This window comes from Cynocephalus volans, chromosome X (assembly GCF_027409185.1).
Source record: "Cynocephalus volans isolate mCynVol1 chromosome X, mCynVol1.pri, whole genome shotgun sequence".
NCBI lineage: Eukaryota > Metazoa > Chordata > Mammalia > Dermoptera > Cynocephalidae > Cynocephalus > Cynocephalus volans.
The window spans coordinates 57,110,807-57,687,522 of NC_084478.1; the positions used below are offsets into that span (position 1 = coordinate 57,110,807).

The 576,716-nt window shown below is 37.9% G+C and overlaps 4 protein-coding genes, 1 long non-coding RNA gene and 1 other non-coding gene across 6 annotated transcripts; 3 read left to right on the forward strand and 3 right to left on the reverse strand.

Annotated features, from left to right (window-relative positions):
- Positions 1 to 316: 316 nt before the first annotated feature.
- On the forward strand, positions 317 to 24,499 carry NYX (nyctalopin). The gene is made up of 4 exons (XM_063084627.1): positions 317 to 426; positions 4,624 to 4,899; positions 5,059 to 5,189; positions 23,091 to 24,499. The coding sequence occupies exons 1-4, from the start codon at positions 317 to 319 to the stop codon at positions 24,497 to 24,499; spliced, it is 1,926 nt and encodes a 641-aa protein (XP_062940697.1).
- Positions 24,500 to 26,833: 2,334 nt separating this feature from the next.
- LOC134366555 (uncharacterized) lies at positions 26,834 to 34,019 on the reverse strand. The gene is made up of 4 exons (XR_010022347.1): positions 33,935 to 34,019; positions 27,993 to 28,141; positions 27,617 to 27,760; positions 26,834 to 27,135 (listed from the first exon to the last, which is right to left on the reverse strand). It is a non-coding gene; the product is annotated as an uncharacterized LOC134366555 (long non-coding RNA).
- A 13,893-nt stretch (positions 34,020 to 47,912) lies between these two features.
- CASK (calcium/calmodulin dependent serine protein kinase) lies at positions 47,913 to 426,326 on the reverse strand. The gene is made up of 25 exons (XM_063083161.1): positions 426,048 to 426,326; positions 361,967 to 362,079; positions 263,739 to 263,844; positions 224,632 to 224,709; positions 218,415 to 218,487; positions 172,322 to 172,424; positions 166,032 to 166,207; positions 161,257 to 161,379; positions 154,342 to 154,425; positions 143,461 to 143,560; positions 131,882 to 132,003; positions 104,954 to 105,031; positions 103,523 to 103,603; positions 96,937 to 97,125; positions 92,710 to 92,788; positions 83,385 to 83,470; positions 82,245 to 82,313; positions 78,062 to 78,097; positions 76,098 to 76,294; positions 69,142 to 69,257; positions 62,160 to 62,240; positions 61,974 to 62,054; positions 58,858 to 59,060; positions 52,125 to 52,208; positions 47,913 to 48,497 (listed from the first exon to the last, which is right to left on the reverse strand). The coding sequence occupies exons 1-25, from the start codon at positions 426,104 to 426,106 to the stop codon at positions 48,321 to 48,323; spliced, it is 2,694 nt and encodes an 897-aa protein (XP_062939231.1). The 5' UTR covers positions 426,107 to 426,326; the 3' UTR covers positions 47,913 to 48,320.
- On the reverse strand, positions 93,511 to 93,617 carry LOC134368794 (U6 spliceosomal RNA). The gene has a single exon (XR_010022499.1). It is a non-coding gene; the product is annotated as a U6 spliceosomal RNA (small nuclear RNA).
- On the forward strand, positions 182,135 to 183,277 carry GPR34 (G protein-coupled receptor 34). Its single transcript, XM_063085113.1, has one exon. The coding sequence runs from the start codon at positions 182,135 to 182,137 to the stop codon at positions 183,275 to 183,277; it is 1,143 nt and encodes a 380-aa protein (XP_062941183.1).
- GPR82 (G protein-coupled receptor 82) lies at positions 204,355 to 209,227 on the forward strand. Its single transcript, XM_063084295.1, has 4 exons — positions 204,355 to 204,407; positions 205,343 to 205,475; positions 207,609 to 207,679; positions 207,814 to 209,227. Exon 4 carries the CDS (start codon positions 207,848 to 207,850, stop codon positions 208,856 to 208,858), a length of 1,011 nt encoding a protein of 336 aa, XP_062940365.1. The 5' UTR covers positions 204,355 to 204,407; positions 205,343 to 205,475; positions 207,609 to 207,679; positions 207,814 to 207,847; the 3' UTR covers positions 208,859 to 209,227.
- Positions 426,327 to 576,716: the final 150,390 nt, after the last annotated feature.

The window sequence follows — 576,716 nt, forward strand, 5'->3', positions numbered from 1 at the left end:
CCTTCATTCTGGCAGAACAGTGCTTGGGACTAAAGAGAGATGGAGTACACAGCGTACCCTCTCGATATGACCCTAAAAGAAGAAGAAAAAGGAGAGATTCAGAGCTGGGAACTGGAAGACGGTTGGCAGATATGCAGAAGGTAGGAACCTGCTCCGAGGGTGGATGGGTACCAGCTCTGTTTGATGAGGTGGCCTATATTTTCCCCATGAGGAGTGGACAGTCTTGACTGAGCAACAAAAGGCCTTTTACCAGGAAGTCATGAGGATGAATTATAAAACTGTCCTGTCCCTGGAATTCCCATTCCCTAAGCCAGACATGATCACTCGGTTGGAAGGGGAGGAGTCGTCCTGGAATTCTGACGAGTGGCAGCTCCCAGGAGGAACCTTTGAAGAACACGAAGAATCTGACGTGAAGCCTCCAGATTGGTCAGGACCGATGAGTACCACCCCCCGGTCTCCTCAGCTTAGCACCCCGACAGCTTTCGCCTCCATCTGCCCCGCGGCATCACGGAGCTGCCCGACTGGAGCAAGGGGTGCCCCTTCTACATGGCCATGGACTTCCCAGGCTGTGACCTCTTGCCTATGACATAGCCTAGATGTTTCCGTTCAGTTAGGATGCAGGGTTCAAGTTTACGGTGGTGGAATATGACAAGAGTGCCAACAACTGCCAGGCCACCAAGCAGTTTGGAGCGTTGGACAAAAATGTTGGAGACTAGTTAGGGGCTGGCCCGTGGCTCACTTGGGAGAGTGTGGTGCTGATAACACCAAGGCCACGGGTTGGGATCCCTATATAGGGATGGCCGGTTAGCTCATTGGGAGAACGTGGTGCTGACAACACCAAGCCAAGGGTTAAGATCCCCTTACCGGTCATCTTAAAAAAAAAAAAAAAATGTTGGAGACTAGCACAAAGTGAAGCAGCTGCTCCAGAACGCCCATGCCACGTGGCGGGCATTCAGAGGCCCCAAGAATGGGAGGTTTGCTCTGGTGGACCAGTGTGTGGCCGTGTATGTCAGATACATGCAGGCCAAAGGGGACTCCACCACCAGAGAGGTGATGCAGCTGAGCTAAGCAGCCAGCCTGAAACTGGGTAATGTATAAAGAAATGAAACTTATTTCTCAACACTTTTGGAGACTGAAGCCCAAGATCCAGGGGTGCATCTGGTGAGGGCCTTCTTCTTGGTGGGGAGTCCCTGCAGAGTCCCTTGGTGACAAAGGTATAACATGGCAAGGATGGCAAAAGAGAGTTCTTTGATGTGCTCAGTTGCTCTCCTTATAAAGCCACCAGTCTACTCCCTGATAACTCATTGCTCCATGAATGGATCGATCCACTCACAAGGGTACAGTCCTCACAATCCAATCTCCTTTCAAAGGCCCTGCCTTTCAAGTACCATAATCGGATTTCCTACCCTCTTAACACTGTTACAATGGGGGTCAACTTTCCAACACATGAACTTTTGGGGGACACATTCAACCCATAGCACTTGGTGAGTCGTGTTTTGGGGAAATCAAGAAAAGGGAGATTTATTTTATTTTATTTTATTATTTTTAAAATTTTTTGTTTATTTTTTAAGGGAGCTTTATTACATGTTAGGGTTGACACGGACTGGAGAGAAAACAAGCTGTGTGGGTGACAGAATTCTAAACAAGCTGGAAATGAGAACTGGAAGTCACTGGGTAAATGTAAGATTCTCCTGCCCCATCCTATTATCCCTGGTGAATCCCTGTAGATTCTAGAAAAGGAAACAGCGTTTCCCACCACGAGGGGATTTTGAGTCCATTGTATTCGTTTTTGTTTTTGTTTTTATTTTTGAGACCAGAAGGCATTAAAAAAATTTTTTTTTCTAGCCTTTTGTATTCAAATTTTAAAGAGCTGCATTACTGTAGCCGAGGTCTGGACTGCAATGCACACCGCTCAGCTTTTTCCCAGAGGGCTTGGCACTTAATGGCTGGAAAGTTGCTCGTCCAGGTGCCAGGAGACAGGAATATTGCAGCTCCTCACCTCCTGGTGAGGACTTAAAAGGCAGGTACAGGTCTCTGGGAGTCTTTTTGGAGGTAGTCAAGTTGATTTTCCAAATACGCAATCTCAGCATTTTATTTTATTACTGCTGCCCTCTGGGTTTTTGGCAGGCTTACCTAAAGGATGGCCACTTTTAATGTTCATTTATTGTGTTTACAAAGAAAAAAATGTTCTCTTTCCGGCATGGTTTTCTCTCACATATGGGGAATTTGTACTTATTTATTATGGTTTAAAAGTCTAACCAGGAGTTAGGAAGTATTTGGAAACTTTACAGCTTTCAGGATGAAAGTGGAGCTCTGTGGTATGACATCATTGCTGTTAATTACCCCTTTGCAAAAATCTGCCTGAATGGAGAAGAGGTGGGTGTGTCTATGTGGGTATTTAACATGATGATTAAAATATATTAATGATAGTTTTCACTTCTCTAGCATCGTACATCTAAGATCTTCTTTAAAAGTGCTTCCACAGGCTTTAATTAGGAAGAAATAAAACAGCTCCATTTTACAAAAGAGGAAAATGAAACGCTACGAGAAGGATCCTGTTGGGGGGAAGGATTTTGGAGGAATAAAGCTGCCTTCCCACAGCCCAGCAATGAGCTAAACCTTGCTCCTTCCCTTCAGCCAAGAATTGACATCGGTAGGCTGTAAATGAAGAACATACATTTGTTCACATCTTCACGCTGTAGACATCTGAGCCCCAAATAGCACATTTAGGGGTCCATAAGAAATTATTGCTTATTATAAGCCAACTCCTAAGGTTATCTAAACAAACAAAAAAGCAAACAAGAAAAGCAAAACAATAAACCCTCAAGAATGGAATGGGCCACAAAACTCATAAGTTCTGGTTCTCAGTTTCCTCTTTAATTTAACCATTTTGAGTTCTGGGTTATGTATGGAACCGTTCCAGACTGAAGGTAGAAGGGACAATTGCTAATTATTCCCCCTTTTATAGGTCATTTTCACTTTCAGGAAGGAAATATAGGAAAGTTAATAGGAATGCATGGAAGGAAATGCAGAGAAAAACAGAAAATTCACTTTGTACCAAATATGTGAGGGGTCTTCAAAAACTTCATGGAAAGATTTTAATTATCTTTTAATTCCATTTTTCCACAGACTTTCTGAAGATACCCTCGTATTTAGCTGTATATTTGAGAGGGGCCAAATGAGGGACGTACTCTTTAGAAGATGCTATGGAAATTTCAAGCATACACAGAAGTAGAGAGACCCCATGTATTCATCGCCCAGTTTCCAGTTAACAGCTTTCTGCTATTCTTGTTTCAATTCTCCCTTGCCACTTGTATTGTTGGAGGATTTTAAAGGAAATCCCATAAATATTCCTGTTTTGTTCCTAATGGATAAGAACTTTAAAAACAGAATCATAATACCATTATCACACCCAACAGAAACCCAATTGTTTAATGTTATCTAACAATCAGTCTGTATTTTGTTTCTAGTGATTGTTTCAAAATTTTTTCAAAATTGTCCAAAAATTGCATGATTGATGTCTCTTAAGTCTCTTTTACTTAGGTCTCTTTTCCTCTCTTCTCCCCCATTCCATTAATTTGTTGGAAAAACTGGATCATTTGCCCTGTAGAACTTTCCAGTCTATATTTAGCTGATTGTATTTTTGTCTGGTGTCTTTGAACATGCTTCTCCATTCCTCATATTTCTTTAAATGGTAGTTCGATCTGGAGGTTTGATTAGCTTCGGGGTTTTTTTGTTTTGTTTTGTTTTCGGCAGGCATACTTCACTGGTGGTGCTGTGTACTTTCTATCGAGTCATATGACACCAGGAGGCACATAATGTCTCCTTGTGCCATTCTGGGGAAATGTTAAGGTGGATCGGCAGGATCCATGATGTCATTGCAACATTTTCTCACTCAATTACTTCTGCACTTATTAGCTGTGATTCTTTTATTAAAACAAACAAACAAACAAAAAAAACTTTCCTCATCAACTCCTGTATTTGGTTACCCTGAAATACATAATGGAAAGGCAAGATAAATGCAGGATTCTTTTGTTAATTAGCTTTTCAGAATAATGCCCTTAGTAACCTTCTTCTAAGTATCATCATAAACTCAGGAGTTTCAAAAATATAGTTATTTTACTTGATGCGTTTCAATTCATTACAGGCACTATTATCTGCCGGCGGAACCATTCAACTTTCCACCCACTTAAATATCTTTGATGGCTTGTTTTCTGAGATAATATGTTCCAGGATCGCGTTGTGTTTTGCCTGCCCCTGACCTGGAAGCACCCTTTTCTTCAAGGAGCTCTGATTCCTTTTACTGGGAAATAAAGAGAAACCGACATTGGATGCAATGAAAAGAGCGATGATTTCAGAAGAGGCTCCATGGAGGTGTATTTTTGGGCAGCGGGCAGCGTTTGTTGAATAGGATGGCAGGAAGGAACCCTGAGCCAACCCTTCATTTACAGGTGACAATCAGGGTATCCCCCACCATCAGAGCTACACGATCAGGTCAGGAGTACAGGGCACTGGGAGACACTCCCCAGGGTGTGACCTTTGGCAAGTCAGGCCCCTGCCCTGGCATCCTTTCCAGCCGGACATTCTGTGGGTCCAGGTGAGTGACTAACGTTTCCCGCACAGGAGCACCCTGGGACTTTCCCTGCCCCCGCCCCCGCCGAGCTGGTGCAGGTGGCGCGGCAGGGGCGGAGCAGGCGGGGGCCGGGGCCGCTCCACCCGCGCCCACCCGGTTCCGGAGCCCGAGCGCCGGCTGGCGGCCACGCCGGGCGGAGCTTTCCGGGGGCGGGGCTTTCCGGGGGCGGGGCTTTCCGGGGCGGGGCTCGGCGGCCGGCTGCCCCGCCTCTTCGGCCCCGCGGGGGTGCTGGGGCGGCGGTTACCGGAAGAGGCTGCAGAGTTTTCGCAAGGCCGTGACCTTAAGAGGAGAAAACCTACTGTGTCACGCGGGGTCGCCGACCAGGGTTAACCAGCTGAACTAGTCCTCGAAGCGTGGGGAGGGAGGGAGAGGCCGGGGCCGAAACGTCCGGACCAGTGACTGGCTGCCTACCGCCCCTCCATTAGGCGGCGGCGTGAGTCCGCACCCCGACCGCGTCCGGGCCAGCAGTTGGGGCGATGTCACTCCACCGGCAGTCAGCGGAACGAGGGCGCTGTCTCCTCCCCCTCTCCCCTCTCCAGTTCCACAAACCAGGCCCGTGAGCCCAAGCTGATCTAACCACCCCTACGGAGCTGGGCTTTCCATAGGAAGGTTGGAACGACTGGGAAGCGGGATGGTTTGCGAATACAGAACAGTAGAGTTGGGCGCTTTAGCCACGGAATGGGTTCAGCCAAGGTAGTCTAGGGGTGCCTGGCAAGAAGTGAAGTGGCTACCCCCCGCCACACCCCCCGCCCCGTTCTCCTCATGCAGGCAGCGGGGGTGGCCACAGGAGCGGTGTGTGTCCCTTTCTTACTAGGGTCGCAGAAAAAAGCGGGGAGTGGGAGGCGGGAGAAATGGGTCGTAGCTCCACCTTCACCAAACTGCCACTCTGGGGTCAATTTCTTCACTTGAAGAATGAGGCGTCTGGACTAGATTATGGAATATGTTTCAAGTACTATATAAGGCACAGGAACTGAGGGTGCCTGTCCTGAGACCATCCAGTAAGTCAGAGGAAAAGGCAGGGCCAGGAGCCAAAGCTGTCACCCATCCCTGTTCTTTCTATAGATCCCTCACAAATTCTCACGTGGGCAGTTCCCATCAGCAAACGTTTGTGCACCTCTGCCTGTGTGCCAAACACGGGCTCACCCCCGAACGTTTGTGGGACCTGGGGCAAGAGTACACACAGAGGGCCACAGACCATATGTCTAAATATTTAAAAATTATAAATGAAGGTAACAAACCGTTCAATAAAATATGTTCTATCCTTCCATCTTGACAGATACCGCCCTGTAACAATCTGGAAGACCACGTTCAAGTTTGGAATTCTTGTACTCAGCATTCTGGGCTGGAAAGTGGTGGCACAGAGAGTGGCCCCAGCTCAAAGCCATGGTGTGGCTTCCCTCTCTTCCCAGACCGGATCTATCCCACACCATGAGTGCCCCTTTCTCACCCAAGTCCTCAATTCCAAGCTGTGCCTACATCTCTGCAAACCACTGCCCCTTAAGGGTGCACATTGGTGACACAGTCTACCTTCAGGAGATTGGACCAAGAGAAGTGGGTTCAGAACCCGTTGGGCAGGGAATTCTGAGGTCCCAGGTAATCAGAACATGCTTCTGAGTGGGCACAGGTACTCAGAACATGCTTCTGAGTTGGCATGTCCCTTGGCCCCATGACTGCTTGCCCCACATCTCCCTGCCTCTTGCCCAGTCTGAGGGCAGGACAGCCAGGCTTGGGGGAGTGCAGACTTGGATCAAGAACCGCCCCTTCAAGGAGGCCCGCCATCCGAACACCACCGAACTGAGAGGCCGATGCCTGTGGACGAGGAGGGAGGGCTCTGGGAAGGGACTCATTTCTTAGAGGTGGTAGCACTTGTGCTAAGCCTGGCAGGAAGGTTGAGATTTCAGCAGGTGGAGAATTGGGGAAAGAAAGGAGCAAAGGCCCAGGGACAGCCATCCAGGGTTGGGGTGTCTGTGAATTGTGACTACAGTGCAGAAAGACTGGAGGGCAAATCTGTGTCCTCCAGCTAGCAGGCAGAGCCTCCAGTAGTCGCCAGCTGTGGGGCCCCTGAGGGCCAGCCTCACCTATCAGGGCTGGATGAGACTCTGCAGCCCATCCCACAGCAGCTCTGCACTGGACAGAAGTCCTGACACCCCTCCCTGCACCATGTCACCTTGGTGATTAACATTTCTTCACCAATTCCAAGGTGGGGAAGTTTAGCTACTCACAGCTTTCATAAGGAATTCTGCCCTCCTGGTTAGCTATAAGAGATGACCCTGCACAAAAACTTTCTTTAGGAATCACTGCATCTGCATCACTTTGCCTGGTGGCCGGAGACTGCTGGAGAGTGAGTAGCCCTCCCCCGACGATGGGAATTGGTGGATAAATGCCCCAGCTCCCTGCCCCGCGGTTGAGATAACTCACATGTATGTTCTCCAGTTGCCCGCAGTGGTAACTTGCTTGACAGTACCTTTTATAGGGGTACTTCAAAAAGTTCATGGAAAATAGAATTGAAAGATAATACGAATCTTTCCATAAACTTTTGGAAGTACCCTCGCATTTCTACCTTCTCCGCCCCCCTGCTGGTTCTTCCCTCAGTCACTCCCAAATAAAATACATCTATGTCCTTGTCTCGGGATCTGCTTCTGGGGGACCCAAACTAAGGCTAAGCACATTGCATGCTGCCATCTCTGGGCCTGGGCTTCCTTGTCTGTAAATAAAGGCATGGAGCAAGGTGATTGCTGACTTCCTTCCTGGTCTCTGTGGGGAGTTTGCCTGTCTGCCTCTCACTGAATGAAACAGGGCACCTTGCTTTGTTTCATTTGTTGTCAGGCTAAACACGCCCATGGCCCCTGCCCCTGCAGAACAGTCTTGCCTCCACAGCGTGTGTATGCGTGTGAGGCAGGGGTCTGTGTAAAGAAACGATCTGGCTTAATATCCAAGCTCCCTCTGAGCGCCCACAGGAGGCCGCTGAACATCTGCACCCATGAACCCAAAGGAAGATTGTGTCTTTTCCTTTAAAGGCCCCTGCTGGCTGCCCCCAAACCAAGGTAGCAGAACTTACCAAGAAACACGAAGGCTTTTTCCTCCTCTGCTGATGAAATTTTTCCAGAAGGTGACCTGCAAAACCAAAGTGGTGTGTCCTGGGCCACCTCTGTTTCACATGCTCATTCAGCATACCCCTTCTATGGTATGCTCCTTCTATGGGCTGCCAACTGCATCAGGACCCAGGGCCAGCGTGGGTGCAAAACTGCCCTGCAGCCCCGGAGTGGCCAGAGCCAGCCTTTTTCCTACCTCGATCTTTGGTTACCAGGGTTCTGTCTGAAGTTTCTCCTTGGGGATGTGTCAGTCAATTGCACTTCCTATAACAATCCCGCACCCCCTTGCTTTTCTTCCTGGATTAAGGTTTTGATTACGAGGACTGTTTGTCCCCCCAGTTGGAGTCAGTGGATGGCCCAGTGATGGGCTCCTTCCTTTCTCCCCTGGGAGTCTCTGATTACTCCTTCCTTCCCACTTGGGAGAAATGTTTGTTTTCACAGATAGAGAAGGTCTTCCTCAGTGAGACCCTTTTGCCAGAGCACCAGGCCTGGGTTGAAGGCCAGGCTGACCCGGGTTGTAGGCGCAGGCGGGCTGCTCTTCCAGCCACGGTTCAGCCTCTGTCCTGCTGCTGGGGGAGTGGAGGCTACAGTGGGCTAAGAGGGAAAGGTATAAGGATGCCTCCAACACTGGTAGTCACAAAGAGAATGCTGCCCACCGCTCCCATCTAAGCAGAGCAAGCCCACCCCTGGGGACAGGGACTCCATCTGGGGGGCTTCTTCCACCCACATACCTACCCCATTCCTAATATCATTTCCTTCCCAGCAGAGGTTAGACAAGTTCAGCCACATTTTGGCTTTCAAGGACCAAATGGAAGAAAACAAAATTCCCTAGGATGCAGTAGCCTCAGATGCCTAGACCCACACCCAGAGCCCTTGCTGTGGGAAGGGAACTGTAGGCTTCCTCCCATCCGTGCTGGCACACCAAGCCTAGTGCAGCCAGAACTTGGCAGAACTGGATACTTGGGAGTGCTGTCCCAGGGGAGAGCAGAGGGCCTGACCCTACACCCAGGCCTGGGAGATATGCTGGGGCCAGGAGAATGTGGGGGCACATGAGCTGCTGGCCAGAAGGGCCAGATAAATGGGTCCCCCTGACGCTCCCACCTTGATCAGACCCCCCCACTACCTCTCCCCTAAAGCAGGACTTTCCAAACTTTAAGGGGCATGGAAATCTGCCTTGATCCCCCATGTTGTTACAATGCAGATGTCGATTCAAGAGGTCTGGGTGGGGTGTGGGTGCTGAGATTCTGCATTCTTAACCAGCTCCCAGGGGCTGCTGCTGTGGCAGCTGTTGGTCCATGGGCCACATTCTGAATAGCAAGGGCCTAAACTGAGTCCTGGTGGGTTTGGGAAACCTCAGCCTGATTCTGGAAACGGCCCCGAGACTGCCGCCTTAGGTCTTGGCTGTGAGCCCAACCCCAAAGCCAGGCATGTAGCCTGACTGCAGTGGAAAGGCCCCCTCCTCAGTCTGTTTTTGGATCATCCCCCATCAACCATTCCAATGAAAGGAAATCAGCAGCCGGCATTTCGGGAAAACATTATTTTAAACTGTCCTGTCTCTTCTCCAGCTCTCCAAGTTACATAACGTGTCCTTGTTGAAAATGCTGATAATGCTATTTGGGTGGCAGGAAGCCAATTTCAGGCTGCATAGTGCTTGGGGCTGGGGCTGGGGACAGGGCAGGGGGCAGGGTCTGGGGAGGGTTTAAGGAGAGAGGCAGGCCAGGCAGATGGAGAGGGCAGGAGGGCCAGGGTGGCCAAGGCCTGGGGATAAAGCCGATTGGTATGTCAGCAAAATCTGTCACTGGCTTTAGTGATTCGAAAGGCAGACACATTCTCTCATCTCTGTTAATCCTCATCTGATACAGAGGATTTTCCTGCTATTAAATCTGGAGAAAGAAAACTAAGCCCTCAAACCTACAAAGCAACTACTCCTCTTCACCCCCTGCTCCTCCTGCCCCACCTTTACTTCTCTGTTGGACCTTTTTTAATATTTGTGGGTGCCTAACTTGGGGGATGGATGGGCTGGGGGAGCCAAGGGCCGCTTTGGAAGAGTGGGACCAGGCAGCCCCCCAGGACGGTAAGCAAGATTTGGGGACTGTTCACTAACGCATCTCTCCAGAGGTTTCCTCTCTGTCTATTTTCTTGCTGCGTTGTCAGTGATGCCATCTGAGCTGGTGTCGGGGTTTTAGCCTGATGAAACATTTCCACATCGATCCAAGCTGTCAATTTGGGGGGAGCTTCTGATTGGCTGTTGTTACTGGATTCTCTTAACCTAACACCAGGGACATTGGGGAGAAATGAATGTAAAGAAGGAGGGAACAAAGACAGGGCATTCAGGAGGAAGTGTGGAGGTGCAGGAGGGTTTTCAAGGGACCCTGCTGGGCATCCGGTGACCTGCACTTTCTCCCCTCAGGTAGGGATCCCACAGCTGGTTCTAAGCCAACAGGTGCGTGACAGGCCGAGGGATGCTGGTCCTCCTTCTTCATGGTGAGTTCTGCTGCCAGTGGGTGAAGGGGCTGGGAACATGCGTGGAAGCCACAAGGCTTCTCCCCAAAGAGTGCGGTCTTCAAGTGGCTTCAGTGACAGCTGTATGGGGACACTCCCGGTTAGGTTTCACAAAACCTGAACCCATGATTTTGAGAAGGGCATGGAGAATGAGAGAAAACAGCAGGGGGTGGTGGTTCTTTTGTTTATTTGTTTAAAAACAAAACTCCTGAGCCAAATACATGAAATAGACTTCTTGGGGATTTTCTTATTCTGATTTCAGACATGAATTCATTGGTGTAATAACCAAAAACTACGGTGGTTTTTTAATCACATTATTTTAAGGTCATTTAGTTAAAAACAAAAATCCCTTAAAGAAACTACCTTCCTAAAGGAAAAAGAAAAATATGGTGGAATTGTGGGATTATGGAGATTTAAATTTTTTTCAAAGTTTTTTTGTCCTGTTATATGCATTTTAATATACCAAGAAGACTCATCACAAAATATTTTCCCCAGCTTCAGCTGCTCAAATCTAACTCAGACAGCCCAAGGAAAATCCCTTAAGTTCTTCAGTAAATGATTCTACACAAAGAATCTGTTTTTCTGACCCTTGGGTGAATTTAATTATTTGAGGTTATGATGATCTACGTAATAGACCTCTGTATGCAGTGCTTGTAGGGAAAAAATTCTCAGATCATTCTAAAATGGTAGTAATAGAATTTTCTTACTCTTTATTCCACCTTTCCAAAAAGTAGAACTTGCTCTATTCAATCAATCCATGGGTATACACTGTGTACCTTCAATATGCTCCAGGGATATTAAGAAGGATAGAGCTGCGTGGCCTTTGTCCCTGAGAAACTTACATTATTTTATGGGAGATCCAATAAATAAATGAGAAAAAAAAATTGGAACAAGTTATAGGGAACACAGTGATAAATAGGACATGACTTCCCACCTTGAGGACCTTCCAAAGGACAGAGGTTGACATTTATTTAATTACCAACACCCAGCTTCTTGCCATTTCTCCTACCTAGAAAGGATATGAAGCTTGATTGACTCATTGGGACAGAATGTTTACTTCCAAGAGCCAGTATTATTTTAACCGTGCACCCAAAGTTCCACTGTTCCTCACAGGATGCGGACAGTAGTCATAGCCTGCATACTGCAAAACAGGAACTGTCCCTGCTACAGAAACCCCAAATACATCCAGACTTCTTGTGACAAGTTGGAGAGCTCAGCAGTGACATCACTTACTAACAATAGATGCACTTTAAATTAATGACCATCTCCACATCCCCTGGTGCTTTAATTTAAAACACACTCTAGCAGCACAGAGAATATTTCTCTGACTACAAGTCACAAGCAGTACGGACAGCATGTTCCCGAGAAGCAGGCAGGGATAGTGCTCTAACCTCCTTGGCTAGAAAAAAGTGACTAAATGAGCCTCACAAAACAAGACCGCGGGGGACTCAGAAGTGGCTCATAGCAGAGGAAATTGGGGTCAAGACAGAAACAGAAATTCTCCTCCTCGGGGACATGCAGGTCTCCTGGATGGACAGGTGCAAATAACCCCCCCCCCCCGCACATTAAGGGTCTTCCTACTGTTCACGGCACAACTTTCCAGGGCCCTTTGCATCTGGCTTGCTCTACACTGGGAGTCATTAGAGGGTCAGGGTTTGTGTTTTATTTGTCTGTCTTAGAGTCTAAAGCATAGTTGCTGCCTAATATGGGTTTGTTTGTTGAATGGGTGAAGCCACCCAGATGTCACTCTGTCTGATACACTCATTCACACCAAGTATTAGGTCTCCTTCTAAGAGGGTAAGATTAGCATTTTAAAAGTTGTGGACAGGAAAGTCGAATCCACTCACATGCCCACTAGAATGGCTAAAATTAAAAGACTGACAAACATTAGGTGTTGGTAAGGATGTAGAGCAACTGGAACTCTCAGACGCTGCTGGTGGGAATGGAAAATGGCTCAGCCACTCTGGAGAACGGTTTGGCAATTTCTTAGAAAGTTGAACATACACTTAGCATATGACCCATCAATCCCATTCCTAGATAAGTGAGAAACGAAAACGCATGTCCATAGAAAGACTTGCAGGCAATAAAAAGGAACAATCAACTAAAATTTGCAGCAACATGGATGAATCTCACAAACGTAATGTTGAGTGAAAGATCCATTTGATTCCATTTTTATGAAGTTCTAGAACAGGCAAAACGAATCTGTAGTTCAGAAAGCAGATCCATGGTTGCCTGGAGCTGGGGGCAGGGAGAGTGCTGATGTCAAAGGGGCCAGAGGAAATGTTCTGGGTGGTAGAAATGTTCTAAATCCTGACTGGGGGGTTGGTTATGTGGGCGTATACATTTGTTCCACTTACTGAACTGTACACTTAAAGTGGGTACATTTTATTCTAAGTAAATTTGACCTCTATTAACTTGATTTAAAAGAAAGGAAGGCCGTAGGGAGAGAGCAGCCATACCCCAAGCAGACCAACTCCCTCACTGTCAGCAGGAGGTATGTGAGATTGACTGATGTCATCACATGGGGCACAATGGTTCCTTCCTTTTGGTTACCAAGTAGTATTCCTTTGTACAGATGTACTGTTTTGTTTATCCATTCCCTTATTGTTGGGCACTTAAGTTGTTTCCAGTTTGGGGCAATTATCAATATTTAGGCCCGGAGGCCTCTCTGGGTCCTTGTGTCCTCAGATGGGAGAGATCTCCACCCTCGAGTTCCAGAAGGCCTTTGAGGCCATCAGCAGACCACCCCTCCAGAGCCACATTGATTTCTCCTTCTCCCATGACTTTAGCCAGAAAGCTGCAGTTTGAATCCATGATCCTTTCTTTCTTGTCACAAAAGGTACCTGCGTGGCGTGAGAAGCAAGTTCTGGGGTCACTTAAGGCCAAAGGCCATGGCATGGCCTCCCTCTCTGCAGTTTCTGTTTCTGCAGTCAGTTTTGTTTTGAAAATCCAGCATTGGGTCTTGGCCCGAGGAGCAACTGGGGTAGCATTTGCCAAGAGTGAGAGAGGAATAATTTCTAGAGCCAGAGCGGCTGAATAGATTTTGCTGAAACCAGAAAATTGACCACATTTTCCCCTGCTATTTTGGTTTCATGAAGCAAAAGTTCTTTTAAAACAATGAGAATAAAGAAACATTCCAAACTCAGTCTGCGGTTGGAAACTCTATGAGTAAATGTTCTAGCAAACCTCAAGAGGGAAAAACACACATTTGAAAAGCTGAGCGCCTGTGAAAGAGAAACTCCTCAGCTGGTCTGCATTAAGGCACCATCATACATGGGGTCTGAGCCTGGCCGCGGCTGCCTTCCTGCAGCTCAGGGGCTGGCCAGTACAGCCCACCAGGACATAAAACAGGGACCCATGTCTGGTATTTGCTCAGACTTGGGGACATTTTGTAACATTTTTTTCAAAAATCGAGGTAAGGGCTGGCCCGTGGCTCACTTGGGAGAGTGTGGTGCTGATAACACCAAGGCCAAGGGTTCGGAACCCTATATAAGGATGGCCGGTTAGCTCACTTGGGAGAGCGTGGTGCTGACAACACCAAGTCAAGGGTTAAGATCCCCTTACCGGTCATCTTTAAAAAAAAAAAAAATTGAGGTAAAAGTCACATAAGATAAAATTATTAACCATTTTAAGGTGTACAATTCAGTGGCATTTAGTAACTCATGGTGTTGGGCAACCACCACCTCTATCTAGTTCCAGGACATTTTCATCTCTCCAAAAGGAAACTCCCCAGCCATTTGCAGTCCCCTTCTCCCCTCTCCTCAGCCCCTGGCAACCACGAATCTACTTTTTGTCTCTATGGATTTGCCTGTTCTGGACATTGCCTGTAAGTGGAATCATACAATATGTGGTCTGGTGTGACTTTAACTCAGCATAATATTTTTGAGGCACATCCATGTTGTATCATGTGTCAGTCCTTTGTTCCTTTTGAAGGCTGGATTATGTCCCACTGTATGGATATACCACATTTGTTTATCCACTCACTGGATGACGGACATTTGTCATTTCCACCTTTCAGCTACCGTAAACAGCGCTGCTATGAATGTTCAGGTACGAGTGTTTGTTACAACACCCGCTTTCAGTTCCTTTGGGTATATACCTAGGTGTGGAATTGCTCGGTCATATGGAAAGTCTTTTACACCTTGTAACAGTTTATACCACACAGATGAATGCCATTTTTATAAAGTTGGTCCACCTAGACCCTTGGGTTTTGGACTTTGGCTACATATTGGAATCACCTATGGAGCTTTAAGAACTACCAATGCCTGGTTCCACCCCAAAGATTCTGATGTAATTGGTCTGGTATATGTATGGCCTGGGCACTGTGAGTTTTAAAAGCTTCCCAGGTGACTGTACTGTAGCCCTGGTAACTAACCATCCTAGACTCTTCTCTGCAGCCTACCTGCTGTAATAACGTCAATATTTGACACCTGGCATCTCACTTTCCACATTGTCTGTAAGATTTGGACATTGCCTATAAATAAGATTTGGACACTGTGGGGTCCTTGAGGAGGCTTAATCCTCATGCAATACACTATTAGCTCGGTCCAGTGTGTTCACAGCAGTCTCAAGCATTACGAACGCCTCCATTCTTCATACCTGTCCACGTTACAGATCAGGAAACAGAGGCAGAGGTTGCCTGAGGTTTAAAAAACAAAAAAAAAAAAACAAAAAAAAAGCAGTGTGACAGAGCAGTGCTGAGGGTTAATATTCTCAGAGTTTATGAGAGAACTGGGTGGAGCAAGAGGCTGAGCCCTCAGGGTGAGTGTTTCAAGACCGAAAGTTCTGGAAAGCCCTGCATGTGAATCCTGGAGCTATGACAGAGGCCATCCTGCAGCATTTCTAGTTTTCCCCTCCCTACTTCAGCTACGGAATAAAAGCACTGAAGCCTTTTCTGATTTCCAGATGGATCTTTCTCAAAAATACTGGTTGGAGAAGAGAAATTGCTAAGCAACTGCCAAATGAGTTTGACCTTCTCTTCTCACACACTGTCATCTTTATTCTAATTTGGTAAATGTTTTTCTGGCCAAAGTATTCCCATGAAACTCAGCTCTGGACGGCAAAGGAGATTAAGGAAATCTGTCTCATTCAGGACATTGCTCAGCAATATTGTTGCAAGGCATGAACCCATTCTAGGTCGTCGAGGCTGAGAAGGAGTTTATTTAGGAACATTAGGTGTTCTCAGGCTTCCTGATTGCAGGCCGTGCCGCCTGGAGCAATGCCTAACAAAAGCAGCTCTAGCAAAAACCCCGTGGCCACTGGTGGGCACACCTGGCAGCTTACAGGAGTCATGTTGAGTGCCAGAAATAACACCATGCAAGCCTGAAAGCCGGATGCCTCTGCCACCATTCTAGCCAGAAAATGGTTTCTGTTTGGTGCCTACTTCTGAATCCAAGTCTTGCTGCGTGTCTGATTGACAAAGCTAGGTCGCAAGATTGGGCCTCACCTGAAAGGGAACAGGGGAAGTAGGGAAAGAGAGTTTCTGGCTTCTATCTTGAAGAGGCAGGACTTATAAAGAAGGAAATTCTCTAAATGCAGAAAGAGTGCTTAAAAAATGCTGGGTAGCCAGAAAAGATGTCAAATGTCTACTGTAAAGACATGGTTTGGTTGCAAGGAACAGAAATCCATTCTCCACGCAGATGGTTTGAGTGGATTTTTGAAATGGAAACAGAAATGTCAAAGGAACAGCTCTAGAGGGGCCTCATGAGAACTAGAGATGGGGCCAGCAGCTTCCTGTTCTCCCCGGGCTTCAAGGGCTCCATCTCTGGGATTCTCACACCAAATCAATTCCTCTCTCTGCACCTGCTATGAACTAAATGTCTGTGTCTCCTCCTCCCCCATTCGTATGTTGAAACCAAATTCCCAAGGTGATGGTATTAGAAAGTGAGGCCTTTGGGAGGTGATTAGGTAATGTGGGTCGTGATTGTGATTAGTGCCCTTATAAAAGGGACCCCAGAGAGACCCCTTGCCCTTCCACCATGTGAGGACACAGTGAGAAGGTGTCATCTATGAACTAGGAAGTAGGCCCTCACAAGACACCGAATCCACTGGTGCCTTGATCTTGAACTTCCCAGCCTTCAGAATTATGAGCAATACATTTCTGGTGTTTATAAGCCATGCAGTCAATGGTAGTTTGTCAACGGACTAAGAGCACACCAGCTTCCTCACCTTGCCCTTGGCTCCTGCTGCTCCATAATTTTGACCTGCATGTAGCTTGGTAAACACCCCAACCCCAATGGTAGACAGGTTGGTGGTCACATGATCTCATGACCAGTTGCTCAGCGCCTATTCCATTCTCATGGAGGGCTGGCCGGTTAGCTCAGTTAGTTAGAGCACAGCCTTGTAACACCAAAGTAGTGGGTTCGGATCTGTGTACCAGCCAACTGCCAAAAAAAAAAAAAAAAAAAAAAGAGAGAGAGAGAGAGAGAGAAAGAGAATTCCATTTTCATGGAGAAGGAATGAATCTGATTAGCTCTGTTTGGGTCAAAGTGTTCACCTGTGGCTGTGAGGAGGTGGCAGAGATGCATGGGGCTCTGAGTTGGGTATTTCTTCTTAGAGGCAGTGGTTGGCAACAGCTGCTGTTGAATCATGGAAAATGAGAGCCAGAAGGGCACTTAAAGATCAAAAAGTGCAGTTTCTTCAGTTCACAATTACAGAAACAGAAAGGCTAGAGGTGTGGGGTGGCGGATAGTACAGTACAGTGGAAAGACAAACAAGGTTGGCATCATTTAACCACCCTGAACCTGTTTCCTCCTGTGTGAGAAGAGGAAAATAATACTTCCCTTGCAGGGCTGTCATAGTCAACGAAATAATGTACGTAGTAAGCTTAGCCCTGAGCAACCACTTATTAAAAGTTGGTTGTTATAAGAGCAAAAGAAACCCATAAAAATTTAATTGATTTGAGTAGCATCATACAAGCTCACATCCCCCAGATAACATGTTACCACAGTTCCTAAGTCATGTCCTGCAGATGTTTGCCGTCATTTGGGATTGAGTCCATTGTGTCTGGTGTGAAGTATGAGTTGAGATTCTTTTTATTTTCTGGGGATTACAATATACATCTTTAATTTGTCATGGTCTACCTTGAATTAATCTTACACTGCTTCATGTATAACGTAAGATCCTTACAAGAATACTCTTCAGTTTACCTCCCTTCTCATCCTTTATCCCACTGTTATCATATTTTTTATTAACATAAGTTGTAGACTCCACAATACATTGTTATGTTTGCTATAAACAGTCACTTGTCTATTAAGCAGTAAGGTGAGAAAAGACTAGTCTTTTATATTTAATGACATAGTTGCCACTTCTATTGCTTTTCATTCCTTCCTGTACACCTGATTTTCATCCAGTGTCATTTTCCTTCATGCCAAAGAATGTCTCCATTTCTTGTTGTGCAGAAGATCTGCTGGAGATAAACTCTTTCATATTTTGTTTACCTGAAAGCATATTTATTTTCCTTCACATCTGAAGATATTTTCATGGGATACAGAATTCTAGGTTGCCAGATTTTGCTTTTCTTTCAGCACTTGAAGATATCGTTCTATTGTCTTATAGCCTCCGTTGTTTCTGATCAGTCAGTCATTGTTCAGGCTGCTATGATAAAATTACCATGAACTGGGTGGCTTATAAACAACAAACATTTATTTCTCACAGTTCTAGAGGCTGGGAAGTCCCAGATCAAGGCACTGGCCGATTTGGTGTCTGGTGAGGGCCCATTCCTAATAGATGGCGACTTCTCTGTGTGTCCTCACATGGTGGAAGGGGCAAGGGGTCTCTCTGGGGCCTCTTTTATAACAGCACTAATCCTGCCCCACCTCCCACTACCATCACCTTGGGTTTAGGAGTTCAAGATATGAATTTTGGAGAGGACACAAACATTCAGACCATAGCAATGACTTTTTTTTGGTGGCTGGTCAGTATGGGGATCTGAACCCTTGACCTTGGTGTTATCAGCACCATGCTCTAATCAAGTGAGGTGACCGACCAGCCCAGCAGTGATTATTTTTTATTGTTGTTCATTCTATGTAATGTGTCTTTTTTTCTTTTGGTGCTTTTAAGAATATCCTCTGTATCTCGTTTTCAGCATTTTGACTATGATATGCCTAGGGGTGAATGTGTGTGGGAGGGGAGTGTGTGTGTTTTATGTTACTTGGGGCTTGCTGAGATTCTTGTTTTTAATCAAATTTTGAAAATTGTCTTCTGTTATTTTTCTGCCATATTCTCTCTCTTTTCTCCCTTGTGACCCCAAATACATGCATGTTAATGTAACTGCTTGATATTGTCCCACAGGTCATTGAGGCTCTGATGATTTTTTTCCACCACTTTTTTTTTTCCTCTGTGCTTCATTTTGGGTAATTTCTATTGACCTCTCTTCAAGTTCATGAATCTTTTCTTCTGCACTGTCTAATCTGCTATTTATCTTATTCAATGATTTTTAAAATGTCAGATATTGCATTATTTCGGTGCTAAGATTTCCATTGAGTTCATTTTTAGAGTTTCCATACCTCTTCTAAAATTCAGATTCCCCATATCTTTACCCATTATACCCATCTTTCCCTGTGAATTCATTAACATATTGATAACAAATCCTTATTTGGTAATTCCAACATGTGGGCTCTCTGTGGGTTTGCTTCTGTTAACTGTTTTCTTCTTGATAAGTGTCATGTTTTGCTGCTTCTTCACAAGTCTAATATTATTTGATTGTATACTGGATAGTGTGGGTGGTAGTTGTACAAACCCTGGATTCTCTTGTCTTCCTTTGAAGAATGTGGAATCTTGTTCTGGCATCCAGTTCCCACTGACGCTTGAAAGGCTTGGTTTTAGGCTTTGTTAGGGTAGGCCTATTTCAGTTTTGCCCTTAGTCCTGGGGAATGGTCTTCACTCCTATGGTGTGGACCTTTGGGGTTTCAATGAAAAGCTCCTCTAAGTTGGTGGACCTTGAACTCTTTTTTTTTTTTTTTTTTGTGGCTGGCTGGTCCCGGGATCTGAACCCTTGACCTTGGTGTTGTCAGCACCATGCTCTACCAACTGAGCTAACCAGTCAGCCCCTGGACCTTGAACTCTTAATCTGTCTCTCAACACTGGCTGTGTTAGTCTGTTCTCTGTTGCTTATAGTACCTGAAACTGGGTAATATATAAAGAAACAAAATTTATTTCTTACAGTTTTAGAGGCTGGGAAGTCCAAGGTTCAGGGGGCACATCTGGTAAGGGCCTTCTTCTTGGTGGGAACTCTACACTGTCCTGTGGCAACCAGGGTATCACATGTTATGTGCTCACTTGCTTTCCTTATAAAGCCACCAGTCACCTCCCTGATAACCCATTAAACCATTAACCCATAAATGGATTAATCCATTCACAAGGACATAGTCCTCACTGTCCAATTTACTTCTTAAAGGCTTCACCTTTCAAATACCACATTGGGGATTAAGTTCCAACATGAGCTTGGGAGGACATCCAGACCACAGCATGGGCAACTGCTGAAATCTCTGCTTAGGTCTTTTGACCTTCAGTTCTTGCTTTCCCCTTGGGCTCCTTGGAGTCACCCTGCACATATGCACTTCAGGACTCAACCAAGGATTTAAGGAGTCCGTGTGATAATTTTGCAGCTCCCTCTTTTCCATGTTTTCCCTCCTTGATTTCCAGCCCCTGCGGCAGCTACAAATGCGACCTCTAAGTTGTTAGCTTGCATTCTGCTTGAGCTCTGTTCCCTATATGAAGCATGAACTTGAAAATGCCCTGAGAGGAAAAGTCAGTTAAATGTGGATCTCACCTAGTTTCCTTCTTTTAAGGGTTGCATCCAATCTGGTTGTCTGTTCTGGTTGTTCTCCAGTGCTTTTAAACAATTAAAAAAATATTTTGTCTAGAGTGTACAGCAGCTATCAGCAGGAATGTTAGTCTGATATAAGCTACTCTGCCATTATTGCAAGCAGAACTTACCCCAGTATGTTATCATTCCAAAAAACAGTTTTTTGGTGCCCTGCTTTTGGCTCACTAAACATATATTTAGTTTTCATACTGGGTAAACCAATACTGGAGTTTTGCTGTCTGTTCTGAGAATTTACTTGACTTAATTTAAATTTCACTAAATAATTCAGTAAATTAGTTATTGTTCCTCATGGCTATCAAAGTTTCAGAGGCTGAAAATAGGTCTCTAAAAGTGACAACGTCTCAAGTGTTTAATTAAAGTTTAAATAAACCTTAATCTATTTTCTGAAATAGATAACACCTTCACATTGGTCAAAATTTAAAAGGTAAAAAGGATATACAATGAAAAGCTTCACTTTTGCCCCTTTTTCTATTTTTATTTTTTATTTTAACTTATTTTATTTTATTTTAATACATCGTAGTTGATTTTTGTGACCCTTTACCCATTCCTCTTCCCGCCTCTCTCTTCCCCCCATCATTGTATCTGTTCACTTGTCTTAACAAGTTCAAGGAATTGTTGTGCTTGCTGTGTCTTCTCCCCCCACATTGCTGTGTGTTTATTTATTTTTAGCTTTTACAAATAAGTGAGAACATGTGGTCTCCCTCCACTCTTGCCCCTCTTTCATGTGCTTTTTAAACACTGGCAGCTACTTGTTTGATCTCTTGCATTATACAAATTGGTTGTATCCTGCCTGTTAGAATCCCATGAGTTCCTTGACAAAGAGTTTTTAAAATAAATGCCTTCCTCCAGCAGGAATCCTCACAGAGGAAGGCATCCATTCCATTTAATTCTGCAAACCTGTATTGAGCCATACAGTGTGCCTGGAACAATGTTAGCCACCGTGGGGTATAAACATGAGTCATATGATCGAGAGTGTACTTTTCTTCATTAGAAAGGAGAAGAGAGTAGAACGAAGGACTGTAAGAAATCTGATGCCTTTTACTTGACCCAGTTGGAAGAGCTGACAGAACAAGTTTCCGCCTCTCTGTCCAGCTGAGGCCTGGAGTTAAGGTTATATTCTTGGACTTGTCTCCCTAACAGTGTGTCTTCCCAGCCCAGCAGCGGCCCCGTTCACAGCCAAGCTCAGCACAGGGTCCAAGAACCTTGCTGGAAGCTTGGTGTCTATCTCAGAGTTTTTAGGGAGAGGGAAAAGCCAAGTCAAGCTCCTCAACACCAGAATGTTGAAGTCGCAACAGTTTACAACTGAAGGGTCGCGCAGAGGTCTGAGTGTGCTCCAGCCAAGATGGAAAGGGCCGAAGCTCCCTCAGCAGCTGAGAAAACACAGAGTGCCCACAACATATGGACTGAAAAGACACTGGAAGCTCAGCAAACATGCAGAGGTGGCAGCAAGTGGATCCTACACACCCCTTGTGTGGCCATAGCTTCAGGTTCCCGCAGGGGCTTGGGCAGGCAAGGCAGGGTAATGTGTACATGGCGGAGTGGGAGGGACTGAATGGTAGGCCGGGGCTGTTTGCTAGGAATTGGAGAGTTCTGATGAGCAGGGGTAGAAATTATGAATCAGTGGGCATGTTGACCTCGGTGTACCCTTTGTTCCTCTGCAGGAATTTCTGGTTGAGTTGCTCCTGGCCAGAAAATAAAAACTGTTTATCTACCACGCTGCCTTTTCCACTGGCCCTCAAGACTGGGCTTGGAACCTCTGGCTTCCGCAGGGCAGCAGGCCATGCCATTCTCCTTTGTTGGGAGTGGCAAGCCTACTGAGGCTTTTGAAGTCTTTATCTCATTCTGCACTCAAATGCTCAGAACAAAATTAATTTAAAAGCACCTTTCTTTTCGGGGATCATGTAACAAAGTTTCTATAGAGCAAGAGCTGGTGAATGGAACTTCACTACACAGTATCCATAATTAATTCTTTTGAGATGTGCAAGAAGGTCACTGGTAGTTTATCTAGTATGCTGTCCTCATGGCTTAATTCTAGTGACTGTTAAAGAAAAAAAAAGAAGGTCGATAGGCTTTCATTTCATTCCCAAGTCCCTGCTCCCTAATGCTCTCTTCCCCATGAGGCTTAATGTACTCAATGGGGGTTTTCAGGAATTAAATTCTAACGGTGAGAAAGACTATAAGCAGCACCAACAGAAATATAACACAAGCCACATGTTTAAATTTTCTAAGTAGCCTTATTAAAAAAGGTAAAAAGGGGCCGGCCCGTGGCTCACTCGGGAGAGTGCAGTGCTGATAACACCAAGGCCCCGGGTTCGGATCCCATATAGGGATGGCCGGTTCGCTCACTGGCTGAGCGTGGTGCTGACAACACCAAGTCAAGGGTTAAGATCCCCTTACCGGTCATCTTTAAAAAAAAAAAAAAAAAAAGGTAAAAAGAAACAGTTGCCATTAGATATTTTATTTAACCCAATACATATCTAAAATATCATTTCAACATGTAATCAATAAAAAAATCATTGATATGATATTTTATTTATTTTATTTTTTTTGCACTAAGTCTTTGAGACCTGGTGTGTCTCCCATACTTATAGCACATCTCAATTTGGGCTGGCCACATTTCAAATGCTCAATAGCTCACGTGGCTACTGCACTGAGCGGCGCAGGCCTAGAGTGTACGTGGGCCACAGTGCCGCCCTGGGTGATCCCCCTAGGCATGCAGTCAACAAACCCTCTAGGCCGCATTCTAGTAGCGCACAAGCGATGATACAGGCAGGAGGGAGTAGATTGGGGTCAGAAGCAGGGATTACAGCTGGGTTTCGCTTATAAAGGTAAATGGAAAAGCAAAGGGGAGGATGTCGTGGGTGGAGAAACCTGTGTAGCCCGGGCGGTGGGAAGAGGCCATTCGCAGGATGCAGGAGAACCCGCAGGGGACCTGCATCCTGCTACCTGGGCAGGCAGGATTTTACCTGGGCCGACGACGTTTGGCTGACCGTTGCTCCTTTTTTGTCTTTTCTCCTCTGTGCTGCCTCCTCAGCGGTGGTCCTTGGCCTGCCCAGCGCTCGGGCCGCGGGGGCCTGCGTGCGCGCCTGCCCGGCTGCCTGCGCCTGCAGCAGCGTGGAGCGCAGCTGCTCGGTGCGCTGCGACCGCGCGGGCCTCCTGCGTGTGCCGGACGAGTTCCCATGCGAGGCAGCCTCCATCGACCTGGACCGGAACGGCCTGCGCTTCCTGGGCGAGCGGGCCTTCGGCACGCTGCCGTCGCTGCGCCGCCTGTCGCTGCGCCACAACAATCTGTCCTTCATCACGCCTGGCGCCTTCAAGGGCCTGCCGCGCCTGGCCGAGCTGCGCCTGGCGCACAACGGCGACCTGCGCTACCTGCACGCGCGCACCTTCGCCGCGCTCAGCCGCCTGCGCCGCCTCGACCTGGCTGCCTGCCGCCTTTTCAGCGTGCCCGAGCGCCTGCTGGCCGAGCTGCCGGCCCTGCGCGAGCTCGCCGCCTTCGACAACCTGTTCCGCCGCGTGCCGGGCGCGCTGCGCGGCCTGGCCAACCTGACGCATGCGCACCTCGAGCGCGGCCGCATCGAGGCTGTGGCCTCCAGCTCACTGCAGGGCCTGCGGCGCCTGCGCTCGCTCAGCCTGCAGGCCAACCGCGTCCGCGCCGTGCACGCCGGCGCCTTCAGCGACTGCAGCGTCCTGGAGCACCTGCTGCTCAACGACAACCTGCTGGCCGAGCTGCCGGCCGACGCCTTCCGTGGCCTGCGCCACCTGCACACGCTCAACCTGGGAGGCAATGCGCTGGGCCGCGTGGCGCGCGCCTGGTTCGCCGACCTGGCTGAGCTTGAGCTGCTCTACCTGGACCGCAACAGCATCGCCTTCGTGGAGGAGGGCGCCTTCCAGAACCTCTCGGGCCTCCTTGCCCTGCACCTCAATGGCAACCGCCTCACCGTGCTCGCCTGGGCCGCCTTCCAGCCCGGCTTCTTCCTAGGCCGCCTCTTCCTCTTCCGCAACCCGTGGCGCTGCGACTGCCACCTGGAGTGGCTGCGGGACTGGATGGTGGGCCCTGGGCGCGTCACTGACGTGCCGTGCGCCTCCCCAGGCTCCGTGGCCGGCCTGGATCTCAGCCAGGTGGCCTTCGGGCGCTCCTCCGATGGCCTCTGTGTGGCCCCTGAGGAGCTGAACCTCACTGCATCCAGTCCAGGCCCCTCCCCAGAGCCTGTGGCCACCACTGTGAGCAGATTCAGCAGCCTCCTCTCCAAGCTGCTGGCCCCGAGGGCCCCAGTGGAGGAGGTGGCCAACAGCACTGGGGGGCTGGCCAACGCCTCGCTCTCTGACAGCCTTCCGGCCCACGGAGTGGGAGACTCGGGCCGCAAGACCACCTTTCTCCTCGCCTCTTGTCTCTTGCTCAGTGTGGCCTGGCACGTGGTGGTTGGCATGCAGATGGGCTGACCTTGCCACTCGGGGGTGGTTCAAACTGCCTTGGCCAGAGGAGGGAAGTTTGGTTAACTGGGCTTGGGGGTGTTTGTGGTGAGGGGAGAGAGGACAGGATGGGGGCTGGTGGTGAAAATGCTAGTGGAGGGTGGAAGGAACAGTTTGCCTCCAGAGATGACCCTAGGCAGAGGGGGGAACCCTGGGAAATGGCCTGGGGGGTGGGTGGGAAGTTATGGATTTCTGCTCTTGTCACATGGGCATTCGTTGGAAAAGAGAAGCAAGACTGAACGTGGGCCCTCGGGTGGGAAGGCTGGGAATCTGAAGCTCCTAGGGCTCCCCTTATCCCTTTCCCCATCTTCCAGGCAAAGTGCCTGCAATGCTTGAATCAGAGAGTCAACTCATTGGCCAGGTACTCAGAGCTGTGCCAGTCCTCCTGGCAGGGTAACCCATTCGACCCAGTCCCTTTGTTTTCTATCACAATCCTTGTCCAGGGGCCTGGGTACATTAGGGTTTAGGAAGGTGGACAGGGCATAAAAGAAGAGAGATGGGAGAGAGATTTAGACTCGAGGGCGTGACGGTCATTCCTGGGATCTGAGATGTGTTAAGAGGCATTTAAAACAAAGATCCAATTTATTTACTCCACAATTACTCCAGGGTGGCCTTACCCACAAAAGAACTTTAGGGCAAGGTAAGGGACAAAAGGGGCAGCGGGGTATGTTTGTGGTCAAATAAATTTGTAAAATCCTAAAATTAAGGAAAAAAAAGGTTAAACCAGTTTCTTTACTGCCAGACTTTTCAGTCTTTCATACGCTAACATGTATTGTGAATCTCCGAGGAGACTACAAAATCCTCTTTTCTTAGCGTTTTGTGGGAAGTGTCCCGAAGATATAGTCTCTATGTTAGCAGGGCATAGGTGTGGAAATTATTATGGGCTGCACACTTTGAGGCTGATTAATGGCCAAGAGGGAAGGAGGCAGCCAGTAGCTGGGAAGGGGGATTTAGAGATTTCTCAAGGTGGGAGTTGGCCAACTGTATGCACCCAGGCCTGAATGCCAGAGCAAAGGCCATCCAGCACCTACAGCGAGCGTGCATGACCTCCTGTGTCTGAGGGCAGGGCTGCCACATCACACCCAGAAGCCCTGACCAACCAGCTTTGCTCAGCATTGCAGTGGAAATGAGCAGAGATTGACTGTTCTGTTGGCCTCAGGATCAGCAGCTCTTTTGGCCCTGGCCGAAAGGGTAGGCTATGCAGGCTGTGTCCCAAATGCTGGCTCTGCCATCCAACCATGCCCATCTCTATAGTTGGCAGCGGAGCCATCCTGAGCTGGTCACACCGAGCACGAATTCCTGATGGACCGTGAGGTGGTCAAGTCAACAAAAGTGCCATGTGTCTCACTCAAGCTGTTCTCTACACCGTGTGCAGTGATGACTGCATTTGTCAACATTCTGGAAATCCGTAATCTTCTCAATGTTCTGAGTTCCTCTCTGTATTTGAAAAGGTGGTTTTCAAAACCCACACAGATTCAGGGTGCACCAAGATGTCAATTCTTTACAGCAATGGTACTTCTTCTGTGTCTCTACATAATACTAAGTATTAGAAATGTTGCAGAAAGTACCACCGAGTGCAAGAGTGTTCAAATGGTTTTGACAACTAGTGGTCATCGACTCAATTTAATGGGTAATGACCAGCATTTAAAACAACAACAACAACAAAGAAACCCAAACCATGATAGGTGTGGTGCTGATAGCACTAAGGGCAAGGGTTTGGAAGGTCTTATCGGCCAACTGCCAAAAAAACCCCACAAATAAAACAATGTGATTAGAAAAGTCGCAGAGCATCACATGTAATGTAAGAGTAAGTATTGTCTTGTGAAACTTTTTATTTAATTTGTATACATTTGTTCAAATTACATATGTATGTATGTGTGTGTCCTGGGTTGCTGTGTATAATTTTTTTGTGGGTTATGGTTAAAAACTTTTGAAAGCCACTGATCTGAAGCATGTGGGATTTTTTTCAAAAAGACTTTTTATTTTGAAAAATTTCAAACCTACAGAAAAGTTGCAAGCATAGTAGAATGAACACTGGCCATCCGCCTAGGTTTCCCAGTTGTTAATATTTTACCATATTGGCTTTCTCTCTCTCTCTCTCTCCATATTATTATTATTTCCTACTAACTGTTTGAGTTAGTTGCAAACATCATGACGCTTTACCCCTAAATACCTCAGTGTGATTTCTTCAGAACAAGGAGATTCTCTTACAATACCATTATCAAAATCAGGAATTTTATTATTGATAGAATACTATGAGATTACTTAAAATGTACTCTCTATAGAAATTTCAACAGTTGTCAAATGATTTTTCAAACAGTCATTCTTTTTCCTATGGGAGGAAAATGAGGTTCCTGCATTGTGGCTTATTTTGCTTGGTCACGACACTCTAAACGTGTTAATTGATTTTAATGTTTCCAAGTGAATTGGTTCTCGAAATGCCTTACTTTCCAAATGCGCAAGCAGTAGATGAGATCAGAAATGCTGTTTGCACAAACCGTGTGTTGTAGCCATGGTAACCGAGGGAGGCTCATGAGGATCCAGGAGACCAGACCTCTAAGTTCGGGTAACCATGGAAGTGCACAGCAGACGTGCAGCCTGGGTTCCTGAGGAACAAGACGCCACCTTGAGAGGAATGTCCTTCTTTCCATTTGCAGCAGGTTCATGAGTCAGCCTCAAAGTGCTGCTCCAGTTCTGCCTGGGTGGCAGGATGGCCAGCTTTTTGCTTGGCTGAATGTTTTTGAACAAGTATCAACACTGAAATAGCCTCCAGGGAGACAAATTTTTATAGAGCTACCCAGCCTAGTAGAATTCTGGGAACGTGGGAGGCCCTTACTGCCAAACAGATCCAGCGTTGCCTGGAATGAGTTCGCAGTGAATTTGTGGCCATTATGCGGTCTCATGAAAGAACGGGGAGGGAAGAGTTCCCATTTTGAGCTCATTAAGTCTCTCACCCCACCACTGGCTAGTTAGCACCTTGGGAAACGTTAGGTGCCGTAGCTTCTGCTAAGCAAAATGATGTGTACTAGTCAGGATGGGCCAAATTATGCTGTGGTAACAAACAACCCGCAAACTTCAGTGACTTACTGAGATTTATTTCTTGCTCATTCTGCACGTCCAGTGTAGGTTCATTAGAAAGGCTCTGCTCCTTGTAGCCACTCAGGGACTCAGGCTGACAAAGGATCCACCATTTTAGGATATTGTTATTCAAACCTGAGGCTCCAGGGGTTGCTGCAACACAGAAGGAGAGCTTGGCAGGATCACGCGTAATTCTTAAATACTTCCACCCAGATGTGACACATGTTGCTGCTAACCCTTCAGTGGCCACAAAAGTCACATGGCCACACTTCATGGAGACAGGGAGGTGTGGTCCCCAGTGTGCCCAGAAGGAGAGGAGAACTGGGAAAATTGGGGAATGCTAGGAATGCACCAAAGTACTAGTGGCTCCAAAGTAGTGACTCACCTGGTAGGATCAAATCTGCACGTCTCAGGCTGTCAGAAGAAACAGACTTGAGGGGGAATGTGGTGAGTGACCCGCTGGCCTCCAGCCAGGCTTCTCCACCCAGTGTTTGCTCTGGCCGGCAGGGATGCTATGGCCTCCTCGTATTGGTTCTTTCAAGAAAGGAGACAAAATATAGACAAAAGATTCATGCTTCTCCTTCAAGCACGTTTTCCACACCAGGACTTATATTCACCTCCCCGGAAGCTTGATCTCTGGAACATGTTCCTTCTCTGGCTGTTTCTGAGAGGCTCCCCCGTGGGGTTTCACAGGATGATCTGTGGTCCTCACGCCCACCCACCTCTTGTCAGGCCACCACAATGCTGCCTTCTAAGAGGGCACTGTTGGCTGGGTACAGCTGTCCTTGACTGTTGGTCCCCTCTGTCATCCTCACCCCGAACTCAAGGGAGGGGACCTTACTCTCCTCTTTGATCTTCGGGCCCAAAGATGGTTTAAGTCCCCCACCTTAATCCCTCCCGGCCCAGATGAGAACGCCAGGCTGGGCAGTGAGTGAGACTTTCCTGAAGGTTACAATGGAAGAGAAGTACGTAGGCCACTGACTACTGCTAGACGTGGCCGTGGGCAGATCTCCCAGGCCCCAGGCCCTAGGGGGCCCCTGCTGCTGGGCTGCCTGAACTTCCTTCCCCACCCACAGGCACTAGGAAAGCCAGGGCCTCGCTGTGTTTCTGAGACCAAACTCCCGGGGAGGACTTTTTTCTTGTCCTCCAGTCTAAGGCCCATCTCCCCAGCCCCGCTTGGGAAACTCCACTCTCCTGACCGGCCTTGCTCTCTGCAGAGCTCTCCATGAAATGTCATACCGTGTGGGTCTTTGGAGCTAAAGGGGCCAGTCAAGTTCCAGGTCCTCAGTTTACCTGCCTGCCTTCCAGTCCTTTCTTTACCCCAGCTCTGTGTTGCCTAAAAACTGCTGCTCAGGGCTGGCTGGTTAGCTCAGTTAGAGCGTGGTGTTGTGACACCAAAGTCAAGGGTTTGGATCCCCTTACCAGCCGCTGCCAAAAACAAACAGCACACAAAAAACTGCTGCTCAGAACTCAAAAGAATAAACAACAATTCTGGGGACACCAGTTAGCCTGAAGTTACAGAGTAAAGTAGCATTTCTCTCCTAAAAGCCCTGACATCTGGGAGACAGGGAGACGCCACTCTGATGACAGATACAGCAAGCCCCTTCTTTTTTCACGTATTGCATGTATGACCACGTGTTCATCTTGAAAGGTACCTCCTTTTTCTATGATCATGCACAGAAACAGTGTGTGCGATCACACTTTGTTTTCACTTCCCTCTCTGAGACTGTGTTCAGGTTTCCCCCAAGAGTGATGGGTGAGCCCTGCCTTTCTACCTGCATATGGGCCCGATGGCTTCACAGAGCAAGGGACAGTCTTTCCTGGAGTCCCACCCAAGTCTCCACCCCAGGGGGGAGAAACTTCTTGTGACATTCATTTTTTATTTTATTTATTTATTTATTTTCTTTGTATTTTTTTGCTTGTGACATTCAATGAGTTTTCCAGGTCCCAGAAGTCTGAGTGCTCCATCTTTGCCCCATTCACCCTGTAGCCCAGAGAGTGTCCCTATGTCTAGTGGCTCTTGTGGGTTTTGGGTGTGGTGCTGGCACAGCTTGCACTTAGCATTGTCAGGAAAGGATGAGGGGGACAGGAGTCACACCAGGGGAGGTGGTATTCCTGTGCTTTAAGGAGCAGTAACAACTGAATCACGATTCCCTGCCTGCTACACACAGACACAGACACACACACTCACTCGCAGGGGCTGGGCTCGCTCAAGAAGGAATGTTCCATCTCCAGTCCCCGGCATGCGGGCAGCGCCTGGTCTCAAAGAGCACTTCGGCGCCTGCCTCCTTGTGGCCTGGAAAGGCTGGAGTGAAGCGTGGCCAGTCCCGGCCAACTTCAGTTCCTGAATGAATGTTCCTTCTATTCCTTCTATTTGTGTTCCAGGCAGAGGAAGTTTAGAAGAACTTACACAAACATTTGCAATTTTCAAGGGAGTTCCCTTAAAATTTTGCTCACTTTTTCAACTGTGATGCTGAGGGGAGAAAAAGGATTTTTGTTCACAGCCAGACTGACTGACACACCAACTTGCAGGGAGGCTTTTGGAGGTGTTTCTTTGTGGTTCCCAGCAGCCCAGCAGAGTTCCCTATGGGTCTACATTACCTCATGGCCAAGGCCTGCTGCTTGTGACTCTTTTTTTTTTTTTTTTGGCAGCTGGACGGTAGGGGGATCCGAACCCTTGACACTGGTGTTTGCAGCACCACACTCTCTGAAGCAAGCTGAGCGACCAGCCCTTGTGGCTCATGCTTGATCCATTAGTGGGTCGTGGCATTGGTAGTTGCAATCAACAATAAAAAATAATAGTAACAAAGTAGACGAGGACTTTTCAGCACGCATCACAGGTAGTAAGAAAAGTATCATTTCATTAAACTTTTGCTTCAGTCGTGTGTGTGTGTGTGTGTGTGTGTGTGTGTAACGGATCACAATACAGAAATCTATCTTTCACTGTGAGTCACAACTGTGAGCATTTCAAAGCCAATGTCATAGATTAATTTGATTCCTTTTTTGTTTTCAAAGAGCATGGAGTTGAAAGTAGAGTGCGAGATTCCATTTCATTTGTTGCTTATTCTCCCAGCCAATTTGTTTTCCTGTACCACCACCAAAAAGTGGACTTGCCTTATTTGTACCCTGTTTAAAGACATAGTTAGATCTGAAGAAGTAAGGCTGGGAGTTTTGAAGACCACCTGCGCAATTAGAAGTTATAATTGTGGTGCTCTGTGGCCTGAAAAGGCAGGGTGAAGTGACATGTGCAGACCAGGTCGCTAATGAGATCTGGGCTCCCGCAGTGAGATTCTGTTTCATTTAATGAGTTAATAACTATTAATGAGAATGTCTTTGAATGACCCTCTTGGTGTCTTGCAGTGCTACCTATTATTGAAGCACTCAATAACATGAAAAGAAAATCACCGAACAACCCAAGGTTGTCATCATTTAGGATAAACCCCAATATGTCATCTCTGTGCCCTGTTCTTAATATTATATTTAACTTCCTTTCCAAAATTTTTCTAATTCCACTCCAAAATGCTTGTTGCTCTGAAAATCAAATAGTTGCCATTATTGACTGCTTATTATGTGCTACCTAGGTAATCAACGCCTAATCATCCAATTCTCTCATTTAGTTCTTATAACAATTTTGTGACATAGGCATTGTTTCCCCCTTTTACAGATTTGGAAACTGAGGTTTAGAGAATTAAGTGACTTGCCAAAGGTCCAGAGCTAGTAAGTGGCAAAACTAGAATATAAATCCATATATCTAATCTCTAGACCCTGAGTAAACTTCCCTGCCTCTAGATAATAAGATGACATTTCTCTTCTGGAGCTGATACTTGAGGTTCAGAAGAAATGACTTTAAAAAGATTCCAAAGGGCTAGCCAGTCAGCTTACTTAGGAGAGCATGGTGCTGACGATACCAAGGTCAGGGGTTCAGATCCCCATACTGGCCAGCTGCCAAAAAAAAAAAAAAAAAAAAAAAGGTTCCAAAAGAATTATACACCATGACCAAGTGGAATTTATTCCAGGTATGCAAGGGTGGTTCAACATTTGAAAATCAATGTAATCTACCATGTCAACAAGCTAATGAAGAAAAATTATATGATTGCACAAACTGGTGCAGAAAAAACATTTGACAGAATCCAATACCCATTCATGATAAAAATTCTCAACAAGTTGGAAATAGAGGGGAGTGATCTCAAATTGATAAAGAGCGTTTTTTTTTTTTTTTTTTTTTTTTTTTTTTTTTTTTCCGTGACCGGCGCTCAGCCAGGGAGTGCACCGGTCATTCTTATATAGGATCCGAACCCGCGGCGGGAGCGTCGCCGCGCTGCTAGTGCAGCACGCTACCGAGTGCGCCACGGGCTCAGCCCGATAAAGAGCGTTTATAAGAAATCTACAGCTAGTATCATACTTGTGAAAGACTGAATGCTTTCTTCCTAAGATTGGGAACGAGGCAAAGAGTTCACTCTTACCACTTTTATTCAACATAGTACTGGAATTCTAGCCAGAGCAATAAGGCAAGAAAAAGAAATAGAAGACATACAGATTTGAAAGGAAGAAATAAAACTGTTCATATTTGCAAATGACACAATTTTCTATGTAGGAAATTTTAATTAATCTACCAAAAAATTTCTGGAATGAATAAGAGTGTTCAGCAAGGTCCCAGGATGCAAGATCAATACACAGAAATCAATCACATTTCTAAATACTAGCAATGAACACCTGGAAACCAAAATGAAAAACATAATACCGTTTACAATCACTCCAAGGAAAATGAAATACTTAGGTATACACTTAACAAAATGTGTACAAGATCTGTACAAAATGCTGTTGAAAGAAATAAAAGGAGACCTAAATAAATGGAGACATACTATGTTCATGGATTGGAAGACTCAACATAGTAAAGATGTCAGTTCTCCCCAAATTGTTCTAGAGGAGTAATGCAATTCTTATCCCAATCTCAACAAGGTTATTTATAGACATAGATAAGCTTATTCTAAAATTTATGTGGAAAGGCACAGTCCCTAGAATAGTTAAAACAATCTTGACAAGAAAGAATAAAGTGGGAAGAATCACTCTATGTGATACTAAGGCTTACTGTATAGTTATAGTAGTCAGGACAGTGTGGTATGGTCAGAGGGATAAGAAATGGAAACGTATCAATGAACAGAAAGAGAACCCGGAAATAGACCAATGCAGATATGCTCGGCCAATTTTTGACAACAGTGCAAAAGGAATTCAATGGAGAAAGGACAGCCTTTTCCACAAATGCTGCTATAGCAGTTGGACATCCATATGCAAAAAAATGAACCTTGACCTGAACCTCATACCTTATACAAAAATGAACTCAAAATGAATAATGGAATTATAAATGTAAAATATAAAACTATAAAACTTTTAGAAGAAAAGGGGGCTCTAGGGCTAGGCAGAGTTCTTAGACTTGCCACTGAAAGGACAATCCATAAAATAAAAAATTGACAAATTCTATATCATCAAAATAAAAAAAAATTTTTTTCTGGGGACCTGGCCAGTACAGGGATTGAACCGTGGACCTTGGTATTATCAACACCACACTCTAACCAACTGAGCTAACTGGCCAGCCTGAAATTAAAACAGTTTTGTTTTGCAAAAGTCCATGTGAATAGGATGAAAAGATAAGCTATAGCTGGGGAGAAAATATTTACAAACCACATATCCCACGAAGGAATTTCAAAACTCAACAGTAAAAAAGCCAACAATGCATTTAGAAAAATGGGCAAAAGGCATGAACGGACATTTCACCGAAGAGAATCTACAGATGGTAAATAAGCATGTGAAAAGATGTTCATCATCAGCCAGAGAAATACAAATTTAAACCACAATGAGATAACACCACACACCTATCAGAACAGCAAAAATAAGAAAAGTGACAACTCCAAATGCTGACAAGGATGGGGAGAAACTGAATCACTCACAGATGGCTGTCGGGGAGGTACAAGAGTATGGCCATTCTGGAAAATGTTTGGCGATTTCTTACAAAATTAAACACGCAACTACCATATGATCTAGCAATTGCCTCCTGGCCACTCAAACAGAGAAATGAAAACTTATGTTCACACAAACTCTGGTCTTATTTTTTGGCTTTTCCCTGCTCCCCAGTAGTAATTTTCATTGCTGCAAGTATTTTGCTTTCTCTAGTTTTTTTTTAATAGCTTTTTCACAGTTTTTTTCTTTTTAACATTTTTTCCCCTAGATTTTTTGCTTTCTCTAGTTTTAAAATACATTCATCAGCAAAACAGAGCACTGGCTACTATGAATAGCATCGTCCACAGTTCCTCCTGGGAATTTGAAACTTACCTCTCTCATGCTGAGAGGTGGCCTTGTGTATTTCCCTGGCATGTCTTTTGATCTTGTAAAATAGCATGCTCTGGTTAAGAGCTGGTCTCCAGATGAGCAAAACCACCACAGCACTTCAGTAATTTCAGGTTATGGCCAACTCGGAACGGCTTGTGCTTTCTGCTTTCCCTGGCACACGGCTGACATTACAGGGCTTACTCGTGATTAACACAGCAGCTGCAGAACAGCCTTGTGGAAACACAAAACCAGCATCGTTTGTCTCACCTCACCACGGAGTGCTGAAGCTTCCATTTCCTCATTAGGAAAATTCCTTTTACCTCAAAGAGCTATTGTGAGGAATGAGGGGTAGAAATAGCTGCGAAGCACTTTGTGAGAGCCAAGGAAATGTGAGTCACCACTTGAATCTCAAGTAGGATTCGGCTCAGTTGCGAGTAACATAAACCCCCAAATACCAGTGGCTTAAACAAGGCAGAAGTTTATTTCTCTTATAATAAAGTCCGGGGGTGCGACAACATGGATAAAACTGGAAGACATTATGTTAAGTGGAGCACGCCAGAAACAGAAAGACAAATACCGCATGATCTCATTCATATGTGGAATCTAAAAGAGATGCACTCATAGAAGCATAAAGTACGGGCAGGAAGGTTTGGGGAGATGTTGGTCAAAGGATACAAAATTTCAGTTAGAAAGAATAAGTTCAGGAGCTCTATTGTTCAACACGGTGACCACAGTTAATAACAATGTATTGTATACTTGAAAATTGCTAAGAGAATTGATTTTTAAATGTCCTCACCAGAAAACCATAAGTATGTGAGGTAATGTGTATGTTCCTTGGCTTGATTTAGCCATTCTACAATGTATACACATATCAAAACATCATGTTGTACACCGTAAATATATACAATTTTTATTTGTCAATTAAAAATAAATAAGTAAAGTCAGGAAGAGGAAGTCTGGAGTGTGTTTGCTCCACACAGCTCTTAAGGACCCAGATTCCTCATATGTTATTCCTCCATTGTGTCTGGTTTCTATTCCCCCAGTCACCTCATGATCCAAGAGGGCTGCCAGAGTACCAGCCAACACATCCACATTCTATCCAAAAGGAGGGAGGAAGGGTTCAAAGAGGAACATGCCTTTTTCTATCAAGAACACTCTCTATAAGGTGCACACTCTCCTGTGCTCATACCCCATTGGCCAAACCCAAGTCATGCAACCAAACCAAAATGCAGGGAAAGCTGGGAAGTGTAATTTTTATCCCATTTGGTCATGCACCTAGATAAAAAAAAGGGGGGGGTGGTTCTATTACTATAGAAAAAGAGAAATTAGCAGACAAAGGGAGACTACCACAACTTGGTTGGCACTCTAGGCAAGCAGAGGCTCATTCTGTAACTTCCACCAGTAACCTATGGAAAGATTGTACCATTTGCCAACAGACTTTGATCAAGGCAGCACAAATATTCATAAGTGTGCTTTCCCATCAAGCCAGCCTTCTCAAGGGTCACATATGGACTGAAAGTCGGACCCCACTCCCTGGTTCCCCTTGGGAGAACTCACCCTTAGCAAACTCTCGCTGGGCTCTGGGCTGTGCTGATTGAGTTCAGCCATGGCCCAGGCCCTAGGGAGACTTGCCCAGATTTGGCGTGAATGTGGGCAAAGGCAAGGGGCTCATGCCTACCCATCCTTGGGGCTCCGTGCTCCCTGCTCCGAAGTGGCTACTCCTACTTGCCCAGCACTGCCTGCCTGCTTTCAGCTGGCCCCTGCTGCAGCAGCTCCCCCTGAGCTCTCCCAGGGCCCAGCAGGGAAGGACTGCTGTCATGGCCACTACTTCCCTCTTCCTAAGGCTCCCTCCAGTTCCATATGGGGGTCACCAAGTGGTTTCTGAAAACACACAGGGGATGGGAGTTGGGCTTTCTTCTTGTTAGAACTGGGGGTCCAATATCTATATCAAGCATCTACATATGAGAATAAAACTACTTGACCTCTTCAGGCCTCAGTTTTGGCATCTGTAAAGTGGGCATAGTGGTACCTCCCACCAGAGTTGTTTTGAGGACTAAAGGACGTAACTATGCCTGGCACATAGCTAAGTAGGTGCTGCTTAACACATGTGGGTTTCCCTCCTCCCTGCTCCTATAACGTCCTGCCCATGGCACAAAGGCTGGATACATTTTCTCAAGGCAGACCTGGAAAATTCCTATCACGACAGGGGGCCTTTTCCATGGGCTCACTGGGTCATAGCTGATTCTCCTTCTGCCCAAAGTGAGAAAGGCCCAATAAGCTTGATTCTTAATAAAGTCATTTGTGAAGGGCAGTGAGTGGCTGAGGGACTATCCCGGATTGAAGAGGCATGACAGCTAAGTGCAGTGCATGCCTCGGGGTTGGAGGAAGCCTTGCTATAAAGGACAGTCTTGGGGCAGTTGGCCAAATTTGCAAATAAACTCTGGATTGGATAAGAGCATTGTGTTGAAATTGAAGTTTTGGAATTTGATCATCGTATTGTGGCTATGTCAGAGAATGTCCTTGAGAAGTATTCAGGAGTGAAGTGTCACAATGTGGGCAACTTACTGTCGACTGGTTCAGCAAAAATGAATCTGAATGAGAAGAGCAAGGCATATGCTATATATACGTACATACAGAGAGAAACTATGCAAACTGCTCATAAGAAGTGAATCTAGAAGGTTTCATATAGGGCTCATTGTAATAGTCTCACAACTTTTCTGTGGGTTTAAAACTTTTTTCAAAATAAGTTTAACAAAAGGTAAAAAAAAGTAAATAAACTAAAAAAAAATTTTTTTTAAAGGCCTGACATCTCCCGGGGTTGTTCACACCTGTGTGAGCACTTTCTGGTAGGGGTTTGTAATGTTCCAGCATTTCAGGCCAGTGCAAGACACCAGCTTATGTCCACACGACTGTCACCTTTGGAAGCATGGGGCTGGGAGGGGGGCCGATCAGGCCCAGTGTCTCCCAAGGAAGGCAGGGAGAGCCTGGAGCTGGGGCCAGAGGGGAGGATCAGTGTCAGGTACCTTTGCTTATTCTTCACCCAATAAACGTTTATGAAGAGCTTACTCTGTGCTGGGCACTGAGCTGGGTTCTAATTTTCCTGACTATTTCTGAATTTTGAGGAAGGCCATTCAGATTTGATCTGTGAACTGGCTGTTTATACCTTTGTTCGTTTTTCCTTTTAAAAGTGATTTTTAGAAATTCTTTATAAATTCTGGGTCTTTGTCAATTACACGTGCTGCTAGCATCAGCTCCAGGTGTGTGTCTTGTCTTTTCAATTTGTTTATGAGGACTTTTGTAAACAGAACTTTTTAGTTTTTAATTTAAATAAATTCAACTTTATCAATCCTTTTCTTTCATGGTTTATACATTTTGGGTTTTATTTAAGAAATCCTTACTTACCCTGCAGTCATGAAAAACATTTTATAATATATTTTATAATATATATCACATGTATAGCCCAATATTTGTGTGTGCATAGGTACAATTGTCCCTTGGTATCCCTGGGGGGTTGTTTCCAGGATCCCCGTGGATATTACAATCCGCGGATGCTCAAGTCTGTGATATAAAATGGTGTAGTATTTGCACATAACGTATGCACATCCACCTGTATACTTCAAATCATTTCTAGATTACTTATAATACCTTATGTAATGTAAGTACTACGTAAATTGTTATACTATTGTTATATTATTCATTTCTTTCTTTCTTTATTTATCTTTTGGTGTCTGGCCTGTAGAACAGGGCTCTAAACCCTTGACCTTGGTGTCATATGGATGGATGTATTTTATGTATTTATTATGGTGGCTGGCTGGTATGGGTAGTATTGTTATTTTTTATTGATTTTTCTTTTTGAATATTTTCAATCGGAACCCATGGATAGGGAGGGCTGACTGTGTGTGTGTGTGTGTTTGTGTGCGTGTAATATTTTAGGCTTTAAAGATTTGCTTTTCACAGGTAGGTCTTTTAGTTATCTCAAATTTTATTTTTTATGTATGGTGAGGTAGGGGTCTAATTTTAATTTTCTCCATGTGGATACTTGAATAGTGCGTGATTTCAACACTGCACCGAAGTCCCATGTTGTCCTATTCTGTTTTTCATAGACTTGCGCACCTGTTTCCTCAGATCTATTTGTCTGTCCCTGCACACCGTCTTTCTTACTTCACTCAAGCTCTCTAGTACCTTCTCTAATACCTTCCGGTTGGGCAACTCTCTCCTTCAGATGTTTATTCTTTTCAACCTGGTACAACTCTGCCACTGTAGTTTGTTGAGAAGAACGACCTGGGTAGCTCAGTTAGCTGAAGTCGACAGCTTCGTTCTTGGGCAGAAATTCAAAACGCTTTTAGGGTGAATAAATTATTCTGACTGAATTTCGTGGTATGCTATGAGGTGTCCTTTGACTTTGTCCTGCCTCCTTTTCCCTCTTTGCCACTATGTGACCCCCCCCCCCCCACATCTGGCTGGCTGGAGAAGGGTGTCCTCGCAGGAAATCGGAATGCTCTCAGGCTCTAGAGGAATCAGGGTCAGGCCAAGCAAGTGACACGGTGAAAGCAGACCCGGAGGGTGGCTGGTGACGGACTGCAGCGTTTCTCAGCCTTCAGCCATGCCCATGGCACACCCTCTGCTACAGCCCCAGCAGACAGCCATCGATGAAATGCTCAGGTTTTGCTCAGGTTGATTCACTTAAAAACTGTGAATAGAGTCCGTCTATCTTCGCTTCACTTGAGCAAGGATAGCTGTAAAATCACCATTTCATGTAGATATCAATTTAAGCTGTTATAATGGCAAAACCGACATTTGTGTTCCACTAGAGCAGCCTAGCACCACCAGGGGTATGTGACCTAGGCATATACATGGGGAGGTAAAGGAAAAGGAATTAAGAGGGATTTCAGGGAGGAGGAAGGGACCAAGCACATCCCCAGCAGTTGTATATTCGCCTCTCCCAGTGCTTACAACCAGCCTAGCGGATGGATGCGCTTCTCTGTGTTTTATCCAGGACAAAACAGAGCTTTGGAGGTTGATCAAGTTGCCCAAGACACTCAGGTATAAGAGGCGGCACTAGGGGTATGCATGGCCTGGGCCGTCTCTGCTCCTGCCCCGCGCCACCCAGCTATGTGGGCAGGAACGTCATGGACAGACGTGTGGTGTGGAGACTGAGCCACAGAATCGTCCCTGCAGTGTTTCCCCAACAGTCACCTGAACTAAGGGAGCAAGGGAATGTGTTTGAAAGGCATTAAAAATGCATATTTAAAATATTACAAGTAAAACTGTAAAATAAAGTTAAAGTGATTATTCTAACTGTTATAATATCACCGGTTTGTATTTTGGGATATTTATTTGTGGTTAAGAGCTCTCTGGTCAGATGACTGAGGACAGAGGTACCCTAAAGTGCGCAAAGCACTTGGGGCCTGGAACATCATAGCAACTGCTCAGTCAGTGGTACTGATTGCCTTCGTTATTTTTAGACTCTCTTAAAATTGGTTCAGAGATATAAAATTATTGTATTTAAAATGTGAACCCTTATTTTTACGGTTCTTGGTAGATGTCACCATATTACTTTCAGTACGGTGAGCAATGTTAGAAAATACCAGTTTCCTTAATGCTCACACACTAGCTCTGGGTACTGTATTTTTAAAATCTGCTAATTAATAGAGCGATATAATACCTCAAAGTTTTAAAAAAATTCAACTTATATTTTCTTGATCATTGAGATACTTTTCAATATGTTTGATCTTTAATAGTAGCTCTATTCATAATCTGTTAAATATTCATGTCCTGTCTTCATATATTGGGATGTTAGCAGGTTTAACCAGTTTATATAAGTTCATTATGTAATAAACATATTAACTCTGCATATCATACAAAATGCTACAAAATGCTTTTCTTCCTTTCCCACTTTGTGGTCTACAACTTTTTCATATAAAAGTTGTATGGTTTTTGGGATCAAATCTTTCAATTATTTTGTGACTTCTATCTCCTGAATATGCTTAAAGTTACTCTCTTCCAGAGTTTTACTGACCACTTAATCCTACATTCTTCTCATTTTCTATCATTTAATTTTTATATTAAACTCTTTAATTTGGCTGAAACTAATTTTGGTGCATGATGTTTTAATTGTTTTAGCTTCAGAGTAGATTAACATCTGGCAGGGCTACGCACCCTCATTTACTCTTTTTTCCTCTAGAATTTCCTTTAATTTTCTCACTATTTATTCTAGATGAACAGTTTGTAAAGGTCCAAAAAAAAATCATTGTTTGGATTTTGATTTGGTATTGTACTAAATCTACACATGAATTTGGAAAAAACTGATGCCATTAAAATATTTAGTTCTTCCCTCCAAGAACATTTCTCTCTGTTTATTCAAGTCTTTAATATTCTCAGTGCAGCTTTGTCTTTTTTTCACATAGATCCCTTGGATTTTGTTAGTTTTTAAAAAACTTGTTGCAGTTGAGAATGGCATCCTTTTACCATTAAATTTTCTAACTTTATTACTAATATATAAAATACTATTGGTTTCCCTGTGTTTTCACACCTGCTCGTTATTAACTCGAATGGCTGTCCAGTTGTCCTCCTTGGCATTTCAAAGTTTACAACATCACTAGCAAATATGGACAATTGGGTCTCATCCTTTCCAATGCTTAGATGTCTTTGTTCTATTACTGGGCAATGCTTTAAAAGCAATAGTAAATAACCACGGGGGAGGAGGAGATGTTAAGTAATAGAACAGTGTGTTTAGTATGACGGGGGAGGAGGAGATGTTAAGTAATAGAACAGTGTGTTTAGTATGACCCTCTGGCTGCATTAAAAATATATATATTTGTCTCCAAGTGGCAGAATTTGGTTGAATTTACCTTTTCTTTTTGTTTACCCACATTTTCTAATAATTCTATGAAGATCATGTGTTATGTAGGTAATTCTTAAAATAATGGCAATTTTCATGCCATTATTGTGTCACTTTTAGGTGGATTATGTTGGTTGTGGATTGAAATAGCTATTCTTTATCTGCTAAGGATATTTCCTATCTTATTCTTAAGAGTTTTTGGTTTTGAATTAGAACTGGGTGTTGAATTTTGTCAAATGATTTCTTTTGGCAGCTGCAAAGATGATCATGGTTTTTCTTTTTTGTAACATAGATATATTTTACATAAAACACACAGACCCTAGGTGTTCATTTTGGTGTGTTTTGGCCATTGTACACACCCATGTAACCACTACCACAAATAAGAAATAGAACATTTCCACCATCCCGGAAAGTTCTAGGGGAAATTCTGTGGTAAGCTGTTGATTTGTCGGGCTGAGCCCGTGGCGCACTCGGGAGAGGGCGGCGCTGGGAGCGCGGTGACGCTCCCGCCGCGGGTTCGGATCCTATATAGGAATGGCCGGTGCACTCACTGGTTGAGTGCCGGTCACGAAAAAGACAAAAAAAAAAAAAAAAAAAAAAAAAAAAAGCTGTTGATTTGTGCGGCTGATCCTCTACCATCTGCCCGTGTACAGTCTCCATTTCCCCGTCTCCAGCTTCAGTTTAACATCTTGCAGGCCTGGAGCCACTTGTGGGGTCCCAGCAGGCTGTCCCCTCTGCCACTTTCCTCAAGTTATTCACCAGGCCACTCAGGTGGCCGAAGGGAGTCAGAGTCTCTGCAGGGCAAGGGGAGGGGGATTATCAAACTGCCTTTTGAGGAGTGAAGTGCGCAACAGCAGTAGCTTGAAGCTTTTAGAGATCTTGCCTAAGAATGTGTTTATGGTGAAAACGTTTCTGGGCCCCACTCCCTGGAAAGTCAATGGGGGAAGACAGTAGAGTAGGCGTGGTGGGTGCGGTATCCCCAACACTGCTGTAACCATGGGATTTAGTCTGCAGGCCCCATGTCTTTTGTGCTCACTCATTGATAAAGTCAGATACCACCTTCTGGAACGCTCTCCTGGTGCGTCCCTTCCCTTTGGCTGAGTTGCTGGCTTGCACTACTACATTATCCTTTCAGGGAGCTTGCTACCCTCAGAGACGTTGAACTCTACTCCCCTGCACCAACCTCGTTCATTCTTTTTGCCGATCACCAGTCTCTGCTGCAGCAGTTCATGGAATGATACCTAGTGTTATTTATTCAGCTTACCATATTATAGTAAACTGGAGGAAAACACAGAATACATGTTTGTACTCATTTCTACCAGCTTAATATTGACATGCTGGATGTGTTTTAAATATCATGAAGTTCAGAAGATAAGCGTAATGGTAGCACTATGCTTTCTGTCCTCTGTACAGTTAGGGTAAGAAGTCTGCAGAAAGACGACGTGGCCAGGGGTTCAATTAGTTGTGTCTGAATGTGTTCTAGACTCTACTATATATTTTTTGTAGTGTGAAGTTTACTTGACTAGAGCAAATCATCACTTGTAGTTTGTTTCCTTAATATCGGTCGTCTTAAAGTGAATCAGGGAGCACACCCAGGCCTGGGATCTTCTGTGTGACACATGAGAGTGTGGGGCTCTGAAGCCACTAGGGTTCTTTGCTTGGGCCAAGTGTAGCGCAAGGGCAGGGAAGGAAGGGAGGGTGTGCAAACCAGGTCACTGAGGCATGCCAGGAGCCACGTCCCAGACTCCAGCCAGAGACCAAATCAAACCACAAAACAGCAAAGGCATCAGGCAGAGCGACAGTTCTGGAGCAGGCTTCCTCCTACGGCTTTCGATACAAACGTCAAACAAGGGCCACGTTTTCCAGGCTGTGCGCCTACGTCGCTGAAATCAATTTAGACTTCTATTTCTGGGAGATGTCACAACTTGGGTTTTTTTCCTTTTTAAAAAAAATCTGAAGCTATTCTAAATCTGCATCCAAATGCAAGCGATTGAGCTTGAAGTGCTCTCAGGATGCAGTCTGTAACAGCCATGGCTGAAGACTGAAACTTCTAGACGGACGCCAGGAGCCTGGGACGTGTTCCTCTGGGAGGGGGCAAGAGCTGGCCCTCTGGGGGAAGGTCTTCGAGGCCTAACCCTGCAAAGAAACTCTGCAGGGGCCTTTAGAAATTAGGTCATCCCTCTTCCTCTAACCCATGTATTGTTCATCCCCAAGCTGTTTGGCCTGCAATCTGAGGAGACAACTGACTTTTCATGTTTTATACATTTTATTCATACATTTCTCCAACTTTGAAATGACAAAAGCCCAATTCTATGGTTTCCCATTACACAGCATCCTACAGGTATGTATATTCTACAAAGAGTACTATGGAGTTCTCTTCTTCCCCTGTCACACGAGATAACTGATTAGGGTTTCATCGACTTGTACTGTGCTGGCTGTGTGCCAGCATTCTGGTTGTTCCCGCGACAGGGCAAAGGGATCAGGATGGGAGGGCGTGTGCTAAGGCATGTAAATAGATACACACAGAGAGAAAGAAAGCAGGACATTTACAAAGAATCCGAACCTTTCCAATCCCTTCAGCTCCTGGGTGTTGAAGGACACCTCCTGCACAAATGCTCTTGCAAGCTAAGGCTTTGCTGTACCCTGCAAATACTTACAATTGGATACGGTGAATATACAACAACCATTAACATCTCTCTCTTTTTATCACTGAGACAATACTTCAAAACCTTTTATAAAAAGGCAATAATACATACAGAAAAAAGAACACGTTGGCAAAACTTTATGCAAAACCACCCCAGAACTGAGTTTGAATGGCGACGCACCTACACTGCAATGGAACACGATGCTCTGGTCTCAGCATGTGAGGGTTGCTGCCTTCGCATCAGTCATGCTGCCTGCTGCACTCGGCAGCTGCCTGCACAGATGACATTTGGGAGACAGCTAAGACTGGAAATCAATCCCTCCAAATCTTGGTCTTTTTCAAATGAAAAAAATTGGTGGGGCCACTCACTGTAAAGGGATGCCTGTTTCTACTCCCAAGCACGACTCCCTCTACAGAGATTGTACTTCCTCTGGGTCCAGAGATGGTCACTCCCAGGCCTCTGTTTCAGTAAGAACACTAGCGTGTTCCCTCAGTCACACCCCAGAGAGAATGGAGCTGACACATAAGTGGTAGAAAAGTCTGAGTTTCTGAGATACATAGAGACAGTTGTGCTTGGGGCCAGAAACGAGGTCTCCTGTGTGGTGACAAACATCTCTTTCCATTTTCTTTTGCTCAGTCCATTTGCACAGGTTCAAAGGAGTTGATGGAGGGTCAGGTGAGAGATGGTGGGAGCTCAGGATTTTCTATCCCCTCAAAGAGCTAAGACTCGGGAAGGCCTGCCCTAGTGGTGAGCTGCCCCCTTCCTTCTGGTTTCTGCCCACCTGCTGCAGCCGCAGAGCGGCAGGAGAAAGAGCGGATGGGGGGATGCTGGTGAACACATGCGTCTTCTCCCTAGTCCCCACTTCCTGGCTTATGCTGACAGCTAAACTTCACTCACTAAGCTGGAAAATCTGAGCCTTCCCTTAGCTCCAAGTTTAAGGCAAACCAATGTGAGTGTGCGGGCAAAGCTAATCAAGCCTTAAGCCTTATGAGAACAGGCCTGGAACTGGAGATGCCAAACAGAGAGGGAAACCTTATTCCTCAAGGGGTAAGAAAAGGAAAACCTCTCCCAGACAAAATGACTCATGATTAAAGCATGTAGCCCTTCTGTAAACTGCAGTTAGAAGCAAAGTATCTTTCTAAGAGAAGAATTAATTAGAGGCGCAGAACAAGAGAAGTGCGCTCAGGGACCTTTCACCTATGCCAGGCCATAATCAGCCTCAGTATTGTAAGCCCTTGTGAAGAGGATGGAATTAGGAGGCTGCATTTGGTTCTGAAAAAGCAGAAAACAAAAGGAAACCCGCACCAGTTTGGTGATAGGAAACAAGCAGGAGGAGGGAAAAGGATGTGAGGGGCTTGTTTTGGAACGCTGATTGCAGGGAGCCTTCTCTTCCCAAGGAGACAGAGTGGGAGGCATTTTTACTAAGAAGGTATTAGTCAAGCAGTTTTCTTGGTAGCCTTAGCAGCATGTTCTCTTTGCCCCAAGTTAAGAAACTGACCTGAAATGAAAAAAAGGACATCACATCAGTGGGAGAGAAAAGAGAGTTTGCTTTGGGCTGCCTCATCCTTAGGGGCAGCTTCCACTCTGGGCCTATCTACTGTCCAGTTTCCTGGAGAGTGGCTTGATTGACTAAACTTTTTCAAGAAATGAACTCGAAGCCTTAATGAAGAGATTTAAGTGATTTAAAAACAAACAAACAAACTCCTCCAAAGCGATGAGATCAAAGGCTTTAAAAAGATAGTAGTGGCAGTGCCTCCAGGCATGCCTGGAGCACAGAGGAAGGCTTGGCCCCGCTGGGCTGAATTGGACAGGGGAAGAGGGGGGACTTTGCACAGCCTTAGATATTTCGCCACCAATAGGATGAGCTGGGATGATGCCTTCTGAATGCAAATAGCAAGAAGTAGGTCAACCATTTCTTTTCCTCTCTGAGCAAATATTTTAAACCATCTCACCTGACAAGAGATAGATACATTTAATTGCATTTTAAAAAGCTGCAATGTTATCTTCACACTGGGAAACTTCCAGATGAATTAAATTGAGTGACGTTTTCCTTTTTAGCGTTAAAATTGAATATGCTGCATGTGCAATGTACTCACTGCCTTATGATTAGAAAATCAGGACATTTCATTTTTTTTAAACAAAGAATTCAACATATAGAAACACTCCCTTTCTTACTGTAGGGAGTGGGGTTGGGGTGGGGGAGAGAACCCTCAGAATATGGCTCTTCAATGCTTCATTTGACCACTGATAAGATTTAGGAATCTAATCATTTGGTTTGGTATTGAAAAGGAAAAAGAATGGTTTTGCTGATGGAATGGAAGCAGTTAAGAAGCTTTTAGCAATTTTCTGTGATTGCTTAGTGGACAAGTGCAATGTAGCAGCAGCAGCAGCAATGTCCTGAAATCACTGTGAATTCAGAAATTTAAGTATTTTTCTGTTAGGTCATAAAGACATTGCTTTAGAGGATGATGATCTCTTTAAGGAGTCAAGGAGTTCTCGGTGTGGGGATGTGGCCATCAGCACAATGGCCAGAATGCTGCCTGCCTGTATGTGGCTCGGAGGATGCACAGGCCTTTAAGCCACATTGCTTTCCTCCTCCTGTGCTCAACCCACCTTTATGAACACGGTGGATGGCTTAAGAAGCACATGTCGGCATCTCTGGAGATTTTGGTCTGAAAGGGCAAGTGGAGGCATGGGGGTTTCTACCAGAGGAAGGGAAGTTTCTGTTTCCCATGTGTCCGTTGTATTCTTCTTTGTGCTTCGTTGGAAAAGAGGTAGAGCAGGCACTCTCACGCTGAGAGGAGCCCGGATTGTTGGTCAGTACCATCACAGGAATGACTGTCTGGCCTTGGCATTGATGAGATTTAAATCAGTCCTAACACAGCTCTAAACAACTCTTTGAAGGTTTCTCTCTCCATCTAGGGCGAGACCACTGTTGAGACTGTCTCTGGTTTGGTTGTTTGGTCACCCCACTTGGGGCCCAAACAGAAGTAGTTCACTTAACACCTTGCTAGTAAGTCGCTGACTCATCTGGTCACTGACAAAGAACAACATCAGGAAAAAAAAAAAATCAGCATCGTTGAATAACAGTAGGTGGGGGTGGGGTGTTGACAAGGTAAAAGGAGTATACAAATGCCTTCTCTGTTTGGTCCTTTAAGAGGAGCTGTTCAGCTCAGAACACACCCTGCACATCCTGCCAAGGCACAAAGTGACTGAGGCCATCTAACTTACAAGAAGCAAAAACGATGGTATGTTTTCAAGGATCACAGGTTTATATAAGCACTTCACACCCTCACAGGCTAATGAAAACATCCTACTGACCTCTGGCAAAGAGTCTGAAAACCCCCAGCCCGAATCTCCTGTATTGGAAGAATGTGACCTCATGGAAGGGTGATGAGATGGTTAATGTCTCTAAAGCAACAAGGACAGATGATTCCCCTGTGCCAAGGGATACAGCAAGAGGAAGGAGAGACCACAGGTGGCCTCCAGTACACCCGCGGCCCTCGGGCCCACTGCTCTCTGCGAGTCACACGTGGTCCGAGCTGTGCTCTGGCAGGCGATTTTGTCACCCTGCCAACCGATACTCATTCCTGGGCCTTCGATGGTTCAATGAGCATCTAACAAATTATAAAATCGAAAAGATTATCAGCTTGGACACCTGCACAAATCTATAATGAAATGAAGGATCCAAAGGCATTTAATTATTGAACACGTAAAAGGAAGTATATTTAAAAAAAAATTGGTCAAACTGTCCTGTTAGTTATCATTTTAAAGGAATTTACAGGGCTGTTATAGATTAGTCTTTTGGAATAATTCAGTTTATAGCAAATGCCTAAACTGGTTTCTTCATTGCACAGTATTTTCTCTTAAAATGGGTGCTTTAAAACAATTACATACAGATTAAAAATCCTCATTTCTTTACTTAAAACGTTAATACTCTTAGACAACACAGATCTGAAATGGTGAAACCAGCAATTCCCCCTCCCACCTTACAACAAATTAAATTGAGACAAAATTACAAACACATTTCACTACATGATTATTATTAATAAAAATCAGTTTCTTTTTTTTTTTTTTTTTATAAAGTTGCCCGAAATGCAAGGGATGTGCATAGGTTTACAACTTAGTCATAATAGCATTTTATTCTTATTCCCCTGGGTGTGCCCCGTGAACGGAATGTACTTTGCTGTAGATTACAGATTGTTTTGTCCAACACAGACACACCGACAGCATAAACGCTCGCGACTGTCCACATGCATTAAGAGTCAAGACCCAACTTCAAATCTCTAAAAGGTTTACAGGGTGCTTCAAAGAGACAGTATCACATTATCTGGATGTTACATAAAGGACTTAAAAAAAATGCTATTCTAAAAAAAAGAAAAGAGAAAAAAAAGGCCTTTAAAAATTTATGACTGTTTTGTAATCACTAGACTAATTATTTCAAATAAATAAAGGAAAGAAAGATATTCCAATCCATAAAATCAGACTCTAAAAAGAATGTAGTGTTCCACCCCCAGTCAAGGTAACAGAATCATTGTTTATTATTATTAAAATAGATTATAGAAAGCAGCATCTATTTTGTGCAGTTTTTAGGGGCCTTGGAAATAAAAAGCTATGATTTCCAAAAATATAACATTCCAAAGGATTGAATAATACATACATTTAAAGATACATTTTATTAAAGTTTAGGAGAACTGATTAAAAAAGATACTGTCTCTTTAAATTAGTGTGTAATTGTTTTTCTCCTCCTATCTATTCGGACATGACAATAATTATAAATGTAGGTCACACTACAACTAGGTAGTCTCTAGGGACCACGACCTGCTGATACAAGGCCGATAACAAAGAGGCTTTTCCACGTATGAGGTGGCTCCCAGTTATGCTCAGATATCTGGGGAGGGGCCTAATAGACCCAGGAGACCGGGACCCACTGCGGGGCTGTGCACACGAGCTCGACGGCTTCCTCCAGATGTCTGATTGTCTCATCAATTTCATTGTTGATAATTGTGAGATCGAAGTAGTGTGCATATGTTCTCTGTAAGATATCAGACTCCTTCTGCAGACGCTGAAGAGATTCATCCTAAATGGTCATGGGATGGAGGCAGGGGTGGGTGTGGGGGAAGGGAAAAGCAAACAGGAGAGAGAAGTCAGTTGGATTCTTTCTCTTTCACATGGCTGTTCGTCCCAGTGTCAGAAACAGTCAAGGCCAGAGCCTGACATGCCACATCTGGTCACGAGGCCACGTCCGCTCTGTGACAGAGGAGACAGGGACTGCTCAACATGCAGCAGGAGGCTCCACGACAAACCAGATGAACCAGAGAAAACAGACACTCTTCAGCAAACATGTCACCCCAACCCAGGCCTAGTTGTTCCTGTCCCCAGAGTCAGTTGGGGTAAGGCCACGTGGATGAGTTACCAGTGGCTACTGTGGCCCAAGCCGTTCTTCTCTTATTCCTCTAACCCAGGCCCGCAGGAAGCCCCGAGCCCTAGGCTTAAGCCTCCCTCCCATCTGGTGGGAGGGTTACAGTGACAGGGCCCCTAGGTCCTCCAATAAGCCCCTGCCTTTGGACAACAAATTAAGTTGTATTTTTTCCTTTTCTACTTAAAGGTCCAGCATATGTTCTAGGAATTCAATTACACATAATGGCCCTCACTCAAAGCAGTGGATGCCAGAGGCAGAAGCTTTTTGGATGTTACGAATAATGGATGGAATAAGGCCATTTCCCAAATACAACAGCAACTGGCATCTGGATGAATCCCTCAAATTGGCCTGCATTGGAAATGGCCAGACAAATGTCACTATTAGTAGGTACTCACATCTCTTATGAAAAAAACTCTGAAAGAAGAGAAGCTACTGAACTTTAGGGAGGTTTGCTGCAGTAAACATGTTCCCTAAACCATAGCTTGCTATGGATTCTGAGAACTCTCCCCGGGGTGAGCCAGCAGTAGGAGGGGATTCAGGGTCCTCAGTTTGTTGCGAGAGTATAGCTTTTGTCACAGGACAGCAGTTCTTTCAAGATAGGGATCTCTTAAGGGCTGCCCAAAAGAAGTCTGCCTCTGTATCTTCAGAAATCAAATTTGTTATGCTGAGCTCCCAAAGGACAAGCTCAAATTTGAAACTAGGGAACTCTGTGAGTCACATTAACCACCTCCTCACCTGCCAAACACTAGGAAGGTGAGCTATTGGGCTGAGTCTTCAACATACATACAATTAAATACCTGTTTATTTGATTAGTATCTCTCCCGCAACTAGGGGGAGAGATACTAATTATGTGCCCTGTAATTGCTATGCCCCAGCACTAGGCATAGTGCCTTGCATACAGTAAGTGCTTAATAAACGCTGCTGAAAGAACAAGCACTTGGCTGGCCGATATTGGTCATTATAGGATTTTATGAGTATTAAATCTATAATCAAGAGACAGCAATTGTATAAGAAAATGGGGGCCTAGGGTGACAGAGACAGATCTCCAGAGAAAATAAAAGATGGGGTGCCTTCAGGGGCCTAGGAGCTGTAGTGCCAGTGCTGGCTTAGGGCCCTTCTCTTCTCTGAGGCCCTTCTGCCATTTGCAAGAGACCCTTCCTGATAAGGCTGCCAAGAGGCCCAGGCAAGCCTTGGCTCTCAGGTGCAGCTTTCTGGAAAGGGGATCTGAAGTGAGACAAGGGAAACTCACTTGATTCAATCCCTTGATTCGATCCCGGCACTGCAGTGGGGATGCGCAGACACCAAGAGCACTCAGGAACTCAATCTTTTCTATCAGGACACTCTGAGACGAGAACGTCCTACCTATTTTATCATCTTCTACAGGAATTTCAAAGCAGGACACAGCATGCTTTGAATGTTAGGGTTAACATATGACAGTGTAGATAAGACCTCAGTTAATCACCTTCTAAGGTCCTAGCAACACATGTTCTGCTTGCACTTAAAAAAGCATAGTATTTTCACTGTGGCTTGGCTTTACAAGAAACACAATGCAAAAGCCCCATTTTAGGAAATGTGCATTCACCTGAAGACAGGAGTGCTTCCTACCACAATGAGAAGGAATGATTCCTATAATGTTACTCTCTGGGCTAAGGGATTCTATTTGAATGTACAGTCCTGGGCTTCAACAACCACTAGCAGAATCTATGATTTGCTCAGAAAGCTGGGCTGATGAAAACATTTAAGAAAATTTATGGCTGAAAGCATCAATTTTTGAATGTAGTTCTCTTTACAGAAAAATAAAGCTCCCTTTTCAGGATCTTTTAAGATGAAGATATATTTGTCAGTTTGTTCCTCCACAACAGCTTGTCTGCATACTTGACTCACATGTGAGCAGGGTTTAACTCAGTGAAAACAAAATGCCTTTATTCTAACAGCAAAAGCAAGGGTTTGTGGGAACAAAACATCTACATTCTAAATCTATTAAAAGAAACAGGGCTGTATTTCATCACCTCCTAGCTGGTACTTACAGGCAATTTTCTGCACCACTTTGGCAGCTACAGAAAATTAGTAAAAGGGCAGGAAAACAGGCAGAACAAAAACAAAAACAAAGCAAAGATGATAATTCAAGAAAAATACATGGCAACCAAAGGATAAAAGCTAACCATAATGTGGAGTTTCAAACATGCTTGTGCATTAAATAAGATGAGAAAGTAGAATTTTACAAAGGAATACACCTTTTGCAAATGAAATGACAAAAAATAATGACTGAAAATATGGCTAACACAGGTAAATTTAAATATTTAATCTTCCTTAAGGGTACACAAGGTGAAAATTTACAAGCCTTGATTTAACTGTATTATAAGCTTGGGTGAGTTTAGGCCAGTGTTTACTGCACAGAGCCAAGAGTCCTCTGATGGTTTCTCAAACATGCAAAAGTAATGGTCTTCAGGATAACTCTGTATAGGAGTCTCCTCTTAAGTAAGGAGCCTGCAGCAGATAGGCACTGCTACACTTACCAGACACATGATAACTACCCTTCTCATCTGCCCAGTAATAGAAAGCCTTCTAAGTTGGCTTGGTAGGAGAAGGCACAGCCAATCTCGCAGGCACTATCTCTGTGGCAGCTGTTGACGAGTTGGCTTCATAGTGGGCAGAGCTCATTTCTAGGTTTGGTAGTCTCTAGGGGCCTGGACAGAAATTCCATATGGGTTCCACTTCAGAGGCTGCCTAGGAGAACCTGGGCAGCCAGGCCAAAGTCATGGATCCCCTTATAGCTTCAGGTAAAGGGGTTCCTTGGCCCAGAGCTGGCTCTGGCGGCTGCTGCTGTCTTAGCACAATCCCTATCGGGAGAGGGAGTAGGCAGGTGTGCAATGCCTGGGAAGCCTCCATCCTGATGGGGTGTAGGGGTTTACCCGTGGACTTTAGAAACAGACTTATTGATAAGGACACAGGCTGTCTCATGGACCATTCTATTCCACATACCGTTTCATCAGAGCAGACTTTTGATGCAAATGTAGACTGATATGCTTTAGACTGTGCTGGGCGTTAAAGCTTGATTTTGTCTAATGATTCTGATCTTAGAAGAATCAAACTGTTTATGTTACTTCATTTCTAATACTCAAAGAGGACCTCAAGCTCTGGAGACCTTACTGCCCAGTGTCATTAACAAAGCGGAGCTTTGTTTAGTTGTCTTAATGAGATGGGGCTTTGGTTTTGAATGCAACAACACATACAGATCCTTACAATGGGGAGAGCTTATTTGGGAAAACACTGATTGATTCTTACCTCATTTAAACCCGGAGTAATAGTTGGTGCGGCAATAAAAACAACAAAGGGGGCAAACTCTGCAGTTCTCAGGACCTTCAGTGCCTGTGTTAAAAAAAAAAAAAAAAAAAATTGAGACTTAAAGAAGAAATAACTAATGCAACTTTCAAATGAGTCCATAAAAAAATTTACAAAGTTGAAAATTTCAAGCCCATAGTTCCAATTTTTAGCAAGGTGTTACTAAATTTACCGACTTTATAAGTGACATATTACTCCTTTTCCTCTAAAAGATGGACAACAGCTATCAGAAAATAAAAGTTGACAAACTGGACATTTTTCTTATGAATTTCTTGAATTAATCTGATTTTTCTCCATTAAAAGCTAACACTGATTATGCCGGTTAATGTTCATTTAAACCTGGTTATTAGTTGTAACCTGAATTTTAATTGATAGGAAATGCATTTTGGGGTAGACTTGGACTGCAGGTGTGCTTCACCACTGAACTGGAGGCCACTTCATCGCATTTAAAATTTTGAATCACTGGCCAAGGATAACAAATCCGGGCCACTGTACCTATAAGGGTTCACCCTTACATAAGGCCTTCTGTTTACCCTGATGAAAGGCCCCCGTGGGACTCATGGGGAAGAGGGACCTTGCTCAGGGCTGGAGTCATGAGCTCCAGGCCTTTTGTCTTAGCCCTGCCACTAAAGACGCTGTGTGGCTGTGGGCAATGTGTAGGCCCACGAGAAAGCACTGCACTCAAGGGAGAAGGATCTCTGGGCCCCTTTCTGTTCCCTTCTGAGGCATGGAAAACCACTAACTGGGCAAGTTACTAGTTTGCATAGATGTACTGCAAAGCTTCAATCAGATGCTATAGGAGTTGATTCTGGTAAGGGATTACTGTTTCAGCTTCTCCACTGGGAGAATAGGATGTTTTTGGAGGTCACAAACTCTCCTCCAAGGAACAAAACCCAACACATACAAGTACGCAATTCACAAGTGACTGACACGTAATTAATTCATATGCACTGGGGGTAAACATCTTACTGTCCTTTATACAAGCATTTAATGTTTCTATTCTGTTAGCTAGATATTTTTCTTTCTTTTTTATTTTTTTACTTATCAATTTTTTTATTTTATGGATCATGCATTTGGTTTTGTATCTGTGAATATTTTTCTAACTCTAGGTCAAAAAGATTTTTTTTTAATGTTTTGTTTTGTTTTTATCGGTTATGAATATTCATGGGGTACAAAGGAAATTGTCACCACTTGTGCCTAAGATGTGATGTCCAGATCCCTTGGCCTCTTTCAGTATACAGGTATGTAAGACACAAATTTGATATTAAAGGCTCTGACTTTTCTAGTGCAAGGCTTGCTGTCACTAGGATTACATTTCTGAATTTTAGTCACACACTATCTTCTTGCAGGTTAAGGGAACCTGGCACATTGTTTAATCTGTCCATCGAAGTTCTTTAATTGTTAAAGTCACAGGCTCAGATTCCCCTTGTAAGAAAGCTCTTCAAAGAGGTAACTGGCAATTTCTTTGCCAATCCTTTTGTGACTGAAGACTTTAGCAAGGAACAAACATCATGAAAAAGTCCATATATAGCTCAATTGAGCTGAACAGGAATCTTCACTTAGAAATGTCCTTTTTGTCAATGTTATCTTGGGCCTTTTTTCCTTCCTTCCTGCTCATAAATCTGATGAATACAGAGTCGGTTGAGACATATGGTTTTCTCATCACCCCCACCCTCTGTCACACATACATACCCACCCACAGCCAGCTTTTGGGCAACTGAGATGGGAAGAAAAATCCTACTTGCTTCTATCCCTGAAGCTACTCCGAGTGCCAGATGGAAATCCTTGCAGCCTGGATGCTGAATGGAACCCACGGATGAAGTAGAGAATGGCACCCGGGAGTGAAATGATTTTTCTCTGCTCAGTGACCTGGCCTGCTAGCTACCTAGACTTTCGAATGTTTCCAGTTCTAGCCTGTTATCATATTACAACACCAGAAAACAAACACCTAGGAAAATTACTCCTGCACATTATCCAGGTCTATACCACATTCACGCCCTTAGTCTATATCCATAAACACATGAGAGTCATTCTGCACTTACTGCATAAAATCATCAATGAAGGCTATGTTCATCACATGGCCAAATGCCTTTTGTGGCTAAGAATCAGGGTGTATTCCTTGATTGCCTTTGTTTGCCTTGGTTGCCAGGAAGTTCAGAGCTAAATTTAATGTTTATTACAGTCACTACAGTAGCCCCTGTGGTTAGCATATTTGCCTCCTCCTCCTTTTCATGGCTTTGACTTTCTAATTGTATCCTATATCAGTGTATTTTCAAAAATTCTAAGATGCCTCAAATCCTGACATATTTTCTTGTCTAGTAGGCCTCCTATCTTTAGCAGAGGCATCACGCATTTCCTCACGTTCTTGGTCTCTGTCCCCATACTCTGCTATACTTATGGGTTTCAAGTGGGTGCCATTTTTGGTACAGTCTTAGCTTGGCTGAGATTCAGAGTCACTTCAGGGACAGGAAATGAAAATGCTCACAAGGACTCCCCTCCCTTAGGCAGTTAATAGGTGACTTAAAGATGAACTCTAAACGCTCTTCCTTTCTGATTCAAGATGAGATGCAAATTTGTTAATATTTACAAGCAAATATCTCTCTCTGAATCCCAGAGAGGTAGAGAGGTAGAGAGAGGTAGGGAGAGAGAGGGAGAGAGGGAGAGGGAGAGGGGGAGAGGGAGAGGGGGAGAGGGAGAGGGAGAGGGAGAGAGGGAGAGGGGGAGAGAGGGAGAGAGGGAGGGGAGAGGGGGAGAGGGAGAGGGGGAGAGGGAGAGGGAGAGGGAGAGAGGGAGAGGGGGAGAGAGGGAGAGAGGGAGGGGAGAGGGGGAGAGGGAGAGAGAGGGAGAGAGGGAGAGGGGGAGAGGGAGAGGGGGAGAGGGAGAGGGAGAGGGAGAGAGGGAGAGGGGGAGAGAGGGAGAGAGGGAGGGGAGAGGGGGAGAGGGAGAGAGGGGGGGAGAGAGAGAGAGAGAGAGAGAGAGAGAGCTCTAGAAAGATCACTGAAAACATGCAGGATTCAAATAGTCAAAGTAACATGAATTTAACATTTAAAGTTAATTATTTTTAGTTCTCTTTTGTGGAGATAAATTTTGCAGTTCTTCTATGGCCAATAATTAATCTCAGGTCACCATCCTCTAGGAATAAAAGCTCATTTGATCCGAGTATCTAACATGTAGATATCTGTAAGACTAATCTAGTTTGCAAACTTAAAAAGTACATTAGGGCAAGCACCTGTGTCATTTTGTACAAAAATTTAAGGGTTTAAGCAAGAGCACAGTGACCCCAGAACCAATCTCAAGAAAGCCAACTGATTTAACAAAACAGCCTCTGGTTCAGAACCTGGCTCTTGTTTTGAGGCGCAAATTCTTAACAAGACTGGAAACTACCTCTTGATGATGACCTTCCCTTCTGTGGGCAAAAGAAAACCCCCAAATATTCTGCTACTGCTAACTTTTTAATGCTGCAAATGGATAAATCAGAATAAAGTTAAAATCTAAAACCATCACATTAAGCTCTGACTACACACTGGAGCTATTACAATTTCAGCTTTAGGGACATAGATTATTTTCTGAGCCATAACTTTATTTCCATGAGAAATAAGTTCTACAGTTTTTTCTCAGGTTTGACTGCCTGATAGATTTTTCTAAATGTTAAAAAAAAATTGGGATTTAAATTGTACTATTTCATACATGGTGGACCATCTTGAGGATCCCTGGAGTTACCTTTTCTAGGATGGTATGGTGAAAGGAGGTTGGGATTTATTGTAAAAATAAACAAAACAATACAGTTCAAGTTCAAGCCTCATTTCAATTGGCTGTAAAACCTTGGTCAAGTCACAGTTACATTAAGTCTTGGTCTCTTCATCTACAAAAGTAAACACTGAACTCTATCTCATAGGGTTACCAGGATTAGGTAAGGAGTGAGAATGCTTGGTAAAATGTAAAGTACTATAAGAATACCCTCCATTATTATTTCGTAGAAGCCAGGTTACTAATTTTTTTCTAGTTTAATGTCTTTACCACAGTTCTCTAGGTTTAAAATTGTACCACAACATCTTATCATACAGTATTATTAGACATTTGCTTCATTTGGCCTTAATTGTCTAAGTTAAGATGGCGCAAAGTATTACACCCACACTAAAGGAGCTGAACACCACTGTCAGGTGGCCTTTCCATGGTCCACATGTAGTGGAAGAGGTATCAGCAGTGGTAGCTGTGAGAGGATTTTAATAAATGCCATAAGGTGCTTCTCCTGTTATGGACAATTTCTGATGTACACTGAGGAAGAAATTTCATCCTCATCAGCTTGTCTTCTTAATGTATTCTTAGCTCCTGGCACAGTGCTCAGTATATAATATGTGCTTAACGCAAGTTTGTTGAATCAAACGTTCTGCGAGATATAGCAGAGGGGTTAATCTAACAAGTTGGGGTGGAAAAGGGGCATGGAGAAAAATGTCCGAAGGAGAAAGCCTCCCTGGGGCAATGAGGCTCTGCTTGAATGCAAGTCATTCATGGCCACAGGCATCCTGAGGCAGGATGAGGGCCTTGCCCAGCCAGGGAGAGAGTAGGTTGAGGGCAGAGAAGCCTAGGGCAAAGCCCAGTTGGTGCAGACTCTGTAGGCATCCACAGCTATACTGTGGAACGTAACAGTCATTGTGTGACCAGGACTGGGCATGAGGCTAGACTGGGCAGGAGAGCCTGGGACCAGAAGGTCAACCAGACCAACAAAAGGAGTGGGCCCTGGCTGATTCCTATTTCCAGAGCCACTGGCCCAAAGAGGCTTGGGTGGAGACCAGGATGCCTACGGCCTGCCCTCGGGTGGGTGGACCTGAGAGATCACAGTCCTGAGAGGCAGGGACATGGGAAGCAGGAGAGAAGAGTGCAGGCGAGCTCATCCAGCAGTCAGGGGAGCGGGGGAAAGTGTGCCCAGGCGGGGCCAGGTGCGATGGGTAAAAGGAACTGCCGTGGATGTCCTGATGAGGCCGAGAGAAGAGTCTCCTGTCCAGCAGTGCAGAGCAATGCATGGCTGTGCAAGGGCAAGGACATGGGGAGAGAGGAACGCTACGGGTGGAGCGGCAGCGGCAGCGGTGGTAGCGGTGGTGGAGGCAGCAGCAGCAGCATGTAAGGCAAAAGCCCTCGAAAGTGGACTTAGGTAATGCAGAGGGAGTCTGAGGAGCCCTGCAGCCAGCATACTGCTAGAGACATTACTACCAGCAGAAAACGACGTTCAGGTGAAGACCAGTGTGGAACCCAAGGAGAGGATGTCGAAGACCAGGACCAGGATTGAGACTTTGCCTCTAGCCACCCCTGGCCAGAAGATTTTTCCAATCCCTAGTAAGGAGGGATTAGTAGTTAAACAAAAATCAATCTGTGTTACACATCACATATTTAGTTCTATATAGGTCCAAGTTAATTGTTAAGTAAACTATGGTGTTCACTCTACTGTTGCTCTCCTCCCTAGCCCCTTAACCAGATCCTGTAGTGGTTTCCAAGTTCTGAGTTCCAGAATCCCATCAGGTGCTGTAAAACAGAAACGGGTGAACCCACTAGGATCTTGGAGGCCAGAAACTGAGCCATCAGGCCCCAGGTCACACAGACCCTATGCAGGTTCTGTCCTCGCTTAGGGGATGGCTAGGGAACCAAGTCTCATATGGTGGCCCTTAAACAGGGACTTGCCCTGCCTGGGATAGACAGGTAAGGCTCCTGATGAAACAGAAACTGCTTCAGGGGAGCTGGCCTACCACTTCAGCAGGAGGTGTACTAATTTTATTTCTAAGTGATAATGGGTTTTTGGTACAGATTAGTCTTAGAAATGGCAGACCTGGGAGTCACAAGGGTACCCACATGCCTCTCCTATAACCTCCCCTGATTTCTACAACTCCCCAATCCTTCCAATCAAGCTTTAAATCTCACTTCTACTTGGTCTGTGCTCAGAGATGAAAAAACAGCTTGTCAGCATTTTTGATGCAGAGCCTTCAGCTTGCTCTTTTCAAGTTTAATAATTCCTATCGCTTTTTGTGTAAGACACATATTCAAACCATTTAATCATCTCTGCATCTGGCTCACCTTTGAGTCCTCTCCAAGGTCTCCTTATCTCTCCTAGTTTTAGCTTAGGGTCAGGCATCAGCCTCAGGTAAGGAGATGGCAGAGGCTGAGAGCCTCCTCGGGTCTCCATCCCTGCTCCCTCTGATATCTGGGCTCGCTCTCGCTTGCTTTCATAAAGGTAGTGCTGTGTTTCAGACCCAGGCCCCAGGATGAGTTTCTCACTGGTGATTAACATGAGAGGCTGGCGGAGGCTCTGAAGGCCCAGCATGAGCTGTACCAAGAGAGAAAAGGTGGCTGTGGTGATAACAATGTGCCAGAGTCTCATCCTGAGGTCAGAAGGCTGTAGGATTTCTGGCAGCCACAGACCCAATCAGGTACTTTATTGAACATCTGAGTATAATAAACCTCTTAAGAGAATAATTTCTGCTTCTTAACTACATGGTGTGTGCACTGAGCTCAATGATGAGTCAGTGCATTCTAGACTGTTAGCCCATGATGCCTTGATTACTGATACTTTCCTGTAGTTATGAAATTATTATGCGACCCGTGACTTTCTGATGGCATTTTGATTTCAGGATCTGAGCTTATCAGCATGCAGGCAGGATGGTGGGGGTTCAGGACAGCCAGGCATTACCTGAGGCTCCACGTCCAGTATTGCAATCAGCCCCTGCTCGTGGATCTTCCGGATGGTCTCCAGCTTTGTCCCGTACATCGCATCCTCGTGGCTGCCATACTCCAAGTACTCATTATTAGAGATGTCTTGCATCATTTGGTCATGAGATACAAAGTAATAATTCTTTCCATTTTCTTCATCTTTCTTTGGAGGTCTGGTTGTATCTGCAAAGTAGCATGTCACCAGAGGTTTAAAAGGCTGAGCTGATGAGCTTACACTCCCAATGGACTTACCCAAACCCAATCTCTTCTTAAAAGCTGTGGATTCTTTAGTGTACACATCCCCTGTTCCCAACCCCATAGTTTTGTAGAACTAAATTCTAGAAACCCTATTTATCTGTGTACATCAGACCACAACAGCCAGTTAGTTGTTTGGTTTGGCAAATCTTTCAGTGGTTAGATGAGATGTATTTCATCCCTTCACAGGCCACCACAGGAGAAAGACAAGAAATGACTCAAGATTAACATAACTCATTGTATGTCCCGATGCAGTTGAGTCTTGGGCAGAAGAAAAAAAGAATAAAATCATGGAAAACCACATATGGTTATTTAAATAAATTAAAATTAAATAAGATTAAAATTTCAGTTCCCCAGTCTCACTAGCCACATTTCAAGGGTTCAATAGCCATATGTGGTTGATGGTTATTGTACTGGACAGTGCAGATATGGGACACTGTCATTATCATAGAAAGTTCTATTGGATAGTGTTGGTCTATAGCATCCTGCAAAAGAAGAATGTTAAAATATAGCAAAAGGCACACTATACTGAAAACACGATGATCTTAGTTAGACATGGCTGTAATTATGGAACACCTAAGCCAGGAAGTGGCAAACTGGCTTGTGGGCCAAATATGGCCTGCTGTCTGTTTTTGTAAATTAAGTTTTATTGGAACACAGGCATGCACATTTGTTTGCATATTGCCTATGGCTGCTTTCATGCTATAATAGCAGAGCTGAGTCGTTGTGACATTCAAAGCCTCAAATGTTTACTGTCTGGTCCTTTACAGAAAAGATTTGCTGAGCCCTGATCTAAGCAAGTGTATACTAAAGAATACAATAGTTCCCCCTTATCTGAGGGGATACGCTGCAAGACCCCCAGTGGGTGCCTAAAACTGAGAATAGTATTGAACCCTATATATACTGTTTTTTCCTTATACATACATACCTATTATAAAGTTTAATTTCTAAGTTAGGCACAGTAAGAGATTAACAACAATAACTAATAAAATAGAATAATTATAACAATATACTGTAATAAAAGTTACACAAATGTGGTCTCTCTCTCTCAAAATACCTGTACTCACCTATTTTCACACTGTGGTTGACTGTGGGTAAATGAAACCATGGAAGGCAAAACTGTGGATAAGGGAGGACTACTGTATGCCAATAAGCCCTAGTTCTGTGGGATACTAAGAGGACCAGTATCCTGCAAAACATACTTTAGGAAATGTTTTTCTAGAAAAGCTACAAACATTGGTTTTAATTTCTTTTTCCTTCTCTCTTTCGTCCCCCTTCCATCCCTCCTTCCTTCCTTTTCTTTTTCTTTTTTCTCTCTCTCTTTTTCTTCCCTTCTTCCTCCTCTCTCTTTCTTTCAATTCACTGCTTTCCTCCTTGCTTCCTTTCTTCCTTGAGCAAGGACAAATTTATTCTACTCTTTTCTGTGTACCTAGGCTCAAACCAATAGGGAATTCCCCCTTTCTTGCTAGATCATTAGAACTGACACGTGCTCATGGACATCAAAATGGGGACAATTTAAAGAGAAATCCTTTCTTCAGACATATCAAAAGCTGAATAAATTTAATAATATATTGATTTTGTACTACCTTCAGTCATCTCAGTAGTCAAACATATGTTATATACACATCTGGGGTCAAATATTTCAGAGAGTAGACATGATTGAGGTCATCAAAGGTAAGCTTTAAAACCAAGCTAATTAACTGGTCATTTAATAACACAGAAGTTCAACCATTAAGTGATCAAGAAGAAACTAACTGTTAGCCAACCTTGCTGTATTCATGATCTACACATAGGAGAATTAAAAGAACATTTCAAAGTGTTTTAGTAGAAAACCCCAGTAGTACCAACTGGAACGATATCTGATAAACTTGTTTTCTTGTGTAAATCAGACAGGGTTCTGGAATGAAGGTAGTCTTATGAAGCCTCACTGCTCTCTGAGGTGTACAGATAACAGGAAGTTGTGTTGACACTTGCTTCAGGAAGGCATCTGAAGGCCCTATAGGATGGAGCTAATCCTCACATTTTCTCCTGCTGCTTTTAAAAATCATTCTCCTTTAATTCTTCCCACCCCGAATAAAGCTCTAACTGCTAGAGAACTTTTGGGATTGAAATTTTAAACTTTAGAATAATGATGGTAATAATAAAATGATAGTGGTGTGATGGCTTCTACTTATCCACCACCTGCTAAGTGCTTCATACACAAGATCTCAAATCCTCTTTACAACCCTGAAATTATTTCATTTTACAGTTGAGGAAATGAAGAGGGCAAGAAGTTAAGAATAAGATACAGAAAATAAGGGGAATTAAAAATCTTACAGATTTGAAATTTTCTTTTATGTATGAGAGTTACTGCTTAATGAAATTCTTTATAGTAAACAACCGATAACACATTGACCGGGTTTTATAAATGATAGGAAGTCAACAAGTTAGATACTGATTAAAGGAAATATTGTCGTATCAGAGAAAACTACACGACTATGAAAACTTATTTTTCTGAAGAATAATTCATCTAGGTAATGTTTATACTGTTGGAGAAATTAGGTTACACACAGAAAGAATGAGCCTAATTTTATTAAAAAGAAAGCAAATAACACACACACACAATGTACGTCTGCACGAAGAGAAGTGTAGAAGGGTATACAACGAAATACAGCACTTATTACTGGGAGAGTGAGGTTGGGACTACTGTTAACTCATTTTCTTCTTTGTTCTCTTTTGGACTTTACAAATTTCCTACAATGAACTTATTACTTACGTAATCAGCAAAAAAAAGTCTGTGAATTACAGTGTTAAAAAAGTGATAGGAAAAATATAATTAAAAGAGATTGAGACTTTGCTTACGTGGAATAGGGTACGCAAACCGGTCCGGGTGCTTTGTGATGAGGGTGTTTTTAATGTGTCTTCTCCCAACACCATGTGCACCTATGTCATTTTTTAAAAAGAATGTTAAAATTGACCACTGTTAATAATGTTCACAAAATGTTTTGAAGGTGAGAATAAGCAAGCCACTTATACAATCAAACTTACCTAATAAGACTAGTGTTTTCCTTTTGAATGCTGGCAGTTTTACTACTTCTTCATATGTGACAAGATCTAATTGATCAAACACTAAAATGCAAAGATTTAGGAGAAAGGTAAATTTACGGAATGAGTATTTCATGTATGTAAATTATAATTTTACTGGCAAAACTAAAGTTATATTAAAACCATGTCTTAAAAAATATGAGTCCAACTTATGATAAATGACTTGCATGTAATTTAAGTCACAGCCTTTAGGGAGAAAATTTCATTTTTAAGCCCATGAAAATGCACTTTAGAACCAGGGGTATCCAAAGATATGTTGAGTACATGCATAAAAGTCCCATTCTAAAAGATACTGCATATCATTTCATGCAGTATCCAACAAATCATATGAAGTCATTTAAAACCACATGCCGTTCATATTTTTACAATTCTAAGAAATCAGTAATACTAAAAAAAAATCTACAGATGGTGACCAACATGAAAATAGCATGAATGCAACCAAAGCTAACTAAGAGAGGGGCCAGCTGGATCATTTCTAGAGCTGCATGAGAAATGCATGGAGAGCTGGTCTCTTACTTCATGGTTCTTTCTCTCAACAGAGCTGATGAAGCTAGCATACTAGATTCTTTTGAAGTCAAGTTCTGGTAACTATTTCACAGGCTTTTTAAAGGAGCATCTCAGAAGTTTTACTGTAACCCAGCTAGCCATCTGGTGGAAAGTCATGGGTCTGTAAGAAGGGACTTCCCTGGGCCTAGAACCTTCTCATCCATTACGTGGGCAGCCCACATGCAGTCAATCAGGATGCACAGAATGAAAGTCTGAACTTGGAAACCTTTGCAAAAAGGGAGTTCTCTAATCATTACAGACTGAGAATACTTAAAACAGTATTTTTCTGAAACCTGCCTCTTAACAACAGTATTACAAAAACAATTTTGAGAAATGTATGAAACTTTCCTGAGTGGACGACCATTCTTGCTGAAGTTCAATGTGGCCCAATTCTCACATACATTTGAAAATTCTCACAGAAGGCTAAAATCATACACCTATGCTTCCTGTAATATTTTTTGTGTGGTCATACCCAAATGCTGTCAGTTACACACTAAAGTTTCTATTGTAAAGACTACTGAATATACCCTGGATTTCAGAGGAGTTGGAATGAATTCAATAAAATTGATTCCATGGGGTAATAAAGGAATCTGGGATGCTTAGGTCAACCATTAAGAGAAGCTTCTATGTTCTGAAACAATATGGCTAAATGACTGTGAATATCAGCTCAGTCCTTTACATTTGTAATCTTCCCAGTAGCAAAGAACTTTAAAATACAAAATAAGATATTCTGGAATGCAATAGATCAGAAACAAACAAACACAAAGCACCATTCTCAAAATATATTAAAAAATAAATACAATATGTTAAAATAAGGGTTAGTGCATATTAATGGGTATTTGTGCATTTGTTTTCTTTTGATAACTCGATTTAATAAAGGTTGACTAAGAGTCTTTAAAGTGTATTCTCTAGCAACAGCTAAAAACCAAGAACTGTTGTTTTCTGTGTTCAGAATGGTAGACTCAAAAAATTAAAATCAGTAGGAGGCTCTCTGTGGTAGAGCTAGCTGGCTGTACTGCAGTGGTAATGCAGTGATGAGAGATGCAAGAAGAAAAGCAGTGCTTATGGCATTGCTTTTCATCCCTTTTGCCCTCTGAGTGATATTTTCATCAAGAAAAGGTATGCTTATGAAAGAGGTGCATCAACAAGCTGATGTTTTAATATATAAAAATAATGAAGCATCTCATGAAAGAGCAAGATGGTGATGCATGCTTTCTGAATGGGACGCTCATCCCTCTCCCTCAACAGAGCCCTAACTCCATCCTACTGAATTAGGACTTGGTTTCTTTTCAACACATGAGAATGAGTTAGATATCAATGACCAACACCACAAACTAACAAACAGATATGTTAAACATCAATATCTTAACCATAAATGATTAGCATGAAGAGGTTACTCTGGTCTAAATGAAATCGCCACATGGTCATAGGGTTGAAAAACAATAAAAAAGGTATTTTAAAATAAGAGATACAAAGAATATTAGGAGAGCACTTAAAGACTGAACTTTAAAGGATTTAAGTTGCTTGCTGATAAAAAAAAAGAACTTAATAAAAGGAAACCATCAAAAACACAGAGGCATAGTCATTCAACAGGTTACTTACATGCACAGAGGCCATTGGGAGTGAGACAGCATGAAAAATGTACAGGGGTCATTGAAATATGGCTTTTCATATATTAGTAAAATAAAAGTATAATATGCACAAAATAAACTTTATCATGCAATATTCTGAACACAAGGCAAATAAATCACATTAAGAAACAAACTTATTTTAATAAAAATTCAACAATATCCTTATATAAAAGCCAGTGGTTTTTATATACTAGCTTATGCATAGAAATTTTATCTGGGAATAGTTACAAGAAAGCCTCTTCTGAGAGTGTAGGTGTGGAAACATTTTGCTTTTCACGTGGTACCTTCCTGTACTGTTTGCATTTCTAATCATGTGTGCCTATTACTTTTATTATTATTTTTTAAAAAAGGCTAACAGGGCAGTGAGGTTATTGGTTACTTTTTGTTGTCTTTAAAGCTCTTCGTACGCAAGGAAAAAAATAGCTTTTTTAAAGTCGGAAGTACTATTTCGTGCTATTAAGCATAATTTAAACACACTCACGAATGGTACTGTAGAAATCCTCTATGTTCATATGTATGTATGTAAATAGGATATTTCAGGGGTCTAACATTAAAAAAAACAAATTAATGAAGACTTCCTAAATTTTTTAAAAGTTTACATTAGTAACTTGATCTAAAAACTAACTTTTGGAAGTCTTGGAGCTGAGTAAACCTAATGCCTCAAGAGTACAGATCTAGCAGCATGACAATGCTTTTAGCACCAAATGTATGTGGCTAAAAATCTTTTACGTGTTGCAGAAAATGTATTTGCTGTAAACACTACACACCATAATCAAATCTGTTCCCAAGGATTCAGAAATACTGCCTGGCAGAGTTTGCTCATATTACCCTGATTTTCTGGTAAGCTACTCAACATTCCAGACACTTCTTTTGGTGGGCATAGGGCCAAGGAGTGTGCACACTTGAATGCCTGCTCTGGCAATGCAGCTAATGTGGTTGAATGAAGTGGGCCAGGTGCAAAAACAGGGAGTGGTGGGGACGGTGGGTGAAGGAGAACGAGTGTCCACCCCAAAGGACACCCAACAGCCCAGACGCTAATAAAGAAAGTGTTCCTGGTGTTGCCGCATTCCCTGTTCTTCCAAGGGAAGTCTGAAGCCCAAATTTTTATGTTAAATAGCCTGACTTTCAAATGTGATAACTTATTGTAAACACAGTGTGTGTGTGTGTGTGAAAAACAAATTTATGGGTCATATTCAGCTAATAGGCTGTCACATTATGATGTGAGACAGGCCACACAGTTTGAACAGAATTCTGCTTTAACTAGATATGTGGAATTTCCTGGTAACAGAAATGGAAATAATTCTAGTATTATCATTCCCATCAGTTCTAGATACTTACAAAGTTCCCATCCTTCATTTTTACCACAAATATAAACAACCTCAGATTTTAATGATAAGGTTTGGATCTTGCCATCAATATATGAAGTTTCAAAGTTTTGAAGCAGGAAACAAAACATATGGTCCTTATTTTAATTTACTGAATACTATGGGAAGAACAAAGAATATACTGTATTTTACAATCAACTTATGAAAAAGCCAGAAAAATCCTTCAGAAATATAGTTTGACCTGGGCCCGTGAGCCCATCTGGCTAGTACTCGGTGTTAAAGACTATGATACTTCCAAGTTCTCAAAGCATCTGCCTTACCTGGAGGTAAGAACAGTATTTGTTGCTCTCTTTTAGAGCAATTCTTTAACGGGCAATTTTATAGCCAAAAACAGAACAGCTGATAAAATATCTGACTTCCTTTCCTGACAATGTGATCTCCAATAATGTAAAGGTAATCACTATGCAAATGGTTTTTCTAGACTTTATAACGAACGAAATGGAAGAGATGGTTGAGGAAGTGGAAGACACCTGAAGAGACAGAATGCTTGGCTTTGTCAGGCAATGTATTTCAGAAAGTTCAGGAAAAAAGTTGGATCTTCTCCTGACCAGAGAAACTTAAAGAAGAGCTCGCAAGGGATTCTCTTGTGGGTGAGAACCCTAACAATGACATTCTGATTAGAGAATCCCACGTAAGCCTAAATACAAAGTTCTACAAAGAAACTTAAGTGGCTCTGCAAGGACCTTCTAAGGAGCTCAGAGGTTCTTTCAGAGGAGGGTCTCATACAGTGACAGATAATGACATGCAGAACAATCTCTCAAGCATGACAAGGAAGATTCTGATGGCCAGAAGACCACTGGTTAGGAAAACACTGATGATAACAAAGAAGTGGTGGCAGTAGCTCCCCCTGCCCCTGCCTTTCATTGTTTTAAGTTTATAAGAATGTAGATAGGTCATTGGTTTGGGATAGAGGGGCAATGTCAAATGATAGAGAAAAAGCAATTCTATTCTACCTCATCAGGATCCTGCCTTCTATATCAAGGGCGATACCTTTAAACCGTGATAGGCAATGATTACCAGAGAGCTAAAGCTGAGATAAGGGACAGTACAAGAGTATTTGGCCTCCTCATTAAATGACACCCATTTGTCAGGCCCAGTGATGAAAGAGCCTTAGATCCACTAAATTTCAGAATTAGAAAAGATCTTGATTGACTAACCTAATTCCCTTGTTTTGAGGCCCACAGGAGTTAAAGCAACTTGCCCAAGTTGTACGGTTACTCAGGTGTGCTAATTCCTGGTCCTATCTCAGGCTGCCTATTAAGCTTAGGACCTCTGTGCACCACCTATTAGGAATCAGAGAATGGGAACAATGAAAGCTCAACGAGGCCCCGGCGGACAAAGATGGAAAAAAGTGATCTGTGAAACACTGGCTGCCAGATTGGATGCTGATTCTCTGGCAAAATTCCTAAATGAATGACTTGACTGATTCTTTGTCAGCATTTAGAGAGTTCTAGTTTTTTAATCAATTCACTTCTTATTTTTCCTCAGAGCTGAATTAAAGAATACTGTCAAATTGAATCCTTATGTCTACATGCCTTCCATTAGTGGAGTATAAAACTAATGGTGAGCTGACAGCCTTAACTAGCCATTTCTTTGCTTTTCTAGGTTTCTGTGCCATCTATATCTACATATCATTTAATACAGTTGTGAAAATTACAAGGTAAGATATATATGTATACATATTTATTTTATATTTATATAATGTCAACAGATCTTGTGAGCTTGTTTGATTGTGTTAGACTGTTAGAAGCTGACAGAAATAAAGGCGAATAAGAAGGCTTGGCAATAACCGCCGACATTTTGTGTTGAATAACATTCTGCTGAAACTGCAGTGCACTTCTTCCAATAGAACTACTTGATCACTTACAATGAATAGTTGCTACATTATGTTTAACTACTCCGCTTTAAATATTTCTTCCCTTTATAAAACAAAAAAAGCCACTATGAGACTAGAGCTCTGTTGTAGCACATAATCAGAAATGATACACTTGATTGGGAATACACTTTATTGGTGCAATGTAACTAATATGAAAGGGAAGACTCCTCATTTAACTAACTCATTTATTTTTTATTTTATTTTATTTTTTTTTATAAAAGATGACCGGTAAGGGGATCTTAACCCTTGATTTGGTGTTGTCAGCACCACGCTCACCCAGTGAGCTAAACCGGCCATTCCTATATGGGATCCGAACCCGGGGCCTTGGTGTTATCAGCACCGCACTCTCCCGAGTGAGCCACGCACCAGCCCTAACTCATTTAAACGTGACTGATGTGGCCACTCACATTCGTTCCACAGTATACAGAATTCCAAAATATTGCTTTTAATCTCTGATTGAGAAATGAACAATTCAGAGTTTCTAAATAATTTTTCCTAGTGAATGCTAACACATGTTATAACATTCTATAGAGAAAAAACCATTTCATATTTGTAAGAAACATTATACTGTCGAATTGGGTATGCATGATTGGATTCACTTGATTTTTTTTGGCCACATGTTTGATTTTTGGAGTTATTTCTGAAACCTTGGGAACTAATCTGATGCCAATGTCAGGGCTTTCAGTTCTTCAGAAAATGTTCCTTATAAAAGGAGTCATATTAGGAAGTCATTGAAGATAAGTAAATCCCACTGTTTATCACCATGCATTAAAAAAAAAATTTAGGTTACATCCTGTGAGTCTTCTGGGAATTCTACTGCAATGACAGATCATGATCTTTTTGGTATTCAGTTTTTAAAAGAATAGGTGAACATTTTGACTTATGTTGAATGCAATCTTCCATACAGACAAACATACTACAAAGGGTAGGCTAAGATAATGTTCCTCGTCTTTCAGGAGCTTGGAAATACCATGAGAGAAGATGACTCAGTCACAGAAACTGACTAAACCAAGTTAGTATCCATGTCATCTGTGTTCTTTCAAACCAATCACTAAACTCTGATAAGAGTGCACCTTTGCCCTTAGATATCTGTCATGGGGCCATGTCCCAGGGCCAGAGTGGAGCCAAGAGGGAGGGCATCTGCTTAAGACCAATCCCAGCCAAGGAGGTAAGAATCCTGGTGACTCAGCAAACTCTGAAGTTCTCATTTCTCCGAGAGGACTTAACATGTTGGGTTCCTTTAGTTATAGAGGATAATGTTTCCAAATCGCATTTTTGTCCTATAAAGTACAGCTCTGTAAAATATCTGGCAAATAACCAACATATTAATTATAGCCAGGGATTTCTTAAAGGTTTTGCAAATTGATAAAGGTCTCATATGATGGAATTGTTTGGATAGAGAACTCTGTGACTGAATTGAAATATTCATCTATTTAGGTCTTGGAGATGTTTAACCCAGCCTCAGCAGCAATTGTGCTTTTCCCTACCTGCATTGTGCTTTGCCAAATATTTATCTTTGTACTGCTTCTTTTTCTTGCCAAACCAAGTACAGCTGGCCTGCTGCTCCTGTTTGGTCTTCTCCATGGCAATGCAAGCTACTCGCCTAGAAGAAAAAGAAAGAAAAAGAAAAAGAGAAGAAAAGAAAGGAAGAAGAAGAAGAGAGAGAGAGAGAGACAGACAGAGAGAGAGAGAGAGAGACAGAGAGAGAGAGAGAGAGAGAGAGAGAATGAAAAAAACCCAAAATTAATGCACAGTTTTGGGCTGAAAAGAGAGAAAAATCACTCATTTGAAGAGTTTACGTGAAATAGCCTGAAGCTACTCATCACAACCTTCCAAATCATTCAGATAAAGGCTGTTCTTTGGTTTTCATGACAATTTCCTAGAAATGTTTAAAAAATATGCCCTTATATTAAAATGATATTGTATTCCTTGAGCATACACTAACTGATAACATGGATTAGAAGCCTAAACATGTGGCTGTGAGATACAGTGGAATGATCATGGGATTTTGAGTTAAGACAGGCCTGGTTTAAATCATGGCTTTGTTACTCATTAGCTGGTACTGAACAGCCAGTGTTAGGCACTTTTCTAGGAACTTTACATGTATTAACTCATTTAATTTTTCTAACAACATAAGGAATTGCATTACCATTTTACAGATCAGGAGATCAAAGGCCTGAGAGGTTAAGCAATTTGCCCCAAATCACGCAGCTAGTAAGTGGGAGGGTGGGAAAGGTCTGAGACCAGAGGCCATGATCTTAGCCAGAACATCCTATCAGCAAGGTCTTTAATCTCTCAGAGACCTTCAGATGGCTGTTGTAAAGGATTAGAACAAAAGATGTAAATAATGTCTCTATCACAGTGCCAGACACACAGTAGATGCTTAATAAATGGTACTACTACTACATGTAGATTCTAGGGTAAGATGGAAAAAGTATACTGTGATTAAATTCAGTTATAATCACAATCAGAAAATTATAATTTTGTTCTACTTGATTATAGTATTCAGCATTGGTAACATAAGGAGAGATGTTGTTAAAAAGTTGCTCTCAGGTTTAGTTTAAGCAAATACTTACCTTTCAGGATATTTCAGGTCTTGCTCATCTAATGATTAACAATTACTAATGAGATGGAGCACCTTCACATATGTTCATTGGCCACAGGATTTCCTTTTTTGTAAAGTGTCTGTTCAAGTCTTTTGATCATTTTCTTATTCAGTTGTCTTTTTTTCCACTGATTTGTAGGAATTCTTTATATCGTCCGGATATTACACCTTTGTTAGTTATATGTGTTGCAGGTATCTTCTACTCTGTGGCTTGCCTTTTTATTCTCTTTATGGTATCTTTTGATGAACTTAGTTTTAATTTAGTCAAATTTATCCATCTTTTCTTTAATGGGAAGTATTTTTGGTATTTTAAAAAATCCTTCCTTGTCTCTGAAGATAGTCTCTAATACTACCTTCTCAAAATTTACAGTTTTGTCTTTCAAATTCTGGTATTTAATGTACTTGAACTGATTTTTGCTTATGGTGTGAAGTAGGAGTCCAATTTCTTTTATCTTTCTTTCCCCCCAATGGATACTCAATTGTCCCAGCACGACACTGAAAATCCTGTCCATTCCTCACTGCTATGCAGTGCTGTTTCTGTCACATATCAAGTGTTCATTTATGTACAAGGGTGTTTTGGGGTTCTCTATTCTCTTCAGTTGGCCTATTTGAGCATCTCTAAACCGATACTTTACTATCTTAATTACCACAGCTTCATAATAAGTCTTGGTATCTGGGGGAGCAAGGCCTCCTTCCTTGTTCTTCAAGAACATTTTGGCTATTTCTGAGCTTGTGCATTTCTATGTAAACTTTAAAATTAGCTTGTCAATTTCAAAACTGTTGGGATTTTGGTTGGAACTGCACTGAATCTATGAAATCAATCTGGGAGGAAGAGACATCTCTACAATATCGAGTCTTCCAATCTGTGGACACAGTATGTCTTCTCCATTTATTTATATCTCCTTTAATGTCCCAATAAATTTTATAATTTATCCTGTAAATGTCTTGAACATCTTTTTTAGATTTGTTCCTAGGTTGTTGATTTTTTAAAAAAAAGGTTTTGTGAATGGTATTTAAAAAACACTTTGTAATAATGAAAATATCAAACATATACAAGAGTATAGTGTAATGAACTTCAGATATCTACAACCCAGTTTTGACAGTTAATATTCATAGTTTATTTTGTTTTATTTATACCCTACCCACTCTAGGTTATTTTGGAACAAATCCAAGAGTGTATAATTCCTCCTTAAATAGTCTTCAATCCCTTTCAAATCTATAGGTCCCATCTCCTTTCCTCTCTTTTTCTTACAATTGATTTGTTGCAGAAACTAGTTGTTTGTCCTGTAGTTTCTGTAGTCGAGATTTTTCTGATTGTGTCCCTGTGGTATCTTTAGTATGTCCCTCTGTCCACTGCATTTCCAGCAAATAGGGAATTAATCTAGAGGCCTAATCAGATTGAGGTTCTATTTTTTTGCAAGAATACTTTATAGTATTATGGTATTGCAGGCAGTGTTACGTATGGTATCTTTAAAAAGTTTTATTTTCTGTTTGTGGCTGGTAAATAGGAATAGAATTGATTGTTGTATATTGATTTTGTATCAGCAACCTTGTTAAGCTCTCATGTTAATCCTAATTGTTTATCTGCAGATTCTTTTGAATTTCTACACACAGAATTATATCGTCTGTAGCATACGGTATATGCATGTATTGAAACAACATACTGTACCCCACAAATATGTACAAGTAAATGTTAAAATTTAAAAAAAAAGAATCATATCATCTGCAAAATCTTTTCCTTTCCAATAATTTAGTTGTAGGTTTACTGTAGATGTCCTTTATTAGGTTAAGAAAGTTCTCTTCAATTCAGTTTGTAAGTGTTTTAATCATAATTGGATGTTGAATTTCATCAAATGCTTTATTGGTATCTATTGATATGACGATATAGATTTTCTTCTTTAGTCTGTTAATGTGACAGATCAAGTTGACTGGTTTTCAAAAGTTGAACCAGCAATGAATTCCCAGTACAAACTATATTGGGTCATGACGTATTGTCCTTTTTATATATTGCTGAATTCAATTTGCTAATACTTTGCTGAGGGGTTTTACATTTATGTTCATGACAAATACTGGTATGTAGTTTTCTTTTCTTGAATCGCCTTTATTTAATTTTGGTATCACGGTAGTGCTGGCATCATAAAATGAGTTGGGAAGTGTTCTTTTCTTTTTTCTTAAAGAGATTATCTTCCATTCTCTTACTCTCTCTTGTTCATCCAAGTTTTTATTTATTTATTTTTGGTTGGGGGGAAAGAGATTTACTGGGAAATACTGTGAACTCTCAGAGATAGCATCAAAATCAATCTCCATATATTACCTACGTGGCATACAGAGGAGGCTGATGAAGGCTTTGCTTTGGGGATTCTTCTGGTACAAGTCAACCTTTGCTGTTAGTCATAACTACAGCTTCTATGAGGCATAGGATCTTTGGAAACATAGTCAAAACAGAGGAATTTTTTGATAGGTTAAAACAGATAAAATCCTGACATTGTGAAACTTAAGTTACAATGTACAGAGTATCTTATAATAAATGTTTTTAAGCTTAAGACATAAAAATAACAAGTTCCCAGTAAAAATTTATGGTGTGATCACATGTGGTGTTATGAAAGAGGAATAAAACTGATTTTTACCAGCCACTCAGGAAACAAACATTATTTATGTTAGCCCAGTAAGTGCACAGAAACCGTGTTAAAGTTAAGGTAAACCTGGAGGAAAATTTCAAGCACATGTTTGATATTTTATTGATGACTTGGATGAGGATCTCATAGGCAAAGGAAGGGATGACAGATTCAGTGACCCAAACATATCAAAGGGCTAGACTGATGTGCTTATAGTAATGCATTTGGGTCCCCCTAAAATTGATTTCTTACCTAGACAATGTGAAAAATGTGACTTGGTAGCAATACATTTGGACAAAGCTTCTGGGTCTGGCTGATAGTCTTGTTTCAAATCTCTCTGATTAGTACTGCATGCCCACTGACATTCTAGAAACCAGTTCAGTTTCCCAACAAAGGGAAACTGCTCTTTCCCCTTAGCCAGGAATAGTTTCTTGTACGCCCAAAGTCCTACTCAGGTCTCAAGGCACATACTGCCCAGTAGGCTTCCTCCTCATCATCCTGGTTAGATCCTTTTCTCCCTACAATTTCATCAGTTTTGACACACATATATATCCCATGAAACAATCACCACAATCAAGAAAAACATTTTCATTACCCTGGAATTTCCTCATGCCCTTCCCTCTGTAATCCCTTCCTCTCTCTGTCCCCTCCCCAGGGAACCACTGTCACTATAGATTAGTTTGCATTTCCCAGAAGTTTATATAAACGGAATCATATAGTATGTCCTCTTTTTTGCCTGGATTCTTTCACTCAGTGTAACGATTTTGAGTTTCATCCACACTGCTGCATACCTCAATACTTTCTTTTTATTGCTCAGTGGCATTTCATCCTATGGATATACCATAACTTGTTTATCCATTCATGTACTGATAAAACATTAAAAAATTTTAGCTTTTCTAATTAAGGTGTGTGGCCACTGAGATTTTAATTTTATTACTGTATTTTTTCTTTCCTGGAAGTTCCTTTGGTATTTTTCAAATTTGCTATGTCCTTTAAAATTTTTTTCTGCTTCTTGAAGACATTTTTCAACCTTATTATCGATTTTTTAAAACCTCGTAAGCCTAGTTTTAAAATCTTTGTCTCCTAATTTCCATATATAAAGTGGGTTTGGGTTTGTTTCTGCTGTCTGTCATTTCTGTTGGGTCTCATTTCTTTCCTTGCATGCATGGTGATTTTGACTTGCTGGTCACTGCCCTGGAAAAAGTTTATATGGGGGATTATGATGAGGTTAGGGGGATTAGTATAAAGGTGTTCTCCTTCAGAGGCTTTCTTTTTGTTTATACTGGTATAAACAAACCTGGAACTATTAGTAAAGAAAGGGGAAACTTCAAATCAAATGCATGGCTTGAGTTTCCCTGGCTGCCCCAGGCTATGTGTATCTGGGTACAAAGCCGGTCAAGGTGGACTGCTGGTCACAATTTTCTCAGGGGAAGTATGTTTCTCTTTTACTCTCATCTTTAGCTTTGCTCAGTAACAAAGCAGCCTTCTCTACAGTCCCCTGGCATGGAAGGGGAGTAAGGGCATGCTTATCTGTTTGCTCTTAGCTTGGGAGTATCGCCTTTTCCATTCTAAACAATGTGGGGAGGGTTTTCTAACAGATTCCCCAAGGTGTACAGGCTTTGGGCCTTAACCTTAGTCCTCTGGCACAGAGTGTTCAGTAATAGCAAATGCCCTCCAGACAAAATGGGCCAGTTTGGTACTCCAATGTTCTGTTTATCACTCTGATTAAAGGCTTTCATATAAAAATTGGTCGCTGAGCTCCCCAATATCTTTTCAGCTATGCTATGCTTTCAAGGTCATTTAAAAAACATATTTTCTGCAGCACTTTTCATTTTTTCCAGCAGGAGGATTGATCCAAATAACCTAGTCCACCATTATGGGAAACAGGAAGCAAATCTGCTTTTCTCCTGCCATTTCTCAGGTTTCCTCCAGAGGACTTAGAGTCCTAGATAACAGTGAAACATGATTTACATACATGATCTGGCTAGGGAGAAGAGGTCTGGAATCTACATAATTATCTTCAGTAAAAGCTTGTAATATACGGCAGCATTTAAGAAGACATATTGTAAAATGTAAATATTAGTAACAGCATCATTATCAAAACAACTTAGAAATTGCTTTATTCCTGCTTATGCTTAAACTTTTTTCTGAAGATCAGACTGAAAGTCAATACCAGAAGGCTGCTGCTTCTCTGTTTGGGCCCATGTTTCCTCGTGTGTAAAATGATGGCATCAGAAGTTGTCGTCAGCTCCAACATTCTAAATTTAAGAATATTTTTAGGAAACACATGATAGCTGAAAGAGGCGATCAAGCAAAAGAGATTAACTGAGAAATCTCTTAATTCGTGAGAAAAGTGGGTGAAAAAGCAGTTAGAAATGTCTATAGACTCAATGTCTTTGGTCTCTTTTAGCTAGGTTTGAGTATTTTGGAAGGGAACTGGCAGAATGCCTAATGATTGTTACTTTTTGTAACAAGAAACAAAACTCAGACATTAAGTACCTCTTTTGCCCTCGATTTCTAGTGTATTGCCCAAGTACCAACAAAGGTAAGATCATCAACATTTTTCAAAAACATAGTTGAGCTAAGGAAATTGTAATAATAGCAGAAATAGATTTTACCAAAATATATAGTGATCTGTGACTCCTCTCAATTAAAAACTGTGTCTAAAAACCTTGTTTGACTTTATCCTTCTTTCACAGCTTAAATTTTCTAACAGAAAGGGCATTTTTAAAGAACTGGCAAGGTAAACTGCGAACCTTCTGACTGCGCCTTTCTCCTATCAGTGAAACACACTTTATCTTCAAATACCCTGAGTGACACTGAATCATGGTATTTGAGTTTTTTGCTAGTGGTGGAGTGGGATGGGTGTAAAAACCCATCCCACCCCAGAGGGTAAGGAGAAGGTAGATTTTTTAAAAATGCCATTCTAAAAGGATTGCAACGGCATATAGGAGAGGAGAGCTCTGCTGCGCAACTACACGTGACCTAAGATTAGTCACTCAACCTCTCTCCAAATCTTCCTTATCTTAGATAAAAAATGAAAACGTGACTCTCTAACTAGGATCTCACTAGATGCCGAGTCTTGAATAACTAATTTGAATTTTCTTTGGCTAATAAAGCAAAGGAATACATCAAATACTCTAAAACAATAATGTAAAGTTGAAAAATGGATGGGCAGGGCTTCATTTTTATTATAAAGCAAAGCAAAACAACAAATACATACCATTCCTGAAGCTCAGGAGAAGGAATGAGACCTGCAGTTCCATTTTTGGAGTTTTCCAGTTTACCCTGCCACCAATTGTGATCATCCTTACTAATAATCTGGATGATGTCACCGACTCTGAAACGAATGCCAGCTTCTTTGCAGGGTATGAGGTCATCCTTGGCTGGATCATATTCAAATTGTGCTCTTACATAGATCTATAAAACAGGATTTTGTAAGAAGGGATGCCACAGTGATATGAAAGAAAACAGTTAGCTCTAATCTAATATCCACACACGAACACTTACAATATAAACAGGACATCAGATGGTGAAAGCAAAAACGATACATGGAAATACAACACAAAAAACTTCTACCACTAGAAACAATGTACTATCTTTGATGTGTACGGTTTCAAAACTTTGCTGCTTTTATTTAGAGGGAATACTTAAAATACTTGTTTAATAAAAATAAAGACAATTTCTGCTTTTACTATAACAGAATAGGCCTATAATTATAGAGAAGTATGCTTACCATTTTTAAAATCTGTATTGGTTATGTTGATGTTATGGATAAGTTGTCATGACCATGTGGCAGCCTTTAAGCCATAAATATTAGCAGTCAGGGTATGCTGAAATCCTAAAGCAGCACATGATATAAAACTAGCAAGAACTCTGGGTTGGTATCTTGCTGTAAAATTCCTACATGACAACTGGCAGTGTGTACATAGCTGATAAATGAAATTCAAACAATTTTTAAAATACTTTTAAAAAATAGTTTAATTTTTTAAAAAAGGATTTAGGCTTCATGTTTGTATTTTACTATTCTGAAAGTATAAAAATGAATTTGAATCCTAGCTTTGCCAGTATAACACTTGAAATCAGCACAGAGCTTCACATAGTTCAAGGCTCTGAGTTTTATGGAATGTGAATTTATTTAGGAAACAGATTAGCATATAAGGGGTTATCATATGGCAGTGTTTTATTAATTACCAGATTTCTAAATGCTTTAAAATAAAGTACTATACATTCAATGCATCAATTATGCAGTCTTTTTTTTTTTTTTGCAGCTGGTTGGTATGGTGTTATAACCACTTGACCTTGGTGTTATAACACTGTGCTCTAACCAACTGAGCTAACTGGACAGCCCCATTATGCATCTTAAGACTAAGCTGTAAGTAAATTCTATCAGGTGCTAATTTATGCAAATCTTAATGCCAAATCTGATTATTTTTTAACAGCACATTTCAAGAAAAAAAAAAAATCCCATAAAAATTCTATCTTGAAATTAAAATTGAATATTAATGTTTAAGTCACTGTAAAACCAACCTGAAGGCTTTGGAACCATTGTGTGATACTTCTGTTTATTTTCAGCAATCCAGCCTATAAAATTAACAAGTCTCTGCATTTGCCCCTAAAATCCATACCTTTAAAGTGCTGGCAATTTGAAGTTATTTGCTAGTTAGGCAGCACTTAACTTTTCATGTTTGAACTAACACGGGCATATCAATATATAAAGCCAGGACTTTATGTTCTTTTTCTTATTTATCATTGTAAATAGCTTTTAGAAATACACATGCAAATACAAATTTAAGAAAAAGCTTTCAACTTCAGAAAATTATTACTTAAAAATATTCATCACTATGTACTTTTTAGTTATTCCTAGAACTCTAAAAATTTTGTAACCTTTAAAATTCTTTCCTCCCCAAGAGGCAGGCCCATAAGATCACTAAAGGCTGAATTCATAACCATCAACACAAAATTATCAGGTTGAAATTACAATAACCATCACAGCTACAAAGATGTGAGGAGAAAATCTTTATAGAGAATTAGTCATGTGTAATGTGTTAAAATGAAATGGTACAAGCTCTTAATGCTCAAATGTTATGGTCCAAAATGCAGACATTATGGGATGGAAAGGGTTAATAAAGGATTGGCTATTAGCAGCTCAGTTTAGAGAAGTTTCTATAGAGGATATCTATTCACCTGTCGTCCTTTTGGTTGGGTAGTTGATGGCAAGTCCTGTAGAATAAAGCCAACCCAGGAGAAAAATTTTCATTTACTTTTCAAGAGTACAAGGTAATTTGTGTGTTCTGTTACAATATGGTTAAAAAAAATGAGCTAGATTTAAATTGTAAAGCGATAATATACATTATTTCATTTTCCAGAAATGTTGAGTTATCAAAAAATCAAACCCAGGCCATTTAGCAGCAAGCTGAAGGAAGCAGGTAAGTTTAAGCAGAGAGAAAATGTGTTCTTAACAACTCAGCATCTTCAACACAAAAGCCACTGCGAGTGAAATAGCCTACTAAAAAGCAAAACAAAACAAAAAAACCCAAAACTAAAAAGAGCTGTTGCCCTTTTCAACTTATTCACTGAAACCATTTAGATTTTGAAAAATTCAATGGCTATATGGATTTTCACCATCTTAGTATTAAATGTTTAACTGTTATAAATTCCTTTTGTAGCCTATTTTAAGGTTGAAAATGAAGTCAAACAATTTTCTTCCATAATTTCACTTACTGATATACTTATCTGAGATGATCTTTAAATTATTTACAATTTTATCTGATAAAAAGTTGATATATTTCTAAAGGGCAAATTAAAAGTCAGGAAAAAAGCAATACTGCTGCATTATTAGAAATCCCAATAACTTCAACTGGGTGATAAACAGCAGTATTAGCTAACTTAGGGAGGATTTGGTTACCCCAAAAAACCTGCACCTATAAGTGCTTCCATTTGTTTAAATAAATAAAAACCAATTCTTTCTATCTTCCAAAATGGATAATTCTGAAAAAATGTAAAATTCCAAGTTCAAGTTAAATTTAAAGTACTTTGTGTTAAAGATGTGATAATAGCGTGGCTTAAGTGCAGTTTGAAGCCAGTTCCTTTTGCTTTTCATATCCAGGCAAGGCTTATAATTCACAAAAATATGTGCACGTACCACAATAACAGAGGGCACACCAATTCGTAAACTTAGATAGCGGAAACTAAAACACGTTACTGATATCACTCAGAATAGAAAACTACAAAGCCCAAGAATACCCAAATACCTGCTCTGCAAACTCCTTATATTTCCTTATCTTTCTCAAATTAAAAAAATGTTTAGGAATTTAAACAAATTTCTGTTTACATCCTTTGCATAGGTTTGAGCAAAGTCATATATTCTAGTGGGGGTGGCATAGAAATATTTTTGTACTATATTTCTTAAAATTTAACTAATAAATGGGATTTCTAATGAGAAGAAAATGTTGAAAAAGATTTTCTAGGAGTAAACTGCGTTGTAGCTGTAGTAGCCTTGTATACTGGCAGAAGACAATATTTCCACTGAACACATGTAACTAGAACACTCATGGCAGGTGAGCACCAACAAAATTGTCACACTTTGCTGTGTGGAGCTAGAGTTCTTACCGAAACAGAATTGTTAGTGCTGCTATGACCATTAGCTGGGGACTGTCTGGAAGTGGAGGGGGAATCTCTCTGAAATAAGACACAAGGTTCATTAACACAGAACACCAGTACAGAAACAGAGATATTTACATCAACAGTTACAACCACAGTCTGACAACCATTTCCTTTGAGGTTTGAGCTGTAAAGGTGTCATACTGGCTTACTTGTGTGATTTCACAGAAGTATGAAAAAAATTTTGCAGTTTGAAGATTCACATATTGTAAGTGATGACCGTGTCATTCATTAATCATTTCTTTCCTCTCTCCAACATTCTAAAAGAAACCTCTGCTTTCTTTTAATGAGACCCAGAAGACTGACTTGATATTAAAACCCTATCAAGTATCATAAGATGACAAATATTACCAGAAAAGCATTGTGCTGAAAGATCCCAACTGCCTAATTTTAATTAAAGATTAGGTTTGAAAAGCGTTTAATAATTTTTAGTTACCTCAGTGTCAAGAATTACAGAATGACTCAATTTGAAGAGAAATAAAACTAAGAAAAAGACTTCATATGTTTTAATCATCTTAGAATCTTTCTAGAATAAATATTACTAATAAGAGTAAAAGAGATATATACCAGAGAAGAACTCTTTTTTCTTTAGATCACTTTAGCAGACTGATTAAAACGATAATCTCGAGCTTATAACAATATTATACATCTGGCAAAGATCCCAGGAGCCACACCACTCTCTCTATATCCACGCTCCTTGATCACACTCTCTCTACTATTCAACACGCCCCAAATCCTTTCCAGCCTCCATTCCCTTGGTGTCCAAATCAACTTTAATGATTAGAACAAGGAGAGGAAGAGAAGAAGTACTTTTTAATTTGGGGTTTAGTAGAGTTCTTTTAAGCTTTCGAAATGTGCCTGTCTGCTCAAAAGACATTTGTTTTTTCTAGAAGACTTAAAGAAATTTTCTGGAACTTGTTAGTCTTAAAGGCAATGGGACCCCTTGGAGGAGAATTCCTCAAATGTTAGTGAGCAGATTGAGCTCTAGGTGCCAACCCTGAGGCTCAAGTCAGTAGGGCCAGGTGAGGAGCAGGAGTCCACTCTTTTACCAAGGGCCTACGGGATAAGATGCAAATGGCCAGAGAGCCTTTCTCTGGAAGTATTGCCCTAGTTGGGAAGAGTCGCACCATAGGCTGGAATTCTGCCAAGGCATGGTAGGCTTGAAAAGGTTGGGGGTGGGGCCAGGAGGGGAGTATCATTATTTTTTCCACTATTCAAAGGTGTAGAAGGTAACAGGGAAGTTCTTCTTCCTCAAGAGCATAGAATTTACATGTATAATGTAAATTGGTCCTACCCCAAAACTAGTTCAACCACTTAAAAAACAAAAGGGAAACTTATGTTATATTAATAACTAACACTACCTTCTGGTTACTCAATTGTATTTACTACATTTCTTTAACAGATGAGAAATGGTATGAGGAACATCTGTGATTTTAGAATATTAAAATTATTTACATATGTGCATGTGACATTCTCTCTTTCCTAGCAAGGTTTGGGCTCTAGGTAACAAATTTCAATACTCTGAATCCTGGTGCAGAAGCAGTTCCGTGTTTTCTTTTGAACTATCCTATTAATTGAAGTTCCATAAGAAGCCACCAAGAGGAGCTCAAGACCTGATATAATGGGCACCCCAACTGTAATGGTTTACTAAAAATACACTTGACAAAAACTATAAATTCTTATACACATCTTCAACAGGTTTAGGAAAAAATACAAAGCCTTTGGTTTTTCTTGTGAAATTTATACCATAACTAGAGACTGGAAGAAGTATTATAATTTCTCCCTCAAATTCTCCTAAGTAAAAATTCAATAAGTTACCAGTCTTAAAAATGAACTTTAGAAAATGTGTACTTCATATTGATGTACACATACTTGGAAGATGCACATGAAAGAACAAGCTTTGGTAAATAATACCCAAGCTGAATGTGCAATGATCAAAGAATGATACCATTTATGCCAGTTCATATTTCCAAATATAAAAAGAATAGATTTTTTTTTCCTACACAGAATCAGGCAGAAGGAATAGATTTTTGAATCTCATTTAATAACCAACATAAAACTGAAAAATACAGGTTGGAAGAACTATGATTTTTATAGGGTAAAACTATTTTAAGAAAGAAACTTTGGGGTTGTATTATTTTAGAAAACTTATTTGTTTATGAATCACATAACATTCCAAATTTAAACAATTTTACGAAAAGTTGCAAAAGCCTATATCCCTCCAGTAAAGTCAGTTATCTATTAATCATGGACTTTACATCCATCTAGAGACCTGTCACAATTATTTGAACTGTCTCAACAGAAATAGATCACTTCTCAGATTCATGGAAAGAAGAACTATGTGATTTCTTGACAAGGGAAGTGAATGTACTTCCTGGAAACATTACTGCAGTTACGATCTTTATTTTTTTTCCTGTGAGACTCCATTTTTTTCCTTATTAAGTCTTATGTCATTACTTGTAGCTTCTCTATATTTTGCTTAGGTTTCAGCCTGCAAAAGTTCAAGTGCTGAGGAGATCCACATGGAAGCAGGGCTGAGTAGGTAGATGGGACCTACTCTGTTCCGTTATCTTTGTTGTAAAATTGGTGTGCAGTGATCTAACAGCACAGGCAGAAACAATTTCCCAGAAAGCAAAAACATTCAGCCATCAGCAGACAGTTAGTTAAGAACTCAGAGGAGATGGGGGTGGTTTGTTAGAGTCATTACCTCACAGGACGAAGACTGAGTGCGGTAACTTGGCACGATCTTGAAGGTAATACTCCCCCGCATTTCCCTCTGAAGATTAAAAAAAGGAAACCTCTCTTACAAACAAATGTTGCACACAAAAACACGTAAGAAACCACTCTAAATGTGGGGGCAATTAGCGCAAGCCATCTGACATCATGTAGTCCTAAAATGAAACCTAGTTATAAAGCAGGGACTGCTCACATTAACAGTAGAAGAAATTTCTGGGAAAAGCCCAGCAAAGTCAAGGCTGATTGCCTTGGTCATATAACAATAGTCTCAGACATCTCTGATGGTTATCTTTTTATAGACATGAATACAAAATACTCTTGAGTAACATGCCTTTCAAAAATGAATATAAATCAAACTAGACAATAGACTGATTACATAAAAATTATATTTAGTCTGCTACATTATGATTGTGTGCTCCATAGAATTTGCTTTTTATTTATTAACTTTGGCTTTATTTTTTACTGTGGTGAGTCTATGGTGCTTATTTCATACTTAATAGGTATTTACAACATGGGAGGCTGCTACTTTGCAGCGGGAATGTTTGGACGAGAGGTCCAAACCATCTCCCTCTGCTCACTATGACGATGAATGTAGGCAAGGGCCTGTCATTCTGCTGTGGTTTTTTAAACCCAGAGCTGATTTTGAACACAGATTTTGGATATGTATGGTCAAAGATGGCCTGGTCTACCGTGACTTTCCTCCCCTCTGTGCTGGAGACAAATCCGCTACAGCTGGCTGTGACTTAGCTAAGCAAGAAAGAGCCTTCTGACACTGCTGATGTAAGAAGAGTTGAGGTCAATGAGAAACTAGTTCACATGTACACACACTGGAAAGGTTTTCTTTAAACCTCTGCTGGGTAAGAAACAGGAGATAAAGGGTGAGAGTGTTAAAGCCCACACTGCTAAAGACAGGCAAAATGTTTCCAAACTCTATTGCATGTATACATTTTCCCAGTTGTCAGGTTTTACGAATATTGTAAGTTCAAGTCCACACAACTGATGGTACCAGAAATACTCTGATTACAAAAGAATACACATTATTTGCATATTAAAAAACAACCTAACACACTTAAAGTCAATCTCAGAAAAATAGCAACTTTCATTTACTTACAAGCATTTTTTGCAGCTGTTCCACTGTTTGGTTAGCCACACTAATGCCATTGATTTCTCGGATTTCATCACCAACATGAAGTGTACCTAAGAAATTACACAAAATTATAAACATGAAATGATATATGCTTTTATAATAATAAAATCAAAAGGCAGCAATGTAATTTTAAAAAATTAAGTTCAGTATTGAAGGCCAATATTTCAGAACAGATACAAGTTTGGCTGCAGCAGAATTATTTAACTCACATGGTAAACTCACCAAAACAGATACATCTACTTGGGGAAGGCACAGTTTTGATGGACAGCTGTGGAAATCTGTCTATTTTTCTGAGAGAGGCGGTTGTATAGTGGTTTAAAAGTATAGCTTCTGGATCCAGACTGTCTGGGTCCGAATCCCAGCTTCCTCATTTACTAGCTTTAAAAGCTTGGATAAGTTACTGAAACTCTCCATGCCTCAGTTTTCACATTTATAAAATGGAGATGAAAATAGTACCCACCCGACAGGACTGTTTTGAGGACTAAATGAATTTATATGTGTAGAGGGCTTAGAACTGTTCTTGACAAATAGTGAGCATCATGTGTTTGCCACTATTATTATCTACTAAATATGATACAAAGGTGGTCGATTTCCCAAGAATTGTGATATAATAATCTCTACGTAACATTAAATGTATATTAAACATAATTTAATCTTTTTATAATACTTTGGTACGCATTTCAGCATCCTGTGATACTTCAACTGGAAAAAGTAACCAAGAAACAATGCTTAAATAGTGTTATTTATAATTTTGCTTCCTTATTTACAAATTGTGCATGTTTACATACTGACCTGGCTTTGTTACAAAGAGCTCACAGTATCTTTTAGAGGTACATACTAAGATGTGTATAAACAAAATGATAAGATGCTTGGGATTTACTTCAAAATAATCTGGAGGGTGGACAGTAGGGAAAATACACACAAAACTAGTGTGGCCATGAGTTAATGACAATTATAGGTGGGTTATGGATAGTGATCACTCCTCTGCTCTCTACTTTTCTCTACTTGAACTCACTGCACTGTTTTTTCTACTTATATTTAAAAATTAACATAATAAAAAATGAAACAAAATTCTGGGGTACTTCTGTCAACACAGCTGATTAGGCAAAGACTTTCTCACAATTCTATTCTGCCTACAGCAACCTTTTCAAGTGTTACTGGTCTCATGAAAGGAGTACAAATCTCTAAGAACACTTCCCACTTTCATCCCCACCTTCTCCTCACACAAAAGAACCCCATGAGCTGGATCAAAGTGGTGGCCCAACTAAGGGTGGAGTGAACTAGTAGGAAGAGTGAATGCCAGAGTAGCCATACCTGCTAGCTGGATTCTGAGCCTAAGGCCAATACCAAGTTAGAGAATCTGAGCCTAGGATTCTGTAGGAAGCCAAGACCTAGGTCAGTGGCATCCCATGGCAACTGGTAGAACAAGGAACAAGCCTTCTTTGGAGGAAAGTGTTCTCAGTTTAGGCCCACATGACTTTCACTGATTAGAACAAGCAAAGAGCTCACAATCAAACATCAGTGAACATACGATAAGGCAAGCTATATGTGAGAGTCATCAAAAACAGCACAGACAGATTTATACCATCAAGGATGATAAATACTGAAATGGTCAGATACAGAATATAAAATAGCTATATGTTATGTAAGAAAACAAAATGACTCAATTGCAAGGATGAACATGCAACAAGAGACTTTCAGATGTGAGCAGACAGATCTGGAAATAAAAACAAATGAGTAAGACTTTTAAAAAAGAAAAATATAACTGGTGAAATAAGCTGGTGAATGAATGAGTTAAACAGGAGTTTAGATATGGCTGGAGAGTTTCAATGAATTGGACGATATAACCAAAAAAGTGATCTAGAATGTAGGTCAGACAGCATCAACCTGATAGCAAAACTAGACAAAGATACAACAACAAAAAAGTACATGCCAATATCTCTGATGAACACAGATGCAAAAATCCTCAACAAAATATTAGCAAATAGAATACAGAAACACATCAACAAAATTATACACCACAATCAGGTGGGATTCATCCCAGGGATGCAAGGATGGCTCAACATATGCAAGTCAATAAATGTGATACACCACATCAACAAAATCAAGGAATAAAACCATATGATTATCTCAACAGATGTAGAAAAAGCATTTGACAAAATTCAACATCCCTTAATGGTACTCTCAGCAAATTAGGTATAGAAGGAAAGTATCTCAACACAATAAGAGCCATATATGACAAACCCACTGCCAATATCATCAGGAACAGGGAAAAGTTGAAAGCTTTTCCCTTAAAAACAAGAACGAGACAAGGATGCCCACTCTCACCACTCCCAGTTACCATAGTATTGGAAGTACTAGCCCGAGCAATCAGGTAAGAGAAAGAAATAAAGGGCATCCAGATTGGAAAACACAAAGTTAAATTGTCCCTGTTTGCAGATGACGGTGATCCTACATATAGAACAGCCTAAAGACTACAAAAAAACTCTTACATAGACAATTTCAATAAAGTTGCAGTATACAAAATCAACATACAAAAATTGGTAGCAGTTTTTTACTCCAACAATGAACTAGCAGAAAAAGAAGAAAGCTAGCCCATTTACAATAGTCACCAAAAAACCAAAATATTTAGGAATCAATCTAACTAAGGAGGTGAAAGATCTCTACAATGAGAACTACAAATCACTGTTGAAAGAAATTAAAGAAGGTACAAAAATATGGAAAGACATTTCATGCTCTTGGATTGGAAGAATTAACATTGTGAAAATGTCCATTTTACCCAAAGCGATCTACAGATTCAATGCAATTCCCTTCAAAATACCAATGACATGCTTCACAGAAATAGAAAAAACAATCCTAACATTCATACAGAACAACAAAAGACCCTGAATAACCAAAGCAATCCTGGGCAAAAAAAAAAAAAAAAAAAAAAAAAAAAAGCCAGAAGCATAACGCTACCTGACTTCAAACTACACTTCAAAGCTATAGGAACAAAAACAGCATGGTACTGGCATAAAAACGGACACTCAGACCAATGGAACAGAATAGAGAACCCAGAAATCAACCCACAAACTTACAGACAATTGATCTTTGACAATGGCACCAAGAACATACATTGGAGAAAAGACGGCCTCTTCAATAAATGGTGCTGGGAAACACAGACATACATATTTAGAAGAATGAAACTAGACCTGTACCTCTCACCATATACCAAAATCAACTCAAAATGGGTCAAAAACTTAAATATAAGACCTGAAACTATAAAACTCCTAAAAGAAAACATAGGGGAAACACTTCAGGAAGTAGGACTGGGCAAAGACTTTATGAATATGACCCCCAAAGCAGAGGCAACAAAAGGAAAAATAAACAAATAGGATTATATCAAACTCAAAGCTTCTACACAGCAAAAGAAACAACAGATTGAAAAGATGACCTACAGAGTGGGAGAAAATATTTGCAAAATATGCCTCTGACAAAGGATTAGTATCCAGAATATACAAGAAACTCAAACAACTTAATAGTAAAAAAAAATAGCCTGATTAAAAAATGGGCAAAAAAAGAGCTAAATAGGCATTTCTCAAAGGAAGATATACGAACGGCCAACAGACATATGAAAAAATGCTCAACATCCCTCAGCATTTGGGAAATGCAAATCAAAACCACACTGAGATACCATCTAACCCCAGTTAGGATGGCTAATATCCAAAAGACTCTGAATGATAAATGCTGGCGAGGTTGCGGAGAAAAAGGAACTCTCATACATTGTTGGTGGGACTGCAAAATGGTGTAGCCTCTATGGAAAATGGTATGGAGGTTCCTCAAACAATTACAGATAGATCTACCATATGACCCAGCTATCCCACTGCTGGGAATATACCTAGAGGAACGGAAATCATAAAGTTGAAGGTATACCTGTTCCCCAGTGTTCACTGCAGCACTCTTTACAATAGCTAAGAGTTGGAACCAGCCCAAATGTCCATCATCAGATGAATGGATACGGAAAATGTGCTATATCTACACAATGGAATACTACTCTGCTATAAAAAAGAATGAAATACTGCCATTTGCAAGGACATGGATGGACCTAGAGAGAATTATATTAAGTGAAACAAGTCAGGCACAGAAAGAGAAATATCACATGTTCTCACTTATTTGTAGGAGCTAAAAATAAATAAATAAATACACAAATAAACCGGGGGGGGGGGGGCGGAAGACATAACAATTACAATTCCTTGAATTTGATATGATAAGCGAACAGATATGAGGTTGTTGGGAGGGAGAGGGGACAGGGAGGAGGGAGGGAGGTTTCGGTAATGGGCCACAATAATCAACCACATTGTATATTGACAAAATAAAATAAAATTTAAAAAAAATTGGTAAAGGAGTTGAATAGGCATTTCTCAAAGGAAGATATACAAATGGCCAAGAAACACATGAAAAATGCCCAACATCACTCAGCATCAGGGAAACGCAAATCAAAAACACTTTGAGATATCATCTCACCCCAGTTAGACTGGCTATTGTCAAAAAGACAAAGAACAATAAATGCTGGTGAGGATGTGGAGAAAGGGGAACCCTCCTGCACTGTTGGTGGGACTGTAAATTGGTGCAGCCATTATGGAAAACGGTATGGAAGTTCCTCAAACAACTTCAGATAGATCTGCCATATGATCCAGCAATTAAACTACTGGGAATATACCCAAAGGAATGGAAATCATCATATTGAAGGGATGCTTGCACTCCCATGTTATTGCAGTTCTATTTACAATCGTCAAGAGTTGGAACCAACCTAAATGTCCATTGATGGATGACTGGATAAGGAAAATGTGGTATATACACAGTGGAATACTACTCTGCCGTAAAAAGAATGAAATTCTGCCATTCATAGCAGCATGGATGAGCTCAGAGAAAATTACGTTAAGTGAAACAAGCCAGGCACAGAAACAGAAATATCACATATCCTCACTCATAAATGGGAGCTAAAAAATAAATATATAAATAAAAGAAAGAAAGTTAAAAAGAAATACAACAATCACAATAATATGTTGAACTTTCAAAAGGAAAACTGAGGGTAGAGAGGTAGGAAAGTGGGGGGGGGGCAAGGGAGGAATTGGTAAAGGGCCATGAAAAACGATGACATTGTATATTGTTGAATATACTAATTATCCTGATTTGAGCATCAAATATTGCACACAAGTATTGATATTCAACTCTGTACCCCCACAGATATGTACAGTCAACTGTTACAATAAAAATAAAAATTTAAAAAATAGAATGTATGCCAGAGAAATAAGGAAATAAAGAAAACAGGAAACAAGAAATAAAGAATACATGAAACAAATATTAAGAGATATGGGAAGAAGGTCTAATGTACATCTAACTGGAGTTCAGATAGAGAGGATAGAGAGAACAGAGAAGAGTCAATGTTTGAAAGAATAATAATTGCAAATTTTCTTGAACTGATGAAAACATGGTTACACCGATCTAGAAAGAATAGTACCCCAAACAGAATAAATAAAAAGAAATCTATGCTGAGAAGTAGTAAGACTGCAGACCATCAAAGACCAAGATTGTAAAACATTCAGAGAGAAAGGACAGATCACCCACAAAGCAAGAACAATTATAGTGACATCAGATTTCTCAATATCAAACAATGCTCTCCCAAGGATTGTCTGAGATGCAAGGAATGGTGGGCAGATAAAATCATAAACATTTTTACAAATCTAAATAAAAATGGCCACACATACACATATATATTTTGGCTGACTGGTACAGGGATTGAACCCCAAACCATATATTTTAATGTTGATTTCGAAGTTGTGAATTTAACATAGGATAGAAATAGAACACTGGCAAGAAGAGTATGCAAGTCAGGAGTATGACCAAATTTAGTGTTCCAATGTCTTTGTATTGTTTGGGGGTGGGATCAAGATACTGGTTAAGTTTAGTGTATGCAAAGTTGAATATGCATGATAAAATTTCAAGGTAACCACTAAAAGAACAGGAATAGGGTGTTGAAATTCTAAACACCAATGGGGGAAAAATCGAACAGAAAAAAAAAGAAAAAGGAAAATCAGTTAAAAATGAAATAAATATAAATAAAAAAGCAATATGATAGAAATCATCCCAATTTGGACTAACATGTTAAAAGACAGAGATCATCAGAGTACATTAAAAAATGAAAAACCCAGCTTTGGAAATGTTTGACAGAGATACCTAAAGCATACAGGCACAGAATGATTGGAAATAAAAGGATGGCAGAAGACATGCTAGCAAATACTAAAATAAAGCTGGAATTATTATATTAATGCTAGATGAAACAGGCTTAAAGTAGAAAGTATTGTTAAGGATAGAAATGGTCACTAGGCACTTGTTTGTACCTAACAAAACAGCTTCAAATAGATAAACCAAAATTGAGAGATCTATAAGTAGAAATTGAAAAACTCTACCATGATAATGGGATTTTTCAACAATTATTGATAGGTCAAACAGACATAAAATCAGTCAAGATGGAGAAGATTTGAACCAAAAATGTAACAATCCCAAGCCAGTAATCATATAGGGAACTCTGCATGCAACGATTAAAGAATAAACATTCTTCATAAATACACAAAGCCCATTTACAAAAATGATAAAAAAAAAAGATTAAAAAAAAGTGCTATGCCATAAAGCAAGTCTCAACAAACTTCAAAGAAATGGTGTCATACAGATCACATTCTCTGACCACAACACAATTAAGTTAGAAGCAAGTTACAAAAAATTATACAGAAAAACCCCTTAAATGTGGAACATAAAAAACACTTAAATAACTGATGGGTTAATGAAAAATACCGTAATAGAAATGAGAAAATACTTAGAACTAAATCACAATAAAAATGCTTGATATAAAAATGGATGGGATAGAGATAAAACAGTATTTAGAGGGAGATTTAGAATTTAGTCTTTTTTTTCCGGGGAGGGTCGGGGGAGGCAGCTAGCTGGTACGGGGAGTCAAACTCTTGACCTCGGTGTTATAACACTGCATTCTAGCCAAGTAAGCTAACCATCCAGCCCAGATATTAGACTTAAATGCATATATTAGAAAAGAAGAAAAACTAGAAATAAATGAACTACATGTCTAATTTAAAAAGTTAGCCCAAACCAACAGAAAGTAGAAGGAAGGAGATGATAAAAATTAGGTGGTAAAGTGGTGATATAGAAAATAAACATACAATGCAGAGGATGAACAAAACCCAAAGTGGGTTTTTGAACAAACTTCCGGCAAGGTTGATCAAGAGGAAAAAAGAGAAGGCACAAATAAACAATATTAGGAATGGAAAGGAGGCATAACTATAGAGATGGCAGAGAATAAAAAGGAAGAGAATACTATGAAGAAGTTTCTGCAATAATATTAAAAAACTTAGATTTTTTAGGGAAATGTAATTTACCAAAACTCACTCAAGAAACAGAAAGCTTGGATGGCCTTACGAACGTTAAAGAAACTGAAGCAGTTGTAAGAAACAAAAATAAAACTTTCCTTAAAAAGCTAGAACCAAACCAAAACACTAGGCCTTGATACTTTCATAGGCAAGTTCTACCAAACGTTCAAGGTACACATCATTCCCATATTATACGAAGTCTTTCAGAGAATGGATGAAGAGGGAATGCTCTTCAAATCATTCTGTGAAGCCAATGTAACCTTGCAACAAAAATCAGACAGAGAAATAGAAGAAAGGAAATTAAGTACAGGCCAATCTCATTCATAAAATACAAATACCAAAATCGTAAACAAAACATTAGCACACAGAATCGAGCTGTACATAAAAAAGATGATACACAATGACTAGACTGGGTTTATCTGAGAAAGGCAAGGGTGGTTTATCATTAGGAAATCTTTAGAAGTCATTCACCACATTAATAGATAAAATGAAAAAAAACCCCAAACAAACAAAAAAACCAACCAACAAATGATCTTTTCTCAGTAGATGCAGAGAAAGCATTTGATAAAATCCAAAACCCAATCATAACTGAAATGCTCAGCAGCTAAGAATATAAGGGAATTTCCTTAGCCCTAATAAAAGGTATGTTGCAAAAATCTACAGTAAATATTATTCTTAATGGAGGAACATTGAAAAGATTCCTTCTAAAAACAAAAATAGGACAAAGATGTCTATCTACTATATCACTTCTATTGAAGACTGCAGGTCCTAGCCAGTGCAGTAATATAACAAAGAGTTTAAAGAAATAACGATGTGACTTTACTGAATATATAGCAAATTATTAAAAATAACAAACAAAAACTACATACTAGAATGTAAAACTGAACCTCATCCTGTGTGAGTGCTGTACACTCTCTATGCCTATAAAGATTCCCCTGAAAGCAGCAGTGATGCCAGCCATCTTGTGTACATAGTGGTTGTCCCTAAAGAGAATCACTACAAATGCGTAGGGTGTCACTTCTTGGTCTCTGGGGTAAGGAAAGAGCCGTTAAGTGCAAAAATAACCCTGTCTCAAAGAAAGGGAGTCTGCCAGGAGAATCATTTTTTGTTTTTTTGGCAGCTAGCTGCTATGGGGATCTGAACCTGTGACCTCGGTATTACCAGATCCACATTCTCCCAAGTGAATATCTTTCGAATACTAGTGCACATAACAATCCTTTCAAAGAGATGTCTAAATTTGCATGTCCAAATCCTGCTCATCCTTGATAGTTAATTGAAGTTCCACTTTATCAAAAATCATTCTTCGTTGACTTCAGTCCTTAGTAAATTCCCTCCTCAGAATGACTGCACTTACTCTAGCAGGTATTAAGAATTTAATCATCAATTTGACATCTCTTATTTTACTATTTAATTTTTGTATTATTATTTATCTAACTCTGTGATGTCCTAAATGAATGAGAGAGCAATTCTTAAACTATTATTGAACTTTATATATGAGTGTACTTCAAAAAATTTGTAGAAAAATGGAATTAAAAGATAATATAAATCTTTCCAGGAACTTTTTAAAGTACCCTCATATATATATTGTATTTTGAGACCCGATGTGATATTTTGCTTTATCTCCCCATGGTCTCTAATAAGTCACTATCTAACAGTGATCCAGAGATGCTCCAGCCAATAGGACTCTAATATATCCTCCCTTCATTATCTACATGCTAGAGCAGGTATAGGTGAATAAGAATGAGTGGAGGCCAACAGTGATTAAAACCATAGATAATGCAAACAGATATTTTATATGGATCATAAAAACTTTCTTCACTAGGTTACAGGAAGAAAAGGAAGGCAAAGAAAGAATTATATATGAAACTTACCTTGCCTGTGAATCATGCCCCCATGCATAATTCTTGCAACAATACAATGATTTAGTTCATTCATTTTTAAAGTGATTCCCTGTTTAAAAAAGAAAAAAGTTCAGTAAAAGTAGAATCACTACGAGAACACTTCTTTTTAAACTTGTGATTTTGCTGTAGATGATTTTAATTACAAAAGTTACATAAAGAAAATAAGGAAAAATCGCTCCATGACAAAAATGCTATTTTTGGTATTTTGATTGCTGTAATAATAGTATGCATACATTTTATACAGTGCTTTTTAATTGTCTAATTATAATGATTTTTTGCATGTTGCTTTATTTTTCATGTTGCCAATTATTTTAAAAAAATTTTTTATTGATGTATAATTGAGACATATTTAAGTGTACAATTTAATAAGTTTGACATATGTATGCACATGTGAAACTATCACCACAATCAGGATAGTGAGTATATCTATCATCCTCCAAAGTTGCTTCATGCCCATTGGTATATCCCCAAGTAATCACTAACATGCTTTGGCTGATGATAAACGAGTTTGCACTGTCTGTAAATGGAATCAGACAGTGTGTACTCTTTTTGTTGCATTTTTTTTCACTCAGCTAATTATCTTGAGATTCCATCATATTGTTGCATTTATCAATAGTTCATGTTTTGTTCTTGCTGAGTAGTATTCAATTGTATGGACATACCAGTTTATTTATCCATTCACCCACTGAATTGTTTCCAGTTTTTGGCTATTATAAGTAAAGCTGTATTCCTGAGTTAATCCCTATTTGGTTATAACATATTGTTTTTTTTTAAGATATGGAACACTTTAGGCATTTGCGCATCATCCTTATACAGAGGCCATAATATTCTTTTCTGTATTGTTTATATTTTAGTATATGTGCTATTGACGTGAGCACATATTAACCTTTCCATATATTGTTGGATCTGTATTTTTTAACAAGCTCTTTTGGTGAAAAGTGGCCTTGAATTTGAGACGGTTAAGGGTAGGGACTCTGTCTTGCCTTCTTCATTGAAGAACAACACACTGTCAGAAAGCTTCATGAAAATATCTGAGACCTCACATTCTAACTTAATTTGCACCATTCCACAAAATATGACTTTGCATGGTTCCTATTTTGTAGTTCCCCGAAGTGGTAGTTGAGCAATGTGAAAAACGGGTTTATCAAAATGTTTCTAGTCCCAACATTCAATTGTAATGTTCAAGTTTCATTTGTAACTTGTACATTCAATCAGCATGTATGGTTACCAAGAGAAGTGTTCCTGGAAAAATGTAAATTAATGTGTAAGTAAAATCTGATTTCATAAGGAAAATGATAGTACAATGGAGGCTCCACCCTTGAAACTAATAGATTTACATATTCATTCAACCAACCTTAATGTAAATCTGCTGAGTCTGGCACTCTGCTGGGCACAGCAGTGAATGGGACAGACAGGGTATCTCATGGCTAGGGGAAGTTCACCTCAAACCAACTGGAGTTACCATTTATTATTCTGTCTGCTCCAAACATTTCTCTGTAGAGAGGAATTGACTCATATACTCTGTTCCCAAGTTCACAAATTTCAGGGAAGGGATTAGTCCAATTTGGGTTAGGTGCTTATTCCTGAACCTAGCAGCTTGACGGGGGCATTGGGGGGTGTGTACTCCTGGCCTTTCTTTGTTTACATAAGTCTTTTCCCCTATTGTGTAAACTAGTTCAAGTTTAGTCTTTGTCACTTGCAACTATGAGCGTCCCAATCAGTAGAGAAATAATTACAAGTACGATGTTACAAACAGGAAAACACAGGGTGTAATGGTAGTGTATCACTCTTGGGGAATGGACACATTGCAGAGGGTCCAAAAAGCAAAAGAGATAATATAGGAGTATTTGCACAGTAATATGATGCTTTGAATAAGATAACTAAACAAGCAAATAAAGTGGTGTTAAATGTAATACAGAATTATACTCTATTATTTAAAAAATTTTATATTTTACATAAAATAATTCCTGTTTTCATGGCAACCAGTCAAAAGGAGAAGAGATATACACCTTTGCTAGGATCACAGGAGATAGAAGAGAGAAGGGATTTAAGGGAGACTTTTAGGGGAGACTCAAGGCTATTTTATGCTGTCTGACAAAGTAACCTGGGGATGTAGTTTTATGCTTTTACTCAGTTTATGCTTCTGTATAGTCAACCTTCATACAAAAGATCAAGTAACCGTCACTGGGCTGCTTTAGAACATGAATATCACAAGACACTTTGGGCCTCCTTCTTGTGGTCCCTTCCATCTTCCTGTCTGCTTTGCTTGGCTGAACATCACCCCTTATTCCTGTCTCTCTGACAAAGTCTTCTCTCCTCTCTAGCTCTGTCATAACCGGGTTTGTGAAACAAACTGTGCTAAGCTGCAAATTTACTTGCTTAATACAGCCAGCCCTGTGGAAAGTGAGCTCCAGGCAGGGGCTGCGTCTTGTCTGCTACTATATCACCGGCATCTAATACACTGATCTACACAGAGTAGGGACTCAACAAACATTTGCTGAATGAGTGAATGAACATATAAAATGAATGGAACATGAGACTTTCAGAGGTAGGTGGGCTCTTGGGGATCATTTAGTCAAGAATGCTTTTAGAGATGAGCAAACTGAGGTCCACTGACATGAAGTGATTTGCTCAAGGCACCCAAAGGCAGCTGCCACTATGCTGTTAAGCCAGAGTTGCCCAGAGAGCATCAGAAAAGGTGAGGTGATCTGCATGCCCCCTGCTGGCTGCAAGATGATATCATATGACTGGCAAAGAACAGCAAATGAGAATTATAACCAGAAATGTCTAGAGGTAAGGGCTCTCTGGAAATCGTGATCACAGAATCACTGCTCTGTAACTCTTTAATCTGGAAGGCAACTGGGCAACTTTCTTAAGTAGGTAATTTGTTTTTCTATATCCTAATATCCCTTTTCTATGCTCTGAGGAAAAGAGTTTGAAGATTTTTTCCACTTAAAGATATGATTCCTCCTCCAAACTTGGAACTTATCCAGTGTTGCCTGTCTCAATGTCCTTGCCTCATTGTCCATTTAGTTGTACAAACCAAAAGCTTAAGGGTCATCCCTGATCCTTGACTCTCAGTCCCCATTGTTAATTCATTATTAAGGCTTACTGATTTTACTTTTTCATTATTTCTCAAATCTGTTCACTTTTTTCCATCTTGACATCCAGTCCCCTAGTTCAGAGTTCCATCATCTCTTCTTTGTACTACTGCAATAACAGCCTCTTAACTGGCCTACCTACATCTACTCTTGTCCTTCTAACACATTCTCCAGAGTGATATTTCTAAAATGATCTTCCTCCTTAGTACAGTGGTGAGAAAAAAAAGGTATAGAAATAAATAAATAAAATGAAAACCTGATCTTATCTCCCTGCTTAAACCCTGTTTTTAAGATAAAGAACAGAATGCTTAACACTTGCATGGGCCTGTTCCAGCCACTCACCTTGCTGTCTGCAGTCCAGCCACGCTGCCTTCTTTCCATTCCGAAACAATGCTGAGAGCCTTTTCACTACCAGGTTTCTGCACAGTGATATTTGGCTTGCCTGAATTGTATTCTCCCCCGCCCCCCAGCTCTGTTCAGTTAACATCAAGGAGCCTTTCCTTGATCTTCTCAATCTACAAGAATTCTATGAGAATGAGGCAGGATTCAGCATTGATTCTATTCCAACTCTATTCCTAAGTAGAAAATTAATTCATATTAAGTAGGTAGATGTAAATAAAAAGAATTTTATTTTAGCAAAGTAACTCAATTCTTTGAATGTCTTTTGAATTAGTCTTCCTCTAATTTTGTTGAAGGCAAAAGATCTGGAAACCACCAAATTTCCAGATCTTTAGACACTCCCTTTCTTAATACCAATACCAATATTTCAAATCATCCCTTTCTTTGCTGCCCCAGAGGTTTTTACACTCTGGAGTAATGAACAAGCATCCTGTTTTTTTTTTTTTTTTTTGTAAAGGTGAAGAGCAATTATGAAAGGAGAGGTGAGAAGGAGAACCGGCATGCCTAAGACATGGTGTCGGGCAGAACAATTCTAGGAAAAAAGGGCAGGGGGAATTGAAGATCTGGAAACCGATTTATTTAAAACTATCCACGTCTTCCTTTTCTCCCCACCTCCTAGTAGTATAGACTGATGTTAGCTGATCTAACTCATGCTGGGATTTCATGAGAGTATAGGAAACTTTCTTTTCCTACTTACCATTGGTTCGTCTGTGTTCTTTTGGAACTGTACCAGACGAACTCTGGTCACATTCTCCATATCCATGTCTCCGTTAGCGCTTTCTGGAGAATCGCCGTTTAAATAGGGGGAGGTGGGAGGTGGTGTAACCCTCAATGCTTCATCACTGTAAACTTCATGTGCCACTACGTCGTGAGTCTGAAGTAAGGCCTAGTAGTTTACAAAAGAAGCAAAATATGAATAACACTACTATTCTAGCAGAAATTTATTATATAGACATATATAGAATTATTCTTTGCTCTCAAAGATATCGCTCATCTAAAGAGAACTCAAAGTGCATTATAATTACATACAATCATAACTTAATTTGTGACAAATAATCATGATAAATTAGTTTTTTAAAAAATGAATGAATGAATGAGTGAATCAATGAATGTTTTTGTTGATTACCTGGGTTAGAGGTGTTATATGATGCTATGAAAACATACTCAACTAACTTCAAACAAAGGCTGACACAGTGCAATTCCAAATAATTTAGCAGAAAGCAAACTTGTGTTGGGGCTTAAAATTGAAACAGATTTAAAAAGAAATAATACAATAATTGGTGTATTGAGAAAATATCTTTCATGGCTAGCATTAAAAATAACATTTTTATATAACCCAAAGGATGAAGATAATTTATAACATATGATTTAGTAAAAGAAATAAAACACACACAAATGTAGCTAAAAAGATGTAATTTTTCAAAATATCACATATAATATAGAACTTGAAATCTAAATCTATTTAATGTTTTTGTTCATTTCTATTTTTTGGAGCACTTGCCTAAATGAAAAATAAATTGACCATTATTAATATGACTTTTTTTTGCAAAGCCCACTAACAAAGAAAAAGTGATTTCTTTGTAGTGATATCTGTATATGTCATCTTGGTCAACTTGGATAATAAATGTCTCTTGTTTTCCTAAAAAAGGATATCCTTCCACTTACTACATTTTTTATGTCATCATAAAAAACACTTTTTAATAAGCATGAATATCTGAACATTTCTATCTCAAAGAGAATTTACAGCTGAGTATCAGTATGTTTGGCATTTCATACAGATTGTATTTTCTTGTGTGATAACTATAAATTTAGTTCTATCTTAATCTGTGATCTGTGTGGTAATGAAATATCTGCAGATAATGAAATGCAATTAAAATTGCTTTAAAAGTATAACCTTTAGTACCTGAAATTGAGTTATTTAATTAAAAGGCTCATCAAAGTTTATCACTTGGCTATTTTAATTTTAAAGGCATGCATATGAGGCAAAAGTAAGGTAACAATGTGGTAAAATCAGAAAGAAGATGGTGCTCATTTGTCATCAGTAGAGAAAATGCCTTGAGCATATATGCATTTGGGTTTCTAATGCAAATGGCAAATATTTTGATGATCTCAGATGGCTTGTATAAAGCGGGGTTTGGGTGAGGGATGCCACAGACACTAAGCAATACAGAGCTTGAAAGTAGGGCTCCATAATGGTCCTGACGACCTTGGCTTCCTCATCAGTGCCCTGACTGTACCCTGTACTCGTGCTCCTGAGCCTAAGTGTGGAGGTTTTGCTATGGGGGTAGATCCCTCTTTTTCTGGTTTAATTGTGGCCACTTAAGAAACTAAGATTTAGGGCAGAAGGCAAAAAACAGTAATAGGCAAACTGGAAACCTTGATATGATGAATGTGATTTTAGCAGATGAAGTTTAGACGTGTCTTCCATAATTTGTACCTTTTAAAAAACACGCTTTGCATGACTGAAAGATGTTTATAGTAGTCAGGTAAGCAGACAGCCAAGCTTTCATCAGGATAATTCCAGTCTTTGAAGTTTACATGGGCTGGAGAAAATGTTTATGCTGCTTTTTTCAAATGATTTCTATTCATCCTTTTAAATTATATAAGCAAACATTTTTATTTAATGTATTATTTGTAAGGAAAGATAAGCCCACAATCATAAAATAATACCCAAATTGAACTTTAAGAGAAAAATCCTCAAATTATATCACCAAATAAGGTCATACTTATTATTAAACACTTATTTGCCACTGTAAAAGATTACCAGAAAATAATACTTAACAACTAAAGCTCTAATTCATATACAAACAGAAAAAGAGGGCCACTTACAGTTTGCTTTCAAAAAAAGCTTAAAAAAGAATATGTAAATAAAAAATAGGGAAATCAAAGTTTGAACATTTTTCTTCAAATATGTTATGACATATAACTGAGCAATGGCTACGAAGCTGAAATAGCTGTTAATTTAACTACGTAAGAAGAATCATGTAATAGGAAAGAAGCACTTTCACTGTTTATACTATATTAAGGATATGTACAAGACAACTAACAACTTCAGACTACAGTGAACAAATATGACTACTTTAAAATGAATAGGAAAAATGTGAATTTTAGGTTTGAAAAGTGGTTCATCTGACTTTTTAATTACAAACCACAAAATTTACCACTTAATAATGAAGCTTTCATGATGACCCAAACTGATTTTAACCATCTTGTTTTTGGAAAAGCAGGATGGAAACTTTGTTTTAAAAATCTTCTGTTCCAGATGCTATTTCTTAAAGAAAAAAGTAAAGCATTATATTTCTATCCTGCTAATACATAAAGAATTTCCTTATCTTTAATGTTTCATTTTTCTTTTTGGTGGCTGTCTGGTTAATGTTTCATATTTTATAACTGCAACTAGCAAAGGAACAGTTCTTTTAAAAAATCAGTCTTTCAAATTCTAGAAAGGAATTAGTAAGATAATATTTTTTATCATGACCTCTAAAGATAGAGCACAGATTTAAAAAATCATTTAAATCTACCCTTATTTAGTATAGTAAATTCCCTTTAATTACTGTAAAAATTTACAAGTATCTGTAAATTTTAAGTGTAATTCAATGTTAAATCCTCATGTTATGATGATCAGAAAGCAAAGAAAAATCCAGATAATTGAGCAAATAAGAGTGACATTATAAATATGCAAAGAATAACTCCCAAACCTTGGTATAATAAAACAATTATAAGCATTAAAATATTTCCCTTTAGCTATTAATATTTCTTTAAAAATACCAAGATTCTGAAGCCATGATTTTTAAAATGCTCATGAGATAGAAAGCTCCAGAATTTAAAATTTAACATACTATATATAGCTCAGAATTATATTTCCCATGTAGGACATTATCCTCACATATGCTTATTTGGGAATAACCAATGACCTCAATTTAAGTTTATAGGAAAACTAATCAGCATGACAAATCAGCCCACTTTTAAGAGCATGGGCTTTGGAGCCAGCAAGATCTGGCTTGGACCTCAGTGAGGCCACTTACTAGATGGGTGACCTTAAGCAAGGTAAAGAGACTTGCAATCTCACAAGCACAGATCAGATAATATTTTCCTGCTTACAATCATTTAGTGTCATCCTAATGCAATCAGAGAAAAATACAGATTCCTTACCATGGCCTACTTGGTCTGGCCTCTGCCAACTTCTCTTAGCTCTTCTTGTACCATTCTCTCCCTCATTTACTATATCCCAGCCACAATATGGCCTTACTTCTGCTCCTTGAACCTACAAAACTCCTTCTTGCCTCTGGGCCTTTGCATTTGCTCTTCCCCATACTTGGAAGTTCAGAAGGCTAGGTCTTTCTTATAACAAGTCTCAGCCCAAGTGTTAACTCCTCAGAGGAGCTTTACCCTGAGTAGCTAAAGTAGCTCCCACTTTACTATCATCTCTGCCCCACTCGCCTTCCTTTTCTTTATAGCTATTATCAGTATATAAAATTATCTTGTTAGTTTACTTGCTCAGTGTCTGTCTCTACCTCACTTACCCATCCCCCCCCCACCAGAACGGAAGTTCCATGAGGGCAGGGAGCTCATTTGTCCTATTCAACACTAGATCCTTAGTGCCTGGTACATAGTACACACTTGATAAGTGAATGAAAATGTCTTTTAAGCAGCTAGCTGGGTATTCAAGAAATTGTAAAAATTATTCATTGTTTCTGAAAATGTTTACTAATTAAACATTGCACAAAACAATGGACATATTAACCTCTCTCTGACTTCAGAAAAGCAAAATAAATCAAGGCTTAGAAGGTAGGTAAGCTGTGAGACATGGGGCTATGTGAGCTTTAATGATTTGGGGGAAAAAAACTAAACCTTAAAAAAAAGCTCTTATTTTGGTATATGTTAATTTCTTTATTTAGATTACTTTGAATCTGAAAGATGTACTGGTCTCAAATGGTCCTATATCATTCTATAAATTGAGCTGAGGTCTGTCCAAAAATGTACACATTTCTGCCTATGGAAAACACACTGCACAGAATAATCAGTTGAGGAGAGGCTAGCCTACCTGCAAATGGGCAAGTTCTGAATTTATTCAATGTTTTACTGAAAACTTACTATGTGCCTTATGTGTGATAGATACTATGAGGTAACTAATAATATTTATCAGCTAACATTTACTGGGCATTAAGCATATGTCAGACACTGTGCTAAACACAGGAGGTATATTATCTACGTAATTCTTATTCCGACTCCATGAGATTGGCTCAGAAGTCACAGTTCACAGAGCTAGGGTGGCAAGGCTGGAGTTCAACCCCAGGTCCATCTGAATTCACAGCATTAACTACTTTTATACTATAGAAGACATGATACCTAAAGGGGAATGAATTATAATCTAGGGAAACATGGCTGGCCCACACATATGAAATAATCAGTGAACACGATAACATTAAGAGTAACTAAGTCCTGATATTTATGATTCCTCAAATTTGAGAATACTAATAAGGCATATAGTTTCCTCATTTTAATAACAATGATTAAATGAGATCATAAGTTTATTTTACTTTATTTTATGTGATAAAATGAAGGAGTCTTTAATTTAAATAAGAGAAAAGAGATCCTTTTCATACTGTCACCTTAATCTTGGGTTGAAGTACATTACATGTACCTATGTGTTTATTTTTTCTTCTTTTCTTTTAACATTTATTTGTACATATTTGTGGGGTACACTGTGTTGTTTCAATCCCTGTATAATGATTCACTTGGGGTAGTCAGCATTGTTTTGTACGTTAGGCCATCACTTCTCCTCCCCACAACTCCTCTCCCCTCCTGTCCTCTGGTAACCATTATTCTACTCTCTACTTCTATGAGAACCACTTTTTTTTTTTTTTTTTTAAAGATTCCACACATGGGTGAGATCATGCAGTATTTGTCTACTAAAAAAACCCTGTGGTATATATATATACAATGGAATACTATTTGCTATAAAAGGAAATGATATCCTATCATTTGCAGAAACATGAATGGAACTGGAAACCATCATGCTAAGTGAAGTAAGTCAGGCACAGAGATCATAAGTTTAATGAGAACAACACAGCTGAGCTGAGATGTGGATGGACACAGAAGAACTGCCCAGGCCCATTCACCAGGAAGGGACCTGATATTGCAGGTAAGCATGGATTTGAATGTTACACAGGTAAATACAAACAAATGGAAAAGAGTTAGAGAAGAGAATGTTCAATGTGGATTTGAGAGGAATTAGGAGAGATTTTAACAGCAGAGTTGCGATTTGAACCAACTTCTGTGTTTACACACCTAAGTTGTAAAAATGTGCTCACCCACAAGCACAGAACCTGTATTCCTAACTAATTCACTGGATAGTGCTGCTATCACATAGAAGAAAGTCAAATATTCTCACGGATTATATTTGAGGTCAGCTTTTAATGCTTGAGTGGGAGAGTAAGGGAGGGTGAATACGGTAATTGCTTCTTTCTAGGTGGTCACTTTGAGAAAAAAAAATTTATTTCAGTGACTGGGATAAAGTTTTGAAAACAATGTATCATAAAACAGAATATATGTCAAAACTCACAGGTAACTGATATAATACACATATTACACCGTGACTATAAGTTTAAAAATGTTACCTGCAATAGTACTAATAAGAACAAGTCTTTTAAGTCAAATTTTCTTTTCCACTCTCTGCATATATTCCACATATACTGATATGGCAAATGTTTTAAAAACGTTATATTCAATATAGATTTCCATCTGTTATTGTGCTTTCAAGTTGCAGTTAGGTAGATAACCATGGACCTTTTTTCTACAGGAAAGTATCTTATCTATTTTGAGTTTTGTTTAACCATTTAGCTTTAAAATAACTGATTAAATACAGGTGCTTTCCCCATTTTCCATACAGTAGAAATGAATGAAGAAAGTGCAAGAATTTTGCTTTGTCTTTACCACCTAAGTTCGGGTAATTCTTTATCAGCAAAAATTGTCTTCAATTTTAGCTCTTTGTGGCTTACGTAACATACATAGTGACTTAACGACTGTCCTGTAAAGAAGCAAATCCCTTATCTGATGACTACACAGTCCCTGTAGGCCACTTCACAAACAGCATCTTTATAGCTGTGACACAAAGTAAAGAAAGGAATCTTCAAGTATTCGCTATTAACTGGTATTGTAATCTTAACAGTCTGATGTTATGTAGATAAAAATGCATTTGATGAAGCTCACTATATTCTATGAGGCTCATTAAGACTTCTTTTGAAAGTGGGATTTTAGTTCTATGGAGGTTTGTTACTTACCATGAAATGAGGTTGTGTTAAAATACGCTTTAGTTCCTTCGCGTCATTATTCTCAGGGTAACATGAAATTTCTTCCAATACCTAAAAAATAAGCAAGATATATAATAGTGCAAACATGATAAGATTTACAAAATATGGAATTCTTTTCAATAAAAAATTATGAGTGGATTTTAAAGGCAGACAAAACAATTATTTTTGAAACATTCTTCATTTTATTCAAAGGGTATTAATTTATAAAAGAATGGTATTGATGGAAATACAAGAGGTAGTACAGAGGTGTGATCTCCTAGGTAGAAACCTTCAGCAGGCTTTCACTGTACAGTTGAGCCAAAGAACTGTCCCCAGAGTGTCTCTGCTTCTAGCTATTTGGGAATTATGAAGAGAGGGTGACTCGTGCCCCCTGTTGGTGACACCTTAATTCCTTTCAGTGAGTGTTTGGTGGGCAATGAATGTTTCTCCAAGCTTGTCCTGACCAAGTGGGCAGGCCTGGAAGTCTCCACGGCATCGGTCTCATTTCTCAGTGAAGAGACAGTATTCTTCCAGTATAGGCCTTGTGTTTAAAATCTGGTAGGGAAGGGATTACTCTTTTGTATTCTTTCATTTAGTAATCTCACTTTTTTTAAAAAAGGGAAATGCTTATTTGCATAAAAACTTTTATAAGATCAAAAAATGAAAAAGACCTAGGTGTGCAACAATGGGGGAATTGCTAATTCATTATAAACAATAGCAAAGAAAAGCTGTGCAGTCATTAGGAGTTATTTTTATGAAGACCAAGCAGAAACATGGAAAAACATTATATAATGCTAGGTTAAAAAAAGATACATTTCAATTGCAACTGTATAAAAATTTATATGTAAATAGATGGTGACTGAAAAAGAATATGCAAAAATGGAAACTACTGTGTTAAAGTGATGGGATTATGAATGAATTTTTATTTTTCAAACTTTCTGCCCTGTCATGTTTCTATAATAAAGAAGTTTGTAATGGATACAGCCATATACATTGACAGTTCATAAAAATGACTTCTTTGAACTCCAATATTTAATTGCTATAGAAATTTAATTAACTTTCAAACATTACCACCTTAAAAAAGCAACTCACATTTTCACAGCATGTCTATTTCCACTAAGTGCAATAAGATAACTTTCTTTTTTAAAAGAGAAAAAAGAAAAAGGGAAGTAAAATCGATATGTTAATATATTCAAATTTGCATAGCAGAACCAGAACTGGAAATCTAGGCAGTACTGCTGCTGAGGTTTTTTTTTCTTTTCTGTATGTATGTTCAGTGATAAACTTAGAAATACTAAATCTGAGTATAATGAGTCAAACTGTGACTCCAAGGAAACTGCCTCTTAATGTGCAGCAGTAATGTCTTCAATAAAGGTAGCAAATATGATGACGCCAAATAGTTTTACAAAACATATCACTTACCTCTTTGGCTCTCTGTACTGCATCACTTGGAGGATTCCTGATTTGTGGTGAAGACTTTGTGTTAATTTTGTCATACAGCTAAAAAGCAAAGAAGAATATCCAATCAACACATAATTCTTTCCTAAAATTCAGAGCTTCATATTTATTATTTCACTAAACAATATTTTCCTCTTAAGGCAGGCTGATGATTTCAGCGGGATCCTCTTGTTAACAATCTCAATTATTCAATGTAACTTGTCAGAATAATAGTCTTACACATATCTTTTTTAAAAAATCATCTTTAAATAGATGAACCAAAATTCTGTCAATGTGGCAATTTCCTTGTCATTTTAAATTTGTCAATATTTCAGCAATTCCAGTGTTTTTCCCTCTGACAGAAGGAACATTCAATAACATGAATGCGGAGTAAAATGAAATAACGCTTTCTGGCCAAGACACGTCTGAAAGAATTTTCACAGAAACCTAAATCTTGGGAAAGGGCAAACCCAACTTCTTCTAGGAAGGAATGTTCTCACAAAAGGTTTATGTTTGTTTTACTAGGGCTGTTCATTAACAGAGTCAGTGCTGGCATTCTTCAGCAGGAAGTCAAGGACATAAACTTTTTTTCCTTTTTACTTTGTAACTTCAAAGAGTGTGAGAAGACACTGAAAAGAAACTAAAGATATTTTTAAAAACCCCACAAACCTAAATGATCGAAAGTTTATCTTTCTGAAGAATATTAATTTAATTCTTTAGAGAAAAATCTCTGTGATTTAGAAATGCAATTAAAATACTCATTTCTACTTCAAATGAAATATCTCATGATCAACAATCTGCTTTGAAAAGTGAAAAGTAAAAAATGACCTCTGCTAGTCTGGTTGTTTCTATTTCCTAATTTCTCTAAAATAGGTGGGGATTTTTTTGTTGTTGTTGCTGTTTTTCCCCTTACCTATTCTGTACACAAGTGCTAGTTGGGAGGTCAAATACGGACTGTAAACATCCTTCAGATTATAGTTAGATTTGTTTATACTGATGTGAGAGAGATAAATCTTTTATGACTGATAAATATTTGGGCCACACCATACATAAGAATGCCTAACAAGAGCAATGTGAAGACAGAGCAGGAACCATTTTAAAAGATGGTATTAAGAAAGCACTACTAAATTAGAGGTTAAAGAAACAGTATAAGTAGACTAGGAAAATGCTGCTCTATTTAAAACATTATGTTAGCATTTTAGGGAACTAGTGATTTGAGGCTGGTTCACAAAATTTTGCCCAAATCCCTATAGAATATATGTGGGCAGTCTCCATCTTCTGAATGGTTCCTATCTCTAACGATAGTCAATTTTGAAATCTGGAACTGGGGATTATATTTTCCCACAGAAAAAATGTTATAAATAGTGATTAGGTTCCCAGACTAGCCTATAGTAATAAAATACTGTACATATGCTATAAAAAGTAGTTAAAAACAAAGGAAACCAAACCAAACCAAAACCAAAAAACTAAGGAACAATTTAAAAAATAAAACAAAAAAGCATTTAAAATACATAATACTTGCAAGATGATTAAATTTTAGAGACATGCTATATACAACAGTGTGCCTATAGTTAACAATACTGTATTGTGTGCTTACTTTGTTAAGAGGGTAGATCTCATGTGAAGTGTTCTTACCCCAATAAAAAAAAAAAAGAAAAGATTTAGGCTAGCCATTTAGCTCAGTTGGTTAGAACAGTCTCATAACACCAAAGTCACGGGTTTGGATCCCCGTACCGGCCAGCCGCCAAAAACAAAACAAAACAAAACAAACAAAATTTATAGCACTAAAAAAAGACATTTAGTTATCACCTCACATGTCACAATAGCAATGATCAGGCAAAGTTTAAAAAACCCAAGTGAGTAATAAAAAGATTTTTAAGAATCTCAAACCTGTTTAAAAAAAAAAAAGCAAATTTAATTCAAGGCTTTACAAGTTGATGGCACTATCACTTTCCAATGTCTAATTCCACCACATACTGTAAGTTTTGCCTTTTTCTTGATCAAGGACTACTTTCAACATTTTCAACTATGATTAGGATTAGTTTCTATTTACACATTTAATAAATGCACACTCACAAATTTTCATTCACAAAGCAACAAAAAATCCCACACCTCCCTACATTGGAGGCTTTTTATTTTTGGCCTGGTCTTAACCATGCCACATATGGTTGCTTAGGTCTTAGGTTAGTGTAGTTTCTTGAGAACTTGTGGCAGGATCAGCTGGGGTGCTTATTAAATATAGATCCTACTACATCAGAATTTAAGAAGGAGGCCCAGAAACCTGTGCTTTAATAAACTACTTAGGTATTTATAGGTCTTATATCCAGTGCTAACTTTTGAGAGTAATAACAGTAGTACTACTAAGAACAGCAATGACAATTGCTACTTTTGGTGAACATTTACTAGATGCTAGTTACTAGACTGAGCTCTTAACACATATTTACCAATTTAATCTCAAACAATCATATGAGGTTGGTGCCCCTATTATTCCTCTTTGCAGATGAGGAAATCGAGGCACAGAATGGTAAAGCGAGAACCACCATTCTAGCCTTATAACATCTTCAAAGGTGGCATGCAAGTGCCTGGAGTCTCAATTTTCAAGGCCCTGTTCCAAGGAAGGTGCTCAGAGCAAATTTTCTTCTGCTCCTTTGGTCTGGCCTGATCCAATTCAAACATGTGTTCACCTAAAGTTCAATGGGATTGGTGGTAGGAAGAAGGGGAGGTAGGATGCTTAATATGAAAGGCAGATGCAGTAGGAAGGAATTAAAAGAAGGGGCCTTCTGTCTTAGGTGGGGGCATTGGGCTCTGCCCCTCCAGTTCCTAGAACAGAAGGACTAGAGCCCTCAAGGCAGGCACTGGACGAAGAAGATGGTGTCCATGTGGCTAACAATACAGCTGCTTGCTCATTAACCAAAAGGGCAAGTAAGAACTTAAGCAGGAGTGGGTGGGGAAGGGCTCACTTTGTCACCATGAGAGGGAAGAAGTGACTGCTTGTTGGATCATCCACATACCCACCTACCCACCCTTCCACCCAATATTTACTGAGGTCCTGCTATGTACTATGCAGTGGGGTTCTATTTACTGAGGATACAGAGATGAAAAAGATGAGAATTCCTGTCCTCAAAGAGCTCATGAATTCCAAAGACATGACAACCAAAGGCCCAAACTTATGCTGGCTTGATCCCTTTGGGGACCTGAGAGTAGCCTGGTCTCCAGCAATATCATCTGGAAATGATCTCAGTGAGCAGCCATAGGTCGGAGACTATCTGGATGCGTGTGCATTACATACCAACCTTCATTTCCCCACTCAATTTCTTTTCTTTTTTTTCCCTTTTCTTTCTTTTTTTTTTGGTGCCCTCCGCACCATGCTCAGCCAGTGAGCGAACTGGCCATCCCCATATAGGATATGAACCCGTGGCCTTGGTGTTATCAGCACCGCACTCTCCCAAGTGAGCCACGGGCCGGCCCTCCCCACTCAATTTCTATGACTGTATTTTCACCTTAAAGACTCAAAATATTTTAGCAATACCCATAACAAATACAAAGCATTTGAGAAATGTGGCAAAGCAGATAAACTAAAAAGTTATCAGTGGAGAAAAGCTCAAATGCAATATAACATTGAAATGTTTGTAACAGTAGTCAGAAACATGGTGCTTTTGGGTCTCTCCTTCACATGGGTCATCTTCATATTGTATGCTGCCTACAAGCTGATGTACAGGACTCCAAGTTCAAACACAGGTAAAGTTTTGCCAAGGTCTGGGACAAGTGAGAGGTGGGTGGGTTTTGAGAACAAAGGAAGGCTGCAGCTTGTCTTTCTTTATTACTCTTTCCCACTTCCCATTCCATCATGTATAAACAATGTATATAATGATGTGACTTGGGACCTTATCTGTTGTCTTGGACTTTCAGCTAAAGCCCAAAGGTAAGGCCAACAGGAAGTAAGTGGCACCAAGTCTGCCAGGAAGCTGCCTCCAAGGCCTTGTTGAAAGGCAGCCAAAATGGTTCTTCCGTATTCACCTAGTTCCCCATTCTGCTTATGGAGGCAGATGCTTGGAATTTGTAGGAGTCACTGGCCTGAGGAGAGTGTTTGATTGTCCCTTCTCCTTCTTGTTGGGGAGAAAAAGAGAAGGAATTGGGCCCTCTCCCATGCAAAGTGAAGGATGGTGGATGCTACAAAAGAACCCATAGAAACCAGGGATGCCAACAAGAAGAGCTCACTATCTCATTCTCTGGAGGGATGCCTGCTGAGTTGCAGCAACTTCTAGACTCACCCTGGTGCACTAGGAAGGAGTGTGAGAGAAAGTCTTTGGGGCAGCCTGACATGTGGTGTTTGGGGTCCTAAGTGAAAAGACACTGGTGCCCGTCTCCTGGCTAGAGGCTGCCTGGGGTGGCCCACACTTGTACTGTATGCTGGGGCAAAAATGTGTGTTTCCCATGAGTCAAGGAGATGTCTCAGAAGGTAACCTGGCTGCAGCCAAGTAAGAATTGGCTGTCTGAGGTACACGCTTATAGAACATGTTGTTTCAGTGCTCCTTTCTCTTTTCTATGGCCAGACTCTTGAGTTCTTTGACATTAGGTAACAGCACCCAGCATGGGGCTGAGTACACCGTAGATATTTAATAAATGTTTCCTCAAAAAATAAATGAGTATTTGAACTAGCACACAGAAATTATAAATAGATATTTAAAAAAATTCAGAATAACATAAAAATAAATATAGTGGGAATACTTATTTTAACTTGTTTCTTTAGGAACCAGATATCATTTCTCTTTGGTTCTGCTTGCATAGTTAAAAAAACTTTCCCTCACAATTAAGAAATATATTTTGACCATATTTATTTTTTTTGTATCTTTCAAGTCTGACTTACTTTATAAAATTTTCAAGGTAGAAGAGACCTTAGGTATCAACATGATTGAACTCCATTTTACAGTTTTTGCAGATTTATTTTTTAATTGACACATAATTGTACATATTTGTGGGGTACAATGTGATATTTTGGTACATACACACAATATATAATGATAAAATCAGGGTAATTAGCATATCCATCATCTCAAACATTTGTCATTTCCTTGTGTTGGGAACAGCCAAAATCCTCTCTTCTAGCTGTTTGGAATTATACAATAAATTCTTGTTAACTGTGGTCACCCGAAAGCGCTATTGAACACTAGAACTTATTCCTCCTAACTAACTGTAACTTTGTATCTTCAACCCCCCATCTTAAAAAGCAGAAAGCTGAGGGCCAGTGAGGTGAAGTGCTGTGCTCAGGGTCATACAGCCAGAGCAGCAGGGACTAGACCTTGACCTGCTGATCCTCGGTCCTTTCTGTCATACCAGATCTCCTTGGTTTGTATCAGAATTCAGTAATATATAGTGCCTCAAGCCAGAGATATACCTTCAGCAAATACTCTGGGGAAAAAACTGCAGAAAATGCTATTTATAGGCTGCAGGAAAAAAATACACTAAATATAATTTGAAGGCTATTAGCAAATCAATTGCAAGCCTTGCCATGTTAAAGAATGTGAGGATCCTAATACTATCCTGGCCAGATAGGAAATACTTTAGGCTCTGTGGGCCATCTATCACAACCACTCAATCCTGTGGTGTAACAATCCAGAAATGAATGGACATGGCTATGTTCTGATAAAACTTTATTTACAAAAACAGGCGGCCAGCTGGATTTGGCCTGGGTGCCATAGTATGCCAACAATTTAAGCTCTAGAAGCTTAAATTCAAGGTGGATTGGAATGAAAATGTATTTCCTTTTGCTATCTGCTTTCCTGAAATTTGAAGGTAATCAAGGATATTTGTATTTCAGTGAACTGAGGTATGGAGGGGGAGGAAGAGGGAGGGAAGAATGTTAATAAATTATCCCCAGAGGGAAAATAAGAATGAATCTATTACTGTTTGCCTTCTTTTACTAATGAAGTTACAGTTACTCAAGTTCAGCACTTTTTATTTAAAAACAAAAAAACAAAACAAAAAAAGTCACACACACAACAACAATGAGGCAAAACAAGGAAATGTGAACAGTTGCATGGGAAACAGACTGTCTCACACTGTCTCACTCACAGACAGGCCTGCTCTCTGCCAGTCTCTGGCACTGGGGCAGATATGACCACACACAGCTCCGTGGACATACTTCTTCTTTTCGTCTTAAGGAGTGTTGGCACAGATCTGTTAGAAGGCCACACTTGAAATGGGTTGTTTCGAACAAAGCAGAATGAAATTGGTGGCAATATTAAATTGAAATCTCCTGAGACTGTACTTTTAAACATAAAGATGATGAAATCAGTGAATATCTTACTTTTTATTTACTTTCAAAGCACTAAATCAAGTTTCCTTTTTTTTATCATTCTCCATTATATCTCACTCTCTTATGATTTCTTAGTCCTCAGAGAGAAGAAGCCCTTGTTCTTCTCATAGTTTATGTGAGGTATTTATCAGGATCAACATTTAAAATGGAACAAATGGCAAGAAGCTATAAAATAACTATCACTGGGTTATGTGTCCCACTAACCCTTTTGCACAGAAAAACCAAATCTAAGGACCAGAATTTATATTGGTCGAGACAAGATTACAACTTTTGCAACTAGACTGAGGGCACAGGCCAAATAATGAATGGGCTTGTAGAGTTGCAGGAACACTGAAGCTCATTAAGCAACCACTATCTTATCACTTACTTTACACACACTGAAGAAGCTTCCTGCTGGAAAAGAATTAGTTTGCAAGTGTCAAATATTTAGCTGCAAAGTATGTAATAAAATGTGTCTGTGATCCGAATAAAACAGATAATAACAGTGTGCACAGGATTACACTACACAACAATAATGAGAATTGAAATGACTTGGTCAGGAAACATAGACTGTCTTATTAAGAACTTTCTTCACAATTTCTGTGATCATTTGTGAAGAAGCTGGGTGAACAGGTCCAAAATTCCAATGTCACATCTTTTCAGTGAACCGAGCGGATCAGTCATCGATATCCAACAGTGTTTTTTTCACATACATTTAAAACCCGGCAAAATGTTAGGGAAAGGTGATTTAATACTAAAATATAGAGAACTGATATTCAACTATTGCACTGAGCATATTTTCTGAAGTTGGAGATAGGAGAAAATTTTTGAGATCTAAAAATTTATTTTTCCTACTTGAGTTTTTATACAAACTTGCTGTCTTCATGTTAAAAATAAGAAAATGCCCTTTCGAAGATCTTTGGACTATGTCATGTTTACTGATGCCAAACTTGGAGAAGGGCAGTATATTTAATAGTGGTCTAAAGATTGTGTGATGGGCAACATAAGTATGAAAGAAACATGCTGCAAAATTTAAAATGACATTTTCAAAAATTTAAGAAGCTACAATTAAACTTTGAGAAGAACTTATCTAATCTGTCCATCTTACAAACCTGAGAATGATTATGCATCATTGGGATATTATGATTTATAAAAAGCAATCAAAATCACCCAGGCCATTTTTCTTTTATGAGGTTAAAAAAAAAAAAAATGCCTATCCTGTCATCACCAAAAATCATTTTTCCTAAAAATTTATATCTTATAAAATTTCTAAAAATCAATTTAATTTTTTTAAACAGGTGAAGAAAGTGCTCAAATATCAGTCATGCAGATGACTCTACCTTTGTATGGAGATTGCATGCTCCATTCATTTGAAGGCTGCACTTTCATTTTTTTTTCTTATATTATCATTACAATTTCTACTATGTGCTAACTTTTCCTCCAAAAGTTCAGAAAACATGGAAATAGCCAAATTTGAAAAATCTTAAACTAAACATGCTTCTCATCTAAAAAAGTGTGTCAAATGCACACATCAAGTGACTGAAATAGAGCAGCAGAAGTCCTACCCTGGAATTTAGATTTTCCCTGAAGTAAGGTTCAGGGCTGCTCCCAATACTATGTTCCAGTTTATACTGGATAACTCCAGTTAAGAATGGACATGTAGTGGACTGTATACTGTATTTAGTGGCCAGTAAGAACACTCCTGGAAGCTCTTGAGCTAGATGTCCCAGGAAAGCTTTAGTCTAATAGCATAGTGGTGAAATGCTAGCTTAAATCAAGTTTTAGTAAAATCATGATGGAGAATATATCCTTACTTGAAGTCATAAGAAGAGGCCCAGCTGGCCTAGTAATATGCTACTCTAAATAAATCCATTATTAAAATTTTTTCTGACAGCAAATAAGGTAATTGAAAAACCAGTACATTTGGGCCAATTAAAGATTTCCTGAAAGAGTTGCAAAATACTTTTTCCTGACAGCAAAAGTACCCCGTAAGGAGGCCCTGGTTTGGTCTAGGTTTTGTCTGTGAACAGGGCTACTTTTGTTTCAATCTTACTAGAACATTGCACTTATAGGGATTTATTTTTAAATCCAAGAATTAAGACTTGCCTGACCTCCTAGTTCAATCTAACGACTGTCCCTTTAGTGGCCTAACAATATCAGCCAGTGTGGTGGACTTCTGGTCACATTGGCTGCTCTTTCTGAGACATTCAAAACTGGCCTGAGATGACCTAACTTGACTGTTCTCTAGGCCTTTTTCAGTTGGCAAATAACTCTAAAATTAAGCCCTGTAAGAAACAAATCATGCTGCCTATTCTTGAGCAAGCAAAAGAAAGCATGAAGAAAAACAACCAGTTAGATGATATGATATAGGTAGATTTTACTTGGTTTTAATACAACCTTCTGAAATAGGGTACCTTCTAATACCAGATACAAGAGTTCATCCAAATGTGAGAAATTTTCACCATGATATGAATTTTCTTTCAAATTGTTTTAAAGTGTTAAAAACTCTTTCCTTAGCTCTGTGCTCTTCTTAAGCATCTATAATTATAGTTAAATGATATTTACACTAAATGGCTATCTCTATTAATTGACTTGCTTTAAAAGACAACATTTATGTTACACTAGGTGTGTCAATAATATTTTATTTAATTGCTTTTGGCTCTTGCTTTTATTTTTATTTTGCATAAGTAAATACCAAACATTTATACAAGTTGCTATAGGAAAAATGAATTTCTGTTGTGGAAACTTAAAAGAGAACAACACAAGGAGTTTGGCAGAAGTGGTTTTATGAGATAATATTTGACGGGCCACAAAGAGAAGAAAGCAGCTGTGTGCTCGGATTGTGAATGCTGCAAGCCACCCCATTTAACATTCTTTAACTGAGCATATCACATTCCTTTCTAGGGGGAAACCCCTCCTTTCCTTGAGAATAGCATAAAGAAGAATCAGTGCTCGTTGAACTTTGAAGGCCTTTTGCAAATTTCTTTGCTTTCTGGTAAAGCTGACTACGGTACCATAGAGAGAGAATGGCACTCAGTGGGTAACACTGGTACTGGGAACAAGCTGATTCCTTATTCTTGGTATTAGAGTAAATTCCAAACCCTGTCTTAAGAAGTAATTCATCTAAACAAATAAGGGAACTGGAGGGACTACTGCAGTCAATAATACTTTCAGTGAAAATCGCACATTACTTTTACAAAGATGTACAACATAGGTCCTAACTGGGACCCAGAAAGAGCAATTGTGTGGAGATGGTGCTAAGGTGGAATTCCCTACTATTGGACAGCCTTATTCTGAGAATTTGGTTTTTCCTATTTATATTTATCTACCATAAAATATATATATATTTTTATTTTTTTATTTTATTTTTTAATTTTATTTTGTTGATATACATTGTGGCTGATTATTGTTCCCCATCACCAAAACCTCCCTCCCTCCCCCCCTCCCCCCCAACAATGTCCTTTCTGTTTGCTTGTCGTATCAACGTCAAGTAACTGTGGTTGTTATATCTTCACCCCCCGCCCCCCGGGTCTTTTTTTTTTGTGTGGGTGTGTGTGTGTGTGAGTTATATATTAATTTTTAGCTCCCACCAATAAGTGAGAACATGTGGTATTTCTCTTTCTGTGCCTGACTTGTTTCACTTAATATAATTCTCTCAAGGTCCATCCATGTTGTTGCAAATGGCAGTATTTCATTCGTTTTTATAGCTGAGTAGTATTCCATTGTGTAGATGTACCACATTTTCCGTATCCACTCATCTGATGATGGACATTTGGGCTGGTTCCAACTCTTGGCTATTGTAAAGAGTGCTGCGATGAACACTGGGGAACAGGTATACCTTCGACTTGATGATTTCCATTCCTCTGGGTATATTCCCAACAGTGGGATAGCTGGGTCATATGGTAGATCTATATGCAGTTGTTTGAGGAACCTCCATACCATTTTCCATAGAGGCTGCACCATTTTGCAGTCCCACCAACAATGTATGAGAGTTCCTTTTTCTCCACAACCTCGCCAGCATTTATCGTTCAGAGTCTTTTGGATTTTAGCCATCCTAACTGGGGTTAGGTGGTATCTCAGTGTGGTTTTGATTTGCATTTCCCGGATGCTGAGTGATGTTGAGCATTTTTTCATATGTCTGTTGGCCATTTGTATATCTTCCTTAGAGAAATGCCTGCTTAGCTCTTTTGCCCATTTTTTAATTGGGTTGCTTGTTTTCTTCTTGTAAAGTTGTTTGAGTTCCTTGTATATTCTGGATATTAATCCTTTGTCAGATGTATATTTTGCAAATATTTTCTCCCACTCTGTTGGTTGTCTTTTAACTCTGTTAATTGTTTCTTTTGCTGTGCAGAAGCTTTTTAGTTTGATATAATCCCATTTGTTTATTTTTCCTTTGGTTGCCCGTGCTTTTGGGGTCGTGTTCATGAAGTCTGTGTCCAGTCCTATTTCCTGAAGTGTTTCTCCTATGTTTTCTTTAAGAAGTTTTATTGTTTCAGGGTGTATATTTAAATCCTTAATCCATTTTGAGTTGATTTTAGTATATGGTGAGAGGTATGGGTCTAGTTTCATTCTCCTGCATATGGATATCCAGTTATCCCAGCACCATTTGCTGAAGAGGCAGTCCCTTCCCCAGTGAATAGGCTTGGTGCCTTTGTCAAAGATCAGATGGAAGTAAGTGTGTGGGTTGATTTCTGGATTCTCTATTCTATTCCATTGGTCAGTGTGTCTGTTTTTATGCCAGTACCATACTGTTTTGGTTATTATAGCTTTGTAGTATAGCTTAAAGTCTGGTAGTGTTATGCCTCCAGCTTTATTTTTTTTGCTCAGCACTGCTTTGGCTATGCGTGGTCTTTTATTGTTCCATATAAGTGACTGGATAGTTTTTTCCATTTCTGAGAAAAATGTCTTTGGAATTTTGATGGGGATTGCATTGAATTTGTATATCACTTTGGGTAGTATGGACATTTTCACTATGTTGATTCTTCCAATCCAAGAGCATGGGATATCTTTCCATCTTCTTGTATCCTCTCTAATTTCTCTCAGCAGTGGTTTGTAGTTCTTATTATAGAGATTTTTCACCTCCTTGGTTAACTCAATTCCTAAGTATTTTATTTTGTTGGTGGCTATTGTAAATGGGCAGGCTTTCTTGATTTCTCGTTCTGCATGTTCACTATTGGAGAAAAGAAATGCTACTGATTTTTGTGTGTTGATTTTGTATCCTGCTACTGTGCTGAAATCATGTATCAATTCTGAGAGTTTTTTTGTAGAGGTTTTAGGCTGTTCGATATATAGGATCATGTCATCTGCAAACAGGGACAGTTTGACTTCATCTTTTCCAATCTGGATGCCCTTTATTTCCTTCTCTTCTCTGATTGCTCTGGCTAGTACTTCCAACACTATGTTGAATAGGAGTGGTGAGAGTGGGCATCCTTGTCTAGTTCCTGTTCTTAAAGGAAAAGCTTTCAGCTTTTCCCCATTCAAGATGATATTGGCAGTGGGTTTGTCATATATGGCTTTAATTATGTTGAGATACTTTCCCTCTAAACCTAACTTATAGAGGGTCTTTGTCATGAATGAGTGCTGAACTTTATCAAATGCTTTTTCGGCATCTATAGAGATGATCATATGGTTCTTGTGTTTGACTTTATTAATATGGTGTATCACATTTATTGATTTGCATATGTTGAACCAACCTTGCATCCCTGGGATGAATCCCACTTGATCGTGGTGAATAATTTTACGTATGTGTTGCTGTATTCTGTTTGCTAGTATTTTAGTGAGGATTTTTGCATCTATATTCATCAAGGATATCGGCCTGTAGTTTTCTTTTTTGGTTATATCTTTACCTGGTTTTGGTATCAGGATGATGTTTGCTTCATAGAATGAGTTTGGGAGATTTGCATCCGTTTCAATCTTTTGGAATAGTTTGTAAAGAATTGGTGTCAATTCCTCTTTGAATGTTTGGTAAAATTCTGCTGTGAATTCATCTGGTCCTGGGCTTTTCTTTGTTGGGAGCCTTCTGATAACAGCTTCCATCTCCTTTATTGTTATTGGTCTGTTCAAATTTTCTACGTCTTCATGGTTCAGTTTTGGGAGCTTGTGTGTGTCCAGAAATTTATCCATTTCCTCCAGATTTTCAAATTTGTTGGCGTATAGTTGTTTATAGTAGTCTCAAATGATTCCTTGTATTTCAGATGAATCAGTTGTAATATCGCCTTTTTCATTTCTAATTTTTGTTATTTGAGTCTTCTCTCTTCTTTTTTTTGTTAGCCATGCTAATGGTTTGTCAATTTTATTTATCTTTTCAAAAAACCAACTTTTTGATTCGTTGATCTTTTGAATTGTTTTTTGGTTTTCAATTTCATTTAGTTCTGCTCTGATCTTAATGATTTCTTTCCGTCTGCTAACTTTAGGTTTGGATTGTTCTTGTTTTTCTAGTTCTTTAAGGTGAAGTGTTAGGTTGTTCACTTGCCATCTTTCCATTCTTCTGAAGTGAGCATTTAATGCAATAAATTTCCCCCTCAATACTGCTTTTGCAGTATCCCACAGGTTTTGGTATGATGTATCATTGTTTTCATTAGTTTCAATAAATTTTTTTGATTTCCTGCTTGATTTCTTCTTGGACCCATATGTCATTGAGTAGAATGCTGTTTAATTTCCATGTGTTTGTATAGTTTCCAGAGTTTCGTTTGTTATTAATTTCTAGTTTTAATCCATTGTGGTCTGAGAAAATACATGGGATAATTCCAATTTTTTTGAATTTATTGAGACTTGATTTGTGACCTAATATGTGATCTATCCTGGAGAATGATCCATGTGCTGATGAGAAGAATGAATATTCTGAGGTTTTTGGGTGGAATGTTCTGTAGATATCTGCCAATTCCAATTGGTCTAGAGTATTGTTTAGATCTTGTGTTTCTCTACTGATTCTTTGCCTAGATGATCTGTCTAATATTGACAGTGGGGTGTTCAGGTCCCCTGCTATTATGGTATTAGTGTCTATTTCCTTCTTTAGGTCTAATAGAGTTTGTTTTATAAATCTGGCTGCTCCAACATTGGGTGCATACATATTTATGATTGTTATGTCTTCTTGATGGATCAGTCCTTTTATCATTAAGTAGTGTCCCTCATTGTCTCTTTTTATGGTTTTTAGTTTGAAGTCTATTTTGTCAGATATAAGAATAGCTACTCCAGCTCGTTTTTCTTTTTTGTTTGCATGGTAAATCTTTTTCCATCCTTTCACTCTTAGTCTGTGTGAATCTTTATGGGTGAGGTGGGTCTCTTGTAGGCAGCATATAGTTGGGTCCTGCTTTTTGATCCAGTCAGCCAGTCTGTGTCTTTTGATTGGGGAATTTAAGCCTTTTACATTAAGAGTTGTTATTGAAAGGTGTTGATTTATTCCTAGCATTTTGTTGGTTGTTTGGTTGTCTTAGGTGTCTTTTGTTCCTTGCTTTCTGATTTACTGTTTGGTTTCTGTGTTTGTTGGTTCCTTAGGTTGTAGATAGCGTTTTTGTTTGCTTGTTTTCTCTTCATGAATGCCATTTTTATTATACCAGTGGGTTTTGATTTTTCTTGGGTTTTTTTAGTGAAGTGGTAGTTATTTTTCAGGTACCAAACCCAGTACTCCCTTGAGGATTTCTTGTAGGGGTGGTCGTGTGGTAGTGAACTCCCGCAGTTTTTGTTTGTCTGAGAAATATACTATTTGCCCTTCATTTCGGAAGGATAGCCTTGCAGGGTAGAGTATTCTAGGCTGGCAATCTTTGTCTTTTAGTATTTTGAATATATCATCCCATTCCTTTCTAGCTTTTAGGGTTTGTGATGAAAAGTCTGATGTTAGCCTGATTGGGGCTCCCTTATAGGTGATTTGACGCTTCTCTCTTGCAGCTTTTAAGATTCTCTCTTTGTCTCTGAGTTTTGCCAATTTGACTATAACATGTCTTGGAGAAGGCCTTTTTGGGTTGAATACGTTTGGAGATCGTTGAGCTTCCTGGATCTGAAGATCTGTGATTTTTCCTATACCTGGGAAGTTTTCTGTCACTATTTTGTTGAATATGTTTTCAATGCAATCTCCTTTTTCCTCCCCTTCTGGAATACCCATGACTCGGATATTTGAGCGCTTAAGGTTGTCTGATATCTCTCTCAGATTTTCTTCAATGCCTTTGATTCTTTTTTCTTTCTTTTTGTCTGCTTGTGTTATTTCAAACAGCCCATCTTCAAGTTCAGAGGTTCTCTCTTCAACTTCGACAAGCCTGCTGGTTAAACTCTCTGTTGTGTTTTTTATTTTGCTGAATAACTTCTTCAGTTCAGCAAGTTCTGCTACATTTTTTTTCAGGACATTGATTTCCTTGTACATTTCCTCTTTCAGGTCCTGTATACTTTTCCTCATTTCATCATGATGTCTAGCTGAGTTTTCTTGTATCTCATTCAGTTTCCTTAGAATTATCACTCGAAATTCCTGGTCAGTCATTTCAAGGGCTTCTTGTTCTATAGGATAGGGCTGTGCCAGGTCGGGCGCTCACTCTCTGCCTCTGGTTTGTCGCCTTCCCTGTTCTCGGTTCCCGCCACCTCGGGCTGCTCGCTTGGTCCCGCGGCGCGGCTCGGGCACTCCCAGGAATCTTCTTTTATGCTGGCCTGAAACCTCGAATCATGAATAGGGCAGCTGGCCGCCTTCAGCGCGGCCCCGGCCTCCGGGATCCTGTCTGCATCCACAGCAGCCCTGGCGCCGTGTTCCCTGTTTAGAGACTCGCTTCTGCAGCTAAGAAACAGTTCTTTTCCTGCTCCATACTTCAAAGCTGTTGCCTGTAAATGAGGCAGCCTCTCCTGCCGAGGGCAAAGTGGCAGTCAGCCCCCATGACCGGCCACCAGCAGCGGTGGCTATCAAACTTTTCTAAATTCCCTCAGAGCTACTGGTTCATTCCTTTTATTCATCTAACACTTGGCATTTAAACTCTAGTACTAGGAATCTTATCACTTTGTGCTGTAATTTCTTGTATACATATCTGTCTTCTCCACAAAAGATACCATGCTCTGAATAACCTTCTAGTTTCTTCAAGGACTTTGGTTCTCATGGTATCATTTTAATCTCTTTTGCAACAATGACTATTCCTTTTAGTTTCAGATATAAACACATTCTGGTCCTCACTCAGTCAAGGCTGGACTTGAGTAGGGGAGCAGGGGTAGGCAATTCCTGAGTCACACAACCAAGTATGTCGTCTTGTACAGATGAACAGAGAATTTTAACACGGGGGTTCGAATTGTCTGCTGACGATATGGGCAGGCAGGGGCCTGGGGCCTAAAGAAAATCCCTCGCACAGAGGACAATTCCCTCAGCCCCTCTGAATTGCCTTCACTCTTCGTTATCATAAAATATTGATAGTGGAGGAAAGGACAAACAAAATGTAGCATACACATACAATGGAATATTATTCAGTCTTAAAAAAGAAGGAAATTTTGACACAGGCTATAACATACGTGACCTTTGAAGACATTATGCTAAGTGAAATAAGCCAAGCACAGTAAGACAAATACTGCATAATTCAACTTATATGAGGTACCCAGAGTAGTCAAATTGATAGAGACAGAAAGTAGAATGGTGGTTGCCAGGGGCTAAGGAGAGGAGGGACTGGGGAGTTAGTATTTAATGGTACAGAGATTCAATTGGGGAAGATGAAAGAGTTCTGGAGATGGGTGGTGGTGATGGTTGCACAACAATGTGAATGTACTTAATGCCACTGAATGGTAAGTTTTTTCAAAGGAAGATATGTGAATGGCCGACACATGAAAAAATGCTCAACATCACTCAGCAGCAGGGAAATGCAAATCAAAACCACACTGAGATAGTATCTCACTACAGTTAGACCGGCTATTATCAAAAAGACAGAGAATAACAAGTGCTGGTGAGGATGCAGTGAAAGAGGAACCCTCCTACACTGTTGGTGGGACTGTAAAATGGTGCAGCCATTATAGAAAATGGTATGGAGGTTCCTCAAACAACTACACATAGAACTGCCATATGACCCAGAGATCCCACTATATACCCAAAGGAATGGAAATCATCATGTCGAAGGGACTCCTGTATTACCATGTTTATTGCAGCTCTATTTATAATAGCCAAGAGTTGGAACCAACCTAAATGCCCATCATTGGATGAATGGAAAAGGAAAACGTGTTATATTTATACAGTGGAATACTATTCTGCCATTAAAAAGAATGAAATTCTGCCATTCACAGCAACATGGATGAACTTAGAGAAAATTATGTTACATGAAATAAGCCAGGCACAGAAAGAGAAATACCATAAGTCCTCACTTATATGTGGGAGCCAATAAAAAAAGATAAACAAATAAATAAAAAAAGGAAAAAAGATACAACAATCATAATATGTTGAACTTTTTAAGAGAACAGAACTGAGGCTGCTGGGCATGGGAAAGGGGGAGGGAGGTAAAGGGAGGTAAAGGGTAATATTACTTCCTCTATTTTTTTTTTTTACTTTTAAAAGCTTCATTGAGGTACTATTTATAAACCAAAAAACATGCCTACTGTAAGTGTACAATTTGATGACTTTTTTGTAAGTTTAGACAGTTGTACAACCACCATCTCAATCCAGTTTTAGAACATTTCTTTAGTTATCAAAAATTCTCTTGTATCATATCTAAGAACTCTTTGCCCAACCCAAGGTAATGAAGATTTACTCCTATATTTTCTTTGAAAAGTTTTAGTTTTAAGCTCTTACAATGAATCTATGATCCATTTTGAGGTAATTTTTGTGTATGGTATCAGACAAGGGTCTAAGTTCATTTCTTTGCATAAAAATATGCCATTTTTCCAGCACCATTTAAAAAAAAAAGACTATCCCTTTCCCATTTAATTGCCTTGGCATCTTTATTGAAAATCAATTGACCATAAATGTGAGGAGTTATTTCTGGACTCTCTTGTATTCCATTCATGTATGTATCTATCCTTATGCCAACACCATACTATTTTGATTACTGTAGCTTTATTTTATTTTATTTTTTGACTTCAGTTGTGTCTTTATTTTTATTTTTTTTATATTTATTACGAAAATTCATGAGACACAAAGCTGATTGTCCCCGCTCCTGCCCATGATGTGGGGCCAGATTCATACTGGGGGCATACCCATTACCAGAAATTACTTTTGTACCCTTTCTCTCCTGCCTTCTTTCTCTCTTAGCTCCCACATATGAGTGAGCACATGTGGTATTTACCCCTCTGTGCTTTGCTTGTTTCACTCAACATAAGTTTCTCCAGGTTCATCCATGTTGTTGCAAATGGGAGTATTTCATTCTTTTTTATGGCAGAGTAGTATTCCATAATGTATATATACCACAGTTTCCTTATCCAATCATCTATTGACAGACATTTAGGTTGGTTCCACATCTTGGCTATTGTAAACAGAGCTGCATTAAACATGGGAGTGAAGGTATCTCTTCGACATGATGATTTCTATTCCTCTGGATATATACCCAGAAGAGGGAATGCTAGATCATATGGAAGATCTATCTATAGTTTGAGAAGTCTCCAAATTGTTTTCCGAAGTGGTAGTACTAATTTACATTCCCACCAACAGTGCAGTAGTGTTCCCTTCTCTCCACACCCATACCAGCATCTGTTATTCACCATCTTTTTGATCATAGCCAGTCTAACTGGAGTGAGGTGGTATCTCAATGTGGTTTTAATTTGGATTTCCCTGATGAGTAGTGATATTGAGCATTTTTTCATGTATCTGTTGGCCATTTGTATGTCTTCCTTTGAAAAATGTCTATCCATCTCCTTTGCCCATTCTTTAATTGGGTCATTTATTTTTTTACTGTATAATTGCTTGAGTTCTATGTATATTCTGGATATTAGTCCCTGGTCAGATGCATAGTTGGCAAAAATTTTCTCCCACTCTGTAGGTTGTCTTTTCACTCTGTTGATTGTTTCTTTTGCTGTGCAGAAACTTTTTAGTTTGATATAGTCCCATTTGTTTATTTTTTCTTTTGCTGCTTGTGCTTTTGGGCTCATGTTCATAAAGCCTGTGCCCTGACCTAACTGCTGAAGTGTTTCACCTATATTTTCCCTTAGTAATTTTACAGTTTTGGGTCTTATACCTAGGTCTTTAACCCATTTTGAGTTGATTTTAGTGTATGGTGAAAGGTGCATATCTAGTTTCATTCTTCTGCATATGGATATCCAGTTTCCCCAGCACCACTTGTTAAAGAGGCAATCTTTTCCCCAATGTAGATTTTTTTGCCTTTGTCTCATATCAGATGGCTATAAGCCTGAGGAGTGATTTCTGGCTTCTCTATTCTACTCCACTGGTCTGAATGTCTATTTTTATACCAGTACCATGCTGTTTTGGTTACAACAGCTTTGTAGTATAATTTGAAGTCAGGCAGAGTTATGCCTCTGGCTTTGTTTTTTTTGCTCAGGATTGCTTTGGCTATTCGGGGTCTTTTGTTTTTCCATATGAAAGGTAAGATTGCCTTTTCCATTTCTGTGAAGAATGTCATTGGTATTTTGATGGGGATTGCACTGAATCTGTAGATCGCTTTGGGTAGTATAGACATTTTCACAAAGTTAATTCTTTCAATCCAAGAGCATGGAATATCTTTGCTTCTTTTTGTGTCTTCTTTAATTTCTTTCAGAAGTGGCTTGTAATTCTCAGGTCTTCCACCTCCTTGGTTAAATTGATCCCTAGGTATCGTATTTTTTTTGGTGGCAATTGTAAATTGGCTTACTTTATTTCTCTTTCTGTTAATTCATTATTTGAGCATATAAATGCTACTGATTTGGGGGCATTTATTTTGTATCCTGCAACATTACTGAAGTTATTAACCAGCTCTAGGAGCTTTTTGATAGAGTCTTTAGGTTTTTCTATATATAGTATTACGTCATCTGCAAATAGGGAAAGTTTGACTTCATCTTTTCCAATGTGGATTCCCTTTATTTCTTTCTCTTGCCTGACTGCTCTAGCTAGTACTTTATAGTAAGTTTTGAAATCAGTCCTCCAACTTTATTCTTCTTTTTCAAAATTGTTTTAGCAATTCTATATAAATTTTAGGATCACTTTGTCAAATTCTACAAAGAAATCCTACTGGGATGTTGATAAGGATTGCATTAAATCTATATATAGATCAATATGGAGAAAATTATCAACTTAACAATATTGAATCTTCCAATCCATCAATATATCTATCTCTCTCCATTTATTTAGATTTTATTTACTTGCAGCAACATTTTGTAGCTTTCAATGTGCAAGTCCTATGCTTCTTTTGTTCAATTTACTCCTAAGTATTTCATTCTTTTTTATGATATTGCGAATATTTAATTTTATTTTCAGATTATTTGTTGCTCATATAGAGAAATACAGATAATTTGTGTATACTGTTCTTGTATCCTGTGACCTTGCTAAACTTGCCTATAATTTCTAGCAGATTTTTTGTAGATTCCTTAGGATTTTCTGCATGCATGATCACATCTCTTGGAGAGGATGATTTTACTTCTTCTTTTCCAATGTTCAAGCCTTGAATTTCTTTTTCTTATGTCACTGCACTGGCCAGAACTTCCAGTACAATGTTGCATAGAAGTGGCAAGAGTGGATAATCCTTGTTTAGTTCTTGGTTGTATTAATTTTCTACTGCTGCTTAACAAATGACCATATGCTTGGTGGCTTTTTTTTTTTTTTTTTTGGCTAAGTTTATTGATATCTACATTAAGAAAGAAAAACTACTTTGAAAATATTAACAACATATACTTTTAGCTCTCAGATATCTTATTTCATGTAGGACTTTTCCCCTGACACTAATACTTCAATACAGTGATGAAAACAGATATGGGAGTTTTTGCCATCCAGTTAGAAACAGTGGAATGAGAGACCCCAAAACACAAAGTGAGCAGTAGTGTACTTCAATCTACAGCCCCAGGAGGCAAGCGGCATGACGATCACCACCACTGGGTAGGGGCTCAATACCCTGCTGGTTTCATATTTGCAGAGACTGATACATAAGACTGGATGGGACCCTGAAAAGTTACCAGTAGCTCATACTCTGAAGATCCTCAGATAGGCCATAATATTACAGAGATTTAAGTGCAAACTGACCAGACTACAAATTGATGGGAAACTGAGCTTTGGCATTTCCTGACTGGCAATCTCTTTAGACATCCAAATTTAATATTGTATTAACTTACTTCTCAGAACAAATTGCTCAAAAACATTACCACAAGATTACTGTAGAAGTTCCATTTGTTTCCCTTTAGGAAACTTCTGAGTTCTAAAAATATGCTCTTCCAAATATGACTACTAATTTAATATCATCTCAAAAAAGCAAAACAGTAAATGAAGAATTGCAGTTTTCCAGTGCTAACTCCAGGCCAGATGGAAAAACTCTAACTTTCCGTAAACAGTTAAAAATTATAATAAAGATGTCAGCCACACAAAATACGGAGGATTCTAAGCACTAATTTATTTCTAATGCAATATTTAAAGATATTACTTAATTTATTTTAAAAGTCTATTTATAAATTGATATCATAAAGACTTCTAAATTTAGTTGCTACTGCAGTTAAACTTTTTTTGTTTTATCAAACTACTGATTATATTTTTAGAAAACATAATTTTAAGACTTCCCACAAAAATAATCTTAATTAGGTGGGGCATCACATTTACTATGGAAACAGCAGTATGTAACAAATGCTAACAGCTGTTCAGAGGTATGACAGATGGTGGGTGAATGTTTAAAACTTAGTTGTCATAGTTTGGCAGAGAGATATAAATACGTCATTTAACAATGTTTTGCAACATTGTTGACTTACAAAGTAAACATTTATTCTGTAATAGGAAAATTTGTACAAGAAATTGAGAAGACTGAGAACTATCACCAAGTAACATTTGCAGAATGCTTTTTATCTGAAAAAACCTCTTGGCTTTTCAGTACATCAAAACTCATCCATCAACTGACCATCCAATGTATTACATACAAGTACAAATTCCAATCCATAACTTATTCAAATATCATTAAAAGACATAAATTACATTTTAACACCGATTCTCAAGAAAGCCTAATTAATGAACGACAGGATAATGTTTCATTATTTTATATGAGATTTTTGTGATTTGTACTCACACTTGAAGAATTAATACAGTGTAAAATCAGTTTTCCATGCTGTACTAAGTTGAATAATGTCCCCCCAAAACTAATGTCTACCCAGAACTTCAGAATGTGACCTTATTTGGAAATAGGGGTCTTTGTAGATGTAATTAATTAAGATGAGGTCATACTGGATAAGGGCAGAACCTAAATCCAATGAATGGTGTCCTTATAAGAAGACTGAGTGAAGACACAGACACACACATGCACACAGGAGAATGACATACGATGATGGAGGCAGAAATTGGAATGATGTGTCTACAAGCCAAGAAATGCCAAGGACTGCAGGCACCATCAGAAGGTGGAAGAGGCAAGGAAAGATTCTTCCCTGGAGCCTGTGTTGGGAGCATGCCCCCGCTGAAACCTTGACTTACGATTTTCTAGCCTCCAGAACTATGTGAGAATAAATTTCTGCCATTTTAAGCCACCCAGTTTGTGACACTTTGTTATGGCAGTGCTAGCAAACTAATACATACGCCAAATTTTATTTTACTAAAACTGATCTATGTATTTCATATGCAATCCATCTTAGCACCAGTGCTTTCAATTTTTAAATGCATACATACTGCAACAAGCTGCACTAAGCAGTTCCTCCTTATGCCTCTCTATTTCTCTCCACAAAATGAGAAGCAGTGTATGTGTGGCCAGGGTGGAAATGGTTGGATAGCAAAATTTAGAGATTTCTGTATCCATTTCTAACTATAGAATAAACAAGATGTGTTTTATTAGATTTCAAATCAGAAAGTGTTCCCTGTTCAGTGAAACCTGAGAATTTCTCCTTTTGTTTTAATGTAAATTCTTTCAACATGGCAGTAGTTTTCTTTCCTCTAAACAAATTCTAATACTGCTCCTTTGAATTTTGAGCTTGTTATTATTTTAAAGGTATGACTAGAAAAAATAAAGTCCTAGATGATCTTTAGTCTCTTAGGAACTTGATCCTGTTTCTTTTTCTCAGCTTTAAAATTATGAGTTCACTCTTATACGTTGTTGGTGGGAATGTAAATTAGTACAGCCACTATGGAGAACAGTATGGAGATTTCTCATACAACTATAGATCTACCATATGACCCAGCAATTTCACTTACTGGGTCTATATCCAAAGGAATGGAAATCAACAAGTTGAAGGGACAACTGCACTCCCATGTTTATTGCAGCTCTATTCACAATAGCCAAAATATGGAACCAACCTAAATGTCCATTGATGGATGACTGGATAAAGAAAATGTGGTATATATACACAATGGAATACTACTCATCCATAAAAAAGTATGAAAGTCTGCCATTTGTGGCAACATGGATGAGCTTGGAAAAAATTATGTTAAGTAAAGTAAGCCAGGCACAGAGAGGGAGATACCACATGTCCTCACTCATATGTGGAAGCTAAAAACTTGATCTCATAGAAGTAGAGAGTAGAATGGTGGTTACCAGGGACTGATGGGGGGAGGGGAAGGGGCTGGAAAGAGGAAGATCAGTGGATACAGAATATTAGAAAGAGAGGAAGAATGGGATTTAGGGTTCTATAGTAATATAGGGAGACTACAGTTAACAACAAAGTTCTGTGTGTCTTTGAATAGCTAGTCGAAATGATGCTGAATATTCCTAACACAAAGAAGTGACAAAAGTTTGAGGTGATGGATTTACTAAGCACCCTGATATGATACTTGTACACAGTATGAATGTACCCAAATATCATATTGTATACCATAAATATATACAATTATAATGGGTCAATTAAGAAAAATAAATTTGAAAGAGAGAAAAATAGAGCATAGAGTAATGGTTACCATAGGCAGGGAAAGGGAGGAGGGAGGGGAGCTGGGGAAAGGTTGGTAGACTGGTGCCAAGTTACAAAGTTACAGTTAGATACAAGAATAATTTCTGGCACTCTGGGGTGACAATAGCTAATAATATTGTATTGTATATTTCAAGACAGTCAGAAAAGAGGATCCTGAATGTTATAACCACACAGAAATGGTAAATGTGTAGGTGACAGATATGCTTACTATTCTGATTAGATCATTATACAATATATGCATGTACTGAAACAACAAACTTTCCCATAAACATGTACAATGAAAAAAATTAAAATTAAAAAAAGTATTGCCTTAAACTTAGCTATTTAGAGTGTTATTGAGCCAACAGGAATAACATAATAAAGATATTTCATAAAATGACTCGGTGGGATTAAGAAACCTTATTTAATCCATGGTCCACAAAACTATGCCACTGGATGTCACTGCTTGGAATCCTTAAAAAGGAATCAATTTTAATTCTGTAAAACATAACAATCCAAAACCAAGCATGAGATAGGAAATATATGAAATAAGAAAAATGAATGGCCAAAGTTTTAAAAGCTTCTTCTCAAGAGTTGGTCCTTTTTTTTCTACATTTCTTTTTTATGCATATCATAAGCAATTTAAGTATTAAAATTTTTATTTAATGGTTAGATTTCTCTATATGGCAGTCACTTGAATACTTCATTGATTATATTATCGAAATATAGCCTGTTAGCTGTGAAACAAGAAATTATTACGGGATATAGTAGATGAGGACATATTCTAATGATGGCTTATGTCATTCATGATTAAGCTTTAAGGATGGCTCAGTTTAGATATTCAGAACCATAAGCATCCAAACATTGCCCAGGGCTCAACCTCATAGTCATTTTAGGAGAGTTCTGGGGTTCATGTATTGTACCTGTCTTCAAAATTCAGAAGACACTGTGTCTTTTTAATGGGCATGGTTCATTTCCAGTCCAACAGCTCCTCTTCAAATTGAGCTGCACTGACAGGGCAGATGCTGATAATGCAGATACTTCTTTAGGTTTATAATGTAAACCAATCTATAGGAAATTTAAGTATGTTTTTCCTCACTAAAGTCTATGAATCTTGGGCTGGCCAGTTAGTTCAGTTGGTTACAGCACGGTGTCATAACACCAAGGTCACGGATTCAGATCCCCACACCAGCCAGCTGCCAAAAAAATTTAAAAAAAAAAAAGAAAAAAAAGAAAAAAAAAGAAATCTATGACTGTCTTCCACAATTGTGACAATTTCTACCAAACAGTGCCACAATTATTCCAAATGAATGTTTCCAGTGAGGTCAGAGAAGGTCAGCACTGGGGAATAAGTGGCAGCCTGGCTCAATTTGAAAGTCCAGTTTATATCTGAATATCTGCTCTTCTGTGCACAAACCAGCTATGTTCTTACATCTCCCCTGCAGTCTCAAGCTTGGTGTGCTCAGATACCTTGTTACATCAGTGAGAAAAATACAACTTTGAAAACCAATTTGGGCTTCTCTGAGCCTTTAAATTACAAAAAGTTCTTGATCTAAAGAAGGTCAGTATATCTGCTTGGCAATGACTTAAACACTGACTACACTGAAATAAATAAAATATCCACACACTGCTGTAGCTTCTTCCAAATACCCACTAACTAGTGAAGAGTACGACTCCTGTGGGAAATTCCCAATTGTGAAAAGTTTTTGTATCACATGAAACAATCATAGTGAACAACAGATATTTAAATAGCCAAAGAATAGAGGTCAGATTCTAATTCAAATAACACATGACAATAATAATAATGACAATGATGAAGAAGAAGAAGATCATGATAATGGAATGCTATGAGCTATCCAAAAAATAGAATGAATTTTGAGGGCTTTTTGTTACCCAAGGTAAGTAACAGTTATTTGAAATAAACGTGATCTGAAATGTCCTCAAATTACGTAAGATAAATTACACTAAAGAGAAGACCCAATTCCTTATCTTCCTGAGCATATTTCTAAACTGTTTCCCAGATCTCTTGCATTTATGTAGGCATATGACTAATATTTGCCAAGAATGTGAGCAAAAGTAACATACTCATTTCCAACTTCGGCCCTGCAAGATTCTCCATGTTTTCTTCTCCCATCTGCTGGCTGGGTGCAACGGATGCAGTGGAAAATTTCAAGACCCTGGCAGATAGCAGAGACACGCAGTGGAAGAGGCCTGGGCCCCTGAATAACTTTGCGGAAGAGACCTCCCTTACCCACCTGCGTTGGTCTATGGGCGAGCAAGAAATAAACTTTTATTTTATTAAGCACTCAAATTTTAGGATTGCATATTATAGCAGTTAGCTCTGATTAATACACGCACTATATAAAACAGTGAAACTAACTATGAAAATATGATAATTATCTTATCTGATCACATTTATGGAAAGAAGCAACTGTTACATACCTTCGACTGCCCTTAGTGTCAAACATAATGCAACATTGTTGGCTTAGCTTTTCCTAAACTGGTCATCATCAAAACGGGGCTCCACAAGATTGTGACTAAAAGCTCTGTGCCCAAATTAGTTTGAGAAATGCTGCTAAACAAAGTTGAACCGGTTTCTTTGCTTTAGGTCATCTCAGAGCTGTCAATATACTAATGTCCATTGTGAATCTACACAAAGGGACTAAAGAATGCAGCATTTCCCAAACTTATTTAGTCAAGAAATAATTTAACCAATAAACTTAAGATCTACTTCCCCTTTTCACCATGGCAACACTCATCACTACCTCCCAGAACAATGTTTTGTGGAACACATTCTGGGAAATTCTGCTTTGGTTTAATTTACACCATATGGTGGATTACCCACACCAAACAGTTCCAGGCATCCCAAAGCAAATATTGTTCTCTTATTAAGGGAAGGTTTTTCTTTTAAAAAGACTAATGTACTAATACCATCAGAACCACCCAAGAAAGTTTTACTGCTAATGTGAACAAAGTTCTCAAAGGTATTTTACTTAAAATGTGTCTGAAATGAAGGCAGATGTGAATGGTTGGTTTCTGTTCTTTCTTTGTATCTCAAAGAAATGGAGCCTGTCATATTTACTGATGGAATATGAAGGTACTTCAAAAAGTTCATGGAAAGGTTCATGTTATCTTTTAAATCCATTTTCCATGAACTTTTTGAAGTACCCTTATATACTCTTATGTTTTTAAGGAGAAGATGCTGAGTCTATGAAACCCAGCAATGTTAAACGTGAAATGTGTGTGTGAATACAGTCCATTGCACAATATCTCATTTGCTTTTTCCTCTCATATTCATGCGTGAGACATAATGTTTTAAAACAATATTTAAAGCAATAAAAAGCAATCGCAACTAAGATCAATAGATTCTTCTAAAAGAAATAAAGATACTTCAGTAATTGGGGTTGTACTCCACTCTTTTAAAAAATCACACACCACTTGCATACATTATTTATATATAATGTATAAATATAAATATATATAAATTCTTTTCCACTGTGGCTTTCTAGGCTATATTGCACTTGTGCAATACACTTTATTTCAATCATGAATCTATTATGGATATTTCCCACATCTCTAATAGACTTAACTCAACTATAAAAGGATGTTATGATGAACAACTGGGAATTCATGTAAAGTAAAATGATATGCTAAATATTCACCAAAAAAGAAGAAGAAGAAGAAGACAGACTTACATCTAGTAGTGTGTGAAGATGCTGATCTTGGAAAACACTGTGGAGAAAATCTAGATCTTTTTCACTGCAGTCTGTAAGTGCGTGAATCTCTTCCAGGCTGTCTAGCACCTGTGAGACTGCTCCTAAAAGGGACAAACAGGAAAAAAAAAAAAAAAAAAAAAAAAAAAAAAAAGTACAGAAAGTCACTGTTAAGCTAACCTTTGTAACCTAAACCTTAAACTTAAGAACAATGAACTAACATCATAACCTCAAAGGCTGGTGTCTTTACTGAAGGATAGACTCGAATGAGTTTTGTATCATCCAAGGACTGAGTATTTTCAGTGAGTTTATGTTCTTAGCAATGTGTTTGTGTGCTCTGAAATGTAAACTGAAGCTTGTCTTATTTGGAATTAAGGACATTCATCAACATAATTGAGCTACTAGAAGATCTGGGTGCAGCAATTTACACATCAGGAAGAGAGTATGGGTTTTATGACTCCAAGATGTTTTGAAATATTATAGAATCAATACAGGTTAGCCTTTTACACAGGTGCATTCCATCAAGAACTGAAGGTAAAGCCAGCTGTAGATCTGGGGCACAAACCTTCAACTGGGAGCTCCTGCTGCTTTATATAGATTTCTGAGGATTTTTAAGGTTCGAATTTTAGTTAACAAATAGCCCAGTCCATTCCTCTTTTTCTTTACATACAAAGTCATTCTCATTCTGTTGGACCCTTCTAATTCAGAAAACAAAGACAGGTAGGTATACTGATTGACCCTTCCAAATATCATATTAAATTTCAAGGCAAAACATTTTTGTAGAGCAAAGCAACTGGAAGTGCCGTCACTTTCTATAAATTTCCTCTTACAACCAGGAACCCAGGCAGATATCAGCAGGGAAAGATACATACCGAGGAGTAACAAAGTCATTTACACAGCCTTAAAGAAACCAGGTAAAGATACATACCGAGGAGTAACAAAGTCATTTACACAGCCTTAAAGAAATGATCAGCTTATTTCACTCTGCAGACAATATACACACTCCATAGAAAAAGAACCCCAAGAGGCTAGGCTTCAGAACATTAATATACACTAGAGACACTCTAAGAATAAGTGCCTGATTGCACAGTTAAGTCTTTGGAACAGAGGTTCTCAACCAGGGGCAATTTTGCTCCCCAGGGGGGACATTTCTTAATGTCTGGAGATATTTTTGGTTGTCACAACTGCAGGGGGAGGGCAGCTATTGGCATCTAGTGGGTAGAGACCAAGGCTGCTGCTAAATATCCTACAATGCCCAGGGCAGCCCCCACAACAAAGAAGTGTCTGGCCCAAAATGTCAGTAGTGCTGAGGTTGAGAAACCCTGTTTTAGATAAAAATCTTTTTGTTCTGAAACTCTATGCTGCTTCTAATTCTTCTTGTCTTAGACCTCATCCACTCTCATGCACTTATTGGTGGAATACAAACCAGTACTACTTCCCCAGAAAGCAATCTGGTAACATATATCGAAGAGCCTTAAAAATGCTCATGCACTTAGACTTAGTAATGCCATTTAGAAAAACGTATCTTAAGGAAAAAATAGGTGAAGATTTGGGAATAAGGATATTTATCATACAAAATGTAAAATAAATCTAATAAGTAGAAGATTACATAAATTATAGTACATCCATATAATGGAATATGTAGCCAAATGAAAATTGTTTTTGGAGAATTTTAAAGACAGGGAAATCCCCATGATATTAAATTCAAAAAAGCAAAATGCAAAACCACATAAACTGTGTATTCTCAATTATGATTGAGAAAACAAACAAAACATATACACAGACTCAGGGAAAAACAGAATCAAAAGGGTAACAGTAGTTATCTTCATTTTCCTATTTATACTTTATTCTGTTCTTGTCCATATGTTCCAAGTTTTCTACAATAGCAAAAACAAACAAAAAACCTTTGCTATATAAGCTACTGATTTTTGCAGCACTGTTTAATTATGTTAAAAATTTGGGGCTTAAGCCACAAACCATGTGGTGATCCATGTGGAAATTATTGTGGCTATTTTCTTAAATTTGGCTTTTTATTTTGAGGTAATTTTTGATTCATACGCAGCTGTAAAAGAACAACAACAACAACAAAAAACCAACGAAAAAATACTCTTTACCTAGTTTCCTCCAATAGTAACATTTTGCTTAAATGTAGTACAGTATCACAGTCAGGATACTGACATTGATACAGTCAAGCTATAGAACATTCTATTACCACAAGGATCCCTCATGTTGCCCTTTTATAGCCACACTCATATACCTCCCACACTACCCTCTCCTAACTCCTGGCAACCATTAATCTATTTTCTATTTCTATAATTTTGTAATTTTAAGGATGCTATGTAAATGAAATCATATAGTACGTAACCTTTTGGAATTTTTTTATTTTTTATTTTTTATCCAGTGTAATTCTCTGGAGATTCATCCCCGTTATTGCATATGTTAATAATTTGTTTCTTTTTACTGCCGGGTAGCATTTCCACCACATGGATGTACTACAGTTTGGTCATTCATGTGTTAAAGGAACTACAGATAATTTTAAATTTTCAATAATTATGCCTGCCAGGCTATTGGTATTTTTTCACTGAAAACATTAAGCGGGATAATAAAGATACAAGGAAGGAATCAGTCCTCATTTCCCTTTGCTATTCCTGAAGAGGTATTAACCTAATTCATTTCCTTCTACCTGCTCTTCTCAGGACTTTCACTTTGTTCAGAGTGGCAAAAAAAAAAAATCTGGAAATTAGTTCAGAGCCAACTCTCTCTTCATCCTTTATTGAAAGCCCTGGAAAGCAAGAGATGATGTGAAGAAATTAGTCCCAAATGTCCCACTCAACCCCTGAGCCCAGCATGTCATCAACAGCTGAATGAAATGATATCAGGTCTGTCAAGTCACTAAAGGCAGTTCTAAGCTTCTGGACTTATAGAAACTGCAATAACAAAAATACTAATGAACTACTGTTTCGTATATTAAAAAAAAGTCAACAAATACCATGGAAACCTAATTATCATTTTCACTCAGTTATCCTAGTGAAAACTTATCTAGTTTTTGTTTCTATCCAGCATTGCCTATGCTGATATATAATCTATGTAGCAGTTTGTTAATAATATAAGATTAAAATAAAACCAACCTTATACCAAGCCAATACTAAGATGGCCAATGTAAGGACTGGGAAGCAATTTTGGCTGTACCAGACCAGGGCTGTATCATTTGATGGTCTGTGGACTCCCCCAGTGCTCCGTGCGATTCCTGTACCACCAGCACACTCCACAGGGTACTTACGTGTGCACTTTACTCTTTTTTTCCCTGAGCTGTAAGGTCCTTAAGGCAGATCTATATTTCATCAATTTTATAACATCCACAAAGTATGTACTGAATTAATTAAGCATGTAGGGAAACATAATATTCACAGCAGCTCTCAATTCTCGAGTGTTTATTATGTGCCAGTCACATCTTCAGGGCAACACAACAAGGCAGATATATTATTCCACCTTTCTACATAGGGAACTGAGGTTCAGAGGGGTCACAGAAGGCACAAGCTAGTAAGTGGTAGAGTCAGGACTCCACCTTACTTGCTTCACTAACTGGTTGTGCTAGGAAACATATGGGGGACCCTTCCAGGAGAAGCTAAGTGTGGTTTATGCATGGATATGGAGGTTGGAAAAGAACCTGAGCAATGCCCTATTGGGTCAGATAATGACCAAAACCTTTACTGAATATTCCTGCTTTCTGCCAGGTATTCGGCAGGGGCTTCAGAGGCAAGAGAGATGTGATCCCTGGCCTCATGAAAGGGGCTCTCAGGCTGCTGTGTGAAGAGGTATGCTATACTCTGAAGAAAATGATCTAGAAGAGGTAAAAACAAAGTGGCACACAAATAGGCTGCCTAGAGAGGAGCTGGTGCAGCTTGAGAGAGGTGATGGATGAGCAGGAACTCACCACCTCCACACAGGGTTGAATCTGCACTGACAGACCCAGTCGCTGTTTTGCTGGGAAGCACAAAGACATCTGTTAGCCTGCTTTTCCAGTAGGCAACACCCACACTCTCAACAGGTCTATGAAACCTCCTTGGATCTGTCGCCTTTTCTGAAATGATTTATACTCTTGTATCCAAACGTGATTGACTTGGTGCGTTCTCAATCACGAAAAGAAGCATTTCCCTAGTTGTACTCAAGTTGCCTATTTCAAGCTCTGAAAAGTGCCCCTAATTTTAAGTTTTTGTAATTTGGTAGGAAAATTATAGTTTTCATTCTACTTCTCCTTCATATTTTCAAACTGAAAAAACATATTTTTGGACTAACCTCAAAATCTTTCTTCACCCTTGATCATTTTAACACCTTTCTTTAACACCTGTTCTAGTTCTGTTATTTCTTTATTTGGGTACAACCCCAGAACCACAGAACACATTCTTGGTCTGATAGATGTGTATAATTGATATCTGTGGTTCAGTACCAAGCCCAACTAAAGTCCCATCATTTTTCAATTCATTAGAAAATATAAATAGATACAAAGACATTTGTGAGGGTTTTTCATTGCTATTTGTTTTAGATTTTAAACAGTGAGGCAGTAGTGATAATACAATACAATACAATACAATACAATATACACACATGTGCTATTAGGCTGTTACAGTATTCATTTGGTAGATTGATACTGTCATATATGGAATAACTATTCAATTTTTTCAAAGACTGGAAAGGATGTTTTTCCTATAAAACCTTTGAATAAACTTGTAACTACCTTGAAAAAAATCAATCAATGAACAGTATGAGTTCACCTCAGAGGGCAGTTTCTTTAATGGCACCCATTCACCTTTGTATTCTGGCCTGCACTTTGCAGAGTGCTTTGTACAAAAAGATACTTCATAAAAAGACACTTGATTCAAATCAATTTTTTCTGAGCAATTTTTTGAAGAATTGAAAATAAAGTATTAGAACAAAAGAGTTAACCACAGAAAACAATTTCTTTTATTTTAATATAGCACTATAAAAGTCATAATGAAAATTATTTTAATACTTATATTTGAAAATTGCATTAAAGAATGTCACTTTGCTTGTTTCACTGAATGTTACCAGCCTATATTGTTAAACTATAACCCCACCTATGTTCTCTTCCTGTAACTTCCTGGTCTGGAGAATAAATGTGGGGCGAGAACCCCAGTTCATGGTTAATTTCCCAAAAGGAAGGAATGCCTCTCTCTTGACGGTTCTGGGAAATTAACCCCTTTGGGGTCTCCCACTGCTTAGAAGAAATGGGCTTTGAGTAATCCTTTTGCGGCTCCATCACCCAGGGGAAGAGAGGTGACAAATCCGTGGGAGGCAAAGCAACAGTGGCCAACATCAGTACACTTCTAAACACTTCAGCATAGATTTCCATACTTCTTTCTCTTTCTCAGGTAAAATTTACAGAGTGAAATACACAAATCTTAGATGTACCATTCAATGAGTCTTGAAACATCCATGATTTCCCTGCAATTATTTCAATAAATATTGTATGTGTATTTCTTAAATTATACATAGAGCTATGAAACCCTGAGCAAATGCAGCATCTGAATCTAGTCTAGCTTCTCCTTAAGAGTAATCAAGAACCTCTCTTTCCTATTATATTAGTGATCCATTAACACAACACTATATCACTACATACACATTCTTATCACACTCTCAATCTAAGCCCCTCCTTGCAAACACAAAAATGTTTTTTAAAAATCTGCTTATTAAGGTATATTTTATTAAGTTAAAATTTGCAAATTTAAGTGCACATTGTCATCATTCCAAAAAAGTTCCCTCTTGTCCCTTTGCAGTCAATCTCTTCCCCCCATCCCTGCCTCCTGGTCAACAGATTTTATCCCCACTGCGCAAGTAAATTCTGGTTATTGATCAAGTCATATGCAATTGCGAATCCAGTAACAGAAATTGCATTTTGGATTTGAGCATCTGTGTTATATCCAATTCAAGTTATGAAAACTTATACATGGTGATAAATGCTTTAGATTTTTTATATATAGATTATGGTACAGGTACCTCCAAATACATTAGTTAAAAGAAGTAAACTCTACACATGTATTCTGTCAGAATACAGATGCTATAATTCTAATGCCATGATGTTTATTAAAATAGTCTATGTTTTCAAATAGCAACATCTTTGAGTACAAATTTTTCAAAGTATTTTAAAAACATCCTGTTGGCTCTTAAGTGCCCATTTGCATAAAAAAAACTAAGCAAAAGCACTATTGATACCTCCAAGATGCCCATTCCCAAATGACATGACAGGTCTGTTGATTAAAATAAATAAATAAATAAGGACAGAGAAAGAGAGGAGTGCTAAATCTAGATGGGAAGAGTCTTACATTTTAATAGTCATTAACTTGTATGTGGTAGGCAGCCTCTAAGATGGCTCCCCAAGATCCCTGCCTCCTTATATTCCCACCATTATGTAATCAATCCCCTCACCTGGAGTGTAGGGTGGACTTATTGACTCACTTCTAATGAACAGAATAGAGAAGTGATAGGATGTCACTTCCAAGATTAGGTTATGAAGACTGTCTTTTGTCTTGGGTGCTGTCTCTCACCTTTGCCCTCTTTTTGATCATTCGTGCTGGGGAAGCAGGCAGTCATGTTGTGAAGAGCCTCTACAGAGAGGCTCACAGTCAGTGAGGGACTAAATCCTGTCAACAACCATGTACTTGAGCTTGGGAGAGGAATCCCTCTGTAGTCATGCCTTAAGGTGAGATGGCACCTCTAGACTGTGATCTCATGAGAGATCTTGAGCTAGAGGCACACAGCTAAGCCACTCCCGGATTCCTTATGCACAGAAACTGTGAAAGGATAAATGCTGTTTTGAGGTAATTCATTACACAGCAATAGAAAATTGGGCTGAGCCCGTGGCGCACTTGGGAGAGTACAGTGCTGGGAGCGCAGCAATGCTCCCACCACGGTTTCGGATCCTATATAGGATTGGCTGGTGCGCTCGCTGGCTGAGTGTCGGTCATGAAAAAGACAAAAAAAAAAAAGAAAACTAATGTACTGTGAGATTTTTTCAGCTGCAATTTAAACTACAAATAACTAATATGAGAAAATGTGACAATGAATTCAGTCATTAGCACCCAGATTTTCTAATTTATCTTTGTCTTATATACTTTCTTCTCAGTAAATACAACTTGGAAGTAAAGTTCTATTTTATTTTTTTATCTAAAATTTTTATTGTACATTCACATGCATTTGTAAGAAATAATACAGAGAGATCCCTTGCATACTTTGCTCAGTTCTCCTAGTGGTAACATTTCACAGAACTATATAGTACAGTATCATAACTAGAATACTGAAATTGATATAACCCACCTATCTTATACAGATAGCCTCAGTTTTACTTATACTTGTGTGTGTGTGTGTGTGTGTGTGTACATTTTTTACAATTTTCTCACATACTCAAATTACATCCCTTTGTAATTAGAATCTAGCCATTATATTATTCCTTATAAATGTTCTGTCTGATAGTAAAAGTTGTTAAGAAACGTGATTTCAGAGTTTATTTCACAGTTCCACATTAATAAACTGAAAATGGACTTAGTAACAGAAATAAAAACCACTCACAGGTTATGTAATTGTCAATGGAAAATTCACTTGCCCGAAAAGTTTTCTTGAAAGCAAACTATAAAATAAAATGTCACCCTTTGCCCAGAATTAATGTATTTGTGTTTGAAATTCAGATGTGAAATAATATTGAATGTGGTTGAAATTTTAACACTGCCTCTTTTTCCTCTTATGAAAGAAGTGAGAAGTTATGATTTGTATAGCAATGCCTCAGAAAATCAATATATCCAAGTTTTTATTTTATGATCAGGCGGTGTTAAAATTCATACTTAAACATCTAAACACAAACAGCCAAGGAAAAAGTCAAGCTGATTATGCATCATGCAAAGCCAAATACTTTTGCATAAAAGAGAAACCTTAGAGGAAAACAAAGGGATACCTACTTTCTGCTGCTAGAAGTCCTAGGAGGAAGGCAGCATATGGACAAACAAACAGTATGATTTTAGAGCAAGCAGGTTATCAAGCCACAGTTGGGCCCACTAGATGAGCCACTAGAAGCATGGTCCCCCAGCTGACCCCAAAGTGAACCCTCCAGTTATATGAGCACACTCACTGGGATTGTTCAAGATTTCAGACATCAATCACTGGGTTCTGATTCTGACTTCTTTGATTTGAAATATGAGAACAGAATATTTCCATTTTTAATTATTAAGTAACAAAGCAACAGTACACTGTTTATCATAAGATTAAACTCAATGAATTCTAGGAAATACATAATGGATGAATTTCAATAATCAAAATAGAAAAATATCTTCTACAGAAAAATTGTTTTACATTGTAAACAACATACCTAAACATGTCTGACTTTTCTTTAGATGACAAATTGGGAAATTGATTAGTTTTAAATTGTGATTTTAAATATTCATATTTTCCTAAATGCATACAGTATTACTCTTTATCATGATAAGACTTGATTTAAGAAAACAATATGCTATATTTTGTGAGCAGGCAGCTTTACCACTCTTCTCAAACTTCGGAGTGTCATATATCAGTAGAATTTCAGGAAACTTTTGAGGACCAAATTAGGATTGACAGTTTTTAATTCTGTCAAGAAAGGTCATTAAAAAGATCTACCTATCATTTATTATCATTCCATAAAAAGAATAGAAAAGGCATTACCTAAAGATGGAAAACAAAGACAATCCATCTCAAGAAAGGGCAGTTGGTGACCTTACACTGTTCATTCAAGCACGCACTCTCTCTCTTTCTAGCCTCTCCATCCCTGTCTCTCCACAACCCCACCCTACAAATACGTGCTCTATGATCGTTTTTCTCTTTTGCCATGGCTTGAACGAATTTTCACGTAACGATGAAAAATGCTTTGTGTTTTGTACTATAAAGCACACCCATGAAAATTTAAACAGAAAGACACTGGAAAGGATAACTTTGGGAACTTAAAATAAATGATGCAGAATTTAACCATTAGTATAAATAGAGAAAAATTCAGGCTTGGAAATTAATGAAAATATTAAAATATAAAAATGAAATATAAAATAATAAAACAAATAGTAAAAAATGAAAATACAGATGTTTTTATTTATGAAAGTGCAGAGCTCTATGTGAGTCCAGATAAAATATACAATTGGCTTTTTGCAATCAACTATACAACTATTACTATTGGTTGCAGAAAAGGACACTTACTGGTAGATAGCTATTTGATAAGTAATGCTGATCATAATAGTAGAATGCCTCCCTTTAAATGGATTAGTATTAAAAATTAATTTTAGGAATGTATGAATAATTCCTGATAGCTATGTGAAATTTGGAAAATATTAGGATTTTCTTCAAAATTTTCCTTTGTTTTTGACTTCTGAACACATAGAAATCTCTTAATTTTCATTTAGGGTAGGTGATTAGTATTAGACATATACACAGCATTTTAATTCTTCCATTTTTTCATTTGTAGCACCCAGACAGTGCCATTCAAAAATACACAGACTGCTGGCAAGATCATTAAGATCCAGGAATTAAAAAAAAGAAAGAAAAGAGTAAAAAAGTAATAAAGAAACAGGGTGTGGCTGCAGGAAAGGGAAGACAAGAAAGAATGCTAAATTGTGAACAACTAATTTAAGGGTTTGTAGGCTATCCACAAAATGGTGTAAGACATTTCTCTTTTGTTTAAAAATCAAGTACTGTAATCAGAAACTATTTCAACCAAATCATTAGAGACTGTACTGAAAAACAAAAAAACTGGGCAATAAAAATGTATTTAATAGAAAATAAGCATATCTATAAATATAGATAATTCCTTTCCCTGAAGGAAAAATCCAACTCTTCCCAGAAAGGAACACTTAAGAGCTCACTGAGTTCTTGCTAGGCAGAGGTAAATATTCAGGGATAACAATGAAATTAGGTCTATGAAGTGACTGGCCAGGACAATACTGCTCTCTGGGTCCAGTTCTAAAGATGAAAACGGTAGCAGAGATCTTGACCTAAAATCTCAAAGAGATTTATCCTAAATATATTCCAAGTAAGTGACTATATCACATTGTCACAGTATGACATAAAAACCGTTACTGGATCCTCTCCGCCTAAGTAGGGTCAACTGTAATCTGAGTGTGAAGAGAGAAGTTCAAGCTAACAAAAAAAGTTACAGGTGAATGGAACAAAATGGACTAAGAGAAAAAAAGATAGACATAAAACGACAGGAAGATTGGGAACCATACTTATAAACACAACTGCATCCTTTTCTTTCATGTGACAAGGACTTTGGATAATCAGAAGAGGAAGCACAAGAGGAAAACAGTCAGCACAAGAGGAAAACAGCAAGGCAGAAATTTCTCCACAAAGAGTCTTTTCTCTAAAATTTCTATTTGTGAATGTTTTTGGAAATCACCTTCATTCAAAAGAGGAAGATTCATATCCCAATTGGTAAAAGTCAAAATAAAGAACTGTATACCTGCTGGAATGGGAAGTTTGATCTTGTCATTTTGCACAAGGTATAAGCATATACTAAATGGTAGGAAATTCTGCGTGTTTCTATGTGCACATACATGCAAACAGAAGAGGGTAGAAGCAGAAATACTGATAGCTGTTCGTGGTCCCAACAGGGAAGAAGCATTAGCACACTTGTTCTTCCTGTATTGCTAACGGTGGAACAAACAACTCATTCTTTAGGAATGGCCCTGGGCCTTGACTCCAATGGCAATACATGAATATTAAAGAAGCCAGTCCAAAAGTACAAAAATCAAATCAGCAGCACAATGTTGACATGACAAATACACAGTGACTCTAATGAAAGAAAGAAGAAAAGCTGAGGCAAGAGAACATATGACTTAGGAGTTAAGTAAATAAAGAAATACATAAATAAAATTAAAAAATTCTAACACACACACACATACACGCATCTACATATACATATAAATGGGTCCTATGAATTTTTAGCAAATGATCCTTGAGAATACCTCACTGGTAAGATGGGTGTACCTATATACATTTCATCAAAATAGATAACTTCATCTATGTTGTTACCTCTTGAACACTTGTATATATGTGTTATAGACTTCATGTACAGAGAAGAACTTGATAATTGTTCCAAGAGATAATTCACAAGACAGCTTTCCACTGAAAGATTCAAATCAAAGCAGTGCTATCCCAAAGTCTGATCTAATATGGTTGACATGGGTAAAATCTTACATCAGAAGTTTTTGTTGAGGGAGAAGGTAATCAGAAAGATCCAAAAACCCTGACTACAATGTTGAATTGGATAAAGTGCAGTGTTGCGTCTGGAAAGGGGAAGTATTACTGTGGTAAAAAGAAAAAAGTGAAATGGATTTGGAGCAGTAGGGGAAAGAAACTTTGGTATTAAAATGAAAAAGAACAAGACACACGTAGATAGGATTTGGTTGCTGATAAACTTCCTTAGAATCCCTTGCAGGATTTGATTAAATTAACAGAAAAAGTTTATTTATAATGAAAGAGAAAGGATGTAGACACCAAATGAGCCACACAGGTGAATGAATGAACTATCCAATTACCTGAGGAGGTAGGGTCTTCGGAGAAATCTGGCAACTCTTCAGGGGGATCCCCGTAGAATGAGTTGAATTTGTGACTTGACACAGCGGCTAGTACTGCACCCTAAAGCAAAGAAATGAAACAAAAATATTATTTAAACAAATAATTATACAAACATAAAAAAGTTAATCAAAGAATGGTTATTTATCTTAAGACTTATTGAGAAAGTCAAATATATAGGAGATGATGGCTGGGAGAGAGGTACATTAAAAATAATTTTGGATTCCTTTAAATAAATTACACATGCATATACTAGAATAACAGTGTTGGGAACTGCAAAAGTATATGAAACACATCTTGAACACAAACATGTACCACACAATGGAATATTCTGTAGTCATTATAAAACGATGCTGCAGAATGATGATTAATGAAAAGGAAAAATGTTTGCGATGAATCAACATGAAAAAGGTTTTAAAACAATGCATGATCTCATTTTTTGGGGAAAAAAAGTTAATATAAATGTAAAAGACTGAACATATACCAGAATGTTAAAAGTATTAATTATCTCTGGGTGATAGGATTATGAGCCACTCTCTTTTTAAAAAAATATTTCCCCCACTTTCTTTTTGTTTTTAACAATGATTGTATTACTTCTGTACAGTAATTCTCAATCAGGCCACACATCAGAATCAACTACCTGCGACTCATTAAGCCACATGCATAGCCTCCCCTGATTCCTAGTTGCCATATTGAGTGTATGACATCTCTTGGGACTGTTGAGTGGAAAAGGGTTGGAATTATTGTTTTAGTAACAGGAAGAATGATAAAACTTCTGGGTGTGTTCCCTAGCTCTACCACTTTCTAGCTACATGACGCTGTTTGAGTAAATCATTTAACCTCTCTAGATTTTCTTATCTGTAAAGAAGGGATATTAAAACCGACATTACTTACCTTACAGGATTGTCAGAAGTCATAATGTATATGAAAGTGCTTTGCAAACTGTAAAGCATTACGTTAAGTGCAAATCATTACTAAGCCTACTAATATAGAGCTAGAACATGAGCACAGTCTTCTGCTGGTCTAAGTAGAATTGCTCATTTAGGTAGTTTAAGTATCAAATCACCTAAGTAATCTAAGTTTTAAGTTGTCTCAGTCTAAATTTTAAATATTAAACTCTTGCATTTTTCTGAAAAGAAAGATGAACCTTTTATGTGTGTAGGCGTCTGTTAATAAGTAGATGCAAACATTAATAGAAATACATGTCCACGAAGTTCACTTTTTTGGGGATCATGTTAGGGTTTCTTTCTATAAATACAAATTGAAAAACACTGTAGAAAGAGAAGATCAAAAAAGGAGAAGTGATCTTGATGCTACCATTCCAGGCAACTTTTTAGATTTCCTAAAGTCCAGGATTAATGCATGAGAGGTTCTTATGCTACCATATTGAAAAAACAGTAGTGAATGCTGAATTCTTCCTTCTACAGAAGAACTTATTTCACTTTACGTATTATACATGTTCCCTAAAATCTGGGCGGGAATGACATTTTCCTATATCAAATCATATTTCCCACACACTGAAACTAGACTTTTAGAGATGCTTTATTTTTACTTCCAAATGAAGTTCAACTCAGTTTCTTAATATGTCAGTTTTATGTTTCAACACCTGTTCTAGCTACTATAGTTAAAAATCTATAAATAAATATTTATACTGCTAGGAAAACACTATTTAAAAGTGCCCTGAGGGGTAAATTCTTTTGAAACAATAGTATCAAGTTCCTAATTTATCTGTCTCAGGGCTAGCAGTTTTATTTAGTTCTCTAAACTCAGTGACTGACTACACATGGTTCAAATATTCAATGCAAAGCTATTATGTAAAACAGCAAAAATAATTCTGAAATAGTTTATAGATTTGCAGAGTTTTATTAGAGTCTGAGAGTCAACGTTGGAGATGATTCATACTAAGAGATTCATTTTGCAGATGAGGCTTAGCAACCTGTTAAGGTCGCTGCTAACTTAAAGACATAATCAAGAATAGACAGAATTGAGGTTCACTGACTACTCTCCCTAGTTGCAGGATTTCTATTGTAAGAGGGGTCAACGATTTTTTTTCTGTAAGGGGACAGACAGTAAATATTTTAGGCTTTGAAGGCCATATGGTCTTATGCAACTACTCAACTCCACCACTGTAGCATGAAATCAGCCATAGACAAGATGTAAATAAACGTATGTTGCTGTATTCCAATAAAACTTTACACACATAAATAGGCAGTAGGCTGGATTTGGTCCCTAGGTCGTAGTTTGCAAAACCCTGTATTACACTATTACTACTAAAGAGCCTGTGGGTACAAGAATATAAAATCAGATCTTATACGAGTAGTTCTCCAAACTTTCTGGTTTATTAAACCCTTGACAAAGAAGTTTTCAATCTGCTTTAATTTAGAAGGTATACTTTCGTATGCTTTAAGAGTGAAACATAATAATTTTGAGTTAAGAAGATTATTCACAATCTGTTATGATAATAATACTAAAGTTGCAATTTTCTATCAAGCAAATTAAACTAGAAAGGAGAAGGCAGATTCTAAATTCAGAGAAAAAGAGAACTATAAATAATTCTTCACTTAATCTTATAGTTTTCTTGAAATGTCAATATGTCAAACATCAAAATGGAATGCTTCTGGCTTGATGATTCTGTCTTGCATTTAAGGAAGTGGAAAACAAGAACATGGTTAGCTCAGACTTCTGCTAAGTTAAACTACTGACTGAATGCACTTAAGGAGGCAACAAAATAAGGAACACAAGAGTTGAACAGAGATGTACTGCTAACTTGAAGACAAAAACAAAAGACCAATACTCCCTTTTTGGTACTTCTTAACCAGGTTCAAAACAAGCACCATGAAGTTTGATAGGCACAAAGGCAGGGAGGTACATTTTAAAAAGTCTGAATACAAAACACAAGTTTGAGATGTAGAATAATTGGCTTTGCACCCAAATGGCAAGGTAACACATAATCATACTGCTATCTGAGGAGGGAAATATACCAAGGAAATATACTGAGAGGGGGAAAGCCCTTGACCGGAACACACCAGTGCAAGTGTGACAAAGGAATTTGAGAGAGAATCATCCTATTAGGATTCAGAACACTGAAATCAAAGCCCTACAAAGGGTGGAGAATTTGGGGAGGTTGAGGTCAAACAGAGATGACCAGAAGGCTAGAAAATCATTTCAAGGTACAAATGTTAAAGGATTTGTGTTGATTACAATTAAGAGTTAGGTCCTAGATGATAACTAGGTGAGACAATTGATTAAATCATAACTTCTGATATCTCTCCATACAAATACAACCAAAGTTACCATTCAGTTTAGTCTGCATAGCCTATACATATATATGATACTCAAACATAATCTAAACACAGCTCTCAAACCTGGAATTTTATAACATTAAGTCAGGACATATGACTAAAGGAGGCTGAAGTAACTTCTCTGAAGAAAATGGAAAATGAGACTTGTAAGTGTACTAGATGTGGCTATATTTAGGAGAAATTGCATGGAATTTTAGAAATTCTTTTGGGCCTGCATGAAAGTATTTTATAAAGATGGTCTTAAATGTACATAATAACTCTCAAAAGCTATATTGCCCAAGAGGAAGCAATAAATTCTACATTTCAGAATCACAAATTAGTAGAATTGCTTTGTAAAATCAATATAGGAAGGTCAAAATCACTTCAATTATTATGTGTGGAACTGTTCATACCAGAAAAACAGTTTTCAGTTTTTGGAATCAAAGGTGTCTTTTACACATTAGATTTAATGCTCTAATTAACTGGAGCTCACAATTGCTGTCCCAACTTACTGCCTTTGTGCAAACCCTCACTACAGGAGAGGACTGTATGTTAATGCTGGGTTTTGTTAAGCACAAAGGTCTGATAAATCCTTGAGTTACCTCTTGTTGAATTAACAGAAAGGGGAAGAATGCCAAAAGCAACTATTATAGCTTCCTGGTTGACCTCTCAAAAGGTGCTGCTTAGGTATAAGTATTAGTCTTGGAGGTGCTAAGACTCCATATAGCAGTATAGTACAATAGAAATTTCTGTGCTGATGGAAATGTTCTATACCTGTACAGTCCAATACAGTAGCCATCAGCCACAGGTACTGTTGGATATTTGAAATGTGGCTAGTGTAATTTAGAAGCTGAATTTTAAATTTTATTTAATATTAATTTATTAAAATTAAAAAAAGTAAGTAGCTACATTAGGCCAGTGGATATTGCGTTGGATAGTGCAGCTCTATAAATTAGTCATGTGCCACATAATGATGTTTTGGTCAATGATCGCATATGTGAGGGTTGTCATAGCAATAGGTTAGGCATGTAGTCAGCTATACCACCTAGGTTTGTGTAAGTACACTATGTTATGTTTGCACAACAATGAAATAGCCTAATGACAGATTCCTCATGTATGTACATAGCCCCATCACTAAGCAACACATGACTGAACTGAAAAACAGCACTCCTAAACAAACTTTACGCAGTTATGCACAATTCAGGAACACAAGAGACCAATTGGTAAGTCAGAGAAGCATGCAGGCTATACTTCTGCAATTTGCAAAACAGGGAATAAATGGGTTTTATACTCTGAATTGAATCACATGGATTCAACTCACCATTTCCTGAACTGATAGCGATAAACTTAACCCAAATACAGAATATTGTTTCTACCTATGTAGAATTTCTTTGACATACTTTAAATAGGGAAATTTGCTTTCTAGGGGTAGAAATAATTCATGAAGCAAAGGGGATGGCTTCCAGAACAGATTCCCTCCTGAGCCTCTTCTCTAGATAGACAAACTCAGATACTCACAGACACCCCTTTGCTCAGTAATTCCTTCAGTAGATGATGCCCGTGGTTAAGAGTACATTTGTGCAGATTTTCCACACAGCCTTAATCACATAGTCTGTCCCATGCATGCTAATATTCAGTTTGAGAAAATATGACCCTCATATCTAGTCCTGTGCTCAGGATTATGTAGTTTATTAAGGGAGTATTGTTTCTAGGGGATTTTTTCCCCCCTGAAAGTATTAAAATTCTAGAGTTTAGTAAGAAGTAAAAGGAGGAAAAAACCAACATATGAAATGTCTAGTAACCAAAATGGGGAAAAGAAATTTTCCATCATTGTCCAAAGAGATAAGGTAAAATAATGAAAGAGGAGAATAAAAAGAAGTATGTGATACAAATTCAAATCACATGCAGAGCTCCATAAACTTTATCTACAGTTTTGATGTTAATGCTTTCTAATTATCCAAATAATTTTCTCATTAGGCATTTGTTGTCTCCTGTAGCCTGCTGAAGAGGTTAAATGCCAAAATGAATATATGAATATGGAAAGGAACAATTCCTGATTGTTGATCAGTGACACCATTATAACCGATAATGAGTAACAGTCTTAAAATTTCAGCAAAGGTGGTTAGGTAAGTAGAATGAGTAATATTTTATATTCTGGCATTAAAAAGTCTCACAAGACTTTCGGAATGAGAAAGAGGTTCAACTGTGCAAATAAACTCACTATCAAAAATACATGCAATATTATTTCTGGCAGTAGAAAATGGGAAGCAATCTCTATGTCTAGCAACTGGTTAATTAAATTATGATTTGTACATATGATGAAATATTATAGAGCCATTATAATTTGCACATTAGAATAACAACTCTCTGGGCCGAGCCCATGGCGCACTCGGGAGAGTGCGGTGCTGGGAGTGCAGCGATGCTCCCGCCGTGGGTTCGGATCCTATATAGGACTGGCTGGTGCACTCACTGGCTGAGTGTCGGTCACGAAAAAGACAAAAAAAAAAAAAGAATAATAACTCTCAATGAAGTGGACTCACTAGAATCGTTCATGGGCCTTTCACAAACTACACGTGTCCCTCCAACCTTACATATACACCTAGGGCTGAGGGAAAGAAGGGTGGTCCCTTGGTTGAGTGGTGTAGTGAGCCATTGTTACTGATGGGAATGTGTCATATTCCTCAAGTGTGCTAAAGTGGAAACTAGTATTTAAGAATATTTTGTCACAAGGTATAACAAAAAATTGGTTATGTAAAATTCCTATGACATAAAAATAACCATTTTTAAAATTAGTTAATGTAATTAAATTTAATTTTTTTGGTAGCTGGCCATCATGGGGATCTGAACCCTTAACCTTGGTGTTATAACACCACACTCTAACCGAGCTAACCAGCCAGCTCAAAACTAACCATTTCAATGTGTATAATTAGACTATATAAAAATGTGTAATTCAATGGTATTTAGTACATTTGCAATGTTGTACAATCGCCACTTCTTCTAGTTCTGAAACATCTTTATCACCCTCCAAAAAACCTGATAACCATAACGTAGACACTCCCCAGCACCTAACAATCACTAATTTGCTTTCTGTATCTATGAATTTAGAGACATAAATAACTATTCCATGTATTTCATATAAATGGAGTCATCCAATGTGTCTTTTTATGTCTCTTTTTGCATGCAGATATCCAACTGTCCCAGCACCATTTGTTGAAAAAAATATTTCTTCTCCATTGAATTGCCTTGGCACATTTGTTGAAAATCAATTGAACATAAACATAAGGGTTTATTCCTGAACTCTCAATTCTATTTGACTGATCTATATATCTAATTCCTATACCTTACTGGCACCACAATGTCCTGATAACTCTTTGTACTAAATGTTGAACTTGGGAAGTATGAATCCTCCAACATTTTTTTGTTTTCTTAAGATTGTTTTAGATATTTTAGGTCTTTGCATTTCCAAAAAAATTTTAGGATTAGGTTGTTGATTTCTGCTAAAACTTTGATAGGGATTGTGTTGAATCTATAGATCAATTTGGGAAGAACTGCCATCTTAACAATTTTCAAATCCATTAATATTAAATATGTCTCCATTTATTTAGATCTTTAATTTCTCTCAGCAATGTTAGTTTACAAATCTTGCACTTCATTTGTCAAATTTATTCTTAAGTATTTCATTCTCTTTGATGCTACTGTGAATGGAATTATTTCTTAATTTCATTTTAAGACTGTTCATTGCTCATATATAGAAATACAATTCAATTTTGTATATCAACTGTAGTGGATTGAATTATGTTCCCCCAAAACTCACTGAAGCTTAATTATGTCCCCCAAGTTTTATGTGTTAGAAACTTAGCCCCCACTGTGACTGTTAAGAGGGTGGGAAATCCTATTATGGTAATTGAAAGGTGGAGCCTTAAATAGGTGATTGGATTGTAGCACCATACCATAGTGAATGGATTAAAAATGGTGATCAAGGGCATGGTTCTGAGGGCTTTAAAAGAAGAGGAGAGTCTGTCTTTCTAGCTCTCTCTGCTTCCATCATCTTGCAATGTGAGACACCTGGGCCACTGTCATCACTACCAGATGGACTTTGGATTTCCCAGCCTCAGAAACTGTAAGCAAAAAATGTTGTTTTTCTTTATAATTACCCAGTTCTGTGTATTTTGTTATAAGCAACACAAAACGGACTAATACACCGACCTTGTATTCTGTGACCTTGATGAACTTGTTTGTTATTTCTAATAGTTTTTTTGCAGATTCTTTACTGTTTTCTACATACAGGATCATGTCATTTGCAAACAAAGATCTATTTTCTTTCCAATCTGAATGCTTTTATTTTGTTTTCTTGCCTGATCATACTAGAGACAGAGATAATTTATATTTATACTAATTTCCCAGGTGATGCTGATGATGCTGGTCCAGGGGCTACACTTGGAGAACCACAGCTCTAAAGAGTGTATATTATATAATGGATATGATACTAGAGGAAAGTAATGGGAAACAAATGAATATTACAATATAAGCTTAAGAGTTTCTCTTTCTAGATACCGTGAGAGAAAATGATGATCAAAATGGTGAGAAAAGTCTAAACATTAATTACTTTGGAAGAAACACATTAATAAAGGTTATCCAGTGAAATTTTTGATTTTCTACACATTTTAAAAAAGTTTTAAAAACCTCAAAAATGTTAATGTCAATGACTGGAAGAAAGCTAAAATGGTATATGGAGTGCCCATTTAGGAATTACAGTTGTTGACAGAGTACCAAATTGAAGGTATTAACATTAAAATCATAACAACACAATAACAACAATAACAAAGTTAATAGGAAATAATATCTAAGGAGCATTAACTATTGCCAGGTACTGTTCTAACTGCTGTAAAATATCAGCTCATTAAATTCTGACAACCCTATGAACTAGTTATTATGATTATCCTCATTTCATAGATAAAGAAATTAAGGTACAGAGAGTTTACATAACTTTTTCAAGGCTATACAGCTAGGAAGTGTCAGAACCAGGATTCACCCAAGGCAATATAGCTTCAGAGCAGAGCCCACTCATAATGCCGTCCTCCTTCTCTTTCTTCTTGCCACCAGTAAAAATTTCCTACTAACTTCTCCTTCCTACTAATTTCTCTGACTAAGTAACAGAAGTAATTTTCTACTGCTTTCTATGAACTTCTCTTTTAATCATTTCCAAGGGAGTCATCAAAATTAGGCTGTCACCCACCATTTGAGGAGCTTAAAAACTGTCTGGGTAGAAAGATTGGCACCTAGCTGTTCATTTGTGAAAATAAGGTATGTGGTGGGCTCTGAAAGCCAGGGAAGTTGCAATCTCTGTTCCAGAAGCTCGCAGAAGAGGCAAAATGAGGAGAATTCGTTCCTTTAGGACGGTAGGTGTAACATGTTTTAAACGGGTGGCTGAACTACTCAAAAGAATGCAGCCTTACCAGAAGCTGAAAAAATTCAATAATGACCCTGCTGGGAGGAGAGAACAGATCTATAATTACTAGAGGTGGGAAAGGGGAAGTGGGGGGGGGGCTTAGGGAGTAATTGGGTAAGGGACACAAAGAATAATTATGATTTATAATGATGAACATGCTAATAATATTGATTTGATCATCACATATTGTGATAGTCAACTCTGTACCCCATATATATGTATAATCAATTATGTTTCAATTCAAAAAAGAAAAAAAAAATGATCCTACTGATGTTCTTAATTCTAGGTTGGTTTGGTGGGTCTTAAAACTTTAAATAGCCTTGCAAAGGGATGTGGTAAATCCTCATGACCCCTCTCTACTGTGACAGCTTGGCTCAGTCCAGATGAATCTTACTCACCACTTTGCTTATTTTAGGGCAAAGTCTAATTCTGTGGCACTGGGAGAAGTACAGCATGTTTCTCGTGATGGGGCAAGCCCAAGCCCTCTGGTGAAATGCCTGTACTCGGTTGAAAGAAAGGTTCAACCTCACATTGTGTAATGTCACATGAAGCCAAAGCAGCATTAGAGTTAAAAAAGACTCAGGGAAGCATTTAGAAATCAGTAATAATTAATAGTTTCTCCGGGGAAAAAACTAACTTCAAAAACAGGCGACCAAATTTCATTTGGAATGATAAGGGTTTTTTCTTTTGTAGGCTACACTGGTTCAGGTGGATATCAAGGCAAGAAAATAAAAGTCTTGGGAAAATTCTTTGGGTGCTATCTCAATAATGCCATATCATTAAAAGTTACTTTTGCCAAGGATTTTTAAAGCAAATAGAGAAGAGGCAGTTTGAATCCCTAGCTGCAAAAACAACTAGGAGAAAGACTAAAATAGGAATAATCAACACCAACAATGACATGTTAAAATTTCCCCTGTTCTATAGTAGTAATGTCCAATAGAACTTTTCGCATTGATGGAAATGTCCTATATCTATGCTGTCCAATATGGTAGCCACAAGCGACATTGACTACTGAATACTTGAACTGTGCTAGTGTGACTGGGAAACTGACCTTTTAATTTTATTTAATTTTAATTAATTTAAATTCAAATGGTTATATGTGGCTAGTAGGTACCATGTTGGACAGTTCAGTTCTATAGGATGATATCGTGATCTAACAGTTTCCTAAAAATTTATATACATGTTCCTATAAATCTAGAGTTGTATACAATCATTTACAAACTTCAGGGGTTAAATAATAAAGTAATGATATTATTGCAATTTATGACATATCTGAAAATACTTAAGGAAAGTTTTATAGTTGGCACGAGTCATGTGACTATGGAGGACTACTATCTAATCAATTTAGAGGACAGACAACATTTTCAGTATCCAAAGTTAAGTCAAACATTTTAAGACCATAGCATAATGCAGCTTCCTCTGTTACCCTGGGTAGGGGGGATGCTTTCATATAGCATTGTCTCCCAGTGCTGGAAAGACTCCACTCAGTCTTTTTCAGAACCTTTTAAAGTCAAATGGGCTTGCCATATGAGGTAATTACCATTTTTGGTTTTCTTTCTTTTTTTTTTTTTTTTGTGAGGTGGAGGATGGGATAGTGATAAGATGGAGAAAGATACCTTGGAAGAATAAAGAAAAGGTGAGAAAAGTGAACTGAAAATATTTTCTAGCAGAATCAAGATAGTGGGGGATTTTATTTACTGCTTTGTGATGGTTGTTCAATCCTACTTCCAATCCTAATTCAACATTATTCCTATTGAACTAAACTCACATTTTCTCTCAAAATATTAAAGTTTGAGAAAATGTGGCCTAGATTCATATTCAGTAATGATAAGTAATAATGTAACTATATCTCTGCTATAAATTTTAAAGACAACTTTAAAAGATAATTAATCTTCCATTTATTATAGTTTATTATTTAGACTCAAATTGAGATATTACACTGAATGATTTAAAAAACCAAAATCTTATTGAAATAGTGGTAATTTTTGGAAATGAGAATTTAGCTTAACAAAAACAATGGCCAACACCAGGATATACTTATGAGCACTAAAACAGAATAAAAACATTATCATCAACTATATCAGTATGGCTTTTTGATGATTTCTTTAATTTACCTTTAGTTTTCTCCTGGCATTGAATTTCCTCAGTTGCTCTACTGTTTCTGGAAGATGAATCTTGTAGGCATAACGATCTCGCTCCTATAAAAGAAGAAAGATAATGAACACATAACTTTAAAAAAGTGAAGAAGCCTTAATATAAAACAAACAATAAAGCCCAAATTCTTAAATATAAAACAAATTGAATTCTAGGAGATTAGAGGTTTTATTCCATAATACTAGGAAACAATCCGAAATGAGGGATTTGAAGATTAAAACTGATAGTAAAATAATATTTGACTTTCAGCAATAATAAAGGGTTGAAATAATAGGCCATGTAACCTTCAGATATATGGCCATATGGCTAAAATAATTAATTATAATTATTATGAAGGTATCAAATTACCTTTGGCATGATCTTGTCAGGTAAAACGAGCATTTGAAAAATTAACTCCACAAGCGATTTAGCATTCAGCATTGTCAGGAATAAGTGAACTACAAACTTCACAGAATTTTTGAACTAGGACAAACTTTTCAAGGCCATCTAATTCAACCATTTCCTCCATGTGAGATCCCCTTCAATCCCTGACGGATGACCATTCTGTTTGACCTTGCTCAATAGGAGATCATTTCTTAAATCAGCCCGTTAGGATTTTAAGGAAGTATAATTTTGGAAATGTTCTTTCTCAGCGTAGGCCTACACCTGGCTTGTTTAGTTTAGCTCTGTGTTCTGGGGTAACACAGAGCAAACATACTACCTTTTCATATAATAACCCTTTGATAATGAAGAAGGGGATCATGCTCCACTAAATCTGTTCTTTGAAATAATGTCTCCAGTTGCTTCAAATATTCTTCATGTATATTTCAAACCTCTTGTTATTCTTCTTATCCCTCTTTTGGTTCTACTCTAATCTGTTAAAGTATCTTGAAGATTTATATGCTATAAGCACTCATTCATTTCATAATTATTTCTTGAGAGCCTACTGTTTACCAGGCATTGTTCTATGCACTTGGGATACACAAGTCAAACCAACAAAGATTGCGGCCCTCGTGTAGCTCGTATTCTAGTGGGAGAAGATGAGAAAATACAAAAAATGCATGTTATAGAGTATGACAAAAGTACTATGGAATAGAGCAAAAAGTAAAGCAGAGTAAGCGGGATTGGGTTCACTGCAACTTAAAATAGGGTGGCCAGAGTAGGCGTAATTGAGAAGGTGACACTCAAAAGAGGTGAGGGAGTGGTCTCAGCAGAGAGAACAACAAATGCAAAGGCTCAAGGGAGGGAGTGTCTGGAATTTTTGAGGAGTAGCAAGGAGACCAATGTGTGTGGAGTGAAGTGAAGGGGGAGGTGTGGGTGGGGTGGGAATAGCGGATCAGATCAGAGCAATAACAAGGCTGGAGTGGGCCATGAAGGGCCTTTATTCTGAGTGGGAGAGGGAGCCACTGGAGGGTCTTCAGCTGGAATGACATGATCTGACTTAACTGTAAAGGAACATGCTAGTGGTTGTATTGAGAATAGACTAGAAGAAGAGAAGTTAAAAAAAAAAACAAAACAACAACAAACAGCTGGGAGGCCAGTTAGGAGGCTACTGCAGTAATCCAGGTGAAAGATGATGGTGGATGAAACCAGATGGAAACAATAAAATGGGTGAAAGGGAGACAACTTTGAATATATTTGTTTTCCCCAAAAAGCTTTACTAAAGTATAATTAGCATATAATAAACTGCACATGTTTAAAATGTACAATTTGAAAAGTTTTAGTATATGTATACAACCATAAAACCATTGTCACATTCGGGATAATGAACATATCCATCATTCTCAAAAGTTTCCTCAAGTCCCTTTGTAATGTCCCTCCCTGTCCCTAGCCAACCACTGATCTATTTTCTGTCACTATAGTTTGCATTTTCTAGAATTTTATATAAATGAAATCATACAATATGTGCTCATTACTGTCCAGCTTCTTTCACTCAGCATAATGATTTTTAATTCATCCATGTTGTTACATGTATCAGCAGTTTATTCCTTTTATTGCTGAGTAGTATTCTATTGTATGGGTATACCATAATTTGTTTATCCTTTCATATGTTGAGGGACCCTGAGTTGTTTCTAATTTTTGGCTATTGTATATATAGCTCCTATGAATATTCATGTACAAGTTTTGTATGAAGGTGTTTCATTTTTCTTAGGTAAATACTAAGGCATAGAATGGCTGGGTCACATGATAGGAGTATGTTTAACTTTTTGAGAAACTGCCAAACTTTTCCAAAGTGGTTGTACCATTTTACATTCCCGCTAGCATTGTATGAGTTCCAGTTGTTCTATATCCTTGCCAACAGTTGGTATGGTCAGTCTTTTTGATTTTATCCACTCTAAAATATGAGTACAGGTATCTCATTGTGGCGTTAATTTGTATTTTCCTAATGAATAATGATGTTGAGCATCTTTGGCTGTGCTTATTTGCTGTCTGTATATCTTCTTTGTTGATGGGTCTGTTTAAATATTTTTCCAGTTTGAATTTGGGTTGTATGTTTTCTTATAATCGGATCTTGAGAATTCTCTACATATTCTGAATATAAGTCCTTTATCAAATATATAATTTGCAAATATTTACTCTCAGTTTATAGTTTGTTTTTTCATTCTCTTAACAGTGTCTTTCAAAGAACAGAAGTTCTTAATTCTGCATATATTTTGAAGGTAGAGAGAATGGGATTTTCTGACAGATTGGATGTGGGGAGTGAGATAAAGAGGAGTCAATGACAACACCAAGGTTTTTGGTGTGGGCAACTAGAAGTCTGACACCAACTGAGATGGGGAAGACGGGGGCAAGCAGCTGGAAAGATGCATGTCATGACTGCATTCTCGAGCAATAATTGGGCAGTGGAACTGATTTTTAAAACATTCCCTATCAACAGAATAAACACTTTTCCCCCAAGTCTACTGTTTGAGTCAGAGTTATTAACAAGGAAATTAATGATTTGAAAGTGAAGTGTTAAAATGACTACCCAGTGACGAGATAGAATAAGCACATTTCACCTTATGCCTCCACTAACTACACTAAAAACTATATATATGATATATAGCGCAACTAAGAGAAGATTCTGAAAGCTGGAGAAAAGAAGGTAGACTGGATAGAGGTCCCAGAACTCAAGGGGTGAGTCTGTGGTGATACTGCTGTTTTTTTTTTTAACCTCCCAACATATCCCAGTCTGGTGCGAGAGCAGCCTGCAACCTTGAAACTCCAAGGACAAGAGGCAGACAAAAGAAGCCCCAAGAAAAGCTCACTCTCTTTAGCCAAAAGACTAAGAAGAGGTTGTCTGTGCAGGACAGAACCCTTTCTGTGTCTGTTATACTAGCATCATTCATTTGAAAATCTATTTCATAGCCCAGCTATGCCTTTTTCTTTCTAACAGAATGGGAAATTTACTGCATATCTGACTATGAACTCTATTTCTCATGAACACCTCTTCTGCTCACCATTCACTAAGGTGAAATGGAGAGAGAGAGAGGGACACAGTCAAAAAGTATGTTTTGTTTTTTATAAAATTAAACTTCGATTATGATTTCTGATATTTTCTAAGCAGACAAAATCACAAGATTTTTTAAAAAAGGCTATTAAAGTATCTCTTATCAGAAAACAAGTAAACAGTAACAAAACCCCAAGGTATTATAAAGAAGACAAAAGAGTAAAAATAATATTTTTTCTAGATTAAATAGTCCCTCTCAACACTAATAATAATGTGATATGAATTCAGAATAATTTCTATAGCAATGTGCCTTTCATTTTAATGAAGTATATGATTCATAGTCCCTTGTGTACACTAGATGCTGAATACACATTTAATTGGTGTATTGATCGATTTGCCTGCTATAACTACCCTTTTCACCTTTTATTACAGTTAATATATATTACAGTCTACATACTAAGGCTACAAAGGGTATGAGGAGAGCTCAACCATTAATGAGGAAAGTACACTCTTAGTTGGCCTACTTTTGTTGGAATAAATACTCCCAGCAAGTATCATTAACTCAGATAGATAAAGGTATAATTTAACAATCATAAGACATTCACATATTACTTGGTCTATTACTCAGATTCTTTTTTGATATGAAATGATTTAATAGGACTTCTTTTTTTTTTTTGGTGGTTTTACCAAAGAAATATAACTTTTTCTTTTCTTTTTTTTTTTTTTGTACACAAAGCAATGGTATTATAACTTTGGGTACTCTTCAACTCTTCATTATACGGATTTTCATCATCTTATTTCTTCACTTTGTAGCTATTCAGGAGTTTTTCATATTTAAACCATAGCTTAAATCTCAGCCATTCTAAATTAACACCACTTATATCCACAGTGCTGATTTACAAATATACATGGACAAGTATTGAAACACAACATAAGCCTGCTCTTACCAGCCAGATAATATTGTTATTGAATTCTTATATCTTCAGATGACACATAAGCAGTGAAGTTAAACTGTAGTTCAAACATGGCACATGACACTGAGCTTAAGCAGCCTTCTGGAACTTTTTCATTTAAGTTACTGACTTTTTTTTGCTTTTTGTCTTCCTGGTGCCAGAAATCTATTATGCATTAAGCTCGGGTTACGTAGAACAAGAACTATAATCACTGGCAGAGACAAGAGTTTCCCAAAATAAATATGTTATTAGCCAAGATAAGCTTTGATAATGAAAGCCATGTATTATGTTTCGTATAATGCTAAAACCTTTTGTAAAGGATTGTAAAAATGATGGAAATGGCTGTCATTTTCATTGCTATTTGGCATTTAAACTAAAGGAGAAACAGAAATCCACCCACCCCCTCCAAATTGTTCATTTTATATCTGGGAGAAAAAAATACTACGGAAGTATCTAAGAACTGTTTACCTACACTTTTCGGGGAGAAATTAAAAATAACTAGTACTGAGTATCAGAGGGTTGAATGCATATTTGAGAAATAATATTCTTAAGGAGAATCAAGATCCACTGGAGTCTCAAAATTGTTCTGTAATATTATTCCATGTCATCGCTACTAAGATACATTATTAACCTTTGTTTTTATATACTTTATTGTTTTGCATGGTATAATATATTGAGCATTCATTCATTAATGTTTATTGAGCACCTACGACATGCCAGACACTTTCTAGGTGCTAGAGAGACGTGAACCAAGAGCCAAAAATTCTTACCCTTATTATAGCTTATATTTTATTTTATGACTAGGCAGACAATAAACGAATAAGTAAAATATCAGTATAACTTATGGTAAGAAATGCTTTAGAGAAAAATAAGGCAGGAAAGGGGGATAGTGAATACTGGTGGCAGGAGGCATTTCTTTCCCTATTTTAAATAGGGTGGTTAAGAAGCTGTTATTTAAGCAAAGACCTGAAGATGGTGAGGGAACATGCCATGAAGATATCTGGGGGAAAGGAAGAGTGTTCCCAGGAAAGGGCACAATTAATACAAAGGTGCCAATGTGGGGATGTGCCTGCGGTCTGAGGAACAGCAAGGAGGCCAATATGATGGGAACAGAGAGAGCAAGAGGGGGTGAAATCAGAGGAATATCAGGGAGCTAAATTGTAGACTGGATTAAGAAAGAATACTTCAGGGCAAGGCCTGGATTCAGGAGTCATTGGTGCACACATAGCATTTAATGCCATTAAAACCACAGATGAGGTCTCCAGGGCCCTGAGTGTAGACAGAGAAAAAGAGAAGAAGCAAAAATGGAGGCCTATGGCACTCCAATATGAAGAGGTGGATGGGGAGAGATGAGGAACAATTACCAAGATCTGAGAAAGAGCAGACAGAGAGGTAGAAGGGAAACCAGGAGAGCAAGTATCCTGGAAGCCACGGGAAGACAGCAGGTCAGGAGGACAAACGTCAAATGTTGCTGATAGGCCAAGAAGGACAAGGCCTGGGATCTGACCACTGGACTTAGCCATATGAAGGTCAGTAGTGACTTGACAAGAGCTGTTAGTAGTGATGGTAGGACTGTAACCCTGACTAGAGTTGGGGGGTGGGGAGCATGGGTCAAGAGAAAAAAGAATAGGAGAAAATGGAGAAAGTGAGTACAGACAACTCTTTCTAGGAGTTTTGCTGTCAAGGGAAGCAGAGAATAGGGGCAGAAGCTGGAGGGCTGGAGGGGGTTGTAGGGTCAAGAGAAGGTATATATGTGTGTTTATATGTACATAATAAAAATAAACTACAGCATGTTAGATCCAACAGAGGTAGAAAACTGATGATGTAGGAAAGGAGAAAGTTGTCGGAGCAATGTCGTGTAGTAAGTGAAAGGGATAGGATCTAATGTAAAAATGAAAGGGTCATAGTAGGCTGTATTAAAATCCTGGTTCCACCACTGACAACTTCTGTGACTTGGGGCAAGATTCTTAACCTCTTTGAGCATTAGTTTTCTTAACTGTGAAGTGTGAATTTCCTGGAATTATTAAACTGAATAATGTCTTAATCAAACAGCACTGTTTCATTGATGTCCCAAATTAAAATATTCCTTAATATTCATTGGCAAGATGGGATATAAAAAGAATTTTAAAAATTCATATCTAGTATCTATTGAAAAATAGTTAATTATGTAAACCACACAGTCACAGTTATTTATTATAACATGGCTATTATTTCAGTCATTCATGTTGCGTATCTTTGGAACAATCTCAGCAGAGAACAAATAGGGCTTCCTCCCTTAAATATTCTGTCTTGATCCATTTTTGTACCCTCTCTTTGATAGCTGAATGACACTCAGATGGTATATCCTCCACTCAGATGTCTACAGATGAAGTGCAGGAACAGCAAACAAGATGAACAAAACTAACAAAAAATGCTCAGAAAAAAGAAAAGGTAAACGGGCCACCTTCTGGAGCAATATATTCCTGTGGCTGGAAGTGTTCAAAGTGTAGATGGTGACTTAAGAGCTCACGTACCTTAAGCCATGGGTGATTCAGTGCTTCATAAACAGTGATCCTTTCAGCAGGATCCAGCATCAGCATGCGACGTACTAGGTCTTTGGCACTTTCAGAGATATGGCTCCACTGCCTTGGATTCATCTGAGGAGGAGGAAGGGAACATTACACAATTATCTTCAGTGAGAAGTTAACATTCACTATTATTTAATATTCCTATACTGCTTCAATGTGAATATAATTCTCAGAGCAAAGAGCAGAAATTTGACTCTAAAGGCTTTCTTTCAACAGAAAAGGACAAATGCAATTCTTTTTGTTGCTGTTCCATACAGATGTTCTTATTGCTATTAAGTTATAATATTTTCAATAATTGAAGAATAAAATGTTCATGATGCCAGTTTCTATCTTTAGCTTCTCAGCTAAACAGACTAGAATACTTTGATACAGAAAGGACTAAAACAAAATGGAAAAATTAAAAATTTTAAAGAAATATTAAAAAATATGTTTTTAAAAACTGGGATCAGCAATAATTGTGAAGCTATGCAGAGTTATTAATAGGATATTTTGGTCACTGTATATCAATTTCAGTATTTAGAAAAAATATGCTATTACTGCAGGCCCTACAAAATAATCAATTCACTTGTATATTGTCCTCAGTGAAGTTTCTCTCGTCTCTCTTTTAGGTATGAGACAATAAAGCCACATGGTAAACTGACTAAAATCAAACAAAAAGAATGAGCTGTTCAAAAGACCCAGGACTTGTGAGAAAGGCTGTGGATTTGGGAGAAAATAGCTGAAAGGCTCCTGGGAAAAGGGATATGTCTGAAACCAGGAATCAGGAAAAAATTCAAAGAGAGTGCTTATGGCTTGGCGTTGGGAAGGCAAGTGGGGACAGGAGCTACGTAGAGATGGAGTAGGGTCCACTCCCATGCAACATCAGAAAGCTGACTGATTGGGTGAGTTTATGTGAGGTGTCTAGTGCCAAGCTTCAAGCAGTGCCATGGCTTTAACAGGCATAAGACCTTTGTCACCTTCTAAGGAAGAAAGATGGAGGATAAACTCCACAACAATTTAAAGCCAAATGAAATTGCAGTATTTGCACCATAGTACAAATGAATCACTACAATTTGGCCAAGGGCTAGCATTAGATACTTAGCTCTGGCTAATGTGAGGCTTTGTACTTGTAGATGGGGAGTGAAGTGTCTCCATGTTAGGGATAGCTCTGAAAACTGGAGGGTGTTCCATTTTCTTTTTCTAACAGCCAGAATTCCAAATAGTAGCCATTTCTGCTTGTCAAATCCCATTAAGATGAATACCATGAGACTGTTTAAATATTGAATCCTATTGAAATTGTGATCAATTGACCAGTGATTAGAAAAGGCTTGAATAGCCTTGTTCCCTCTTCCCCATCTTGGAGCTAATGTTGTTTTTTAAAGTCTGAATGATTTTTCTTTGGCAAAGGGGTTGAGAAATCATCTGAAAGTGGTGGTAAGATTTCTGAAGTAAGTAGAGGTTTAGAAGGATACTCCCCCATCCTTTTTATGAGGGAGTCCCATACAGAGTTTTCTCTTCCTTGTGCTGAGAAATGTAGCTAAATTAATTTGGAAGATTGGGTCTATATGGGGGAACAAAACAGGGTTATAAAACAGTTTCACTTATTTGAATACCAAAGTCATTGCAGTTTAGAATCTTGCTGTGTAGATACCAACTGGCTACCTGTAACAATGATAAAAGATCACATTGCATCTTTAATATATAGTTTAGAAAATATATTTTTGTCCTTTATAAAAAAGTTAATTAAGGTCAAATGTTAGCATACTTTCCAGTTAAATAGTATTGTTTGACATCTACTTAAAAGATCGAGTAAGCTAACAAATGAGAAAAGGTCAAATTCAAACCACTTAGGACCAGTAGTAGTTCATAAACTATGACAATTTAAATGTACTACATTTCTTTTTTTTTTTTTTAATGTACTACATTTAAAAGGTATCATCAAACTTTTACTGGAAATACCCAAACAGATCAAGGATTTTGTTAATAGTTCTTTTGTTAAGAACCACCAGGGTGATGAAATGATTTTTTTGAGATCTGCTTTCAAATAATCTAGTAGTATATGAAATACATATAAAACAAGATTGGCTATATGCTAACTATTGAAGCTGAGGGTTCATTATACTGTGATCTCTACTATTTGTCTGTTTGAAATTTTCCATAATAAAAAATATAAAAATAAATGCTGGCTGGCCGGTTAGCTCACTTAGGAGAGTGTGGTGCGGATAACACCAAGGTCAAGGGTTGAGATCCCCTTAAGAACCAACAGTCAAAAAAAAAAAAAAAAAAATTCCGACAGAGTAACATCACAGTATATTAAAAAAAAAAAAAAAAAAAAGGCCATGAGGTTCATCAGAGAAGATAGAGCTGGATCTATACTTCAAACTATGCTGCTGAAAACCTGAAACTTTGTAAGGAAAGCTATGAAGATAAGCAACAGGTGAGATTAGACAAGTTAAAGAGTAAATACGTTATTAACCTCAAAGCCTCAAATCCCAGGTACAGAAATTATGATATAGCTGCCACCATCCAACTGATTTATTATAATACCAGGAATAGGGAGTTTTAAAATACTTTAATTTTTAGACATGTGCAAACAGTTCAAGTTTCTTATAAGAAACAAAACTAACTATTCAATTTCTAAAAAACAGACAAAATCAAATACCAGAGGCTGATGGAATGAAGCACAATGCCTTGGAAACCAGGAAGTTAGCAATTGAGCAAACACAAAGGAAGAATTCTGTTATTAGCAAATGCTTATAACTCAAAAAGGCAGGTGGAAGATTTTATTATATGGTTCTACGTCATAAGTTGCTGTGCAGAGTAAATGAGTTAATACAAGTAAAGTGCTTAGAACAGTTTCTGGCACATAGTAAGTGCTATGTCTGAGTTAGCTATCATTATTGCTAGTGTTATTATCATGCTGATGCATTACTAATAGTGTTTCTTTTCAGATGTTAATATCCGTGATTTCACTTGGCAAAATTCAACCAGAAAGCCATGGCTGTGCATTCCTTTTTTTAAAAAAATTTTACTTCTCAAAATACATTGTACGTGATTTTCGTGCCCCTTTACATGTCCCCCCCCCCACATCGTATCTGTTCACTTGACTTTAAATAGTTCAAGGAATTTTTGTGGTTATTCTGTCTTCTCCCCCACCCCTTTATTTGTTTGTGTTTATTTATTTATTTATTTTTAGCTCCCACAAATAAGTGAGAACATATGATATTTCTCTCTCTGTGCCTGACTAACTTCACTCAATACAATCTTCTCTAAGTCCATCCATGATAGCCACTCACCATTTCCAGGGACTGGAGGGGGATGACTACTTACAAGAAGTTTCCTGAGACATTTAGTTACCTTGAAAGTACTGATTTTATTCCCCAGTGACCAAGTGACACTAAGAGAAGCAGAAAAACCTATACTTAAAACACCTTTCTCTGTTAACAGAGTTTTGGCATATATCTTAAACCAAATAAAACAAAAGACAAACCTGTATGCATTTATAAGCTGAAGGTCCACAAGGCAAACAAATAAAGCTTCAGTTATGGCTTAAAAGGATATGGCTGCAACTCAAACTACTCTGCCTTTCTTTTTTTTCTTTCTTTCTTTTTTTCAAGTCCCATATAAAATTCTAACATTACTGAGTAATTGAAAAGAAAACTTTAAGGGCCTCACAGTTTTGGAATCTAGTGTTATATAAACCTGTGTTTGGTTTGACGTTGCTGGTCATGGCTGCAAATGAAATAGTGATTTGGCTGAATAGAAAGTGTGAGTTTCATTAGTAATGGGAGGAAAAAGAATTTCCCCAGCATAAACTGCCCTGCCCTGGTCTCCGACACACACACTCTCCCACGCTTCCCATGCTCAGCCTCCTAGGCCCTGTCATCTATATATGGTGGTACAGGGCAAAAAGGTATAAGAAGAGCTGGGGTAGGGAAATCAACCTTAGGCTTATTTATTTCCAAGAAGTCCGTAGGTCTTTTTGATATAGCCATTCACAATGTCAGTAATAACTTTTTAATTTTTCAATAATGATTTACTAATCACAAGTCTGTGATAGTAACATGAGGTTTCCGACATACCGTAGCCAAAGAAGAATATCAATGTTTAAGTCACATCAAAATGCGTCTAAATTACATTATGAAATGCAGTTGTGATACTGGCATTTCAGTTTATCCTGGAATGTAAATAGCAAATTTTTCAGCCATGCTGGCATAAATTTAAAATTAAGATAAAGAATGACTGGGACGAGCCCGTGGCGCACTCGGTAGCGTGGGGCGCTGGGAGCGGGGCGACGCTCCCGCCGCGGGTTCGGATTCCTATATAAATAACCGGTGCACTCACTGGCTGAGTGCCGGTCACGAAAACGACACACACACACACACACACACACACACACAAAAAGAATGACTAAAATTACCTGAATGAAATTTCCATTTTAACTTTACAAATTAAGCAAAAAACTTTAAAAACGAAGCCCCTTTCTCAAATTACACAAAGAAGGTCCACGGAAGTTGTCTTTACCTAGATGATATAGTTCAGCTGATAGGCACTCAAAAATTTACTTGAAGCCCATGCTGCCTTACAAGGCTACTGGACCAGTGAGGTAAGCAAAGACCTCTTCTCTGATTAGGTAACTATGTGGCAGTCAATCAGTGAGCAGAGATAGACAGTAACATCAAAAAACATTTTTCAGGATAATTTAATGTCAATGGAAAAATGAGATGTTCATAATACATTACCTTGTACTTTCCTTTAATAATGCCTTCAAACAATCTTTCCTTGGTTCCATAAAAAGGCAAACAACCACTGAGCAGGATAAAAAGGATCACGCCACACCCCCAGACATCTACAGGCTTTCCATAAGGCTCTCTTTTGACCACTTCTGGGGCCATAAAATGAGGTGTTCCAACGCGTCCTACATTTAAAACAACATTAGGAAAAAATGTTTACATAAATGGGGTTTTCTACTTGAAAACTAAAAATAGAATAATCTGAATGAAAAGTCTACCAATATAAATATTCTCTCAGCTCCTCTGCCCTCCCCATGAAATCAAGTTCACAGAAAGAAAAAAAATATTTATTTAATCACCTCTAGAGTCCAGGACAGGCACTTTGTCTTCTAACACTGGCATTCCCTATGGATTTTGCAGGCTACACAGTAGGTATTTACATATTTCTTGTTTCATGAAGAAGTTAAAATTTTCTAATTTTCACGTTTGAAAGTCACTAAAAATATAGAGTAGAGGCAGATGGAAGAGTCAGCAGACAGAGTCTGTAGCTGCCCAGGAAAGAACTGGGAGGCCTGCCCTGAGCAGAGGCAGAGGCAAGGAGAGAGGGGGCAGGAGTGAGGAAAAAAATATATGGAAAAAAGATCACTTCTGACCACCAAATGGAAATTCTCCAATGAAACCTAATGCTGAGGGGCCGGCCCGTGGCTCACTCGGGAGAGTGCGGTGTTGAGAACACCAAGGCCCCAGGTTCGGATCCCATATAGGGATGGCCGGTTAGCTCGCTGGCTGAGCGTGGTGCTGACAACACCAAGTCAAGGGTTAAAATCCCCTTACCGGTCATCTTTAAAAAAAAAAAAAGGAAACCTAATGCTGAGAACTTTTATTTGGAATAAGAATTTGAATCTCAAATCCTGTTCAGTTGATTTTATGAGGTGATTGTAACCAATTAACAATGGTTAACAATATTTTGTTATAATAGGAAATTTTAGCTTCCTCCTAACATTAACATTTGAAGAGAGTGAGAATGAATATATGACATAAACCAAAGCAAAATCTTGAAGCTCCTTCCATTCAATTCTCTTTGACCTTCATCTTCTTTAAAGAGCTTTCTTCTTCTTCATCTTCTTTTTTTTTTTACTTCTCTATCAAAAACTAGTTTTCCAGAAGGAATCTGATAACAGTTGTTTGCACATTAGTAACCATCTTTAACTCAGTATCCCAAAGGGAGTCTTTTCTTCTATTATGCTATGAAAGGCTTGTACCCTGCAGGGAAATTATTGTGGGGCAGGGCACTGCCCACTAGACTTGGCAGCTCTTCTAGATGTATACAGGCCCAGTTCCCTCTCTTCCTCCCTGTCCCTCTCTCTCTCTTATCATACTGAATTCAAGATCATTTTTACTTTGAAGATTGCACAATACTTTGTCTAGAGTTCAGAACTGTGGTTCAGAGTTTAAAAAGACCTTAGAGATCTTGTGGTCCAGCTAGAGAGAATATATCATCAAGTCCTGTTGGTGATTACCAAACTCAGCTGGGATGGAGAAGGATAAAGCAGCTCTTAGCTTGGATATCGGGGATGTACCCTTGTTGCACATCATTATGGTTTCCCTTCCTCCCCCCATAATAGAAGAGATTAAGTTCAGGGCTCTGATGATGAAAATATTTTCATTTAAAATGTACAATAGAGGGCCGGCCCGAGGCTCACTCGGGAGAGTGTGGTGCTGATAAAATGTACAATAGTTCAGTGAAAACTCTGCACTAGTGGTAAGGACCTGGCTAGAGAAATATTTTTATTTCTTTATTGCCCCATCTTGCTTCTTCAAGTAATATAAAGAAGCTTAAAGCAGTGGCAGCCAAGCCTCCAATTTCATTAACAGCCTGGGCAGGGAGGGGTCACTGGAGAATTAGCCTTGTTCTGGTGGACAGGAGCTGGCAGGAGTAGGGAAAAGCAAGGCAAGAGTGCAGGGTACCATTCAGGGTACTGGTACCAGGGTACCAGGCAGGTACCTGCTGATGGTTCAGATGATGCTCTGAAACTCAACTTGACTCCTACCACTTCCCACACTAGAAAGGGCCAAGCCACTCAACATGGGGGCTTCATTCTGGGAAATATCAGAACCACCAGGGCCAGTCCCAGCCATCCTGAGGCAGTTCCCTCCATTTATCTGAATTGAAGACTACCCATTCTGGAGAATTAGTGTTAGCTCTTGGGGAAGATGCATGTCTTTTTGTTCAAGAATTTGCTCGTAGACGATAGGGGAAAAGATCATGTTGGAAAGAATATACAGGAATGTTCTTTTTATTTCATGTACATCAGTAGAATGTGAAAGGACTAGAATTAACCTTTAATATAGACCGACTTTCCCAAACTCCTTGTTTTTGCTGTTACTACTTTTCCTTCTTTGTGACAACTTGACTTTTATGACTTTGACCATAAAATTCTAAGAACAGGAAACCAATTACCAAATTAAATGTCACTGTTTATGACATACTTCAGATATATACTTAAATATTTAATATTATATTTTGATAATAAAATAAAACCTTCCTACCTAGAACCTCAGGGAGGAAGTTATTCTGAATACTTAAATTTTCAACATTTTAAAATTAGCATCTTTATGCACACAACCTTTTTTACCTTAGTAATTTTGTATGGCTATCTTTCTACAATTTCCTGACTTCTTTTACACAGGATGCTGTACATAATTTAATCTTTTCTTGATGACTCAGAGTTGTCATCATGGATATCAGTTAAAGAAATATGCTATAGAACAGAAAACACCCTCAGGAACTTCAGAGGTATGCAAGAGTTGATTTCTTCAGTATTAAAGGCTGCTATGCTTTCCAAATTTTGCTGTCAATACACTTTTTTCTGTCAGGTTTTCATTTCTTTTCTCTCACTATGCTTATTCCAGCCCTGGTTTCTCCTAATTTGTTGCTTATAATCTACTATTAACTGGAAACTGACCAGCAACCAGATTCTTTCATTTAATAGCAATTTCTTAAGTGCTTGCTAGGTCCTAGACAACATGGTAGGTGTTGTAGACACACACAGGGATAAGCCATGGTCCTCCTTATCCTTACAAATCTCAGTCTTTGATATGATTACAAGTCCCTGCATCAAATGCTACATGACGGTATGTAGCCCAGATAACTATGGAAATACGGAAGAGAAGAAATAGGGTTACCTAACTTGGGATGGTGAAGATCAGCTTGCTTTTAAGAGGAGACGATTGATTGTTAGCTCAGCCTTCAAGAACAGTTGGAGTTAGCCAGATAGATAATATGACAAAAGGCATTCCAACCATAGAGAATAGCAGGTGCAAGGTATGAAGCAACAAGCATCTATACAACTTTATGAAAAATGGGGGCGACCTCAGAGACAGTATCTTTAGAAGCCCAATTAAGAGGACCATGAATAGGTTTTAAGGGTAGGAACAGTTATAATTATTTCCTAGGTTCCTACTTATATTCTAGATAAGTAAGTTTTCCAAATAGCTGAGTTTCAGATGGTGGAAGAATAAATATATTTAAATGGTTTTTACTATATGGAAGATATAGAGGAGAGAATTCCTTTGTATTTGGAGGACTTGGTGATCAAAGATTCCAACTGACAGGAAAATGTTTTTCTTGTTTTTGTTTTTGGCAGCTGGCTAGTATAGGGATCAAACCATGGACCTTGGTGTTAGTGGCACCACACTCCCACATCTAACTAACTGAGCTAACCGGCCAGCCCTGGCATTCTGTTTTAAAGTTGATAAATATTAGCAAAATTTCAAAAGTACCTTCAACAACAGGAAAACTTTTTCTAAGAGAAATCATTTATCTCTTATCTGCTCATATTGTATTTTTAAAAACATTATAATGCTTAAAGTAGTTATTTCAAGAATAGAAGGAAAGGTATGTTAAGAAATGATAATGTTTTGATTTTTGTTTTGTCTTTCTTTTTAAAAAAATTTTATCCTTAAACAATGCAAACATTTTTTTGTGGCCCTTTACCAAGGGAAATGACAATATTTTGACAATCAGAAACTGTTTTAATTCTAGAGGCACAGAGAAAAATAAATTTTAAATAACTGACACACTGAGGGCTCAAAATTAGCTTTAAAAATATACAAGTTAGGGGAAAGGTTCATGGACTTTAGGAAAATAGGAGAAAATGTCCAGATAAATCTAATGAATCTATTTTCCCCTTCAGTCAAGATACAGAATAAAATATGAAGCCCATGACATTCTAAATACTAGGGTGCAGATCTAGAACAACAGAAATAAAGTCACTACATATAGCCAGTATATAAGCATATAAAAGAAATTCATTTCATTTCATCCCATTAGCCTTGGGGATGAAGTATCATCAGAAATTATTTGTTATAATGGTGCAGTCTTAACACAGGAGTGATCTGTACAAATACCGGATTTGAAAAAGTTAGTTGAACAGCAACGCTTGTTTAAAAAAAAAAAAAATTAGGATTTTTAGTTGACTGCAAGACCAATATGAGTCATCAGTGTTATGTGGCTGTCCAAAAAGCTAATGCAATTTGAGGGGCCTGACAGAAATGTAAGACCCAGCGCAAAAAGAAGTGATGGCCCAATGCTACTGTGTGTACGCTGTACCTATAGTTACGGTGTTCAGTTCCAGCCCTGTGCTTTGTGCACAGTCAGGAGATTCTGAGCCAGTTTATATGAGGAATGGCTAAATTAACCTAGGGGAGTTAACTTGGATCTGTAATAATAATATACTTATAATAAATAATATTTAAAAAAAGGATCATCTGCCACAACAACAAAAAAAGACTTGGGACACGTCTTCAAACATTCGAGTGGCTGTTATGTGGAAGGATGAAAACTGTTCAGTGGCTTCAAAAGTCAGAGTTAGGACACTGGGTGGAAGTTACAGAAAGATTTCTATTCACTGCACAGATGAACTTTCAATACTTAAGGAGTTTTCCAAAAATGAAATGAATTGTCCTGGGACATAGTGAATTCTTTGCCATCTGAGGAATTAAACCAGAGCTCAATCTTTTGCTGGGAATACTACGGAAGAATTCAATCATTAGTTACAAGACTGGAAAAGTTAAAGCCCCTTGGAATCCTGAGATTCAATGATTCTGTGATTAGATTATGCTTTATTACCTGACCCTTTGGTCAGTCTGTCAATCACTGACAAGAGAGTTTTGAATTAGGAAAAAAAAAGTCAGCATTCTTTGAAACTATATTCAACTTGCAGTTTCACATATTATTGGAAACGATTAGCTAGAAAAGAGTGCAAAATTAAACATGATTTAATTATAGAGGGCAATGTGGTGAAAAAATGATTTAAAGAATACAACTATGACATAAGGCTCATTTTTAGAAGATGGTCTATGTTATTACTGCTTGATGTTCTAGCTACAATGAATTAAGTTAAATGAAATATCCTGTGTAACAGATGATTACTTTGATATTTATTATTTCTTAGGTATTTAAATTTAACATAAGCATTCTTGAAAGATGATAGGTTTAAAAAGTTTCTGTTGATATTTTTCATATTTTCCCTCTTTGTGAAGGCTGGCAGTACTTGGAGACAGAAAAGAGAAAGCATTGACTAGAAGACTGATAGCTGTAGAATGGAGAACTAAATAATTTGTAAAACTAACATATAGAACGAAAAACAGGGCAACATTCTGAACTGGAGTCTACTGAAAGGAATAAATGAAAAACCAAATACTTGAATTTATAATTAGCATCCACCTTTGAGCACCGGTGAAAAAAGTTTCTATTTTAACTTTTCTTCTTTTTATACTTGCATGGGAATTTTTAAATTATGTTTTGCTTTGGCTAATAATAAAATCAGCCTACATTCACATCTGCTTGTCACACAGACTGATGGCTTGAGCAGGATTCTTTGATAAATGGAAAAAGGAAAACAGTATGAAACTAAAAATTAGCCATAGATATAAACCCAGAAGTAGCTAATCCACACATTTTAGACTTGACTTTGCTTGGCCAGTTCAACTTTAAAAGCCACTATACCCAAAATATCATCTTCGAACAGTGTTTTAAATCTCTTTATGTAGGGTCTCTTCTCTGTTAAGTGCTGGGGAAACAAAGAGAAGAATCTATTCTTAAGGGACTAAAATTACATTTATGACTATAGTTATTAAATTCAAAACTACTTGATGGTGCTTTTTTTGGGGGGGGGGCGTGTAGGGTGGAATATGGTATGAAACACTGAGGTTGGGTTAATATTTAGTTTGAAAGTTTTACAACAGCCCGAGAGTGACCAGATTTTGAAAGGAAAATTTTTAAAAAGTGGTCTTACCTCCAGCTACAAGTCCAGATTCCCCTAATTGAATAGCTACCCCAAAGCCCCCAAGTTTAACAGGTGCTGAATTTTCTTTTGAGGCGAGGAGAACACAGTGGGGCTGAAAGAAAAAAAAAGACAAACAAACAGCAAAACCAAAGATAAGAATTAGTTGAAGATGAACAATTCAATTTACACAAAACTACTTAACATGACAATACGGTAATACATTAAAAACTTCTAAATTACTTTGGATGCTTGGGTTATTTTTCCTATTCTCACTTCTGGCTGATTTCTCCTAAGATTTACCTGTTCCCTCCAATATTTTTCAGGAATTATTTGCTTCCAAGATTAGAGCATGGTGCTAAGAATTATTCAGAAAGCATGGATATTCAAGAAACACAGATATAATTTTTGCCTTTTTATGCAATATTCTCTTCCTTTGAGTGAAAGTCTAGATTTGTTTAAGGAAAAATATATTCACTTCCTGCTAAAACATCTCTTGAAATCTCTCACTTTACCTACAGAGCCACTGTATCTTGGCCCTTAGAGGATACAGATGGCCCTTTCCTTGTCCATTTCCCCTATCCCCTTTTTTGCTTTATTCATTCCACCCCCAAGTAAGAGGAATACTAAATGGATGGATCAGATTTAATGACTTTAATTGAGCCTCATTCCTAGGGAATTCAATGCTCCCCCCGGGCATGTCTTTTCTCTATACCTGCCTTTCCTCTCTGTGGGCGTGGCAGGTGAGAAAGAAGATGGGGGAAGAGAAACCACTTAGCTGGCTTCTGGTCTAGGGCAAAGACATCCTGCTTGACCAGGGCTCCCTACATATTGTATACTTTGTGGTAACAATGAGGGGTTCTTTGTAGGACCTTGTCCTCTCCATTTCTTTCTGGGACCTTGTTCAGGCTGGTGTCAGGAAAAAATTTAATTGTGGGGAACTTTGGTCTCTGCTGAAATATGATGCGCCCCGTATGACTAACACTACATCTGACCCTGTCTCAAAACATGGGCTAGTAGAGAAAGGCAAGCTTCTTTAGGCATGGAAAACAAAGGTATTTTTTATTCTTTTCCATACTTTCCCATTCACAAAATGACACAGTTTTAGCCAACATGATAGTGGGTATGAAAAAAACCTGTGCAATAAAATTGAGATGGTGTCCCCAGAAAGTTGTCTAATGATGATACACAGAAGTGGGAGGGACTTTACTCTGCCCAATGAAAGCACAGAATTCTTCTTAGGAAGTTATCCTTTCTGCCTGAAGAAGTTTAAAAACCTTCACAATAGAGTCTAGCACAAAGAAAGATGAGCCTTCAAATATAAGTGTGCATGAGAGTGTGAGAAAGAGAGGAGAGAGGGAAAACAAGTGTGCAAATGAACAGTGAGCAAACTACAGCATGGCACAGGCAGCAAGAAGTCTACAGGAGAGCAAGCAAAGCTCCTCAGCGACCAACTGACAAAGACTGCTCTCAGTGAGGACTTTCAGTAGGTTCTAGAAAGTAACTGGCCTATATTCTTCAAATGAAGTTCAAGAAGAAAATGACTGAAGGAGACTAAAGAGATACAACTACTAAATGCAACATGTGATCTTGTTTTTATTTTTGCTATAAAGGATATTATTAGGACAATTGATGAGATTGGAACAAGGTCTATAGATTACATAAGAGTATTCATTCAATATAAATTCCCTGATTTTGATAATTGTACTGTAGCTATATAAGAGAATTTCTTATTTTTTGGAAATACAGATACATGAAAAAAGAGATAACAGTGAGAGATTGAGAAGGAAAAAACAAATGAAAAATAAATGTTAACATATGAGAAATCTGAGTGAAAGGTATCCAGAATCTTTGCATTGTTCTTGTAACTTTTCTATAAGTCTAAAATTGTATAAAAAAAGAAAAACCTACACTACTTTAAAGTCATGTAAAATAATTCTCTGTGTGGTTATGCTTTCACTTTGTAACATGGTGAGTTTCAATTGTTTTAATTAGATTTTAACTTAATTTGGCATTTTAATTATATAAAACATGTATATAGTTCCAAAGTCAAAACTGTAAAACAAATACCATTCAGAGAGATATAGCTTTTATCCTCTTCCCCCAACCCCAATCTTTCTCCCCCATTGGTAACTACAGTTGTCCCGCAGCATCTGAGGAGGATTAGTTCCAGGACCTTCCATGGATATGGAAATCCGTGGATGCTCAAGTCCGTGATATACAATGGCATGGTATTTGCATATAACCTACACATATCCTCCCATGTACTCGAAATCATTTCTAGATTATTCATGATATCTAATACAATGTAAATGTTACGTAAATAGTTGTTATGCTATATTATTTAGGGAATAATGACAAGGGAAGAAAAAGTCTGTAAATGTTTGCTACATGAGCAATTTTTTTTTGAATATTTTTGATCCAAAGTTGGTTGAACCCATGGATATAGAACCCATGGATACGGAGGGCTGACTGTATTTTTATTAATTTTTGGTTTATCCTTCCATTTTTTCTAAACAATAAGAAAATACATATAAATATTCAAATTTTTTACATAATAATATGTCCTATAAGATGACTCCATAGCAGTACCTGGGGTTTTTCATGGAGGTTTTTGTTTTCATTTTGCTTTTTAAAGAGGGACATTTGTGTACTGATGGGAATGATTCTGTAGAGAGGGAAACGACTCAAAAAGAGGGGATGGGATGTGTAATACATAAGGAGGGAGGGTTGGCCCTAGAAAGAGCAGAGAAGGCAGGGCACAGGGACACATGCAGATGTGGACGCAGGAAGGTGAGGAAATTCTCTTCTGAGCACTTCTGTTTTCTCAGTGAAATAAAAAGCCATCATTAGGAGGGAGTGGGGAAAGGAGAGGGGGTTGCTGGCTGTCTGAGAAGAGTAAAGGTGGGAAAAAGTATTTTTAAAGAATAGGAGGATGAACTGACTAAGGCCATGGTTCTCAAACATTAGCATCAGAATCACACAGATTGCTGGGCCCCATCTCCAGAATTTCTGGTTCACAAGTCTGGGATTAGGTTAAGAACGTGTATTTCTGACAAGGTTCCGAATGATGTTGATGTTATTGGTCTAGGAGCCATGCTTTGAGAACCAACAGACTAAAGAAATGTACAAGGACTGCTGGCAGCACAGGGACCCACTTGAGGTTTGTGGTCATGAATTTGAAGCGAGACCAATCAGCAGGATTGTGTGTTTGTACCCAGCAGTCCTCATTTTATCAGGCAGGGTTCAGGCCTACAGTAGGTGCTGAGCTGAATTTAACCAGGATTGAGATTTAGATAGAGGATGGTGATATCACTAATAGATGGGACCAAAGAATCACATACATTTATTTCTTCTTTTCTACTTATATCTTCATGTAAATAAAAAGCTTCTGATACCAACAAAAGAGAAAATAAAAGGGTAAGGGGATGAGGATATATAGGAATGAGCTAAGAACACAGAGACAAAGTAGAAAGTTCAGAATGAACAGGAAGAAGGTCATATAAAGAAAGAACTAGAGGATTATACTCAAATCTGGTGGTAGCTTTGCTGACTCATGCTGAGGGAAAATGTGGTCACAATGAGGAAACTGAAGATTAAAACAGAATTAGTATTTTGAAAAGGGATGGCTTATGTATGGGAAAATAGCATAATATAGAAAAAAATATTTATACTAGATTTTATTAAATAGAACACTAATAGGTAAACACCTATTTAGTCATAAAAAAAAAAATCTTGCCAGGATCTTGAAGAGATATTTGCATGCCTATGTTCGTCATAGCATTATTCACAATAGCTAAGAGGTGGAAGCAACCCAAATGTTCATGACAGATGAATGCATACAGAAAATGTGGTACATATACAGGTACTTCAGGGCTGGCTGGCTGGTTGCTCACTTGGTTAGAACATAGTGCTGATAACACCAAGGTCACAGGCCTGTATTGGCCAGCTGCCAAAAATAAAAAAAAAGAAAAAATAAAAAAGGAAAAGAAAAGAAGGATATCCTGTCACTTGCTACCACATAGATGAACCTGGAGGATATTAGCTAAGTGAAATAAGCCTTTCACTAAAGGACAAATCAAATACTGTATGATCCAACTTATATGAAATATCTAAATCCAAAGTAGTCAAAATCATAGAAACAGAAAGTAGAATCATTGCTGCCAAGGTAGGGGGGCAGGATTAGTATTTAGTGGGTATAGAGTTTCAGTTTTGCAAGATGAAAACGTCTTAGAGATCTGTTGCACATAATGTGAATACACTTACCACTCCTGAACTGTATACCTAAAAAGGGTTAAGATTGTAAATTTAATGTTGTGTGTGTGTGTGGTTTTTTTTTTTTTTTTACCACAATAAAAGAAAATCCTGCCAGACCAATACAGTAATCACCTTCCTTTTCAGAGGTACTAAGGGGAAGTAAGACCTACAAAAAATTTTTATTCTAGCAATTTAAAAATATTCTGTCCCATGTATCATACTTATAACAAACTAAAAACTCTGGAGAATATGATGTTCAGAAGAGTGTACCTAGAAATAATTAGAATGTTAGATAAAGCCCAATGAATTAAATATCATTTAGCATAAAGAAAGCTGCAGGATAGTAATTATGGAGGGATAAAAACTAACTTCCTCATTTCAAATGACAGCAAAAAAAAGGAAATGACACTAAACTGCAGGGCCAGCAGTTACACAGATGGATAGATAGTGGTTAAATATTGGACGAAGACCAAAATAAAAACTGCCGAATCCCATCATTATTTTATTTAAAATATAGGAGATGTTTTAATTTACATGGAAGAGTTTATCATAGTGATAAAAATGGGAGAATACCACCACAAGTCTCATCTAGTCCTAAAATTATAATACTGTTTTAGAAAATAAATCCAAGATCTTAAAGGAACACATGAAAATATACTAAAATAGTGCAGATCAAATAACTTAAAAAATTAAAGAGTAAAATAATTCATTACTAATGTTAGTAATAATTCAATACAGAAATGCCATTTTATCTGAGTAACTTAATTTCTAAAACTAATCTAGAAAGAAACAGAAATTCAATGTTTGTGCTTTAAAAGTTCATATAGCATATTAAGCATCATTTCTTGGGAAAAATAGAAAATGCATATTTTTGCTTACAATTTATTAAACTTTTTTATTTGGGGGAGTGAGGGAAACTCCATGATTATCAAGTTGAATGGTATTCATAAAGAAGATATAATTTCCTAAAGTTAATTGTTGATTGAGTTTAAAGTTGTTGCATGGTGGTGAGGCCTTTTAATATTTTCAAAAGGAGTCTGAGGCTTGTCATATTGAAAAAAGAAAGAAAAGAGAGATCCCCCCTCCCCACCACATGTGAATATAAAAAAAGAAAACCCCAACCAACTGCACCACCACCGGACGGAAGAGCCCAGCTGACACAACCAAGAGTCTCATTGTCTAGGGAAGCTTGAGGTTCAGCTGCTTCTACTTCTGGAGTGCCTGAACTGTAAGTATTCCTAGATTTCAACTACATAAATGAGCCTTTATTTCAGCTAAAATTTGATGATCCAAACATTCAAAGTGAAACCAGATTCATGGTGATAAGGCTACTCTAATACCAGCGCTTCTTTGCTTTTAGAACCACTGAGTAAACTGCTTGACTGACACCTCCGCCTTGATTCAAATGAGGCTATGTCTTTTTAGTTACTATAAGTACTTTAGGATGTTCCAGGTATTTAAGATCATTTTGTTAATATAGTCACATTGTTTATATTGCATTTGTATACTGCCATAAAGATTTGCAGATCTACTTGAATTAAAATTTATTACCATAGGCAACAAATATTATTTCTGATGTATTATAAATTATCTATAACTTATTGACTTTATTAAGTGATGCTGTCTATTTTCAATGACAGTATTTTCTTTATCATATTATTGCTATTTTATGTTAATTACCAGACCATATAAATTTAAAATTTTGTGTTTCAGAAGTAAATAAGGTGAATATTAAAGAGCAAAATATACAGTTCAAATAATTAAAATTTAAAAAAATGTTTTTGACATAGTTAAGTTTATAACAAAACCTAATATACTACTAATAGTATTATTTCTAAAATAATATGCTTTCAATTTTTATTCTGTATGCAGCAGTTAATTCAATTTTTGAAGCATGGCCTGAATAGATTCATTCATTATCAAGTCAAGCTAAAAACAGTGAAAGGTTGCTACCCTTACCAAACAGGTATGTATTTCAACTCAGCAATGTGATGTTTTTACAGATATACACAAACTGCATTTAAAAAACTCCTGTTCATTTGGGGCCACAGTGGAATCTGTTGGGTCCTGTTCTCCAAGTACAGAAGCTCCTACGTGAGCCGGTTGAAAAAATCCAGGAGGGTGGTGATGGGGGGAGAGGGGGAACAGTGTACTAACACGGAGTTGCGAACTTGCAAACAGGATTTGCCAAGTGACAACATTTAAAAAACGTAATCAACTATTAGAAAATTATCAAGGGTTGACCGGTTAGCTCAATTGGTTAGAGCGCAGTGTTGTAACACCAAGGTCAAGGGTTTGGATCCCCACACCAGTCAGCTGCTCCCCAAAAGAAAGCAAATTATTGTGACCACTTCAATCTAGCACATGGGTCACAAGTAATATCCACTGGGAAATTAGTCTATGTGGACACAGTGGTTTGTTTCTTGCCTGCACTGGCCGTTCTTAACATATCAAACAGTTTTAAAAATATCCATAAATGGCCTTAGGAATAGTAAGTGACGTTGTAACGTGCCAACTGACTTTAAAGGAGACAAAAATTAGCCATTAAGTTTAAAACAGGCTCTCTTCTCTTAATTTGTTAATAAATAATTGGATGCCAGCCATATAATACATGGTTTTGAATGATGGCTACTATTACTATTTAAACAGAGGCATTGCTTTTGCTTTATTCTCTTTAAACCTGAGACTAAAGCAAAAGCGGAAAGGTTTACTGGAAAACTTGTCCAGGTATTATTCATTCATTTTACTTGCGGATTAGCAGTGAGGCAAATAGTTTCAGGATATGTACTTTGTGTTAACAGCTTTCTAGAAACATATTGATTATGGCTCTGGGCCTAGAAATAAGTTTGAGAAGATACGCTCTGGGGGATGTGCTGAACATTTTAACGAATGATTTGTGATTCTGTAAACTCTGGATTCATTACTTACTACAATGAACATAGCAAATAAAAAGATTAATACCTTTTCCAAAGAAGTAAGGCTAGATGGCATAATCTCTTAAAATTGCTAAGGTGGATAATGTTAAAGGAATCATGTCAAAATACTGCTGGTAGAATTCAATAAAGAAAATGCTGATCATATGTGATAAGAAAGAGTGAGGTTTCATGAAAAGGATCATGGGCTCTAAAAGTCAGATGTATGTCCCAACTTGGGCACTGCCATTTAAGAGCTGTGTGACCATTGGTAGAGATCATAACCTCTTGATCTTTCATTACCTCTTTTGTTATACCTACCTCACACCTTATTGTAGGAATTATGTAAATAAAATAACATAAATGTGCTTAACACAGTGTCTGTTACACAGCATATGTTAAATATATATATTAGTTAATGGTTTGGCTATCTGGCTCAAGGGTTCAATTCTGACTATACATTAGATTCCCCTGAGGATCTTTTAAAGGCATCAGTGCCTGAAGCCCATTCCAGACCAATTAAATCAGAATACCTGGGGAAGAAAAAAAAAAAAAAAAAGAATATTTGGGGAAGGAGCCAGGCATTGGTATCTTTAAAAAGCCCTCAATGGGATTCTAAGATGCAGCCAGGATTGAGAACCACTGAGAATCCCTTCTACAAAGTACCCACTGAAAATTTTGAAAATCTCCAGTGGTAAGACCTTTATTGCCTCCCAAGATAGATCATTTTGTTCTAAAAAAAAGCATTTTCGTAAAAGGAAGCAACATCTGTCTCTGCAATTTCTATCACTGGCCCTTGTTCTGAAGACACATATAACAAGGTGAAACCCCTTTCTCTGTGGCCTTGTAAAGCATTCCCATCTCCAGGATAAGTAAAGTGCCTATTTCCTTCAATTTGCTTCTATGACATAATTTGAGCTACTCTTCTCCCCATATGGTCTGTGGCCTTTTCTAAGTGTGCTGCTGAGGATGAAACACTGCATTCCAGGTGAGACCCTACCAGTTTGAGACAGAACCAGCTTAGTAGTAACAATCTTCATTTTAGACACTACGTATCTAGGAATTTGACCAAAGATGGGGTAGTTTTGTTGGAGCCACATGACACTACTGATACAATTGCAACTGCATTTCTGTTAATGCAGCTAAGGCCCTTCTCATACTTGTATGGATGACTTTAATATCCATATGTAGAATTTTACATATATTTCTAATAAATTCTTTCATTTAAGAATATTTATTGTGCTAAACACTTGGTACACAGAGGCAAACAAAACAGACTTGGTTCTTAGCCCTAATGGGGTTTAAAATCTAGCACAGGAATAGGAAAAAAACCCAAATACCTACTTACAGATGAGTTTTTTCAAGTCATTTCAGGTACCTGAGCTGTCCAAGTCACATCAGTTCTTATGCCTCAATTCCCTTTTACCGGGGGATATGGTACATTGCTACCTGAGCCTCCAAGAGCTCCCTACTAACCATACAACACGGGTCCCTCTACAGAGGCCCTTTTCCTCTTCTTGGTAATGCAAATCAGTTTCATTTCTGGTAGCTTGCCATTCTTTCTTGATTGCCCTTTCCTTTTAGAATCTCAGGTCACAAGAAACGTGCCTTCACACTTCTATAAACTTTGTGAAATCTGTCTTCCTACAGTTGAGACACATGACAAACTAGACTCAGTCCTCCTCCCTCCTTATCTCCCTCTACTATCCTGAACTCTGGAGATAGGCTGTTACCAGGGATTACATAACTTCCTCTTCACCACCCAGTTCCTCTTCCTTGGAATTAACCCCATGCCCCTACCCCCACTTTACACAATTTTAAACCTGAATGTTACCCTTTACCAAAATGGTTTGTTCTTGACTTGGTTCTGTTTGGTTACTTTGTTCCCCTGTGCAGTGTTACAACAGTCTGTGTAACCAGGCAGGTGCTGTGCTCTCTTGGCCTGTTATGTTAACTGCATGCCCCACAGGCAAATGATTTTAATACCCCCACCTTGGTCTTAGGTAGAAAAGGAAGAAATCTAGGACCCTCTCCCCTATTTCCACCATGGAATTAGAGACCATCACAGTTTGTCACACACCATGTGTCAAAATGTGTCAAAATGAATGCCTCACAGGGAAAGTGTTAAGTCAAGAAGCCGTTCTGAAGCTGGGCAAGGCCAGCAATGGGCCCTGTTCACTCATGGCTATAAGTACCTTTAGGAAAGTTGATGGTCATCTTTGAAAAACAGGAGCTGTCATTTCTCTTCAACTCTATCTCTATTCCCATAACAACCTTTCTAAGAAAAGATGATCTTATAGTTCAGTTATTTATTTTAATCTCATAAATGAAACAAACCTTGAATGTATGCCGCTGTCACAGGAAAGGTTAGAGCAGGACACTCCATGAGATCCTACTATATTTGCTGCTTGTTTTGAGATACAATCATGCTACTACACACATGGTGTAGACATCCAAATGGTCCAAAGTAGAATAAAAGTTAAGCTCACAATATCTGAAAGTAAATCGTTTATTATTTACACTTTAAGTTAAAGTAACTGTTATTAAAATAGCCAATGACTCAATGTTTGGAATTCTGTTGTAGGGGAAACCTGAAGAACTACACACAAGAAACATGTCATTTAGCATCTTCACTTTTTGATCCCCACAGAAGGCAATGAGAAGTCACACTATAACAATGACAACGACTTCGCTAAGCAGCTGGTCTTGCTCCTCCCATGCAACACGTTTTATAACTAATCACAGCAACCAATTGCCACAAAACTTCTCAGAAGCATCAAATGTTACCTGTTCCATGGATGAAAAATTACTATCTACTCTGTTAACAACATTCTATTCTGTGATTTTCATCGTGGGACTGGTTGGGAACATAATTGCTCTCTATGTATTTCTGGGTGTCCACCGCAAAAGAAATTCCATTCAAATTTACCTACTTAACGTAGCCATTGCAGACCTCCTACTCATCTTCTGTCTTCCTTTCCGAATAATGTATCATATTAACCAAGACAAGTGGACACTAGGTGTGATTCTGTGCAAGGTTGTGGGAACACTATTTTATATGAACATGTACATTAGCATTATTTTGCTTGGATTCATCAGTTTGGATCGCTACATAAAAATTAATCGGTCTATACAACAACGGAAGGTAATATCAACCAGACAAAGTATTTATGTTTGCTGTACAGTATGGATAGTTGCTCTTGCAGGATTTTTAACTATGATTATTTTAATGCTTAAGAAAGGAGGGCATAATTCCACAATGTGTTTCCACTATAGAGATAAGCATAATGCAAAAGGAGAAGCAATTTTTAACTTTATTCTTGTGGTAATGTTCTGGCTAATTTTCCTACTAATAATCCTTTCATATATTAAGATTGGCAAGAATTTATTGAGGATTTCTAAAAGGAGGTCAAAATTTCCTAATTCTGGTAAATATGCCACTACAGCCCGGAATTCCTTTATTGTACTTATCATTTTTACTATATGTTTTGTTCCTTACCATGCCTTTCGATTCATCTACATTTCTTCACAGCTAAATGTATCACCTTGCTACTGGAAGGAAATTGTTCACAAAACCAATGAGATCATGCTGGTTCTCTCATCTTTAAATAGTTGCTTAGATCCAGTCATGTATTTCTTGATGTCCAGTAACATTCGCAAAATAATGTGCCAACTTCTTTCTAGACGATTTCAAGGCGAAGCAAGCAGGAGTGAAAGCACTTCAGAATTTAAACCAGGATACTCCCTGCATGATATATCTGCAGTAGCTAAAATGCAGTCTAGTTCTAAAAGTACTTGAGGTAAACATACTAAGAAGAATTATACAAGACAGCCTCTTAATTCCTTAAAGAACTAATGAATTATGTAACAAAGCTCTAGCATTGATAAAACTCAAATCTTCTCAAAGCTCTGTTCGTATTTGTGATATTTCATTTGCTTAATTGTAAAATATTTCAAGGCAAAGAAAAGCTTATACTCATCACTAAATTTTAAATCTGTATGTAAAATCTTTTCAAAATACATTTTTAAGCTAACACTCAACATCGATTATAAAGTTAAGTAAAATTCATGATTTAACAACAAAATAATTAAAAGAAGTGCAGAGGTTCTCAAGTCACTAAAGTAGTTATTAAAATCAAGCACTTGATACTAATTTAAGTGTGTTTAAAAGTGAGTTAAATGACTTGGGGACTGACTTAAAATGTCAGAAAATTTATGTTCATTTGTCATTTAAAAAGCATAATTTGCTACTGTATTCATTTATGCCTAAACCTCTATAACAGATAAAATAATTAATAAAATTCTAATAAAAATGAGACCACCCACTCTCTATCACTGCTTAGATAAAAATGGAAAGAATTTAAATACTGTACAGTAAAAATCGAACAACAGATAAGCTAAGAATAAGCCCAGCAACAGGACTTAAAACCACACCTTACTTAAAACAGATTTATAAATGATTCAGTCATCTCAGCCACACTTTGATAGAGTAAAACTGAAGATGTGTATATGCCATAATCCAGCAAGTCTACTACAAGGTATATATACATCTTACAAAATCACTCAAATATGTATACAAGAAAACATACGTAATGATGCTCAGTGAACTACCATTCATAATGCTAAACAACTGGAAACAACTTAGAATTAAGTGTGCAACAGCAAAGGCATGGAGCAGTAAACTGTGGTTTATTCACAAAAAGGAGTACCATACAGCACCTCAATGGAATGAAATATATCCACATGTATCAACATGGGTAAATCTCAAAAATAATGTTGAGTAAAACACACACACACACACACACACACACACACACACATACACAACTGCAAAAGAGTATGTACCACATGAAATCATTAATGTGAAATACAAAAACACATAAAACAATACCATATTTTTATGGATTTATAAAGCATATACAATAAAAATACAAAACATGCATGGTAATATATGCAATATACATACCAACTTAAAGTTAATAGTTACATCTGGAGAGATTTGAAGCAAAAATGGCAAAATGTTAATGTCTATTAAATCTGAGTGACAGGTACGTGGGTGTTTGTTATATTTCATAACAATTTAAAAAAAACTGTAGATTAGAATTAAGAGAAACAAACTCTAAAATTTTCATGTGTGTTCAAAAATAATAGGAAATAAGCTCTAAGAGAAAGGAATCTTTATTTTATTCATCTCCAGCTCCCCGAGGCTTGGTGCTGCTTGGCACATAGAAGATCAATATATATTTGTTGAATAATTGAATGAATGAATGAATGAATAAATGAATGAAAGGATGGATGGATGAATGAAACAGGGAGAAAGGAAAGGAAGAGAATGCTCAAAAGAAAAAATTGGGAGGACAGCTGTTTTTCTAATCAACTTATCTGGATATAAAACATTCATACAGTTGCAATCTGGGGGGTATCATTAAGCAAACATTCTCAAAAGTTTGGCCTGCATTTGTCTACTTTGGTCATACACACAACCAGAATGCTGTTGACTAAAGAGTTAAGTAAAATCCTGTTATGACAAACTCCAAGGATCCATTCATAAGTTTCTATCACAGAGCATGAGAATTTTTTATAGTAAGAATACTTCTTAAAACTTAAGGTAGGCTACTGGTTGGGAAATCATTGTTAAAGAATGTGAAGATTTTTGTTAGAGCTGAATTTATTTTAATGCGATTTGGCTTGTATACAGTGAATGCTTAGTTAATCATATTTTACTAAGTGCACACAATTGGTTGAATACAGAACAGGTAAAAGCAAAAGTATATTTAAAAAACAAATAACATTTGAGGATAAAAATTGAAATTTGTAGAAAAATTAGAGACTTAGAAAAAACTATTAAAATTATATTAATTACTTTGCCCTGACAATGTTAACAAATACCATCCAAATAAAATTTAGCATTTCTGTTTGTATGACTTTAAATTATAAAAACTCTGATTTTCCCTCCTGTCCTCAAAATTAAAAATCTGTTTTATGTTACTGGTTAACATTTTATAACCCTACATGTCTCTATTGCAAATGTACAGTTTGAATGGTTAAATAATATTATCAATTACTATGATTATTAGTTTTAAGGACCATTAAAATATAAATACACTCATAATTCTAGAAGCTGTCTTATTTATATTAAATTAGATGATCCCTGCATAATGGCATTCTTAAAAATATAAAAAAGGTATACTGAATTAATTCCTGCTATAGTATTATTTGCAATAAAATAAATTTTGATAAAAGTTAATCTATCTATAATCCCATAATGAATTGTTTACTGATAAAGTTTCACTGATAATATGCCTTAGAGTAACCTGAATCCTGAGAATGTTTCTAAATTTTTAGAAAAATATGCTATTGACTTACCAAATTTAAGGCTATTTATTAATATAATCTTTTATTTCCTACTGAGCACTAGTATGTGCAAGCAGGAAACACTGTTCCTACCTCCCCCGACCTAAGGTTTAGTTATAGAAGCATATAGAAAAAGGAAATTCTGAAGTATATACGTATGCTCACCTTACAAAAGACCTTCAGAATGAGTTTCTAAATAACATCACCATATGCAAAACCAAACAAGGGCAAAATAATAAGGACCTGGTTGCCAGAGTGAGACCTCAGTGCCGAGTATTGCTCTTAGTTTTAGAAAACTGTGCAGACCCAGGTTTGATGGTGGTTGAATTTCAATGATAAGGTTAGTAGAAAAAGACAATTATCTTCTACTACAGAAGGATTTATTTATTTATTTATCTATTTATCTATTTATTTATTTATTTATGGCAGCTGGCTGGTACAGGGATTGAACCCTGGACCTTGGTGTTATCAGCACCACGTGCTAACCAACTGGCCAATGAGCCAGCCCCCTATAGAAGGTTTAATTTCAACTTTTAAAAATGGATCTGTAGTCCTGCTTATATAAAAGTAGAATATAATTACAACTATGTGAATCAAAGCTTTACTGAAAGTTATCTACAAGAGAAAAACAACATGAAATAGAATAGATCTCTCAACAGGAAACCCAGATGCTGCAGAAACATGTTAATGGGCTAATTATTGTTTAGGCTTTTGAAATATAATGGAAACTTAATTTACCAGATGTTAAAATATATTCTTATCTTTCAATAAGGAAAACATTGTGGAGCAGATACAAAGATAAACTTATCAGTGGAACACAATACACATCCCTAAGCAGACCTTAGATGATATATGAGAAGAGTGTATGACATATTAATGGCTCTCAAAAGAGTGAGGGCAGGAACAAATCAGAGGGAGACCTAAGATTCTGTCAGTCAAGATGTGCTAGAATCTTGCAAAGATGGCATTAAATGTATTACTGAAAAGCTTCCCAGGTGACTTCAATACATTCTTCTCCGTCAGAGAGAATCACTGCAAATAAAGGAAACATCACAAAAAGCATCAGGGAAGGCAGGGATGGATTGATAAATAGTGCTGTGCCTATTTAAAATAAAAAGTCAATTTATAGCCTCAACTTGTATCACACCAAAAAAGTTATAAGTGGATTAAAGAGTTAAATGTAAATAATGAGACCATTAAACGATTAAAAAATCCGTAAGTGACTAACTCATCTGTGGATGGGAAAGAATTTTCTATTAGTAAAACAACAGAAATAATAATTGGGAAAAATTCATAGACTGGATTTAAAAATTTAGATTCTTCTTTGTCAAACACCATAAACAAAAATAAAAGCTAAGTACAAAGCAGGAAAATTTTTCACAACAAATATGATATTTACTGAAGAGCTTTTATGTCAGCCACCAACAAACACCATAGACTTGTAAAGAAGCATGTATTTTGATTGGAAGAAAGCATTTGAAATTCAGAATATAATGTGAATTATGTCAACTCAGAATAGAGAAACTATAGCACACTCTCATGTTGGATGACACAGTGTCTTTTGTCATAGCCACATGGCCCAGTTGAGTGGCTGCCGTAGTGCCTCAATTCAGTCTGGGTTTTCAGATGAAGACTTGGAGAGCTGGTTGGGTGGTGGTCACAATGGGCACAAAACTAGAAAGGAGGTAGCAGGTTTGTCCTAAACTTCTATTTTTGCCTCTTAATCCCCCCTTCAAGTTTACATATAAGAAAACAGGAAGCAAAGTAAACTTTCATTTATCTACGTGCTCTTCACTGTGCTATGCTTCACGTGCATTATCATCATTTACTCTCATTGCACTGTGATGTCAGCAGCAAACATATTTTACATATGAAGACATGCAAGTTGGCAGACTTCCATTCCACAGACATTGTCTCTGCTAACACAATGCTTTTTATTTTCATTTTCATTTCGTTCTGCCCAATCACAATGGTAATCGCTGAGATGTCTTTTGTTTTAAAAACATAAGTTGCCATTAATATGTATTTGGGGCAAAAAGCTCTGCTTATCACTCCTCACAATTGCGTGACCTCAAAGCAACAAAATCCTCAAGACTGGTTTTCTAGCTATCACATTTGTACACTATGAAAGCTCTATTTGAAACATGGACAATAATCCAGAACAAAGTCATACAGGTTGAATAGAAGGAAAAAAATGGAACCATTAGAGTATCTTACCCTTGTTAATTTTGCTCTTGGCCCATAAAATGCATAAAGAACCCTCATAAGATGAGATTTGGAAAATATTCCTAATTATGGTTTGGACACAGGTATCGATGATGCATAGAACCTTTTGCTTTAATAAGCCATGCAAGTTATTTCAGGAGCAACAGTTGACTGTTATAGTTATACTCTGGTTTGGTAATTTCACATATGAATTTTTTTTTTAGTAATAAAACATTCCAAACATACAAAAAAGGAAAAACACAACATAACAGGCAGCTAAGCACCCATCACCCAAATTAAACAGATGTTAACGTTCTGACCTTACTTTAAATTTCTCTTGTACCCATATACATAATCCAAAAAGTCAGATATATTAAAGCTCACCTCACATCCTTCCCCAAGGAAGTCTCTTTCCTTAAGTTAGCATGTACCCTTTTGATGTATATTTTTGTACTTTTACAACATATGTATGCATAATATGCACTACTTTTTGTTTTAAAAATTTATACAAATGGTGTCTATTACATCCTTTTGTAACATTTTTTTCCACTCAAATTATGTTTACCTATGTTGATATAGGTAGGTCTTATCCATTCATTTTCACTGATACAGTGTTTTACTGTATGAATAACAGTTCATTTCTCCATTTCCCCTAACTATGGGCACTTAGGTGGTTTCCAGTTTTTCTGTTAGAAACCATGCTGAAGTGAAGTCTTTTGTATACCCTGTGGTCATGTGTGCAGTTTCTCTGTGGCTGACACCTAGAAGTAGAAATGCTTAGTTGTAAGGGTGTAATCTTCAGCATGTATGGGTCTTAACAAATTGCTTTCCCAAGTGATTTTACCAGTTTATACTCCCATTCCACCACTAGGCAGAAATAAGTTCCTGTTTACCCACATCCTCACCAACACTTGATTTTATCAGATTTACTAATTTTTACCAGCCTGGTGTAAAAAAGTATCTCACTCTGGTTTTAATTTTCACTTCCTTGATTACTAGTGAAATGGAGTATCATCTCATATATTTTTTTGCTCATTCAGGTTTCTTCTTGGGTGAATGGCCTGTTCATATTTACACCTCTCCCTTTTCCTTTTATCCCTAATGAGTTGCTTTTCTTTTCTTTCTCTTTCTTTCTTTTAAAGAAATTGTTAAAGTACTTTTTTATATATCCTGGATACTAATCCATCCTTGTTTATATGGGTTTCAAATAACTTCTACTAGTATGTGCTTTTATTTTTTACTTTGCTTTTGCCAGACATCATAAGCAAGGTAAAAAACATTTTCTAGTTAATAAATCTAGATAAACATTGGCCCTTTGATAGGCATTCCTCAAGGACCATCCTAAAGAATTTGCAGATGAAGTTATCTTGTAATTAGACAGCTTGGCATTTCAGTTATAAATAGAACAGAGGAATCCAAATGAAATGTTCCCTGAGAACATGAAAACAGAAGTGTTTTCTGAGAGTTAAACTACAAAATCCAAACACCTGAGTACACATACATAAAACAATTTTAAAGAGATAGAAAGTCTCTTAGACTGGGACATGAACTGATTAAATGTATTAACATATCTAAAGAAATAATTGGCCATTCACTAGGGGATGAGGGAAATTTAGGGAGAAAAAAAAGTCCTAAGAAAATGTTGGTATTGCCCATACAAACATAGTCCAAGAGATTAGTCTTGGCCAATGAATGTGGAGTATTAAGAACTATGGTGAGGGGCTTCTGTTCAAGATGGCAGAATAGGTAGTCGCCAGTGTCACTCTCTCCCACAAATCAACCAATTTACAACTATTAAAAAGCAACGACAGCCAAGCTGGGGCCACTAGAGCGCAGGAGAAGAGGAGGAGAGACCTAGAGAATGCATGAAGGTGGAGAAGCCACAATGAGACACAGAAAGAACCTCTCTGACTGTTTTGAGCCCTGGCCGCTTCCAGGCTGGAGCTGGTGAGCTCACAGAGCAGGAGCTGGCAAAAGCCACAGCTGTGCTCTTCAGATGAAGTTGCTTGGAGGCTGCAGGGGAGAAGAGGGCTTTGGTGGCCCCCAGGCCAGTAAGACTAGTAATAGGGTTCCCGTGGACCCACACAGGAGCAAGGAGCCACAATAATTGAAAAAAAAGGAGCCACTCAGAGGCTGGTGAGTCATTGCAAGGGACTGGCACATGGCCTACCATACAGGAAGTGTATGGAGTGCAGATTGTGGGGGAGACAGACCCACCGGGAGAACACTGGGGCATAGCAGGGACAGCTGATCTGCCCCCAAATCAGCACAGGACCACTCAGTGAAGACTGGTTAGGAATATAGAACTGCAGGGGGTGCAGTTTGCTGAAAAGACTCAGGCCCAGACCAGAGTTCCCAAACAACCCAGGTGTACTGGCTCTCATGAGAGCCGGAAGTACCTATCAAGTCAACCATTAAAACCTGAGCTGCACAAAAAGCCTTCCCCAGGGAATCAGCAGCAAAGCAGCAATTTAGCTTAACCACAGAACTCAAGTGCTGGGCCCCACAGGAAGTTCTCTCATTTTAGAAGTAAGCAAAGGACAACAAATTAGTTCCAGTGCAGGGTTTAAGTGGTAGGAACAGCAAATAATCCAACACAGAACCGGAAGAAGAAATACTCACAGACCAAAGACAATGTTTGATATTAACTAGTAAAGGTCTCACATCACTAAAGAACACCTATAAAACCTAGAAGGACCAGAATTCCCCTGGGCTACCAAGCCAGGGAGGAGGGAAGACTGGGGGCCTCAACCATGTCCCCCGCAACCAGCCCAGCAACAACCACCAAGCCACCACAGGAAGTGCCCTGGGCTCTCCAGAGCTGGGGCAGTGGGTGGCTGAGGGCCTTGGCCACAACCGCCTGACACCCACAACCAGCCCAGTGACGAACACTGAAATGTGTCAGGAAGCACCCAGGCTCTCCTGATTCGGGGCAGTAGGGGGCTAAGGGCCTCAGCCATGCACCTTGACAGCTGCAACCAGTCCAGTGATGACCACTGAGCTGCTGCAGGAAGAGCCTCAGACTCTCCCGAGCCAGGGTGGTGGGATGCTGAGGGCCCTGGCCATGTCCCCCCAACACCTGCAACCAGCCCAACGACAACCACCGAGCCACTGCAAGAAGCACCCTGGGCTCCAGAGCTGGGGTGGTGGTGGGGGGCAAGGTCCTTAGCCACACCCCCCTGACATCTGCACCCAGCCCAGCAATGACCAAGACACCACTGGAAGCCCCCTGGTCTACCCTGCAGGAATGAGTGGGGTGCCACAGGCCTCAACCCCACCCCTCCTCCTTCTCCCACTCTATTTCCTTCCCCCTTCCATTGGTCCTTGCTCTGCAACAACATCATAGAATGTAAAAAAATAATAAATAAACAAACAAAAAAAAGATTTAGTACTTGAGTGACAGCAGCAAATGCTGAAACCTAATTAAGCAAACAAACAAACAAAAGAATTATCGTGAGGCTGAATCCAAGAGTTTTCTTTTCTTTTCTTTCTTTTTTTGCAGCTGGTCAGTACTGGGATCCGAACCCTTGACCTTGGTATTATAAATCAATAATATGCTCTAACCAACGTGACCTAACTGGCCAGCCCATCCAATATGTCTTCTTAGCCCAATAACATTAAACATTATTAAATTACGAACTGAGAGGCAGCATAACAAATAGGTTCAAAGGCTGGATGATGCAGTCAGACTGGCTGAGTTCAATTTCTGGTTCCACCACTTACTATGCAACGTTGGACAAGCTGGATTCCTCCTACTGAGAAAATGGGAATAATAGTAGTACCTAACTCATAGAGTTATTATGAGGACTAAATGAGTTAATAAATGTGCCTGGCAAGTAGGAAACACTCTATACATGTTATCCAAATACCCAAATTCCAAGGGAAAGGTAGGGGAAGAATATAAAAGGGAATGGCCAGAAGCTGAGGGTAAATATCAGAACTAGGGAGATATACAGTGGAAGCCAATCTGGATCAAATGAGCTGGGGGAAGTAACACAAAAAGGGTAATTTAGCTTTAGCTTTCATTAGTAATAGCAATGTCCTGGACAGGAGAGGTAACAGATCCCATTCTATTTTATGCTAGTCAGAACCATGCTCTGGAACTTGAGCAACTAGAAGAGTGTGAGGGCACCTGGTAGGATGCCAGGAGAAGATATGTTATATTTATCTGTTATATATATCAGATATTTACGTATCTGATCCTTGGCTTTGTCCTGTGTAATCAAGAGTGGCTGAACTGGTCACCACATTGTATTCTGAAATGGGGACAAGACACCTTCACTATAAACTTGGCTCAATAGTATGAACACGGATGGGAATGGTAATCACTCTAATGTGTTATATTTTCAAATTTTGTCCAACAGCCAATTTCTGAACCAAAAGAACTTAATGCCTTCCATGAATACTGCTGGCATAGCTGTTATACAGGGCCCTTTCCAGACAGTTCCTTTCTACATTTCCTGCCTCTTCCTGTGTGCTATTACTTATAGAGATTTTCCAGCACCCCCACCCCCCTTTCTTCCTTTTCTGTACTCAGCAGCACCTCTTTCTCTTCCCCAATTCAGTTTTGTCTCTGTTTTCCTGCTTTCTCTTTTAATTGCCTGTCTTACAGTTTAGTGCCCTCTTCTCGTGTCCCCTGATCTGTCAGAAGCAAAAATACTTCATACCTGTGTGGAATTTCAGTTTGTATTCAAAAGAAAAAAGGCTGTCTCCTCTATATTAAAAACAACTTTCAACTGGCTACAAAGGAAACTGATGAGGTTTGCATGCATGTTCATATTCAGTTCCCCATTGTGGCCAGTGAAACTTGAAAAACACAGGAACACACTGGGTCAGCTTTGTCGAGACCAATTACAGGGACAGGAGGCAGCTTAGTAAGTAAATGCAAGTACCATAGTTTGACATTTAAAATCCTGAAAATAATGAAACCTTCAGTAATGAGTACAACCTAGCATGGTGGGGGAAAAGCTCTCCCACTATACTAGACTAATCATCTTTCTACATTCTTTCAAGCTCTAGTATTGGAGATGTTAATGAATTTATCCAGCTCTCAGGATCAAACAAACTATTGGGAAGTAGCAGAAATAGACCTTTCTTCTAGTTTTACTGAAATGCTAGATTAATATTCTGGAAGGAGAAAAGGAGAGGCTATTTACAGAGGATAAAAAGCACAAAGGAAACACTGTGGATTCACGACACATTTAATATACCTTTTAATACAAGAAATACTAAAAATAACATGACAAATACAAGACCAAAGTGGGATACAGTTGGCATCCCTTCACAAAATAAAATTTCCTTTTCTTTTAGGAATATTACCCAGGAAGCAATGGACTCTGAGATACACATACTATATTAATCCCTGAGGGGAGAGCCAATTCATTGCACTTTGAGGAAAAAATATAAAAGTCTAGTTAGAACATTAAAATTGCAAGCACATTAAAAGAAATGTGGTAGATTAAAAATGGCCCCAAATTCTCTGCCACTCCTCTCATCCAGAGGTAGAGTCTATTTCCCTACCCTTTGAATCTGGGCAGGTATTAAGACTTGCTTTAACCAATAAAATGTGGTGGACATTGTATGACATCTGAGCAAGGCCTTAAGAGACCTTGAAGCTTCCAGTTTTGCCCTCCTGGAACCCTGATACTATCACATTGTAAATAAGCTCAGGATGAAAGATCACATGGAGAGAGATGCCCAGTCTGCCCAACTGTCCCAGGTGACGCTTCAGACATGTGAGTGAGGCCATCTTGGACCACGCAGCCTCAGCTGAGCTGCCAGATGACCAAGCTGCATGCATGACCCCAGGTGAGACTGACAGAGCAACTGCCCAGCTGAGCCCAGAACAAATTAGAATTGAGAGTGAATAAAAATGGTTGTTGTGTTAAGCCACCAAGTCTGGAGGTGGTTTGGTATGCAGTGATAGATAAATAATGTATACAGAATATAAATGAAGAGTATATGTAGTATTAATTTCTAAAAAGGTGAACAACAAATATAGTAATTTAACAAAAAAAGACAATGCCTCAAATTATTTTACTTGAAAGCTGTGTGTGTGTGTGTGTGAGAGAGAGAGAGAGAGAGAGAGATGTATTTTCTAAACCATTGCAAGGTGGGGTGTGGTGTTATTGAAGATTTAGTAACAGACTATGTGTTCCCAGAGATAAAAAACAAGCATATGTTCACCCTGATGGAGCAAGCCGAATAATGAGGCAACCAGTGAAGGTGTCTCTTAAGATAAAGGGATCTGCATAGTTGTTAGGCTGATAGGAGACAGTGACTACAGCCAAGGATAAAGATGATTTCTACTATACTTTCTTCATTAAGTGAAATGTACTTTAAATTACATTTATTAACAGACATAACATGTTGTTTTCATTATAAGCCTTTTAGTATTATTTGACTTTTAAAACTATGCCCATCAATTGCTAAGATTAAAAAAGAGCTGAAGAAAAACTAAAAGATATGGTAATAAAAATTCATTTAAAAAAAAATTTAATTTTTATTGAATCAAAATTGATTATACATATTTTGGGGGTTCAACATTGAGATATGTTGATCAGATCAATATTACTAGCATATATATTGTTACAAATCGTAATTATTCTTTATGTCCCTTGTCCAATCTCTCACCAACCCCTTCCCCCTCCCCCCTCCCCCCTCTAATTACCCTAGATTTCTTCTCTCCTTCTGAAAGAATAACGGTCACTCTGTTGATTTGTTGCCTAGATGATCTGTCCAATGCTGAGAGGTGTGATCAGGTCTCCCAATATTATCAGAGAGCAGACGCTTCTTCTGTCACTCTGAAATGGTCTCTGTGGAGAGAGACGTCCTCTTCTTTTCTTTATCTATGCTGGTTCTCCTTGTGTCAATGTGCTCCAGTGGCTGGTGGACCATCTGTGTGGTGGTTGTGGCATCTAGCCGCTTTTGTGGCAGCTGTGTTTATTGTGGTGGCTGTGGTGGGTCACCTACATGGAGGTGATGTTTTTAGCATGCTCCTTTGTGCTGGTGGTGTGCCTGGTTGTGAGGAGTGTCTGGTCCCCAGATCCATGCTTTGGGCCCCTGGGTGGGCCCCGAGGTGCTGGTGTGGTGTACCTGGTTGTGGGAGGGGGTTCCAGTCCCTGGATCCATACCCCAGGCCCCCAGGTGGGGCCCTGAGGCACTGGCAGTGTGAGTGGTTGTGGGTGGGGGTCTGGTCACTGACTCCCTGCCTAATGTCCCCTGGTGGGCCCCAAGTTGCTAGTGGTGTGCCTGGGCTGGAACTAATTTGTTGTCCTTTGCTTACTTCTAAAATGGGGGAACTGCCTGTGGGAATTAGTACTTGAGCTGTGGTGTTGAGCTAAATTGCTGCTTTGCTGCTGTTTCCTTTGAGAAGGCTTTTTGTGCAGCTCAGGATTTAATGGTTGACCTTATAGGTACTCCCAGCTCTCCAGAGACCTGGTGAACCTGGGTTGTGTAGAATCTCTGATCTGGGCCTGAGGTTTTCATCAAACTGCATCCCATGCAAGTCTGCATTCCTGACCAGTCTCCTCTGAGTGGTTCTGTGCTGACTGGGGGGCAGATCAGCTGTCCTTGCTGTGTCCCAGTGTTCTCCTGGTGGGCCCATCTCCCCCACTGCCCGTGCTCCAAACACTTCCCATGGGACGGGCCCTGTGCCATTCCCTTGTGATGACTCACCAGCCTCTGAATGGCTCCCCTTTTTCAGCTGTTCTGGCTCCTTGCACCTGTGTGGGTCCACGGGAACCCTATTAGTGGTCTTGCTGTCCGCAGGGCCACTAAGGTCCTCTTCTCCCCTGCCGCCACCAAGTAACTCCATCTGAAGGGCACAGCTGCGGCTCCTGCTCCATGCACTCAGCAGGTCAAGCCTTAAAGTAGCCACAGCCCGAAATGCTCAGAGCAGTTTTTTCTTTCTCTCATCATGGTTTCTCCCGCCTTCATGAACTCCATAGGTCTCTCCTCCTCTTCCCCTGAGTTCCAGTGGCTGCAGCTTGGCTGATGTTACATTTTTTATAGTTGTAAATTGGTTGATTTGTGGGAGAGGGTGACGCTGGGGACCGTCTATTCCGCCATCTTGACGGGAACCCATAAAAATTCATATACAGTAAAATGTCAGACTTTCTTTTTATCACCAGGATAATTGTAGTTGTGAATATTTTACAAGGTGACTCTTGTGATAATCACTAGTAAAAAACAAAACAATCCCCAAGGACATATCCTATTAAATGTAGATGAGTAGCACTGGGTTTTCATCTTAAGGACAGAAATCCATTATCTATATAATTACTTTTATTCTATCACGTTTAAAGTGCTTTTCAGCTACTAAAATAAAGAAGTTTATCATTTTATTAGAGCTTAAAAAACCCCCCAAAATGTTCTATTGTTTTAAGTTTCTAGCTGGAATACAGTGCTATGCAGGCAGCTTATGCTTCAGCCTCTAATAGCAAAAGAGGTTTAACTAGGGCTGGTAATATATTGCCCTCTGCTGGCCAAAGCACCACCAAAGAAGTGAGCCTCTTACAGACATTTTGTGTGTTAAAATTTAAGTCAGGTTTCTTCTTTCCAATTTTTTTCTGCCAGATATTTTGGGATATATGTAACTCTATAGAACTTATGTTTCCCAGATTCAATACTTTATTTATAGTTCATTAAAACAATGCATTTTAGGCTGGTTTTTGGTGGAGGAAAGGGAAGAAGAGGCAACAGGAAAATATTAGAAACTATGCACATATAGTGCTATTTGAGAAATATGTAAAACAACAACACCTGTTTAGAGTGATGCCTTGAAATGACTACTTCAGGTCTTATGTATATCTCTCCATCAAAAGATCACCAAGATGCAACCACCAATGAAACAGCTGATTTAGGCAAGAATTATCAATGAATGCTAAAATCCATTGGGTGAAAGGAAAACAGTATATTCACACTCTCAAAATATGACTCTCACATTACTCAACGATTACAAAGGGAAATGGGTACCCTTATGATGGAGAGTTGGCAGGAGTTAATAAATTTCCAAACTGAAAACTGGAAATAGGTACATAAGTGAGATATATTTTTGGTTATTGGGATACTTGGTCACCTTAACTAAAGTAACAAATTAGATTCTGGTGAGTACTAACATATATTATGAGAGTCAGTATCAAGTAGCAGCCAAGAATGTGGGCTTTGAAGTCAGACTACCTGGGTTCAAATCTAGGTCTTACAATATACTAGTTGTATTACTGTAGGTAAGTTATTTATCCTCTGTGTACCTAAATCTATCATCTAGAAAATGATAGTAATAATAGTATTGATCTCAGAGATGTTTCAAAAATTATATGAATTAATATGTATTAAAAAAGTCCAGTGGCTGCCATTTACTATTATTACTATTACCTTTCTAAACGTGGTTCTCAGGAAAACTTGTGACTTCAACACTTGGAGCTCTTAATAAGAGAAAATGAATACAGATTCTAATAGGTACAGAAGAGAAGACCTCAGATACCCAATTCTTCTTTGTCTTTGTGCCCCTCAAAGGTTCATGCACTGGAAAATTAATCTCCATTGTACGAATGTTAAGAGGGTGGGAAATCCTATTATGGTAATTTAAAGATGAGGCCTTTAAGAAGTGATCAGATTGTGAGGACTGTACCCTTGTGAATGGATTAATCCCTTGACAGTTTAATGGATGATAATGGGTGGTGTTCTGATGGCTTTAAAAGGAGAGCACCAGACACCAAAAAAAAAAAAAAAAAAAAAAAAGAGCGAGTGAGCAGGTTAGCTCTCTTACTTAGCCCATTCTTGCCATGTGACACCCTGTATTGCTGTGGAGAGTCATCACCAAAGAAGGTCCTCACCAGATATGCTCCCTGAACTTTGGACTTCCCAGCCTCTGAAACTGTAAGCAATACATTTTGTTTTCTTACAAATCACCCAGTTCCAAGTATTTTGTTATAAGCAACAGAAACAGACTAATACAGAAAATTGGTACCAAGAAGTGGGGTGTTGCTTATAACAAATACTGAAAATGTGGAAGTGGCTTTGGAACTGGGTGATGGGCAGAGGCTGGAGGAATTTGGAGGAGCAGGCTAGAAAAAGCCTAGAGTTTAGAAGACAAGAAGACCAGGGAAAGTTTGGAATGTCTTAGAGACTGGTTAAATGGTGGTGACCAGAATGCTGATAGAAATATGGACAGTAAAGGCCACTCTGAGAAACTGTCAGAAATAAAGAAGAGCTCATTCAAAACTGGATCAAAAGTCACCCTTGTTATAGCGTTGCAAAGAATTTGGCTGCATTCTGTTCATACACCAAAGTTTCATGGAATCTGGAACTTAAAAGTGATGAACCATGGATCCCCTTACCAGCCAGCCACCAAAAAAAAAAAAAAAAAAAAAAAAAAAAGCAATGAACCAGTGTTTGGTGGAAGGAATATCCAAGCAGCAAAGCATTCAGTCAGCTGTGTGGATACTTCTAACAGTCTATGCTGATTTACAATAGCAAAGGCATGACATAAAGGCAGAATTTATAATTAAAAGGTAAGCAGAGGGTAAAAAAATGGAAAACTCTGAGCCTGGCCAATTAAAAAGTAAAAAGGTGTATTTGGGAGAGGAAACCAAGGGTGTACCCCAGAGACCTTTTATTAAGGAGACCAGGACAGAAAAAAGGAATCATCAAGAAAATGGAAGAAAGACCCCAAAGGCATTTCAGAGATCTTGGAGGGTCCTCTTCCATCACAGACCCAGAAACCTAGGGAGGCAGAATGGTTTTGGTGAACAGGCTCGAAACCCTTGGATGCCCTCCACAGGCTTGCTGCCCAAGGCCTCCTTAGGATGCTGCTCCCTACATCCTGGCTGTTCTAGCTCTCTAGCCATGGCTTAATTGGCCCCAGGTGTGGCTGGACTTGCAGCTTTGGAAGATACAAGCTGGAAGTCTTGGTGGCGTCTATGTGGTGTTAAGTCTGCAGGCTTGCAGAATGCCAGAGCTGTGCCAGAGCCTCCACCACGATTTCAAAGGATGAATGGAAAAGCCTGGGGGCCCAGGAAGAGATCTGTCACAGGGGCAGAGTCACAGAAGAGCGCCTTCACTAAAGCAATACCAAGAGGAATTTTGAGTTCAGAGTTGCAGCAGAGAACCCCCACCAGTGCCATGCCTAGTGGAGCCATGGGTGCAGGACTACCATGGAGATCCCAGAACTGTAGAGCTACCAGTGTACAATGCCAGCCTGGGAGAGCTGAAGCATGAGCCCAGGAAAGCCACAGTAGTAGGGCTGCCTGAGGACTTGGAGGTCCAACCCCACACATGCAGAGGACACCAGACATGGAGTCAAGGGAGAATATTCTCCAACTGTAAGATTTAATGCCTGTGCTGCTGGGTTTTGGACTTGTTTGGGACCTGTTACCCCTTTCTTTTAGCTCATTTCTCCATCTTGGGATGAGAATTTCTATCTTATGCCTGTTCTCCCATTGTATCTTTTTTTTTTTTTTTTTTTGGCTGCTGGCTGGTACAGTGATCCAAATTCTTGACCTTGTGTTACAAGGCTGTGCTCTAATCAACTGAGTAACCAGCCAGCCCCCCATTGTATCTTGGCAGTAGATAACTTGTTTGATTTCACAGATGGGACTTTTGAGCAGAAACCAGTTAAGACTTTGAGGATGGAATAAATGTATTTACCTGTGAGAAAGACATGAACTTTCTTTGGGGGGGCAGAATGCTATGGGTCAGATGTTTCCCCCAAAGGTTCATAGGTGGGAAATTCAATCTCCATTGTATGAAGGTTAAGAAGGTGGGAAATCCTATTCTGGTAATTGAAAGGCAGGGTCTTTAGAAGGTGATTAGATTGTGAGGACTGTACCCTCACAAATGGATTAATTCATTGATGGATTAATGGGTGATAATGGGCATGGTTCTGATGGTGTTAAAGGGAGAGCAAATGAGGAGGTTGGCTCTCTCTTGTTCAGCCCATTTCCACGATCTGATACCCTGTGTTGCTGTGGAGAGTCACCACCAAAGAAGGCCCTCATCAGATGTATTCCCTGGACTTTGGACTTCCCAGCCTCCAATACCGTATGAAATAAATTCTATTTCTTTACAAATTGGGTATTCTGTTATAAGCAACAGAAATGGACTAATACAACATCTCTCTTTTTTCCCCTTGAATAAGAACAGGAAGTGACATGGAGAAAGGGACTTAAAACAATTTTATCTAAAAATTCAAAAGAAGTGATTGGTAATAAAATGGCCAAGAAACCTTGGTCCTAGAAAGAAAGAGACAGTGGAATGGTGAGAATTCTGGGAACTGATATATGATACCTTTTTAATTCCTAAATCTCATTGCAATCCAAGTCACTGTTTCCCAGAGTATAGATGTGCATACATGAGGGTCTTCAAAAAGTTCACAGAAGGGTTTGTATTATCTTTTTATTCTATTATTCCATGAACTTTTTGAAGTACCCTTGTGTGCGCATGTGTGTGTTTTGTACCTGTGGCAGTGTAATGATCTAATTATTTTTAGAATTCTACCATCAAATGTTTCATTTTCAGAAATCTTTATCTACTTTTGGCTATTCAAAGAACCCAAAGAAAAGAATGGTTGGTTCTGAAGCATAAGCATATGAACCAAATTTGTCTGATTCAAAGATGCTGAAATTCAAAATTTGCAGCCACACCCCACTGACACCCGCAACCAGCCCAGCAATAACCACTGAGCCACCGCAGGAAGCACCCTGGTCTCTCCCAAGCCAGGGAGGTGGGAAGGCCTCAGGCCTTGGCCATGCTTCTCCAACACCCATAACCAGCCCAGCAACAACCACCGAGCCGCCGCAGGAAGTGCCCTGGGCTCCTGAGCTGGGGTGGCGTGGGTTGGGGGCAGGGGCTTCAGCCACTCCCCTCTGACATCTGTGCCCAACCTAGTAATGACCAAGCCACAGCTGGAAGCCCCTGGTCTCCCATGCAGGAATGAAGGGGGTGCCACAGGCTTCAACCCTGCCCCTCCTCCTTCCTCCTTCTCCCACCGTATTTCCTTCCCCTTTCCCCTCTCTCCCTCCCCACCAACTGCTCTGCAACATCAAAGAATGCAAAAAAAAAATAGTAATATTAATAAATAAACGTAAAAAAAAAAAAAGAAAATTTGACTGTCCTCAAAACTATTTTTGGCTCATCTAATCCAATGCTAAAGTTTCTCCCCTTCCCCAAACCTGCTAATTTTCCATTTACTTTCCAACTGCCACCTCTGAGGTGATTCCAATTCTTACGACTGCCGCTGAGGCTGCTATAGTACTTCTGTGCTGTGCATTCTAAAAGACGATGTCTAGCCAGCACATGCAAGCCTATGTGAAAAGACAAAAGTCAAAGTTGAAGGATAATGAAACTGATTATCAGGTCTATTTATGTGTTCTCATCAGATCTTTCTTACAAGGCTAATAACTTTTCAGTGTTATCATAAATTTCCAAACTTTGGACTATAGTTTCTGTGGTTTTTAACAGTTCTTGAAAGAAATACTCCCACTACTTGCTGAGAAACCAGCTCTTAGGAGAAAGCGGGGGTTCTTCTTCACACTCTGATTAAAGGTGGGACCTCCATGCTTATAGCTGCTTGTAGCAGGCTGTGGGGGCCCGAGAGCGGTGCAACTGGAAACAGGGCTGTGGCCAGACACCACATCCTGAAGAGAGCAGGGGGTTCAGCAAGTCTTGAACAAACCACAGCTTTGAGTAACAGGGTTGTGCTTCACTCCTCCTAGAGGTTTGGGTTTGCATTGAACTGAACAAGGCTTACCACTGCCCCTTTTCGGAGAAATAATTCTCTTGAATGTGATGTTCTAATGTGGACTAAATTAGGTATATATCTTTTCTTCCTGCACACCAGCTTCCCAATTCCCAGAGCTCCTGATTGGTCAGACAGAGTGCTTAAAAGGCCAATTTCAGCCAGTTTAGATATTAGCTTTGCTAGCCGAAAATAACTTTCTAGTTTAAGCACAAAGGTTCAGGTATGACTAAGCTGTCCTGCATCCTGTGAGTTCTGGCTGTAAAGGAAATTGATGAGGGATCCTAATTCTAACCCCAAGAATGCACGTGAGTCATGAAAGCTCTCATGTACCTCTGCTATATATAGCCCCCCATGGACTGTCAAAAGAAATCACTACATACTTGCCCTCTGAACCACTCTCACTGAACCACTCCAGATGAATTCTGGGGAACAGATGAAAAAATACACTTGATACTCACACAAATCTAGCTCAAAAGCAGGAAATTTAGCACAAGAGAGGACTTGAATTGTAAGAAACTTCTCTAACACCTCAAGGAGGTAGTTCACGAGGTCAAAGCACAACACTTAGATCAGTATTTGACAGATGACATAGGAAGTATCTAGAACTATTAGACAAGAGCATTTGAACTTGAAAAACAGAAGCAGAACTTTGGAGAGGAGAAGGATGGGAAAGATGAATGAGAACCAAAGAAAACTACGGGGGATCTGAATGAGAAAAGTCCAAAGGGGCCACTTTTATAGAAAGCTTGCAACATACTTTATTATTTCTCCCTGACAAGTAATAAAATTTTTCTTCTATTTCAATTAGGGAACCAAAATCATTTAAATAGTAAAGAATTTATACTGATATTGCTGGAATGAAAATTAGCTTAATAAAGTCCAGAGTTTTTGGGCCGGCCCCGTGGCTCACTTGGGAGAGTGCGGTGCTGGTAGCGCCGAGGCCGCAGGTTTGGATCCTATATAGGGATGGCCGGTGCGCTCACTGGCTGAGCCTGGTGCAGACCACACCGTGCCAAGGGTTATGATCTCCTTACCGGTCAAAAAAAAAAAAAAGTCCAGAGTTTTCAAAGATAGGGAGAAAAAAAAGGGCCTTGATTTCTTCCATAGTCAGTTTCTGCTATTTCAGAGTCATGAATGGGAAATCCTGTCTGAACAAAGATAAAAGGACACAAACTTGACCCTAGTTTACTTACCATCAGTACCATAAGTTAATCTTATTGATCTACAAGGAAAACCAAATAATTTCTGCTTTCTAATGTAGAGAATGAAATTGTCTTAAAGCTAAAGTACTGGTTGTGTCAATTTAGGCATGCTATTTAACCTCTTTGAGCCTCAATTTCCTCACATGTAAAATGGGGACTCCCAACTGTTTCCTCCCTTTTCTAATTCAGAGAGCATTTGAAGTCTGAACCATACGTCACATATTAATCTGAATTCTTGGTTTGCTTGTGGAATCTCTCTTGAATTTCCAGAGACTCTAAGTTAGCTTGTGGCTAACATACTACTTCTGTGACCTCCACATGCCTCTAGAAACATAGTAGAAACTCCAATAAATATTGCTTGAATGCATTGCACTGCTTAAAAAAAAAATGCAGAGGACTAAAAAACAAAATAGTATAAGAATTGGTAAAATTACACTTATCCAGGCATTCTCGACCAATTAATGGTCAGTGGTCTGACAATGAATTTTAAGCAGTACTTCTGACTCTTTCTTTGCTTCAATGGTTGATTGACATCTCTGGCAGCCAGTTTCCAAGATGGCTCTCAGTGATCACCACCTCCTGATATTTACCCCTCCCACACTGAATCAGGGCTGGCTCTGTGTGACCAACAGAACACTGCAGAAGTGACAGTGTTGACGTCAGAGGCTAGATCCAAAAAAAGGCATTGCAACTATGGACTGGTTCTCTTGAATTACTTACTCTGAGGGTAGCCAATCACCACCATGCTGTGAAGACAGATGGCTGTGTGACCTGGGGCAACTTATGTGACCTTTCTGAGCTTCAGTTTCATCATCTTTAAAATGATGAGATTTACTTCACAGGGTGTTGTAAAGATTAAATAAGACTTGTATGTAAAGCACATAGCAGGATGCCTGGCACACAGTAAGCTCTCATGAAATGTGGCTAATTAATGGTGGTGGTGGTAGTAGGAGCTGCAGTAGCAGCAACTGATTGGATGTGAGATGTGAAAGAAAGAGGAATGAAGGATGATTCCAAGGTTTTTGGCTTGAATAACTGAAGAAGTGATGATATCATTTACTGAGCTTGTGGACAATGAGATGCAAGGGCATTCTCCTTTTAGACCAAAGGTGCTTAAGCCTCAAACAGGTAATATTAAAACTATCTTTCAATCACTTATAAACAGCATTCCATTTCCATTCTTTCTTCTCTAAATTACTTCAAACTATTTTTTGTTCCAAGCAGTTCCTTCCCGGAACATGAGGAACTGTTGAAGTAAAAATGATCGGAATTCTAGAAGCCAAATTACTCTGCAATCATTGGCTACGTAACCCTGGATGAGTCACTGTTCTTAACAAAATCCAGACAGTTCAGGTAGTTCTCACTTTTGTTTTAGAGAGAAAGGTTAGCAAACATCAGAGAGAACTTATGCATCAACATGAAATAAGGTAAGCATTGGGGGTTATGAGAAATGGCACAAAGTACTTCTATGAATTTTAAATGAAGATTTACTGATAACTAAAGTGCTCAGATTTGATGAAATTAGATTTCTGTTCTCTTTTTCAGACTCTCACTGGTTTAACGACCCAAGAAAGGGTAGTAGTTGATGCAAGACTGGCTCCCCAGCTGTACACACTTAGCTTTCATTTAGATGGTAGCTCACAGACTGAGTAAACAATTCTATACATAAAATCGGTTTCACAGTTGTTTATATCATAACTATTCATTTGATCTAAGGCATATTTGGCAGTTCCCTAGATATCCCAAATCCATTATGAAGTGATCCAAACAATGTACAGTGTAGAATCTGAGTGGAGGCGGCACAGGGCAATAAGAAGTATAGTGGGTTGGTTCATTAGTAACCAAACTGGGAACCAAACCCTTGGGTGCAGTCTGTGCTTACAGTGAGCTTCTCTGGGCCTCAGCTTCTTCAACCTTGGAACGAAGGGTCTCAACCCATAGATGATCATGAAGTTCTATTTCAGCTAAATGATATTTTACTCTAGTAAGCTGCTATAAATAGAACTTTGAGTTTTGTTTCCCTCTATTCTTGATAAAGATGGATTGCAAATAAGCCATCCACAAATGATTTTACAGACAAGTTTATATGAATATTTTATTGGGTTACTACAGAGTAGTTCCTTTTATCACTGTGCTGTATAAACTAACTAGCAATGGGGGATTAAACCATTCTAATAAAGCTATTTGAGGTATACTAGTTCATGAAATAATTATAAGGAAGTACAATATGTTTACTGTCCACCAACTTCCTCCCACTAACAGAAATAGAGAATTGAAGGTTATTTTGAGGTGGTAGCTGCTACATTTACCAAAACTACTGAATTTCTTCAATACTGTTTAATTTCTTTTTCCCACACTGTAGTTAGTGTCATGCAAGAATCTATTTACATTGACTAAGGACACTGGAAGAGTGAATATTGGAGAACTTTAAGTCTGAAATTTGGCATCACTATCCTGAACAATATAACCTTAGTTGGCATAAACTACTCCTACAGGTAAGGGTGATTATTTATTCATTTTTAGCTTAAAAGTTGACTATACAAAAATTCTATAAAAACAGGACTAAACTGCTTAAGTTTTGAAAACTGATCATTAAGAAAGGTAGTCGGCATACTAATTATGTAGATAATCATTAGTAACTGACATTAGAGTTGTAGAACTTTTTTCAGTTGTGAAATTAGCAGATGACATAATGTGTGCAAGGGAATCGAGACAGACATTCTGCTGAGGGGAATGTAGACGTGGAGGCATTTTCTGGAAAGTGATTCTGCATCTATAACATGTAATTTTTACTTGATTTCTTAAGTTTAATGATATTTTCCAAATTTTAGAAAATAATTACTAGTAGTTTTATAATCAAAGCTTATTTTTACAAGAGAGGTACATAGTAGATACAAGTTTGGAAAGCTAAAGATGGTGAACTAGTTGTCCTTTCTTCCTACAGAGACTCAACATCATCTGTTTGATAAAGCTAGCCTCTACAAAAGTGTTTTTACCTCCCTTTTGTTTGGAAGCATTTGCTATCAATACATATACAGATGCACCATTACCTTTGCAGTTTTTAGTATATTATGCATTATCTACACAAGTCAGGGGCTAGTACTTTTCATTAACATCATCATAAAAGGAAGCTCCATTCCTTATGTAAAATCAAAATCTACTTTGAGCAGATAAATTTTTCTTAAGAAATAAACTGGCTCATTTCATTCTCTATTTCACTGATTTTTACATCAGTGAAGTTACAGATTAGTTATATTTATAACTGGGTCTACACTAATTTGCAGCCAGATTTCAATTCACCAGGCAGCACTGGATTCAGATACAAACTCACTCTGAAGCATTTTCTAAATAAAAATTGCAAAGAAAAAATAACATGATAAAGACACTGGTAGACATTAATTAAAAGTTTGAACCTACAGATGCTGTGTGTCCTTCAAGTTTCCAAATCTTCGGGTGTGGATTGTTTGGTTTAAAAAATTATTTCAAAATTATTTTGGAAAAAAAAAATCCCTGTTTCTGTAATCTAAGATGCAAAAGATAAAACTGTGACTCTGAAGAGGGATACAGAGTAAAATAGCTCCGATTGTCTGGGGGTATATAAGAACCTCAGAAGTTTGTGTATGCAAAATTTTTTTATGTTTATCAAAAGAGAGAATGTGATTTAGGGAAGAAAAAAAAAATATTGAGTAACCCTGCTCTAGATCATAAAAGAGTAGAGAATGTGGTGCCCAGAGCTATGGTAAAGAACACAGAGAAATGCAGCACATTCTGGATAGAGCTCATGATTCATATTTAATCAGAATCCAGTAACTTTGCTTTGTTATTCTCATAGGAAAGAAATAAGGAAATGAGAAAAATAAGAATGAAAAGGAGTTTGTATGTGATTCTTCAGCACTTCATGTGTACTCTTTGAAGCAAGAAAGATTTTAAAATAAGACATACAAAAGCAAAAGCCACACCTGCATTTATGCTGTGATTAAAAGATCATATCCTCTAATCTAAAAAAACAAATTGAAAAACAGACCTCTGGAAAACCCAGATACAGTACTAAATTATACATGAGGACACATGAGGGCGCTCTAACCAACAAGAATAGCAACTACAGTTTTGACATACTGCTTTTTATTGAAGTATGATAGTTTAGCATTAAATATTTGAAATGAGAAATTACTGATGTCCTTCGGTAGTGACTTTGGGATTTTGGATTCTATCCTTGGTCACTACACTTTCCTTTTATTCAATTCAGGACCTTGTCTAAGTTTTTGTTCATGTAGAATTGAGTTTACTTCTTAAATATGAAGAAACTCCTCTATAATAGCATTAGATTATAGAGAAGTGCTTTAACTCAGCCATGAAAAGACACCATTTTGAAAACGATTTACATACAATTAATGTGCTAATTAAAAATCAGCCTTGTCTCTCTATTGATGTGGCCACAAAACACTTTTGTAACACTTTCCTTTGACCAGTATGTATTTGTATATGCCTTAAATTTTTTTAAATTACATTTCTAGGTAAAATCAATCATCACTAACAGATTGCTTTACAATCTAAGAACTATAAAGTCCTCTAATATAAAATGATAAATCCCAGGCATTTAACTATTTGCATGAAATTTTGTTTTTTAGACAAAGGCATTATCCATCATAATAAGCAACTTCTTGCTTTTATTTCAACTGGACAATCGTGATTAGAAAAGGTGAGAAGCCATCTATACTTTCTCTTTCCATCTAATACATTTTTATTACTATTTTATTTCATCCAATCCTTTTTACTATTCAGCTTAAATGCCATCTATGATTTTAATATTAAGTATCTGCAATTCTGTTCTAGCTCCTGTGACAAAATTCAAGAAAACCTGATCTAAATGAGTAACAACTCAACATGTATTCAACCATCCATGATCTCTTCCATGGCTTTACCAATCACTTACACCCTACTTTGCATAGTTGGTCTCTTCGGAAACTCTCTCTCTCAATGGGTATTTTTAACAAAAATAGGTAAGAAAACATCAACGCACATCTACCTGGCACACCTTGTGACTGCAAACCTACTTGTGTGCAGCGCCATGCCTTTCATGAGTATCTATTTCCTGAAAGGTTTCCAATGGGAATATCAATCAACACAATGCAGAGTGGTCAATTTTCTGGGAACTCTATCCATGCATGTAAGTATGTTTGTCAGCCTCTTAATTTTAAGTTGGATTGCCATAAGCCGCTATGCTACCTTAATGAAAAAGGATTCCATGCAAGAGAACACTTCGTGCTATGAGAAAATATTTTATGGCCGTTTACTGAAAAAATTTCGCCAGCCCAACTTCGCTAGAAAACTGTGTGTTTACATATGGGGAGTTGTACTGGGTATAATTATTCCAGTTATCATATACTACTCAGTTGTTGAGGCTACAGAAGGAGAAGAGAGCCTGTGCTATAATCGGCAGATGGAACTAGGAGCCATGATCTCTCAGATTGCAGGTCTCATTGGAACGACATTTATTGGATTTTCATTTTTAGTAGTACTAACATCATACTACTCTTTTGTGAGCCATCTGAGAAAAATAAGGACCAGTACATCCATTATGGAGAAAGATTTGACTTACAGTTCTGTGAAAAGACATCTTTTGGTCATCCAGATCCTACTAGTAGTTTGCTTCCTTCCATATAGTATTTTTAAACCCGTTTTTTATGTTTTACACCAAAGAGACGACTGTCAGCAATTAAATTATTTAATAGAAATAAAAAACATCCTCACTTGTCTTGCTTCAGCCAGAAGTAGCACAGACCCCATTATATTTCTTTTATTAGACAAAACGTTCAAGAAGACACTATATAATATTTTTACAAAATCTAATTCACCACATATACAACCACATGGTTGACTTCTGAATGGAAAACACAACAAAATAGAAAAGCATTCATATGACTCTATTAAGGACTACATGATTAACATGTCATAGCTTGGTTGACAACAGGCACTGAGAAAACTGCTTTGGTTAAAAAAATATATCTATTATATTCATAAAACTTGATTTACAGTTCTATTTATACTGAAAGTTGAGAGGGCAGAGACTTTTAGAGGCAAAAGTCAAACATATTGAAAGGACACCACTGCATATGAAACTAACAGACCATTTTCTGTTTAAACTAAACCGTGGATGCTTCTGTTCAAAACACAATATTTCACAACTGTAGAATAAACAAACAAAATGGTTTATGACTTGTCTGCTTTCTAGTAGTTAGAATACAAGCGTCCCTCTACGTCTAGTGTTTGTTTTGTTGGTAACTTTAAAAAACTTTCAAAATGAGTAAAAGAAAAAAATAAATTAAGAAATGTCCTCATATACATCCTATCGAAATGCATGAATAATGCAGTGTAAAAAATCCAAGGTTTTATAAACACATTGTTTATTTGGAATTATCTGGCTTATATTACTGGGAGAGGCAATATTCATTTATTCCAATATTTATTAAGCAAATGTTACTTATAAATATGCTTAAATATATGGATTAAGCTTTGTCAAAACAAGAAGCTAATATAATGTCAATATATGCCCATCTTCATCACATTTTGTGTATTTTCCTCTGTATTCAATATAAATAATGCTGTTATCAATGGCAAACAGCACCTGTCATGAAGATATGTTCAATTATTTTTTGTGAAATGAATGAATGATAAGGCAGTAGGACAGTATCATAGTTGAGAGTGGTCTCAAGGCAGTATGATAGTATCATAGTTAAGAGACTGGTCTCTGGAATCGGACTCCCTGGGTTCAATCCTGGCTCCACCTCTTATTTAGCTGGACAATCTTAGATAAATTATTTGCTCTCTTTAAATGTTAATTTCCTCATGTGTAGAATGACAATACTACTTTATTAATAGGTATGACTATTAAATCAGATGATGTTACTATCAACTATAGATTAGTAGCTATCATAAGCACTTGCTATGTGCCAGGCACTCTGCTTATATGCTTTACATATATTATTTTAATCATCACAACCATAAAGTACGCCAATTTACTGATGAAAAAATTGAACTGCATAGTTAAGTTGCCCAAATTTTCTCTAACATCTAAGTAAATATTTAAATAATAAGCATTTCATAGTGGTCATTTCTTTCTTCCATGTAATCTTACCAGTAAGATAAATGATGGTGACTATATTCTGTACTATATGCATTATAATTAAAAAATAAAAATAAAAAAAGTCTTCTATCTTCCCAAAAGATCATAAGCACCTTTGTAGCTATAACTTATTTTCTATTTCTACTCCCATGGTACTTGCATTTTCTTCTCAGATAAGAACCAAGCAAAAAAAACCAGTTGAATAAAATCGACCATTAACTGCAATTTGCCAATTTGGTAGAGACTGCTTAAAGACTTATTTTTTCTCTCCATGGTGATTTCTTCAGTGCTCAAAAGGAAGTTTAAAGTAATTTCACATAGTACTTCCAACCCTTTAATCTCATAATATGTTTTGTTCCTGAATTAGAACTGTAGAAGCAATTCATGGTAAAGATTCCCCAAGAGTCATATGTTCAAAATCACTAGAGGTTATTCCAACACATTTGTGTAATTGTCATTAAAAACAAATAGAAAAAATACCCAGTAATTTTTTTTGGCTTCAAATATTTATAGCATATATCTATTCTTTTATAGTAGCAATAAGATTTCTGGCTCATTAATTTGCAGAGACAAGAGACCTGAGAACTATAGGTGACCTCCCTGACTGCTGGCTGTAAAGAGAGGTGTCCAATCTAGTGACCTCCTAGATATGTGATTCACAGAATAACCCAAAAGTCAGTCCATCAGGAAAGTTTCCAAGATGCCCAGATTTCTCTACAGTTACACCAGTAGTTTTATTCTTATACAAGTTTTAAAACTAAAACTCATCAGACTAAGAGGAACTGAAAAGATGATCAGTAATTTTCATTTAACATAAGCTATACTGTGTTAAATCTCACTATACTTAGGAGTTTTAAAAAATACATATAACTTCTAAAAATCATTATTTAAAAAATAACTTTACAACTCCATCCACTACGTTAAATAAACGACAAAAGATGTTAACAAAGTAGAGTTTCCTACGTTTTAAAAAGGCAGGAAGAGAGGTATGCGATTTCTCTTTAAGTTACTCATTCTGACAGAAAAACTCTCATTTTAATTCCCTGTACTGAACTATATACTAAGCTCATTATCACCAGCTCTATCTTTAAATCTTGTTGAATTTTTTGCATAATTGAAGAACTGGCTCTTTAGTGTCATAGTAAATATTTTATATAAAATATCACTTTCTAAATTTACCCTAATTTTAAAGTTTAGATTCCAGAAATGTGTCTGTGTGTGAGTTATAGTCAAACACAAATTTGGGGTTGCAGAAATCTCAAAGTTTGACTTATAGGCCAACAAGATTTTATCTTACTATAGAAAACAAGCATGACAAATGTTTATGTCCCCTTTTATCCTTTCCGTACACACAGCTCTCATTAAGGTAGCTTCAAACTATAATCAGAAGCACAAACCATGAAGACCAGACAAATAAAATTCAGGATAAACTACTCAAGGTGGAAGTGAGTATCTCTTCCCTAGGTACGAGAGGAAGATGGTCCATCCTGTTCTGATTTGGTGAGGACTCCTGGCCTATCCCTGGCCTTGCAGTCTGCCAGGGTGGGAGTTATTCTGGGCCATTGTGGGAAGACAAACTGAAAGGAAATCTTGCTGGCAAACCATAAAGGGAGCACAGAAGGGATACTGGTAATTTACTAAGCATTTCAGATATGCAGCCTAATGCCGCAGACTTTCCTCTGGCAGGTCCCCAAATTCAAATTGAACTGATATAATTGGGAAGAGTTACTACAGTTAGAAAGTTTTTACAACTGAGAGAAAATCCTCTTCGGCTATATCATACATGCTACCCTCTGGCTCAGAAGGAGAGCAGCAGGGAAAGATTGGCCTCTAATAAGCAAAATAACTTTCTTTTCTTTTTTTTTAATCAAAAAGTTGACTTTTTTTTTTTTTTGGAGGGGTAGGGTGGGAGAAGAGAAGCATAGCAGTTAGAAATGCAAGATAAATTTAAGATGATCTTAAAATTCATGAGATTTTTCTAAATACAATTATTAAAACCCCACATTCAAACTGAATGTGCATGTTATGTTCAACAACCTTATAAAAGTAATGCAGAAGATTAATGAGTATCTCATAATAGAGAATAAAATCAATAAGTTTTAATTTTAATGTGAGAATTTAAACTTTTTTATACAACATGAGGGACTGTTGGGAGTTGTGGTAACAGCTGTAAAAATAACATCAGCAACTGACAGCAATAGAGGAAGGAATACTTTAAGAAATCCAGAATGCCACGGCAACCAGTGTTATGTGATGAATGTGAATTTATAATAAAGTCTGGCTCTAAGCAGGTGAAAGGAGAACTGAGATCAGAAGGGGACCAAAGAGCAGCCAGGCGTGTTCACACAGGTCAGCGAGGCAAACCATTTAAAGGAAGCATGCTCAGAAACACTTGTGGGGAGGCCTCCGGCAGAATGTGTGTGACTGGGGTTTGCACAGTTCTGAGAACTAAAAACTGAGTGCCCAGACCTCCCGGGCATAGGCCTCATTCAAAATAGAAAGTGATTGTGTGTGCAGCGGTCTGCATTCTCCAAGAAGCTGTTTCACTTCAACTTCAGTCATTAAAATTGTACATGAGTAGGTCACTGTGAGAGAAAGATCTAAGGAATGCTGAGTCTCTCCATGTCCAGGTGATGTACTGTGGAGCTGTCTGCAGGAGTTAGGAGAGATGAGAAAATTCCACAAACTCTCAGTGCTTAGCAGAGCCAATGAAGGAAGGCAAGGGGCCAGGAGCTGCATTTACCTTGACACTGTGCTATTTCTTTCTAAAGTACTTTTAATTTAGGGGTGAGAGAAAGCAAAGAGAAAAATCACTGAAACACAATGGAAGTTTTCACACTCTTTCACAAGAAAAAGAATTAAAGGGAAGACGACAGAAAAAAATAGAAGTTTGCATGCATGCCTTAATTAATGTCTGCAGGCAAAGCATGAGAATTATAACATTATGACAGTGGGTTTTAACCAGGGGTAATTTTTGTGCCCTAGGGGACGTTTGGCAATGTCTGGAGACATTTTTGGTTGTCACAACTTGGGGGGAGATGTTATTGGCAAGTAGCGGGTAGGGGCTAGGATGCTGCTCATCCTATAATACCCAGGACAGCCTCCACAACAAAGTATCCGGCCCAAAATGTCACTAGTGTGGCTGTTGGAAGACTGTACTATGATGACAGTCATAATTCCCAAATTTCAAAAGATTCTACAATTATGCAATTTCATGTGAAACTGCTTCTCTAAAGCAAGCAGTTTCCACTACAGGTTATGTGGTAACATATACTTAAGTCTAACCAAACAATCCTTTAAAGATTCAGTTATGATGATTTCAAAAAGAAATTCCTACCAAGTAAAAAAAAAAGTACTACTACTTAATATAATGGTAGGACCTTTGGGAAACCTAATGCTTTTGGATAATATGCCAAGAATTATGAGAGAGAGAATATGAGAATATTCTTGGTTACATGAAATAGATGATTAATATAAATTTTTCTAAGAGAAATGAGATATTGGAATGTTCTTCTATTTTCTTTACTACATATAAGGGAAGAAACTTAGACAAAAACTTTAACTGCAGAAACCAAAAGCTACATACAAATCAAATCTACATACACGCAAGTCACTGAACATATATCTGAATGCAAGGAAAAGCTGATAGGCCACTTTACTGGCAAAAATACTAACAGAACAAACCAAGCAAAATTTTAAATTATCAGCCATCTGAAATGCATTGTTATTGAAGTTTTACAATGACCACTATGTTGAAATACCCCTTTAACAAGGTCCTGAGTAAAACTAAGTTTTACTTAAGTTAACCAAAGTTATATAAGGAAATCCTGTTAACACAACCTTCGAAATATATCTGGAGTCTAACTACTTTTTTTTTTTTTTACCACCTCCATTGCTACCACTCTTGTCTGAGCTAGGCAGGATTAACTTCTATTTCCTATTTACTCTTCCTTTGGTCATTCTGCCTCAAGCACACTGGCCTCCTTGCCACTTGTGTTCCTATCTTAGTGCCTTTGCACTGGCTGTTCCTCTCACCTAGAACACTGTTCCCTCAGATATCAGCTTAGCCCACTCCCTCTCCTCTTTCAAGTCCTTGCTCAGATGTCATCTTCTCAATGTGGCATGCTTTGACCACCTTATTGAAAATTGCAAGTCCTTCTCTAGCACTCCCTAGCCTTCTGACCACTCATTTTTTTTCCTGCAGTTCTTTTCAAACACCTTCTAACCTCCTATACAGTTTCCTTATTTCTGCTTATTGATTACTATCTGTCTCCCTGAACAAGAATGCCACCTCCAGGAAGGCAGTGATATTGTCTATTTAGTTTGTTGATGTAGCTCCAGTTCCTAGGACAGTGCCTGCCACACGGTAGGCACTCAATATCTTTTGGATGAATGTCTTAAGAAAAATACACCAAAATTCAAAATTGCCAATTAACTAAATGTGAGTATTCCATTTATCCACATAAAATATATAGATTTCATGTAGTGATATATTTACATTAACGAGTGCTCTGTGTTCAGTCTGCCTGCCAACTGAACAATGGTGCTTTTTTCTGGTGGTTTCTTATTAATTTGCAGTTTCAGAATTACTTCTCTCTTCCCTTCCTCAGCATGTTTCAGGGTGCCTCCTCAAAATTATTTGCATGTACCTTAGAAATAATAAACTAATCTAATATAACCCAATGCAAAACTACTTTTGGACATTTGCACACATCATTCCTTCTGTGCAAAAATGTCCTCATGTCTCCATGACTCCAGACCAGGCTCCGACGTGACCTCTGTGAAATTCCTCTGACTCCATGTTTTCATGATACTTACCACCCTCTACCTTGTACAATAATTATTTGTTTGCCTATTTATAAAGATAGCCACCAACAAGTTCTTTCATCCTTGTGTACATCTGGTGCTCCTCCAATCAAAAGATGAATCTATTTTTAGGGCCAGCCCGTGGCTCACTTGGGAGAGTGTGGTGCTGATAAAACCAAGGCCACGGGTTCAGATTCCTATACAGGGATGGCTGGTTAGCTCACTTGGGAGAGCGTGGTGCTGACAACACAAAGTCAAGGATTAAGATCCTCTTACTGGTCATCTTTTTTTTTTTTTTTTTTTTTTTTTTAAAGATGAATCTATTTTTCTTTCCCTTGAACCCAGATTAGACCTGTGAACTTTTTTTGACTAATATGACTAATAGAAAGCAGAGGATGTGACACAATGCCAATTCTGGGCCTAGGCTTCAAGAGGCCTGGCAATTTCCATTTTTGCTCTTTTGGAGCCCTGAGACACTCACTGTCCCATTGGGGATGGGGCCATGTAGAGAGAGACAAGCCGTGAATGAGAGACTATGAAGAGCACCCAGCCAACTCCCACTGTTCTAGTCTCCTCAGCTGAGATGCCAGAAAAGTGAGTGAAGTCTTTGCAGAAAATAGCCATCCCGCCTCAGCCAAGAGCGTGGCAAACAGAATGAGCAGTCCCCATCAAGCTCTGCCCAAACTGAAGAATTGTGAGCAAATAAACTGCACTTGTTTGAAGTCACTAAGTTTTGGCATGTGTTGATCTGTAGCAGCAGATAATAGATACACTGCCTTATCTCTCTGCTGAGACCATAATACTTTTAGAGCTCTAAGTATAGTAGTCTGCATGAAGTAGGCACTCAAATATTTGTTGAATAAATAAACCAGAAGGTAAATAAGGTGATGTCAAATATAACTACTTTTGGATTTTATTTGGTTTGGGGTTGTCATTTTATCAAAAGCTCACTGTATTACTGAAAATATTACAGTAGAGTATGTTGTCAATCATTATTTATAATATATTGATACAATTATTACCTTTCAAGAAGAGAATTCATTCAAAATAAAATTGCCTCTTGAGCAAAATAGTTTTTAACATAATGCTATTACATAAACTAATGATCTGTTTTACACATTTTAAGTTTTCAAGTGATCATTTTTTCTTGTATATATTTGATAATGTATACAAGGAGATATATTTTACTCTGTATATATGCATTTTCTTGCATTAATTAAAAGCAAAAGAATCACACAGCACGCTATTACAGTTGACGATTTTTCCCCTTTTACCTTTCCAAATTTGTTATTTTCTTTGGATAACTGAAGAATACTTTTTAATAAAGTGCTAGCACCCACTGGGTTGTTCAGTGTTAAGTTTTGATAGTAACAGTATCATTTTCCTATAACCACATTTAAAAAGAGTAAATAAGATATTTTACAACTAATGTACACTAATGCATATTTTGTACATTTCTCCAATGATTTTCATTTGCTGTTATAACATTCTGCTAAATGGTTTTGAAATTGCTCCTGCTTTCTCTAAGCTTTTAACTAGAATTTCTGTTAAAATTTCCCAAATGTTATAGAAATATTAACTAAACTCTATGTAATTTTCTCAACCATTTAAAATACACTGAAGAAGCCAGGCTCTTAATAATATGTCTTGAAGGAAGGAGCATCATGTCTGTGGATGCTGGGGGTTAGGCAGAGGCCATCTGACAAAAATATCAGAGCATGATAGTCCAGGGCCAGAGAGACCTCAGGGGCTCCCTTTTGATACTAGGCCTTGGAAGGGCGAGGGAGCAGGCAGGAAGCCCACTGGTCTCCTTTCTTGCCTGCCTGTATGTTTGCTTGACGCCGTTAAAGAGCCAGGGACTGAAAGTTCTTATTAATTCCATATAGGGATCCAAAAGGATGAAAGGCTGAATAATGATATTTATATTCTCAGGGTACAAACCATATTACATCAATAATTGTGATTTCAGACCATGTTTAAAAACTATCTGCAAAGAAAATACAATGCCGACTATTCTACACTGCAAGATCATGAAAAAGTATATGATTGTCTTTTACTATATAAACCAATTCTAATCCCCCCACCCAATTAACCACTTAACCCAGCATAGTGCTGACCTAAAAAGAAACTGAGGCCAAATACATATCACAAGGATTTATTAAGCCAATATGATGATTGTAACCTGGGAGACACATAGATTGGAACAGAAATGTGTTCCAAAAAGGGCCAGCAGAGCTCAGCGTTTTATAATCACAAGAAGGGGGAGACATCACAGCGGGAAGGTAGAAGGACAGCCCTCCTAACCTTTAGGGCTTTCTGATGCCATTACGGCTGCTTCTAAGTAAAATGGTCCTATGACAACATTTTTCAGGACAGGTGGATGCTAGCTTATCCCAAATCTCCCAAGGCACTATAATTTAGCTAACCTGGTCAGAGCAGATTTTTTGTTATCAATAGGATATTGTTTAGTTTTTCCTATTTGTTAGATTTTTCATTTTTCTCTCTCTTACACACGCAATGGCAAAAGAGGAATAATAAAATTTCAGATTGCATGTGCACTTAAGTAAAAATAAGGAAATTGATAAAGTGTTCCTATTAAGAATTAGTACAATGACTTACCAAATATAAAGCAGTTAAATACATTTTTATGAATAAATAAAAGTAAGTTTAAGATGCTCTCTATAAAAATTAAAATCAGGGAGGCCTCCTGAAAGTCTCCTACTTTAAGTACATGAACAAAGGGAGAGAAAGGGGCTTTAGCCGAAGTAGGTCTCAGCTAAAGATGGAAGTAAAGAGAAAAATATGCCCATCCAAGGGCAACTGGCTAGGAATTCCAAGAACTTAAGATGTGCTTAATTGTTAAGATAGTAGTAGCTAACTCAGGAGAATGCACATGTAAATACTATGCATTTTAACATTACACATTAACTTATGGTCACAAGATATTTGGTTCTTTGGAAAGAGCTCAAGATAATATCATTGATGCTCAAGATGAGCTTGTTTTGCAGAAACTGATTGTTTTGAAGGAGAGACCCCTGACTGCAAGTCAGCTGCTGAGCACGTAGGTTCCAGACTTGGGGCATCAAGAACAGAGTCATCAAGATAACAGAAATAATTATGCTGATTTCATGCTGAGCCAATCACATCACACCACAATCTGGAGATCCTCAACTCTTGACTTTTACTCTATAAAAAAATCCTTGCTCAGAAGCCACGGGGGAGCTTGGGTTTTGACAGCATGAGCACCCATTCTCCTTGACTGGTACCACTCAATAAAAAGCTTGATTTTTCTACTGTAAATTTCAGGGTCCAGAGTTTAGCTTTAGCTGCATGTCAGGTGAGTGGACTTCTTTAGGTTCAGTAACAGAATATTAAAAAAAATTCTGATTATTATCATTGTCAGTTTCTCTTCACAACATTAAAGTTAGTATTAAAAAAAATTCTGATTATTATCATTGTCAGTTTCTCTTCACAAACATTAAAGTTAGTGATAAAAACGACTTACCTTCACATCCCTGTGAATTATGTTATTATCATGGCAGTAGCGTAGAGCTTCCAGTATCTGTCTCATGTAATGGCTGTAAAAAACAAAAGAAATCTAAAACTGTAAAAAAATGTTTATTTTAAAAACTTAATAGACAGTGTGCTTAGTTTATGACTCCCACCTTCATATTAACTGCCCATGGACACTTTTCATTTGAGCAGACAAGACTGGTGGAAAGTGAGGCTTAATAATGAAAAAGTTGGCAGACTCATAAGTTTATGAGCTTCACTGAACAAACAGTACATTCTGTTAAATAAAAATTACAGGAGGCCATTGTTTTGGACTAAGTTCTGGCCCCAAAAGACCAGACTAAAAATCAAAATGGAGTCATTCCTGCTAAATTCCAGGTCACTGAGGTTGTGGTCTGACCTGAAATCAGGAGAAAGAGATAACAGCCAATTTCAGTTTTTAAATCTTCAAAAGATGTGATAATGAAGTTCCTTCTGCTTTAGTCCTTACAGAAAAGAGATGGCCTGAAGTCACCTGATGTTAACTAGTCAGTTATTTTTCTATTGTTCTGTCTTCCCGACCGGGTCCTCGCCTTACAAGGAAAGTAACTTTGAAATGACCAGTCTCTACACCCTCATTAGCATTTGCTATTCATTGTCTTTTTGATTATAGTCAGTCTAACTGGAGTTAGGTGTTATCTCAATGTGGTTTTAATTTGCATTCCCTGATGACTAGTGATATGCATTTTTTCATGTATCTGATGGTCATTTGTGTCTTCCTTTGAAAAATGTCTATTCAGCTCCTTTGCCCATTTTTTAATTAGGTCGTTTATTTTTTTATTGTATAATTGCTTGAGTTCTATGTATATTCTGGATATTAGTCCCTTGTCTGGTGTGGAGAGAAGGGAAGTTGGGGGATAATTGGGAGGGGACAAAGGGTACAAAAGTAATTTCTGGTAATGGCTATGCCCCTAGTATGAATCTGGCCCTCACATCATGGATAGGAGGGGGGACAATCAGCTTTGTATCTCATGAATATTCATAATGAAAGAAAGAAAGAAAGAGAGAGAGAGAGAGAGATAAAGAAAGAAAGAAAGAACCAATCTGCTTTTTGTTCTTTGTTTCTGCTTTCTTCAGCCTTTTTCTGTCTATAAAATCAACTTCTTTTGCTCAGCCCATTGGAATACATATTCTATTTTATGGAGCAATGTATTGCCCAATTCTAGATTTGCAATAAAGCCAATTGAGATCTTTAAATTTGTCATAATTTTGTTAACAGTTCTGCATTTTCTAAGCTAAGTCAAAAGAATTTCACACAGTTGATAAGTAAAATTGTTCTAATTAGAAATCCAAGTTTAAAACATGAAAAAACCCCAATTTTCCAATACTCAGTTAATTCTATTTAGTAAAACTGGATTGCTATTAAGTTAACAGTACTCAGAGCTCTTTAAGGATTCCGACTAAAAGGGTAGGAACCTTTTTTCTGCCAAATAGTCTGCTGTCTGCGTTATTTCCATTCAGCTCTGAGGACAAACCAGGGAAGAACTTCCTTATACGTACAATTTCTTTTCGTAACATAATCAAGTTTTAGTTGGGACATCCTTGAACAAAGCAGGGTTAGTTCTAGGCTCATATCCTAGGAAATCTGACTCCTCCCGGGGACAGCTGGTGGGGTCTGCTGAGGCTCCTCCAGGGGATAAGGGCGAAGAACAAAGAAGGACTTAGCATTTTATTTATTTATTATTATTATTCTTTTAAAAATTTTTATTGAATCATAATTGATTATACATATTTTGGGGGTTCAACATTGACATATGTTGATCAAATCAATATTACTAGCATATATATTGTTATAAATGGTACTTATTCTTTATGCCTTGTCCAATCTCTCCCCGTCCCCCACCCCCCACTAACGGAGTTAGCATTTTAAAGAACAGTCATTAAAAAGTGATAACAGGGTCCACTAGCAAGGATAAGAATAGGTATTCAGTACTACTTTAGATCCTTCCCCTATTTCTAAAGTTCTTCTGTAATCCCTCTATTTCTCTTTTCCTGAGTGTCTGTTTCATTTTCTCTTCCTCTGCATTTCATTCCCTCCACATCTTTCTCTTCTTTTTCTTATGTCCTTTCCTTTCTCATTTTTCCCTTTTCCTTCCCAACCAGCCAAGACATAGATATGCAATAGACTCAACATTATTTATTGAATAGTATTTATTACATTTTGTTTGTTTCCAGATCTTTATTTCTGGCACTTTAAAATAAAAACTAAATAATTTAATAGTACTTACAAATGACCTTGCACATGTGTTTATGACTCAAGACAAGAAAAAAAAAAATCCTCTGCTCCTGCTTCCCTCTTTGGTATACTACTATCTAACCAAGCTCACATGAATGACCCTCTAATTAGCATATGTATTATTTCATGAATTACAATTGATTAGAAGGCTCCATTTTTAAAATGAAAGGTAGGAAATCATCACATACTATACACAGATACTGATAGTTAACTCTCTACCTCATAAATATGTATAAATAAAAATAATAAAAATATTTTTTAGAAAATGAAAGGTAGAAAAAAACAAACAGACTTTGTTCCCATACTTATCATTGTCTCCTCACAACTAGGCTCTAAGCCAGAGAGCTAGGCTAATGCAGTCATTAGTTCTGATGTTCAATTTCTCTTACTTTGCAAATGCACACATTAGGGGCTGTGATCATATACTCTTTGCCTGGGCCATTGCAACCTGTAATTAAGTTTTGTTTTAATTAGGGGTTCTTAAACTTGGTGTTGTGGCTCATTAGTGGTTCAAATCAGGCTTTGGAGGATATGTGACCCCCTGATATGGCTAAGAGACAACAAACGTGAGAGAGCTTTGTAAACTCTAAAGCACACTACAAAGGTTAGGTCTTTATTATTACGTTATTATTATTATCATTATTGTTAAGCTTAGTTAAAGATTTAGGAATAGCCTATTTTTCCATCTAGATGTCAACATGGAAATAGTGATTAAGTTTAAACTAGGTCAAGTGGACATAGCTTGTACTTACAGAATGGACTGCTTTGGATACAAAGTACTGAGACAGCCACCTATATTATCTTTAGCCTAAAGAAAATTCCTACCTCTAAGCCTTATAAAACAAAACTCAATGAATGAGTATTTTTAATTTGCATATCAGAATACTCAATTATTTGACCCAAATATATGTACACAGCAGAATCTCTGGGGTGTGTGAGGGGAGAGTAGAATTTTTTTTTTCCTCCCCAAATTATAACAGATCTAAACAATCTTTCTCTACCCTCCCAGTAATGATCCTGGGAGGCTGTGCATGCGAATAGTGTGCAAGTAGAATAAAATGAGAACCCAAATCTGCCCACACGTTCTAGAGAGTTGCTGACTAAACTTTTAATCAAAAGGCTTCGTTTCATGAAGCATCACGGCCACTATGCTTTCAGAGAAGCTCAGCAATACATGTGTTTGTCTCCATCTTCCCTAAGGATCACAGAAGGAAAGAGCTGGCCAGCAATTCATTTACTTTCTTTGGAAAGGGGCATTTCAGGGGTAGGGAGTGGTGGACAAAAAGAAGAGAAGTGACTCAGTCACCTCTCCTTGTTAACTCTGGGTAAAAAGACTAACGTTACTTTCTAGGCAGAAGAGACCTTATCTCTGAAATGCCCTTAACAGAATGTTCCTGGCTAAGGAACATTACCTGTTACTTGTGGTAAACAGAACCTAGAATCTTTGAGGTATGCATGGCTTCCTAGAGAACATCATGTAAACTATCTAACTCTCTGGGGTACAAAATGGAGATGTTTTCCTAATTGAAATGCTCCCCTTTGTATGTGGAATCCTACAAACCTCAGGTCGAGACCTCATCTATTCTGGGCCAGAGGTACATTTCTGATGCAGGAAAAAATGATGTGGGGATCTTGCCTGTGATGGCCCAGACCTCTCTCTACTTCAGCTGAGCCTTTTGATTGCCTGTATCTTTGAAATTATTTAGTAAAGCTGGGTACTAGGTGAGAAGATCTCTCCGATTTGTGAGAGCTTGATTTGATCATCTGATCCTGTGTGTTGCTCACTTCACCACTCATAGACCCTGAAAGGACAGGTTGTACTAAGGACTGAACACAGTTTTATTTTAGGCCATGCTTTGCTGCTCCTCTTGAAGCTCAGCCAGTTGGAGAAAAACTACATTAACAATCTGATTGCTTGGTGTCTCAGAGTCTTCTTGCAGTTGGTCTCACTAGAATACTGATACAAGCTTAATTTCCTAACAGTGAATCATAGAATCAGAGAGGAGGAAGGAAGGTTAGAAGTTACCTGGTCAAAATTCATAGCAACAGAAAACAGAATGGTGATTATCAGGGGCTGGGGGGAGGGGAGTTTTTTAATGGGTATAGAGTTTCAGTTTTGCAAAAAGAGAAAGTCTTTAATAAATTGTATCTATTCTTTTTGGGGCAGTTCTGGAAAGTTCCTTTTATGAAAGTCACTATTTTAACAGCAAATATGGGTGGATTTGAAAATCAACAGGCTTTCTGACACCTGTCCAGTGGCAGAGGCAGGCTCAAAGTTAAGGAAAAGTAGTAAGGGTGACTGGGGAACAGAGTAAATATAGTAGTTGTTTAACATCAACTCTGCCAGCATATATGCCAGGTACTCCAGTATTCTTGTGGTTCAAAAAGGAAAAAATAATCTTCCTTCATTGAGTTTCACTACTTTATAAACTCAAAATTCAGAATTTTTAGTTTTCCTTATTTTATGCTGCTCTTGAAAGATAGCAATATGGAAAAGTACAAAAGGCAGGCTCTTCTGAATTCTTTAAGAAATACATATAAATAATTATATGCAAAAGTCAGAGCTTCATTTAGTCAGGTAAAGTGGTTTACAACTATGCCATAAAAAAAAGCAAGATAGCATGAGCTATTTTTGTTATAAAAAATGCTTTAATCTTGAAGCACAAGAAAGAATAAAAATTTAAAATTGTGATAAGAACTCAAAACAATAGAAAAATTGGATTTAAAAAATCTAGAATGTGCCTTAAGACAGCATGGTACATACAAAAAAGGATATCTAGCCTTAATTCCACCATGTATAACATCAGACTCTAAAGAAGTAATTATAGCTAACATACATAAACTTTCATTTGCTTCTTCTCCCTAGCCCGGTAGTACAAAAGAGTGGCTACCAGACATTGAGCATATTCTTTATTTTGTGCTATAGCTACAGTTGTTCCAGCCTTGAGACTGGGTCCCTTGCTTCTCAGCTAGGAGGAGTCAGAACCATGGATTTGAAGACAGTCAAGACATGCTTAGCTCAAAGTTGTATTAAGGTATTCTCTAAGATGTTTCCAGTTATTTCCATCTATAATGCTATAATTATAAAAGAAATAATAGGAGGGAGGAAGTTATTATCATTTAATATAAATGCTTCTCAAATGATAGAAAGTTTTAATAAATCCTAATAATTATGTGGGTTTGAACGCTTCAACATATTATGGTTGGTGACTGAGGAGGGATGTTGTACCTTGTGTATTAAAAAGGCAACCCACTAGAGTGGGTGATTAGTATATGATTGAATGTAATCAAAGCAGAAAGCTGCACTGCTCTAAATACATAAGCAAGTGGCCCAGTGCACACATGGCTCCTGTGATTTTTCCTATTTACTCCTTATGTTAAGTCATCAAGTCTTCACAGTAACTCCTTGCTTAGAAAGACAGCCACCATTTGACTGGGAGATCACACACTGGCCTAAAGCAAATATATTCAGTAGAAAAATGGTGCTTTTATTTCTGTTCTGTTCCTTCTACTGTTCTGTGCTTTTCCTTACATTAACTGGTCACAGAACAATCTGATATCACTAAGATGCAAAATAAAAAGCTAATGAGGCACATCTGCCAAAAAATAAAAATCAAACACAAAACCCAAGTTTAATGCTACATGGTTCCTAAGCTATCAAATCCCTCCTTGTATTAAAGTCATCAAAAATGGGAAAGATAGCAGTACTGATATGAAAATGAAACCAATGTTAGTAAATTCATTGTTCAGTTTTTTGCATTTCCAGTCACAACTGGGTTCCACTAATACATACTAAGACGGATACGCTCCTTGAAGCACACAGCAGCAGCGTGCCCATCATCAGTTCGAAGAGCAGCTATTTCATGCGATTTCTTTGTCATTTCCTTCTTTTACTTCCACCTTTACCTCTGCAGATTAGATTCGGATTACATACCTGGCTACAGCTTCACTGTATACAAAACCAGCGTCAGCTCGCTTTACGATTTCAAAACACAGATCTGCTCCATCCATACTGTAGAGAAATGTGAAAAATAATATAAGAAAAGAGGAAATTCCAGGAGGACAACACTGAAAGCCAATACATTGCAACTAAGTTATTAGTTGACTTATTACTAATGATTGTAAGTTATTTAAATCTCCTTTCTTTCAATGAAAAATAGACATCAATTATAAAGGACATTCTAACCATCTTAACATTGAAAGTCTGCAGGGAAAGAAACAGAGCAAGCAAATAGTATCAAATGACATGAGTTATAGAAAATTGACTATAAATTTTCTTTAGGTTATCACAACAAGGAATCTTGGAAAAGAGCAATGCTGGGGGATGTGGGCATATTTTTGAGTAGAATTCCAAAATTATCTATAAGAGAGAGAAATATGTACATAGACACATCATGCAATATTTTAAGAATACAAAGATTTTAAAACATTTTGTTAAGTTATTACTACTAAATGGAAAATTCAAGCTGTATACTGTGGAAGAAAAAAATAATGAGCCAAACTATTTTTGTTTATACTTCGATTACCACAATTAATTGCTACAAACATACTCTAGCACATTGATGTGCTGGTGACACAGTGTCACTATCTTACCCTAAAGCTTACAATGGTTCTCCATTTCTCACCAGATAGGGAAGACCTGTTGTCTTGGCCACATTTTGACTCTTCTACCTACCCTAATGCTATTTCAAGAAAACCCTGCTCTCTAGGCAGATTGATCTTATTATCACCCCCTGAATATACCGTTTTCTTTTCTTTTTATGGCCACATGCTTCTTCATAAATTGTTTTTTCATATACAAAACCTACCTCCATTCTAATCCTACCTTCCCAGGAAGCCCCCTCAATGATTACCAGTCACATTAATGCCTTTCTTTGCTTTTTTTTTTCTTTTCTCCTTCCTTTGCTTTAATTGTATAACACTCTTATACAGCCCATATCATAACATTTAACACATATATACATACAAACACACACAAGGGCACACACATACATATGTACATATGAAACTTTTGCAATACCATTACATATGTTGATGACATTATTCAAATATTAATAATTAATATTTTTATAATGCTTTAAAGCTTATAAAGTATTTTCAAATCCAGTATATCATTCATTTATCCAGTAGCTCAGTTTCTAATATACCTGCTGCAGGTACTATACTGAGGAAATAGAAATTTCCAGAAGGGAAAGTAAAGGAACTAACTGTTCATCAGACATCATGGGAAGCAGTCCTTGTTATATCTCCCTTCATACTTACAACTACCCCATGAACATTAGCATCATTCTCATTCTCACATAATTTGCCTGAGTGGACTAGTATGTGACAGGGACAGGATTCAAATCCCTGTCTAGCTATGCCCAGTGCTCTTCCCATTAACTACAGCCACACCTACTGCTTGTGCAAGGAACAAATGCACATTTTCAAGTCCTACCAACAGTTCAACAAAAGTGCAAAGCCCTAAAGAACAAGTATAGTTTCTACTTTTAACATACCCCATCCGATACCCAGCATAAGACTGAACACACAGTACATGTTTAATGAACAATTGGTTATATTATTTGGATCTTGGTGTGGTTTTATGTAAATGAAAATACTTTCATATTTATATCAGGCTTTACAAATTTTAACTAGTTTCCATTTCACACCTGATGACCATTTTCCATCGTCAAGTAGGATTCTTCTCCAAAATATAATGTTTATGATGGCCTAGCCTATTCTGAAGTACGGCAGCTCCCACTTCCCACCACTGGAAATAAAGCCTGGATGAATGTGATTGTACCTCTTTGAGAACAACTGATCATCTGCTATGGGAAAATTCCTATAAGCAGAGTTGCTAGGCCAAGGAGGATTTAAAACAACACTTTGGAGACACATACTACTACCAAAATCCTTTTAACATTTACTCTCCTACTACTGAGTGTGAATGTGTCCTTTCCTCTACTTTGCCCCCATTTGGATGACTATTCTTTTTCATCTTTGCCAATCGGATAGGAGGAAAAAAAGTCATTCATGATTGCTTTAATTTGCATTTCCTTGATTACTAGGAGGCTGAATATTTTTCATTTCGTTGTACTGTGGGGAGAAAAAAATTCTATTTAAAAAACTGGCTGTAATCCAGGAAATGCAAATCAAAACCACACTGAGATACCATCTAACCCAAGTTAGGATGGCTAAAATCCAAAAGACTCTGAATGATAAATGCTGGCGAGGTTGCAGAGAAAAAGGAACTCTCATACATTGTTGGTGGGACTGCAAAATGGTGCAGCTTCTATGGAAAATGATATGGATGTTCCTCAAACAATTGCAGATAGATCTACCATACGACCCAGCTATCCCACTGCTGGGAATGTACCCAGAGGAATGGAAATCATCAAGTCGAAGGTATACCTGTTCCCCAATGTTCATTGCAGCACTCTTTACAATAGCCAAGAGTTGGAACCAGCCCAAATGTCCATCATCGGATGAGTGGATACGGAAAATTTGGTACATCTACACAATGGAATACTACTCAGCTATAAAAATGAATGAAATACTGCCATTTGCAACAACATGGATGGACCTTGAGAGAATTATATTAAGTGAAACGAGTCAGGCACAGAAAGAGAAATACCATATGTTCTCACTTATTGGTGGGAGCTAAAAATTAATATATAAATTCACACACACACACACACACACACACAAAACCGGGGGGGGGGAAGATATAACAACTACAATTACTTGAAGTTGATACAACAAGCAAACTGAAAGGACACTGTTGTGGGGGAGGGAGGAGAGGGAGGAGGGAGGGAGGTTTTGGTAAGGGGCAACAATAATCAACCACAATGTATATTGACAAAATAAAAAAGAAAAAATAAATAAAAAATAAAAAACTGGCTGTAGTTTAAGCTCTTTAGTTGATCTATGAGGACTAAAAAAACCCACAGTGAAGAAATTAGTTTTGTTGAGGTATTTTCTTTTTTCCTGTGAAATGTGAGGATAAATACTATTCAACTTAGATGAGAGAGGAGTTAGACAAAGGAGAGAGCTAAATTGATTGCATAATAAAGCAATGAGAATTTGGGAGCTGTCCTGAGAGCTAGATGACTTTTTGGAGGGACCTGGAAAGGAATAGGGAAAAGGGAGCTGGGGGGAGTTGAAGAGAAGGTAGCAGAGTGGTACAAGGCCAAAGCCTAAGGAGGGAACCAATCAGCAAAAAATAATTGGAAATTATTTACCACCTTGTGCTACAATTACCAGCATGAGTCAATCCATTTTGTCTGGACATATCTGAAATACTAGCTCTTAAGATGACAGTCTCCACACATGCGCATACACACACAGGGTACTATTTGGTTTTACTCTCTTCCACTAACCTGTCTAACCTTGCATCTAGTACCATACCATTTTGAATATGGTAGTAGCACACTTTAATATTTGCCAAAATAAGTCTCATCTCATTACTCTTCAACAGTTTCTTATTAATTTTTTCTCCCAGTTGAATTTTAAAATCATTTTGTCAGACTCAAAAATTTCTACATTTTGACTCAGATTATATTTATACGTTAAATTCTAGAAATTAACATTTTTCTAATATTCTCATCCATGAACATGATATGCCTCCCATTTCCTTTCATGTCTCTAAGTTATAGTTTTAAAATTTTCTTTACATTGGTTCCAAATATTATTAGCGTTTTTTTTCCCCCAAGGCATTTTATATTTTAGTTGCTATTATAAATGAACCTTTTGGCCATTGTAAAGTTTTTTAATTCAACGATTCATAAGCAGGGGTACCAAACAAAATGACCTGTGTAACTTTTTAAATATGCTGGCAAATCTTTGAGGGGTTATTTTGAAAGAAAGTCATCACTGTGGAAGTACTTTTCTAACATTAAAGCTATTTGATTAGTTATCTGATTGTTAAAAATATAACATTAATTGATACTAAAGTAAAAGAAGTAACCTGCTAATTTTAAATTTTATGATACAGAAAGAAAAACTAAAAATACTGTTATTTATGCAAGTTTTATTCATCACAGAAATTTAAAATATACATATTCATAATGTACACAATCCCGATATAATAACCTTGAACCTTTGAACACAATTGATGATTCAATTCTTTAATAAACTTTATTTGATACTATAATGATACTAAAATCAACGATAAGGCTTCTTTTATTGCTTTTCTCTTTGCCTTCCCATCTTGGGGTATTTCTGGGGCTGTCAAGAACCTTCAAAAAGCATGTGGGAGCTAAAAATAAATAAATAAATACACAAAAAACTGGGTGGGGGGGGAGGTAAGAAGACATAACAATTACAATCCCTTTAAGTTGATAGGACAAGCAAACAGAAAGGACAGGGAGGGAGGGGGGAGAGGGAGGAGGGAGGGAGGTTTTATTAATTGGCCACAATAATCAACCACATTGTATATTGACAAAATAAAATAAAATTTGGAAGAAAAAAAAAAAGCATGTTCTGAATTTCCCCAGTTGACTCCATTCTGAGGGAGTGAAATGAGAGGGAGAAGAAACCTTTCTCTGGAAGAGTATGGAGAGGGATTCTATACGGTATGCAGACAGAAACTATGGGAAGTTTACTCTGAGTTGTGAAAAGTGTGGGATTATGAATGATCTTAGCTGTCCCTCCTTTCATGTATTGAATTCTAAAAATTTTATAATAAGCATGCATTATTTATATAATTAAAAAATTATCCAAAACCAAACTCATCAACCAAACAAAATAGATCACAGGTCTAGAGGCACAAGGCTGTACACCGAAGTGGATCAGAATATGCCTCCCTAAAATATGCCACTTTGGCATAAGGATTATTTTGAACTGAAGACATGAAATCATGTACTATGATTTCACAGCAATGTCAAATTGCTATGACAGTTTCTAAATGTTTACTCTCAATTTCTGTACCTATCTCATAGCAGATTGGTAACAGATGATAGACTGGCATTCGTCTGCAAACTATTCTTTGAGGAACACTGTTATTAAGAACAGACCAAATCTGGATTTCTCTGAGCAGCATTTTCTTTGAAGATGACAAAAACAACTACAAAAACTATATGAAATTTAAAAACATTTTAAAGCTTCAAAGAATTAACAGTATAGTAAGTAAAAAACTACCTTGTGAGAACAGGGAAAGGATTAGAGCTTTAAGAAGTGAGAGAGAAGTGCTTCTACCCTGGGGGTAGGGAGGGAGCGGGTTATGGAAAGAAGCCAGCTAGGAGGGTGCACTTTTAGGGAACTCTGGAGAGGTGGAAGGGGGCAGTCAGATGGAGACAGACAGGGTCCAGCTGCTTTTGCACCAGAATGATCTAAGAGGAGAGAGCGAGTATTTTTTTGGCAGATCTCTGAAGAGTCCATCAAAGGCTAATGTCCTAATAAAATACCCCTTGCTCAGGCTGGGGTTATAGAGCTGCATTTTGAAAATTGGGGTACAGAATATATTATGGTATATCATGTTGGTAGCATAGAAAATCCTCAATGCTTTACCATGGAGATAAAAGCTGAACCTAAAAACTTCAGCAAAAAACAATCACTCAAGGTATGTTTCCTAATCACAATGTAGTTATGTTAGAAATAAATTAACAAAACAACTAGAAAATCCCCAAATGCTTGGAAACTGAGAAATACATATTAAAAAACCTATTAACCAAAGGAGTGATCATAACGAAAATTAGAAAATATTTCTAACGATGATGAAAAGAGTACTTATCAAAGCTTATACAGGATTGAGGCATTACATTTCAAAATTGGGGTGCTGCCAGTAACAGGCCTATAAATATAGAAATAGCTAAAAGGAGGAATTAGGGCATAGGTCCAATCTTCCTATCTGAGAAGCTAGCAATCTATGTTTTACACACAAACACACACACACACACACACACTCGGCTTTTTCTTGAACTTTTTTTGAATCAGATTTTTATCTGATCAATACAACCTCTCTGATGGGCTATTTTATTTTATTTATTTTTTATTGATTATGAATACTCATGGGGTACAAAGCTGATTGTCACCACTTGTGCCCAAGATGTGATGGCCAGATCCATACTGGCAGCATGCCCATTACCACAAATTGCAATTATACCCCGTGTCCCCCCCCCACCATTATCCCTGACTTCCTTCCCCATCCCCCTTTCTCCCACTCCACTTTGCATCCCTAGGTTTGCTCTCTCCCTCTGCAAGTCCAACACACCACTGTGGTCTTTCTTTCCTTCTGAAGGGCTATTTTAATAGTGATTGATGAAAGCCTTAAAAATGTGCATGTCCTTTGACCTAATAATTTCATTCCAAAGTAAAATAATTAGGGATATTTGTCACGTTTTAATGACAAGGGTTTATCACAGCTATTCATAATAAAGAGAAGTTGGAAACAACCTAAACGACCAACAATAAAAGAAGAGTTAAATAAAAGGTGGTAAATACACAGAATGGACTATTATGCTACCATTAAAATGATGTTATAGAAGCATAGTGACATAGAAAGATGTTCATAATATATTAAAATGCATAAACATACATATGCATATGTGCGTGTATGTAGATGTACTGAGAAGTTTTTGGATATTCAGACAGGGTGTCAAAGAGTGGGTAGGACTGTGGAATGTTTTGTTTTATTCTTTTTACTTTTACTTTTTTTAGACGAATAGGTACCACACTTTTGTCATACTAAATCAGTTCTAAATGTTAAAAAATAAAATGCAATAATATTCCTTTGGAATGCAGGTAAAACAGTACAGTTAGCTCTCCATATCCATGGGTTCTGCATTATGGATTTGAGCAACCACAGATAGAAAATATTAGAAAAATAATTGCGTCTGTACTGAACATGTACAGACTTTTTCTCTTGTCATTATTCCCTAAACAATATAGTATAACAACTATTTATATAACATTTACATTGTATTAGGTATTATAAGTGATCTAGAGATGATTTAAAGTACATGGGAGAATGTGTATAGGTTATATGCAAATACTGCAGCATTTTATATCAGGAACTTGAGCATCTGTGGATTTTGGTATCTAGGAGAGGTCCTGGAACCAATCCTCCACAGATACAGAAGAATGACTATACTTACAAAGCAGTTTGTATCCACAGATTTATGTTTTAAAACTTTAAGCTATTAGAAATTTAATAGAAATATTACAAATACTGACTTAAAATATTAGAAAATATGACAAGCTAAAATTGGTGAAATCCCATCACAAGAAATTTTTTTAAAAACAGCAAATTAAACCTAATGAAAGTAGAAGGAAATAAGAATAAGCAGAAATTAATGAAGGAAAAAACAACAGAGAGCAAGAGCAAAGCAAAATGTAAGTTCTTTGAAAAGATTAATAAAACTAGAAAATCCTCAACATTTGCAAATTGAGCAATATACTTTAATTACATAGATCTCAGAATAAATTATTAGAAAATAAGAAAATATCTTCAACTGAATAACAGCAAAAATAAACAAATCAAAACATGTAAAATGCAGGTAAAGCAATACTTAGAGGAAAATTTACTGCTGTAAATGCACATATTAGAAAAGAAAGGCTGAAAATTTATGAACTAAGCATCCATCTGTATAAGATATATAATGATCATCAAATTAAACTCAAATAAATTAGATAAAAGGATATAAGAGCAGAAATTAGTGAAATAGAAAATAAAAAGATATTAGAGGGATTAACAAAGCTAAAAGTTATTTTCTGAGAAATGATGAATCTCTGGCAAGACTGAGCCAAAAAAAAAAAAAAAAGAGAGAGACAGAAGAAACATATAGCAGCCAATATTAAGAATAAAAAAGGAAATGATATTTCATGTTGCAGACATTAAAAATATAAGATGATATTGAAACTTTATGCCACAAACTTGAAATTTTATATGAAATGAACAAATTTCCCCCAAAATAAAACTTGCCAAAACTAACACAAAAAGAATTAGAAAACCTGAATTATCTTTTACCGATGAAAGAAATTAAATCAATAATTTAAAACCATCAAGCATAGAAAACTATAGGCCTAGATGGCATTTGATGAGTTTTACCAAACATTTTAAGGAGAAATAAAATGAATAAAAAGCAGAAATAGTCTTTTCTATTCATTTTATGAAGCTCTAATTCATTTTATGAAGCTAGCTTAGCCTAGATAGTAAAACCCATTAAGGGCAGTATGAGAAAATTAAAGGACAACCTTATTAACGAACATAAATGCAAATAACCTAAACAAAAGTTTAACAAACCAAATCCAACAATATATACAAATTATATCAGGTCCAAGTTGGGTTTACTAGAGGAATGCAAAACTGTGTAAACATTTATAATCCAGTTAATAGAATTCTACACATTGAAAGATTAAAGAAGAAAGGTTATATGATCATGTCAGTATCACAATGTCAAAAATTATATATTTATTTATGATTTTTTAAAAAACCTTAAGAAACTCTTAGATTGGAAACAAGACAAGAATGTCCACTCTAACAACTTACACTCAACAGTATTGTGGAGGTCCTAGCCAGTGCAGTAAGGAAGGGCAAGACAAAGAAACAAGATGTATGTATAAAAATAGAAAAGGAAAAACAAACTGTCATTATTTACAGATGGTATATATAGAATATCCAAAATAATCTAAGGTAAAATTAGAATTAATCAGGGTTTAGCAAAATCATTATCATAAGCCAAATGAAATTTACACGTTAAAGAGTATTTTTTTTTAAGAATGTAGAAACTAATCGAATAAAAAGATATACAGGACCTTTGTGGAGAAACATTTATTCAGAGAAACTAAACAACTATAATAAATGAAGACAAAATTATCCTATTCACAGATTGAAAGACTCAATATTGTAAAGAGCTAATCTCTCCCAAATTGAAGCATAGATTCAATCTAATTCGGATCAAAATCCCAACAGGTTTTGTGGAACCTGTCAGACAGAATCTAAAATGTATATGGAATTGCAAAAGGCCAAGAAGGCCCAAGATATTTTGGGAGAATAACACCTCTCACCTAAGAAGATTTGCTCTACTCATGTCAACATTTATTATATCAAGCTTAATAATTAAGACTGTATGCAAGTGACACTAGGACAAACAGGACAGTAGAACATAATGGAGAGCCTAAAAACAGATCCATACATATATCAATGCTTGATTTATGACAAAGGTGTTACTCCAGAGTACTGGGCAAACATAGTCTCTTCAAATAAATGTGTGCTCATGTGGACCAGGATATGTGTACCCGAATGTTCATAGCTGCATTGTTCACAATTGCCACAAAGTTGAACTACCTAAATGTCTATGAATAGTAGAATGGATAAAATATAGGTATATTCATACAATAGAAATACTACACAGCAGTGAAAAGAAATTAACTAGAGCTACACTAAGGAAAATGGCTGAATCCTAAAGATAAAGCACTGAGCAAAAAGAAGCGGACATAGTAGAACGCAAACTGCGTGATTTCTTTTACATGACGGCTCTTCAAAAAGCTCATGGAAAGATTAGTATTATCTTTCAATTCTAATTTTCCACAAACTTTTTGAAGTACTCTTGTATATAGCTCAAGGACAAAAATAATCTTATTTTGCTGCAATAAATAATTAAAGCTAGAATTTACTGAGTGCTTACTATGTGACAGGCATTTTCTAAGTGCTTTACATGCATTAATTCATTCAATGGCTACAAGAAGTCTGTGAGGTAAGTATTATGACTACTCCTATTTTACTTATGAGAAAACTGAGAAACAGAAAAGGCTAAGTAACTTGCTCAAGTGATCATACAGCTTGTAAGTAGTAGAACCATGATTCAAATTCAGTCACCCTGACTTTAGAGAATCCTCCCAGAAATGTTCATGTCACAAAGAGTGAAACTTCCTAACTTCTGCTGAAGGCTTTCAGTTACTTAGCAGAAGATAAAAGATTACTACTAAGTAAGTAAAATCATAGTATAAGGGAGGGCTCTGTATAACAAATCCATTTTCATGCCTATTATGGGGGACCCATGCTGCAGAACTACCACCTAGGGGGGTCTTCAAAATGCAGAGGCTCCATCCCCATCCTCCCAGATGATGCGTGTGAATACTGTATTATTATTTATAGTTTAAACAAATTCTCTATATTTTATAAGTTTGTTGATAAATGTTGTAAGCCTTGTATATACAAATCAATCCTATTTATATATTTATTTATTTTTGTGGCTGCCTGAATCTTATTGATTAAAAAAAAAAAAAAACAAAAAAACAGAACTTTAAATCTGTTTTATTTTCTTCTAATTCAAGGCTTTGTTTGTTGTACTGTTTTGATGTCTTCACAAACGTCCCATAACCATCACCTTTCCCCAATACTTTTGCTCTCTTTATGCTCCTGCCTGGGATGTCCTCTCTCCACTTTTCTACCTGTCTGACTCCTACACTGATGTTGATTGATGCCTTTCATCAAATTCCTACAAGCTCCCCTTCCTGTTCCAGCTCCCAATTGTTCCCTGCACTGAACTCATGGGACCCTAAGAATCTCCACCTCTCTATGGCCATTTAGACCTACACTACCAGTTATTATTATTTATTTCATGGGTAGGCACCTGTCTGATCTATACAACTGACTACAGACAACTTGTGAGCATACAGGTCTTCTATCTTCAGTACAATATTCCACACATTGATGAGTATGCACAAATATTTGTTGGTGGTGAATTCATTTCTGAAAAAGAGAGGAGTCATGCACACAGGATTTTTCATCCTTCCCTATCTAAAGTACTCCATACTTGATGGTGGCATTTAGTTTCAGGCAATATACATTTATTGAACATCTACTATGTGTAGAGGATAGAAAGACCAATTACATGAAGATCGCATCTTCTAAGAGCTTCCACTGCAGAAGGGGAGATAAAGAAAAAAGATAAAGAATGTTAATAGATGAAAGGAGCACATATTAGACTTTCGATGGAAGGAAAGGGTATATCTTTGAGGAATTCAGAAAGTCTTCATGGAGTAGGCAGCCTCTGAGATGGGTCCTGCAGAAGAGTAGGCAGAAAGGGAAAAGAGGAGAGAGAGAGAAAGCGAAAGCATGGGGGAGTGGTGGTGACTACATGGCAGGTAAGTGGAGAGCAGGACCTCAAGACATCTCTTTTGACAAACAGTGATAAGGCCTGGAGCACTAGGAAATGAGTCAACGTGGTAGGTGGGTTTGGGATAGACTGTGGAAATGTTTGAGGTGCTATCATTTGAGCTAAGTTTTCCTTTCCCACCTTTACTGTAAACAAGATACAATCATATTCTTTCAGTATGAACCTGGACAGGGACCAGAGAAGGTACCTGCACTTGTTAACTAAGATATGCAAGTAGATAGAAACTTTCTTCTTTTCAATGGAGAATGGGGGTATTCACTGTATCAGGAATTTAATTGCTTAATAAAGGAATTCTAATTCTAATACTGTCAATGACATTAAAATAACTGAGCTTATTCCCAAATGCCTACTTACCAATTGTATCTCTTTTGGTGGGAACTGTCTATTCCTGTCTTTGCCCATTTGTGTATAAAGCTTAATATCTTTCCTTTCACCAGAGTGAACTCTATGTTCAATAGAACATAACCCTTTTATGTCAATATTGAAACAAGCTAATTTTGTTTTTTCAATTTTTGTTAAATCTATTGATTTTTCCTTTGTGAATCCTAGTCCTTTGAAGTTTTAAAAGCTCTACAAAGATCTGTTAAATAATTTTTTTTGCTAGCTTCTCTATGATCTGATTAACTTATATAAATTCTATTCTATCTGTACTTTTCTTGTTTGCATGTGTGTGTGTGGGCGGGGGGGGAGGGATCTAAATTGACCTCTGAATTGCTAACTAGTTATCCCAGCACTATTTAAAAATCCTTCTTCTCCCTATTATATTTACTGAACGTTATTGTATGTTCTGCAAAAGAACTCATAACTAAGAGAAATGCTTGGTGCTGCCTGGCTGGCAAGCTGTGTTTTGCCTGTCTGGTATTCTTGTAAGTGAATCTGATGCCAAGCGTGCCCTATGGTAGTTTTATGGGTGTGAGTGTTTAGTAGTGTGCCTACCCTGCCCCCTCGTGGATGCTGCAGATTAGGTAATGTCTGAAGAGGATTGCTTATAGCTCACTGAGGGGATGCAGGTACCAAGAATGTCTTCAACTGAGGGTGAGTAGACACAAGGAAGCAGAAGGAAGGGAAAGGTCATTGAGAGAGAAGGCAGAGAATGTCAAACAAATTCTACCTCGCAATTTTGCCTGGGACCAGCAGGGTACAGATTCACAGTTGTTTTGGCACATATACCACAGGTGGCTCCCTCAGTTAGGCCCACCACTAATATTTGCTGGCCCTGGGGCAAGTGTATAAATGGAAACTCATGGTGCCATATGTCTAAGTACTTAAAAGTTATATATCAAACTTACAAATTGCTAAATACGTTCTAACCTTCCACCTTAACAAAAAGGTCTTCATAAGGACCTGGAAGGTTAGGTTCTGTTAAGAATTCTTGGGTTCCTTAGAGTTCCTCACCAGAGCATGGCATCTTGGCTACCCAGCCCTTGGCCTGTCTGCCTTTTTTTCCCCATCTCCAGTTCCATCCCTAATCTTAAAGCTTTCTGAGGCCATGACTGTAACCCAAGGTACAAGAGGTACTAATCCAACCACATATTTTACAACCACTTAACAAGGCCACTGTCTCCCCATCTTAGAATGGTATCTTCTGGCATCCCTCCTCTACTCGTTCCTGGTACTTAATTCTGGGTCAGTTAAGGTTCTTAGTTACAAGGAGCAGAAATCAACTCTGGCTGATGTAAGCAGAAAAGGAGTTTATTAATAGGACACTGGATTGCTCGTGGAATGGTAGAAAGGCCTATAAAACCAAGACTGGTGTTATGCAGTCAGAAAGCAAACCCTACCCTGATCTGATGAGGGCACTACTGCTGCTGTCCTTCACAGGTGCTGCAGCTTGTACCATTGTGCCTGCTAATGTTAGACACTGGATGCCACTCCGAATGCTACTACTGCAACTATCCCAGTAATCTTTCTTGCTGCTACCTGAGAATTCCAAATGGTCCTTGATTTTTGTCACTAGCTATAACATCATGGGTAGATGTGTCTGACTCATGAAACCTATGTTACATGCCCATATGCTAACTGCCAATATCTGGGATTTTTAGCTTCTATAGTAGAAGGTGAGCTTAGTCCCCACCAAGATTCTTGAGGGGTTCTCCAAGGGGAAGAGGGTTCAGATGTTGGGACAGCCAAAAACAATGAGAAATGACCTCTATATGAGGGAGTCTTCAAAAAGTTCACAGAAAATGCATTTTTTGAAAAAACTACCTATGAATTTCAAAATTTTTTGCACCACAATAAACTCATACTAACTTGTTAAAACATGTCTGAACAGGGTCTAGTTTGAGGCATTAAGAAGGCTAAGATATCAGTTTGAAAAGAGCCCCTAACAAAGCAACATGAATTCTTCCAAAATTGAAGGAAGAACAAATACCAAATTCATGGTGAAGCTTGGGTGGAAGAATGTTGAAATCACTGATGCTTTTTGAAAAGTTAATGGGGACAATTCCCCAAATAAATCAGCAGTTTACAAACAGATAATTAGTTTTAAGAAGGGATGAGACAATGTTGAAGATGAAGCCCTCAGAGGCAGACTGTCTACATCAATTTGCAAGGAAAAAACTAATCTTGTTCATGCCCTAACTGAAGAGGACTGACAATTTATAGCAGAAACAATAGCCAACACCACAGACATCTCAATCGGTTCAGCTAACATATTCTGACTGAAAAATTACAGTTGAGCAAAATTTCCACTCAATGGATGCCAAACCTGTTGCAATCAGATCAGCTGCAGACAAGAGCAGAGCTTTCAACGGAAATTTTAAACAAGTGGTATCGAGATCCTGAAGCGTTTCTTTGAAGAATTATAACAGGAGACGAAACATGGCTTTACCAGTATGATCCTGAAGACAAAGCAAAATCAAAGCCATGGCTACACCAAGAGGTGGAAGTGGTCCTGTCCAAGCAAAAGTGAACCAGTCAATTTGGATGAATGGACAGGCCAGCCACAAAAAAAAAAAAAAAAAAAAAAGTCAACCCAACAAGAGCAAAGACCATGGCAACAGCTTTTTGGAATGCTCAAGGCATTTTGCTTACCGACTTTCTGTAGGGCAGAAGAACGATAACATCTGCTTATTACGAGAGTGTTGAGAAAGTTAGCCAGAGCTTTAGCAGAAAAATGCCTTGGAAAGTCTCACCAGAGTTTTTCTCCACTAGGACAATGCTCCTGCTCATTCCTCTCATTAAACAAGGGTAATATTGTGAGAGTTTCGATGGGAAATCATTAGGCACCTACCTTACAGTCCTCATTTGGCTCCTTCTAACTTGTTTTTGTTCCCTAATCTTAAAAAATCTTTAAAGGGTACCCATTTTTCTTCAGTTAATAATATAAAAAAGACTACACTGACCTGGTTAAATTCCCAGGATCCTCAGTTCTTTAGGGATGGACTAAATGGCTGGTATCATTGCTTACAAAAGTGTCTTGAACTTGATGGTGCTTATGTTGAGAAATAGTTTATATTTTTTATTTTTATCTTTTAACTCAATTTTTCCATGAATTTTTTGAAGTCCCCTTGTACATTGGTTCTAGATTAAAGTCTGTCTTTAACTGCCTGGCAGACCTTGATCATGACACTTGACCTTTGTGGGTTGACAATGGTTCCTTGATAAAATGATATGATTTGGCTTAGTAATCTCTAAGGTCTCTTTTCATGTCCCACAGAATTCTGTTTCTTTGAAAAAAGTCTGGCTTGAAAGATTTTGCTACTTCTAAAATTGAAATGTAATCTAAAATATTGTTTGACCCCTAATCAATGTTGTTTGACAATGGTGCCTCCTAGTGGAGGAGGAAACTACGGCTATATGGGATAGCAGACAATCCTAAAATAAGAGCAGCACACCTCTGGATTAGTTGTTTATGTTAACATACCTCTCTGTATGGTTTTCTGCAATTCCCAGAAAAAAAAGGCAGACAGATGGGAGCAACAGCCCTGTTCTGTTCTACCATGTGGGAATTTTACTGTTAGCCCTCAGTGTTCTCACTAATCCTCACAGCTAAACATCCACCTCCCCAACCTCCAACACCAAAATGAGGGGGAAGGACCTTCAGATGTAAATTATGATGAGTCACACCACAGAATCTTAGAACTGGGAGTTTACTTAAAAGATTTGCTTTATATTAGTGATTAATTAATGACAGATGGGACTAGAACCTCTCAGTCTCTTGATTCTCAGCCCACTATACAACTCCAAGCTTGCTGCTCGCCTTTTTGAAGGAGGAGGTTGCCCTTGTTCTAATACAGACTTACGAGGTTATTGAGATGATGGTGACATTCTACTTCTTCAAGGGGCTTTTTAAGTTTTATTTTATTTTTTTTTAGTTACTGCAAATCATCACAAGTTCTTTCTCAGCTGACTGGAGACAGGGTTTCATGGTGCTATGTAGGAACTAAGTTACCATTGTTTCTAATACTCAAAATGAGGTCTGTAGAGTTCAACTAAGACATTGGTTACTAAATGGACCCAGTTATGCTTGCACAGGGCAAAGTGTCCAAAAGCCCCAGTCCTTGAACTTCTCTCACTTCTACCCAGCCCTCTCCCCCTAAATCTTTTAACTTCATTAATTCTAAAAAATAATTATTGGGCAAATACCTTACATGCAATTCTTTATCTACTGGATGTATTAGTTCAGCTGGCTTAAACATTTTTTCTTTTTTTTAATTTAAGTTTCTTAGACCTTTGATCTAGTCCACTTACCTTTGCAGGTGGGAGCTGAGATGGAACTTCTGCCATCCAAAACCAAATCAATCATAATCATTGCATTGGTTTGCTTTCTATCCCGCATAAGTTCTTATAACTCTGGCACGGGTGAGTATCTGTGATTTTCCCTAAGTCTCTCTAGCTCTTCTTTCCACTCTTTCTCTGGAAATAAGTTCTCCCTCTTGCTCCTCAAAGCCTCTTGCTGCTTCTTCATTCAGAGGCAGGTTCATCAGTGCAGCCCCTGCCACCACTAACGGTAAAGCTCCTGGCCTCAAGGAGAGGAAGCACCCCTTCAAACAATGTAGATATGTAAACCACAACAGCTTCCTTCTAACCGCTTGTGGAATTCAAGGATTCAGGGTTATTCTTTGACAGTTCTACTTCGTCTTCTGTTTATCTGTCTTACAGAACATCTAAAGAACTGTAAAATAATCATGCCAGCTCCAATATGGCCTTGCATATGAGAAGGTGGGCTAATTTGGAAAATAATCTCATTTTGAACAAACACACCTGAGATTACAAAATAATCATACAGTTAATTATTGGTTTTATGTTTTCATTTTACTGCCATTTGTACTCTGAAATCAAACTAGCTTGTGTAATTCTTACTTCTAGATAAGTTCCTATCTAAACTAAAAATGTTAAATGTTGGTACTAATAAAACTATAGATATGTTCATATAAACAAAAACAGAAGCATACACATAGGTGTCTGTCTAAGACTGAATTATTTTAAGTTAGCAAGAAAAATGGAACCATTACTGTGTCCTCAGGAGAACATCCCTTATGCCTGTGAATTATTTCCAAGTTTCAGACTTTACGAAGAAAAAAATTGGGGTCCTTGAATGTTCAAATAATATCATGGCCAATTTGCAGACAGCAGCAAAACTTTTACGTGTACAAATAAAAGCCAACAGTTAACTAAACTGATCCTTTGAGTATTACAGGAAGACACAGATACCTAAATTTATTATCCTCATGGACTATGATTTCTATATTAGTTACTCCTCTGGGATAAGAGACTGAAGGTTCCTTTTAAATGCAGGTATGTTAATAGCTAATAGTAAAGATTTACTGAGCATTTAACTACATGCCAAGCATCATTTTAAGTGTTTTCTTTATAAGTAATAGCTTATTTAATCCTCATAACAACAGTAGGAGACAGGTACTATTTTACAGATGAAGAAATTGAGGCTTAAGACAAATGTTATATAACTTGTCCAAGGTCACACGGTTACAAAGTAGCAGAGCCTGGATTTGAACCTTTGAACCCAGGCAATCTGGCTGTAGGATCCTGTGTTCTTAACCTCTAATTCTGAGGTTCTACAATAAATAGAATTTATGACAACAAGGAAGATGATGGTAAGACTATTGAGTATTGTGATTATCAGAGGACTTTCACATTTCATTTCATTCTCACAGGTTGGCAGGTAGAAACTGAGGTGCCAAAAGATAAAATGGACCCTATGCTAATGGTAATGACTACTAAACTCTTATTTCTAGCCCAGATTCTTCTCCTGGGGGTCAGACTCATACAGGCAACTTGCATCGGACATCTACAGGTGGGTGTCCTACAATCACCACAAACTCAAATGATCCAAGAATTAATTAGTAATTTTCTTCCTCTATCTGAGGGGATAGTATTTCTTCAATTTTGGAAGGTTTTTGGCTATTATCTCTGAGTAAGGCCTCTCCTTTTCATCATTGCCCCCTGTACTCTACTTCTAGAATTCCTGTTTATAAGTTGGATATTCTCAATCTGGCCTCCATGATTGTCAGCTTCTTTTTCATACTTATTATCTCTATCTAACTGAGCTTTGTTCTATATTAGTTCTTCAATACTGTCTTTCAGCTTGGCCATATTGATTCCAAAGACAGACAGACAGACACATAGGCACATGCACAAGCACATACACACATGCACACACTCTCTTAAGGGGTTTTCAACATTTACAAAATAGAACAGTCTCTTGTTCTATGAATGTTACTCCTTCCCTTCATCTTTTTGAGGACTTTTAAAGTCCCTTTCAGGGCTGGCCAGTTAGCTCAGTTGGTTAGAGAGCAGCCTTATAACACTAAGGTCAAGGGTTTGGATCCCCATACCAGCCAGCCACTTAAAAAAAAAAGACCCTTTCAGATCTTTCTGTTAGTCATGTGCCACATAACAATGTTTCAGTCTACAATGGACTGCATATACAACGGTGGTCCCATGAGATTACAATGGAACTGAAAAATTCCTATCGCCCAGTGACATCATAGCTGTTGTAATTTTATAGAGTGATGCATTACGCATATAGGAACAATAGGCTATATCATATAGCCTAGGTGTGTAGTAGGCTACACCATCTAGGTTTGTCTAAGTACACTCTATGATGTTCGCACAATGACAAAAATGCCTAATGACGCATTTCTCAGAACATATCCCCATCGTTCAGCAATACACGACTGTATTTCCATTTCCTCTATATCAAATTTCCTATGTGTTGAGTTTGTTTCAGAATGCTAGTTTTTCCTTGTGTGCTTTGAAATTTTAATTTGAACACTAATCTTAAGTGGGGATTTTTTTTGTTTGTTTGTTTTTTTCTTCTTCTGTTTCATTGAACTATCCCTTCATACATGATGGGCTTTTCTCAGCGGATCTCTGTCCCATCTCCTGTTTTATGCAGTAAGCCTGATTCGAGTTCCCTTCCCTGTAGGGGCTTTCAGTACCTAATACAATGAAGAAGTTGAACTCCAAACTGTATCTTGCCTGGAATTCTTTTCTGACTTCCGTTTCAACCCCGTACTACTGTTTTTCACACTGAGTCTACGGGTCTCTCTCTAATGCACAAATCTGATTATATTATTGCCTTGGTAAAATTATTTCAGTGTGCTCTACCAGCTATAGAATAAAATGTAAAGTCAGATCAAATGTCACTTCCTGAGAGAAAGGGCTTCTGTGTACATCCTATCTGAAGTAGCATCCTCATCATTCTGTCCCTTAGCTGGTCCTATTCTTCACAGCACCTATTGGTACTTGCTATTACTACTACATATTTGCTAGCTTGTCTCTTCCATGAGAATATGTTTCATGTAGGCATGGACTTTGAGTCATTCACTGTTAAATCCTAAGCACCTAGAACAATGCCTGGCACACTGTAGACATTCAATAAATATTTGTTGAATGGATGGATTAAAAGCCTTAACATGGTATTAAAAGTCTAAGACATATCAGAGCAATTAAGAGTGAGGACACTATAATACGTTGAACTTTCAGAAGGAGAGAACAAACTTAAGGATACTAGAGATGGGGGTGGAGGGAGGGAGAGAGTATGGGGAGTGATAGGGTAAAAGGCATAAAGAAAAATCATGGTTTGTAATAATGAATATGCTAATAACAAATAATAAAAATTTAAAAAAAAGAGTGAGAACACTAGAGTCAAACTGCTCAAGTTAGAATCCTGGCTGCAGCACACCAGCTTTGTGACCTTGAGCAAGTCACAACCTTCTAAGCCTCAGTTTTCTCATCTGCAAAATGGACATAACAATTAACCTCAGTGGGGTTTTGAGAGATGATTAAAAAGGTGTAAAGTGTAGCATGCAGTCACACACACCACCAATGGTTTTATTACTATACACCCAAATTCATCTCCAGCCATCCTCTCATGTTGCACTTTGTTCCAAAGTAACAGCCCACCATTTTAGTAGTGCCTTGACTACACAAGCTGACTCACATTTTCGGCCATTCCACATACTCTTTGCCCTGCCTGGATCACCTATCTCCTTTCCCACTCCTGTAGTCAATTTGCCATCCATATTCTATTAAACTCTTCGACCTAGACCCCCAGCCCAAGGAATGGAAACAGCAGTGGGCTTTTACTTGCCCCTGGATGGACATGGACCAGATCCCTGATTCAAATGAAAGATACAACTTAGGATACTCAGTTCTAGAAAAGGGGGAAACTAAGACAATTCGATAAATTCACTCACTCATTCATTTGTATTTTCTCTCTTTTTGTCTGGATGTGAATTAAGAGAAGCAAAAAGCAATTACCTGGGCTTAAAGGTCATGCAGATTTGGGAAGTGGGGAGGCTGTTTGGGGGCATGCACAAGTCCTTTGAGTAAACAAAGAAAGCTGTTCTTTCCAGAGCAAAGTAGATACAAATCCCTGAGGAATGAAGGTAGTAACAATGGTTCCTGAAGTCTTTCTCCTAGTTCCTATGAGGCCTGGCTTCATTTTGTTTTATTTCCTTAAATTTCATGAGATTTCTATATCTTTATCTCATTACTACTTTTGTCTAATTTCAACCTTGCCATTACCACCTGATGAACTCCTGGTCATCCTTCAAGTCTTAGTATCACCTCCCCTATGAAAGCTCTTTCTCTTCCAGTCTTCCTCACTCTCTCCCTTCCTTCCAGTATAATTGCTTCCATGTAGCCTTCTCTGTCTTGAGCTTCTGGCTATACCTCACAGATAATAGACATTAAGAAATAAAATTATTAAATAGATAAAGGTGGTGACAGAGCTAGGACAACAGTACAGTCCTCTCCATTTGTCCTCTAACGTTCTTTCACTCACTATATGTTCCTTACTAAGGAAAGGAGATATCAGATAGGAATACCACAAGGGAGCAAAGAGATACTAATATGAGGGTCCATGAATTCTTTAAGTACCCTCGTAGATACCAAATAGGAAAACCATTAAAGACATGAGCCAGAACAGTAGCAGTGTATAGCATGAACACTGGACATTGGTTGAGGAATAAAGGAGTTTAGTGAAGGACAGAATTAAGAAGTACCAGAACCTTTCACTTTCCCACAACATTGTTCTTGATAGACGCCCTTTACTTGGCTTCTGTGACTCCTTGCTGTCATGATTTTCCTTTCATCTCTCCAGCTATTCAGACATATGAGCTGTTTTATAATGAAGTAAGGTATATAGTAACTTATATGACTGAGAGATTAGTTCTTTAAATCACAATTTAAAATTAAAGCCTACAACTCTCATACAATGCTGGTGGGAACGCAAAGTGGCACAGCATTTGTGGAAGGAATTTGACACAAGCAAGAGTATCAAATGATGTATGCACAAGAAAATTCATGTAACTGAAGACTGGAAACAATCCAAATGTCCATCAATAGGGGAATAGTTTAATAAACTATTCTATACCATAATGGAGTACTAAGCAGGTATAAACAGGAATGAAGATGTCTACATACCACTATGGAGTGGTCCCCAGTGTTTTCATATTGTTAAATATTTAAAAAAATCAAAGTTTACAAGAGAGTATATGAGAATGTGTAAGAAGGGAGGTGGTACAGAAACATATATATATCTTCTTATATCTTCAAACAGAAATTCTGGAAAAATAAAATAAAACTTAATTTTAAAAATAGTTTCCTGTGGGTCAAGGAAGTAAATGGGGACAGGAATGCAAACCAGACCTTTTTGAATGAACCCTATTCACAGGTTTGACTTTGCAAACATGTAAACATTTTTCATAATCTAAAAACAAAATCAGAGCAAGAGGACAAAAAGGCAGTCCCCCAAATTAAAAACAAACCAATGCAGAGATGCAGGTGTCTGAATAAGATTGGTAGATTGTATCAATGTCAATATCCTGGCTGTGATATTATACTAGTTTTGCAGAATGTTAATGTTGAGAGGAAACTGGGCAAAGTCTACAAGGATTTCTCTACATTATTTCTTATAGCTGCATGTGAATCTACAATTATCTCAATAAAAACTTCAATTAAAAAAAAGACAACGAAAACAAACCTAACTCTATATCAAGCTTGTGGCATAACCAGAAAGAGAAGAGTTATTTAAAGTGACTTTAAAACCCAGCGTTTTGATTGTGCCTCCCTGTGGGATATACCCTAAGGACGAAAGAAGTGCAAAGAAATCCTAAACTGCATTTAATAGTCTTACTTTCATCATATATTTAAACTAGTAGGATGAAGCAAAGAAGTATGTTAATATGGCAAGGAACTCAGATTTTCAGAGATAAGATACACAAATATAAAATTTAAAAAGTTAAGTAAAAACCCTGTAATTTCTCTCTCACTTTAAAAAAAACCCTTTACATTACGGAAAATTTCAAAAGTAGAAAGTACAGCGCCTCATGTACTGATTAACCTGCTCCAACAATTAACAACAACTGGCCAATCTTGTTTTATGTATATTCCAATCCACTACCCACCGCCCACCCTTTGCCTGATTTTGAGGCAAATCCCAGACATCAATAACACGTTATGCATAAATATTTCAGTAATAATCTCCAAAAGGTAAGGATTCTTTTTTGTAAAATAACTGCAATACAAAAACTATATGCTAAAAACGAGCGATTCCTTATTATCTAATAACTGTTTTATTGTCAAGTAAAAATCTGCAATTGTTACTTTAAACTGAAAAAATGGTGTAAGCTCATAGTTCCTTTTTTTGTTTAGTTTTGATTAAAGAAAACTTTTTATTTTAGAATAATTTTAGATGTACATAAAAGTTGCAAAGTATAGAGAGTTCCTGTATACTCCTCAGCCAATTTCCTCTAGTGTTAATCTTAGGTGATATTCTTAATCTTTCCTTGTTTTTCATATCCTTGATGGTTTTAAAGAGTACTAGCCAGGTATTTTGTAGAATGTCCCCCAATTTGGGTTTGTCTGACATTTTCCGCTTGCCTAGGTCTGGTTTATGAGTTCTTTAAAAAGAATATCAGAGGGGAAATGCCCTTGTCATCACATCATGTGAGGGGTACATGATATCCGCATGACTGATCACTGGTGATGTTAAACTCGATCACTTGGTGAAGGTCGTATCTCCAAAAAGTTACTATTTTTCACTTTCCATAGTTTGTTCTTTGAAAGTGAGTCACTAAGGCCAGCCCACACTCAAGGGAATAAAGAGATTATCTATATATAGTACTTGGAATTCCTTTGAAAGGAAGATTTGTTTCTTCTCTATGATTTTATTTATTTGTCTAATTATTTCTTTACATCACTATGGACACATACATATTTATTTTATACTTTGGGTTATAATCCAACCCTATGCTATTTATTTTGTTGCTCAAATTGTTCCAGTTTTGGCCATTGGGAACACTTTCAGGTTGATTCCTGTCTCTCTGACACGCCCCGTATTTTTGAACACTTCCTTACTTTCAGGCACTCTAAGATGCTTCAGGCTTACCTTATACTTTCTCTGTCCCAGCCCCAGAATTAATAATCACTCTTTCAAGAAGCTCTGGCTCCTTCTATTAGAGAAGGGTATCAATAAATGAAGATCTGGGTGTGGGTATGCTCATTACTACTCATTATTACAGCTTATCACTGCTTGAGGCCCACTAAGCAAACAGAGCTAGGAAATATATGTATGTGTACTAATCCATGAATGCACTTGTATCATAATTACTTCTGTGTCTCTGTGTGTATATATATTTTGTATATATGCATGTGTGTGTGTGTGTGTGTGTGTGTACACATAATAAACTAAGAGGTCATACTGCTATCTCCAACTCTAATACAGTACCATAGGGTTCATTCTAGCCTTTCCTCCTGCCTACTTGTAACTTCTCTGATAGAATTTTAACCTTCTTCATATTTAAAAAAATCAATAAACAAAATAATCCAACACTATAAACAAAACTGAACAGGTGAATTTGGGGAAAATATTTGCAAATATATGAAAAAGGTAAATATCTTCAGTAAATAAAGAATTCTTATAAAATGGCTAACAACTAAAGAAAATGAATGAGTGAAAAAGAAATGGGTAAATATACTTTAAAAATATTTGACCACACTAATAACAAAATAAATGCAAATTAAACCAAAATATCATTTTGACCTATCAAAATGTAAACATGGATACTCTCATCTACCATTGGTGTGAATATAAAAATTGGTAAATCTTTATGGAGAGTAATGTGAAACTACATAAAAAGAATGTTAAATATATTGGTTGAGTAGGTGGTGTCTCCTGAAGACAACTAAAAAAGCTGGAAAAAAAACTTCTTGAAAGCATCAAAGTACTAGGAGAAAATGGGAACTCAGAGAGGTAAAGCCAAGAATCACAGTCCTGTTTGTTCTAAGGATATATGCTTTCTTAGAAGACACCTCTAAGAGAAAACAAGTCAGAATTCAGGGAAATCTAATAAACTCTGCTCTCCAACAATGAGCTGAGGCCCTAAAGAGCTAGGGATGAACTTGAAATAATCAGCTTGTTCACAGACTTGCAACCTGGCTTTACATCTAGGTGGTCCTGAAAAATCAAAGCTTTGAACTTTGATTAAGATAGTTTCAAACTGCTAGTGTCTGAAGGGACCTAGTAGAAGCAAATAAAAATCCTCTCTGGAGGAAGAAATCATCATTCTAAGCCAATAATTTTTGACATAATTGTGAGCAAATAGTCAAAATGAATTAGGTACATGAAGGGATCAGAGATCTTGACCAAGAACCAGAAAAAATGACAGACAATAAAAGTTCCCACAGGGACATCATATACTGTGATTACCCAATACAGATTATTAAATAATGAAGATTGCTATGTCCCAGAACCTAAAAGCTGAGCTTAAATTTTTATGTAAGAAAATGAAAATAAAAAGTAATATAGCAGATTTAAAAAAGGAAATAGAAACTATAAAACTGAAAAATATAATAATTGAAATTTCAAATTCAGTGGATTGATTAACAGTAGATTAGACAGTGCTAAAGAAAAAATTAGAGACCTGGAAGAGAGGACAGAAGAAATGAAGAATGAAGCATGAAGAAAAGAAAACCATGTAAAATACAGGAAGAAAGGTGGGAGACATAGAGAATACCACAACATATTCCTCCACCTATATTTAATTGGGTCACAAAAGTGATGGGAAAGAGAAAGGGGTAGAGGTAATATTTGAAGAGATAATGGCTGAGAATTTTCTATAATCACAAATAATATCAATATACTGATTTAAGAAACTTAAAGAACCTAAGGCAAGATTAAAACACACACACACATGCACTCTTAAGACATATCACAGAGAAAACTACAGAAAACAAAAGATAAAAAAAAAATTTTAATAACTTGAGAAATAAAGATTACCCTCAGAGAAGTGACAGACAGCTAGCTGGGTTTTCAACATCAATGGAAGCCAGAAGATAGTGGAATGATACCTAAAGGAAAGAAAATGCCAATCTAGAATTCTCTACCCAATGAATATATTTCAAGACCGAAGGGGCTACAAGGAAATTCTGAAACTAGCAAAAATGGAAAATTTGCACCTAGCAGATGGACACAAGGAAAACAAACCCAGATAAAACCTTAGACATGCTGAAAGAACAAAGAAAGGGTAAGTGTGTGGGTAAATCTAAATGAATAAAAATAATCAAAGACATTGGGGGACTTCTGATCAAGATGGTGGAATAGATGGTAGCCACCATCACCCTCTCCCACAATCAACCAATTTACAACTATTAAAAAGCAACAAATGCCAAGCTGGGGCCACTAGGGCTCAGGGGAAGAGGAAGAAAGAACTATGGAGTTCATGAAGGCAGGAGAAGCCACGATGAGAGAAAGGACTGCTCTGACCATTTCAAGCCCAAATCACTTCAAGGCTGGCCCTTGTGAGCACACGGAACAAGAGCTGGTAAAAACAACTCCTGCATATGAAGTTGCTTGGAGGCTGCAGGGGAGAAGAGGGCCTTGGTGGCCCCCAGGCCATCAAGACCACTAACAGGGGTCCCATGGACCCACATAGGAGGAAGAGGGCACAGACAGCTGAAAAAAGGAGCCACTCAGAGGCTGATGAGTCATCACAAGGGATCAGCACATGGCCTGTCCCATGGGAAGTGCTTGGAGTGCAGGCGGTGGGGGAGATGGGCCCCCAGGGGAATGATGGGGCACAGCATGGACAGATGATCTGCCCTCCAATCAGAACAGGACCACTCAGTGGAGGCTGGTCAGGAATAGAGAACTGCAGAGGGTGCAGTTTGATGAAAAGACTCAGGCCCAGACCAGAGTCTTCACACAACCCAGGCGTATCAGACCTCACAAGACCAGGAAATGCTTACAAGGTCAACAATTAAAACCTGAGCTGCACAAAAAGCCTTCCCCAGGGAATCAGCAGCAGTGAAGCAATTTAGCTTAGCTCAACTACAGGGCTCAGATGCTGGTCCCCACAGGAAGTTCCCCATTTTAAAAGTAAGCAAAGGACAAAAAACTAGTTCCAGTGCAGAGTTTAAGTGGTGAGCGTAGCTAACAATCCAACACAGAACTGAAAGAAAACACATAACACCCACAGATCAGAGACAAAGTTCTGATATTAACCAGTAAAAGTCTTAACACCACCAAAGAACACCTATAAAACCTAGAAGGACTGGAAGACCCAGACGCTCCCAAGCTGGGGTGGGGAAAGGGCCAAAGGCCTCAGCCATGCCTCCCCCCCATCTGTATCCAGCCCAACCACAACCACCAGGCCACCACTGGAAGCACCCCAGGCTTCTAAGCTGGGGGGGGGGGGGTGCCGAGGGCCTTAGCCACACTCCCCCAACATCTGCATCCAGCACAGAGACGACCACCAGGCCACTGGTGGAAGTGCCTCAGGCTTCTGAGCTGGGGTGGTGGGGGCCAAAGGCCTCAGCTACACCTCCCTGATGACCACATCCAGCCCAGCTACGACCACTGAGCTCCTGCCGGAAGCGTCCTGGGCTCCCAAGCTGGGGTGGGGGACCCAAGGGCCTCAGCCATGTCCCCCCGACATCTGTCTAGCCCAGCAGCTACCAACGAGCTACTGCTGGAAGAACCTCAGGCTCCTGAAGCAGCAGCGGGGGGGGGGGGGGGCAGAGGGCCTCAGCCACGCCCCCCTGGCATCTGCATCCAGCCCAGAGACCACCACTGAGCTGCTGCCAGAGCACCATGGGAAGTGCCCCAGGAAGCACCCCAGGCTCCAGAGCCAGGATTGGGGGGGTGCCAGGGGCCTCAGCCACGCTCCCCCAACATCTGCATCCAGCACAGTGATGACCGCCGAGCTGCTGCTGGAAGAGCCCCAGACTCCCAAGCTGTGGCAGTAGGGGACTGAGGGCATCAGCAACACCTCCCCGAAGTCTGCATCCAGCCTAGCCATGACCGAGGCGCCACTGGAAGCCCCCTGGGCTCCCCTGCTGGAATGAGGGGGGTGCCGTGGGTCTTGACCATGTTCCTCCCACCCTATCCCTCTCCCCTTTTCCCTCTCCCCCTCTCCTTCAACTGCTCCACAACATCTTAGAATGTAAAAAAATTAATAACAATAATAAATAAATTTTAAAAAGATATTAGGGGTCACCTAAGTACATGTAACTTAGGCTTTTATACACACAAATATATAATTTAGATACATGAAAACAATAGCCTATAAGTCAAGGGAGGCACTATATAGAATTAATGTGTCCCACAGTACCTGTACTGCTCAGGAGGACAATAATGGTGTCAATATCGGAATTTGATGAGTTAGAAAGCATACTAGAATTTCTGTGATATACACTGAGATAACAAAAAAGAGTGCTTAAATTTTCAAATTCATAGAGGGAAAAAGTAATAATAAAAATATTCATTGATCCAAACAAATCAAGGAAAGAGAGGAAAAGAAACAATAGGTGGTACAAACAGTAAGCACATAAGATGGCCATAGATATAAATCAAAATATACCAAAATATAATTACATGTAAAGGAACTAAATGTGCCAAGTAAAAGGCAAACATTGAGAGGCTGGAATAAAAAACAACCTAACTATATGCCTTTAATAAGAGACTTATCTAAAACCCAAGGATACAAAAAGGTTAAAATGAAAAGGAAAGAAAAAAGCCCCCAGAAAATGAAACCCAAAACAGGAGGACAGAAATAACAAGTAGAAATTACTAAAATAGAAAACAAACACACAATAAAAGGGATTTACAAAGTTACAAGTTCTTGTTGAAAAGACTAATAAAACTGGTAAGTATCTGGAAAGGCTGAGAAAGAAAAAGAAAAGGTATAAGTTGTCAGTATCAAGAATGAAAAAGAAGACTTGACTACAGATCCCTCAGATATATTACAACCAACTTTATGCCAAAACTGTTTAAAATTTAGATAAAATGCATTAATTGCTAACAAAATACAATTTACTAAAAGTGACACAATGAATATTCCTATAAATATTTAAGCAACTGAACCAGAAGTGAAATTTCTTCTCACAAGAAATTTGGGTGGGTTTTGTGGTGAGTTCTGCCAATCATATAGAAAACGAAAAAAAAAAAAAAAAAAAAGAGAGAGAGAGAGAGAGAAAGAAAGGACACTCCTCAATTCCTTTTATGAGGCTAGTGTAATCTTGATATGGACAGTACAAGATAATTATAGTACAATCTTCCCATAAACACAGATGTAAAAAGCCTAAACTAAATCCAGCAATATATAAAAAGGATTATAAAGATTACACATCATCATCATGACCAAGTTTGGTTAACCCAAGAATCAATGCAATTCATTGCATTAGCAGATTAAAGGATAATATCACATGATCACTTCAACATATGCAGAAAAAAATTTGATAAATTCACCATCCATTCATCCTCGACAAACTCTAAGATCAGAAATAAGCAAAGATAACTGTTATCACCATTGTTCTGTATGTTTTATCCATTGCAGTAAAGGCAAAAAAAAGAAATAAAATGTAAAAGAATTAGAAAGGAACAAACCAAACCCTCATAATACACAGATGATATGATCATGTATGCAGAAAATCCAAATGATTCTACAAAATAATTATTAAAATTAATGAAGCCTGATGAATAGAAAGGAATACAAGTTAGTCCAAGGAAGAAGGGAGAGAGAAGAGTGAGAGAGATTGAGCCACACTTAAAAGCAAATACCTAAGAACAAATCTCACAAAACATTTTTTTTTTTTTTTTTCTTTTTTCGTGACCGGCACTCAGCCAGTGAGTGCACCGGCCATTCCTATATAGGATCCGAACCCGCGGCCGCTGGGAGCGTTGCCGCGCTCCCAGCGCAGCACCCTCCCGAGTGCGCCACAGGCTCGGCCCACAAAACATTAATAAGATAGAGGTTGCTGTTATCTAACACAGATGTTAGATCAAAGAATAAACCTAACATAGATGGATACAACCTCTATAAAGAAAAGTATAAAACCTTACTAAAAGAAATCAAAGAGCTAAATAAATGGGAAGACAGACAGCATGTTCATGAATTGGAAAACTCAACACTGTAAACATGTCAATTATTCTCAAATTGCTATAAAGATTTGATATAATAATTCAAGTCAAAATCTCAATAGTTTTTTTGTGGAAATTGACAATCTCATTCTAAAATGTATATGGAAAATATAGAGACAAGTGTATCCCTTAAAACATGCCTGTAAAAAAACAAGGTGGAAGAACCTGCTCTACGAGTTACTAGGACTTATAAAGCTACAGCAAATAAGACAACATATTCTTGGCACAGTGCCAGGCAAATAGGCCTATGCATGAGAATTGAACCAATCACACATATACGAGATTACTTCAAAAAGCCTGTGGAAAAATAATACTGAAAGACAATTTTTAAAATTTTTAAAAATAAAATTAAAATCTAAACTTAAAAGACCACAAATAGCCAAAGCAATCCTGAGGGGGGGAAAAAAAAAAAAAAAAAAAAAGCTGAAGACATAACACTACCTGACTTTAAACTATGCTACAAAGCTATAGTAATGAAAACAGCATGGTACTGTCATAAAAACAGACACACGGACCAATGGAACAGAATAGAGAATCCAGAAATCAACCCAGACACCTACAGTCATCTGATCTTCAACAAAGGCACCAAGTCTACACACTGGGGAAGAGACTGCCTCTTCAGCAAATGGTGCTGAGAAAACTGGATATTCATACATAGGAGAATGAAATTAGACCCGTACCTCTCATCATATACCAAAATCAACTCAAAATGGATTAAAGAATTAAATATATGTCCCGAAACAATAAAACCCCTTAAAGAAAATATAAGGGAAACAATCCAGGAAGTAGGAATGGGTACAGACTTCATGAATACAACCCTGAAAGCACAGGCAACCAAAGGAAAAATAAACAAATGGGATTATATCAAACTAAAAAGCTTCTGCACAGCAAAAGAAACAATTAGCAGAGCGAAAAGACAACCAACAGAGTGGGAGAAAATATTTGCAAAATATACATCTGACAAAGGATTAATATCCAGAATATACAAGGAACTCAAACACCTTTACAGCAAAAAACAAGTAACCCAATTAAAAAATGTGCAAAGGAGCTGAACAGACATTTATCAAAGGAAGATATATGAATGGCCAACAGACACATGAAAATATGCTCAACATCACTTGGCATTTGGGAAATGCAAATCAAAACCACTCTGAGATATCATCTCACTCCAGTTAGGATGGCTAATATCCAAAAGACTGAGAATGGTAAATGCTGGTGAGGATGCAGAGAAAAAGGAACCCTCCTTCACTGTTGGTGGGCCTGCAAAATTGTGCAGCCTTTATGGAAAATGGTATGGAGGTTCCTTAAACAATTACAGATAGATCTACCATATGACCCAGACATTCCACTACTGGGTATCCAGAGGAATGGAAATCATCATGTCATAGGGATATCTGTACTCCTATGTTTACTGCGGCGCTATTTACAATAACCAAGAGTTGGAACCAGCCCAAATGTCCATTGTCGGATGAGTGAAGAAGGAAAATGTGGTTTGTCTACACAATGGAATACTACTCTGCTATAAAAAAGAATGAAATACTACCATTCACAGCAACATGGATGGTCTTAGAGAAAATTATATTAAGTGAAATAAGCCAGGCACAGAGAGAAATACCGCATGTTCTCATTTATTTGTGGAAGCTATAAATAAATAAATATATATATATAAAAACAAATAAATGGGGGGTGGGAAGAAGACACAGCAATCACAATTCCTTGAACTTGTTAAGACAAGTGAATAGATATGATGTTGATGGGATGGGAGGGGGAGTGCAGGGGGGAAAGGAGAAATTGGTGAAGGGACATGAAAATCAACTACACTATATATTGATAAAGTAAAAAAAAAGATAATGTGAATCTTTCCATGAACTTTTTGAAGTATCCTCATATGGATTTATAGTAAAAGTGGTACTGCAGAACAGTCTTTTCAGTAATTGTGCTGGGACTATAGAATATCCATATGGAAAGAAATTAAATTGGACTGTTACCTCTTAGCATTCCCCAAATCAATTCCAGACGGATAATAAAATATAGGAGAATATCTTCATGATCTCAGGATAGGTAAATATTTCTTAAGACACAAAACTCTAACCATAAGAAAAATGATTGATAAATTACACTATATTAAAATTATAAACTTCTTTTTATCAAAAGATACCATTAAAAAGACAGGTAACTAAATGGCAATTAGGGAAGAGTAAACAGGAAAAATCACAATGAGATTCTACTACACAGCAATTGGCAAAAGTTAAAAATTCTGAAATGCTGAGTACTAGTAAGGATGTGCAATACAGGTAGCAATTAATTAAGAGAATAAAAGGAGGACATTGTTAACAAGGACTAACAGTAGGCTTAAACAGAGGCAGTCCCAGGAAAATCAGGACTTAGATGACAGGACTTACAGTCATATACTACTGGTCAGTTTTTACATCCACTTTAGAAAATAGCTTGGTATTCTCTAGGAAAACTGAAGTTGTACATATTCTAATAGCTATCAATTCTGCCCTTAGGTCTTATCTTACGAGAATGTGTACTTAGGTGCACCAGGACATATGTACAAGACTGTTTACAACAGCATTGTTCAAAATAGCCAAGTCTGGAAACCACTCAAATACTCATTAATATTAAAATGAATAAATAGTGAATGTTTGTTCATTGCAACACTACATAGTGATAAAATGAAGGAACAGCTGCACAAAGCAACCTGGATGAATCTCACAGACCAAAACGATATTGTATGATTTCATTTAAATAATGATTTTAAAAAAGACAACACTGAATTATATTATTCGTGAATGCCTATTTGGATGGTATGGATATAAAAGTACAGAAGTAAAGTCCAGATTAAAGTTATTTCTGAGAGAGGAAGGGGGCTGTAATGAAAGGGAAATTCAGGGGCTGCTGAGGTCCTAGAAGCTTTTTTATTTCCTGAGCAGGGTTGTAGTTACATGGTTGTTCACTTTACAATAATTCTTTTAGCTGTATATTTATGTTCATGCATTTTTCCAAATGTGATGCATCCTATCTTAAAAAGGTAAAATCTATCTGTGATGTATATGTTTGTGTGTATCATATACCCTTTTACCCAGTAATTCTACTTCCAGAAACATATTCTGAGCAAAGAAAGTAATCAGGGGATGTAAACAAGTAATTATGTATAAAAATATTAATTGTAACATTATTTCTAATAGGAAAAAAATCCAAAAAACAATGTAAATGTTAAACTATAGGGAAATTATTAAATTTAATATGGAATATGCACACATTTAGACATCTCAATGAAGTCATTAAAATATTATATCCAAAAAATATTTAATAGCAAAATGCTTAAAATTATAAATGAAAAGAATCAGGAAACAGACTTGCATTTATAAAACAATCTCAATTAATGTAATTGTGATAACAAGTACAAATAGATGGAAATGTTCCAAAATGTGACCGATTAACTTTTGCGAATGGGATTATTTTTGCCATTATAGTTTTCCATAACTTCTAAATTTGTACAAGATACCTATAATTTTTATTTTTAAGTAAACAAACTATACTTTGTTTAAATAACAGAAAATTAATTGAATTTTCTTCATATTTTATATGTATATAAATTTATTCAAAATTATTTTAGGGGCTTGAAGATCAGCTTTCATATACAAAAAATTTCTGGAGTGACAACTTCAAATGTATTTCTAAGATAGCAGCATCAGAATACAGTTTATTTTCTAATGCAGCATTCAAAGCTTAAATCTACACTATAACACCTCAACCTAGGATTTGTATTATACAAAAATCTGGCCACCTAAATTTTTTTCAATAGATATCAAAATGATAATATAGTTACAGTTAAAAGTTAAAAAACAGAAACAAAAACCCAAACCCTGTAATTATCTTTATAGTCAATTATATTTTGTTTATAGATCCAGGAGTTTATCAACTCAAAACCCTTCTTCTATTTATCTCTAGATTGTGCAGAAGAGTTAACATAGCAAGCCTAAACTACTATCTTGTGAAAGGCTTGAAAGGCCTACTTCCAAGGTTGGCCCTTGATGGGCATGTGGGAATGTGGATTTCAGGAGGGTTCCTACTTTCCTAACTAAAAAAAATGGCTCCCTGTGTCTAAACTGTTTATGCAAACAACACATGATTTATGCTGACCACCTGCTTTCTTTCTGGGAGTCTGGAAGTTGGTATATGCCAGGCAGAGGGTGCCTATATGACCATCCTTCAATAAAATCCTGGGCACTGAGTCTCTAGTGGGCTTCCCTGGTTGGCAACTTTTCACACGTGTTGTTACAACTCATTGCTGGGAGAGGACCCCTGGATGCTTGTGCCTGGTTTCTCCTGGACATCAACCCATGCACCTTTTTTTTTTTTTTTTTTCTGATTTTGCTTTATATCCTTTAGCTGTAATAAGTCATAGCTGTGAATACAACTGTATGCTGAGTCCTTTGAGTTCTCTTAGTGAATCATCAAACCTGGGGGCGGTCTTGGGGACCCCTGATACACAGTTCTTAAAACTAAAATCAACTAAACATTTTGATACAGTGAGTTTAGAGAAATGTCTAATTTGCTGAATGAATAAATGAATAGCAATTTATATCATCACATATAAAAAGAAGAAATCAAAATAGATCAGGTAAGACTAGTTATAAAAATATATACAGAACTTCAAACAGATTAAAAGGCTACAGTCTAGAATTTTGTTGCTTGACACAAGACAAATACATTTCCCTTAAGTGGCAAGTTTGCTAGTAAGTAGTAATCAGTTTCACCTGATTAGTATAAATGAATTCTACACTCACTCACTTCCCTAAGCATAAATAGCAGACTAAAATAAAAGACCTTTCAGTCTATTATCTCCTGTGAGCTTCAAAAACACAAACAGCTAATATTATCTTAAAACATACAAACTATTGTTTTCATGTCAGATATTTTAAAATCCATATTTAATTACTGTAAAAGTCTCCTGTTGGTATATGTAATCATTCTATAATAAGGCAATTAAAATTCTTGGGATTTAAAGCTTAACTCAAGTACCAGACACTACTAAAGACAAGCCTGAATGTGCTACTTAGAAATAAATATTTAATTTGGGGGGGGGTTTTTAATATATCTCAGCCTTGTCTTCAAAACTGAACCTGTATTTTAAAATACGTTTCAGCAAATTGCTGCAGACAGGTTCAAATTTAACTGCAATCCCAAAACAATGGATGCAGTGCAAGCACATGAAGATGTCTAAGGAACTACTGTGTGTTTGGGAAATGAAAATGTAATCTCTAAGTAGCATTACCCCTACATTAAAGGAAAATAACCTCTTGACCTGCCCCATTAGAACCCACATCTGTTTAAACGATGTCTAGAGGTGGGATCTGTGTACATCCTTGTTTAACAAGCTCTACACAGGATTTTCTAATCTAAATTTTAAAATCTACTGGTCTAATCTTTCCCAGCTTTAAACTCCTGGTTCTGTGAGTTTCTGTATTTAAGTATGCTTTAAACTTATAAGCCATTTGTAATTAGGTGGATATCAACTAGTTCTAAGGATTTTCTAACATGAAAAAGCAACATGATTGGGCCATATAATTTCATGTAGTTTAGAAAGAAAAAGCAGTGTTGGTTATACATAGTCTGTGGCAAAGAGAGATATGTATACCACATTAAGAAACTCCTTGATAATCCAATATGTTGTTTTGTCTAGCCTTTTCTCCACCAAAATGATGAGTTGTTTCAGGCAGCCAACAAACAGAAGTTAAGTGACCTAATTTCATTTGTTTTCCCTTTCCTTGTCTTCTCTGTATTGGAGTTGTGCTAGAAAACTGTGAAAAAGATCTAGATAACCCATAACCTAAGCAACTGAGCCCTTGAATACCGGAGGTAACTATATCTATTGCCAGAAACCTGGAACTAATTCTGGAGTAGCTTAGTCTACACTGCAGCTATAGAAGCAATCTCTCACCTAGCCAGTAGGTGGAGGCACATACAAGTGTATTGTCTTTTCTTTTTGATCCACAGGACCTTAAATCTTACAGCAATCAATGTCTGATTTGTTCATTTGAAACCCAGGAGATCAAAGAGGATGCAAAAAAACTGGGCAAGGACAATTGTTAAGGTGAATTTATAAAACAATGATACAAAAGAATAGTTTTATATTTCTATTTTGTTTCTGGATCTTTTGAAAAATAACTGTGATTTTAACTGTGAATTTATAATCTACTTCCAGATCCGTAGAGCTAATAAAACAATTCTAAATTTAGAAATCTGTCATTTAAAATTCATGTTCAATCAGGGAAAACTGAACATCAACTGGATATGACATGCTATTAAGGAATTATTGTTGATTTTGTTAGGTATAATAATAGCAGTACTGTAGTTTTTTAAAAAGTCCTTATCTGTTAGAAATAAAGACAGGAATATTTATAGGTGAAATGATATTGCTTTAGAAATCTCCAGAAGAAAAAAAAAAAGACAACAGGAAAGGATAGAAAGAACAGGAATGGCAAAATGTTTTGATAACTGTTGAAATTCAGTGAAATACACTGGGGTTCATTATACTATTCTCTCTTTTTGTTTGAAATTTTCCACAATAAAAGGTTAAAAAAAGGAAAATAGAAAGCCATGTCCTAGTGATTTGGGTTAACATTAGGATTAGGTTACTTGTAAATATCCAATTTTCATGAGATCTCATTCCAATATACAGCCATCGATGAATTATTTCAATCACAACTGAATCATACAAAATTATATATAAAATCCCTTATAGACTGCTTCAACACTCAGGAACTAAAACTGACCTGTTAAATCCACTGGAAATCATACCTAATAGTCACAGAGCACTTCAACATTTACAAAGAGAATTTGCATATACTTTCTTATCTAGTTCTCACAGTCTTAAAAAGATTTCCAAAGTAAGAAAACTGAGGCTTATAGAAGTTATAAAACTTGGCCAAAGTTACGTAATTAGTAAAAGTGACAGAGCTGGGATACTAACCCAGGTTTTATAACACCAAAGACCAACTTCTATCTACTATACTGTCACTTACGCCCCTTTGATACAAACAGCAAACATGGTGAAATTTAGGTGAATTTTAAAATTTTGCTTTCTGTGCTCATTATTTTGCAGTATATGATAAAACCTTTTTTTTTTTTTTTTTTTTTTTTAGTTTTCTCAGAGAATAAAAATATGGACAGAAACAGATTTCTTAAAGAATAAAATTAAACCAGAAAAGTGATCCAGAAAAGTGATTTAAAAGAATTATATCATCTTAAAATTAGAAGGGACGTTAGAGGCCTTCTCTAGTCCAAAATTAAAACCTTATTTTTAGCCCCCTTTGATGGATCCAGTTTCAGCTTAAGCATTTCTAGTGAGGAACTACATACTCTGTGAGACAGCCTGCTTCATTTATAGAGTATGTCTAATCATTAAAGGGGCCTTCCTTATTTAGAGGTGAAACCTGCCACTTGTTGATTGTAGTTACAGCCTCCAACACTATACTGAATAAGCATATAATCTTAAGAACTTTCAAATAACCAAAGACACTGATTATGTTCTACCTATGGGCTTCTGCTCTGGGGACTCTTTTAGCAGCAGCAGAAAACCAGTGCATTCGTGGGTAACTAAAGTCTCCCATTCTTTTTAAGAATTCTTGCATGCCAATGCTCTTCCATCTGGGATTTGGGTATCTCTGGAAGTACCCAAAGTCCTTCCAGAGGGTACACAAACTAGGATATTTTTAAGGCAGTTTCCACATCTTCATCTGCAATAATTTGGTCTGTCTGAAAATAAGTTTGTGGCCTGCTGGTTTTCCTTTATATCTCCATGTCTAAAATGACCTATCTCAAAAGACAAACTGCTTCCCCATCCCAAAAAGCCTGACTAGCTTCAAAGAGACAACCCGGGAATGCACAGCTCCTGAGGGAGGGAGAGATCCTTGAGAGCAAAACAAAGAGGGCCTGAGAAAGAAAGGGAGGTGCCACCTTACTTCATCCACGCAATATATTCATGGCAAAGCCTGACCTATTTTAGAATTCAAAATCAATATGAGTGTCATAGGGATGTCTATTAACACTTTAATTTTATTTAAAAAGTGAAGTCAGATTTTTTTCTGACAGAAAGTGAGCCTGATTTGGCTGAGTGACTTGACAATGAGGACTAGCTTTGCTACGTGGGTCACATAGCAGACATTTTCCATAAAGTGAATGAGATAAATGTGCAGCCCCACTGTTGTGAAGAAAATCTATTTAAAAGAATATTCAAGACACTGAAAATTACATTCTTACAATAAAAGCTTTTATATATCAACTTAAAAATGTGAGAAGGGTACATAAGTTTTTCAGAATTCTTTTACCAGCTTTGCCAGCAAAAATTTTGAAAGCTGTGATTCTATGACAAAACTTCCAGGCTCTTTCCCACTCTGGTTATCCCCTTCTGCAAACACTCCAGTGTCCTGCTTACTACGAACACTCCAGGGAGAGTGAGCACTGTGCAATATGTACAGTGGGAGTGTGGCTTTGTTCTGAACATGATATATTTCTAATTAATGTAACCTTCCATTTGGGCCTTTTTAAGCTTCTGCAAACAACTAACTAAAACGCTTACATCTTTTTTACATTAGTCACAACTAAATTCACACTGATCTTGCACTTATATATTTGAATGAAAGAGTTTATATGAACTGGTCTTAAATTTTATTTCAGCTCCTTTGCTACAAAAGTGAAACATTTTTGAATTTCAGTGTAGATAGCCAACATGTTAGCTAGCCCTCAGTGGGAGACAGCTTGTGAAATGCCTCCCAATGATCCCCAACTCCTGGTATTCAGGCCCTGGTATAATCTCCTCCCCTTGGGTGTGGGCTAGATCTAGTGACTTCCTTCTAACTAATGGAATATGGCAAAGCAATGGTGTATAATTTTGCAGATTAGGCTACAAGACTGTGACTTCTGTCTTGTTCACACTCTCTCCTTTGCCCTCTTGCTTGCTTGCTCTGATGAAGCCAGTTGCCATATTGTGAGGTGCTCTGTGGTGAGGCCCACGTGACAAGGAACCAAGGGAGACCTCAGGCCAACAGCTCCTAAGGAATAGAGGCCCTCAGTGCAATAGCCCACGAGGAACTGAAGACTGCCAACAACCACTGAGTGAGCCTGGAAGCAGATTCACCCCCCATGGAACCTTAAAATGACTTCAGCCCTGGCCAACACCTTAATTACCACCTTGTGAGAGCCCCAGAGCCAGAGGACCCAGTTAAGTTGGGCCCACATTCCTGATGCACAGAGGCTGAGATAATAAATTTGTGTGGTTTTAAGCCACTAAGTTTTGGGTAATTTGTTATGAAGCAATAAATAATGAATGTACCCTCCAACCTTCATGTCTTTTGAATATTAGCAAGCATGTCTTCCTTTTTTTTCCTAATCAGTTACTGATTATAATTTTCAACAGAATAGGATTAAAGGCAAAAAACGCTGCAGGATGCTGTCCCATAAAGCTTTATACAATCTCTTTAGACACAATCATCCAACCAGCTATGGACTACCAAGTGGACTACTATCCTTAGCTCACATTTCTCCATCTTACTGACAGAAATTCTGTGAGAAACATGTCAAGTGCCTTACTGAAATCAAGACACACTTTATCTATAGAATTCCCCTCATATGCCAATACTGTGATTATATCAAAAGAGGAAGTTAAGTCTGTTATTACTGGGTTTTGCCAGAGAGGCTTGCTACATGGAGGTTTCCACTCTCATCCCACTCCTCTTCACTAAGACTCTGATTGGTCATAATTTAATATTTTGCGTCCTCCTCTCCCTCTGAACTATCTCCTTTTGGAGCCTCTTCTCTCAAGTGTGCTGAAAGTGTGAGGGTAACTGAATATGCCCAGCTTTTGCTTCCTTTGCCATCGTGAACCTTAATACGAGATCATCCCTTTTTCCTTGTGACTTTAGGTCTTTCTAAACAGACAAGTTCACAACTGTTGTTAAACTTTAAGAAAAAAGAGTTATCATTATCCAAAACTAACATTGCTTAAAACTTTACCCCTTAAGAAATAAAATGCACACTCACAATTCAAAAACCATGTAAAGCATTCCATCTGAGCTATATGTCTCCAATAACTCTACAATGTGTGGATGTTTCAGCATATGACAGATACTGGCTTCCCGCTTTAGATCTGCAAAACAAACATACAATATACTTCATTAGGTAGGAACAAAAGACAATTAGAGTGAATGATGAATGAATGAATGTGATCTATGGTAACATGAAGGCTTCTCTAACTAAAGAGATGAAATCCCCCATTTAAACTAAGCTTAACTTCTTACCCTTTAAAATTTTTGACACTATAATTTTTTATATTTTTTGCCTTCTTTATATATATTATGGAGTCAGCTCTTATAAATATACAAATAAATACACATGTAAATACACAAATAAATACTTTCCCCAAACTCTTATAATCAAGTTTTGGCCTCCAAATTTATAACTCTTCCTTGCGATCAATAAGTAACTCAATTTACTGTTTTGAATTTTACCTCTTTTCCTTAGTTTCCCCTAAATTAGATAAGAATGTGTTATCTCTTCTTTAACCTAAAATCTAGCATTCACAGACATATCAGAGAAGCTACATGGAATAGGCAGCAAACAATAGTATGGCCCGAAATAGAAAAGGCACTGCTTCTAGAGTCAAAGTCAGAAAATTTTTTACATCATCTATAAAATGTGTTAGGTAATTCAAGACTCTATCTCACTGTGTTATTTTGAGGAACAAATTCAGATAACACAGGTGAGAATACTGCGTAAGCTCTATAGCACTATGTGGAAAACAAAATTGTTAATATCATCATTGTCATCACCACCACCACCACACTAAAAGTTTGGGTATGGGCATTACTTGCCATGTCTACATGGAATAAAATAATTAAAGCTTTTCATTGTTAATGGTGCTGGGGCTTTACCTGTTGCTCATGAATAAAACCCAATGTGACATTTTCATATTTGAAAGTAGAAGACAGATAAGGAAGAACCAAGGCTGGGATGTACTGCACAAAGCAAAACAGATAATATTAAGTCCTTTCTAATTTATTAATTCAACTTAGTCTTGTCAACAAGAGCAAAGGCTGCAGATGGAACCTTAGAAGATTACTTACATAAGGGTAGAATGAGGAAAAGAAGTCAATAAATCAGACAAAAAGAAGCCACCAGAAAAGGAAGAATCAATAATACAATATTAAGAAAGTCAAGGGGATAGAGAGAATTAAAGTATAGGTAGTTGGACTTCCGGTCAAGATGGCGGAATAGACGGTCCCTAGTGTCACTCTCTCCCACAAATCAACTGATTTAAACTATAATAACATAACAACAAGTGCATATGGAACAGGGAGATGTCCAGCGGGGGAGGCAGAAGCTCTGCGGAGACCACATGCCCTGCGGGCTGCCGTCACACAATCCGGCAGATAGGCTTCACTGCCGCCACCCGGCTCCATTCCCAGCCCAGCCCCATGCGCACAGAGTGGGGAGACGTCCAGCAAGGGAGGTGGAGGCTGGGCAGAAACCACACACCCTATGAGGCTGCCACTGTGTGATCCAGCAGCCCAGTGCGCACAGAGTGGGGAGACGTCCTGCAAGGGAGGCGGAGGCTCGGCAAGAACCACACACCCTGTGGGGCTGCCACTGCGTAATCCAGCAGGTAGGTTTCACCGCAGGCACCCGGCTCCATTCCCAGCCCCGCCTAGTGCGCTAGGAGAAGGGAGATGTCCAGCAGGGGAGGTGGGAACTCCACGGGGACCACAGTGCTGCCGCAGGATCCAGCAGCCCGGCCCAATGCGTATGGAGCACAGAGACGTCCAGCAAGAGAGATAGAAGCTCCATAGAGTTCACACACCCTGTGGGGGGGCCGCAGCCGCGTGATCCAGCACCAGGTAGGCTTCACTGCCGCCACCCGGCTCCATCCCAAGCCTGGCCTAGTGAGCACAGAGCAGGGAGACATCCTGTAGGGAAGGGGAAGCTCTGCAGAGACCACACGCTCTACGATGCCTTGGTGCATCCCAGCAGCCTGGGCCAGAGCACACGGAACAGGGAGAAGTCCTGCACGGGAGGTGGAAGCTCAGCAGAGACCACACACCCTGCGGTACCACCCCGTGATCCAGCAGCCCGGAAGTGTCCAAGCTGACCAGAGAGGTGGCTCCCCGGAGAGGCCAAGACCCAAGGCAACCACACACACAAGGCACTAGTGGCCAACTGAGTAGTCACAGAGGTAGCCATACCAAACTGGCAACCACAGCAACATCTTAGTTAGTCAATACTATCAAACCTGTGGACTGTGAACCCCCCTGCCACAATGAATAAACATCAAAAAAAAAGATACCAGAAATACAAAAAATCAAGAAAGTACACCACCAAAAGTTAATAAATCAATAGCTCTAGATCCTATAGAAGCCCTTGAAATGACTGACAAGGAATTTCGAGTGATAATTCTAAGGAAACTGAATGAGATACGAGAAAACTCAGCTAGACATCATGATGAAACGAGGAAAAGTATGCAGGTCCTGAAAGAGGAAATGTACAAGGAAATCAATGTCCCGAAAAAAAATGTAGCAGAACTTGCTGAACTGAAGAAGTTATTCAGTGAAATAAAAAACATAATGGAGAGTTTAACCAGCAGGCTTGCAGAAGTTAAAGAGAGAACCTCTGAACTTGAAGATGGGCTGTTTGAAATAACACAAGCAGACAAAAAAAAAAAAAAAAAAAGAAAAAAGAATCAAAGACATTGAAGAAAATCTGAGAGAGATATCAGACAACCTTAAGCGCTCAAATATCTGAATCATGGGTATTCCAGAAGGGGAGGAAAATGGAGATTCCAATGAAAACATATTCAACAAAATAGTGGCAGAAAACTTCCCAGGTATAGGAAAAATCACAGATCTTCAGATCCAGGAAGCTCAACGATCTCCAAATGTATTCAACCCAAAAAGGTCTTCTCCAAGACATATTATAGTCAAATTGGCAAAACTCAGAGACAAAGAGAGAATCTTAAAAGCTGCAAGAGAGAAGCATCAAATCACCTATAAGGGAGCCCCAATCAGGCTAACATCAGACTTTTCATCACAAACCCTAAAGCCAGAAAGGAATAGGATGATATATTCAAAATACTAAAAGACAGAGATTGCGAGCCAAGAATACTCTACCCTGCAAGGCTATCCTTCCGAAATGAAGGGCAAATAATATATTTCTCAGACAAACAAAAACTGCAGGAGTTCACCACCACACGACCACCCTTACAAGAAATTCTCAAGGGAGTACTGGGTTTGGTTCCTGAAAAATAACTACCACTGCCATAAAAACCCAAGAAAAATCTAAACCCACTAGTATAATAAAAATGGCATTCATGAAGAGAAAACAAATAAACAAAAACACTATATCCAACCTAAGGAACCAACAAACACAGAAAATAAACAGTAAATCAGAAAGCAAGGAACAAAAGACACTTAAGACAACCAAACAACCAATAAAATGCTAGGAATAAATCAACACCTTTGAATAACAACTCTTAATGTAAAAGGCTTAAATTCCCCAATCAAAAGACACAGACTGGCTGACTGGATTAAAAAGCAGGACCCAACTATATGCTGCCTACAAGAGACCCACCTCACCCATAAAGACTCACATAGACTAAGAGTGAAAGGATGGAAAAAGATTTACCATGCAAACAGAAAAGAAAAACGAGCATGAGTAGCTATTCTTATATCTGGCCAAATAGACTTCAAACTAAAAACCATAAAAAGACACAATGAGGGACACTACTTAATGATAAAAGGACTGATCCATGAAGAAGACATAACAATCATAAATATGTATGCACCCAATGTTGGAGCAGCCAGATTTATAAAACAAACTCTATTAGACCTAAAGAAGGAAACAGACACTAATACCATAATAGCAGGAGACCTGAACAACCCACTATCAATATTGGACAGATCATCTAGGCAAAGAATCAGTAGAGAAACACAAGATCTAAACAAGACTCTAGACCAATTGGAATTGGCCGATATCTACAGAACATTCCATCCAACAACCTCAGAATATTCACTCTTCTCATCAGAACACAGATCATTCTCCAGGATAGATCACATATTAGGTCACAAATCAAGTCTCAAAAAATTCAAAAAAATTGGAATTATCGAATGTATTTTCGCAGAGCACAATAGATTAAAACTAGAAATCAATAACAAACGAAATTCTGGAAACTATACAAACACATGGAAATTAAACAGCATTCTACTTAATGACATAAGGGTCCAAGAAGAAATCAAACAATAAATCAAAAAATTTATTGAAACTAATGAAATTAATGATACATCATAACAAAACCTGTGGGATACTGCAAAAGCAGTACTAGGGGGGAAATTTATTGCATTAAATGCTCACCTCAGAAGAATGGAAAGATGGCAAGTGAACAACCTAACACTTCACCTTAAAGAACTAGAAAAACAAGAACAATCCAAACTTAAAGTTAGCAGACGGAAAGAAATCATTAAGATCAGAGCAGAACTGAATGAAATTGAAACCCAAAAGACAATACACAAGATCAATGAATCAAAAAGTTGGTTTTTTGAAAAGATAAATAAAATTGACAAACCATTAGCATGGCTAACTAAAAAAAGAAGAGAGAAGACTCAAATAACAAAAATTAGAAATGAAAAAGGCGATATTACAACTGATTCATCTGAAATACAAGGAATCATTCGAGACTATTATAAAGAACTATACACCAACAAATTTGAAAATCTGGAGGAAATGGATAAATTTCTAGACACACACAAGCTCCCCAAACTGAACCATTAAGACACAGAAAATCTGAACAGACCAATAACAATAAAGGAGATTGAAGCTGTTATCAGAAAGCTCCCAACAAAGAGCAGCTCAGGACCAGATGGATTCACAGCAGAATTTTACCAAACATTCAAAGAGGAATTGACACCGATTCTTTACAAATTATTCCAAATAATTGAAACAGGTGCAAATCTCCCAAACTCATTCTATGAAGCAAACATCATCCTGATACCAAAACCAGGTAATGATATAACCAAAAAAGAAAACTACAGGCTGATATCCTTGATGAATATAGATGCAAAAATCCTCACTAAAATACTAGCAAACAGAATACAGCCACACATACATAAAATTATTCACCACGATCAAGTGGGATTCATCCCAGGGATGCAAGGTTGGTTCAACATATGCAAATCAATAAATGTGATACACCATATTAATAAAATCAAAAACAAGGACCATATGATCATCTCTATAGATGCTGAAAAAGCATTTGATAAAATTCAGCACTCATTCATGACAAATACCCTCTGTAAGTTAGGTGTAGATGGAAAGTATCTCAACATAATTAAAGCCATATATGACAAACCCACTGCCAATATCATCCTGAATGGGGAAAAGCTGAAAGCTTTTTCTTTAAGAACAGAACCTAGACAAGGATGCCCACTCTCACCACTCCTATTCAACATAGTGTTGGAAGTACTAGCCAGAGCAATCAGAGAAGAGAAGGAAATAAAGGGCATCCAGATTGGAAAAGATGAAGTCAAACTGTCCCTGTCTGCAGATGATACAATCCTATATATAGAACAGACTAAAGACTCTACCAAAAAACTCTTAGAATTGATAAATGATTTTGGCAAAGCTGCAGGATACAAAATCAACACACAAAAATCAGTAGCATTTCTATTCTCCAATAGTGAACATGCTGAAAGAGAAATCAAGAAAGCTTGCCCATTTACAATAGCCACCAAAAAAATAAAATACTTAGGAATTGAGTTAACCAAGGATGTGAAAAATCTCTATAATGAGAACTACAAACCACTGCTGAGAGAAATTAGAGAGGATACAAGAAGATGGAACGATATCCCATGCTCTTGGATTGGAAGAATCAACATAGTGAAAATGTCCATACTACCCAAAGTGATATACAAATTCAATGCAATCCCCATCAAAATTCCAATGACATTTTTCTCAGAAATGGAAAGAACTATCCAGACATTTATATGGAATAATAAAAGACCACGCATAGCCAAAGCAATGCTGAGCAAATAAAAAAAATAAAGCTGGAGGCATAACACTACCTGACTTTAAACTATACTACAAAGCTATAATAACCAAAACAGTATGGTACTGGCAGAAAAACAGACACACTGATCAATGGAATGGAATAGAGAATCCAGAAATCAACCTACACACTTACTGCCATCTGATCTTTGACAAAGGCACCAAGCCTATACAATGGGGAAGAGACTGCCTCTTCAGCAAATGGTGCTGGGATAACTGGATGTCCATATGCAGGAGAATGAAACTAGACCCATACCTCTCACCATATACTAAAATCAACTGAAAATGGATTAAGGATTTAAATATACACCCTGAAACAATAAAACTTCTTAAAGAAAACATAGGAGAAATACTTCATGAAATTGGACTGGACACAGACTTCATGAATACGACCCCAAAAGCATGGGCAACCAAAGGAAAAATAAACAAATGGGATTATATCAAACTAAAGAGCTTCTGCACAGCAAAAGAAACAATTAACAGAGTTAAAAGAAAACCAACAGAGTGGGAGAAAATATTTGCAAAATATACATCTGACAAAGGATTAATATCCAGAATATACAAGGAACTGAAACAACTTTACAAGAAAAAAACAAGCAACCCAATTAAAAAATGGGCAAAAGAGCTAAGTAAGCATTTCTCTAAGGAAAATATACAAATGGGCAACAGACATGAAAAAATGCTCAACATCACTCAGCATTCAGAAAATGCAAATCAAAACCACACTGAGATACCATCTAACCCCAGTTAGGATGGCTAAAATCTAAAAGACTCTGAACGATAAATGCTGGCGAGGTTGCGGAGAAAAAGGAACTCTCATACATTGTTGGTGGGACTGCAAAATGGTGCAGCCTCTAGGGAAAATGATATGGGGGTTCCTCAAACAATTGCAGATAGATCTACCATATGACCCAGCTATCCCACTGCTGGGAATATACCCAGAGGAATGGAAATCATCACGTCGAAGGTGTACCTGTTCCCCAATGTTCATTGTAGCACTCTGTACAATAGCCAAGAGTTGGAACCAGCTCAAATGTCCATCATCGGATGAGTGGATACGGAAAAAGTGGTACATCTACACAATGGAATACTACTCAGCTATAAAAATGAATGAAATATTGCCATTTGCAACAACATGGATGGACCTTGAGAGAATTATATTAAGTGAAACAAGTCAGGCACAGAAAGAGAAATACCACAGGTTCTCACTTATTGGTGGGAGCTAAAAATAAATAAATAAATTCACACACACACACACAAACCGGGGGGGGGGGGGAAGAAGACATAACAAATACAATTCCTTGAAGTTGATACGACAAGCAAACAGAAAGGACATTGTTGGGGGGGGAGGGACGAGACGGAGGAGGGAGGGAGGTTTTGGTAATAGGCCACGATAATCAACCACATTATATATTGACAAAATAAAATTAAGAAAAAAAATTATAATACTAAACTAACCATTAAAAAAAAAAAAGGAAAAGACAAATAAATTGTGGTATGCTCATAGATGGAATACTATAGAGTAATCCAAATTAATGAATTACTTCTATATTCAACAACATGGATGAATCTTGCAAATACAATCTTGAGTAAAAGACACCAAGTATCAAAGAGTGCATAATATATTATTCCATTCAAATAAAGTACAAAAAAAATTAAAAAATAAAAAATAAAAAATAAAAAATAAAGTATAAGTAGTTGAAGAAGGCTGAAAGCTGAGAAGAGGCCCTAAGATTCAGCAAGAAGCAATCATGAACTTTCCAGATCAAGTTCTCCGGAGAGGTCATGGTTGAAGTCCGTATGCAGGAGACAATTCTGCAATAATAAATTAAAATTCATCATCTTTCTCATTGGGCTATGTACTTAATATAGTTGTTGTCATTTAATGTCCCAACCACCCTATATATTATACACATGTAGAAACTGAGGCTTAGAAATGTGTTCAAGATCACACAGCAATCACAGGGGTAGGTTTTCAGCCCTGGCCTGCCTGACTCCAAAGTCAACAGTCTTTCCACTATGCCATGCTGGGTTTGGACATAATCATATTTGAAGAATCTCGCAGTAGGAAAGGAATAGCAGGGTCAACGAAGGTTTTCCTTTTTCTTTTTGCTGTTGTTTGAAAGGAAGCACTCTAAGTTGTAGTGATGAAAAGCCCAGGATCTGGAGTCAGAAAATTTGGTGCTGGTCTTGCCTTTATCCTTGCCACCTGCTGGCTGACTACTAACTCCTACAAATGGCTTCCTTACAGCCAATGAAATGTGGATGGTGACAGGTGATAAGGTACCTGCAGAGTCTACTAAATTGGCTTCAAAGGGCAGTGGTAAGATTCCAATGAGAAGCCAAATGTGAGAGAACCAAGTGGAGCACAGTACTGTGGGGCTGTGGGATAAGGAAACTCAGTGCTCAGTGCAAAGGAAGAGATCAGAGGCCCAGGAAAGATGCCTCCGTCTCCAAAAGTAGTTGGAAAGGCCCTGCAGGAGAGGAAAGTGTGAAGCAGCTGTGGGGTTTGTGCTGGAAAAGTCATAACTGTGAGGAAGGCTTTTAAGGCTGAGCCAGACAACATCAAACAGATGCCTGCATAGGTTTTTATCTCACTTCAAGAATGTTCTGCCTCCTGATTCTATGAAAAGCTTAAGGTTTTAATACTGATTTTTATGTTTATCTCTAGCTTCTCATTTTATTTGAAATCACCCTTTCATACTTTCTGTTTTTTACCTTAGTTTCTCGTTTTCTATTCCTCTCTATTCTGATCAAATGCCTGATTTTAACTCAATGCTCTGACACTGGAGTCATGAAGAAAACAGATTTAGTTTTTGCCACAATGAAAACTGGCCTTTTTTTCTCTTTTAAGTTTATTTTCTGTATTCCCCTTTCATGTAACTACAGTGTATTTTGTTCCCCACACTCACCATTTGCCATGACACGTTTGTTATACTGAAAGCTTGTAAGTAGAAATGGATTTTCTAAAGACCCTTTTACTCGAGCCATTTCTGCTTGGAAAACAGCTGAGTAAGCTCTTATCACCTACACACCCTCAAAGACTGAATTGCTCGAGGTGCTGTCTTCAAAGACTAAAATAATTTAAATATCACCAGATCTGACATTTCAGGGACTAAAATCAGAACATTGATTAGATAGCACAAAACTAACGTAAAAATATATTTGAAATGATAAGGGCAATGAGGAAAAAGGAGGCTTACATTCCAAAATTCAAGTTATCAGTTAAATAGCCCAAACAGAAAAGCACAATTTAAAAAACACAAATACATTATATATGCATTCTAACTACAGATTCCAAAAATATTAAGCTCAAAATGTTTGCTTCTAAATGTGAATGTGAATTAAAGATTCATGTATTAAATGCTATTAAGTCCATGCTGATACAGCAAACTAAAAATACTATTTGCCTGCAAATTAACTTATGAGGCAGAGTAGGAAGGAATTTGAAAGTAGGTGATAATAATATGATTTAAAGTTAGGATTATCTGACTGCTTACAGATATTAGCACAGAACATACCTTTGACTGATGTGACCCAGAGCTACCATCCCTGTTTTGAAGTGCTGCTTTGTTTACAGAGTAGTCTGGTAGTTCTCTCCATTCTCCCTTGTACTTTCTTATTTTGTAATCCTTCAGGGAAATATTTAAAGATTTTTAAGTCACCTATTTCTGTTTGGTGCCCTTATATTTAACTATATGCCTATAATTAATCAATTTATTTCTCCTTAAAAGGGGGCATGGATAATAGGAAAAATAATATTTAATTTTTTAACTCAAATGAAACACTTAAATCAACATGTTATACACGTTAAAACTACTACTAATTTCCGCAGGAGTTTGGGCCACCCCAAAATAGCAAAGTGAGTATGCCCTCCAGGGTCTGCCTATCAGACTGTCCTTCAAATAAGGGATAGTTAGGGAAGCTGTTTCAGGTAGTCTGTTTTAAAAATAATTTTCCTGTATGGTACAGATATACAATGGAATACTAAAGCAGTACTAAGGGGGAAATTTGTCACATTAAGTGCTTACTTCAGAAGAATGGAAACATGACAAGTAAACAACCTAACACTTCACCTTAAATTAGAAAAACAAGAACAATCCAAACCCAAAGTTAGCAGATGAAAAGAAATAATTAAGATCAGAGTAGAACTAAATGAAACAGAAACCCAAAAAATGATACAAAAGATAATGAAACAAAAAGTTGTTTTGAGAAGACAGATAAAATGGACAAGCCATTAGCTAGGCTAACTAAAAAAAAAGAGAGAGAAGATACAAATAATGAAAACTAGAAACGAGAAAGGTGATATTACTACCAATAACTCAGAAATACAAAGAATCATTAGCAACTACTATAAACAAGCATACACCAACAAATTTGAAAATCTGGAGAAAATGGATAAATTTCTGAACACACACAAACTATCAAGACTGAGCCATGAAGACACAGAAAATCTGAACAGACAAATAACAATAAAAGAGATTGAAGCTGTTATCAGAAGGCTCCCAACAAAGAAAAGCTCAGGAGTGGATGGTTTCACTGCAGAATTCTACCAAACCTTTAAAGAAGAATTGATACCAAGTCTCTACAAACTATTCCAAAAGACTGAAACAGAGGCTATTCTCCCAAACTCATTCTATGAGGCAAACATCACCCTGATACCAAAACCAGACAAAGATACAACAAAAAAAGAAAACTACAGGCCAATATCTTTGATGAATATAGATGCACAAATTCTCAATAAAATACTAGTTAATAGAATACAGCAACATATACATAAAATTATACACCATGATCAAGTGGGATTCATCCAGGGATGCAAGGTTGGTTCAACAGATGCATATCAATAAATATGATACACCACATCAACAAAATCAAAGACAAAAACCATATGATCATCTCTATAGATGCTGAAAAAGCATTTGACAAAATTCAACATTCACTGATGATAAAGACTCTATAAATTGGGTACAGAAGGAAAGTATCACAACACAATTAAAGCCATATATGACAAACCCACTGCCAACATCATCCTGAATGGGGAAAAGTTGAAAGCTTTTCCCTTAAGTACAGGAACTAGACAAGGATGCCCTCTCTCACCACTCCTATTCAACATTGTTGGAAGTACTAGCCAGAGCAATCAGGGAAGAAAAAGAAATAAAGGGCATCCAGATTGGAAAAGATGAAGTCAAGCTGTTCCTGTTTGCAGATGACATGATCTTATATATAGAACAGCCTAAAGACTCTACAAAAAAACTCTTAGAGTTAATAAATGATTTCATCAAAGTTTCAGGATATAAAATCAACACACAAAAATTAGTGGCATTTCTATACTTGAACAATGAACTAGCAGAAAAAGAAATCAAGAAAGCTAGACCATTTACCATAGTCGCCAAAAAACAAAATACCTGTGAAAAAAGTTAACCAAGGACGTGAAAAATCTCCGTGATGAGAATTAAAAGCCATTGTTGAGAGAAATTAAAGAGGGCACAAGAAGATGGGAAGACATCTCATGTGGATTGTTAGAATTAACATTGTGGAAATGTCCATACTACCCAAAGTGATCTACAGATTCAATGCAATCCCCATCAAAATTCCAATGACATTTTTCTCAGAAATGGAAAAACAATCCTAACATTCATATGGAATAAGAAAAGGCCATGAATAGCCAAGCAATCCTGAGCAAAAATAAAATAAAGCTCTAGGCATGAAACTACCTGACTATAAACTATACTACAAAATTATAGTAACCAAAACAGCATGGTACTGTCATATAAACAGACACACAGATAAATGGAATAGAATAGAGAACCCAGAAATCAACCGATACACCCACTGCCATCTGTTCTTTGACAAAGGCACAAGTCTACACAGTGGGGAACAGACTGCCTCTTCAGCAAATGGTGCTGGGAAAAATGGATATTCATATGTAGGAGAATGAAACTAGACCCATACCTCTCACCATATAGCAAAATCAATTTAAAATGGATTAAAAAATTAAATATACATCCTGAAACAATAAATCTCCTTAAAGAAACATAGAGGAAACACTCCAGGAACTAGGAGTGGTTACAGACTTCATGAATTTGACTCCAAAAGCACAGGCAACCAAAGGAAAAATAAACAAATGGGATTATATCAAACTAAAAAGCTTCTGCATAGCAAAAGAAACAATTAGCAGAGCAAAAAGACAACCAACAGAGTGGGAGACAATATTTGCAAAATATACATCTGACAAAGGATTAATATTCAGAATATACAAGGAACTCAAACAACTTAGCAAAAAAACTAATAACCTAATTAAAAAATGGGCAAAGGAACTGAATAGGTATTTCTCAAAGGAAGATATACAAATGGCCAACACAAACATGAAAAAATGCTCAACATCACTCAGCATTTGGGAAATGCAAATAAAAACCACTTTGAGATACTATCTCACTCCAGTTAGGGTGGCTAATATCCAAAAGACTGAGAATGATAAATGCTGGCAAGGGTACAGAGAAAAGGGAACCCTCTAACAATGTTGGTGGGACTGCAAAATGGTGCAGCCTTTATGGAAAATGGTATGGGGGTTCCTCAAACCATTATAGATAGATCTACCATATGATTCTCCTGTTCCACTGCTGGGTATATGCTCAGAGGAATGGAAATCATCATGTTGGAGGGATACCTGTACTCCTCTAGAGGGTTAGAAATCTTGATTCCTATTTGATTATTAGATAGTTTTTAGGTAATGCATGCATGGGACAAATGTACTTGGATAGGAGGCAAGAGCCTACAACTAGGGGGGCAAGAGCCCACCGAATCAATTCTAATCAATGTTTAGGTAAGGGATTGTATACACTGATTGTTAATATAATGGGTTCATTGGAAGATTTTTTGAAAAAGAAACACACAGGTTTAAAGCTTTTGATGTGAACAAGAGAACTGGAACTGAAACTGAACAAGGATTGTTCTGTGGGCAATAATCTTTAATACAACAAAGCTTAAATGTTGGGAAAACATATGAGTTAAGATTTCCTAGGACGTTTTGCTAGATTAGTTAGTACATGGGGGTTCTTCTACATTTTGCTTTAAGCTGTTTTTGTGAGTTTCTCAAGAAGTCAGGCACTTTCATGATTGTCTTATTGTTTCTTCCACATGTTACTTAGCTTAGATTTATGACTCTTGTTGGTATATTGTTTAAACTATTTTGAACCATGCATGCTTAGATAAAGTTTGTTACACAGCCAATTTCCGTATGTTCTTACTATTATTGATTAATGATTTGTTCTTTTCCTGTAATTTCCTTGTCTTCTCAATAAAAATTGAAGCAAAAACCGACTTGGGACAGCTACCCAGTTCCTCCATCTAACAGAGGAGTTGCTGAGGTACAGTCCTTTTGGGCTCTGATTGCATTCATATTGCTTTCAGTAATGTTTTTGCATCTGTTATACAGCCAGAGGTGTAACATAGTCCCTTGTTTATTGCAGAGCTATTTACAATAGCCAAGAGTTGGAACCACCCTAAATGCCCATCATTGAACGAGTACAAACGGAAAATGTGGTTTATCTACACAATGGGACACTGCTCTGCTATTAAAAAAAATGAAATACTGGCATGGAGCAGGGAGACGTCCAGCAGGGGAGGTGGAAGCTCCGCAGAGACCACATGCCCTGTGGTGCTGGTGCATGACCCAGCAGGTAGGTTTCACTGCCACCACCTGGCTCCATCCCTGGCCCGGCCCAGTGCGTATGGAGCAGGGAGATGTCCAGCAGGGGAGGTGGAAGCTCCGCAGAGACCACACGCCCTGTGGTGCCAGTGTGTGACCCAGCAGCCCGGCTGAGTACATGCTGATCAGAGAGGCAGCTCCCCGGAGAGGCTCAAGACCTGAGGCAACCACACACATAAGGCACTAGTGGCCAACTGAGCAGACACTGAGGTAGCCATACCAAATTGGCAACCAAAGCAACACCCTAGCCAGACAATAGTGTGAAACCAGTAGACTGTGAAACCCCTACCACGATGACTAAACATCAAAGGAAAGATACCAGAAATATGAAAAATCAAGAAAGTATACCACCAAAGGGTGATAAATCTCAAGCTCTAGATCCCATAGAACAAGAAGCCTTTGAAATGTCTGACAAGGAATTTCGAGTGATAATTCTAAGGAAACTGAATGAGATACAAAAAAACTCAGCTAGACAACATGATGAAATGAGGAAAAGTATGCAGGACCTGAAAGAGGAAATGTACAAGGAAATCAGTGCCCTGAAAATGAATGTAGCAGAGCTTGCCAAGCTGAAGAATTCATTCAATTAAATAAAAAACGCAACAGAGAGTTTAACCAGCAGGCTTAGAGAAGTAGAAGAGAGAACTTCTGACCTTGAAGATGGGCTGTTTGAAATAACACAGGCAGGCAAAAAAAAAAAGAAAAGAAAAAAAGAAAAAGAAAAAGAAAAAGAAAAAAGAAAGAAAGAAAGAAAAAAGAATTAAAAGCATTGAAGAAAAACTAAGATGTCAGACAACCTTAAGCACTCAAATATCCGAGTCATGGGTATTCCAGTAGGGGAGGAAAAAGAAGATTGCATTGAAAACATATTCAACAAAATAGTAGCAGAAAACTCCCATTACTGGAAAAGACAGATATCTTCAGATTCAGGAAGCTCAAAGATCCCCAAAGGTATTCAACCCAAAAAGGTCTTCTCCAAGACATGTTATACTCAAATTGACAAAACTCAAAGAAAAAAAAGAGAATCTTAAAAGCTGCAAGAGAAAAGCATCAATTCACCTATAAGGGAGCCCCAATCAGACTAACATCAGACTTTTCATTACAAACCCTAAAAGCCAGAAAGGAATCAGATGATATGTTCAAAATACTAAAAGACAGAGATTGCCAGCCAAGAATACTCTATCCTGCAGGGCTATCCTTCTGAAATGAAGGGCAAATAGTATATTTCTCAGACATAAACTGCAGGAGTTCACTACCACACGACCACCCTTCCAAGAAATTCTCAAGGGAGTACTGGGTTTGGTACCTGAAAAACAACTACCACTGCCATAAAAACCCAAGAAAAATAAAAAACCCACTAGTATAATAAAAATGGCATCCATGGAGCCAGCCTGTGGTGGTGATAACACCAAGGCCATGGGTTCAGATACTGGGTGAGCATGGTGCTGACAACACCAAGTCAAGGGTTAAGATCCCTTTACCGGTCATCTTTAAAAAAAAAAAAAAAGGCATCCATGAAGAGAAAACAAACAAACAAAAAGGCTGTCTACAACCCAAGGAACCAACTAATACAGAAAACAAACAGTAAATCAGAAAGAAAGGAACAAAAGACATCTAAGACATCCAAACAAAAATGAATAAAATGCTAGGATTAAATCAATACTTTTCAATAACAACTCTTAACATAAAAGACTTAAATTCCCCAATGAAAAGACACAGACTGGCTGACTGGATTAAAAAGGAGGACCCAACTATATGCTGCCTTCAAGAGACCCACCTCACCCATAAAGACTCACACAGACTAAGAGTGAAAGGATGGAAAAAGACTTACCATGCAAACAGAAATGAAAAACGAGCTGGAGTAGCTATTCTTATATCTGATCAAATAGACTTTAAACTAAAAACCATAAAAAGAGATAATGAGGGCCACTACATAATCATAAAAGGATTGATCCATCAAGAAGACATAACAATCATATATACACACCCAATGTAGGAGCAGCCAGATTTATAAAACAAACAAACAACCAGAATTATAAAACAGTCACTAATACCATAATAGCAGGGGACCTGGACAACCCACTATCAATATTGGACAGATCATCTAGGCAAAGAATCAGCAGAGAAACACAAGATCTAAACAACATACTAGACCAATTGGACTTGGCAGTTATCTACAGAACATTCCATCCAACAACCTCAGAATATTCATTCTTCTCATCAGCACATGGATCATTCTCCAGGATAGATCACGTTAGGTCACAAATCAAATATCAACAAATTCAAAAAAATTGGAATTATCCCATGTATTTTTTCAGACCACAATGGATTAATATTAGAAATCAATAACAAACGAAATTCTGGAAACTATACAAACACGTGGAAATTAAACAGCATTCTACTTAATGACATATGGGTCCAAGAAGAAATCAAGCAGGACATCAAAAAATTTATTGAAACTAATGAAAATATGATACATCATAACAAAACCTGTGGGATACTGCAAAAGCAGTACTAGGGGGGAAATTTATTGCATTAAATGCTTACTTCAGAAGAATGGAAAGATGGCAAGTGAACAACCTAACACTTCACCTTAAAGACCTAGAAAAACAAGAAAAATCCAAACCCAAGTTAGCTGATGGAAAGAAATCATTAAGATCATAGCAGAACTTTATGAAATTGAAACCCAAAAAACAATACAAGAGATCAATGAATAAAAAAGTTGGTTTTATTAAAAGATAAATAAAATTGACAAACTATTAGCATGGCTAACTAAAAAAAGAAGAGAGAAGATTCAAATAACAAAAATTAGAAATGAAAAAGGTGATATTACAACTGATTCATCTGAAATACAAGGAATCATTCAAGACTACTATAAACAACTATATGCCAACAAATTTGAATATCGGGAGGAAATGGATAAATTTCTGGACACACACAGCTTCTAAAACTGAGCCAAGAAGAGGCAGAAAATCTGAACAGACCAATAACAATAAAGGAGATTGAAGCTGTTATCAGAAGGCTCCCAACAAAGAAAAGGCCAGGACCAGATGGATTCACAGCAGAATTTTACCAAACATTCAAAGAGGAATTGACACCGATTCTTTACAAACTATTCCAAAAGATTGAAACGGACGCAAATCTCCCAAATTCATTCTATGAAGCAAACATCATCCTGATACCAAAACCAGGTAATGATATAACCAAAACAGAAAACTACAGGCTGATATCCTTGATGGATATAGATGCAAAAATCCTCAATAAAATACTAGCAAACAGAATACAGCAACACACATGCAAAATTAAATTATACACCATGATGATGTGGGATTCATCCCAGGGATGCAAGGTTGGTTCAACATACACAAATCAATAAATGTGATACACCATATTAATAAAATCAAACACAAGGACCATATGAACATCTCTATAGATGCTGAAAAAGCATTTGATAAAATTCAACATTCATTCATGACAAAGACCCTCTGTAAGTTAGGTGTAGATGGAAAGTATCTCAACATAATTAAAGCCATATATGATAAACCCATTGCCAATATCATCCTGAATGGGGAAAAGCTGAAAGCTTTTCCTTTAAGAACAGGACCTAGACAAGGATGCCCACTCTCACCACTCCTATTCAACATAGTGTTGGTAGTACTAGCCAGAGCAATCAGAGAAGAGAAGGAAATAAAGGGCATCCAGATTGGAAAAGATGAAGTCAAACTGTCCCTGTTTGCAGATGACAAGATCCTATATATTGAACAGCCTAAAGCCTCTCCTAAAAAACTCTTGGAGTTGATAAATAATTTCAGCAAAGTTGCAGGATACAAAATCAACACACGAAAATCAGTAGCATTTCTATTCTCCAATAGTGAACATGCAGAACGAGAAATCAAGAAAGCCTGCGCATTTACAATAGCCACCAAAAAAATAAAATACTTAGGAATTGAGTTAACCAAGGATGTGAAAAATCTCTATAATGAGAACTACAAACCACTGCTGAGAGAAATTAGAGAGGATACAAGAAGATGGAACGATATCCCATGCTCTTGGATTGGAAGAATCAACATAGTGAAAATGTCCATACTACCCAAAGTGATATACAAATTCAATGCAATCCCCATCAAAATTCCAATGACATTTTTCTCAGAAATGGAAAAAATTATCCAGACATTTATATGGAATAACAAAAGCCCACGCATAGCGAAAGCAATGCTGAGCAAAAAAAATAAAGCTGGAGGCATAACATTACCTGACTTTAAACTAAACTACAAAGTGATAATAACCAAAACAGCATGGTATTGGCATCAAAACAGACCCACTGATCAATGGAACAGAATAGAGAATCCAGAAATCCAGCCACACACCTACAGCCATCTGATCGTTGATAAAGGCACCAAGCTTATACGCTGGGGAAGAGACTGCCTCTTCAGCAAATGGTGCTGGGATAACTGGATATCCATATGCAGGAGAATGAAACTAGACCCATACTTCCCACCATATACTAAAATCAACTCAGAATGGATTAAAGAATTACATATACACCCTGAAACAATAAAACTTCTTAGAGAAAACATAGGAGAAACACTTCAGGAAGTAGGACTGGACACCTACTTCATGAAAACAAACTGAAAAGCACGGGCAACCAAAGGAAAAATAAACAAATGGGATTATATCAAACTAAAAAGCTTCTGCACAAAAGAAACAATTAACAGAGTTAAAAGAAAACCAACAGAGTGGGAGAAAATATTTGCAAAATATACATCTGACAAAGGATTAATATCCGTAATATACAAGGAACTGAAACAACTTTACAAGAAAAAAGACAAGCAACCCAATTAAAAAATGGTCAAAATAGCTAAATAGGCATTTTTAAAAGGAAGATATACGAATGGCTAACAGACATATGAAAAAATGCTCAACATCACTCACCATTTGGGAATTGCAAATCAAAACCACACTGAGATACCATCTCACTCCAGTTAGGATGGCTAATATCCAAAAGACTGTGAATGATAAATGCTGGCGAGGTTGCGGAGAAAAAGGAACTCTCATACACTGTTGGTGGGACTGCAAAATGGTGTAGCCTCTATGGAAAATGGTATGGAGGTTCCTCAAACAATTGCAGATAGATCTACCATATGACCCAGCTATCCCACTGCTGGGAATATACCCAGAGGAATGGAAATCATCAAGTCGAAGGTGTACCTGTTCTCCTATGTTCATTGCAGCACTCTTTACAATAGCTAAGAGTTGGAACCAGCCGAAATGTCCATCATCAGATGAGTGGATATGGAAAATGTGGTAAATCTACACAACAGAATACTACTCTGCTATAAAAAAGAATGAAATACTGCCATCTGCAACGACATGGATGGACCTTGAGAGAATTATATTAAGTGAAACGAGTCAGGCACAGAAAGAGAAATATCACATGTTCTCACTTATTTGTGGGGGCTAAAAATAAATAAATAAATACCCAAAAAACTGGGGGGGGGGGTGGAGGGAAGAAGGCATAACAATTACAATTCCTTGAAGTTGATACAACAATCAAAGAGAAAGGACATTGTTGGGAAGGAGTGGGGAGAGGGAGGAGGGAGGGAGGTTTTGATAATGGACCACAGTAATCAACCACATTGTATATTGATAAAATTAAATTAAATTTGGAAGAAAAAAAATCATTAAAAAAAATGAAATACTACCATTTGCAGCAACATGGATAGACTTTGAGAAAATTATATTAAGTGAAAGAAGCCAGGCACAGAAAGAGAAACACTGCAAGTCCTCACTCATAAGTGGAAGCTAAAAAATAAATAAACCAAAAAAGAAAGAAAGAAAAACAAAACAATCCTAACAATTTGTTGAACTTTCAAAGGCAGAGAACAGAACTGAGACCACTAGAGGTGGAAAAGGGGGAAGGGAGAGTTTAGCAAGAAATTGGTAAAGGGCCAGAAAAATTGATTACATTGTATAATGTTATACTAATTATCCTGATTTGAGCATCATATATCACACACAGGTACTGATATTCAACACTCTACACCACAGATATGTACAATCAAGTATGCTTCAATAAAATTGAAATGAAATAAAATTAAACAATTAGAAAATAAAGTTTATTCTAATTTATTTATAAAAAAAATAATTTTCCTGGAAAGTATTTTTATTATCTACGTTATTACTATTTTGTTCTTATTATACAATAATTCTTCATACTATCTTTTAAAAGTTCAATCTTTTTTTCAGAGTGTCATAATTCTACAGCAAGCTAATTTGACCATTGGGTATTTACAAGTATGATTGAAGAAAAGAACACTTTCTGACATTTTTAGCATGAGCGTAGCAGTCTTAACCTCAATATCTGAACTTAAAAGACCTAAATTTAAGAGTTAGTTTGCCCAGAACCATTCAATAAGGATTTAGATCAGCACCATCCAGTAGAAATATAATGTGAGCCAAATGCATAATTTAAAATTTTCCAGTATCCACATTAAAAAAGTAAAAAGAAACAGGTGAAATTTATTTTAATAACATGTTTCATCCAATCCAATATATACAAAGTATTATTATTTCAACATATAATCATCTTAAAGATTAATGAAATAGGTTACTTTTTTTGTACTATGTCTTGAGATCCAGTGTGTGTTTTACACTTACAGCATATCTCAATTCAGTCAAGCCACATTTTAAGTGCTCGATAGCCACACGTATCTAGTGGCCACCTAATTGGAATGACACAGCTCTATATAAATTGATTTGCTTTCATTCTTATCCTCTTCCAATTGTGAGTTCTTCTGCAATTCTTACATAGATATTTGTAAAGCCAGTCATTCAATCAAGAACCTAAATTCAAACAGATGTGTTTTTAAAAAAATACTCCATAGAAGGAAACTCTATGATTTCTTTTAATAACCCAAATACATCATTTAATAACTAATTCTGGAATTTCTTCACTATTGATAATCTAAATCCTTCATTTGTTCTGTAGTTTTTAATTATCTTATCTTGCTTAATTGACCAAACAAGCAAAGAATAATCAACATGCACTGTATAGTGGACCTTTGTATGCTTCAAAATTTATTAAATGACTTTTTAGATTTTAGCACTAGACTATGCAGTGCAATATCTGAGGTTTTAAAGTGCCCCTCTGTAAGTCTTCACTTAATAACTGTAATAATCCTGTGAGATATGTATATATATTAAAATCCCCATTTTACACAGGAAGAAACTGAGTCCCAGGGTTCAGTGATATAAACAGGTCACTGAAAATGACACAACTAGTAAGTACAGGGAGTGGGACTAATAAGCCAAGCCTAGTGATCTTCACATCACACCACAATGGCTCCTTGGCTTATGTATGTTTTTAAATGTCCCTAGATCCAATCACATAACAGTACTAATATGGTAACACTGACTTGGGTGACAAGCTATCAAGACTATTACAGAACCAGCTATTTCAGCTGCACACTCTTACTAGTGATGGTCAGAAACTAGATACAGATCTTCTCCTGAAAATATTTATAAATATTCTCATTCTTTTCCAAACAATTTCCAGGTTGGGTTAGAAACTGAACAGTTAAACAAAATTCACTAAGAGCTGACCCAGGCTACAAATTCAAATTAAGAATATTCTAATCTAGTCATAGAAATGATTAGGACAAGTATTAATGTGTTCATTTGAATAAATATTAATAACAGAATAAGTAAATAAAAATAATTATTGACTCAACTTTTTTTCCTTGGTGTTTTGAAATTAATGACCATATGATATTTTAAGAAAGGGATCCAAGGAAAACCTTGGAAGGATTATAGTAGCAAAGTCAATTTCTGTTGCTGAGTTCCACCTTAATCTAATAACGAATTTGAAGACTAAAGATCCCAGCTGCCTTTGGCAATAATACAGGTCAGGTTGGCTTTAATGAGTCTATCTTCCCATAAATCAGGAAAGTTGACCTTCTCAACTACTGATGACCAGAGGCCCAGATATGCCTACACAAGAATCTGGGTTAACTGCAAACTCATTATTTCTCTGAGCTTTTACACACTTTATTACCACACCTATACATTTTATTATCATTTTTCACACCCAAAGAGAAATCTATGCAGCTTCTAATGTCTTTGCATTCTTGCCCAATTTTTTTTTTTTTTTAATTCCATGGCCTAAAATCTCATCTGTCAGGTGAATAAAAAAAGGAAGCAGCATACCATTAATGGACAATGTTTGACAGATGTAAAATTATTTCTTAAACAGGCAAATGTGTATTAATTAGAAATCAATCTTCATTGTGTTAAGCATTTACAAATTAATGGGGCTTCCCAAAGAGTTTTCAGTTCTGATAAGTGTAATGAATATACTAAAGCAGACTGACCTGTTGAATACCAAATCTGAACTAAATTCAACACTATATGTGTAAACAGCTATCAGCTGTAAAATACAATAAAGTCAATTACTGTGAGAACTACTTGTCTTGCCTCTCACTTTTTATTAGGATGAGGTGGTAAATAATTGCCTAAAGTGCCATTTATTTCCTAGGGATTTACATTTTAAAAAATCTAGGTCATTCCTAATCAATATCAAAGTACTATAAATCATTGAGCTTACTAATTAGATATTAATAAAGATTCCAGGTGACCAATTCATTAATCTTCACTAATATTTATCTTCTGAGGTGGTAAAATGTTCTGAAAGAAAAGCATTTGCTTAAAAAGCCATTTGTGAATAAGCACAACATTAGATGAAAAAGAAACCAAATTATTTGTCTCTTAGAAGATGTAATTCTGAGTCTTCTATTCAAGGAGTTACTCAACCATGAATTTAGTGAAAATCTGTTTTGGACTTACTAATAAAATAGAAAGATATTAATCATATAGGTGAAAGGAAAAGGCAGAGGTGACTGAAATCCAAACCAAAGTTGCAGTTTTAATACTTCCTCAAATATATGAATGACCATTATTAATATCATATTTTGTACATGATAAAAATAGAAATACAATGTTCTGAAGTTCTCTAGAAGGTACAATTACTCTGTTGCTTTTCATTTTGGGAAATGTAAGCCAAAGGTTGGGGAAGGGGAAGATCAGGGCATTTTACTATCAGAAAAACCTGACACCTACTTCGAGATGGTACTCCTTACTTTATAAAAGGAAATTAGAGAAATACCAGGTTAATATTAAATTACTTTTCAATATTAGAGTCTTAAAAAATCATACATGTTAGGAGCATGAGGGAACTTTGTGGGATGACAGAATGAATACATTTGTCAAAATTCATTAAACTGTACCCTCAGATGAGTTCATCTTATTGTGCATAAATTACTCACTAAAGTTTAAAAAGCAAAAAAAAAAAAAAAAAGGTATTGCAATAAAACAGGAACTCAACTGATATGTCAAAGTTGAAAACCCTTTCCTAATTGCGTTATCTCTATTTACTTTCTATTTTGATTATGTTCTGATAGCTGTGGAGCTCAACAAGGACATGTAGTAGGATAGACTTCCTTACTTCCCACTTCTCCTTTCTCCAGGATGGTGCCAGCACAGGAAATACTGCAAGCAGGACCAAATTCACCTCAGTAAGCAATTTGTGGTCTGTTTTAATATATAAATAAATAAATGACTGAGCCAAGATTCTCTATGGCATAATGAAATAATTATCAATTTTTTAAAAATAACATGGGTTTCCCCATCCAGCCTTAGAATATTTTTGTCAACAAAATCTCATAAAAATAGCATAAAATGAATATATAGTTAAAAAAAAAGGTAAGTACCAATGTGTGACACATTTTGAAAAGGACCAATAAAAACAACAAGCTAATTGTTTTGGTTAATAATTTGAAATTAGGGATATGAATAACCCTACAGACTCATGGCCTCAACCACCATATTATTTCTTGATTTTATTTTGTTGGTCTACTGCTAAAATCCAGATTTATATGGAGAGATAGTTGCTAACTAACAGGTGTGCGTAAGCTAAATAGCTTGTCTTAATTTTCGAAAAACTGATAAAAAAGAAGCTTCAAAGAGTAGTAGAAATTTATTGTTCCAAAGTGGAATCAACAACAGTGGTTGAAATGTGGCAGAGAGGATGCATTTTATACACAGTGAAACTCTGGACTAAGGGAAACATAAGGAGTTCTGAAAAGGCCTTATTTCTCCTTGATTCAATAAAATTTTAAGTAAATAATACACTGCCTTTCTCTTGGAATAAACTGATTTCATTTAATCTTTTCCAGAAAACCAGAAAGTACCATACTTAAGTACCTGAAAATGTGGTAGCTATCTAGATCAGCAATTTTTAACTTACTTGGGGTTAGAAACCATTTTAAAAATCTGTTAAAGTAATAGATGCTCTGCCTCAAAAGATTTGGCAGTAAAATTTACAGGAAGCACAAAAGCCAAAGTGACTAATCTAGGTACTGATGCACTAAGATCAGGATCATGACAGACACTCATCCAACCCATCTCCTGGTTGCTACAAGAGCACTGTTTAGACTGAGAAGCCACAGGAGCCAGTGCCTCCCTTCATACCTTAATAATGGGCACAATTTTGAGGATGACCATTATTTAATTTTTAAAAAAGTACATTCCCCCACATAAATTTTAGCCTTTTGCCCCTAAACCCAGCACTTTACTGTATGAAATGCATGAAACTACCATAAAGTGTGCTTTTCTTTTCTTTTTTTTTTTTGAAAAATTACAGGAAGTTATGAAGTTCCCTTGGGGACATTCTATGCGGCCCAATTTCCTGTTTCCCATCTTGATATCAAAATAATATAAATTTTTTACTTATTAGAGTATAATTTTTACACACAAAAAATTAATGTATTTTGGAGTGTCTGGTGAGGGTTTTCCCTATTTGTTGTAGGTTGAATGCCAGAATATGTATTTCCTTACTCTTTAAAAAATGTACCTTTATCATCAACCTACTTTCTTTCTTGACTTTTTTCTAAATGGCTCTTTTGCCATTTCATCAAACTTGAAATGGGTAAAACATGCATTTCCTTAAAAACTGAGTTAGAAGCAGAGGCTTCTGGCATCTGATTGAACACACAGTTGAATGCAACCCCAGCAAGGCAGTATGCTCAGAGCTAGTGAAAACAAGCAGACGGAAGGCAGGCAGGGCCTTAACTCCTCTTTATTTAAGAATCATTTGTCATTTAGTAGTAACAAAAGACCTAACTCATGACACAATATTATGAGAAACAAATACAATCAATACCTTATTTTGGTCATTCTAGATAATGGTTTATTTCATATAAATGACTTTTCCAGACAGGGTATCAACTTGTCCTGGTTTGCCTGGGACTTTCCCAGTGGTAGCATTGAAAGTCATATGTTCTGAGAACTTGCCCTCAGTCCCAGGCAAACTGGGATGACTGGTCACCTTATTTCCATAGATCTGGCACTTATCCTTTCAAGCACTAACACTTTCTGCAGGGAGGTAGTTATGATATAATAGAGCAACAGACTTGTAGTCAAAAGTCCTGTTTTTAAATCCTGTCTCTATCACTTAGTGGCTGTATAGCCTTAGAACGTCAGTTTCCTCATCTGTAAAATGGAAAGAGTACAATAATAGCTCCCATACAGGGTTGCAGTTATGCCTGGACAATTAATAAAATATGTGAATGTGCAAGCCATAGTGTACGACACAGAGCACAATAACTTTTGCTTTCTTTTCCTTTGACTATTTTTGGTGGAAATGATTCTTTTCTACCTTTAACAAATGCCAATCAAATCAAGTTTTATGACAAGAAGGTGGTAATGTGAACAGCCATTATTAAATCACACTGCTATATAGTTCTATGCCCACTTGGACTTTGCAGTTTTTCATCTACAATTTTTTGGGAAATCATATAATATGGCTTTTCATAAAAGTGAAGTTGACCATAGGATAATTTGGGGGAAAAAACAGGTACAAAGTATCTAATCATAAGGACACAGGTCTAAAAAAAAAGTAAAACGGAATCCACACAGGTTTATGTACATGGCTCACTGACTACCAGCATCATTATTCTTCCAGGCACCTTTGGGAGTCATCCTCATATCAACTACTACTTTTCTTCCACTGCCTATTGCAAGCTGCCCAAACCTGTCCACTCTATTTCTGCACACCTGTTAAAACTATCTTCCCCTTACTGCTATTGCCCTGGTTTCAGCCCTCACTGATTCTTGTTTGGATCATAGCAAAGATCTTTTAATGGGTTCTCTGCCTCCAGTTTCTTCTTTTCACTCTACTCATTAAAGTGTCATCATATTTTTATTCTAAAGCAGATATTATCACATTATTCCAAAAAACCTTCATTCTGTACACCAAGATGTTATAATCCCTCAGCAGGGCTTTGAAAGCCTTCCAAAACTGATTTTAAGTCCAACAATTTAACTAGGGTCCACAGACCTATTTTGCAGCATAATTGGAAATAGTACCTAGCTCTCCTGCTTCTTAGTCAAGTAATTCAGGTTTCTTTTTTCTGTATTTTTTTTTTGATGTCACATATATCTACATTAATTTCCAACTGCTGCATCTTTCAGCCTCCTGACCCCCATCCTGAACCATGTGTAGCTTCTGCACTGCCCCCTGCTCTATGTGCTCTGAAAAATGCTGCTCCTTCTGTTTGACACTCCATGTGCTTCTTTCTCTGCCTGATAAACCCCAACTCACTCATCAAAATCCCATTCACACTTTGCCTCAAAGTTCTTAACAATCTCTGCAGCTGAGGTAGGCATACCTGCTGTTATCTAGAAACAGCCCCCATACATGCCTCAGGATCTCAGCGCTTATCAAATTATACCACTGTGGGTGATTTCTGTTCCTGCCAATCCTGCTGGAAGGCAGCACCATGCACACATACCCATTCGACCAATGTCTATTACACGTTTTCTGTCTCACACCAAAGCATATGTATCACTAAATCAGAGAATGTTAGAAATGGGAATGACAGTAAGAAAGCCATCATCACATGTTCTTCTTCATCCTCACATTTTACTCAGAAGGAAAATGAGGCCCTAGGAAAGCAAAAGACATGCTCAAAGTCACACAGCTAGTTCACAGCACAACTGGAAGATGAACCCAGGTCTCTGATTCCCAATCCAGTGATCTTTCTGTTACCCCATAACCTATGTGAAAGAGGACGCTAAAAATGTCCCAAGTTTGAGGCAAGCTACTCTAGGTGGCATATTCACACTGATTAAAGACTTTTCAAAGAATGACCAAGAAATGCCATCTACTTGCAGATAACTGGGTAAAACTGTTATTCTGTAGATTGTATTACCATGACTTAAAATGGAAAACTTCAAGGTCCTACCACTACTGAACGCACTGGCTTTAAACAAAAGTAATATATGCCTAACATTTCTGTGTCACTGTATAGTTTATATATGATTTAATATAAATTACACAGGGCCACCCAAAAGTTTTGTTTTGAAAGAATACTTAAGATTCAGAGTTTCATGTAAATTTTAACAATTTCTTAAATCCATTTATATATGCAGATCTTGCCTTTTGGTAATTATTCAGGAGTAATTTTACTAGGTAAAATGATCACAATTCCAAAAGAAGCAGGTTTATGAAAAGAGCATATCTAATTATTTTCCTCTAGAGGGAACTAAGATCATATTATAGCTAGATAGGCAACTAGAATATCACCAAGATCTCTGGCTATAATAGACAATACTATTATTGGTCTCAATAACACACAGATGCGATGACTGTTTGCCTTTAACACGCCTAACAATAACAATAGCTATTACCTAACACTTACTGAGAGCTCACTATGAGTCAGGCTCTATTTTGTATGTGTTGACCCATTTAAACTTTACAATAATCCTATGAGGCAGATCATACTCACAGTATATACAAAGAAGTTGAAGCAGAGAGTGGTTGACTGACCCCACAGAACTAATAAACTGCAGAAGGCAAGTATTTGAACCATGGCAGTCTGGCTCCAGCACCCAGCTCTTACTTTGCTATACTGCTTTTTAGGTCTACAACTGCTCAATTTCTCTGTATCATTTCTAAAAATTGTCACATAAAGTCTTGATTAAAGTAAAGCTCAATCAGAGCAAATTTTAATAATGAAATCATAATACCTTTCCAAAAAGATCTTAGTTTAGTCTTTTCAATTTAAGTCACCTGATTATATTTTTGAAAAACTAGTTTTCTATTAAGATGCAGAATCATTAAAAACACAATGAGTAGGCAGGGTTCCTGGAATGGCTGTGTGAGGAACTCAGAGAAACTGCTCTTCTGGAGACACATTCATGACTTAGTTGGTCAAAATTGACAAAGACAATTATTCAAAATCTCCAGAGATTGATCAAAGGGCTTAGAACAGTTTGAGAACCAAATATTTATTCAATAAAATCTACAGAAACTTGGTAAGAACAATGGGAGGCTGTGGCATTCAAGAAAGGGACTGTATATAGATTGCACCCATCCCCCTACAACTCTGTCTTGCAGAGAAACTGTTCCAAGGGGCTTAGCAGCTGAGTGGCAGCTCAGCTCCTTGAAGTGGAAGAACTATTCAGGGTGGATATGGCATCTGATGAACACTGGCAGATCCCATTTTCCACAGCTCCATGCTATATAGGGAGGCCTATACTGAGCAGGTGGCAAAAGCTGATGGCAGCACCCATTCCTCCACCCTGTACTCCAGCTAAATACAGACGATTCAGGTGAAGAAGCTGGTAAAGAGTGTACTCCCCATTCCCCACACAGCTCTGTGTTGCAAGAGAGTTACAGAGGTGGAGGTGGCAGGTCCTATCTGCTTCAACTTCCTAGAGTGGAAGAACTATTCTGAGTACATTCGGTGAACACTGGTAGATTTCATGCTCCATGGCTTTGGGCTGTAGAAGATCCATACTGAGTGATAGTAGAGCCAGGAGTGGGCACCAGTTCAAGCTCCCTCTTCCTCCACAACACAAAGCCCCTGCTCCATAGGGAGGATCTGGGTGGAACAGCCAGTGAGGAGTGGATTCCCCATTTCCCCCCATTTCCTGCTCCACAGTGCAGAGATTCTGCTCAAGGGAGGGTACAGCAAGCCTCACAGACTACCAAACCCTGTCCCTGACAAGGGGCCAGACTTTAACTGGATCAGATTATGGAGTAATTTATACCACATGGCATTGTCAAAAACAACGGAGCAATCAGCTAGCAATTAGTACAGTGTAATACCAATAGAGGTAGATCAACATAATTAAGATGGTCAAGGGAAGAGACAAAGAGAGCCCAGCTAAAGCCAGAGCCATCCCTGATGGTCACTAGGTTGTGAACATGCCTGAAGATGTTTTCTCTGAAGAGGCACTGAACTAGTCCAGCAAATCACTAAACAGACAAACAAGAATAACAAGCCCTACCTAGAGTAAAGGAAGGATGTCAGTATCCACAGTTGCTATAACGAAAAGTTAGGAGACATAGAAAAACCAGGAAAGTGTGATTCAAATAGAAATTGCCTTTGAGGGGGCCCAGATGTTGGAATTAACAGAAAAGACTGCAAGGCAGTTATTATAAATATGTTTACAGAAGCAAAGGAATCATGTTTAAAGAATTAAAGGAAGGTGTGATAACAATGTCTCATCAAATAGAAAGCAGAGATTTGAGCTGGCAGAAGAATCAGAAAACTTGAAGATAAATTGGTAGAGATTATGTAATCTGAAGGATACAGAGAAAAAAGAATGAAGAAAAAATGAACAGAGCCTCAGAGAAACATTAACATGCACAATGGGAGTACCAGGAGAAAAAGGAGCTGAAAAATTACACTGATATAAAGATTGAATAAATAAATGAATGGGGGAAAATAGACAAATTTCCCATGTAGAAGTTATTCAGGTACTAACCAGATTATCTGATTCTATTCTCTTAAGACTTCATGAATCTGTTTCTCTCTGTACATCCCAACTGCCACCTGGGAGTTAGCTGAGCACCATTTAGCTTGTCTAGATTATTGCAAAAGTCCTCAAATTTCAAACCCATACTACAGTCAAAGAGTTCCTTCCGAAATGAAAATTCAATCATGTTTGATTACAGTTCCTCCTTATGTATATGCACACCCTATTCCCCTTAGACGTGACTTACTGGTCCATTTGGAGTTTCTCAGAATCACTGCAGTACTTATTTTTCAAAAGAGGTTCCTGGTCCATACCCCATACCTACTAGATTGGACTCAAGAAGGGGCCCAAAAATTGATCAGAACTTTTAATAAGCACTGCCCTCACTGTCCTCCCACCTCATTCTTCTGTACATGAAGAATGGGAATCACAGTGAACTGGCCCCTGCTTATGTCTTTATCCTTAGCTTTTGTTGCTGCCAAATAATTTCAAATGAGGATCACTATGTGACCAGACAGGAGGGAATAACCAGAGAGCCATATAATATAATAAATATATAATGCATATAATGATTTAGGGAATCATAAAAGTCAACTGTATGGGTAAGTGAATCGATACTTCCATTTAAGCACTGTGGTCTAAATGCATGCATTTCTCTGCTATCTCTTGAAGCCTGACTAATCTTTCAGTAAAGGCATTAAAAAGTCGTAGACCTACAAAGATAAAGAGAATGAGAGAGGAGGCAGAAGCATACTAGATAGGTAAACAAAATCTTGGATGGCAGAAAGTAAACAGACAAAGTTAGCAGATCGGAGAAAGCTGAAATCCAAATGCGACATCCATTAAGATGTGTCTCTCAGTCTCTGACTACAGGGAGTGCAAATGATTGACTACACCAGATGCAGCACTATGAATCCATCACTGCATTTCCAGCAACGCCACGCTTCCCACAGGCTACCCCAGCTAGCAAATAAGAGCAGCAGGAATACTAAAGCAGGCTCATTCCTGTGACATATGGAACTATGATGGCTGACTTTGGCTCAAGGACTTCTAATAGGCCTTGCCAAAACTTCCTTGAAACTGCACCTTAGATAAAGAATTTTCCTACCCAACCTTCCTTTCTTTCTTCCTTTTCTTCTCCAAAGGGGTCAGACCTGCATAACCTGTGTCAATCTCATCCAGCTCCCCACCCACTCATTTTCACTCACAGGTAGTTTCCCAATAAATTTCTTGCACGTCTAATCCTTTCCTGACATCTGCTTTTTGTAGAGCCTGAACTAACACACCAGTCTTGCAACAAGGCAAACCAGCAAGAAGCAAGCTGATATGCCCATCAAAATGTTCGCAGGAAAGATTTAGGGATAGGAAGCACCAGGTATATCTGAAGGTAGGGGTGCATGGTGGAGCAGACAACAGAAGGACAAGCAGAAACTTTACAGGAACAGTCTGATCTTAGATATCCTCGACTTAGCAAATTTCCCTCCCCCGCTTTTTGGAGACTTTGGATACCAGACTCATTGTGCTCAGGTCAAAATAAGATGCTGTACTTAAATAGGAAGATTAACTGGAAAGGGCATGTGTTAAATATGTTAAATAAAGATCCTCAGCATCCTTCCTGTAGGTGGTTCCTGGAACCACTGCAATGAGGCTTAGATGCCCCCAGTACACACTCCCCTAGCCCACGGTGGAAGATTGAAAATTCTTCTCTATCAAATTGACCTGCTTAAGAACAAAAGGCTTACAGATAATGAAGGTTCTCAAAAAATGGCCCAGTCCTTGTCTGATTGCCTATAATTAAGTTACCCATATACATAAAGTTTCCAGGCAACAATTTAATGTTTTCCTCTTAAAAATAAAAGAACAGCCAAGTATCATCAGATATTTGAGGAAAGCCTCTAAAAAGAAAGAGCCTAAAACAAACAAATAGAAAAACATTTTTTTCCTAAGGAAACAATTTCCTATATAAGCAAGGCAAAGAAAATTTCAAAAAATATACTATTTTGAGATAGGTAAGAAAGATATGAAATAAGAGTATGAAACTATACAATATTAAAAATTTTAAAGAGAAACATTCAGAAAAAAGAGCCCTTGGAAATTAAAAAATAAAAGCCAAAACAGGAGATTCAAACAGGGGGGTTAGAAGATCAAGTTGAGGAAATATCTCAAAGTAGAACAAAAAGATAAAGATAGAAACAGGAAAGAAAAGGTTAGAGATGAAGACCAATCCTATAAGTCCTAATATTATTTGAATAACAGCAACTCCAAAAAGGAAGAATACAGAAACTGGAGGGAAGGGAGTTACCTAAGAAATACAAAATAATTTATCTGAACTGAAGAACAATGAATTTCTAGATTTAAAGAGATTTCTAAGCACTCAGCATAATAACTTTTAAAAAGGTCCACATTAAAGCACATCATTGTGCAATTTCAGTGTACTGGGGTAAAGAGAATATCATTAAAGCTTTCAGAGAAAGAGGAAAAGGGCCAGGTACTGTTCTAGGTACTTTACATATGTTACTTAATTAAATCCTCTCAATAACTCTAGAGGTAGGCAAGATATTATGTCTGATTTTTGAATGAGGAAACTTAGGTATAGAAAGGTTATGTGACATGCCCATATCACACAGCTGGTAAGTATGATATGAACCAATGTAGAGTGGTTGCACTGTATATAAGCTTTTATCCATACGCTATACTTTTTCAAAATTCTGAGGAAAAGTTATTTCTCACCCAGAATTTTATATGCAGCCAAACTATCAAAGTGTGGGGTAGAATAAAGACATTTTCAGGTATCTCAAAAAAAAAAAAAGCATCTTTTCTCAGGAAGTTACCAGAGGGCCTACTCTACCAAAATGAAGAAGGAAAAAAAATACAGGAAACCTAGGAAACAGTACTCCACCACAAATGAAAAGTAAAAAGAACTCCCATGGTGAGAGCCCAGTAGGCCAAGACAGCAACCAATTTAGAATGAAACAGATGAAAGGCTCACAGAGAGGGATCCCTCTGTTGCCAAGAAAAGCAATCAATGAGATAAATTATCTGATGGGGTTGTACTGAGACAAGTTATACAGTTCAGTGGGATAGACTGGAGATAAATTAACAATAATACATAGAAAACTAAGCAGTCAAAGAAATGAGTCAACTATTTGCTCCTGGTATAACAACAAATTCCACAAGAAATATAATCACATTACAATGACTCAAATATAAATCATATAAACATGGGGGAGAGGAAGTAAGAAGGGACCAGAAAGGAGTGGGGAGAGACAGCAACATAAAAGAGCTTCATCTTTCATCGAGTAAGGCAATAATTGGTGATACCTAAAACTATAGAGACAAGAAATAGTAAAATAAACATATGTTGTTGGTTACAAAAGTAACAACAAAAAATGCTTAAAATGGTTGCCTCAGATAATAGGCTGGTGGGGTTGGAATGAATTAGGACAGAAACTGCTTTTTTGTTGTTGTTAGAAGTAGTATGATTTGACTTTTATCTTTTTCGTGACCAGCACTCAGCCAGTGAGTGCACCGGCCATTCTTATACAAGATCCGAACCCGCGGAGGGAGCATTGCTGCACTCCCAGCGCCGCTCTCTCCCGAGTGCGCCACGGGGTCGGGCCCTTGATTTGACTTTTAAAACCTATGTGCTTATATTACTTAGATAAAAGTAAAACTCAACTATATAAAGAACCAGAACAGAATTTTATATATAGTCCATCAAAAACCATACATCTATGATGAATGAAGAAAGACAATACTTAGTACTCAATTGGCTCATTCTTCCACCAATTCCCTATGACACATTGAGCTCTAAAATTGCTGGGGCTGGGTTCAAACATTTTCTTACACAGGTGCCACCATTTGCTGAATATTTATTTTCATATACATACATGGAGACACAATTAAAATGAAACAAAAACTTAAGGCACAAAAGACAGAAAAGAGAGAGCACAGCTGTGAACTAGCATTCTTAGAAAGTCCATCTTTTTTACTAAAACTACTGAAGTGACAACAGGGATCTCTGATAAGCTTGCTTTATAAGTAGTTTAACTCTGGTCATAGCTCTCCTCTTTTCTGGGAACGGTTATCTTACATACTACAAATTACAAAGCTCCCTGTCAAGGGTAACAAAGCTGATGTAATTTGCCGAGACTGCAAAAGCATATCACCAACAACAAAAGCGAGCAATTTCTAGCTGTTTTAGTTATTGCTTAAACTTCATTTATTGGAAAATTTAGTGTTTGTTCTCCTCTATAATATTTTTTAAAACCTTTTGTTAAAATAACAGATGTTTTAAAAGCATTATCTAAGTGGCGGTAATACTCATTCAGGTCTGGGATACTCTGAAATAAACAAGGCTCTGTACTGCAGACTGATGGCTCTCCTACTTTAATATAAGCACTCATTTTATGATGTCCCAATTCATAAGGAGTTTGATCCACTGTTAATGGAGTCCTAAAAACCACAATTAAAATGGTCTTTTTCCTGTTTTATTTCTTGGTTAATTACAATGTTCAAACAGACCACTGGAAATAACTCCCTTTTAAAATTCTCAGTTCTGCCCATTTTTATTCTCTTTTTAAAAATATGGCATGTGTCTCATTAATGTCATCAGTTGTGATGCATGCTGAGAGATAATGCTGACTGTGAACATGGAATCAATTTTCTGAATTAAAAAAGGTTTTTGTGCAGCTACTTCTTGCATGGTATTTATTTTCTCGGAATCCTTCACTGTAGGAAATGCAGTAGGTGCTAGATTACCAAATCTACACTTATATGATGAAATCATATGAAACTTCTTGAAACCTATTCCTTCACTGCTTTCAGCCATTTAACCTTACTGCAACCTACAACGTATAAGGGAGAATACAAAGACCTTAAGAAGTTTCCTTCTCTAGGAAGACTAGACAGATTATTTCCTAGCTTTATATTTGCAAATTTAGGAACAAAGTTTACTCTTCAGTGAAGCAATATATAGTGAGTGAAAAGAGATTAAGAATCCGAGGGGGAAAGTGGAGAAAGGGGAGGGAATAGAGGAAGAAAGCATCATATACAGAGTTTGACAGCAACTAGACTAACAGGTCCAGGATAGAACAGGGAGGAGTAGCCAAACAATACCATGGATGGGCTTCAGGGCCACTACTGGAGGATAGGCAAGGAAAGGGAAAACCCAGCATGTAATCAAGATTATTTTAAAAAGAGACACCAAATTCAAAGGTACAAAAGTCAGACTCAGGACCCTGAGATGCAGTGAAGACAGTGCCCCCAGGAGCCAACACAGAGATAGGAAAGACACTGCCTAGCACAGATTTACCCACTCCTATAACAAAGTACTATAGGTGGGCTGCTTTCATAAGTCTGGGCTGGTACTCCCATAGGACCACTGCATAAGTCTTTAAGGAAAAGTTCATCACCTTATGAGATGGGGCTGTTAAAGAAATAAGAAATATTGGGAAGAGTGCAGAGAAGTGAGGTGCAGAAAAGAAACCTGATACAAAGAAAATGGTTGGAATAATACAGGGAATAAAGGGGTGCTGAGCTTTTAAAAGGGCAGTATAACTACAGTAATTCAGACTATTTGGTACATTACGACTTTAGAGGGACTAAAATTAATTGAGACTATTTAGAAATAACATACATTCATATGACATACTCCTCTGCCTCACATTTTACTGTCAGATATCTAAATGTTTTAGATGTTGGGACCCATTCACTAGGGTGCTTACAAATACTGCTGAAATGACATTAAATATAGTAGAAACCATAGATGGCAAAAAACTTCCTACTCAGTGTTCTCTAAAAAATTAGAAGAGTAAAATAAGTATTACTGGATCAGCTAGTGTATATCAACTAGAGTGGTATATATTTTAAAAAGTATTTTAAAGTTCCATAAGTTTCTTCAGGGTGAAGACTATTTGTTGTTCATCTGTTTACCCCACAATGTATGTAGTTGATAGATGGCACACACAGTGACAATAAATGTTTACTAAATGAGATTTTGAAGAATGTGAATACAGTGAAATATCCTAGAGCTATATAAGGAAAAAAAGATAACCTAAATATCCTGTTATGGAGTGAACCCCAGAATATCTATCACTTAGTGAAAAAAGAAGATGCAGAATAGTACGTAGAATATACCACCTTTTATCCAAGAAAGATGGAAGTGTGTGTGTAAACACGAACACATACATACATTTATAATTTTAAAGAAAAGACAATGAAAAATAAACGGAAAGCTAATGAAAAAGATTACTTATGGAGGAGGGAGGGAACAGGGATAGACAATACATTTCTTTAAATGTACATTGTTTTACAGTTTGTCTTTGGAACCATGTAAATGTTTTATGCAATTATAAGAAAATTAAATCAAAACAGTAAAATCAATAACCAGAAATGAATATCAAAATGAAAAAAAGTCTACTAATATAGCAAGTTGGTGGCTAAACCACAAAGAGAAAAACTATTTTAAGTAAATTTTTTATTTAAAAAACATTTTATTTTGATATAATTTCAGACTTAGAAAATTACTGAATGTTTTGTTTTTATAAACCCAGCTACAACTTTCCCAGTAATGTAATTCTGTTCCCATGGTACTTTACTATTCTTTAAAAACTGTCTTAATGCAGTCACAATAAAAATGATAGCCAATGATGAGGTTCCAAATCTCCCTTTAGATTTCCAATCATGCGCAGATGAAAGGAAGATGCTATCAGAACCTGCCCATAGTGTTGCTTAAAAGATGCCCAGCTTGACCTTTTGAAGTAAAAAACAGTGGAAAACGTGACCCAGGAAAGACTGTTGTACAAAACCTAGAAATAGGCCCCCAAAGCACTGCGTCCCAGACCCCGAGTTCTGCAGCTGATCCCTTAATTGTCACAGCTTCCCATTTTCTTCAAAGGCAGCCTAGCGCAGTGATGATGAACAAGGCCTTAGAAGTTTGACAAAACTGAGTTTGAATCTGGGCTCTGCCATTTACTTGATTGATATGTAAGCTTGAACAAGTCACTTAACCTCTTTTAAGATTCAGTTCCTTCACCTGTAAAATAGGCATAATATGGTACCTATTTAATATGATTGTAATGAGAACTAATGAGACACCTCTTACGAGGCACCTCACACAATTAGAATGCTAAATAAATGTTAGCTATTGTTGGTGTATTTTTGTATCATTAACTCTCACCACTGTAAAACTCTATCCTTCTACTTCAATCTCATAAACTTCTGTTCTTAACCACACTGGAAATACAGCAATAGTTTTCCAACCAGAACATCAGTGGAAACAAACTAAGCTCTAACATTATATATTACAAAAGTCTATATAGTCTGTCCCTATCTAAAAATGAAATCATTAGAATTAAGATTCTTTAAAATCACATTAAAAATTGAGATAAGGACTTCTACTTCTGACCATGAAAACTTAATTGAAACAGAACTTTTTTTTAACACTAAACTAGAAAACTAAACAAAATGAATGAAACAAATATTTTCAGACATTGAGACACTGGCAGTAAAGGACTCTGATTCTTCTGGGAATAAAAATGAATGGAGTAAGTGCCTAATGATAGTCTGGCTTCTTCCTGGAAGCAACTGCCAGTCTCCAGCACAGGGAGGTGGAACAAGGCAGAGCATGGCAGTGTCACTGAGTTGAGGAGACCAAGATCAAGGTTCAGGGAGGATGAAGGGAGATGAAAATTCAAGAAACAGTACGAGAAAGAAGGAAGCTAGGTATAGAAAATGCTCCAACAATCTGCAAGAAGGACACTATGGATATTTACCTTAATAAGTAATTTCTGCATTCATAGCTTAAAACTCCATGAGGCTGGGCAAAAACAGTAGGGAGAAATTGGAGTTCTAACCAGACACAGTAGAGAGACCTCATTGAATACACAGACAATTCACACCTAAGTACTGGAGCTAAATTAAATGCTAAAAGAAAGGTTACCCTGGGTCTGGACTAACGAAGGAAGCAGCAAATTGTAAAACATAACCAAAAGAAAAATCAATCAATACAAATAGACCTAAAAATGATAACTACACATTCATTATGAGGCAAGAACCTCAAAATAGCTGAGGAATATGCTCAAGGATTTAAAAGAAAGCACAGACATAATGAGGAAAGAAATACAAGAAATAAAAACAAAAAAGGAGCTTCTAGAACTGAAAAAATACATTATCTTAAATGAAAAACTCACTGGATAAACTAAACAGATTAGACAATGCATGAAAAAAATATCAATGAACTTGAAGACATAAGAAAACAAATTTCCCAAATATAAGCACATTTCTCAAGAGAAAAAAGTATGAAATTAAAATACAGATTTCAGTGACATGTGGGACAATACTAAAGGGTCTAACATGCATGTAACTGAAGCCCCCCAAAGGACAGGAGAGATAGGTGAAGACAGAAAAAAGCCTGAAAAAATGTCCAAAATTTTCCCCAAAGTTACATAAACTATAAGGCCACAGATACAAGAAGCTCAAATTATCTCAAGCAGATTAAAATATAAAACAAAAACAAAAGGCACTAAGGCACATTATCAACATAATGCATAAAACTAGTGCTAAAAACAAAATTTTAAAATTAAGACAAAAAAGGTACACTGTATAAAGGAAAAACAAGACAGAAGATCACTTCATGATAATAATATGGTCAACTCATCAAGAAGGCATAACAATCCTAAATGTACATGCACCTAATCATAGAGCTTCAAAATACACAAAAGACAAAAATGACAGAAGTGTATGAATAGATAAATCCAAAACTGTAATTGGTAAAACAACTAGGCAGAAAATAAATGAGAATATAGAAGAGTTGAACAACACTATTAACTAGAGATAATTGATATTTGTAGAATACTACACACAAGAGCAGATCACATGTTCTATTCAACTACACACAGAACATTTAATGATACAGGCCATATTCTGGGCCATTTACAAAAAAGTCTCAGACAGCAGGAGTGCTTAGGGACCTCAGCAACTGCAGGCAGCTCCCGTCCAACAGACAGCAGGGGCACTCAGGGACATCGGTAATGTTGGGCAGCCCCCATTGACAAATGGAAGGAGCATGCAGGACCTCAGGAGCTGAGGGCACCCCCAATGCTGGGCAGATGATCTGCCACAGCCACCACCACAGCCACTGCCACTGCGAGGGTGGCTCACTGCCACAGCAGCCATCACCACAGCTACAGCAGCCACTGCTGCCATACAAGCAGCCCATGGGCTGCTTGACTGCACTGACACAAGGAGAGTCACTAGCAGAGCCCAGATAAAGAGGTGAGTGAGCAGAGACCAGTGACCCAGTGGCCCAACCTGCAGGGAAAACCATGCTGCCACACACAGTAGCACGCCTGGGGATGGGAACTATGTGTGAAACCCACACAACTGCCTTGATCTGGGGAGAGAAACGAGGAACCCCCTGAGAGTGCAGAAACTCACGATACTCAAATAGAGTAAGGAAGAAAATTCCCAACCAACACCAACCCATGTCCAAACTGGGGGAAGCAAGGACCCAAGAGGAACCTCTGTCTGTAGGAAAGAGGAAAGAGAAACTCTACCCAGGGACACCCATTCAAACTGAGGAGCTCCGATATACCCCAGTGCACCCATCAGGATCATGGGACACTAGCCAGGGTGCCAAGCAGCGCTACTAGGGTGACTCACCATGGCCAAAGAGCAACAGGGCACCCAGGCACTTCTCCCAAGAATTCAAGAGCTTGCACACATCCTCAATGACCCATCACAGTGTCAGCAGCCTCAGTAAGGAATCACTAAGTGCCACAGAGCCTAGGCCATGGAGGCACTCACACGCAGCACCAACGCTGAATACAACTGAAGTACCCACATGGAGACTACACTACTGCATCTACACAGAACCAATACGAAAATGCCCTGCTTGATGGTCAATATAAAACACATCTACGGGAAGAAGTCTCTCTCCTCAAAGCCCACTTCAGAGTAATAAAAGAAGCAACTGCTCTACCAGATGACCAGACATCAACATAGAGAACCTAGAAATACGAACAAACAAGAAAATATGACACTAGCAAAGGAATACAATAATTCTCAAGTATTAGACCAAACAGCAGGAAACCCTTGAGATGACTGAAAAGGAATTCTAGGCAACAATCTTAAGGAAACTCAATGAGATACAAGATTCAGTTAGATGACACACGAAATGAGAAAAACTATCCAGGATACAAAAAAGGAAATTTACAAAGAGATTAGTACCTTAAAAAAGAATGCAGAAGAACTCCTGAAGCTGAAGGAATCAGTCAACGAAATAAAAAACACAACTGACAGCATAAGCAGCAGGTTAGAGGAAGCAGAAGAAATAATTTCTGATTTTTAAGATGGTCTTCTTGAAATAATACAGGCAGACAAAAAAAGAAAAAAGAAAAAAGAATTTTAAGAAATGAAGAAAATCTAAGAAAGCTAGCAGACAACCTTAAGCACACAAACATCCAAATCATGGGTGTTCCAGAAGGAGAAGAGAATGGAAAAGGCACTGAAAACCTCTTAAATGAGATAATAGCAGAAAACTTCCCAGGTATAAGGAGAGACATGGACCTTCAGATCCAGGAAGCTTAAAGATCTCCAAACAGATTCAATCCAGAAAGGTCCTCTCCAAAACACATTACAGTCTGAAAAAACTCAAAGACAAAGAGAGAAACTTAAAAACATCAAGAGAAAAGCATCAAGTTGCCTATAAAGGAGTCCTCATCAGACTAACAGAAGACATCTCAACAGAAACTCTACAGGCCAGAAAAGAATGGGATGATATATTCAAAAGGCTAAAAGGAAAAAACTGCCAGCCAAGAATACTATACCAAGCAAGGCTATGCTTCAGAAATGAAGGAGAAATTGTGTATTTCCCAGACAAACAAAAACTGTGGGAGTTCACCAGCACAGAGCCCTGCAAAAAATCCTCAAGTAAGTCCTGCATCTGGAAACCAAAACCCAATAAACACTACCATTAATACACAAGAAAGAACAAAACTTACTGGTAGAACAAAATACAAATGAGAAAAAGAAAGTATATCTTACCACCTCAAAAGACCAACAAACACCAGAAACAAACAATGAAAGGGGAAGAAAGGAACAAGAGATATTTCAAACATACAAATGAAAATTGACAAAAAGGCCAGCAGTAAGATAATAACTTTCAGTAACAATCCTAAAAGTAAATAGATTAAATGCTCCCACTCAAAAGACACAGACTGATGGATTAGATATATGCTGTCTTCAAGAGACTCACCTCACATGTAAAAACACATACAGACTAATAGTGAAGGGATGGAAAAAGACATACCATTGCAAATGGAGACCATAAATGAGCAGGAGTAACTATTCTCATATCAGATAAAATAGACTTTAAACCAAAAGCCATAAAACGAGACAAAGAAGACAATTACACAATGATAAAGGAATCTATCCAGCAAGAAGACTGGCAATCATAAATATATATGCACTCAACAACAGAGCACCCAGATATATAAAGCAAACACTATTAGACCTAAAGAAAGAGATAGACCCCAATATGATAATAGTCAGGGACCTGAACACTCCTCTCTCAGCATTACACAGTTAATCTAGGCAACGAACCAACAGAGAAACACAGGATTTAAACTACACTTTAGAACAATTGGACCTGGCAGATATCTACGGAACATTTCACCCAACAACTGCAGAATATACATTCTTCTCATCAGTACATGGAACATTCCCCAGGATAGACCATAGGTTAGATCATGAATAAAGTCCCAGTAAATTTTTTAAAACTGAAATCATTTCAAGTATCTTTTCAGACCACAACAGAATTAAATCAAGGACAAGGTAAACTCTGGAAACTATACAAACACATGGAAATCAAACAACATGCTCCTGAACAACCTATGAGTTGAAGAAGAAATTAAAAAGGAAATTTAAAAAATTCTCGAAACTAATGAAAATAAAGATACATCACACCAACGCCTGTGGATACTGCAAAGGCAGTACTAAGATGGATATTTATTGTGATAAATGCTTACATCAAAAGAACAGAAATATTTCAAATAAATATCCTAATTCTACACATCAAAGAACTAGAAAACCAAGAACAATCCAATCCCCAAATTAGTAGATAGAAAAGAATAACTAAGATCAAAGCAAAACTAAATGAAATAGAGACCCCAAAATAATACAAAAGATTAAAGAAATAAAAAGTTGGTTTTTTGAAAAGATAAACAAAATAGACAAACCATTAGCTAGGCTAACTAATAAAAGAAGGAAAACACAAATAAAAATCAGAAATGAAAAAGGAGACATTACACAGAATCATTAGAACTATATACCAATAAATTTGAAAACTTGGAGAAAATGGGTAAATTTCTGGACATATACAAACTACCAAGAGTGAACCCCAAGAAGAAATAGAAAACCTGTGCAGACAAATAACAAGAAATGAGATTGAAGCACTAATCAGCAGCCCCCCAACAAAGAAAAGCACAGGACCAGATGGCGTTACTGCTGAATTCTACCAAACCTTTAAAGAGGAATTAATACCAATTCTTTTCAAACTATTCCACAAATTTGAAACAGGGGCCATTCTCCAAAACTCATTCTGTGAGGCCAGCATCACCCTGATATCAAAGCCAGACAATGATAAAAATCCTCAACAAGATGTTAGCAAACAGAATACAGCAGCACATCAAAAATTTAAACACAATGATAAGTGGGATTAATCCAGAGATACGAAGATGGTTCAACACATGCACATCAATAAATGTTATATACCACATCAACAAAATTAAGACAAAAACCATATGATCATCTCCATTTATTCAGAAAAAGCATTTGACAAAATTCAACATCCCTTCTTGATAAAGACTCAGCAAATTAGGTAAAGAAGGAAATTATCTCAACACAGTAAAAGCCATTTATGACAAGCCCACCACCAATATCATCCAGAATGGGATAAAGAACAGGAAAAAGACAAGGATGCTCACTCTCATCATTCTTGTTTAACATAGTATAAGAAGTACTAGCCAGAGCAATCAGGCAAGGAAAAGAAATAAAGGGCATCCAGATTGGCAAAGATGAAGTCAAACTGTCCATCTTTGTAGATGACTTGATCTTATACATAAAAAATCAAGACTCTACCAAAAAACTCTTAGAGATGATAAAGGATTTCAGTAAAGTTGTAGGATACAAAATCAACATCCACAAATCAGTAACACTTTTATATCCCAACAGTGAACTAGCAGAAAAAGAATTCAAGAGAGCAAGCCCATTTACAATAGTAACCATTAAAATAAAATACCTAGGAATCAATTTAACCAAGGAGGAAAAAGCTCTCTACAACAAGAACTACAAATCACTGCTGAAAGAAATTAAAGATGACACAAAGAGGGAAAGACATTCCATGCTCTTGGATTGGAAGACTCAACATTGTGAAAATGTCCATACTACCCAAAGCGATCTACAGATTCAATGCAATCCCCATCAATACTAATGCAATACCAAAGACATTCTCCAAAGAAATAGAAAAAGCAATCCTAACATTCATATGGAATAACAAAAGACCCTGAATAGCCAAAGCAACAACAACAACAACAACAAAAAAAAAAGCCAGAGGCATAACATTACCTGACTTCAAATTATAATACAAAGCTACAGTAACCAAAACAGCATGGTACTGGCATAAAAACAGATACTCAGGCCAATGGAACAGAATAGAGAACCCAGAAATCACCCACAGACTTGATCTTTGACAAAGGCAACAAGAACATACGTTGGGGAAAAGACAGCCTCTTCAATAAACGGTGCTGGGAAAACTGGACATCCATATGTAGAAGAATGAAACTAGACCTGGACCTCTTGCCATATACTAAAATCAACTAAAAATGGATTAATAACTTAAATATAAGACCTGAAACTATAAAACTACTAAAAGAAAACGTAGGAGAAACACTTCAGGGAGCAGGACTGGGCAAAGACTTTATGAATTATACCCCCAAAGTACAAACAACAAAAGAAAAAAAATAAACAAATGGGAGTATATCAAACTAAAACCTTCTGCACAGCAAAAGAAACAATTAACAGAGTCAAAAGACAACATACAGAATGAGAGAAAATATTCATGAACTATGCATCTCACAAGGGATTACCATCCAAAATATAAGGAATTCAAACAACAGTAAAAAAAAAGCAAGTAACCCAATTTAAAAATGTGCAAAGGAGCTGAATAAACATTTCTGAAAGGAAGATATACAAATGGCCAACAGACACATGAAAAAATGCTCAACATCACTCAAAATCAGGGAAATGTAAATCAAAACCACATTAAGATATCATCTCACCCCAGTTAGAGTAGCTATTATTAAAATGACAGAAAATAACAAATGCTGGCAAGGATGCAGAGAAAGGGGTACCCTCCTACACTGTTGGTAGGACTGTAAATTAGTGCAGACATTATGGAAAACAGTATGGAGGATTCTCAAACAACTACAGATAGAACTGCCATATGATCCAGGAATTCCACGGCTTGGTATATACCCAACGTAATTCATGATGTTGAAGGGATACCTGTACCCCCATGTTTATCACAGCTCTATTTACATTAGCCAAGAGTTCAAACCAACCTAAATGTCCATTAATGTATGAATAAGGAAAATGTGGTATATATATGCAAGGAAATACTACTCTGCCATAAGAAAGAATAAAATTCTTCCATTCAAAGCAACATGGGTGAACTTAGAGAAAATTAAGTGAAATAAGCCAGACACAGAAAGTTAAATACCACATATCCTCACTCATAAGTGGGGGAGAAGGGAGGAAGAGAGAAGGGGGAGAAGGAAGGAAGGAGGGAAGGGAGGAAGGAAGGAGAAAGAAAAAAAGAGTGAAAGAAAGAAAGAACCAAAATAATTCATTGAACCTTCAAAAGGAGAGAACAGAACTGAGGACACCAGAGATGCAAAAGAGAGAAGAGGAGGGGGGAGTTGCAAGAAATTGGTAAAGGGCCACAAAATGATTACATTGCATAATGTTGAATAGACTAATTGTCCCGATTTGAGCATCACTTATTGCACACAGGAGTTGATATTCAATGCTGTACCTCACAGACATGTATAATTAATCATGTTTCAATTTTTAAAAAGTCTCAATAAATTTAAAAGGATTCAAGTTATATAACGCATGTTCTCTGATCACAATAAAATTAAATTATAGGTCAATATTTTAGTTTAAATATTTGAAAACTTAAATAGCATACTTCTAGATAACCTATGGTTTAAAGCAGAAATCTAAAGGGAAAAAAGAAAGTATTTGGAACTGAATAAAAATCTGAAATGTCACCAAAGCAGTGTGTGAGGGAAATTTATAGCATTAAACACCTACATTAGAAAAGAAGATCTGAATTTAATGACCTTAGTTTCCAATTAAGAAACTAGAAAAAGATGAGAAAAGTAGACTATAAGTCCATGAAAGAGAGAAATAGAGACAAAAGTAGGAATAAATGAAATAGAAAAAACAGAAAGAAGAAATGAAACAAAAAAACCCATTTCTTAAAATAGATCAATGAAATTGATAACCTCTAGCGAGAGTTATCAGGAAAAAATGAGAAAAGACATGAACTAATAACATTAAGGACAAAGAGAGATGCCATCACTAAAGGTTTTACAGATATAACAAAGATAATAAATGTCATAAACAACTTCATGCCAATGAATTTACCAACTTAGATAAAATGAACAAATTTCATGAAGGACACAAACCAGCAAAACTCACTAAAAGAATAAACTAAGTATGAGGATACTTCAAAAAGTTCATGGAAAGATTCTATTAACTTTTAATTCTATTTTGCCACAAACTTTTTGAAGTATCCTCATAGCTGTATAGTACAAAAATTAAAATTTTTAGTTAAGAACCATGTCTGAAAGAAAACTCCAGACCTAGATGACTTCACTGATAAATTCTACCAAACATATGATATATAAATAATACCAATTCTCCACAGACATTTCCCAAAACACTGAAAAGAAACATTTCCTAACTCTTCTTTGAGGTCAGCATTACCTTGATACCAAAACTAGATAAAGATATTACAAGAAAACTGTAGACCAACATGCAATTTTCAGGAATACAGGTTGGTTTATCACTACAAAATCAATCAGTACAATTCACCATGCTAATAGACTAAAAACAAAAATATACATGATTATCTCAATAAATGCAGAAAAAGCTGGCTGATTAGCTCAGTTGATTAGAGCATGGTGTTGGTAACACCAAGGTCAAGGGTTTAGATCCCTGTACCGGCCAGCTGTCAAAAAACAAGCAAATTAAACGCAGAAAAAAGTGGGCTGATCAGTTAGCTCAGTTGGTTAGAACATGAGGATGATAACACTAAGGACCAGGGTTCAATCTCTGTACTGGCCAGCCATCAAAAAGAAAAGCAGAAAAAACTATTTGACAAAACCCAACGCCCATTCCTGATAAAAACTCTCAGCAAACTAGAAATAGAAAGGAACTTCTTCAACCTGAAAAAGTTCATCCACAAAAAATCTATAGCTAACATCATACTTAACGGTAAAAGATTAAATGTTTTCCCTCTAAAATAAGGAATAAGACAACTTTTGCTCTCATGACTTCTATTGAACATTATACTGGAATAGAATTCTACCCAAGAAAACCAAATGTGGAATCCAGATTGGAAAGGAAGATGTAATGCTGATTGTACTCAAGATGATGTAATTGACACAGAATTGTCTATGGGGAAAATCAGAGGGAATTTACAAAAAAGCTACTAGAACTACTAAGTGAGCTTAGCAAGACTGCAGAATACCAGACTGATATATATAAAAAACAATTGTATTTATTATTCCTAGCAAAAAAAAAAAAAGACATTGAAAATAAAAAGGACATCAAAAATAAAAAAAAATTACAAAAGCACTAAATATATGAGATACAAAAAGGTAAATCTTACAAAAGATGTGAAAACCATTTACACTAAAAACTAAAAGATGCTGCTGAGAGACATTTAAAAAAACACAAATAAAAGATAGCTATTGGTTGGATAGGTTGGAAGACTCAATATCATTAATATGTCAATTTTCCCCAGATTATTCTAAATATAGGCCATAGTTACTTTGCACAGTACTGTTAACTGAAATATGTGCAAATTGTTACAATGCAAGATGAAGCCTTGGTTTCAATGTGCACATGTTTCATTTAACACAGTACCAAGCAAAGGTGAGAACCACCTGTACTTGACAATCCCAATCAAAATCCCAAGAGGTCGTTTTTAGCAGAAATTGACAAATGAATTCTAAAGTCCATATGGAAATGCAAAGGACCTAGAAAAGCATAAACAATTTTGATAAAGTAGAACAAAGTTGGAGCACTGATGCTACCTGGTTTCAAGACTTATTATAAACCAACAGTAACCAAGACAGTGTGTTGATACCCTAAAGAACGATCAATAGTTTACAGAACAGAATAGAGTTTTGAAACATACCCACGCATATATGTACAGCCAACTTTTAACAAAGTTGCAAGGGGAATTCAATGGAGAAAGGATAGTCTTTTTAATAAATTATGCTGGTCCAATTGTATATCTATCTATAAAAAGAAAACAACTTGCATCCATATTTTGTAATATATACAACAATTAGCTTAAAATGAATCATAGACCTAAATGTAAAACATAAAACTATTAAACTTCTAAAAAATACAATAAACAAAAACAAACATAGGAGAAAAACTTTCCAATCTTGAGTCAGGCAAAGATTTCTTAGCATCAAAGGAATGATCCAAAAAAGAACAAATTGACAAATTGGACTTCATCCTAACAGTGATAGCAATGACCCATAAAATAAACAAACATTAAAGTCAACAATACCAAAATTTTGTTCTTTGTAAAGATCAATAAAAATGATAAACCTCTAGCTAAAAAAATGGTAAACTGGAGTTCATCAATATTAAAAGCTTCTGCTCTTTGCAAGATTCCACTGGAAAGATTCCAATGACCAATGAAAAAGAGAGGACACAGATTACCAATATTGGGAATGAAAGGAGACATCACTATAGATATGTCAGAAAGAAGAATTATAAGAAATACAATAAACAAGATACACCAATAAATCCAGCAAATAAAATGAAATCGACAAATTCCTTGAAATAGTCAAGTCACCAAAACTGACACAAGAAGTAATTGAAAATCTGAATAGCCCTATATGTATTATAGAAATTAAATATATAATTTTACATCTCCCCACAAAGAAAATCCCTGGCCCAGATGGCTTCAATGGTGAATTCGACCACAGGTTAAGAAAAAGTGGTTAGCTCAGTTGGTTAGAGTGTGGCCTTGTAACACTGAGGTCAAAGTTTCAGTTCCCCCTGCTGGCCAGCTGCCAAAAAAGCAAAAAACAAAAAACAAAGAAAAAGTAATACCAATTTAACAGAGACATTTTGAGTAAATAGATAAAAGAGCTCATATGAGGCCAGTAAACCTGACTCTACTGATACCAAAGACAGCACAAACTTTAAAAAGAAAACTAGAAAAAATATCCTTCATAACCATTAATGCAAAAAAATCTTCTAACAATATTACTATATTGACTCCATCAGTATATAAAAATGTCTAATACACCATGACCAAGTGAGGTTTATCCTAGAAACACAAGGTTATTTTAACATTTAAAAATCAAATCAATTAATGTAACTAATAAAAAGCCATATAGAAATCTCAATATAGAAAAAAAAGCATTTTAAGAAATTAAACACTTGTCCATTATAAAAATTACAACAAATCAGGAAGAGAAACCAAATTCTTGAACCTAATAAAGCGCATTTATGAAAAACCTACAGCTAATATAATGTTTACTGGCAAGAGACTAAATGCTTTTCCCCTAAGATCATTTAACTAGATATCTTGGCCAGGGCATTAAGGTGAGAAAAAGAAACAAAAGGCATACAGAATAAAAAGAAATAAAAAGTGACTATTTGCAGATGACATGATTGTGCAAATAGAAAATCTTAAGAAATCCTTAAAAAGCTACTAAAAGTAATAAGTGAATTTAACAAGGTTGCCAAATATAAGATCAATATACAGGAATCAATTGCATTTCTAAATACTACCAATAATCATCAAGTAAAAGATTAAGAAAATATTATTTACCATAGTATCAAAAACATGAGGTCCTAAAAATAAATTTAATGAAAGATGCATAAGATCTCTATTCTTAAAACTACAAAAATATTTGCTGAGAGAAAGTAAAGAAGACCTATATATATGGAGAAATATTCATGAATTGGAGGACTCAGTGTGGTTAAGATTTCCATTCTCCCCAAACTAATATAGTAATCCCAATTAAAATCCCATGCTTTTTTTGCAGAAATTGACAAACTTACTCTAAATTTTTTATGAAACTGTAAAGAACCTAGAATAACCTAAACACTTTTGAAAATAATTGTATCACTTAGGCTACTGGATTTTAAAACTTAATGTAATCTAGACAGCACAGGTCTGATATAAGAATAGAAATATAGATCAGAATGGAGAGTGCAGAAATAGACCAACCCATTATTTTTGATAAAGGTGCCAAAATAATTCAATAGGGAAAGGGCAGCTTTTTCAAAAAATAGTGCTGGAACAACTGGCTATCCATGAATCTCAACCCTTACCTCACACCACACACAATTCTTATGCCAAAGTGGATCATAAGCCTAGAGTAACAGCTAAAACTACAATTACAGAAGAAAATATAGAAAATATTTACAATTTCATGTAGGTGAAGTTTTCTTAGGATGCAAAAATCATGAACCATGAAAGAGAAAAAATGGTAAACTGGACTTCATCAAAATTAAAAACATCTGCTCTTCAAAAGATTCCATTAAGCATATATAATAACACACTTTTCTTTTTGTTTGTTTTTGGCAGCTGGCCAGTACAGGGATCTGAACCCATGACCTTGGTGTTGTAAGGCTACACTCGAACCAACTCAGCTAACTGGCCAGCCCCATTAAGCATATATAATGGAAAGTTACAAAACGGCGAAAATATTTGCAATATGTATATTTGACAAAGGAAGTGTATCTAGGCACAAAGAAGAATGAAAATTAGGGATAACCTTGACTTTGTTTTTTTTTTTTTTGTGCCAGAACAGCAACTCTAATGATGTGTCATATCACACCTTCCCATTTCTTAAAATATTATTTATTTCAAATGTTTGTTGAGCATTTACTATATATAAAAATTCAAGCTTGCTCAGAAGTTAAGTAACTTTCACAGGGTCAAAATAAATAAATGGCAGTACCATTATTTGAACCCAAGTCTTCCTGAAATTAATTTCCTTGTTCTTACTCATAACACTATTGCTCCTCTTACAGTGGTGTCACAACAGCTACTGTGACAGGTGACTGACCAACCAGACTATTTTTGCTGCGCCTCTGAAATCTTCCTTCCCCATCTAGCTCCTCGGTCTTTTTTCCTGTTGTTACTTTGATCTCTCTTGATTCCTCTGTCCATCATGTCTATGTAATACTTCCCACTCTGGCACAATCTACACATACAATTTTACTCTCTTAAGTTGTAGGCTAATTAATGCAGCTGAAGGAAATCATATCAGCATGTCGATGAGTGCTGCTACAAACTCCTTGCATCTAGCCTTAGCTAGGCCCTTGAGGTAGCCTAGCAATATCTCCTATCTCCATTCTATTGCTCTAAGGTGCTATTACAAACTCTCTTGTTTCTCTACTCTCTTATCACCACTCCTACTCTCAGCAGGTGGCTCTGCTTCCCACTTTACCAAGAAAATCAGGCTATCAGCTCAGGGACTTGCTCTGGTTCCTCCTCCTGCCTGCAGGCCCAGCTCCATCTGTACCCTGACTTCCCTTTTATCTCAGTAGGAGAGGGCCCCACCCTCCACCTGCTGCCCATCCAAGACCTCACTCCATCAGTTTAGCTTTTTCCTTCCTACTAGCTCTTTCCTCCCAGCAAAAAAAGATGTTGAAATCCCTCCCACCTTAAATTCCACCCCTACTCCACATGCCCCTTCACATGTGACTGTTCCTTTCTCCTCTTTCCAGTCTAGCTAGTCTCTTGCAAATTACCCTATGTATACTTTCCCTACTTCCTCACTCACCATTCCTTCCTCAGCCTACTACGATCTGACTTCTGTCCCCACTGCAACACTGAAATTGCTTTGGCCAAGGTTCCCATTGGTTTCCATATTGCCAAATTTCAGAGACATCACAGTTATTCCTTCATTTGTCCTACTTATAGCATTTGGCACCACAGAAAACCTTTTCTCTCTCAGCTTCTATAACAGCATTCTCTGATAATTCTACTTTTCTCTCCCCGACCTGGTTCCTCTGTCTCTGCCCATCCTTTCTTGAAATGTAGGTGTTCCTCAGGATTCTGACCTTTTTGTCTTCCTTTTCATCATGACCCTTTAATGTCTTTTTAAAAGCAATCATATGTATTTCCAGGGTTTCATCAATTACCCACATGATGGAGATTCTTAAATCTTTTATCTTTTGCTCAGACCTTGGTCCTAAGTTTTAGACTACAATATCTAACTGATCAACATTTATAATTCAAAGGTTCCTCAGATGCAACGTGTTCAATACTCATTTATTCTCCCTGACCCACTTACCCTTTGATAGTGTCTACTTGCATAAAATAAATAGCACCAGTATCCAACTAGTCATATAAACCAAAAATGTGGGCATTTCCTAGAATTTTTTTTTTTAAAGCTCTATACCACCAAGTCCTATTGACTGAATCTCCTTAATATTTCTTCCATTTGGCCCCTCTCCTCCATCCAGGACTACTGCCCAAGCTTTCATTCAGGCACCCATCTCTTGTATGGACCACTGCAACTTGCCAGCTGGTTCTCCCTCCTTATACGGCCTCCTCCACAATACTACCCGATTGGTCTTCCTAAAATATTAACCTGATTGTGTGACTCTCCTGTTTGAAACTTACGAATGCCCCCCCCCCCCCCCCCCCCCCCCCCCCCCCCCCCCCCCCCCCGTGGCTGGAGAATGAAGTTAAACTTAGCATTGCACACAAGGCACTCCTAACCTAACTGGTGCATCTCTGACCCTTCCTACACCTTCAGGTCCAACAAAACCAAAGGACTTGCACTGAACAGACCATGCTAATAATCCACTGCTCCATGACCCTGCACATACTTCTCCCTGACTTTCAATACCCTACCCCCTTCAAATCCATTTGTGAATTCCTCATCTCATCACAACAGAATTTGTCACTTTCCCCTCTGTACTACAGCAGGGAAGGTGTACATTTTTATATTACACTGTGTATTAGTTTCCTATTGCTTCTGTAACAAATTACCTCAAACTTTGAGGCTTAAAACACCACAATGTTATTCTTTTACTGTTTTAGAGGTCAGAAGTCTGCAATGAGTCTTACAGGGCTAAAATCAAGGTGTTGGCAGGGCTGGTTCCTTCTGGAGGCTCTAGGGGAGAATTTGTTCCTTGCCTCTCCCAGTTTCTAGAGGCTGTTGATATTCCTTGGCTCATGGCCGCATCACTCCCCCCTCTGCTTCTTTTGTCACTTTCCTTCTCCTGTAATCATATCTCCCTCGACCTCCCTTTTATAAAGACCCTTGTGAATACATTGAGCCCACCTGAATAATCTCCCCATCTCAAAATCCTTCATCACAACTGCAAAGTCCCCTTTGCCACATAAGGTAACATAGTCATGGGTTCCAGGATTAGGATATGAACATCTTTTGGAGGTGGGGGAGCATTATTCAGCCTTCCACACACTGTAACAACAATCATTTATTTAAATGCATGTCTCCCTGACTGCACTGTGACCTCCTTCAGGGTAGGTTTATTTTTGCCTTCTCAGTATCTGACATGTAGTAAGAAGTTAATAAAAGTGTGTTAAACTTAACAAAGCATTCATGTTGGGAAGGACTGGCCTGGAAATCAGAATTTCAATTCAATCCTAAGGCAATAGGGCAACAAGGAGAACCACTGTCAATTATGTTCCCAAGACTGGGAAAAAATGATGAAAGCAGTAGTTAAGAAACATAAAAAATGGCAGTAGTTAGCAGAAGAAATTAGAGGTGGGGTGGGAGTGGAGAATAGCCAATAAGAATATTCTTGCAGTAGTTCAGTAATAAGATTAGGGCCTGACACTGCTAAGTGGGAATAAAGAGAGAAAGGTACAAGATTCATGTTATTAAAAATGATAAAAAAAAAAAAAATTTTCCAGCTGGCACACTGCTCCTCATAACAGCACTATTAGTGACACTACTCCAAACTGTGTCGGTTAGAATTTCTAAGATGCACTACTGAGGAGATCCATCTGATCACACCTCCTTCTTCACACTGTTCTTTAAACTCATGTTATTTTCAAAGAAACATTCTGGCTTTTACTCTAACGTACATACTAATAGCGTTTTCACCAAAACTCATTTGAGCATTCAATATTATCCTATACAATCTATTTAGGTAACATGAGAAATCCTTACATCACAGGAACAAATATGCAACATGGACTAATCCAACATTCTAAATCAAATCATGGGTCTACTGTATTCATGTGGATGATTTTTCAGATAGAAACTGATTTTAAAAACTTTTGTCAAAGTGATGAAAATCAACACTAAAAATCCTGCTTTGAAATAAGCTATGATACTTAGTTACTAATCACTTAAAGGGAATAAGGAATAGGAGAAAAAGGAAAGCGAAATAAAATGAAAACATTGCCAAGTATTATAGATGGGGTTGCGTGATATAACATGTCATCACAACTATACACAATCTTCCTCCCCTCTCACCATGCCACTTATCAATCTATTGTCTCTCAGCTCCAAATACACCCTTCCATTTCCTGTTCTGCACTACTGGAGCTGGACTCTAAAAATTTTTCCAGCTGGCATAACATTAAGTAGTTAGTAGAGGGCACTGGACGGACACTGGCGGAGAAAGGGTTTTGCTCTCTTGGTTCCAGTGTTTTCCTCATCAGGCTCCTGCAGTATGTGCAATTTATCTGCAATGCCCATTGTCCAGCAGCATGCAGTGCTTTTCCATGGGAAGCTTCTCCTAGAATCCCGTTCAGGTGGCTTTGCGGCAGAGTGCTGCTGGTAGGGCAGTCTCCCCGTGACCGGCTTCCCCCAGGACCCCCTTGGTCAGCTTGCTGCACATTCAGAGGTAAGGCCTGCATCTAAGGATGGCTTCCCCTGGACTCCAGAGGGCAGATTTCTAACAAGTCCCACCAGCACAGTAGTACCTCAGCAACTTCTCTGGATCTAGTGAGCCATGGCCATACTCTTTCCAAGAAGGTTCAAATTTCCGCTCTGACAGGAGTGTCAAACCTCTTCCTTGAATGTTCTATCTCAGCCCTTGCGGTAGTAGCTATTTTTTATGTCTGCCATTCCTGTGTTTTTCAGAGTTCTCTGTTACTAGCCAATTCCCCATTACTTCAACCCCTGGCAATAATTCTTTATATTAAAGTTTGCCTGTTCAAATTAAATTCCTGTTGGATGGTTCTGAATTATAGAAATTAAACTGGTCACATATAAAACAAAGGAAAGAGAAGTATTAGATTTAGAATTTTTCTTTGTTTCAAATCTTTGTAACATTTAAAAATGTATTATAAAACCAACAACAGCAAGTACACTTCATTTCATGATTTTTTCAGTTAATCTGTCCATATCTGCCTATTGTGATGAAATCAAACTAGCTCTGTACTCAGCTCTAAGGATTTCTTTATGTGAGAATTTTATGATGTGTTCCAGGACTCCTGAGCCTTCCAGTGGCTACTTCATCACTGGCTGACAGATGATCAGTCCTTACAGATTGTTTTACAGACCTAAATCTTACTAAAAATGAAAAGCACTTTACAGTTCAAAAGGCAACTACTACCTGTTTCCTTATAATATTATTCTTATGAGAAGAATGCCAAAACCATATTATAAAAGCAGTCTGCAGAAAATAATTTCCCCATCTTTTGATTACAAAAAATACTAAAGTTCAGTTTTAATAAACAGTGTCAGACCGGATTTTAAATAGTCTCTTTCTAATTGTAGAACACAATATGTCCTTATTTTAGTCTCCTACTCACAGTGACAAATTATTCACTGCTGTCATAAGTATCCTGAATTGGTACTTAATGAGGACATTTGATCCTGTGGCAGAATTTTAGTATTGCTTTGGAATGGAGTAGCACCAACTACTACAACCTCACTCAAGCATTAAAGCAACAAAGTTTAAGTTTAAAAATTACTTGGTATGGCAAATTAAAGTGGCCGGAAACTTTTTTGTCATCTCTCCCATCCAGAGGTGGGACCTACATCCCTTCCCCTTCAATCCAGGTGGGCTCTGTGACTTCACTAGCCAATAAAATTTGGTGGAAATGAAACTGTGCTAGTTTTCCTGTTACCTGACAGAGCATTTTCCTTATATTATGCAGGTCCCTGTCACCACACCACTTTAGCTTTAGGTTGTGATTCATTTTAAAATAATGAATTTTATGTATGACTAACGTATTGTCAAATTTTGCTTTACAAGTCTTTACATTATAAGACATAAATATCACTATTGTCATTTTAGTCCTCTCATTAATCTTGGCTTAATTTTAATAATTACTAATTATTTACTAGAACCTCCTGAATAATTCACATCATATTTAATGTGCATTGGTAAAACTGTCATTAATTCCTCTTCACTGGTATGTTAGCAGTATATTGAAGCCAAAAAAAGTGGGATTTTTTGGTGATCTTTTTAAAAGTTTTATTTTACTTTTAATTGACATAATACTTGTACATATTTAGAGGGTACAATGTGATGTTTTGATACATGTATACATTGTGTAATGATCAAATAAGGGTAATTAGCAAATCCATCACCTCAAACATTTATCATTTCCTTGTGGTAAGAATATTCAAAATCCTCTTTTAGCTATTTTGAGATATGCAATACATTATTGTTAACCATAGTCACCCCACTGTGCAATAGAACATCAGAACTTATTTCTCTAATGTGTGGTCATTATATTTTTTACACTTTATTTTATTTGTTTTAAAAAATACTGGGTAATGCATTTACTTTGATTAACTTGAGAAAACTCCAAAAGAAAGTAGTGACCATGTAAAATATAAATTGGAGAAGGAAACTCACTTGATATCTCAGTTAATAATCCTGAGAAAATTCTTAAGAAAAAAATGAACATGAAAATGCTCTCAAACTAAATCTAAGTCATAGAAACATACACTAGAGAAAAGAAGGGTTTAAGTTAGTAAACTAGTTAGATGTCATACATGGTAAGAACACAAAAGGGCCCTGTCTTAGTCTGTTCAGGCTGCTATAACAAAATACATAGACTGGGTGGCTTATAAACAACAGAAATTTATTTCTCACAGTTCTGGAGACTGGAAAGTCCAAGATCAAAGTATCAGCAGATCTGATGTCTGGTGAGGGCTCGCTCTCTGGTTCATAGACGGCATCTTCTCACTGTGTCCTCACAAGGTGGGAAAGGTGAGACAGCTCTCTGGGGCCTCTTTTATAAGGGCACTAATCCCATTCATGAGGACAGAGCCCTCATGATCTAATCACCTCCCAAAGGCCCCACCTCTTAATAACATCACTTTGGTGATTAGGATTCAACATATAAATTTGGGGGGAACACAAACATTCGGACCACAGCAGGCCTTTACTTCCCAAATCAGCAGTCCGCAATAAATATCTCAGACTTATGAGTGGAAAATTTATTTTATCAGCCACTCGGGTGGCAGACAGTTTGAGAAAAACACAGTAAGTTCCAGGAACTTATTTCAAAAAGTTTTAGAAATTTGTATTCTCTAACTGAATTAGAAGAAAAAAAAATCTTGTCAGAGACTAGAAAAACTACTTTCCAATAGCTTTATTTAAAAAAAAAAAAAAAAAAGGATAAGAGGAAGTCAAAATAAATAAATGAATGGAAATTAGAGATGGGATTGAGGTGGGCAAAATGAAGATAATTCCAGAATTAACAGATGATGAGTCACAACAGAGGATAAGGAAATTACTGACTACCCACAATGTGCTAAGCACTAAGCTGAAGTGTTTCACAGATATCACCACCCTTAATCTTTGCACCAACTCTGTGAAGACAGTGTTATTTTTCTCATTTGAGAGCTAGGAAAGTTGAGGTTTATGGAACTTAAGGTCACATCGTGCAGGACAGATTTGGAATGTCTGACACATTCAGTGACTCCAACTCCTCCCGTGCTTTTCCTACTTTGATGGAACTGTAAGAAAAACTGTAAAGCCTTTAACTATAATCCACTTAGGATTTAACAAGGCTTTCTTTTTTTTTTTTTGGCAGCTGGCTGCTATGGGAAATCTGGCTGCTATGGGAAACACTGAGCTCTAACCAACTGTGCTAACGGGCCAGCCCTCTTAGTACTTAACCTCAAAATTTCCTTGGATTTAATAACTCAACATGATAGCATTGTTCTTTACTTAGTCTTGAGCAAGAGACAGATATTTTCAAATGACATAAGGGCAGATGACCATATTAAAAAGATAAATGGTTAGTTTCCAAAGCTCAGGAAAAAAAACCACTGAATTAACAAATAATTAAGGTAAGGATACAGGAGAAACTTAGTAACAGTTTCATTCATATATTAAAAGTGTTAAAAAAAAATGTACACATTATAGAGACAAATTGGTGAAGCTTCTCAGAAAGCCAGCATTGTTTACTGACTTTTCTCTAAAAAATGACTAATTTGGCAATCACTCCTCAAACGGTTGTCTTAAAATTCCCTGACGGTTATTTCTTTAGAGTACTCAAAATAGATAAAATCTACCATATTGATGGGGAGGAAATTTCAGCAAGCCAAGACAAAGGCAAATATCATAGACAATGCAAGACAAACTCTAACAGACAAGCAGAATTCTTACCAAAACATTTCAGAAATGGCATTCCCTATGTCATAATTTTAGATACATTTTGCCTCATTTGGAACCAAATAAATGCCTTTTGTCATTATTTTCTAAGCATCCAATAAAAATAACAAAACAGATTCACCTGTGTCCCGAATCACTTTCCCCCTTTAATATTTACTATTGAGGATGAGGATCTTACGACAGGATTATTAAATATAAAGGTGTCTATGTTTTATTCCTGTTTTTACCCACTCCAGCATTCTGTATAGAATAGCTATCTAAGGAGGCTTTTTGTCCCTAAGACTGAATGACTTTGTGAACTAACAAATCAGACTGCCATGATGCAAAATGTAAATATCTAATTAGTCCAGACATATCTTTACCGCAGACAAGAGCACGTGAGCTAACAAAATGAAATTGCTCCACTCTCTTTCTCTTGGGGCAATGTATAGCCATTCCTTGTATAAAAATTGTAAGTGTACAACTTGATAAATTTTCAGTGAATTCACCCATGTAGCCAACATCCAGATCAAGAAATAAAACATGACCGACATCTCAGTAGGCCTTTTTGTGCTCTCTCCCCAGAGGTAACCACTATTTTGACCTCAAGCATCACAGATTAATTATACTGCTTTTGTATTTGATATAAATGGAATCATAGAGTAGGTAGTCTTTTATGCCTGGCTTCTTTCACTTAGCATTATGCTTGTGAGATTCATCTAGATTTTGTGTGTAACAAAGGTTCACATATTCTTATTGTTGTGTAGTGTTCCATTGTATGAATACACTACAATTTATTTGTCATTCTACTGCTGTTGGACATTTGGGTTGTTTCTAGTTTAGGGCTATTATAAGGAATTCTGCTAAAAGCATTCTTGTATATGTTTTTTGGTGGACATATGTTAAGGCATTTCTGTTGGGTATATACCTAGGGGTAGAAATGCTAGGTCCTAAAGTATGTATATGTCAGCTTTGGTAGATATTCCTAAATAGTTTACCAAAGTGGTTGAACTAATTTACACTTCTATTAGCACTAAGAGTTCTGGTGGCTCTACATCCTCACTAATACTTGGAATTGTCTGTCATTTTCATCTTTTAGCCATTTTGTTAGGTATGCAGTGGTATCACATTGTGGTTTTAATTTGTATTTCTCTGATGATTAATGAAGTTGTACACTGTTTACTGATCATTTGGATTAATTTTTTTCTGAAAAATCTTTCAAGTCTTTTGTCCATTCCTGAGACTTTTTGATATATCTCTGGGATCTCTGCAGAATTTACTTTGAGGATACCTAGACTTGAAGTTCAAGAAGGGTCACCACCCACTACCATAATTAATTATATGACCTCACTATAGCAAGCTGCAGAACAAGCTTGCACAACAAAGAAGTTTAGATAAACTAGAGTGCCAGCCAGGCAAGAAGGGACAGATAAACACAGTATTACAATCATGTTTTCATAGCCCAGCTCTAGAGTCCTGACCATGAAAGCGTAACCAAGCCTATTTACCTTTTACAGATGTAATCTTTGCCAAAAAGCAGAAATCTCCCCTTGTTCATCAACTATCACACTGTTCCTTTATTGCATCATCCCTAGAATCCTCAGTAAATTCACAAAAGTTACATGGCATTCCTTCAATCACTCAATATTTATTGAGTACCTACTTTGTGCCAAGCACAGTTCTAGATGGTCAGAGAAAGCTGTGAAAAACAGAAAAATAAAAATCCCTGCCTTTACACACAAGAACACCACTTTTCTGTTGGGGATATGAAGCACATGAAGTTAAGAGTTGCTGGGCACCAGGATATAAAGGGGGAGGCCTTTATAAACAGCCTGTGATGTGAGGAAAATACGGGTTTTGGAATCAAAAACACAGACCAATTTGGATTCACTTGGCTCTACCACTTTCTGTGTATCAACTGAAAAAACTCTTTAACTTCTCTTATCCTTGGTGTTCTCAATTGCAAATGTAGATAATGTATTTTCTGCAGGGTTTCTCTAGAGATAAAATGAGATAATGTATATAAACAGAACCTAGCAACGTGCCCGGCATTTTAAATAGTGGGTGATCAGTACAGGGCAGGAATTAAAAAGAATATGCTTATTCATTCAGTTAAAGATGCAATCTTTACTACAAACAGAAGCACAAAACTGTTTGTTTATAAATACTGCTCTTTTTGATGTACTATTACTAAAATCTTTTAATTATATAGTCAACTTATTCATGCTACCAGAGAGGTAAACAGTTGAGATATTATAAAGCAACAGTTCTTATGAAAATATCAGTTTTTAAAAAAATACTAAGCTTTAACCCACCTGTAGGCTCATCAACTTCTTATGTAAGGCTTAAACCCTCTAGATTCAATACCATAAATTGGCCATGAAGTAACTGGGGCTGGAAGGAAAGTGAGACAGACAATAGAAAGCTGGTATAATGAACAAAGAAAAGAATCCACTCTAGGAGAATCGTAAATGAACAGCTTTGGACTTGCCTGAATGTGGTGATTTCTTGTAATTGGGCATGTCTCTTCAGGGACCTTTGGAAGCTGTGCCTATGGAGGTGCCACAAAAGATAGTGACTCCTATGCACCATGAACTTCTAAGTCAGGGCGATTCCCACACCTGCCCAACAAGGACCTCATTTCCTGGCACCTGGTAGTATAACACATGGTTCTGCAAAATTTCTATTCCTATTTTCATTTTTATAGATGTAAACACTAAGAAACCTTATTCACAAAAACAAGCAGATGTTACCATATGACCTAGCAATTCTACTCCTAGGTATACAAGAGAACTGAAAACACATGTCCACACAAAACCACATACAGTCGATTTTCCTATCATGGTAGTTATGTTCTATAAAGTCAATGTGAACACTGAATGAGTGACTATTGAATCATTGCTCCTTAGGGGATACACAGGGTTAGGTTCCTATGAATCTCTGACAATGTTTTTGTCAACCGGTCAATACATAACTTTATTCTATGTGTGTTTCTGTTTAAAGACATCTTATTTCATATATATTATTGATTCATTAACTGAATTCCTGGCCAATAGCCCTATAACTCATGCCTGAATGAAGCTTATCTAACGTATGTATTTTCTCTGTAAGGCACATCACAGGCTTCTTGCTCTTAGGAACACCAGATGGCACTTCAGCATTATGCTTGGGTACCATTTTAAGCAAAAAAATCACCAGCAAAAAAGGACGAAAATGTGAAAAATGTGGTATTAAACAGAATTTGAAAAGGGTACTCATTTACACTACTAGAGCCAAAACAAGAAGGCAGAGGGTTGCCTTGTTTGACCTCAGCTGGGAACATGCATGCAGAGTAATTCAAATTTTTTGCCACTTTGCACATGTCTGCAAGTGACCACAAAGTGTCATGAGTATTAGTTTTGAGATTATAAATAAATATTACCAAGTAGGCAAATTTGTAAACACTGAATCCGCAAATAATGAGGATCAATTGTACAAGTACATGAATGTTCATATCAGTGTTATACATAACAGCTAAAAAACTGATACAACCCAAATGTCTATCAACTAATAGATGAATATATAAAATGTGGTATATCCATACAATGCAATATTATTCAGCCATAAAAAGGAATGAAATAATAATACATGCTACAACATGGATGAACCCTGAAAACATGGTTAGTAAAAGAAGCCAGACATAAATGTCACATCTTGTATGATTCCATTTATATGAGATGTCCAAAATAGGCAAATCCATAAAGAAAGTAGATTAGTGGTTGCCAAAGGCTGGGAAGGGGGGTAACAGTGAGTGTCCATGAAAAGGTATAGGATTTCTTTTGGGGGTGATGAATGTTCTGGAAATAGTGGTGAAAGTTGTATAACTCTGAATATACTGGAAACTACTGAATTGTACAATTTAAAGGGGTGAATTTAATGGTCTGTAAATTGTCTCTCAATAAACCTGTTATTTTTTAAAAAACCAAATAGATGGGAATGGATGGGATTTTGTTAAAGCAATCTCTTCTTCACTTTTATGCCATGAACTGCATAATGACAATAAAAAATTACTTTTAATAATCCATCAGGTCTTCTATTGATATTGTTGAAAGCATAGCAAGAATCAATCAGTCTTGAAAAAATATGTGTTACCTGGTCTTGGGAGTCATTCATTTTCTCAGCACTGTGGCCACTTTTCAAATTGTCCCTTTGCTATCCTGAAGGATTTTATACATATTACAAAATATCTTGCAAAATATCACAATAGGATTCTGAGTGGGTGAGAGGAAGGCCATCATAAGGTGAGAGAAGAAAAAATTGTGAAAGGAGAACCTGTATGTCCATTACAGGCATTTTCTTAAGCATATCAACTTAAGAATACATATACAATAGTGCCCCCTTATCCTTAGTTTCAGTTACCCATGATCAACCATGGTCTGAAAGTATTAAATGGAAAATTCCAGAAATAAACAATTCAAAAGTTTTAAATTGCGCACTGTTCTGAATAGCGTGATGAAATCTTGTGCCATCCTGCTCCATCCTCCAAATCATCCCTTTGTCCAGTGTATCCATGCTGTCTATGCTCCCCACCCATTAGTCTTTTAGTAGCTGTCTCAATTATGAGAGAAAACTGTCACAGGATCACAATGCTTGTGTTCAAGTCACCTTTATTTAACTTCATAATGGCTCCAAAGCACAAGAGTTGTGATGCTGGCAACTTGGATATGCCAAAGAGAAGCCATGAAGTTACCTCCTTTAAGTGAAAGGTGAAAGTTCTTGACTTAATAAGGAAAGAAAAAAAATCGTATACTGAGATTACTAAGATCTACAGTAAGAACGCATCCTCTATCCATGAAATTATGAAGGAAAAAGAAATTCAAGGTAGTTTTGTTGTCACACCTCAAATTCCAAGTGTGTGATAACAACAGTACATTGTTACAACTGCTCTATTTTATTATTAGTTATTATTAGTCTCTTACTGTGACTAATTTATAAATTAAACTTCACCACAGGGATGTATTATAAGACAAACAATAGTATATATAGGGTTCAGCACTATCTGTGGTTTCAGGCATCCACTGAGGGTCATGGAATGGATCCCCCACTGTAAACATAAAATTTTGCTGATATTAAAAACTACTTCTTGACAAAGAAAACCAGGCTCAGTAATATTCCTGTGTAAACTAAGAATAAAAGAACTGGATAGTGAATATAAATGACTCTTCGGAGTCTCATATATGGACATTTGTTGAATTTTACCTGAACCCTCCGACCCTGGAAAGCAGTGAAGATTAAGAAATGCCCCCTCCTTTTGTGTTCCAAGAAACTGCTTACTGCCAAGAAGCACCTTCCTCATCTGACTTAGACTCACAGATGACCCCTTGTTTACCTATGACAAGGCCAGACACACACCCTCCAAATGCCCATTCTTCGCCTAACAGATGATTAGCTGAACTGCTTGTCCCCACTGACCGATCAGGACAAAATGCTTGTTACCAAACTTCAGTTAAACTTCTCTCTTTCCTCCAGATCTTCCTACTTCCTCACACCAGGTTCTTCCTAGCCTTGTTTATTCTTCCCATAAAAGAAAAACCTTTTTTGCCTAATCCTTGAGATACTTGTAGACCTTATGGTCAGAGCATTCTCTCTAATAAAATAGACCCTACTACCTACTACAATAGTCCCTTTCTCCCCCTTGCAATAATCCTTTTGAATAAACTCTCCTTACTAAGTTGGAATTTGTTTTTTATTTGACACCTACTGTTTAACTGCATACGTAAATTTCTTGTAGAACAACACCTTAATAACGGAAGGCATTTCTTAGGTTATTTCCAAAGCCTATTCATATAGATGGGATCATGGTAACTCAAACATTCAATACATCCAAGAACTACCCTTCATCTGTAAGTTCTTCAGACTTTAATTAGTAACTATACTCCAAAATTCTTCTTGGACCTAGTGCATATATTGAGTTCTCTATCTACTGTTGCCCATATAAAGGGTTATGCATCCATCAACCTGCCAAAATCTCTGTTATCATCTATTTCCTATTTCTATGGCTTCTTGAAGAATTCTATAAATCACATAATGTAAAAGCTAGCAAAATGCATATTTGAAAGAAAATAGGTAGCTATTTATACCGGAAAAGAAAAACAAAAAATGATAAAAAATGAAACACAAATTTCACATACAGTGGAAGGAGAAAAACAAAACAAAAAGCTGCTTTACTACAAAATAAAAAATGTGCTGAGTCCCTCATCTCACATTTTTTCATAATGTTACATTTTCTGAATGTGACATTAAGATTATATTAAGATGAAATTGAGTATATAAGCCAAAGAGCTTTGAGAGTTCTAATATATAAACACGACAGCCACTTCATCAACATACCTAAGCCATCTGAGATGGAAAATCCAGATTAAGAGACATTAATCAAATGTCGATATTAGGGATTATGGCCAATATATTATATGTACTATTAAGCCATGTTTACACCTAGAATTATATTGAATGAGAATGAGTCATTTTAGTTAACCAATAGCCACATACTTTGAGAAGCAGGTACTCTGCACTAAGTCATCTCTACATTTTTTAAAAGAAAAAAAAAATAAGATGAAAGAAATCGGGATTTTCTTTTCCCACATAGTTGATCTCAGGATTGTCACTACAAATTGCCTCATCTTTAGAGATTCATCAGCAGTTTCTCAAAGAACAGCAGTATTGCAGGATTGGATTAGCAAGACAATTATAAACCTCACATTTGTAAAATCTGTATCTTACTTTAAATATAGTTATTCAGAAATGCTTACCAAAATACAACAAAATTAATAATTAAAAACAGATGTATTCATTTTAAAGTTGACTCTTTAGCCTGAAAAGGTTCAGTACAGTCATAAAAAAAAAAAAAAAAAAATAGTGCTCACAATTTATTGGCTAAGATCAACAGAAATATATGTAATTTCTACACAAAAAATATTTGCTTTAAAAATAAAGAAAAACAAAATACCTAATGGGAAAACCTCCTTTAGGAATCTACTAGCCAGTGAGCTATCCAGTAATTAAATGACTACTATGATCAGGAACTGTAAAAATGAGGTGTTTTGTTGAAAAAGTACTCCACTAGCCGAAAGCTGGTGTCCAGCTGTCTTGCTCAAACTATTCCATGAAATATTAAACCCTTTCTGTTTTCTGCATACAACCACTATTGATGAATGTGATTTTTAAAATACTAGCCAAGTTTAAGGATTTCTTCATCCTTCAGAACAATGATTAACACTAATGCTCAAAAATGATTATCTGGTAACTCAAAAATCAAATGAAATTAATATTTCACATGTATATGGTGTAGAACATAAAGGATAATTCACGAATGTTTGAAATGATGGGTCTTTTCATTTCAAATATTGAGTTTATAAATTATAATTTGATATATTAAATCTGTGATCAAGACTTAAAATGCATGATGAGATTGCTCTGGATTCATATTCTATGGTATTTAATATAACAAAATTAAGCAGAAGTATACGCAATATTATGTTGAAATTTGTTGGATTATTTCTTTTTATTTATTTATTTATTTTTTATTTTACTGATTTATTTATTTATTTATTTTAAATTTTTATTTTGTCGATATACATTGGGGCTGATTATTGCTCCCCATCACCAAAACCTCCCTCCCTTCTCCCTCCCCCCTCCCCCCCGACAATGTCCTTTCTGTTTGCTTGTCGTATCAACTTCAAGTAATTCTGGTTGTTATATCTTCTCCCCCCCCCCAGTTTTGTGTGTGCGTGTGTGTGTGTGTGTGTGTGTGTGTGTGTGTGTGTGAATTTATATATTAATTTTTAGCTCTCACCAATAAGTGAGAACATGTGGTACTTCTCTTTCTGTGCCTGACTTGTTTCACTTAATATAATTCTCTCAAGGTCCATCCATGTTTTTGCAAATGGCAGCATTTCATTCGTTTTTATAGCTGAGTAGTATTCCATTGTGTAGATGTACCAAATTTTCCGTATCCACTCATCTGATGATGGACATTTGGGCTGGTTCCAACTCTTGGCTATTGTAAAGAGTGCTGCGATGAACACTGGGGAACAGGTATACCTTCGACTTGATGATTTCCATTCCTCTGGGTATATTCCCAACAGTGGGATAGCTGGGTCGTACGGTAGATCTATCTGCAATTGTTTGAGGAACCTCCATACCATTTTCCATAGAGGCTGCACCATTTTGCAGTCCCACCAACAATGTATGAGAGTTCCTTTTTCTCCGCAACCTCGCCAGCATTTATCGTTCAGAGTCTTTTGGATTTTAGCCATCCTAACTGGGGTTAGATGGTATCTCAGTGTGGTTTTGATTTGCATTTCCCGCATGCTGAGTGATGTTGAGCATTTTTTCATATGTCTGTTGGCCATTTGTATATCTTCCTTAGAGAAATGCCTACTTAGCTCTTTTGTCCATTTTTTAATTGGGTTGCTTGTTTTCTTCTTGTACAGTTGTTTGAGTTCCTTATATATTCTGGATATTAATCCTTTGTCAGATGTATATTTTGCAAATATTTTCTCCCACTCTGTTGGTTGTCTTTTAACTCTGTTAATTGTTTCTTTTGCTGTGCAGAAGCTTTTTAGTTTGATATAATCCCATTTGTTTATTTTTCCTTTGGTTGCCCGTGCTTTTGGGGTCGTATTCATGAAGTCTGTGTCCAGTCCTATTTCCTGAAGTGTTTCTCCTATGTTTTCTTTAAGAAGTTTTATTGTTTCAGGGTGTATATTTAAATCCTTAATCCATTTTGAGTTGATTTTAGTATACGGTGAGAGGTATGGATCTAGTTTCATTCTCCTGCATATGGATATCCAGTTATCCCAGCACCATTTGCTGAAGAGGCAGTCCCTTCCCCAGTGAATAGGCTTGGTGCCTTTGTCAAAGATCAGATGGAAGTAAGTGTGTGGGCTGATTTCTGGATTCTCTAATCTATTCCATTGGTTGGTGTGTCTGTTTTTATGCCAGTACCATACTGTTTTGGTTATTATAGCTTTGTAGTATAGCTTAAAGTCAGGTAGTGTTATGCCTCCAGCTTTATTTGTTTTGCTCAGCATTGCTTTGGCTATGCGTGGTCTTTTATTGTTCCATATAAATGTCTGGAGAGTTTTTTCCATTTCTGAGAAAAATGTCTTTGGAAATTTGATGGGGATTGCATTGAATTTGTATATCACTTTGGGTAGTATGGACATTTTCACTATGTTGATTCTTCCAATCCAAGAGCATGGGATATCTTTCCATCTTCTTGTATCCTCTCTAATTTCTCTCAGCAGTGGTTTGTAGTTCTCATTATAGAGATTTTTCACCTCCTTGGTTAACTCAATTCCTAAGTATTTTATTTTTTTGGTGGCTATTGTAAATGGGCAGGCTTTCTTGTTTTCTCGTTCTGCATGTTCACTATTGGAGAAAAGAAATGCTACTGATTTTTGTGTGTTGATTTTGTATCCTGCTACTGTGCTGAAATCATTTATCAATTCCAAGAGTTTTTTTGTAGAGGTTTTAGGCTGTTCAATATATAGGATCATGTCATCTGCAAACAGGGACAGTTTGACTTCCTCTTTTCCAATCTGGATGCCCTTTATTTCCTTCTCTTCTCTGATTGCTCTGGCTAGTACTTCCAACACTATGTTGAATAGGAGTGGTGAGAGTGGGCATCCTTGCCTAGGTCCTGTTCTTAAAGGAAAAGCTTTCAGCTTTTCCCCATTCAGGATGATATTGGCAGTGGGTTTGGCATATATGGCTTTAATTATGTTGAGATACTTTCCCTCTATACCTAACTTATAGAGGGTCTTTGTCATGAATGAGTGCTGTACTTTATCAAATGCTTTTTCAGCATCTATAGAGATGATCATATGGTCCTTGTGTTTGAGTTTATTAATATGGGGTATCACATTTATTGATTTGCGTATGTTGAACCAACCTTGCATCCCTGGGATGAATCCCACTTGATCGTGATGAATAATTTTACGTATGTGTTTCTGTATTCTTTTTGCTAGTATTTTAGTGAGGATTTTTGCATCTATATTCATCAAGGATATCGGCCTGTAGTTTTCTTTTTTGGTTGTATCTTTACCTGGTTTTGGTATCAGGATTATGTTTGCTTCATAGAATGAGTTTGGGAGATTTGCGTCCTTTTCAATCTTTTGGAATAGTTTGTAAAGAATCGGTGTCAATTCCTCTCTGAATGTTTGGTAAAATTCTGCTGTGAATTCATCTGGTCCTGGGCTTTTCTTTGTTGGGAGCCTTCTGATAACAGCTTCAATCTCCTTTATTGTTATTGGTCTGTTCAAATTTTCTACATCTTCATGGTTCAGTTTTGGGAGCTTGTGTGTGTCCAGAAATTTATCCATTTCCTCCAGATTTTCAAATTTGTTGGCGTATAGTTGTTTATAGTAGTCTTGAATGATTCCTTGTATTTCAGATGAATCAGTTGTAATATCACCTTTTTCATTTCTAATTTTTGTTATTTGAGTCTTCTCTCTTCTTTTTTTTGTTAGCCATGCTAATGGTTTGTCAATTTTATTTATCTTTTCAAAAAACCAACTTTTTGATTCGTTGATCTTTTGAATTGTTTTTTGGTTTTCAATTTCATTCAGTTCTGCTCTGATCTTAATGATTTCTTTCCGTCTGCTAACTTTAGGTTTGGATTGTTCTTGTTTTTCTAGTTCTTTAAGGTGAAGTGTTAGGTTGTTCACTTGCCATCTTTCCATTCTTCTGAAGTGAGCGTTTAATGCAATAAATTTCCCCCTCAATACTGCTTTTGCAGTATCCCACAGGTTTTGGTATGATGTATCATTGTTTTCATTAGTTTCAATAAATTTTTTGATTTCCTGCTTGATTTCTTCTTGGACCCATATGTCATTAAGTAGAATGCTGTTTAATTTCCATGTGTTTGTATAGTTTCCAGAATTTCGTTTGTTATTAATTTCTAGTTTTAATCCATTGTGGTCTGAGAAGATACATGGGATAATTCCAATTTTTTTGAATTTATTGAGACTTGATTTGTGACCTAATATGTGATCTATCCTGGAGAATGATCCATGTGCTGATGAGAAGAATGAATATTCTTAGGTTGTTGGGTAGAATTTTCTGTAGATATCTGCCAATTCCAATTGGTCTAGAGTCTTGTTTAGATCTTGTGTTTCTCTACTGATTCTTTGCCTAGATGATCTGTCTAATATTGACAGTGGGGTGTTCACGTCCCCTGGTATCATGGTATTAGTGTCTATTTCCTTCTTTAGGTCTAATAGAGTTTGTTTTATAAATCTGGCTGCTCCAACATTGGGTGCGTACATATTTATGATTGTATGTCTTCTTGATGCATCAGTCCTTTTATCATTAAGTAGTGTCCCTCATTGTCTCTTTTTATGGTTTTTAGTTTAAAGTCTATTTTGTCAGATATAAGAATAGCTACTCCAGCTCGTTTTTCTATTCTGTTTGCATGGTAAATCTTTTTCCATCCTTTCACTCTTAGTCTGTGTGACTCTTTATGGGTGAGGTGGGTCTCTTGTAGGCAGCATATAGTTGGGTCCTCCTTTTTGATCCAGTCAGCCAGTCTGTGTCTTTTGATTGGGGAATTTAAGCCTTTTACATTAAGAGTTGTTATTGAAAGGTGTTGATTTATTCCTAGCATTTTATTGGTTGTTTGGTTGTCTTAGGTGTCTTTTGTTCCTTGCTTTCTGATTTACTGTTTGGTTTCTGTGTTTGTTGGTTCCTTAGGTTGTAGATAGCATTTTTGTTTGCTTGTTTTCTCTTCATGAATGCCATTTTTATTATACTAGTGGGTATTGATTTTTCTTGGGTTTTTATGGCGGTGGTAGTTATTTTTCAGGAACCAAACCCAGTACTCCCTTGAGGATTTCTTGTAAGGGTGGTCGTGTGGTAGTGAACTCCCGCAGTTTTTGTTTGTCTGAGAAATATACTATTTGCCCTTCGTTTCGGAAGGATAGCCTTGCAGGGCAGAGTATTCTTGGCTGGCAATCTTTGTCTTTTAGTATTTTGAAAATATCATCCCATTCCTTTCTAGCTTTTAGGGTTTGTGATGAAAAGTCTGATGTTAGCCTGATTGGGGCTTCCTTATAGGTGATTTGACGCTTCTCTCTTGCAGCTTTTAAGATCTCTCTTTGTCTCTGAGTTTTGCCAATTTGACTATGACATGTCTTGGAGAAGGCCTTTTTGGGTTGAATACATTTGGAGATCGTTGAGCTTCCTGGATCTGAAGATCTGTGATTTTTCCTATACCTGGGAATTTTTCTGCCACTATTTTGTTGAATATGTTTTCAATGGAATCTCCATTTTCCTCCCCTTCTGGAATACCCATGACTCGGATATTTGAGCGCTTAAGGTTGTCTGATATCTCTCTCAGATTTTCTTCAATGTCCTTGATTCTTTTTTCTTCCTTTTTGTCTGCTTGTCTTATTTCATAAAGCTCATCTTCAAGTTCAGAGTTTGTCTCTTCAACTTCGACAAGCCTGCTGGTTAAACTCTCCGTTGTGTTTTTTATTTTGTTGAATAACTTCTTCAGTTCAGCAAGTTCTGCTACATTTTTTTTCAGGACTTTGATTTCCTTGTACATTTCCTCTTTCAGATCCTGTATACTTTTCCTCATTTCATCATGATGTCTAGCTGAGTTTTCTTGTATCTCATTCAGTTTCCTTAGAATTATCACTCAAAATTCCTTGTCAGTCATTTCAAGGGCTTCTTGTTCTATAGGATCTAGAGTTTGAGATTTATTAATTTTTGGTGGTGTACTTTCTTGATTTTTTGTATTTCTGGTATCATTTTTTTGGTGTTTATTCATTGTGGCAGGGGGTTTCACAGTCCGCCAGTTTGAGACTAATGACTAACTAGGATGTTGCTGTGGTTGCCAATTTCGTATGGCTCCCTCCGTGACTGCTCAGTTGGCCTCTAGTGCCTTGTGTGTGTGGTTGCCTCGGGTCTTGGGCTTCTCCGCGGAGCCACCTTTCTGGTCAGCTTGTACTCTGCTGGGCTGGTGGATCACATACCACAGGTTGTGTTTTCTCTGTTGAGCTTTCACTTCCTGTGCAGGACTTCTCCCTGTTCCGTGTGCTTTGGCCCAGGCTGTTGGATCGTGCAGTGGCGACCCCACCGGGTGTGTGGTTTCTGTCGAGTCTCCGCCTCCCTGGCCGCACCTGTCCCCACTCTGTGCACACTGTGCTGGGCTGGGGCATGTCTTCTGCAACCCTCGTCTATCAGCTGGGCCTTCAAGATCCTGCTCGGCACCGCCTCGCCCAGGAAGTCTGCCAGGTTTCTGGTAGCACAGATGACCGGTCGCTCTGGGTGCCTTTGTAGAACTGTGTAGATCTTTCTTGGGACTTGTTCACCTTTGTATCCCCCCGGCATAGACCGAATCTAGCGCCCACCTGCAGCCAGCTCTCTGGCAGGTTCAAGCGGACCTGGGAACTCTCCTACCACACTATTCCCAACCAGAAATTCGTTAGGCTTTTTTCCGAACTGGTGGCCGCAGAGATGGTGTCTGCCTCCCAGTAACAGGAAGTTTACTGGGGGCCGGAGTCCAGGGTGTGGTGGAGTGACAGTCGGCCCGCCCGTACTTCCTTGCCCACCTGACACTGGCCGGGGATGCCCCACGCCACCAGCCCCACCAGAGAACCGCGGAGGGAGTGGGAGGGGAGGCCGGCCCTCAGGCTCCGGAAAGCCCCGCGCCAGGCCAAGCAAGTGGGAAGGCTCAGTGACGGCCGAGCTGGGCGGAGCTGCCAGCACCTGGGAAAATGGAGGCAGCCCTGGGGCACTGAGTGAACCGGTGATGCAGGCGGGAGCCGGGTGGGCGTCAGCCCCCCGAACAGAGCTGGGTCAGGGGTCACTCCCAGTGCTGTGCCAGGTCGGGTGCTCACTCTCTGTCTCTGGTTTGTCGCCTTCCCCGTTCTTGGCCGCTGCCGCCTCAGGCTGTTCAGTCGCGGCGCGGCTCGGGCGCTCCCAGGAATCTTCTTTAATGCTGGCCTGAAACCTCGAATCCTGAATAGGGCAGCTGGCCGCCTTCAGCGCGGCCCCGGCCTCCGGGATCCTGGCTGCATCCACAGCAGCCCTGGCGCCGTGTTCCCTGTTTCAAGACTCGCTTTTGCAGCTAAGAAACTGTTCTTTTCCTGCTCCACACTTCAAAGCTGTTGCTTGTAAATGAGGCAGCCTCTCCTGCCGGGGGCAAAGTGGCGGTTAGCCCCCACGACCGGCCAGCAGCTGCGGTCCTCCCTTAAGAGATGGCGAGAGGAAGGTCCACAAGTTTCTCGGCTGCCTGAGGCCCAGTGGCCGCCTTTTCCACCTCACCTACTCTGTGCCAGCCGCTGCAGCCACCGCCATCTTGAAATGCCTCATGAGGAAATGTTTTAAAATTTCTTACTTTCTGAGGCTGGGAAGTCCAAAGTCCCCTGGGTCACTGGTGGCAACAGTGACCGAGGGATCTCACACTGCAAGACGGTGGAAGCAGAGGGAACAGAGAGCTTGTTGGATTATTTCTAACCATGTCAATTACAAGCCCTAGTGGAATAAATGATGGCACTAGGAAAATGCAACTGCAAATAAAGGTTTTGCAAATGCTTTCTGTGCGCCAAAGGAGGAGATATAGATTTACTAGCTAGATCGGTAACTATTCCACAAAACGAATATAAATTCCCTATGCAAACTAACTCTATTAAATATTCATGTTTCCTGAGGAAAACAAGTGACAGTTTTTGATGATGCTATCAGTTATATCAATCAGGGTTAGCCCATACAAGACATTTTGGAAACCAAAACCTTTCATTAAAATGTTTTTACCTATACTCCCAAATATTTGTGTTGTAATTATCCCTTCCACGGACGAGCGTACAGATCATGAAAAAACTTCCAAAAATTTTTTTTTAATTTAAAAATAATTGTACATTAACAGAAAGTTGCAAAAACAGTACAGAGAGGTTTTGTGTACTCTTAGCCCAGTACCCCTGGAACGGTAGCATCTCATACAACTTTAGTACAATTTATCAAAACCAAGATATTGACATTGGTGCAACCAACAGACTATTCCAGTTTCACCAGTATTACATATACTTGTGTGTGTGTGCAGCTATTCAGTTTTATCACCATGTGTAAATTCACAGTCACCAACAAAATAAAGATACAGAACTGTTCCACAAAGAGCCCCACAATGTCTCCATGTGCTACCCCTTTAAAGTCACACCCACCCATCTCACAATCCTCACCCGAACTTTGCAGTTCCCCATAGCTGACAATCACTAATCTCTTTTCCATTTCAATAATTTTACCACTTTGAAACTTATATAAAGGAAATCATACTGTATGTGACATTTACAGATAGGTTTTCTTAATGCAGCATAATTCCTTGGAATCCATTCAAGTAGCTGCATACATCAATAAATTTTTCTTTTTTATTGCTGAGTAGTATTCCATGGCATGAATGTACCACAATTTAACCATTAACCCATTGTAGGATATTTTAGTACTTTCCAATTTTACCTATTATGAATAAAACTGCTATAAAAAATTGATTATAGGTCTTAGTGTGAACATAACTTTTCATTTCTTGGGATGTACATTTCCCTGTAGTACAATGGCTGGGTTGTATGGCAAGTGTATGTTTTGTATTTTAAAGAAACTGCCGAACTATTTTCCAGAGTGACTGTACAATTTTATATTCCCACTAGCAATATATGAAAAACCCAGTTTCTCCACATCCTTGCTAGAATATGGTATTGTCATTATTTTTTATTGTAGCTGTTCTAACAAATGTGTAGTGATATCTCATTGTGGTTTTAATTTGCATTAAGCTAATGGATAATGATGCAGAACATTTTTTATGTGCTTGGCTAGAACTTTTTAAACCCATTTTGGGAAAATGTTCATGCCTTTTACCCACTGCCTAATTGTTTTTTTCTTTCTTTTTTCTTTTTTTTACTGTCAAGGAATTTTTCATCTATGAATTGTGCATTTGGTGTTCTGTCTAAGAATTCTTCATCTAGCTCTAGATTTCAATGGTTTTCTAGTGTATTTTCTTTGAAAAGTCATGTAGTTTTATATTTTACATTTAAATCTATGATCCATTTTGAGTTGGTTTTAATACAGAACGTGAGGCTTAGGTTGAGGTTCATCTTTGGCCTAAGGATATCCAATTGCTCCACCACCCTTTGCTGAAAAAAATTACCCTTTCTTCATTGAATTGGGTTTAAACCTTTGTCAAAAATCAGTTGGCTATACTTGTGTGGGGCTACTTCTAGGTTATTTAACCTATTCCATTGATTTATGTATCTGTCGCTCTGCCAGTACCATAATGTCTTAATTCCCATAGCTACATAAATCTTAAAATGGGGATAGAATAATTCCTCCCACCTTATCATAGTTTTTTCAAAATTGTTTTAGGTATCTTTTTTCTTTCCAGAAATATTTTGGGATAAGCTTTCTATATCCACACAAAAAAAATCTTCCTGAGATTTTGATTGAAATTGGGTCAGAACTAGAGATAAATTTGGAGAGAAATGATATCTCTACAATATTGAGCCTTACAATCCACGAAAAGAGTACGTCCTTCCATTTATTAGATCTTTAATTTCTTTCATCAGAGTTTTGCAGTTTTCACCAGATAGGGTTTGTGCATGTTCTGTGGGATTTATACCTTACCATTTCATTTTGTTTTAGGCAACTGCAAATGGTATTGTGTTTTTAACTATGGTTTTCAGGTGTTCTTTGCTAGTACAGTCATGTGCTGCATAATGACATTTTGTTTATGCAACAGTGGTCCCATAAGATTATAATGGAGTTTGAAAAATTCCTACCATCACCTAGTGATGATGTAACCATTGTATTGTCATAGTGCAATTACTTTATTATAAATTTAGTGTAGCCTACGTGTACAGTGTTTATAAAACCTACAGTAGTGCACAACAATGTCCTAGTCTTTCACATTCACTCACCATTCACTCATGGACTCATCCAGGACAACATCCAGTCCTGCAATCTCCATTCATGCTATGTGCCCTATACAGGTGCACTATTTTTTATCTTTTATACCTTATTTTCTATACCCGTCCTATGCTTAGAAATACAAATACTTAGGCATTGTGTTACAACTGCCTACAGTATTCAGTATGGTAACATGCTGCACAGGTTTGTAGTCTAAGAGCAATAGGCTATCCCATATAGCCTAGGTGTGTAGTAGGCTATTTGTGTAAGTACACTCTATGATGTTTGCACAATGGCAAAATCACCTGACATTTTTCTGAATGTATCCCCATCGTTAAGTGTCACATGACTGTAAATACTATTTATTTTGGTATGTTCATCTCATATCCTTGGTGAACTAACAAATTCTAGAAGTTTTTTGTAGATTCCTTGGGATTTTGTACATAGACCATCATGTCATCTTCAAGAAGGACAGTTTCATTTCTTCCTTTTCAATATACATGCTTTTAATTACTTTTCCCAAATTACTGTGATGGCTTCCAGGAATATGTTGAATAAGAATGATAACAGTGGACAACCTTACCCTATTCCTGTTCTTAGGAAAAAAGCATTACGAGTAAATGTTTCTGAAAGAAGTAAGGTCTATATCTAGATTCATATTTTTTTGTGGATGTCCAATTGTTCTAGCAATCATTTGATGAAAAAACTATCTTTTCTCCATTGGATTCCCTGCCACTTTGCCTAACATGAATTGACTACACTTGTGTGGAACTATTTCTGGGCTCTCTATTCCATTCCATTGACCTATTTATTTTTTCACCAATGCCACAATGTCATGGTAACTATACCTTTTTAAAAAATTGATTATGCATATTCATGGGATACAAAGCTGACCGTCACCATCTGTTTCCAAGATGTGATGATCTGATCAATACTATCAGAATGCCCATTACCACAAATTACATCTATTCCCTGTGTCCCCTACTCAACTTCTCCCTGGCCTCCCTAGGTATGTTCTCTCCCCCTGCAATCCAACACAACACTGTGGTCTTTCTTTCCTTCCTCCTTTCTTAGTTCCCACTTATGGATGAGACATGTAGTATTTTTCCTTCTGTGCCTGGCTTATGTCATTTCACATAATTTTCTCCAAACTCATCCATGTTGCTATGAATGGAAGAATTTCATTCTTTTTTATGGCTGAGTAGGACTCCATAGTGTATATATACCATATTTTCCTTATCCAGTTGTCTGTTGATGGCCATGTAGGTTTGGTTCCATACCTTGGCTATTGTAAATAAAGCTGTGATGAACATGGTAGTGCAGATATCCCTTTGACATGATGATTTCCATTCCTTTGGATATATACGTAGAAGTGGGATTGCTGGATCACATGATAGATCTATCTGTAGTTGTTTGAGAAACCTCCATACTGTTTTCCATACTTGTACTAATTTACAGTCCCACCAACAGTGCAGGAGCATTCCCTTCTTTCCACACTCTTGCCAGCATTTGTTATTCTCATTCTTTTTGATTATAGCCAGTCTAACTGGGGTGAGATGATATCTCAATGTGGTTTTAATTTGCATTTCCCTGATGATTAGTGATGTTGAGCATTTTTTCATGTATCTATTGGCCATTTGTATGTCTTCCTTTGAAAAATGTCTATTCAGTTCCTTTGCCCATTTTTTAATTGGGTTATTTGCTTTTTTACTGTATAATTGCTTGAGTTCCTTGTATATTATGGATATTAATCCCTTGTCAGATGCATAGTTAGCAAAAATTTTCTCCCACTTTGTAGGCTGTCATTTAACTCTTGTTTGTTTCCTTTGTTGTGCAGAAGGTTTTTAGTTTGGTATATTCCCATTTATTTTTTCTTATGTTTGTGCTTTCGGGCTCATGTTCATAAAGTCTGTGCCCAGATCTAGTTTCTGAAGTGTTTCACCTATATTTTCCCTTAGTAATTTTACAGTTTCAGGTCTTATACTTAAGTCTTTAATCCATTTTCAGTTGATTTTAGTACATGGGGAGTGGTACATGTCTAGTTTCAGTCTTCTACATATGGATATCGAGGTTTCCCAGCACCACTTATTGAAGAGGAAGTCTTTTACCCAATGTATGATTTTGTTCCCTTTGTCAAATATCAGATGGCCGTAGAGTTGTTTGACTTCTTTGTATATTCTGGATATTAATCCATTGTCAGATGTATAGTTTGCAAATATTTTCTCTTATTCTATAGGTTGTCTTTTCACTCTGTTGATTGTTTCCTTTGCTGTGCAGCTTTTTAGTTTGATATAAACCCATTTATTTATTTTTCTTTTGTTGCTTGTGTTTTTGGGCTCTTAGTCTTAAAGTCTTTGCCTAGTCCTACTTGCTGAACTGTTTCCCCTATGTTTTCCATTAATAGTTTTATAGTTTCAAGTCTTATACTTAAGTCTTTAATCCATTTTGAGTTGAAGGGGTAAATGGTGAGACGTGCAGGTCTAGATTCATTTTTCTGCATATAGATATCCAATCTTCCCAGCACCATTTATTGAAGAGGCAGTCTTTTCCCCAATGTATGTTCTTCTTGCCTTTGTCAAAGATCAGTTTGCTGTAAGTCTGTGGGTTGATTTCTGGGTTCTCTATCCTGTTCCATTAGTCTGAGTGTCTAATTTTATGCCAGTACCATGCTGTTTTGGTTACTATAAAGCTAATTTGAAGTCAAGTAGTGTTATGCCTCTAGCTTTATTTTTTTTTTGCTCAGGATTGCTTTGGCTACTTGGCATCTTTTGTTGTTCCATATGAGTGTTAGGATTGTTTTTTCTATTTCTGTAAGGATTATTACTGGTATTTTGATGGGGATTGCATTGAATCTGCAGATTGCTTTCAGTAGTATGGACATTTTCACAGTATTAATTCTTCCAATCCAAGGGCATGAAATGTCTTTCCATCTTTTTATGTCTTCTTTAATTACTTTCAATAATGATTTGTAGTTCTCATTGAAGAGATCTTTCACCTCCTAGGTTAAATAGATTCCTAGGCATTTTATTTTTTTTGGAAACTATTGTAATGGGCTTACTTTCTTGATTTCTCTTTCTGTTAGTTTGTTATTGGAAAATATAAATGCAACTGGTTTTTGGGCATTGATTTTATATATTGCAACATCACTGAAATTGTTAATTAGCTCTACAAGTTTCCTGGTAGAGCCTTTAGGTTTTTCTATATATAGGATCATGTTATCTGCAAACAGGGACAGTTTGACTTTGACTTTTCCTATCTGGATGCCCTTTATTTCTTTCTCTTGCCTGATTGCTTTGGCTAGTACTTCCAGTACTATGTTAAATAGGACTGGTGAGAGTGGGCATCCTTGTCTTGTTCCTGTTCTTAAGGGAAAGGCCTTCAGTTTTTCCACATTCAGGATGATATTGACGGTGGGCTTCATGTAAATGAATTTTATTGTGTTGAGATAATTTCCTTGAATACCTAATTTGCTGAGTCTTTATCATGAAGTGATGTTGACTTTTGTCAAATGTCTTTTCTGCATCTATTGAGATAAGCATATGGTTTTTGTCCTTGATTAGGTTAATGTGGTGTATCATATTTACTGACTTGCATACGGTGAACCATCCATGCATCCCTGAGATGAATCCCACTTGACTGTGGTGTATAATTTTTTTTTGTTAACCTACTGGCTTGTCTTTTTTCTTTATCTTTTCCAAAAAACTACTTTTTTTTTTTTCACACTGATCTTTTGTATTGTTTGTGTCCCTATTATTTTTTTCTGCTATGATCTTATTTCTTTCCACCTATTAACTTTGGGATTGGATTGTTCTTGTTTTTCTAGTTATTTGAGGGGTAGTGTTAGGTGTTTACTTGAAATCTACTTTTTTTATGTAAGGATTTACTGCTATAAACTTCTCTATTAGTAATGCTTTTGCAGTATCCCACAGGTTTTGATATAATGTGTCTTTATTTTTGCTGGTTTCTAGAAATTTTTTGATTTCTTGTTTAATTTCTTCTTGGACTGATAGGTCATTCAGGAATCTGTTTAATTTATGTGTATTTGTATAGAGTCCTGAGTTTTGCTTGTTGTTGATTTCTAGTTTTCATCTGTTGGAATCTGAAAAGATATTTGAGATGATTTTGATTTTTTTAAAGTTAGTGAGATTTGATTTCTGATCTAACATGTGGTATATCTTGGAGAATGTTCCATGTGTTGATGAGAAGAATGTATATTCTGTAGTTGTGGGATGAAATGATCTCTAGATATTGGCTAGGTCCAATTGGTCTAAAGTACAGTTTAAATCCTGTGTTTCTCTATTGATTTGTTGCCTGGATGATCTGTTCAATGATGAAAGAAGGATGTTTAGGTCCTTGACTATTATTGTGTTGGGGGTCTATCTGTTTCTTTAGGTCAAATAGTGTTTGCTGTATATATATGAGTGCTCCAGTATTGGTTGGATATGTTTACGATTGTTATGTCTTCTTGATGGATAGATCTCTTTCCTCATTATATAGTGATGTTCTTTGTCTCTTTTTATGGTTTTCAGTTTAAAGTCTATTTTATTTGATATAAGAATAGTATTCCTGCTCATTTTTGGTTTCCATTTGTGTGGTATCTTTTCCATCCCTCCACTATTAGTCTGTGTGCATGTTTACAGGTAGGGTGAGTCTCTTGAAGATGGCATATACTTGGGTCTAGTTTTTTGATAAAATCCACCAGTCTCTATGTTTTGAGTGGGGAGTTTAATCCATTTACATTCAGGGTTGTTATTGAGAAGTATTGTCTTATTACTGGCATTTTTGTTTAGATTTTTAAGTATCTTTTATTCCTTTCTTCCCCTCTTATTATTCGTCTTAATGTTTGGTTTTTTTTGTCCAGGTGGTAAGATTTAGTTTCTTTTTTCTTTCTTATTTTCATTTGTGGTTTACTTGTGGGTTTTGCTCTTTCTTGTGTATCTGTGGTATTGATTATTGTTTTTCAGATTCCAGATGCAGAACTCCCTTGAGAATTTCTCGCAGAGCTGGTTGTGTGGTCATGAACTCCTGTAGCTTTTTTTTGTCTGAAAAATACACTATCTCTCATTTCTGAAGGATAGCCTTGCTGTGTATAGTATTCTTTGCTGGCAGTTTTTTTTTTTTCTTTTAATATTTTAAATACATCATCCCATTTTCTACTTGCTTGTAGAGTTTCAGTTGAGAAGTCTGCTGTTAGTCTGAGGGAGACTCCTTTATGTGCCTTGACATTTTTCTCTTGCTGCTTTTAGGATTCTCTTTTTGAGCTTTGCCAATTTGACTCATATGTGTCTCAGAGATGATCTTTTTCGATTGAATCTGTTTGGGGATCTTTGAGCTTCCTGGATATGAAGGTGTGTGTCTTTCCCTATACCTGGGAAGTTTTCCATTATTATTTCGTTGAACAGATTTTCAATGCCTTTAAACTTCTTCCACCCCTTCTGGAACACCCATGACTTGGATGTTTGTACATTTAAGGTTGTCTACTAGCTCTCTTAGACTTTCATATTTTTAAGTTCTTATTTCATCTTTTTTTCTTGTCTGCCTGAATTATTTCATAAAGACCATCTCTGGGTTCAGAAATTTTTTCTTCTACTTGCTCTAATCTGCTACTTAAGCTCCCTGTTGCGGTTTTTATTTCACTGAATGGGGTTTTCAGTTCCAGGAGTTCTGCTACATTCTTTTTTAAGGTATTAATCTCTGTAAATTTCCTCCTTTATATTCTGGATATTTTTTCTCATTTCATTGTGCTGTTTGAGTCCTCTCTTATATCACTGTTTCCTTAAGATAGTCACTCAGAATTCTTTTTCAGTCATTTCAAGGGTTTCCTGTTCTGTAGGGTCTGGTACTTGAGAGTTACTAAACTCCTTTGACAGTGTCACATCTGTTTTTTTCATATTTCTACTATATCTACATTGATCTCTGGTCATCTGGTAGATCTGCTGCTGCTTCTATTACTCTGGAGTGGATTTTGAGGAGAAAGAGTTCTTCCTCTATTTCCAGACTCAAGTGAGTCTCCTTGTGTCAATGAAGTTGCATATTCTGTGCAGTGGTTGTGGATGCTATTGTGGCATCAAGCCATCCTTGCAGCAGTAGAAGCTGTGGTTGTGGCTGTTGTGGACCACCTCCATGGACACTGAACTGCAGCTTCAAAGTAATCAATGAATTTGAGTAGTGTCAGTCCTCCAACTGTTCTTCTTCAACAATCTGGTGGCTATTCCAGACCTTTTTCCTTTCCATATAAACTTCAGAATGAGTTTGAAAATATCCACAAAGTAACTCACTGGGATTATGATTGTCATTGCAGTGAATCTATAGATCAAGTTGGGAAGAGCTGATTCTTAACACCATTTGAGTCTTCCTAAGATGGCCGTGGATTATCTTTTTATTTATTTAGGTCTTTTTTGATTTCTTTCATCAGAGTTTTCAAGTTTTCTTTGTATAGATTTTTTACATTTTTTGTTAAGGGTATATATAAACATTCATATTTCAAATTTTTGGGTGTCAAATTTTTTTTTCCTTTTTTGCAGCTGGCTGGTATGGCGATGCACACCCTGGACCTTGGTGTTACAACACCACAGTCTAACCATCTGAGCTAATTGGCCAGCCTTGGTGTTGTGTTTTTTATTTCAAATTCCAATTTCTCATTGCTGGTATATAGGAAAGCAATAGATATTTGTATATTAACCTTGTAACCTGAAACCTTGATATAATCACTTATTAGTTCCATGAGTTTTTATTGCTGTGATTAGTTCTTTGGAATTTTCTTTATTGACAATGTCATTTGAGAGCAAAGACAGTTTTATTTCTTTCTTCCCAATCTATATAGTTTTTATTTCCATATGCTGGCTTATTGCATTAGCTAGGACTTCCAGTAGGATGTTGAATAGGAGTGGTAAGCAGGGACATCCTTGCCTTGTTCCCAGTTTTAGGTGGAAAGCACCTAGTTTCTCACCGTTAAGTATCATGTTAGCTGTAGGGTTTTTGTAGATGTTCTTTACTAAGTTAAGGAAGAAACTCTCTGTTCCTAGTTCGCTGAACATTTTTATAATGACTGGGTGTTGAACTTTGTCAAATGCTTTTTCTGCTTCTATTGACATGACCAAGTGATTTTTCTTCTCTAGCCTGTTGATGTGATGGATTACATTAATTGATTTTTGAATTTGAACCAGCCTTGCATACCCTTCATTACTATTAAGGCTGAATAATATTCTACTGTATGTAATATCCCATTTTGTTTATCCATTCATCAGTTGATGGACAGTTGATTTGTTTATACAATTTGGCTATTACAAATAATGCTGCTATAACCATTTCATGTACAAGGGTACTCCAAAAAGTTTGTGGAAAAATAGAATTAAAAGATAATATGAATCATTCCATGAACTTTGTGATATACCCTCACACCAGTTTTTCTGTGAACATATGTTTTCAATACATTTGGATATACACCAAGGAGTAGAATTGCTAGGTCACAGCATTCTCTAAATTCAACTTTTGAGGAACTGGCAAATTTTTCCAGGGCAGCCACACCATTTTACATTCCCAACAGGAATGTATGAGGGTTCCACATTCTCCATATCCTTGCTAATTAAGTGTTATTGTTTGTCTGTCTGATTATAGTCATCCTACTGGGTGTGTAATATCTCATTATGATTTAGATTTCCATTTTCTTAAAGACCAATGATGCAGAGCATCATCTGAAATATTTATTTTCCATATGTAAAACATTCATTGAAGAAATATGTATTCAAATCCATTATCATTTTTAATTGTTTTCTGACTTTTTACGTACTGTTGACTTTTAAGAGTAAGAGTTCCTTGTGTAAAAGGAGTCTTCAAAAAGTTCACAGAAAGATTTGTATTATCTTTTAATTTTATTTTTCCAGAAACTTGTTGAAGTAACCTCATATCTGTGATTCTAGAATCTTATCAGACATATGATTTGCAAATATCTTCCTCAAATCTATTTTTTTTTCTGCTTTTTTGTTTGTTTGGACTGGTGGCCAATACAGGGATCAAACCCTGACCTGGTGTTATCAGCACCATGCTCTAACCAACTGAGCTAACCAGCTAGCCATCTTATCTATTTACTTTCTCTTTTATTAATTTTATTAATTCATTATTCAGGAAATTTCTCTTTTATTAATTTTATTTATTTACTTTTCAGGATAATTAGTATATCCAACATTACACAGTATTATCATTTAATGTGACCCTTTACTAATTTCTTGCTAACCTCCCCTCTAACTCCCCCACCTTTAGCAGCTTCAGTTCTGTTCTAGTGACTCTTAAAGCACAAAAGTTTTTAATTTTGGTGAAGTCCAATTTATCTATTTTTTCTTTGCTGCAAGTGCTTGAGGTTTCATATCTAAGAAACCAATACTTAATACAAGGTCATGAAGATTTACACCTATGTTTTCTTCTAAAAGATCCATAGTTTTAACTCATACATTTGGATCTTTGATTTACTTTAACTTTTGTATATGGTGTGAGGTAGGGGTTCACCTTCATGCTTTTGTATGTCAATATCCTGTTGTCCCAATACCAATGTTTTAAAATTATTCTTTCTCCACTGTATCTTCTTGGTAACACTGCTGAAAATTACTTTTATATATTGTTGTTGTATCCTGCAACCTTTTTAAGATCACTTGTTACACTTAAGAGGGTTTTTTCTTGGTTTTGATTTCTTAGGATTTTCTACACACACAGTAATATCATCTGCAAATAGAGAAAGTTTTATTTTTTACTTTCCAATCTGAATGCTTTTTATTTCCATTTCTTACGTAATTGCTCTGGCAAACTTTCCAGTACAGTGCTGAGAATAGTTACTCCTGATAGGAGGAAAACATTGTCTTACAACATTAAGTATCAAGTTAGCCACTAGTTTTTCTTAGATGCCTATTAAAAAGTTGAAGAACATCCCATTCTCCTCATAGTTTGTTTAGTGTTTTTATCATAAAAGGGTATTGGATTTTGTTAAATGCATTTTCTGTGTCTATTGAGATGATCATGTGTCTGTTGTACATTTCTGTATTAATAAGGTGTATTGCATTGATTGATTTTTAAATGTTTAACCAAGCTTTCATTTCTGGTAAATTCCACTTACTGATGGTATATAATACTTTTCAAACAGTCTTTATTGAGATATAATTAACATACCACACAACTTGCCCATGAAGTATAAATTATACAATTTAGTGGATTTTAGTATATTCGCAGTCATGCAACCATTACCACGTTCAAATTTTGAAAATTTAATTACCTCAAAAAAAATAAATCCCATACCCATTATAAGACACTCCCCATCTAATCTTTCCCCATACCCTGCGAATCACTAATCTACTTTCTTCCATCACTATAGATTTGCCCACTCTGGGCATTTCATATAAATGGAATATATAATATGTGATTTCTTATAACTAGTTTCTTTTGCTAAACATAATGAAAAACACTCCAATGTATGGATATACCACAATTTGTTTAACCATTCATCATTTGACAGACATTTGGGTTCTATCTTTTGACTATTATGAACAATGTTGCTATGAATACAAGGTTTTATGCAGATATATGTTTTATTTCTCTTGGGTATAAGCCTAGGAATGAAATGGCTTGGCCATAAGATAACTACAGATTTAACTTTTTTTTCTTTTGTTATCTTTCTGTCTTCCTTTTACTTATGTTTGTAATTTTAGCTCCCACTTATGTGAACACATGGTATTTCTTTCTGTACCTGACTTATTTTGTTTAATATGACTTTTCCTAAGTTCATCCATGTTGCTGCAAATGGCAATATTTCATTCTTTCTTATAGCTGAGTAATATTCCATTGTGCATATATACCACATTTTCCTATTCCAGGCATCTGATGATGGACATATAGGTTGGTTCCAACATTTGGTTATTGTAAATAGAGCTGTGATAAACATGGGAATGCAGGTACATCTTCACCATGAAGCTTTCCATTCCTTTGGGTATATACCAGAAGTGGAATTGCTGGATCATATGGCAGTTCTATCTGAAGTTGTTTAAGGAATCTGCACCATTTTCCATAATGGCTGCACCAATTCACAGTACAACCAACAGTGTAGGAGGTTTCCCTTTTCTTAACATCCTTGCCAGCATTTGTTATTCTCCATTATTTAGATGACAGCCAGTCTACTGGGGTGAGATGGGATCTTAATGTGGTTTTGATTTGCATTTCCCTGATGTTTAGTGATGTTGAGCATTTTTTCATGTGTCTGCTGGCCATATGCATATCTTCCTTTGAGAAATGCCTATTCAACTCCTTTGCCCATTTTTAATTGGGTTACTTGTTTTTTACTGTTGTTTGAGTTCCTGTTGTTTTTACTGTTGTTTGAGAATATTCTGGATAGTAATCCTTTATCAGATGCATAGTTTGCAAATATTTTTCTCCCATTCTGTGGGTTGTCTCTTGACTCTGTTAATTGTTTCTTTTGCTGTGCAGAAGCTTTGTAGTTTGATATAATCTCATTTGTTTATTTTTCCTTTTGTTGCCTGTGCTTTGGGGGTCATATTCATAAAATCTTTGCCCAGTCTTACATCTTGAAGTTTTCTCCCCGTGTTTTATTTTAGGAGCTTTACAGTTTCCAATCTTATATGTTTTTAATCCATTTTCAGTTGATTTTGGTGCATGGTGAGAGGTACAGGTCTAGTTTCATTCTTCTACATATGGATAACCAGTTTTCCCAGCACCACTTATTGAAGAGGCAGTCTTTCTCCATGTACGTTCCTGTTGCCTTTGTCAAATATCAGCTGACTATAGATTTGTGGGTTGACTTCTGGGTTCTATCCTGTTCCATTGTTCTGAGTGTCTGCCTTTATGTCAGTACCATCCTGTTTTGGTAACTGTAGCTTTGTAATACAGTTTGAAGTCAGGCAGTGTTATGCCTCCAGCTTTATTTATTTATTTATTTATTTTGCTCAAGATTGCCCTTGGCTATATTGTTCCATGTGAATATTAGGATTGTTTTTTCTATTTCTGTGAAGAATGACATTGGTATTTTGATGGAGATTGCACTGAATCTATAGAGCGCTTTAGGAAGTATGGACATTTTCACAATGCTGGTTCTTCCAGTCCATGAGCAAGGAATATCTTTTTGTGTCCTCTTTAATTTCTTTAAACACTGATTTGTAGCTTTCATTGTAGAGATCTTTCACCTCCTTGGTTCAGTTGATTCCTAGGTATTATATTTTTGTGTGTGTGACCATTGTAAATAGGCTTGCTTCCTTGATTTTCTGCTAATTTATTGGAGCTACAGATTTTTGTGTGTTGATTTTGTATCCTGAAACGTTATAAAAGTTGTTTATAAACTCTAAGAATTTTTTTGTAGAGATTTTGGGCTGTTTTACATACAGGTTCATGTCTTCTGCAAACAGGGACCATTTGACATCATCTTTTCCAATCTGAACGATGCCCTTTATTTCTTTCTCTTCCCTGATTGCTCTGGTTAGTACATCCAGTACTATGTTGAATAGGAGTGGTGAGAGTGGGCATCCTTGTCTTGTTCCCCTTCTCAAGGGAAAAGCTGAAAGCTTTTCAGGATGATGTTAGCAGATGGTTTGTCATATGTAGTAGCACTGATTATGTTGAGATACTTCTATACCTAATTTGCTGAGCCTTTAATATGAAGGGATGATGAATTTTGTCAAATGCTTTTTCTGCATCTATTGAGATAATCACATGGTTTTTGTCCTTGATTTTGTTGATGTGATGTATCATATTTATTGATTTATGTATGTTGAACCATTCCTGCATCCCTGGCATGAATCCCACTTTGTCATGGTGTATAATTTTTTTGATGTGTTGCTGTATTCTGACTGTGAAGATTTTGTTGAGGATTTTTGCATCTATGTTCACCAAGGATATTGGCCTGTAGTTTTCTTTTGTTTGAATCTTTGTCTGGCTTTGGTATCAGGGTGACACTGGCCTCATGCAATGAGTTTGGGAGAATGCCTTCTATTTCAGTTTTTTAGAATAGTTTGAAAAGAATTGGTATTAATTCTTCTTTAAGTGTTTGGTAGAATTTGGCAGTAAAGGCATCTGGTCCTGGGCTTTTCTTTGTTGGAAGACTTCTGATTATTGCTTCAATCTCTTTGCTTGTTATCAGTCTGTTCAGGTTTTCTATTTTTCCTGGTTTAGTCTTGGTAGTTTGTACATGTCCGGAAATTTATCCATTTCCTACAGGTTTTCAAATATGTTGGCATGTAGTGGTTTATCATAGTCTCTAATGATTCTTTGTATTTCTGTGTTATTGGCTGTTGTGTTTCCTTTTTCATTTCTAATTTTTGTTATTTGGGTCTTCTCTCTTCTTTTTTTAGTTAGTTCCTAATGGTTTGTGCATTTTATCTTCTTGAAAAACCAACTTTTTGTTTGATTGGTCTTTTGTATTGTTTTTGAGTTTCTATTTCATTTAGTTCTGCTCTGATTTTAATTATTTCTTTCTGCCTACTACATTTGGGATTTGGTTGTTCTTGTTTTTCTGATTCTTTGAGGTGTAGTGTTAGGTTGTTAATTTGAAAACTTTCTGTTCTTTTCATGTAAGCATTTAATGCAATACACTTCCCTCTTAGATTTGCTTTTACGGCATCACGTATGTTTTGGTATCATGTCTCATTATTTTCATTATTTTCTACACATTTTTTGTTTAATTTGTTCTGGGACCCAGATGTTGTTCAAGAGCATGTTGTTTAATTTTCATGTGTTTGTACAGTTTCCAGAGTTTTGCTTGTTATTAATTTCTAGTTTTAATCCATCGTGGTCTGAAAAGAAACTTCAAATGATTTCAACTTTTTAAAAATTGTTGAGGCTTGATTTGTGACCTGGCATGTGATCTATCCTTGAGAATGTTTCATGAACTGGTGATAAGTATGTATATTCTGTAGTTGTTGCATGAAATGTTCTGTAGATATGTGCCAAGTTCAAATGGTCTAATGTGTGGTTAAAATCCTATGTTTCTCTACTGACTTATTTCCTAGATGTTCTGTCCAATTTGAGAGAGGGCTGTTTAGGTCCCCTACTATTATAGTATTGGGGTCTATGTCCTTAAGTCCAATAGTGTTTGCTTTATATATGTGGGTGCTCCAATGTTGGGTGCATATATATTTGACTGTTATATCTTCTTGCTGGATAGATCCCTTTATAATTATACACTGGCCTTCTTTGTCTTTTTTTAAAATAATTTTTGGCTTAAAGTCTATTTTATCTGATATAAGAATAGCTCCTCCTGCTCATTTTTGATCTCCATTTGTGTGGTAAATCTTTTTCCATCCCTTCACTCTTAGTCTGTGTGTGTCTTTAAAGGTAAGTTGTGTCTCCTGTAAACACTAAATATTAGAGTCTTGCTTTTTAATCCGATTAGCCAGTCTGTGTCTTTTGAGTGGGGAATTTAATCCACTTACATTTAGGGTTGCTACTGAAAAGTATTGTGTTGCTTCTGGCATTTTACTGATTTTCATTGGATGTTTTGAATATCTTATGTTTCTTTCTTCTCAATTTATTGTTTTTCTTTGGTGTTTTTGGTTTTTTGAAATGGTAAGATACGTTTTCTGTTTCTCATTTGCATTTTTGTTCTATTTGTGGGTTTTGTTCTTTCTTGTGTATTCATGGAAGTGATTATTGTTTTTTGGATTCCACATGCAGGACTTCCTTGAGCATTTCTTGCAGGGCTGGTCATGTAGTGGTGAACTCTTCCAGTTTTAGTTTGTGTGGGAAATATACTATTTCTCCTTCATTTCTGAATGATAGCTTCATGGGATATAGTATTCTTGGCTGGCAGATTTTTCTTTTAGTATTTTGACTATATCATCCCATTCTCTTCTGGCTCATAGAGTTTCTGTTGAGAAGTCTGCTGTTTTCTGATGGGGACTCCTTTATACATGACTTGACACTTTTCTCTTGCTGTTTTTAGGATTCTCTCCGTGTCTTTGGCTTTGAACAGTCTGACTATAATGTGTCTTGGAGAGGACCTTTTTGGATAGAATCTGTTTGGAGATCTTTGAGCCTCTTGAATCTGAAGGTCCACGTCTGGGAAGTTTTCTTCTATTTCATTGAATATGTTCTCAATGCCTTTTCCTTTCTCCTCCCCTTAAGAAATACCCAGGATTTGGATGTTTGTACACTTGTGGTTATCTGCTCTCTCTCTTATCTTCTTTTAAAAGTAAATTTTTTTTATCTGCCTGAGTTATTTTGAAGAGATAGTCTTCAAGGTCAGAAATTCTTTTTCTGCTTGCTCTATCCTGTTGCTTAAGCTTTCACTTGTGTTTTTTATTTTGCTGAATGGCTCTTTCAGTTCCATAAGTTCTTCTACATTCTTTTCTAAAGTATTAATCCCTTTGTAGATATCTTCCTTCATATCCTGCATAGTTTTGCTCCGTTCATTGTGTTGTCTATCTGCATCTTCTTGCGTCTCATTGAGTTTCCTAAAGATTTTTACAAGGAATTTCTTCTCAGTCATTTCAATTGTTTCCTGTTCTATGGGGTCTGACTCTTTCAGGTCATGATATTCCTTTGGTAGACTCATATTTTCTTGTTTTTTCATATTTTTAGTATCTTTAAGTTGATGTTTAGTCATCTGGAAGAGCTGTTCTTCCTTCTGTTATTCTCTTTTCCTGGACTCTGCTGGTGGACGTCTTTGGGTCAATTCAGATGAGTAGTTGGCTGTCTGCCTGCATAGCTGCAGTGGCTGCTATGGCTTCTGCTGTGGTTGCACGTCACCCTCATGGTGGCAATGGTTGTGGCAGTGGCTTTGTTGGGTTGGCTGTGTGGCAGAAATGGCTCCAGCAGTGGAAGGCTGCTTGCACAATGATGGTGGCCCTGGTGGCTGCAGGGTCAATTTGCTACAGGGGTGGTGCTGGTGGTGGCAGTGACTGAGACAGTGATGGCTGCACTAGCTGCCTGCTTGGCTGTAGTGGCCTCCACAGCTGTCAGTGCAGCTAACGTGACTGTAGCAACAGCTGGGTTAACTCGTGGAGGTGCCAGCTGCACCAGTGGCTATAACTGCTTCCCTTCCCTTGCCTCTACAGTGTCCACAGTGGTAGAGGGGTTACCTTGCGAGGGTGGCAGCTGTATTGGCAGCTGAAGCTGCCTCCCTCGAGTTTGCTGTGTCTGCAGTGACAGCAGGCTTACCTCGTGGGGTTAGCAGTGGTGCCAGAGGCTGCACCTGCCTCCCTCCCACCTGTGATGTCTGCAGTAGAAGTGGGGGAAGTGAGGTTACCTTGTGGGGTGGCAGTGGTACTTTTAGCTGCAACAGCCTCTGATGCCTCTGAGGTGTCTGCAGTAGTAGTGGGGTTACCTCACAGGGGCAGGAGTACTGCCATTGGTTGGAACTGCCTCACTCTTGTCTGTGGTGTCCTTGGTGCTGTCCTAGGTGGCAGCTGAGTTACCTCGTGGTGACAACAGCAGCAGCAATGGCTGCAACTGCCCCACTCTCATCTGCAGTGGCCCTGGTGGCTGCAGGGCCAATTTGCTGCAGGGGAAGCAGTGCTGGGGCCTGTCACTTTTTCACTCACTCCCTTAGTGGTCGTGGCAGCTGCAGGGTTAATTTTCTGCAAAAGCAGTGATTCTGGAGACTGCCACTTCCTTGCTCACTCCCTCAGACCCAGCCAGTCCTGCTGGTGCGATGGCTATGGTGGCAGCAGCTGCACTGCACACAACTACTGCAGGGGACCTGCAAGAGGCTGAGCTGGCTGTTGAGGCTGCTTGGGCAGGGGTCCCGTGCATGGTTGGTCTGGCTGGTACAGGGTTGTAGACAGCCACTAGCAAAGCCTGCTGCACTGCAGGTGGCTGTGGCAGGGGAACCACACATGGCTGGGCTAACTGGTGTAGCAGTGTGGGCAGGGATCCTGTTCACATCTGGCCTGGTCAGAGCTGTGGTACCAATTTGGGTGTTTTCCAGCAACAGCAGCAGCTGGAGCCATGCTGCAGGTAATAGCAGCAGCTGTAGCCGTGTTGCAGGCAACAGCAGCAGCTAGAGCCATGCTGTGGGCAACAGCAGCATGGGATGAGGCCAAACTCACAGTGGGAAGGAGAATGATGGTTTTGGTTCCTGATGATGTCACTGGTGAGTGCAGTGCTGGTAGTGAAGTGCCTGTTCTGGTCTTCTGTTGGAGAAATACATTCTACATTTCTCTATAGTCTTCCGTCTTCCCACAATCCTCCAGATGTAACTTTTTTGGGGAACTATAAAGCATTTTGTAAATTGCTGGATTCAGTTCCCTAGTATTTTCTTGAGGACAGATATGTTTATATTCATAAGGGATATCAACACCTTCTCGTGGTGTCTTTGTCTGGTTTTGGTTTCAAGGTATTGCAGCCTTGCAGCCTCACAGAATAGGTTGGGAAGTGTTCGCTCTTCTATTTTTTAGAAGGAAAATATAAGCAAATGATATTAATTCATAAACATGTAGTAGAATTCACCAATGAAGCTTTCTGAGCCTGGGCTTTTCCATATAGGAAATTTCTAATCACAGAGTCAATCTCTGATATTGTTACAGGGCTATTCAAATCTATTTCTTCTTGAGTCAGTTTTGGCAGTTTGCCTCTTTCTAGGAATTAGTTGATTTCACCTAGGTTATGTAATTTGTTGGCAAACAGTTGTTCTAAGTATTATCTTATAATCCTTTTTAGTTTTCTAATGTCATTAGTAATGTCCCCACTTTCATTCCTGATTTATTAACTTGAGTCATCTCTGTTTTTTCATTGGTCAGTCTAGATAAAGTGTCTTAATTTTTTTTCCAAAAAACCAACTTTTCATTTCAGCGATTTCCTCTATTGTTTTTCTATTCTCTATTTCATTTATTTCTCCTATAATCTTCATTATTTCCTTCTTCCTGCTTTTAGTTTCTCTTCTAGTTTCTTAGAGTGGAAGGTTTAGTTATTGATTTGAGCTTTCTTATTTTTCAACATAGGCATTTATAGTAGTAATTTTCCCTCTAATCACTGCTTTTGCTGCATCTCAGAAATTTTGGTATGTTTTTTGTTTTCATTCATCTAAAAATATTTTCTAATTTTCTTTGCGATTTCTTCTTTGAATGATTGGCTATTTAATAGTGTGTTGCTTAGTTTACACATATTTATGTATTTCCCAAATTTCCTTCATTTATTTATTTCCAATTTCATCCCAGGGAAGATACTTTCATGGTTTCAATCCTTTAAAATTGATTGAGACATATTTATCAGGTTAATACACAATCTATCTGAGATATTCTCTATTCTACGCACACTTGAGAAGAATGTAGTTTTCTGTTGCTGGGTGGAGTATTCTACAAATGTCTGTTAAGTCTTGGTGGTTTTTAATGTTTTTCAGGTCTTTCTTACCTTTCTTTGTTAATCTTCTGTCTAGTTGTTGAATTCATAATTGAAAGACAGGTATTGAAGGTTTCAGCTATTATTGACTAACTATCTCTTTCTCCCTTCAATTCTGCCTGTTTTTGTATCATGTATTTTGGGGCACTGTTGTTAGATGCATACATGTTTATAATGCTATTATCTTCCTGATCTATTGACCCTTTTATTTATAACAAAATGTTCTTTAGCTCTAGTAACAATTTTTGTTTTAAAGGCTATTTTATCTGATTAGTGTAGCCACTTCAGATCTCTTTTGGTTACTGTTTGCATGGATTTCTTTTTCTATCCACTGACTTTCAATTTACATGTGTTTCTGAATCTAAAGTGTGTTTCTCTTAGATAGCATATAGTTGGGTCATGTTTTTCATCCATTCTGCCGATCTCTGCCTTGTAACTGAAATGCTTAATTAATTTATATTTAATATAATTTCTGATAAGTTAGAATTTATGTTTGCAATTTTGTTGTTTATTTCCTATGTTTTTTTGTTCCTATATTCCTGCATTACTGTCCCTCTTTTGTGTTAAAATGGTACACTAGAAAAAAATCTGTTTAAGTCCCTTGTCATTTCTTTTACTGGTTTTTAAAGTTATTTTCTTATTAGCTGATTTGGGAATGACAATTCACATCTTAACTTAAAAAAAGGTGGTTCAGATTAAGAAAAACATAATTCCAATAATATACAAACACTTTGATTCTATATAGCTCCATTCCCTCCTCTGTGCTGTTATTTTCATGCCAATTACATCTTTATACATAGTATGCCCATCAAAACAGATTTACACTTGTTGTTTTGTGCATTTCTGTTTTAAATAAGTTAGGATGAAAAACAGTTACAACCAAAAGCACGTTTATTGTTTTTTTTATATATGTGTAGTTATCTTTACTAGTGCTCTTCATTTCTTCATATAATTTCAAGTTATTATCTAAAAGTCTTTTCTTTTGCACCTAAAGGACTACTTTTGGTATTTCTTGCAGGAAAGGTCTGTCACTACCTAGTGACACATTTTCTCAGTTTTTTATTATCTGGAAATATTTTAATTTATTCTTCATTTTTGACGTATGGTTTTGCTGGATAAAGAATTCTTAGTAGACAATCTGTTTTCTTTTACCACTTTGAATGATATTCTATTGTTTTCTGGTCTCTAAAATCTCTGATGAGAAATCTGCTATAAGTATACTATAAGTCATTTCTCCATTGCTGTTTTCAAGGTACTCTCCTTGTCTGTACATTTTGACAGTTTGATTGTGATGTGTTTGGGGGTTCATCCTACTTGGAGTTTGTTGAATTTCCTGGATGTATAGATTATTGTTTTTCATCAGATTTGAGAAGTTTTATTTCTTCAAATTTTCTTTCTACTCCTTTTTCTCTTCTCCTTCTGGGGTTCCTATTGTGCATATATTGGTATGCTTGATGGCATCCCAGAGGCCTCTGAGGCTCTGTTCTTTTTGCTCATTCTTTTTCCTTTCTGTTCCTGAGTCCAGATAATCTCAATAAACCTGTTTTCAAGTCTCCTGATTTGGATTCTTTCCTCTGCTCACATCTGTTGCTAAGCCCCTTTAGTGAATTTTTCATTTTGGTTATTGTACTTTTCATTTCCAAAATTTCTGTTTGGTTCTCTCTTTTTGTTTGTGTAGTTTCTATCTCACTATTGGTATTTTCTATTTGGTAAGATATTGTTCTCATACTTTAGTTTTTTAGACATGGTTTCCTTTGTTTCTTTGAGCATATTAAAAATAGCTAATTTAAACTACTTTTCTAGTAGGTACAGCTGGGCTTGCTCAGGGACAGTTTCTATTGATTGCTTCCCCCGCTGTGTATTAGCCCTATTTTTCTTTGCATGCCTATAATATTTCATTGAAAACTGGATGTCTTAAATAATATTACGTGTCAACTCTAAAAATCAGAATCTCCCCTCCTCTAGGGTTTGCTGCTGTTGCTGATTACTGTTGTTCTTGCTTAGTGATTTTTTTTTAGAAAGAAATTCTTTAAAGGCTATATTCTTTGTTGTGTGTGGCCACTGAACTCTCTTCCTGGTTAGCTTAGTCTTTGCTCAGGGGCTTTGTGTCTGTGGGGCACACTTTCAACATTCAGTCAGGGAGTTGACATCTCTGCCTTACCATTCAATTCCTGCTTGCACAGCCTGAAAGTCAGAGAGAGGTGAGAGCTTACAGCCTTCCCAGATCTTTCCTGAGTATGTGCACAGCCCTAGATATGTACAAGGCTTTCTTGATTCCCAGGAATATGTTGTAGCTTTTTTAAAGCTTCTATGAAAATCTCATTCCCCAACTTTTCTTTTTAAGCTTTTAGGCTAGCTTTTTGTTTGCCTCAATTGTTATCCACTGCCTCAGGCAACAATGAAGTTACCTCTAAAAGTTTAGCAAACGCCCCTGGAGAAAAGATTATTTTGCATTGGGTGATCTCTGAGTCAGGCCAAACAAAGACAGCATTACAAGTAGAGTCTTCCAGGGAACTACCAGACAAGTCAAAAACTGACAATATGCAGGAAATGAGGTTTTGAAGGAGTTTTATCCCTGTTCTGCATTCTCCGGTAGCTGCCAGGTTGCTGGTTTTCATGATGATTGTAAACTGATTGTTTTTAAAGTTACTGTGAACCTGTAGAGAGGGGATGGAAATTGGGGAAGTTACAGGACTATGAAACTCACTGTTCTTACTAAGAATCAGCCATTTTTCTTGAACAAATTCTTCCTATATAGCTGTAAACGTTTGGTCAATTTCCAGAGCCATGAAAAAAGTTGGTTCTCACATTTGTCACCTTTCCTGTTCTTTTTAATGGAAGTGAGAGTTGTTGAAAGTTCTTATTCTTCCAATTTTGCTGACACCACCCACTATCTGGGACTTCTAGAATGAGATATTCTTGGAGACTAAGCAAACTAGAATGCAATATATACTCTTTCTAGAAGACAACTTATAATACTCCAAAATAAAAACTGCCATTTTTGGATTTTTACAATTAAACCATAAAGAATTGAGTGCTGCCAAGAACTTGAAACTTTGACAATTCAATTCCAATTCTCTACATCTTACCTAATTTCCTTATAATAATTTGCCTGATTTAATTTTCATACCTATTTTGAAAACAAAAAGTTTAATTTAATTAGTGGCTCAGCAGAATTAGAGACAAAAAAGTATATTAATTAAAAGTTCAAGATAATAATCTAGGAATTTCCTTAATAGAACCTGTATATGTAAGTATAAAAATATCACCCAGTCAGAAGTAATAACCTAATATAAATTCACCCAGCTTTCACTTAATAGAAACTTCTTATTCATCTCATGTTCATAAGAATCAATATCACTTTTTCATACGTGTAAAAGAAATTCCAAACCATTTAGGAATAACATACCTTTTTAGGAGTCTAATAAAAGCTGTGGACACTCTTTCTAGTAAAATAAACATAATTCTGCTTACAATTTCATGGAATTATTGGATACCCTGCAACCTGCAAGTTAAGAACCCCTATTAAACAAAAACATTATGATTTTGATGGTAAAAATAGAGAACAGATATACAAGTAATAATAATATATCATCTTCAGTAGAGCTATAAGAATTTAAAATATTAAAACAGATATAGGTTGTCTCCAACTAATAAAAACATTTCATTTGAAAAGTTAATTTATAAGTTATTTACTTAGAATTTATTACATATTTTTCTAATAAAAGTTATGTAATAAACAATGGTTGGGGATTATTAAAATGTATGTCCCTTAAGGGCTGGTGTTCTTTTTATTCGTCTTTGTATTAAAATGATCTAACCAAATAAATAGCATGTGATAGGTTCCCAGGTGACCCTTTATGAAACCTATTTCACTCAATAATATATTTGAATACAAATGCACTAAGAAAACAGGAAAACATATTGAGGTAATGACAAAGATCAAATACACCACAAAGCCAAAAGTAAAATAATAAACTAGAAAAAGAAAATAATAAAGAATAAAATATATTTTAAGTTATCAGTTGCTTGGAAGATAGGTTTAGAATGCAATCTTAAATATAGATATTTCTAGATCTCTTATTTGAACTTATGAATTCCTTTTTATTGTACTAAATTTCATTTCAAAATATGTGTCTTCTTAATACAGCATGTTCTATGCTTAGCCATGAATGAGGTCATTTTGGACCCTAACAATTTGTAAATGAACTGTAAGAGCAGGAGGATAAGATGTTTTGCCTGTAGTGACTGGAAAGGGGTTGAAAGAAGTTGGGTGGGGGGAGGGAGGGTCATTGTTCAGAGAGGTTTTATGTAATAAAATAATTTCCTATTCAGTACATATATGAGTAGTATACATTTTATAATAAAATGTGTCCAAATTAGAATAAAGTAAGCTAGTGTGAACATGAGCAATAGAGAGTATGGGAACCTCACTGCAAAAAAAAAAATGGTGGAGGTAGTGAAGATGGAATTTTGATTCTGTTTCTCAGTTAACTTTATAATGAGTCATTGTGCTAAAGAAAATGAGAAAACTATATCTGGTGCCATAAATATGAAAGGACAGTTGCATATTTTCACATTAAACTCTGACCAAAATCCCGAGTAATATGAAGAATTCAACAAAATGTCATTTAATATCTATAGGCTGCAGTCTTATCATATAGGACAGATATGAAAAGAGTACAGGATGCCATGAAATTCAAAGAGGCTTAAGAGTATGAAGGATCAGTGGAATGGTCTGGCCTTGTGTTCAGAACAGAACTGGAAGACATTTATATAGCCGAAGCAATGAAGGAGTGAGCTACGACTTAAGTGACAAGCTCCTATATATTATATTAAGTAAAAACAGGACTTAAACCCAGGTATATGGACTATAAACCAAGCTCTCCTCCCCTTTTTAAGTTTGGAGTTTGACTCCCTGACTAGGTGACAATAAACAGAAGTTCAGCCTCGTATTCTGGGTCTAAAGCTCCAGACATCTGGCTGAAGAAATCTGTCAATAAACAACCTCAGCCAAACGGGAAGGTAACTAATTGTCGCCCTAAAAAATGTCTTTAGCCTCGAGAGATTTAGAATTTGTATACTGATAAGATAAATCAAACCTCTGTTATTAATAATTTGGGGTTAAGAAATAAGTTATGAATGCTTATTTTAATTATTTGTAACAATGCTTAAGAAAATTTGGCCTATATTACTCCAATTTAATATATGTAATTGAGTAATTGGTTTAGACTTGTGATTTTAAATTGAAATTTTACTAAGTCTATAAACAGTATCAGAATATTTAAGAGAAATAAAGATTCAATACATCTATATGTTTAATGAACTAAATTTATACAAAAAAGTTAAAAGAAACATAACTTAGTTGCAAAGCCTGCTTAAAAGTAAATTTTAAATTTTGCTAAGTGCATCAAATAATTTATATTCAAAAGCAGCAATAGCTAATTCCAGAGTATGAAACCATAAAGTATAAAACATCTAAATCTTACCATAAGATTTTAAAGATTAAAACACTAAAAATAAATCAATTAATGATTCTTCATGAAAAGCAACTTCTAAGAATCTTCCTTAATCATTATATGGATAATAATAATTCAAAAGGTCACAAAAGTATTTAGAAGTAATAATCCTGAAAAAATATCTGCAGGAACAAATTAACTTGGAACTCACAGTATGTGGGCATCTACTTCTCAAAGTAAGATAACTGGATAAAATATAAATAGGCTACTCTGCCTTGATTTTCCAATCTAAACTATCAACTGCATTGCTCTTGGTATTAAAAAGGAAAGGAATAAAGAAGGATCCATCTTTTACTGGACTGTTGAAAAGTCTAAAGTTAAAAGATAGGCTAATTAGAAAAGTTAATGCAATAACTAATTGTGCCATCTGAAATATGAGCATATATGAATCATAGTTATATGAAACCCTGGCTTAAAAAACTAAAAACTAAATAACTTTAAAATACATACTGTTTATAAATATTTATACATATGATTTTCCATATTAATGTCTTGAAACAAAATTTTAAGTCCTGCAAATCCTAACAGCACTGGTCTTTCAAATTTTCAAACATATACCACATATGACTTAAGCAAAATGTGATGTATGAATCTTCTAATTCTACTAGATCATAATCCTAAAGGTAGTAAGTTATGCACTGGGAGGGAATACAGCTTCTTTCCATCTGCAATTATCATTCTTGTCATTATTTACACTCCTCCCCTTCCCATCCCATGTCCCACACCATAGAATCAAAGTTAGATCAAAATATATGTCTAGATTTCAATCCTAGATGACTTTATAACTCTGTAAATTATCCTGTTTTTCAAATACCATGTTCTAGAATTCTGGCAAACTAAAATGGAGTTTAAACTGTCTCCACCCAATTCCCATTGCATCACACCCTCTGCTTCCCCTCCCCCAGATGAAGGTTAAGTTGATAAATGGATTTTGGAGATGGAATAAAGCCAGACATCAAATAACTTACTTGAAATCCATCTCTTACCTTCTGTACTTAACCCTGGACTTGATGTGAACTTGGCTACATCAACGATTTTTACAGCAAACTGTTGCCCAGTTTCTCTGTTGATACATCGTCGTACAACACTGAAGGGACCCCTAAAAAACAAAAAGTTAGTTTTTTAATTCAATGATTTTAAGTTCCTATTCCCCATCAACGTTTTACTATGTTTCATTGTCAGTACTATAGCCATACTACATAACCACCAAGGCACTCTATTTTAGACTCCAGATGGAATATAGTTTTCAAAATAAAATTTAAGTAATATAATTTTGAACATATTTTTCTATAATTCATGTGGTAATTCATAATTTAAAAATGTTATTAAACCAGAAAAACAGAAGACAAATAATTGAAAATCATTTTAAAAAAATTCTAAATAGTATTTTGTTCAAGGCAAATAATCATTGTAATATTCTATACAGATTATCAACATCCTAAACAAAATAAGCAAAGTCCATAGTAGCGGTAGTGTATAGAACTTTATTCTTTTGAACCAGAAACTGAAGTCATTCTTGACACCTCCCTCTCATCTTACCCATCACTTATCTAATCTTCACTAACAAGTCCTACTGAGTTTATTTCAAATACCTCTTGAACCTGTCGACTTCTCTCCATGTCCCACACACTAGTCTAAGCTACTCCCATCTTCTACCAGGACTACTAAAAAACTTGGTTATCCCATTCATTCTTGCAGTGATGTTTGAAAAATGATAATCTGGTATTATATCCCTGGCTTAAAACCCTAGAAGGAGAAAGAAAGTATTTGCAATACACATATCTAGTCAAGAACCAAAATACTTGTATATAAGTAATTCCTAAATAAAAACAAACAAACAATTCCAAAACAAATCTGGCAAAAGACTTGAACAGGCACTTCACAAAGAGAAAGCCCTGTATGATTTGGTCTCCAAGAACCTCTCCAGTCTCACCTGAAATCACAGAGAAATCTTTCATCCTCCTCAAACTTCAAATTAGAATTGTTCTGAATTACCACAGGAAAGGAAGTAATTTCTACCAGCAGAGCCACTGGCCTAGCTATTGACTTACCTAGTCAGTCCTCTCCTTAATCTAAATCAGAGGCTTTCAATACTGGCCACACAGCTGAATCAGCTGAGATGATTTTGAAAATGCCGCTGCCAAGGCCATAAACACACACACACACACACACACACAAACACAGACACACACACACACACAGACACACACACACACACACACACACACACACACACACACACAGTTCTTTGTGACTTATAGTTTTCAAATAAATATCTGAACTCAGGATAATCCAAAGATAGATTTGTGCATCTTCAAATTGACTATTCTGACTATAACACAAAATACAACAGCAATATACTATAGTAGTTTATTTGAAGGCTAGTATGGTTTAAGTCATTAAATACACACACATACGTACATGTATACATGTGTTTATTTTTCCCCACCTGGGGAAAAAACAGGAAAACAAAAAAACACCGTCATTGGCTTTTACAAGCACAAACAGTACACCTGGATGCATGTATTCAATTAGCAGGTAGAGAGAAGTTCTTCATTCATACTAGAACACTTGTGATACTGTTTGCCTTAAAGTAAAATTGTCTTCTTTCAATTAAAGGACAAGCAATTGAATTTAATCTAACTCACACTTAAACATTTCTCCAAGAACACATGAATGCCATCATGAAGATATTAATCATATCACAGCTTTAAATCTAACTCTTCAAGCAACTTAACAAAGCTAACCTGGAAGGAAAAGAAATGGTAATAACATACCTTTCAGAACTCTATAGAAAGAGGACCTTTCAATAACCACTGTTCAAAGATTTTCTTCTGTGAGAAGACACTATAATAAAGTGAGGAAGAACTCCCACAAATGTTCTCATTTTCAACCTGGATGTCTTACCTGTGATTACTTATCCTGACAATAGCAAGCAATATCAGGAAATTCTTACTGTAATTGGTTTTTGTCCACACATAAACCCTTGGGACTCTATTTATATAAACATTTGTGTAGTGTGCTTCAATCTTTTTGGAAACTTTCCAAGATCTCTATGTGGGATTGTTCATGGTCAATCGAGTCAATTCTTTACTTTTTCCTGCTTGAACAAAGGTGAGAAAGAAAGCATAGCTCCTCCTCCCACCCTTTTAGTAACAGTAAAATTAAGAGAGCTTGGGAGGGAGGAGAGAAAAGGGAATAGTGAGACAACAAAATGCAGAAATTTTTAAAAATCTGTGAATAAAAATCACAAACCAAATCCCCAATTTGTTAAGCTAATTTTATAATATGAGGCAAAGAAAATGAGTATACCTATGAACTTCTGAGAACCTGAAGACAAGTCACAAGTAAAGCATTTTAAGGGTCTGTCCATCAATGACATCCAGGGTGAACCAAATTTAATACCCTGAAAAGATATCAAAATATCCTTTGAGAGTTTTTTTTTTTGTGATTTACTCCATCAACTACAAACTCAGTGGAAACTGATAAATATTTAAGATTTGGCTTGATCTCCCATTTTAAAAAGAGAGGGGTGATAAAGTGTGTGTAACATCTACATCAATATACTATTATACTTGGATGACAGTTAGGAATAAGAAACAGCAAAAATCCGGGAGGTCTAGGTTTCAGTATGGCTTGTACCCTTTTTTTGATGCTTGAAATTTCATCCTTAAATTTTTAAATCCATGGTACAGTCATTTTGAGTGTGAGAGGTCTTCAAAAAGTTTGTGGAAAGATTCATATTATCTTTCAATTCCATTTTTCTATTATCCTCATATTTATGTGTGTGGGGGGGGGAATACTGATATAATTGTAAGCCATCATCATAAACTACTATCTTTCTCATATTTCCAGTAATTATGACCAGGATATTAATCAAAATGGAATGATGAGATAATTAGCGGCATTTTAGATTTGATAAAATATGAGTATATATTCTTTATTCATCTCTTCACAAATAATGAATATTGATTGGGATTGTAAAACAAGGTTCTACTTGAGGCAGATGGCTGCTCCCAGAGGTCTGTTTTTAAGTAAAAGGTCAAATAAACTAGAATGTGTTACAAGTGAAAATTGCTCTACTTTTTGGGAGATTCCCTCAACTTTATCTGACAGTCCTTCTATTGAGTTTTAAATTTCTTTGTGCATTTATTTTTCAAGAACTCTTTTTTTTTTCCTAAAAGTTCCGTTTTTGTCTCATAGTTGTAATATCTTTCTGAAGATATTAATGATAATTTGAGGTGGTGTTCTTGTATAGTCTGTTTCCTCTAAGTTGCCCTTTCTGTTTGTTTTGGGCTCTGTCTTCCAAATTAGAGATTCTTCTCCAGATGTCTTAGGTGCCTTGGTTGTCTACTCAAAATTAGGAATAGAGCAGTGTTTCTCAATTGGGGGCAATTTTGCCCCTCAGGGGACATTGGGCAATGTCTGTAGACATTTTTTGTTGTCAGAGCTGGGTGCGGGAATGCTACTTAGCGTCTAGTGAGTAGAGTCTAGGGGTGCTGCTAAGCATTCTACAATACATAAGACATCCCTGCACAACAAAAAATTATCCATCTCAAAATGTTAATAGGGCTGAGGTTGGAAACCTTGCAGAAGGTGGACCGAAAGCTGATTGAGGGAGCTCTGAAGGTGTGGTTGGAACTTATTGACTTTGGGTCTTTGAAGAATGATCTAGTTGAGCAGTTTGGAGAACCTCATGTCATTATCTCTAGGTCTTTCCTTCTGAGCTGGTCAGATATGCAATAGGAAAGTCTTTCATCTCCTGCCTTAAGGGTAAAGGTCTGACTCCCAACATTCCCCCTGTTAGGGGAAAGGGGACTAGACCTGTCTACATTCAGTGCATATGTGGCCACATAATAATCCCTTTGCTTTACGTATTCATGGTAGTTATGTTCTATAAAGTTGCCACGAACACTGAATGAGTGAATACTAAAGCATTACTCATAGGGGAAATACACGGGTTCCTTTGAGCCTCTGGTCACAACATTTTTGTCAGCCAGTCAATACATAACATTGTTTTATGTGTATTTCTATTTAAAGACACCGTATTTAATATATATTGTTGATTTATTAACATTGAACTAATGGCTAATGGCTTTATAACTCTTGCCTAAGTAAAGCTTATCTAACTCACATCGACTGTATGTCAACTGTGTGTGTATTTTGTGTGTGTGTATAAAAATTTGTTCTTGGCCTTCACTTTCCCCACCCTTTTCTAAATTATTTGTTCTTCTTGTTCACAGTTTTCTTACATAGGTTGTGACACATTGGACAACTCATTACAAATGTAATGGTGCTTCCAAGCCTATGATATGGACAGGAAGTTCACCCCATTTATTACAGGTTTCCTGAGACAGGATGTGTTTTTGTTTGTAAACCTCTTGTAGAGTGAGAATTTTCTATTACAGCTGTAACCCCAAAGTTTATATGTAGCAACTTAAAGTATTATTTTAAATTTATTTCAACTAGATATAAAATTACAATTAACAGTTCATATTGACATTACTATGTTTGAGATGCAAATATTGTTTTTTTCTTCATTTATATATATCAAGTCATTTAACATAATTTGTACAGATACTTAAAAAAATTAAGACCTCTTTTGATTAGTAAGATACTATGAATTTCCCTCAGCCATTAAAAACATTTTTTAAAAAAACTGGGAAATATATGTATGGAGGAGTGTGTAAAATCTGTGTGTGTGTGTTAATTTTTTTAAAGAATAATAAAATAAAGACCTTTTAACCCATCTTCCAGGTTACAAAGTAACCCTTATGTGCTCCTTCCCAATCACAATCCCCCTTTCCCTCAAACCATCCTCTTTTCTAGTTCCTGAGTTGTTTAGTGCTACCAGTTCATGAGCTTCTTGAGGACTCTACAGTGTAAATAGGTTTAGTTATTTTTTCTTTGCAAGTCAGCTTTCCCAAGTCTGCTAAGTCAATCCCACTACTCCATCTGCTTTCTTTCATCCCAAATTTGCTTATTACTACAGGTTGAATATCCCTTATCCATACTGCTTGCTACCAGAAATGTTTCAGATTTTAGAATATTTTCAGATTACTGGTTGAGCATCCCTAATCCAAAAATCTCAGATCTGAAGTGCTCCAATGAGCATTTCATTTGAGCATCATGTTGGTGCTCAAAAAGTTTTGGATTTTGGAGCATTTGGGGTTTTCAGATTAAAGATGCTCAACCTGTATTGTTTCCTCTCTTGTTCTCCCAGTCCATTTCTTAAAAAAACCCTTTTGGTATCATTTTAGTGGAGTTTGGAGAGGGAAATAAATTGGATGTACTGTGCTTAATCTATACTATTATCCTGGAAACCAGCATACTATGTTCTAGCATAATTTCATCTAGTTCTAGTCTCTTTTTTTGATATATTTATCTTTGGTATCAGGATTGTTTATTTCCTAGACTTAACCTTTTTTCATATAAATGGAAACTAAAAGATTATTCTGTGTCTGTACAGGGACACATCTGTATTCTTTTTAAAACTTTAGGAGATGTTAATAGCAATTAACTTAAAGGAATAATCCCAGAACTTAAATCATGAGTAAGCCAAATTAAAAAGTACTCAGCAAAATAAATAACCCATGTCCATGCACACACTACTGTAAAATTTAAAATCACTGTGGACAAGGAGAAGATTTTCAAGTTTCCAGAAGTGGGGGTAAGGGTATGTGAGGGGAAGGAAGATACAGTTCACACACAATGGATCAGAAATCATAATGGCTTCAGACCTCTCAATGGCAATACTAGAAGCAAAAATACAATAGAGCAACACCTTCATAATCATGAAGGAAAATGATTTCTAACCTTTAATTCTACATCCAGCCAGAGCATCAATAACAATAGACATTTCAGACATGAAAAAGCTCAATAAATTACTTGACAATTTCTGAGGAAATTATTGTAGGATATGTTTGCCAAAACAAAAGACAGACCAATAAAAAAGATGCCAAGGGACAGCAAATAGGAGATCCAACACAGAAGACAGATGAAGGGAATCCCCAAGAGTGCCAGGAAGGGAAATCTCAGGCTGACAGCTGCACATCAAGCACAAAGGGAAACCAGTCCAGGATGAGAGCCATCAAAGTTTCCCACTGGCACCGATTACCTTTTTCACCTGAAAACAGAATGGCTGGATGAGCTGAATCCAGAATCTTCTGTTTTGCTTTTCCTGGCCATGGGCTGATGAGATTCCTGCCCTTCTCTGCTGCCTGGACCAGCAGAGGACTCTCATTTTACTGTGCAGCAGTGCTGTGTTCTGACTTATTGCTGAGAGCTGGAGGCATGCAACAGTGAGCTGAAGGGCAGGCCTCGCAGAGCAGATGTCCTCATGGGTGGCGGGGGTGGGGATAGGGGGTTGGGGAGCCCTATGTCCTGGGATTTACTCGTGACCTTGCCAACCGACTTCCCAGAATGGGCTCCCAAACACTCTTAAGGCATGTGAAGCCAGACTGTGAACAAGAGATTCTATTCAGCTTCTCCTCCCCTGCAAGTCTTCATACAGTAATGGCAATATTGCCCCTTCCACACACAGCTAAGTATGCACTTGCTACTCAGTTTTTAAAAACTAAACAATATACTGTTTAGGGATACATACACAGAAGGTGAAGCCATAAGGAAAACCAAAAGAAAAGGGAAGAAGCCCAAGTGAACAGAGGTAACTGAAACCACTGCTGCAAATGACAGCACTTAAAGAGTACAGAGGACAGAGGACAGAGCTCCAGAAAACGTGAACATTTCTCCCAACCCTTTCCCCAAGGGACTGCTGGAAACATCCCCACAGAAAGATTACATTCAGAAGCCCAGAAAGAAGAAAGAACAAGTGTGCTATGGGTTGAAGGTGTTCCCCAAAGTTTCATGTATTGGAAACTTAATCCCCACTGTGATAGTGTTAAGAAAAAGAAAAATCGTATTATGGTAACTGAAAGGTGGCACATTGAAGAGGTGATTAGATTGTGAAGTCTGTACCCTGGTGAATGGATTGATGCATTCATGGAATAATGGGTATGGTTCCGATGGCTTTAAAAGGAGAGCAAGTGAGGAGGTTAACTCTCTCTTGCTCAGCCATTTTGCCATGTGATACCCTGTGGCACTGTAGAACCACCACCACCACAATACAGACATGAGGACCAAATGCCAAGCAGGGTCTTCTCTTGATACAACACAGGGTTCTCCCCATTCCTGTCAAAGATGGCATGAGACAAGTGATGGAGTTTGGATGTGTTGTCCCCTCCAAAACTCATGTGAAAATTTGATCTCCAATGTGGCAGTGTTGGAAACTGATTGAGTCATGGGGGTGGATCCCTCATGAATGGATTAATGCTCTCCCTGGGGAAGGGGGGATTAATGAGTGAGTTCTCACTCTATTAGTTCCCGCGAGAGCTTGTTGCTTAAAAAGACCCCGGCACCTCCTCTCTCTCTCTTGCTTCCTCTCGCCATGTGATCTGCTTGTACCTGCCAGCTGTCTGCCACTTTCCGCCATGAGTAGAAGCAGCCTGAGGCCCATGCCAGATGCGGCTGTCCCAGAATCGTAAGCCAAATAAACTTCTTTTCCTTATAAGTTACCCAGTCTCAGGTATTTCTGTTATAGCAACACTAAACGGACTAAAACAACAAGCATCATTTTCATTTTTAAATTAAGAGCTATACATTTACATTTTGTTGTTATTTTCTACATGTGGGCCTTTATATCAAAACTGGCTGAAAGAAAATATTTAGTAGAGAAACAAAGTTTTTGAAACTTGTTCCTGACCTTTTCTCTTCCTTTTCCACTGGTTTCACAAACTTAATTCACAAACTTAATTACTTATAACTAGTACTAACATTATCACAATTGTCAAACTCTGTGTGTAATCCAGTCTTTATAAACTGAAACTAATAATTATGAAAGTCTGAAAATATGAAATTATATTGTAAATTATATTTTTAAAGGGATGAGCTCTGTTAATAGGCCACTAACATAGATTGTTTTCCAAACGCTACATTATCCTATAATAGTGTTATTGCAAGCCATTAATCACAATTCTGCATCTAAGGGGGGGCTTGAGTGATACTTCTGTAGAATACTGTTAATCTCTTCCCATTCAGAACCACGTTTTAAGGATCTCCATAACCAGTTAAACCTACTTCTAAATTAAGTACAATTAAATTAACTAATTTAAATTAAATAAGTTAGTGAAAGAAGTCTCAGAACCAGCAATACTCCTTTCTCTACTATTGATTTCAGTTGCACCAGGGTTATGCAAAATTTATACTGTAACACAGACACAAAAATGTAATTAGCTAACACTCTAACTTAGGGTTTCCCAAATTGGCATCTGCGGAGTCCTTAAAGAAAGTTTCTCTATCAAGTAAGTTTGGAAACACCATATAAAATAACTTTCCCCTGCCACCATGTTCATATTACACGTTAGCAGCGTAGTCCTGTGGGTAAGAAACAAGTGTCTCTCCTCTTCCACACTCCACCCTCATTGACCATGTAGCGTCTATTAATTGTCAGTGATCCCTGAAAAACACTTTGGACATGAGAATCTAAATTCTAATATTTATAATAACAACAATACAAATAAAAATTATGAAGTTGTAATGGCTGAGAACCATTCCAATTTCAAACAACTTTTTTTCTGTAACAAATATTCTCCCACCCAAATATGGCATATAAAATGTCAATTAAATTCCTATGGGGAGGGGTAATCCAATTGTTTGCTTAGTAAAAGATGAAAAAGATTTAACTATGTAATTTAAATGTCTATTCATTAATACTCCCCAAAGTAATTTACTTTTATACAATTGTTAATATAAGCATATTCAGCAGGCAATAATGCAACCTCTGGTCTTTTAACCAAAAAACACTTAACATAAAGGCAAAGCACGCAAAAGAAATAACCATTTACACCCAATTACCCAGCTCAGTGCAGGGCAGCAGAAAATAGGTTTTGAATCATAATTGCAGTAATCAGTTTTCTAGGTCTAAAGAAGTAAAGTAGATGATCTGGAAAATAATCACTTTAGGGAAAAAAATCTGAAGATAAGAGTATAGTGGATGTAACTGTTTGGGCAAGATACTAAAATCAAATATTAAGACACTTGAGAAACTTTTCAAGTTAGGTAAGAAACCAAGTCCCTGCATGTTACAAAGAGTATGCAAAATAGTAATGCTCTCTTCTAACCAGTTTCCCAAGGATGAACCAACCTTTCAGTGCTGGTGTAATGACTTCCTGCTATCAAAAAGGCACACAACAGAGCACCGAGAACAAGAGGAGGGCAATCATATTCTTCAAAATGTCTGAGTGAACTCCTGATCTTTCTCATCTCCCCTCTCCCTATCTCAGTTGAAGGCAACTCTGTATTTCCTTCCAGTAGCTCAGCCCAAAATTATGGTGCCATTTTTGACCCCCTTCTTTCTCTCACATTGATTAAAATTCATTAGGAATTGCTCTTGGCTTTATTTTGCTGAGATCTTCTATCTTTTCATCTGTTTCAAGAAAATTTGCAACTGACTATTGGAGAAATTTTATGATAGCTGAATTAAATCCTCATCAGATAATTCCAATATATGATTCAATTGGGTACTGACATCAGTTGAATACTTTTTCTCACTCAAACTGTAGTTTTCTCACTCAAAATGTAGTGAGTTTTCTCACTCAAATTGTAGCTTGGTATGAAAAGTGGTTTTCAATTGTATCCCGATATTTTGATTATTGACATAAGTCTCATGATCATAGGATCTTCTATTTTAGCAGGCAGTCACCCTGTTTAGGTTTGGTAGGTATGTTCTAAACTACTTTTGTGATCTTTAGTTCCAATGTCAGTTAAGTTATCTGAGCCCTCATAATGCTATTTCGGTCTGCTTCACTCTTCTGGTGCTGTTGGGGCTCCCACTCAATCCCTGATGATGTCATCTGCAGGGACAAAAGGTACTTCTCAGGGAGACCTGCTATCCCTGAGTGACCTTGAGGGAGAAGGGGTCAGAAGCTGCTGGATCTGGGTCTCCTTAAGCCATCAGGTGGAGAGAACTGGCTTTGCTGCTGTCGCTGCTGCTGCCACCACCAACTACTACCTACAGAACAGACTGCCTGCTGGGGCTGGTTGGAAGCAGAGGAGGGCATAGCTTGGGCTGCAGCACAGGGACTGAAATGGCCAGGTCTTTGCTGCAGCTGATAGATCAGACCATCCACCAGGGCCCTGGTTGTGGAGCAGGGGCTGGGAAGACCAGGGGCTTTGCTGCTCCTGCTGCTGCTCTGGGCAGATAAGACTGCCCACCAGGGCCCAGTGTGGAACGGTGGGGATGAGTGCTCCCAACTAGGTCTCTGTTGGGCTTCCCCTTTCCTGGTCCTTTGGCCAGAGAAAGCAGGCTTTTGTTTTTGTTTTCTATGCCCATTGGTGATTCGGGATTGTAGGCCTCTCCGGGACCCAATCCAGGAGTCAGTGGGAGTAAAAAGAAAACCCAGTGAACTTGCCCTCATTGTTGTCATCTCTCAAGGGCTGAGGTTCCTCGTCACCCTTGCCTTCTTCTTTTCAACTTTCAGAATCTTTTTCTTGCTGTCAGTTAAATAATTTCCAGGGCATTTAGTTATATTTATAGGGGAAGGGGCAGGGAAAAGTGAGTCGACGCCATCTTATTCTGGAAACAAAAGTCTGTGCATTTTCAACCTATTTCATTCTGGCTAGCTTTAGGAGTTCATTCTATTCAAAATTAGGGGGCATTCTACAGTTCTTTAATGACCAACATACCCAGTTGAAAACAGTAGCCACTTAACTCATCAGGTCCATAATGTAGTTTTCCATGACTCCTGGGTTAGAATTTCAGGGTCTCAAACAAGTAATTGATGTTTCTTTATCTTTTGAGGTTTGAGAAATACCAAACTAGCTAAAGCAACTAGACTAGGGGTTCTTGTCTGTTGTCGCTACATGCATGTATACACACACGTGCACACACACACATACACTCATTTAATCTCACAGCCTTCCTGAGTAAAAAGGAGATCTAAGATGTCACAGTTTATTTAGCATATTTCAGTCACAGCACACTGCGAAATGGTGTTTTTAGTAACAATCTCATCACTTGGTTTACATATTACACAAACAGTGAGAAAAGTTAGGGGTTACAGTATTCTAACTAAATAAGGTTATGCATAACTGAAGGTCAGCTCTTAATAAAAGACCTAGTGGTTGACTAAATTAGTTTTTTCAGAGCAGAAATTTTCTCTTATTCATCCTATACCTCTAGCATGTAGAACTATGCCTGATACTATGCTAGTGGAGACACAATAAACACTTTTGGATGGACAAATGAACAGATAAGTCCATTTCAGGATGCATAAACATGGATGCTATCTTCAAGACACTTAACATTAGTGTAGTTATATTATATTTCAGTTAATATAAAGTTACAGCTCTTTAATACCTTGGGGGAGATTTTCATTTATCAAATAAATGACAAATGAAAATTTTGTCAATGCCAGTTACTGAAAGGTAAACAAAAGTTGTAAAATCATAGAACATGTTAACTATTTTTTAAATGCTTCTTCAAAAATAATTTTGTTTTACTATAGATGTTGATTGCCAATTCAAAATCCTTCTAGTACTACCATAATTATGACTCAAAAAGCAGACTTTTTTTACTTTTAACATACTAAAATCTGTTGTTAAATACTTTATTTTAATGATTTAAAACAGGCCTTGTAAACTTGAGGCATTTACAAGACAGTATCTTGTAATGGCAGAGAACCAAACATAGCTCCCAAAATTCAGAAAGCTTTTTAACCAAAAATTTTATAAAATCAGCTATGAAAATTATTAGCTCAGAATTAATCCAAGCTTTTTGTTTGTATGTTTCATTAGTTTGCTAAAAAAATTTCAGTTTGTGTGATCTGGAAAGAATAAATATGAGCCTCAATCACTATAAGTTTACCACCAGAAAATACAACTAAATTGGAATAAACTACTTATATTATCCACATGATCACTTTTTGGTGTGAAATTACAGGTAGATAAACTCAATAAAGACTTAGAAGACAAAACTTCATGGTTCCTAATTAATGCTGGACTGATGACTGACAATTTTGAACATAAGCTTAAATCAGTAAATAGAATGAGATCATAAAATTAGAAACATTTTAGACAATGACTATTCATCAATTCATTAAAAATCAATACATGTACAATTACTATGTCCCATCCTTTAACTGAATCCTTTTGTTTTATATCAACCAGTAAGAAAAAAAAAATGACTGAATCATGAAGAATACCTAGAAAGACACAAATAGATGGGTTGAGATCATATAAAGGAACAAGATGTTTTAACACATGAACTTTTAGGCAGCTCCACTGAGTGACCACTGAACTTTTTAAAGGAAAAAAAAAAATACTCTACTAGCCAAGAATCCTTGCACATTAATATTTCACAATAAACTTACAACTTCCTTTTGGCATGCCCAAGCAACCTGGAAGTACAAACACTCCAGCTGTAAACATCCTTTAACTCTGGAAAAGTCCCCTTGACAGAAGGCACTTTAACCCTTGATAGACTTTAACTTTTTCCTCTTTGAATCAAAGCCATCACAGCATAAACAGAGCAAGGGCTTGAGAGTTCAAAAGACCTGGGGCTGAATCCAGGATGTGCGCTTTACTAACTACGATGACATTAGGCCAGTTATTCAATCTCTGTGGGCCCACTTTATTTAAACCATGAAACAGAGATAACAGCTACTTTAGAGGGTTCTGAGGAGTACAGGAGAGAACAGAGGGTATAAAGGGCTGTGCCTGGCACATACACATAAGAGGGGACTTCTTCTGGGGTGATCTGCTACTTGACAAACAGCTCTTCACTACTTCTCCCCTGAAAAAAATCCCCCCTAAAATCCATCTCCCATACTACAAGGGTACCCTTTCACTATCAACACTAAGAATCAAGGAAAAACCAGGAAGAGCTCTGCTTCCAGTAATAGTAAAACCTGGACCAACCTTCCTACTGAAGAACAAAATAAAACCTGTATACACACAATCATACCATCTTTTTGAAAGTATAAAATATCTTATAAGGGACTTAAATTTTTCCAGTTGAAGATTTAGGAGAAAAAGAGAACCCACCATGATTAAGTTCAGCCACACAAACCTACTTTTGCACAAAGGGCAATTCTCCATCCCTGGGTAGCAGCTGCCTCACAGGACTCATAGGGTCTCCTAGGAATGTGTGAGTAAAGAAGAGAACTACAGTCCATCCACCCGATAAACCAATCCCTACTTTGTTCTGGTTTCTTCTAAAAGGCTATGCCTAGGGTGGAGGTAAACCTGAAGCAAGTCTGGCCTTTCATGGACTTGGAGCCAGGCTTTCTCTCATCTGGTGGTCCATGAAATCTCAAATCTTAAAGTCAGATTAGGGCAGTCCTGACCATGAGCTCCCCAAACCCCCAAACCTGACAGGCAAATTCTCTCTTAAGAAAAGATACTGTCAGCCTTCCAGTCAAGATGGAGGAGTAGATGGTTCCTAGTGTCGCTCTCTTCCACAAATCAACCAATTTGCAACTATTAAAAAGCAACAACAGAAGGCCCAAGAGCCACACCAGAACAGGCAGGAGCCATGCACCATGGGACCCCAAACCCAGGCCAGTGCCTGCTGTCCAGAGAGGCCTGAGAGAGAACTGGTGGACCCACATGCCTTGAGTCAGCCACACCAGAATAGGCAGGCGCTGCGAGACCTCCAGCCTAGGTCAGTCCCCGCAGCCTAAAGAGGCCCAAGAGCTGCTGGGCCACATGTCCCGAGCCAGCTGTGCCAGCAGGTGCCACAGGAACCGCAGCCCAGGCCAGTGCCCACCGCCCAGAGAGACCTGAGAGCCACTGGGCCCACATGCCCATAATAATGGGGGACCTGAACACCCCACTCTCAACATTGGACAGATCATCTAGGCAAAAAATCAATAGAGAAACACAAGATCTAAACAATACTATAGACCAACTGGACTTGGCAGATATCTACAGAACATTCCATCCAACAACCTTAGAATATTCATTTTTCTCATCAGCACATGGAACATTCTACAGGATAGACCACATGTTAGGTCACAAAGCAAGTCTCAACAAATTCAAAAAAACTGGAATTATTCCAGGTATTTTTTCAGATCACAATGTATTAAAATTAGAAATCAATAACAAATGAAACTCTGGAAACCATACAAACATATGGATATTAAACAGCATGCTACTTAATGACATATGGGTCCAAGAGAAATTAAACAGGAAATCAAAAAATTTCCTGAAACTAATGAAAATAATGACACATCATACCAAAACATGTGGGATACTGCAAAAACAGTACTAAGGGGGAAATTCATCGCATTAAATGCTTACTTAAGAATGGAAAGATGGCAAATAAACAACCTAACACTTCACCTTAAAGAACTGGAAAAATGAGAACATTCCAAACCCAAAGTTAGTAGACAGAAAGAAAGAATTAAGATCAGAGCAGAACTAAATGAAATAGAAACCTGAAAAATGATACAAAAGATCAATGAAACAAAATGTTGTTTTGAAAAGATAAATAAAATTGACAAACCTTTAGCAAGGCTAACTAAGAAGAGGGAAGACCCAAATAACGAAAATTAGAAATGAAAAAGGTGATATTATAACTGACACCTCAGAAATACAAGGAATCATTAGAGACTACAATAAACAACTATATGCCAACAAATTTGAAAATCTGGAGGAAATGGATAAATTTCTGGACACACACAAACTACCAAAACAGAGCCAAGAAGATATAGAAAATCTGAACAGACCAATAACAATAAAAGAGATTGAAGCTGTTATCAGAAGGTTCCCAGGCTGACCCCGTGGCGCACTCGAGAGAGTGCGGCGCTGGGAGCGCAGCAGTGCTCCTGCCGCGGGTTCGGATCCAATGTAAGGATGGCCGGTGCGCTCAGTGGCTGAGCGCAGTACGGCCAGTCACAAAAAGACAAAAAAAAAAAAAAAAAAAAGAATATCTGGTTTTGGGCTGACCCCGTGGCGCACTCGGGAGGGTGTGGCGCTGAGAGCGCAGCAGTGCTCCCGCCGCGGGTTCGGATCCTATATAAGGATGGCCTGGGCGCTCACTGGCTGAGCGCGGTGCGGCCAGTCACAAAAGGACAAAAAAAAAAAAAAAAAAAAAAAAAGAAAGTTCCCACCAAAGAAAAGCTCAGGACCAGAGAGGTTCACTGCAGAGTTCTACCAAACCTTCAAAGAGGAACTGATACCAATTCTCTGCAAACTATTCCAAAAGATTAAAACAGAGGCCATTCTCCCAAACTCATTCTACGAGGCAAACATCACCATGATACCAAAACCAGACAAAGATACATCAAAAATAGAAAACTACAGGCCAATATCCTTGATGAACATAGATGCAAAAACCCTCAAAAAAATACTAGCTAACAGAATACAGCAAAAGACATGCAATACTATACACCATGATCAAGTGGGATTCATCCCAGGGATGCAAGGTTAGTTCAACATGTGCAAATCAATAAATGTGATACACCACATCAATAAAAGCAAAGACAAAGACCATATGATCATCTCTATAAACTCTGAAAAAGCATGTGACAAAATTCAACATTTGTTCATGATAAAGACTCTCTACAAGTTAGGTACAGATGGAACGTATCTCAACACAATTAAAGCCATATATGATAAGCCCATTGCCAATATCATCCTGAACAGGGAAGAGCTGAAAGCTTTTTCCTTAAGAACAGGAACTAGACAAGGATGACCACTCTCACCACTCCTCTTTATCAAAGTGTTGGAAGTATTAGCCAGAGCAATCAGAGAAGAGAAGGAAATAAAGGTCATCCAAATTGGAAAAGATGAAGTCAAACTGTCCCTGTTTGCGGATGACATGATCCTATATATTGAACAGCCTAAAGACTCTACAAAAAAACTCGTAGAGTTGATAAATGATTTCATCAAAGTTGCAGGATACAAAATCAACACACAAAAATCAGTAGCATTTCTGTACTCCAATGGTGAACATGTAGGAAAAGATATCAAGAAAGCTAGCTCATTTACAAGAGCCACTAAAAAAATAAAATACTTAGGAATAAAGTTAGCCAAGGATGTGAAAAATCTCTACAAAGAGAACTACAAACCATTGTTGAGAGAAATTAAAGAGGACACAAGAAGATGGAAAGAAATCCCATGCTCCTCGATTGGAAGAATTAACATTGTGAAAATGTCCATATTACCCAAAGTGATCTACAGATTCAATGCAAACCCCATCAAAATTCCAATGACATTTTTCTTAGAAATGGAAGTAACTATCCAACAAGACCATGAATAGCCAAAGCAATCCTGAGCAAAAAAAGTAAAGCTGGAGGCATAACACTACCTGACTTTAAACTATACCACAAAGCTATAATAACAAAAACAGCATGGTACTGACATAAAAACAGACACACAGATCAATGGAATAGAACAGTGAACCCAGAAATCAACCCATATACCTACAGCCATGTGATCTTTGACAAAGGCACCAAGTCTACACACTGGGAAAGAGACTGCCTCTTCAGCAAATGGTGCTAGGAAAACTGGATATTCATATGTAGGAGAATGAAACCACACCCGTGCCTCTCACCATATACCAAAATCAACTCAAAATGGATAAATGAATTAAATATACATCCCGAAACAATAAAACTCCTTAAAGAAAACATAGGGGAAACACTCCAGGAAGTAGGAGTGGGTACAGACTTCATGAATATGACCCCCAAAGCACAGGCAACCAAAGGAAAAATAAACAAATGGGATTATATCAAACTAAAAAGCTTCTGAACAGCAAAAGAAGCAATCAACAGAGTGAAAAGACAACCATCAGGGTGGGAGAAAATATTTGCAAAATATACATCTGACAAATGATTAATATCCAGAATATACAAGGAAGTCAAACAACTTAACAGCAAAAAAACAAATAACCCAATTAAAAAATGGGCAAAGGAGCTGAATAGCCATTTCTCAAAGGAAGATATATGAATGGCCAACAGACACACGAAAAAATGCTCAACATCACTCAGCATTCAGGAAATGCAAATCAAAACCACTTTGAGATACCATCTCACTCCAGTTAGGATTGCTAATATCCAAAAGACTGAAAATGATAAATGCTGACGAGGTTACAGAGATAAAGGTACTCTCATATACTGTTGGTGGGACTGTGAAATTGTGCAGTCTTTATGGAAAATGGTATGGAGGCTCCTCAAACAATTACAAATAGATCTACCATATGACCCAGCTATTCCACTGCTGGGAATACACCCAGAGGGATGGAAATCATCATGCCAAAGGGATACCCGCACTCTAATGTTTATTGCAGCACTATTTACAATAGCCAAGAGTTGGAACCAGACCAAGTGTCCAACATCAGATGAATGGATAAGGAAACTGTGGTTTATCTCCACAATGGAATACTACTCTGCTATAAAAAACAATGAAATACTATCATTCACGACAACATAGATGGACTTAGAGAAAATTATATTAAGTGAAACAAGTCAGGCACAGAAAGAGAAATACCACATGTTCTCACTTAGTTGTGGGAGCTAAAAATAAATAAACAAATAAATATACAAACAAATAAAGGGTGGGGGGGAAGAAGACACAACAATCACAACAGTTTCTTGAACAGATATGATGTAGGGGGGGAGGGAAGGGTAAAGGGACATGAAATCAAGTACAATATATATTGAGAAGTTAAATTCAAAAAGAAAAAGAAAAAAAAAGATTCTGTCATCTTAGTATAAGGAAGAATCAGAATCAAGACACAAAAGAAAAAGACCAAAGCATGAGCTATTAAAGCAAAAAAATACAACAGCCAAAATTTAAAATTCAGTGGATGAATTTCAGAGCAACTAAGAGCTGAAGAAAGTATTAATTAAAAGGAATATAGGCTAGAAGAAATTATTCAGAATGAACCATGGAGAAAACGAAAAAATGAAAAATATAGAAGACATGGTAGGAGAATTAGATGAAATAACGTGAAGATTTAATGTACGTTAATTGGGGTCCCAGCAGAAGAGGGGAGAGACAATGAGTTAGAGGCAATATTTGAGGAAATAGCTGAGAGTTTTTCATAGAATATTTTCACAGAGTTTTCACCAGACAAGTCTATCCACAAATTCAAGATTCTGCTGAATCACAGCAGGATAAATAAAAAGAAATCCACACCTAGACACATCATAGAAAAATAAAGAGAAAAATCTCACAATAATCAGAGGTAATAAAAGGACAGAGTATCTTCAAAGAAGTGATAGTTTGACAGTGGGGAATAGAAATCAGAAGACAATGGAATGGATGATGTATTCAATGAGCTGAAATAAAGTGCCATCCAAATAATTCTATGCCCAGAGAAAATAATCTTCAATGATGAAAGCAAGCTCAAGATAAACACGAAAAGAAAGAGTTTGTCATAGGAGGCCTACACTAAACAAATTTCTAAGGATATTTCAGGCAGGAAGAAAATGATCCCACACAGAAAGTCAAAGATGTAGCAGAGAATGAAAAGCAAAATAAGACATAAATATGTGGGTAAGCCTAAATAAACATTGACTATGTAAAACAACAATGTCTTATGGGATTTTCAAATATAGAGAGAATTAAAAGTATGATAAACATTAACATATAAATCAGGAAGGGATAAAGTTAAAATATCCTAAGATCCTTGCATTGGCTCAGATAAGAGTAATGAGACATTGATATTACACTTTGATAAGTGCATAATACATGTTATTTTAACTAAAAGAAATGAAACACAGTGTCTAAGTACCAAACTAACTAGGGGAGGAAATGGAGTGATAAAAACAATCACTCAAGAAAGGAGAGAAAATTAAAAATGAAACAGAGCACACAGGACAAGCAAAGTACAAAATAAGATAGGAGGTTTAAACTCAAATATATTACTACTGTGTGCCAGAAGCATGAATATACAAACATGAACATAATAAATTATAGTTTATTAAAAGAGAATGCCTATAGGAAAAAAGTATAATACAGAGGATCTGGAAATTCTAAAGTGGGTGTGGGACAGACTTTAGTATTAAATAGGATAGTTAGGGGAGGCCTCCTTAAGAAGGTGATGTTTCAGCAGACTTCTTTGCTTTCTATAAGCGACCTGAAGGCACATACCTCCAGCCACAGCTCTTCTACTACCTTTGTGGTAACCATTATTTTCAGCATAGGTAACCATTATTTTCAATGTAGGTAACCATTGTTTTCAATATATTGTTTCCTTCCCACTTCTACCACTCCTCTGTTTCCTTGAGGGCTTCCAAGAGTTCTTTCATCTGCATTTGCCCTGATGATGAAAAGAGCAGCAGTGCTACCATTAATTGGATACCTAATGTTTATCAAGCATTCTACCGTTTGCTTTGGCAAAAGGTCTCATGCAATTTTCTAAACAGCTCCAGAAGACACTATTATTCCTGTTTTACAGACAAGGACATTAAGAGTTCATTAATTTTAAAATCTTACACAGTGTCCCACAGTTGATAAGACTGCACAGCTAGGATTTTGACATGAAATCTGCCTGACTGTAAGGTTTGTAAGCTTTCCTTTATCCATGCTGTATCTTGTGCCAGCCACTATTGCCAAGGATAAGGAAAAGTGAATTTAGAAGGATAAAGATTCTGTAAATACTCAGTAGAGGCTGTTACACACATTAAAGACACTCAACAAGCATTTGGCTGGCTGAGGATTCATAGAGGAGATTTTATGATCAAGGACCAACTACGAAAAATGCACAGAAAATTGGATTTACAGACTAGAGTGGAAAGCCACTGCTTGGTCATTTTCAACAGCTACATCTGTCATCTTTTTGGTCGTCTTCTTCCTTGCTTTGGTTTGTAATCATTCTTTTTTTATTGAATCATCCTAAGCATGTCCAAGAAATCTTTTTTCTTTATTTGTAGACAATGCTGTGTTTTCCTGTCTCATTTCCTTTCTCTAAGCTAAAATGTTCTGATTCTGCATCTTTTACTGTATGCTGGATGATTTTCCCCAAGTGACAAAAATTTTAAGTCTAGGAAACAGGCAAGTTGAACAACCTTGTCCAGGCACAATGGTTTCAAGGAATTCTTTTGAAATACCTTATTCTATCAAGCCAGCCATGCTATACACAGAGGAAAAAGATCTCCCTATCATCCTACCAGGAGTACCCTGAAGACTTATGATTAGACTACTACTGAACCACTTGGTTTTCCCAAAGCTCTTCAGTCTCATTTTGTTGGGGAAGAAGGGCACGGTCCTTAACAGTTTGAAGAGTAATGAGAATGAAGTCTATAGGCTATTAGTTTTTTATTGTTGCACAACAAATTACAAGAAATTTAGCAGCTTAAAACAACACACATTTATTATCTCATAGTTTCTGTAGGTCAGGTGTCCAGGTGGCTCAGCTAGGTTCTCTGCTCAGGGTCCTGCAAGGCTGAAATCAATGTGTCTGTTGGGTTGGACTCTCATCTAGAAGCTCTGGGGAAGAATCCACTTCCAAGCTCATTCAGGTTGTTGGCAACCATAAGACTAAAGGTCCATTTCCTTGCTGGCTATCAGCCAGGGGCTGCTACAGTTCTCAGAGCCCACCTGCAGTCCTTGGCATGCAGCCCCTTCCATCTACAAGGCAGCAGTGGAGAGTTTCTCTCACATCAAATTTCTCTCACAATTCAAATCTTTCTTCAAGAAATCTCCTTAAAGTTGACCATCTTTACTTAAATAAGTTTGTTTTTTAAAAATTATACCATTCCCATTAATGGGAAACAGTATTACTTGCCATAAATAGAAGGTAACCTTAAGAACAGAACAAACTAAAACGATAGCATTATAAAATTCTAGGTAGGTACTGCTATCTTCCAAATGCTGTGAACTTGGGAGCTATCCTTACTTAAAAATAACAACACCACCCCCACCCCCCAGAAAATAGAGGCTATGTTCATTGCTAATGTTATGTTAAAACTAAACAGATTTTTCTCAAAGGTATTAGAGTAATCAAAAAGACTGAAAAAAAGACTATATAGATAATTCTTTCTATTTATTACTGTTTGCTTAATGATTTGTTGGGGTACCACCTAAAAACACAGTCTACCACAATAGCTGTCACATGCTTGAAATATTACTTTAAGCCCTAGTTAGAAATTTGGTCAGAAAGAGAAGAGGTATAGGGTTTCCCTAAAGGATTTTAAATACTGTGTCATAGTAAAATCAGTTAAGAACAAACAAATAAGCAAAAAGACTACAATCAGACCAAAAATGAGTGTGGTTAATGAATTGCCCTGAATTCAGATACAGAGAGCTCAGAGCTTCCAAAGGCACAATGACCATATGTACAAGTAAACCGTGTACATCTATTCTTCCATTGCTGCCTTGGACACAATATTATTCTGCCTTGCTCAGACTGAATTCCTTTATGCGTTCTTATAAGAGATATTATTGTGCACCTAATGGAGCTGGGCGGTATGATCACTGAGATCAGGGGTAAGCAAACTACAGACCACAGGCCACATCCAGACTGCCACCAGTTTCTGTAAATATGGTTTTATTGGCATACAGCCACATTCATTCATTTACATATTGCCTATAACTGCTTTTTCACTACAACAGCAGAGCTGAGTGGTTGTGACAAAAATTGTATGGCCAGCAAAGACTAAAATATTTACTATCCAGTACTTTACACAAATAGGCTGCCCACTCCTCACTTAGATATTCTCAACAAGTGTTGATCTCAACCACATAAAACATTCAGATTAAAGGTTTCAGATTATGCTAAATGACTGTTTCCTATCTCTTCAATTCCGCCTTACGGGTGAACTCAGTGCGTCAATTCTACGTAGAATAAGGAATTGTACTTGTTCAAGAATTGATACTGCACTACCAGGATTATCAGAGTCTAGATCTCACAGCACACCCCTACCTGTGTTCCCCTTGCTCTTCTCACCTCATCATCAAGAGATAATCTAAATACAAACTCGGACCACCTCTTACGATATTGTTCTTTCTTAAAAAACTTTATTTTTCAGAATACTTTTATATTTTCAGAAAAATTACAGATTATACAGAGAATTCCCATATACCATGTACCCAGTTTCCTTATTAGCATCTTCCATTATAATGGTATATTTGTTAAAATTAATGAACGAATATTGATGAATCAGCATTAACTCAAGTCCATTCTTTATTCGGATTTCCTTAGTTTTTACCTAAATATCCTTTCTCTGCTCCAGGATCGAGTCCAGGACATGACATTTAGTTATCATGTCTCCTTGGGCTCCTCTTGGCTGTGACAGTTTCTCAGACTTACCTTATTTTTGATGACCTTGACAGTTCAAATCACCTCGTGAGACTAATCTAGAATAATCCTGTATAAGATGTCTAACACATTAGCTGAGGCCATGGGCTCACTCCTTATTTCTTCCTGCAAATACTGATCAAATACTTCATGGTTGAAGAGTAAAATAAATGAAATGCTTATGGAAAATGCTTTTGTCAGAAGTAATAACAAACAAGAGGACTGAAATGATGCTATTTGAATACTATCTAAAATGCAAATTTCCAGAAGGCCTTCTTACCCAAAATGTTTAGTCATTCTACTACTATATTTTAGCAGAAAGAAATCAGTATTTTTGACCTTGACCCAACTCTGACTCCACTCAAGGAACAAGCTGAGAAGAAAATGCAAAGTTAATGCTGACCTTGCTTTTTTCCTTGGAAAAAAATGAGAATCCAATTATGTCTCCTAGAAAGACACATTTATACTGCTTAGCGTTAAATGATTAAAACAAAAGGCTAATACTGAAGTAAAAGGTGAAAAATGCATGCCAAGAACCAAGACTTTAAAACAGTACATCTGTTGTGAAATTCATTATAGGGCTGTAGGCAATAAAAGTTTCCTCAAATATCTTTAACAGAGTCAGGTATAACAGAGGATTAGAAATGAGTTTCACTGCACAGTCCTGTTTTATTTCGGTGGTAATATTATTAGTATATAATAGTGAAAGCACTAAATAACAAAGAGTCTGTCAGTTGGAAATGAATCACAATTCTTCCTAGGGAACACATCAAAAAAGACATTACCATTCCATTTATGGAAAAATTCTAGTACTTCCACAGTACATGAATGCAAAGTTACTATCCTTAATGAGATGGTAGTTCATTACTTCCATATAACAGACTGGAGTTTTGAGCTTATTTTATACCTCTGATTTCCCACAGATGTTTAGCTAATCTGTAATACAAACAAACCAAAGTACTATACATCTGCTGCCTCCATTTCTTGGACAGATAAAACGGATCTCAATATTAGCTAAGGAAATCACATCATGCTAAAAATCTTATCCACAGGTAAATACACTATTGATCAAGACTAATTCTTTTTGAAAAATCACTCATCTTTAAACCTTAACTCTAGTAGATAAAATGTATTATAGTGGTCATAAAATAAAGATGGTTGTGATAATCAGTCGTATTAGCAAAGGCTACTATTTTAATCACTGTTCAAGATACTCTTAGCCTTGCCATGATGCTGTTTTTCACAGAACAGAGACAAGCATGAATGGTAACAGATGCTTACTGGTTTGGATTAGTACTTGATTCAAGTGTAAAATGCTTAATGTTTCTCAATCTTAATAAAACATTAAATAAACTATCAACCACAGTACAGAATGCTAAAGCCATTAGAGCAAAATTGGATTTTTTTTTTTTTTGGACCGGTAAGGGGATCACAACTGCACCACGCTCAGCCAGTGAGTGCACCGCACTGGTCATCCCTACACAGGATCCGAACCCGTGGCCTCAGTGCTACCAGCCCCGCACTCTCCCGAGTGAGCCACGGTGCCGGCCCAGAGCAAATTTGTTTTTATTGCTTTATCTAAGATCTTGGAAAGATTCCTACCCTAAACCAAGAAGTCATTGCTTAGCAGGAGAATAGTTTCAATAATGTGTTCTTTAAAAAGTGAATATCTGTGTTTATAACGTTGCCTAGAGTAGAAGTGGTCAAAAATAAGAAATTTGAAAGCCACCACACTAATCCCTTTTGGTTCTTTCTGAAGTTCCAGCAAGCCTTCTTCACTGCTTCACTAAATATTGTGGCCTTCCTCTCCGGTGGAAGTTTCTCTTCACAACTCAGTTTCTTTAGAGCATGTGCCAAACCACTTTAGCCTTCTTCCTTTCCCACATTTAACTCCTCATACAGAACATATTGGTTTGCTCCAAGACTCAGCCATGCTACTCTCCTAGTCATCAGAAACGTCACTACAGGGAGACCTCACCCTCACCCCTGAGCCACAATCTACCCCTGCTTATGGTCTCTGACTCTACAGTTATTGAGGTGTTTTGAAGTAAATGATGTTAACAATGATATCAACATAGGGGGAGGTTGGTAGGGAGGACTTAAAGGGAAACAAGAATGCATTTTAAACGAAGCATAATAATCATGAAAGCATAATAATGCTTCCATTTAAGAAAAAGCTATATTGCTTAATATATTAATGTATAATGATGAAAAAAAAATAATGTACTGCAATTCTGGTAGAAAAGAAACTTACAATGGTGGAAGCCATGACTAACAAAATTTGTTATTTTAAAAAGCCTGATTTTAGAATTTAAACGGAAAAAAATTAATCCCAATGTATATTCATTCAGAATCCCAAAGTATAATAATCTTTCAGAAAAATAAATATGAAAATGGAAAAAATTACAAATGGTTTAACTGTGTGGTAAAGAAAATTGATCAAGGAACTATATTGGCTTAGCCCACCTGGGCTAGAAAACACTTTCTCAACAAAAAATTCATTAATATTGTTTTAATTCTGATTAAAATATTTATATTTACATCCCAGTAGTCAGAAACCTCCATAGGTCAAAAGTCCTGCACTTATCAAAGAAGCATAAAAGGATTACCTGTTCACAGGTCACCTTTACCACAGTCTTCCAACAAGAGCAAAAAGAATGATAAAATTATTAGTAACAGGTACTATATTAGTATTAGTAGTACAAATTAGTATATTATTAGAATTGCAGGTATTGAGCACTCACCATGTACCATTCATTTTTCTAACACTTACAGGAATTAACTCATTTAATTCTCATAACAATTGTATAAATTAGGTAATATTATCCTTATGTTCAGGTGAGGGAACTGGGGTACAGAAAAGTTAGATAACTTGGCCGTAGCCTAAGAGCTATTAATGAATAGAGCAATCAGAATTCAAATCCAAAAGACTTCCTTATTCACTAGGCTAGCCCTGTCTCACACCTATATCAAACATATGCCCAAGGTGTCCTGTTGAAGTTATCCAATCTTCATCTCTTCTATTAGAAGCAAAAACTCACCTGTTGTATATATCAGGAAATTTTTACAGATTTCAATTGCTTTATGTGTTCAGTGTGCCTTTGTGTTCTGTAGTACTTTGAGTTTTCTTTTTAATTAGTACATAGTAAGTACTGACTTATATGATAGGAGAAAAATACTATATATGTACTAATATCCATCAAATCAAAATTTGTAGACAGCATCTCTCCTTATATTCAATGTTTACTTTAAAAACAATTTTCATACTTACAAAAATGAAGTTAACACTGCATATTGATTTAGTCTCCTTTCTGCTGAAAGATTACACTATTAACTGGCACTGAAAACATTTTAATTGGCTAGAAGGTGACACAGAACTAGAATATCAAAAATATTTCTTTGGAGTAATTCTACAAGAATGTGGCAGTAAGAATTCTACCAGTATCTTGTAGGCAAATAAACTACTAGAGGCAAGTCCCTTCTACCATGTGAGGACACAGTATTCCTCCCCTCCAGAGGATGCAGCAACAAGGCTCCATCTTGGAAACAGAGATCAGCTCTCACCAGACACCGAACCTGTTGGTACCTTGATCTTGGACTTCCTAGCCTCCAGAACTGTGAGAAAATTAATTTCTGTTCTTTATAAATTACCCAGTCTCAGGCATTTTGTTATAGCAGCACAAAATGGACCTAAGACAATGTCCTAAACTTCTGAGTGCATGATCCTTAAAGAAAATGGAACCAATATTCTCTGAGGCATATTTTGGGAGATGCTATCCTAGAGCCTCATTTGCGATCTAGAATATACACATATCTGTAGAACCAAATTCAGCTCAGAACAGATCAAATAAAATATCAACAAAAAGCACAGCTACCAACTAACAACACATTTGATTGTTAGGGCAGGAAAACATATTACAACATACAAAGATAACAGACCCTACAGAGTAAAAGAGTAAATTCTAACAAATCACTTTTATTCAAAAATCAACAGGGTTTAAAGTCATTAGAATATAAAAAGGAAAACACGGGTTATGATATAGAATGTGTTCATTACGTGGACTCAAAGTATTTTCAAAGAACAAGATTGTGATACATTAGATGTAGGCTAAACACATAATACTCCTACTCCAAAGAACAAGTATTTATAAGATTGACATTCTCCCCATGGTTTTGGGGAACAGTCTTTCTGTTGAAGTGATTATATAGATTTGGTGGCAACATGAAGCGATTATATAGGCTTCCTGCTAACCTGAAGGCAGCAGGGTTGGCTGAGCCTACGCTAAACAATCAGGACAGCATTTTGTTAACTCTTCTACCAAGCACTGAATTGGGGGAATTTGATATTAAATATAATTATATACGACCTATGTGATTTGAAATGTTCCCTCTACTTGTATTAACGAAAATGGCAAGCTATGGGATGTTAGTTATGTTTCTAAACTTTTATCGGCATGCTCTAGATGGCAGGGACAAGTTTTAAAAAGTACACTTTCTATCCTACTGAATAGAATATTTGTCTTAGCAATAAGCCTCTGCTGCCTGAGAAAGACATGTTCTAATGTTGTATGGGAGAGTACTCATTCCATTGAGGAGGGGTTTACCTTTACTCATGGGCCCATGTGACCACCTGGTAACCTTTCCCTTCTGCCTAAACAGCAACAAGAAATTCAAGTACTCGAGAAGAATTAAGATAGACTCTTTTCCTGGATGGGTTTTAATTTAAATGACTGTATATTACATTCATATTTAAGACACCCTCTGTAACAACAAACCTATATTCTACCTTTTTACCAGTGACTAGATTTCTTCTTGCTATGAAAAAAGCACTGCCACTTATACACACCTACCTACACATCTCTCCCAGATCATCTATCAGTGATAACTAAACTTTGCCCAGATAATGTAGAAAATATGCTGACTTCCTGAAGGAACTGACAGTCAGATGACAAATGAGAGATGAGGGAACCTTGCATCTGAAGCATGCCCCGTTGGCAGCATTATCACAGGTGTTTGGTCAAGTCAGCCTTCCTCTACTCTGACACAGGCTGTGGCTAAGACTCAGAACATAGACTGAAGTCGCTGACTATGTGGAGATGATGGGAATAGTACAAATGCCCAAGCATGTCTATGAAAATATTAGTCAAATAATATTTAGTTCTAATTATTCTTCCAGTGACATTTTTAAATTCTATTTTAAAATATGGAAATCCTGTGCAATATCCAAATGCTTATTATAAATATAACTGCTCTATTTGTTTATTCTTTAGAACTGAATTTAGAATTCCCAAGTAAATCACCAAATGATCAAAAGATTTACTAAACTTCTGACCGCAGCAAAGATAATTTTAAATATCAAAGACAAAAATATCCAAATAAAATGACCTTACCTTACAGAAATTAAAAATCATAGCTCATTGTCTTTCATTTACAGGTAAATGTCAGAATAGATCTTAAAGGGATCTAATAAGATGCCTGTAGAGGGAGATGATGGAGAATTGGGAAGCAAACAGGCCCAGTAGAAAAATGTAGAATTATTATCGTGGTGACTAGAGCTAGTGTCATTTGTTAGAAATGTTAAGTATCAATCTGTTATCACACTAAAGAAATTTGAAACTTTTTCCTTTCTACAAAAAGTGCTACAAGAGTTCAGTAACCCCCGCCCCCCAATCTGCAGGGGATACGTTCCAAGACCCCCAGTGGATGCCTGAAACCACAAATAGTACTGAACCCTCTCTCTCTCTCTCTCTCCCTATGTATATGTATACACACACACACACACACACACACACACACACACACACACACACACAATGTTTTTTCCTATATATACATGCCTATAATAAAGTTTAATTTTTAAATTAGGCACAGTAAGAGATTAACGATAATAACTAATAATAAAATAGAACAATTATAACAATATACTGTAATAAAGTTATGTGAATGTGGTCTCTCTCTCTCTCTCAAAATATCTTATTGTATATAATATTTTCAGATGGTGGTTGTCCATAGGTAACTTAAACCACAGAAAGTGAAACTGAGAAAAGGAGGGACTACTGTATGTAATTTCATTTATGATTACTCAGCAAGAAATCAATTTTTCAGCTAATAGTATTAAGAACACGAAGAAGGATTTCCTGTCCTGAAAGCATTCATTAGCATTCAGATTAACATAAGAGACTCAACATCAGACCTCCTGAAACACAAACAGAAATATTTAGTGAATTCAAGACTTGTGGCTATTTTCAATATGAGACTTGCTTCTATTTCAGGGAACTACCATTTCTCAAGTACCCTCAAATAATAAGAATGGTGCCACATCTGTCGAACATGTAAAAATACACAAGTTGCTCTGCTGAATCCCAAGAATGACACCTTGTAGGAACTAACATAAGGCATCACATGTACTATGCTCACACATCTTTATGAGTAGTTTTAGACAACTGTTTTGTCCTTTGCTTTGTGATTTTCAGAGTTACCTCCTCATTCACCCCCAATTTAATAGGTTTGTTAATAATGCCAAAAGTAAGCTCTATGCACTATACAACTCTGGAAACTGGTCCTACTTCCTAGGGTCTAACTTATAATGCTAGAGCCATCTCATTTCATTTGCATAACACTGTCTGAAAGAAATCAAGGCACTTTTCTATTTGTCATTTTTCAGCACTCCTTAAAAAGTGAAGACATTATTATCCCTATTTTAAAGATAAAAAATGGAAGCACAGGAAGCACAAAGAGAGCTTCTAGTAATGTTTCTGGACTTGGGTGCTGGTTAGGAGTGTGTTCAGTTTATAAAAGCTCATCAAGCTACATACACTTATGAGCTGTATATTCTTCTGTATGTCATGTCATGCTTTAACAGAAAGTTCAAAAAAGTAAAAAAAAAAAAAGAGTAGAAATTCTGATTCCAAAACATCCAGTGACTTGCCTAAGGTCAGTGGCCCAGGCCCACCCAGATGCAAGACATGTGACTCCTAAGTATTTTCAGTGGTCTACATCAAACTGCCCATGCTGCTCTCACTGTTAATCATTTCCTCCCACACAATCTCTTATTTATCCTTTCATTATTAAACAAAATATTCTCCCTTATCATCGGAATATGCCTAGAACTTTGTCTTCAGGCTGATTTAGTCTCACATGCAGTAATACATATTCCTACAACACCCAACCTCAGCCTAGCTAGGAGATCAAAATGTATTTCACTAATCAATAGCCTTGCTTTGGTAGTTTGACTGCAACCCTTATAATTACTGTATTGTGTACAATTGTATTTTTAATTATAAGATATCCCATTATTCAAATTGTTTAAGTCAATCCTTATATTTTCTCTTAAAATGCTAATAAAATAGAGGGAGAAAATAACCCCACATCTCTTGAATCAAATTAAATTATGGAGGAAGGTTAATAAAACAATAAAACTGCAGAAATCAGATTTAGTTACATAAATATTTCACATCTTCCACCTACCTTTTCATCCTCATCTCACTACATCCAGCTATACTAATCACAATTATCTTAAAAGATTAGGTTCTCGTCTGCCCCCAATGCCTCTGTGCAAACTTTGTACAAACTATTTCTTCTGCCTAGAAAACCCTTCTTCTTCTCCTATCCCTCTCTACTAATCCTTCAAGACACAGCTCAGGTATCTAAGAATTGTTTTTAATTCCCCCGAGACCAAGTTAAGCTCTCTCTCCCCTTGGTGCTCACAAAGCACAGGAATGCAGTATACTAGTAGAAAGAACAGTGAATCAAGAATCACAAAACTCACTGATAAAGTATTAAAGCATGTGGTGGAGTTTGAAAGATATCTCTACTCAGAAGGTAGCTCATTCCCCCAATTCTCACTCTTGAAGTAGGTATTGTTCCCTTTTTATATTCTCTCATAGCACCCCTATGGCTTTCCTTCACAGCACTCACCACCACTGAATTATAAACAATTGTTTGTAGAATTATTTAACATGTCTCCCTCTCTACATTGCAAGTTCCATGTCAGAAACGGCAGCTTCTATATTATTCACAGCTGTACCACACCAAGGCCCAGAAGAACCTGGAACACAGTAACTGTTTAATTAATTTTGTTGAATGAATGTTTCCAAAAAGCTCCATGCCATTTTTGGTCACTTGATATGCCATTTCGGTTCACAGCCTCAGAAATGATATTCTGACTTAGTATGCCAAAGCTACTTCACATATGCATGCAACTTGTGTTCACAGACATCATGAAATGATCATACCAACTATTGCCAAACTAAGAAAATGAACTACTTCAATTTATTATTTCCATGTTTACTTCCCATATTAAACTGAATTCCCAAATGGCAGAGACCACATACAATAATGGCAAGGTAGCTAAATAGTTCAGACTCTACACAGTCAAACTTCCTTAGACTCCCAACTTTACCACTCAAGATCTTGGTAACCCTGGGCAAGTGGCCTACACTTCTGTAAGTTTCAGTTTACGTATATCCATAAAGTGAAGATAGTACCACCTCCTCTTGGGATTGTGGTTAGGATTAAATGAATGTATGTAAAATATTTACCCTTGTGCCTGGTTTTTAATGAGCACCCAATAAAAAACAACTATTATATACTATTATTAAGCCCTAATGTCTAGTATAATGGCTGACAGTAGGATATGAAAAGTATTTGAAACTTTTTGGAAAATGAGATTCTAACAAAAGCCTGGTACTATTTATTCTCATCTCTGACATGTTAATTTTTTAAAGATTAAACTAAAAAGGAATAGCTTGAAGAAACCTAATCAGGGAAAACTAGCAAGGTAGAGAAATCACAACACTAAAACATCCCAAGTTAAATAGCATAAAAGATTTTCTAGTAGAACCTGACTTTCAAGACTAATTCTTGGTCTAGGACACTGCCAAAAGGTAGAGCTTATGAAGTTTAAGTCTTACTAAAATTGAATGAACATACAAGGGTACTTCGAAAAAGTTTGTGGAAAAACAGAATTAAAAGATAATACAAATCTTTCCATAAACGTTTTGAAGAATCCTCATAAGGTAAGTACTAGAGAAAGCAGACACAAAAGAATTTACTTTACATTTAGAGGAGAAAATGCTCAGACACCATCCAATAGGTCTTAACGTTGAAGAACATATGAACCATACTAATTGTAGGTTCACTTTCTTCTTAACCATGGTTCCTCTCTCTGTGGACAGGAACCAAGACCCTGGGTGTATTAGTCAGGGTTCTCTAGAGAAACAGAATCAATAGGATATGTTATAATTATATGAGAGGGATTTATTAGGAAGATTAGCTCAGGTGACTATGAAGAAAAGTTCCACAATAGGCTGTCTATAAACTGGATGCTGGTAGCATGGCTCAGTCCAAGTCCAAGGCCTCAAAACCAGGGAAGCTGATGGGGCATGTCGAGATATCCCTTCTAAGGCGAAGGATAAATTGTTGCATCTGGCCCCTCCTACAACCAAGAAAGAGGCACAGTGCCTAGTGGGCCTATTTGGATTTTGGAGGCAACACATTTCCTCACCTGGGTGTGTTACTCCAGCCCATCTACCGAGTGACATGAAAGGCTGCTAGTTTTGAGTGGGGCCCAGAGCAGGAGAAGGCTCTGCAACAGGTCCAGGCTGCTGTGCAAGCTGTTCTGCCCCTTGGGCCATATGATCCAGCAGACCCAATGGTCCTTGAAGTGTCAGTGTCTGATGTCCACGGACAGGAGAGAAGAGTGTATCCCAGCTCCAGCAGATTTAGAGAGAGCTTCACCTCTTTCCTCTCTCCAAACCCCCAGCGGATTGGATGGTTCTCACCCACATTGAGGGTGGGTCTTTCTCACCCAATCCAATCAGACTCTCATACTAATCTCTGCTGGAAACATCCTCACGGACATGCCTAAAAAGATTGCCTTACCAGTTTTCTCAGCATTCCTTCATCTAACCAAGTTGACACCTAGAATTAACCTTCACTGGGTACACTGCATGTACCTGATGGCTGAAATAAGAAAATGGGTGGCATAATATCTACTCCACTTTAACAGGATCATGCTGCCCATTTTTTCTTGAGCATTTTATCCACCATTGATTAACTCCCTTCTTTGCAATTATGTCCATATAGTTCTTCACTCATACTTTTTCCTGTCTTTTCCAAATGTTCCTGTCCTTAGAAAATCACTTCCATTAGTCCCAATTTCTTTTTTATGAGTATAAAAAGTGAATGCACCCCAAGCTGCCCATCAGTGCTTGGAATATATCAAGGAAAAGGAAAGACTCTAAGGGAAATTAGTCTTAAAAGCTAATGCCATCAGTCTCTAACCAATTCATAGTGACTCAAAGTTTGCTACTCTTGTTAGGTGGTGGCAAAGCACTTGGTAATACTGTATGCCAGAAGAGGCTATAGTTTATGGAAATATAGGAAATTTCAGGATATGGATGTATGATGGCTTCCCCTTATAGCTTTTGAGTCCAGTCCTATAAGACACTAAATCAGACTAGAAATTCCACGCCTGCAGCCTTCAACCTATATTAACTGAGAGTCACATAATTTAAAACTTTAGAGGGCTGCAAACATCAACAGCCTCTGTACCTTCAAACTTAGGAGATTATAAGCAGTTACTGAGAGAAGTAGCTGTCTTAGCGAGAGATGAAACCACAGCCCCAAGCTGTTTTAAGAGTTCTTTTCAGGACAAGGAAGAAAACCAGACAGCAAAAATCAGATTAAGGGTGTTTGCCTACCTCAACACAGCTGGCTATTAATTTAAAAGCTAAAAGAAAGCACAGAGGTCAGTAAGTTGAATTTTCAGGCTAAGAAACTATGTCTAGATATGGTTTCTCCTCCATGGAGCTAACTAAAAGCAAAAAAAAAAAAAAAAAAACCTAGATGTTTTTGAGGGAACGATATTGTCATAGAAACCCCAAGACTGCCCTGCAGCAGCCAGCAAATATCAAATCTCTAAAATAATTCATGGTCCCAAACCCTCATCTATAGTAATTTAGCTGAGAAAGCTGTGTAGTCCCCAAGGAAAAGTATGCTCCCAAATGAGCACTTCAGATGGAGCTATGGAGAAGGATGGATGATAAAGAAACTCCAGAAAACAATCACAGGCCTGTCCTGGGGCAAAGGAAGTCCCCCTGTATCAGTCAGACCATTCCAATTGCTGCTTTGACTCTGCTGCACATTTTGGTAACCATGCCTCCTACCCTGCCTTTGACACCTCAGAATCCAATTACCCCCACTGTTTCTAGGTTTCCCAATCAGTGGTAGCAGTTCCCACTGTAATTTCTGACTGATTACAGAGCTCTTGTTGTGTCCAGACATAAAAGTGAAATACCACATGATCTTCAAGATCAGCAACATGGAAGAGAAATCAGAAGGTAAATTCTTTATCACAGGTACATCCTAAACCAGGTTCTTATAGGTTTCCCCCTCCCTGGCTTCTGACCAGGAGCCATTTATCTTTCTTCTAGGCTAAGGTCTATATATGAGGGTACTTAAAAAAGTTCACAGAAAGATTCGTATTATCTTTCAATTCCATTTTTCCGTGAACTTTTTGAAGTACATTCCTGTGTGTACACACACACACACACACACACACACACACACACACACACACACACACACACACACACACACACACAGAGCAGGCTCAGCAAATATTGAATTAAAAGCTTAACAAACTCTTTGAGACCTATACAAAGCAGTGATATCTTTCTAATTACTTTAAGCCACATCTCTGAAGTCACCACCAACAAAATCATATCTACTGAAACAATCTATTACAGATGCCACATTTCCTCAGCTAATTCCAGGTGAAGAAATGTGACTCTAAAGAAGAAAAAAACCGAACAAAGCAGTAACATCATCTATAGTCATATTCTTCTATTTAAGAAATGCCAGGACTTCTTGAATTCACAGAAATATCACAACCTTCAATGTCTTCTTTCTCCATTTCATTTTCTCTTCTATTTTTGAATGAAAAAACAAGATAAAAGAAAACCCTGACACAAGGATCCCAATTTAGCCATCGTAATGTCATAAATAGATCATAAAGTCATCTGAAGTTTTAAACTACACAGCAGCAACAGGTAGCTCCAGATGGTCTGGAAAACTTGGGGACACTGGCCATGTGCTCTACCCATGCTTTCTAGCAAGACCTCCAATAACCTAAAACTGAGGGGCGTGGTGGGGAGGCTTGGATTTAGTACTTTCCAGAGCAAGGGAAGAAAACTTTAAGAGAATAAAGCAAAAACAAATCTCCCCCATGTTGGTTGGTTGTTGGTTTTAATGCAACGCTGGTGAGTCACTTTGAAGTGACTCATAATACAAATAAATGCTGTGAAGATTAAATAGAATCTATCAACACCAAATAATAATATTTTGAAAGTAAAATTTACACAGTGGTCATTTAAAGATAAAACATTTTAGAACTTAAATCCAGCGTTACTGTGTAACAGAATTTCCCACCAGTAACATTTGCTTCATAGCAGCCTCTTAATATTAATCTCATATTTTTCATACAATACTTACTTGGAGTCTAATCACAGCCTTAAACAATATTATACCCAATATTTCACTAATTGACCTAACATTGTGACCCAGGAAAAAGCAATAATTGTACTGAGAGAAGTTGATTTATTTCAGAGAAAGGTTTACATGAAAAACATCACAATTCAGAGGACTGAGGAATTACCATAAAGAATTTCCCAGTAGGGGCCGACGCCGTGGCGCACTCGGGAGAGTGCGGCGCTGGGAGCGCAGTAGCTTTCCCGCCGCGGGTTCGGATCCTATATAGGGTTGGCCGGTGCGCTCACTGGCCGAGCGCGGTGCCGGCCGGTCACAAAACAGACAAAAAAAAAAAAAAAAAAAAGAATTTCCCAGTAGAAATTGGTATAATTGATGGGTGGAAATCATGCTTTCAAGTTCGACAGTTCTGTAGAACTCTGCTTAATTACTTCCTTGTTGGCATACCCTTTATTAGTAAACTATTTATTAAATGTTTATGTTTATTAAACTGCTTGATAAACTTTACCTCCCTATTATCCAAATACAGCCCAGCTGCCCCTCCAAATTTTCATTTGGGAAGGACCTGGGTCCTAAAAAGGGTTCTTTGGGAAATACCCACTTCTTACCCAATTTCCCAGTTCTCTTTTCCTTCTTACTGTGTGTGTGTGTGTGTGTGTGTGTGTGTGTGTGTGTGTGTGTGTGTGTGTATAAAATTCCACTCTATACTCTACCTGTTCTGCCCCAACTCCAATGATCATACTTACCTTCCACTTCCAGGACCCAGGCCCATTCAACCCCTATTCTAATTGTTGAGAACCAGAATTGACACTTTGAAGAAAGCACTCGCTATACTGGAAAAAACAAAAACAAAAACTGGCACATTACTTGAGGGTGGAAAATCTATTCAGATCCTTACATCCCTAAATCCATACTGAAAAACAAAATAAATTTCACATGAATCAAACAGTTACATGTAAGAAATCAAAACAAAAAGAGAAAAATGTACGTGAATTTTTACATGACTACCAGGAAGGGAAGGACTTTCTAGGCATCAAAACAATCACAGAAATAACAAAGGAAAAGATTGATAGATTTTGACTATGGCAGAAGCTCTCTTAATCAACCTCCACTTAACAAACCTCACAGACTGATCCATTCTCCAGTCCCTCTGCAGAAATCTGATGAATGCCGACAGCATGCTTATTCTCATTGTTGACAGGCTATTGTGTAGTACACCTGCCCATGAGCCCCACAAACTAAGTTACTTACTAACCAATAGTCATTTATGTTTGTTCCTAAATGTGTTCCTCTTTACACTAGTTGTGTAGGTGTTATTATAATCCTTAATTATATGCTACACATATGTCACATCAATTGAATGGGTGCAAAAAGAGAGGAACTGGCTGCAAAGACCAGATAAAGGTGATGCTAAATTAAAATTAAACGTGGGTGACAAAACTGCAAAAGATGTGGGGGAGAGAGGAGGACCTGTAAAATACCTGAAAGGATTCTGCACTCAGATTATAGCTCATTAAGTTATTACTCCACTTTAACCAAAATTGGAAATCATTAAATGATGTATTTTGGATGAGATGTATAAAAAAATGTAGCAGATTTCTAATCAGTTAGACTTATTCAAAGAAAAGGGTGGCCTAATATCAAAAGATTAGCTATTTAATATATATTTTGAGGCTTTAAGTTAAAATGTTGAAGAGACACATGTAGACATTTTTGAATACCCCCTCCTCCTTAACAGACCAGCTATGAGATCCAATCACATCAAATAAAGAGGCTTCTTTTGTATGATTTTTAGTTTCTATATATCCAAAGTCATCAGAAACAAAATTAAAAAGTAAATTTGAAAAGATATATTAAAGACAATGATAATACACTAGGCAACTAAGAGGAAAATGGGGAAAAAACGAATGGTCAGTTTATAGAAAGAACACAAAAAAATTAAACATGAGGAAAATGAATACTTTTATTAGTTATCAGCAAGACACAAAATAGTTCAATGAGATAGCATTTTTTTTTAACAATTTAAGCAATTAACACATTCAATGTTGCCAAATGCACAATGCAACAGATAGGGATACTGTTTGCTGCTGAAATAAAATATGTTAGTAGAACCTTTCTAGAAACCAATCTAACAACCTGTGCCAAGAAGCTTAGAAATATCTATATCCTTTGACCAAGCAATTCCATTTCTGCAACTCCATCCTTAGAAAATAGTCTGAAATCTGGATAAAGCTTTGGCAGCAAGATACACCTCAAAGTGTTATTTATAACATTTTTAAAATTGGGGGAAAAAACTTTATTTAACAAAAATTATTGTGTCAGGCATTGAGGATGAAGTAGTAAACAAAACAGTTTCAGGTCTCATTGAGTTTAGAGTCTGCTGTCTGAAAGACAGACAAATTATACAACAAAGGGGAAGTCCAACAACAGAGGAATTACCAAATAAATTATGAGACATTCAAATGATGAGATCACACGGCCATCAGAAATTATTTACAATGAATTATCAAAGACATGAGGAAATACTTATCCTACATGAAAAGTTATCAAACTATAAATGGGCTATAAAAATACATCAAAAACCTAAGGGGGAAGCAAGACTTCTGGAATGGCAGAGTGAGGACCTTAGTTAGACAAGACCAAGAAGAGCTATGGCATTTTAACTTGGGGCTGCTTTGATCCCTCTACAATTCTGTGGCCTTGTAGCTTTTGTGGACACTGCCAATGAAGTGAGCTGACCTGATTTGGAGCTCCAAAGGAAAGCCCCAGGGCCAGGGGTATTGTTGAAAAAGAATAGCAATCATCAGCTAACAATCAAACAGCACAGCTATTTAAGCCTACAATACTGGTTGGGGCAAACAAGACACCAGTCAACATGTAAAAGGAAGATCTGAGGAATGGGACAACCATTGGGAGCTTAAAGCTCTGACATATTTGGGGGGTTCTGGAAGGCTGTGCATGCTCAAGAGAGACTGGAAAGGGTCCCAGGTATCTACTGCTCCTGGCTGACCATGAGGCCCTGGACAAGCAGAAAATGAGAGCCAAAGCAGACTTTACAACTGCCTGAACATTAAGTGCACAAGTGTACTTCAAAAAGTTTGTGGAAAATAAAATTAAAAGATAACACGAACCTTTCCATCAACTTTTTGAAGACCCCCACGTATACTCCAACACATACACAGATTCCCCTCAGGAAAAGATGGAAGACTTATGGGCTCAAAGTGTTTAAGAAAAACTTGTGGCCAATCATCTGCTGCCCACTAAGCTATGCTGACCTAGGGGAAACCCCTAGGAAGCCAGGCTGAAAAATAAAAACAAGAATTTTAAAAAACTAAACAAAACAAAAAACCCTAGCAGAGACTTCAGTGCTCACACACTTGCAGGAAAGACAGACTACAGAATTACTCTATGCAGGCCACTAAACAAATAATAGAAAAACAAAAGAAAAAACAACAATAACAACCACCTCTGTCAAATATCAGATAGCTGTTAGCGTGTGGAGTGATTTCTGGGTTTCCTATTCTGCTCCACTGGTCCAAGTGTCTATTTTTATGCCAGTGTCATGTTGTTTCGGTTACTATACCTTTGTAGTATAATCTGAAGTCAGGTAGTGTTATTCCTCCAGCTTTATTTTTTTTTTTTGCTCAGGATTGCTTTGGCTATTTGGCATCTTTTGTTGTTCCATATGGGAATGTTAGGATTGTTTTTTCTATTTCTGTGAAGAATGTCATTGGTATTTTGATGGGGCTTGCACCGAATCAGTAGATCGCTTTGGGTAGTACGGACATTTTCACAATGTTAATTCTTTCAACTCAAGAGCATGGAATGTCTTTCTATCTTTTTGTGTTGTCTTTAATTTCTTTCAGTAGTGGTTTGTAATTCTCATTGTAGAGATCTTTCACCTCCTTGGTTAAATTGATTCCTAGGTATTTCATTTTTTAAGTGACTGTTGTAAATGGGTTTACTTTCTTGATTTCCCTGTGAGCTCATTATTGAAGAATATAAATGCAACTGATTTGGGGGCATTTATTTTGTATCCTGTGTTAATGAAATTATTAACCAGCTCTAAGAGTTTTTTTTGATAGAGTCTAGGATTTTCTATATACAGTATCATGTCATCTGCAAATAGGGACAGTTTGACTTCATCTTTTCCAACCTGGATACCCTTTATTTCTTTCTCTTGCCTGACTGCTCTGGCTAGTACCTCCAGTACTATGTTAAATAGAAGTGGTGAGAGTGGGCATCCTTGTCTTGTTCCTGTTCTTAAAGGGAAAAGCCTTCAGTTTTTTCCCATTCAGAATGATATTTGCAGTGTGCTTGTTGTAGGTGGCTTTTAGTATGTTGAGATATTTTCCTTCTATACCTAATTTGCTGAGTCTTTATCATGAAGGGATGTTGAATTTTTTCAAAAGCTTTTTCTGCATCTAGTGAGATGATCATATGGTTTTTATCCTTGATTTTGTTGATGTGATGTGTCACACATGTTGACTTTTGTATGTTGAACCATCCTTGCAGCCCTGGGATGAATCCCACTTGATCATGGTGTATAATTTTTTTGATGTGTTGCTGTATTCTGACTGCTATTTTGTTGATTTTTGCATTTATATTCATCAAGGATACTGGCCTGTAATTTTCTTTTTTTGTTTTATCATTATCTGGTTTTGATATCAGAGTTATGCTGGCCTCATAGAATGAGTTTGGGAGAATGGCATCTGTTTCAATTTTTTGGAATAGTTTGAGGAGAATTGGTATTAATTCCTCTTTAAAGGTTTGATAGAATTCAGCTGTAAAGCCATCCAGACCTGGGCTTTTCTTGGTTGGAAGACTGCTGATTACTGCTTCAATCTTGTTGCTTGTTATTGGTTGAGATAAAACCTCACCCCAGTTAGACTAGCTATAATCAAAAAGATGAAAAATAACAAATGCTGACGAGGATGTGGAGAGAAGGGAATGCTCCTACACTGTTGGTGGGACTGTAAATTAGTACAACCACTATGGAAAACAGTATGGAGGTTTCTCAAACAATTACAATTAGATCTACCATACATTGCAGCAATCCCACTTCTGGGTATACACCCAAAGGAATGAAAATCATGTCAAAGGGATACCCACACTCCCATGTTCACCACAGCTGTTTACAATAGCCAAGATATAGAATCAACCTAAATGTCCATTGGTAGATGACTGGATAAGGAAAATGTGGTATGTATACACCATGCAATACTACTCTGCCATAAAAAGGAATGAAATTCTGCCATTTGCAACAACATGAATGAGCTTGGAGAAACTTATGTTGAGTGAAATAAGCCAGGCACAGAGGGAAAAATACCATGTCCTCACTCATATGTGGGAGCTAAGAGAGAAAGAAGAAAGGAAAGAAAGACCACAGTGGTGTGTTGGACTTGCATAGGGAGAGAGCATACCTAGGGATACAAAGTGGGATGGAGGAAAGGGGGAGGGGGAGGGAGGTTGGGGATTATTTGGGTGGGGGACATGGGGTAAAATCACAATTTGTGGTGATGGCATACTGCCAGTATTGATCTGGCCATCACATCTTGGGCATGAGTTAGCTTTGTACCCAATGAATATTCATAACCAATAAGAAAAACAAACAAAATAAAAAAACAAAACAAAACAAAAAAACAATAACAACCACCTCTGGAGGGATCAGAACCCACAGTTACAACAATATATCATCTAAAGTGTCCAGTTATTAATAAAAAAAAATTGAGACATGCAAAGAAATGGGAAAGGATGGCCCATACAGAAGAAAAAAAGCAGCCAATAGAAATTGTCCCTGAGGGAGCTCAGCCTTTGGACTTAGTAGATAAAGGTTTTACATTAGCTATTATAAATATGTCCAAAGAACTAAAGGAAACAAAGTTTAAAGAATTAAAGGAAAGTATGATGACAATGACTCATCAAATAGAGAGTATCAATAAAGAGACAGAGTCATAAAAAAGAACCACATAGAAATTGCAGAGTTGAAAAGTATAATAACTGAAATGAAAAATTCACTAGAGGAACTCAACAGCAAGTTTAAGCTGAAAGACGAAGAAAATCAGCAAACTTGAGACTACGTCAATAGAGACTATTCAGTCTGAAGAACAGAAAGATAACTTGTAAAATAAAATGGAAAAATATTGATAGTATATGATGAAATTACTAATTTTTGTTCTTCATAATAATTTTTTAAAAATTCAGCCATTCACCCATTTATTCTTTCAATAAATAATGACTTATGGCCTAGCACGTGCCAGGAACTGGGTACAGCAGTGAGTAACAAAAATATGGTCCAGGTTCTCGTGGAGGTTACTGAAAAGACAGAATGTAGTAAGAAATTATGCAAATATCTAAGAGTGTAAGAGAAGATGAGTAACTATAACAAAGAGTTACCCACCCAATAAATATACATTGAATAAATGAATGTATAGCCAGACAAACATATAAGAAAAACACAAAGCAAATTAGTGAAGGTCAGGGGTGGGGTATAGAGAAGGGAGGTGAAAAACAGACCCAGCACAATTCCAAGTTCAAGGTCATTCAGAATTCAGTAGGTAGCTTTATAGAGTAAGGAACCAAATGTGGACAGACGAAGGTGGTTGGTGGGGGAGAGATGCTCAGATTGAATACCTCTCAGGTAAATAAGCTGAAAGACAACCAGAAAGTGCCTAGCACTTAAAGCAAGGTAATAACAAAGTTCATATCAGTACTTGCTTTAACTGGGATTCCTAATGATATGTGAGTTACCTAGTTTATGTACAGTACATTGGTTTTCATTTAGATTTTGTTTCTAAGCAGCATTAGTGAATCCTTGAAATGACATAGCCTGCCTATGCTCTATCCTATTGTTCCTGGTCATATGCTAGCAGAATAGTGTACATATCAGGACCACTAGGAGAGGGAAAGGTAGACATAGCATCTAGAAGGCATGAAAACACCTTTCTAGAACGTCAACAACTTAGTGCTAGAAACATGCTCAACTTACTCTTACTTTGCACGTTAATTTGGATAGCCCTGAAAGCCAAATATTTTACCAATGAGGAAACCAAGAAATAACTATCTATTCTGACGCTGCCTGAGATGCATTATGGATAAGGAATAAGCAAGAATCAAGGGAAAGAGGAGAACTTCTCAATTTATCTACCAGAAGGACTTTGCTGTTATATTTGAAATTATTTTTCAAGTCACAGAAATCTATGATTGAAAATAATAACATGTTTATTTATTTAGTAATTCTACTACACTCCAGACATTATATAAATACTGGAGATATTAAAACCCTGGTTCCTACCTTGGAGAAGCTCATACTCTAAGAAACAAAATCATGGAGCTATATAAAAGGAACAAAGAACAACAAAAAAACTCTTTAAAAATATATATTTTTTGATACTATGGAAATGCTACTTTTGTTTTTGTAGGTTGATTTTGTATCCTGCCACTTTAAAGAATTTGCATATTAGTTCTAACAGCTTTGCTGGTGGAGTCTTTAAGAATTTTGGATATATAAGATCATATCACCTGCAAAGAGAGAAAATTTTATTTTCTTCCTTTTTGACTTGGATGTCTTTTATTTCTTTCTCTTACATAACTGCTCTGGCTAGGACTTCCAGTACCATATTGAATAGAAGAGGTGAGAGTGGGCATCCTCATCTTGTTCCTGATTTCAGAGGAAAATTTTTCAACTTTTCAATGTTGAGTATAATATTAGCTGCAGGTTTGTCATAAATGGCCTTTATTGTGGTGAGGTACATTCCTTCTACACCTAATTTGATGAGAGCTTTTATCATGACAGGATATTGTATTTTGTGAAATGCTTTTTCTGCATCTATTGAGATGATCATATAGTTTTTGTACTTCATTTTAATGTCACATTTAGTATCATTTAGCAAGTGATTTGTTAATATCACATTTATTGATGTGCATATGTTGAACCATCCTTGCATCCCAAGGATAAAGCCTATTTGACCATGGTGTATAATACTTTTTTCCCCATTCATGCTGCCAAATTTATTAAAAAGTAAATGAAGTGTGGTGATAGTTTTTAAAGTTAATTTGACAGTTATTAAAGGGAAAAGGTAATATCACTTATTTAATAAACTAAATGCTTAAAAATTATAAAATCACTAATTTTAGAGCTCTGTGGAACTTTAGAAATTACCAGAGCCAACCTCTTCCCATTTTCCCACTGAAAATACTAAAGACCAAAGGGGTGAATTTACATTGTCCACATCAGACAGTAACATTGTGAGCTTCCTGTATACTAAAAAGGGGGTACCATCAAGAAGAAATCAACCACAGAAAAGAGAGTCTCTTCAGATATATCACATTTGTTACACCAAGCATGTATGATCCTTTTAATATGCTGTTGAATTTGATTTACTAGTACAGTCATCCCTTGGTATCCACAGGGCATTGGTTCCAGAACCCTTCCAAGCCCCGCCCATCCATCCTGCATAAACCAAAATCCACAGATAATACTCAAGTCCTTCAGTCAGCCCTAAGGAACCTGCATAAGTGAAAAGTTGGCCCTCCATATACATGGGTTCTGCTTCCCTTGAATACAGTATTTTTAATCCACAGTCGGCTGAAAAAAAATCCATGTATAAGTGGACCCATGCAGTTCAAATCTGTGGTGTTCAAGGGTCAACTGTATTTTATTGAGGATTTTTGCATCTATGTTCGTCAGGGATGCTGGTCTGTAATTTTCTTTTCTATAGTGACCTTGTCTAGCTTTGATGTCAGGATAATGCTAGCCTCATAAAATGAGTTTGGAAGTGTTCCCTCCAAGAATTGGCATTAATTCTTCTTTAAATGTTTAGGAGAATTTACCAGTGAAGCCATCAGGTCATAGGCTTTTCTTTGTTGGGGTGCTTTTGATTGCTAATTCAATTTCCTTACTCATACTGGTCTGTTCAGATTTTCTATTTCTTCATGATCCAGTCTTGATAGGTTATATTTTTAGGAATTTATCTACTTCTTCTTAGTTATTCAATTTGTTGGCATATAATTGTTCACAGTATTTTTTTATGATGCTTTGTATTTCCCTGTTACAAGCTGCAATGTCTCCTCTTTCATTTATAATCTTGAGTCTTCTCTTTTCTTTGTCTAGCTGAAGGTTTTGCCAATTTTATTTGACTTTTTCAAAAACCAACTCTTACTTTCATTGATCTTTTCTATTGCTTTTCTAGTCTTTATTTCATTTATTTCTGCTCCAATCTTTATTATTTCCTTCCTTTTGCTGACTTTAGGCTTAGTTTGTTCTTCTTTTTGTAGTTCCTCAAGGTGTAAAGTTAGGGTGTTTGAGATTTTTTTTCTTTCTTAATGCATTGGGTTTATCACTATAAATTTCTCCCTTGGAACTCTTTTTGCTGCATCCCATAAGTTTAGGTATGTTATGTTTCCATTTTCATTTGTCTCAGGTATTTTTTTTTATTTCACTTTGATTTCTTCCTTGACCCACTGGTTGTTCAGGAGTGTGTTATTTAATTTCTACATATTTGTGAATTTTCCAATGTTTCTCATTCTTGATTTCTAGTTTCATACCATTGTGGTTGGAAAAGATATTTGATATGACTTCAATCTTAAATTTGCTAAGACTTGCTTTGTGGCCTAACAAATGATCTATCTATCTATATATCTCTATCCCGGAGAATGTTCGGTGTGCACTTGGAAAGAACGTGTATCCTGCTGCTCTTGGATGGGATATTTTGTAGATGACTGTTAGGTCTATTTGTTCTATAGTATAGTTCGAGTCTGCTGTTTCCTTATGGAAGATCCGTCCATTGTTAAAGTGGGTAAGGAAACCACTGCTATTACTGTACTGCTACCTATTCCTCTCTTCAAGTCTGTTAATATTTGCTTTATATATTTGGGTATTCTGATGTTAGGTGCATACATATTTACAATTGTTACATCATCCTCATGAATTGACCTTTATCATTATATAATGATCTTTTTTGTCTCGTTTCAGTTTTTGACTTACTATTTTGCCTGATATAAGTAAGATATAAGTATCTGTTCTCTTTTGATTACCCTGCTCTCTTTCGATTACCATTTGCATGGAATATCTTTTTCCACCCCTTCACTTTCAGCCTGTGTGTGTCCTTAAAGCTCAAGTGAGTCTCTTGTAGACAGCATATAGTTGGATCTTGTTTTGTTTTGTTTTGTTTTGTTTTTAAAATCTATTCAGGTTACTTTCTTTGGATTGGAGAATTTAATCCATTTACATTTAAGGTAATTATTGATAGGTAAGCACTCACTACTGCCATCTTATTGTTTTCTGTTTTATAGTTTCTTTGTTCCATTCTTCCTTTCTTGCTGTCTTCCTTTGTAATTTGATGATGTTATATATGCTTTGACTCCTTTCTCTGTGTCTTTTGTTTATCTACTATAGGTTTTATCTTTGTGGTTATCATAAGGCTTATATAAATCATCTTATAACAGTTTATTTTAACCTGATAACAGCTTAACTATGACTGCATACAAAAACTCTACACTTTAACCTCCCCCCATATTTAATGCTACTGACATCACAATTTACATCTTTTATATATTGTTATTTTTAATACTTTTCTCTTTTAGCTTTATATTTAATCTACAGGGGAGGTCTCTGGACTTCATGGATGTGGATGTTCATTTACCTCTCCAGATTTGGGACATTTTTTGTAATCATTTCTTTAAATAAGTTTTCTTTCCTTTTCTTTTTCTCTGCTCCTTCTGGAAACCCTATAATGCATATATTGGTTCATTTGATAATGCCTCATACATCCCATAGACTGTCTTTACTTTTTTTCATTTTTTTATCTTTTCATTTCTCTGACTTGGTAATTTCAAATGACCCATCTTCAAGCTCATTGATCCTTTCTTCTACTTGGTCAAGTCTGCTGTTGAAGCTTTCTATGAAATTTTTCACTTCAGTCACTGTGCTCTCCCACTCCACAATTTGTTTGGTTGTTTTCAATGGTTTCTACCTCTTTGTTGAACTTCTCATTTTGTGTGTTGTTTTCTTGATTTTTGTTTAGTTGTCTATCCATCTTCTCCTGTAGCTCATCAAACTTTTTAAAGACAATTATTTTTAATTCTCTATCAGGCAGTCTGTAGATCTTCATTTCTTTACAGTTGGTTTCTGGTGCTTCACTTTGTCCCTTTGGTGGTGTCATGTTTCCCTGATTATTTGTGATCCTTTGTGGCCTTTCATTAGTGTCGGAACATTTAAAGAAGTAGGTACCTATTCCAGTTTTTATAGACTAGCTTTAGCAGGTGAAGCCCTTCACCAGTCAACCCATCCAGAAATTTGGGGAAGGATATCAGGAAGGGTCTGCAGGTGGGCTTTCTGCTGGAGTTTTCAGGCAGGCTGGCCTGGTATGTGGGTCAGCAGGTGGGTGGGTGGGGCTGGTGTCTAGGTCCACAGTGGCTAGCCTATTGCCTGAATGTCCCAGGGCAGGTGTGAAAGCTGGGTCTGCTAAGTCAGGCCTAAAGCCTGAGTCTGTGAAGGATGAGCCTAGATACTGAGTCCACTGGAGCACAAGGAATGGCCTGGTACCTGGGGTCACAGAAATAGGCCTGCAGACATCAAGTCAATGGGAATAATAAAGACATTTTTTATATGTGGTGTATTCATAGTTTCCTATTGCTGTTGTAATAAATTACCACAAAGTTAATGGCTTAAAACAACACAAATTTATTCTCATAGTTCTGAAGGTAAGAAGTCTAAAATCAAGGTGTTGGCTGCATTCTTTCTGGAGGTTTCAGGGGATAATCTCTGTCCTTGTCTTTTCCAGCTTCTAGAGGCTACCTGCATTCCTTGTCTTGTGGCCCCCTTTCTCCATCTTCAATGTACATCATTCCAACCTTTGGTTGGTTCCAATGTCATGCCTACTTTTATTGACTTTGATCCTCCTACCTCCCTGTTATTAAAGACACTTGTGATTAAACTGGGCCCTCCCAAACAGTCCAGGATAATCTCTCCACCTCAAAATCCTTAATCGCATCTGCAAAGATCCTTTTATGATGTAAGGTAACATATTCACAGGTTCTAGGAATTAGGACATGGACATCTTTGGGGGACTGATGGAGTTCGGATGTTCTGTCCCCTCCAAAACTCACGTGGAAATGTGATCCCCAATGTGGCAGTGTTGGAAACTGAGTCATGGGGGCAGATCTCTCATGAATGGATTAGTGCTCTCCCTAGGTGGGGAGAGTAATGAGTGAATTCTTGCTCTTTAAGTTCCCACGAGAGCTGATTGTTTAAAAGACCTGGCACCTCCTCTCTCTCTTGCTTCCTCTCTCCATGTGATCTGTTTGTACCTGCCAGCTGCCTGCTGCTTTCTGCCATGAGTAGAAGCAGCCTGAGGCCCATGCCAGATGCAGCTGTCCCAGAATCGTAAGCCAAATAAACCTCTTTTCTTAATAAATTACCCAGTCTCAGGTATTTCTGTCATAGCAACACAAAACAGACTAATACAGGGATCATTATTCAACCCATTACATTTAATCTCAAAATTTACTTCCCATTAAACCTTTCCCTGGAAGAGTATATGCTCTACCAAAACCAGACAGTAAACTAATGTTAACATAAAGTTAGAACAAGACAACCTCAGAATCAGACAAAGCCATGAAAGAGCTTCAGAATTCAATCAGGTATCCTTTTGTCATTAAGAGTTTTACAGACAGAAAAACATAAAAAGTGGCAGTATTTCATCAAGTTCAAAGAGCCTAAGCAGAAAAATATACATTATACAACTTCAATCAGGTGAGACGGTAGCCCTCAAAACTGCCAGACAATTGCTTCCTTAGTGGATCTTTTAACTTTGAGAATATTTAGAAATTAACTACAGAAATGGAAACCAGAAAAAAGGCTGCAGAGGGTATAGGACAGCTTCACAAAGGAAGAGATATTACACTGAGCTTTCAGTTAAGTGGAGCCAGTAAGTGTGTGTACATGAACACGCTAGTGTTAGGAGAGGGCAGAGCAGGAAGGAGGACTAGCATCTGCTATGGCACAAAAAGAACTGTGCATTTAGGCTACTGTAAATAGCTCCACTGGGCTAGCAACAAAGTGGGAATGGAAGGTGGATGGCAAGAAAACCAAATATCGTAAACAGAGAGAAACAATATAATATAGAGGTTAAGTACCTTTGAAGTAATGCAATGTAGATTAGAAACTTAGCTCTGCCCTCACCAACTCTGTAAACCTCTAGAAACTCAGTAAAGCCTCAATTAATTCATTTATAAAATGTGAATACAATAGTACACACCACATACAGTTGTTTTGAGAATGAAATGATAATGGTTTAGAGGTCTAGTAGAACAGTCAGAAAGCAACAAAGAGTAAAATTACCCCAAAGTAACAGTTCTCCAAAGCATAATCTGTCTTTAAATCTCTGTGTTTTTTAGAATGTGTTTTTTCTTTTTTGTCCCAGACTGAGAATCTCAGTTCCTCTAGATCAGCATCAGTGCGGTTTAATAGAACTTTCTGTGATGATGGAAACATTATAAATATGTGCTGTCCACCATGTAGCCACTAGTCACACGTAGCTATCGAGTAAAATGTGGCTGATGTAACTAAGGAACTGAATTTTTAAAAATAACATCTTTTATTGAGATATAATTCACATACCATACAGTTCACCCTTTTAAAGTATACAATCCAGTGGGTTTTAGTATATTCACAAAGTTGTACCTCAATTATCAGCACTAATTCCGCAACATTTTCATAACCTCAAAAAGAAACCCCATACCCATTAGCAGTCACTCCCCATACTCTACTCTCTCCAGTCTCTGGTAACCACTAATCTAGTTTCTGTCTCAAAAGATTTACCTATTTTAGACATTTCATATAAATGGAATCATACAAGACGAAGGCTTTTGTGTCTCACTTCTTTCACTTAGTATAATGTTTTCAAAGTTAATCCATGTTGTAGCATGCATCCATACTCCATTCCTTTTATGGCTGAATAATATTCCACTGCATGCAACTACCACATTTTGTTTAGCCATTCATCCATCGACAGACAACTGGGGTTGTTTCCAGCTTTTGGCTACTATGAATAATTCTGCTGTGAACATTCATGTGTAAGTTTTTGTGTAAATATGTGTTCGATTCTTTTGGGTATATACCTAGGAGTGGAATTTCTGGGTCATATGGAAACTCTATAGTTAACTCTTTGATGAATTGCCAGCATATTTTCCATAGTGGCTATACCATTTTACATTCCCACTAGCAATCTATGAGAGATTCAATTTCTCTACATCCTTGCCAATACTTGTTCTTGTCTGTCCTTCCAATTTTAGCGATCCTAGTGCACGTAAATGGTATCTTGTTGTGGTTTTGATCTGTACTTCTGTAATGATTTGATGCTAAGCACCTTTTCACGTTTACTGGTCATTTGTAAATCTTCCTCAGAGAACTGTCTGTTCAATTTTTAATTTTATTTAATTTTTAATTAACTTGAAATAGTCACATCTGGCTAGTGGCTACCATATTAGGATTCAGCATCTGACCCCTTTACCTTTGCTCATGGTCAGGTGGGACCGGCTAGCTGACTCATGACTCACCTCAGATGCCCCAGATGGAACCATGAGTGAGCCAGCAAGGAAAGACGAAAGGGGAATCAGTGTAACACCTGGAAGGAGGAGGTACCTGGCCCAGAGCCCAGCACTTAGGAAGCTCTCAAAAATTGCTGTTGATGATGAAAATAACTCACATTCATTGAGCAATTAATTGCAAGGCTCCAAGACTGTGCTTCATATTTACTGTCTCATTTAATCTTCACAACAATCCTATCACATAGTTTCTACTATTTCCATTTTATAAATGAAGAAACAGTTTTATAAAGATCAAGTAAGCCAATTATTAGTAATTTTACTCACTATAAAATTCTTCTTTCCATTTCAACCTTAGGAGCTTCTTTTCCTCATCTGGTCTAATTATAGCAATAATCTTACAGATCTCAACTATGGAAACTAAGTATTATTCAGGATTCTACCATTACATTCAGCATATACAATATTATGTCTACTAACCTATCTCAAAGGGACATTATAAGAATTAGACGGTTTTGAAGCAGCAAAATGTTAGCACTAAAAGAAAATATGAACTCCTGACTTTGTGTATTATGGGCCAGAATTTTATCTTTTATAATGTGTTCAGTCACTTACTCCCCTTCTTTGAATTGATTCAACTATATACTGAACATCTACTGTGTACCAGACACTATCCTAGGTTTTAGAGATACAGCAATGATTATGACAGCCAAGAATCGTGACCTAATGAAGCTCAATATATTAAAGAAATGTATGGTTTTCAAAGTACACAAACTGCAATAAGTTTCTGTCACATGGAGGCCTTTCTGCAGTGTCTATTTCATAATAAACCTTATCTGATATTGCAGCATAAGTACCCTTAAACGACACTCTGCCTACTAAGAAATTTTGAGTCTGAACATTATAGCCTTTAAAATGGCTCAAAATCCACACATTTGGCAAAATTTGCCTACAGCAGTTGCTACTCTAGAAGTAGCACCCAGCTCCTAAGCACAGCCATCTGCCTAGGAACTGATGGGAAATATTAAAGCTTACCTCCAGCTCCATGGGGCTGTCCCAGACTCCTACGCACATGAGGGGAGGACAACACAGCAAGTCACCAAGGCCATTTCTCTGACCTAAAGCACAGTGTGATTGCCCAAGCTTTCATCATCCCCCACCCCTGACCCTTATTTCAGGTAGATAAAACAGAAATGATAAGGTTGTTCAATTGATTCGTGTGGGTGGCTATTGTGCTGGCTGGGACAATAACACTGCTCTCTTTTAAAGAGTTCACATTTTATTCACTGCTATAAATAACAATTTAATTTTTAAAATACTGCATTTCTAACACTATACTACAGAAAACAGTAAAGCTCAAGTTCTCCTATACACAGGTTGCTTTTGGCAATAGACCTAACTAACCATGCTCTGAAGGCTGGCCTTTGCCTGACCCTCTCTCATTGTACCTCGCCTCAGGGATGAGTAAGCAGGGCAAAAGGTATGAATTAAGTTGATTAGGAAAGCCTAAATGAAATGTCTAACTCAATCATTTCCAGTCTCAAACTCACTATTTCCTGTGTCTTACTCAGCAGCCCCTACCAAAGTACTCAACCAGATTTACTGAAAGAAATCATGGACCAAACAAACTCACCGATAATATAGCTCAGTACCATTTGGCCAAGTTGTGTTTCCTATCTTAAACCATCAATCAGGTAAGGAAAACTACAACCATGGAATCACAACTGCAAAAACAATACTTTGCCTGATCTTGCTACAAGAGCCAATGGGGAATATGAGAAGGGCTTTCTTTCAAAAAAGCTATTATACCCTCCTCAGTGGTGTGAGTAGAAACAAATATTCCAAGTGCATCAATAAAAACAATGGTAAAATTCAGTTCTTACAGTTTATATGAAGCTGACCACCAATTACCTTAATGGTTGAGAGCAAGTACAAAGGAAAATCAAGAGTGCAACACGACATTCCAACTATGGATAGAAATAGCCACTCTTGGTTGGATGTGGGAAGGCTAAAGAAAACTTTCCCAGTAAATGTTCTAAGATTACCCACAATATTCGGTATCTATGTGCTCACAAACATTCTGGTAAAGTTCAAGTGACTATAGCACTCTAGGACAAGAATAACAATTTTCCAGATGGGATGGCACTATTTCAATGGCTTAAAACACACCAAGCAGCTTCCATGAATTCCTAAACTTAGTAGTCACAAGGTGGACTTTCTCTTGAGAACTAAAAAGGCAGTAAAAATCGGGAGAAATGAAGATTATAATAGATGATCAAATTAGATTACAGTAGGGTACGGAAAAACTGAGGACATACCAGCACAGAATCAGTGAGGAAAGGTCACAGAACTGTTAAATAGGCTATCACTATTACCAAACAAAAAAGGAAAGGGCACAGTGGTATATTATTTTCATTCACAAGTCTCTAGTCACTGAGTTTAAAATTTGACAGAGGAATAGATTTGTAGAAATATGAGAGTTAGGAGTAAAGGCAAACACAGGTGTTTACCTAATGATTTTAACTGTCTGCAGTTCAGAATCATGGGGAAGAAAACACCACCAAGGCTTCATCTTGAGCAGAGATCAGCAAGCTTTTTGTGTAGTGGGCCAGAAAAGAAAGGTTGAGGCATTGTGGGTCACAAGGTCTCTGTCACAACTACTCAACTACTTAACTCTCCTCTATAACACGAAAGTAGCCATAGACAATACTTAAACAAATGAGCATGGCTGTGTTCCAAAAAACTACTTACAAAAACAGGAAGTGGGCTGATTTGACCCATGGCCCATAGTTTACTGACCCCTGATCTTAGAGTTCTAAGTCAGTGGTTCTCAAACTTTAGTGTGCCTCAGAATTCCCTTGAAGGGCTCGTTAAAACAGAGACAGCTGGGCCCCATCCCCAGAGCTTCTGATCTTAGAGGGTTGGGTGGGGCCTGAGAATCTGCATTTCTAATTAAGTTCCCAGATGCTGCTGCTGGTGGTCATAAGGAGATCCTTGTTTTGAGAACCACGGATCTAGACCTTACTGACTTAACAGGATGTTCAATATTTTAGGTAACTGTCAAAGTTCCATCTGACTGGCCATTTGTCACTCATAGTAAGTCCCAAACTTCAAAGCTCAAACAAAATTAATTTAAAGAGAAGCAGGGAGAAACACACTAGTTGGGATTTTTTCTTCACTTTGACTTTAATGTAAATTTATCATTGCCCCATTAGTAAAATAAACATAATTCTTCCTCAAATCTCTTATTCAACATATTCACCTAACATATTCTAAGTCCTACATAGAGTTGAGAAGTATTAAGGTCTACAACCCAAAGAAAAGAATAAAATCAGTTTTAAAGACAAAGGTAAATGATTCTTGCAAAATCGAAGAGTCAACAAAGTCCATTTCTCATTAGAATTGCTTCATTTCAATAAAATAGAAATAGTAATATATGTAAGGTAGTTTAAGACTTAAGAATTCTGTCATTTCATGTTCATAAGAATCCTGTGAGGTAGATAATATAGCCATTACCATTCTTAAGACAAAGAAACTGAGGAAAACAAACCAAATGGTGATGTCGCACAAATTTTTAAAAATTTTTCCTTAAAATATCTATTTCTGGGCCGGCCCGTGGCTCACTTGGGAGAGTGCGGTGCTGATAACACCAAGGCCACGGGTTCGGATCCTATGTAGGGATGGCAAAAAAATAAAATAAAATAAAATAAAATATCTATTTCTCCTAGTAAGTCTTAAATTACATTCTTCAAATCCAGCTTACCCATATCTTTTTAGGACTATGTCTATGAATGTGTCTTCATGGAAAAAAAACAGCATTCTAATAAGATTTTCAAGTCCATATTCATATTTGTGGGCCTAATTCTGAACCACCAAGGCAAGTCTAACCAAGAAGCCTCAACTTTAATCAGATGGCAATTTAAAGTCCACTCTACCATTAGTGCAAATGGGTCATAGATTATGGAAGTGTGGTGATCCAGTATTGTAATAGAAACACTCAGCAATGGGAGAGATATTAATGTAGATAATCCAAAAAGTAGAGCAGCAAGCCTAGAATGCTCCCTCTCCAGATTTCCAGGCTCTTTCTGCAATGATGATAATGAAAGTGTTTTCATTTGAATAGATATTTACACAGACCACTTTCACATCCATAAAAGGGAATTTTTTTTTTTAAATGCATAGCCTACAATATGTATGGTTGGTAAAGGTTCTTTCCATTCTTATTAAGCATGCTTTAAAAAATATTATATACATTGATTATAATGTGAGATAATTACATTCTCACTCTAACCTGTGATCTGAATATTCCTGTAACAATTTTTTAAAAATTTATATGAAATATAATTAAAGAAAGTCCACAGTGAACACAGCTTCTTGTTTGTTTTACAAGTATCTAATCATTTTACGAGTGACTAAATTAAAGAAAAAATTATTTATTAAAAAGATAATTTCAAATTCAATGCCACACTATACGACTGGGACAAAAACCCAGTTAAGCTATTAAGCCTAAGAAGAGGACCTGTACAGATTCTATATAAATAAAGGCTGACGATTCTGCTTTTGAACTAATGGCTCAGATGGAAGTCAGCAAAAATTTCTAACCTAAATAATGTAATATAAATAATACTGTCCAAGGATTATCAAAGGAAAAAGCCTTTTACTGTCCTCTGAAGCCAACCTAAGACGTATTTCCATAGAAGTTAAGTGGTCTAAATAGACCACTCAATTCCGACATGATCATTCTTATATCTGACAATGTAATATAACCTAGTAGATGAAATGCTGCTCTGTGGATTCAGATAATTTAGATTCAGTGCCCAATCATATCAGAGACTACAACTTTAGGATCTTTCTACCTCATCTTGCTCACTGTTAAGATGTGGAAATTGCTGTCATAATAAAATCTCGGGAAGTTACATAAAAGAACACTATAATATTCATAAATCCTGTATATGGCTGTTTCTTAAATACATATTCTGGGATTTTCCTTTTCTGATTTTCTTTTCAGTTTTGAAATTCACATAATGAACATTATGTGAATAATTAATTAATTAACATTATTCATTAGTTAATCTGTCAAATGTCCAAATGCAAAGGTGAAAGGTATGGTTAAAAAATTCCCCCTTTTAACATAATCGTTACAGCTTTTCACAACACTACAAAATTATAATCTAGAACAGACTCGCAAATTATGAAAATCTATAAGCTCAAAGAATACTATCTTTCCTATGTATGTAAGAGGCAATGACAGGTTTTTGAAAGACACAAAGCACTCAAATATATTTTTTAAACTTTCTTAAGATTTCTTTAATTTTCCCTACCTGTATTCCTCTATTCCTTTTTATAAATGAGGAAATGGGCATAAAAAGATTAAATGCGTTACCCTAGGAGAAGACTGACAAATTATTCAAGCTTCACCTCCTCTGTGAAGATTTCCCCAACTTCCTCCTCCTATTGGGTGGTCACACAGTCTCTGGATTTCTCACTTAACACACTCATTCAACCACTACTGACCGAGTACTTACTATGTGTCGGTTACCAAGTTATGCAGAGGATACATGTATGAACAGGCAATTGTGACCCTGGACTTATCAGGACTTAAAGTCTAGTTAGATTAGGTCTAGGTTTAACTGTCATCATCTCCCATTGACAAAGATCTTGAGGCCAGAGAACTCAAATGTTTGGTGAATAATGATAATGGAAATTAAAATAGTAATAACGACCTTTAGACATTTTACATAGATCATGTTATTCAATCCTCACAACAACCCTGCAAGTTATACACTATCTCCCTCACTTTACAGATAAAAACAATGAGGCTCAGAGAGGTTAACTATATCGTCCAGGGCCACATAGCTAGAAACGGATGAATAAATGAACAAACAAATAAAGGTTAGCACCACTAACTATTTTATGCACATGGTAGAAAAGGATATTCGTTTCACCATGTAACAGAGCCAGTGGTTAGCACTGAGAAAGTGCACATTTGGAAATTGTTGAAACTTATGTACATAACTGCCAAAAGAAATTTGAGTATCTCAGAGACATTCTAGAAATAAAAAATACTTATGCTGCACTTTATAATCATTAATCCATGCACATGGCTTGTGAAGCAGCTATGATTCCTTCTATAAATAAGGAGAAAATAGCCACAATGTTCCCAAATGTTACCAGATCAGATATTAGGGGGTTGCCTTACAAGCCACAAACCAATAGTGATCCATATATTTAGGGGAAATTACATACCAAGGATAAGCAGAAAGGCCAAAAATCTATGATGTTTCTTAAAAACACAAATTAGAGTCTATAAAGTAGCAGTAATATAATGGCAATCTCTACATCACAGCAAGGCTAGAGACCTCTGTAACTGAATTAATAACATCATCATCATCATTTAATAAAACATTAAAATCTGCATATGGTTAAATGGTAATACTTCCATCCTAGATTTAAATATACCAAAATACTCTAAACTTAGGGTTAAAAGCCTGAAATACAGACTCAACATAATACGAGGGGTCTTCAAAAAGCTGATGGAAAGATTCAAATTATCTTTAATTTCATTTTCCCATGAACTTCTTGAAGTACCCTTATATATTTTGGATATTATTAAACTACACCAAAAAGAGAAAGAACAACCATTATTCCTACCTGTAAATGATTCAAATATTCAAAACAATGGTGACAAAGTAAAAAAAAAAAAAAAAAAAAAATGGATAAAAAGAAATAAAAAAGATTGGGGAAAAAAAGAACATGCAACAGTCCAGTAATAGAACACAAGAAGCTGACGTGAAAGAACATGCGCTTAGGAAAAAAATGGCGTAAGTGCAATAAAGTGGCCATTTCTTATTGTGAATGGATGTGGACAACTAGAAAAAAGCCAATAAAAAATTTAGTTGGGGGCAGGGGGAAGAGGGATGGGAAAAGGGAGGAGAGTACTACACTCATCCACCTTAGACAAAAACCTTGACGCAAGAATTAGTTCCCTATAGTGAAAGGATTTAAGGAAATAACAATGGTTTGACAAATACCAAAAACTTAGAGTAAATTGAAAGATCTAAAATTTACTTTGTCACTTCATGAAAACCTTCCATTTAATTGACAGTCACGCACAAGTTCAGGAATGAAAAGGACCTAATCTTAAGAAAATCAAATGATTTTACCTACAAACCAGCCATCGGAATCTGCAAAACACAATTACAGTGAAAAAGAAAGCTACTTTTTATTTTTTTACCCTAAATATGTTGGTTTTGAGATAGATTTACAGAGATAGTATAAACTTACCAACATCTGCAAAAAAAGAAGCCAGAACCTAGCTTTACAGACATACCATGAACTGAATATTAAATATTATATTCATCTTGGTAGGTGCTTTAAATTGCCTCTCTGTTATAGCCACGCCTTTTCTTGGTCCTCAGTCAGAGTTTATTGGCATTTTACATTATTGATCTTACCCACTTACAAACTTCTATGCTGTTCAGCTATCCTGATCCTTCTAACTCTATGAGTTATACTCCAAACCACAATCCCCCAGCTCAGTCAACCTCCAAGAACTCATTCACTCATAGTTTCACTTCTACACTGATGACTCCCAAATGTTCAATGCTATTCCATACCTCTCACTCAAATTACAGTCCAGCATTTCCAGCAATGTCCAATTAGAAATGGCTTGCACTCAATCCAAAGCCAAAGCGCCAACCCATGTCATGGAATACTGGGCAGCAGTTAAAGAGGAGATACAGACAGATGCATTGATGGATATGGAAAGATCATTATATATACATTTTTAATAAAAAATTAATATTTCAGTATAGTGTACAAATATGTTCCCATTTTGTTTTTTAAACAAAAAACTTCCAGAAAGATATACAAGAAAGTGAACAATGGTTACCACAGGAGAATGAGGATATGAATGGTGGGAGAGTGGAGAGAGACTTTGCACCATCTATATTTTAAAATTTACTATGTACATCATTGCTTTTATAACTTACTTTATGGAAACTAATTAGTTAATAAAGAGAAAATAATAGAAAATTATTAAATCTCAAAGTTGGAAATACACATTAATTTAATGTCAAACTAACTTCAGAAATGAAATCTTCCCAACATAGAAAGTCAAAAAGAGACTCTCCTTACACTAGAGACTCTCTTTATACTGACTTGGGCTCTACAACCAATAATCTCATAGTGGCTGTAGGATAGAAAGAAAGGAAAACAGGTTCTATAGCAGCTTGAACCCTGTAGCATAAACCCAGAGCCATATTTGGTGGTTCTGGGATCTGCGCTGTCAGTTTTAACTACAAAATAAAACCAAAAATGTGAGAGCAGCACATCCCATTGGCTTGTTGGCTGGGGTTAGGTACCTGCTCTGCCCCAATATCAAGTCTCTTGATTATTTAGGTGTGCAATACTGGCGGACAGCTGAAATGCTCACAGACTCAACAGCTGCAGTTCAGTATATGGTTTTTAGAGTCAGAGAGAACAATTTCATTATTTTTATCACAGGATATAGGAATAACTAAACTGTGGAAACCACTCCACCGCATCCCCAACAAATACCTATCTCTGAAAACCTCATTACTTCTGGTTTGGCAAGTTAGGAGTAATAATCAACTATTCTGTCTGTTGGGGCAGGGGAACTGGCAGGAAAAACTTGGAGAGTGAAACAGGCAGAGAAAGTTCCAAAACAAATTATATTTTGGATAGATAGCCAAGATCCTATATTTCCATTGCTAAAAATACAGATTTATCAGCTAATGTGGTGACAAACACTGATATTTCATTTTAAAAAAAGACAAAAAGAAATAGATGAAAGAATGAATAGCATATGGAACCTCTACTGAGGAGGTAAGAAATTTAACTAGAAAGTGGAACAATTAAAATTTGCAGTAAACAAACTCTGAAAATGAAGATGTGTCTTACTTTAAGGAAACCTAATGCAGTATTATCACAGTTTGAATCAGCAGCAGAATGCAGCATGAAATGAACAGACTTTAAAACCAGTTGGAATCTGTGTGATCTTGGGCAAATTACTCAACATGCTCTCTGAATCTCACTGTTCTCAGTAAAATGGGTACAATTAAATGAGATAATACATGGAAAATGCCTAACATTAGAAGGACAAATGTCAATTTCCTTTACAAAGTAAGCATTAAGTTATAAAAGATTTTCTTTATTTTCAAACAAACTTATGTCAAAGTTCCTTTAAACACAGTTCTCCTACCACATTTAAAATGTGAAAACATTTATAAAAATGCAATAATTCCAGAACGATCTCAAAAAACCAGGTATACCTGCTTCTTTAATTTACTGAGTAGAGGTACAACCGTAGACGGAAGAATTTTCAATTTAAAGGAAATATCCAAGAAAACAATTTAAGGGACATCAGAGATATAGTTCATTAGGTGAAATTGTTGCAGATACAAGGAAATAATGGAGGGTGGGAAGTGTGAACTGCATATGACAAGTACAGATAAGCATGTCACAGTCATGGAGGAAGTCCATAGGAAGTATTTACAAATACAACTTGCAAATGACATGTCCTAAAGCAATCTATAAAAAGCGGAGACGGTTGTACACACATAGAAAAGCAACTGGCTAGCTCGTTACCCCCAAAATGGTCCCAGAACCAAACTCCACCATTAGCAATCAACATTGCTTCCCTACTCCCAATAAGGACTGCCATCGGTAGGAATCCACATCCTGTGTTTAACAGGTTTTTCCTCTGTGGAAGTCCAGCTTAACCTCCATGGCTTGGATTCTTTCTGGGCTACCAGCAATTTAGCTGGTGATTGTGTTTCTCTTACCTTGTTACATGGCTGTCACTGTGATCACACGCTTCTTTCATGGAACAGCTTACTCATTTCTGGAAAATTCTCAGTTCCTTCAGGCTCACACTTGACCTTTTCTTAACATTAAAAACTACTTTACCTATAATGTCCAGTTAAAATTTCCTGGAAAGATTTTTCAACAGGGTGTAACATTTTCCCTGTGGTACTAGAAACCCAAATCACTTGAGTCAGTCAATACATGTGAAAGCCACAGTAATTAGTACAAATTAGTAAAGGTGAATTTCTTTCTGTGCTGACTTATATACTTTACCTATTATTAATCCAGTATTTACATAAAAGCTGCATTTAACTCAATTCACTGGCAAATAGCATTACTGGAATCACAAGTATGGAAATTAAAGTATATAAGCAACTTAGCCATACTCTTTTAATAGAGTGTATGTGCACACACAATCCATACTAAACTGATAAATTTCTTAATATTAAATTAAGCCATTATAGCAGAAAGCCATCAACTGTGATTGAAGCAATCTTTGTTCTGTGTTGTTCCAAACATCAGACAATCACCATGTTAGCATTAGATGAGTGTCATAAAAAATCAATGTGAATCTTAAAAGGCCCAAGAAATCAAAGCCAAACACAGGCTGAAACTAAATTCTTACACAACAAGGCTCAGAAACATTAAGTGAATAGAAGATATAATCCATGTTTTGGTCCTTTAGCTTCAATACCTTCCAAAAACATTTATTCTACTTTGTAAAAATTGTAAGACCCTGAGAAGCCAGTCCCCAAATATTAAATACATAACCTAAGTTGTAAACCAATGACTCTCAATCATTGCTGCACATTAGAATCACTTGGAGTGCTTTAAAAAAAAAAAAATACCAGTGACCAGGACCCACTCCCAGAGATTCTGATTTCATTGCTCTGACACAGGGCTCTGGCATCGATCTTTTTTTAAAGCTCCCCTGGTGATTCTAATATACAGCCAGGTGGAGAACAGCTACTTTAAACTAATGCAGCCTTTTGGGACAATAATTACTCTGAGGTTGATAAACATGCTTTTTTGCCTTTTAATGAGATTTTACTAAAACTACTCAATTCATTCCACAGCTAATAAGCAACTGTTACACTGCAGGAACTGTATTACGTAATGGAGAGAGATGTATAACGTTCCCTGCCCTCAAGAAGCTCCCTATTAGGTAGAGAGATCTATAAATAAGTAACTGTAATTAAATATAAGTGCTCTTGAGGTGTAAGCAAATACAGCACCGTCACAAACTTGCATGTCATCCTTGAGCAGGGGTCAAGCTGCATCATTCCAATTTTAGTATATGTGCTACCAGAGCAGGAAAGTCAGAAGTTACAGGTTACTAAATACCAGGACAAATATTCAGCCTATACAAAGTGAAAACAGGGTGCATTTTGCTATTCTCTTTCAGAGAAACTGCTATACCAAGAAAGTAGGCATTTTTCCATGTTTTAATTTGGATGAATGGTCTTAAAATTTTTCATGTAACATTACTGATTGTACACTAAACTATAAAACTGTAAGTTTGCAGAAGATACAGTAAATGATCGTGACATAAAAGTCATTAATCTACATTTGCATAATACCTTTCCTTTCCAGTAATTGCTATATTTGCTAAGACAAGAAGTTTTGGGACTATGAAAAAGTCCCACTATTGGAGATTTGTTTCAGCCACTTGAAAGACGTTACATGGAAAATGTTATGGAAACAACAGGCATTCAAAGGAGTTTTTGTAAGACTTTGAAAAATAAGAAACACAGAGGAAAAGAGTTTTAATTTTTTTAAAAAGGAAATGGCACTCTCCCAATATTCATAAAGAAGCAGGTACATGATTCCCTCAAAGGTAGCTTTAACAAGGATAAAGGCTGCAGCCACTGGGAAGAAAACATATTCCAAATAATAATCTTATACTTTAAAAGCTCCTTAACTCTATAAGTTGTCCTTCTCAACCAAGGGAAAAAACACACTAAAGGGTCTAAATTAAACTAGAACTTGCATTTACACCACTAAGTAAGGCTTAGTACAGAGTGGATGAGTGGATGAGTGAGTAGGTGGATGGTAGGTAAAGGAGTGAGTGGGTAGTCAATTAGTTTTGAAAAGTGTAATCTATTTTAAAGTACCTTAGTAAAAATGTAAACTTATTAAGTCCTAGTGGTGAAAAACAACTTGTGATACTAATTTGGTATAAAAGAAAATCAAAATTCCATAGAATTTGGATAGAAATCAACAAAAAGGTTTTCAGTACCAGTCAACATCTTCGAGGCTTTTTTGTTTAAATCCAGAGTTGAACAAATTCTAAGTTAAAATGTATGCTGTCTAGGTCACTGCAAGAAAATCTCAAGTGAATTTCAATTTCCAGATCAATACAAACTGAGACAATATACTGGAGAAACCTTCAACCTTTACACAGGGTGAGGAGTACTATCATTACGTTCTTTAACACTAAGGCTACCTTGGATTCATTATTTCGTCAAATGGCATTTTATAAATGGCACTGACCAAGTTGGATTTTGTGGGATATGAATGAGATTTCACAGTTTACAGTAGAGAACCTATCATCTTAAAAGTAGCTTGCTCTCCCTCCTTATGCAGCTCTGAAACAGAAGAGATGAATTTAATTCAAGGGAGTTTCCTGAAAATATTTCATCAATTATAAGCAGAATACCGACTGTGTTAATGTGATGCTGATCATTTCTTTTCAATATCCAAAGAGATCACATCATCGCCCTTCCATATCTTAAGGAATCAGAACTAGTCACCAAAATTGATTCAATGACGGCTATTTTCCATCATCACAATATAATTAACATTTTAATCTCACATTTTCCAATTATGACTTTGAGGGCTCATTTACATCAGCTATAACTAAGACGCAACAAACATCATTCACCCACACATACAGTCATTAAGAGGCTTTTGGGAAACACCTAATTTACCTTCACTGGGTGCTAAGAATGAAGAAACCATGGAGATTTTTGATATATTTTTCTCTCTAGAATTGTGCTATTCACATGTGGCTATTGAACACTTTAAATGTGGCTAGTCCAACTGAGGAAATGAATTTTGAATTTTATTTAACTGTAATTAACTTAAATTTATATTTAGAAAGATACTCAATTCAATTATTGGAAAACTTTTATGTATGTTTGGAACAACTGAGTATGTGAATCTAGTTTTGCAAATGCGAATTTAGAAAACCTAAATACAGATCAAGTATTTCTGATGAAAATTTAGCATAGCATCAGAATTTAGATGTGCTGTTAGTGTAAAATACACATTGGATTTCAAAGGTTTCATATGAAAGAAAGGATGCAAAATATCTCATTAATTGTTATATTGATTACATGCTGAAATAACAGTTTGGATCTACTGGATTAAATAAAATATTTTATTTAAATTAATTGCACCAATTTGTTCTTAATCTTTCTAATGTGGTTATTAGTAACATTTAAATTATATATGTAGCTCGCATTATGTATCTTTTGGACAAGGCAGCTCTAGAGCACTTCCACAACCACTTTACCAGGACACATTTGGATATCCTCCTCCTAACACACAGGCTGGTCTTGTAACAATGGGGGCAAGGAGTAACATGTCCTCGTATCAATCGGGTCTGAGTAAAGTGTGCAGCAAGCACTATCCACAATTTCGCCATGTGAGGCAACACTGTACTACCCCAATATGGAAGGGAAAAAATGAGTTATCAGCGCTCCAACAAATTGAAATTGAGTATTGCAGAGAACTTAAAAGAGATAGAACCAACTGCTCTAAGGTCTTGGTTTCATTTCCCAACTGCGGACCTTAAAATAGACAATAAAGCACACTTCCGAAAAAAGAGGTAAAATATTTCAATGGTAGCTATGTAGCAATCCTTATTAAATCACAAAAACTGCTCTTAAATCTTATCTCCTCAACTTCTAAAGCCACAGAATAGACGCTGAGCTAGGAAATCAACTTCAGATTGCCAGCATTTCCCTCACAGGCAAATTAGCAGGATTGTGCACTTGGAATACTGTTTGACAAGAATGAAAAGGAAACTATTCAAAACAGATTTAAGGAATGGACAATTAGATGAGGAACTGCAGATTTAATTCTCAATCAGCACTGTGATTAATCTGATTCCCTGCTTTTCCCTAGCGTAATTATACAACACAGATGAAAGGATGAGCATTTGGACTGTCAGTTCTATATCCTAGTCCAGCCCGGTGACTCAAAGCAGACGGCTCTACCACGCTAACCACCATCCCAACAACAGTCGAGGGGAGCCTCGAGAACTGATTGAACAGTCATTGCATAACGAAGCATTAAAAACTCGGATGCCCCTAACTCTTTCCACGTTTGTCTACACCAGGTGAGGAATTTGCTGAAGCTGAACGCATCCGGTCTTAAATGACCCCCTCCAATCCGAGCATGGGGTGAACACAAAGGCATCTGTCTAATATCCTGCACAATAGACACACACCCCACAATTAAAAACCCTGGACGCTCTTTCTCTCTCTCTCTCTCCACGCTAGCAAAGGAAATGCAAGCTGCTCTTTTCGTAAATGGTCTATCGCACACGCTAGGTAACAATAACCCCAACTGTTCCCAGGAAGCAACTATAAAATCGGTTCTGCCACGTCCCTGTGCAACTGTCAGATAAAATGCAGGCAGCCGGCCCCACGCTTTATGGGGTGGCCGACCTCGGCTCGTTGGCCTCAACGGATCGCCTAGAACCCCCCAGACCCCTGTCTGGCAGGAGATCTAGGTACACGTCTATAAATACTCCCGGGTGAGGAGTACGAGGGAGGCAGAGGGGAGGGAGGAAGGGAGGGCAGGGGGCAGGCCCGGAGCGGGTGCGGGAGGACCCGGGCATCACTGAAATGCATTTTTCCACACTCCCGCTCCCTCGCGTGGAGACTCACTTGCCGATCACCTCGCACAGCTCGTACACATCCTCGAACAGCACGTCGTCGTCGGCCATGGTCCGGAGGGGGACAGCGGCCGCAGCGTGGAGGGCTCCGAAAACCGGGGTGGGGGCGCCCAAGAGCTCAGTGCCCGGCCCCGGGCTCGCCTCCTCCCCTCAAGACCCGCGAGCCCTAGGTGCTGAGGACGCTCGAGTGGGGCCGCGAGGCCCGGAGACTGCGGCGCCTTTCTCTGCGGACTACCACCCCGGCGCGGGCGGCGGGGCCGGGGCGCGGGAGCGAGGGCGGCCCGGGCCCGGCGCCGCCCGCCCGCCCGCTGCTCCTCGCGCTGCTCGGGCCGCGCTGCCCGGCGTGCGGATCTTCGGGGTCCGCGCGGCGCTGCGCTCTCCGCTTGTCAGCCCGCGCGGACCGCGAGGCCGCGACCGCTCCCTCTGCCCGGGGCCGGCTCCGGTGCGGCGCGGGGCAGCTCGGGCTACAGGGGGGGCCGCGGCAGGACCATGGAGGGAGGATCGCTGCGGAGGGAGGTGGCGGCGGCGGATCGGCGCTGGGGACCAGGAGGCGGCGGCAGAGACGCTCCCTCCTCCTTCTCCTCCTCCCGCCGCCGCCCGCCTGGGAGTGGGAGGGGGCTTCGCGGGACTAGTGCTCTGTGCGGGCGGGAGCCGCGGCCACCGCCTTCTGCTCCTCCCCTTCGCCTCAGCCGCGGACTGCTCACGAGTCCCGCGCACCCGCCTCGCGCATACACGCCCTCCTCCCCCTTCGGCCGCGCGGCTTCCAGAACCACAGGACCCGCCCACTCTAGCCTGTCGGGAGGCGGTGGCCCACGGAAAGGGAATCGGGCTCAGCGGCGCATGCGTGAAGCGACGGCCACGTCACGGCAAACGGGCAGGCGCCGGGAATCTAGAGGGTGAGGGGGGATTGGCGCGCGGGGCCCGCGGGCTGCCACTGTCGAGGCGGGGCTGGTCGGGGTCGTCACCTCCCCGCCCAGCCGGGACCAAGCCGCGAAAGGGGCCGGGGACAAAAGGTCCACGGCTACACGCACGCTGTTCGGCGAGAGGCTGCGAACTCAGGCCGCTCCCCACCTTCTTTTGTAATCGCAGCTTTTTGCTGGGGAAAGAGGAAGGGAAAGGGTGCTAATGAATGGGAAAGCAAGAAAAGAGGTGGAGAGAGGGTGTCACTCAAGACCGTGCTTGGCAGCGGATGCTTTTACTGCCATCCTGTCATTCCTTAATGAAGATGAGGGCTGGGGGAGGAGGATCGTCCAAGAAAAACACCAAACAAAAACTGTTCGGGAAGGTGTGCAATAACAAACGGTAATCTGTAGAGACAGCTTCTCTCGCGTTTTGCCCCAAACTCAAATATATATCCAGTGCCTACCCCCACTAAAGACAACGTAGAGAGAGGTCAGGAAAGCAGGGAAATACCGACACTCTGAACCCTCTTGTATATTACCCCCAAGCTCCCAGCACCTTCTGTGCTCTGTATACTCCTTATACATGTTAGACTTGTCAGGATAAAAATGCAACTAAAGGGAGTGGATGCACAGGGTCAGCCAGGGAGTGAGATTCTGGGTGTTGCCGTTGTGCTAGGTTGCATTCAATATGAAGATTTCTGTTCAACTGAGCATGTGTGGAATGAGCCAACGCCATCAGACAGGTATATACCTCAGTTGAAGACCAATAAAAAAAAGTCTTTGTTCCTCCGCACAGCAGAAGTACCCGGTTAGTTCAAAGTCAGTTTCCAGAAACCGTCTGGTAAAATTCTCAGTGAGGTAATTTTTTTAAAAAAAGTATTTGCCAAAGTGGAGGGGGCGGGGTGGACACTCACAGCCTATTTTCTCTTCAGAAACATTTTGTGCAAACCCTTGACCACTCTCCCTCAAGAGGCTGAGAGATTTGCCTGTTAATGATTTGAGTTCGCAACCTTTTTTTAAAAAAATGCAGGTCAGAGGGAAAATGTAATTACACAAGAAGGTTTTCCTCCTTTCCCAAAGAATTTGAGCATTCTCTAGAGAAGGGGGCTTCACAGTCTGAGAAACATCACTTCCTTTGAGGGTCCAACAGTTACAAGTCACTCACCCCCAAGTTGGCTTGTCCACCTTGTGCCTAGTGAATAAGGCGTCACTCCATTCTGCCCTGAAGTGCACAGCGACCCTCACAAGTCACCTTGTCAGCTTCACTTACTTTCCCCAGCCCAAGTCTGAGCTATGCCAAGTCTTATCGACTTCATTTTGGGGTTTATTATCTTCCACAGGGACGTAAGCTCAGAGGTAGAAAAGCACAATTATAAAGTAAAACAGAAAAAGAAAGCGGAGGTGTGAAAAACAAACAAACAAACAAAAAAACGACTGCAAGGATAAGTATGCTTTCTGCCCATGGAATCACAGCTAGTTTAGATCTGGAAAGAGCCTTAGAGTTTAGATAGTCTAATTCCCTCATTTACACATATGGTGGATATGGTGGTTCCTCTCCCAAGAGCCATCCCACACCTCCACCACAGGGTAGCAGCTCTGGGTTTGAGGTGGAACTATAACCACCTCACCTGGAGAGGTGAGCCCTGATTCATTAAACTAATCAACACAGCCCCTCGCTACAGAGATTGGCCTAACTTAATCAGCTCTTGGCATTCCCTGGTCACAGACCTTGAATTGTTCAAGGTCTTCCAATCAGCACAAAGCTCAAGACTTTCCCCCCCAACCTGAATTTCGATCTCCCAGCTCCCAGTGTGGTATTTAGTCATAGAGAAGTTGTTCTCTGCAATACACATTCCTCACAAGTTGTACCATGTATGATGGCTAGAGTAGCTCCTCTGCTTCTGGGACTAAAATAAGCAAACCTTTTTAAATGAAGTCAATTCTTCTCTCCAGTACTCTTCCAACAAATAAACACAAATATAAATGGTCAGGTGTCAATAATTTAGTTCTGTTTTAGTTTCCACAAAGAAAACGTTAAAGTAACTGAGGCACATCAGTTAGATTGTGCTCAGATGTTAATAAGTGAATATTCAACTAACGGTGGTTTCAACCAAGGGGGGAGATCTTTCTCATGTAGCGAGGAGTCTGTAGATGGATGATTACTAATGTGGATCAGCTACTCAGCAGCATCATCAGTGACATAGGTTCTTTCTTTCCACTCTGCTGTCCTGGACATATTAGCTTCTGGCCTCATCATCACAAGACGGCTGCCGCAACTTCAAACACCAAGGCAGAAAGCAGGAGGGCAGTGTGGGCAGGCGAGGCCTTTATGCAGCTTCTCCCACCTCTTATTAGGGAAAGGAAATATCTTTTTCCCATCTCACTGGCCAGGACAGAGTCACACGGCAACCCTCACCTGTAAGAGAAGCTGGGGACACGGGCACTTGACTTTTCCTGCCTCCTACTCAGAGGTGGACAAGGGAGAAGTAGGCAGGGAATGGGCTCAGCAGCCAATCAGCAGTATTTCTAATACTAGGAAAATTACCAATGAAACAATTCTATATCTTCATAACAATGTAGATATACCTCTAGTATACGAGGGGTCTTCAAAAAGTTCATGGAAAGATTTGTATTATCTTTTATTACTTTTATGTTTTTTTTTTTAAAGAAAATATAATTTTATTAATATTATTTTTTTACATTCTAGGATGTTGTTGTGGAGCAGTTGGGAGGGAGGGGGAAAGGGGAAGGAAAGGTGATGGAAGAAGAAGGAAGGAGGAGGGGTGGGATTGAGGCCTGCGGTACCCCCCTCATTCCCACAAGGGAGACTGGGTGGCTTCCAGTGGTGGCTTGGGCATTGCTGGGCTGGGTGCAGATGTCAGGAGGGTGTGACAAAAGCCCTTGCCCTCCACCACCCCAGCTCGGGAACCCAGGGCTCTTCTTGCTGTGTGCTTGGTGGTCGTCACTGGGCTAGTTGCACATGTTGGGGGGCATGGCTGAGGCCCTCAGGCTCCCCACTGCCCTGGCTCGGGACAGCCCAGGGCACTTCCTGTATTATCCTTTAATTCCATTTTTCCACTGACTTTTGGAAGTACCTTCGTATAACTGATAGGTCTTTAAAAAATTCAAAAACATCTAAATACCCACAAGGATGGAGTTGGTGCCAAACAAATTGGATTTTCAGATGTCAGTGCAAGTTTTCAATGACTTAGAGGTGTTGGGCTTCCTCACAATTGCGTTAGACATTCTTAGGTTGTCAGGCTCCCACATAATTTCAGCATGATAGATATAGAAGGGGAAAACACACTCTAGAGAAATATTAGCATGAGGGCCACACAGAGGTCAGTGTGGCACAGGGCTAATTTAGGCAATTTAAAGTTCAGCCTCACTCTGTACTATGATTGTTTAAGCATATAAATTATTACTGAATTAATGATTAAAATTAAGAATGACACTACTCCTAACTGGAATAAAGTTATTGCCTTGTGGTATAAACCAGGATGTTCTAAGCTCAAATGAAAGACACCATCTGTCCCTCCAGAAAAATCAACATACATTAGACTTACACTCCAATATCATGATCCCTTTTACCATTTCTGTGTGCTCTGCCCCAGCTTCAGCATATTTTTGCTTCCAAAGCCCATGCTTGTGACTTCAGAGGACTTTGTACAAGCTACTAGAATCACTTTGCTCACGTGGGAGTACCTGGAAATGTAGGTTTTCTCCAACTGGCTATTACTTATTGGCCAATGACTGATAGTGTAGGAATGTAAAAGCCCTGCTCCTTTGACTTGGGAAGAGCGGGCAGCTCTGAGGGACTACTTACACTCCCAAGCTCCCCTGTGGGATCAGGCGGTAGCTACCCTTCCCAGGACTTAACCTGAAATCACACCCTTGCTTAACTTCCTCTTCCTCCCTTTCCTGCCTCTCTTTCTCCTGGGAGCACTTGCTTTATCACTTGCTCATAAATCCCATATCAGGATCATCTTTTTGGGAACCCAACCGATGACAATGGTGTTTCTCAAGATGACAATTACATCAGAATCACCTGGGAGTTTATGAAAAATGTTTTAAATATTGATTCCTGGGCCCTACCCAAGACCTACGGAATCTGAATCTCCTGGAGCATGTCGCAGGAATCTGTATTTTTATAAGCTCCCAAGCGAGTCTTGTACACCTAAAAATTAAGAACCACTGTCCTAACACTGGCCGCTGAACAAGCTCTCTGGACAAAAAGGAGCCAATGCTGACTTCATCACTGGGGTGGAGAAGTCATAAGAAACACATAAGAACACTCCAGGGAGCAGAAGAGGACCTGAATACAAATGTGTTTGCTTCCCAATTTCTTCTGGTGCTAGTACTGTAAACCTCTGTCTAAAGATTCATTTTGCCCTTCTTCCTTTAATATCAATGAACAAGTCACTGGAAACTTTTGTTGGACAGTAGAAATAATACTGCCTTTGGAAACAGCACAGTGTCAGTATACTGTAGTCCCCCCTTACCCACAGTTTCACTTACCCGCTGTCAGCTGCAGCCCAAAAATATTAAATGGAAAATTCCAGAAATAATCAACTCATAAGTTTTATATTGTGGGCCATTCTAAGTAGCATAATGAAATCTCACGCCCTTTTCACTCCATCCCACCTGGGACGTGAATCATCCCTTCGTCCAGTGTATCCATGCTGTATACACTATCCACCCGTTTAGTTCATTTAGTAGCTATTTTGACTACCAAAATACAAAACCAAAAACATAGTATAGGAGTGTTCAATACTATCCATCGTTTCAGGCATTCACTGGGGGTCTTGGAAAATATCCCCCACAGATGAGGGGGGACTACTGTACACTGAGCATGTTGTAGCTTAAGTGTTATCCAAAAGATATCCATATACTGAGCCACTCACGATCACAAGTACTCACTGGCCTTCTGGGGACTCAACACTATGCTATGTGCTAATGAGGATTGTATTAGTTAGAATTTCTTTGGTTGCAAGTGACCAAAAATTCAAACCAGCTTAAAAAATACAGAGACTCTATTGGCTGAAATGATTGCAAAGTTGAGATACATGCTAGCTTCAGGTGAGGATTGATTCAGGACTCAAATGATGTCACTGAAGAGCCACTTTCTCCCAGTCTCATCATTATATATTCTGTGATATTGGCTTTACCCTTAGGTGTCACGAAGTAGCCCCCAGAACTCCAGGCTCTCCCCATGAGAAAGCAAAACAGTCGCCACTGTTTCAGACTTCCCCTCCTTATACATCATGGACAAGAGAAAAAGAAGTCTTATTCAGTAGGTCCTGCCCCTGTTCTAGGATTCACGTGCTCTCATTGGCCTAACATTGGGGCACATGACCATATCTGAACCAATCACTGTAGCCAGGGAGTGAGAGCCACCCAATAACTTAATCAGTCAGGGCCCAGCCTGGAGCTGGGGGTGGGAATAGAGATAGGAAAAAGCCGCAAAGGAAAATTTGGACACTTTTAGCAGGAGACAGGCAGAATGAATGGTGGGAAATCCCCCTGTTCCCCTAGTTACCCAAACATTGGCATTGGCTTTTTCTTAGCACCCTATTTCTTTCTCCATGTTCAGCTAGTCGCCACACTCTGTGATTTTTTTCTTGCAAAATTTTGTTAGATCCCCCTTTATTTTCCATTTCTTCAGTCTCCACTCCAATCCACTCCCCCATCAACCCATACTTAAATGTTGCCCCACTGTACTCACTGGGCTCCTGCTTTCATCAGCTTTTCCCATCCTTCTCACCATGGGGAGATCCAGTTCATGTCCATGAGAGAGAATTCTCAGCATCTAGAACAGTGCCTGGTGCATAGTAAACATTCAAAAGGTAGTTGTTAAATGTTGAACGAATGCCCCTCCCACAACCAGGCACACTGTGCCAGCACCTCGGGGCCTGCCCAGTGACCCAAGGCATTGAGAAGGTGACCAGGCCCCCCTCCCACAACCAGGCACACTGCACCAGCACCTTGGGGCCCACCCAGGGACCCGAGGCATGGAGCCAGGGACCAGACACATCCCACAACTGGGCACGCCACCAGTGCCAAGGAACATCACCTCCATGTGGGTGGCCCACCACAGCCGCCACAATAAACATGGCTGCCACAAAAGCAGCTAGATGCCACAAGCATCACGCAGATGGTCTGCCAACCACTGGAGTACATTGACACGGGGAGAGTAATTAGAGGGGGGTGGGGGGAGGGAAAGCGGAATGAGGAGAGATCGGACAAGGGGCATAAAGAATAATTACGATTTGTAACAATACATATGCTAGGAATATTGATTTGATCAACGTATCTCAGCATTGAACCCCAAAAATATGTATAATCAATTTGGATTCAATAAAAAAATAAATTAAAATAAATAAATAAATAAATGTTAAATGAATGAATAAATAACTTCATAGCCCTTATTACTTCCTGGAATTCACTTTCATTTATTTTGTTTATAGACTTTTCCCTTCACCCTTAACACATAGAAAGTGTCCGGAACATAGTAGGTACTCCACATACATTTGTTAAATAAGTTAATGACTGTATGTTTCTTGAATTAGAGAATCACTCATAGTTAGGAAGTGAATAAGGAGCCAACAGAAACAGTTAAAGTGGTTGAGGTCTTGGGGAGAAAATGCATAACAGAAGAAACAAGATTTTCACCAAGAAGGGAAAAGTCAACAACATCAGAGCTGAAGAAGTATCAAAGAGAGCAGGGACAGAGGAAAGGACATTGGATTTATTTCTACTAACTGAAAATAGTTCAACTAGTTATCTTTCGTGTAGAAAAAGAAATTAAAATCTCACACAGCACTTGAATTTTTCCTTCTATCTTAGCTATGAGAAATTTAAAAGGTAAGTGTAGGAAATTAAATCTCCTTCTTAAATTCTTTTGTCTGCATTTCCTGGTGCTTTCTTTCCAGGTTGCCACGAAACTGTCACACCACATGGTAAAAATCTCACAATCAGCTGCAATATGTTCAATGGGTGACTTATACTGAGCCCAGCTCTGGCTAAGTTGCAAAGAATCATGTAAGTCACGCAAGCCTCAATAGAAAGGAGTATAATTTACTATGCTAAGTGCACTGTGGAAAAGGTCAAGTGATTAATAAGTCACCAATATGAAATACAAGGCTATCAACACTGGAAGGTTTAATCATTTACTCTCCTTGGGGCTTGGGTGAAGCAGATAGTTTCTGGGGGTCTTTTCTGGCAGCATGAATCTGCAAAATTCTCGAAGAGATATTTCCTCCTTACACTTTCTCTTAAAATGATATCTTTTTAAAAAAATAAATGGAGGCTCTTTTCCTAAAAAATCTTTATTCTCACAGAGGTAGTCTATAATGTCAGGACCTACACTAATAAGATGTTTTCCATTTTGGTCAAGAGAAAAAATACACATGCTGTTTGTGGTTATTCCCAGTTCTTATAGGAACTCTTCAATATTTTGCCTTAAGTATCCTAAGCAAATATTTCCCATTCAAGCTTATTTACCCTTTTTATCACTTTTAAATTCTCTTGTAAATGGAGACAATAGTTAAGAAAGTAATCTTTTTAAAGACAACAACAAATCCAAACTAAGGGGAAAAGATAGAGATTCTGATGATCTGTAAAGAAATAATGGAAGGACCATTTACTGAAGGCTTATTATAAATGCCAGACACTATGCAAAGACATTACATGTATTTCATTCAATTCACATAACAACCTTATGAGGTAGATATTAATGCTGTCATTTTACAGATGAGGAAACTGAGACTTGGAGAGAGGTTGAGTAATGTGCCAAGATCACACAATGAGAAAAGAGATAGGACCAATGTTAGAAACAATTCTGCCAGATCTCAAAGCCTGAATCGTCTTGCAACGTACCATTGGCTTTCTTGTGTTTCTCTGCAGCAGTAAGTCTTATTTTCATTTTTTTCAGATTAAGCAAAGTATATCCTAGACAAACGGTACAATGGGTTTAATAACAATAGCAGCAGCAATAATAGTTCCTACTTTTTGAAGTTTTATTTAGTGCCAGGCACTGTGCTGTTTTTCAAGCATTTATATGCTCATTTAATAAAATTTTATTGAGCCTTTATTATGTACTAGGTGCTGAGGGTACAATAGTGAGTAAAATAAACATAATTCTTACCCTTTTGGAGCTTATTGGTTAGTGAGGGAGGCAGACATGAATCAAATAATCACAAAAATAACTGTATAATTATTTTGACAAGTGTGACAAGACCATTCAATGGGGGAAAGAACAGTATTATCATGGTGTGGGGAATACCAGGCATGCACATGCGAAAGAATAAAGTTGAATCCTTACCTTATACCATATTCAAAAATTAGCTTAAAATGGATCAAAGACCTAAATGTGAGACCTTATACTATAAAGTTCTTAGAAGAAAACACAGAGGAAAAGCTTTATGACATTGGATTTGGCAATGATTTCCTGGATATGACACCAAAAACACAGGCAACAAAAGTAAAAATAGATAAATTGAAGTATATGAGAATTTAAAACATTTTGTGTATCAAAAGACACAATCAACAGAGTAAAAAGGCAGCCTACAGACTTATAGTATGGCAGAAAATATTTGCAAATCATATTTCTGATAAGTGGTTAATATCCAGAATGTATGAAGAACTTGTACAACTCAACAACAAAAACCCAAATAACCCAATTAAAAAATGGGCAAAGGACTTGAATAGACATTTCTCTAAAGATGTACAAATGTCCCAAAAGTTTATTAAAAAGGTGTTTGACATCATTAATCACTAGGGAAATGTAAATCGAAACCACAAGATATCACCTCACACCCATTAGGAAGGGTGCTATAGGAAAAAAAAGAAAGAAAGTGCTATGGTTTGAATGTGTCCCACAAAAATTCATGTATTAAAAACTTAATTGCCATTGTAATAGTGTTGGGAGGTGGGGCCTTTAAGAGGTGATTAGATCACGAAGGCTCTGCCCTCACAAATGGATTAATGTTGTTATGTCAAGAGTGGGTTAGTTACTGTGGGAGTGGGCTCCTCATAAAAAGGATGAGTTTGTCTCACTTCTCTTTCTATCTCATGCAATTGCTTCTGCGCTTCCACCATGAGATAACCCTGGCCAGATGGCAGTACCATGCTCTTGGAATTCTCAGCCTTCAGAAACATGAGCCAAATAAACTTCTGTTCTTTATAAATTACCCAGTCTTGGGTATCATGTTATAGCAGCAGAAAATGAACTAACACAGATAGACAGAAAGAAAAACAAAACAAGTGTGGGTGAGGATGTGGAGAAATTGGAACCCTGTGCACTGCTGGTGGGAACTTATAATGGTCTAGCTGCTGTAGAAAACAGTATGGTGGGATCCTCAAGAAACTGAAAACAGAATTACCATGTGATCCAGCAATACCACTTTTGGGAATATGTCTAAAAGAATTGAAACCAGGTTCTCAAAGAGATATTTGGACACCCATGTTTATGGCAGCATTATTCACAATAGCCAAAAGGTGGAAATGACTAAAATGTCCATTGACAAATGAATGGATAAATAAAATATAATATATACATACAATGGAATATTATTCATCCTTAAAAAGGAAGGAAATTCTGACACATGCTACAACATGGATGAACCTTGAGGAATTACGCTAAGTGAAATGAGCCAGTCACAAAAAGGCAAAATACAGTATGATTTCCTTTATATGAGGTATCAGGAGTAGTCAAATTCAGAAACAGAAAGTAGAATGGTGGTTGACAGGGGCTGAGGGGAGGGGGAAATATGAAATTATTGTTTAATGGGTGCAAAGTTTCAATTTTGCAAGATGAAAAAGTTCTGGAGATTGGTTACACAACAATGTGGATATACTTAACACTAGTGAACTGTACACTTAAAAATAGTTAAGATGGTAAATTTGTTATATGTTATTTTATTGCAATTAAAAATTTAGAAAGTGTTAAATGTATAATTAAATGTTTATTTAGCTCCTTTAATCTTTTAAACAACTCTATGAGAGATTTTTATTGTGCTCATTTTATAGAGGAAACTCAGTAAAAAGGCCAAGTCACTTGCCCAAAGTGACACAGTTAGTTATGAGTAGGGATGGAATCTGAACCCATTTCCTGAGCTGAAAGTTCATGCTCTAAACTATCACCCAACTTAGATAACCAGGTCTTCAAATGAATGAACAAAACCAGCTCTTTTGGGGATTAGTCACTACAGTTGGAGAGATCAAAGAGCACCACGCTGAGCATGGAATGTGCGTACCAGTGATTGTCAAGGGTACTGATAAAGACCCTGTCTCCCATTATTATGCCAATACCTCTCCCCACTGCTGCCAGTGAGAAATGCATGTAAGTGTGGCATCAGGACAGTTTGGTTTTCTTGTTTCTATTCCAAAAACTTTTTTCCCTTGCACACTGAAGATAACACCTTAAACCCAAGTGGAGATAGAGCCTAGCATTTTTTTTAGTAGAGTAGCCACCTTAAAAGCCTGTTGGCAGGGCAGAATGGCAACTGATGACATGACTTTCTAAGACAAAGCCCTTGGTTTACATCCCAGAGTTCCAGTTAAATCAAAGTCTGCCTTAGCCTAAATAAGGTAGCTAATGTATGTGAACTGGAAAGCAGTTTTTCTGGGGAAAGGAGGAAAAAAAAGTGACAGATGCCCTGGTTGGACATCATGAGAGGTTGTGGGGAGGGGGATATGACCTGTTTCATCTGCTTAGGCACTTCAGAGTGAAGCTACTGTAACCTTAAAGAAAATCACCCATACGAATAGTTTACCAAGGTTGATGGTCTTGTGAGGACTGTGATTTAGGTCAAACGAGTACAGGCAGGCAGCCAGGGACTGGGCAGTGGGTGGCAGGAGTGGACTTGGGGATGGGCAGACGTGCTACTGGCTTAAGTGGGACCAAGCAGGGATGGGACTTAGGTCAAGTGAAAGAATGTAGTACTGTTGTCCTGCCATAAGCTCGGAAATACTGGAGTAACATGGAGGAGGTAGACATAGCTCACAATTTGCACAATCAGATTATAGCTTCATTCCCAGAAAGCCTAAGTCTGCAGTAATTATTTAGGGCTATGAATTTGAGAATATAAAATGGCTGGAAAAGGATTCTGGGTATTTTGATAATGCAGCTTTTTTGTCTAATGTGATGCTTTTCAATAGGAAGAAAAACCTGGGCAAACTGTCTCTCCCCTTAGCCTTTGAGCTATTTTCCTTACAATTACTTTTTCTGAAAGCAATATAACAAACTTTAAAAAGAACACTAAAATCCACGATGGTCTGGAATGATATTTTTAAGAAGACAAGGAAAGTCATTTGAGTAGGTTTATCACATAAAAGACCACTTAGACTACTTGGAATAGAAAGTCGAGGCTCTCAAGTCAAACTGAAAGATGCCCATTGACTTATGAATAGTTCAATTAAGGAAACCAAATTAGTAGTAGGCTTATGGGAAAACCCACTAAACTTGAATGTTTAGAATTCAGAGACTTCTATGACATAAGGGGTCATTTTTTTTTTTTTACCCTGGGGTTACTGGAAGTCATAAAACCCTCCATTAAAAGTCATTATATATCAACATACACACAAATAATTATACCACCTCGTACTATGATCTCTTTTATATCAGATTTTTGACTGAGAAGAATAAATACTGCAGCTGGTCTATAAGCTGAAATTTCCTGAGTCATGAATTCTTATCCTTCGTGACCTGGGAGGTAGGACAAATGCTGAGGAGGGAGGTGGAGAGAGGCTCCCAGTAAAGTCATCATTTATGTCTAGAACACTGAGGCAGTTTTATTGTACCTTACCAGGCACTTGTGAGAAGCATTGTCTCCACCGGGAGACCAGGCACTGAGGCTGTGCTGCAGAAAACGGTTACAGGAGAATGATGGAAGGCATCATTGCTCTCAGAAATGAAGGGACGGAACACATTTTGGCACCAAAAAACCTGCTTTCTTTAGCAGGTTACTATATAACTGGGTTTTAAAGCTAATTTTCTTTCCCATATCCACTTTAGCTTTTGCTTAAATTCAAAGAAATAAACTCAATTCCAAAGTAATTTGCTGATATTAGTCTTTTATTCTTTCTTTCTTTTAGTGTCTGCTAAGTGCCTGTCACAGTGCTCAGTGCAGGAGGCATGTTGGGTGACAAAACAAAGGAAGAGATCTTCATCAAAGGTTCACACCAAATGGATATAAAATTATAAACTAAAATAAGTGCTCTCAGTGAAGACACCATTGTGTGTAAAATGGGGACTTAACCTAGACTTGGGTGTGATAGTGGGAGGTCAGGTAAGAACTAGGCCAAAGGTTGGACTGGGGTTGGGGAAGTCCAGACAGAAGAAACAGCACATACAAAGGCCCTGGGGATGGAAGGTACAAGGCATATTGTAGGAACCGAAAGAAGGACTGTGGTGGCACGAACAAAGGGAGTGAGGGGGAGAGCAACTCAAGATGAAGTTGGGGGCATGGTAAGGATTTTGATCCTCTTGGGAAGCCATTGATGAGTATTTAAAAAGGATTTAGCATAATTAGATTTGCATTATTGAAAAGATGACTTCAGCTGCAGTTTGGAGAATATATTCGAGGGGAGCAAGAGTGGATGGTGAGAAACCATTTTGGCTTTTGCATGGTAGAGAGATGATGATTGATTGTGCCAGCGTGGTATGCTGGGTGTTCTCCATTTGCCCCTCCATGTTCACTTGCCACCCTCTCCATCCTGTCCTATGCCCCAGGCAGCTGAACTATATGAACTACAGAAACCAGATCCTATGCCCCCTGGCTGCTGGTTAAATTTGGCCAATGGAAAGCCTCTGTAGGAGACTGGAATTTGGAGGAGAATGAGGTCAGGGTATTTATTTCCCAGTTTTTTACCTCCTGGGCCGAGTCTGGCTTGCTGTGTCTTTCAGCAGAAGATTATACTCCTCTCAAATCTACCTTATGTACATGACTTGCTCTTTCAAGGTTGCAGTAATTGCCACCTTTCCCAGTCCCTTCAGGCCCAGGGGAGTTGATAGCATTGCTTTTATTGCCAAGGGTTTCTATATTTTCTATTTGGTGTGGTTTCTCTACATTCTTCCCTTTGTAAATAATCCCTCCTCCGATTCTTCTCATTTGAGTGTGTCATGTTTCCTGTTGGGACCTTCACTGATATAGGTGGTGGCAGGATATGAAGGGAAATGAACAGATTAGAGATGTAGTTAGGAGGTTAAATTAGCAGTATTGGTGATCATAAAAAGCATTACTTATAGACATAAATTATTACAGTAATAGTACTTTTACTTTTATTACTAACAAAATAGATGCCATGGTCTATTAGCTGGTAATAACAATATTTGTGTTCATTATCATTTACAGGAATTTTGATTTTCAAAAGAAGCAAGATTCCATTAGCAAAAGAGAGACAACGGTGATGGAAAGGTAATATTTGGGAATTCCACTTTAACCCTCCCTTTCTCTTCTTCCGAATTTGCCTGTGTTCTTCCGTAAATCTGTTGAATATTGTAATAGAAATCTAGTTATATAACATCAAATCCAAACTCTAGGCAAAGACTTTTTCCAATTATCCTATTTGTTTTTCTAACAAGTATTCACTGGTAGTATCCCCTGGGCTTTGCTCCTATATCCTTTCCAATCATGGGAAAATACATACAAATCTATCGAAAGGTTGCTTGTGATCTGTGCAACTCACAAATGTTTGCTGTTGATGCTGCTTTTAGCTGGACTGCACCAAACCATACCAAAGTGGTAAATAAAGTTTCTTCAGTGTTTAAGTTCCTCCTGAAGAATACACAACAGTCTTCTTTGTTGAATTAAAATGCCTAATGATGTTACAGTCTGTGCCCCTTCCTGATTTATGTGGGGATTAAGACTAGCTTGCCTTTATACTATAAATTTAAAAATGTTCATTTACTTGAAAACTTGAACTTTCCAGAATTATCTGCCCAGTTTCCTTGTGTTAACCTTTAGCTTCTGTAATAGTTTCCTATTGTTGCTGTAACAAATTACACAAATTTAGTGTCTTAAAACAACATACCTTTTTTCCCTCTTATTCTGGAGGTCAGAAGTCCTAAAATAAGTTGGCAAGGGGGCGTTCCTTCTGGAGGTTCTAGGAACAGTCTGTTTCCCTGTCTCCTTTTCCTTCTAGCTTCTAGAGGCCACTTGAATTTTTGGCTTATGGCCCCAGCCTCCATCTTCAGAGCCAGCAGCATAGCATCTCCCTCTCCCTCTCTCTGTCTCTCTCTCTGTCTCTCTGCCCTTGCATTGTCACATTGCCTATTGCCTTCTGCGTCTGTGACCCTCTCTCCTTCCTCTTATAAAGACCCTTGTGATTACATTGGACCCACCCAGATAATCCAGGATGATCTTCTCATTTCAAGATTCTTAACTTAATCACATCTGCAAAATCTCCTTTGCCATGAAAAGTAGCATATTCGCAGGTTCCTGGGATTAAGATGTGGACATCTTTGGGGAGGCCTTTATTCAGCCAACCACAGCTTCATTCCTATGATCTATTCCAAAGCACCTCGTTTTTCTCAAATTCACCCCTTTTGTTCCTATTGCCTAAGCATTCTGCTACTACCTCTCCACATGTCAAAATCTTCCTCCAATTCAATGGCAATTGAACAAATATTTTCTGAGTATAGTGCTAGACTTGGAGATAAAGCAGTGAACCAGACACTGCTAATGAACTCATTTCCTCGGAAACCTCCCCACTAAGCTTACACTTGGTGGGGAGCCCTGAGGAAGAGAGTTGAGCTCTGGGTCTTTACTAACTACTTGGAGCTGTGTGGAGGAGAACACACATTTCATCTTACAGTTCTCACTGCCCTGATCATTTCTCACCTTTTTAAAAGAAATTTTTTTTCAGTGTTCTTTTGGGTTTCCTCTGTATCCTTTCAGCATCCCCTTAGTTTTGAGCTGGTACAAGGCACACTTCTCTAGTAATGTTTTAAATGTTACAGAATTAATCAAAGACAGATAATCAAAAATATTATTAATAGTATCTTTGCAATCACAGAGGGGGCATGAAGAAGGACTATTTCTGGGTGATTTTATACTTTATGTACTTATAGTTATACAATGAACATGTAGTTTTCTAATTAAATAAAAATACAAGATAAAAAGGCAAAATGTTTTCAATTTCCCGGTCTTAAAATTCAAATTCCATAATAACAATTAACACTAGATTTTTGCGTAGACACAGAAAACAAATCTACTTCATAGTTTAAGCTATTGTTTATAATCAGGACTGACTACATAATTTGCAGGGCTCGGCATTAAATGAAAACATAGGTCCCTTATTCAAAAATTATTAAGAATTCCAAGTCAGCAACAGCAGAGCATTAAATGAAGTGCGGGCCCCTTCTAATTGCAGGGTCTTTTGCCACTGCATAGATCATCTGCCCATGAAGCCAACCCGGTTGTAATTATTGTCACACATATACACAATGGCCTTTATATCACATTAGGCAAAATCTGAGAACTGTAACCAGGTTTTGCAAATTTCAGTGATGAGAAACAAACTTTACATGTGGTAATAATCAGCTTTGCGGCTTTTTGGTGTTTTCTTTTCTTTGTACAGGTTTGATAACAGTAATTATTGGTTTAAGTGTGTCTACCTGATACCAAAATTCATGCAAAATGTGAAGCATTCAGTCAGTTTCCTGGGTCTTTCCCCAGAGCTAGATATTTCACATTATGCAACAAGCAAATGGGAGCTTGACCTTCAGTGACCAGACTCAACATCGGTGTGTTGCCTGCAGAATCCCTTGACCTTCCAAGCCTGCCATCAGCAGATTGGAATATTTTACTCAACTGACAAACAACCTGACTCTGGCCATTGAGTTAGTGGTTAGATTAGGGCCTCCAAGACAACTGAAGTTTCTTCTTGGCTCTGTGTTTGAATGACTTTGAATAGCTTATTTCATCCTGCTGTGAAAGGGGAATAATTAAATTCTTCAAAGTCCCAACCCAGAGAGGTACCAAATGAAGTCAACACTTGGAGAGCCTCACATAAAATTTGCTCTGAAAATGCAAATCTTCCTCCACTTCTTCAGCCATAGCTCCTACTTAGCTGAGGGGTCACCTCTTCCTAGAAACCTTTTTTTGATCCCTTCCCCAGCCCTATCCCTGCTCTGTGTTTCTGTAGCAACCTCTACACACATCTATCACAGCTTTTCCCACATTGTGATAGAATTATACTTGGGTACATTCTTCTCACCAGACTATGGTGGACACGGAGATGGACAGCCCAGACCCCCCTTCAAGGGAGGGCTTGCTGCCCAGTGGCAGGAAGGGTGGACAGCCCCTTCAGGGTCTGCTTCTGTGGCAGGGAGCCTTCTTGCCCTAGGTCATGTCCCTCCCTGGCAGCCCACAATCAATGGCTCATCAAGCTGGGGGGGTCCAGCCCTAGCCAGTTCAACCAGATTTGGGACAACTCAGATGGACAATTCTTGCTCCAGAGCTCCCTGTTGGGTTGGGGGAGACCCTATTGGATTTGGGTTGCAGTTCAATTTGTCCCTTGGTCCAGTCCCACCCTCCCACCCCCACCCCATGTTCCTTTCACAGGTGTTGTCCTTAATAACCACACATACTCCAAACTCCATCTCATTGTCTGCTTTTGGAGAATCAACCTTACGACACAGAGTCTGAATTCCTTGTATTACTTGCCTTTACACTCGTAACTCTTAGCACCTTGTTAAGGTCACGGTACACACCCAATAACTGCTGGTTGAACCAAACGGTTTACTATGGACTTAAAAAATACAGTATTGTTTCTGATTTTCTTTCTCCCTGTCACAGAGAATCATATGGAAATCATTGTGAAGGTTTTTAATGTTGTTAAACATACAACCAATAAAAAAAATGTAATAAAGTGGTGCCGAAATATCTTTAAACAAATTATTCAGCAAGTACAATCTTTATGCATCATCTGTATAGTTTTTTTTATCATGATAACATCAGCATTCTAATATAGTATTAGACTTTGCCAGTCTCTTTACAAATTGTTAAAGCAATGCCTTTGTTTAAGCTTTGGGAAAATGTTTATCTGTTGGAAATGAAGGCGATCCCCAAAGTGCTTTTTAATATGAAGAATGCAGCGTGGATTCTTAGTTATGGGTTTTCATTACAATACATTTTTGTTTGTTTGTTTTCGAACAAGATGCTTTAGAAGAGAAACCAGGTTGGGGGGAACTGAAGGAAGCAATGAAGAGAAGAAATAAACAAGTTGTGAGCAATGTCAAGAGGCTGTGAGTGACGTTACAGCTGCTAAATCAGTTTCCACTGCAATTAGGACCAGAAATAAAATTGAAAGAGAAAACAAAACGAATGCCAAACAACATCCCCACAACCACCCTCCTGAAGACACCTTCCCAGAGCCCCCCAAATTTGCCTACCCTATAATCTAACATCATGCTAAGTACAGCAACTTTGATTTCCAATTAGTAGGCAGTAAATTAATCTAAGTGCAATGGGTTTTGGAGCTCAAAAGATGCCAGAACTCGAGGGAGAGGGATGTTCAAGTGCAAAGGGTGAGAAGAGGCAAATTGGGGTAAGGCTAAATGTATGTGAGCAGAAGAGGACCTGATATGGAGGTTGTCTATTTAAAAAAGCAAGTTTATCAGTTTTTAAAATAATATTCATGTCTTCCTTTGAAGACAGTGGAAATTTTGATAAGGCTAAATGTTATAATTTTTAAATCCTTTACAAGTGTTTATTCAAAACAATGTTTCAGTCAAAACTATAGAGTCAGTAAAAAGATCAGTGGTTTTGGGGTTGGCAGGAGGGATAAAGGGATGAATAGGGGAGCTAGAATATGAATAGAGGATGTCTAGGACAGTGAACCTACTTTGTCTGATGCTGTAATGGTGGATACATGACATTATGCATTTGGCACAACCCTAGAATGTACACCACAAAGAGCGAAACCTAATGTAAACCATGCACTTTAATAAATAATAATGTACCCATATTGGTTCATCAGTGGTAACAAATATACCATACTAACGTGAGATGTTAATAATAGGGGAAATGGAAGGGGGGAAAAGGGAGTATACAGGAAGTCCCTGTACTTTCTGCTCAATTTTCCTATAAACCTAAAACTGCTCTAAAAATTAAAGTCTATCAACTTAAAAACAAACAAACCCCATTTCTGTCTATACTAATGACTGCTAAAATTGAAACAAACAAGTTTGGTTTTTGTCTGTCAAGAGCTCCTTCTTCCAAACTTCTGCCGGTAGCAGGCCCCCTCTTCCTATCTCAGTAGGTAGGTAAATGACCCGGGCCTGGCTACTTCTCTTTGGTTACAGGAATCAGTCCAGACATTATGAGTCAAGGCTGATCCTTCAGAGACTTTCCCTGGGATTTTTCAAACTGTAGCTGGGGGAGAGGAGTCCTATTCCCATTAGTAGTCTGCCTGCAATCTCATGCTTCAACACATGACGAATGTCTCAAAGAACGAAGCGGAGAGAAGCAAGAATGATGAGCAGAAAGAGGGTTTCCAAAGTCCCAGCATCCAGTCGCCCAAGGCCAGCTTACTCACGTTCTTTGTTTGGTCTATGGCCCAGCACAAGTTCCTTTCTGCTTAAGCTTGTTTGAATTGAGTTTCTGTCCATTGTAACCGAAAGAAAAGCAAAATTTTTGTTTTTTCCATTTTGAGCGAGTAACCACATATTGGGTGCTTACTATGTGCCAGGCACTGGCTACATAGTATCTTATATGATTTTCACAGGAATTTTATGAATGAGCTACATTGTATACGGGAAGAAATGGGGCCTCTGAGAGATTAGGGAACATGCTGAACATTGCACACTAATAAGACACAGGATTTGAACTCAGGTTTGTCTCAATCCAAAGCCCATGATCATAACCAGTTCACAAAATGTGTACAACCTACCTTTATCATCTACTGAAGCACAGCTTATTCAACTCTGGGTCACACCTATTGAATCACTTTGAACCCACAAGCTTTGTTCTCAATCTGGATTTAAACCTCCACTCTGATATTTACTGTGAGCTTCAACTGTATGAAATTGCTGATATTTGACCACTTTTGACCTTCAGGAATGGCAATTTCATTTAATTCAACCTAGTAGCTATATAGTATGGTGTACCTAACCATTTAGTCTCAGTTTCTTAACCTGTTAAATGGTGATTTTGTAGCCTAAGCAGACCCTGAAGTAAACATTTGGTCAACAGGCTTGAGACAATGATTTAGGTGCAATTATTTTACTTGGGAAGATTTTACAGGATGCCCAGTGAGGGAGTGGGGAAAGTGAGACAAGGAAAGGAAAAAGCCAGCAAAAGGCATGTTGATGAGCAGGTTACTACTGTGGGCAACTGGGGCTCAGTCCTGCTGGGGACATTGTAAGGGACTGTGTGGAACACACCTTGAAAACATTCCCCCTGAGAGCCAAGGAAGCTGGGGTGTTTATCCACTCACTCCTGTCACTCATTGGATGAGGGGCAATCCCTGGGACTTCCAGTCCAGAGAATGTCCCCAGGCAAACAGATGCAGGAAGCAGGGCTTGTACTGGAATTTTCTGTGGGTGACCTCTGAGTTGGGTCATGGGATATGAATAGGGCGCTGACAGCATCTACTATAAGAGGTGTTATCACCCACTTTATGGCATTTTTGGTAAGGGTGAAATATACATAACATGAGTATATAGTTGCCAAAATAGCCAGTCGACTTAGTTGGAGGGTAAGGGCCAGATTAAATAAAGACTCGGAAAAAAAATAAAATAAAATAGACTATGATATCTCATAGATTTGGAAGCTCAGTGGTTTGATTTCTAGGTATTTCATCTGTACAAATAAGCATACCTATGTTGTAAATCTCCAATCTACTCTTTGTTGTGTACATGTGGGATCATACTGAACATACTGTTTTGCAATTTGGTACTTTTAAAAAATATATCTTGGACTTTTTCTCTGTCAGCCCATATGGATATACGTTGTTCCTTCTAATGCCTGCATAGTATGCTCAGCACTTCATTGTATGGATTTACTATAATTTATTTAACCGTTGCTGTTGATGAATAGTTAACTAAAATTCCAGTTTTTCACTATTACAAAGAATGCTGTAATGGGTATCTTATACGTATATTGCCGTACCCTTGTGCAAGTGTGTCCATAAGATAAATTCCTACATGTAGTTCTTGGGTATAAAAATAAGTACATTTTAAATTGTGATAAATATTGGCAAATTGGCTTCCAGGAAGCTTGCTCCTATTTGCACACTCACCAACAGTGTGCTAATCGCCATGTCCTCACACCCTTGGCCATACTGCGTAGTTTTTTAGATGCTATTTTGAGAGGGGAGTATATTTGAAAAGAGTTCCAAAATTGTGTGATAAACTTTTGCTTCCTTTAAATTACAATAATAAGCTACCGGCTCGGTGCCCTGCTGGGATTCTGAGGTATGGAGCTGGGGGAACCCGAATCCAGCTGCAACCAGGTAAAGAGCACACCAAAAACACCATTTCCACGTGGGTAGCCCACCATAGCCACCGCAATTGCCATGGCTGCTGCAGAAGCGACTAGTCTCTATAGCGGCGGTCACAGCCGCTGTGCAGATGGCATGCCAGACTCTCAACGGCATTGACACAAAGAGAGGCACCAGCAGAAACCAAAAAAAAAAGAAGAGGTCCTCTCTCCCCACAAAGCACACTCCAGAGTAATAGAGAAGCATCTGATTTATGATAATAGGGGAGGACTTGATCACACCTGTCTCAGTACTGGACAGGTCATCTAGGCAACAAACCTACAGAGGAACGGTTAATCTATCAGATGGAGGGAACAAATCTATGGTTATTAGACGGGGGAGGGGGAGAGAAAGGAAGAGAGGGAGGGCGAAGAGGGAGGTTGGATAAGGGGCATAAAGAGTAAGTACGATTTGTAATAATGAATAGGCTAATAAAAATAAATTTAAAAAATAAATTACAATAACAATAACAACGGATGAAATGAATCATTTGTTGATTTATTCAACCAATATGTTTTGGGAGCTACATGTAATAGCACTGTGCCAAGGGCTGGAGATTGGAGGCCAGTAATTACATTGTTAAGGATTTATAAATACAGTTATAGTCACTACTTCAGTGGAAAACTGCAGTGTACAGTGAGAGGGGGTAGCAGTCACTAATGGGCCCCTGCCCACGTCCCCTCACCCTTACCACCTCAGAGCACTCTGGTCTGAAGGTTTTCTCTGGCCTCCAGGACCCACTTTGTCATGGAGGCAGCAGGCCAGAAGTGCAGAGAAATTAACGCTCCCCTGGGAGTATCGCTCAGCCAATAAATGACAGAAATTAGTATATAAAAACCCCAGCTCCCTGACCCGTTGTGTGGAATAACTCTGAGGTGTATGTGCTCCACTGGCTCTCAGAGTTCTTCAGTGGACCTGAATTCAAGTTGCCCACCGTGAAAACAGTAGGTTTTGTTAGCTCCTTTTCCTTTTCTGTCTCATTATTCTGCTACTGGGTGTTTCATTCACCTTCCAAGTAAACCACTTGTACTCCAGTCCTTGTCTCACGGTTCACTTCTGAGGGAGCCCAAATTTAAGGCCTTTGCCTAACCTACACTTTACTCTGATTGAGTTGTCTTGTAACTAATCCTTACTCCTACATGTAGTTTTCATAATCTCTGCAATCTACAATTTATTAGAGTCATGTCCTAAGAGCTTACTTTCAAAATATCTCTCAGACTCAGAGAGTTCATAATAAGCAGTGGAGATTTTATTCTCCAATGATTAAAGGAAATTTTTCAAAACAATCACAATGCTATTTATTCTTCCACAGCTCAAAAATAATCTTTCCCTGAAGTGCAGAGGTTGTTGTTCCCATTTGAATATTGTGTTTTCTCCCACTAGCATCCTAGATGTGACAGAAGCATGTGCCCTTTGTCTCCAGGGATTTTTTAATATGCAACAATTGACACAAATGGCCTTCAGTTTTAAATCTTTACAACCCTCTATGGCCTTATCTGACTACTGTGTTTAAAAGACCTAATGGTCTCTTTTCTTTTGCCTAATTCTGCTTGAGCAATGTGAATACAAATATTTAGAGTTCATTTGGATTCTTCCAACTTAAACCCATCAAATAAGCAGCCACTGACCAAACTGAAAAGATTTTTTTTGTCCCTAGTGGATTGATTAAACATGGAATTCCATAAAGCTACTACTGTCCTGTGAACTGTGAGGCTCCAATACATTGAGTCAACAAAACTCTGTAGGTTCCATTGTACGTCATGACTTTTAGGTATAGTGCAGTGGCACTTTCTGCAGCAAAATAATTTCATTTTAAAGCTAAAATGCAACTTAGAATTTTTCTTTCAGATTTTAATTACTTAAATTTCTCACTCTGAGGGCTATGAGGAAGAGGGAGGGCCAAAAATAAAGGGCACCTTTTAGAAATTGAGCTCTTTAGAAACAGCGTGGTTGGAAAGGATGTATACAATTCAGGGGCAAACAGAGATCTGAACCACTGTTGTCATAGCACCTACTGGGGAATTTTTTATTTGCAACTGAAAAACAAATTAAAAAGCGAGACCTTTTCAGGGAGATGGTGGAGGAGGGTATTTTGAAGCAGGTTGCCCACCCAGTAAGGCCTCAAACTACTTATGGTCCATGGAGGTCTACTGGGTGGTTTCAGTTCTGGTGCAAAATGGAAAGGCAGGGTTATGAGGACAGCGTAGGCATGACAGAACAAGTTAATTTTGCATGCTAGACAGTCCCTGTGTTAGCCTAGGTACAGAGGGCATAATCCAACTAGTTAAATCTCACAGTTTCTTGGCTCTGAAAGGAAGCAAGGATGCCTTTAAGGACAGAGCAAACAGGAGAAAGAGAAGCATCTTATCTGATCCACTGGGCCTGCTGCTTTTTCTATGCTTACAATTTCTCCCCCATTTGGCTCCCCCTGTAGCATTAAATACCACTGGGCTGCCTCTGGGGAGAGGGTATCAAAGAGACTGAGATCTGTAGAAGTTTCTGTGTATAAATCCTGGAAGTCTTTAATGCAGATGCTGTCTGGAAGCCCCAAGCTTTGAAAACCTTTAGGTTGAAGGTTTGAGGATAAACTTGGTTTTCTTGGGACTAGACAAACTCCCAAGTGGGACGTGGTGGCTGATACCTAAGTTCCTTCTCTGTCCCATGTTCTGTCACCAAGTCAGTGGCAGCCTTCATACCTGATTCAGCTCCCAAGAATTGTAGTTGGTTTAAGAAAACAGAGGATGGTTATTTACTATGCTCTAGTTAAAAGTAGAAAGATACAAGTTTTATAGAATATGATAAGTTTCAGGAGAGTAACCTGAATGTACTCTACCTGGTTGGCATGAATCAAATGTAGTAACTTCTTTCATTTAAGTGATTTTCTCATATTTCCACTCCTGGTTCCATTAGACTTCTTACATTGCTTGCTTCATTATTTATTTAAATTCTAAATGTTCTGTGCCTCATACTTTTCTTAGTGGCTTCTACTCACCTTTATTTTTTCTTTTGAAAAATATTGTGTATGTGTGTATATATATATATATATATATTTTTTTTTTTTTTTTTCACATGATTCAAGAGCCAGATAGGTACACAAGTCTATAGGTACAAATTTCTATTCATATCTTATTCTCAGCCCCGCAGTTCCCCTGCCTGGAGGTAATTATGTTACCAGTTGTGTGTGTGTGTGTGTGTGTGTGTATTTCCACAGCTATACTATGCATATACACATTACATACACACACCCATATACATTATATATATATATATATATATATATATATATATATACTGTATATATATGTTTCCTTCCCCTGTTTTTACAAAAATGATAAACACCATGCATACTGTTCTGCATCTTGCTTTTTTCCACTTAAGAAAATGTGAAATGATCCAATCTTAATGCATAAAGAGCCCCCTCATTCTGTTTTATGGATTTACAGTGTTCCATTGCATGGATGTGTCATGGTTTATTCAACCAGCTTCTTATTAATGAAATTAGGATGTTTCCACTCTTTTCTATTACAAACAGTGCTGAAATGCATAGCTTGGTATGTGCTTCATTTTTCCCATGAGCAAACATATCCGTAGGATACATTCTTAGAAGTAGAATTGCTAGGTTAAAGGTCATGTACTTTTCTAATTTTGATAGATGTAGCCCAGTTGTCCTCTCCAGAATCATTCCCATTTGCTGCTGGCGTATTCCCTTCTGAGCATCACCACTGTACCTGAATCGCTCTCACACGTTCGTCCGCTTTCTACTCATCTGCCACACCCAGGACCCTCCTACATCAGTAACTCTATCCTTTTTGTCAAGCATCACACAAAGTACTTTGTTTTTATTCTGAATAACAATTTAAAAAAGAAAAGAAAGAAAAGAAACTGGAATCAAAATACTTGGGTGCAAGTCCTGGCTATATTTCTTACATGCCTTGTGGCATTGGGCAAATTACTCATCTACTCTGAGCCTGCCTTTTTGCATCTAAAAAACTGGATAAAGCCCCCATCTCAAAAGCTTTGTGAAAATCAAGAGACACTGCATAAGAAGCACTTAATATTGTCTTGGCACACAATAGGAATCCTGTAATTGATTGTTTCTTCCCCTCTTTGCCCTATTCATGCCTCAGTTTCCTTATTTTTAAAAATAGGCATAAGGTTTCTGAGAGTGTGAAATGATAAAATATGTGGAAATGTTTTGCAAACTATATTTGGTAAGTAGAATTGTAAGATAAACCCCAATGGCTCATACCCTTGTGTAATCTCCTTCTCTTCAGAGTGGGAATGACCCATAAATATGATGGGATATCACTCCCACTATTATTTTATGTTATATGGCACAGTTGGCCTTAAGAAAGAGAGATTACCCTCAGTGGGACTGACTTAATCCAGTAAACCCTTTAGAAGCTGAGAGGTTTCTCTGGCTGGTTACAGAAGAGGAAGGCAGAGTGACACTCTCTGGTTGGCCCAGAAGAAAACAAACATCCGTGTGAACTGCCTCTGGGGCCACATGGCAAGGAACTACGTGCAGCATCCAGAAGCTGATCACAGTCTCCAGCCAACAGTTAGCAGAAAAATGGAAATCTAAGTCCTACAACTGCAAGGAAATGAATCCTGCCAGCAACCAGGGAGCCTGAAAGAGAACCCCAAGCACCAGATGAGAATCACAGTCCCAGCCAACACCTTGATGTCAGCCCGATGAGACACTGAGCAGAAAAATCAAGGCACACTGTGCCCAGACCCTAGCCTATAGAATTATAAGATAACAAATGTGTGTGCATTTTTTCTTTTAACATTTACTTGTACATATTTGTGGGGTACAGTGTGTTGTTTCAGTTCATGCATATACTGCACAATGACTCACTTAGGGTAGATAGCACAGTTTTGTACCCATTAGTCTACCATTTTTCCTCCCCCCAACCCCTCCCCTCCTGGCCCCTGGTAACCATTATTCTACTCTCTACTTCTATGAGAACCACTTTTTATTTTATTTTTTTAGATTCCACATGAATGAGATCATGCAGTATTTGTCTTTCTGTGCCTGACTTACTACACTTAATATGATGGTTTCCAGTTCCATCCGTGTTGCTGCAAATGATATCATTTTTTTTCATAGCTGAATAGTATTCCATTGTGTATATATACCACATTTTTTTGGTCCATTCATCTGATGATGGGAATTTAGGTTGATTCCATCTCTTGGCTACTGTGAATAGTGTTTTGATGAACATGTGAGTGCAGGTGTCTTTTTGATATATTGATTTCATTTCCTTTGGGTATATACCCAGTAGTGGGATAGCTGGGTCATAAGGTAGATATAGTTTTACTTCTCTGAGGAACCTCCATACTATTTCACACAATGGCTGTACCTATTTATATTCTCACCAACAATGTAGGAGGGTTCCCTTTTCTCCACATCCTTGCCAGCATTTGTTATTTTCTGTCTTGTTGATAATAGTCATTCTAACTGGAGTGAGATGATATCTCACTGTGGTTTTAATTTGCATTTCCCTGATGATCAGTGATTTTGAGCATTTTTTCATGTGCTTGTTGGCTATTTGTATGTCTTCTTTTGAGAAATGTCTGTTCAGGTCCTTTGCCTGTTTTTAAATTGTTTTATTTGGTTTTTTTGCTGTTGAGTTGTTTGAGTTCCTTATGTATTCTGGATATTAGCCCCTTGTTTGATGTGTAGTTGGCAAACACTTTCTCCCATTCTGTAGGTTGTCTCTTCACGTTGTTGATAGTGTCCCTTGCTGTGCAGAAGATTTTCAGTTTGATGTAGTCCCGTTTGTGTATTTTTGCTTTAGTTGCCTGTGTCTTTGTAGTCTCACTCAAAAAAGTGCTGCCCACTCCCTTTTCATGTAGTATTTCCCTTATGTTTTCTTCTAGTAGTTTCTTTGTTTTTAGGTCTTTAATCCATTTTGAGTTTATTTTTGTGTATGGCGAGAGATAGGGGTCTAGTTTCAATCTTCTGCCTATGGATATCCAGTTTTCCCAGCACCATTTATTGAAGAGGCTGTCCTTTTCCCACTGTATATTCTTGGCACCTTTGTTGAGAATCAGTTGGCTACAAGTGCATGGGCTTGTTTCTGGTTCTCTATTCTGTTTCACTGGTCTATTTTTATGCCAGTACCATGATGTTTTGATTACTATAGCTTTATAGTATATTTTGAAGTCAGGAAGTGTGATGCCTCCATCTTTGCTCTTTCTGCTCATGATTGCTTTAGCTATGCAGGGACTTTTGTGGTTCCATACAAATTTTAACATCATTTTTATGTATTTCTGTGAAGAATGTCATTGGTATTTTGATGGGGATTGTGTTGAATGTGTAGATTGCTTTGGGTAAAAGGGACATTTTGATGATGTTAATTCTTCCAACCCAAGAACATGGAATATTTTTCCATTCATTTGTGTCCTCTTCAATTTTTTTCACCAATGTTTTATAGTTTTCTTTGCAGAGGTCTTTTACCTGCTTGGTTAAATTTACTCCAAAGTATTTCATTTTTGGTGGGGAGGGGATAGCTGTTGTGAATAGGATTACTTTCTTGATTTCTTCTTCACCTATCTCATTATTTGCATATAGGAAGGCTATTGATTTTTGTTTGTTGATTTTGTATCCTGCTACTTTACTGAATTCATTTATCAGTTGTAGTAATTATTTGGTTGAGTGTTTAGGGTTTTCTATATATATGATCATGCCATTTGCAAATAGGGTTGGTTTGACTTCCTTCTTTCCAATTTAGATGCCTTTTATTGATTTCTCTTGCCTTAATGCACTGGCTAGAACTTCCAGGACTATATTGAGTAAGAGTGGAGAAAGTGGGCATCTTTGTCTTGCTCCAGATCTTAGAGAAATAGCCTACAATTTTTGTCTATTCAGTATGATATTAGCTGGTGGTTTGTTGTATATGGCCTTTATTGTGTTGAGATTCATTCCTTCTATATCTAATTTGTTGAGAGGTTTTATCATGAAGGAGTGTTGGATTTTATCAAATGCTTTTTCTGCCTCTGTTGAAATGATCATGTTTTTTTTCTTCATTCTGTTGATGCAATGTATCACATTTTTAGATTTGCTTATGTTGAACCTCCTTTGCATCCCTAGGATAAATCCCACTTGGATGATCTTTTTAATGTGCTGCTAGATTCTGTTTGCTAGTATTTTGTTGAGGATCTTCACATCTGTGTTCATTAGGGATATTGGTCTGTAGTTTTCTTTTTTTTGTTGTGTCTTTTTCTGGTTTTGGTATGAGGTTAATGTTGGCTTCATAGAATGAATTTGGAAATATTCCCTCCTCTTCAATTTTTTGGGAGAGTTTGAAAAGAATTGGTATTCTTTAAATGTGTGGTAGAGTTTAGCAGTGAAGCCATATGGTCTTAGAGTTTTCTTTGTTGGAAGACTTTATTACTGCTTCAAACTCATTGCTTGTTGGTCTGTTTAGGTTTCCTAGTTCTTCGTGGTTCAGCCTTGGTAAGTTGCGTGTGTCCAGGAATTTATTCATCTCTTCTAGGTTTTTCAGTTTATTTGCATATAGTTGTTTGTAGCAGTCTCTTATGATCCTCTGTATTTCTCTGGTATCAGTTATAATACCTCCTCTTTCATTTCTGATTTTATTTGAGTCTTCTTTCTTTTTTTCTTCATTAGTCTAGCTAAAGGTTTATTGATTTTACCTTTTCAAAAAAATAACTCTTTGTTTAATAAATGTTTTGTATTTTTAAAAAAATCTCTAATTCATTTATTTCTGCTCTGATCTTTGTTATTTCTCTCTTTCTACTGATTTTGGTTTTGGTTTGTTGCTGTTTTTTCCAGCTCCTTGAAGTGTAATGTTAGGTTGTTTTCATGAAGTCTTTCTTCTTTTTTGATGTAGACATTTATTGCTATAAACTTTCCTCTTAGAACTGCTTTTGCTGTATCCCATAGGTTCTGGTATGTTGTGTTTTCATTTGCATTTGTCTCCAGGAATTTTTAAATTTCCTTTTTGATTTCTTCTTTGACCCATTCATTGTTTAGCAACATGTTGTTTAACTTTCATGTATTTGTACAGTTTCTAGTGTCCCTTTTGTTGTCGATTTCTAGTTTTATTCCATTGTGGTGGGAAAAAGTAGTTGATATGATTTCAGTTTTTAAAAATTTGTTGAAACTTGTTTTGTGACCTAACATATGGTCTACTCTAGAGGAAGTTCCACGTGATGCTGAGAAGAATGTGTATTCTGCAGCTGTTGGATGAAATGTTCTGTATATGTCTGTTAGGTCCAATCAGCCTAGAGTAGAGATTAATTCTGATGTTTTCTGGTTAATTTTCTGTCTGGATATCTGTCCTTTGCTGAAAGTGTGGTATTAAAGTCCCCAAATATTATTGTGCTGGAGTCTATTTCTCCCATGAGCTCTAATAGTAATTGCCTTATATAACTGGCTGCTTTGGAGTTGGGTTCATATATATTTAGAATTGTTATATTCTCTTATTGAATTGATCCCTTTATCACTATAAAACAACCTTCCTTATCTTTTTTATTTCTTTGGCTTGAAGTCTATTTTATCTGATATAAGTATAGCTACTCCTGCTCTTTTTGGGTTTCTATTTGCGAGGAATATCTTTTTCCATCCCTTCACTTTCAGACAGTGTGTGTCTGTATAAGTGAAGGGAGTTTCTTGTAGGCAGCATATTGTTAGTTCTTGTTTTATAATCCATTGAGCCACTTTGCATCTTTTAACTGGGGCATTTAATTCATTTACATTTAGAGTTATTACTGGTTTATAAGAACTTGTTCCTGCCTTTTTGTTTCTTTTTTTCTTGTTGTTTTGTTGATCTCTTTTTCCAATTTTACTGTTGTCCTTTGTAATTGAGTGGTGTTATCTAGCTCTGCATTTTGATTTCTCACTATGTATTTTTAGTACGTCATTTACATGTTTTTATGTTATGGTTACCATGAGGCTTACAAAAAACATGTTATAGTTATAACAGATTATTTTAGACTAATAACTTAACTTTGATACTAAGAATAAAAAAAAAAAAAAACAAAGCCAACTCTATGCTTTGGCATCATTTTCCCCCACTTTTTGACATTTTGCTATTTCAAGTTACAACTTTTAATATTGCCTATTTCTTATGTGGTTACTGTATTTGTTGGTGTCTTCTTAGGTTTGTCCTTTAGTCTTCATACTAAGGATGTAAGTGATTTATTCACCACTCTTATGATATTAGAGTTTTCTGAGGTTGTCTGTGAACTTACTTTGTTAATGAGTTATGTACCTTCAGATGTTTTCTTGCTGTTCCTTAGCGTTGTCTTCTTTCAGATTGAAGAACTCTCTTTAGCATTTCTTATAAGGTAGGTCTAGTATTAATGAATTCCCTTAGCTTTTGCTTGTCTGAAAAAGACTATTTGTCCTTCATATTTGAAGGTTAGTTTTGCTGGATAGAAGATTCTTGGCTGACAGTCTTTTCCCTTCAGGACTCTAAATATATAATTCCATTCTCTTTTGTCCTGTAGGATTTCTAACTGAGAAATCTGCTGAGAGACATATTGGGGCTCTGTTGAATGTTATGTGTTTTCTCTTGCTGCTTTCAGTATCCTTTCTTTGCCTTTGGTTTTTGATGATTTGGTTGTGATGTGCCTTGGAGTGTTTCTCCTTGGATTGAATTTGATTGGTGACCTCTGAGCTTCCTGTACTTGGATACTGTCATCTTTCTCCATATTCGGGAAATTTTCAGCATTATATCCTTGAATATTCTTTCTAGGTCTCTTCCTTTTTCTTCTCCTTCAGGTATGCCAATTATGTGGAGGTTATTTTGCTGGAGGGAGTCCCATATTTGCTGTATTTCTGTTTCATTTTTTCTTATTCTTTTTTTTTCTTTTTGCTCCTCTGATTTGATAGTTTCATATGTTCTATATTTGAGCTCACTAATTCTTTCCTCTGTTTGTCTGCTGCCGGAATTTTCTATCAAGTTTTTCAGTTCAGATAATGTATTCTTTGTTTCTAGAATTTCTATTTTTTAAAAAAAATTAATTCTATTTCTTTGTCAAGTTTCTCATTCTGCTCCTGGATTGTATCATTTAATTTTCTATCTGTATTTTCTTGTGACTCCCTGAAGATCCTTAAGAGGGTTATTGTGAATTCTCTCTCAGACATTTCATAAATCCACTGTTCCTCTGGGTCCATTGCTGGTGTTTGGTTTGTTTCCTTTGTTGCTGTCATATTTCTCTGCTCTTTTTCGATCTTTGTGTCTTTACATTGATGCCTGGGCATTTGAGGAGACTGCTACCTCTTCTAGGTTTTATAGGTGTTTTTTAGTGGTGTTAGACCTTTACTGGTTAATAACAGAGCTTTGTCCGTGGTCTGTGGTTTTGTTTAATTCCAAAATTGGGGGAAGTTTCTGTGGTGACCAGCATGTGAGCTCTGTGGTTGCACTAAATTGCTGCTTTGCTGCTGATTCTCTGGGGAAGGCTTTTTGTGCAGACTAGATTTTAATTGTTGGCCTTTTAATCACTTCTGGGTCTTGTGAGGTTGGATACATCTGAGCTGTGTAGAAACTCTGGCATGGGACTGAGTCTTTCCAGCAAACTGCACCTCCTGCAGTTCTATCTCCCTGACCAATCTCCACTGATTGGGTCTGTGCTGATCAGAAGGCAGATCAGCTGCCCACTCTGCACCCCAATGTTCTCTCAGTGGACCAACCTCCTCCCATACTCCAAAAGCTTCCTGTGGGGTGGGCTGTGCATGGGTACCTCATGATGACTCATCAGCCTCTGGGTGGTTCCTTCAGTCGGCTGCCGCTCTTGATCCTATGTAGGTCCACAGGAACCCTGTCAGTGGTCTCTCTGGCCTGGGAGCTGGTATGGTGAGCTCCAAGGCCCTCTTCTCTCCTGCAGACTCCAAGCAACTTCATGCAAAGGGCTGAGCTGCGGCTTTTGCTGGCTCCTGCTCTGTGTGCTACAACTTCTTCCTACCTCTCCCAGAGCCAACCCTGAACCAGTTGGGGCTTGAAATGGTTGGAGTGGTTTCTTCTTCCTCTCACTGAGGCTTCTCCCACCTTCGCGAACTCTGTGGATCTCTCCTCCTCTTCCCCTGGAGCTCCAGTGGTCCCAGGTTGGTAGTCTTTGCATTTTTAATAGTTATAAATTGGTCAATTGCGGGGGAGAGTGACACTGGAAACTGTCTATTCCACTATTTTGATGACGTTACTCGTGAATCAAATGTGTGTTGTTTTCAGCCACTGAGTTTGTGGTAATTTGCAATGCAGCACTAGAAAACTAATACTCTACATGAATCCTATGTAATGTTAAGTAAACCAGGGATGAGATTGAATAGAAGCCACGGAAAATAGAAACTAGCATTTGCTGTCTTTTAACATGAAACCACCATCATTTAATTTGTGTTTCAGTTGACTGAATGCTTATCTTTTTTCTAGAAGCCAATTTCCCCAAGCAGAAGAATGTACTTGGCACCTTAATATTTCTTTTGCATTTTTAGGGCCTTGCATTTGCTAAATGCTCATTGCTTGCTTCTAAGAAAACAGGTTTTTTCTTTTCTTTTTCTTAAAGAAATTTTTGATTAATTTGAGTCATTTAACTGTGCTATGTTTCAAATGACAAAATCTGGCTTAAAAAGCACTGATGTGATTTTTTGGTAAGTTTTATTCTATTACTGAGAAACAGTAGAACTAATCCCCTCTCATTCCATGTTCTGATTTGGTTATTGTTTTTTATTGTCCATTCACTCTGCATGTGTTTAGTGTATTTCCTATCTCTTATAAATGTTGCTTTGCCTCCCACGGATTTGTCACCCCATTTCCCCTGGGTGATGGAGCCGCCAAAGATTACTCAAAGCCCATCTGTTTTGAGCAGTGAGAAGCCCCAGAAAGGGGTTAATATCGCAAAACTACCTCAAGCACGAGGAGTCATTTCTTCCTTTTGGGAAATTAACCACGAATTGGGGTTCTCTTCCTGCATTTATTCTCCAGACCAAGACGTTACAGGAAGAGACATAGGTGGGGTTTTGCTAAGTACAGTTTAACAAGTTTTACAATAGAAGCTGGTAACATTCAGTAAAAACAAGTCAGATGACATTCTGTTAGGTAATTAAGTGATCCACTAAAAAAGGCTTGATTTAGCCGATATTCCTTTTCCCTCCAGAAGTTTTTTAGTAACTTTAAATATCAATTAGTAACTTGTCTGTCTTAGAACCAGCAGCCTTGCTGTGTTACAATTCCTATCTTGCAACAGAGACTCAATGCCCTGGTGGAAATTTCCTGTCCTTTGTAAGGTCAATATTTGAAACTGCAAGGCTTTGGAAAACCAGGCCCTGTGAGGTACATTTGCTTTATGAATCCTCTACATATAAAGATAATTGTTCATTCTAAGTAAGATGAGCAGCTAGTCGTGAGCTTTCTAAAGAGAAAGCTATTAGGTGACTTGACTTGAACCGATATCAGTAGTGTCTGTAAGAACAAAATTATGAATCAGGAGAGCGTGTAGAAGCTAAATTTGAAAGTTTATGAGGGGTATAAGACCAGCTATTATATAGTAATGATTATCTGAGAGATAAAACTGATGGATCCTATAAATGTTTTAAGTGTGCTGGCTAAGACTTCCTAACTTTACAAATTATCTCCTTAGTCTGGAAAATTAAAACTATTCTTATTCATTAAAAATATATTTAATAAGAACAATATAATAATCAGATATGTTTTCTCTAATTTTAAAAATTAATGATATTTTAGGGAACAATATTTGTTTGAAGTGTTATATTTACACTTTTGCCTTCTGATTCCATATAGTAAACATGCAATCTTATGCATTTGAACTATTTGTATAACTTGAAAAAGGATTTGGTGTACATAGGTCCTTGGATAATATCTGTCTCTCATATACGGTTCAAAAAAAGGGAAGCAAATTTTCTAGATGGCGCTTCTCCTCCTGGTTGTTAACTTGATGGATTAACTGATTAGAAGCTTCTAATATAGATGTTTTGTATCTGGCGGTGATAAATGGTGCTTATGTTTATTATTTTTTATTCTAAAGCTATTGACTGTTTAAAAATTAGTTTTTGATGCTTTAACTTTCCTAAATAAGAGAATGAAAGTGTCATCACACAGGCAGCCTGCTCCTATTGTGGTCTATTAGCATCTAGTTAATAGACTTTGCCTGTTGCCTATGTATTCCACCTTTCCCTTTGGAGCTCAAGGGATCGTACAATTAATTCTTCCCTCTATTTGCACTTGATTAAGAACAGGTGGTGGTATCTTCATTTCACAAATAAGACTCTTATACACGAAGAGGTTAATGATTTGTTGACAAGCCAGCAACAAAACTGGGCTGGCGGCCTTCATGGCTGCTCTCCCGGCCCAGCATCCCCTGCTCCATACCATCTTTACAGTCATAGTCTCCGTGAAACAGGTTTTCACTATAAACCACATGCTTACTTTGGGGATGAAAATGGAAAACTAGACAAAGCATGTCCTTTACTATACTGTTTTTATTATATTGTTCAAATAGTCACTGGTCAATGTACTTATAAAACCATTTCTGTTTAGTACTTTGTCCCCCTATTGTCGCTCTGTGAAGATATTAGAAAGAAATGAAGCAGTCCAGCATATTTCCATTTTTGACAAATGCCTCTGGAATGCTGTTATAATTACAAAATATAATTTTAAGGTGAAGGGCTGCTATGGGATCATCCTCTTAGTAGCATCAACATAGCTGAATACCAAAGAAAGGATTTTTTTATTCCATGAGTATTTCAGGAAGTGAGCTTCCTCCGTAACCAGGCAAGTCTGCTAAGACACCGAGAGTTTTTATGCAGTCATGATTTAGAATTTGGGGAAACATCAAAACACCTTAGGACCACATTGTACAATTTGAGTAGCCCCACTGTGTTATAAACTTAAAATGGAGAGAAGTAATTGCAGGCCCCACTTTGAAGGTATCAAACCTAAGAATTTCACTGAAGCTGCTGCTCCCCTCTCCAGCTGGCAGCATCGCTACCGGAATCACAAACAACAGCAGGTAATTTTAGCGGAATGTGTCTCATCCAAAAGAAAAAAAAAAGTTTAGTTGTACCAACAGACAAGAAAATTCAACAATTAAGCAACAATTAACAAATCATGTAGCATCAGTTCTATAAAGAATATTTGAAAATTGTAACTGAACTTGGGAAAGTGCAAATTAACTTTGGGAAAAATTGAGCCAAAATACAGAAACTTCAGTTGTCTAATGTGGTCAGGAAATGGAATGTTCTTATAAATCAATATTTTGATTAATAGAGGTAGCATAGCATCATGCAAAAAATTTAATGTAATTATGGGTCTGAAGATCAACTCTGTCCTAGCATAGCTGTGTGACCTTTGTCCATTCATTTGACCTCTCTGAATTAGTTTTTTCACCTGTAAAATGGGATGGTGGTGGGAGTAATACATATTATTTCTTTCTCACAGTATTATTACAAAGGACAAATGTGACTGTAAAGTGTAAGGTTTTTTTCGACTCCATACGTGGGGATCCAGTCTCAAATGATTAGGCTAGAATAAACTATGTACTGGTATGTAGTAAGTAAATACATCTTTGATAAAGCAAGCATGTAGCATTAATAAATCTCAGTCCACAAACCCAGGGTTCAAGAAATGACCTTTAAATTTTTGAAAAATGTCACTTCAGTCATTTTTGGGTTTCCCTTCCCTAAAGGCTGTTCCCCACGGCTGGGATCTTACCCAGAATCAAGGTGCTGTGAGTGTGGAATGTTTATCCCATCCTCTGAGACTGGTCCACATGAAACCTATTCCTCTCTCAGGTGTTGCTCCCTCCTCAAGGGCATTGCTGAGAAGCAGGGCTCAGGTCTCCTTGCTCTAGGGACCCAAGAACACTGACCTCTGCCAGTCTAGGGAAATCCCTTTCCCTGCATGCTTCTTCAAGAAACTCTATGTAAACCTACAGATCTTTTTTGAAAAGGCTTAGGCTTTTAGATAACAAAAGCCAGAAAGATTTGCAGTTATTTTTAACTTTCTGCCCTGCTGTGTACCTCCCCTGAGGCACAGAGCTGGCTATCTGATTGAAAGTGGGTATAGGTGTTGGGAAAATATAGGAAAATGGTCATGGCCCCTCAGATGTTCAGAATCTTGCCAAGCATTGGCTGTAAATATCCTCAGGTGTTTCTTGTTACTACTTAATGTAATTGCATATGGGCACCCAGGTGTCCTGGGTTATGGACTTGAGTATAAAGGACTAACTGCCCTGATCCATGGTGCTTCTCACAACTCTCAGAGAAGCCACTAGGATGGTTGCTCCTAGCTCTGAATAAAGCCTAGTAATTTTTTTACCCATGGCTCCCAGGACCTTTTTCCTATTACCTAGCTCATAGATCTGCATGTGGAGGGTTTGTGACCCAGTCTGTGCAACAGACTCAAGGAGTCTGTGAGCCCTAGCCGTAGTTTTACAATAGGAAAGGAAAGAAAATTTTCAGATTCCTATTGCAAAATATCCATAGTCATTTATTCATTGGACACATGGTTATTGAGCACCTATTGTATACTAGACATGGTGCCATGCCTATAGGATATAGCAGTGCCCAAGACAGGTACAGCTCCTGCTCAGGTGCTTACATTATATAGGAGACAGACATTGAGGAGTGACTTAAACGGTTGATTACACAATTGCACTTGTGATAAGATCTGTAAAGGTGTTAAGAGTGGGTATAAGGGGAACTCATTGAATCTGGGATCAGGGAAGGTTTCTTTGAGGAAGATCCATTGAAGCTGATTTCTGAAGGATAAATAGCAATCCATTCGGGGTGGGGGAGGAACATTCAGACAGAGGGAAGGGTGTATGTCTTACAGATAGAAGGGTAATAGCCCACTGAGCCAGGTTTACGTCACATACCATGGCACACATATGCAAAAAAATTTTCTGTGATAAAACTCAGCTTTAGATCTGGGAAACTAACTAAAGCAAACTTATTATATCCCTTCCTAGTATGCTTGATCCAGTTTATCAAATATTTTACTAAATTCAATGACCATTATTTGTCACTACCTAATTCAAAAGTGCATCAATTATTATTTGCCACTATCTAACACCACTCCTGGTATTCTTGGATTTCCACACAACTATCTGGGAGTTTCTAACTCTCCCCAGATAACTGTGGGAATGCAGATTTTGAGCCCAAGGTGTGTGTGTGTGTGGGGGGGAGATCTTGGACACACCTGTGCAAACTTGTGTGTTAACTTTCCCTCTTTCTGTAGAACGGAGAATGGATGGAAGGGAGGCAAGAGGATATAGGAGATCAGATAGGAGGCTGGTGTAGTGGTTCAGGTGAACAATGGCAGTATTTTAACCAGAGAGATGGCAGTGATGATGAAAAAATCAGATGAATTTAAGACATATAGAGGAAAGAGAATAAATAGGTCTTGGTGATTGATTGGATATGTGTGTGTGAGAGGGACATTTAGGGAGAAGTTAGTGACTTCTGGGTTTCAGGATAGATGATGTTACTTCTGAGATATAGAACACTGGAGGAGGTCCAGGTTTAGAGGAAGAAAAGGGGGGAGTATTTTCTTGTATGGGGATGTATTATCAAAACAGTATCATTTTGGCAAGGATTGGCATCCTTTGAATTGAAGCCTAGCAATTACTCAGCTCCACTGTCTGCTGGGTTGGTTTAGATCCTGAGAATTTTCTGATGATGCAACTGCCTCCTCCACATGCCCACTTGGGTGTGTAATTGGCATCTTACACTTAATGTGTCCCAAAAGGTGTTTCTGGTCTTTCTTCTAAACCCGCTCCTCCTGCAATGTCCCTTGTCTCAGGAAATAACTCTTCTTTCCAGTTGCTCTGGCCAGACTTCGGGAGTCATCCTTAATTCCTCTCTTCTATACTACACACATGCAATCGATCAGCAAATACCATCATTTCTACTTTCAAAATATATCCAGAATCCAATCACTTCTCACCTCCACTGCAACACCATCTGCTCCAAATCATCACCATTTTATCCTTTCTCTCCTGGACTGTTAGAACAGTCTCTCACTGGTCTCCTTTTTTCCATTCAAGTTCCTTCTGAGTCTATCGTCCACAGAGCAGTCAGAGCGATCCTGTTAAAGTAAGCCAGGTCACGTCACTCTGGTTGAAACCCTGCAAGACTTCTCACTCTTATCAAAGTCACAGTCTTAGTAGTGGCCCCCAAGGCCCTACATGACCTGCTATTAGCTACCTCTCTGACCTGATGTCCTACCACTCTCCCCCTTGTACACTCTCCTCCAGCCACACTGGCCTCCCGATGTTTCTCAAATACACTAAGCATGTTCCCATCTCAAGGTCTTTGCAAATTCGATTCTTTCTTGCTGCAATGCTTTTCCTTTCTATGTATGCATGTCTCACTTTTTCACTGCCTACTCAAATAACACCTTATCAGGGAGGCCTTCCCTGACATCCTATTAAAAATTGCAGCCCTGTTCCCACAGTCATCTCTATTCCCCTTGTATGCTTAATTTTTTCCACAGCATTTATAACCATTCAACATACAATATACTTGACCTTTTTATTATCTGTCCCCTTTGCCCTACACTGCACTAGAATGCACGCTACACGAGGGCAGGGTTTTTCTTTTTCTCCCTTGCTATGTCTGCAGTGCCTACCTTGGTACTTGACACATACGAGGAACTTCAGTGGTTCTTGCTTGTAACTAGTGTTTGGAAGAATCATCACATCTCTCCAGCTGGGAAGACTCAGGGCTTTGGAGGAGTCCCAGGATTTAGTTTTTCAATTCCTTTGGCTCCTTTGTGACATTCCTACTCCAGTGACTAATACTTGAGTCTTTTCTAATGAGAACATTAATTTAATTTTTATTTATTTATTTTTTTATTGGTTATGAATATTCATGCGGTACAAAGCAAATTGTCACCACTCGTACCTAAGATGTGATGGCCAGATCCGTACTGGCAGCATGTCCATTAACACAAATTGTGATTATATCCCATGTCCCCCACCCAGTTATCCCCCCAATTATCCCCTACCTCCATCCCCATCCCCCTTTCCCCACTCCACTTTGTATCCCTAGGTATGTTCTCTCCCTCTGCAAGTGCAATGCACCACTGTGGTCTTTCTTTCCTTCCTTCTTTATCTCTTAGCTCCCACTTATGAGAGAGTACATATGATATTTATCCCTCTGTGCTTTGCTTATTTCACTCAGCATAAGTTTCTCCAAGCTCATGCATGTTGTTGCAAATGGGAGAATTTCATTTTTTTTTTATGGCAGAGTAGTATTCCATGGTGTATATATACACAGTTTCCTTATCCAATCATCCATAGATGGACATTTAGGTTGGTTCCATATCTTGGCTATTGTGAACAGAGCTGTGAGCTGGGTTCCTTGGGTTAAAATTAATGCTCTGAAACACACAAGCCAGATAGGCCCGTCTCATGCTCGCATCCAGCTAGACTCACGACTGCCTCCTCATTTGTTTCCCAGTAGACTCAGATCTCTAGCATATTGGGTTGGTTATGGCTTAAGGTCAGTGGTGGAAGAAGTTATGAGCCTTTATTATCCAAGTTCTTTTCCTGTCTAATGAGCCCTAATGAAAATGGTGTTGGTCTTGGGTCAGGGATGGCAGCAGCCAAAAGTGAAATCATATTGTGTCAGTTGGGCCCTCTGCAAAGCCAACATGGAAATGGAGTTAGGATTGCAATAAGTTTATTGAGGGTAAAGCTTGTCTTGAGGCCTGAAACAAGATTGGGTAGGGAAAGCCTACAGATTGTGGGGCAGAACTAGCAAAGAACCAACCCAGCCATGGGTTGAATAAGAGCCAACCCAACCATGAGCTTTGGAACAAAGATTGCCATTAGAGCAGTCCCATGTTGGGCAGAAATGACCAGTCCCTGGTCCTTCTGCCATGTTGAGTCATTGGCTGGCGCTGACTGAGAAGAGCTTGGCCTCAGCTCCAAAGCTGACGTGGATCCTGAAGGTGTTACAGTTGGGAGATGTCAGCCTACTAAGCTCCTTGCAGCTGAATGGCAAGTTCTTTCTTAAAGGACAATCTGAGCAGCACACCTCTATGACTGCCACACATCCTCACTAAAGTGCTATTTTGACCACTCCTGGATCTCCAAGTTGGTTCATGGTGGGTTGGGCAGGGAGGAATAAGGAAGGCAGGCTTATGTAGTAGTTTGCTGCATCTGGGGAATGTCAGCCTGACTTGAATTGGTTGAGGAGTGGCTGGTGGCAAAAGGTTTTTTTTTTCTTTTCTTTCTTCATTTTTCTGCATTGGTTGGGGAAGACGAACCAATAACTAACTGACTTCTATGAATTTACTTGAGATAATTGCCTGAAAATAGGAGCTTTTGAGTATTAACCAAAGTCTTATCTTTTAGTGACAGATGGGCTTTGGCAAGTGTCGATCTTGTTCATATATTTAAAAATATCTCTCACAACTAATGCAAATCAAATGCTTTACAATTTTAAATAATTCCCACCCGTGCTCACTTTGAACAACAAACTAGCACTGGCAGCTATTACATCATCTTAAAAAAAAAGCCACTTTTTTGTAATCAATCAAACTCATTACACCTGGATAATCATTACCAATGATGTATAATTTAAATAATCTCTGCAAGTTGATTTATTTGTGACTGTCAGGCCTCCTAACAAGTTTCCAAAGCATCACTCAGTAAAGAGTTACAAAGTTTCCTGTTGAAGACATTTCAGACCTTAGGGAGATTCCAGTATTGCCCTGGGATGAACTGTTATAGACTGGAAGAATAGCTCATGGAAATTACCTGTATCTTTCTTTTCTTCCAGCAGGGCACTTTGGAAGGAATTTGTCTCTTTCTTGATGTTCTTTACTTAAGCCATCAGATGTAACTAACTGAGATAACCTTATATTTGGCTATCAAGTCCTCCAAATCCTCCTTCTGGATGGGTGTCCATTCGGAGACATTTGAGACTGCTGGCTATAATTTAAGTAGTTGCTTTGCCACCAGTGGATGGACTACAATATTCCCAGCCCAGGACTGGGGGCACCTTATTACCACCAATCCTACCATCACTCCATGGCAAGTTTTAGATTAGCTCTGAAGATCTATTGTATGTAACTTCACTCCTGCTTAGGCATGTTTGATAGCAAGAGATAGAAATCTACTCTACCTACCTTGAAGTGAAGTAGGATTTATCATCACATTAAATGCTACAATCTATGAGCACTCAAGGATAAGAACTAGATTGTGGCCATGCCACACAGAAATGGGAACTGGGATGTCAGGCACTGAAGGGAGTCCCACCAACTCTTGTGGAGCCACAGCACAATTTCTTCTCTTAGCAAGATTGCTTGGTCCTGTCTCTCATAGCTTTTTCACACTTCAAGAACTTTAGCTTATGTGTGGCTTTGGCTTGCCATGGTACTGTCTCCTGCTCTGTCTCTATTTAGTTTCTATCTATAATTCAGTCTCTCAGGATCCTGATTTCTGAATTCAGTTTAGTAGTGTTGCAGTTCTGAATTCTCAGAAGAAAGTACTTGATTGGCTCAGATTGGGTCAGGTATAAACCCCTGGTCCAATTGACTGTGACTGAGGATGGGGATGACATAACATGGGATTTAGTAAGCTTGCCACTTCCGTGGTAGACTATGAAGCAGGTTTCATAAGAAGAGAATATGGGTGGCAAGGTAATGATTGGCAAGTCAACTGAAAGTTGGGGTTTAGTTTCTTGAGTCACAGAAAGTAGTTAGGAAGAAGAATAAGAATTTGCATAGCTATTTAGAGAAATTTTATTATCAAGAGTGAATATAGCATAGTGATTAAAAGCATGGACTCTGGAGTCAGACTTATATTGTATGGGACGTTGGACATGTTATATAAATTCTCTGTACTTCAGTTTCCTCATCTGTAAAATGGAGACAATGGTACTTATAGTGTTGTCAGTTAATATACGTAAAACATAATATATGTAATTCATTTATTTATTTAGAGTCACTGACACAGATGGCTGTGTGTCATTGACTAGCCAATAGGTTATAGGTCTATGGTGAAAGATGTAAACTAATGCCTGGCTCATATTAAGTGCTAAATAAGCATCAGTTATTATAATCTTAACTACATATTTTTTTTAGGGTTCCTTACTGAGTGGCAGTACAAAATTTATTTACATTTTACTGTTCAAGTTCTATTTATGTAAAAATAAATATTATTCGTGTTATCTTATTGGCATCAATTGGTTGACAAATGGTGTGTGCAGACAGGTAAGTTCAGTTTCATGGCTAGTTGGGGTATTTGCTTTATTATTTAGCACAGTATATAGTATTTCACATTTTAGTCTTATATGTACTGACTTTTGTTATATCTGTATACCACTTATCCTACTACTTACTATTTTTCTTTAAATGAACTCACTTAAATGAAGAAAAGTCTTAACTACATTTCCTTTAAAGAGGAAACACTTTATCTTTACAATAAACGAATACTCTGTATCACTGGCCTTAAATAGAAGATACCTACACCGTAGATATAAATGCAATGAAAACAGCACAATGTTACTGAATTCTAACTAGATACACTTGCCTGCTCAGAGCCTAAGGTTGGCTCTCTGAAAAAAAAAAAAAATAGAGAGATCAACAAGTGTTAGAGAGTATTAAAGACTAGCACACGGAGTTGAAACTTTGGTAGTGATATAATCAGAGGATTACAAAGAATTGAACAGAGAATAATGCTGTCACTGTGACTTAATGTTATTTAATGGTAGGCACAAGGCCTGCTGAAAGCCATCTCTGCAATTATCTCTCCTACCACCAGTAGTACAAGTTCCACACAACGGGAAACCACTGTTCTGAAGTCACTAAAAGCCTAGAAGCAAGGAGAAGAATAGGAATGGGGCTTTATTTATTTATTTTAACTCCATTTTTCTCTATGGGAGTATTATACCTCAAGGAAAGTAGGGGGATTTGGAGTTCAAATCTTTTCCCCAACATTCACTAGCCTTGAAAGTGACTTATCATCTCCTGTTTCCTCACTTGCAATGTGGGGAGAAGTAATAGTGCCTACCTTGAAGAGTTATTATGGCATTAATATGCCAATGTGTGCTTAGCACATAGGTCCTGACTAAAGTAAGTCCTAATGATATATGTGTTTTGTATTATAAATGGGATCATGCGCAAAAAGTACTGACTTGCTTTTTACTCTCAAAAATAGCTTACAATTATCTCTCCATGTGAATTTTTATTAATCTACCTCATTTTGAAAATAGCTGCATAGAATCCCAAAGCATGTGAATTGACACCGATTCTTTACAAACTATTCCAAAAGATTGAAACGGACGCAAATCTCCCAAACTCATTCTATGAAGCAAACATCATCCTGATACCAAAACCAGGTAAAGATATAACCAAAAAAGAAAACTACAGGCCAATATCCTTGATGAATATAGATGCAAAAATCCTCACTAAATTACTAGCAAACAGAATACAGCAACACATACGTAAAATTATTCATCACGATCAAGTGGGATTCATCCCAGGGATGCAAGGTTGGTTCAACATACGCAAATCAATAAATGTGATACACCATATTAATAAACTCAAACACAAGGACCATATGATCATCTCTATAGATGCTGAAAAAGCATTTGATAAAGTTCAGCACTCATTCATGACAAAGACCCTCTATAAGTTAGGTATAGAGGGAAAGTATCTCAACATAATTAAAGCCATATATGCCAAACCCACAGCCAATATCATCCTGAATGGGGAAAAGCTGAAAGCTTTTCCTTTAAGAACAGGAACTAGACAAGGATGCCCACTCTCACCACTCCTATTCAACATAGTGTTGGAAGTACTAGCCAGAGCAATCAGAGAAGAGAAGGAAATAAAGGGCATCCAGATTGGAAAAGATGAAGTCAAACTGTCCCTGTTTGCAGATGACATGATCCTATATATCGAACAGCCTAAAACCTCTACAAAAAAACTCTCGGAATTGATAAATGATTTCAGCACAGTAGCAGGATACAAAATCAACACACAAAAATCAGTAGCATTTCTTTTCTCCAACAGTGAACATGCAGAACGAGAAATCAAGAAAGCCTGCCCATTTACAATAGCCACCAAAAAAATAAAATACTTAGGAATTGAGTTAACCAAGGAGGTGAAAAATCTCTATAATGAGAACTACAAACCACTGCTGAGAGAAATTAGAGAGGATACAAGAAGATGGAAAGATATCCCATGCTCTTGGATTGGAAGAATCAACATAGTGAAAATGTCCATACTACCCAAAGTGATATACAAATTCAATGCAATCCCCATCAAAATTCCAAAGACATTTTTCCCAGAAATGGAAAAAACTATCCAGACATTTATATGGAACAATAAAAGACCACGCATAGCCAAAGCAATGCTGAGCAAAAAAAATAAAGCTGGAGGCATAACACTACCTGACTTTAAGCTATACTACAAAGCTATAATAACCAAAACAGTATGGTACTGGCATAAAAACAGACACACTGACCAATGGAATAGAATAGAGAATCCAGAAATCAACCCACACACTTACTGCCATCTGATCTTTGACAAAGGCACCAAGCCTATTCAGTGGCGTAGGGACTGCCTCTTCAGCAAATGTTGCTGGGACAACTGGATATCCATATGCAGGAGAATGAAACTAGATCCATACCTCTCGCCGTATACTAAAATCAACTCAAAATGGATTAAGGATTTAAATATACACCCTGAAACAATAAAACCTCTTAAAGAAAACATAGGAGAAACACTTCAGGAAATAGGACTGGGCACAGACTTCATGAATACGACCCCAAAAGCACGGACAACCAAAGGAAAAATAAGCAAATGGGATTATATCAAACTAAAAAGCTTCTGCACAGCAAAAGAAACAATTAAAAGAGTTAAAAGACAACCAACAGAGTGGGAGAAAATATTTGCAAAATATATATCTGACAAAGGATTAATATCCAGAATATATAAGGAACTCAAACAACTGTACAAGAAGAAAACAAGCAACCCAATTAAAAAATGGACAAAAGAGCTAAGTAGGCATTTCTCTAAGGAAGATATACAAATGGCCAACAGACATATGAAAAAATGCTCAACATCACTCAGCATCCGGGAAATGCAAATCAAAACCACATTGAGATACCATCTAACCCCAGTTAGGATGGCTAAAATCCAAAAGACTATGAACGATAAATGCTGGCGAGGCTGTGGAGAAAAAGGAACTCTCATACATTGTTGGTGGGACTGCAAAATGGTGCAGCCTCTATGGAAAATGGTATGGAGGTTCCTTAAACAATTGCAGATAGATCTACCATACGACCCAGCTATCCCACTGTTGGGAATATACCCAGAGGAATGGAAATCATCAAGTCGAAGGTATACCTGTTTCCCAATGTTCATCGCAGCCCTCTTTACAATAGCCAAGAGTTGGAACCAGCCCAAATGCCCATCATCGGATGAGTGGATACGGAAAATGTGGTACATCTACACAATGGAATACTACTCAGCTATAAAAACGAATGAAATACTGCCATTTGCAACAACATGGATGGACCTTGAGAGAATTATATTAAGTGAAACAAGTCAGGCACAGAAAGAGAAATACCACATGTTCTCACTTATTGGTGGGAGCTAAAAATTAATATATAAATTCACACACACACACACACACACACACACACACAGACACACACACACACACACAAACCTGGGGGAGGGGAAGAAGATATAACAACCACAATTATTTGAAGTTGATACGACAAGCAAACAGAAAGGACATTGTTGGGGGGGAGGGGGGGAGGAAGAAGGGAGGGAGGTTTTGGTGATGGGGAGCAATAATCAGCCACAATGTATATCGACAAAATAAAATTTAAAAAAAAAAAATAGTCTTAGAAAAAAAAAATAAAATAAATATTCTAAGGAACTTCCCATGATTTTAGTTATGTTTTTATAAATTTGCATGATGACCTGTAATATGGATACATCATATTTGTTTAATAATTCACCATTATTGGATATTTATGATCTCTCAAATAAAATCTATTACAAATAATGCTAAAAAAGAAAAAGAATCCCAAAGCATGTATGTTCCATATTTTCTTTAGCCAGTCCTTTGTTGGTAGACACTCAGTTTGTTTTGTGTGCATGTGTGTGTGTGAATGTGTGTGTATTCATTTTACAAATGAGGAGACTGAGGCTCAGAGAGGTTAGGAAAGTCTGAGCATACAGAAGTAACACCATGTTCTGTGCCTCTATACTCCAAGACATTGTCAACAGCAACTTCATCCCCACCAATGGTGAGGCCTCTACTTGTGTTATGGCAGAAATATCAGCTGCCCCTGAGTGTCCAGTTTCTGCACAGGAGTCAAGGAAGGTTTGATTGACATGTAAAGGGGAAAATGATATTACTTAAGGGGGTATGTAAAAGACCTGCCTGTGGAAAGGGCTTAAGTGTGTGGGGTAGAAGGGAAAGGCAGTAACTAAAGGCCTGATAGGGCTGAGAGAGACTGGAAGGATACCTGCGGGGAAGACAACACAAAGACTCACCAGAAGAGAAGGGAAGAGGCAGGAAAAATTTATAGGCTCACTCCACACATATCCCAATTTCAGATCCTCTTTTGTCAACTGTTTAGGGTGTAGAAAAAACAGCAAACGACATTTCAGTGACTGTCTAGCACAATGCCTCATTCTGCAAATGCTCAATAAATATTTACTGAATGAGTGACTAGATTTACATTCCTGATTACCTAAGACTCAGAGAATGCTGAGCCAGGCATCCAGGCGTGGCTGGGACACCATCTGGGAATGAAAGCACCATTTGACTTGGCCCCACACAGACAAGCCAAGTCAGAGACATAGTGGGCAGAGGCAGGTACCCAACGTATGATTGCCACATGGAGTTAGACACAATTAATAGCATTGTTTCAGATGCCAGCAGAGGAAAAAAAGTCTTGAAAGAACCATTACAACACTTCCCATGCCCTTTGTGCAGCACCATAAAAACAGGATATCTCACTGAAGTTTCTGATTCCATTACAAAAGAAAAATAATGCCATTAATAAATCTAAGGAATGATATTGACTACACATTTCTCAAGTCATTTTACAGAACATGTTGAATTGGGCTATGTGGCCCCCAAGAACAAAATCCATGAGTTATTTTTAGTGGAGTTCAGCAAGTCTAAATAAATACAAGGCAGTCTGCTGTAGGACGCTCTTTATTTGTAGCAGCATCATCCATGTTACATACTGGACATGCTTTCAAGGTGTAATACTTTGAGCACAGGTAGCCTGCATTCCAGGTCAAATACTTGTGAACTGAGTATTTTTATTTATCTATTTTTAAAATCAAATAATTTAGGCATTTTGCTGTAAAGAAAATTAGAAAGATGTTTTATTGTGTGCATTATTTAATTGAGACAATAGGAAAGGAATGTTAAGAAAAGCAGGAATGTTTGTCAAGTTCACGGTGCTTTTTATTTTTATTGATTATATATATTTGTGGGGTACAGAACCGAATATCAATGCATGTATACAATATGTGGTGGTCAAATCAGGATAATTAGTATACTCATGTTTACAAAACATAATCAATCTTTGTGACCCTTAATTAGTTTTTCAACAACCCCCCTCCACCTTCCCTTTTCCCACCTCTAGTAGCCACAGTTCTGTTCTTTTTTTTTGAAAGTTTAATGTATTATTGTGATTCTCTCTCTCTCTCTCTCTCTCTCTCTCTCTCTCTCTCTCTTTTAAAGCTCCCACTTATGAGTGAGGACATGTAGTATTTCTCTTTCTGTGCCTGGCTTATTTCACTTAACATAATTTTCTCTAAGTTCATCCATGTTGCTGCAAATGGCAGAATTTCATTCTTTTTTATGTCAGAATAGTATTCCATTGATTATATGTACCACATTTTCCTTATCCAGTCATCTGTCAATGGACATTTAGTTTAACTCCAACTCTTGGCTATTGTAAATAGAGCTGAAATAAATATGGGAGTGCAGGTATCACTTCAACATGATGATTTCCATTCCTTTGGGTATATCCCCAGCAATGGAATTGCTGGATCATATGGTAGTTCTCTCTGTAGTTGTTTAAGAAACCTCCATACTGTTTTCCATAATAGTTGCACTAATTTACAGTCCCACCAACAGTGTAAGAGAGAGAGTTCCCCTTTCTCCACATCCTCACCAGAATTTGTTATTTTCTGTCTTTTTGATAATAGCTGTTCCAACTGGGGTGAGACGATATCTCAGTGTGGTTTTGATTTGCATTTCCCTGATGATGAGTAATGTTTAGCATTTTTTCATGTGTCTGTTGGCCATTTGTATATCTTCCTTTCAGAAATGTCTATTCAGCAACTTTGCCCATGGTATTTTTAAGAGCAGTGGCTCAAATTGATTTGAAGTAGTTCAAATTAAATGTGGGCTATGGAGTTTGAATTTTGGTTGTGCCTTGCCTCAGCTATGTGTATTAGTCATGATTTTGCTGAAATAATACCGTGTAACAAATAACTGTCAAAACTCCCTTATTTTTCTATTTTTTATTTTTTAATTTTAACTTCTCAATATACATTGTAGTTGATTTTTATGTCCCTTTAACAATTCCTCTTGCCCCCCTCCCTCTCTCCCTCCCCTCCCACTATATCATGTCTGTTCACTTGTCTTAACAAGTTAAAGGAATTGTTGTGATTATTCTGTCTTCTTCCCCCCATTTATTTGTTAGTATATTTATTTATTTGTTTATTTTTAGCTTCCACAAATAAGTGAGAACATGTGGTATTTCTTTCTGTGCCTGACTTGTTTCACTTAATATAATTTTCTCTAAGTCCATCCATGTTAATGTAAATGGTAGTATTTCATTCTTTTTTACAGCAGAGTAGTATTCCATTGTGTGGATATACCAGAGTTTTCTTATCCACTCATCTGATGATGGACATTTGGGTTGGTTCCAACTCTTGGCTATTTTAAATAGTGCTGCAATAAACATGGGAGTACAGGTATCCCTCCACCATGATGATTTCCATTCCTCTGGGTATATTCCTAGCAGTGGAATACCTGGGTCATATGGTAGATCTATCTATAATTGTTTGAGGAACCTCCATACCAGTTTCCATAAAGGCTGTACCATATTGCAGTCCCACCAAGAGTGTATGAGAGTTCCTTTTTCTCCACAACCTTGCCAGCATTTATCATTCTCAGTCTTTTGGATATTAGCCATCCTAACTGGAGTGAGATGGTATCTCAAAGTGGCTTTGATTTGCATTTCCTGAATGCTGAGTGATGTTGAGTATTTTTTCATGTGTCTCTTGGCCATTCATATATCTTCCTTTCAGAAATGGCTATTCAGCTCCTTTGCCCATTTTTTAATTGGGTTATTTGTTTTTTTGCTGTAAAGTTGTTTGAGTTCCTTGTATATTCTGGATATTAATCATTTGTCAGATGTATATTTTGCAAATATTTTCTCCCACTCTTTTGGTTGTCTTTTCACTCTGTTGATTGTTTCTTTTGCTGTTCAGAAGCTTTTTAGTTTGATATAATCCCATTTGTTTATTTTTCCTTTGGTTGCCTGTGCTTTTGGGGTCATATTTATGAAGTCTATACCCACTCCTACTTCCTGGAGGTTTCCCTTATGTTTTCTCTAAGGAGTTTTATTGTTTCAGGATGTATATTTAATTCATTTATCCATTTTGAGTTGATTTTGGTATATGGTGAGAGGTACAGGTCTAGTTTCATTCTCCTACATATGAATATCCAGTTTTCCCAGCACCATCTGCTGAAGAGGCAGTCTCTTCCCCAGTGTGTAGACTTGGTGCCTTTGTCAAAGATCAGATGGCTGTAGGTGTGTGGGTTGATTTCTGGATTCTCTATTCTATTCCATTGATCTATGTGTCTGTTTTTATGCCAGTACCATGCTGTTTTTGTTATTATAGCTTTGTAGTATAAAGTCAGGTAATGTTATACCACCAGCTTTATTTTTTTTGCTCAGGATTGCTTTGGCTATTCATGGTCTTTTGTTATTCCATATAAATGTCAGGATAGTTTTTTTCCATTTCTGAGAAAAATGTCACTGATGGCATTTGCATTGAATTTGTAGATCACTTTAGGTTATATGGACATTTTTCCAAAGAAGATATACAAACTGCCAAAAAGCACATGAAAAGATGCTCAACATAATTAGTCTTTAGGGAAATTCAAATTAAAGCCACAGTAAAATATTACTTTGCACCTACTAGTATGGTTATAAAAAACCAGAAAATAACAAGTGTTGGTGAGGATGTGGAGAAATTAGAACCCTGTACATTGCTGATTTGAGGTGCAGCTGCTGTAGAAAACAGTTTGGCTTTGTTTCAAGAAGTTAAACATAGAATTACCTTTTGTTCCTGCAGTTGTAATCCTTGGTATTTACCCCAAGGATCTGAAATCAGGCACTCAAACAGATGCTTATATACCAATGTCTATAGCAGATCATTCACAATAGGTAAAAGATGGAAACAACTCAAGTATCCAACAACAGAGGAATGGATTGATAAAATGTGGTATTTACATATGTTAGAATATTATTCAGCCATAGGAATGAATGAAGTTCTGATACATGTTACAACATGGATGAACCTTGAAGGCATTATAAAAGTGAAAGAGGCCAGACACAAAAGTACAAATTTTGTATGATTCCACTTTTATGAAATATCTAGAATAGGCAGATTTGTAGAGACAAAAAGTAAATTGTTGGTTGGGGGGGATGGGGGATGAGGAGTTACAAAGTTTCTTTTTGGGGTAATGAAAGGGTTTTGGAAATGGATAGTGGTGATGGCTGCACAACATTTTGAATGCACTTAATGCCACAGAATTGTACACTTAAAAATGGTTAAAATGGCAAATTTTATGTTATGTATATTTTACCACAATAATAATAGTAATAATAAAGGAACAAAGAAACAATGCTCTTACCTGCAGTCACTGTAGTAGGCTGACTAATGGTCCCTTCTCCCCCAAAATGTCCACACCCTAATCCGTGGTGTTATGCCTGTATATGTAATAGTATCTGGCAAAAGGGACTTTGTGGATGGCTTTAAGGTTAGGGATTTTAACATAAAGAGATTATCCTGGATTACCTGGGCAGACCTGATGTAATCAGAAGGAGGCCTTAAAGGTGGAAGAAGTGAACAGAAGAGTATGAGAGGGTCTCACCTCACCCACCATTGCTGGCTTTGAAGGTAGAGGAAGGGCGCCATAAACCAAGAAATTCAGGAGTCCTCTAGAAGCTGGGAACAGCCCTCAGCTGACAGCCAGCATGGAAATAGAACCTCAGTCCTACTACTGCAAGGAACTGAATTCTGCCAACAATGTAAATGAACAACGAAACAGATTCTCCTTTAGAGCCTGCAGAAAGGAACAGAGCCTTGCAGACACTTTGATTTTAGTCTTGTGAGACCTGTATTGGACTAATGGAGCAGTAAAATAATATATTTGTGTTTTAAAAAAATAGAAAAGAAATAGAGATGCTGTGGAAGCTTTTTACTATGTGATTGGAAGACAGCCAGGGCCCAGATGAGGGGTTTTGCTGAGTTGTTGGAAAACAGAAAGCAAAAATGACCATCAAAAGTATTGTAGCATAGGGGTTTGGACCCCGTACTTGCCAGCCACCAAAAACAAAACAAAACAAATGCAAAGTGTTGTAGCAGAATGTATTTTCCAAAGATGGCTACAACAATATCTCCCATCCCATGAGCTCTTCTGCAATAAGAACTTGCCTCTCCTCCATCAACAGGCCCCTCCTCTTGAATATGGGCTGGCCTTATTGACTTGCTTGTAACCAGTGGAACGGAATGAAAGTGATGCTGTATGATACCCAAGGCTATGTCAGAAAAGACCATGCAGCTTCTGCCTGGTTCCCTTGAAGTACTCGTTCCCCACACAGTACTTCTCAGGACACTGCTTCTTGGAACACAGGCTCCATGCTGTGAGGAAGCCCAAGCCACACAGACAGGCCATGTGTAGGTGCTTCGGTCAGCAGTCTCTACTGAGCCCAGCTTTGGAGTCATCCCAGCCCAGATGCCAGGTGGATGAATGAAGAAGCCTCTAGATAATTCCAGCCCCCAGTCCTCTGAGTCATCTCTGGCTAAATCTGAATCTATGTGCTCCCCGAATTGCAGCACGTAGGCAAACCATCCTTGCTGGGTCCTGTCCAAATTCCTAACTTACAGAATCTGTGCGTGTTAAAGGATTGTTGTTTTATGCCACTGAGTTTGGGGTGTGTATTATTCAGGGTTCTCCAGAGAAACAGAACCAATAGGATGTGTGTGTCTGAAGAGATTTATTATAAGGTTTTGGCTCACGTAATTATGGAGACTAAGAAGTCCCATAATCTGCAGTCTACCAGCTGGAGACCCAGGAAAACTGGTGGTGTAGTTCAAAGATCTGAGAGCCAGAGGGCCGATGGTGTAGCTTCCAGTCTGGGTCTGAAGCCTGACAGCTAGGAACACTGAGGGCAGATCGATGTCCCAGCTCAAGCAGTCAGGCAAAGGGAGCTCAAATCCAAGCTTTCTCAGCCTTTTTGTTCTATTCAGGCCCTCAGCAGCTTGGATGATGCCCACCCACATTGGTTTCCTCAGTCTACTAATTCAAATGCTAATCTCTTCCCTCACAGACACCCAGAAATAATGTTTAACCAGATATCTGGGCAATTTGTGGCCCAGTCGACACATAAAATGAACTATTATGGGGTGTTTTGTTATACAACTATAGATAACCAGAATAGAGGTGAAAGTAGAAATAGAATTTAATAACACCCACAGGGAGGCAAGGGAGTGAAGAGGCAAAGATCATTCCAGAGTCTCTTGCTTGAGGGCTAGAGTAATGGTGGTCCTTATTACTGACGGTATGCAAATGGCCAGTGACGGAGAAGAATCAGCGAAGGCGAGAGCGTGATCATCCCTCTGTGGAGCAGCATCAAAACAAGAGATCCCTTCTGTTTTGATGAAAGACTTGGGATTGGGCTCCCTATAGGCACTCTCAGCACTATATAGAACAGCACTGTAATTATCAAAAGTGGAAGTTTTAATTTATTGCAGGAAGGATGACCCTGAGTAAAGGGTTGACCAGCCCGCAAGAATGAATGAATGCCAGTTGGCTAAGGTAGAGTACAGACCTACATACTGAAGCGCCGATGGAGAATGCATTCCGACATATTGAATTCTCGTGAAAAACTATTAAATAATGAAAACTACCACTGATACTTGCTGCAGGCCTTTTCTAATAACCTAAATTATGACTGTTCAGTAAATACAAAACTAAAAAAACTTATGAGTTTGAAGAATTATGTCCAGAATCAAGCCATCCTCAGAGGATTCAACAAAAATGCCTTCAGAGAAAGCAGCCTTAGCGTTACACAAGCATAACTGTACTGAGAAAACAAGCTGTGATGCTGATTAAAATAGGACAGTCTGTAGCTGAACCGGAGATTTATCGTAAGTGGTGTAGCCTTGGCTACAGGGCAAATTAAGGAAAAAGTAGACTATAGGTAACTGAGGTTTAACAAAAGATTCTTCAAGGAACCTCACAAAGCGTGTTTTTTCTTTTTTAAATTAGTAAAGATCCCAACAGGTGGCCACATCTATGTTCTTTAGAACACTCTGGAATTCATATCGCCATTTATTAGAACTGTGTTGTTTAAGAACATCATTAAGACCATTTGGCCAAAGCCAACAGTACGAATTCAATTTTCGTTTTTAAGTACTCGGTTGTGCTACATTAAATAGTTTGGTCTCTTTAAATCTCTCCCCTCCCTTACATGCTGGTACACTACATTGGTTTGGGATTTTTATTATCTGTTTGACTTCCCTGTGTCTTTTCTCCCCCATTAACTGTGGTTGGTTTCTAAGCACCATCCTATGGCTTCTGCTCTTTTCATTCTGGGCTTCATACCTTCAGGGAGCTTATCCACATGTACAATGTAAGTACTCCCTCTTCAAGAACTATTTATTGATACTTCCATCTGCATCTTTCAGTTCTTTCTCCTAATGCACTCTTCAGTTCTATCCCACCACTAAGCTATTTTTCCCCCCGGTTTTAAAAAGAGGAGAACATATTATCTAAAGTGGTTGGAAAGATGTTTTAAGTGGAAATGGACATCACACCTTTTTGTTTTAATCTAATTAATTTGCTTTGTGAATCCTGTTTTCAGTCGGACCATTCAAGTAAAAGCCTTGTCAGCCCCTCTGAATTAGTCTGATCCAAATTATGTGGAGTTTTGAAAGAAAGCTCAAGTCAATGTTAGATAACATGGATATTATCTTGCAGATTTTGGGGGAGAAAAATTGAAATTCTCTCTCCATTAGCATGAGAAGATTGGAGTCAATCCCTGCTTGTTAAATTGAACTACATGAGTGTTAGGAATTCTGTGACGTTTTTTCATGGGTGCCAGTGGGACGAGAGGGAAGTGACACCCAACAGGTAAAGTCCCCCAATTCTTGCTCCTCACAAGTGTCAACCAGAGTGATTCCACTTTCAGCTGTTTTTCATATTGTAAAATTTTGTTTGTATAAAGGTTTCGGAGTCTAAATTTTTTTATTTTGAAAACTTGCTGGCTAGCTGATCTCTTAGGCCTTCTCTAGTTTTTATATTCTGTGGTTCTGTCAAGTTGTTGGAAAGAGGCTACAGGATTGGGACTGTAAACAAAACAGTTTAAATGTATCCTCATAATATACCTTCATTATTGGACAATTTCAGACAGCAAGTGCAAAGGGAGATTTATTGTATTGTAATGTGTAGCTCTGCTGATGTGCTTGACTTGCAAGGACAATAGTGCTCCTACTTCACTACAATTCTTTAGCAAAATGAAAGATGCCCACATTTCATAATTTCCTGTACTGCTTAAGGCATCTTTGGGCTTTGAATAGCTAGACCTTGAAGACTTAACAATCAGCGTAGCAGATGTTGTTGGTGCACACCTGTATTCTTGAACTCACTATTCCCATACATGCTCAGAGATTCTTGCCATAAGCACTTTCAACCCTCTGCCTCAGGTCTTTCTCTGGCTGCAGGAGCATGCTTGGTGTGCACAAGGAAGACTGGAAGTTCTGGGGCTTTAATGTTTCCAGGACTAGCCCTTGAGAAATGAAGGACAGGAATTGGTGGATAAATACTCTAGCTTCATTACCCCTTGAGTGAGACAATTCTGAGGCCCCTAGTTATTTTAACAGGGATAATTTAATATAAAAATTGTCAACTACGTATAAAGTTGTTAACTTGGTATCTGTATTAGTTTCTTAGGGCTGGTATAACAAAGTACCACATACTGGATGGCTTAAACAACAGGAATTTATTGTCTCACAGTTCTGGAGTCCAGAAGTCCAAGATCAAGGTGTCAACAGGGTTGGTTCTTTCTGAGGGCTGTGAGAGAGAATCTGTTCTAGGTCACTCTCTTAGCTTCTGTATCCTTAGGCTTTCCTTGGCTTACAGATGATGTTCTCCCTATGTCTTCACATTGTCTTCCCTCTATATGTGTCTGTCCCTGTGTCCTAATTTCCCCTTTTTATAAGGACACCACTCAAATAAAATTAAGGCCCATCCTAATGACCTAATCTTAACTTGATCATCTGCAAAGACCCTATTACCAAGTAAGGTCACATTCACAGGAACTGGAGGCTAGGACTTCAACATCTTTTTGGGGAGACACAATTCAACCAGTAGCAATATTTGAAGAAGCAAGAAGAGAACTCTAACACATCATGCAGGTAGCAACTTCAGAAGACAGCTACTACTTCTAGGGATGAGGAAACAAAGGGAAGAGTTTAAACTTATTAAAATTGAAAAAAAAAACTATTAAAATTTAGAGGCTTGGAGGAGGGACCACATGAGGCTGAAATGCAGACACTTGAGGAACGGACACCATTTGGGAGAGAAGAGGCTTCCTGGGGCCTGAACCCAGACTCCTGAGGAGGGGGTGCTATCTGGCTGGTGCTGGTGTCTTTGGGATAGAGGCATGACAAAACTGGTTCTTTAGAAGTGTTGGAAAAACTGAAAACTGGATTCAGCTGCTAATACAGGAAGAGACTGTCACTGCTTGGATTAGGAAGTGAGGTTGGGGTGACTCTCACAGAAGCGAGAAGCAGATAGAAAGGCCCAAGGAACAAAGAGGAAGTAAACAGGAAGGAGCCTGTCCCTTCTTCCTCCTCCAGCCTTGCATGTATCTCTGGCATTTTCTATGGGCGGGGCCTAACAGGGAGCAGTTGGCAAAGCAGAAATGTGGCTTTTAGAATCTCTGTCCCAGCATAATAAAGCAAAGTTTAGAAGGCTGGGTTTGGTGCTGAGAGAGAATAGCTTAATAACTGGCACATCAACAGTAGGCAATCAGGCAACTCAGAAAAATAAGATTTCTATCCCAAGGAAAGTAAAGATTATGCCTAAGAACATCAACTTGGGTGCTTGATTAATGGCAGTTAATGAGGTAGTATCTGAGTGAGAAAGAAACACCTTATGCAGAGGTGTGGCTATAAAGTAATGTGATTGAATTTTTAACAACACACTAGAACTTCAGCATACAAATGAGAACAGTCCCCTTCAAAGTAGTTTCATGAGATTTTTTCAACTCATTCTTTCAGTATGGCCATGGCTCAAAGAATCTCTGGAACTCCTCTTTGAAAGCTTGTGGCCTGCACTTTTGATTCAATCCATGTTGTCATTTGTCTTTTGAGGGTGAATTAAATTTTGGAAACAACTTAATGTCATCCCAAGCTAAACATGGTGAATAAAGTTAGAGGATCAAGTTTGAGTCTGCTTTTTTTCTTTCTTGGACAGGTCGGGAAGAAGGGTTTTGGGTGGGTGATGTGTCAAAGTCAAGGTATAATTTCTATCTTAAGATGGCATATGGCTGGTGGTCTCTGATGCCATAATTCTCAACTTGTTAATAAAATGATTATGAACACAGAAAAAGGTGAAGGCTCACAATAACAGAGAAAATCAAGACTAACGTTGTGTTATTTGCTGACTCTTGAATTTCACTTAATTATAAGGGTGATGCATATGTTTGAATAATGCAATTTGTGATCAACTGGTGGTTTGCTGTCAATTACAGGAAGAATCTTCCAATGTGATAAAGGAGATCACTTCATTGTCTGTTCTGCAACTCACAATCATCAGGTCTAGGCCTACTAGAAAACATGGCAGCCATCCTTCTGCTAGTGGAGAGCTTTTATGAGACAGCCAGAGTACTTTCTCTTGCTTATCTTCTTTTCTGTTACTATGTCTCTTATATTTAGCAGAGACCAGAAATCTTTTAGAAAACAGAAAGGTTTATATACATCTTTAAATATATATGTGAAGATAAGTTATTAAGATTATATAACTACCAACATATAATAAAAATTGGGAAATGGCATAGCAAGTGAGGGTAAGTTAAGTGGAAGAATCAGAAGATATCATAACATCATTTTTAACTTGGAAAACTGAAGTACTAGGTTAAAGACTGTAATTTAAAAATGAAATATTCTCTGTATTATAAACAAAAATAATGTTAATGTTTCCTAAATGACCAAGTGAGATAAGCACAATGTAGAATATATGTGACTTTAAAGAAGCGAGAACATAGAAAAAGGCACAAAAGCAATGGAATATCAATTATAATAATAAATATAAATTGTTAAAACGTCTTATTAAAATAGAAATACTCTATGATTTGATTACAATATAAAATATACCAATATATTGCTTATGAGACAAAAAGACAGTGAATCTTAAAAATATGAAGAAAAATCTGTCTTTGTTTGCAAGTGCAAACGAAAAGAAAACAGAGGTGACAATATTAATTTCAGGCAAAGCAGAATTAAAGGCAAAAAGTGTTATGCAGAGCAAAGATACATATAACAATTATGAACTTTATGCCCAATTATTTAGTATAATTTAATATTATAAAGCAGAAGCTGTCAGAAACTCTTTGACAAACCCACATGAATCTAATAACTTTCTGAGACTTTGATACAACTCTGTCAAACATACAAAAACAGAAGGATGTGTAGAATTTAAACAATATAATTAATAAAGTTAATTTAATGAAAGTATATTGAACTTTTTGCCTTACAGAGAATGTATTTTCTTTTCAACTAGCCACAGCATAATCACAAAAATAGACTTTAACAGGCCTCAAAAAGACTTCAATATATTTCAAAAAGCAGAAATCATGCAGATCATCACTTAAGCACAATGCAAGAAAACTAGAAAATAATGACAATAATTTAAGCAACCCCCCCCCAACTTTCGGAATTTAAAGCTATTCTATTAAATAACTCTGCTTGAAAGAATAACTAAAGCTATAATTTATGGATTAAGAGGCAAATCCATAAGTTTAAAATTTTTTATAATTAATAAGCATAGGTGAAAGTAAATGAATAATCAACTCAAGAATTCAGGAGTTTCTGCTAGAGTAAATCTCCTGGCCTCCCACCTCTTACTCAATCCCTCTCAGAGGAGAAAAGTAATTTACTTGATTGGTGAGCCTGGGGAAAGAAATTAAGCATACTTAGCTAGCCCTTCATGGGTTCTCTTTTGTGGAGACCGTGACCACAGGATACACACACTTTCTGCTAGTTACTGCCCCTATAGTGGAGACCTACCATTGTCCAATTAGGGCCTAAATCTGCCTCATTCAGTACATGTGGCTGCAGTTCGAAAGAGAGTTTCTTAAGTCAGCTTTATCACTACTAAAACAGATATATTTATTTCCACCTATTTCCTGTGCCTCATTTCTCAGTTGGTTTAAGTCTTGGGAGGGGAAGGTGGGCCCTCTAACAATCTAACACAATTAAGAGAGAAAGTAGATTTGGAAATCCCAAATTGGTTTCTTTGGCAGAATAAATAAATAGTGAAATAGTCAAACCTCTGGAAAACCACACCATTAATTCCCTTAACAAATGTTTGTTGAACAGCTGCTATGTATGAGGCACTGTGCTATGAGCTGGGGATAAAATGGTGAACAAGATGGACACGGTTCTTGTCCTCATGGGGCCTGGTAAAGGAATAAAAACAAGTAAACAGTCAATACACACAATTATCCCATAATATAGTATGATAAGTCCTATGGTGGGAGCAAGTCATTTCTGAGGAATCAAAAGAAGTTCAGTATTCCTAGAGCACAGGGTTTGAAGGGCTGACTGGTGAGAGATGAACTGGGAAAAGGTTAGCAAGGGCACAATCATACAGGACCTTTTAAGCCCAAGGAATTTGAAAGTCCCTAAATGCAATGGGGATCCATTGAAAAGTTTCAAGCAGGGCAGGCTTAGAATTAGATTTTCACTTTGAGAAAATTACTCTGGCCATAATATGAAGAATAGTTTGAAGGGGCAAAACTGGATTATAGTTTGCTGAGTGTTGCAGTAATCTACTTGGTAGTATATTTCCCAAATCCACTCATCTTTTTTGCATTTCCACTGCCAATTACCTAGAAGTTCTAGATAATTGATAGTGCAGATAGAAACAGGTGGGTGGGTTTGGGAGCTATACAAGAGACCGATATTACAGAACTTTGTCACTGATTAGGTGTGGGGATGAGGGAGAGAGAACAGTCACAGATGATGCCAAGCTTTCCGGCTTGGACAACTGAGGAGATGGTGATGCCTTTCACTGAAGGGGGGATACAGGAGGAGCAGTATTTAAAAAGAGCATTACCAATTCAGTTTTGGGTGTGTGGAGTTAGAGATAACTGTGGGCCCTCCAAGTAGAAATGACATCTAGGCAATTGGATATATGAGTGTGAAGCTTAGGAGAGAGATCTGGGCTACAGATATAGATTTTGGAATTTTCAGCACATACAGATAGTAATTAGAGCTATGGACATCCAAGACAGTGCCCTGGGAATATATTATATGAAGAATGAAAATAGGACTTGTTTCTTGATTATATCATGACAGCTGCTAAGGTGCCTCAGTATACCTATCCAAATGAGCAGATTGAAAGAAACAGGAATTTTCATGTAGAGAATGGGCAGTATTATTTACTAGCCATACTAATGATCCAAATTGTAAGGCTGTTCTCCTGGACCAATGAGCCAAGGCATCCTATCCCTAGAGACAGTCATACCTGTATTTCCTTCAATGAAGAAAGTCCATTCTACATAACTGACAGTGGACTTCATCTTGAAAACCATCTACTTTTTTGGGTTTTAATTCTTGGTTTCAAGATGAAGTCCACTTTTCCATTCCTTGTGCCAGCCTGTGGTGCATTTGATGGTCCAAGATGATTTTATGAACAATTGCAAAGTCGGTAGGGCAGTCACTGAAGTATATCAGTGTATGATAAAACCATATGAAATGATATTCTTTTAACCCCAGCAAAACCCAAATGTGCACCCATCTTGCCATTATTCCAATTGCTCTTATTGCCATTGTCCTTACTCAGAAGAGAATGCTGACTCCTCCACTGGAAATATTAGGGAAAGGAACTCTGATACTGACATGCTTCAAGAACCTTAAGTGGCCATTTCACATGTGTGAATAGATGCTTAAGGTTGCTGGTCTAGAAAGGAACAGATACCTATATTCTTCAGAAGGTAAGCCAAGATTTCGTTTAATCTGTTGGAGCCTACCAGATTAAAGTGGCCAGAATCAAAACAAAAATTTTAAAAAGGCCCCCTTTGCTTTTATTATCAAATAAGCAGTGGGATCTTTGATCAGAATATATAAATATTTCATAATCTTTGGCCTTCCATTTAAATAAGAGCCTTTGGTGGTTGATAAAGAATTGTGAGTGACTATAGAAATACATACCCCTTTTTTCTTAAATAATTTGTTTATGGAGAGAAAGATGTTGAGTAAGGATTATTAGGCACATTGGCCATTTTAATCTATTTTTGACAAAAACTCAAATTTTGAAAAAGTTGGAAAAATAGAACGATGGGCACACATGTACCAGCCACCTGGAATCGCCAATTGTTAACACTTCCCCACATTTGGTTCTCTCTCTCTATACACACACACACACACACACACACACACACACACACACACACACACACACACACACACATATAATTTCCCCCCAAGCCATCTGAAAGTAAATTGCAAAGATCACGATGCTTCACCTCTAAGTACTTCAGCATGTATTTTCTTAAGAATAGGGCCATAATGATGATACATACTGAGAATACCATTATTACACTAAAGAAATTAATATCGTTATAATATTATCTAATGTGAAGTCTATATACAAAATATTCCTAATTGTCCCCAGTAATGACTTATACTGTTTTTAAAAAATTCTAGGATACTTTCAAGGTCTACATATTGCATTTGTCTTTCATTTTCTTCAATCTAGAACAATCTTTTCAGTTATTTTCTGCAGGGGATTTTATGATGATGACACTTTTGAGGAGTCCAGACAAGTTGTCTTGTGAAATGTCCCACCATCTAGATTTGTCTGATTGTTTGCTTATGATTAGGTTCCGGTTACACTTTTTTGGGAAGAATTGCTAGTGTGTCATGCTCAGTGCATCACATCAGGAGGCACATTGTCTCAGGTTTGCTCATGATTCATTATGCTAAATTTGAGCACTTGACTAAATAGTGTTCAGCCCATTTCTCCATTAGACTATTTCTCCTTTGTGCCTAGAAAGTGATCTGCAGTGAAGAAAGCAAGACTGTGTAAATATCCTGTTCTCCAACAACTTTTCACCAAGGTCTGATTAAATTATTACTTTGTTGGTTGTAAAATGATAGTATTCTAATTTTTATCATTTTTTTTAACCTTTATTAGCTGATATTCTTCTGGGAAAAAAAGAAGGCTTTCTCTCCCCCTTGTTTGTTAGAGTGTCACTATGAACTTACGAATATTTTCTTAGAAGTTCAACGTGTTGTAGTTTATCACCATTAGTATTCATTTTTATGTTCAAATTGGTGCAAATTTGGCTACTCTGTTCATTTTTATTTGAGAGAGAAAACAAGTAGAAGTCAAGAAAATACAATGACTCCTACAGTAAAGAAGGGGATGGTCAGATAAAATGCTGGGAACCTCAGCATGCACTCCAATCCTTCACACCACAGGGCTCAGCTGTGTCCCTTTCTTTCCTCCTCTCAAACCAGTCTTCACTCTGGCTCCTACACCTCTCAGCGTCTCTAAGAAAGGTTTCCCATATTCCTGCTCACAAAGACTGCCAACAACTCCTTTTCTTTGAGGTAATTTGGTTCTGCCTCTAGGCCTGGCCTTGGCCCATCCATCTAAGGTAATAGCTTGTCTTTTTCTCATTTGTTGCCATTACTGAGCATGCTCTGGTCTAATCTCAAATTCCATTACTTCTGCCTGCTATCGGGCTGATTTTGTTTAAAAATATAAAGAGAGTATCTATACTAGTTAGGATATTGGTACAGTTGTTGTAACAGAGAGACAAACTAAGTGGCTTAAACAAGATGGAAATTTATTTCTTCTTAGTGTAAAAATCTGAGTAGGCTATTCAAGGCTGGTACGTTGGCTCCACTATTAACATGAACCCAGGCACCTTTTATCTTGTTGGTTTCTCCTCAACCTTTAATTCGTTGCTTGCAACTTGTGTCCAAGATGTTTGCTTCATCTCTCACCATCATGCTAGTATTCTAGTAAACAGAAATAAGGTTAAATGCAAGGTGAGAATGGGCCTCTGCTCTCTAAGGGCACAACCTGAAAGTCGAACAAACTACTTTCATTCACATTCTATCTGCTGGAACTGGATCAATTATCATACCTATCTGCAAAGGAAGGTGTGTAATGTGTTCTGGGTGGTTATGTGCCGTTGCTATCACTATAAAGTCGGGGATAATGGGTTTAGGGGGACAACCAGCAGTCTCAGCTACAGCATCTCATCAGCAGAAGATTTACACAATAATTTTAATCATGCAAAAATCAGTATCAATTTCTAATTGAGCTCCACATCTTCCTGTACAAGCCCACATAAAGGGGATACAAGAGGGAAAGTGTCAGATAACATTGCCGTGCTTCTGACATGTTCTACTTCCTACCCATAGGGGCTGTTGTGTATTCCTGTTGCCTACTAGAAGAATCTATTTGGAAGAATGAGATCACACACACCTGGGGATAGAAGATCCATTAATATGTAACATCCCAACTTAATCCTGTTTCCTTTAAGATTTTGCAGTAGTTTGAATTTTATAGACAGAAACTGTTGAGTCATAGTGCAGGTAATCCAGGCTATCTTGATGTAAACCTTTTTTTTTTTTCTACTGGAAAAATAAGTGTGTAGGAGCTTAATTAGTGTACATTACGTGGGAATGAGTCAAAATCAGTTAAAACCCTTTCCTTTTTCTTGGGCCACACCCACCTAATATTCAGGCTCGTGTAGGCATGAGCACACTACTCCAAGCAAAGTGTCTGGGTGCCCCCTCCTTCCATCCCTGATTCACAATATTCCTCATAAGAATCAGAAAGCCACTTCCTTTCTCTTATCCCTTTCTCTCCCTCCCACCTTCTATTTCTTCTAGCTCTCTGCTTTACTGGAAAGCATTAGAGTTGGAGTTGGTGGTTAAAACAGTGGAAATAAGCTGTTAGATGGTGGAAACAAAGTCTCAAGATTTTTTCTTGGGATTGATGGTATTCCTAGGAACAAGTATCATGTGCCCCATCCATATCATGAAGGGTCTTGCCAGCAATACATTACCTCTCCCAGGAAAGGAACAGTTGTGATACTACTGAAAGGCAGGTGGGTGGAGAGAACCTATGTTGTCTTTCAGTCAATATTTGAGGAGGACAAGGACTTTACAGATTAAAGTTCTTTGCACAAGTTAAGATCAATAGAAAACTAACATTGGTAAAGATTGTTTTCAAAGCATTATTTCCTAGAATAGTGAACTTTAATCAGAAGCAGTAGCCATGAAAAGTCAACCAAAAAAAAAATAAATCATGAATATATCAAATTTTCCACATCTGCTTGATGGTTTCCTTAAAATGAAAATGGAGATCTAGTTAGTGGAATAATTGATTTAGGTTAAAAAACTACAGTGACCCCTAGACCTTTGCACTAAGGGTGTGCACTTGATGAATATAGCCCTGAAACTTAGATTTCAAGGGCTAAGTCTTGTGGCTTAATATCTAGCTAAGTAAATAGCAACCTGAGTAAGTCTTCCATGGCCTAGTGAGGCAGCTGAGAAAAGAAAGGAAACTCACAGTTTGTTTCCAACAACACAGGATAAGTATGTGCCAGACCCAGCCATACTTTTGTGCTATTCCAATTTCTGGTTAGGCATGTGGTCAGTACAGGGACAGAACTCTGTTTTTTCAGGAACATGGATATAGAAAGGAAGCATGGGCATATATATCCATTCAGTTGTTCTTTCATCTGACATTTATTGAGCTCCTATTGAGAGTTAGACATTATATTAAGTTGTGGGTACAGATTAAAACCCTCAAGGGCTTTTCAGTCCAGCCAGGAGAGACAGACATATAATCACGTACAACACAAGTGATAAATGCCTGGCTAGCACTTCTCAAACTTTAGTGTGCATAAGAATCACCTGGAGAGCTTCATTAAAACACATGTCCAGATAGAAACTCACGCAAGGCATGGTGGGTACATGAAGAGGGAGTCATCTGTTTTACCTGAAGATGATGCTTGAGCTGAGTTTTGCAAAATAAATGAAGTAGATATTCAGCAGGCAAAAAAGGGGAAGTGGATAGAATTCAGAAAGAGTTTTCTGTGTTTGGGGCACAATGCGTGACAGATAGGAATGTAAAGATAGGTTTGGACCACTTCACAAAGGGTCTTAAATGCCACATTGAGGAGTTGAAATTTTATCCTATAGTTGATGGAGAGCCATTGAGAGTTTTATACAAGGGAATGAGCCGTGAGGGTATTTGGTGAAGAACATTCCAATGAGAGAAAATGACAAGGGTAAAGACCTTGAAGTTGGAGTGTCCTTGGCCTGTTCTTGGACAAGTAAGGAGGCCAGTGTGGCTGGAATACAGTAAGTGAGGGGAACAGTACTAGGTGATGAGGGAGTTGACAGGGGCCAGATCATGTAGGACCTTAGAGAACATTATGGATTGAATTGTGTCTCCCCCAAGTTTAATTCACTAGAAACTTAATGCCCACTGTGACAGTGTTAAGAGGATGGGAAATCCTATTATAGTAACTGAATGCTGGAGCCTTGAAGAAGTGATTAGATTGTGAGGATCATCCCTAATGAATGGATTAATCCATTGATGATTTATTTAATGGTGGTCATAGATGTGGCTCTGATGGCTTTAAAAGGAGAATGTGTGAGAAGTTCTCTCTCTCTTACTCAAGCCATATCCATCATGTGATACTCTGTGTTGCTGTAGAGTCACCAATCGCCACCAATAAGGCCCTCTCCAGATGTGTTCCCTGCACTTTGGACTTCCCAGCCCCCCAAACTGTAAGCAATAAATTTCATTTTCTTACAGATTACCCACTTTCAGGTATTTCTGTTATAAGTAACAGAAATGGACTAATATAGGGATGATCGTAAGAAAATTGGATTTTTATTTTAACTTCATTGAGCACAGGTATGACATGATATGATTTAGGTCTGAAAGTATCACTCTGTCTGCCATGTGCACTATAAGGCAGTGAGAATGGAGGCAAGAGGGCAGTTAGGAGGCCACTGTAAGGGTCCAGGGAAAAGTTAATGCTGGCTTGAACCAGGGGGACTTTGAAAAATCAATATATTTATGTATCCACCATCCCATTCATGATATAGAGCAGTTCCATTATTCTAGAAATTGCTTCGGGCTGCCATTTTGTAGTCACGTCATCCCCTCAGCCCCAACCACTGGCAACCACTGACCTGTTTTCTGTCTCCATAGTTTCATCTTTTCCAGAATTTCACATAAATGGAATCATATAACTTGTAGCCTTTTGTATCTGGCTTATTTTACCAAGAAAAATGCATTTAACATTTATCTGTGATGTTGTGTGAACCAGTAGTTCATTTCTTTTTAATGGAATTTGAGTAGAATTCCATTGTATGGATATACTATAGTTTGTCTTCTCATTCACCAAATGAAGGAAATTTGGGTTGTTTCTAGTTTTGGGTGACTATAAATAAAGCTGTCGTAAGTATTTGTGTGCAGAATTTTGTATGAACATAAGTTTTTATTTCTTTTGGGTAATATCTGGGAATACAATTGGTATATATGGTAAGTGCATGTTTAATTTTATAAGAAACTGCCAAACTGCTTTCCATAGTGGTTGTGTCATTTTGCATTCCTGCCAGCAATATACGAGAGTTCCAGTTGCTCTGCAATCTCATCAGCATTTGGTATTGTTGGTATTTTTCATTTTAGTCATTCTAGTGGGTATGAGGTAGTATCTTATTATGGATTTAATCTGCATTTTCCTAACAACTAATGGTGATGAGCAAATTAGGGCCAGATTTATAGATGCAATATTGGGGGATGTGAAAGAGAGTGAGGCATTAAGGATGATTTCAAGGTCTTTGGCCTGAACAAAATAACAGTGAAAGATGTGGATAGAATTCAGAAACAGAATTAATATGATATTATTTCACTGGCTCAGGAAACACTTGGAAATTGTCATTAGGAAAGAGAAAATGGGTGTTGTCACTGGGCAAAGGAAAAGTGATAGCACAATCCTACCCCATATGCCCATCAAGAGCTACAAATGAGGTTTATTTAGAGCAAATAGAACTGATGATGATTAAAGAATTTTTATGGGTGCTGTGTGGGTGGAAAATGAAAGGTGTCACCCTCAAGGAAAGACTTGTCAGTCTGGGAAGAGTAGGCTCCTGTTAACATCTCAGGGATGTGATTCACTGTGAAAGCCTGAAACCTGTTTTATTGCCTGGGTGGGTGGTGGCTGTGGCAGACTTGTTTTTACTGACACAAAGTATAGAGAAAAGTTGATGGATTGGGTAATGGAAACTGGTACCTGGGAATAATGGACCATGATGTCATCTTGAATAAGCAAATCTGAGGAAAAAGTTACACTGGTCCACACCAAGCAGAATCACAGGAAAGCTGACAAAGCAAGGGCGCCTGCCAGAAACACTATGCCCTGGGTTCTCCACCTGTTTTTTCAGAGGGACCCAGGCTAATTACTCATGGGTGGCTTCTCAGTCATCTCGGGTTCAAATATAGGTGAAGGTCATTTAAGAGAGCATAACAAAGAGATTATCTGAGAGCTCCTTACTCTGGTGCATGGTAATAGGTTTCAATCAAAGAGGACACAGAGAGATTTTCCCACCATGTTTCTGAGATGTGTCATTGCCCAATTTCTAATTATACTTTGTATTCTTTATCAATTCCTTCCCTTCAACTTTCTACCTTTATTTTTATTTATTGTTTTTAACAATAAAAATAGTTTAATTGTTCTTATTTTTGCTTTGTGAAAAATTCAAACAATTTAGAAAAATGTATGAAACAAAGTAAGTTTTCTAAAATCTCACCACTCCAGAAACCACTTCTAGTCAACATAGTGCTGGAAATCCTAGCCAGAGCAATTGGTCAAGAAAAAGAAGTAAAAGATATCCAACAGGAAAGAAAGAGGTTAAATTGTTTCTCTTTGTAGACAGCATAATTTTATATATAGAAAACCCCAAAGACTCCAAAAAACTGTTAGAACCGATAAATGAATTCAGTAAAGTTGCAGGGTACAAAATCAAAATACAGAAATCACTAGCATCTGTATACACTGGCAGCAAACTATCTGAGAAACAAATCAAGAAAACAATCCCATTTGCAACAGCATCCAAAAAATACTTAGGAATAAATTTAACCACAGAGGTGGAAGATCTGTACACTGAAAACCATAAAACATTGATAAAAGAAATCGGAGAAGACAAAAATAAATGGAAATATATCCTGTGTTCACGGATTGGAAAAATTAATATTGTTAAAATGTCCATACTGCACAAAGTGATCTACAGGTCCCATGCAATTCCTATTAAAATTCCAATGACATTTCTCACATAAATAAAAATAACAATTCTAAAATTTATATGGAACCACAAAAGACCTTGAACAGCCAAAGCAATCTTGAGCAAAAAGAATAAAGCTGAAGGCATTACACTACCTGATTTCTAAGTTTACTACAAAGCTATAGTATTCAAAATAGTATGACACCAGCATAAAAACAGGCACCAGACCCATGGAACAGAATAGAGAGCCCAGAAATAAAACCACACATTTATGGTCAGGTGATATTTGACAAAGGTGCCAAGAACACTAAATGGGGAAAGGACAGTCTGTTCAGTAAATGGTGTTGGGAAAACTGGACATCCACATACAGAAGAATAAAATTAAATCCTTATCTCACCCCATTACAAAAATCAACTTGGGAGGCTGGCTGGTTAGCTCAGTTGGTTAGAGTGCGTTGTTATAACACCAAGGTCCAAGGTTTGGATACCAGCCAGCCACCAAAACCAAAACCAAACCAAACCAAAATAAAAAAGCCAACTCAAAATGGATTAAAGACTTAAACATAAGACCTGAGACTATAAAACTGCTAGAAGAAATAAAATAGGGAAAAAGAGTGACATTGGTCTGGGCAAATATTTTTTGGATATGACCCCAAGAGCACAGGCAACAAAAGCAAAAATAAACAAATGGGATTGCATCAAAACAAAAAGCTTCTGCCCAGCAAAGGAAACAATCAACAGAGTAAACAGGCAACCTATGGAATGGGAGAAAATTTCTGCAAACCATATATCTGATAAGGGGTTGATATCTAAAATATATAAGGAACTTAAACAGCTCAATAGCAAGAAAACATAGAAACTGATAAAACAAAAATGGGCAAAAGACCTGAATAGACATATCTCAAAAGAAGACATACAAATGGCCAACAGGTATATGAAAAAAAATGCTCAACATCACTAATCATCAGAGAAATGCAAATTGAAACCACAATGAGATATTACCCCACACCTGTTAGAATGGCTTCTACCAAAAAGATATAACAAGTGTTAGTGAGGAGGGGAGAAAAGGGAACTCTGGTGGGAATGTAAATTGGTATAGCCATTATGGAAAAATGTATGGAGGTTCCTCAAAAAATTAAAAATAGAAATACCATATGATCCATCAGTCCCACTACTGGGCATTTATCCAAAGGAAATAAAATCAGTATGTTGAAGAAATATCTGTATACTCCCATGTTTATTGCAGGATTATTCACAATAGCCAAGATTTGGAATCAACCAAAGTTCCATCCATGGATGAATGGATAAAAAAAAGTGGTATTCTACACATTGGAGTACTATTCAACTTTTAAAAAGAAGAAAATCCTGTCATTTCTGGCAATATGGATGAACCTGGAGGACACTGTGCCAAGTGAAATAAACTAGGCACAGAAAGACAAATACTGCATGATCTCATTTATATGTGGAATCTAAAAAAGTCAAACTCAAAGAAGCAAAGAGTAAAAGGGTGGTTATGAGGAGCTGGAAGGTGGGAATGGAGAGATGTTAGTCAAAGGATGCAAAGTTTCAGTTTGGATAAATTAGTTCTGGAGATCGATTGTATAGCATGGTGACTATAGTTAATAATAATGTATTTTATACTTGAAAATTGCTAAGAGAGTAGATTGTAAATCTCATTGCAAAAAAAGAAAGGTAAGTATGTGAGGTGATGGTTATGTTAATTAGACTGATTTAATCATTCCATAATGTATACATGTATCAAAACATCACATTGTATACCATAAATATAAGGGTACTTCAAAAAGTTCATGGAAAAATAGAACTAAAAGATAGTAAATTCTTTCCACAAACTTTTTGAAGTACCCTCATACATATGACATTTATTAATCAAAAAATAAATTAATTAATATTAAACAAAAACCCCAATTCCAGGATATTTGTAATGTACTTCTCTGCATTTCCTTTTCTCACTGTACACCATAGACTTGCCTCATTCTTTTCAATGCCTGCCTAATATTCCATTCCCAAATTGATTGGCATTAATTATTAATTATTTTTATTTTTGTCATTCCTTATATATAGGAGATTCGTTTATCATATTGGTATGTTTATTTCTATGTGATAAAGTCCAAGAAGTAGGATTTCTGGGTCAAAAATTATGTATAATTATAGTGTTAATAAATATTGCCAAATTGCTTTTCAAAAAGATTATTCCTAATATCCTCTTTTGGATCTGTAATGATGTCCTCTTTTTCATTACTTATATTGGTAATTTTGGTCTCTTTCTTTTTTTCTTGATCAGCTTTACTAGAAGTTTACTGACATCTTTTCAGGAAATACTTTTTGGCTTTGGTAATTTTCTCTCTTGCACAATTTATTTTTCATTTTGGAGCTCTGCTGTTATATTTATTATACTTCCTTCTTCTTTCAATGGGTTTGATTTCCTGCTTTTTTCCTAGCTTCTTGAAATGAATATTTAGATGACTTATTCATTATTCAGCCATATTTATTTTCTAGTATATGCATTTATGGTTATATGTTTCTGTCTAAGCACTGAATCCAGAAGCTTTTGAAATGTATCTTCATTATCATATAGTTCATATATTTTCTAATTTTCTTTGTAATTTCTTCTTTGACCATATGATTTATTCAGAAGTATACCGATTAATTCCAGAACATTTTGGGATTTTTATTTCTAGCTTAATTCACTATGTTCAGAGAATTCAATTTATGTCTGATTTTAATTATTTGGAATTTGTTGAGACTTGCCTAATGGCTCTACCTATGTTCTATTTTGGCAAAAATTTCATGTTCACTTGAAAAGAACATTTATTCTGCAGATGTTGATTGCACTGTTCTATGTATGTCTATTAAGCCAAGTTTATTAATCCTATTGTTCAGCTCTTCTACAATCTTAATGATATTGTTATCATTATATACTGAAAGAGGCATATTAAACTCTCCAAGTATTATTTCTGATTTCTTTATTTTTTCTTTCAGTTCTTCTAAGTATTACCATGTATATTTGAGGCTGTATTATTAGGCACATACAAATTTAGGATTGTTATAGCTTCCTGTTCAATTGTCTACTTTATCATTATGAAATATCATTCTTTATCTCAAATAATATTTCTTGCCTGAAAGAATATTCTATCTAATATTATTATAGTTGCAACAATTTTCCTTTGGTTAGTATTTTTCCTTCCTTTAACTTTCTAACTTTCTGTGTCATTACATATAAAGCATGTCTCTTATAAGCAGTATATAGTTGATTTAAAAAAAAAATCTGGTCTAATAAATTTGTCTTTTAATTGGAGTATTGGAGTATTTTTAATTCACTCATATTTAATGTAATTAATAATAGAGTTGATTTTAAGTCTACCATTATTCTGTATATTATGTATTTTCCCCATCTGGTCTTTGGTTCCTTTTTCCTCCTTCGTTGCTTGCTTTTACATTATTCAAGTATTTTTCATTATTTCATCCTCTCCTTTTATTAGCTTGTTATTTATATAGTTTACAATTTTAGTAGTTCCATTTTAAGTATGACAGTGTGACCCATATCCCAGTAAAACTAGTGAAGATTAAGAAAACAGTACAACCATTTCTAGTCTCAGGAAATGGCCCCCTCATTCTCTTTCACATCCCACCTCCATTGCATCAGTAAATTTGGCTCTACTTTGCTCAACATCATTAGTTGTTAGGAAAATACAAACAAAAGATACAGTGAAACAAATGAAAGAACATATATTCAAAAAAATCTTCTAAAACTTGGTAAGAACTGCAGGAGTCTGGTATTTGAACCAATACCTATGTCATCCTTCCTCTTTCTCACCTTAACGAGATGGTAACTCCACTTCAGACTGTTAAACTAGGACCACAGAGCTCCTTCTCCCCCCAGCTCCCAGATAGAGAACTAGCTTCCCAGAGGGGCAAGATGTCAACATTTTTCATCCTGCTCCTAGCTACCTGTTGCTGAGACTAAGTTCCACATGAGTGGGGCTGAGAGATGGGGTTCCCTCCTGCTTGGCACTACTTGTGAGATGGAGGCTCTATCTTGGGCATGGTGCTGCTTAGAATACTGGAGCCCAGATTGCCCTTGTACCTGGCTCATGGGGCAGGCGTTCCCTGCCAAAAGATTTAAGCTGATGCTTCCCTCTCTTTCGTCCATTGAGTGCTCAGATTCTAAAACAGTGGTGTCACTGAGAAAGAGGCATGTTCTTTCTGCACCAAGCAGTAGAGCCTTGGTTCAGAGAATTGGGCTGGTGAAGGAAAGCAGACTTGTAGAACATATAGCTCCAAATACCTACCCAAAGGAACTGATTTCATTTGCAACAGATGTGGAGAAATTCAAGCCAAAGAGGCCCACAAAACCAGTGGAAATTATAGTGAAAGGCAATTGGGAAAACATTGATTCACTTATTTGAGATATAGGCTATCTTGTAATTTGACTAGTTTGCTGGAGAATGGGAAAGAGACAGCTGAGGAGACAGACCTCCTGGAGTCAGAACAAATCTCAAACACTGATCTCAGGAACTATCCCTTCAAAGGAGCTGGAATTCTTATAGGTATTTACTCACAAAACCAGAAAATATATGTCTACCAAAAACTCATACAAGAATGTTCATAGACTTTTTATTTATAATAGACAAAAACCGAATACAGTCCATCAAGAAAATGTTTAAACATAATAATAATAATAGTAAGTTGAACTTTCAGAAGGAGAGAGCAGAATTGTGGTTACTAGAGGCAGGAAAGGTGAAGAGGAAGGGAGGGTAGTGAGAGGTTGGTTAATGGACACAAAACAGCTGGATAGGAAAAATAAGTTCTCTTGGTGTACAGTCAAGCTAGCCATCCATAATTAATAATAATTTACTGCATGTTACCAAATGGCTAGAAGAGAGGAGGTCGAATGACCCAATCATAAAGAAATGATTAATTTTGATAATGATGAATAGGCTAATTACCCTGATTTAATCATCACACATTAAATTTCACATATTGAAATTTAAATTCGACACTGTACCCCCCCAAATAGGTAAAATCAGTGCGTTTCAACATCAATAACAAAAAAGAAAATATTTTTAAAAACCCAAAAAGCAAAAAAACAAAGGAACCGGAATTGAATTAGTGAAATTTAACAACTGGGTGTGGTCCAGTTGTTAAGAACAATATGGTCAAAGAGAGCCCTGGAAAACCACTGTAATCCTAGGCATATGGGCATATCCAAGGCTGCATCCCCTGAGGAGCAACATTAGAGTCTTCATACTACCGGGAAGGAGGGAATAGGATTCATTAAATAATCCAGTTACTAAACTAATAAGCAAGCAAATAACAATAGCTAGGCCCAGATAGGGGGGATCAGTACCCAGAATTGCTACAATATATTCTTGAAAGTATTTGGTTTCCAACAAAAAATTATGAGATATGCAAGGAAACGGGAAAGTATGCCCCATACACCAGAAAAAAGAAGCAGGCCATTGAAAGTGCTTGTGTGAGGGACCAGATGTCAGACTTAACAAAGACTTCAAAGTAGCCATTATAAATACGTTCAAAAAACTAAAGGAAACCATGATTAAAGAAGTAAAAGAAGGCATGATGACGTCACATCAAGTAAAGAACGTGAATAAAGAGAAAATATAAAAAGAACCAAATGGAAATTCTGAAATTGAAAAGTACAATAACTTAAATGAAAAATTCCCTAGAGGGGCTCACAGTATATTTGTACTGACAGGAGAAAGAATTAGCAATCTTGAAGACAGATTGATAGAAATTATGCAACATGAACAACTGAGAAAAAAAGAATAAAGAAAAATAACAGAGCTGCAAAGAAATGTGGGACACTGTTAAGCACACCACCAGTGAATGGATTAAATAATCCAATAAAAAGGCAGAGAATGTCAGACTGGATAGAAAAACAAGATCCAACTATAATATGCTGTCTTTAGGAGAAATACTTTAGATTTAAAAATACAAGTAAATGGAAAGTAAAAAGGATTAAAAAAGATATATTGTGCAAACAACCACAAGAAAGCTGGAGTGGCTGTACTAATATCAGGCAAAATAGACTCTAAAACAAAAAATATCACTAATGATAAAGAAGGGCATTTCATAGTGATAAAAAGATCGATCCATTGGGAAGATATAATAATTGTAAATATGTATGTATCTAATGGCAGAGCACCAAAATACTTGAAGTAAAAACTGACAGAATTATATATTTCTAAATGGCTAGAAAAGAGGATCTTGAACATAATCACCACAAAGAAAAGATAAATGTCCAGGTGATGGATAAGCTACCTCCCCTAAGTGCATAATTGCACAATATATGCATGTATTAAAACAACATGCTGTACCCCACAAATATGTACTATTAAAAATTGTAAAAACTGACAAAAATGATGGGAAAAGCAGACAATTCAACAGTAATAGCCAGTGATTTCAGTATATAATTTTCCATAATGTATGGAACAACTAGGAAAAAAATGAACAAGCAAATAGAAGACTTGAACAGCACTATATACCATTTAGACCTAAAAAACAACTATAGAACTCTCTGTTCAACACAGGAGAATATACATTCTTCTCAAGTGCACGTGGAACATTCTCCAGGCTAGACCATATGCTAGGCCATAAAACATACCCCCATACATTTTAAATGATAGAAAAATATCAAGTATGTTCTCTGACCATAATGGAATGCAATTAGAAATCAATAACAGAAAGGAATTTTGGAAACTCACAATGTTTCCAAATCTGGAAATTAAAATGCACTCCTAAATACCCAACAGGTCAAAGAAGAAATTTAAAAAAAAAAAGGAAATTAGAAATACTTTAAGATAAGTAAAAATGAAGACAGAAAATACTGAAATTTATGGGATGCAGCTAAAGCAGTGCTAGTAGGAAATTTATAGCTGCAAATGCCTATATTTTAAAAAAGAAAAATCTCAAATCAGTAATCTAACTTTCCACATTAAGAAACTGGAAAAAAACAGAGCAAACTAAAGCTAAAGCCAGCAGAAGGCAAGAAATAATAAACATTAGAAAGTAAATTAGCAAAATGCTCAACATCACTCAGCATCCGGGAAATGCAAATCAAAACCACATTGAGATACCATCTAACCCCAGTTAGGATGGCTAAAATCCAAAAGACTATGAACGATAAATGCTGGCGAGGTTGCGGAGAAAAAGGAACTCTCATACATTGTTGGTGGGACTGCAAAATGGTGCAGCCTCTATGGAAAATGGTATGGAGGTTCCTTAAACAATTGCAAATAGATCTACCATACGACCCAGCCATCCCACTGTTGGGAATATACCCAGAGGAATGGAAATCATCAAGTCGTAGGTATACCTGTTCCCCAATGTTCATCGCAGCACTCTTCACAATAGCCAAGAGTTGGAACCAGCCCAAATGCCCATCATCAGATGAGTGGATACGGAAAATGTGGTACATCTACACAATGGAATACTACTCAGCTATAAAAACGAATGAAATACTGCCATTTGCAACAACATGGATGGACCTTGAGAGAATTATATTAAGTGAAACAAGTCAGGCACAGAAAGAGAAATACCACATGTTCTCACTTATTGGAGGGAGCTAAAAATTAATATATAAATTCACACACACACACACACACACACACACACACACACACACACACACACACACACACACACACACAAACCGGGGGGATGGGAAGAAGATATAACAACCACAATTATTTGAAGTTGATACGACAAGCAAACAGAAAGGACATTTTGGGGGGGAGGGGGAGAGGGAGAAGGGAGGGAGGTTTTGGTGATGGGGAGCAATAATCAGCTACAATGTATATCGACAAAATAAAATTAAAAAAAAAAAAAAAAGAAAGTAAATTAGTGACACAGAGACTAGAAAAACAATAGAGAAAATTATTTTTGACACAGGTGCAAAGGCAATTTAATGGGGAAAGAAGAGTGTTTTCAACAAATGGTGCCAGAGCAACTGGATGAAAAAGGATGAAGTCAGACCCTTTTCTAGTACCATATATAATAATTAACTCAAAATGGGTCAAACACCTTAATGTAAGAGCTCAAACTATAAAACTCTTAGAAGAAAACATAGGGGTAAATCTGCATAAGCAACCAAAGAAAAAAATAGGTAAGTTGGACTTCATCAAAATAAAAATCTTCTAGGCTTCAAAGGTCACTATCAAGAAAGTGAGTAGATATCCCATAGAATGGGAGAAAATATTCACAAATTATATATCTGATAAGGAACTTGTTTCTAGAAAATATAAAGAACTCTTACAACTCAATAGTAAAAAGACAAATGACAATTAAAAAATGGGCAAAGGATCTGAAAAGACATTTCTCCAAAGAAGGTATATAAATGCCTAACGAGCACATGAAAAGATGATTAATGTCATTAACCATCACAGAAGTTCAAATCAAAGCCACAGTGAGATATTCCTTCATACCCACTAGGATAGCTATAATCAAAGAGCAAAATACTAACAAGTGTTGGTGAAAATGTGGAGAATCTGCAACCGTCATATACTACTTGTGGGAGTATAAAATGGTGCAGCTACTTTGGAAAACGGTCTGGCAGTTCCTCAAATAATTAAACATAGAATTAACCTATAATCCAGCAATTCTACTCCTAGGTATATATTCCAAGGAAAACATGTGTCTACACAAAAACTTATTCATGAATGTTCACAGCAGCATTATTTATAATAGTCAAAAGGTGGAAACCATCTAAATTTCCATCAACTAAAGAAAGGATAAAAAATGTGATATATCCAGAGAATGGAATATTTTTGGGCCATTAAAAGGAATGATGTACTGATATATGCTACGACATGGATGAATCTTGAAAACATCATGGTAAGTGAAAGAGACCAGTCACTAAAGACCACATGTTGTATCATTCCATTTGTATAAAATATTAAAAATAAGAAAATCCCTAGAATCAGAAACTGGATTAGTATTTGCTTAAGGTTGAGTGGAATGGGGAGACAGCGTGATAGCTAAAGGGTACAGGGTTTCTTTCTGAGGTGATGAAAATGCTCAAAATTGAGTGCAGCGATGGTTACCTACATCTGTGAATATGCTAAAAACCATTGAATTGTGCACTTTAAATGCATGGTATGTGAAGTATAGTTGAATGAAGCTGGTATAAAATTTTATTTTAGTGTCCATCCTATAGATTATGATGTGCATGGTTGACATTACAGTTTCGCTTCTCCATCTTTTTACGTTACTGATGTCAGTATTTAATTCTTCATGTATTTTAAATCCCACAAGAATATATTAAAGTATCATTTCACATCCTAAAGAAATTGTACTCACTTTGATTTAGCCAGTTATTTATCCTTCCCAGTGCTCTTCATTCCTTCTTCTATTAATTCTATTTCCATCTGAGATCATTCTCCTTCCATCTGAAGAACTCCCTTTAGTATTTCTTTTGGTGGAGTTTTGCTGGAATTGTCTCATTTTTATTTGTAAGAACATTTATTTAGCTTTATTTTTTGAAATAGTTTCACTGAATGTAGAATTCTGTGTTGGTACTTTTCTCTTTAAGCATTTTAAAGATGTCATTCAATTATCTGCTGGCCTCTTATGGTCTCTTTTAAAAAGACGGTTTTTGGTGTTATTGCTATTTTGGTAGTAATTTGTCTTTTCTCCCCTCTGAAAATTTTTTTAAAAAATATTTATTTATTTATTTTTATTAATTTTTTGTTTTACATTCTATGAAGTCGCAGAGCAGTTGAAAGGGAGGGGGAGGGAGAAAGGGGAAGGAAATGAGATGGAGGAAGGAGGAGGCTGTCCTTGCTGTGCCCCAGTGTGCCCCGGGTGGGCCCGTCTCCCCCACTGCCTATGCTCCAAATACTTCCCATGGGACGGGCAGTGCTCCAGTCCCTTGTGATGACTCACCAGCCTCTGAGTGGCTCTTTTTTTTCAGTTGTTGTGGCTCCTTGCTCCTATATGGGTTCATGGGAACCCTATTAGTGGTCTTGATGGCCTGGCAGCCTCCAAGGCCCTCTTTTCCCCTGCTGCCTCCAAGCAACTCCATCTGAAGGGCACAGCTGTCGCTTTTGCCAGCCCCTGCTCCATGCACTCACCAGCACCAGCCTTGAAGTGGCTGGGGCTCAAAATGGTTGGAGCGGTTCTTTCTTTCTCTCATCGTGGCTTCTCCCGCCTTCACGCACTCCGTAGGTCTCTTCTCCTCTTCCCCTGAGCTCTAGTGGTCTCAGCTTGTCTGTTGTTGCTTTTTTATAGTTGTAAATTGATTGATTTGTGGGAGAGAGTGACGCTGGGGACCATCTATTCTGCCATCTTGACCAGAAGTCCCTCTGAAAGCTTTTAATGTCTTCTCTTTGTGTTGGGTTGTTAGGAGTCTTATTATGATGCTCCCTTGTATTTATACCCTGCAAAAAAATTCATAGAGATTTTTGAGTTGATATTTTATTTTTTAGTTTTGGAAAATATTAGCCAGTATTACTTCAATCATTGTTTTGTTTTCTCTCTTTTTCTTGGACTCAATTAATTACACATCTTGGATTCTTTGACTTTGTCTCATGTTTATTTTATGGATTTTGCATCTTTTTATCTTTTCTTAATTATGAATATTTTCTGTTCAACTGTATTTCACTCCACCGGTTCTCTCCTCTGCTATTAAATCAATTTATTGAATTCTTAATTTGAGCAAGTGTGTTTTTTAGTTCTAGAATTTCGTTTTATTTTATACATATAAAATTTTAGTTCTCTGGGGAAATTCTTTATTCTTTGCTTTCTTAAATGTATTATTCATATTATTTTAAGTTTCCTGTCTGATAATGCAAATATTTGAATCACCTATTTATTTTTATCCTCTGGGTTTTCTCTTCACTTTCAGGTATTTATTCCTGTTTCTTGGCGTGTCAAGGAAATTCTTTTTAATTGGATGCAGGACATTGTGTATGAAAAATTGTGGATGCTTCAACTGATGTTAATGTTCTCTTGTGAGCCAGAACTTCATTCTCTCATCTCTAGCACTGTTGGGTTGCTGAAGTTCTTTATTACCTCTTTAGCCTCCCAGATGTTGCTTTCTTCTTGGTTTCTGGTACTCCCACCTTGAATATGCACACAGCTTAGGAAGGCTGATTCCTAAGTTGAGACTGATCCTAAAGTTTTTTTGGTTTATTTCTCTTCTCTAGTTTGAGTTCTGATCTCCCTTGCAAAAATCAAGCTTTAACTTTCTTCTCTGCAACCAGGGAGATTTCCACAAGCCTCTGACTACTGCTTTCTGCTGGGGCTTTATTCTCAGTTCAGTGAACTAGCAAATGTCCTAAAGGAAAAGTGACAGGCAAATGTGGAGCTCACCTTAATGTACCTCCCAACTCTCTGAAATTTTGAGCACTGGAGTCTTGCCTGCTTTGTTGTTCTCCAATGATTTCAAACAGATATTTTATTTATTCACCAGCTTTTATAATAATTCTTGGCAGGAAGGTTATTTTGAGACAAGTTACTCCTTTGTGGCTGGAAGCTGAAGTCCCATGCATGGTGTTTTGTAATATTTTTTTCTCTTGATCATTCGTATCATCAATGTGGGCCTCAAAAGTGACCATCTTCTCTTTCATTTCATCCACCAATTTTTTTTGAAAAATGAAGTCATGTTTGTTGGTCCCAGAAAGTCTTATTTTGAACTATGTTTGACCACCATTAGGTGTTCTTACTTTTCCTCTGTGCCGTTACCTGTGTCCATTAGTAATTCTGTTTCAGTATTGCATTTCCTGTCTGGAAAATTGTCTGAGCCCCGTAGAGACACCAGGATGAAGACACCAGTGCTTACTGTCTGGTCAAATTCTTGCAGCCTCTCTGGCCGGGAGGACTCACCTCTAGATTCACCTCTTGCACAGGTTGTCCCTGGACCATTCCCAGTGACTTTCACTACTCTTTCTCCAGGGTGAGGTGAGTTCTGAGATTTTGAGGGAACAAACATATCTCTAGTAATTGAGAAGTTCTGGTTCTCACTCCTAGAGCTTCTTGCCATAGGAATTTCCCAGACTCTAGTGTAGTCTTGAGGGAAGGAAAGTTCTGTGCAAGCTCCTTCCTCAGGACTCTAAGGTGTCTGACCAAGTGTTCCCCACACTTGAAAGTCCCCACCTGTCCTCTGGACCCAGTGGCTTCTCCTGTGTTGTGAGACATTGGGCAGCAGGGATGTGTGTGTCTGCTGACATCTTCCCAGAATCCCTTTTAACCTTCTTTTCACCTGTGAATATATGTAGTGCCCGAAAACTAGGTCAAGGCCATTGGTACATAGAAAACCATGTGAGCTGAGAATCCAAACAGTATTGAACATTGCTTAGGTTAAGGCATTCAAAAATCAATCTGTCATCATTAGCAAACAAGCTAAAATATACTTGAATGAAATGAAAATTTGTCTTAAAACTCTGAGTATTACGATACTGGAAACATTTGGCTCTGGGTCTCCATGAAAGATGCATAAGTAAAATTTCATTAAAGTTAGGAATGTGTTTCTAGCACTTTCCAAACTGGCTTTAACTGGGAAGTCAATAAGGCACCAAATAGTTTTGCTTAACTCCTAAACAATGTTAAATAGGTTTTGGTTTTGCTGCTGGACTTTTCAATGCCATTCTTGTCCTAATATGTATTGTAAATCTCCAAGAAGGGGAAATCAGTGGTCACAGATATCCTACTAATCACTGTTTGGGGAAATGCTGCACTATTCCAGTGACCTGTGAAATAACAGATCATTATGTCAGTCCTCAATAACATCTCTACTTGACTGAGCTATTGTGTTTTAGTTTGGATTCCCCCAAAAGCAGATCTTATGAGTAGGTCTGAGTGAAAAATTTTATTTGGGAGGTAATGTCAGGAAGCACTACTATGGACATAGGGAAGTGAGATAAGGAAGGGAAAATAGCCAATACAGCATCTGTTAATCTGGGTAATTTGCATTAAGGCTACTGGTAACATCTAGGAGAGGGTATAGAACATTGTACCCAAGGGTTGAAAAAGCTGAGGAATTTATTAACCAACTCCCATGCCTCTGTGTCTGAGAGTGGCATGTAGAGAATAGTGAGTTCCAAGGTGATATGAGTGGGGTGCCAACAGTCTCTGTTGCACATTGTAAACAATATTGCAAAAGGTCACGTGTATCGCATTTACACTATATTTCCTGCCTTTTCCTCTTTGTCCCTCTTATCACTGCTTCTTGAAATCCTAACCAGCTTCGCTTTCTATCTCAAACACTACTTCCCCCAGAAATTCTTCCCTGATTACCCCAGCTATGATTGACACTACTCATTTTGTTTACCATCATGGCATTCATCTTTTTTTTTTTTGGCCATAAAACAAGTCTTAATACATTTAAAAGGACTAAAATCATAGAAACTATGTTCGCTGACCACAATAACAGAAGGAAATTCAGAAAATTCACAAATGTGTGGAAATTAAACGACAGCCTCCTAGATAAACAATTGGTAAAAAGAAAAATCACAGGGAAATTAGAGAGTACTTTGATGTAAAAATCAAAGCACAACATATTAAAGTTTATAGGCCGTATATAGGCTTATGAAGTGCTTAGAGGAAAATTTATACTTGTTAGCACCTATATTAAAAATAAGAAAAATCTCAAATCAGTAATGTAAACTTCTACCTTAAGAAAATAGAAAAAGAAGAGCAAACTAAACCAAAAACAAATATAAGTAGGAAATAACAAAGATTACAACAGAAATGTATGAAATAGAGAACTAAAAAACAATAGAGAAAATCAACAAAACTGAAAGTTGATTCTTTAAAAAGTTCAACAAAATTGGCAATACTTTATCTAGATTGACCAAGAAAAAAAGAGAGAAGACCAAAATTACTAAAATCAAAAATAAAGCGGGGACATTTTTACAATGCCATTATGGTTTTTTGTGGTGGTTTTAGTTTCTTTCTCTTTCTCATTTGCATTTTTGTTCTACCAGTGGGTTTTGTTCTTTCTTGTGTAGTTGTGGTAGTGATTATTGTTTTTCAGATTCTGATGCAGGACTTCCTGGAGGATTTCTTGTAGGGCTGGTCATATAGTATTAAACTCCTGAAGTTTTTGTCTGGAAAATACACTATTTCCCCCTCATTTCTGAAGGATAGACTTGCTGTTTATGGTATTCTTGGCTGGCAGTATTTTTATTTTAGTATTTTAAATATATCATCCCATTTTCTTCTGGCCTGCAGAACTTCTGTTGAGAAGTCAGCTGTCAGTCTGATAGGGACCTGTTATAGGTGACTTGATGCTTTTCTCTTGCTTCTTTTAAGATTCTCTCTTTGTCTTTGAGCTTTGCCAGTTTGCCTATAATGTGTCTTGGAGAGGATCTTTTTGGGTTGAATTTCTGTTTGGGGATCTTTGAGCCTCTTGGATCTGAAGGTTCATGTCTCCCCCTATACCTGGGAAATTTTCCATTGTTATATCATTGAATAGGTTTTCTATGCCTTTTCCTTTCTTCTCCCCTTCTGAAACACCCACGATTTGAATGTTTCTGTGTTTAAGGTTGTCTGCTAGCTTTCTTAGATTTTCTTCATTTTTTAAAATTATTTTTTCCTTTTTTCGTTCACCTGGGTTATTTATAAAAGACTATCTTCAAGATCAGAAATTCTTTCTTCTGCTTGTTCTATCCTGCTGTTTAAGCTTTTGGTTGTGTTTTTTATTTCATTGAGTAAATCTTTCAGTTCCGTGAATTCTGCTATCTTCCCTTTTAAAGTATTAATCTCTTTGTAAATTTCCTCCTTCATATCCTGGATTTTTTTCTCATTTCATTGTGTTGTCTAACTGAGTCTTCTTGTTTCTCATTGAGTCTCCTTAAGATTGTTGCTTGGAATTCCTTTTCAGTCATTTCAAGGGTTTCCTGCTCTATAGGGTCTGGTATTTGAGAATTACTGTATTCTTTTGGTGGTGTCATATTTTCTTGGGTTTTTGTATTTCTAATATCTCTATGTCGATGTCTGATCATCTGGTAGAGCAGTTGCTTCTTCTGTTACTCTGGAGTGGGCTTTGCTCATGGCACTCTTTGTGTCAGTGCACTCAAGTGTCTGTCAGGTCACCTTCATGGTGGCTGTGGCTACTGCTGTGCTATCAAGCCACTTTTGCAGAGGCTGTGGCTGTGGCAGTGGCTGTGGTGCGCCACTCACATGGAAATGGTGCTTTCAGTGTGCTCCTTGCCTGTTTCCAGGTGGGGAATGCTGCCCTCAGCTCCTGCCTATGACCCCAGGCATGCTCTGTTTCTATGGCATTCATCTTAAATCGTAACTTGAATAATTTTACTCTTCTCTTGTGTAATTTCCTGCTTTTACATTGTAGTTTATTCATAAGTAAGTTCTCTCTCTCCTACCAAGACAGTTCATCCTCGAAGAGACAGACATATCTTATTCATTTTCCTAGATTTGTAGCACTTACCACAGTGGCTTGTGCAGGACAGGAGCCCAATGTTTGTTGAATGACTGAGGTCTTCAAGTTCTAGAACAGAAACAGTGTTAGCACAGTATGATTTAAAGCATCAGGAATTCAGTTGCTACTTCTACAAGTAAGAGGATGGCTTGAACCACTTAATTTTTGAATTAGTCATTCTTATTTTTTGGATGCAAGTTTGTATCTGAACAGCCAAACATTTAAATAAATGCCAGGAGGGACTGGGAAATTTCATCATTCCATCTGGACTGCAAGACACATGTATGGGTGGGTCTGTTCTGAAGGCATGCTTAGAAGTAGTTAAGTATGTCCCTGGGAATTTCTGACTTTATTCAGACAGATGTTTTCTCTAACTAGTATTGGCCTTTGTTTAGACAAATCTAAAATTCAGGATAGTTCCATTTTGCTTTTTAAAAATAGAACAAACTGTTTCTTCTGCATTCATAATAAATGTTTATAGTCATTTTATATATTAAATGCTATTAATCAAGAGAAGTAATTTGAGTTAAGCTATTGCCCTAAATAAGTAAAAAATGGGAGCATAATTGAAAATGGCTTCCCCTCTCCTATTTTTATACTGTTCTACTTAATATTTGGCAGATGGAGTATGAATAGAAATGCTTAAGTTGGAAGGCTTTATGGAGTTTTAAACTGTTTTTAATTAGTTGTGAAGTAATTTTAATTACTTAAAAATTCCATTATGACAGTGCCTCAAATATGTTTCACATATTTGCAAACTATTGCAGACCATCATTTTGTAAATCATTTTACTTATACTTATATTGATGGGAAGGAAAATAAGGTGAATATATTAAATATATAGAGAGAAGAGATTTGACAGGGTAAAGAAAACTTGTTTACCTCAAATTGGGCTATAAAAGTCTTTAAGCCTTTGGTATTTGATCAGCAATTTAAAAAAATTACTTTTTTTCATATTATCTCTCTTTTTAAAAAAATTTAATTTTTATTGTAACAGTTGATTGTACATATCTGTGGGGTACAGAGTTGAATATCAATAAGAAAGCAAGAAAGATACAGCAATCACAATAATATGTTGAACTTTCAAAAGGAGAACTGAGGTTACCAGAAGTGGGAAAGGGGCTGGGGGCAGTGGGAGGGGGGGAGAAGACAGGAATTGGTAAAGGGCCATGAAAAACAATTACATTGTATATTGTTGAATATGGTAATTATTCTGATTTTAGCAATTACTTTTTTAAAAATGAAAAAAGTAGTGTGAAAGAAAAAGATCTATTGAATCTAAGCCTCTTTTAAACTCCTCTTTATGCTTTTTCCATTCTTTATTTTGGCTATTTGCACTTCTGCTTCTAGCCTAGGGGAAGGAAGTGACAGTCATTACTATCAAAAGTAGCCTCTTTAAATTTTCCCAGCTTTACTGAGGTATAATTTAAGTTTTTTTAATTGACACATAATAATTGTACATATTTATGGGGTACAGAATAATATTTCAATACATGCATACACTGTCTGATGAGCAAATCAAGTTAATTAGCATATCCATCACCACAAAAATTTATCATTTATTTGTGATGAAAACATTTGAACTCTTCTAGCCATTTGAAAATATACAATAAATTATTGCTTTTTTGTTTTTTGGTTAGGATTTCCCTAGCTTTATTTTTACTCATTTGTATGTTCTTTTAATCCACAGAAATGTAAGACAGATTTTTCTAAAACAAGTGAATAATAAGAATATATAAGCATCAAATGCACAGACATTCATTGAACACTCATTTACAAATCATGAAAGGAGAGGTGTAGACAGAATCTTATTTTACTGGTACAGTTTGGCAGTCAAAATGGTTTGTTTTTTTTTTTAGTATTCATCTGTGTATATTTCAGTGTGTGTCTCTAAGATATAAGAACTCTTTTATAAAAGACATAACTGAAGTATATAATTACATGTTAAAAATCAATAATAATTCCTTAATATAATCAAACATTAAACATGTTTAAATTTCTCCAATTCTCTCCCTCTCCCTCTTTCTTTCTTAAAGTTGATTTGTTTACATTGGATCCAAACAAGTTCTGCGTGTTGCTTTGGTTGCTATGTCAGCTTTCTCTTAAATTTCTTTTAATCTATAGGTTCCCCTTCATTTGTCTTTTTTCTCCTTTACCCCATAAAGTTTCCCAAGGTCTGGATTTGTTGGCTCCATCCCTTTACTGAGGTATAATTGACAAATAAAAATTATATACAGTCAAGGTGTGCAACATGATGTTTTGATATATGTATACATTGTGAAATGATTATCATAATCAAGCTAGTTAACATATCTATTACCTCACATAGTTACCCCCTCACCCTTTATGTGATGAGAATACTTAAGATCTCCTGTTTTAGCAAATTTCAAGTATACAATACAACATTATTAACTATAGTCGCCATGCTGTACATTAGATCTCCAGAATCTTTCCAGGTCTCCAGATGATTTCAGTCGTCTTATGACTGAAAGTGTACCCTTTGACCAACATCTCCCTATTTTCCCCACCCATCCCCCAACCCCTGGTAACCTCCCTTCTACCCTCTGTTCCTATGAGTTGAGTTTTAAAAATTGCACATGTAAGTGAGGTCATGCAGTATTTGTCTTTCTGTGTCTGGCTTATTCCTCTTAGTATAATGTCCTCCAGGTTCATTCATGTTGTTGCAAATGGCAGAATTTCCTTCTTTTTTAAGGCTGATAAAGTAGCATCTTTTTAACAGCTCTGGGAATATTTGCTGAGGAAGGATGATGTTACATATAAGGCTCTGGAGAGTAGAGAGAGGTTCATTCCTTTGTTCATTCAATCATTCATATTTGTTGAATGAATAAATGAAAGACTAAGAAGGCACAATTTTCAATTTCAAAGGATTTATAATCTAGCAGGAGATAGAACATATGTAGTCAAATGACTATTATAAATTATAGACTATATAAGTACTCAAAGACAAGTTAAAAATGTTAAAAAATATAAAAGAGGGAGAATCATTTTCAGTTTGGGGGTGGTGGTGGTGGTCTAAGGAGATTTCTTTTAAAGAGGTAGCATTTGAGTCTTATCCTTAAGGATGGGTAGAATTTTAATAGGCAGGTGGGAGAACATTTGCAAGAGCTACATTACCCCTTTCCCCTTCCTAACCATACCCTCCCATTATAGACCATGTATGTTGAGGAGAACTGACCCCACTCCAAGCTCCAGGAGTGGCCTTCGTTGACTTAAGCAGATCAGCATATTCTGTTCCCAAGGCTGAGGTAGAAGAAGGGCCAGGGTAATCATTGGGTCAGAAATATTGGCTAGGTCTCTGTATCAGAGACCTGGATTGGAGGATGATCAAGAGCCAGAAGTTGAAGTGATTGGATAGTGGAGCTGTTAGACTGTTAGGAGCTGGAGTTGAACAGCACATGTCCTCGATCCATCACTTAAGTCAGAGAGTTGATTCAATTTGTAAAGGTATCAGATTTGACTAACAGAGATTATTCCCATGATACGTCCAGAACCCACGCCTTTTTAACTCACTGGTCCACCAGACCATTCAATCTTGTTTTAACTGAGCATCCTCTCCCACCCCTCCCCACCAACACAGTGATTGATTCTTCAATTACATTGTCGTAAGTTTATCAGATCTGTTCACTTCTTTCTGTCCCCACTGCTTTTCATTACTTCTCATTCATATGACTGTAATTCCCTCCTCATTCATCTCCCTGGTTCCTGTCTGACCTCTTCCCATTCCAGAATGTCCTTTTCAAAACAAAATCTGATCATGATATTCCCAAGCCTTGTCTTTCATCACTCCTCAACCTCCATCTATGCCCCAGTCATCTGAATATGCAATGACCTCATAAATATAACAATGCTCTCTTTACTCATGATAGTTCTTTGCCTATAACCGTTGCATCCCATTCCTTCTGTCCCCAGATTATGCTCCAGTCCTTCCTCAGAGTTGAGTATTTGGGATTCTCCCTCCATCTCAATTCTCAACCCATGGAGAGTCTAGGGGGTTTGGTGCGTTAGTCTCCTGCTGTGACTATGGGGGTGAGCACTGGACAGCAGAGTGTCAGCTGGCTTGGGTGAGATGTTTCAGGAAATATAGTGCAAAGCTGAGCCCTCTTTTCTGGTTCCTTTCCCAACTCTCATGAAGCTAACAGTGAGTGAGGGCAGGGCATTGGACAGGCTGACCATTAACCAAGGTCAAGACAGCCAGAAGTCAGGATCTTGAAGGACAAGGACTGTAGAGCAGTCTGGGGCCTTGAAGTAAGACTGGGTAGGCAAAGAGTTGAAGGCCCTGGACTCTAATGCCTCTTCTGTTCCCTTGTTTTGTCCTGCCCAGCTTGTCTGCACCACCCCCACCTCCCAAAGGTGGCTTATGGAAAATTATCTTCTTGCTTAAGGGGACTGTTTTGCATTATATTTGAATCTGCTTATGAAAGTTAAAACAAGTATTTTTAGGTTTTAAAAAAGTTTACATTTGAAAATTTTTTTAGCAATATTCTTCTCTAAATTAATTTTGTTCCGTAGGTAGAAAGGACTAATTAAATCATTTATAAGAATGAGCTTTTAGAATAATTCCTCTCTTGCCTCATACCGTGTGGAATTTTAACTAAGTACCAGATAAATTAGTTCTGCCTCTGTGGCGTTTTCCATAGCTAATGTTTTACAACTGTTCAAAAACATAATCAGTCATTGTAGGACAGCAGTTTTTGCAGCTGCATTACAAAGAAAGTTGCATGGTCTGGATTTGTCATCTTCAGCAATCTTAATGTTGTTGCTATTAAACTCATATTAATAAAGATTAAATAAACTCATTTATTCAGAACTGTTTGTTGAGCATTTAGTATAAACAGCACATTGTTTTAGGCACTGGCAGGGATACAGATGTGGAAGACTCATCCCAACTCTTAAGGAGAGAATCCAGTAGGGGATACATAGAGAAAAAGTAAAAATAGAAGGAAAGATATAGTATGTGTCATTAAAGAGGTGTAAAGTTCAGTAGTTAATCCACTGGAGTGACTGAAGAAGAGTTGAATCTTTGAGTGTATTTAGGGAGCAGATATGAGGAGAGAGGGAAAGAATGTCTAAGGAGAGAGAATTCCATGAGCACAACCTAAATGATAAGAAAGTATAGGGCTTGTTCAGGGGAGTGACAAGGGAGTATTTGGGAAATGTTGATTGGAGCAGATTATCCAAAGCTTTTAAAACATGCCAGTGTAAGATGCTTATTTTTTTTGGCCAGTATTTCTTAAAATGGTATCTATAGATCTAGTTTACAAGACCAAAGACTTTTCTTTTAGATTATTTTAACAATAACAAAGAATTATTTCTAGTTCATACTACATCTGCATTTTCAGTCAGTTATGGCTCTGGTTTACCCTAGAACCCAAGCTTTTACAACAGCATCTAGGGTGGAAGAAAAGAAGACTATGGAAACCCATGCCATGTCCTTTAAAGCTTTTATTCAGAAGTAATATATTTCATTGGCTAAATAAGGCCTATAAGGATTGAAAAATTTTAATGTTTTTATCTAAATGATAATCTAAATAAAGAAATAAATTCAATGTATTCTGGATGACCTGAACATTCACCTTTAAACTGAGACCAGCCGTAAGATTTCAGAGCAACCATTGGCTTCAGTGATTAGATGGCACCAAATAGACCATTGGGTTATTTCATTAGTACTCCTTAGACAATTAGAAGCAGCTGGAAAATGTAAATGATCATGATGTCTTTGCCTTAGTTGAAGCCAAATGACATCACCAGTGTGCAATGAAGATGTTCCAAGGCTTTGAATAAAGAAGTGGGAGGATTTAGTTATCACAGGTGCATTGCAATATAGGTGTGCCAAAAACAACTGCAACGACAACAACAATCAAACCTGTTTTGTAGCATTTAGTGCTATACTTTTGTTTAAGATGATAATTTAGTTTAAGCTAATTATCATCTATCATTAAATTATTATTGTTAATTTGACTTTTGTTGGTTTGCTAGTTTTTTTTTTATTTAATTTGTAAAGTTATTTTAGTTTATGGTTATATAAGACATTTAAACATAAGAAACTTATGTTACTTTTACACTTGTTTATAATTAAGTAAAATGCTGATAAAATAGTTTAAGATTTTTTCCCTTTAAAGGGATATGCATATATTACTAAAGTTTGAGAAATAACAAGGTAGGCAATGGGAGTCCATTGAAGAACTTTTTGGGTCTGAGTGACATGGTTGGGGCTGTGCCTAAGGAAACTGGTCTGGTAACTTACAATACAGAGTGTTTACTAGAAAAGACAGACAGGGAGAGGAGGAAGAACACAATTTAAAGAAACTAGGAAAAACCAAAGTTCATTTCCAAGATACCTGCACTAAAGGAAATTCTAAATAATGTTCTTCATGCATCAGAAGAATTATCCCATAGGGACAGTGTAAGATGAAAAAAGGAATGGTGAACAAATAAATCATATACTTGTATATGTATATAAATGCAAACAAATATTGTGTCATAAAGCAATAATTATAACATTATTAAATGTGCAGAGAACAGCACATAAGTCAGAAAGGGGCTAACTCATATCAAAGTGCTTAGAAATTAGGTTAAGATATTATTTACCATTATACTTTGAAAGTTCAACAGCAATGCTAAAAATTCAAGGGCAGCACCATGTTGTTTGTGTCACTATAGATTTGTAATATAGTTTGAAGTCAGGAAGTGTAATGCCTCTGGCTTTACTGTTTTTGCTCAGGATTGCTTTAGCTATTTGGGGTCTTTTGTTGTCCCATATGAATGTTAGGATTGCTTTTTCTAATTCTGTGAAGAACGTCCTTGATATTTTGATGGGGTTTGCATTGATGGCTTTGGGTAGTATGGACATTTTTATTACAATGATTCTTCCAAGCCATGAACAAGGAATGTCTTTCCATCTTGAGGTGTCATCTTTAATTTCTTTCAGTAGTGATTTGTAGTTCTCACTGTAGAGAACTACTAACCTCCTTGTTTAGATTTATTCCTAGGTATTTTATTTTCTTGGTGACTATTGTAAGTGAAAGAGAACAGAGAACCCAGAAATCAAACCATGTATTTACAGCCAACTGATCTTTGACAAGGGCACCAAGAACATATATTGGGGAGAAGTCTGCCTCTTTAATAAATGGTGCTAGGAAAACTGGATACCCCTATGTAGGAGAATGAAACTAGACCTGTACCTTTCACCATATACCAAAATCAACTCAAAATGTATTAGAGACTTAAATATAAGACCTGGAACTTTACAACTCTTAGAAGAAAACATAGGGGAAATGCTCCAGGATTTAGGACTGGGCAATGACTTTATGAATAGCACCACAAAAGCACAGGCAACAAAAGAAAAAATAAACAAGTGGGATTATATCAAACTAAAGAGCTTCTACACAGCAAACAATTAACAGTGTGAAAAGACAACTTCCAGAATGAGAAAATATTTGCAAACTACACATATGACAGAAGATTAATATCCAGAATATACAAAGAGCTCAAACAACTTTATAGCAAAAATAAATAAATAAATAAATAAATAAAAATAATAATAATAAAAAATAAAAAAATCCAATTAAAAAGTGGACAAAGGAACTGAATAGACATTTGTCAAAGGAAGACATACAAGTGGCCAACAAGAATATGAAAAAATGCTCAACATCACTAATCATTAGGGAAATGCAAGTTAAAACCACTTTGAGATATCACCTTACCCCAATCAGACTGGCTATTATAAAAAGGACAGAGAATAACGAATGCTGGTGAGGATGTGGAGAGAGGGGAACCCTTCTGCACCGCTGGTGGGACTGTAAATTAGTATGGCCATTATGAAGAACAGTATGGAGGTTCCTCAGACAACAACTGATAGAACTACCACATGATTCAGCAATCCCACTACTGGGGATATGTCCAGAGGATTGGAAATCATCATGTCGAAGGGATACCTGCACTCCCATGGTTATTGCAGCTCTATTTCCAATAGCCAGGCAATGGATCCAACCTAAGTGTCCATTGATGGATGACTGGATAAGAAAATTGTGGTATATATACACAGTGGAATACTACTTAGCCATAAAAAAGAATGAAATTCTACCATTTACAACAACATGAATGAACATGGAGAAAATTTTCCTAAGTGAAACAACCCAGGTACAGGAAAAGAAATTCCACATGTTCTCACTCATAACTGGGAGCTGAATCTATAAATAAACAATAAAGAGAGACAGAGAGAGAGAAAGAAAGAATCAACAATCACAGGAATACACTGAACTTTTAGAAAGAGAGAAAAGAACCATGGATGGTTAATAGAGGTGGAAAAGGGGAGGGGAGGGGGAGGAGGAGGGAGACCAATAAGGAATTAGTTAATTGACATAAAACTTTTTTGCATATTGCAATGATGAATAAGCTAACTATACTGATCTAACCACCACACATTGTACACAATTATTGAAAATCAACATTGCACCTCACATGTATACATAATAAATTGTCTAAAAAAACCACAAAATTCAGGGGCCGGCCCCGTGGCTCACTTGGGAGAGTGCAGCGCTGGTAGCGCCGAGACCGTGGGTTCAGATCCTATATAGGGATGGCTGGTGTGCTCACTGGCTGAGTGTGGTGTGGACAACACCGTGCCGAGGGTTGTGATCCCCTTATCAGTCAAAAAAAAAAAAAAAAACCCCAAAATTCAAAGGCAAGTACTAAAAAAAAGTACATAAATTCCACACCAGTATAAACATAAAATGGAAAAAAATTCTCCTTAACAGACTCAATCAATCTTGAAAAGTATTAAAAAAGAAAAAAGAAGCATAGTGAAAATAGGTCACATAGAAATAAAACTGTAGGATATAGAAACATATTCATTTATATTAAACTTCATGAAAAACAAATGCAATAAACACAAAATCCTAAAAGGCTCAATTGACCACGGAGATATAAAAATACTAAGCTTGTAGGCATCTAATAAAATAGCTTCCAAATCTGTAATGCAAAAATTGATAGAACTATAGGAAAAGAAATGGACAAAATTGCCATAATAGTGGAAGATTTTAATATACATTCCTCAATGTATAAGAGTAAATATATAGAAGTTTTGAGCAAACACAATTAACAATCTTAATCTAATGGGCATATATAGAACTCCACACTCAGTTATTAAAGGATATCTATTTTTCTCTATACCATATGAAACATTTATAAAAATTTATCATATACTGGTCTGTAAAGCAAATTTTAACACATTTCACATTACCGATATCGTATAAACCACAGTTTCTTATCATAATGCAATTAATCTAAAAGTCAATAACAGAAAAATTTTAAATTATTATATATTCTGAATTAATTAAAAACTTTCAAATGAATAAAAAAATAATGGAAATTTGAAGAATGTTTAGAACTAAATAATGATAATAATACATATCACATTTTTAGGATGTAGAGAATTTAGTATTACCTGTATTTAGAAGGAACTTTATAATCTTAAAATGTTTATATTAGAAAAAATGGTTATTTTAGAAAAGAAAAAAGACTTCAAGTTAATGAGCAAAATAACCAACTAAGAAATTAGAAAAACAATAGCACAATAAATCAAAAAAAGTAGGAGAGTGGATAAAAGTACAGTAAAGATGAAAAAAAGCCAAACTTGTCTTTTACAAAACATTAATAAAGATAAACCTCTACCAGATTAATCAAGAAAAAAAGAAAAGGCATAACTGAACAGTATTAGGAATAAAAAAAGGAAATAAAACTGTAGACACAGAAGAGATTAAAACATGACCATTGTAAACAGGCTTACTTTATTTCTCTTTCTGTTAGTTCATTATTTGGGTATATAAATGCAACTGATTTGGGGGCATTTATTTTGTATCCTGCAACATTGCTGAAATTATTAACCAGCTCTAGAAGTTTTTTGATAGAGTCTTTAGGTTTTTCCATTTATAGTATCATGTCATCTGCAAGTAGCGACAGTTTGACTTCATCTTTTCCAATCTGGATTCACTTTATTTCTTTCTCTTGCCTGATTGCTCTAGCTAGTATCTCCAGTGCTATGTTAAGCAGAAGTGGTGAGAGTCAGCATCCTTGTCTTGTTCCTGTTCTTAAGGGAAAAGCCCTCAGTTTTTCCCCATTCAGAATGATACTGGCAGTAGGCTCGTCATAAATGGCTTTTATTGTGTTGAGATACTTTATAACTAATTTGTTGAGAGTCTTTATCATGAAGGGATGTTGAATTTTGTCAAATGCTTTTTCAGCATCTGTTGAAATAATCATATGGTTTTTGTCCTTGAGTTTGTTGATGTGATGTATCACATTTATTGACTCTTGTATGTTGAACCATCCTTGCATCCCTGGGATGAATCCCATTTGATCATAGTGTATGATTTTTTAGTGTGTTGCTGTATTCTGATTGCTAATATTTTGTTGAAGATTTTTGCATGTATGTTCATCAAGGATATTGGCCTGTAATTTTCATTTTTTGTTGTGTCTTTATCTGGTTTTGGTATCAGAGTTATGTTGGCCTCATAAAATGAGTTTGGGAGAGTGGCTTCTGTTTCAATTTTTTAGAATAGTTTGAGGAGAATTGGTATTAATTCCTCCTTAAAGGCTTGATAGAATTCAGCTGCAAAGCCATCCAGACCTGGACTTTTCTTTGTTGGAAGATTGCTGATTACCACTTCAGTCTCGTTGCTTGTTATTGGTCTGTTCAGGTTTTCTATCTCTTCTTGGTTCAGTCTGGGTAGTTTGTATGTGTCTAGAAACTTTCCCATATCTTCCAGGTTTTCATATTTGTTGTCATACAGTTGTTTATAATAGTCTCTAATGGTTCTTCGTGTTTCTGTGGTTATCAGTTGTAATGTCTCCCTTTTCATTTCTGATCTTTGTTATTTGGGTCCTCTCTCTTCTTTTTTTTGTTAACCTAGCTAATGGTTTGTCTATTTTATTCTCAAAAGACCAACTTTTTGTTTTTTTTTAATCTTTTCTATTGTATTTTGGGTCTCTATTTCATTTAGTTCTGCTCTGATCTTAATTATTTCTTTCCATCTACTACATTTAGGATTAAGTTGTTGTTTTTCTGGTTCTTTGAGGCATATTTGAAGTTTTTGCATTCTTTTGATGTAAGTGTTTACTGTATTGAATTCTCATCTTAGTACTGCTTTTGCAGTATCCCACAGGTTTTGGTATGATGGGAACAATTTAACCAAGGAGGTGAAAGATCTCTACAATGAGAACTACAAACCATTACTGAAAGAAATTAAAGACACAAAAAGATGGAAAGATATTCTATGCTCCTGGGTTGGAAGAACTATCATTGTGAAAATGTCTATACTACCCAAAGTGATCTACAGATTCAATGTAATCCCCCTCAGAATACCAATGACATTCTGCACAGAAATGGAAAAAACAATATTAACATTCATATGGAAGAACAAAGGACCATGAATAGCTAAAGCAATCCTAAGCAAAAAAAAAAAAAAAAAAAAAGCTGGTGGCATAAAACTACCTGACTTCAAATTATACTACAAAACTATAGTAATCAAAACAGCATGGTACTGGCATAAAAATAGACACTTAGATCAGTGAAGCAGAATTGAGAACCCAGAAAACACCCCTCAGGCTTACAGCCATCTGATATTGGAACAAGGAAACAAAAATCTACATTGCGGAAAAGATTGCCTCTTCAATAAGTGGTGCTGGAAAAACTGGATATCCATATGCAGAAGAAAGAAACTAGACATGCATTTCTCACCATATACTGAAATCAGCTCAAAATGGATTAAAGACTTAAGTATAAGACCTGAAACTATAAAATTACTAAGGGAAAATATAGGTGAAATACTTCACAAACTAGGTCTGGGCACAGACTTTAAGAACATGAGCCCCAAAGCACAAGCAACAAATGAAAAATAAACAAATGGGACTATTTCAAACTAAAAATCTTCTGCATAGCAAAGGAAACAATCAACAGAGTGAAATGACAACCTACAGAATGGGAGAAAATTTTGCTAGCTATGCATCTGACAAGGGATTAATATCCATGATATACAAGGAACTCAAGTAATTACACAGTAAAAAACCAAATAACCCAATTAAAAAATGGGCAAAGGAGCTGAACAGACATTTTTCAAAGGAAGACATACAAATGGCCAACAGGTACATGAAAAAATGCTCAACATCACTAGTCATCAGGGAAATGCAAATTAAAACCATATTGAGATATCATCTCACCCCAGTTAGACTGGCTATAACCAAAAAGATGGTGAATAACAAATGCTGGGGATGGTGTGGAGAGAAGGGAACACTCCTACACTGTTGGTGAGACTGTAAATTAGTTCAACCACTGTGGAAAACATTATGGAGGTTTCTCAAACAACTACAGATAGATCTTCCATACGATCTAGCAGTCCTACTTCTAGCTATATACCCAGAGCAATGGAAATAATCATGTCGAAGGGATACCTGCACTGCCATGTTCATCGCAGCCCTGTTCACAATAGCCAAGACATGGAACCAACCTAAATGTCCATTGATGGATGATTGGATAAGGAAACTGTGGTACATATACACCACGGAATACTACTCTGCCATAAAAAAGAATGAAATACTCCCATTTGCAACAACATGGAAGAACCTGGAGAAACTTATGTTGAGTGAAATAAGCAAAGCACAGAGGGATAAATACCACATGTAGTCACTCATACATGGGAGCTAAGAGAGGAAGAAGGAAGGAAAGAAAGACCACAGTGGTGTGTTGGACTTGCAGAGGGAGAGAACATACCTAGGGTTACAAAGTGGAGTGGGGGAAAGGGGGAAGAGGATGGAGGTCGGGGATAATTGGGCGGGGGACATGGGGTGTAATTTCAATTTGTGGTAATGAGCATACTGCCAGGATGGATCTGGCCTTCACATCTTGGGCTCGAGGGGTGACAATCAGCTTTGTATCTTATGAATATTCATAACCAATAGAAAAAGAGATTAAAAAGGTAATAAATATGTAATGAAAATATTATAAACAACTGTTTCCAATCAATTTAAAAGTAGAGAAAATGAAAAATTTTCCAGAAGATCATAACTCATCAAAGTACACCTCAAAAGGAAAGTCTGAATAGTTCTATAACTACTCAAGAAATGGAATTAAACATTTTCCCACGAACACCAGCTCTGTATGGTTTTAGAGGTGAGTTTTATTAAAATTGTAAGTAACAGAACATTGTAATTTTATACAAAGTCCTATGCAAAGTCTTCTAGAAAACTTAAGATTTGGGATGTTCCCCAAGTTACTCTCTAAGCTTGATACCAAAACCAGGCAAGAATATTGTACTAAAAAGAAATTACAGATCAATCTTATCACTGAATATATGCAGAAATCCTTAACAGATATTGGAAAACCTAATCCAGCCATGTATAAGAAAATTGGGTTTATTCCAGGAAGGCAACGTGTGGTTCAAAAGGAGACCCATGCATATATGGAACTATGACATATGCTGCAGATGGACTTGCAGATGAGTGGTCAAAAGAAGGATTCTTAAATAAATGAATATTAATATATAAATGAATATGTGAAAAAAGTGAAATTGAATCCCTACTCCACACTAGATACAGAATTCAATTCCAGATGGATAAATGAGGGAAATGTAAAAAGCAAAAATTAAAAACCTTTAGCAGGATATACAGGAGAATATATTTCAGACCTAGGGGCATGGAAGGATTTCTTGAACAAGATAAAAAGTTCCAAGTATAATAATGTTATTGATCAATTTGTCTGCATTAAAATTAAGAATTTCTTTTTATCAAATGACAGCTTTAAAACAAATGAATAATAAGCTACAGATTGGGAAAAGATATTTGTAACACATAAAACTGACAAAGATTTAGTACCTGAAATATATGAAGAACTCCTAAAATCAATAAGAAAAGAACAGCAGCCCATTAGAAAAATGGGCAAAAGACATTAGTTAGCATTTTATGAAAAGAGAGAGAGAGAGAGAGAGAGAGAAATGGACAAATGGTCACTCTCTTAGGTTGGGTTCTCTAGAAGCCTGAGACACGGATTTTTGAGCAAGGGGGGAGTGCTCTAAGGAGGAAACCGTAAGGAAGTGAGGGAAGCAGGATAGAGCTAGGAAGAATTAGATATCGTCTCAGCCAGATCCCATGGGAATTCTGGAACATGGCTAGCACCACAGATTTGTCCCAGTTGTAGAGAAGGAACTGGGCCTTTGTATTCCTATATCAGCTAGTCATTGGCTGTGGGCTGCCCCAAGCTTTTTCAGGTGAGGTGACTCTCATTGGCCAAAGGCATTTCTCCAGAGAAGAATAAAGCCGCGAGCCATTAGCAGCCCATCTAGCAGCATCTGGGGTGAAAGTGCACTGGCCCAATTGTGATCTGCTGTGCAGGGCACAAATGGTGTCTACTATAGTGACTCTGATTAGTAGTCAGGGAAATGGAGATTGAGACCAAAATGAAATATAACTCTAAAAATTATTTTATTATTTTTTTCCAGCTTACTGAGGTATAGTTTACATACAATAGAATTCACTCATTTTAAGTGCATAGTCTGATGAATTTTGGTAATTGCATACATTCGTGTAACATCCACAATAATCAATATATAAAACAGTTGCAGGACATCTGAAAAAGTTTCTTCATTTCCTTTTTAAAAAATTTTTTAATTTTAATTTATTTTTCTCATTGTACATGTTTATGAGGTACAGTTTGTTGTTTCAACATGCATACATTTAAGAATACTTAGCATATTTATCACCTAAACATTTATCATTTCTTTGTGGCTATAACATTCAAGATGCTCTTTTCTGGCCATCTTGAAATATACAATACAGTATTATTAGCTATTGTAATCCTAGAATACCAGAACTCATTATTCTTATCTGACTGTAACTTTGTAACTTTGTACTGGTCTACCAATGTTTCCTGGCCCCCACCCTACACCCCCCCGCATTCCCTGCCTCTGGTAGCCACTATTTACTGTCTATTTCTCTCTCCTCTTTTTGTCTCTTTTAAATTTATTTTTCTAAATTGACCCATGATAATTGTGTATGTTTATGGGTTACAACATGATATCTGAGTACATTCATACTTTGTGCAATGATCATATCAGGGTGCTTAGCATATCTATCACTTCAAACATTTGTCATTTCTTTGTATTAGGAACATTCAACATCATCTCCACTAGCTATTCAAAGATACACAGAACTTTGTTGTTAACTGTAGTCTCCCTACGTTACTATAGAACATTAGGTCCCATTCTTCCTATCTCTCTATTATTTTTTATCCACTGACCTTCCACTCCCCATGTCCCCTTTCCCTTCCCCTCATCAATCTCTGGTAACCACTATTCTACTCTCTACTTCTATGAGATCAACTTTTTTAGTTTCCACATATGAGTGAGAACATGTAGTATTTTTGTCTCTGTGCCTCGCTTATTTCACTTAACATAATTTTCTCCAAGCTCATCCATGTCGCTGCAAATTGCAGAATTTCATTCTTTTTTATGGATGAGTATTATTCCATTGTGTATACATACACATTTTCTTTATCCAATCAACTGTTGAAAGACATTTAGGTTCGTTCCAACTCTCGGCTATTGTGAATAGAGCTGTGATCAACATGGGAGTGCAGGTATCCCTTCAACGTGATGATTTTGTATGCTAGTTCTATCTGTAGTTGTTTGAGGAATCACCATACTGTTTTCCATAATGGCTGTACTAATTTACATTACCACCAACAATGTAGAAGAATTCTCCTTTCTCCACATCCTCATCAGCATTTGTTATTTTCTTTTTGATAATAGCCGTTCTAGCTGGGGTGAGATACCACATTGTGGTTTTGATTTGCATTTCTCTGATGATTAGTGATGTTGAGCATTTTTTTCCATATACCATTTGTATGTCTTCTTTCACAATATGTGTATTCAGTTCCTTTGCCCGTTTTTTAATCGCAGTATTTGTTTTTTACTATTGAGTTGTTTGAGTTCTTTGTATATTCTGGGCATTAATCCCTTGTCAGATGCATAGTTTGCAAATATTTTCTCCCATTCTGCGTGTTGTCTTTTTGCTATGCTGATTGGTTTCCTTTGCTGTGCAGAACCTTTTCAGTTTGATGTAATCTCATTTGTTAATTCTGGCTTTTGTTCCCTTAAGTATTCTTCATAAAATCTTTACTCAGACCTACGTCCTGAAGTGTTTCCCCTATGTTTTCTTCTAGAAGTGTTATAGTTTTGGGTCTTACATTTAAGTCTTTAATAGATTTTGAGTTGATTTTGGTGTATGGTGAGAAATAGGGGTCTAGTTTAATTCTTCTGCATATGGATCTCCAATTTTCCCAACCCCATTTATTGAGGAGACTATCCTTTCCCCAATGTGTTTTTGGCTCCTTTGTCAAAAATCAGTTGGCTGTTAGTATGTGGATTTATTTCTGAATTCTTTATTCTGTTCCATTGGTCTATGTGTCTGTTTTTGTTTTTGTGCCAGTACTGTGTTGTTTTGATTACTATTGCTTTGTAGTACATTTTGAAGTCAGGGAGTGTGATACCCCCTTGCTTTGTTCTTTCTTTCTTTTTCTTTTTTTTTTTGATTGCAGAACATTTCTATTTACCAAGAGACAGTTGTAGATATATTTTTTTTAAAAAAATTTTACCTCTCAAAATATATTGTAGTTGATTTTCATGCCCCTTTACCCGTTCCTCTCCACCCCCCCATCATATCTGTTCATTTGACTTAAATAGTTCAAGGAATTTTTGTGGTTATTCTGTCTTCTTCCCCCCCCCTTATTTGTTTCTGTGTTTATTTATTTATTTATTTATTTTTAGCTCCCACAAATATGTGAGAACCTGTGGTATTTCTCTTTCTCTGCCTGACTTGTTTCACTTAATATAATTTTCTCTAAGTCCATCCATGTTGTTGCAAATGGTAGTATTTCATTCTTTTTTATAGCAGAGTACTATTCCATTGTGTACATGTACCACAGTTTCCTTATCCACTCATCAGATGATGGACATTCAGGCTGGTTCCAGCTTTTGGCTACTGTAAATAGAGCTGCAATAAACATTGGAGTACAAGTATCCCTTCGGCATGCTGATTTCCATTCCTCTGGGTATATTCCCAGCAGTGCAATCAGTGGGTCATATGGTAGATCTACCTGTAATTGTTTGAGAAACCTGCATACCATTTTTCATAAAGGCTGCACCATTTTTTGCAGCCCCACTGACAATGAATGGGAGTTCCTTTTTCTCCACAACCTCTCCAGCACTTATCATTCTCAGTCATCCGGGTGTTAGCCATCCTAACTGGAGTGAGATGGTATCTCAAAGTGGTCTTGATTTGCATTTCCCGGATGCTGAGTGATGTTGAGCATTTTTTCATGTGTCTGTTGACCATTCATATATCTTCCTTTGAGAAATGGCTATTCAGCTCCTTTGCCCATTTTTAAATTGGGTTATTTGTTTTTTTGCTGTAAAGTTGTTTGACTGCCTTGTATATTCTGGATATTAATCCTTTGTCAGATATATAAAAATAGACACATGGAACAGTGGAGTAGAATAGAGAACCCAGAAATCAACCCATACGCCTATAGCCATCTGATCTTTGACAAAGGCAGTAAATCTACATACAGGAGAAGAGACTGCCTTTTCAACAAGTGGTGCTGGGAAAACTGGATACTCATATGTTGGAGAATGAAACTAGACCCATACCTTTCACCATATACAAAAATCAACTCAAAATGGATTAAGGAATTAAATATACATCCTGAAACAGTAAAACTCCTTAAAGAAAACAGGGGAAACACTCCAGAAAGTAGGCGTGGGTACAGAATTCATGAATAGAACCCCCAAAGTACAGGAAACTAAAGGTAAAATAAACAAATGGGATTATATCAAACTAAAAACCTTCTGCACAGCAAAAGAAACAATTGGCAGAGTAAAAAACAACCAACGGAGTGGTAGAAAATATTTGCTTTGTTTTTTTTTGCTAAGGATTAATTTGGCTATTTGGGGTCTTTTGTTGTTCCATATAAATTTTTCAATTGTTTTTTCTATTTCTGTGAAGTATGTCATTGGTAGTTTGATGGGGATTGCTTTGGGTAGTATGGACATTTTGATGATATTGATTGTTACAATACATGAGCATGGGATGTCTTTCCATTTTTTTGTGTCTTTAATTTCTTTAATCAGTGTTTTATAGTTTTCATTGTAAAGATCTTTCACCTCCTTGATTAAATCTGTTCTTAGGTATTTTTGTTGTTGCTGTTGTCAATGGGATAGCTTTCTTGATTTCTTTGTCTGCTAGTTTGTTGTTGATATATAGAAATGCTACTAGTTTTTGCATGTTGATTTTGTATCCTGCAACTTTACTGAATTTGTTTATCAGGTCTAGGAGTTTTTTGGTAGAGTCTTTATGTTTCTCTCTATATAAAATCATGTCATCTGCAAACTGGTACAATTTGACTTTCCCCTTTCCAGTTTGGAAGCCCTTTATTTTTTTCTCTTGCCTGATTGCTCTGGCTAGGATTTCCAGTTCTGTGTTGAGTAGGAGTGGTGAGAGTGGGCATCCTTGTCTTGTAGTTCTTAGGGGGAAAGCTTTCAGCTTTTTCTTATACAGTATAATGTTAACTGTGTGTTTGTCATATATAACCTTTATTGTATTAAGATACTTTCCTTCTATACCTAATTTGTTGAGAGTCTTTATCATGAGGGGGTGTTAAAATTTATCAAATGCTTTCTTTACATCTATGAAGATGATCATGTTTTTTTCTTTTTTTCTGTTGATATGATGTATTACATTTATTGATTTGCATATGTTGAACCATCCTTGCATCCCTAGGATAAATCCCACTTGATCATGGTGTATAATCTTTTTGATGTGCTGTTGGATTTGGTTTGCTAGTATTTTATTGATGACTTTTCCATCTGTGTTCATTAAGGGTATCAGCCTGTAGTTTTCTTTTTTTGTTGTGTCCTTGTCTAGTTTTGGTATCAGGGCAATACTGGTCTCATAGTTCAAGTTTGAAAGAATTCCATCCATTTCAATTTTTTGAAATAGTTTAAGAAGTATTGGTGTTAGTTCTTTAAATGTTTGATAGAATTCAGCAGTATAGCCATTTGGTCCTGAGCTTTCTCTTTTGTTGGGAGACTTTTTATTAATGATTCTGTTTTAGTCCGTTTTGTGCAGCTATAACAGAATACCTGAGACTGGGTAATTTATAAAGAACAGAGGTTTACTTGGCTTACAATTCAGGGACAGCTGTATCTGGTGTGGGCCTCAGGCCACTCATGGTGGAAGGTAACAGGCAGCTGGTGGGTACAAGCAGATCACATGGCAAGAGGAAGCAAGAGAGAGAGCGGGGAGGTGCCAGGGTATTTTAAACAACCAGCTCTTGTGGAAACTGAGAGTGAGAACTCACTCATTACTACACCCACCTAGGGAGAGCATTAATCCATTCATTAGGGATCCTCCCCCGTGACTCAAACTGCCACACTGGGGATCAAATTTCCATATGAGTTCTGGGAGGACAATACATCCAAACTCCTTCAGATTCTATCTTATTACTTGTTATTCATCTGTTTAGGTTTTCTATTTCTTTTTGGTTCAATCTTGGTAGAGCGTATGTGTCCAGGAATTTATCTACTTTCTCTAGGTTTTCATATTTATTAGTCTTTAGTTGTTCATAATAGTCTCTGATGATCCTTTGTATTTCGGAGCTATCTGTTGTAATGTTCCCATTTGCATTTATGATTTTATTTATTGGGTCTTTTCTCCTTTTTTCTTGGTTAGTCTGGATAATGGTTTGTTGATTTTGTTTATCTTTCAAAGATCCAAGTTTTCATTTGATTTTTTGTACATATTTTTACTCTCAATTTCATTTATTTTGGCTAATTTTTATTGTTTATTTTCTTCTACTTATTTAGGTTTAGTTTGTTCTTGCTTTTCTATTTCCTTGAAGTACATTTTTAGGCTGTTTATTTGAAATCTATTTTTTTTTTAATGTAGGCATTTATTGCTGTAAACTTTACTCTTAGTGTTGCCTTGGCTATATCTCACAGGTTTTGGTATGCTGTATTTCTGTCTTCATTAGTTTCAAGAATTTTTTAATTTCCTTCTTACTCTCTTCTTTGACCCATTGGTGGTTCAAGAGCATGTTGTTTAATTTTCATGTATTTGTGTAGTTTTGCAAGTTCCTCTTGTTATCGATATCTAGTTTTATTCCATTATGGTCTGAAAAAATACTTGATATGATGTTGATTTTTTTGAGCTTGTTGAGATTTCTTTTGTGGCCTGACATGATCAGTTGTAGAGAATGTTCCATGTGCTGATGAAAAGGATGTGTATTCCACAACTGTTGGGTGAAATGCTGTGTATACGTCTGTTAGGTCCATCTGGTCTATGGTGCCATTGAAAGCCAACGTTTCTTTGTTGATTTTCTGTCTTGATGATCTGTCCAATGCTGAGAGTGGGGTGTTAAAGTGCCCAACTATAAACTGCATTGCTGTCTATGTCTTCCTTTAGATCTGATAATATTTGCTTTATATATCTGGGTGCTCCAGTGTTGGGTGCATATATATTTATAATTGTTATATCTTCTTGCTGCAGTGATTCCTTTATCAATATATAGTGGCTTTCTTTGTCTCTTAGTATAGATTTTGATTTAAAGTCTGTTTTATCTGATTTAAGTATTGCTACTCCTGCTTGCTTTTGTTTTCAATTTGTGTGGAATATCTTTTTCCATCCCTTCACTTTCAGTCTACATGTGTCATTGTAGGTAAGGTATGTTTCTTGTAGGCAGCATGTGGATGGGAAATCTTTTTTATCCACTCAGTCAGTCTATTTCTTTTAATTGGAACATTTAATCTGTTTACATTCAGGGATATTATTGCTATGTGAGGTCTTATTCCTGTCATCTTGTTGGTTGTTTTCTGGTTGTTTTGTATATGCTTTGTTCCTTTCTTCCTCTCATTGTTTATCCTTGTGGTTTGGTAGTTTTCTGTACTGGTAAAGCTTGGTCTGTTTCTTTCTAATTTTTGTACCTATTCTACCTCTGCCAGTGAGTTTCATATTTTCAGGAGTTTTCTTGATGGTTGTTATCACTCTTTCTCTTCTGTATTTAGGACTCCCCTAAAGATTCCTTATAAGGTTGGTCTGGTGGTGATGAATCCCCTAATTTTTGCTTGTCTGAGAAAGACTATTTCTCCATTTCTGAAGGATAGCTTTGCTGGATATACTATTCTTGGCTGGCAGTTTTTTTCTTTCAGTACTTTGAATATATCATCCCATTCTCTCCTGGCCTGTAGTGTTTTTGCTGAGAAGTCTGCTGTTGGTCTAAGGGGGATTCCCTTATAAGGGGCTTGATGTTTTTTTTCTTGCTGTTTTTAGAATTCTCTCTTTATTTTTAACTTTGGATAGTTTGACTACAGTGTGTCTTGGAGTAGACCTATTTGGGTTGAATTTATTTGGGGATCTTTGAGCTTCTTGGATTTGGATGTTCATGGCTTTCCCAAGACTAGGGAAGTTTTCAGCAATTCTTTCAATATCTTTTTTGTTTTCTTCTCCTTCTGGAATGCCCAGAATTTGAATATTTGTTTCCTTAAAAGTATCCCATAGATCGTGTAAGCTTTGTTCATTCTTTTTTAGTCTTTTTTCTTTTTTGTCTTCCTGTGTTATTTCAAAACTGCTATCTTCAGGACCAGAAATTCTTTTTTCTTTCTTTCTTTCCTTTTTTTTTAAAAATCTTTTTCATGACCGGCACTCAGCCAGTGAGTGCACCGGCCATTCCTATATAGGATCCAAACCCACAGCGGGAGCGTCACCGCGCTCCCAGCGCCACACTCTCCCGAGTGCACCACGGGCTTGGCCCCAGAAATTCTTTTATCTGTTTGATCTAGTTTGTTGTTGAGACTCTCAGATGTATTTTTTAAAAATTTCATTCAATAAATTCTTCAAGTCCAAGATTTCTGTTTGATTTTTAAAAAATGATATCTATCTCTGTTGAATTTCTCATTCAGATTGTGAACTGTCTTTCTGATTTTGTTGAACTATTTGTCTGTATTCTTTTGTATGTCAGTGAGTTTCCTTAACATCATTAATTGGAATTCCTTTTCCAGCAAGTTGGCAATTTCCAATTCTTTGGGATCAGTCACTGGAGCATTGTTTTGATTTTTTTTTGGTGGTGTCATGTTACCTTGTTTTTTCATGTTTCTTGTTTCCCTGCATTGATATCTGTGCATCTGGTGGAACAGTCACCTCTTTGAGTTTTGTGGAGTGGCTTGCATGGGGGAAAAACTTAACCTGAAAATGTGTCCTAGGGTGTTGATTGGGTAGAGTACAATGGATTTAGTCAGGATAGATGCAGTAGTGTAGATTCTGTGTAGTTTCTTAAGCTGTAATCCACTTTCACTCTGTCTGTGAGTGATTCAGTGACCTGTGCTTGGGATGTTTGTAGTGGTGGTGGCACAGCTTTGCTGGGGGTGGGGTGCTGGTTGGTTCACAGGCTGGGAGTGTGCACATGCATCCTGTGGGTCAGTTGTCTTGGGAATTGGTTCACTGGGGATATGCTTGCTGAATTGATTCTTAGGCTGGGAGTGTGGGTGTATGGCATGTCAGGGTCTCAGGGACTGGTTGCCAGTGGCAGGGTCACTGTGCTGCTTCTCTGACCAGGGGTAGGTCCCCCAGGGGCACGTCAGCCAAACTGTTTTTTACTCAGATACATGTGTGTGTGTGATGTCTTAAAGACTTGAGGGCAGGTCTTTCAGGGGCATGATAGCTGAGCTGTTTCTCTGAGCCAGGGGCATTGGTGCTTTTTGACTCAACTAGCTGAGTGCAGGTCTACCGGTGGCCCTTCCACTGTGAAACTTTTTGTGGGCTGATGTGAGGTCATGTTTCCCTTGGCAGTCCAGGAGCTGGTCTACCAAGGGTGGAGCTGCTGAGCTACTCCTCAGGAAGTGGCAAAGCCCTGAGGCATGGCTATAGTGAGGGGGCCTATCCAACTGCTTCTTAGGTGGATGGAAGCAAGGAGGATGTCTAGCTGCTTCTCAGACTGTTGGCAAGGCCACTAGGTGGGACTGTTCAGGATGGAACCACCTGGCCATTTCTCTGGGAGGGCGCAGATGCACTTTATTTCCGTTGGCCTAAGGTCATGTTTGTTAGAGTAGAGACCCGTGAGCTGTTTTTCTGGGTTGGGGGCTCAGGTGCACACAACTCAGCTGGCAGGGCTGGCAGTTAGGAGGAGGAATAGGGGGTGGTCCACCTTAGGAGGTTCTTTCTGTCTGATCGCTGACTGGGGACATGGGGGTGCATCAGTTCAGCAGGGCTAGGATTGGCTTCCCACACTGCAGAACTAGAGTCACAATTGCTGTGAGCCCAGGCTTCAAGCCTGCAGGATCAAGCATTGTAGGATCTCCTGTGACTGCACTGGGAAGAGGGCAGAACCTTAAGGCTGGGGAAGTGCTACTGGTCCTAGGGCAGAGCATATTCCTGGCAAGGGCTGTAGTTTCAAGATGCTACTGTCCTACATCAGCTTGGGTCATGAGGGTGGGGGATGGGGAGTACATGGTTTTTGCTACTGTTATAGAGTGATGCATTGTGTGTGTTCTAGGCTGCTCCCCACACTTGGCTCCAGGCTTGTCCTCCAAAGGATCTGCTGGACTCTGTGGTGAGGGTTGGGGTTGGTGTGGGTCCTCTGCCTACCTTTCTGCCACTAGGGAAAATTCCTCCCGCTCTAATTCCAGTGTTGGAGACATGGCAGCTGAAACCATGTGCCCCTCTCTCCTCTCTGTGCCACCATCCTGGGCTTTTGTGCTCTGCAGGAATTTCACCAGTCTCCTGCTGTACTTCTACACTCTCCCGTAGATACTCCCATCAATATTTAGCCATCTATTAGTTGTTCTGGTCCTTTACTGTGAGAAGAAAGCTACCTGGGCACCTCTAGTCTGCCATCTTGCCCTGCCTCCCCTTTCATTCATTTCCTTTTGAGGTTGATCCTCTCTCCTGGCCCCAGGCAACCACTCATCTATTTCCTATCACCATGATTTTGACTTTTCTAGAATTTCATATAAACGGAGTTATTCAGCATTTAGCCTTTACTGTTTGACTTCTTTTACCTAACATGCTTCTGAGATCACCCATATTGTTTTATGAATTAATATAAAACAAGATTTTACACCCACTGTATTTGTAATAATGATGCAGTCTGACAATATCAAGTGCTGGAGAGGATTGGATTAATGGGAACTCATATATTATCGGTGGGTTGTAAATTGTGGCAATCATTCTCAAAAAAAATTTGGCATTGATGTTATAAAGTTAAATATTTGCTTACCCTATGGGCTAACAATTCATTTTATGTAAATATCTGCAATAAAAAAAAAATCCAGGGGATATACACACATGGAAAAAACAAGAAACAATAACCAAAGCCATCAAACGTTTATCCACAAAAGAATGCAATAAAGTGTGTTACATGTATAAAGTGGAATATCATACACCAGTGAAAATAAATGAACTGTATCTCCAAGCAACAGCATGGATTATTCTTGGAAGCATAATGTTAAGAGAGAAAAAAAAAGTTCCAAAAGTTTATGTGAAAGTTTATACAGCTTTTTAATATTCAAAACAAGGAAACTCAGTAATATAGGGTTCAGTTATATTTGATATATTCATATTTGATAAAATCATAAAAAAGGAATAGAATGATGAACACAAAATTGAGATAGTAAATACTTCTGGTAGGAGGTACGAGAATTGTATGAGGAAGAATGTATAGGTAGATGAAAGTTATTTACAATGTTATAGTGCTTAGGTAGTGATTTCACTTATTTTTTTGATCATATTCCTGTGCTTTATAACTTATTTAAGTGTTTTATTTATCCTTTCACATAGATAAAATATTATAAAAATACATTATTTTAAATGAACAATTTACAAGTTGGAAATAATTTCTTTCCAAATGAGCCATTTGATCCAAATTTTTATCTAGAATTTTTGAGTTACCCAACCTTTTCTCAAGCTCTTTATTCATAATAAGTCCTGTGTCATATTCATTTTTTCTGGAAAAAGTTCCAAAGGAAAACTTTGATAATATTTGCTTTGCAATTTTTCCTCAAAAAATGTTAGTTGCCTGAAACTGTTACAAGATTTAAACAGCTCTCAATTAAAAATTTTGCACCCAAGTAAACTATTTTAGAATATGCCATCCTGATATAATAATAGTTCATTTAACAAATCTGACTTCAGTTGCTGTCCATGGGTATGTCATGTTCTCTGAGGTATTGGTTCAAGTGGCCTGGGAAGATTAAAAGCCACATAAAGGAAGCTCTGAACTAAGGATGATCCATACAGATCAAGTGATGGCTTGTGAAGAGAAACCTTTATATCCTCCTTCTTCCTCTTTTAGATATAGTTGCTCTTTTCTTCCCAATTTGGACATTCTGGGAAATGATTTTCCAAGAACTACCTTCTGTTATGACAATTTTAGGGGGTGTTTCTGGGTTTTCCACCCAATCTGCTAATCTCTGCTGAAGAAAATGATACAACCTTGGGAACAATGTCACAGATAGTAATGGCCCCTAACTTCAATTGACCTACAATGCCCACATCAACCCACCTATCCCACCTCCTCCCCTTTACTTTCAACAGATGAAATGAACCTACAGTTTCTCAGAGAAAACAGATACATGTTAGACATGAAGTCCCTCAGTTTTACATTCTATCTTTGTAACTTTAGGACTTTCTTGTTCTTATTTTACTTTAGGTTTCCGTAGCATTATTTTACTACTGACCATGCAACACAGGTAACTTAAAGAAGTGCAGTGAAAAAGGGTAAGATAAGAGAGGGTGGGAACTGGCTGAACCGAAGAGCTGATTTATGCTGTGTGAAAATGTGAACTGAGGTCTTCTGAGTTTCCAAGAAAAAATGGAGCTATGGATGTTAACTAGCTACTGAAGACCAGAAACATCTATCTCTTGCAACCTCGCCTATGATGGAAACTTCACCACTTCCTTCCATGCTGCATTCTGGTATCTTAAGGAATCTGTTGCTGCTTCAGCCCCAGTTGGACTACAATGTCTCCCCTACCTCACCTGCTATTATCTTTCTGGAATAGTGGGAGCAGTTTTCTAAGCTGGAAACCAGATGCCTTTTCTTGTAGAAAACAGGACTTTTAGTGCAATCTTTCAGGTACATTGTGGGTTAAATAGACAGAAGTTTCTGGTTTTGCTAGGGAATCTAAACAACCTTTCATGACATTGTTTCTAAAGGAAAATGCACTCACAGTTCCGAATAACTGACTTACAACATTATTTTAAAAAATAACCAGTGCCTGAGTTGGGAACTGCCTGTTCTGGAAGCTACAAATTTAGTTGTTTTTGAAAAGTGGCTTTTCTTCTCCTTTCCTTAGGTCAGCCATACTTTTCTGAATCTTGTTTTATATGTTTTACTACAATTAAAATAGCTTTCTCTGAAATTATACAGGAACATCTATCTATCCATCCATCAATACGTCCAGCTGCTGCTTTAAATAATATGCTCATTTTTTTTGATAATGATACAGTATTTTTTTAAAAGCATCTTTACTTTTGAACAATTTTCTCCTACTTGTTAAGGATTTTTTTTTTTTTTTTTGCATTTGATGTGTATAGTTTTAATGTATGAAAGCTAAGTGGAAAGTTCTACTGCTTTATAAGCTTTTCTACTGTACTGTAAAGTCCTCCGGGGCAGAATGAAGTCTTACTCATCTTTGTACACTCTTTGATTATCATAGGTCCTAGATGGCAGGTGGTAAAGAAATCTTTCTTGCAATGAACTGAAACACTGTAGTTCTGCTCAATTTTGAAATATATTAGCATGGCACCTGGCAATGAACTTATCCCATTATATCTGTCTTTGTTGACTACTGAGGTTAATCAGGTTAAAAATCTAGGTTATGTGATTAGTGTTTTCAGAAATAAGGAAATTATTTTATACCCTTGTATTAGAGACTGCCCACTTGCTCATCAAGCTTCTTGGTCTTGCAGCTAGAATACATTTCCCAACATTCTTTGTGGGAAGAGGTAGCCTAAATTCTAGGCAATAAAATGTGAGTGGAAGTGAATGTACCACAAAGGTTTCCCATATATAATTTACCAAGCTCTTTCTCCCATTTGTTAGATGAGTATGGAGGACTCTGAGATCCAGGAGAAGGTGGAGACCCAAGATGGAAGGCCACCCAATCACAAACACCCATTTTGGACTTCATATGAGCAAGAAATAAACTTCTATTGCATTCAGTCGCTGAGATTGTAGGGTTTATCTGTTTTAGCAGCTAGTATCACCTTAATAAATACAATTCTCCCTAAACATTTTTGAGAACTGTTTTGCTTTTTGTATTTGTAGATGATAGCTGTGTTCTGACAGCAATTCTCTGACACCAACGGGGTGTCTTACAATTCAATTCAATTTTAACATTAACTACCCAGCATTAGCACAGACCCTTCAAGTGAAGGGGATCAGTCCCACAAGGCTTCCCTGCTTCAGATGCCATCACAAGTCCTGGGTGTCCCCAAGTCACCTGCACTTCTGCCCAGCCAGTTACAAATTTGGGGGTTCTCATGACCACTCCTCCTTTCAGGTTCAATGATTCATTAGGATGACTCAACTCAATGAAAGTGCTATATTTATGATTACATTTTTATTGTAAAGGGTGCAACTCAGAAACAGCCAAATAGAAGAAACGAATAGGGCAAGGTCTGGGTGGCGAGTGTGTGTGGGGGGAGGCACAGAGCTTCTATGTCCTCTCCTCCTGGAATCAGGGCATGCTATCTTCCAAGAACATTAATGTATTCACTAGCCTGGAAGTTCTACTGAGCCTCAAGGCCCAGGGTTTTTTACTGAGGTTTTATTACATAGAATGATTGGTGAAATCATTGGCTATGTGATTGAACACAATCTACAGTCTCCCTCCTCTCTTTTGAGGTTGTGGGGTGGGGCCTGAAATGTTCCAAGCCCAGTCACGTGCTTGGTCTTTCTGGTGACCAGCTCCCATCCTGAAGCTATCTAGGGGACCCACTATAAGTCACCTTTTTTAGCATAAACTCAATTATGAATGAAAGGATCTTATTATGAATAACAAAAGACACACCTGTGAGGGAATTCCAAGGGCTTTTGGAGCTTTATGCCAGGAATGGGGGACTAAAACCAGATGTATTCGTTAGTATATCACCATGGTAAATGACAAAGGTTAATCTTTTGAGTGTAAAATATTTGTTATTTGAACTTATATAAGATTCTCTAGACTGGGACTTACCCATGAGGTCTTTTCTCCTCAAAGTAGTGCTCTAAAATTTTCTCCTCCATTCTGGATCTTCTTAGTTGCTCACTGCTATTACAGCTCCAACATGCACTTGCTTTAAAGTTAAGTTAGAAGGAAAGTTCATGCTCATGTTTAACTGATCAATAGTCTGTTTAACTATTTTTAATTTCACTATTGCTTTGTGTCGTTTTGTGTTCAGAATTCCATTATGTTGATAACTTACTTGTTGAAATAACATTTATTGCTCTGTCTTATTATAAAATGCATACATGCTAATAAAATCATTATATTGAGAGATAATCACTGTTAGTACTATAGTGTATTTGTTTACAGTTTTTTGGTATGCATATATTTGAAGATGAACTTTTTTTCTTCTTACACAATTGGACTTAGATCGTATATAGAGTCTGGTAATGTGTTTTTCACTTGCCTTTTTATCATAAGCATTTCTTATGTCATTTAATATTTTTTGAAAACATCAGTTTCATGGCAATAAAAAGTCTCCATGTATGCTATATCTATAGGTGCATCATAATTTATTTAGACATTCCCCAGTGGTCTGAATATTTTGGTTTTTGTGTTTTCAGTGTTATAAATAGTACTATAATGACCATCTTTTACATAAATCATTGTGTATATTTTTGACTATTTCTTTAGGACACATTTACAGATGCTCCCATTCCTTTTAAATACAAAAATTTAATGCATTTTGGGTTATTTGCATTTTCAACAAGATGTTTGTGCATCTTTCTGAAGAACAACTTGACACTAGGTAATTAGAGTAAAAACATTGTATCTTTTATACTGGTTATCTCCCCACTGGGAAGAAAGCCTAGTAAAGCTGAAAAAGAAAGAAAGAGAGAAATCTGTCTAAAGATGTTCATAGCACCATTTATTCATAACAGCGAATCATAGAAAATGACCCAAATACCTCAAAGTAGACGTATGAAACTCATGAGCATGATACATAGACGAAAAAATGATGTGAGTATGCTGCTACTTGGAAATATGTACACAAAGTAATGTGAAGTGAAAAAAGGGCAAGGAATAGGAAGTAAAAAATATATATATTGCTGTATATTGATAAAAATTGGAAGAGAATTTAGAGTAACATCAATATTGATGCGTATGGAAATATGAAGCATATGGAAACTTTTTCTATAAACTTGTTTGCCTTTTAAACCTACTTTCTCAAGTTACCTGAGGAAAATGGAGAATTTATTGTTTGGATGTCCACATCCTAGAAATAAAGGGGGTAAAGACATCAGCGATTGATGTGTTTCTAGGAACAAGTCTGTCTTTCTCTCTGTTCCGTTCATCTCTGTCCATCTCTTGGCTGCACACAAGGATCTTCTCTGACTTGGCCCTAATCTGCTCTTGCTCTCCTTTTGGCTTCTGCTTCCCCAAACTCTGTCAGGCATTCAGGGCTCCCCAAGTGAGTGTATGGAGTGAGGCACTCTGATTTTCTTGGGGAAACCATTTTGGTTGGAAGGCTACAGGTCTTGAGGGTACTGACTAGTCTGGGCCTCTGCCTGGTCCTGCCCAACTCATTCTACCAATAAATGGTAATGGTACCATTATTAGACATGACCACATTGGCTCCCCTCTTCCGTGGAGGTGCAGGCCATGTGGTTCCACCAGAAGCTAAGACAGACACGTTGAAGTTTAGCCTGTGAAAGTGTGTGTGTGTGTGTGTGTGTGTGCACGTGTGTGTGTTTTAAGTAAACGAGTCTCTAGGTATTTGAAGTTCAGGTAATATAAAGAAAATATTTGGGATAAAACCTACCCTTAGGCCATCGAATTACCCAATTGACTCATTATACCATAAAAGTAAAAAAATCAGTTCTTTAAATTCTACAAGGGTTTCAATGACTGAGGCATACTACCTCATTGGATCTTCCTTGGGACGAGATGTTAAGGTGGGTGTTGGGAAGAAATACCTGGGACAGAGAAAGATAGAAACGTCAAGAGTGTAGCTTCTAGCTTTTCTCTATGCAGAGAAACAAGCTTCCTTGCAAGTGAAATCTAGAATTTATGGCTTGTGAACCTCATATTGTAACTAAACCAGGTGGCTCTTGCTTTATGTGTTTCTACAGTTTTGAAAATTCCAAGAGTATGGAAAAAGTCTGTGCTTGCATGTTATGGATCTACCACCCTGTGGCTTCAAAGTTATCCTGGTGTCAAGGGCTGGCAGGTAAAGTCAAGAGAAAGCATGAAGGATCATGCACGTGTCACCACCTAAACTGTAAGTGATGAGCATCAGTTCCATTGAGTTCTATTGGCAAGAATTAATCACATAATCCCAACTAGATGTGGAACAGGGGTAGGGGGAGCTAGTAAATGTAGTCTGTCTGGATAGCCACTCTCAAGCACCAACTCTACATCATAGAAGGATGTATTTTTCTTGGTCAGCTAAATTTTTCTATTACACTCTCCTACTTGTTTTCTGGTCTTTCCAATCCCCTTAATTAAACCTAGCCTACGCATTGACAATGAATTAAGCAGCTCTAATTATATTAATTAGTTGCTAAAAAAAAGTGTATGACTTTCCATTGTCTGCCAAATTAAGTACCAACTCCTCACCCTGGTACTCAAGCCCCCGAGGAACACAGTCCCATCCTGATTTTTTTGGCCTGGCCCTTTAACACCTTCCTACCTTTTTCAAATGATTCAGTCAAAATAGACCACTTGCTGTTCTTTAAACATAGGATCTTTGATTCATTCTATGTGCTCTATCTGCCTCACCATTCTGCCTCTTATGGATGATATACATTTTAAATAATTCAGCATATTTTATGCCTTTCCAAGTCCTCTAGTGAGGGCAGCCACTGAATCCTAAACTGTCAGTGTCAACAATTAATGTCCCTGTTGAACATTACAGCACTTGGCAGCAGCAGGAGACTCAGCCCACCAGCCTGAGGAATCAAGACCTTTCATTGACATGTTACAATTAGCACCCATGGAGAGAGCAGTTTACGCACATTCCACTGTGTGTAACTACTAGTTGAGATTGTCGCCATGAAGTCATTTCCTAGGATATAGTGCCTAACAGCTAGAAGTCAGAATTTTACATTCTTTATAAAGCAAAATTTAGGGCACTTCCTGATGAGTAAAAAGAAGAAGAAACCCCAACCAAACAAACTTGAAGCAAAAGGCCCTGTACAGAATGCAAAAGGCAATGAGGAGAGAAGTGCAATAAAGAAGCTGAAAATTATATGAGGACTTCTGAGAAGATCTCTGTAAACTTATTAACCTAGGGTTCCTGATGCCAGAAAGCTAATCTAGTTGCTGACGCTGATTACCTTCTTGCCTACTAACCCAATTCACCAGGTTTTCCTGAGGTTTCTGGTTTAAAATTACTCTAAAGCATTGCCTCTAGGCAGCCAATCAAACTCATCTGTCTACACCAGACAATCTTTGCTGTGGTCACCATTTCTTCCACTGGAATTACCTCTCTATTTCCCTGAGTCTCTCAGTCTTTCTCCTTCTGAAGACATAGACAATATGTCTGTTAGCTGTCTCTTCAGTGTTCACTTTCCTGCCCCCTGAATCCATTTGGACTTGGCAGACTCACAGGACCTACTCATTGTCATAATAGATAAGCCCCCCTAGAGCCTTGCTTAATATTCAGTTGTTAGGTTGAAATGAATGTTAAAATGAATATATAACAAAGGTATATTTGTAGTCTTCAAGATATGAAGAACCAGAACGGATAGCCAATAAAATATCAAGTGGAAAAATGCTTTGACACTGTCTCCTCCCCATCAGTTCTTTCAACCACCTATTCTCGCATTCATTTGTCTGGCTAAAACTGTTGTGTGCTTACTCTGTGTAACCATCATACTAGACGCCCCTGCTAATGCCCTTCAGTAGAGGAAACAGGAAGTGTCCCACTCACATTTACTCTATGTTCCTTTTCCAAACTCCTGGAAATTTTTTGAGTTATTCTGTTTCGTTTTTAGGTTTGATCATCACTAGCCTAGCAACAATGACTGTGTTACTTCTGTGACTAAAGACCTTCAATATCTTTAAAAATAAGCAAAATGCTCCAAACTTATTAGACAATGTAGAGGGAGTAAAGTACAAACTTCTCGGTTTGGCATTCAAAACCCACTATCGAATGGGCCCTACCAACTTTTTCCAGCCCATCTCTCAGTCCCTTCTTTTTCTTAATTAATTTTAACATTTACTTGTACATATTTGTGGGGTGCAGTGTGTTATTTCAATACATGTGTATACTGCACAATGACTCACTTAGGGCAGATAAGCATAGTTTTGTACCTGTTAATCCACCACTTCTTCTCTCCTCACCCCACCCTACCACTCCTCCCTACCTCTGATAACCATTATTGCACTCTCTACTTCTATGAGAAACATTATTTATTTATTTATTTTTTTGAGATTCCACATATGGGTGATATCATCCAGTATTTGTCTTTTTGTGCCTGACTTCACTTAATATGATGGTTCTCAGTTCCATCCATATTGCTGCAAATGACAACATTTCATTTTTTATGTCTGATAGTATTCCATTGTATATATATATATATATATATACCACAGTTTTTTAATCCCTTCATCCACTGATGGGTATTTAGATTGATTCCATCTCTTGGCTATTGTGAATAGTGCTGCAAGGAATGTGGGAGGGCAGGTGTCTTTTTTCCTTTTTTTGAACTGTAAATATTTTAATATACATTTTTAAAAGATTAGGATTCTTTTTTCTTAAACATAACCATTTACCTTTATGACATCTAAAAAATGTCAACAGCTCCTTAATATCAAATATCTAGTCAGTGGTTTGTTTGAATTGGGATCCAAATGATGTTCACACATAACATTTGGTTGACATAGCTCATTTGTCTCTTAATTTATACATTATTCTGCCTTCTTTTATTTCACTGCAATTTATTTGTTGAATAAACTGGGTTGTTTGTGCTGTGAACTTCTTACATTCTGGATTTTCCTGATTGTATCCACTTAGCATGTTTTTTTTTTTTTTTGATGGCGGGCTGGTATGTCCACTCAGTATCTTTAAACATGTTCCTCTGTCTCCTGTATTTCTTTAAAATGGTAAATAGATCTGAAGGTTTGATTGGAGCCTGTTTGCATTTTGTTTTGCAAGAATACTTCATAGCTGGTGTCTCACAGGAGGCACATCATGTCCAGCTAGTGGCTTTGTGATGCTATTGATGATTATTGCCTGGGATCACTATTTCATCAGGGTAATGTGGAAAATGGTGGTCATGTTATTTTTTCTTAATTTATTAGGGTACTTCTATAAAAAGAAACTTTCCCTCATCAAACATTTGACTACCTGGAAGTACAATGCATACAGGAAAAGAAGTTTAAATGCTTAGTTATTTCCTCTTACTAGTTTTTTTTTTTTTTTTAAGAAATGGAGAATTTTATACAGTTTCCATTTATTTTATATTTATCACTATAAAGCATTACACTACATTTTCTTGTATTTCTATAACAGAATACTTTCCAGAAATAATTTTCAGTAAATGAAGAATTCTCAGAAGTAGAACAGTTGGTATCTAATAGTGTATGTAAAAATTATGAAGTAAGCCAGAGGTTACTAATTTAACTTGCTATGTGATAATCCCGCTTTAATTTATTGTTCTAACACATTTGATGCAATGATTTTAGGTTCCAACCAGCAAATATATGGGAAACTGAAAATAATAGATTATCTTTAAGCTCACGTCTGAGATTATAAAATTCAATGATGGTAGAACAATATTACCCAAACGATAGAATTCTAGTATATCCATGGAACTCTAGGGTCCTCCTCTTGACTGTATTCCTCAAGAGGTAAATAGGAATTCCTTTGTAAATTTTTCTTTCTGTCTTTCTTTTTTTGGTGTAGCTGGCCAGGACCAATACCTTGCCTTTGGTGTTATCAACACTGTGCTCTAACCAACTGAGTAACCGGCCAGCCCTATTGTAGGAGTTCCTTTAAAAAGACATTCTTTTTTTTTTTTTTTATTTTATTTTTATTTATTTATTTATTTATTTTTTAAATTTCATTTTGTCGATATACATTGTAGCTGATTAATGCTCCCCATCACCAAAACCTCCCTCCCTTCTCCCTCCCCCCCTCCCCCCCAACAATGTCCTTTCTGTTTGTTTGTTGTATCAACTTCAAATAATTGTGGTTGTTATATCTTCTTCCCCACCACCCCGGTTTGTGTGTGTATGTGTGTATGTGTGTGTGTGAATTTATATATTAATTTTTAGCTCCCTCCAATAAGTGAGAACATGTGGTATTTCTCTTTCTGTGCCTGACTTGTTTCACTTAATATAATTCTCTCGAGGTCCATCCATGTTGTTGCAAATGGCAGTATTTCATTCGTTTTTATAGCTGAGTAGTATTCCATTGTGTAGATGTACCACATTTTCCGTATCCACGCATCTGATGATGGGCATTTGGGCTGGTTCCAACTCTTGGCTATTGTAAAGAGTGCTGCGATGAACATTGGGGAACAGGTATACCTTCGACTTGATGATTTCCATTCCTCTGGGTATATTCCCAACAGTGGGATGGCTGGGTCGTATGGTAGATCTATTTGCAATTGTTTAAGGAACCTCCATACCATTTTCCATAGAGGCTGCACCATTTTGCAGTCCCACCAACAATGTATGAGAGTTCCTTTTTCTCCGCAGCCTCGCCAGCATTTATCGTTCATAGTCTTTTGGATTTTAGCCATCCTAACTGGGGTTAGATGGTATCTCAATGTGGTTTTGATTTGCATTTCCTGGATGCTGAGTGATGTTGAGCATTTTTTCATATGTCTGTTGGCCATTTGGATATCTTCCTTAGAGAAATGCCTACTTAGCTCTTTTGCCCATTTTTTAATTGGGTTGCTTGTTTTCTTCTTGTAAAGTTGTTTGAGTTCCTTATATATTCTGGATATTAATCCTTTGTCAGATGTATATTTTGCAAATATTTTCTCCCACTCTGTTGGTTGTCTTTTAACTCTTTTAATTGTTTCTTTTGCTGTGCAGAAGCTTTTTAGTTTGATATAATCCCATTTGTTTATTTTTCCTTTGGTTGCCCGTGCTTTTGGGGTCGTATTCATGAAGTCTGTGCCCAGTCCTATTTCCTGAAGTGTTTCCCCTATGTTTTCTTTAAGAAGTTTTATTGTCTCAGGGTGTATATTTAAATCCTTAATCCATTTTGAGTTGATTTTAGTATACGGTGAGAGGTATGGATCTAGTTTCATTCTCCTGCATATGGATATCCAGTTATCCCAGCACCACTTGCTGAAGAGGCAGTCCCTTCCCCAGTGAATAGGCTTGGTGCCTTTGTCAAAGATCAGATGGCAGTAAGTGTGTGGGTTGATTTCTGGATTCTCTATTCTATTCCATTGGTCAGTGTGTCTGTTTTTATGCCAGTACCATACTGTTTTGGTTATTATAGCTTTGTAGTATAGCTTAAAGTCAGGTAGTGTTATGCCTCCAGCTTTATTTTTTTTGCTGAGCATTGCTTTGGCTATTCGTGGTCTTTTATTGTTCCATATAAATGTCTGAATAGTTTTTTCCATTTCTGAGAAAAATGTCTTTGGAATTTTGATGGGTATTGCATTGAATTTGTATATCACTTTGGGTAGTATGGACATTTTCACTATGTTGATTCTTCCAATCCAAGAGCATGGAATATCTTTCCATCTTCTTGTATCCTCTCTAATTTCTCTCAGCAGTGGTTTGTAGTTCTCATTATAGAGATTTTTCACCTCCTTGGTTAACTCAATTCCTAAGTATTTTATTTTTTTGGTGGTTATTGTAAATGGGCAGGCTTTCTTGATTTCTCCTTCTGCATGTTCACTATTGGAGAAAAAGAAATGCTACTGATTTTTGTGTGTTGATTTTGTATCCTGCTACTGTGCTGAAATCATTTATCAATTCCAGCAGTTTTTTTGTAGAGGTTTTAGGCTGTTCGATATATAGGATCATGTCATCTGCAAACAGGGACAGTTTGACTTCATCTTTTCCAATCTGGATGCCCTTTATTTCCTTCTCTTCTCTGATTGCTCTGGCTAGTACTTCCAACACTATGTTGAATAGGAGTGGTGAGAGTGGGCATCCTTGTCTAGTGCCTGTTCTTAAAGGAAAAGCTTTCAGCTTTTCCCCATTCAGGATGATATTGGCAGTGGGTTTGTCATATATGGCTTTAATTATATTGAGATACTTTCCCTCTATACCTAACTTATAGAGGGTCTTTGTCATGAATGAGTGCTGAACTTTATCAAATGCTTTTTCAGCATCTATAGAGATGATCATGTGGTCCTTGTGTTTGAGTTTATTAATATGGTGTATCACATTTATTGATTTGCGTATGTTGAACCAACCTTGCATCCCTGGGATGAATCCCACTTGATCGTGATGAATAATTTTTCGTATGTGTTGCTGTATTCTGTTTGCTAGTATTTTAGTGAGGATTTTTGCATCCATATTCATCAAGGATATTGGCCTGTAGTTTTCTTTTTTGGTTATATCTTTACCTGGTTTTGGTATCAGGATGATGTTTGCTTCATAGAATGAGTTTGGGAGATTTGCGTCCGTTTCAATCTTTTGGAATAGTTTGTAAAGAATCGGTGTCAATTCCTCTTTGAATGTTTGGTAAAATTCTGCTGTGAATCCATCTGGTCCTGGGCTTTTCTTTGTTGGGAGCCTTCTGATAACAGCTTCAATCTCCTTTATTGTTATTGGTCTGTTCAAATTTTCTACGTCTTCACGGTTCAGTTTTGGGAGCTTGTGTGTGTCCAGAAATTTATCCATTTCCTCCAGATTTTCAAATTTGTTGGCGTATAGTTGTTTATAGTAGTCTCGAATGATTCCTTGTATTTCAGATGAATCAGTTGTAATATCGCCTTTTTCATTTCTAATTTTTGTTATTTGAGTCTTCTCTCTTCTTTTTTTTGTTAGCCATGCTAATGGTTTGTCAATTTTATTTATCTTTTCAAAAAACCAACTTTTTGATTCATTGATCTTTTGAATTGTTTTTTGGTTTTCAATTTCATTCAGTTCTGCTCTGATCTTAATGATTTCTTTCCGTCTGCTAACTTTAGGATTGGATTGTTCTTGTTTTTCTAGTTCTTTAAGGTGAAGTGTTAGGTTGTTCACTTGCCATCTTTCCATTCTTCTGAAGTGAGCATTTAATGCAATAAATTTTCCCCTCAATACTGCTTTTGCAGTATCCCACAGGTTTTGGTATGATGTATCATTGTTTTCATTAGTTTCAATAAACTTTTTGATTTCCTGCTTGATTTCTTCTTGGACCCATATGTCATTAAGTAGAATGCTGTTTAATTTCCATGTGTTTGTATAGTTTCCAGAGTTTTGTTTGTTATTAATTTCTAGTTTTAATCCATTGTGGTCTGAGAAGATACATGGGATAATTCCAATTTTTTTGAATTTATTGAGACTTGATTTGTGACCTAATATGTGATCTATCCTGGAGAATGATCCATGTGCTGATGAGAAGAATGAATATTCTGAGGTTGTTGGGTGGAATGTTCTGTAGATATCTGCCAATTCCAATTGGTCTAGAGTCTTGTTTAGATCTTGTGTTTCTCTACTGATTCTTTGCCTAGATGATCTGTCTAATATTGACAGTGGAGTGTTCAGGTCCCCTGCTATTTTGGTATTAGTGTCTATTTCCTTCTTAAGGTCTAATAGAGTTTGTTTTATAAATCTGGCTGTTCCAACATTGGGTGCGTACATATTTATGATTGTTATGTCTTCTTGATGGATCAGTCCTTTTATCATTAAGTAGTGTCCCTCATTGTCTCTTTTTATGGTTTTTAGTTTAAAGTCTATTTTGTCAGATATAAGAATAGCCACTCCAGCTCGTTTTTCTTTTCTGTTTGCATGGTAAATCTTTTTCCATCCTTTCACTCTTAGTCTGTGTGAATCTTTATGGGTGAGGTGGGTCTCTTGTAGGCAGCATATAGTTGGGTCCTGCTTTTTGATCCAGTCAGCCAGTCTGTGTCTTTTAATTGGGGAATTTAAGCCTTTAACATTAAGAGTTGTTATTGAAAGGTGTTGATTTATTCCTAGCATTTTATTGGTTGTTTGGTTGTCTTAGGTGTCTTTTGTTCCTTGCTTTCTGATTTACTGTTTGGTTTCTTTGTTTGTTGGTTCCTTAGGTTGTAGATAGTGTTTTTGTTAGCTTGTTTTCTCTTCATGAATGCCATTTTTATTGTACTAGCGGGTTTAGATTTTTCTTAGGTTTTTATGGCAGTGGTAGTTATTTTTCAGGAACCAAACCCAGTACTCCCTTGAGGATTTCTTGTAAGGGTGGTCTTGTGGTAGTGAACTCCCGCAGTTTTTGTTTGTCTGAGAAATATACTATTTGCCCCTCATTTCGGAAGGATAGCCTTGCAGGGTAGAGTATTCTTGGCTGGCAATCTTTGTCTTTTAGTATTTTGAAAATATCATCCCATTCCTTTCTAGCTTTTAGGGTTTGTGATGAAAAGTCTGATGTTAACCTGATTGGGGCTCCCTTATAGGTGATTTGACGTTTCTCTCTTGCAGCTTTTAAGATTCTCTCTTTGTCTCTGAGTTTTGCCAATTTGACTATGACATGTCTTGGAGAAGGCCTTTTTGGGTTGAATACATTTGGAGATCGTTGAGCTTCCTGGATCTGAAGATCTGTGATTTTTCCTATACCTCGGAAGTTTTCTGCCACTATTTTGTTGAATATGTTTTCAATGGAATCTCCATTTTCCTCCCCTTCTGGAATACCCATGATTCGGATATTTGAGCGCTTGAGGTTGTCTGATATCTCTCTCAGATTTTCTTCCATGTCCTTGATTCTTTTTTCTTTCTTTTTGTCTGCTTGTGTTATTTCAAACAGCCCATCTTCAAGTTCAGAGGTTCTCTCTTCAACTTCAACAAGCCTGCTGGTTAAACTCTCTGTTGTGTTTTTTATTTCGCTGAATAACTTCTTCAGTTCAGCAAGTTCTGCTACATTTTTTTTCAGGACATTGATTTCCTTGTACATTTCCTCTTTCAGATCCTGTATACTTTTCCTCATTTCATCATGATGTCTAGCTGAGTTTTCTTGTATCTCATTCAGTTTCCTTAGAATTATCACTCGAAATTCCTTGTCAGTTATTTCAAGGGCTTCTTGTTCTATGGGATCTAGAGTATGAGATTTATTAACTTTTGGTGGTGTACTTTCTTGATTTTTTGTATTTCTGGTGTCTTTTTTTTGGTGTTTATTCATTGTGGCAGGGGGTTTCACAGTCCACCGGTTTAAGACTAATGACTAACTAGGATGTTGCTGTGGTTGCCAATTTGGTATGGCTCCCGCCGTGACTGCTCAGTTGGCCTCTAGTGTCTTGTGTGTGTGGTTGCCTTGGGCTTCTCCGGGGATCCACCTTTCTGGTCAGCTTGTACTCTGCTGGGCTGGTGGATCACGTACCACAGGGTGTGTGATCTCTGTTGAGCTTTCACTTTCTGTACAGGACTTCTCCCCGTTCCGTGTGCTCTGGCCCAGGCTGTTAGATTGTGCAGTGGCGACCCCACCGGGTGTGTGGTTTCTGTCGAGTCTCCGCCTCCCTGGCCGCACGTCTCCCCCCTCTGTGCACACTGTGCTGGGCTGGGGCGTGTCTTCTGCACCCCTCGTCTATCAGCTGGGCCTTCAAGACCCTGCTCAGCACCGCCTCGCCCAGGAAGTCTACCAGGTTTCTGCTAGGCACAGACGACCGGTATCTCTGAGTGCCTTTGTAGCACTGTGTAGATCTTTCTCGGGTCTTGTTCACCTTTGTATCCCCCCGGTATAAACCGAGTCTAGTGCCCGCCTGCAGCCTGCTCTCCGGCAGGTTCAAGCGGACCTGGGAACTCTCCTACCACACTATTCCCAACCAGAAATTCGTTAGGCTTTTTTCCAAACTGGTGGTCGCAGAGATGGTATCTGCCTCCCAGTAACAGGAAGTTTACCGGGGCCGGAGTCCAGGGTGTGGTGGAGTGACAGTCGGCCCGCCCGTACTTCCTAGCCCTCCCAAAACTGGTCGGGACACCCCACACCCCCAGCCCTGCCAGAGAACCGCGGAGGGAGTGGGAGAGGAGGTCGGCCCGCAGGGTCCGGAAAGCCCCGCGCCAGGCCAAGCAAATGGGCTCAGTGATGGCCGAGCAGGGCGGAGCTGCCCGCACCTGGGAAAATGGAGGCAGCACCGTGGCAGTGAGTGGCCTGGTGGTGCAGGCGGGAGCCGCGTGGGCATCCACCCCCCGAACAGAGCTGTGCCAGGGATCACTCACAGTGCTGTGCCAGGTCGGGCGCTCGCTCTGTCTCTGGTTTGTTGCCTTCCGTGTTCTCGGTGCTGCCGCCTCGGGCTGTTCAGTCGCAGCGCCGCTCGGGCGCTCCCAGGAATCTTCTTTAATGCCGGCCTGAAACCTCGAATCCTGAATAGGGCAGCTGGCCGCCTTCAGTGCGGCCCCAGCCTCCGGGATCTTGGCTGCATCCACAGCAGCCCTGGCGCCGTGTTCCCTGTTTCAAGACTCGCTTTTGCAGCTAAGAATCAGTTCTTTTCCTGCTCCACACTTCAAAGCTGTTGCCTGTAAATGAGGCAGCCTCTCCTGCCGGGGGCAAAGTGGCGTTGAGCCCCCACGACCGGCCAGCAGCAGCAGTCCTCCCTTAAGAGATGGCCAGAGGAAGGTCCACAAGTTTCCCGGCTGCCTGAGGCCCAGTGGCCACCTTTTCCACCTCAGCTACTCCGCGCCAGCTGCCGCAGCCGCCGCCATCTTGAAACCCCTCTTACTAGTTTTTGAATAATGAATTTGTTCTTTAGCATCCTCAAAGGGACCAATGGTATTTTTTAGTATCATTATGAATGCATGGATTTTAAACATATTTTATGTGTGTCAATCCATTGCAGTTAATATTCTTATTTAATGAATTGTTCATCTTTGGCTGCTGGGAACCTCTTCATGCTGGTTGAGCTGATGACCCTTACATTTTTATCTTTTTCTTGTTTTGTTTTTCTCTTTATTGAAATGTAATTGATTGTACATATCTATGGGGTACAGCATTGAATATCAATACCTATATACAATATGTGATGCTCAAATCAGGATAATTACTATATTTATCATTACACAATATATTCATTTTTTGTGGCACTTTACCAATTTCTCACTAATCCCCCCTCCCCATCCCCCTTTCCCAACCTCTGGTGGCCTCAGTTCTGTTCTCTCCTTTTGAAAGTTCAAGAAGTTATTGTGATTCTCTCTCTCTCTCTCTCATCTTTTAAAGCTCCTGCTGATGAGTGAGGACATGCAGTATTTCTCTTTCTGTGCCTGGATATTTCACTTAACATAATTTTCTCTAAGCTCATCCATGTTGCTGCAAATGGCACAATTTCATTCTTTTATATGGCAGAATAGTATTCCATTGTGTACATACACCGCATTTTCCTTATCCAGTCATCTGTTACTGGACATTTAGGTTGATTCCAACTCTTCGCTATTGTAAATAGAGCTGCAATTAACATGGGAGTGCAGGTATCCCTTCAGCATGATGATTTCCATTCCTTTGGATGTATACCCAGAAGTGGGATTGCTGGATTGCATGGCACTTCTATTTGTAGTTGTTTGAGGAACTTCCATACTGTTTTCTGTAATGGCTGCACTAATTTACAGTCGCACCAACAGTGTAGGAGGGTTCCCCTTTCTCTGCATCCTTGCAAATATTTGTTACTCACTTTTTTATGTCTTTTTGGCCAGTCTAACTGGGGTGAGATGATATCTCAGTGTGGTTTTGATTTGCACTTCACTTAGGCTTAGTGATGTTGAGCATTTTTCCGTGTACCTCTTGGTCATTTGCATATCTTCCTTTGAGAAATGCCTATTTAGCTCCTTTGCCCATTCATTGATTTGGTTACTTGTTTTCTTAATGTTTAGTTGTTTGAATTCTTTGTGTTTTCTGGATATTAATCTGTTGTTGGATGCATAGTTTGCAAATATTTTCTCTTCCATTCTGTAGGTTGTGTTTTCACTCTGTTGATTGTTTCTTTTGCTGTGCCCAAGCATTTTAGTTTACTATTCTCCTATTTGTTTATTTTTCCTTTTGTTGCCTATGCTTTTGGGTCTTATTCATAAAATCTTTGCATAGTCCTACTTCCTGAAGTGTTTCCCCTATGTTTTCTTTTAGGAGTTTTAAGTTTCAGGTTTTATATTTAAGTCTTTAATCAATTTTGAGTTGATTTTGGTATATGGCGAGAGGTACAGGTCTAGTTTCACTCCTTTACATAAGGATGTCAGGTTTTCTCAGCACCATTTATTGAAGAGGCAGTCTTTTCCCAAATGTATCTTCTTGTCTTTATCAAAAATCAGTTGGTTGTATGAATGCAGGTTGATTTCTGGTTTCTCTATTCTGTTCCATTGGTCTGTGTATCTCTTTTTATGCCAGTACCATGCTGTTTTGGTTACTATAGCTTTGTAAAATAATTTCAAATCAAGTAGTGTTATGCTTCTGGCTTTATTTTTCTTTTTAACTCAGGATTGCTTTGGTTATTCTGGGTCTTTTGTTGTTCCATATGAATGTTAGGATTGCTTTTTCTATTTCTATGAAGAATTTCACAGCTATTTTGGTGGGGATTGCACTGAATCTGTAGATCAATTTGGGTAGTATGGACATTTTCTCAATGATTATTTTTCCAGTCCAAGAGCATGGGATATCTTTAAAACCACAGTGAGATATCATCTCACCCAAGTTAGAATGCCTATTGCCAACAGGACAGAAAATAACAAATCTGGTGAGGATGCGGAGCAAAGGGAACCCTCCTGCATTGTTGGTGGGAATATAAATTGGTACAGCCATTTCCACCAACAGTGTTGGAGAGTCCATCCAGGAAGCTACTGTTGTAATTGAAAGATAAAAGACATTTGGCCTTCAACCAGGGTGGGAAGGAAAATGCGGGAGGAGTAAAGAATATGAATGTACATGCAAAGAATGGGTTATAGGAGAAGGAGAAAGGAATAGAAACATCAAGGACTGGAGCCTGGTTGACTGGGAGAATGGTGGGATCCTGAACAAAAATTAGCAACTCAGAGAAGAATGGTTTAAACAACGGGATAGGAACAGGTAGGGGATAATGAGTTCAGTGTTTTAGGTACTGAGTTAGAGATTCAGGTGGAACCAGGTGAAGGGGCATGACAGGTGGATGGCAATGTGGCTTGCAGCCTTGGAGGGCCATGAGCTTGGAGGTGATGGTTGGAACTGAAAGAGGGGAAAAGATTTCCCAAAAAGGAACCTTAAGGAGCCAAGGAACAAGGCTGGGAAATGGACCCTAGAGAATTTCTATATGCACAGAGCATTGTCACGTGAGATTCCCTTTTTGTGACAAGAGTTGCTGACATAGATCACATCTAGTACTTAACTATCTGTTTCACTGTAGCTGTTGAGATGGTTTCTCTGGTTTTGAGTTTTCTCTCCTTCACCTAAACGTTAAACTAGAGGGCAGGAAGCTATTTCCTAAACCTACCAATCCTGCCTTTCAGAAGGTACCAGATAAAGTAGTTACTTTTTAACCAGAGAGTAAGATAAAATGTACAAATACTAGCGATAATGAACTTCATTCTTCTGCATATCAGATCTAAGTGTATTTTGAACTTGGAGTGGCAAACCAGGGGAAGTATGAGGGTACTTCAAAAAAATTCATGGAAAAATAGAATTAAAAGATGATATGAGTCTTTCCATGAACTTTTTGAAGTACCCTCATACATAAATGGGATAAGTACATAAAGTGGGATGGGAGCTTGAAAAAATTGTCTTTGGGAATTCTGTCTTTTGGTATAAGCCATCCGAGAAACTCTCAATCTTTTTCTGCAAAACTTGGGAAAGCCTACTAAACAGACTCAAGAAACATTTATTAACCATCTATTATGTTCCAGGCCCTTTGATCAGGTTTTTCTCATTTAATTTCCACTAAGACCCTGTGAAATAGATATTCTCTTCATTTTCAGAAGAGAATGTATCCTGGAAACTTCTTAGATAGAGAACCTTGAACTTCCCCTGCTGGTACCACTGCCAGAGGTACTGGATATTGCACCCACTGCTCCCACCAAATGGTAGGTTCCAATGTACCAGAGTTCTCAATTGCTGGCTCAGTCCTAGGAGAGACCTCTGACTGGCTGAGCCTGGGTCACATGCCTGTGTCCTAGCTGCCAGACTGGACTTTGTGGATTTTGTAGTTGCTTCCTCCAAGGTTCACACAATAGGACCCCCTCCCACCATGAGAAAGGGCATCAGATGCTGGGAGGCCTCCAAACCAGTGATAGAAATCTAATTCAATGACTAAATCAGAGTTTATATATCCAAGGACAGTAGTAATTCCTGGAGCTAAACACAAACACTGTTCTTCCAAGTCTGATTAATCTTTCCATTGTATTATAGCTGTTTTGCTACAGCTATTTGAAAGAGGACAGAGAATTCATTTCCTGCCCTTTTCCAAAACTCCCCACAGTTAACAAAACTTCTCTCTGAGTACTTCTTAAGTACCAGACACTGTGCTTGGTGTTCTAATACTTTGTTTAATCTTCATAAAAGCCTTTGGAGATAGATGCTATTGGGAGGAATTAGTAGCCACATTTTACAGATTAAGAAAACTGAGGTTTAGAGAGGTTATGTGAATTGGTCCAAAATTGTCAGTCAATAAGGGGCTCTGTCTATCCGATTGCAAAGTTAGAGGTCTTTCTATAACATCCTGGTGCCATTAGAGGCTGGAGGTGGATAAGTGTTTGAATCTTATTTATCTTTGCTTTTTCTCCTATCTCCAGCTCCTGATTCAGTGACTGGCACGTAGTAAGCTCTCAATCAATGTTGGTTGAATGAAAGGGAGTGGGTATGCCTGAGCTAAGTGGAGGGGGTAGGGAAGAAAACTTCAAAGAGTGGCGGTGAGGATTAACAGGGATGAATATGGGGATTGGAGGAGAGAGGAAATTGTGCAATGAGGTAGAATCGTCTCTCACTAGATTAAAGGAAAGAGCGCAAATAGGTTAAGAGTTAAGACACATTTAGAAAACTTACCCTGTGGGGATTCCACCTAAGAGTATCAAAGCCCAGCTCCCTTGCTGTAGATCTAGACAACTCTGAGTGTAACTTAGCTCCAGAGTTCTCCTGTGGGGTCAGAATGCAGCTGTGCTCTGAGGGATTTTGCCTGAAATCATCCCCTTGCTTGGCTTCTTCCCATTCTCTGTCTTGCTTCCCACACTCCCTTCTTGAACTTTCTGGAGAGCAAGTTTTTATTAAATCACTTGCACACCAATCCTTAACTCAGGGGTCTGTTTTTGGGGAATCCAGCCTAAGCCTGGTGGTCATTCTAGAACAGTAGGCCTGGCACTGTGGGTGGACACTCAATGAACACATATTGAGTGAGTGATGAATGAATGAATGAGTGAATGAACGGATCCTGAAGCTGTCCCTCTTCCTCGTGCCACATATCCATAGGGCCATCAAATCTTAGAGGGTCTCTCTTCTTTATATACTTTATCTCTCCCTTTCTTTCTTTGCCACTGCCTTATGTAGAGCTAGGGCTAGGATCTGGAGCTCACAGACCCCTTGAGCCCATTCACAAACCCTTCACATGCAGGTCTATGAGCTAGGTAACTGAAAAAAAGGTCCTTGGAGCCTTGGTTGAAGAGATAATAAGCTTTACTCAGCACACACATGTCCAAGAGCTAGGCAGTCCAAAGAGAAACTGAGCAGCTGCTGGCAAAGTAAACATGCTCTATTTTTAGATCTGAGCTCTGCCAAGCCACTGCTTTACACACTGAAGAACACACAAGAATAGCAACAAGCTAAAAAGATACACAGGTGCACACATGCACTAACTCCAGCCCCACACAACTTGTTTACAAAGAATGTGCTGCACCACCCCCAACCAGACCTGAGGCAAGGGGGCCTGACCAAACTACTCTATTTTTCTCACAATCCACCCCTTCAGGGTCCTTCGCCATGCAATCTACACATTCAGAACCTTCCATGATGTTCCCTTAGTGAGGATGAATGACCCTTACATTCATATAACATATTGTCTGTTTGATATGCCTTAAGGCTTGTCCTTAAGGCTTGTCCTGTAGTTCTGTCCTTTCAACTATTAACTGCACATGTCTGGTTAGTAGTCATCACTGGTGTGATTTTCCATGGGAATCCTATAGTCATACTGATGAGAAGTTCAATGCATATTCAGTAGGCCAACACATTGATCACGTGACTCTGGTGCAGTGCCTGCAACCAGAACACCATGAGTGAAAAGAAAGAAGGGTTATTGGTACCATACATTATCTGAATAGCTTCTGGGATGACTGTTGTCTTACCTGACCAGACCACTCCTAGGAATTTGACTGACAGCCCAGGTCCATGCCCTCTGGCTATGTTCACGGCTCACCCACATTGTTCCAAGTGACTTAACAGTGTTGGAGCTGCCTGGGTTAAATCTGCAAGGGAATCAGAGGTTAGTAACACGTCATCAATGTAGTGAAACATTGTAACCATGCTGGGCCTAGTCCACTTGGCCAGGTCCCCAGCCACTAAACTATGACAGATGGTTGGGCTATACAGATAACCTTGGGGCAATATTTGAAAGGTCCACTGCCTCCCTTCCCAGGTGAAGGCAAACTGATCTTGGCTATCATTTGAGATTGGAATAGAGAAAAAAGCATTTGCAAGGTCCAATACATAATGATATGTTCCCAGCTGAGTCATCAGCTGATCCATCAAGTTGTGAACTGAAGGCACAGCTGCATACAAAGGAAGCACTACTTTGTTTAGTTCTTGATAGTCTACGTTCATTCTCCAGGTACCATCAGGCTTTTTCACTGGCCGTAACAGAGCATTAAATGGGCTATGAGTCAGATGAATAATGCCAAGTTCCTCTAACTCCAATATAGTGGCACCTATCTCTGTATGCCCTCCTGGTAGGTGATACTGTTTTACATTAACTACACGTCTTGGCTTGGGTAACACCTGTGGGTCATGTTTAGCATATCCCCATAACACAGTCTTTACTGTCTGTATTCACAACCAAAACTCTCCAACTGTAGTTTGCAGGTGCAACCCCTAAAGTACATCCATACCCAAGATGTATTCAGCTATGGGGGATATATATACAGTATACACACGAGGGGGTAATCTTCCTATGCCCAATGGCAATGACACAGCTTTGACCTCAATAGTATATCCTCCATAGCCATCTCAAACTATGGCCCCTGGAAACTTATCTGGATTGCCATATATCAGGCTGCAATCTGTGCCTGTATCCACCAATGCCAAAACATGCTGCACATTTGTCCTCGACCAATGTATTGCCAATTCAACGTGAGGCCTCTGGTCCTCACCTGCCCCCAAAAGACAAGCACCTTGGCCTGCTCTCTAATGGAAATGGAACAGTTCATCCGCCACCTCGGGAGCAACCAAAAACTCCTTTAAATGCACTGAGTGTACCTTGCTACCTTTCCAAACATTTAGTGACATGCTGTTCAGGGCGCAATTGCTGCCACAAGGCAAACAACCGCATTTGGCTGCCAGTCAGTTTTCTTGCTATCAACCCCTGCTGCAAGCAAGTCAAGCCACATCTGCTTATGGCTAGCCTTGCTTGGTCCCTTTGGGATAAAATCCTGAGCATTTCTTGGGGGTTTGGTCTTAGCTACCTTTTGGACCCCTTTTGCTTGTCTTCTATCCTCTACTTCACCCAAGCTGGCTGTCATGGTCATTAGTTCATGTATAGGATGAACAATGTATGGGTCCAGTATGGCTATCAGTGACCCAAAGGACGTTGATGGGGCTTTTTGCAGTACTATGTCTCTCATGCTACCTGTAAAATTTTTTATTTTTTATTTTTTATTTTATTTTGTTGATATACATTGTGGCTGATTATTGCTCCCCATCACCAAAACCTCCCTCCCTCCCTCCCCCAACAATGTCCTTTCTGTTTGCTTGTCATATCAACTTCAAGTAGTTGTGGTTGTTATATCTTCTTCCCCCCCCCGGTTTGTTTTGTGTGTGTGTGTGTGTGTGTGTGTGTGTGTGTGTGTGTGTGTGAATTTATATATTAATTTTTAGCTCCCACCAATAAGTGAGAACATGTGGTATTTCTCTTTCTGTGCCTGACTTGTTTCACTTAATATAATTCTCTCAAGGTCCATCCATGTTTTTGCAAATGGCAGTATTTCATTCGTTTTTATAGCTGAGTAGTATTCCATTGTGTAGATGTACCACATTTTCCGTATGCACTCATCTGATGATGGACATTTGGGCTGGTTCCAACTCTTGGCTATTGTAAAGAGTGCTGCGATGAACATTGGGGAACAGGTATACCTTCGACTTGATGATTTCCATTCCTCTGGGTATATTCCCAACAGTGGGATAGCTGGGTCGTATGGTAGATCTATCTGCAATTGTTTGAGGAACCTCCATACCATTTTCCATAGAGGCTGCACCATTTTGCAGTCCCACCAACAATGTATGAGAGTTCCTTTTTCTCCGCAACCTCGCCAGCATTTATCGTTCATAGTCTTTTGGATTTTAGCCATCCTAACTGGGGTTAGATGGTATCTCAATGTGGTTTTGATTTGCATTTCCCGGATGCTGAGTGATGTTGAGCATTTTTTCATATGTCTGTTGGCCATTTGGATATCTTCCTTAGAGAAATGCCTACTTAGCTCTTTTGCCCATTTTTTAATTGGGTTGCTTGTTTTCTTCTTGTAAAGTTGTTTGAGTTCCTTATATATTCTGGATATTAATCCTTTGTCAGATGTATATTTTGCAAATATTTTCTCCCACTCTGTTGGTTGTCTTTTAACTCTTTTAATTATTTCTTTTGCTGTGCAGAAGCTTTTTAGTTTGATATAATCCCATTTGTTTATTTTTCCTTTGGTTGCCCGTGCTTTTGGGGTCGTATTCATGAAGTCTGTGCCCAGTCCTATTTCCTGAAGTGTTTCTCCTATGTTTTCTTTAAGAAGTTTTATTGTTTCAGGGTGTATATTTAAATCCTTAATCCATTTTGAGTTGATTTTAGTATACGGTGAGAGGTATGGATCTAGTTTCATTCTCCTGCATATGGATATCCAGTTATCCCAGCACCATTTGCTGAAGAGGCAGTCCCTTCCCCAGTGAATAGGCTTGGTGCCTTTGTCAAAGATCAGATGGCAGTAAGTGTGTGGGTTGATTTCTGGATTCTCTATTCTATTCCATTGGTCAGTGTGTCTGTTTTTCTGCCAGTACCATACTGTTTTGGTTATTATAGCTTTGTAGTATAGCTTAAAGTCAGGTAGTGTTATGCCTCCAGCTTTATTTTTTTTGCTGAGCATTGCTTTGGCTATTCGTGGTCTTTTATTGTTCCATATAAATGTCTGAATAGTTTTTTCCATTTCTGAGAAAAATGTCTTTGGAATTTTGATGGGGATTGCATTGAATTTGTATATCACTTTGGGTAGTATGGACATTTTCACTACGTTGATTCTTCCAATCCAAGAGCATGGGATATCTTTCCATCGTTTTGTATCCTCTCTAATTTCTCTCAGCAGTGGTTTGTAGTTCTCATTATAGAGATTTTTCACCTCCTTGGTTAACTCAATTCCTTAGTATTTTATTTTTTTGGTGGCTATTGTAAATGGGCAGGCTTTCTTGATTTCTCGTTCTGCATGTTCACCATTGGACAAAAGAAATGCTACTGATTTTTGTGTGTTGATTTTGTATCCTGCTACTGTGCTGAAATCATTTATCAATTCCAAGAGTTTTTTTGTAGAGGTTTTAGGCTGTTCGATATATAGGATCATGTCATCTGCAAACATGGACAGTTTGACTTCATCTTTTCCAATCTGGATGCCCTTTATTTCCTTCTCTTCTCTGATTGCTCTGGCTAGTACTTCCAACACTATGTTGAATATGCCAAACCCACTGCCAATATCATCCTGAATGGGGAAAAGCTGAAAGCTTTTCCTTTAAGAACAGGAACTAGACAAGGATGCCCACTCTCACCACTCCTGTAAAATTTTCATTGTCCGGGCCGCGAGTGTTCACATTAAACATGGACTGCCGCATCCCCAGCTCCCGAATGATTTGGACCAAGTCAGCATATGTTTGCCATTTACTAACAATCTTGGGCAGTTCTCCAGCATTTGCCCATGTGGTTCAGGCACCTGCATTCACCCAGTCCATCAAGGAGTGATTACCTGGCCCTTGTGCATATCTGTGGCTACTCTGTAGCCACTGCCTCACGGTCAGGTGCATGGTAATGGGGGCCAATTTCTCCATCTCCTCACCAGAGCACATCACACTATCCATTCCTAGGTCCCATAACCACAGCAGCCAAGCAGCCCGGAGCTCCCCCTGTTTCTGCTGGAACTGTCTCCCCAAGTCAACCAATTCAACCTGGGTATACGGGACATACGTGGTAAATTGGGTCACCTGTGGGTTGCCCACCGGTTGTCCACCTGGTCCCATAGGCTGCTTGTGCTTCATTTTCTGTTGCACCACAGGTTGTGCCTGGAGATACACGGTGTCCCCCAGCTCACCACTGGGTTCGTCATCCTCCCTGGTGTGAGAAGCAGGAGTGGCCAGTCACTGCATGTCATCCTTCAGGACATTTATCTGCACATCCAACAACTCTGCTTTCTGCCACAGATCTTGATCAGCACTGGATTCGTCATCTTCCCTGGTGCGAGAAGCACGGATGGCCAGTCACTGCACATCATCCTTCAGGACAATCATCCATGCTTCCAACAACTCTGCTTTCTTCTTCAGATCTCAATCAGTTTGCAGCCTAGTGAGCAGTAGCCAGTCTCTGGTTAGCAAAAAAGTGGCCACCAGGCACCACATGCTCAAAGACAGCTACATTTCCTCCCCCTCCCAAGGGGTTCTCCACTGTTGTGCCTGGTCTATGCTGCCTTGCAGTATAGTGAGCAGCAACCAGATTCCGATTAACTGGAAAGTGGCCACACGGCACAAAAAATTCAAAAGTAGCCACATTTTCTCCTTCTCCCAAGGGCTCCTGACTCCTGTACCTGCTCAGAATCCTCCTGCCAACTATGCCAATTGTAGAGCTAGGGCTAGGTTCTGGAGCTCACAGACCCCTCAAGTCCATTCATAAACCCTTCACATGCAGGTCTACAAGCTAGGTAACCTGAAAAAGGTCCTTGGAGCCTTGGTTGAAGAGATAATAAGCTTTATTCAGCACACACAGGTCTAAGAGCTAGGCAGTCCAAAGAGAAACTGAGCAGCTGTCAGCCAAGTAAACATGCTCTATTTTTAGATGCGAGCTCTGCTGGGCAGCTGCTTCACACACTGAAGAACACACAAGAATAGCAAAAAGTTGAAAAGATACACAGGTGCCTATGCACTCTAACTCCACCCCCACACAACTTGTTTACAAAGAATGTGCTGCACCACCCCCAACTGGACCCAAGGCAAGGGGGCATGACCAAACTACTCTATTTTCCTCATACCTTAGATCAGGTCTGCCTTTCTCCTCATCTCCATTATAGCCAGAGCCTTCTGGTGATTTTCAAGTCCCCTCTAGTCCATCCTCCTTATTGCTGCAACTAATTCTGCACTAATTCTGTGGTTCAGATCACCCATCATTCCTCTTAAACTTCTTCAGTAATTTCCCCTAACTTTTATGGTCAAGGTCAACTTCCTTGGTTATCTGGCTCCTGCTTGCCTCCCTCCTCCCCTTTCCCCATCCCCCTACTCCAGCCATGATACCCTTCGCTCCAGGCACACCAAACTATTTGTAATTTCTGGAACATACCAGCCTTACAGTCTTATACTGTTAAATTCATAGTTGCCCATATATTATTTATTTTCCTGAAATGCCCTCCCTCTTGTTCTTACCTCGCTATCTCCTATTTATGTTATAATGCAAATCAAATGCTGCCTCCTTTTCTGACCAGGCCCAGTCTGATTTAGCAGCCTCAGTAGGACTTTCTCAGTGCTTCAATGCCCACCTATGTCATAGCACTGAGCATGCTGTTCAGAAAGACTGACCTAGAGCAGGAACCATGTGCTACTTGACTTCAACTAGCACAGTCCCTAACACTCAATACATTGTTGTAATGAGAAAAGTTCCGGGGAAGAAGTTGGACCAGATGGGCACACTGAGGAGTGCAGGTAGGTATATTGCCAAGGCAGTCACTCTGGTTCAGTTGTAAACTCTGTAGTGTATTTTATCTCAAGTGTGTGTTGTTATACCTCTACTATATATGTCCATTCTGAGAGATAAACTTATAAGAATAAGGATATTATTATTTTTAACAAGTGTCTCAGATATTTTGAGATATAAATTCAAATATAAATATTTTTTGTAGTAAAATATGCATAATATAAAAATCACCACTTTAACAATGTTAAATATATGATTCAGTGGCATTAAGTATATTCACAATGTTTTGCAGCCATCTCCATTGTTCATTTCTAGACCTTTATCATCATCCCCAAACTGAAACTCTGTATCCATTAAACAATGACCCCCTATATCCCCTCCCCCAAGTCCCTAGTAACCTCTATTTTACTTTGTATCTTTATGAATTTGCCTATTCTAGGTAAGTGGAATCATACAATATTTGTCCTTTTGTGTCTGGCTTATGTCATTTAGCATAACACTTCAAGCTTCATCCATGTTGTCGCATGTATCAGAATTTCATTTCTTTTTAAGGCTGAATAATATTCCCTTGTATGTATTTACCACGTTTTGTTTATCCATTCATCTGCTGATAGATATTTGGTTTTTTTCCACCTTTTGGTTATTGTGGATAATGCTGCTCTAAATGTTGGTGTGCAAGTATCTGAGTTCTTGTTTTCAATTCTTTTGAGTGGATTAACTAGGAGTGAAATTGCTAGATCATTTAGTAATTCTGTGTTTAACTTTTTGAAGAACCGCCAAACTATTTTCCACAGTGGCTACACCATTTTACTCTCCCTCCAACAGTGCGCAAGTGTTCTAGTTCCTCCACATTCTTACTACTTGTTATTTTCCATTTTAAAAATAATATCCATCCTAATGTGTGTGAAGTGCTATCTCATTGTGGTTTTGTTTTGCATTTTCCTAATGCTCAGTGATATTGAGTATCTTTTCATGTGCTCATTGGCCAGTTGTATTCCTATATTCTTTGGAAAAATGTCTATTCAGGTCCTTTGCCCATTATTTAATGGAGTGGGGTTTTTTTGTTTTGTTTTGTTTTTTGTTTTTGTTGAGTTGTAGAAGTTGTTTATATATTTTGGATATTAAGCCCTTACCAGATATATGTACCTGAAGTATATTCTCCCATTCTGTGGGCTGGCTTTTCATTTTCTTGATAGCATCTTTTTAAGCACAAAAGTTTTAATATTGATGAAATCCAATTTTTCTCTTTTTTCTTTTGGTGCATATGCTTTCTGTGTCATATCCAAAAAATCATTGGCAAATCCAATGTCATGTAGCTTTTCTCTTATGTTTTCTTCTAAAAGTTTTATAGTTTTAGCTCATGTTGAGGTCTTGATCCATTTTGAGTCAATTTTATATGTGGTGTATATGGTGTAAAGTAAGGTTCCAACTTCATTCTTTTGCATGTGGATATCCAGTTTTCCTGACTCCATTTGTTGAAAACACTGTCCTTTCCCACTGAGTGGTCTTGGCACTCTGGTCAAAAATCAATTGACCATATATGAGAGGATTTATCTCTGGGCTCTTGATTCTATTCAATTGGTCTATATGTCTATCTTTATGCCAAGACCATACTGTTTTGATTATTGTAGCTTTGTAGTAAGTCCTCCAACTTTGTTCTTTTTTGAGGTTGATTGGCTACTTTAGGTCCCTTGAGATTCTGTATGAATTTTAGGATGATTTTGTTATTTCTGCAAAAAAATTTTTTTAATAAAACATTTACAGCCATAAATGTTCTTATAAGCACTGCTTTAGCTGTGTCTCATAAGTTCTGGTAGATTGCATCTTCATTTACACTCATCACATATTTTTAGATTTCTCTTTTGATTTTTTCTTTGACCTGTTATTTAAAAATGTGTTGTTTAATTTCCACTTTTTTTCTGTCATTTATCTCTAAGTTTTTCCATTGTGTTTGGAGAACATACTTCTTTTCTTGTAAATTTCTTGAGGTTTGTTTTATGGCCTAGCATATGGCTTTTCCTTGAGAATGTTGCATGTGCACTTGAGAAGAATGTGTATTCTGCTCTTGTTGGGTGAAGTGCTCTACAGATGACTGTTGGGTCTAGTTGGTTTATAGTGTTGTTTAAGTCTTCTGTGTGCATTGGTCTTCTGACCAGTTGCTCTGTCCATTATTTAAAGTGAGGTATTGCAGTCTCTGACTAATATTGTTGAATTGTCTATTTCTCTCTTCTTTTTCCCCAGTTTTTACCTCATGTACTTTGGTGTTCTGTTGTTAGCTGCATATATGTTTAAAGTTGTTATATCTTCCTGATGGATTGACTTTTTTTTATCATTTTTAAATGCCCATGTTTATCTTTAGTAATGTTTTTTGTGTTAAAGTCTATTTTATAGTGTATTGGTAGAGCCACTCCAGCTTTCTCGTGTTGTTGTTTGCATTATGTATCTTTTGCATCCTTTTACTGTCAATCTACTTGTACATTTAAACCTAAATTGTGTCTTCTGTAGAGAGCATATAGTTAGATCTTTTTAAAAAAAAAATCCAGTCTGACTATCTTTTTTTTTATTGGATTGTTTAATCCATTCATATTAAATGTTAATATTGATATAGTTGGATTTATATCTGCCATTTAAATTTTTGTTTTCAACATGTTTCATGTCTTTATGTCTTTGTAGCTTTCTCTGTTCCTGCTTTACTACTTTCTTTGGCATTAAGTGAATATTTTCTAATGTAGCATTTTCATTTATTTAATGATTTTCGTACTATGTATTTTTTAGTTATTCATCAGAAATAACTTTGGGTTTATATTAACTTAGTTCTACTGAGATATAGAAATGTTACTCCTCTATATCTCTATTCCTTTACTTCTTTTATGCAGCATTACTGTTATACATATTACATCTATAAATGTTACAAACCCAACAATACACTGTTATAATTATTTAAATAATTTTATGTCTTCTATAGAATTCAAGAGAGCAAAGGAGAATAAGTATATATTTGTAGCTTTTGGTATATTAATCTTCTTATTTACCATTTCTGGTTCTCTATACTTGTTCCTATGGATTTGAGTTGACATGTGGAATCATTTCCTTGGCCCAAACTGCTTTTCTTCCATCCACTTCCTTTATGCTGTTATTGGCAAATCATATACTACATTTCTATATGTGATAGGCCTAATGATACATTATATACATATTGTTTTATAATATTGATTTTAAAGCATTTAAGCAAAAATAGGAGACTAAATAACATTTATACTGTCTTTTATAATTGCATGATTACCTTAACCAGTGTTTTTTGGTTTTTGTTGTTGTTTTGTGTGTGTGTATTAAAGTTACTATCTGAGGTCACTTGTTTACAGCCTGTTTCAGAACTTTTAGTATTTTTTGTAAGGCTGGTGTGCTAGCCACAAAATTTCTATTTTTGTTTATCTGGGAATGCTTTTATTTTGCCTTCATTTTTGAAAGTTAGTTTTTATGGGTATAAGATTCTTTGTTCACAGGTTTTTCTTTCTGTACCTTGTGTTTTCCACTGCCTTCTGGCCTCTGTTGTTTCTGATGAGAAGTTAACTTAATATTATTGTGGTTCTTAAATAAGTGATCGGTTGCTTTTTTCTTGTTTTCAAGATTTTCTCTTTTTCTATGGCTTTCAGCACTTTTACCTTGATGTGTCTGTTTATAGATATCTTTGTGTTTATTTTACCTGGAATTTCTTGAGCTTCTTTGATGTGCAAATTAATATTTTTCAATAAACTTGGAAAATTTTCAGCCACCATATTTTCAGATATTTTTTCTGCTCCTTTTTCTCTAATTTTTCCTTTTTGTACTCTCACTACACATATGTTGGTGCACTTAGTGGTGTCCCACATTTCCCTGAGGCTCTTTTCATATTTCCTCATTCTTTTTTCTCTTCTTCTGATTGCATAACCTCTATTGATCTATCTTGAAATTCATTCATTCTTTCTTCTGCCAGTTCAGATATATTGTTGGGTCCTTGCAGTGTATTTTTCTTTGCAGTACTTTTCAACTCCAGAAGTTCCTTTTGGTCTTTCTACATAATTTTTCTTTATTGATATTGTCTATTTGATGCAACATTGTTTCATACCTTCCTTTACTTCTATGATTATGATTTTCTTTAGTTCTTTGAACATATTTATAATGGTATTTTGAAGTCTTTGTTAAATATGACATCTGGTTACCCTCATAAGCAGCTTCTGTTTCTTCTCCTCCTCTTCCCAGTGTATGGGTCATACTTTCCCGTTTCTTTGAATATCTCATATTTTGGAATTGGAGCATTTTAGATAATATATTTTATCAACATGGGCACTGGTCCCCCCCACCCCACCTCCAGGGCTTGTCATTATTATTTGTTTGCTTACTTATTTAATTTCTGGCTGGATTATTTTAATAGTCTACTCACCTCTACCCTCTGCAGTGTGACCCTCTTGATGTTGCTCCTCAGAGGGCTCAGTCTTGAGTATGCCCACAGTCATCTCGGGATGACATTGGTTTTGTCAGGGCTCTCTTTGACTATCTTTTTCCTTGACTACACTCAACTGTTGTGCTTCTCTAATAGTCAGACGAATGTTCTATTGTTTTCAACAATGCCCTGGTACATAAATTGCTTCTTAGACTAATTCAATCAAATTTGGACTCCTTTAAAGAGATAGTTACCGAGGTCAGTGTTTTAGATTTGTTCTGATCCCAGGAGAGCTCTTCCCAGTTGTCTCCCTATTTCTCTCCAACAAACTAGTTGACCTACAATTTAGCCTAAATCTCCAGTGGATCTACTAATGTCTTCCCCATTGCCTTGCAGCACAACTTCCACTGTTTTTGAACTTCTTCACTCTGTTCCAAATGAAGTAAGTTTCTTTGGGATTGGGTTTGGAATTCTGTTCTATGGCCTGCTTCCCATGCCCCCCTCCCCCCACCTGAAAAATTTCTTAGTTGTGGCTTTGGTGCTTGGGGCAGAGTCAATAGCTTGTTTCTCTCTAGGGACAGCAGTCTCAGTGTCCTAGACTTGCCTGTCCTGGCACAAATACCCTGCCCCAAGAACTAGGGCAAGGATAATTGCGGCTCCAGTATTCTTAATGGCAATGAATCCAAGGTAGAGCCTCTATTCCATGAGTGGGGGCTGGGCAGAAGAAGGGTGCACATACCTCCCTGTCTCACTCACCTGGAATTTAATCTCAGCAACAGCTAACTGGAGGCAGGGTGTGAAATGCTATTGTCCTGCTCCTCCTGGGATAATAGTCAGAAGGCTGTCATGGGAGCATGGGAAGAGGGAATCCTGTATTCTTGACTGTACCAGTCTAGAGTGGAGTTTCCATCTTACTTAGTTGGGAGGTGAGAGGGAGAGCACAGGTTTTGATTCATATACCATGGATTTTTACAGTTCTTACTGAGTTTTAGTAGATTTTCTGGAATAAATGTTTCTTCATTTGCTGTATGCCCATAGAGCCATTTCCAGAGATATTAAATGGTTGCTTTAAAATAATTTTCACCATTTAGCTGGGTAGTTGGGTCCATGGAGCTCCTTGTGTTACTACAGCAGAAGTTGAACTCCTCTAGTGATTTCATTCATGAACATAGATTATTTTTTTTTTCATATCCAGATTCTGGCTATATCAATTTTCATAATCATCTACCTTAATGTTGTTTTCTGATCAGCACTTATGGAAAAATGCTAAATCAAAGTCCTCTATACATCGATTAGGACTATCAGCAAGTTTTAAAAAATGAAAAACAAAAGGTTATACTGTGTTTTAAAGCAACTTTCAAAAGTATGAACAATTAGACAATTTTTTATTATAAATGTGCTGTCTCATGCAAATGTCAGTGCAACCTATGGTCACACATTGCCCCGTGTGAACAGAACTAAACTGAGTTGAATTTTCCTCTGGGCATTTGACAATCATGGGGCAGGTGAGCCAGAAGTCTGCTTTTAGTGCTTGAGGACTAAATCCTATTCACTTCCAAGTTTCTAACATGGCCATCAAGAGTTCAGTTTCCAGGGAGCTATTTTGTGGGTGAGTGCTTTAGTTGTCATCTAGAACAATGTTCTGGCACACATGGATGCCCCCACACAGGCAGAGTCTCTGTCATTTGGCAGCAATGAACCTCTTCACAAATAGTGGATAATGGTACTCATGTCAGTACCTAATTCTCTGCATTAATATAGCCCAGGAAAAACATTGCAGAACTGAAATCCACATATGAACTCCCAAACTAAATTTAGTTATTAACTGCCCTGGCCCCTCCACTAAATCTTCTTACTTGAGTACACAAACTTGGGTGGACAGGAGACATTACTTTCATTATTTTTCTAAAATCAAATGAAATGTGACTCTAGTTTCCACACTGCCTGAGCTGTGAGAAATACTGCCTCAGGTATGGACAGATCCTTGTGTCTCCCTTCCTTGGGCTGTGTTGGAGCCTGGTTTTTAGATCACATGATTACTGCTGCCTTGTTTTTTAAGTCTAGGTTGCTTCCAGGTCATGTAGCCACTGGGGATCTTTGTTGGGACTTCTGGTGCTATGGCATATGTCTCTCTGTTTCCCCAGGATTTCTCTACCAAAGTCTTCTACAAGGCAGGGGTCAGGGTCCCATTCCAGTCTCAGAGATGCTTTCTATTTCTTTAATTTAGGTGCTTCCATTCCTTGAACTCCCCAATCCCAACACAAAGAGCTTTTCCCTTTCCCCTCCCTTCTAGGACCTAACTTCATGACCTTAATATGTTCAAGGTTTTGAAAACAAAACTTAAAAAGTGTATGTGACCCCTGCTTTCACCTGTGTAAGGGCACCTCCCCCTCTTGCCTGCACAATCTCCCCATCCCCCAAACAAAAGAATACAGAGGCTTTTCCCCTTTCGTAGGGAAAGAGAAAAATACAGTGAAAACAAAACCAAATTAGTTCATCAATAAACAATCCGTCTATGGGACTGTAAGGATGCTTTCTCTTTCCCTTGCCTACTCTCTAATGGAGTGTCTTAGTGAGACAGTTAAAGGAAGAGAGAAAACAGTAAAGAAGTTTAGGGGACCAAGTTAATTTAACCTGCTAGATGAATGATGGGTTTGTGATTTACTAATTGTTAGGAAGCTGTATGTGCAGTGGTATGTATAATATTTGGTAACACATCAGATGTCCTTTCCTTCTTCTCACAACTGTGGTGACAGCACTAACCCCTACATCCCTTCAAAAGTTTGGTTTTTGCCTTAAAATACATGATGATTTAAGGCGATTCCCCATAGACCCTATGACTCATCATAAGCCTTCACCAGCTGACTTGATTCCTGCAATTGCCCCATCAGAGCTACAAGTCTTTTAAGTGAAAATATCTTAAGAGGGTTGCGTTAGTTTCCTAGGGTTGCTGTAACAAACTACCACAAATTTGGTGGCTTCAGACAACAGAAATTCTCTCACAGTTCTGGAGGCTAGAAGTCTGAAATCACGTTATCTGCAGAACCGTGCTCCCTTTGAAGGCTCTGGGGCAGACTCTTTTCTGTGCCTTTCTGCAAGCCTCTGATGGTTGCCTGCAATTCTTTGCTTCCTTTGGCAGGTAGCTGTATCACTCTAATCTTGGCCTTTATGGTCACATGGCCTTCTTCTTTGTCTCTCTGTCTTTCCCAAATATCTCTCTCTTTATAAGGATACCAGTCACTGGATTTAGGGCCCACTCTAATCCCGTATAACCTCATCTTAACTTGATTACATCTGCAAAGAACTTATTCCCAAATAAGGTCACATTCAAAGATTCTGGGGGTTAGGACTCAAGCATATCTTTTGGGGGATGCAGTGGGACCCACAAAAAGGGTTAACACTAATTATTGTCAGTTATTTACAGATCAGTATGAGGGAAGCATTTTCAGCAGGCTGTCTTTGAGAAGGAATTTTCAGAATCTCAGTGACATGATGGTGGAGGATGGGGCAGAGAGAAGAGAGTGGACATGTGCTGTTCACTGCACATCCATGTTGAGGTTGGGTCTGTTGTGGCCCTGTGATTTTCTGCCACTTTGACCATAACAAGGAAGAGGACTCTGAGAAGGCAGAGGAGCTGCAGATGGACAGAGAAATAGGAATTAAGGGACTTGGGTGAAATTCCAGATGAGTACAGAGGTAAAGAAATCTTGGTACGATGACTCATGATTTGAGTAAAATGCTTTACTCTAAGTTGAATAGTTTTGAGAAGTGATTGAAATCTTACATTCCTAAGTTTTAAAATTTTGCCTCATCGCTTCTTCATCTTTGATTGTTTTGTGATTGAGCTACTAAAAGTTTAACTTTTGGTTTCCTTTAATGGGATTTGTTTTATAATTCTAAAGAATCACTGGGTTTTTAGTCTTTCCCAATTGTATCATAATTATTTGAAGATTAGAAGAACTGTCAAAACAAAGTATCAAAGACAAAACTAAGTCCGAGGCAAAATGAACAAAGGCTGTTTATTCATCAGCTTGCAGCAAGGACACCCTTGTGCAGGTCACTTTCATTTCATCAGGGTTCAAAGGTGTTAAAGAGTAAAGTCAGTTTTATAGGGTAACGTGAGGAAATACTGAGACAGTCTCTGATTGGCAAGCATTCTATTAAGGTGAGATTTTTCTGGAAGGGAGGGACACTTTCTAATGGTCTTTCGGAACATTTGGCTGTCCCTGGTTGGCTGTAAGGGGTCAGGCAAGCAGTTTGGGAACATTTCACAAAAGGAAAGATTGTTTAGTGTTGGGCTGGAGGGTTTTCTAGGGCTAGCCATATTCTAGAAAAAGTGAGGCTTATGGGGTGCTTTTTTTGTAGTCAAATCGTCATTGTGGGGCTGGCTGGTTAGTTCATTTGGTTTGAGCTTGGTGTTGACAACACCAAGGTCAAGGGTTCGGATCCCTGTACCTGCCAGCTTCCCCCCCACATCCCCTGGCGGGCTGGATCTCAGATCCTTCTAACCCTTCCTCTGCAGACCGTGAGTCAGGTAATTGAAATAAGAGTCTTGCAGCTTTATGCAGGGTAGACATACTTTATTCTTCAGATATGAGCTTCACAGACATGATTTATCCTCAGACATGAGCTCTGCCCCCACTTTGCTGTCCCTCCATGCTGGGTTGACCCTCTGTGCTCTGTTGACAAGCAGTTCAAATCAGTTACCTCTTTTTAGTACACAATAGCAGCCACAAGCCAAGTGTTACATAATTACAACAATCATGCTGAATCAGTAAATGGGCACACATGCGCAGTCACACTACCTTTATAACTTGTTTCTAGTGAATGTGCTGAATCTTGCTCATTTGCAGCAGATGTGAGGCAAGTGAGCCTGACTAAACTTTTCCTACTTTCCTTACACCCCCCCCCCAAAAAGATTGTCATTGTGGTCCTTATTGGGGAGGGGGAAGCTACCACGGCAGACAGTTTTCCCAAAGTAGTGAGAGTTATAAATAATACATCCTATTGCAATTGGATGTAAATGGTAAAAAAGAAAGACTACTATACTAAATGTCAGTTTGAAACAAAGCTGAATTTATTCGCCTGCCCAGCAACACTCAAATACTAGTTCGGCATGACTCAGCAGAAATAAAGATCTGGACATAGAGGGAAAAAGGAGAAAGTACATCAAATGAAGCAAGATTCTGAGTTCAGGGCTCCGGCTGGCTCATAAAGCAGAGTGGCTCATAAAGTCTTCTATGCCAGCAGCCACTTTTAGTTGTTTCATCACCAAGTGCCAGAAAGCTGAGTTTCAAACAAGTCCAAAATAGGGTGTGTTCAATTCTAGTCGGTCTGGGTTCATTCAGCAGAATGCTCATATGCACACGCAAGCAGCTCAGCAACCGTTTTCTTTAACAGGGAAAACTTAGCATATTAACATCAAAGAAAATTGGAGCCAAGAAAGTATTCATAATCTTACAACCTTACCTCCTATACAGTGTTTTATTTTGGGGTATTGCTTATAAATTTTTGTCCAACGAACACATATTCGATAGTTATAAACATATGGTATATAATATTTTGTATTTCTGACTTGCTTTTCGACTTGATACTATCCTAAAATATTTTTCCATGCTATTACATGGTAATTTAATTAATTTATTCATATCTCCCTTTTTTAATTTTAATTTTTGTAAATTTTATTAATTCCACAATGATTTTCTCTGCAACAAATGAAATACACAAACTGAAAATTTAAAAAACATTTCCTGTGAACCTAAAGTTCGAAGTCTTAAGCTCCCAAACTATTTACCCACATATGCCAGGGCTTCTCAGTGAATTCTCAGGGGACTGCAGGGTATTTTAAATTTGCCCTGTGCAGGAAACACAACGAGAACTACCATGTGGAAGTAGTTCACAGATTCAACCTGACATTGCTCTACATTCCTTTGATGGCATATTTTTGGGGGTTTTTTTCTTTTTCTTTTTTTTGCTCTCTTTTAAAAAACATTTTATTATTATTATTATTATTTTATTTTTTATTATACATACATGTGGGGTACAACGTTGATTTTCAGTAATTGTGTAGAATGTGTGGTCGTTAGATCAGTATAGTTAGCTTATTCATCATTACAATACGCAATCATTCTTTGTGTCCCTTACCAATTCCTCATTAGCCTCCGTCCCTCCCCCCTCCTCTCCCCTTTTCCACCTCTAGTTTTCTAGAAGTTCAACCTATTACTGTGATTGCAGTTTCTTTCTTTTTCTCTCTCTTTATTGTTCATTTGTTTATTTATGGTTTCAGCTCCCAGTTATGAGTGAGAATATGTGGTATTTCTCTTTCTGTACCTGGGTTTTTTCACTTAGAATAATTTTCTCCACAGTCATCCATGTTGTTGCAAATAGTAGAATTTCATTCTCTTTTATGGCTGAGTAGTATTCCATTGTGGGGAGAATAAGATAATTTAGTCAGGCTCCCTCAACATTTCTTGTAAACAAGTTGTGTGTGGGTGGAGTTAGTGTGCATGTGCACCCATGTTCTACAGTTTGTGAAGCAGGCTGGTGGCAGAGAGCTTGCATCTAACAATAGATCATGTTTACTCTGCTGGCAGTTTTACTTTGGACCTTGCTGGTAGCAGTTGACTTTCTGAGTTTCTCTGTGTGGACTGCTTAGCTCTTAGATGTGTGTGTGCTGAATAAAGACTATTCCTACTTCAACCAAGGCTCCAAGGACCTTTTTGCCAGTTACCTAGCTCATAGACCTGTGTGTGAAGGGTTTGTGAATGGGCTCGAGGGGTCTGTGAGCTCCAGAACCTAGCCTTAGCTCCACAATTGGCATCATCGGCAGGATTACACCACATCCATTGTGTTTACATACCACAATTTCCTTATCCTGTCATCCATTTATGGACATTTAGGGTGGTCTATCACCTAGCTATTGTAAATAGAACTGCAATAAACATAGGAGTGCAGGTATCCCTTCGACTTGATGTTTTCCAGTTCTCTGGATACATCCCCAGGAGTGGGATTGCTGGATCATATGGCAGTTCTATCTGTAGTTATTTAAGGAACCTTCATCCTGCTCTCCAAAATGGCTGTACTAATTTACAGTCCCACCAACAGTGCAGGAGAGTTCCTCTCTCTCCACATCCTCGTCAGTATTTATTATTCTCTTTTTTATAGTAGGCAGTCTGTTTGGGGTGAGGTGATACCTCAAAGTGGTTTTGATTTGCATTTCCCTTATGATTCATGGTGTTGAGCATTTTTTCATATATCCGTTGGCCATTTGTGTGTCTTCCTTTGAGAAATGTCTATTCAGCTCCTTTGCCCATTTTTTAATTGGATTATTTGTTTTTTGCTGTAAAGTTATCTGAGCTCTTTGTGTATTCTGGATATTAATCCCTTGTCAGATGCATATTTTGCAAATATTTTCTCCCAGTCTGTAGGTGGTCTTTTCACTCTATTGATTGTTTCCTTTGTTGTGTAGAAGCTTTTTAGTTTGATATAACCCCATTGTTTATTTTTCTTTTGTTGCCTGTGCTTGTGGGGTGTTATTTATAAAGTCATTGCCCCATCCTAAATCCTAGAGCATTTCTCCTACATTTTCTTCCAGGAGTTTTAAAGTTTCAGGCCTTATATTAAGGTCTCTAATCCATTTTGAGTTGATTTTGGTATGTGGTGAAAGGTATGGATCAAATTTCATTCTTCTACAAATGGATATCCAGTTTTCCCAGCACCATTTATTGAAGAGGCAGTCTTTTCCCCAATGTATGTTCTTGGTGCCTTTGTCAAAGATCAGTTGGCTGTAAATATGTGGGTTGATTTCTGTCATATCTCCCAGTTTTGAACATTTGGTGTTTCCAATTACCTGTTTTTATTTTTTAAAAGTTTTATTTATTTTTAAATTACCTGCTTTTTATAAACAGTCATGTGCTGCATAACAACATTTCAGTGAGTGACCGATCACGCATATGATGGTGGTCCTGTAAGATTATAATACTGTATTTTCACTATACCTTTTCTATGTTTAGATACGTTTAGATACACAAATGCTTTCCATCGTGTATAATTGCCTGCAATATTCAGTACAACAACATGCTGTACAGGTTTGCAGCCTAGAAGCCATAGGCTATACCATACAGCCTAGGTGTGCAGTAGGTTGTGCCATCTAGGTTTATGTAAGTGCACTCTATGATGTTCATACAGCGACGATGTCACTCATGACACATTTTTCAGAATGCATCCCAGTTATTAAGTAACACATGACTGTATAGAGGGTATTAGTGAACATATTTGTTAATCCAAGGATTTTTTTCTTCTTTTGAATGATTTCCTTAAGATTAGTTCCTCCAAAGTGAGCATTCTGTGTCAAAGGGAAGGGATATCTTCCTAGTCTTAATATGAGGGGCCAAAATTTTTCCAATTTCCAGTGGGTATTCCCCTCACTCCCACCCCATCCTAGAGCAGTAGATGTGTACCAGTTCTACCCCAACTTTGCCAACATGCAATGTTCTCGCCATTGAAAAATCTTGTTAACTTGATATAAGCATAAAATGACACCTCTAGATTATTTTAAATTGCATTTTCTTATTTGGGAGGATAAGCCTTTTCTCGTATCTTTATTTCCTGACATTAATTATTTCTTTATGTCCTTTGCTCATTTGGTGTATTTGACTTTGGACCAAACTAACACACTGCACACCCCTTCACCTATCCCAATGAGGACAATGAAAAGGAATGCTCTTTTGTTCTTTCCCTTCTGCACAGGGTGGCTGCTCACAGCAAAAGCAGTCTTTATTTTTAAAACTTTCCTTTTGCAGTTCAGCCCCTGCAGTATAAATAAGAGTTCTTCGTTAAGCCTGTTCTTGATGAAAAGACAGATTTCTGCTATCAAAGGAGCTTTCCAAGAATAATGCAAATGTCTTTAGCTTCTGATTTATTTTGCAGCCAGATTAAATGGTAGATTTTAACATCTATGATCTGTTTAGTCAAGATGTGTGCCTTTTAGCAATAGTGTTCCTACACAAAAGTGTTCCTCTGGAATTTTCTTTGATTTGCCACCAATTGCAACTAATTGATCTTTTTGGATCATTTCCTTTGTGACTCTACACAATGCTCCTTCCCTACCCTGTGGTTGAAACCATTGACATACTTTCTTCATTGGAAGGGATATGTGAGTGATTAACCACAAACACTTTTCACAGATATTTTCACTTTTCTGCAGACTCTTTGTTTTAGTCGTGATTGATTATTTGGTATTTCCAGTGTAAGAGGAGTGAATGTGTGTGGAGTCTTGTCCATTCAGCCCTATTTTGTGATTTCATATAAATACCATTATTTTACCATCCCTAGAGCCTCCCCCAAAGTCAATACATAATTTCACCATCTGGCAAACTTTTCCTGTAAAGGACCAGATAGTAAATATTTTCCATTCTGCCAGTTACATAAGGTCTCTGTCTCTGCTCCTTCCCCGTCTCCAGCCCCATCCCTCTACCCCCACCCCCTCCTCCTTCTTCTTCTTCCTCCTCTTCCTCCTCCACCTCCTCCTTTTGAAAATGTAAAAACCATTGTTAGGTCTAGGCCTTACAAAAACAGGCTGTGTTTGGATTTGGATTTGGCATGTGACCTGTAGTTGGCCATCCTTGATCTAGACGAATCAGAAAAAAAATTAAGATTTTTATTTAGTTTTTCTTAGTGAGTTAAGTAATGGATGAATAGGATTAGTTAGCTAGTTTTTTTCTTTTTAAACAATAACAAAAAAGCATATCCATGGCAGTGAGGATGGGCACCATCTAAATGGCTAATATTATTGATCTCAACACAGCCCTTTTTGAATAGTTGGTGGTATTCTCTCAAAAGAAAACAAAAAAGAAAAAGAAAACAAAGCTGCCAGATGATATTTGGAGCTTGGGTTTATTTTCTGAATCTCTGCAAGAAGGTCTTGTGATGAGAACTAAAATGATTACATTTCCTGATGGTGCATTGGGAAAACTAGTGGTGATGACTGCAAAAATGTATTTAGAGTTTAATTAAAGCATTGTCACTGAGGGGGCTTCCAACTACTATATTGTTTTCCTGCTTAGATTTGTGTCACCGGTGTGCTTATTGGTTGTGGTTTACACTGTAGGACCAGTAGGACTTACTTCACAAGTACGTAGATGAAGATCAACTGTGGCACTGAATTTTACCTCATACAATATT

Excerpts from the sequence above, each read along its gene's own strand:
- NYX (XM_063084627.1), top strand. The coding sequence starts at position 317 with ATGATCACTCGGTTGGAAGGGGAGGAGTCGTCCTGGAATTCTGACGAG. Across the intron at positions 427-4,623 it reads GACGTGAAGCCTCCAGATTG|GAGCACCCTGGGACTTTCCC; the intron begins GTCAGGACCGAT and ends TTTCCCGCACAG. Across the intron at positions 4,900-5,058 it reads GAAGAGGCTGCAGAGTTTTC|GCGGCGGCGTGAGTCCGCAC; the intron begins GCAAGGCCGTGA and ends CCCCTCCATTAG.
- GPR34 (XM_063085113.1), top strand. The coding sequence starts at position 182,135 with ATGAGAAGTCACACTATAACAATGACAACGACTTCGCTAAGCAGCTGG.
- GPR82 (XM_063084295.1), top strand. The coding sequence starts at position 207,848 with ATGAGTAACAACTCAACATGTATTCAACCATCCATGATCTCTTCCATG.
- CASK (XM_063083161.1), bottom strand. The coding sequence starts at position 426,106 with ATGGCCGACGACGACGTGCTGTTCGAGGATGTGTACGAGCTGTGCGAG. Across the intron at positions 76,295-78,061 it reads CCCAACCAAAAGGACGACAG|ATCTATGTAAGAGCACAATT; the intron begins GTGAATAGATAT and ends CCTGTTTTATAG. Across the intron at positions 62,055-62,159 it reads GAAAACACTAGTCTTATTAG|GTGCACATGGTGTTGGGAGA; the intron begins GTAAGTTTGATT and ends AAAATGACATAG.